We start from the raw sequence: 576716 nt of genomic DNA, 5'->3' as shown, positions 1-576716 counted from the left end.
TGAGCCCTGAGTCACAGGTGCCAGTCGGGGGTGTAGAGGAGCCAGTTCTGTCCCTGCGGCCAGCCTCCATGCCTGGCCGTCTCTGGGGCCCAGCTCCAGTGCTCCAGGGGAAAGACCTCAGGCCCTGACTTAGTTTCACCTCGTAATTTAGACGGTCCCAGACCAGGCCCCAGCTCCTGGCCTGGGTGGTGAGTTCGCCCACAATAGCGACTACGCCAGACTGGGACCCCTGTAGCCAGCTCTCCTCCCCAAGGGCCAATTTCCTGGCAGTTGGGGTGGGACGCCTTCCTTCCCCTCCTCCTACCCCTCCAGCCTTTGTTCCTCACCACCCTGTACCCTGGGCCTGAATCCTCCTTTGTGTCTCTCCGGGGAAATAAGCAGAAGGTTTTACCCACTCAACAGGCAGCTCGGTTATGGAGATGTTTGATCTATCCAATGCCCTGTGCCCCACAGGGATTCCTGTAGTCTGACTGAAGTCCCTCCCGCTGCAGCTGAAAGCATTTTCTTGTCAGAGTGGGAAGCACTTTGCTAATTTTTCGGTGCTTTTCAACAGCAGCCAGTCCAGGGTGTCCAGAGGCCTCCCCCATGCAGGGCCCCTGCTTGTCTCTGGTGCTTGGGGCTTCTGGAGATGGCAGCCCCTGGAGGGACTGTGAAGTGGATTTTCCAGACTCCCCACCCCTCCCCCCCTGCTCCATTTGCTTATTCAATCCCAGCCATTATCCCGGTCCCAGCCTCGGCTCCGCTCCTCGAAATGCGATCCAGCTCCATTGATCGAGGGCGGGGGGCCAGCGAAGCCTGGCTGGTGCAGCGAGGAGGCTCCCTCCCCGAGGTGTCCACCCAGCCCAGTGCTCCAGCCACCGCAGGGGGTGGGGACAAGGGACCCGCCCTTCCCACCTATGCTGGAGGAGCTTCCTGGCCTCGTCACCAGCCCCCAGGGAAAACCCCCGGACCAAGAACCCAGTTCCTGCAGGTGTTTCCCAAACAGGCCCGCGCACCCCACAGTCTGTGAACCTTGCCCAGTTCTGTGAACCTTCAGCACCAAGCTGATTTCTCTCCGCGGAAGAGTCTCTCCCCACACGCGTACCTGCTGGCGCTCCCCAGGGGCTGCAGCTGTTCCCCCCCCCCCCCCCCACCCTGCGGGAGCCTGAGGATGGCCTCTGCCTGCATCTTGGATCTTCTACTCCATCTTCCCAGGGGCCTCTCTCTACCCCAGAAGGAGCAGTGGCCGCTGTCTCCTGGCAGCTGCTTTTCCAGCTTGGGCTTCTGGTTTGGAAAGGGGTCCTCTTGTGATTGGGTCTTACTGCCCAGGGGACTTGAGACAAACGGATCCTTCCAAGCTTTAAAGGGCTGGGACTGCTTGCTGGCTGAAGACTTGGGGTGACCTTAGGTGGCTTCAAACACCCCTTAGGAAAGGGCCTCAATGCACCTAGGGAATGTGGGGCACAGAAGTGTGCTCTCCTTGGGGTAAGTTTCCTGAGGCCTGGGGAGGCGGCGCTTTGGGGGATAAGATTGAGGCCAACCCCCCGGGGGTGTAGGCGTGGGCAGGTAGGGCATGAGTGTATATGATGGGTTTCATGGTCAGGAGGATGCTTCGTGGATGGGATGTTCCACAGGTTTTGGCTTAGCTCATTTCTGCCACTGACTGGCCAAGGTGAGTGATGTCAGTGGGCCCACAGGCTGCTGGGCCTAGAGGAATGGCATTAGCCCAGGGGTCAGCCCACCATCCCCAGGGAAGAGACCACAGCAAGCGGTTTGCCTCTCCGGGGCTTGATACCCAAGAGTATCAGGTACAGAAACTGCCTTCCTCCCTGTGGGGTGGGCCAGGTGGTGAGAATGACTTGGGGGTCGTGTCTCCCTGGATCGAATGAGACAGTGACTTGGAGTGCAGTGCTCGGTAGGCAGCAGACCATGGCCCACTTGAGCTCTCTCTCCCCTGGAGTCCTGGCAGAGGACCACGTGGAGTGGAGGTGCCCTCTAGGGTTCCCCTGAGAGTGGGCGGGGACAGGCCCGGTCCTGAGCTGGGTCCCAGTAGCTGATAGCTGCTGCCCCTGTGTTCCCTCCCTCCCTGCCTGCACAGTCCCGGTGCAGGGGTGCTGCCCGGGGGCAGCTGAGGAGCCAACCGGAAGGACCGAAGGACGTGACCTTGTTCTCTCGCGTCGGTGTGGGGGGGTGTCTCCCTCCACTGTTCTGGACCACGGACCATGCTAACTCTCCCGTCTCTTCTTCAGCATAGGCAGCGGCCTCTGCAGCCTCCTCAGCTCCCCGGCCCGCCCGCCGCTGTCGCAGCTCACCTCCCACCGTTTTTGGCAATGGTAGAACTCACACTGGTGAGGTAATGGGATCCGGTGGTTCTAGACTTGCCAACTATGGTGCGAGGGCTCAGCGGGCAACTCTGCAGCCAGCCTCCGATGGAGGGACCACGCGGCGCTGGACCTGCTGACCTCCAGGGGGGGGAGGGAGGGACTCCGGGCCCCGGATGGGGGGTGCCCCCGGTGCTGGGCAGTGGCAGAGGGCGGATGCAGCTGGAAGTGACACTCGGTGTTTCCCTGCATCTCCCTGAGGTCACAGGTCTCTGAGTCAGCTGGGAAGCTGCCCTCCGGCCTTTGGGGGTTTTACCAAGAGGGCTTGAGGTCCCGCCCAAAGTGAGGGTGTTGGGGGTGGGAGGAAGGAGGGAACATTTGGGGTTAGGTACCCTCACCCAGCTCTTCCATTCAGGGTGGGCTCTGAGACCTCGAGGGAGGGTCTCCTTCCCTTCCACACATCACTGAGAGCGGGATGAGGGCAGGCCGTCCGTCCTTGGGCATCTGTGTCATGTTGTCGAAGCAGTGACGGATGGGACAGAGATCCGGAGGTGTGATCAGGGGTCTGGTTAGGCCATTTCTATATATTCAGGGCTGGCTCCCTGGGGAGTGGGTGGCCTGTGGGCTGGACCTCAGTGTCGGGCTGGTGTCTCAGAGCCTGGGGTGCAGCGGGGGCTCCAAGACAGGCCAGAGGGTCAGGGACCCAGCGTGGCTTGGGATGGGTGTGAGTGCGGTGGACAGACCTGCTGGATCCCAGGACTAGGGCCCCATGGGGGGGCGGGGGGGGAAGAATGTGATCTGACCGGAGGTGAACAGTAGAAATAGAAATGCAAAGGCCTTTTTCCTGTTCCCCAGCCCTGCATTTCCTGGGAGACCCCCATCCCCTGCAAGTCTAGCCTTGTCCCCCTCACTTGCCTTCAGGGGGGAGAGTGGTACCAGCCATGGGCTGGTGGGTGGGCGGGGCCAGGCAGACCTCCCTTGGCTCACTCTGGACTCGGGACTCCACACAGCTGCAACGTTTTTTGGGAAGAGTTGGGCTGAACAAGGAAGATGGGGGTGTGAGGGAGGGGAAGCAGGCTGGTGGGGGCGCATGGCCATCTGAACCCATGGCTCTTGGAAAGAAAGAGACAAAGGAAGAAACACTGTGTCCTCTCACAGGCTGCAAATGAGTTTAAAAACCTGATACGTTATGTGCCAGACATGAGGACGAGAGTTTGTCCTTGTTGCCAAGCATTTATTAAGCACCCAGCATACCAGGCGGTGCATTAGCACTGGGGCTGTGGCCAGAATGGGCAGTGGGAGGAAGGGTGCGAGGGGCACCTGAAAGGCCCCGGATGGGGGGGGGGTTGCTGGAGGAGCGAGACCTGGTACTAGGGGCGGAAGAGGAAGAAAGTCTGAGAAAGTGCAGGTTTTGTATGGGGAAGCAGGCCCAGGGGGCAGTGGGAGCCTTGGAAGGCAGAGGGGGATGTGATCAGGTGAAATGAATGGAGGGATGGAGGCCAGGGGTGGGGGGTGGGCACGGGAAGGCCGGTGTCCACCAGCAGGCAGATCATGGGTAACTAACCGTCTGTGCAATCACAGCGCTCGGTGTGGCTGCTGAATGGTAAACAGTCAGGTAAGCAACATCATTAGAATAAATTTATAGCCAAAGCCAGCGGAGGTGAGCAGAGCCGGTGGCCAGGGTGGGCCGATGTCCTCCGTGACTCCCCTGCCTCGGGCTGGCTACTTTGGGTCTTGGACGTGCAGGCAGGAGTGAGATTATTCCTGGGCCTTCGTGGGGAGGGGAATTAAAAGAAGAAATTGGGGGGCTTTGGACAGGTTTAGTCGTGGTTAAAGCTACTGATCTTTCAGCACTTGCTGTGTGCAGTATTTTCATGATTTCAATTAATCCTCACAAGTGCGGGCCAGCCGGGGTTAGGACATGAAGCACCTTGACCTTGGTGAGAAGCAGGGAATTTGAGCCCTGGCCATCTGCCTCCAGAGCTGTGAATCGCTGCTCTGAACCAGGGGGCAGGGAGCTGGCTGGGACACTGGCCTCCGTGGGGGTCCTGGTAGCCACCTCAGGGGTTCTTGCCCCAGTCTGGGGGGGCCATGGTTGCTGAGGGAGGTGGAGGCAGAACCAGGGCCGGCGGGAAGGCCCGGACACCACCACTGCTGGCTCCCTGCCGGGCTCCGCGTTCTCTCCTGACTGTCCCCTGCACTAACCTGACCGTGACAAACCCTCCCTGCTCCACCACCACCAGGATAAAGCCAAGCCCCTTACCTGGTTTTTGGGACCCTGACTACTAGGCAGTCTGCCCCCTTCTCACCTCCCCCCCCCCCCCCCCCCAGCTTCTCCTCATGCTCTGCTAGGAGATTCCATCAATGTCCATGTCTAGCCACCTTCCCTTTGCCTCAGTGCCCAGGGCACAGCCTTCCCTGGGCCCGGCCCTGGCTGTCTCACTTGAAAGCATGTTGGTGGGTCTGTTTCCCCATCAGCTCAAAGCTGTTCGAGGGCCAGGCTCTCTCACTCATAGTTGTGCACTTGGGACCACATGGTAGGTGCCTGGCATGGGACTGGGAGGTCCTGGAATCCTGTTGGGATTGATTTCTGTGATCTTGGACACCTCTACCATTCCTGGTCACCTCCAGAGTCCCAGTTCCCCAGGAATGTAAAAGACCCTCAACAACACTCCCCCCCCCCCCCCCCAAGCCGTCCCACGCCAAGGTCAAAGGGAAGTGTTGCCCCAGGGTCAGGGCCTGGCAGATGGCTCTGGCCTGAGGACTGAGGTGGCAGGGACCCCACCTCTTTTAGGTCTGGCAGCTTTCTGAGCACAGTGTCCATTGAAACCATGTGTGACAGGCTTCCCGGGAAGACCAGCCTTAATGCAGAGAGAAGTCAGGTGCCATGAGTTGACTGATAATCCTGTTCAGTGTTAATGGTGAAGGCCTGGGCTTGCTAGAGGCCCATGGGCCGATGTAGAGCTCAAGCGGGGCAGTGTGGACAGAAGGCAGGTGCAAGCAGTCAGATGGTGCGAGGTGCTGGGCCTGGAATCAGGAATGGCCCCCGGGGCAGGGGGAGCCTGTGAGCTTTCAAGGCAGCACCCGCACTGAGCCTTAGAGAAGGTCTGGGGAGAGACGCAGGCAGCAGCAGCTCCTGGCGAAGGAACAAGCCAGAGCAGGAGTAGGGGAGATGGAGAAGCCTGGGAACCGCCCCCCAGTCTGTGTTCCGGCTGAAGGGTGGCCGTGCCAAGGTAGGATCCTGTTCTCTCTGGGCCCATTTGCTGCCAGGATACAGCATGTGGCTGACACAACCAGCTCTGTACAGAACAGTGGTCTTGATGAGGTTTTGGGGTGATGGTGGTCGGGTTCTTGGGGTCTGGAGCCCATGGCCAAGAAAGAATTCCCGAAGACTTCTTGGGTGCAAAATGGTGATTTTGTTACACCATGGGACAGGACCTGCGGGCAGGAAGAGCTGCGCGGGGGCTGTGAAGAGTGACTGCTTATGTACTTTGGAACTGGGAAAGGTAAAGACAAAAAGGAGGCCTCCAGAGGGACTTTGATATGCTAGAGGACTCCTAAGATACCTGAGGCCTTGCTTTTGTCAAGCCAAGGTGGATGGCAGGGGCTTCCTGGAGGAATGTTACATACTCTGTATTTGCCTCAAGTACTAGTCAATGGGCTGCAGGTTATAAGGAAATTTAATTTTACCTGCCACTTCCGTCTTGTCTTGCCTTTCCCTCACATCACTACAGAGGGGTGATGTTGGGGCTCCAGGAAACTGAGTCTACAGGTGACCGGAGATTCGGCTATTGATAAATTGCCTTTTTCTTGTAATTCGCTAAGACATTTGCAAACTGATGGAGGCTCGCGTCCAGGATGACTGTGATCTCTATCAGTTAACCATTTGTTTTCTTTCCTTTCCTTTGTTCTTGGGCAGCCAGGAGTGCCTGAGGAATATCACACAATACCCCACCTGTGGGGGCGGGGGTGGGGGGGTGCTGGCTCGGGCTTTGCCCTTAGCTTGCCTGATGGTCCCTCAGCAGTCTCAATGGAGTGGAGGGGGGTGAGTTTTGCCCCTCTGGGGAACATCTGGCAATATCTGGAGACACCTGATTGTCATAACTGGAGGTGAGGGTTGCTACTGGTCTCCAGTAGGTGAGGGTCAGGGATGCTGTTGAAGAGCCTGCAATGCATAGGACGCCACAGAGTAATAGGCTCCAAATATCAATAGAGCAGAGGCCAAGAACCCCCAGGGTAGAATAAGTTGGAAGCAAGTTGACATCTCAAGAGGTGAAAATCCTGTGCTTAGGTGAGGAAGAAACCTCAGTTGTACTAGGGTAAGAATGGAGGAGACCGGACTACTGAAATGAAGGCAGAAAGATCTGGTGACTTTGGTTGACCACACATTCACCTGAGATGGCATTGAGGGAGGGACAGCAGCGGGTCACGGGAGGTGAGTAGGCTGTGTCTGTACCTTGGTCAGGGTCTGGTACCCTCCTCAGAGGGTCTGCATCGGCGAGCTGGGACCAGTGACATTTCGGGTACCCACATGCTCTTCTGAGGATTACATAATTGCCTGTGGCTCAGTCAGCTAAGCATCCTGACTTCAGCTTGTCATGATTTGGGGGTTTGTGAGTTCAAGCCCCATGTCAGGCTCTGCTGACAGCTCAGAGCCTGGAACCTGCTTCAGATTCTGTGTTCTTCTCTCTCTCTCTGTCCCTCCCCCGCTCACCTCTGTCTCTTTCCCTCTCAAAAAAAAAAAAAAATTAAAAAATTAAAAAATAAAAGAGGTATTTTAAGAGTGCCTGGCTGGCTCAGTTGGAAGAACATACAACTCTTGATCTCGGCGTTGTGTGTTCAAGTCCCATATCGGCTGTAGAGATTACTAGAAAAAAAAAATAATAAAAAAAAGTTTTAAAATTCAGCTTTTTTTGGTTTTCACTGGGAGGATCATTCAGGAAATCTGGTCCACTTTATATTTGGAAACAGCTGACCAATCTCCAGGAAAAATCGGAACTGGAGATTTTGGCTGTGAAAAGGTTTGGGTGGGAATGTGAAGGCTGTTTTCAATTATTTGGAAGAAAGGGGACCTTCATAATTCTCTGTGACTGCAGAGGCAGTGAGTAGGTTTTACAGAGAGGCAGACTGCCTCCCAGAACTTCCTTACTGGTCCGTCGGGCTGTGACTTAGGATGGGCAAGCTCCCCATCCCTGGAGATGTTCCAGCAAAGGCGTTGGGGTGCTAGGGTGGGTGGCCGCCTCAGATGGGGGCTGGACCAGATGCTTTGTCGCTGTGTGAGACGTCACTTTACGCTGAAGCTGCTTCCTTGCCCAAGTGCAGGTGGTTTATGTCTCCCTCAGCTCCTGGGCTGTGACCTAGGCATTATTCAGCTCACGTGCGCACACGTTTTGAAATGCACGTAAAGGCTGTTGCGAACAAACTGCAAATTAATTGAAGAACTTTGGCTTCATAGGGGATGTGTCTTTTCTCAACCAGCAGATACTGGGAAGCCAAAAACTGTAGTGGCAGGGCTGGTGGGCAGTGCGGTTTTGTCGGTGGATCTGTCCCATGCAAGGTTCTCAAAGCTCTGCCATTAAGTGTTGGCTGAAGCCTGACTTGAACCTTTCAGGCCTCCCCGCTGCACTGGCTCCACTGGGGTTTCTCAGGGTGAGATGTCAGGTAGAAGAAGAGGCAGCAGGTCTAGGGGATAGTGATGGAGGCGGCAATGAAGGCTCCCTTTTCCCGACCATGGCCCTTGCCTAGCCCATCAGTAGGTACTTCTGGAGGGTCTCCTGTATGCGTCCTTCACCCCCAGCAGCACTGGAGGTCCCCAGCTTCTGGGAGCCAGTCTTCTGCCTCCTTAGCAATCCTGGGAAGGTGGCATGGGGGCCTGACGGGACCAGGCACCTTTAGGACCAGGAGAGCAAGGACAACTTCCTGTGGAGGTTATGGGGGAGGGGAGATGCAGACAGAGGTGCCCCTCATGGGAAAGAGATCCAGCCCTTCACTGCCACTGGTGAACCCACCAGTTTTTTTTTTTAATCAAGAAACAGACTTTTAAAAACAGTTTATTTATTTGGTTTTTAAAGTTTATTTATTAAAAAAAATTTTTTTTTTAACGTTTTTATTTTTGAGACAGAGACAGAGCATGAACGGGGGAGGGGCAGAGAGAGAGGGAGACACAGAATGGGAAACAGGCTCCAGGCTCTGAGCCATCAGCCCAGAGCCCGACGCGGGGCTTGAACTCATGGACTGCGAGATCGTGACCTGAGCCGAAGTTGGACGCTCAACCGACTGAGCCACCCAGGCGCCCCTAAAGTTTATTTTTAAAGAGAGACAGAGGAGAGACAGAGCACAAGTGGGGAGGGGCAGAGAGAAAGAGGGAGACAGAATCCAAAGCCGGCTCCAGGCTCTGAGCTGTCAGCAAAGAGCCTGATGCAGGGCTCGAACTCATGAGCCGCAAGATCATGATCTGAGCCGAAGTCAGATGCTTAACCCACTAAGCCATCTGGTTTATTCTGAAAGAGAGAGATACAATGGGGGAGGGGCAGAGAGAGAATCCCAAGCAGGCTCTGTGCTGTCAGCATAGAGCCTGATGCGGGTTCGATCTCACAAACCATGAAATCATGACCTGAGCCGAGATCAAGAGTTGGACACTCAATGGAGCCACTCAAGTGCCCCGAACCCACGTTTCAAGTGTCTTCTCTCTTTACAAAGGCAAAGGCATCTTGCCTTGGCGAGTTTGAACACAGTGTGGTTTTATTTTCCACACTCACTACCTTGACCATGTTCTGTTGACTCTCTCTTCTAGTTCCTTAATTACATATTGAGTGAATCCCGTAACTGTATAAACATGATTCATCATGAAATCCAGACTCCCTTGAAGCTTCAGCCTCAGACTCGAGTTCCACTCCACCTTCTTCCAAGCTCCGGGACCCACAGTGATTGGCAGTATGGTCTGCTTTGTAGTCAGCTACCTACCCTCTGTCCTCTTGCTCCAGATCCTCCAAGATTGGGGAGGTGGGGGTGGATGGTGATGGGCAGGCAGGGAAGATGGAAAGGGAAGGCAGATATCATAATAGCAAAGCACTTTCCTCAAGGCCAATGACTTAATGCTCCTCCCATTCCCTGCAGGTCTCCAAGGACTGGGAAGGGGCCATTTCAGATGGCTCATTGATTGATAACAGCTCCCCACACTTACCTCTTGCCTACCCTTTCCTTGGATAGTTAATGATCTCTGAATAGACAACTGCCACGTTAGTTTAGATCCTCCCAAAATACCTTCAAAATTGAGGTGTTTTGAAGCAATGCTCAAGGCTTTAAAAGCCTAAGGAAGTAATCAAAGCTATAGTTTGGGGTGGAAAAATGTAGCAGATGTTGAATGTAAAATAACTTGCGAGCTCCCTCAAACTTTAAAAAAAGGATTTAGTGCTTTGTTTCTGTTGAGTAACTGATGATTTGTTCCTTTCTTCTGGTAACAGGACTTCTTTGTCAAGAGCAGAGCTAAAGGGAGACTTCATCAAATCACCAATGTTGGCTCCACCTTGGCAAATGCGTGGCCTCCTTTTATTTGGTCTTGATTTCTCATTCCCATTTCCTTATTTCATCGCATGTATCTTTTATATATAACCGTCAAGTTCTTTTTTGGGGTAAGTGTTAAAAATAACCTTTTGGGGGGTGATGATGAAAGTGTTCTAAAATTAGATTATGTGATGGTCCCACAACTTTGTAAACACACTAAAGATTGTTGAGCTGTTCAGCGCCCTCCCTCCCCCACCCCCTCCAGCCCAGGAAGGCTCCACGCCTAAGGCGGGATTGAACTCAGGACCTTGAGATCAAGACCTGAGCTGAGAGATCAGAGATCAAGACCTGAGCTGAGAGATCAAGAGTCTGATGCCCAACCTTCTGAGCCACCCAGGCACCCCAAGATGTTCACTTTAAAACGGATTACCTGACTGGCATGTAAATCATCTCAATAAAGTTATTTTTAACCACTGTGAGATTATTGGGATGGTGGGATTGTGCAGATGGGGCACAGTTACCCCAGTGACCTCCTAATTTACTGACTCCAGACATTCAAAGACCTAAGAGGGTTCTTTGGTAGAGGCAACGTGAGACAGTAGGGAAGCTATTAGGATCCCAGCTTCATTGTCCCCGGGTTGTCACAGGTTGCGTGGAAATTATGGCAATCAACACTAGGTGGACCAGCATTCCACCAGCTTCTCTATCTGTGAAGTAGACCGCCCTCAATCTCACCGGCCATTGCTGATTGGCCCAGAGGCAGACATGTGACCTCAGTTGTCCGTGGTCTCCTGATACCAAGGCTCAGAGTTGGGCCAGGAGTTTGGATGAACTTTGACCTGGAAGACACAGATCCTTGGCTACAGTCACAGCTCATCTTTACTCTGGCACCTCTGAGTTCTGCTGTTCACACCAGAAAGGTTTTGGTGCCCAGCGGGCGCCAGGCTCTTTCTGGCGTCATCTCATTCAGTCTGGGCAGGTGGGCTGGGCTCTGCCAGAGGTGTTGGGACCAGCGAGCACAGGAGGAAACTGAGGCCAGGACTCACAGCCTGGACCATCTCAGCTCCGTGCAGCTTATCTATACTCGACTGAGCTAATTCACTAGAAGCAAGGGACATCACTTGGACCACTCCACCTTGTTGGTGATAGGGTCCCCTGAATTGTTCATTACCCACTGTTCGCACAGATGAGAAGGCTGAGGGCTAGGGTAAAGAATCCTATTATGTGATGTCTTTCTTTTGTGAATTAAAACCATATTTTTTGCCTCTCCCGCCAAAGTATCCCTTTATGGCTCTTTTCTGCAACAATTTTGGTAAATTCTGGCAAATTTCAGACTCAGATTAATTTATTTGGCTTAAATATTGTTCTCTATGAAAATAGTTCTGGCAAGGGGAATGCGTAGGCATAGATTATTTTCAGGTTTTATTTTTACCTTAAATTTTTTTTAATAATCTCTACACCTAATGTGGGGCTTGAACTCACAACCCCAAGGTCAAGAGTTGTATGCCGTATTGACTGAGCCAGCCAGGCACCCCTAAATTCTAAGGTTTTAAGAATTTAGATGGCAAGGCCAGGGCAGGAGGAGCTCAGAGTTCAGTGTGGGTAGGATCCCGGCCAAGAGTCCGAAGTCTGGGTGCAATGCTACACTCGTGTGGTCCTGAGTCTCTCTATGCCTCTAGGCTTTATCTTCATAGCCTAAATGAGGGGTGGTGGCTAGTGTCCTTTCCAGCTTTAAAATTCTCTTCCATGCGAGGCCACTGAGGAGCCAAAGACCGTATGGGGCTTCGGCCCAACTGACCACTTTACAATCCAACTACTTTGCCAAGGTTTAGCTTGGCCTCCTTGCTCAGAGCTCCTTGGGTTTTAACATCAACTGATCTCTCTCTAGCGTTTGGGCCCTGGGACGTTTCACGAAGACAATGTAACTTCTCACGCCCAAGAAGGTGTTCGGGCACCAGTGTCTTCACTACCCTTCATCCCTGGCAGGATCTCACAGGGCCAGATTCTTCTTGGGAATAGCGTCAACATTATTTTCACATCAAATTATTTAACAACGTTAACACTGGGTTTTCGCAGAAAGTATTTGTAATGAGAATGTGTGGGAATGGATGTTTTAGGTTCCTTGAATTCTCTGATTAAGGAGCCACTGGAAACTAAGGTCACTCGTCTGATGAGACGTCGAGAGTCTGCTGTGTTCAAGTTCCTGTGTGTGTTCGCCTGTGTTGAGTGCACGTGGTGAAAAGGTCCAGGGGCTGGGAGGCTGCTCCTCCAGTGTGACAAGCCCTGGACAGCCACCACGGCACAGTCAGAAAGCAGGGACCTCTGAGGCTGCACGTGGGTGAAGTTCAGGACTCACCTGCAGGTTTCTTTAAAAATGAGAATCCAGATGTGCAGCTGGTTTTCCGACACCTGCCCTCTGAATGGTTGGTACCCAGAGCGGACCTTCTAGAGACAGATTCCGGTTCACTAGTTCTGCAATTACCTTGTGAAGTTGCCATCTCAGTTCCTGCACCTATAAAATGAAATCTCACCTCCGTACAGGGTTGCGGAGAGGATTCGAAGTAAAGGTGGACAGCATTTTGCAGTGTCCTGCTCAGAGCAGCCTTTTAGTCACTGCTAGTTAGAACACTAGTTTCTTAAAGGGTAGATAAACTCAGAAGAAAATCTGAGTTCAGGCCCAATTAATTTAAGTTGCACCAACGATTGTTATTACAAGTGCCTTAGGGGTGCCTGGCTGGCTTAGTTGGTAGAGTGTGCGACTCTTGATCTCATCGTCATCAGTTCAACCCCACATTGGGCGTGGAGCCTACTTTAAAAAAAAAATCATACTTTAATTACAAATGCCTTAAATTTGGGACGATAGTTTCTAGCCTTTTCTCCCAAATATTAAATAAGCGACTTTCGACTTAACCTCTGTACCTGCTTGCTCATCTGTAAAGTGGGGATAATAACAGTACTTTGTAAAGATTAAGGTAATCTATAGGTAAATCTCTAAAACAGAAGAAGGCACATTGTAAGGGCTGTGCGTTAACCGTTATTATTGCTACCATATAAATACTCTTAACTGCAGACAAGCCATAGTTCTCCTAAACAAGAGCTAGGAGAGCCTCTGGACAGGGCTGGTGACATGGGCTTGGGACACAGCCTTGTCCTTGCCTCCCAAGATGGCCCTGGGTAAGTCCTAGGTTCTCAGGGGGACCCTGGTTTCCCCCTCTGCAGATGGGTAATTTCCCTGTTCTGTAGAAATACACTCCCAAGACACCAGTAGTTGGTAAATATTTGCTAATACCCCAGCAGTTTTCAGAAGGGAGAAACTCAAATTCAGAATGAGTTGGGGACTTACTCAGGGGCCCAGCAGCACTGGCAGTGGGATAGCAGGTGGGGAGAAGCTACTCTGCCTAGCTATTTCAGAGTCTTGTCCTTAAGTCCTACCTGCCCCTCTGTGCTCCCTCCACCATCCCCAGTGGATCTTCTTCTTGCCAACCAGGAGCAAACAGCAGAGGCTAGGTGGGAGTGCACTGAGGGGTGTCCTTGACTCTGGCATCTGAGGGTGAGCTGTGCTGAGGCCACAGGCTGGCTTGGGCTGATGACCTGACCCACAGCCCATCGAGGCAGGGATGAGAGAGGAAATGTGGGCTCTCTTTCCAATAATTAAGCTTCAGTTTTGGTGTGGACACCCCAAGGCCGGGTACCACCCCGGTGCCACACCCACATAATGGGGGCATTATGGAGGAGGGACGGGGACTGGCTGCAGGCAGGGAGGAAGGTGAGTGCAGGAGTAGGCCCTTTTCCACATGCGAAGCAGCTGAAGATGAGCCTGGCTTGGGTCTGAGTGAGGTCCAGGGTGCACTGGCAGCCTGAGCTTAGAGTGAGAGCCCCTTCTCTTCCCTGCCCTTCTGGTTCTCAGCTCACTCATCTGAGTTCAGAAAACTCCAGTGGTCACCAGCATCGCCAGTATCTTCTCAGATGTAGGATGTACAGCCAAGAACTCCTAGCCCAGTCTTAGTTTCTGTGAGCACCGGAGCTTTGCTACCTGGATGATAGGCTACTTCAGGCAGAGGACCCTCAAGGAGATAAGAAGAGACAAGGGAACTTGTTCTGCTACGACACTCCATCCAGATGCCACCTTATCACCCTGGGCTGCAGCAATCCGTTCACACAAGATGTCTCCTCTCATCGTGTTTCCCATGGGCACCTGCCAAGGCTGTATTCACCCGGCACATGGCAGGGTTTCACCAAGTTAAACAAAACTGACACATGGGCCAGATCTGGTCTACGGGTGTTTGTTTGTTTGTTTTTTCCCCTGCAGAATATGTGAAGGATTTTTGATTTGTTGAAATCAGGAGATTCGTACACCAATCTGGATTCCCCATCGTCTCTGGAAAATTATGAAGATGGGGCCTCTCGGGCCCATATTCCTTCCACTTGGTGGCAATCTCTGGGCACTCCGGAGAGGCTGCTCCCTTTAGACAGATGCTCTCCACTCTGCGGCACCTCCCCTCCCCAGCAGCTCCCACTTCACTTAGCGATTTTACCTACCTGGTCCCTGCAGCCGCCGCTGGTGGTAACTCAGGCAGCAATGAAAGCAAAGGTCTCCATCAGCTCCAAAGACAGTTTTCAACATATGCTTGTGGAAAAGGCAGCACCCGGGTCTTGCCAGGCAAACAGAACGCACTGTGCAGTAAGGCACCTCCAGAGAGATGCCGGCCCCATTAGGAGGTACTCTAGATAACCCGCTGTTCCTGGGTGGTCAATGGCAATGACGTTTGGTCGATTTGGCTGCCGTCAATCCTCTCTGTTCACCCTCTAGTGCAAGCAGCCAACAGTGTGTCATTTGTTCAGGAAGAGGGAGAGGTGGCGCTGGTTTTACTGAGCCGCTGTCAGTCATCAAGGAAAACATCTTGTCTTCTCCATTCATCCATTTAAATCATTATCACGAAACTGACCTAAACATCCAGCAACCGGGAAGGGGGTGATGGCAACAGCGAGGAGGGCATCATTCTAGGCTGAGGCACAGAGTGGCCACAAACACAGAGGTTCAAAACCAATGGCCTAAAGCTGGGGCTGTGGGAGGAGGCACGGCTGGAAAGATGGCGGTCGCCACGTGAGCCGTGACAGAACCCAAGGAGCGAGGACTTAAGGGAACAATTAATGGCTTGAGGCCTCTGCTTCAAGAAGGATAATCCACTGCAATACTGAACAACACTCACGTGGAGGGAACCCTGATGGACAGGCACCATCATGCATCCTGATTTTCAATGTGGAATGCAATTAACCCTTAAAGAACTCCAGAGTAGAGTTTTCAAACTATCTTTAGGGTTTTTCAAACTAGATCCCAAACCCCCTCCCTGCCCTGCACCCCCAGGACAGCAGTTTATAAAACGAACTCAGTGAAGCTGCTCTGGAGGTGGGCGCCGGCCAGGAGGCCCTGGCCCTGTCCTAGCACTCTCCTTGCCGGCCTCCACAACGCCACCGAGCACCAGTCAAGGACCACCGAGCTTGAGTTACAAGCACCTTTTACAAAGCAGAACAGGCCACCCCAAAAGAGTTCTAAGAGGCCAAGTGCTCCTATAGAGATGAACATTCCACTTCCTGTTGCCACATTTTAAACTATTTATTGAATGAGGCAGTAATAGACAGAATGGGAAACAACACAGAATCCATGCTCTGCTACTTGGGTTTTGCTTTTCTTCTTCTTGGCAATTTCTCAAACTATTAGGAGGTTATTTCACCACAATGGAACACGGACTTTAAAGCCCCTGAACAGCTTCACAATGACGATAAAAAATAATAATTAAAAAAATAACAAGTTGTAGAACTAGGACTGTTTATATGTAAATTTCCCTTCCCTCCCCCTATTACGTACAGAAAAAAACATACAAAGAACATTAGATAATTTTATATAAAACAAGCAAATACAAGAATCTGAAACTTTTCTCAAAGGCTGAGCAAGACGTGAAGAATCTTTTAATGTCGCATTAAAAAAAAAACACATTTAAATACACGATCACACATGGGGGGCCCGGGAGGAGGGAGGAAGAGTTGTCCCTGTACTCAAGGAGCAGAGATTTGGCCTGTCGAGAAGTCAGGTGAATTTAGCCACTGGAGACTCAGGGCTTGCAGCTGAGAAATCACAGAATTTAACAGTTACAGAGAACACCCAGACCAGTCGGCACCTGTGAGGAGGAAGCTGTGGGGCCTGACCCACCAGGAAGGAGGAGCCTGGGAAAACTGCAGGGTCCCTTCTGGATCAGGGCCTGAGCCGGGGTGCAGGAAACATCCTAGGTCCCTTTCTCTTCTGAGGTCCCGCAGTAAGAAGAGCCAGGTGGCCCTGTCAGTTCCAGTCTCCTCTGTGAAGCTACAGAAACGTACTGGAAGGGAAAAAATTGCTCCCATTGGTGTGCCCTGGTCTTTGAAGATTTTTCTCTCCCTCCTTCCTTTCCCCTTCCAACCCCTCCCCTCCCCCTCCCACTCTCTCCCCTCCAAGCACACACCCCCAGGCACACCTGACGCGCACGCGCTCCAAAAAACCCTTAATACTTCTGTTACCTTCAGTTCATATACATGACCAATTCAGGAGACTGACCTTAAAACCAGAGCAATATTTTAATAGTCATGAGATCAAGACGACTTCCTGGGAAGGGGAGGAGATGGGAGGCTGAGGAAAACCCTCTCGTCCCGGCCTGGAGCTTTAAGGACATTCACCTGCCTGTGGCAAGGTCAGCACCTGGGCCAGCCCGAGGAGCATCTCAGCTGCCAGACCACGAGGCCCTTGGACCTTGCAAACACAATTTCTGGACCCCACCCCATTCTGGAACCTCCTTCTTCAGGTGAGTCCAGCAGGGAGAGTTCTGGGTGGCCACTGGGAGGCAGCTTTGGTGAAGGGCATGGTCACCTCCGCCTGAGTTTGTCAGTAGCTCAACGCATGACCCTGGTATGAACAAAAACCGGGTGACTGTGTCTGGCCACGTACCCTACACCCACTAAACTGGGTGAATTATATTTTTCCACAGCTCACCTTGATTTCATATAGATAATTCCATGCGGGTTTCATATATATATATATATATATATATATATATATATATCTACATACATACATATATATATACTTTATATATATGTAAATGTGTATATCCATATGTACACATATACATATATTCACACTCACACATACACACACATAAGTATACACACATGTTTCTGCAGAAAGAGGTCCTGCCACAATTTGGCTTTTTCGGGACAGTGAAACCGACAACACAGTATCTTATTCCACCAATCCCAGAAAATCAAGAGTGGTGCTTTAAAAAATGCAATTCCAAAACCCACTGCCTTGCTTCCTTTTTAAAAAAAAGGTTAACAAAACTTTTCTTCCGAAGTCGAGAGACTTAATTCCATTTGATTGCACCTCTGCAAACGTGTAAAAAATTTTGAAGTAGACTAGAAAACGACGCCATGGCATGGCCGCATGTCACTGTTCCAGCGTCACCACCTCCACAGCCTGGCCGTCCATGGTAACTGTGCTGTCCGATATCCTGGTGGTCACAGGGGCCATGGCCACCTGCACCGGCCCATTGCCCTGGGCGAGGCTGGTTACCACAGTCTGGTACATGCTCACAGGGATCTGGACCAGTCCTGGGGAGACAAAGGGGAGACTGTTGGTGGGGATCGGGCTCAGCTTCCCAGATGCCGGCTGGACAGGGCAGCCAACCCCAGCCCTTCAGGGCACCGCTGTCCAGCCTCTTGTAGTCGCACACCGACTGCACAGGCATAAATACATCCCTCTTCTTACCCATTTTAATTCTTTAAAATAGACTATCAGGAAAGGGAAGTTTGAAAAAAATTGTGGAAACATGCCCCAGGGCAGGGTCTCCCCAATCTGCCAGGAGATGACCCTGCCTGCCTCCACTGTTAGGAAGCCAGGCCGGTCAGGTGTGAACCCTCCTCCCCAGCCCATCCCTGCTGACTGCCTCCTTCCTCTAGGAGAGGCTGCCATTAATTTCCTTTGATGTTCTGTTACTGACTTCTTAAATCGTCTGTCTGCCTATGCTCGAGTTTCTCTCAGCTTAAAAACATGTCTCCCTCAATCCTATCCTGTTTTCTGGCCACCGCCCCCTCCCTTCAGTGTTCACTTATTTGAAAAAAAATGCTTAGGGCATGGTTTTCTTGATTTTAGAGCCACAGACCACTACAATTTTAAAATACAATTTTGGGGCAATTTGAAAAGACCCAACTGTCTCCTAATATCACTGTCATTTCACAGTAGAAAGGAAGGTTTAACTACAAAGAAAGGAAGAAGCACGTGATCTCAGAAAAACGGCAGTCCTTCCTAAGAAAAGTTGATCTTTTTTTTTTTTTAATGTTTATTTACTATTGAGAGACAGAAAGACACAGAGTGTGAGCAGGGGAAGGGTAGAGACAGGAGGAGACACAGAATCCGAAACAGGCTCCAGGCTCTGAGCTGTCAGCACAGAGCCCGATGCGGGGCTCAAACCCATGGACCGCGAGATCATGACCCGAGCCAAAGTCAGACGCTTAACCGACTGAGCCACCCAGGTGCCCCGAAACGTTGATCGTTTTATAGGACATATCTTTTTTAAAAAAAGGATCTCCAGTTAAATGAGGCAGAATTAATGTACATATCAAGCTCCTCTTCCTCTTAAAACTAAATAATTAAGGGGAGGGGACAGGATATAAATGAAGGATGTCAACACGTTTTCTGAAGATGAAAAGCACACGTAAAGTGGTTCTGACTTATCAGAGACGCGGAAGCAAGTCCCGTGTTCACGGAGGGCGCGGGACATGTAGCTCTCACTACTGTACCGAGAGACGAGGCTGAAAACGGGAATTGGCTAAAAGTGTGTATTCAGCTTGACTGGATCAGTAGCTCCCGCCAATTGCAACACCCAGACACCCAGACCTTTGTTGACAGGACATCTGAAGTTCCACCACTGTGTTGAGAAAGGGACCTGGAGAGGCCCGGGAAAAGACCACAGTGCTATCTGTCATGATATCTGTCGGTGGGGCAGTGCGGGGGGGAAGACACTGAAAACACTCACCCCCATCCCCGGGCCTATAGACCACCTAGCTCTGCCCTGCTCTCCCCGAGGCGCTAGCTCATCGGGAACAAGGCTGCAGACAACGCCCAATGCTGGGGGCAGAGGAAAACAAAAGCCCCCAAACTCTAGTATCTTCAGAGAGAGAAGAGATTTGTAGCATAAAGATGGGATGCTTTTCTTAAAAAGGTGTATGAAAAAAAATTTAGGATGAAAAATCTAACAGATGAAATACATTCTAAAGAAAGCAGAAGATAAAGAAATCAAGGACGTTTTTCACAAAGTAGAAAAGGTTAAAAGATGGGAAGGAGGAGAGAAAAATAGGAGGCCAAAGGAGTCCAACCTCTGATGAAACAGGATGCCAGAGGGTAAAAAAACCAGAAGGTGGGAAATTATCAGATACATTGTAAATAAATTTCTAGAACTGAAAACCATGCATTTCAGACAGAAAGGGCCCACGAGATGCCCAGCAGAAAAGATGACAAAAGATCGAGACTCTAAGGAACATCTTTGCAAAATTTCAGAACATGAGGGATAAAGCAAGGACCCTGAAGAATTCCAGAACGGAAAAAAAAAGTCCTACACAAGGAGCCAGGGGTCAGAATATTATGGGACTTGTCAAAAGCAAACCTGGAAGCTAGATGAAGCAAACGCCTTCAAGTGTCTGGGAGAAAATGCCTTCCGGGAGAACTGGGTTCCCCGCCCATGAAATGACACCCCTTTCGACAGGGTGTGTGGGCAGGAGAAAGACATCTTCAGACGTGTGTGTGGGGGGGGGGGTCTGGAAGCTGGTCACCCCTCCATGGTTTCTCGGGAGGTTCTGAAGGAGGTGCTGCACAGCAGTGAGAGAGAAAAACAGAGAATCCGCTGAGAAGAGTTCTGGGGAAGGATGAGGGACCCAGGACCAGAGCTGTGCGGCATGCCTGGGAGGACAGACAGGCAGGACTGGCACCACCACATGGGGCCGAGGACTCAGAGGGGTCTCCCAGAAGGGGGTAGAACTGATGATTACTGCCTAAAAATCAGAAGGAATAAAGCAAGTAGTAACCGTAATAATATACTTGTCTTAGCAGTGAACAATTTCGATGTAGTTACGGTAATATAAACATACAAACTGGGTTACCAGGAAATTGCAATCATGTCTCAACTCAAGGACTAATGAGATGACTATTATTTAGAGCAGTAAAGACACCAGAAAGAGCATGAAAGGTCGCCTCCAGGGGATAGTCTGTCTGTCTTTCTTTCTTTCTTTCTTTCTTTCTTTCTTTCTTAAGGCCTTTTAGTCCTTTTATTGACATTTAAAACCGTATCACTTTTTTGAAAGTAAAAATTTTTTAAAGGGGTGTTTTATCAGAATATTTTCTAATGCCAAATAAAAAAACCACCCCAAAATAAAATGTTATTTTAACAATGTTCTGTGTTCTAGAGGAAAATCTTGCCAGTTTAGACATCCGTATTCGATGATGCAACATGAAATGGGCTTGATGTTTTGCCTGGGGACAGCCATTTTAGGAAATCTGGGCTCAGGCTGCTGTGCGTTAACAGGAATGGAGCTCACACAGAAGAGGCCAGCCTACACTTGCACGCTAGGCTGAAAGGAGAGCAGGCTGAGGGCCAGGCACTGACCCCAGAACGCTGTGGGGCTCAATTTCCCTCATCTAGACTTCGCATACAGCTCTTAAATGTGTCTAACCAGCCATCTGCAACAATGTGGATGGACCCAGAATGTATTGTGCTAAGAGAAAAAAGTCAATCAGGGAAAGACAGATACCGTATGATTTCACCCACATGTGGAATTTAAGAAACACACCAGATGAATAAATGGGAAGGGGGGGAAAGAGAAGAGGGGTTAACAAACCGCAAGAGACTTTTACTGACAGAGTACAAACTATGGGTTGATGGAGGGAGGTGGGCAGGGGGATGGGCTAGATGGGTGATGGGTACTAAGGAGGGCACTTGTTGTGATGGGCACTGGGTGTTACATTTAATGATGAATCACTAAACTCTACTGCTGAAACCAATATTGTCCTGTAGACTAGCTAAATAAACATTAAAAAAACACAAAAAACTGTCTCTACCCAGTCCTCTTTCAGTTCCCCCTCCCTGCCACCTGAGACAGCTTCCCATCCCACATCAATCCTCTATCTCACACTCTTCAAACTCCACGTTCAAAAGGTTCCCAGAGCCTATTTAAAAAATGCTCCTGTTGGACATGGCATTCAAGACATCTCATGCTCTGCCCTGGCCTAGCTCTGCGGGCTCACGTTCTCAAAGACAGGTACTCCGTGCTCGGGCGCTACCCCGGCTACTCTCATCTCCTGACCCAGCGGCACGCTCCTTCCTCTAAGTCTTTGCTCAAGTTGTTCACCACTGGGAACTCCCTCACTCCCCACGCCTTCCCCTTTAGAAAGCAGCTCAGTGGTCCCTCCTCTCGGAAGCTGGCCCCATCCCAGCCCCAGTCGATACTTGAGAGTGGCCTCCTCTGGACTCTCAGTGTGAGGTACCAGATGCCTCCTTCTGGCAATAGGCCAAGGGAGTCTATTACTGGCCTCAGCAATGTGCAGCTGGGCCCTCTGCCCTGGCTTCTAGACTCCAGGCCTGGCCTGAGTATGTGTGAAGACCATACGGCCCCTGCCATCGCTCCAGTGTATTCACGATCGTCATCGCCTTTGTCCTCTCTTCCGGTCACAACGGGCAAAACTAATGAAGTGACCCCAAATGCGCACTGGCCAAGCCAGGACACCTGTGTCATCCTGCAAAGAAGCCACATGCTGGCAAACAGCAACTGAAACTAGAAGCAAAGATCAGTCTTATTTCTCTACTCTTGCTTCTGAGCTTGAGTCCGTTCCAAAAGCTGCAAACTTGGGGAACAAGTCGCATACTTTATAAACGCGGGGGTCACTTTGAGCAAGGAGACCTCCTCACCGCGAACAATCATGCTGGGATCAGAAGGCGGGCGGTGGGGATTTCAAGAATTGTCACAGTTAAATCTCTGACTTATGATGTGTTTTTGTTTCCTAGGACGTGGATCCATGTCCAACACTGTCGTTAAAAGTTTTGGCATTGTGGGAGATTGGCTCCAGAATAAAACGGAAAAAGGTGCGAACGCAAAAATATGTATTCGCTGCCACTGTTATAGCTAGAACAATCTTTTGAACGTAAATGGATCTTGTTGCCTTCTTTCACAATTCTTCACTGGCCCAAGGGACATGAGGTCCAAATCTCTTTGCAGGATTTAAACCCTTCACGTCAGCTCCTGTTGTTCCGTTCAGGCCGAGTGACCGCGTATCCAGCCCTCCTCTCCCCACGCCGTACACTCCCATCAGGTGAACCACTTGACTGGGCCTCCACCACCTGCACACAAGCATGCCTTGTGCCTGCAATGATGGCCCTGGACTTGTTCCTTGAATGGGCTCCTCTTCTTCCTTCCATGGCAGCCGGTCTCTCCTCCCTGGCCTTAGCCTCTCTCCTGAGGTCCTGAGCACTCTGTACAGGCCTCCGTGGAGGCAGCGCTCGTATTCACAGGCACTGTGTGCATGTCTTCAAGAAGACGGTCAACTCTGTAAGGGACTCAGAGTCCTCAGCAATCAGCAGGGGCTCAATGAATGTCTTCTGCACTCACAGAGAAACTTGCCTTCGAAGCTCGCACAGGTGTCCCTCCTGGAGACAGGGTGACTGGAGCGGCCCCGTCCTAGGGTGATTAGGCGGTTTTGGAGCCAGGAGCTCCCAGTCAACAGAACAGTAATGTAAACACGACTGCATTCAGGACTCATCCAAAGAGGGGCTCATTTATAAAGATTTCGTCTTCTGTATCTCACCTCACAATCGGGAGGAATAAATCTGGCCTCTGCAACTGGGTGATGGAATGCCCCACTCCACAAGGCTGTCTCGAGAGTGAATGACTGGGAACAGCAACCACATACCCGAAAAGCTTTTCAGAGCTTTTCAGAATTTCACATGCAGGGTCATTCCATAACCCCAAATGCCTCGAAATCCCAATTCCATTATTTTCTACATGCGGTTCCACCTTAAATCAGTGCATTACCATCCTACTGTGGGGATTTTAGAATTTCAGAATCTCTCTCTCTCACACACACACAGCCATTTTGGCATGGGATTAGATTAAACCGTCTCAGCAGCTCTGACCCTTTCTGTCCACGGAAGGGGAAGGGGGAGGGGACTGGCGGCTTGCAGGCCAGCATGAGCTAAGTCGGCCTCCTGCCCTTGGAGGAGAGATGATTAAATGCTGAGGCACAGTAATCAGGCTGGGATTGTCCCTGCATCTGCTCAGCCTGGCCCTGATTAGCCCTAATCTAGAAGGTGTATGTTAATCTCAGTTTATATTCTGGGTCATTTCGTTTGATTAAGCAACAGGAAGCCCTTCACATTCTGCTTTCAGAGTTTGAAGTTCTCCGTCTTGTTTGTCTGAGAGACCCTGTACAATCCTAGCAGTAAGCCTCTGGGCATCTGTTTGGCACTTTTCAAAGCCCTCTTACATCCAGTGTGGATCATCTGATCTCTGCTAAGACCCTAGAGACGCGGGCAGGGCAGGTGTGCCTCCCTCTTGCAAGAGGACAGGCAAGTTCCTTTGGCAGAAACACAAACTTATCCTAAGGGCACATACTGAAGATTTAGGGCCCCAGTCTCGAGTACCCCAGTATTTCAAAGCCATAAGAAACCTTAGCATTCATGTGGATCAGTAAACCCCTTTCTTTTTCTTGAAACTCAAAAGGAAGCAGATACAAAGTTTATTAAAAAAAAAAAAAAAAGAGAGAGAGAGAAAGAAAAGAAGAGAAAAGGAAACACAGAGCAGAGTGATTTTCTCCCAAGATGACGGAGTTTGGCAAAGCCAGGTGTCCAGGCTATCGATCTGGGAGTCATTCTGTGGGCTCAGCCACCCTTACCATCGAATAGCAGGCCAGCAGGGCCCAGGGAGGCAGGGGACTTCCCTTTTTGGGCTCACTGCTGCCTCTCCCCTCAGGCTTCCGGGCTAGGTTTACAGAACTGGCCAAACTGGGAAGAGGCCAAAGGGGCCTCAGGAGCCACAGTCCCGGCATAAGGATTTCCTTGTCAAACAGCAGTCAGACGAGGAGCTCTGGCTCCAGGACCACATTTCCCTGCAAAAGACAATGAGACCTAACCCTGCTCACCTCCCTCCTGCCTGGGTGTCCCGTACTTGAGCCCACGTGGTCAGACACGCCCCCCCCCCCCCCAGTCTTGCCCAACTGCACCCCTCCGGTTGCCTAGGCCAAAACTGCAGCCGCCTTTGACTTCACACACCATCAGCAAATCCTGTCAACTCGCCCTACAAACGTAAACCCGGAATTCCGCCACTTCTCTCTGCTGCCTCCCTGGACAAAGTCCTATCCTCTCTTGCCAGGACGACGTTTTATCTTCCTTCGTCATCGCCCTGCTCCAGCCGTTGTTCCACTGTAGCCAGAGGGACCTGCTAAAACTTTCACATGACACGATGGGTATCAGGACAGGCTCTGAAGGTTCAGATCCCTGGGCGAGGCCGCCTCTGACACAACTCACACACTTCCCACCCAACACCCTTCAGAGTCAGGTGACCTTCTGGGGGGAGGACATGCAGGGAGACTGACCAACAAGGCGGCCATGCTGCCACTCAGAGTGCTCCAAGGAGACCCCTGCACGGGGTCCATTCTTCAAGGGGCTTGCTCCTCTCATCAGGGCCATCATCTCTCAGAAGGTGATCATCTGGCTCTTAAGTTTCCCCTTTTCAGGAGAATCTCTATTTTAACAGAGACTTAATTTCGAAAAATAGGTAACACACGGAAGGCATAGTAAAAAAAGGTGCAAAAAGGGCATGGGGTTGAAAAGAGTCAATCTCCCTCCCAGAGGTAACTACTTGCGGCCAGTTTCTGGGCTCGTCCGTAGTCTACCCAAGACTGGGAGGTGTGTATACGTGTGTCTGGGTATTTTCCCCATTCGAACACTGCATACGTTCATACTCTTCTGCACCTTGTTTTGGAGATCTTTACTCACAACACAAAGAGAACGGCTGCAGAGTATTCCATTTGTATGAAGGTGCTTAATTTTTGTTTCACGTCAGACGGGTAGCGTGCCAACGTTGCAACAAGGTTTGAGGGAGGCACATGCCACACGACAGTGCGAACACCCGATCATCATGTTCACGTACTACAAAAGGATCTGGAGGCGCTTGATTTTGATTCACCAGTGCTCTAATGACGCACGTCTTGGCTTTCCAATCTTTTGCTATTGTACTTAATGTATTGCAATTTCTCACATATGCAAGGATAAATATCAAAGACTACGACTGCTTAAGAGGGTATTTATACTTCAAAATTTCATAGGTGCAGGGGCGCACGGGTGGCTGTCAGTTAAGCGGTCGACTTCGGCTCAGGTCATGATCTCGCGGCTCCTGAGTTCGGGCCCCGTGTCAAGCTCTGTGCTGGCAGCCCAGAGCCTGGAGCCTGCTTTGGATTCTGTCTCCCTCTCTCTCTGCCCCTTTCCCGTTTGCACTCTGTCTCTCTCTCTCTCTCTCAAATATAAATAAACATTACCAAAAAAAATTTCTTTTTATTTCATAGGTGTAGTAATGGGGGACTCTCAACTGTTCCGCTCAGCCCAATTCCTTTCAAGACTCAAAATAATCTGCCTCTAGTAGTGGGATTTAAGATTAAGGCATGATGGGTGACAGGGGAATACACTTTTGGACAGACATTTGTCTTTGAGCCTCTCAAATCATATTACATGGGTAGCAGCTAATGCTATCTAGTCATAAGTCTGGCCTGGTCTTGTCATCTATGTGATCATTTGCTCACGTTTAGGGGCTTGGCCCTATTTTCTGCAAAACAAGAGGCCTTGAGGTTTGTAGTGGTCCGTCTCTGATGGGGGAATGAGGGGAGGCTTTGTGGTAGACCATGGGCGCCAACGAGAGTAACTTTAAAGGTTAGGGTCATAGCCTTGCGCACTCTGAATTTATCATTCATGAGCTGACCTACTCTATTCCTGACCTCTCCTGAAGTAATGAGTTCCATCACTTACCTACTGTATAATGGAACACACACACATGTGCACGTGTGTATGTGTATGTATGCAATTTATTTACTTAAGGGAATTCATGTACTTTTCTCAACACTAACTCTTTTGGTATTCTGTGATTTGAGGAATACATCTACGTATCACAGCTAAATCTTCTTGAAATATTGTTTGGCAACGGCCATCCCAACTCCCCCCACTCCCCCAAAACACGCATGCACGCGCACGCACGCACAAAGGACTTTGATGGCTGTCTATTATGGGAAAAATAACAGCCAAAGAGCTACTAGTTTGAAGGATTACATTAGCCTTTCCCACAAATTACTCTCCATTCTCTCTTCATTACAACCATACCTGTCCCCTTAGTGTACCCTAACGTCACATGTATTTGCTCAGACAGATCCCTCTACCTAGAATGGTCCCCTGCCAGTGTAAGTCCAATTCTTCCACCAATTTCCAAACATTTCATGGAGATACCACAGAGAGAATGGCCCGTCAGGTTCCTTCCTTCCTGCGATTTTATTCCCTTCACCATTTGGCACCGGCTCTGTGCCAACCTGTTTCCAAGTAGTTGTTCTCTGTATAATCTGCTGTCTTTAAAATACTAGGCAGCTTCAACAGAGTAGATGCTTACTAATTAAATATGACTCCAGATCTCGTTCCTCGTGATTTTCAGGAACTTGGTTACATTCCTATCAGCCTTGGCCTCCGCAGACTGAAGGCCTTGAAGCCTTTCACTCTGTTCCCAAGTGCAGCAGGATTTTCACAACAAGACCCTTAAGGCAGCGTAGCCAAATGCTGTATCGGTAGTTCCCGTGCATTCTGTGTGAGGGTCAAATAAGCTATTTTATTTCCTTTAAAGGCATGCCAATCAGAAGGACTACATGTGACTCCTGGGTCTGCCATCGAATGGCTTGTGAACCTTGCTTGCTTCAAACGTAAAACGGCAGTTACTAATCTCACAGGGCTGTCGAGGACTAGATGTGCTGACTTCGGTGAAGTCGGGCACGGTGCCTGGCACACAGTAGGTGTACAATGAATGCCAGCTACTTTTTGACGATGACTTCGAATGAGGGGTCTGATGAAGTCTGGTGGCGTCACAGACGTTAGACTAAAGCTCTCAGCAAACAGAAAGGAAAGCAGAGACAGCACAGATCTCCTTTCGGCAGTGATGTGCTCCTGCCAGGAAGCACATCATTTGCCAAAGGCCTTCAAAGATGTAAAGATTAGAGATAAGAGCCATGAAATCAGGGCAGATGGACTGGCGGGCAGCTTCCTTCCCGAAATGCGGCGATGGTCAGAACTGGCACTGGAACGGCACCCTGGCATCTATGACATGGCTGGCGACTCAGCACATCGGTGAAGAAATAATCCAGGCTAAACCACTGATCAATAGCAAGAATGTTAAATACACGGTGAGGGACAGTACGATATGACGTCATCACTCTGATAAATGTGTAAAGCCCTCCGGATAATAACAGCATGGGCTCAAGCCTAGCAGAGCACAGGGTTACGGGCCTGGCCACGGTCACCGGGAACCAGACTGCCCTTCCCCCACCCCGCCCCAGCCCGACAAGATAGAGCAGGACAGACGGCCTGGGGAAGAATGGGCCTTTCATTTGCCCTCACAATCTGGGAAACCTCTGGGAATTGTTGTTTGCTGTAACTGAATCTTTCAGCCCAAAGGCCTTCCAAGTTGGTCATGGAAATATCTTTAGTTGGGAGACAAATATTGATGGTTGTCAGGGAGAAATTGAGAACTAAACAAATAAATTTATCAAACCAACACATGTGGTGGAAGAGAAAGGATTCTTAAAACCCAAAGGAAAAATTTACAATATAATGCTTTCTGTAGTTTATGGATGTGAAAGCTAGCTACAGGTACCAGGAAAATGCTGGCTTGAATGGGGATCCAGAAGACTGTGACTGGAAAAGCTAAGAATAGGTAAGAAATGAAATCATAAATTATACTACCTAAGTAATACTCTGCAGTTTGTATTTTTTTTATTTTTTATAATTTTTTTTTTAATGTTTTTATTTATTTTTGAGACAGAGAGAGACAGAGCATGAGTGGGGAAGGGACAGAGAGAGAGGGAGACACAGAATCCAAAGCAGGCTCCGGGCTCTGAGTGGTCAGCCCAGAGCCCGACGCGGGGCTCGAACTCACAGACTGTGAGATCGTGACCTGAGCTGAAGTCGGACGCTTAACTGACTGAGCCATCCAGGCGCCCCTCTGCAGTTTTTAAAGAGCCATCGAGGGTTATCTCCAGGTGTCTCTAGGGGTGACAGGCAGGAGGGAAGTCCTTTAAAGTCTTATTTGCAGGCTTGAGAAAGAATTTACACCAGGGACCGAAGTCTAAGACAAGCCACTATTATACGAAGAAAAAAAAGGGGTCGTGTGTACTGGTGCAGCGATGGGAGAACGGGAAGGAAAGCAGGGAGAGAAGCTCGTCCAGCAGGCAGGCAGATACAGAAGCTGGGAATGACAAACAAGGACCAGAAAGAAAGAGGACAGTCTCAGGGCAAGAAAAGGAAGGTCATGAAAAGAATGCCAATAGCAAATGAAAAGGAGATCCAGGTAACCTTCCAGACACTGAGACAAGGAGGAAACAGAAAAAGTATTTCTCTCCCAATCATTCTGCTTCTGTTATATTAGCTGCTTCTGGGACATTTAATCTTCCTCTTCCGTGTTTTCTAAGTCCGTGGCTTTTGGGTGCATTTGAGGGATTTATGGATTAAAATATGTATTACACTTGGCGTGCTGAGTATTCTCGTGGAGCCAACAGCAGCCTCGCAGTGCCTTGGGGTAACCAGGCACTTTTCGGCATACAAGCTTTCCTCCCCTCTTGCTAGACAACGTGAACCCTCTCTTGGAAAAACCACTTTCTGCGAGAACCTTCACAGCAGACTCTGTCCTTTGCCTAATTTTTCAGACCACCGAGAAATTTCTCTTGCCCTCATCCCATAAGCCAAATGTTAAAAATAAATTCATTTTTACTTTGCTAGTGAGAGGTACAATTCTACACCTTCTGTTCGAAACTACTGGTGTCCAGGAATATTCATGAAGTCAGGGTGTTGTGCTTCAGAACCACTGTGGTGTATTATCCTGCAGGCTGAGCCCCCAGTGTGGGGCTGAACAAGATGACTTCAAGGCCTGCTGGTCTGACCAACAGGGCTTTAAACTGACAATGGCAGGAGAGAAAAGTATCCAGCTGTAGTTTGTGGGACACGTATGTGCTTATTAGGAGGACATCTGATCTAACCTTCCAGAGAAGGGAAAGAGATGCTCAGTAATATCCAGAAAAATCACTGGGAAGAAGGAGGACACTCAAGGTCCCCAAAGTCTATATACCAATGGAAGGGTCTGAGCAATACAGAAAGTGTTGAGATATGTATGTGTGTATATATATATATATATATATATATATATATATATATATATATATTTAAAGATTTTAGGTAATATCTACACCCACCGTGGGGCTCAAACTTACAACCCCGAGATCAAGAGTCAAATGCTCCACTGACTGACCCAGCCAGGTGCCCCATGATACCAAGATGATGGAAACCTCAGGGGAAAGTTGGCTTTGCCAACAGTCAGGTGTGGAAATGAATACAAGAGCCAATCAGGAGTTACCTAGAGTTGGGAACGGAGATTTATTTATTTTTCTGTTATTACTTTCAGTGTTTTCATTATGGAGAATTTCAAACAGGTACAAGAGGAGAGAGACTAGCACAAGGAACTCTCCCCCCACCACATTCCAAATGTGCCCACTATCCAGCCCTCGCCTATGCTAACTGAACACAGAAAGATTGAGGCAAAAAAGCTTCCAAAGATGTTCTACTATTTTTCAATCCCTCACTAAGCACAACCTGTAGAGTACCATTTAGAAAACAAACACTAGAACATTCTAAGAGCATACAAAGAGCAGAATTAAGTTGTCTTTAGGCAGTAAGACACCTGAAGACAGTACACTGGAAAGTAGAAATCAATAGTTACGGGGTTTGATAGTCAAAGGAAGAAATCTATCTCAATAAACTTCATTTTGTTCAACTATTTATCCTGCCTTTCCTATCTGGACTGTATTTAGCATAATCAGATTGCTAATGGGGACAAGTTCTTTACAGAAGAATTCCAGCTTCTGCCAGAAGGCGGAAGGAATGACACTAGAGGAATCCCCAGGTTGCTTTCTCTGCACAAAACTATCAGCGGCTAAGACCATTTGGTGGCCGGAGAACGGAGCGGTCCGCCATCCGTGCCGGGTGCCGTGCCTCTGGTACCTTACACGGAGGCTGCTGCCGTCTTTGCCCAAACATGAGCCCCCTGCGATGCTCGGTCAGCCTCTGCTTGCGATGGGCGGTGGGCCAGACAGAACTTTTAAAAAGCACTTGAGCAAGATGCACCTCCGGGATGCGGCGGGGAGGAGCGGCCACAGGACACGGTCTCCCCTGTATGCCCCGGTGCCCGGGGTACAAAGCCATCTCTGACAACCTCCCATGGAGGGCTCTACAAATCCTTTGGTAAACATGCCAGCACACGGAGTGCTAACGGTGTGCGTGTTTGTAAAAGCAGATCTTACAGTCGGCTCTTAGTTGAGCCGAAGGGAGGGTCAGCCGTCTCTCCCATAACCTGGAATTTATGATGCGCTTTTCTTGCAGCAGACTTACTTAGACTTACTTTCCTAATTATGTCTTCCTTAAGCTAATATGAAAACTAATTTGTGTTCCTTAAGTACCCAGCAGCTGGGTGGGGGGTGGAGGAGACGGTCCAGGCTTATGCTTGCTTGTTGAGAGAAACTGTCCAAGGATTTAAAATGTGTCACGAGTAATCTGCATGACAGATGATCTGTATGTGGCAACTGAGAGTTGACTATACTTACATTTATAAAACAAACGGGCTACTTCTGTCTCACAGGGCTGCTATGAGGATAAGGAACATTATATTTACATGATTTAAGGTCTCGAGAAAAAGGAGAATATCTAGATTCGAGGTAGTTTTGTTATTTCACATAGGTTTCCTCTCAGGAGTCAAAGCAACCATGCAGGGACTTCTAAGAGGCAGACAAACGAAGGAAGCAAGGTTAAAGACCCTGCTCTTGGTCCCCAGAGTTGCTGAAAACGGAAGCTGCCACTAGCTCAATGGTCCACCCCAGTGTGTTGTCCCCGCTTCACGTTGTAGACAAAATGAACAATTCACATACACACTCTTGGCCCTTGAGCACTCACGTGTGCCCTTGTTAGTCAGAAGCTCTGTTTAATGAGAAAACTCTCCAGGCAAACAGCAGGGCCGTGAAAGGTTTAGGAAGGGGAGACCAGGGAGTAGGTCAGCTGAAAGTGGACCTTCCTAAAATGAAAGTCCTTTCTGATAGGTATAATTCATTACTATTATTTTGGGGGTGTGTGAGGGTGGAGAAAGGACGGGAGATTCTTGCAGGAAAACAATTTTTTAAGGTGAAAAGATAGAGTAACATGGCTGGAAGGAGCCGTTCCAAAAACATCCAGGCAAATTCTCTTTTCCCCCTCCAAACGAGGCTGAAACAGGAACCTCCCAAGGCTTGCTAAAGCAGTCAAGACATTTCAAAACGTTCAGACTAATCTCTAAAACAGCGCTGTCCACCAGAACTCACTGTAAAGATGGCCATGTTCTGTTTGTGCACTGGCCAACATGGTGGCTAGAGAGCACGTGAAACGTAGCTGGTAGGACTGAGGAATCCATCTTTACTTCGACTCTAATTAAAGTTTCAGTAGCCAGAGTGCAGCTCTAAAACCTTTCCAGAGCTTCCAGTGAGCCAACACCACGTTACAAACACGCTTCGATCGTACACACACCATAGAACATGATAAGAGTTGCCTTTGTTAAATGGAAACTCAATCTGAAACTGGATGCTCTGCGTTCACCTAAAATATATTTTCCTGGCATTTCTCTCATTTAGACTGTAGGGTTTTCTCCTTTGCTGCTCTACCCCGTCAACTTCTTTTAACACCTCCCACCCCCCCAGGGGCCCTAGGTGAGAAACTTTATCAGCATTTGGGAACAATATAATATAGCTCTACATGACAGTACTACAGGCAGTACGGAAAGCTTGGGCTGGCTAAAATCAGAATTGCTGGACGCCTCTTTCATGCGCCAATCTGATAGCAGGGTTTTTGTAGTCTCACTCAGAGCAGTGTCTCAGTTTCCATATTTAGACCCCTTCAATGATTTTCAGATCCAATTGCTAGCTTTACAACGGAAAAGATGTGTTTACCAATTTCACTTCGAAAACCCCTTTTTGGCTCTGAAAATCTCTAAATTGGGGCCTTTCTAATAATGAAGATTTGGTGTAATTATAATGTCACAGGCAATTGTGCTGACAGAGCAAAACCAATATGTCTCCTTGCTAGGCCTTTGCTCTCAGCCTGACCAACAGGAGGAGAAAAGAGGCTTTGTCAGGAGCAGATGTGCAGTGGGAGGCCCCGGGAAAGCAGATCTGCTGAATGGAGCAGGTGCCACTTAGACATTCACTTTACTGACTCCAACCACAACCTCCCCTTCATTTGATATCCTGCTCTTGGCAGGAGGATGGGGAGAGAGCATCATTCAAAAAGAAGCATGTTTATCCTGTTCAGATTACGGCTCTGCCAGGCTGCTGCTGCTGCTGCTGCTGCTGCTGGGTTCTGCACATTTGCTCTTTATTAAGCAAATGGTAGAGCTGGGAAGTGAATCCCTGTATTTATACAGGTAACCTGAGAGCCAGAGGGCCCCAAACCATACTGGCTGCGATGTACAAGCTATCGGAGTTAATAACAGTGCGCTGACATTCCTCCAAAATCCTAATGGAAGCATAAGTAAAAAAGGAAAGTCCAACTTAAAGACTTCATTCTATAGGAATTCTTCCTGTCACAATATTCTGGCTCTTGTGCGAACAGTGATCAATCCCCTTTTAACACGCTTAATTAAAACCTACTTTTTCATCCACATATTAAATAGAAATGACTCCAATTAAAGTTGTCCAATATGGCTCTGGATTTGGTATGCCAAAAAAAAAAAAAAAAAAAAAAGATTTCCCTTTACAGAATATTACCTGCAATGACAGGCACCAAGATTCTGCTGGAATCATCTAAGACCAGAATCTGCCTTTCGAATACAAAGACTCAGAAAGATGTGGGGACCTAAAGGGAAGGAGAATGAGATAAGGAAACATGTAACTTGGCCCTCATAACACTGGGGACGGGGAGGTGACTGACTGGTCAGTCCACCTGCCAGGTGGCAGGCCCCTTTCTGGGAATCTCTGCCCTGAGGCTCTGGTCCGAGTCCTCTGGTCAGAATACCCCGGCTCAATAAGTTCCCCAAGTGGAGAATACCTGACACAGTCAGACTGAGGGACAGATGAAGGTGTGCCAACCCGGTTGGATAATATGTGCTAATTCCCTCTGGGCCTCGAGGGGCCGACTCTGGAGGCATTCAGCTTTTAATATGGAAAGCGTCTAAGAGCTACATGGGAAGGACGTGGCTCTGGCTCAGATGAATATTAAGAATAGAGAACAACAAGTAGAGGCCTGTCGTTTCATTGTACGCGCGCTTTCTTTCTGCCGTCTTCCAGTAGCAGAGCCTAGGTGAGCAGTTCCTGGTGTAAGAATGATGAATTCCCGAGGCCACCCTAGTTTATAATGGTATAGGGGAGACGGTACATCCCCTCTAGACTTGCGGACTCCGCAAGGAGAAAGATGAATCTAAACATCACACTGGCACTTTCACGAGACAGTCCTGCTCCTTCTGAAGGTATCCGTAGGTTAGCATTTTTGTAGGGGACAAAGGCACCAAGACCCCTGACAACCAGCCCCTCCAGCTGTGGGGGCTGTTTCTGATGAGAGACAGGAAAGACCTGGTAATTCTGGAGAAGTGAACCTCAGTTTTGTTTCCCGAGCACCCCTGAGGGACACAATATGCTTTCATTAGCAACAGGGGCTTTCGAAAGCTGGGATTCTGTGGGAGCACTACCTGCTCCCCCCAAATGGAGGCTCACTGGACCAGACCCTAAGAATGTGTCCTGGAAGAGCTAAGAGTGAACGTTCTCAAGATTAATCTCCTTCCCATTCGGTGTGAGTGCTTAATAATAATAACAACAACAACAACAACAACAACAGCAGCAGCAGCAGCAGCAGCAGCAGCAGCAGCAACAATAGTAGCAGTGATAGTACTTAAGTTATTGCATGCTTACAATGCTCCAGGCACTAAAAAGAGTGGGACTAAATATTCCTGGGTTGCCTGGGTGGCTCAGTAGGTTCAGCCTCCGACTTCAGCTCAGGTCATGATCTCACAGTCCACGAGTTCGAGCCCCGCGTCGGCTCTATGCTGGCAGCTCAGAGCCCGGAGCCTGCTTCGGATTCTGTGTCTCCCTCTCTTTCTGCCCCGCCCTTGCTTGCACTCTGCCTCTTTCTCTCTCTCAAAAATAAATACACACTAAAAAAGAAAATTCTCTGCTGCCCCTAAAATTAGTGTGATTGACATATCCCCCTGGATGGGGAAGCATGGGGAGTCAGAAAACTTGCCATTTCCTTGTGACAGCTATTCTGGAAGGCATTTTGGATTTTAGGAGGTAACCGTGAAGGGAGGCAGGAAGGAGGACAAACTTCAATGCTAGAAAAGGGCTCGGAAGGAACACATCTGGGGCAGAAAACTGTAAACCCCTCTGGGTATTCTAGAAATGAGAGCCCCAGTATACACCTCTACGTTTCTATTTCAGAAGCAGCCATGTTTTCATTGTGAAATCTGTAATTCATCCAATAGTAATGGCTTCTTTCAGCCTTATGACCCACCAGGCTCTGGATATTTGATCCTTTCTGGGGTCACTATAAATCATTAATGCACCTCGCCTCGAGATGCCTGTAGCCAAGAAGAGAAATCTGCCTCTGGAAGGCATCTGGGTGGAAGTGTGTAAGTGGCCCGAGTTGTGCATAAAGAGACTAGGAAGCGGGTCTAGGTGTCTGCACTTCCTCTTGTCTCAGGTTTTCCTGCGAGGCTCTGTCCTTAGAAAAATAGGCCAGTTCTTCTTGCAACCCTCCTGCCCAGCTGTTCACCCGTTGTGGATTACTTCAGTCACATGGTCATGTTTTTTTTTGCGGTTTTGTTTTCTTTTTTAAGCAAAGCCATGCTGTCTACGAGCTGAGAAGGTCACTGGGAGGCAAGGCTCTGGAAGTACTGGTGCTGCCCTTCCCGCGCAGAGGGGCACAGCTTGCCAGAAGGGCAGTCTTTTTTGCTAGAGCCTTTAGATCAGCGCCATCCAATACACTTGACTGCAAAGACGGAAATGTTCGGTATCGGTGCAGTTCATTAGAGTAGCTACCACCTACCTGTGGCTATTTATTTATTTATTTATTTATTTATTTATTTATTTAAAATTTTTTTTTCAACGTTTTTATTTATTTTTGGGACAGAGAGAGACAGAGCATGAACGGGGGAGGGGCAGAGAGAGAGGGAGACACAGAATCGGAAACAGGCTCCAGGCTCTGAGCTGTCAGCCCAGAGCCCGACGCGGGGCTCGAACTCACGGACCGCGAGATCGTGACCTGAGCTGAAGTCAGACGCTCAACCGACTGGGCCACCCAGGCGCCCCCCCCCCCTTTTTTTTTTTTTTTAATTTTTTTTTCAACGTTTTTATTTATTTTGGGGACAGAGAGAGACAGAGCATGAACGGGGGAGGGGCAGAGAGAGAGGGAGACACAGAATCGGAAACAGGCTCCAGGCTCTGAGCCATCAGCCCAGAGCCTGACGTACCTGTGGCTATTTAAATTTAAACGTGACCGGGCGCCTGGGTGGCACAATTGGTGGAACATCTGATTCTTGCTTTTGGCCCAGGTCATGATCCCAGGGTCCCGGGATAGAGCCCAGCATCGGGCTCTGTGCTGAGCGTGGAGCCTGCTTGAGATTTTCTCCCTCTTTCCCTCTGCCGCTCTCCCCCACTCACGCCCTCTCTCAAATAAACAAATAAATAAATATTTTTAAAAATGTGAATAGAGTAAAAAATCCAGTATCTCAGGCCACACATGGCTGTTGAGCACATGCAATGTGGCTAATGTGACCCAATAACTGAATTTTATTTTACTTAAATAAAAAAAAAAAAAATTTTTTTTTTAATGTTTGTTTATTTTTGAGACAGAGAGAACAAAGCATGAACGGGGGAGGGTCAGAGAGAGGGAGACACAGAATCTGAAACAGGCTCCAGGCTCTGAGCTGTCAGCACAGAGCCCGACGCGGGGCTCGAACTCACAGACTGAGAGATCATGACCTGAGCCGAAGTCGGACGCTTAACCGACTGAGCCACCCAGGCGTCCCCCCACAAATTTTTTTTTAATGTTTATTTGTTTTTGAGAGAGAGAGAGAGAGAGAGGGAGAGAGGGAGAGAGAGAGAGAGAGAGAGAGAGAGAGAGAGAGAGAGCATGAGCAGGGGAAGCGCAGAGAGAGAGGGAGACACAGAATCTGAAGCAGGCTCCAGGCTCTGAGCTGTCAGCACAGAGCCCGATGGGAGGCTCAAACTCACAAGCCAGGAGATCATGACCTGAGCCGAAGTCGGTCACTCAAGGCGCCCCTACATCTTGGGTTTTGATGCCATTTATTTTATCTGCCTCTGCTAAAATTTATCATGACACAAACTTTAAAAAAAAAAAGTCAATTTATTTAGAGAGAGAGAGAGTTGCATGTCCCTGTGCCTGCAAGAGAGCAGGGGAGGGGCAGAGAGAGAGGCAGAGAGAGAATCCCAAGCAGGCTCCACGCTGTGAGTGCAAAGCCCAACGCAGCGCTCGATCTCATGAACCCTGAGATCATGACCTCAGGGGAGACCAAGAGTCAGATGCTTAACCGACTGAGCCACCCAGACACCCCATGACACTGACTTCTAAAGGGAGTAAAATATACCATACCCACTCCTTAAAACAATCCTGCAAAAGAGTGACCCATACAAAGGAAGAGATGAATCAGATGAATGATAAAGACAATGATTTTCACCTGTTTTAGATCTCCTTGACTTCTTTGGTTGCCTGGGTTGACAAGAGGGAGTGAAGAGGAAGGAAGGGGACCCACAGTGGCAGTAGAGGGTACTGCAGGACTGGGTTTGGTTTCCAGTCTCACAGTTTAGTTGCTCAGTGACAGGTAAGGCCCAGCTTTAGCTGCGTCTGCAAAATAGGGCTCAGAAGCTCTGTTCTACCCACCTTCCTGGGTGAAGGTAGAATAATGCAGACGGTGCTTGTTTAGTCACTGGAAAGGGGGTTATGGTGACAGCAACAGTCGTAGTAGTAAAAACAGAAAAGGAAAGGGGCTCCTGAGTGGTTCAGCGAGTTAAGTGTCTGACTCTTGATTTAGGCTCAGGTCATGATCTCACGATTGGTGACTGAGCCTCACATTGGGCTCTGGGCTGACAGAGCAGAGCCTGCTTGGGATTCTCTCTCTCTCTCTCTCTCTCTCTCTCTCTCTCCCTCTCCCTCTCCTTCTCCTTCTCCCTCTCTGCCCCTCCCCTGCTTGCTCTCTCAAAAGAAATAAAAAATAAACTTAAACAGAAAAGGAGAGAAAGAATAAAGAAAAGAAAATGATGAAGGGCCTAAACAATGATGGTCAATGTTTATAGTCAAAAGTCAAAAGCAGAGCAAAACTGAAAGTTATTTTCCTGGTATGACATCTACCAACATGTTTTCCAGGATGAAAACCATTCATTTTAAGACAAAAGCTGACTGAAAGAGGGAAACACTGTCTGCAAAGAAAGCATGGTGCCCAGAGGACACTGTGCAGCACCCGCTTCCCAGTCGGCCCAGAGCAAGCGGCTCACATACTCACTCCTCACCCTGTTCTTTCTGAGCCACGGCTCAGAGCTCTCGTCATCTGACTCAGGTTTGGGAGTGTGCTCTACCTTCCCCTCCATTAAAAAAGACCTACGGTTCTGAAGGGATAGGGGCTGTAGGACAGATGAATTTTCATTTGCTTTTTCTGACAGAATAGGTAACACCTCAGCTTGGTCTGAGATCTTCCCTTCAGGTGTTCCTGTCAGTGGAGAAGAGAGCCATTTACTCCCCAGGAGGGCCGCCCCCAAACCCACAGCTGCTGTAGGCACTGCTCTGGGGGACTTTCAGGAGGGGAGGCTCACAGCTCATATAAAACTGTTTGTTCAGGGGCACCCGGGTGGCTCAGTCGGTTAAGCGTCCGACTCTTGGTTTTAGCTCAGGTCATGATCTCACGGTATGTGAGGTCGAGCCCCGGATTGGGCTCTGTGCTGACAGCCCAGAGCCTGCTTGGGATTCTCTCTCTCTCCCTCTCTCTCTCTGCCCTTCCCCTGCTCGCACTCACACCTTCTCTCTTTCAAAAAATAAGTAAGTAAACTTAAAAAAAAAATTTAAAACTATTTGCTCAGGGGCTCCCTGCTTTGAGTCCTGGGGGCGATGAGCTTATCATCTGTGGATTAAAGGTACAAATAATATAGTAGCAAAGAATGCAACAGCTCTTTTCAAAGCTGACTATCATGCTTTACGGTGACTGAAAATGTACCTTTACAATAAAACTTTATTTCATTTATTACACTAGAATAGCATATCAGCACCTTTTTGGAGGAGCAACATTGACATATTTCCTAAATTAATTTAATACTGATATCCACTGACTCTTCTGGGAACAAGTCCATATACTGATGTGTCCAGATAATGAGCGCACAGAAAAAGGGAGAATGAGAGATGCATTTTATAGTTCATCAAGACGAGGACTGGCGTCTTAGCTCTTTTAAACAAGAGCTGGAACAGAGGGACATCTACTCAGTAAAAATGGGTGACAGTGGTGGTAGAGAATAAGGAAGAAGTGAAAAAAGTCCCCCTTGATGATGGAGATTGAAATACAATGCAGTCGTGAGATGTGAAGGGAGATTATGCCCTGAGAATGACGAAGGCCACAGCAACTACAGCTGGAAGAGAACGGCAGCCCTGCCTGAGAACAGTGATATGACCAAATCCAGGAGCTGTTAAACAATGTCGCCTTCAGTCAAAGTTCCTTCAATTTCCTTTACTCAAGCCTATACAGAAAGAGCTTCTGGTCTCCAGTTTCTTTGCAGCGTTTACCTCTGGAACATAAATCCTTCAATGGCATCAGGTAAGCATTTGGATCTGTCCTAAAGACAGGAGGGCACAAGAATACCCTGTATTCTGAAGTATAACTGAACGTATTCTGGGGAACGAAGGGGAGATGAAATTATGTGGACAGCTAGTAAGAGTTTTATGCTCACAGTGTACCTCTGTGCCAAGCACTATGCTAAGCACTCTATAGGAATCATTCTGTTTAATGCTCACATCAACCTCATAAGCATGGAACTGTCATTAGCCTAAGTTTATAGTGAAGGCTTAGGTTAATTTGCTTGCCCAAGATCACAGAGCTTGCTAGTGCAGCTTTTAGAATAAGCTAGGCCTGCAGACTCTCCCATCTCCCTTGCCCCTCTTACTCACAGCACTAGACCAAATATCCACAAAGTTCTATGGCCCCAGCCACCACTTTCTATGACAGAGGCTCTTAATCCTTGGGCGGGGGGCCGAGGAAGGGGGGATCCTCTAATTCATTTGCACATCTGACCAAAGTTATGGGTCCCGGAAAACTACAGAAAACGTGTATAGAGACACGGATGGAACTACAGTGTATTACGCTAAGAGAAATAAGTCAGTCCGAGAAAGACAGATTTCATATGATTTCACTCATATGTGGAATTTGAGAAATAACAGATGAACGAACATAGGGGAAGGGAAGGAAAAACAGGATAAAGACAGAGAGGGAGGCAAACCATAAGAGACTCTTAAATACAGAGGACAAACTGGGGGTTGCTGGAGGGCAGGTGGGTGGGGGGATGGGGTAAATGGGTGATGGGCATTGAGGAGGGCACTTCTTGGGATGAGCACTGGGTGTCATACGTAAGAGATGAATCGCTGGGTTCTACTCCTGAAACCAAGACTGTGCTGTCTGTTAACTACCTTGAATTTAAATTAAAAAATAATAAGTAAAATATAGATAAAAGAAAAACAAAACTCGTATAGAATTTCTCAGGGTCCAAGACCCCAGGTTGAGCATGCCCTAATGTCCTTATAATGCACATAAGGGTTGGTTTCCACAGAGAATTAAAGCACACACGTTGCCTCCTGCAGATGCAGCCGCACTTACCTCTTTATAATCAATACACAACACAACTTTGCGGCATCCTGTCTCACTTGGGAGGCCTTGCGGAATAGGAATGTGGGTTCCAATTTCTCATGCAAGGACCCCACCCAGGAATCCTGCTCTCTTATCTGAACTTCATGTTTCTGTCCTCATATATCTACTCTTTTATCCCTCTCGCTAAAAAGATCAATTTTTTTTAAAAAAAAAAGGTATTCCAATGAGCGTAGTTGAGATCAAACGAAACTAGGGAAACACATTTTTACAGGTTTTTAACAGGGTCAAAGAAAAGTAGCAAGGTGGAAAGGTGAAGACGACATACTCAGTGTGAAGGAGAAGACCGAATTTTGTTTCCAAAGGAATTCAAAACCTGATTTGGCGGCTGATGCGGGTAGTAAAACGTGCACTTGTCTTACAGTGTAGCAAGACTGAGTGGGGCCTTGTAGTTGTAGGACATTCATGTTGACGAGTCTTAAGGGGGATCCCTGGCTGCAGGACTGTTGCCAGGGCCGGGTCAGAACAAAGAGGGACACGTGGCACCGCGAAGAAATGAGAAGGGCTGCTCTTTCTGTAAGTATAATGTTAACGCCTTGTAATCAGCTTTAATTTTGAAACAGACCTAGCCTTCTAGTCCACTTCTCTCCGTTGAGGGCGTGAGGCAAGTAGGCAGCCGCAAGTCTCAGCCAGGACAGCACAGGCCACAGTGGATGGTCTCTGGGTGTCGGGCAAGGGAGAAAGATGCATTTTCCAAACTGTCTGGTGGAACCCAATCAAGGGCTGGAGGCAGAGCCAAAGGGAAGGCCCGGTGAGGAGCAGGGAAAGCAAACCGGCCACCAGCTAGCTCAGGGCAGAGATGCACATTCCCCCGAGCACTTTCTACCCCCTTGGTCTCTATCTCCCTAGAGGCAGGTGGGAATGTTGCAAGAGTGCTGGCATAAGTCGAATGGCTGCAGGAGGGCTTGGACAGAAGCTTCTAAGGGGTGAGGAAACAACTCTAAAGCTGGGTTTACCTCTTTGGGAACAGCATGTGCTTCTCCCGCAAACAATGTCCCCTGGTTCTAAGTAGCAACCCCTCCTCCCCCCAGCTGAATGAAAATAAGAAAACATGTTCACTAATTGCAAGGTGATCTGCTCACTGGAAATACTAAAATTTGATAGCTGACCACTGAATGGTTCTATAATTTCTGCAACTGGAGAAACGCAGACCTATGGGCTCCCCCGGACTTAGCAAAGCGAGCTCTCACACATGTGGAGGGGAGGACTGCTGGACAGCGGAGCACTTGGCATCAGAAACCACCAGAGCATCCCTATCGCCGGGAACAGGCTGGGGCAGGCGGGCACTGTGGCCAAACCAGACAAAGGCAAGTAGCTTCTACCAGGGATGGGGAGAGAGGCCCGACATTCCCTAAATTATTTGTTCAACACCGGGAGACAGTCATCACGCTGTATTTGTGGAGTCCAGGCAGAAGCTGGCTCACATCACAGGGAGGCAGCATAACTGAGTGGTGTGGAGACAAACTGCCTGAATTCAAACTCCACTTCTGCCACTCTCTCTGTGAACGTGGCCAAGTCACTGAAACTTTCTGTGTCTCAGTTTCCCCATATGTTAAATGGAGACAATAGTGTTTACCTCAGAATAGGGTTATTCTGAGTTTTAAGTAAGTTCATGCATGTGAAACACTTAGCAGAAGACTTGCACATAGCAAGCATTATATAAATGTTTATTAAATAAAGTTAATAAGACAATGGAATTGAGATACAGAATACAAGGTCGATAGTGGGAATGCAGATTCCTAGCTTGGAGTACTCTGTAAGTGGGGTGTGCCCCACCCTCATCTTAGTACAAAAAATGAAATTGAAGAGAAGTTGGGGTAAAGGAGAGAAATTAAAATTTCAAAGTGCAAGAACTGAGCCTCTATACAACTCTGCATACACAGAATGGACAGCCACAATTTCTTAATCTAGAAAGACGCACCTGGTTTGGTCTTAAGAAAATAAGCACGACTACAGGGACAGTGTTTCCTCCAGCAACAATTAGTGTCTCATTCAATTCATTGGGGCAGTATTAAGAGCACTTGCTTCCCACTTCTGGTCCATCTCTGTGATAATGAATACTCCCCACTTCCCCTGCCCTAGGGAAAGATGGGGCAGAAGGAGAGGAGAACACTTAGTTAAATTAAAAGAAAGCTTTAACACTGTATGTTAACTACACTGGAGTTAAAATTGAGGGGGGGGGGAAGGCTTAATTCTTCTAGATGAACTTTAAAATTACTGTAAAGGTCACTCCCCTCACAAACCTTTTTGGAATTCTGATTGAATTTTTTTCAAATTTGGAGACAGGACTTTCGCTGACAGCTAATAATAACAGCACGATAACAAAATACTGCAGTAGAAAGAACAAAATAAATAGATGGATGGAAATAGAAGATTCCCCATACAGTCAATTTAAGAATTCTGCATATGGGGGCGCCTGGGTGGCTCAGTCAGTTAAGCATCCGACTCTTGATTTCGGCTCAGGTCATGATGTCACAGTTCGTGGGATCGAGCCCCATGTTGGGTTCTGCGCTGAGCATGGAGCCTGCTTGGGATTCTCTCTCTCTCTCTCTCTCTCTCTCTCTCTCTCTCTCTCTGTCCCTCCCCTGACTTGCTCTCTCAAAATAAATAAATAAACATTAAAAAAAAAAAAGAATTCTGCATATGGACACCAATAGCATTTTTCACAGAACTAGGGCAAATAATCCTACAATTTGTATGGAACCACAAAAGACCCCGGATAGCTAAAAAAAAATCTTAAAAGAGAAAAACAAAGCTGGAGGTATCACAATTCCAGATTTCAAGTTATACCACAAAGCTATAATAATCAAAATGGTATGGTACTGGCATAAAAATAGACACACAGATCAATGAAATAGGATAGAAAGCCCAGAAACAAACCCACAATTATATGGTCAGTTAATCTTCGACTAAAGAGATAAGAATATAAAGACAGTCTCTTCAACAAATGGTGTTGGGAAAACTGGAGACAGCTACATGCAAAAAAATGAAACTGGACCGCTTTCTTTCACCATACACAAAAATAAATTCAAAATGGATTAAACACCTTCATGTGAGACCTTAACGATAAAAATTATAGAAATAAGGACAGGCAGGAATATCTCTGACATTGGTCGTAGCAGTATTTTTCTTTTTTTTTTAATAAAAAAAAATTTTTATGGCACAAAAACAGACACTCAGATCAATGGAACAGAATAGAAAACCCAGAAATGGACCCACAAACGTATGGCCAACTAATCTTTGACAAAGCAGGAAAGAATATAGAATGGAATAAAGACAGTCTCTTCAGCAAATGGTGCTGGGAAAACTGGACAGCGACATGCAGAAAAATGAACCTGGGCCACTTTCTTCTACCATACACAAAAATAAACTCAAAATGGATGAAAGACTTAAATGTAAGACAGGAAGCCATCAAAATCCTTGAGGAGAAAGCAGGCAAAAACCTCTTTGACCTTGGCCGCAGCAACTTTTTACTCAACGCATCTCCGGAGGCAAGGGAAACAAAAGCAAAAATGAACTATTGCGGCCTCATCAAAATAAAAAGCTTCTGAACGGTGAAGGAAAACAATCAGCAAAATTAAAAGGCAGCTGACGGTATGGGAGAAGATATTTGCAAATGACATATCAGATCAAGGGTTAGTATCCAAAATCTATAAAGAACTTACCAAACTCAACACCCCCAAAATAAATAATCCAGTGAAGGAATGGGCAAAAGACATGAATAAAACAATTTTTTTAATGTTTATTTTTAAGAGAGGGACAGAGTGTCAGTGGGAGAGGGACAGAGAGAGGGGAAGACACAGAATCCGAAGCAGGCTCCGGGCTTGAACTGTCAGCATAGAGTCTGACATGGGGCTCAAACCCACAAACTGTGAGGCCATGACCCGAACCAAAGTCAGATGCTCACCCAACTGAGCTACCCAGGTGCCCCATCTGTGGCGGTATTTTTCTAGATATGTCTCCTGAGGCAAGGGGAATAAAAGCAAAATAAACTACTGGCACTACATCATGATACAAAGCTTCTGCGCAGCAAATGAAACAAAACTAAAAGACAACCTGCTAAACAGGAAGATATAAAAGTATGTAAAATATGCTTAACATCACTCATCATCCGGGAAATGCAAATCAAAACTCTAACGAGGTACTACTTCACACCTGTCAGAATGGCTAAAATTAAAAGCATAAGAAACAGTAAGTGTTGACAAGGATGTGGAGAAAAGGGAACCCTCTTGCTGCTGGTGGGAATGCAAACTGGTGCAGCCACGGTGGAAAATAGTACGGAGGTTCCTCAAAAAGTTAAAAATAGAAATACTCTATGATCCAGTAATTGCATTACTGGGTATTTATCCAAAGAATACAAAAGCACTGATTCGAAAGGATATTTGCACGCCCATGTCTGGTTATTATTTATAATAATATATGGAAGCAGCCTAAGTATCCATCAATACATGAATGGATACAGAAGATGTGGTATATACACAACGGAATAATGTTCAGCCATAAAAAAGAATGAAATCTTGGGCCATCTGGGTGGCTCAATCTGGTAAGTGTCCGATTCTTGGTTTGGCTCAGATTGTCCTATCACGGTTCAGCTTGTGAGATGGAGCCCCAGGTCAGGCTCTGTGCTGACAGTGCAGAGCTTGCTTGGGATTCTCTCTCTTTCACTGCTCCTCCCCCACGTGTGCGCATGCTCTCTCTCTCTCAAACTAAATAAATAAAACATTAAACAAAGAATGGAATCTTGCCATTTGCAACAACATGGATGGGTCTAGAGAGTGTAATACTAAGTGAAATAAGTCAGAAAGACAAATACCTTATGATTTCACTTATATGTGGGATTTAATAAACAAAAGAAATAAATAAAGGGGGAATAAATAAAGGGGAGACAAACGAAGAGGCCGCCCCCCCGCTTTTTTTTAAAGATTCTCTTAGCTGTAGAGAACAAACTGGTGGTTACCAGAGGGGAGGTGGGTCAGAGGATGGGTGAAGCAGGTAAGGGGATTACGAGTACACTTATCATGATGAGCACTGAGTAATGTACAGAACCATCGAATCTCTATATTGTCCACCTGAAACTAATATAACGCTGTATGTTAACTACACTGGAATTAAAATAAACTAAAAAAAACATTCTGCATGATAAAAATGGCATTTCAAATCAGTTTAGAAAGGATGGATTTCAACCTTTTATGGAATAAATGGTGCTGGAATAGATTATATAGGGGAAAAAAAAATCAATTCAGATCCCTACCTAATGCCATATTCAAAATAAATTCCAGATATTTCACAGTATTTAAAATAAAAAAATGAGACCATAGAAGAACTTCCATATAGATATTTATCTGATTTGGGGCCTATGCAAATGTAAAGGCAAAAGAGAAATAATTAAGGAAATAAAAATGAAAGTAACAGAAATAAAATAAAAATAAACTGAAAAAAAAAACACCTATTTGCAATGTATACAATTAAAGGGGTTATAACCTTTAACATAGGATACTTTCTCAGCAGCTCTGGTGAGAGTCTTAATGGGACAATAGTTGAAACAGATGATCCCCATTACCTTTATTGATTAACTATGAACTATCTGCTTAGTTCCCCCGCCCCCATCTAGCTTTGAGGAATAGAAGACGGCTGCATGAATATGCAATAAGATCTCAGACGTAACAGCACCTCAGAAGAGGTGCCCAGGTGCCAATATAATTCCTATTTTTAATTATTTTTGCTGAAATAGGAAGGCAGAAAAAAGATGTGGGAGATCTGGTTCCCTGAAGATTGCTATCCATGGGTGGACGGTCAGGTGAGAGGTGGTTATCACTCAAAGAGCTCCTCAATCCCTGTGTGGGGCTGCCTTTAGAGACTGTACAACCTTTTATATTAAGATGTGGGGGGCTGGGGGAGGGCCAAGGAACCACTGTGAGAAAAAGAAAGGAAAAGAAAAGAGGTAAAGGAAGGCGCTCACGGAGAGGCCTTTTCCAGTCTTAGGCAATTCTATCTGCACTTCAATGAAAAGAAAGCCGCCTGTGAAAAGCTTTACTTTGAACTAAACCATGAGATTCCATGAGACCAAAAACTCATTTAGTGCTATAGAAAAAGGAGGAGCATAAAATAAAGTAATACTAGTGCTTGAGTAGTCAGTCCCCTTAGTGTTGGGGCAGGGTAGAGTCCAGAAAACAGGAGATGTCTACAGGGTGCAAGGTCTCTGTCCAATCTGCCTTGGTGACCCAGAAATTAAACTTCTGCCATGCATGCATGGGTTATCTCTAATTTGCACACCACCGTCCTACAGGACACTGCTTCATATCCTTGTGCTGCCTGGCCATCTCTCACCAGTTACTGTACTCTATCAAGCTCCACACCCAATGGTTCTCCATCTCAGAAGACACAAAAACTCCTCTGCTTCAGGCACAAACAATATCCAGATTGCTCTTAGAAGGGCTGTCTGCTATGGTTTTATTTTAAAACATACTGTGGAATCTGGGATGTATTTCTTTTTCCCTGCTAGTGGTGTTTCCAGATAGCACACTGTTCTGCTACCATCTGGTTCTTCCTGATAATAAACTCTTCCTGATAATCAACTTGGTCTATCGGCTGACCCCATAAGGTTGCCATCACAGAAGTGACAAACTCTGGCAAGACAACACGGTCTGAAAGAACGATGAAAAGAGAATCCCTAAAAGACTACCCAGAAACCAAATTGGCTAGTTACATGGGAAAAATTTGGTTCTAGTCCCACAGCAAATCCTACAGCACTCTGGGTGAAATGTCAGAAGACAGAAGGAGCGTCAGAATTATTTGAATCATACCCAATATTAGAGTCATTTTCTGGATTCCCAAGGAAGAGATGAAACGATCGGCCTTTGCCTAAAATTGCTGGAGTAAGGCGCAACTCAATGGCCTGATTTGACACAGAAAAGCTGTGCCGAGAAAGTGCTAATTCCAACCCTCAAGTCTTAGTTCAGCACATGTCAGTGGTCACAAACTGGGGATGGTATTCTTTGGGAACCACTGGCTTTTAGGATGTAGACCAGAACTTTCTCTTATCGCAAACACACAGCCAAAGACATGAAATCAACCCAACGGACTCACACAACCCTAAGGCTACGGAAAAGAGGCAGCTTCTAGGAATCAATAGTGGGTGTGGCTCAGCTTTCCTCCCACACGGCCGGCCGAATGGATTTATTTGGCCCGAGACCCACAGGATCCAAATACTTACATATAAATTCATCTGAAAAGGTGAGGCTGAGAAGGAGCCAGAACGATAAAGCTGTCTGTTCTCCTTGCCCAGACAGGTCAAGACCATTAGAAAGGATAACAGTCTCCTATCAAATGCAGGCAGAGAAGGATCTGTAGTAGTTCCATTGTAAGTAACAGCAATTTGCACTTCAGAAGAATGTCACATAGCCAGATATCCTATCTGTTCAAGGTAGATTAGGACTCAGATGAGGAACAGTGTAAGGTAAGGAAGTAGGGGTAGGACTCTAGCTAAAGAGGGAGGTTTTCCTTACTTCTTCCTGTGGTCCATTTCATCCTGAATATACACGGCTGGAAGATGCCCTTTATCCTGCAGTGTTCTGGTTAAGATCAAGCCTATCCCTGTTACGGTTAGTTCATGGAAGCCCTAGCCCTACAGAAAAAGCAGACTATAATTGTAGTTTTTTATTTTTTTGTTTGTTTGTTTTTTTTTTTTTTTTTTAGGAAAATGATTCTCAGAAGCCACAGTGGCTCTTTACATTTCTTGTGTTAATTCTTCTTTGGGTGACATACACAAACACATTCCTCTTCCCACTTCCAAAGGAGGACACAACTTGGGGTCTTTCTTCAAAGACTTTTCCAACTAACTCTTTTCACTGATGAGGGACCTATCCTTTAAAAAGTTCCAGGCACTTTTCTTTCAGCTACTAATGTCAGTAAGGAATTTTCTGCCTAAATAAAAGTATGTTATTATTTATTCTGTCCTCTTTTTAGGACAAAAGAAATTTCCAAAAACCATGGAGTACTTAGTTTGTTCTACTTAACCTAGTAGAGTAGTAGTAGTACCAGCAGTGTATGTATGTATGTATATGCATATGTACATATGTATATATACATATACGTGTGTGTGCGTATATATATACGCACACACACACACACACACAGATACATACATACACGTTTCATTTTAAAAATTCAATAAATAATCAGCCAAATGGGGCTGGTCCTCCGTTTTGACCCAGAGTTCTGAGGCACTTCCCAGGGCAGCCCAAGTCTTGGTAACTGACTTCTGGAGCCTGCCGAAGTGGACCCAAAGAGCTGGGCTGGAGCTGTAAATTTTTGCCACCATATTTCTATGAACTTTATCCCTTTTGTTTATTCAGGAAGTCACCAATATCCAGGTAGTCAAAGAGCTGGGAAAGAAGGGAAGGGTGGGCGTGTGTAACTGGCTAAATCCAGAGGTCCTTGGTGAGGACACATTTAACAGGATGCAGACTCAGAGCACCAACCAGAAAAGTGCCCTCGTCACAGCTTGCTGGCTGATCTGTGTGAGATGGTGGTGCCTTTCTCAAGATGGAACGTTCTACCCTACCACAACGCACCCGCCCATGGGAGGACCTCTGCTATAGCAGAGGACATTGATCTACCCCATGGGAGAGTAAAGGACAAAATGTGGCCCGTGGCAAATTTTAAAGTACCTCTTGGTAAGTCCTGTCACAGCAAAACAGTTTTCAAATGAGCATTTCAGTTAGATATGCGTTATCATGGATTTTTTTTTCCCCTCAGAAAACCCCAAGTCTCCTCCTAGTGAAAGGAATCAGAGGCTCCTAGAATTTTCCTAGGCATCAATTGCCTATCAATAAAGAAAAACTCAAATCAAAGCTCAACCTCTTTCTGAAGGGTCTGCTGTCAGTCATGTCATGAAGGTTTAAGTGGAAACGGGGAAGACATTCAATAAAATATTTATGCTCTCTTACCATTAGCATCTTGGACTCCAGTAAGTGCTCCGACAGCTGCTGCGGTTTCCCCAGACAAGACGATCTGTCCCCCTCCTTGCAAGGTAGCCTCGGCCAGTGTGGCGACAGCATGGGCGGCGGCTTCGCTGTGGGCACAGGAACAGGAGAGGGGGACGTGTAAGCTGGATAAAGGTACAGCACTGCAGCAAGACAAACCATCCTTCCAACCCTTCCTTGGATCTCTCTACTGACTCCATGGGTATGAGCCTATCAGCGAATACTGGAGTCCACTGCTGCTGGGGAGAGCCAGGGGAATTTTTAAATGGTAACAGTAAGTAGCTAGAGAAACCCCAAGTCTTACAGATTTAAAGAGCTAATGTGAGATTTTCTTTAAATCTAGGAAACGGGTGTTTGAGGACAGAAGGCACTCACTGTCAGTGGAAGGTATGATCCACATTGACAGTGCGAAAGCCTTTCTGGTTGGTAATTACAAGGTTTTCTTCTTCTCTTTTCTCTTTATGGCAACACTAGGCAGATTACCTAAAACTGCCCTTTTGGGGACACTCACTTTCGAATGTCCCCTCTCTGTAAAGAGAGCTTTCATACTATTCTTCCTTTCTGATCTTGTCTCCAATAAACTTTTGCCTGCTGCTCAAAAAAACCCAAACAGACAAAACAAAAACTACCCTTTTTAGCCGAGGACGACAGTACGAGGAGTCAACAACGTGGACCGGCTATTCAATGAATATCAAATAGTAACAATGTGGTTTATATGCGCGACTTCAAGTACAAAGTAATGGCTAACACCCTAACATCCTGCAAAGTCTAGGTTTTCTCTTTGCCTCACTATACATGTGGGCAGTGCTAAATTAAGGCTTGAAATTTTAAATGATCACCATAAGCCCAAACTCCCAGCCTCTAGAAACACAAAGAAACAATAAAATCTCCCTTCCTTGCAAACACTTTGCAGAATAGAAAGGTATTAACCATCTGTTTATAGTGAGCACTATTCTGGCAGTTTGTATCCTATTCTCCTTTCTTCTTGTGATATGCTGGTCCCAAATGCACAAATACCCATTTTTATTGATTCTATGATACCCACAAACTAAAAATGCACCATTATTTTATGTGCCAGCAAGCAAGGAAAAAAAAAAAAAGCCTGACAATTGTAGTACTGTGGTTTACCATTCAAATTTCAGAGATGTTAAAATGTGAAAGAAGCAGAAATTCAGCACCTCTCCTGGGAAAGTGTCAGCTCCCACTCTGCACGATTCCTGAAGGAGTATCAAACGTGGGCTCAGAGGGGAGGAGGTGGTGTCATTTAGTTTAGCAGCAGCGGGGGCAAAGGCCTGGATTTGACACCAAATAAGCCAGATGAATAAGCTTTGCTCTGAGTTGCAGACTTTGCCTAACTCTGGCAGGCACACTTCGTGGTCACAAGCTGTAGGCGGGGTTGGGTGAGGGACTGTGGACTGGTTAGGGGAGACGTGTCCTGACTATGGGCAAAGCAACACGTACCACACTCAGTAGTGTCACTTTCATTTAAGAAAGCCAGCAGATACAAGTAAAGCAACTGACACTCTCATTTCCCTGGGGGAATAGAAGGATTCTGGGAAGCAGTCAAAGAAACCCAATGGGTAGAAAAGTCTCATTAAATAGAATATTCCCACTCTCTTCCTAACTTGGACTTAATTTTTATGTCTGTGTTCAAGCTATCTTTTTCTGATAATAAAATACATGCGGAAGGCTTGTAAAAATTTCATTAAGTATAAAAGAAACTTTAAAAATATCACAGACATAAGTTATTTCCTTCTAATCTTAAATACAGCTTTAAACAGCTAATAATGAGGATTACACTTACTGCTACAGTTTTATAGCCTGCTTTTTTCACCTAACATTGTTTCCCCATGGCAACTTTTAATTTCCAGGCTTCCTTTGACTTAGTTCAAGGTTATAGTTATATATTTCAAATTTATTTGCTTCCTTCATAAATATTATATATACTTATACTAGTTGTGAATAATATTTATATTATATATTTATTACATATTTTTATATATTTATGAATAATATAAATATATATATATATATTTTTTTAAAGTAATCTCTACACCCGCTGTGGGGCTCGAACTCACAACCCCAAGATCAAGAGTCCCATGCTCCCCTGAGTCAGCCAGGCGCCCCCATTCATAAACATTTGGGGACTAACTGAGCCTGAGCAAAAAGCTCACCAGTCATGGAGTGCACGTGCAGTCCGTAAAAATTAAGATCACCCTCCACTCAGAGGCACACTTCTTGGTGATGTGATGTCCAAAGCCAGTCATTCCACGGTATCTATAACATGAATTTAGAACTAAAGGGGACCTTTGATCTGGAATTCCTACCAAGGCTATTCTTTACACTTTACACGGTAGACTTTAATTTCAAAGTCCTTCAAGAGTTTTTATTAGACATAGTAAAATGAGTGATGATTTAGTGTCTACATCCTTAATCTTTAATATTTTTCTAAGAAACTTATGTCAAATAACACTACCAGCCAAGTTTACAGTACCCAGGTGTCATTGATTAATGACAAAAATATTTCATACTCTGGCCTGAGACTTCCTAGAAAGCTGAAGAGTCTGTTCTTTCCGAAAAGCTGCAGCAGTGTGGTATTTGCAAGAAGGAAGCTGTATATGAAAACTGCTTATATGGAAATACTATCTTTGTTTACACGTTACCTCGGTGACTGTTCATTCCCCAGTTTTTATCACAATGTGTATAATTTTATTTCTGTGACCATCAAAGGTGACGTCCTGCCAGTCTTGGAACTCCTGGACACGTGTTTGAGGTCATTTTTTCTTTTTCTTTCTTTTCTTCTTTAAATTTTTTACATTTATTTATTTTTTGAGAGACACAGAGAGACAGAGCACAAGTTGGGGAGGGGCAGAGAGAGGAGACACAGAATCTGAAGCAGGCTCTGAGCTGTCAGCACAGAGCCTGATGCGGGGCTCGAACTCACAAACCGTAAGATCGTGACCTGAGCCGAAGTCGGATGCTTAACCGACTGAGCCACCCAGGTGCCCCGAGGTCATTTTCTTTAACATCTTTCTAAAATATGTTTGGTAGAAGAAAGGCTGTGAACGAGCAGAACCCTAGTGCAACCTGGGAGCAGCAGTCCAAGGGGGATGACAGGCCCGTAGGCCAGCGAGGTCAGTTATTTCATCGGCTGCCAGAGGCCAGAGGCAAAGCAGCGAGGGAGGGATCTTTTCCATGGGGGCATAAAGACAACTGTGACTCCTGTGGTCAGCAGGCCTTCATTTCCAAATCTACTTTAAAACCGCTGACACGAGATTTCATGGAGAGAGGGCAAACTTACTGCTAGAAAAAGATGACCTTTACTTCTAAGATGAAGAGGGATGAAAAGGGCTTTAAGCTACCGCTTCACACGTTTTTGACAAATATGTCTAATTTTAAGTCAATAGTACTTTCATTTAAAAAAAAAAAAACAGTGAATTTTTCCTCAAAAATATGATTCACTTTTTTTTTTGAACCCAGTGTCTTCACAGCAAAAGAAAAGCAACTCTAAGTTCCGGAACAAGAGGACTCAATGCGAGCCTTTGCTTTCCCATAGCGCCGAGTCACAGGAGACGGTAAAAATTGTCTTCGTGTCGACAGCACAGCGTCAATTTCTACTAGAGCAAATGTAGACTCAGTCTATGAATATTTATCATGTATCTGTATATGCAAGGGCTGTACTGACTTAAATTTACTTGTTTAAGAGGGAATATAATCCAGGACAGCTTAACCAACACACTGAAACATCAAATTAATCTTTTTATCGCAACAAATCACATGATGATTTCACTTCCTTTCCCCTCTGGTTGTTTGGCCGAATACTTTTTTTTTTTTTTTTTCCCAGCTGTAATGCTCTGCACTTCATTTGTTCACTTTGATTCTCTCCCCATCTCCTTTCTAAAGATGATTTATATGTATTTTGAAAATAATTAAAAAATTAACCAGTTTCCACATTTTTAAATGACTGTTTCTCCATACCTCTTTGGATTATTTACAATGCCAGGGTGGGCTGTTTGAGCCCGGGGCCCTTGTTCCGACTTGTTACACAAAACTCTTTTAAACAGCGTGGCTGAAAAACAGGTCTGTCCTGCATCTGTCCTTATCCCCATCTCCCCTCCAACAGGTGAAGGAGCTCCTCTGCCTTCTTATTCCGCACCTGCCATGCTGTGCGGCTTCCCTCTCTCCCCTCACTCTGCGCCCACATCTGCCGCTTACGGCGCAGCGGAGGGCAGGTGATCAGTAAAGAACCATCCTTGTTCCAGCATGGAACAGCTAGAAGGAACCAGCGCTAAGAAATCACTTTGTTACCATGGGAACAAAGGCTGGATTTCTCAGTGTAGTTCTAAGATAATTTCCAGCAACAAATTCTGTGGTGAGGCTGGGAGTATCACCTCATCCCACAAAGCAGCAAACACCAAGGGTGTGTGTCTTAAGTCCAAACTTCCTGCCACTGGCCAGTGGGTTACCTCTCTTGGAATCAGAAGGCCCCTAGCAGCCTGCTACAGTCTAGTCTTCGTTGCCAGGCTTGGTTTCTTCACCCCCAGCAGAGGCTGCAAAACACCATCCCCCAACAACTCACTGGGTTCTGAACTGATTGCAAACAGATTTCAACATCTTTACTCCTCCTACGTGCCACAGTGAACCATGTTCTCCTTCCTTTGGAGTAAACACTATAGCCACCGCAGCTGCATCTGAGTTTGTTAACAAGCCCTCAGGGGAAACCATTACTCTCTTTGCCTTTAGAAATAAGCCCTGCTCCTTACACTAAAGGGAGCCAGAATGGGCCTCATATTTTCCACTATGTGTAGGGTTCCCAGGACACTCACACTTCACTGGAATATCCAAGGTGCTGGCTCAATGAAATCAAGTTTTGCTGGTCTTTAATGTTAGGCTCCATGCCACAGTAAGGGGTTACCAGGCCAGAGGGAGGTTCCTACCCTGGCCATGGCTTCTTTAGGAAGTTTATTTGTGGTCCTTTCTCAAAGGAGTGGGGTTGGGCCAAAGTGTAAGGGGTCAAATAAGACTTTCACGTTATTGAAAAGCCACATGGTTCAATGGGCTAAGAAAAAGAGTTTCAATCCCAGGTCACTTAGAGTACCCCTGGGTGAGTGCGTGTGTGTGTGCGTGTGTGTGCGTGCACACGCGCGCGCTCGTGCACTCCATACCTAATCAACCACCAAGTCTGGCCGCACTCCCTTCAAACTCACTTTACCGCCACTCTTACTACTTTAGTTTCCAAGTCTTTAACAAACCACACCTGGCCCGCCTCCTCCTAACTGACCTTCTATTGCTAATCTCTTCTCATTATAAGCAATTCTGAATACACAAAATTGAAAATACAACTTAAATGATAACCCTCGGGTGCCTGGCTGGCTTAGTTGGTAGAGCATGTGACTCTTGGTCTTGGGGTTGTGAGTTTGTGCCCCACGCTGGGTGTAGCGATTACTTCAAAATAAAACCTTAAAAAAAATGAAAAATACATGGTAACTAATTCCTGAAGTGCTAACTAGGGGCTGTGTACTTCGATGAGAGTTTTATTTACATCATCTCCGTGAAACTTTTTAAATTCCCTATGATAAGAATTAGCCTTATAATGATGAGGAAACCAAGGCCTAGGGGTTAAATTTCTCAAGATCAAATGGCTAGTAAGTGGCAGAGCTAGAATTCGAACCTGAATCTATGTGACCTCAGAACCTTCTTCTCAGCCACACGGAAGTGTGGCTTCTACACAGCCACACGGATGTCATTTGCGCGTCAGCTTATCGAGGCTTTCTAGTTATTTATCACAACCAATCTAAACTTTGGCTGGCTCTTCTATTTTGGAGGAGGTGATCCCCTTCCTCTGAATTTCTGCAGTGCTCGTGGTGTGTACTACATGATTCAACAGTGCATTAAATTCGGAGGAACAGTGTTCACTAACTGTTTTACTTAAGTCAATTTCCCCAGTGTTAATAACATGACTTCTTTGAGGGCAGGCATGGTATCTTAGAGCGCTGTTTATTTACAACCTTACCTAGCAGAGTGCAGGCATGTCCTAAGAGTTCAGTGACTGTCTGAGACTAACAACAGCTGCTGCACATAATGGTGGCAGCAGACCTACCGTATGCCAGGCACTGATCTACGGATCTCGCACGCATTGGCTTTCTCAGTTCTCACAACGCCCCTACCCAACAGGGGTAGCTGCTGTTTTTATCCCCATTTTACAGAAGAGGAAAGCCTGGGCACTGAGTTCAAGTAAATTATCCAAGGTCAAACAGCTAAATGGGTGATGGAGTTGTAGCTTAAACCCAGATTGTCTGGCTTCAAGGCCCACACTCTTAAATATTGGTTAAAATGCCCGGGTCCGCGGGAAAATAAAATTATGTCCGCAATGAAGAAGAAAAAGAATGATGTGGGGATGATCTTTTCTGTCAACAGAACCAACAGAAGGAAACCAAGCAGGGAACAATATAATTTAGTTTTGGAAACCTCCAATCACCAGTAAGCCAAAACTGATTTCAGAAAGTCACTGATAAGGAAAACATTTCCTGGAAAGTCAGTAAAATCAGCTCTCAACATGGATTAAATGGATTAATGTCCCTAACAAAAAGTAGTTTCAGGGTGACTGGGTGGCTCAGTCAGTTAAGCATCCGACTTCGGCTCAGGTCCTGATCTCACGGTTCGTGGGTTTGAGCCCTGCGTCGGGCTCCGTGCTGAAAGCTCAGAGCCTGGAGCCTGCTTCGGATTCTGTGTCTCCTTCTCTCTCTCTGTCCCTCCCCTGCTCACTGTTTCTGTCTCTCAAAAATAAATAAGTGTAGGGGCGCCTGGGTGGCTCAGTCGGTTAAGCGTCCGACTTCAGCTCAGGTCATGATCTCGTGGTTCGTGAGTTCGAGCCCCACATCGGGCTCTGTGCTGACACCTCAGAGCCTGGAGCCTGCCTGCGTCTCCCTCTCTCTCTGCCCCTCCTCTTCTTTCACTCTGTCTCTCTCTCTCTCTCTCTCTCTCTCAAAAATAAATAAATAAATAAATAAATAAATAAATAAGTAAATAAGTAAATAAATGTAAAAAAAAAAAGGTGGTTTCTTTTGTAGGAGTGAAAGAATGACTAAAAGCAATTTGTTTTGTAGGGTAAATAGAAAATCAATCCTGAAGCTTCTTGCTTTATTATATCCTTTGGTCCCATTAAAAACACAAAGTCGTCAAACCTTGCGTTTTTTGGTTGGTTAAAGGGCACAGAATAGGAGAAAGGAAAAGGGATCACGGTCTCTTGACCAGCAGACGCGAGCTGGAAGTCAGAAGGCAGGACTGGCTGTGGGGGTGGGTGACGGAGCGCAGGAACGGGCTGGGAAAGGCTGGTGATAAGTCAAATGACGATACTCCGTGGGCTGAGAGGATTAAGCTGCGACTGCCAACTGTGACAAACTGAAGTGCAACATTTCTCTTTACAACCTACAGGCAGGGGCAGATCCACTGTCCTCATCTAGTCCCCCACCCCTGCCTCCACCTGTTGAGTGCCATGGTGACTGTAGCTCCCTGTTGCATCTCCTGAGAAGCTGCCACTGCGGCCTCTGCCAGTGACGCCACGGCCTGGGTGGCCTCTGATGCTTGCGTCGTCTGGATGGTCATCTCACCTCCTTGTAACGTGGCCCAATTTTGTTCCACCTGAGGCAGAGAGGACACGATAGTAAAGAATCAAAGTCACAAAAGGCTTATGATACATTGCTATGTGCTCAGCCAAATACAGACACATTTTTAAATTAGCATGACCTACAATGTACAGAACAGGGTTTTTAGTATGCTATCTTTTGTGTATGAAAAGGGGGGTATTAGAATATATATTTGAATTTACTTATATTTGCATAAAGAAATTTGGGAAGGACACAAAAGAAACCATTGAAATTCTTTTCCTTGGTGTGTGTGGGGGGAAGGGAGTTGTGGGAATAGGTTGGATAGGAGACAGAAAGCAAGATTTTCCAATGTGTACTTTTAAAAATATCTGAGACATATCAATGTATTACCTATTCTTTTGAGTTCTTTTGAATAGGTAACACATTGACATGGCTCAGATTGAAAATTTTGACTAAACCAAAACATTTAAAAATTAGCATTTTTGAATAGACAATAAATATAATTTTGAAAACATTCAAATGGTACCAAAGGGCACATAATGCCAGTACTCCAGACCTTGAGTACAGAGGTGACTACTGTTCCCTATTTCTTGTGTAGCTTTGCAGGGATAGTCTCTTTATATGCAAGCTTATTTACACACACACACTCACTATTTCCCCCTTTCTAAAAAATATAAATGGCAGCATATTCTTTGTTATCTTTTTGTACCTTGCTATACATCTCTGAAATGATTCCATTTTGGAATGTATAAAACTGCTTCATTCATTCGTGATTCATAACAATGGCTGCAAAGCATTGTATTGTAGAGGTACACCATGATTTATTTAACCAGCCATCTTTTAAAGGGCATTTAGGTAGTTTTTAGTCTTTTGCTATCACAAGCAATACTGGGATGGATATCTTTACATCCTATGTTGTATATTTTTGGGGAGTCTATTTATAGAATGAATTCTTAGAAGTGGGATTGTATATCAGTTACGCTGTATTTTAATTTTTGATGGAAACCGCCAAATTCAGGAAACAATTTTTTTTTTTTTTTAATGTAGCAAAAACTGCTTGCCTTTTAGTCGGCGGGGAGGGGGGTAGAATTATGAAGAAACAAAATGAAACAAACAAAAAACTCTGGTGACAGGACAGATCAGATTTCAGGTGTGCAAGATTTAGCACAGGGGTTCTCAGCATCGGCACGATTAACATTTGAAGCCAGACAAGTCTTTGCTGTGGGGGGCTGTCCTGTGCCATGCAGGACGTTTAGCAGCATCCCTGGCTTCTACCTACTACCAGATGCTAACAGCACCCTCCTCGGTCATGAGAATCCAAAACATCTCCAGATATTATCAAATGTCCTGGGTGTGTGGCGGGCGGTGCCCTAACTGAGAACCACATTTAGAGGTTTCTCAGTCCTAGATACTCGTGTCTAGCTACTTCAGTCGGTTTTGCTCGGTAAGTGTTAGCTGATGAATTATTCCCCCTCAAAAACAAAAAGCGGCAGGGACAGCGTGAAAGCAATTTCTATTCGAAAATATGGAAGGTGGCAAATCAATCAGCTCGGGTACAATGTTTCTATGGACTCGGGTCTCAGGACATTAGCTCTGCTTACTGGAGCTCTTGCTGTTCCTGATTCGTACTGCTTGGGCCCGGTGAGTGGAGACCTCGTGCCTCCTGCATGTTTACTGTGTCCCAAGCTTAGGAGAGGTAGAGATTTAAAATGCCTCCTGCTTCGGTTCTATGGCCACACTTAGATTATGATGGTGCTTCTCAGAATGCCTGTCAAAAGCCTCCCAGAAAATGGGACACTCCTTTGAACTACCCTAGTTTTCGCCCTGAGTTCGCACAGGCAGTGGCTTGTGGCAGCAAAACTTCAGGGCCCGTCACTAAGAGGCAGAGACATCCCACTTCCTTCCCTTAGAGCTGCAAATTCGCCCACTTGGGAACTCACAAAACTCTTGCTTCCCGGGAGTTAGTATCTCTTTGATTTCATTACTCCAGTGAGTGTCAGTGTAAATAATGCCACTTTCAACGGCAAGCTACACCACGAATCCGCAGATGGTCTATGATTGCGCTCAAAACGTCAGCCGAAGCCGGCCAGCCCTGTCACCTTTTGCCATTAAACAGTCTTCCTCTTTCCAGATCTGCCCGTCTAGATTTTTGCCCATCCCACTGCAGAGCTTGGCCTAGTGCAGCTCTCCCAAGACTCAGACTCCAATGGTAGCAATTTAATGTATACACATTTAGTTACAACTGTATTTGCAGTAAAAATGGTATTAGAAAGTTGCCATATACAGTATACTTTAAGGAAGTTAAATTATATGGCATGAAAGATTAATGGATGGTGGCAAAGGGTAGAGAGGAAGTAGGAAGAAGAAGCAGACGAAGAGATTTCTATTCAGAATAATGGCAGGTGATAAATAAATCACTTGGGTGTTAACATTTCTTTGGAATTTCCTATTCTTCAGCCTCAGTGCTTTAGTTGTATTTGCTTGAGCTCTTGTTGCTCTCCCTTTCCATCTGTTGGGAGCCACTGTGTGGTTATCTATGCCGGATGTCACCATGTCCCAGAGAAAGGGCCCCAAGCCCTAGGAGGGAAAGATATTCAGAGGATGTACAGTTAGCATCAATGCTTTTCTGAGAGACCCACTCCAACGAGGCCCTCCAAACTGTGGTTACTCTTATCCCTCTAGCTACAGTGAACCCCGAGGCCCTTCCACGCTTTCCCAGCGCAGTGCGCTGCATGCACTCCTTTTGATAGGAACACAACTCCTAGCTTTGCTTCCCGTTCACCCTTCTAGTCTGAACTCAGGTGAGCCCGAAGGAGCCCAGACAACTCCACTCCCCTATGGGCCAAGGCTCAGGACCTCTCCTCTGTGTTCCACAGCACCCCCGGCTTGCTTCTACTAAATTCTTACCTCATTGCCATTGTGCTTTGGTATGTTTTTCTCTACCACCTACCTGTGTGCTCCTGAAGAGCAAGAGCAGCCTTTAATTTCCTGTACCTACAGAATCTATAGTACCTGGCATAGGGCTCAGAAAGTATACTGAATGGCAGGATGGAGAACGTATTCCTTTATTCATGTTTTCCTACTTGTTCTTTAGGCCTACCTGGATCTCAGTTAAACTGACATTCGTTTAAAAAAACCATCTAAAGTAAGTCGTGCTACTGTTATTGTTACGTGTTGATGGTTCAGTTTTAAATTCATGTCTCCGGGGTGTCTGGGTGGCTCAGTCGGTTAATCGTCCGACTCTTTGATTTCAGCTCAGGTCATGATCTCATGGTTCGTGAGTTGGAGCCCCACATTGGGGCTGTCTGGCATTATTCTCTCTCTCTCATCTCTCTCTGCCCCTACCCCACTTTGCACTCTCTCTCTCAAAATAAATACACTTCAAAAGAAAAAAAAACAACACAACACCACTTTAAAATTCATGTCTCCAATGTCTTTGTACTTTGGTTTCTTCTTCTTCTAACAGAACCACATATACCATGATAATCAGATACCATTCTATTTCAAAATTTGACTTTCCTGCCACTTAAATGCAATTAACATCACCACTACCAACTGGTGGTCTTATCACACAGCAGAGTAAATTCTCAAACTCATGTGCATTTGCAAATATGCCATCAAAACTGAAATTGTGTAAATACTTTGAAATCAACATAGTTTATTTCACAATATTTTGAAATTCTTTCCTTGTTCATTTCTAAATGTCTATGCAACTTGTTCTGTGTCCTTAATTAGTTTAAAGCTGCCTAAGGTGAGAGATTTTTTTTGTTTCTTTGAAACTACAGTCAACCCTGGAACAACACAGGTTTGAACTCTCTGGGTCTGCTTATAAGTGGATTTGTTTTTCAATAAACACAGTAGTACAGTACTGTAAGCGTGTTTTCCTTATAATTTTCTTAATAACATTTTCTTTAGCTTGTTTTATTGTAAGAATACAGGATACAACACATATAACATACAAAATACGTGCTAATCGATTGTTTATGTTATCAGTAAGGCGTCTGCTTGATCGTAGGCTATCAAATTTTGAAGGAGTCAAAGTTGTACGTGAATTTGACTGCACAGGGGGATCAGCGCCCTTATCTCTCATGCTGTTCAAGGGTCAGCTGTACTTAGAGTTATTGGGTATTCTGAGCACACAGAGTACTCAAAAAGAGTACTCAAAAAGATTTGGGAGACCATGTATTACCACAAGAGACAGGCCCCCAGTGTCCTTCTAATAAATGTAACTAAAGGTAACTAACTGGATTTCGAAGGCAGTGTGGTCTAATGGTAAGAGCTCCCTCTCACAGGCAAGGTTAGGATAACAAAATGACCTCACAACTTCTAAAAGTGTAGGTATCGTTTATTTTTGTAGAGTACTTTCTATTCCTTGGGAGAAAAGATGCTAAATAAAAGGCAGTAGGATGTTTTTACTGAGTCATCTGATGTAATGTTTCATTAACTTGATGTGGTCTTATCTGCCGTTAAGTAGTGAGGTATTTTGAGTAATTTCAGTTCTTACGGCTCACAACCGAGAGGCTAACAACCACGTCAACATCTAGGACAAATGAGAAGCCAAACAAATCACACTATAAAATGGAAAAGATTTTGTCACTTTCTGAGATAACCTGTCCTTCTTCTCTTTGTTGTGTGGGAGGAGTTCCTTTTTTTTTTTTTTTTTTTTTTTAATCTGACTGAATTTGGGTGTGTACCAGCAGGCTCTTTCTGTCCTCCACCCACTTCTACAACAGATGACTTATAAATAATGTTAGTGTGCTGAAAAAGCCCTAGGTAAGTAACTGAGATTTTTTTTCTTTATTCTTCATATTTTTCCGTGAACTTCTGAATGTGTTAATTACCACCATATATGTGAAGTTATTTAGTAAAATGGGCTCCAAAGAATTAGTCCCTAGAGAAGTGTTTTAAGAAACACAGAGTCACTTTCTTTAAATAGTATCACGAAACATCCAGTAGGGAGGAGATATGGTTGATAACTTTGAGTAAGTCAAAGAGTTAACAAATTCAGTAAACGCACCCACCGCTGTCTTTTCTCTCTCTTTCACACTTCAAGGAGAGCCCTCCAGTTTTAGTGTTTGGGGACTGACGAGTCTTTCCCTCAGCTATTCCATACTCTCACATGATGTCTATATGCTTCTAAAAGTAAATATCCTGTTGACTGTTACCTTTCTATACTGCAAAACCAAACGCTGGCTCCTGCCCCCAAACCTCAGACTCCCTAGCTGGAAACAATCTCTCCTGAAGGCATAGACCACTGTGCAGCATGTCCTACAGCATGGACCATGGTTCATTTCTGCAGACATTTCTCTCCCCCTCCAGACAGGAGCTTCTTGAGGAGCAGGGTTCCTGTGTAAATCAACTCCACGCATCTAACACATCATTGCGTTATGGCAGGGGCTCACTTCATGCTGGCTGACCGGGTAGCCCGGTTGTTTCTCTTCATCCCCCTAGCCATGAGACTTTTATCAGTTCTCTCCCTTTCCTGAGTTGCACAAGTGAAAATGACTCTGTGGTGTTCTGAGTGGAAATGCGCCACGGTTTTGAACAAGGGTGCCTTCAGCTTTATTTCTAACACTGCTCTTTGACATTTGTTCGCTGTTTTTCCCCACTTCACGGGTATACCACCCTGGTACCTTCAGGGGAAAAGCCTGCAGTGCCTTAACGAACCCTTTCCTGACCTTCACTGATGGCTCAGAGCTCAGAGCCTAGACAGCAGTTTCTAAACGTGTTACACAGCTCCGACACTTATTCTGTGACTTTGGGCAAGTCACCTAACCTCTACATGTTTCCGTTTTCTCATCTATGAAGGGAAGATGATAACAGAACCTATTCTTAATAGAGGGTTGAGCACTTAGTTTATCAAGTGCTCAGTTAAAGGTAGCTACCTTTAGGTTAACATCCCATGGTTACCTTGATTTTGGCAGAGGAGTATTTTCTCATAAAGCCTTTTCAAAGGCATATTTAAAATGTAATAACTGATGACTACTGATTTACAAACATATTTATCCCCTCAAAGAACTCTTTGGTCAGCTCTAGTTTTAACGATCTAATTGTTAAAAAATTAAGCCCAACGATTAAATTCTTTGGGATTCACAGCATAAAAGTATGACACAGATGATCTCCTTTTGCTATGTATTATACAAAAATGCTATACTGCAAACGTAAAGTTGTAAGTTTCTGACTGGTCTAAATCATAAAGATCTAGGACTTTTAGTTATTATAATTCATATACACAGCATGAGCTACTCTGCAAAACTGCCATGGTCTGATGTTTCAAAAGGTTTATGCTACAGATGTGTAAGCTGCCTGGTGGCGTTATCTTCTGGACCCTAACTACTCCCTCACCTACACATTTAAGTATTTAAGCAGCTGCAGAACAAATCCTCTTTCTTACCTCTCCATCAGCCACAGCAGAATAATTCACTTGGGCAACAGTGACTGTGGTTGGCAATTCTGAAGCATCAGCCAATGTGGCTACTGTTGCCCCTGTACCAACCTAAAGAAAAATATGGAAAGCGAGATGTGTCAGTGGATGGATTCTTCTACCTTTCCTTTACTCAGGAGTCAAGATTCATTTAATCCACAATTCAGCACAGGTACTGGTTAATATGCTTTGTAACGTGAAATGAGTTTCTAAAGTCGTCTCAGACACTTACAGGAGTTCCAGAATTTTATTCCAACCAAATAAATCAATATTAGAAGCTATCATGTTTCACCATCGGTGCCCAGTATCAGTCAACCAACTTTCTACTCTTATCCCAATCTGAATTTTAGACATTCCCTATCTACTAACAAATTGCGTTTTACCTCAGAAGAGGTAATTTAGAAGGAATAGCTCCTAGCCCCTGACAGAATGAAAGCATAAAAAAGATGCCATTTTTATAGTGCTTTGTTCGGGAAATGTCCAGAAAAGCTATCTTATAGCTCTGTAGCTAACAAATTGGGAACAATTTAAAATATTTTTTAAAAATAAATTTCAGATAGATCTTGAGGAGCTTTAAAAAGTTACATAAGGGTTTACATGAAGCAAACTTTCTCCAGTCTGAGGTGAGGTGCCCACCGGTCCACCTCAGAAACCACAGCTTCGTAACCATAGTTTTACTCACCTGGATAAGTGAGACAGTGCCGTCAGGGTTACTAAAGGTCTGGACTACGGTCTGTGATGGTACAAGATGGGCTATACTGTGTGTGGTTGTGGCCTGTGTTTGTGTTTGCTGATCTTCAAAAGCATACAAAAGGTCCTCCCGCCCATGCTGTTTATAACAGTTTTTAACTATGGTCCGTAGTGCCTGGGTCCATGAAACCTGTCACCAAAAGACCAGAAAAGCACATTTAAAAAGTCACAAAGAATGTTGGTCATTCAGTCCCACTACGGAATAAGCAGCTGCTTATTTAACAAACCAAATCCAACCTATACAGAGTGAGCTCCCTTAGGCCGATTGTGGCACAAAGAAACTCGGCACTAAACGCCACAGATCTCCCACCGGTTTCCTTCCTGAGCAAAGTCTGGTTTAGGTTTTGGGTTTTATACCCCATCCTAACCTGAGGCCAACTCTCAAACTTCTCACAAAAGAAGCTCACTCTTTTGCCAAGAATTTTATGTTAAGATTCCCAATAAACTTCCAAGCTAAGAAACAGATATGCAGAAAAGGCAAGGGATGACAATTAGTTGAGTCCACCTTTTTAAAAAGTGTCGTCATCAGCCGCCTCCACCAACTTCACATCTAATTCTATTATTTACATTTTTCAACGGTGGTTCTTGCTAACCAGGAATAAGGACACTTCTAAGTCTTTGAAGTAATTAATGCTTTTTCCTGAAGTTTCTTCCGTTTTTTCCAATCATCTCATAATATAAAAACGGCTCCAAAAGGCAACTAGGCAGAAGGAAGTGTAAATTCAGGGACCCATCCCACGTCTACAGTGATGATGTGATGAATGGGAAAGGCTGCAAATCAGAGAATATCCGACTTCTTTTGGGAGATAGGTTCGACTATCACACACATGCTTTTAGGCTTTTTAGCATAGTTGATTCAGAATGGAAAAACAACAGGCTACTCAGGTCTGAGAAACCCTCACCCTCTGCTTTTGCTCTTCTGTGCGGACGTCGCTCCGGACGTTTGCCCACGGGATATCTTCAGGCCACCAGATGGGCTTGCAGCTTTCTTTGCCCCAGCCTGGTTTTCCCCGACCCGTGGAGTACTTGAGCATCTCTGGAATAAATGCCCGAAGCTGGGCCTAGAAGACAAGAGTGTGGTCATCAGCAGTCATGAAAGACATCTGGGAGGTCTTTGTCTCTTCCACCAAATTCTAAGATAATAAAACAGAGAGCTTTCCTGGAGGGTCCCAGAGAATTCCAAGATGTGAATGATGAGAACCCATTGTTTTCCACAGGTTACCACAGCTCCATGGGTGACTGAGAATTACACACGTGTGTGTGTGTGTGTGTGTGTGTGTGTGTGTGTGTGTGTTGATAAAGTATACATTAAGCTGTATTTCACAGCCCCTACTTGTCCTTAGAAGATGAATACCTGCCCTCAAGTTTGATTTCTCCCTAAGACACTACTGATGATATTTTCCTCATTTCCCTTTTACAGTTTTCCATGCATTCAAGGTGTCTAACAAAGTCAACATGTTTTCGGTATTGTTCTGGAGTTAGGAACCTGGCAATTAGATAAGGGAAATAAGAGGTGAGGAGCAGGTAGGATCATCATTATTTGTAGGTGATAATGACTGTGCGTCTGGAAAACCCCAGAGAAGCAAATGAAAAACTACAACAAACAGCAAGAGAATTCAGGAAGCTGGTTGTTTACAAACAGGAAAATAAATAGGCTCTACTTAAAAAGGGAAAATGACCCTAAAGCTTTTCCCGAAAATTTCCAGTATGCTAGGCCAATGTCTGTGAGTCTGACATACAAATAGAGTCAAGCATATGTCATCTTAAACACATTATGGGCTTCATGCAGATTTATTTTACACACTGAATCCAGACCAAGCAGGTGTTAAACCAGAGACAACGGCCATTCTTTATCTCCTGGCACAGTAACCATATTGAGTGTATATGTTGGAGGAAAGGGGAGCCTACTTTGTGAACATTCTTAATCGTCTGCAATGATTTTTGGCAAGAGAAGCAACTAATCAAATTATAACATCCCTCCCCAGACCTACTGCTTTCCTTTTAACCCCTGCAACACTTCAGAGATAAGCAGCATCCTTCAACTAAGGACACACTCACACTGCCTCTATACCTAAAGACCAAAAGGATAAGACAATTTCGGCAATGAGTCAGACCCAAGGACATGGGCTTGCAGGTGTAAAAGAGGTGGGGGGGGGGGGGGACAGAAATGGAAATACTTAAGTATTAATGAGAGAATGAGTGCAACACCACTTTTATACTGAAGAGCTTATTTAAATATCAGGTGCTCTTATTTGAATAATATTTTACCAGAAGATGATACCAATTCTTATATAATTATCATATCATATAATAATAGGGAATCATGCTTCCCTAATAAACAGAGCTCTGGTTGACGATATTTACACGGTCAATCCTTGTGCCCAGCCTGCCACTTCACCTCCCCGAGTCCGCCTCTCCCAGACAGTCTCCTGCCTACAGGATATGATATAATACACTCCATATATATTTGGCTCTGCGACATCAAGCAGCAGGCTAATAGAAATGTATCCGTTTGCAAACCCAGGCTATCAGCTGGCTCATGAGGTCATCTCTTCAGTTATTTTAAGAAAGTGCATCTCAAAGTCATTTTTCCCTTTATCTTAGTTTCCTGGGAGTGTGTCTTTTTCCAGCCTCAGACACATAGAGAAGGAAAAGGCTTAATCCTCACACACAATATTTACATTTCCTCATATTAAAAAAATGGCTTTCGTCCGTCTCTTTTCTTCTAATCCCATGAACAAACATTCTCCAAAAGGAGAGTTCTTTATATCTGTACCTAGCAGAGGCTGGAGATAATGAAATAAGGCTAAATACCTTTAAATTAACACAAGACGACAGTGTTCAGAAAGAACTCGCTGTCAGAGTCTGCTCAAATCCCGCCTGGAACCCCATGCATTCTCTAATTCTGACTTCCAGCTTCTGACGCCCCACCCATTCGCACCACAGTCTCCCACACTCCCCAGTCCTGGGTCACCCTGGCACATGGCTGTCTTACATTTTGGCTCTCTCATATCAGGCTTTCCCCTGGGTTTCAAGGACTCATAGGTTATGGGAAGTGTGGGCAGAGCACCAGCCTACTCACTTCAAAGCCTCCTCTGCCCTCTCTCCAACCACCTATCTTCTTGAAGTCTTACTCTTGGCCAGGAGAACCCCACCTTCTTTCCCTAGACAGCCAAGCTCAAAATCTTGGTCAGCTTTACCTCTTTCCTTCAAACCCATCTAGCTACTCCGTGCAGGTTCAGTTCTTTCTTCTTTGAAGTGCCTGGGCTCTCCATCACTTCTTCTCTAGTCCCACCTTTGTCCCCACTTCCCAGCCCAAGGCTAGTGCATCCTTCCAGATGACCTTCTTGTGTAACTCCACATTCTCCCCTCTCTTCCCATCCCATGTATCCTTAACAGACAGGTTTCCCTAAATGCTGCGCAGCTCCAAGGCTCAAAAACTTTCAAATGGCTTCTCACTACTAGCAACTCAACTGGACTCCTCTGTCCAGCTTTGCCACCTGCCACAGCCTGGCCTCCCACCACACTCAGTTTCCGATAATTGCCAACAAGCAGCCTTGGTCCTCATTAGGTGAGTCTCCGCACTGTCTTATAAACTGAACTCATTTCTGCTTTTATGCCTTCGGATTTGTTCCCCCCATGGGAGCACCTTCTCAAGCTCAAGCTTCAAGCCGACACTTGTTCCCTACTGCCCAGCAAATCCCACATTCTTTGTGAAATAGATCTTGACTACTTCTTTAGTCAGTTTGTTCTCAATCACTCAATAACACAAGCTCTAGACTCAGAGAGTTGGCTCGGAACACTAGCTTGCTCTCTGAATCTTAATTCCCTCAACTGCAAAGCAGTAATGATAATGGCAAGCATATAGGGTCAACTCAAAGGATCACATAGTGGGTATAGATACATAGCTGCATTGAATGAATAGCAGTTTTACTATTATTACTTCAGTCATCAGCCCTCTTTTTTTTTTAAGTTTATTTATTTAATATGAGAGAGAGATAGAGCCTTGGGAGAGAAAGGATCCCAACAGGCTCATCGTCAGCACAGAGCACGATGTGGGCGCTGAACCCACAAACAGTGAGATCACTACCTGAGCCAAAACCAAGAGTCAGACATCCAACCGACTGAACCACCCAGGCACCCGCCTCTTCAAATTCAATGAAAAAACCAATGTTCTGAAATGGTTTTCTAATACTAAACACAGTGATGTATGGAAAGACATTTATCCTTAGTTCTTCAAGGTGGGTATGGTGAAAAAATACAGAAGAGGCAGAAGAATGAGTTTGTAAGTATCTGTGTAAACATGGTTGAAGAAGAGAAATAAAGAATGCTAGAATCAAAAAGCGACCATCTAGACCAATTCCATGCCTTCGGGAAGGGAGTGATTACTCACATGCCCCAATACATAGATAGTGCAGGTGATTCGTTCTGCGGGATCTTCAAGCGTTTAAAAAATTTTTCTTTTCCTTTTTTAATGTTTATTTATTTTTGAAAGAGAGACAGAGCATGAACGGGGGAGGGCCAGAGAGAGAGAGAGAGAGAAACAGAATCTGAAACAGTATCCAGGCTCTGAGCTGTCAGCACAGAGCCTGACGTGGGGCTCGAACTCACAAACCATGAGATCATGATCTGAGTTGAAGTCAGACGTTTAACTGACGGAGTCACCCAGGCGCCCCTGAGCATTTTTTTTTTTTTTTAAGTACAAGCAGATTACTAATGGAAATCATTAGAAAATGGGACTCAATGTAACCATAATTAGAAGAAAGAGAGAACAAGACCTAGGAAGACTGTCAAAGATGTTCTATGTGTCAGAAACCTGGATAGGAAATGTTTCAAAGCCCTGGGAAGAAGAGAGTAGGAGAAACAAGCAACACGGTGGAGGGGGCAGGGGAGTGGGGGGGGGGAGGGGATGGTTATGCCCACAGGCCAAGACTTCCATTAAAAGTTAAAAAATGGGGGGCGCCTGGGTGGCTCAGTCGGTTGAGCGGCCGACTTCGGCTCAGGTCATGATCTCGCTGTCTGTGAGTTTGAGCCCCGCGTTGGGCTCTGTGCTGACAGCTCAGAGCCTGGAGCCTGTTTCGGATTCTGTGTCTCCCTCTCTCTGACCCTCCCCCGTTCATGCTCTGTCTCTCTCTGTCTCAAAAATAAATAAACGTTAAAAAAAATTTTTTTTTTTAAAAAGTTAAAAAATGGGACCAGAGTGCAATTTAACTGCTGGTGTACAAATTCTGATTCAGAGGCAGATTTTAGATTTTTATTAATTACCAACTGTATAAATTTGCCCACGTATCAAAACAAGAGGTAAAAAGCACTTTGTACAGTAAAAGTTCACTTGTCAAGTCTGTACATTTGGGGGATGAAGACTGTTCTTTGCTTTTAAATGCACAGAAATAATGTGACTTCACTGAAAAAGGCAATTTTCCATCAGACTTTTTTTTAAAGTTTATTTATTTATTTTGACAGAGAGAGCACACACACTTGGGGCAGGGGCAGAGAGGGAGGGGGGAGAGAGAGAATGCCTAGCGGGCTCTGCCCTGTCAGCACAGAGCCCAATGCAGGGCTAGAACTCATGAACCATGAGACCATGACTTGCGCTGAAATCAAGTCTGACTCCTAACTGAGACACCCAGGCGCCCCCATCAGGCTGTTTTTATAATGTCCCAAATAAACAGTGCTCAGGCTAAAGGGACTATCAATAAGAGAAAATGAACTGTTCAGTACAGAAAGAGTTAAATGATTTCTTTCCAGAATTCAGCACTGTGTTCTCATTACCAGTTGGATTAATTACTGGTCCTGGAGAGTTTTGGAAACCCAAGCTACTCAATGTGCTTGTTAAGGAAGGTTTGTCTTTAATCCCCAGGGGAGACAATCAATAGGATCAGCAAAGGTAAAGCCTACCCTCCCAGGCTGTCCTTTAATTGGACAAGCTTTCCCAGCCTCCCATTCTGATTCAGGGTTCTAAATGGATTTAAAGTGCCTCGCTTGGCCAGTGAACTCACCCCAAACCAGCAAAGAGTGGACAGTACCACTCCTTCCAGGGCACATTCAGCAAAGAAAAAACATACCAAGTTCCTGCCAGTGGCAGTCAAAAGTAAAGATTATGTGGAAACCACAGAGGGTTTTTAAAAAGATTCTCTAAAATTCTAAAAAGTTTAATCTATCCAAAATGAAATAAGAATCCTTACTATGTTAGAAATTTTCCCCTTATAAATCTGCCGTCCAGCAACACATTACCCTGACACATTCCCAAATGCCTGCCTACTCTTTGCTCAGCTTGTACCCGAGTCTAGGATTTTTGAGGCTCCTGGTGTTTACTTTGATTCAGTTACCAAGAAAAGACCTCGCAAATTAAAATGTTTGCCAACTCCCCCTCGACGGAAAAGAGTATACATAATAAATTTCGAGAAATTTTGAGAAATGCGGCTTCATTATTTTAATTTAAAATCATGACCCTCCAGGTTGACAGACTCAATTATATTCAAATGGATATTTAAAGGGCATTAGAGGGGCGCCTGGGTGGCTCAGTCGGCTAAGCGTCCGACTTCGGCTCAAGTCATGATCTCACGGTCCGTGAGTTTGAGCCCCGCATCGGGCTCTGTGCTGACAGCTCAGAGCCTGGAGCCTGTTTCAGATTCTGTGTCTTCCTCTCTCTCTGACCTCCCCCATTCATGCTCTGTCTCTCTCTGTCTCAAAAGTAAATAAACGTTAAAAAAAAAAAATTGAAAAAAAAAGAAAACATCTTTCCTTAAAAAGAAAATAAATAAATAAATAATAAAGGGCATTAGAAAGCAAAAGCAAAGATTTTTTTGCTCACTATCTGGAATTATTTGTACCACTGACCTCTGTTCACAGAGACAGTGGAAGTGGCTTTCCTTGTTAGAAACGCCAGTCCTATATCCCTATTCCCTAGTAGCACCAGCAGAAACAGCAGCTTCTTTTAATCTCATTTCTCCATAAAACACAGTCCCATAGAAACAGGGGAAGAACAAGTTGGAAGGAAGAAGAAGTTCAGAGAATACAAGTCAATGAACACACTCATTTCAAGACTCTTCTCTCAGGCCAACCCTTCTGCTCCGTCTCCACACCCCATCAACCTACCAAATTGTCTCCCTCACATTCATCAAAATGCTCTTAAAATTCTACCTTCTCTTTGAAGGAGTCTCAGATTGGTCCGTTTCTGCTACCTCATCCCAGCTGTACTCTTTTGTACAAAAAAACTGAAATAACACAGTCCTTTTTTCCATCCACCTTCCCCAATCCAGTCACCTGTCAGAAGCAGAACATCCTTCCTTATAGGCCCATCTATACATTTACATGAATATATGATGGAAGAGCACAGTTTTATGTGATGAAATAAAACACAAACAGTACCATATTGTACATAGTTTACTACAACTCACTTTTCCCCCTCAACATGCTGTCACAGAGATCTTCTCACGGCAGTGCAACTAGAATAACCTCACTTTTAAAAAGTAGTTGCGTAGCGTCCACGATACAGACTTTGCCCTTTTATTTAACCATTCTCCTGCTGATGAACATTTAGGTTATTTACGGGCCTTGTAAAATGTTTCTTTGTGCACATGTGTATTTCTCTAGTAGCAAAGTGAACTTGCTGCTTAGAAGGTACATGCATTTAACATTTTAATAGACGCTGCCAAACTGTCCTCCAAAAAGTTGGCCAATCCCGCTCTCATCAACAGTACACAACAATACCCATTTTTTCACACCATCCTTCACCTTTATTACTGAGCTTTCTTATTTTGACTCATCGAATGTGGGGGAAATGGTAATCATTTTAATTTTCATTACTAGTGAGGTTGAGAATCTTTTCATACGTTCACTGATTATCTTCTCTTTTGTGAACTGTTTAGGATGCCTTGCTTATTTTTCAAATCATCTCTTTCTTATTAATCTGAAGGATATATTAATCTGTTCTGGATATTAATACTTTGCCATATAATTTGCAAATATTTTTCGCTAGTCAAGTTGTATCCTGCACATGGAATTTATATGCCTACTCCCTTTTATTAGTATTCCTAATTATACCGCTATTCTTTTACTCTACTCAAAATATGCTATGTTCTACTCAAGAATTCGATGTATCTATCTATCTATATATATACAGATAGATAGATATAGATAGATAGATAGATAGATATGTATTTTTTTGGTAATGTTTATTTATCTTTTGAGATAGAGTCAGAGTGAGAACAGGGGAGGAACAGAGAGAGAGGGAGACACAGAATCTGAAGCAGGCTCCAGGCTGAACTGTCAGCACAGAGCCCAACACGGGGCTCGAACCCATGAACCACGAGATCATGACCTGAGCCAAAGTCAAACGCTTAACCAACTGAGCTACCCAGGTGCCCCAAGAATTCAATATTTTTGTTACCAATAATTTTGTCATTCTCTTAATTTCATCCTGCCTACCTAACATTTACCAAATGTGTAGTGGCATCGTATACATAAACATTTTTTGATAATTTAGTAGGAAAAGCCTACTCTGCATATAGGTTTTGACATTACAGGAAGGAGAAGCAGTTTGCAAATTATCTACAACAGTGGTTCTCAACGTTGGCTGCACAGTGGAATCGCCTTTAAACACTATGCATGCCTGGATCTCACCCCCAAAGATTCTGATTTAATTGGTCTGGAGTATGGCCTAGGTACTAGGACTATAAATTCTCTGGATGATTCTACTATGTGGTGAAGTTTAAAGACCACTTTACTAAAATAATCCTTTTTGTCATAAAATATACGTAACAAAATTTATCACTTAAATATGTACAATTCAGGGGCATTAAGTACATTCAGAATGCTGTATTATTTGTGGAACTTATTCATCATCCCAAACAGAAACTCTGCATGCATTAAGCACTAACTCCCCAGCCTCTTGATTCTACTTTCTGTCTCTATGAATTTGTCCATTCTAGGTAAGTCATATAAGTGGAATCAACATAGTATTTGTCTCTTGTGTCTGGCTTATTTCACATCGCATAATGTTTCCATTCTTTGGGCAGGAGAGACCAAACCTATGCTTTTTCAAAACAATACTCAAAAAACCTAAACGAATGAATATTTTCTAGGTAAAGCATGTCAAACCCTGTGAATAACTTCTTCCTAATGAAGCAGTCACTAGGCTGAATGTTTCTGAAGGCTTTTCCTGAAAACTGGTGAAGAATTACTATCCCATTGCATCATCACTCCAAGGGAATATTAAAGCAACACAGACTGCCCCAGTGAGAGTAAGAGGAGGACAGTAAGTTCAAGCGAGGAAAGGGAAGGGACAAGGGAAAAAGCAGTGGGGTTTTTAAAAGCGTAATTATTATACAATATTTATATTAGTTTCAGGTGTACAACATATTGGTTTGACAATTCTATACATTACGCAATGCTCACCAAAATTACTGTAGTCACCATCTGTTACCATATGATGTTACTGCAACATTATTGACTATATTCCCTATGCCGTTTCATCTCCATGACTTATTTTATAGTTAGAAGTTTGTACCTCCTGATGCCTTGTATCTATTTGCCCAACCCCCTACTCACCTCCCCTCTGGCAACCACCAGTTTGTTCTCCGTATTTAAGAGTCTGTTTGTTTGGTTTTTTTAGATTCCACATATAAGTGAAATCATAGGGTATTTTTCTTTCTCAGTCTGACTTATTTCACTTAGCGTAATACCCTGTAGGTGCCTCCATGTTGTTGCAAAAGGCAAGATCTCATTCTTTATTATGGCTGAGTAATATTCCATTGTATATATACGTCCTCTTCCTTATCCATTCATCTATGGATGGACACTTGGGCTGCTTCTGGCTATTGTAAATCTGGCTATTGTAAATAATGCTGCAATTAACACAGAGATGCATATATCTCTTTGAATGAATGTTTTTGTTTTCTTTGGGTAAATACCCAGTGGTGGAATTACTGGATCACATGATATTTCTACTTTTTAATTTTTTGAGAAATTCCCATTGTTTGCCACACTGGCTGCAATGTACATTTCCACCAATAGTGCACAAGGTGTTCTGTTTTCTCCACATTCCCACCAACACTTCTTATTTCTTGTCTTTTTGTTGATACTAGCCATTCTGAGAGGTATGAGGGAACATCTCATTGTGGTTTTGATTTGCATTTCCCTGATGATGAGTGATGTTGAGCATCTTTTCATGTGTCTGTTGGCCACTTACATGTCTTCTTTGGAAAAATGTCTATTCAGGTCCTGCGACCATTTTTTTTTTTTTTAATTGGATTGTTTGGGTTTTTTGGTATTGAGTTGTGTAACTTCATTCTGTATTTTAGATATTAACCCCTTAACACACACATCATTTGCAAATATCTTCTCACATTCAATAGGCTGCCTTTTTGTTTTGTTGATGATTTCCTTTGCTGGGCAAAGCACTTTTATTCTGGCATAGTCCCGGTAATCTATTTTTTCTTTGTTTTCCTTGCTTAAAAAGACATATACATAAATATGTTGCTAAGGTGATGTCCAAGAGATTACTGCCTATGTGTTCTTCTAAGAGTTTTCTGGTTTCAGGTCTCACATTTAGGTCTTTAATCCATTTTGAGTTTATTTTTGTGTAAGGGTGAAAGAAAGTAGTCCAGTTTCATTCTTTTGCATGTAGCTGTCCCATTTTCCCAGCACCATTTTTCCCATTTTATATTTTCCCCATTTTATATTCTTGCCTCTGTGGTCATAGATTAATTGACCATCTAAAGGTGGATTTATCTCTGGGCTCTTTATTCTGTCTACTGATCTATGTACCTATTTTTGTGCCAGTACCATACTATTCTGATTACTACAGCTTTGTAGTATATCTTGAAATCCGGGATTGTGATACCTCTAGCTGTGTTCTTCTTTTTCAAGACTGCTTTGGCTATCTGGGGTCTTTTGTGGTGCTAAAGAAATTTTAGGATTATTTGTTCTAATTTTGTGAAAAAATGCTATTGGAATTTTGATAGGGATTACAGTGAATCTGTAGATTGCTTTGGGCAGTATGGATATTTTAACATTATTAATTCTTCTAATCCATGAGCATAAAATGTCTTTCCATTTGTTTGTGTCCTCTTCAGTTTCTTTCATCAGTGTTTTATACTTTTCAGAGTACACGTCTTTTACCTCCTTGGTTAAGTTTATTCCTAAGTATTTTATTCTTTTTGGTGCAATTGTAAATGGAACTGTTTTCTTCATTTCTCTTTCTGCTTTGTTATTAGTGCACAGAAATGCAATACATTTCTGTATATTAATTTTGTATCCTGCAACTTTACTGAATTCATCTATCAGTTCTAATAGTTTTTTGGTGGAGTATTTAGGGTTTCTATAGATAGTATCATGTCATCTGCAAATATTAACAGTTTTATACTTCTTCCTTACCAATTTGGATGCCTTTTATTTCTTTTTCTTGTCTGAGTGTTGTGGTTAAGACTTCCAGAATTATGCTGAATAAAAGTGGCGAGAGGGGACATCCGTGTCTTCTTCCTGATCTTAGAGAAAAAGCTCTCAGTTTTTCCCCACTCGGTATAATGTTAGCTGTGGGTTTTTTATACATGGGCTTTGTCATGTTGAGGTATGTTCCCTCTAAAACCACTTTGTTGAGAGTTCTTTATCATGAGTGGATGTTGTATTTTGTCAACTCCATTTTCTGCATCTCACGAGATGACCATATGGTTTTTAACCTTTCTCTTGTTAATGTGATGTATCACACTGATTGAATGTCAATATTGAACCACTCTTGCATCCCCAGAATAAATAACATTTGATCATGGGAATGATTTTTTTTTTTTTTTTTTTTGTATTGTTGAATTCAAATTGCTAGTATGTTGTTCAGGACTTTTGCACCTATGTCCATCAGAGCTACTGGCCTGTAGTTTTCTTTTTTGGAGTGTCTTTTTCTGGTTTTGGTATCATAGCAACACTGGTCTCATAGAATTAATTTGAAAATTTCACTTCCTTCTCTTTTTTTGCAATAGTTTGAGAAGAATAGGTATTAACTCTTAGGTATTAACTCTTCTTTATTTTTTTATTTAAAAAATTTTATTTATTTATTTTGAGAGAGAGACAGAGAGAAGAGAGAGAGAGAGAGAGAGAGAGAGAGAGAGAGAGAGAGAGAGAGACACTAGGACAGGGGCAGAGAGACAGTGAGAGAGAATCCCAAGCGGGCTCTGCATTGTCAGTACAGAGCCCGATGCGGGGCTCAAACTCACGAACCCTGAGATCATGACCTGAGCTGAAGTTGGACGCTTAACTGACTGAGCCATTGAGGCAACACTCTTCTTTAATTTTTTTTTTTTAATTTTGTTTTGAATGTTTATTCATTTTTGAGAGAGAGTGACAGACCGTGAGTGGGGGAGGGGCAGAGAGAGAGGAAGACACTGTATCTGAAGCAGGCTCCAGGCTCTGAGCTGTCAGCACAGAGCCCAATGCAGGGATTGAACTCACAAACTGAGATCATGACCTGAGTCAGTTGACGCTTAACCGATAAGCCACCCAGGCGCCCCAAGAAATCCTTTTAAAACAGTAAATGTTCAGTGTAGATGAGCTGAAATACTCAACCTGAGTGATGATTACAATATAGTTTTATATAAAGAGAGACAGAGAAAGCACTGGCAATATGGACTCTACCATTCATTCCATTTCTGTTACTAGCTTGCTTCATAAATTGCTTCCTCTCTTTATGCCTCAATTTTTCAATATAGTCACCTGTATTGTCCCACTTCGTTGCCGAGCCAAATAAAAATTCCAGATTCACTAACTTTCTGTAGGTGAAAAATGGGTGAGAAATGGTATGTTCAGGTTATTCAAAAGTTAATATAGTTTGTATATAGTTAGTATTAATAATTGGTAATAATATCTTTGTGTGATGCTTTAGTTTTCAAACTACCTTCCCTATAATATTTTTTCTTCCCCTGACTCCATAAAGTAGGAGGGGATAGATAACTCTCACTTTCCAGATGATCACGGGTAATATTTTGGTTCTACAGTAAACAGATTTCTCTCTCTCTAAAGTTTTATACACACACACACACACAGGCCAAGTTTTGTGTGCATGTTTAAACAAATGAAATTGATTAACTCAATTATACATTCCCTGAAAAAAAACCTAGCCTTCCCAAAGAAACACAAAATGAAGTGCTGAACAAAGTACTGAATAAAGCACTCGAATTAGAGTACATGAGAAATGTTATTTTACAAGCAGTTAAAACAATTGGAACCCTCTATCCCACAGCAATAGAGAGCAAGCCAGCATTTTTAGTGTCTAATATTTCATTGGATAATAAACTTCTAGTCTCGTTTGGGAGCTGTTCTTCTTGCATGTAAACACTAAACATCACTACTATAACTTATTCAAGCACATTGTTCCCAGATTTTCCTATTATAAACAATACCACAAACATACATCTTTGCTCACTTAGAGGGCATGACATACACGTGTTACGTCTTGATATGCACTACCAACCTGCTTTCTGGAAAGATCGTACCACTGCACATTTCTATTGACAGTGTGTTAAAATGCTCATATTCCCATTCCTTTTCCTTTGGAGGTTTGGCTTGAAATAACACCCTGCTTTTCTGCCATTAATAGTGAAAAATCTTAGGGTCAATTACAAAAATGGTAACTGGCTCACATTAAGAACAAGTATCTGAGAAAAAAAAATAATAATAAAAAAAAAGGTTCCAAGGAGAAATCCTGGGAACCAAATATTCAGAAACTCCCATTTAATTAGGAGCTGGAGTTTTCATTGCCCTGCTCACTTGTCACCATCTGTTTGTTTTGTTTTGTTATGTATTATTTTTTAGTCATGATCTGTGATGAAAAGGGAAAGAAAGGAATGTAGGATGATAAAGAAAATGCATGCCCCCAACAAAGTACCAGCTTCCCTTGGATCCATCATTACACAAAGCTCTCCTGAGTGTATATTTCACAAAACTGGAAAACAACACAGTTTCGAATGTTTTACCTCCAGCATGAAAATTAAACTGTCCGTTCTGACTTCTGAGGCCATCAGCCAAGTTTTGTAATTATCAGTGATATTATTGTTGATTGATATTAATCATTTAATATAATCGAAACCTCAGATTATTTCAATCGAACACATCAAATGTGACAAAGAAGAAAAAAATGCCCATCACAGGAGAGGACATAGTGCCTCACATACCTAACACAGTATTCTTTTTTTTTAAGTTTATTTATTTTGAGGGAGAGAACACATGCGTGCATGCAAGCGGGGCGGCAGGGGGTGGAGCAGAGAGGGAAGGAGAGAATCCCAAGCAGGCTCTATGCTGTCAGAGCAGAGCCCGACGTGGGGCTCCATCTTACAGACCATGACACCAGGACCTGGGCCGAAATCAAGCTTTGGACGCTTAACTGACTGAGATACCCAGGTGCCTCCTGACATAGTATTCTTAAGCAGAAGCTTAGTCAGTTTTACATATACTTTATATGTGAGACACAGAGTAGATCCTTTTCTTTTTAATGTTTATTTATTTATTTTGAGAGAGAGAGCAAGCAGGGGAGGGTCAGAGAGAGGGGGAGAGAGAAAATCCCCCCAAAGCTCTGCTCTGTCAGCAAAGAGCCTGACACAGGGCTTAATCTCACAGTCTGTGAGATCATGGCCTGAGCCAATGTCAAGAGTCAGATGCTTAACTGACTGAGCCACCCAGGTGCCCCCAGAGTAGACTCTTTATATCAATCAGGTAAAAAAAAATTCACCTTATGTTTTCTTTCATTACTCAGAATGGTCCTAAGGACAAAATAGCAGGTATGAAGTGACAGGAAGAAAGTTTAGATAATGCTTTCCTTTTTGAACCATTATCTAGATAGTCTCCAAATGTCTGCAGAAAGACCTATGAATCCAAAAAGCAAAAGATCACAATTTAGCTTTACAAAATGCTGTACTGCTTTAGACTAAGTTGCAGGTTCAGACTCAGCAAGAAAAGAAGTGCCACCTTCCAAGTAGCAGCATCAATGTCTGCAGCCAGCGGACACCCCGCTCGGAAGACTTGCAATCCGGGTACCTACCATATGGGATTCGTTTTACTCTGACCCTTAGGTCATTTACTGAACAGATACTATTATTTAGAATTTAGATGTTATCTAGGTGCTGCGAGCTGCAGTGGACAGCAGTAAAGGATAGAAAGTAAATCCCGGCTCTCAAATTCTAGCTGGAAAGACGGACTGCAGACAAATATAAATGCTGATGAATAAGATAGCTCCAGGGTAATCAGTGTTATAAAGACATAAAATATGGGATGCATTAGGAAGTGACTTGGTAGCAAAGAGAAAGCTCCATTAGATGGCATACTCAAGAAAGGCTTGTTTCAGGAGGTGATGTCTGAGCCAGACTTTGAATAAGGTAAGGTTAAGCAGGCAATGATGTGGGAAAACAGTGTTTCAGGCAGAGGAAACAGCAAAAGTGAAAGACTGGCCTGGAGCGTTTGAGAAAAAAAAGGCCAGTGTGGCCAGAGCACAGTGACTGAGAGGGAAAATGAAGAATGAAGTTGGAAGAGGCTGGATTCTCAGATTATACAGGGCCTCAGAGGCCACAGCAGAGTCTGAATTTGATTCTAGGAATAGTGGGAAGCCATTAAGGAGCTTAAGCAAGAGAGTGATGAGAGCCGATTTAAGTTTTTAAAAAAATCTCTGGTGGCTCTGTGAAGTACAGACGGCAGCCGAGCAAGAACAGCAACCAGGAGAGCGACAGAACTGATGAGCTGAAATAGTCTCCATGGGAGAGATAACTTCGGTTTGGGTGAGGGTGGTAATGGGAACTAAGAAGAACAGGCAGGTTTAGGGGACATCTCAGAGCCGAACTGACATGACTTGCTAATGAATCACGTTGCAAGCGAGGGCAAAACAGGGAAACGAAGGGTTGCTCCTATGCCAGCACTTGAGCAACCAGACAGATGGTGGTGCTGTTAACTGATGGGGTCGGGGTGGGGGGGGGGCGGGCAGTGATAGGGGGAACTGAGGGTTGGGCGATGAAAGGTCCTGTCTGGGCCACACTGGGCACTGGAGATCAAACAGGGGTATAAGCCGGGCTATAAACAGCATATAGAGGAGACGTAAAGCCCACAGGACAGGATGAGACCACTTGGAAAGAAACTAAAGATACGGACATGCCAATATCGATCAGGTGAGAACAGGAAGAAGAGTCAGCAGAAGAGCTGAGCGGGAGCACTGTGAGGTAGGAGGGTATTCAGGAGAGTATGGGGTCAGAAACAGAGAACATTTTAAGAAGGAAGGAATAATCAACTGTGTTAAATGTTGCTGGAAGACACCGAATAAGATAAGGAAAGGAAACTCACAACTGGATTTAGCAAGAGAGGAGTATATTAATAAAGAAATACGGTGGGAAAATGTCACAAAAGGGCATTTGATCTTGATCAAGCTATCACTTTCAAAGCTAAGATATGTAAAACAGACCATCTCAGCAAAATTCCTGAGGTATGCTGATTTATCAGGCTAAGTCCATTTTGACTTCCCTTGTCAAAGAAAGAGGAGAGAACAATGACTCGGGAGGGTGTCCTTCTGAGTTTTCCATACTTATTCCCCAGAGAGGGGAGCCTTGGTGACAGCATGGCGGTATTCAGATTTACATGGAAAGAGGAGCAGCTCAGCCCCAAAGAATAACAGTTTATCTGCCTGCTTGATGGTGATTCATCAAAGTCCTAACAGTCACCTGTCCAAACCAACTCCAAGCCAAGTTTCTTTAATCTAATGGCCCAAATGAAAGAAAAGAGCTGTCAACCAAGGAGGAGACCACATCCGTGCTCTCTGGGTGGGAGCATTCTTCCAACACTACGTTCTCTTCCCCAAGGTTGTCACCGCCTCACTGTCAGACTCCAGCCTGCGTCTCTCTCTGCTGGTGTCACCGAGCACAAAACTGAGAAATGAGATCTGAGGCCCGCCCACACCTGGGCCACTCGCCTTTCTGTCTCCTCCTCATGGCCCGCCCCTTACCTGGGTCATTTTGTCCACAGAGACTGGAATTCCGTCGATGGTGAGAGGGGGCAGCTCCGAGTTAACCTCCTGTGGTGCAGGGGCGTGTTCCGCCAGGGCAGACTCCAGGTCTTCCAGGATCATGCTCTTGTACTTACGCACCTGCAGGGAATTAAGGGCAGAAATAAACAAGATGCCCGACAGCCAGGGAGGGTTGGTGCCAAGCAACCGGAAGGTGGGTAGGGCCGCCCCCCTCAACCACAGCAGAGTCCTAAGCACAAACACTTCTACAACTAGCAGATAAAAATACCCGATGGCCCCAAAGACATCATACCGTACAGAGTTCAGTGAAAAGATGATGAAACTACAGGTAATAACAGCAGAAAGGAGCCAGTGGGAAGTTTTACAGAAACACTGCTTCTCAGTTAAAATCACGTTTTCTCCATCAACACTGGCACCATCACCTGTTGCAGATCTAATAGGAATGGAATTCTTTATTCTGTGTTGCCCAGGCCCTCTGATAAAAACCTAGCTGTGGCAGTTCATCACCAAAATCACTTCCAAGATCATCAAGGACTTGCATCTCTAAAACTCTAAGCAACCTCTCTGAAACTGCTGCTGCTACCTTCCTGCAAGGCCAGACTACCCAACAGGTGATTCAGTGCTTGAGAGGCTGGGCTGAAAGCATCTGAGATAAAAACAAGAAGCATATACTGTAGTTGTATGTCAAAGGTGCCACTGTCACTATAAGGCTCAGGGCCAAAACAGAGCCCTGCAGGTCATGCCTTCCTTGTTTCTGGTACTCCCTGGTGACAGAGGTCAACTTCAAATCCACGATGTCTCCGTAGCTCAGACATGTGGGTCTGAACCAGATGTCATTGTTCTGACTCCTTTCCTTCTACTACCAGTGAAAGGTCTCTCCAAAGACAGAGAACTTAACAGCAGCGCATTTGTACATACACACATTCTTCCATGATGAGCACAAATAGTAGGCAGACACAGGACCCCACCACCACCAATAACGGGTGCATTCACTTACAAGGACACCGGGCGGGGGGGATAAGGACACCTTCGTGGATAACACGAAAGCCAGGGAATTTTGGAAATGTGACAAGGTGAGGCAGGAAATTAACCTGTTTTCGGGGCTCACGCCATTATCTTAGGAAATAAGGGAAGAGAAAATGAGGTATCCCAGAAATTAGGATAATGTTTGAGTCCTGGGTGTTCTACTCCAGACTGGACTCTCAATCAGGACAAGTTTCCTTGTAAGTATCTCATTATGAGGGCTAAAAAAAGAAAGATTCTCATACTCCACCTCAAGCCTGTGGGAAACTGAAAATCATCGTTGGCTATGAAGTACAACTTTGGCAGTTATAGAACCTTCCAAATAGGTCAACAATGGAGGGGATGACAGAAAAATTGTATAAAGGCGTAGAATCGTTATCATCCTACAGATTCAGTTTTATCCTGGTTTCTAACAAAAAAAGAAAGTTTGAAAAATCATTGCCAACACGTATTTATTATAACAAAAGCAGCTGGTGTTGCCATGCCCACTTAAGGATTTATATGTTCTGCTTTCTAGGTTTCTGTATCTGATGTAGAGCATTTACACTACCAGCCCACAGAAAAACTCAATCTTATTAGCCTAAGTTCTGGTCTTTGAACTTTAATGTATTAGGTTAAATCATTATATTAGTATGCAGGCCCATAGTAAGGATATATATAAATATATTTATTTATAAAAATAAATTTCACTGTGTTGGAAATACCTGGCATTCAAAGACAGGAAATCATTAGAGTATTACTATTACATTATTAGCTAGTTTCAAACAATTTTGGTCATTTTTACGGGTCAGTAAAATTCTAGGAATTTATAACCACGCATTTTGCTAAACTTATCAGTGCCATATAACTCCTTAAAAATATCTTGAGTATCAAAAAAAACCACCAATTGTTGGTAGACAAAACTTCAGCTGTGACCACAGTATTTTTAAGGTTGCTCAGTAAAGTTTCCCAGAATTATCAAGCTAGTGCTTTAATTCTATCACCTTTGAAATGCGTATTTTTTCATATTTAAATGTCCTCTGAAATTGGGATACCTCTTTTTTAAAATTGTTGAGATAGACAGACAGAGTGTGAGCAGGCACGGGGCAGAAAGGGGGAGACAGAATCCGAAGCAGGCTCTAGGCTCTGAGCTGTCAACACAGAGCCTGACATGGGGCTTGAACCCACGAACCGCGAGATCATGACCTGAGCCCAAGTCGGACGCTTAATCAACTGAACCGCCCAGGTGTCCCTGAAATTGGGATACATCTTAAAACTGCTGTGGATGAGGCAACCTGGGGCACAGTTGTCACTTCCTGCACATATGAACATGGCTGTTATCCCTGGGAGCAATGCAATCCCTTGCCTTTTCAATCAACAAACCATTGAGGAACATTTGAGAAAGAATGTGAGTCTTGGTTATAGCTGGATAATCTCCCCAGTGATATTTCTGGTAAGATCAAGAAGCCCCAGCATCAAACTTGTTGCAGCTTGGAGACAACAGCAGATCACTTTCTTTTTCTTTTTCTTTTTCTTTTCAGAGCACTTTCTAAAGACATGCAGCACCACCCATATGCTCTTGATGGCACCGAGGACAATATCACATGAAATGTCACAGCCAATGATGTCTTTGAAACAAGAAGTCATTCAGAAGCACTGAGCTGTGAAAGTGAGGAAGTTTGAGGAGTATCAATTTATTTCACTTTCATTTTCCTTTTTATGTATTATATAAAAATGCAATGTGATTAAAATCTATGTCTAAATAAGCTTGAAAAAGTTCTTTCAATAAACATAAAATAAAAATTCTAAGTGATAAGCACTGTGCCAGAGTTTGTCAATGTTTTTTCTTTCTTCATGGTAAATAAATAATGGTGCATCTTATAACTGCTGATGTCATAGATATGATGAAATAGAGGTTTGTTTTTCCAACTTCTGTCCTCTACTTCAAAAACCACAGCTTAAGCCTTTATTACTTCATACCAATGTCACTGTCAACTCACTGGTTTTACAAAGTTAAAAACCACTTAAAAACAAAATCGGCTGGTCTGTCTACCAATCTCTCTTCCCCCAATTCATCCTATTGACCAATGACATTTAAAATATCTGAGCCCAGGGTGCCTGGCTGGCTCAGTTAGTAGAGCATGTGACTCTTGATCTCAGGGTTGTGAGTTCAAACTTATGTTGGGTATAGAGATTCCTTTAAAAAGAAAAAAAGTATTAAAAAAAAATCTCAGCCCCTTTGGGACTATATGAAAATAAGTAAGTTTCTGAAACACTGAATACGGTTTACTGATCACTTACCAGGTGCCAAGCACTGCATATATTATCTCAATTAATCTTCACACAATTCTATAAGGAAAATTGTAGTATACCCATTGTACAGCTAAGAAAAACAAGGCTTAATGAACTTAAGTAACTTCCCCAAATTATATAGCTAGTATAACAGTAATATAGGTATAAACCAAACTAATTTTTATCTAGCTCCAAAGCCTGTATGTTCAGCCACTTAGCTATCATTTCTTTTTTTCTCAAAACCATCTCTACAGCTCCCCACTTCTCACAGGATGAAGGCCAAACTCTCAGTCCAGCATTTCAACCTTTCTAATCATTCCCTACTTTCCCACTGGGGCCACCAGATAACAGTTGTGCCTGCCCAGTTCTGTAGACTATGGGGACGGCACCCTCTTAGTTGGCCAGCTTCCTCACTAACTTTTGCATCTAGCAAGTTCTTTTCTACCTCTGGGTCTTTAATTCCGCTTCCTATCCAAACATTATCCATCTTTCAAGGCCCAACCCCATTTCCACTTCTTTTAAGAAAAATCCCCAAGTGTTCTACCCATAATTCTCTTACTCCTTTTTAAATTCCTACAAACTCAAATGGTCACTTAGATTGTTATATATACTGTATACAACTAGTGTGTGACATGACTGAGCACAGGGACTGGGTCTTTTATTTAACATATATTATGAAACAGTTGACATCCTCAGACATGTGCAGAAGATATATTAACAAACATTCTCATAACTGCCAGAGATGGAAAGCGTTTAGGGTGTTTACAAGAGCCATCAGAGTTCTGGGCACAGAATGTGCTTGTTGAGGATTTAGGAACTGGCTGCCACAAACATAGTATCAACAGGCCTTTCGTCTGGTTGAAAAAACAGTCCCCGACAAAATACCATAGTTCTGTATACCTGAAGCTTTTCTGGAGAAAAGACAAGTCTTCAGGAAGGTCCCATGGAAGATTAAAAATAATTTTTTTTAATCTCGGAGCTCCTCTAAAATGAAAAATATATTGCCATCTCAGGTAAACAAAAAGATGCCCCAGTGCAGAGCTGCCCTCAGACACGTGATCCTGAAGCACACCTGGCGTGGAGCCAGGCCAGACTCTGGCCCATGAAGCTATGTTGGCTTCACCCTGTTCTCTCTCCAGCCCCAATGTTAGCCTCTTTCCTCCCCCGCCTCAGTCCAGATTCCTAATTTTCCCCTCGCCCCCGGATCCCTAGTTTTGGACCTTGAAACCTCAAAGGACTTGGATGGAATTCTTATCTCCTCCTACTTTGTACCTAACAGTGTTAGTTATTTGTTAAGTACGTAGATAAATGAAGATTTTTTTCCTTTTTTTTTTTTCCTTTACTATTTTTAAACATTTTAATTCCAGTAAACATATAGCGTTATACTAGTTTCAGGTGTACAATATAGTGATTCACCAATTCTACACATTACTCAGTGCTCATCATGGTAAGTGTACTCTTTTTTAAAAAAAATTTTTTTTTCAACGTTAATTTATTTTTGGGACAGAGAGAGACAGAGCATGAACGGGGGAGGGGCAGAGAGAGAGGGAGACACAGAATCGGAAACTGGCTCCAGACTCTGAGCCATCAGCCCAGAGCCTGACGCAGGGCTCGAACTCCCGGACCGCGAGATCGTAACCTGGCTGAAGTCGGACGCTTAACCGACTGCGCCACCCAGGAGCCCTGGTAAGTGTACTCTTAATCCCCTTACCTGCTTCGCCCATCCACTCCACCCCCCTCTGGTAATCATCCGTTTGTTCTCTAAAGTTAAGAGTCTGCTTTTTGGTTTCTCTCTTTTTTCTCTTTGTTCATTTGTTTTGCTTCTTAAATTCCACATATGAGTGAAACTATAAGGTATTTTTACTTTACTATTTTTTAAATATGCTTCCACATTTCCTAACTCAAAGCTATTTTTAAAAACCTATACAAAAAAGTGAATGACTTAGAACAAGAAATCATGACCAACTCCAGGGCTCACCGATCTACTGGGAAAGAGGAATTAAAGGCAGAAGAATGATTTCAAAGAAGCTGGTGACAACCCCAGAGCTACCTCTTGCCTCTGTGACTATGACTAATTTCTGTACCTGTAGAACTGGTAAGTCATATCCAGTGTGTCCCCATCTAACTGCTATGGATTTTTTTTTTTAATTTTTTTTAATGTTTATTTATTTTTGACGGAAAGAGAGACAGTGTGGGCGGGGGGGGGGGGGTGGGCAGAGAGAGAGAGAGGGAGGAGAGGGAGACACAGAATCTGAAGCAGGCTCCAGGCTCTGAGCTGTCAGCACAGAGCCTGACGCAGGGCTTGAACCCACAAACCATGAGACCATGGCCTGAGCCGAAGTCGGATGCTCAACTGACTGAGCCACCCAGGCACCCCACTGCTATGGATTATTAACTCTAAGCAAGAGCTACATCTCCAGAGACTCTTGAAGTTCTTCTAAAAACGGATAGAAATTCTCTCTCTGTTCCTCAACAAAATATTTCTAGGCCTATTCCTACTACACCTATAAAAGTATGGGATATGGCAGTAAGCCAAGAGAATGCCCTCAGGGCACAGCAACTTAAAAAATCTACCATTTGCCAATGCTTCTCATGCCAGCTCTCTCTAAACATATATGGGGGATGATAATCAACTTTAATTAATTTCTACTGCTCCCCAGTGAGGTAGGTATTATCTTACACATGAGGACACTGAGCAACATATAGGAAAAATCCATGTGCGGAACTATACAAAAAAAATCAAAGCTTAAAAACAGATTTCACAAATGTGGAGTTATAGTTATACATGCCCACTCTGGCTTAATACCAACCCATTGGCAAAACTGAATGAGCTTGTCTAAATGTTAATAATGCTATGTTTTACTATGGGAGAGCCACACCTTCACTTAAGAAGGATATTCAAAAAGGGTCAAAACACTCAATGGAGCTGCTCTGGAGGTCTTTTAACTTGTTTTTTGTTTTAAAAAGCTGAGGCTGAAGAAGACAAAGGTTTTAAACTGCAGAGAACATTAGATCTGAAAGTCTAGATCCCAAGCGACGTAGAGAAGCCTTGAGCTTCTGGATAAGGAAATCTCGTTCTACATCATGGTCGAAGGCTCTTTCTGAGAGTTTAGCTGGTTTTATTTCACTATCCCACATTACAAGTATAGACATGGCATATGTGACTTCTGAACCCGGCAGCTCCCCCATCCAGCCAGCCATCAAACAAATATTTATTATTCATCTCCTGTATGTGAGGCACTGTGCTAAGGAAGGGCTGTGGGCAAAATGGAAAGCAAAATCAGTCACAGGGTCCCATTATTGTGTATATTCCTGTTTAGTGGAGAGGACAAACAAAAAATAAATGTACAATTACAAGCCAGGACAAGTACTATAAAGAAGGACACAAGCTAACTTCGTAGTTCTTTACTTCCCAAGGTCTCAATTGAGATCCAATGTAGGATTAGAGCCTGGAAACCAAATCTGCATTGCTGAGTGCTGCCGAATGTTTAAGACGCTTTTTTTCATGCAACAAATATTACCGAGCAACTACTCGTGGCAGGGGGAATGTGCGGCACTGGGAGCACAATGGAGAACAAAGTAGATCCAGCCCCTCCTGTCTTGGGGTTCACAATCTAGCTGGGGACAGACAGTGATCAAATAATCACACAAATAAGAGTGCATCTGTAGTAAGTAGGCGGAGGTGCGGTGAGAGCCTTGGCTAGAATGAGGGGCTGTGACTTATGCAGGTGAGAGAAGGCTTCGCAGAAGAAGTGTCGACTGAACTGAATTCTTAAGTACAAGTCAGAGTTATAAGGTGAGGAAGGTCAGAAAGAGAGCAAACTGGAGTTAAGAGCATACACAAAAGCTCTGTGGAGGGATGACACAGTTTGTGCAAAGGAGTGAGCGGGCACTCTTATGGCTGGAGTGGAGAGAAGGTGGGGAGGGGGGGAAGATATGGCTAGAGGTGGAGGAGAGTCACGCAAAGGCCTCCTGCAGAAAGGGAACTGGATGGACACCAGAGTTGGTAGCCAGGCTTATGGCAATGGAAAGAGAGAAAATTGGGCAAATTTGAGAGCTATTTAGGAAATGGAGAACAAAATAATGGGTATGGGGAAGAGAGGAGAGAGGGAGGTGCCAGAAATGGCTCTATGTTTCTGCCTTGCATAACTGGATGAGGGACAGACACTGAAATAGACATAAGAATTTTTTTTTGGTGGAGAAGAAGATTTAAGTTTATAGTTTGACTCAAGTTGAAGTGCTATTAAGATATCTAGGAGGAGATTTTTCTCTTTCCTGTTCTATTTCAGTGACAATCTTTTGGGAAGTATTTTTGATAATGTCTGTTTTCTGTTATTTGTATCTTTAATGTATATAGAAATAACTTTTCTTTCTTTTTTAAAAACTGCATACAAACATATGGGCAGGCATATAGATGGAATTTCACTTTTTTTTTTAAGATTTTATTTTTTAAAAAAATTTTTAAAAATGTTTTTATTTATTTTTGAGACAAAGAGAGACAGAGCATGAGCAGGGGAGGGGCAGAGACAGAGGGAGACACAGAATCCAAAGCAGGCTCCAGGCTCTGAGCTGTCAGCACAGAGCCTGACGCGGGGCTCGAACTCACAGACCGTGAGATCATGACCTGAGCTGAAGTCGGACGCTTAACCGACTGAGCCATCCAGGCGCCCCTTTAAGATTTTATTTTTAAGTAATCTCTACATGCAGCGTGGGACTTGAACCCACAACCCTGAGAGGAAGAGTCACATGCTCTACCTACTAAGCCAGCCAGGTGCCCCCAAAATTTCACTTCCATGTCCTACTATCTTTCACCCCATCACTCACTCACCCTCAAGGTGCCCTGATGGCCTCCCCTCTTGTTTCTGCGGGTGTGACCAAGAAGAGGGAAAGGAGGAGTGACTTCTGGTGTTCATTACCACCACCAGAAAAATGCGCTTTAAACTGTCTCCTTTCCTCCCCAGAAAGAAGCAGGTAGTAGCTACAGTGGGTATTTGCTTTATAACAACCATCCTGACCTTTCTTTCACAGGACTGTGGAGAACTGAAAGGTAGCTCTGTTCCCTTTTAGAAGAAGAGGCAAGGACTAAGGAAATGAGATTAAACTTGAAACCCCATATTTAATGCCCTAGACAAACCTATGGAAGATGTAATACTCCATCACCTTGAACCCAAATCCCAACAGTGGCTCTATTACACAGAAGTTGGGGAATCTTAGGCAAATCACTTAGCCTCTCTGGTCTAGTATTCTCTTGCAAAATGAAAATAATAATATCCCTACACCTCCAGGCTATTGCCAGAATTACTGAGACTATGTATACTTCAAAGTTTTTTTAATAGTTTTTATAAAAAATGATACAAATGTTAGTAACTTTACTAACCATATATTTGCTATACTATACAAATGCAGAGGTTCCATAAACATGTATAAAATGCAGATTTAATTTTAAAGTAGGACCAGACTCTTTGTATGGTTCCATAACCTGCTTTGTTCATTTAATACAATATCACCATTTGAAAATGTTAAGAAAAAGATCTATGTCATGATATTTAATGACAGGATAGCAGTGCTATCTCTGGATGGGCCATCAATTTAATCCCTTATCTTTAAACATTTAGGTTATTCTAAATTTTAAAAAAATACTATAAAGAGTACAGTGACTAATGTACATACATCTTTGCCCACTTAACCAATTATTTCCTCAAGATAAAATTTCAGAAGGAAGCTGGTTAAAAAGTGTACATTTGGGCACTTTTTATACAAGTTGCCAATCTGCCCTGTAGAAAATTACACAGTTTAAACTGTCTGAGATACCAACATTGCAAGATGTACATCTTTTTCACGTTTGCCATTCCCAGGCCATGTAAAATGGCTTTCTGTTTTAATTCCCATTCTTTGAAAATTTGGGGTTTGTTAGACATTTGTGGGGCGCCTGGGTGGCGCAGTCAGTTAAGCGTCCGACTTCAGCCAGGTCACGATCTCGCGGTCCGGGAGTTCGAGCCCCGCGTCGGGCTCTGTGCTGACTGCTCAGAGCCTGGAGCCTGTTTCCAATTCTGTGTCTCCCTCTCTCTCTGCCCCTCCCCCATTCATGCTCTGTCTCTCTCTGTCCCAAAAATAAATAAACATTGAAAAAAAAAATTTTTTTTAAAAAGACATTTGTATTTCCTCCTTCTGTTTATGTCTTTTTCTCTTTTGTCTTTGGGTGTCTGAAAATAGAATTTTAAATGAAAAATTTAAATATCCAGGAAGATGTAAAGAACAGTAAATAAGTGCTTCTACCCTCACCACCCAGATTCAATAATTGTCAATATTTTGGCATAATTACTTTATCTTCCATCTGTACATATACATACACATGCAATGTTTCTGGGGCTAACCACTTAAAGTATATTTTAAACACTTCTAAATACTTTAGCATGCATCCTGGAAATATCAGGGCATTTTCATATATAACTATAATACAATGATCACATCCTACAGAAATAACAGAATTCCTTAATATCACCTAATAGCTAATCCATATTCAAACCTATCTTTGGGTCTTTGTTATTCATCTGTTCATATTTTTGTTGACTTTTGAGAGCTCTTTATATATTAAGAATATTAATCATTAGTTCACTACTTACTGTATGATCTTGAACAAATTACTTAAGCTCTCAAACCCTCAAATTGCTACATCTGTAAAGCACAAATAACAACAGATATATATATATATATATATATATATAAAATAGGGTTATTGTGATGATTAAGTAAAAATCATAAATATAAAGTACTCAGCAGAAAACAGGCATGTTAAAAATACTCAATAAATTATAATTGCTGTTATTAATCTGAAAACATTTTTTCCAGTTTGTTGTGAGCCATTTAATTTTATTTACAGTGCTTTGCTATACACCCTAATTGTAGGCAAGGAGGTAATATGGGCAGAACGCTGAAAAATATTTACAAAACATTTTAACATCAACTATTAAAGGCCTTGTAAAGTTTCCAATCCCCCCCTTTTATTTTTATTTTTTAACACTTATTTATTTCTTTGAGACAGAGAGAGACAGAGCATGAATGGGGGAGGGTCAGAGAGAGAGGGAGACACAGAATCCGAAGCAGGCTCCGAGCTGTCAGCACAGAGCCCGACGCGGGGCTCGAACTCACAGACCGTGAGATCGTGACCTGAGCCAAAGTTGGACGCTCAACTGACTGAGCTACCCAGGCGCCCCTCCAATCCCCTTTTAACAAGCTCATAAAATAACAGACAATCTTGAATCTGAAATCCATATTCCAAAACTGAACAGCCCTACTGAATTTTAATTTTCCTAGAGTTCTCAGCAGCTTCCAGCTAGAAAAGCAAAAAGGAAGATTAAGGATGGCTTCAGGCAGGACAAAATGCAAGTATCAGTTTTAAAATTATTAAATGAGATTATACATACAAAGTGCTTATAACATACCTACAGTATAGTTACACCTACAGTATATATGCCACAGTAAGCACTCAATAAATGTTAGACATTATTATAAAATCTAAATCATTTCCTTAACTTTTATTAACAAGAGATTATGTGTAATACATTGCATACTGATTATGGTAAACAATGGCTCTGATTATTTAATATCACTTTCTATACCAGTGTATAGTAAGATTAAGGAATATCCTGCACCTTGCAAGTCAACAGAGGTCACCCAAAATAATCGGAGCATAGTGTTTCCTTTGAGGGATAGAGTTTAATTAGTTTTTCAATTTTGTACATATTATTGTTCTACTGAGGTTTAGGTATATTTTAGTGATTTTACTTTTTACTAACTTACCCACTTAGTTGAGATTTTTAATTTAGAAGAACAGAATTAATGCACAGAATTTCCTTACAATTTTCAATCTATTCGTATCTGCAGTTAAAATTCTTATCTAATTTCTAAGTCTATATATTTGCTTTCTTCTCCCTTTTCCTCAACTAGCATGCTAGAAATTTTTCTATTCCATTGGGTTTTTCATAGTATCATTTCTGGAATGTAACAATTCTACTTTTTCTGCTCACAGACTCGTTCATTTCTTCCACATGTTTATTCTGTTTTTTCTTAGACTCATGTTAATATTCCCTTTCCAGCTTCTCGAATTCAATAGTTTCTTTTCCATCTTTCTTGCGTATATAAAAAAATTAAGGCAGTGAATATTCCTTTGAGTACCAGTTCGAATCATATTTTTTAAGTTTCGCTTTACATTTTTTAAAGTTTATTTATTTTTGAGAGAGAGACTCCCAAGCAGGCTCCACACTGTTAGCACAGACAACTCGGGGCCCAATTCCACAAAATGTGGGATCATGACCTGAGCTGAAATCAAGAGGTGGACGCTTAACCCAATGAGCCACCCAGGTGCCACACCCTCCCTAACCATTTTTTAAAAGTTTAAGAAGTATGCATGCATGTATGTATCAGCATTTTAAAATTTCCATGTAGCTAAAAAATTTTTCCTGTCCATCTTTTGATTTTAAGTTCAAAATTTCCTGTAATTTGGTCAAAAATATGGCCTATATAATTCCACTACTGGGTATTTACCCAAAGAAAATGAAAACACTAATTTGAAAAAATATACATGTCCTTTAATGTTTATTGCAGCATTATTTACAATAGCCAAGATATAGAAGCAACCCAAGTGTCCATCCATAATAGATGGATAAAAAAGAGGTGGTGTACATACATAATGCAATATTTCTCAGCCATTAAAAAAGAATGAAATCTTACCATTTGCAACATGGATGTATGTAAAAGGTAAAATGCTAAGTGAAGTAAGTCAGAGAGAAAGACAAATACCACATGATTTCATTCACATGTGGAATTTAAGAAACAAAACAAACGAAAAACACCAACAAACAAAAAAACAGACTCTTAAATACAGAGAACAAACTGTTGGCTGCCAGGGGTGAGGGATGAATAAAATAGATATAAGGTATTCAAGAGTACACTTAGCTTGAGCACTGAGCAATTTACAGAATCACTGAACCACTGAATTGTGTACCCAAAACTAATATAATACTGTATGTTAATTATATTTCAGTTTTAAAAAAAGAGAAATTTGTAGTTCTGGATGAAAAACAAAATTAAAGTAGTTCCTTGAATAAAAAAACATATGGCTTGTATAGTTTCTGCATTTTGTAATTTATTAAGATTTTTGTTGGGGCCTAATATATGGTCAATTCTTATAATTCATTCATGTTATTTTTCAAATATGGCATATTATCTCCTTGTGTAGTAATAATACTAGCATACATATCTTCTTTTTTTAAATGTTTTTTGAATGTTTATTTATTTATTTATTTTTTTTATTTTTTTTTTAAATTTTTTTTTTTTTTAAATTTTTTTTTTTCAACGTTTATTTATTTTTGGGACAGAGAGAGACAGAGCATGAACGGGGGAGGGGCAGAGAGAGAGGGAGACACAGAATCAGAAACAGGCTCCAGGCTCTGAGCCATCAGCCCAGAGCCTGACGCGGGGCTCGAACTCACAGACCGCGAGATCGTGACCTGGCTGAAGTCGGACGCTTAACCGACTGCGCCACCCAGGCGCCCCATGTTTATTTATTTTTGAGAGAGAGAAAGAGAGAGAGAGAGAGAGACAGAGCATGAGTGGGGGAGGGGCAGAGAGAGAGGGAGACACAGAATCCAAAGCAGGCTCCAGGCTCTGAGCTGTCAGCACAGAGCCCAACACGGGGCTGAAACTCACGAGCCGTGAGATCATGACCTGAGCCGAAGTTGGACGCTCAACCGACTGAGCCACCCAGGCTCCCCTAGCATACGTATCTTCTATATTAACCTTGTTTATTCTTTTATTCAGATTTCTATATTCTTACTTACAGTTTTCTTCCTTAATCTGACCAAGATTATTAAGGCCTCCTTAATCTGACCAACATTGAGGCCTCCTGGCACTGTCATTTTTAAAAATTTTTCTTATATTTGTAATTTTTTGATCTACACACTTTGCTTTAATGGTAGTTGAGGCATAAAAAGTTCAGTGTAAATTTATACTGTTTATCAATACCAAATTACCTCTGGTTCTCAGTTAATATTGTCTCAAGAATTTGGCTTTGTCTGATATTAATGTTGTAATCCATGATTTATTTTTGTAGGCATTTATCTGACATGCCTTTGCCTATTATTGTACTTTTAACATTTTTAACAGCTTTATTGAGACTATAATTCATACACCTTACCTACTAGTTTCATATGACTGACACAGGTATCGCTAACTTAGTGGCTGAAAACAACAGAAATTCATTTTCTTAGTTTTTCACTGGGCTAAAGTCAAGGTTATTGGCAAGGCTGGTCCTTTTGGAGGATCTAGGGGGAGTCCATTTCCTTGTCTTGTCTAGCTACTCCTAGCCTGTATTCTTTGGCCCCTGACCCCTTCTCTTGCATCCAACCTTTTACTCCTAACAACACATCTTCTATTTCCTTATCCATCTCCCTTTGTCTCCCTCTTATAAAGACAGTGTGGTTAGGCTTAGGGCCTACCTGGATAATCTAGGGCAATCTCCCCATCTCAAAATTGTTAACCTAATCAATCACATCACAAAGTCCTTTTTGCCACACAAGGTAACACACCAAAGTTCCAGGGATTCAGACCTGGATATCCTTGGGGGTCATTATTCAGCCTATCAGACCATACAATTCACCATTTAAAGTGTACAATTCAACCTTTTAAAGTATATATGTAGGGTTGTGCAAGCATCATCATAATCTAATTTTAGAACACTTTGATTCCCTTTAAAATAAACTCCATACTCATTGGCTGTCACTTTCCATTCCTCCCTCCCACCTCTCCAACCTGGCAACGACTAATTTACTTTCCGTCTCTACAGATTTGCCTGTTCTGGACACTGCATATACATGGAATCATACAACCTGTGGTCTTTTGTGACTGGGATCTTTTACTTGGTGCAATGTTTCCAAGGTTCATCCATGCTGTAGTTTTTATCAGTATTTCATTCCCTCTTACTGCTGAATAATAGTCCATATATGGATAATAACACATTTTATTTATCCGTTCATTAGCTGATGAACATTTGGGTTGTTCCCACTTTGTGGCTATTATGAATAATGCTGTTAAAAATATCATGTGTAAGTTTTATGTATAAGTCTTGCTGCTATGGACACTGTGTGTATAAGATTTGTTTTCAGTTCTCTTGGGTAAACCTAGGAGCAGAATTGCCAGGTCATGTGGTAACTCTACTTTTAATATTTTAAGAAACTGCCAAACTGCTTTCTGAAACATCTGTATCATTTTATGTTCCCAGTAGCAATGTACGGAGGGTTCTGATTTCTGCACATTCTCAACAACACTTACTGGTGTCCATCTTTTTGATTATAATAATCCTGTCTAATTCTGGTTTTGGTTTTCATTTCCCTAATGACTATTCATCATTAGTGCTCATATACTTGCTGGCCACTTCTCTATCTCTATATATATATATATTTGGAGAAATAGGTATTCGGATTTGTTGCCATTTTTTTTTTTTTAATTTTTTTTTTTTTCAACGTTTATTTATTTTTGGGACAGAGAGAGACAGAGCATGAACGGGGGAGGGGCAGAGAGAGAGGGAGACACAGAATCGGAAACAGGCTCCAGGCTCTGAGCCATCAGCCCAGAGCCCGACGCGGGGCTCGAACTCCCGGACCGCGAGATCGTGACCTGGCTGAAGTCGGACGCCCAACCGACTGCGCCACCCAGGCGCCCCGGATTTGTTGCCATTTTTAAAAAACTTTTAGTGTAGTTGAAAACAATTTACATGAGTTTCAGCTATTACAACATAGTGATTTGACAACTCTATGCATTATGCTATGCTCATAAGTGTAGCTATTGTCACCATACAACGCTATTATAATACCACTGAGTATATAGCCTATACTGTACCTTTCATCCCCAGGACGTATTCATTCCATAATTGGAAACTTGTACCTCCCGCTCCCCTCTACCCATCTGCCCCCCTTTACCTGCCTGCCCATCCCCACCACTCCCCTCTGGCAATCACCAATTTGTTCTCTATTTATGAGTCTGTTTCTGGTTGGTTTGGTTTGTTTTTTAGATTCCACATATAACCGAAATCATATGATACTTGTCTTTCTCTGTCTGACTCATTTCACTTAGCGTAATACCCTCTAGAGTACATATTTGTTGTCACAAATGGCAAGATTTCATTCTTTTTTATGGCTGAGTAATATTCCTTTTCAACGTTTTTTTTTTTTTTTTTTTTTTTTTTTTTTTTTTTTTTTGTTATTTATTTTTGGGACAGAGAGAGACAGAGCATGAACGGGGGAGGGGCAGAGAGAGAGGGAGACACAGAATCGGAAACAGGCTCCAGGCTCCGAGCCATCAGCCCAGAGCCCGACGCGGGGCTCGAACTCACGGACCGCGAGATCGTGACCTGGCTGAAGTCGGACGCTTAACTGACTGCGCCACCCAGGCGCCCCTGGCTCAGTAATATTCCATTGTAGACATATACTACCTCTTCTTTATCCATTCATCAATGGATGGACACTTAGGTTGCCCCCACATCTTGGCAACTGTAAATAATGCTGCAGTAAACATAGGGGTACATATATCTTTTTGAATTAGTGTTTTTATGTTCTTCTGTAAATACCCAGTCGTAGAATTACTGGATTGTATGGTATTTCTTTTTCTCTTTTTTTAAGTTTATTTATTTTGACAGACAGAGAGAGCGAGCGGTTTGGGGGCAGAGAGAGAGAGATAGAGAAAGAATCCCAGCAGGCTCCATACTGCCGGCACAGAGCCCAATGGTGGGGCTCAGACCCACAAACAGCAAGTTCATGACCTGAGCTGAAACCAAGAGTCCGACAGTTAACAGAGTGAGCCACCCAGGTGCCCCTGGTTATTTCTTCTCAAAAAAAAAAAAAAAAAGAAAAGAAAAAATTTAAGTTTTATTTATTTTTGAGAGACAGAGAGAGAAAGAGAGAGAGAGAATCAGTGGGGGACAGGCAGAGAGAGAGAGAGGGAGAGAATCCCAAGCCTGCTCCACACTGCCAGGGCAGAGCTCGAACCCATGAACCACGAGATCATGAACTGAGTCAAAGTTGGACACTCAACTGACTGAGCCACCCAGGTGCCCCTCTATTTTTAATTTTTTAAGAAACCTCCATACTGCTTTCCACAGTGGCTGTACCAAAGTATATTTCTACCAACAGTGCACAAGTGGTGTTTCCTCTACATCCCCACCAACACTTGTTACTTCTTGTTTTGGTACTGGCCATTCTGACAGGTGTGATGTGATATCTCACTGCGGTTTTGATTTGCATTTCCCTGATGATGAATGAGGTTGAGCATCTTCTAATATATCTGTTGGCTACCTGTAGGTATTCTTTGGAAAAATGTCTACTCAGGTCCTCTGCCCCTTTTTTAATTGGATTGTTGGTTTTTTGGTGTTGAGCTATGTAACTTCTTAATGTATTTTGGATATTAACTCCTTAACAGATATATCATTTACAAGTATCCTCTCACATCGGGGCACCTGGGTGGCTCAGTCAGTTGGACATCTGACTTTGGCTCAGGTCATGATCTTGTCATTTGTGAGTCTGAACCTTGCACTGGGCTCTGTGCTGGCAGCTCGGAGCCTGGAGCCTGCTTAGGATTCTGTGTTTCCCTCTCTCTCTGCCCCTCCTCTACTCATGCTCTGTCTCTCTCTCTCAAAAATAAAATAAACGTTTAGAGCAATGTCTTAAAAAACAAACAAACGGGGCACCTGGGTGGCGCAGTCGGTTAAGCGTCCGACTTCAGCCAGCTCACGATCTCGCGGTCTGCGAGTTCGAGCCCCGCGTCAGGCTCTGGGCTGATGGCTCAGAGCCTGGAGCCTGTTTCCGATTCTGTGTCTCCCTCTCTCTCTGCCCCTCCCCCGTTCATGCTCTGTCTCTCTCTGTCCCAAAAATAAGTAAACGTTGAAAAAACAAACAAACAAGTATCCTCTCACATTCAGCAGATGGCCTTTTCATTATGTTGATGGCTTCCTTTGTTGTACAAAAAGCTTATTTTGGTGTAGTCCTAATAATTTATTTTTGCTCATTTGCCTTGCCTGAGGAGACACATCCATAAATATCTTGATGAGGCCAACGTACAAGAAATTACTGCCCATGTTTTCTTCTAAGAGTTTTATAGTTTTAGGTCTCACATTAGGTTTTTAATCCATTTTGAGTTTATTTTTGTGAATGATGTAAGAAATGGTCTAGTTTCATTCTTCTGCATGTAGCTGTCTAGTGTTCCCAGCACCATTTTTTGAAGAGACTTTCTTTCCTTCATTGTATATTCTTGCCTCCATGGTCATAGATTAATTGACCACATAACAGTGGATTCATTTCTGGGCTTTCTATTCCATTCCACTGATCTATGTGTCTGTTTTTTGTGCCAGTACCATACTGTTTTGATTATTAAAGCTTTGTAATATAGTGTGAAATCTGGGATTGTGATACCTCCAGCTGTGTTCTTCTTTCTCAAGACTGTGTTGGCTATTCGAGGTCTTTTGTGGATCCATACAAATTTCAGGATTATTTGTTCTGCTTCTATGAAAAATCCTATTGGTATTTTGATTGGGATTGCACTGAATCTGTAGATTACTTTGGGTAGTATGGACATTTTAACAATATTAATTCTTCCAATCCATGAGCAAAAAAATATCTTTCTTTTTGTTTGTGTTGTCATCAATTTTCTTCATCATTGTTGTATATTTTTCAGAGTACTGGTCTTCCACCTCCTTGGTTAAGTTTGTTCCTAAGTATTTTATTCTTTTTCGGCGCAATTGTAAATAGAATTATTTTCTTCATTTCTGTTTCTGCTACTTTGTTATTAGTGTATGAAGTGCATCAAATTTCTGTATATGAATTTTGTATCCTGCAACAATTCATTTATGCATTCTAACAGATTTTTGGTGGAGTCTATAGGGTATTCTAAATATAGTATAATGTCATCTGCAAATAGTGACAGATTGTTTGCCATTTTAAAATTGGGCTGTCTTTTTATTGTTGAATTCTGAAAGTTCTTTATATATTCTGCATTCAAGTTATTTGTCACATACATAATTTGCAAATATTTTCTCCCATTCTGTGGATTGTCTTTTCACTTTCTTAATGGTATCATTTACAGCCACTCTGGACATTTGTGGTCAATGTAAGTAGGTCACATAAATTAAATACAGTTGGGTTTTGGTTTAGATTATTGTTGTTCCATCTGAAAGAAAATCTTTGTCTTTCTCAAAGGAGTTAATCTGTTTATATTTACGATTTATAACAGAATTAATTGATCTCACTCAAATTACTTTGTTCTATATACTGTGTTTTTTTAATTCCTTTTACATGGACTTTTTTTTTTTTTTTCTCTTTAGTGTTCTGAAGACATATGTTGCTTCTATTTCTACTAGTATTTATTCTTTAGCTTGTATTTATCAAATGTCAGTCAGTGAAAAAATAGCTACGGCTTTTTATCTCAGTTAAGTTTATCATACAATAGTTTGCTTCTGTTTCATAGAGTCTATACCTTTTTGTACCCTATGGAGGACTCCAACAATTTCCCAAAAACTTCTTTTTGATTTTTTTTTTTTAAAAGATTTTAAGTAATCTCTACACCCAACATGGGGTTCGACTTACAATCCTGAGGTCAAGAGTCATGCACGCTCAACTTACTGAGCCAGCCAGGCACCCCTCTTTTCAGTGAGTAATTTTCAGAGGTATTTTTCTGAGTCTTCTAGATGAGTCTTTTTCATAGGTCACATTACTATTAGTAGCAGTAAAATTATTTTAAATTTTTAACACCGAAGAAAAGAAGACATGCCCAGATTTCATGTTTGTGAACATCATGACACTAATGAGTGCTTCTCAGGTGCCATTTTGAGGCAGAAGCCTTCCACCATACTCTTCTAAGGAAAGGTCCTAATATGCATCCCATTCTAGGGCCTCAGGAATTTTTGGCAAAACACAAAAATGTTGAAAAGGAACTAAGACATTTGTATGTGAAAGAAAAACCAATAAACAAAATTTCACTAATCAGTCATAAATTCCTAAAATATCTATATTTTATATGGGAGAAATCTAACAAATGTCTCTTTAGCTAATAAATGTTATCCTAATAAAAACAAAATATAATTTAAATCTGGACAGACCATTATTCTAAGTTATTTTGGCCAGAGAAAAAGCAGTTCACATAGCATAAGTATGCAAGGGTAAAATACTATCTTTATCAACTTAGCTATGGACAGTTAGGCAATCAAAATATTCAACTCTATTTCTAAACTGAAGCAGAGTGCTAAATCGATTTCTTTGAAGAAATGCAAGAGATTTGAATAGGCAACTCCAATACGGACAACCAGGAAAATGCTTCCTGAGGTTTGTCTCAGGAAATTTGTATTGTGGAATTATTTCCCACTTTGTTTCTGACATAAATCAGTAACTTTCTTACAAAACCTGCATGGGTTTCTTACCAAACATAATACCACTTTCCCCCCTTGCGTCTGATCGATAGCAACGTATCTATCAGATAGGATATCTAATAGGGTAGAATATGTGGTTATAATAAGTAGAAACAGAAATAAAGGCTCCTGGCTGATTCAGCTGGTGGAATATTTGACTCTTAACCTTGAGGTTGTGAGTTCAAGGCCTGTGTTGGGTATAGAGCTTACTTTAAAAGAAAAATATTTTTAAAAAAAGAAAGAAAGAAAGAAAGAAACAGAAATAATCCTTTTTACTTTGATCTACATAAAGTAGTTTGAAAATGGGTCCCACTCCCACCCCTGGATGAGGGGAGGATAGGAGTAATAGCTATTGTACTAGACAGAGGATCAAAAGAATGAACAACAACCCACAGAAAGCAAAGAGTATCTGAGAACGCAGCTGAGTCTTCTTACCACATTCTCCAAAGGTGCTGCACCAAACACTTTAAAGACAGGGTTGGGTTTGGAGGGTGAGATACAGAGGACAATAGCTTGCTGTCCCACTCGAGTAGTATATTCATCCAATGTGGCTCGAAGTTTCCTGAATCAGAGAATGAAAAAAGAATAAAAACAGTTAAAGGAAATTATGGTGACACAGAAATTATGGTGACACAGAAACAAAACTTACTTTGACAATGTATTCTGATTAGATACAGGTGTTTTGTTTTGTTTTGTTTATGTGAAATGTGAAAAGGGGAGCGTGAGGTTGGATAGCTCATTCATTTAAAATATGTGCATACCTCTAGTCCTAAAGGCCAATGACTAGCCCACTGATATACGGGTCGGCCACAAGTTTGCTTCAGGATACAGACATGACACAATGTTGAACATGGAGAGTATAATTCTTCCGGAACCAACAAAGGGGTTTTCTCTTACTGCTACTTATAATAATAAAGATTACTGCTGAGAGGTATTCTTGTAGACTTTATCATATCATCTCCACACTTAATGAAACTCACAAACTGCGAGACGTAAGCCAAAGTCAGTCACTTAACCAACTGAGCCACCCAGGCGCCCCGCTCTATTAGTTTTAAGACGCTATAATTTCTGTCCTGGATTACTACAATAACCTCCTAATTACTCACCCTGCTTCCTTTCTTATACACCCAAATTCTATTCTCAACATGGCAGCCCAAGGGATCCTTTTAAAATATACATTAGGGGGCATCTGGGTGACTCAGTTAAGTGTCCTACTCTTGATTTTGGCTCAGGTCATGATCTCACAGTTTATGAGATCGACCGCCCTGTCAGGCTCTGTGCTGACAGCTCGGAGCCTGCTTGGGATTCTCTCTCTCTTCCTGCACCCCTCTGCCACTCCCCCTCCCCATACTCTCTTTCCCCCTCTCCTTCTGCCCTTCCCCCACTAGCACACACACACACTCTCTCTCTCTCTCAAAATAAATAAATATTAAAAAAATATATATATATAAATCAGACCATATCACTGCTTTGGTCAAAAGCCTTCACTGACTTCTTGGGGCACCTGGGTGGCTCAGTCAGTTAGGCATCTGACTTAATTTTGCCTCAGGCCATGATCTCAGTTTGTGAGTTCGAGCCCCACACTGGGCTCCGTATTGACGGTATGGAGCTTGCTTAGAATTCTCTCTCTTTCCCTCTCTTTCTCTGCCTCTTCCCCCCCTCCCCAAAATAAAGAAATAAACTTAAAAAAAAAAAAAAAGCTTTCATTGACTGCTCATCTCACTCAGAACAAGCGTCAAAGCCCTTATACTGGACCAAAGACCCCATGACATGGCTCTCTACTACTTTTTTTTTTTTTTTTAAGAGACATACAGTGAGGGTGAGTGGGGGAGGCAGGGGGAAAGAAAATCTTAAGCAGACTCCAAACCCAGCACGGGAGCCAATACAGAGCTCGATCTCACGACCCTGAGATCATGACCTGAGCTGAAATCAAGAGTCAGACACTCAACCAACTGAGCCACCCAGGCGCCCTTTATCATATATACCACTACTCTGACTCAATCTCCTCTCATTCCCTCCCCGACTGTTCCCCAAACATGACAACCATGTTCCATCCTACTTCAGAAACTTTGTTCTTGCTATTCCCTGTCTGAAAAGCTCTTTCCCTAGACGTCAACAATGCCCTTGCACTTACTTCAGATCTCTGTTCAAAGTTTGCCCGTCAAAGAAGACTTCCCAGACTACCCCTGTAAAATAAACTACTCTATATCCCCAAGCCCCAACCTTTCTATTTTCCTTACTCCACTTTATTTTTTCCCAAAGTACCTACCTTCATTTGACATTTTTCTTTTTTCCCCCAACTAGAATAAGAGCTCTTTAAGGGAATTTGTTGTGTTCACTGTTCTATTCCTAGAACCGTGTCTAGGAAGGCCTAGAACAATGTCTGGCACAGAGCCGGCATAAAAATTTTCTCTGAATGAACTGAAGTGATATTATACATCTGTTCATCATTTCTAGTTTCATTTACTTAATTCCATAGGAGTACTCTGAAGTCTAACTCTGCCATCAAGGGATCTAACTCGGTATCCTCAACGCACCACATAACATATGTTCTAACTGTCATCCGCACCGTGAAGCGTTTGAGGAACAGCAACGATATGGATAAGGGAGCCCTCACCGAAGCAAACGTGTTTGCTGTCTCTTCCGGATAGATGGATTAGACTCAAACACATGAGGCCGTTTCCGTTTCTTTCCTGTTGCCACAGCAGCAGCAGCAGCCATTCCCACGGGACCTGGAATAACAACGTATGCGCGACATCAGGCAAAGCCTGTGAACTGTACAAGACAGAAAACAGAGGTACAAACAAGGCAGCACTTATCTCCTAATATCTTCTCAAAACAGAATGTTCCTGATATGATCAACATACTTCATTATTGTGCAACATGAGTCATATTTTCATTTACCGATAAAACTTACAATGAATCTAAAAAAGTGATGGACTTAAACACCTCCCGACCGTACACTAGCTAAATTTTACATCATGCTTTGGTTGCCAGCATGCCCATACTGTTGAGGCAATATTCTCAGAGGTGCCAGATGAAGCTGCAGCATTGAGAGGAAGAGCTTGCCAAAAGAAAACAAAATCACAGATTTCAAATCTCACTTCCATCCCTGTGCCCCTCTTTCCATTACCCCAAGTTAAAGAAGTCAGAGACAATCATTCATACTTGGATCTCAAACAGTAACAACACCTGTAAGAGGAGTATCTGCAAGAATATTATCTTAATCAGATATTCTTTCCTTACATATCTGAGAAATGTGCCTAAAATGGAGTTGTTGATCACAAAAAACCTGACGCCGGCAGGAAAGAGATGAAAACTGTGCCACTCTTAAGGAAAACATGTTAATAAAAGTTGGTCTGGCTTGCCCTGAGATTAAAATGAAGCGTAGGCCCTAAGGAATTATTGGAGTCTCTGATCCATGGGACCTCAATATATCAAGGACATTCCATTTTTTTTTTCTTTTTTTAAGCAGATGATCCACTTTTATCTTTTTTTGTAAACCCTATAAAAAGCTAAAATGAAAATTATATTTACTCACATTTATACTGGCATATGTGTTATATATGTTCTAAGTGGCTCAATTAAAATAAGCCTCCCTGGGGGTGCCTGGGTGGCTGTTAGTTAAGCATCTGACTTCAGCTCAGGTCATGATCTCACGGTTCATGAGCCTGAGCACCACGTCAGGCTCTGTGCGACAGCTCAGAGCCTGGAGCCTGCTTCAGATTCTGTGTCTCCCTCTCTCTCTGCCCCTCCCCTCCTCACATTCTGTCTGTCTGTCCTTCTCTCAAAAATAAACATTAAAAAATATTTAAATAAGCCTCCCTGAAAATCTAGACAAATCTCTCTACATGTTATTTAGTAGTATAATCAGTCTGACTTAAATAAATTCTTCTAAAGAGCCCCAGAGCAAGTCAAAAAATAAATTCATCCTTTTTACCTTCTTTTCCAACATAAACAGCTGATAGATGAAAAAATCTTACTGATGCATTTATCCAGCATTTTATTTTTTTTTTAATTGTGATAAGAACACTGAACAGGAGACCTACCATATTAACTTTTTAAAAATTTTATCTTCATTTATTCCTTCTCTGATGCTCTTCCTTTTTTTAATTTTATTTTTTTAATCTACTATATTAAAATTTTAGGTGTGTAAGACAGGCACTATTTTGTATGCCAGATTTCTAGAATTTATTCATCCTGCATAATTGAAACTTTACACCTGTTGAAGAACAACTCTTCATTTCCACACCCCCGTCCCTGGCAACTACCATTGTACCCCTGTTCCTGTGAGTTTGACTAATACCTCATATAAGTGAAATCATGCAGGATCTGTTCTTCTGTAACAGGCTTATTTCACTTAGCATAATGCCCTCAAGGTTCACCCAGGTTGTTGCCATATGGCAGGATTTCCTTCCTTTTAATGGTTGGATAATATTCCATTCTATATAGGAGCTCCTGGGTGGTTCAGTCAGTTAAGCGTAAGTCTTGATTTTGGCTCAGGTTATGATCTTACAGTTCATGAGACCGAGCCCCCTGTTGGCTGTGCTCTGACAGCACAGAACCTGCTTGGGATATTCTCTCTCTCTCCCTCTCCCTTCTTCCCTCCCTCCCTCCCTCACCTGTTTGCACACTCTCTCTCTCTTTCAAAATTAAAAAAAAAAAAAAAAAAAACATTTAAAAAGATATTCCCTTCCAGATATACACATTTTCTTTAGCCATTCATCCATCAGTGAACATCTGAATTGCTTCCACAACTTAGTTATTGTGAATAATGAACATGGGAATGCAAATAACTCTACGAGGTCTTAATTTCAATTCTTCCAAATAGATATCCAGAGGTGGAATTGCTGGATCATAGGGTAGTTCTATTTTTAATTTTTTGCAGAAACTTCATACTGTTTTCCACAGAGGCTGTACCATTTTACATTCCCACCAACAGCATACAAGGTTCCAATTTCTCCATATCCTTGCTAATATTTATCTTCTGTTTTTTGTTGTTGTTTTTTTAAATGCTTATTCATGACAGAGAGCACAAGAGGGAGAGGGGCAGAGAGAGAGAGAGAGAGAGAGAGAGAGAGAGAGAGAGAGAGAGACAGAATCTGTGTTGATAGCACAGAGCCCAATGGGGGACTTAATCTCATGAACCATGAGATCATGTCCTGAGCCAAAATCAAGAGTCAAATGCTTAACTGACTGAGCCACCCAGGCCACCCCACCCCCCCCGCCTTTTTTTATAACAGCCATCCTTACAGGTGTTAGGTAACATCTCATGTGGTTTCAATTTGCATCTCCTTGATAATTAGTAATGTTGAGCATCTTTTCATGGGCCTGTTGACCATTTGTACATCTTCTTTAGAGAGATGTCTACTTCAGTCCTTTGTCCATTTAAAAAAAATTTTTTTTAACTTTTTATTATTGAGAGACAGAGAGACACAGAGCGTGAGCAGGGAGGGGTAGAGAGAGGGGGAGACACAGAATCTGAAGTAGGCTCCAGGCTCAGAGCTGTCAGCCCAGAGCCCAACACGGGGCTCAAACTCACAAACTGTAAGATCCATGACCTGAGCTGAAGTTGGTTGTTTAACCAACTGAGCCACCCAGGTGCCCCTGTCCATTTTTTAATCAGGTTATTTGTTTTTATTCTATTGAGTTGTAGGAGTCCAACATTTTATTACTAAAACTTTCAAATATAGAGCAAAGTTGAAAGATTTTTATGGCAAATATTCATATATCTACCACTTACACTCTACTATTAATATTTTACTATCTGCATCTATCCATCTTTTTTTTTTTTAAGTTTTTTAAAGACTGTTTTATTTTTAAGTAATCTCTACACCCGACATGGGGCTTGAACTCACAAGCCTCCAGATCAAGAGTTGCATGCTCTACTGACTGAGCATGAGACAGCCAGGTGCCCCCATCCATCTCTCTACCCATATCATTTTTTAAATTCTGATGCATGTATGGTTCTCCTAAGTATTCAGTAGGAAAATCATGGGCTAGAGTTCTATATTTGTTTATAATTTTTTCTTTTGAGGTAAAATTTACCTATACTGCAATGTAAAAATCTTAAGTGTAACTTCAATCAATTTTGAAAAATGTACACACCGATGATAACTAATCTATCAAGATATATAATACCACTGCTACACAAAGTTCTCTTATGTCCCCTCCCAGTCAGTTCCCTATCCAATCTCCCAAAAAGTACCTACAATTCTGATTTTTATCATCCTATATTAATTCTGCCTATTCTAGAACTTCAAATAAATAGAAATCATACAGAATATACTTTTTTGTGTAAGGTTTCTTTCACTTAGAATAATGTCTTTGAGGTTCATCCACACTGTTATATGTATTAGTAGTTTGTTCCTTTTTATTGATGAGTAATATTCCATAGTATGAATAAGTCATAGTTAACCCATTACCCTACTGATAGACACTCAGGGAATTTCAAGTTTTAGGCTATTAAGAATAAAGATGCTTAATTAATTTATGAATTCAATATAATTCAAATAAAAGTCCCAGTATGGGTTTTTGTGGACATTGATAAATTGATCTTAAAATTTAAATGGAAATGCAAAAGGCCAAGAACGGCCAGAATAACTGTGAAGAATTTTAAGAATTTTAAAAGGTGCACGCCTATCAAATATCAGTAGTTACTATAAAGTAGTTACTATAAAGCAATAGTCATTAAGACAGTGTAGAACTGCCTGAAGGCTAGACAAATAAACCAATGCAACTTAATGAAGAGTTCACACACATCTTGTGTCAGAAGACCAAAGTGGGAAAAGGATGAATTATTAAAAATATGGTACTGGGGTGCACCTGCGTGGCTCAGTCGGTTAAGCATCTGATTTCAGCTCAGGTCATGATCTCGTGGTTCATGGGTTCGAGCCCCGCACCGGGCTCTGTGCTGACAGCTCAGAGCCTGGCACCTGCTGCGGATTCTGTGTCTCCCTCTCTCTGCTCTTCCCCTGCTAACACACTGTCCCTCTCCCCAAAATAAATAAACATTTTAAAAGATTAAAAAAAAAAAAGGGTACTGGGACAGGGGTGCCTGGATGGCTCAGTCAGTTCAATGTCTCTTGATTTTGGCTCAGGTCATGATCTCATGGTTCGTGGTTTCAAGCCCTGCATCAGGCTCTGTGCTGACAGTTCTGAGCTTGGATAGTGCTTCACATTCTGTGTCTACCCGTCTCTCTGCCCCTCCCCGTCTTGTGTGCGTGCACGTGCGTGCTCTCTCTCACCCCCCCTCAAAAATAAATAAACATCAGAAAAAAAATTTTAAAAACCCAACACAGTAAAAATCTTCATAACTTCTATAATACACTGTTGTAGAGCATTTATAAACGCAGGGTTAAGAATTCCTTAAATAAGACTCCAAAAGGATAAACTGATAAATTTCACAATAATATAAATTAAAACCTTTATGGACAAAAAGAAATAATAAAAACTTAGGGAAAGGAGTGGTCAACAAATTGGGAGAAGATAATAAATGCAATGTATATTATCAAGAACAGTATTAAATTTATATCAATAACTCTTACAAATCAATAAGAAAAAAAACGATAACCCAAATGGACAAAGGCATAAATAGGAAATGTGCACAAGAAGAAAAGTGAATAGTCAAAAAAGATCTGAAATGGTGCTCTATCTTGTCTTTCTGCACTGTCTGGAGCCTCTTGCTCAGACACAAGTAAATTCAACCAACAGCGAGATATTATTTCATATTCATCCAACTGGCAAAACCAAAAAACGATTGGCAATACCAAATCTGGTATGGATTGGAAGCAAAAGGCACTCGAACATATTGCTTGTGGGAATGTAAGTTCATACAACGATCTGGAAAGACATTTGGAACATTTAGTAAAGTTGAAAATGTGCCCATCTTTGCCCTCTAATTCTCCTCTTGGGTATACCCTTCAGCATTGTTTTCAAACTGCAGGTTTCTGTTCTTTGGTGGTTCATGAGTAATTTGGGGTTTTGTTTTGTTTTGTTGTATTTTGTGTTTTTTAAAATAAAATGAAATGAAGTGAAAGATTCTAGAACATATCAGAGAGCATGTCACTTGCAGAGGGGTGTTACTCCATGAGAAACTTACTCAATTATATGTGCATTCATTTCTCCTAGATCACAATGTAAAATGTATCACTGTGGGAACTGTCGAGAGTTTGAAAACCAATGCCAAAAGAAACTCTCACAATTTGTACAAGAAGACACAAAATAATTTTCATTTGCAGCTATTGTAATAGCAAAAACTTATACAACCTAAATGTTATAATGATATATGATGTATTTAGATGATGAATGGAATACCAAATAACAGTTAAAATAAAACTGCCACATTATCAATATGAATGAAATCTCAAAAAAAAAAAAACTGAATAAACAATGTTACACAGAGAGAGGATTAGAAATGATATCATTTATATAAAATTTAACACATGTCAAACCAGGTTCAGTATTATTTATTGATACATAGGTGTACAGCAGAAGTATAAAAGAAATGCATGAGAATGAGAAAGATCAACTTTAGAATAGCGGTTACCTCAGCGGCGGGAGAGAAAAGAACAGGATTAGAAAAGCAGCAACCTGCTTCCCTTCCCTCTCCATTCACCTTACTTCATTATTTCCTCCAGACTCCTCCGTGCTCTTTATTTTAGTTTATTATTTGTACCCTTCTCTCCACCACTGGTCTGCAAGCTACTGTAAGAGCAAGCTCCTGCCTGTCTTGTTTGTGGTGGCTATACATAGTGACAGAGAGTATATAGTAATTCCTCAATAATTGCTGAATGGTTAAATGGTGTATCATTCCTACTAGCTAGGCCTCAGTTTCCACATCTGCCACGTGAAAGTGTTAGATTAGACTCCTTTCCTAATTTTAACACTATGACAATTCAGCACATACAGTAATGTAGCAAAACTCTGTCTCAAAAGCATCTTCCTTCCTAGGAAAGAAGTTGACCTGGATTCATTATGTTAGGATGCCCTCTTCTGGGAAGTATAAAAATTTCAAAAATATATTCTGCAAACATTTCATGTGTTCCTGCCACTAAGTTTTATTTTAAAATCACAATTCCAGAAATACACAGTGGATAATAACTGATAGTAATGAGATCGTTTTTCATTACACTTATCTTCTTCTCTTTAAACATAGCAAATACTGAAAAGATGAAATATGTTGGCTATTCCCGATAACTGATTTACTGTTCAGCTTTCCCTAAATATCTTATAAGATCAATGTTCCTTATACAGTATCAAACCCATCCAGGCATGGCTTACATGGAGTCTTCCACATAGTGTTTAACATACAATGTAAATAGCAAAGAGAATGGTACAAAATATAGCCCAGCTTTAAGTCATTTAGTGGCCCAGAACATCTCAAAACCTTAAATTGGATTAAGATAATACAGGATTTCTAGTGTCCTCAGGCATCTGGCAGAAGCAAAGAAAAATCCTCTCTAGAGGACAATAATATTAGTCTAGACCCCAAATTACTTCTAAAAGTAAATTTCCAAACACACCATCCGGCATTCATTTAAATATAACCAATACATAAAGAGAAAAACTAATGTAAACAAGAAATAGCACTAACAACATATAACAGAAAAAGACTCACGGGCACTTCAGAGAGTAGAATTACCAAATATACTATAAAATCATGATGCTTACTTCACTTACAGAGAATAAAAAAACCTTTTTTTCTACTACAACTAGAAACTTTAATAGTACAAATTCGGGGAGAAAAAAACATACTAGAAATTCTAAAACAAGAAAAAAAACTATATTACTAAAATTAGCTTTCTCAGTGATCTCAGTGGACAGCTTTAAAAGCACCTTAGACACAGTTGAAGAGAAAAATTAATAAACTGGAAAAGAGTTTGAAGAAACTCAGTCCACAGACTGAAGCATAAAGAGACAAAATGATAGTAATACAGAATAGAAGGTAAGAGACATAAAGGACTCGATGAGAAAAACTAACATATTTAATTGGAGTCATAGAAGGAAGAGACGGAATGGAGCAAAGGCAAAACTTGAAGCAAAATCTATAGTGACTAAGATTTTCTGGAACTGATGAAAGACATCAATACACAGATTCAAGATGTTCAAAGAATCCTAAACAATTAAATGAGAAGTCCAGAGCCAGATATAGCACAAAAACTGAACACAGGAAAACCAAACCAAACCAAACCAAACCAAACCAAACCAAAAGACAGAGAAGATCTTAAGAACAGTGGGAAGTGGGGTCTGTGTGGGAGATAACCTTCAAAGGAGCAGCTGTTAGAATAAAGGAGTTGAATTCCAAAAAGCAAGGATGGAAGCCAGGACAGTGGAAACAGTTTCTTAAATATGAGGCGGGGGGGTGGGGGGGTGGGGGTGGGGGTAAGTACCAACCTAGAATTCTATACCCAGTAAGAACATCCTTCGAGACTGAAGGTTAAATAAGAACATTCTCAGACAAATAAAAACTGAGAGACTTCCACGATGAAGGAAATACTAAATGGTATCTTTAAGTAGAAGAAAAATTCTCAGAAGGCAAGTTGGATATAAAGGAAAAAGTGAACATTGGGGCGCCTGGGTAGCTCAGTTGGTTAAACTTCCAACTTCGGCTCAGGTCATGATCTCACGGTTCATGAGTTCGAGCCCCATGTCGGGCTCTGTGCTGACAGCTCATCAGAGCCAGAAGCCTGCTCCAGATTCTGTGTTTCCCTCTCTCTCTGCCCCTCCCCCACTCACAGTCTATCTCTGTCTCTCTCTCAAATAAATAAAACCTTAAAAAATTTTTAAAAAACGAACACTAACAATGGATAAAACAAAAAATAATGTCTTGCATGGCTTAAAATACACAAAGAATCAATACACAGAACAACAAGAGCATATAGATCAGGATCAGGGGAATAAAATCCGAGTGTTCCAAGAAATTTGCATTATCCCTAAGAGGACAAAAGTACCAGTTACAGAAGACTTCGAAATAAGTTAAAGATATATTATCATTTCTAGGGGTACCACTCATCGTAAAAATATGTATAACTTCCAAACTAACAAGAAAAAAAATTAAAAATTTTCCAGTCCCTCCAAAACATGAAGGAAATGTAAACAAAGAATAAGTGGGATGAAGAGAAAGCATACAATAAACATGATAAATTTAAATCGAAATATACCAGTGACTACATTCAATGTAAATTGACTAAATGCTTTAGTTAAAAAGTCAAAAGATTGTTGGAATGGATGAAAAAACAAAAACAGTCATATCGTTTATATGATTCTAAAGCTTCAGTCTCAGTATAATACAAGCACAAGTTGTAAATGCAAGGTTTAAAAAAAAAATCATAAAGGTATGATATGGAGATGTAGGTGAGAGTGCCTGCATCCTAGGCCCTTTCAGATATGCACAATACCAGAGGTAAGCGAAAAATAAAGAGCATCTGATCCAAACAACATTACCTGCAGCAGCCAGATGAGCGGTGACCTCATCAGCCGCTGTAGAGTTGAGTATGTCTGAATCATCATAAGAGGTGTCCTCAGGAGAAGAAGGAGAGTCTTCATCAGCACTCAGCATACTGTGCTCAGTGTAGGTGGCCACATGGACCTGCTGTACTTGTTGGGCAACTGCATGGGCTTCTATGGTAGCCATGTGTTCAGTTTGGGTCACTCCGTGTTCCTCCATGAAGATTTACTGTCAGAAGAAAAGGCAAAGAACAGAATTCAGTGTGTAATATAACACAATGCTTATACTAAGCAATATTTTCCTCAAGAGCAGAGGAAGGCTACAATTTCACTACATACCTCACCACACCAAGTCATAGGAAATGGAAAGCACCATTCAAATATGACCTAAAAATGGTAGAATGTTTCCCTGATGTAAAACCATTCTGATAGAAATTCACTGTGCTAATTTTATGCCTCAGGTCACAAAACCGTAAATACTCTTGATATCACATATAATAATAAAAAGATACTTTAAAGAACAATAAAAAGACACTTTAAAGATCTTGATGACTCGCATTTGAAATTGTAGACATAAAAACACTTAGCAAGTGGGGCATGTGGGTGGCTCATTTGGTGAAGCATCCAACTGTTGATTTTAGCTCAGGTCATCATCTCATGGTTTGGTCTGTGGGATCAAGCCCCGTGTCGGGCTTGTGCTGATAACATGGCACCTGCTTGGGATTCTCTCTCCCTCTTTCTCTGCCTCTCCCCCATTTGCGTGTGCGCACATGTGCACTCTCTCTCGCTCTCTCTCTCAAAATAAATAAACTTAAAAAAAACCCAGGAAGTAAATGAATACTTAACATTTTCTTTGTATTTCAGACAAATGGAAGTTAAGCTTTATTTTTCCCAAAAATAAATCACTTAAAATGGTCTTTCTGCTTATAAAACTGTGCTTCTTATAAACCTTGATATGATAAAGTAACTTTTTAAGTTTATTTATTTTGAGAGAGAGAGGGAGAGACAGAGCAGGGGAGGGGCAGAGAGGGAGAGAGAGAGAATCTCAAGCAGGCTCTGCACTATCAGCACAGGGCCTGACATGAAGCTTTATCTCACGAACTGTGAGATGATGACCTGAGCTAAAATCAAGAGTCCAACACTCAACCGACTCAGCCACCCAGGTTCCCCATGATGCAGTAATTTATAAAGTAGTAACATAAAGGTTTGTACTTCTATGGGCAATTTTAATCTGTCCCCTCTTCCCCCTCAACCTACAGAAGTGTGTTATCCTTAAAAAATTTTTTGAAGCAAACATACATATGTTCATATACAAAAGTCAATTGCTTTCCTATATACCAATAAACAAATAGAATTTGAATTTAAAACACGTTGCCATTTACATTAGCAGGTGAACAAAAAACCAAAAAAACCAATAAACAAAAACCAGAATACTTAGGTATATATCTAACAAAATATGGGCACGATCTATTTGAGGAAAACTACAAAACTCTGATGAAGGAAATCAAAGAAGAACTAAATAATAGAAACAGATTCCATGTTCATGGATAGGAAGATTCAATATTGTCAAGATGTCCTAAATCGACCCATGGATTCAATGCAATCCCAACTGGAATCCCAGCAAGTTATTTTATGAATATCAAAACTGACTCTAAAGTTTATGTGGAAAGGTAAAAGACCCAGAATAGCAAACATGACACTGAAGAAGAACAAAGCTGGAAGATTGATACTACTCTGTTTCAAGACTTATTAAAGCTACAGTAATCAAAGCAATATGGAATTAGTGAAAGAACAAACAAATCAATGGAACAGAATAGAGAGACCAGAAATACAGCCCCATAAATACAGTCAACTGATCTTTGACAAACAAGCAAAGGCAATACAACGGAGCCAAGAGTCTCCTCAACAAATGGTGCTAGAACAACTGGGCATCACATGTCAAAAGTGACTCTCGACAGACTTTACACCCTTCCAAAAATTAACTCAAAATGGATCATAGACCTAAATTAACATGGAAGACTATAAGACTCCTAGAAAATAACATAGGAGAGAAGTTAAGTGACCTTTGCTATGGTGATGACTTTTTACAGACAACATCAAATGCTTGATCCACGAAAGAAATAATTGAGAAGCTGGACATCATTAAAAATTTCTGCTCTATGAAAAGTACTTTCTATGAAGATAATGAGAACACGAGTCACAGACTAGGAGAAGATATCTGTAAAAGTCATTGGATAAAGGACGATTTTCCAAAATATACAAAGAACTCTTAAAACTAAACCATAAGAAAATGAACCACCTGATTAAAAAATGGCGAAAGACCTGAACAGACACCTCACCAAAAAGCTATACAGATGGCGGATAAGCATGTGAAAAGATGTCCGATCATGTCATTAGGGAATTGTAAATTAAAACAGTGAGATAATAATATACATCTACTGGAATGGCTAAAATCCAAAACACCAATACTACCAAATGCTGGTTAGGATGTGAAGCAACAGCAATTCTTATTTATTAATGGTGGGAATGCAAAATGGTATAGACACTGTGGGAGATCGTTTGGAAGTTTACAACAAAACTAAATATATTCTTAACACACAATCCAGTAATTGTGGTCTTTGGTATTTACCAAAGAAGTTAAAAACTTATGTCCACAAAAAAAAAAAAAAAAAAAAAAAAAACTGTTAAGAGATGTTTACAGCATATTCATAATTGTTATACCTGGGAAGTAACTGAAATATCCTTCAGTAGGTGGATATCCATTCAACAGAATGAACAAATCAACTGTGGAACATCCAGATAATGGAATATTATTCAGCATTACAAAGACATGAGCTATTAAGGTATGAAAAGACATGGAGGAACCTTAAATGCATAGCTAAGTGAAAGAAGTCAATGTTAAAAGGCTACATATTGTATGACTACAACTATATGAAAGGTCTGGAAAAGGCAGAACTATGGAGACAGTAAAAGAATCGGTGGTTGCCAGGGATGAGGGGGAAGAAAGAATCAAAAGGTGGAGCACAAATTCTGTAGGGCGGTAAAACTACTGCGTATGATACTATACATGGTAGAAAATATGTCATTATGCATTTATCAAACCCATAGAACGAAAACACAAACAGTAAGCCATAATGTGAATTATGGGATGATAATGGTGTGGCAGTGTAGGCTGACCTATTAGAACAAATGCACCACTCTGGTATGGAGGATGTTGGTACTGGGGGAGGCTGTGCCGGTGTGGGGGTGAGGGGGGTCCATGGGGAAACTATGCTCTCCCCTCTATGTGTCAATTTTTTTTTTTAATTTTTTTTTTAGCGTTTATTTATTTTTGAGACAGAGAGAAAGACAGAGCATGAACGGGGGAGGGTCAGAGAGAGAGGGAGACACAGAATCGGAAGCAGGCTCCAGGCTCTGGGCCATCAGCCCAGAGCCCGACGCGGGGCTCGAACTCACGGACCGCGAGATCGTGACCTGAGCTGAAGTCAGACGCTTAACCGACTGAGCCACCCAGGCGCCCCATCTGTCAATTATACCTCAATAAAGGTTAAAAAAGAAAAGAAGTTCTGACACCTGCTACCACATAGATGAACCTGAAGACACGCTAAGGGAAATACGCCAGTCCAAAAGGACAAATCCTGTATGATGGATTCCACTTATATGAGGTCTCTGAAGCAGTCAAATTCATAGACAGAGAGCAGAAGGGTGGTTGCAAGGGGTTGAGAGAGGAGGGAAAACAGAGGGACTGCCTCACAGGACAGAGTTTCAGTTTTGCAAGATGAAAAGAGTTCTGGAGGTTACACAGCAATATAAACGTACTTGACACTACTGAACTGTATACTACGAAATGGTTAAGGTGGTGGGTACATTTTATGTTATGCAGATTTTTCCACAATTAAAAAAAAAAATCATCCCTGACATCAGTGTAACTACTGTGTGAAGGATAAATGAACGACATCATAGAGCAGAACAATAAAACTAGCCCTTATGATCTTAAAAAAAAACTTTGCATATTGTTTGATTAAAAAAAAAAAAAAAGAATACAGGGGCACCTCAGTGGCTCAGTTGGTGAAGTGTCCAACTCTTGGTTTCAGTTCAGGTCATGATCTCATGGTTTGTGGGATCAAGCCCTGCGTCGGGCTCTGCACTGACAACACGGAACCTGCTTGGGATTCTCTCTCCCCCTCTCTCTGCCCCCCCACCCTGCTCATACTGTCTCTCTCTCTCAAAATAAACTTTAAAAAAATATTTAAAAAGAGTACAATACTCTGAAACAAGTCAGTCAAAGACAAATGCTATGATTTCACTCATATGTGGAATTTAAGAAACAAAACAAGCGAACAAAGAAAAAAAAAGAGACAAACCAAGAAACAGACTCTCAACTATAGAGAACAAACAGATGGTTACCAGAAGGCAGGGGGATGGGGGGAATACATGAAGGGAATTAAGAGTCACTGAGTAATGTATGGAATTGTTAAATCACTATATTGTACACCTGAAACTAATATAACACTGCATGTTAACTATACTGGAATTAAAATTTAAAAATAATTTTAATTAAAAAAAATTCTTAAAGGTAAAATTTCTCAGTCAAGAGTATATATATTTTAAATTTTGATGCTTACTGACAAGCTGAGTGTTTAATCTCTACTTGTATAACCCACCCAGCCACCCACCCCCAATCTGGAATTCAACCAGCATGCAACAGAATAAATACAGCACTGCATATCTAGAGTTTACCAGTAAAAAAAAGAAAGGCAGCCAGACAGCTATAACCCTTATGGCTGTAAGTAAGAAGAACATACTTATCTATTCAAGCAAAATTCTTCTATCATTTTTATTCTCCCCTACTGTAAAACTCTCCTTTTCCTTCTTTGAAAACTTCTGATTCTGAGATCCTTGGTTTCTCTGAGTGATTACTTTGTTTCTTTCTTTTCCCTAAAGGCCTACCCCTACCCTTACCCCTCCAGAGAGCTTTCTTAAGCCCCATCTTGTTATGTCTTCGTTCTTCAGGTCAACTGGTTCCATGTAGATGATGACCAGATCCTCGCCTTTCAGAGAGGCTCTTGATTTCTGTTTAATATTCTTGTGTTGTGTCCAAAAAAAATTTTTTTTGCTCTTTTTGTTACCTTCTGTCACTCTCACACCACTATACATATAACAACTCAAACTTCTAACTCTGAGTCCTAACTTTGGGACTATTCAATTATCTCAAGGAGTATTCTCTATTTCAAAACAAAATTCACTTTAATTACAAAATAAAACAACCACATGATGTCTCAAATCTACAAAGGTCAGGAATCACTGATTATCATTTGACCCCCCTCTTTCCACATGTTCTTTCTGCTTGAGGTCATCTCCCCAGCCCTGTATCTCTGTGTGGCATAATGCTTTCATGACTGTTTCTTCAAATGGAGCTCTGGAAGACACCTGGTAAAATAGCATGTATTTAATAAGAGAAAAAAAAATTTTTTTTAAAAGGTAAAATGTTAACATTTGGGAAATGTGGGTAATGAGAGATCTTTACACTATTTTTGCAACTTTTCGAAAAATCTAAAATTATGTTGAAATAATTTTTTTCTTTTCTTCCTCTTCTCCTCCTCCTCCTCCCCCTCCTCCTCCTCCTACTTTTCCTTCTTCTTCTTCTTTTCTTCTTCTTTAAAGAAAGCTATCTAGTAAGGTTTCTTCCATATCCTAAGTTTGGTGCGTTTCAGAATATTCAAGGGACTATATCCTATCTCCCAGGTTTGCACATATCCAAAATGCAATTTGGACACACTATTTAAGTTGCACAATTAAACACAATATACGAGAGGAAAACACCATGAAAATACTGTTTTTCCATCCATTTCACTGTTCTAGAGTGAGAGACAAACTACGTAGGCCATTTTTAATTCTGGGTTCTTCAAAATTGTTTTTAAATGATTTGGGATTAGATGGCAATCTAACTGCCTTTCAAAGGGATTTGTCCACCATGCACGTGGTGTAATGGATTTCCATTTTTTCCTGCAGAATGCGGTCCACGGCATAAATCAATACGGCAGTCTATTTCACAGGCCTGTCACTTGTGCCCAGTGCCTCATCACTTTCCACCTCTCTCCCCATCCCACCCTGCAGCCTCTCTAACCATTTCTTTCAGCACTCTGTAAAAAGCAAAGGCAAAGGTATTTCAGACTTCTCTGGACCAGAGAGGGATACTTGTAAATGATGCTTTCGATGTTTTCATAAAATAACACATAAAATAGGGTGTTTAAAGCCAGATATGACTGGCACACACACACACACACACACACACACACACACACACACACTGCTGGAGGTCATCATTTCTAGTAAACCATTTTAGCTTTCATCCATGCGGAGTCAGATTCTGCAGACAGCAAAACTGATAGGAAATGCTAATAAATGAAAACAGATAGTAAGAATGTTTAAAAACAGCACAGACTATTATCAGATTGTCCAGGACACTTGGGATAAGTTACTTAACCCGTAAGCCTCAATTTCAACATTTGTTTTTAAGTGAAAAGAAAACGATAGTACCTGTCCTCAAAGCATATGAGGTTAAACGATATCATCCAGATAAAGTGAAAAACACAATGCTCAGGCACATAAATGCTCGATATTAATTATGATGATGACATCAGAATTCCTCATACCCTTTATGGTCATACCCTTCTTGACTCAATACCTGACTAGTCTTGCAAGGACTGGGCTTCAATTTCTTTATCTTTACATGAGACATCCAGCTCTGAGAATATGGTTTTCTTGTGTGCAAGATTTTGAGTCGGGCATCTAAAAAGCCCTTCCTTATTATACTAACTCTGGCAACTGAGATACTGTCCTCCTAGACATAAGGAAACAGTAGAGAACCCACAACTCCAGCCTAATTGCATGAGAGTGCACAAAATGGAGAGCTAGTAGATGAACCTACAGTGACTCCTCCAAACAGATGGGAGAAGCAAGGTGAAAGCAACTTGTCACTCTAGATACCGCATCCAAATGAAGGTACATGTGGGGGCCAGTGATGTTCAGCAGATTAGTCAACACTCCATTCAAGAAAGTCATTCCCCAAAACAATAACATTGCATTTAATAAGTTTACTAAAACCTTTCTTTCTTAGCTGGATCATCATGGGGTTGGGAAGGGGTGGTCTGGTACAGAGGAGTTCCTGCTCTTGCCATTCTGGGCCAGGAAGGGCGAGACTGAAAGGTAATGAAAAAGGCCCAGAAAAACGGATTTGCCCGTCTCCAAGCACCCTGGTAGCTGAAGTCAATAACGCCTAGGAAGCTACCGGAATTTGGATGACACATCCAACAGAGTTCAATTTAATCTAATCCACACACAATGGGTAAGATTAAGTGTAGAATATTTAAAAAAAAATCAAAGTATAAAGAGCAGGCCAGGAAATCCAATCGAGGTATAACTTAACGTAAAGGAGACCACTCGGCTAATCAATGGCATTATCATATCAAAAGAAAAACTGCCAAGAACTGCCGAAGGGAAAATCTCAGAGCCAGGCTGCATCCACAGTCCAAACCAGGCAGAGTAAAACCAAGAGGTTCAACCTATATTCTCGGACATGTCCAGAATCTAAACTCCATAACTAGGATAGAAATTTCGCTCGACAGAAGAGCCTTTCTCAAGAAAACCTAAAGTTAACAGTAGAATTTGATTCTTGGGGGAATGTAAAGTAACGGATCAAAATCTCAACACAGCAGGAAAAAAAAAAAACTGCATAAGAAAGTCAAGGTGAAAAGAGCAGCACGGGTAAAATGTAGCTTAATTCTGAGTAATAAGTGGAGCTTAAGACAAGAAGAATCCATTTGATCTTCCTAGGAATATTCTCTTTCAAATAGCCCACTGGTGATACCGGACTTGAAAAAAATATCCTCCCACACCACTGTGCTCTCCAAAGAGGGAGAAAAAATGAAGCCACAGTCATGTAGGCAGTTGACTGTTTTCCATTTTCAGACTCCAACTATAGGTAAAAATGCAGAAAATTAAATATAGTACAAAATAGAATGTAAGGGTTATGAACCATGACCATGTAAAAGCACAGATAAAACTGAGAGAAATGAGGAAGAAGGGGTGGGGAGTGGAGGAATGGCTAGGAGCACTGACATCCCATCTTCATGCAGTGAGGGAGTCAGGAGATGCTATTAAGAGCTAATGGAAGGGGCACCTCAGTGGCTCAGTTCGACTCTTGATTTCAACTCAGGTCATGATCCCAGGGTCGTGGGATCAAGCCCCCCATCGGGATCTGTGCTGAGTGTGGAGTCTGCTTAAGATTCTCTCTTTCTTTCTCTCCCTCTCTCCCTCTCTCTCTCTCTCTGTGCCTCCCCCCTATTCACACTCTCTATCAAAAAAAAAAAAAAAGGGGGGGGCGCCTGGGTGGCTCAGTCGGTTGAGCATCCGACTTCAGCTCAGGTCATGATCTCACAGTTCATGGGTTCGAGCCCCACATCAGGCTCTGTGCTGACTGCTTGCTCAGAGCCTGGAGCCTGCTTCAGATTCTGTCTCCTTCTCTCTCTGTCCCTCCCTCGCTCACGCTTTGTCTCACTCTAGCTCTCAAAAAAAAAAAAAATAAAGGTAAAAAAAAAATTTTTTTTTTTAATAAAAAAAAAAGAGCGAATGGAAGAACTCAGTATGACGATATAACCAACAAAACTAGAGGGGAGCACAGGGAACAGTGAGGTAATCCTTATACAGAAGGAAATAAAAAATGCCCACATCTGATAAACCAAGAAATGGTACTGACATATTACTTACAGTTACAGAGTGCTTATTGTTTGACAATATCATAAGCAAAATTTAACTATTTTATATGTTTTATAGAGATATAAAAATGGTCAATCATCTCTGAAAAGTAGGACTTTTCAGGGGGTAGGGAAGAGTGTGGCAAAGGCCACTGATTTTTATTATAAATCCTTCTACTTGATTTTTTATCATGAGTGTATACTTTGGCTTCTACCAAAATAAACTTTTAAAACAAATAACTAGAAGACAGCCTTCCAAACTGAGCCTTTTGAAATTTAAGTGACATACTATAGCAAATTGTCACTAGAAAAATCAAATTCTTATCTTATGCTAAGAATCAAGAGAACAGCACAGATCAAGCTTAGAAATCATCTTGCCTTGCGTAAGAGTAACTTCTTAATTTGGAGCATCTGAAAGTAACAACATTTTGTATGACTGCAATCACATAGTATTTTTCATTCTGATATGTTGACAAAATTTGTAGATATTCGTTAATATTAATAACAGCCCAAGAATCCAGTTAATAATAGTGCTGTTATATAATATGTGAGAAAAGAAGCTCACTACACGACATCATGATGACTTGCGGATGAGTATTCGCAGTATTGTCAAAATAATACTGTAAGCTCATTGAAGGCAGCACTTGGGTCCATCAAGTCTCTATGAATAGCAGCTGTCATCATTTGCTCTTTAATAAATGTTTGGGTATATAATTGGTTGCATATTTTAATTACTAAAGCAAAACCCAGGCATTACAGTTTCTGTAGTTTCCCCATAAGGCTGTGATGGCTATTCATCTCTAGTCTTTCAGTCCCAAGCCCTTCTGTTGTGCTGAAGTGCTGTTTACCCAGCTTTGGGCTGGGTCAGCAGCCAACCTTTACCAGACTTGCCTGCCAGTCCTGTTAGGTTTTACCAAGGGGAAGCAAAAGTGTGGACTAGGAGGAGGGAGGGAGAGGGGATTTCCTTGTAGTTCTCATTCCTATCCATGTTGTTCCAGCAAAGAGGGCAGCTCTATCTCCCGGCTCCAGCTGCCCCTTGTCCCCCGGTGGGTGAGCACCAGCTGCCTGGCATCCCACTCAGAGATCCGGCTACCAGCTGTGTGGGGGCCCCTCTGAACTCCAAGAGTCTTCTCTTCTGTTCCTCCAGCCCTAGGGGTGGTGGCTGCAAGCCGTAGTTCTTAGTATCTGGATTACCTTGATGTCCACTTTTTGCCCCTTCAGTCTTCCAGCACCTGGGTAGCCCATTCCCAGAATTAAATGCCCTGAAATACCTCCTATGGTTTACTAGGCCTGGATTGATACAAAGGGAAGAAAATATGTACCCTCATCAGGAATAACTCAGAGGGTGCTGGTAAGCAGCAAAACTTTATACTGACTTGTATAAGTCAATACAACAAAATGCACTGATATTTTATATTGTCAATGAAGTAGATTCTAAGGACATTTTCTGGTACGATTTCCACTAGGGTTTGTTTCCACACACTGATGGAAGGTGAACTCAAATCCTGAGTCTGATGAATCATTAAAACAAGGCTAAGTTAGAGAGTATAATATGAGTCATGAAGAGAGAAATGTAACACTTAGAAGTTAAGAGGGTAACAGACAGAAAGGGAGGTGGGAGATATAAATATAACCCTGTATGTGTTTGAGTGTATCTTACTTACTCTTTTTTTTTTTAATTTTTAATAAGCTCTACACCCAACATGGGGCTCAAACTCAGGACCCCGAGATCAAGAGTTGCATGTCTGAGCCAGCCGGATGCACCTATAAAAAGTCTAACATTCCAGACACCTCAAAATCAACATCACAGAAATACAATAAATGTATTTTTATGGAAATATTAGTGACAAACTATTATTCACAAAAATATTTGCCATATTATTCAATTAACAGACTAGTTTAGGTGTCTGGACCAATCAAAGAAAATGTGGCAGCGATGGCAGTTTTGACCTTCATCTATCGCTCTAAGCTCTTGGCAGACGGCACAGATCCTGCACATCTATTGAAAATCAACAGTGGGTACTATCTATAATTTCCAGTGTGGCTTGCAGCAATTTAGAGTTGTTATTTTTTCTTAGAATAGAACCGGACACAAAGTGTACAAGGGTGTGCAAAGTCTCCTCTCCATTCCCCCTCATACCTGCTTAAAGGCTTAACCCCACTTCTATAGCGAGGTGGTTAAGAGTACAGAGTGTGAAGCTCAAGTATTATTGGATTCATGTCTTTGCCCTGCCATTCACTAGCACCTTAGACAAGTTCCACTTGACTTCTATGTCTTGGTTTCATCAGCTTTCTCAAATGGGGAGACTAACGGAACCTACTTAATAGAATTACTGAGGACCAAATAAGTTAATAGGCACAAGGGCTTAAAACGGGACATGGTATGTAACAAGTCCTATGTGTTACCTATTATTATCATCATTATTAATTCCACATAGAAATATAAGCAAAGTATAGAAATGCCAAAAGGAAAGTTACATGATTTATTGTTATATTGGGGGAAAAAATGCTTATAGATCACAAACCAAAAGGTTTTGGCCAGGGGCACCTGGCTGGCTGTCAGCCGAACATGTGACTCTTGATCTCGGGGATGAGGGTTGGAGTCCCACACTGGGTGTAGAGATTACTTAAAAATAAAATCTTAGGAAAAAAAAAAAAGTTTGGGGCTTATAAGGACCTCTACCCAGAAGTAGTTCTTGACCTTTTTTGGATTATGAACCCTTCTGAGGATATGTGAAAGCTACAGACATCCTCCCTATGAAAATGCATATATACACAGAATTTTCCAAAATATTTCAACATTCTTGGACTCAAATCACAGATTATTTCATGATAATGCATTTACACCAAAGCTGAAACACTAGAGGGTGCCACAACCAAAGAAAAATGTAAAGAAAGCACAGAGAATTTCAGATTGCTTAAAATTCTTCAACTGAAACAAACATCCTTCCACAGAAAAGAAGAATGGGGTGAATCTACTTCACCCAATGCTTTAAAATACATGAACTCTTCTACAGGATCTAGATGAGCACCATCCAACAGAAATTTCTGCGACGGAAATGTTCTGAATTTGCACTGTCCAAAACAGAAGCCGCTAACCACGTGTGGCTATTGACCACGTGAAAATGTGACAACTATGACTAAGGCATTAAAATTAAAATTGTATTTAGTTTTAATTGATTTTTAACTTCAAAACCACATGTGGCTGTGGCTACCACACTGAAGAGTGCAGCTCTACATTCTATTTTTAAGTTTTGAAATGACTTGCTTCTAATCACAGGCATTATACAGCATTGTTAAAGAACTTTAAGGGGGCATCCACGAACATCCAGATAGAGGACTCACAAAAAGTCAGAGGACCAAAGGAACACAGCTCTCGGCTGCCTTCACTCCAGATTCTTTCTTTATACTGCAATTTAATCTGCTAAAAATAAAGCTAATGCTGACCCACCTGTCAGAGAACAGTAGTCTATCCACACTGTAAAACATCTCACAGCTCACAACCCTGTGTCAATCACGGTGCCCTGAATGAAAAAGGTACCTAACTGAACGCTGATGGCAATGATAAGAAGGATTAGAAAATGCATTTGCAACTATTCGGATGCTTATTAACAGCCACGAATATCAATAAAAAGCAGGTGAGTTGCTGAAGCTATCCCTGGATTAGAAACACGGTGGATAGGGAGTTGAGTATGCCCAGGCATTTGCTAACGGTCAGAAAGCAGCTGGCCCTTTTTTGCAGAAAAATCATTTGTCCACAGCTGCTCCCCAAATCACCAAAAATCAAATTAGCAGTTGTCATGTGAGAGCAAGATCAGAGGCTGCCTCAATTTCCATTAAGGAGAAACAACTTAAATTGCCAGAAGTCCCATCCCTCCATCTCAGACAAGCACAAAGGACACTTTTATTTCAGATCCTGCTTTCTGTGAAATATAGCATTGTTGCCTGGCTTTGCCTCTGTGCTGGGCCTCAGTCCTGCTGGATCTGCCTTTACACAGCCGACATTCAGTTAAAGCGGTCTCTTAGATTCTGGCGGACCGCTCAACGCATCATTTTTCTCTTGAGGTAACTACGCTAACGCTGGTCTCTGGAGAAAATCATGAAGGAAGAAATGTCAGCACTACAGATGTAGGGACCTGCAAGTCGGTCATTCTCTCACTCGTTTTACAAATATTCACTGAACTCTTATCACGTGCTCCTAGATTATTTTAGCAACGGCAGTCCAAGAAAAACTATGGCTGGCAGCTCTTAACGTTTTATTTTTAGTTAAAAAAATGTACTGTTATAGAAGCAACTGTTTGGGCAATTGAGAAACACAGGTGAGAGAAACAAAAAAGAAACAGGAATCACTACAACCTGAGGTGGCCACGTTACCAAGTTACCAATTTGGCCTATGCTTCTAGCATCCCTCTTCCCCCTGCAGCGGCGAAGCTTCTTATATGGTTGCTTTTGTTTTCTCCCGTTTAAAAACAAAAGTGTGGCTACAGTGCATATCCTATTTTACTTAAGATTTTATTTTTAAGTAATCTCTACACTCAAACGTGGGGTTTGAACTCACGACCCTGAGATTAAGGGTGGCACACTCCACCGACAGAGCCAGCCAGGCATCCCAAGTGCACATACCGTTTCATAAATATTTTAAAATTTAATACGTAATAAAATTGTTCATGCTATTAACACTTTCGGACCATTTTTTAACGTTTACAGAGCATTCCCCTGTAAAACTGTACACTGGTTATTTTACTAATCCCCTAGAGTCAATGATTTAGGTTGTTTCCAAGTTTTCACTATTATAAACAGCACTGTGATGACAATTCTGATATTCAATAAATATCTGTTCGATAAATAAGTAGACAAGTGATTTGCTGAGCTAAGTCTTCACATATACCTGATTATGTCCTTAGTTTCTAAAGGACATGAAACTTTGTTTCATCACACAGTTATAATTCTGGACTTGGTATCATAGCAGGCATGGAAAGGTAATGCAGTAAAAACAGCAACCGAGACATAAAAGTAAGCACGTACCTGGCAGTGGATGGAGGACAGAATGAAAATACTAACCTTGACAATGAAAAATGGAGGTATGGCTCCCAGAAGGTAGAATGTAGGAAAAGGGAAGTGAGCGGAGGGGTACTCACACCATTTTACAAAATGACAAGTTGAGACCATATTGAAAGTTGACGGATCAAAAAATAAAAATTTATCTCTTAAAAGTTTAAAGATAACTAATCAGAGTCTAAAAAGAATATAAATATCAACTAATGGGAGATGGAGAGAGAAAGAGGCAGTAAAATTGAGTTAATTCTTATTTTTCATATCAAAAAATCCACAAGATATTGTCTAAAGTTGATGACTAAGGAACAGAAGTTTATACATATTAATGAGCCTTATGAAAGTGACTCCAGGAGAAGCTATAAATAGAAATAGTGGGGGCACCTGGGTGCCTCAGCCGGTTGGGCGTCCCACTTGGGCTCAGGTCATGATCTCATGGTTCATGAGTTCAAGCCCCACATCGGGCTGTCAGTACAGAGCCCACTTCAGATCCTCTGTCCCCTTTTCTCTCTGCCCATCCCTCGCTCGTGCGCTCTCTCAAAAATAAATAAATATTTAAAAAAAATTTTTTTAAATAGAAATAGTGAAATGTTTTTTTAAATATTCATTTTTGAGAGAGAGAGAGAGACAGCATGCACGAGTAGGGTACGGTGGGGGGGGGGGTGGAAACAGATGATATGAAGTGGGCTCTGTGCTGACAGAAGACAGCCTGATGCAGGGCTCAAACTCACGAATGGTGAGATCATGACCTGAGCTGAAGTCAGTCACTTAACTGACTGAGCCACCCAGGTGCCCCAGTGAAATAGTTTTTAAACATGGTCTTTAGATGGTAAGGCTGGGGATGGGAAGAAAAGAGGTGAGGCAGGAGACATGTTTTTGTCATCATAAGCTTCTCCCTCCTATTCGATTTTTTAACATCGAAAAGCTTATGATGACAAAAACATGTCTCCTGCCTGATCTCTTTTCTTCCCATCCAGATGAAGGTTGGTTAAAGAAGCTGTAACCACTGGGGTGCCTGGGTGGCTCAGTTGGCTGAGTGTCCGACTCTGGATTTTGGCTCTGGTCATGATCTAATGGTTTGTGGGTTCAAGTCTCATATCGGGCTCCATGCTGGCAGTGCAGAAGCTGCTTGGGATTCTCTCTCTCCCCACCCCTCTCTCTGACTCTCCCCCCTTTTTGCCCCCCACACGCTCATGCTCTCTCAAAATAAACAAATAAACTTTAAAAAAATCTGTAACTATTCACTTTGACTCCCATTGACTATATCCTTCTATCCTTTTTTATTTATTTATTTTTTTTGAGAGAGCGTGCGAGTGGGAGAGGGGCAGAGAGAAAGGGAGAGAAAGAGAATCTTAAGCAGGCTCCAAGATCGGCCCAATGCGGGGCTCGATCCCACAACCCTGAGCCCAAATCAAGAGTCAGACGCTTAACTGACAGCCACCCGGGAACCCTCATATCCCTCTACCTTGATAGCTAGTGACACTCAACTGCCCACAGAGCTTTCCTTTAACCAGAGGCAAACTTAAAAACACTTAAGACCTTGAAGACCATCTAGTCTGATTTTTGTCATTTTACAGATTTAGTTGAGACCCAGAAAAGTTAAATGAATTACTCAAAGTCACATCTCTAGTTGGTGACAAAACCAAAATTCAAACCCACATCTCTTGCCTTCCAATCAAGTGCTCCTTTCATTCCATCAGAGACCTACCCTTTGTCCTGGAGTACAATCTATTATTGGCTTGGGCTCCTTAACTGCTAATCCCACACTACTATGTCTATATCTTCAAGCCAAAATGTGGCTTCTACTCAGGGTGCAGTGAATTTGTATCATAATAAATTGGTATTGTAAATATGCATGTTGGGAGCGCTTGGGTGGCTCAGTCAGTTAAGCATCGGACTTCAGCTCAGGTCATGATCTCTTGGTTCATGAGTTCGAGCCCCACACCAGGCTCTCCGCTGTCAGCACAGAGCCCCCTTCGGATGCTCTGTCCCGTTCTCTCTGCCCTTCTCCCACTCGTTCTCTCTCTCTCTCTCTCTCTCTCTCTCTCTCTCTGAAAAATATATACACTTTAAAAAATTACAAATATGCATGCATATACTTTTTCAAAACTGCACCTGCAGTCACCCACTACAATGCCTCCTGATGCCCACACCAGCCCTGCCTGAAAGGATACAGCTACTTTGAGGACTGGCCCCTAAAGCCAAGAGGCCTGACAGCACACTTCCCAGCCGCAGGAGTAAATGCACGGTTTCCAAAGCTCCGTCTTTTGAAGCAATGTCTGCTGTGAGCACCAGGGTGGACAACTGATTTCATGTTTTTCTTCACCCAGATTAAATGATTTAGCTAACTACCCACTCTCACTTTTGGCAGATGGAAAGAGAACAAAACTGATTACAAATTTTGAGGAAAATGGAGAATTGTGCACATTATTTTTATGTTTGTGATGATTATATTATTTTATAAAAATTGTTTTAAAATCAAATTTTAAATGGTATGAAAGTCTCTATTATTTATATAGATTATGGAAACATGGAAATAAAAAACATGTAAAAATGGAGACCAGACCAATCATTGGAAAGCAAGTATATGCAGAGCAGTCAAGAGCTAATAACCAAAACCCCAGTATCTAGTGTATTTTCCATAAATTGTACACAATTTTCAGATGGTGTATGCATTGTCTTACTAATTTAAAATAAGTAATACTGGATGGTTAAAGAATGGTTTGGGTGAACTGAGGCTAGGAGACAGTCAAGCCAGTCAGGTAAACTAATTCAACGGTCTGTGAGGAAGCACTCACAGGCACCTGAGCTAAGACAATGGGGAGGCAAAGCATGTCTTAACTATTTAGGTGGTGAAAATGGAAAGGACTTAGTCAACAACTGGATGTGAAGAGTGAGAGCAAAGTAAGTCCAGTGTGATGCCCACGTTTCTGGCAGGTTTAGTGAGTGGCTCATTAACCAAGGCAAGGAGAACAGATCTGCAGAGGAAGACAGTTCATGACAATATTCACATGAGCTCTCCGAACAGACACCCACAGCTGGAGCTGTGATCCAGGTCTAAGTTCGGGATTCATCAACAAGGAGATGGCAAAGAAAGCAGACAGCATGAATAAAACTGACCAGGAAATGCATGTAATAGTTGTAAATATGTAAAGCTGGACAAAAAAAGAAGCAAGGAAACTTGGGGAATAATCAAAAGGTATATACAGGAGGAAAAAACAGTAACATACAAAGAAGAATGAGAGGGTTAGAAGAAAAAATGAGAATCAGAAGACAGTAGTGTCAGGGTAGCCAAATGAAGGGAGAAGTCAACAATACAGTGAAAGAAGAATTGAGATAACGACTTGCCAAGATTCAATACATTTCATTCATTCAACACATACATGATTATTACCTACTATGTTAAGCACTGATGCAGACAGAGGAGACAGCAATGACCAAAACAAATCCCTGCCTTCTTGGATTTTGCATCCTACCAGAGGGAGATAAACAATCAATAAAAACTATGCGCGCGTGCACACACACACACACACACATAAGTAAGTTAACAACAAAACTATATATATATATATATATATATATATATATACACACACACACACAACATATATAAATATATATATAACATATAAACAACAAAAACTATATGTTTATGTATATATACATAAATAAGTTAATATATATAAATTATATATATAATATGTATACAACAAAAACTATATATATATACATACATACGTATAGATATACATAAATAAGTTAAAGTAACCACCGGAGAGATTCGAGAATGTGCTCTATAAATTACTATGGAAGTATTCTTTCTTCATTCTCTTTTCTTTCTTTCCCTAAAAGCTGCCCTAGTGTAAACAGAAAGACACCAGAACCTGGAGTCAGAAATGCTTGGTTTTGATTTCTAGTCACATAACCTTGGGGGAAAAAAAATCGTAAAATTTCCACAAGCTTCTGTTTTATCATCTGCAAAACTGAGAATGATAATGCCCACCTCATAGGGCAGTAATAGCTAACATTTATTGAGTCCTTATAACTATATGCTGGATGCTTTCCTAAGACTTTTACATATATAATCTCATGTAATCCTCAACTCTATGAGGTATTGTTCATTATTATCCTCAATGACGTAAGATAAAATGAGGCACAAGAAGGTCAAGTTAATTGTTCTAGAGCAAACAGGGAGTAGCAGAAACAAAATTTAAATCTGGACAATATGCACACAGCTTTACAGTTTACAAAACGTGCTCACATCTCATTTTGTTTAAGTATTAGAAAAAATGAAATTGCTTTCTGTAGATCCAAAACAGTCAAATCAATTTCATATGGTTCAACCTTAACTATTATGCTATAGACACCTTAAAAATTGAAATATGAATTTTTTTTAACTGTAAAGCACTATGGAAGGTATTATTTTAGGCAACAACAAATAGAAAGAACCACACTAAGAATTATTAATACAGGGTGCCTGGGTGGCTCAGTCAGTTAAGTGTCTGACTCTTGGTTTCAGCTCAGGTCATGATCTCACAGTTACTGAGTTCGAGCCCTGTGCCGGGCTCTGTGCTGACAGTGCAGAGCTTGCTTGGGATTCTCTCTCTCTCCCTCTCGATCTCTCTCAAAAATAAATAAATAAACTTTAAAAAAGAAAAAAGAACTATTAATACAACTGTGACACTGAAAGTAGTATGAAAGGGATCAGACTATATATACAGAAATCCACTCAAACTGCACATCAATAATCAAGAGTCAATAAAAAGTCCATTATATATATGTCCATTATAAATAACCCACGTTTCTATTTGCAGTCTTGGTATTTTGAGCATTAATATTCTGAAAGGTATGGAGAGAATCTCAAGCAGACATTATTTTCCCCCATGGCACTGATCACCATCTGATGTAATATTTTCTCAGCCCATTAGAAAGTAAGCTCACGAGGGCAAAGAGTTTTCTGTTTTACTCAGTGCTGTTCAGAAACTATTCAAAGCTCACAGTAATCACTCAAATTCATTTGCTGAAAAAATTGAGAAATTAGAATTTCCTAAATTACTTGGACAAGAATACATGAAATACATTTTAAGACACAGATAAATAGTACTGAGATTTTGTGATGTAAACAATAACAAATAAAACCATCTTTCCGAATGGCATACGGTAGTAAGTAACAGTTTCTACCCTTAAACATTTCAAAAAGTGTCAGACATCCAAATTTTGAATACTACCCATTCAGAAATAAAAATCCCCACATTTACTTTGTGAGTAATCCATCCATTAAAATAAACTGTATCTTGAATTACTTACAAAATTAAATTTAGGATTGCATATAATCAAAGTTACAAACAGTAGTAAGAAGGAAAAAATCATCTTAGAATCCTAGATTAGAAAAGGAAGTTAGAGAAAAGTAAAAAAGCACATATGTTTCAGGACTGAAATAAATGAAATTTAGAAAGTGGTTGAATATAAAATTTAAACGACTTCACTTAAAACTAGGAATAACATTTCCATTTTAGAATTTGTTTAACCTGTCCAAGATATCCCTAAGCTGATGGGAGGAGGGGGAATGCTACCCTAAGTTTCTAAAGGAACAAAAGCTCTGTAAATAACACTTATACTATATTCTCTATTCAAAAAAAAAACAAAACAATTTTTTCCATGACTATCAAATGTTGCATCCATTTAGAGTAAGTCTTTGAAGAATTATAGAGCACTGTACGAAGAATAATCATCCTGTAAGAATAAAGTTTTTTTCACTACATTTCCCAATGTGATCTTTGATAAAATTCTAAAAAACAGAAGGGGAAAAGGGACCATCAAATGTAATTTACCATATACATTTATGAGCAGCCACTTGGCCTTGGCCACAATAGACATCCTGCAGCTGGCTGTCAAACCACTAAAAGCTGCTTGTCACCCACCTTCCTAATCTCTTAGAACTAAGCTCACTAAGGTCAAAACAAGTCAACTGCCTTTCTCACCAGCAGTAATATACTGGAATAAAAGTGTCAAGCACAATTCTGACTGCCAAGACTTTGTTCTTAAGAACAGACTTGCAACTATTAAAGGCGACATTAAATTAGAGCTATTGCCTAAAAGAAAAGGACTATCTACATCTGTAGCTTAATTGGGATAATATTTCTGAGGTCTTGATCGGTAACCAGGCCAGAGGAAAGAGAACCAACTGGGGGGGAAAAAAAAAAAAGCAACAAATATCACAACCCCAAAAAAGAGTGAATAAAGAGTAGACTACTTAAAAAAAATTACTATGCCAGTAGCAATATGTAAGTACAACTAGGGTTATACTTTAGAACTGATTCCATGTGTTATACAACAAGGAACATTCACTCCAACCTAGTATAGGAGGAATACTACCGAAGTATTAATAAAGTGTGAGGCAGACGAATTTGTCCTGACATAGAAAATGTCCACAATATAGGTATGAAATTAAAAAAAAAATAGATGATCAAAATCCACTAGACTGAGTGTGGTCTCACTAAAAAAAAAAAAGTATAGATATGGTTATGAGCAAACAAATTAATCTAGAAAGATATACTGAAACTATTAAGAATGTTTCTGTGCAGAATGGAATTATGAAGACTATTTCTTTTATATAATTTTTCCCTTTAAAATAATAATAAGTATGTAATTACTTTTATAATGGGGGTGGGGTGGAGATTTCTAGGTCTAGGAAAGAAAAGACGAACACGGTAATAAGTCTCTCTCTCCCCCTTTACCAAAGGAAAAATCTGAGGATGGCCTCCACGCTCATGAAGTCACAAAGACACAATCTAGACTGTCAAAGCTGCATGAGGTTCTGTGGGAATTCTTTAAGCAGAATCCTACGTGGAACCTGAAAACATAGGATAACAGTAGAACTTCTCCTATTGAAGGAGCTGGGAAACACAGACAGCTATACACACTCATCCTCCTCCTCATCTCCTGCAAGGCCTTCTGAGGCTCCTTAGGACTCCACAGAGCACAAGTGGAAACTCCCTGATTAATGCAAGTCTTCCATTGTGCAGTTGGGAAGCTGACCCCAAGGATTAGTTTCCTGTTAAGGCCTCTGCCTTACAGACTGGCCCCAGGGTCATTTTATCTGCTAGTCATGACAGACATAGTCCCTGAGCCGTTATCTTTTTAAATACATACAGAATAGTTTACAGAAAGTGGAAAAGATAGACCCATTGGCTCCAAAATACCAAAAGAACACCGCAAAATAAAAATTAATGTATAAATGTCCAAAAAGGAAAAAGAAACATAAAGGTTCTTGCTATTCAACATGATTCAAGACACAACTTAGTGGCTTTGCAACTGTGTTTTTCTACCGTCTGAGGGTCATGTATAGCCATACATATCCATCAAAGTAATGGAAACTGGAATCTGCCACTGAGATAAAGAAGTGGAAACAAGGCAGCAACAGGACAGTTTGAGACTAAAATGTCAGAAAAGGTACGTTGGTCAAGTAGGAAGGTCAAGTAGCAAGTCTAGTGGTGCAAGAGATAGTGAAGTCCACCCTTGAAGGGTAAAATCAAATTCCATAGACTCTCAACAGCCTAAAAATAATAAACAAGGGGCTCCTGGGTGGCTCATTTGGTTAAGCATCCGACTTCGGCTCAGGTCATGATCTCACAGTCGGTGGGTTCGAGCCCCACGTGGGGCACTGTGCTGAGCTCAGAGCCTGGAGCCTGCTTCAGATTCTGTCTCCATCTCTCTGCCTCTCTCCTGCTCGTGTGCTCTCTCTCTCTCAAATATAAAATAAAAAACAAAAAAAAAAAATAGATACCTTAAAAAGAAATAATAATAAACAAAATCTCATAGGAGGCATTTTAAGAGGGATAAACATACCATTCTGAACTTTGGTCTAAAAAAAATCATTGCAGGAAAACATAGGATGATAAAGACTTGTATCATTATCATACACAAAAAAAGTTCTGGGGTGCTGGGGCACCTTGGTGGTTGTGGTTAAGTGTCCAACTCAATCTTGGCTCAGGCATGATTTCACAGTTTGTGAGATTGAGCCCTGTGTTGGGCTCTGCACAGACAGCATGGAGCCTGCCTGGGGCTCTCTCTCTCTCTCAAAACAAACAAACAAACAAACAAACAAACAAACAAACAAACTTAAAAAAAGATTCAAGGGTTTGGTTCACACTAAACTTAGTATGGAAATGAGCATAGGGCAAGTAACACATATAAATGTGGATAATCAAAGGTGGTTTCTGCATCAGCCTGACCACAAGTTAATTAACATACAGTATAGTATTGGTTTCAGGAGTAGAATTTAGTGGTTCATCACTTACATGTAACACCCAGTGTTCATCCCAACAAGTGGGCACTCTACTTTTTAAAGATGCGGAAAAATCCAATATTTTAAGAAACAGTTGAAAAAAAAATAGAGATGTCTAAGTCTAGAGAAGAAAGGGCTTTAGGAAAATGACTTCCCAAATATTAAAGGGCTGTCATAAGGAAGAGGAATTATAAATGGGGTATATGGCCCCAATAAGAAAAAACAGGCCAGAAGTTAGGGTAGGAAGGGCAGAATTCTGGTTAACAGATCGTTTATCTAACAGGGGTGTGAAGACAGTGAGTTGTCAGAAAACAGAAGTTCTCCCGTCACTAGACACCTGCATGCAAAGCACACATGACCACTTGGGGGCGCTGGAGAAGTGGGCTTGGGCACATCAAACTAGTATGCAGAAACTAAGGGAGCAAAAAACAGATTCTGCACCATGGGGTCCACCGTGGACTGTATCAGGGAGGCTGTCCCAGGCGAAATGGATACATACCCCAAATAAACTGTGATTCAGTCCTTGCTCTTCACTTATTGGGAGAATATAATTTTTTGATCTATAATTCTACTGCATTTGGGGGTGTGTACAAATGTACACACAAACAGAATCATGCACATAGTATAAAACTAGCTTTAACCAAAGGGTTAGTCTTCTCTGAGAACTGTAACAGAAGCTGAAAGGCTTTCCTAGAGAAATGTAGGAAAACACCAAAACTCTTCTGCTATCATAGTCTTAAAACATTTTATAGTTTCCTTAGTAACAAATTGCAAAGGAGAGCAGGTTTTATTAACGCACTGCTTCATCTTTGAAGATTATGTAAAGTGAAACTGATAATGTAACAACACCTTTACTGAATGCTGTAATCTCAGTCACCCATGATATAGCCAAGGGAGCCTGGGAAAGGATTTTAGTTTTGACTTACTTTGCCTTTAAATTTGGGTGCTAGTCTAACAAGTGTAGTTCTGATTTCCCGGGCTAATGCAGAGGTGGTAAAGCAAGGCAAAGAGGGTAAGAACAAAAAACAAAAAGCAGACAAGAACAAAGTACCACGAGCTGGTGTGATGGAGGGACAGACGGCCCTGCAGACCTCACCTGCGTATGAGGGCATTATCCTATCACAGAACAAGTATTCTTCTACATATCTGAGTAATGTGTTTTTCACAAAACATGAACAACCTAAAATACATATGGCAGTAACTCTGGAAGACAGTTTGACAGTTTATTACAAAACTAAACCATACTCTTACTATATGATCTAACAATTACACTTGTTGGTATTTAGCTAAATAAGTCGAAATCTTATGCATACACAAACACTGGCACATTAATGTTTACAGTAGCTTTATTCATAACTGCCAAACCAGGATATCCTTCAACAGGTGAATTAGTAAACAAATTGTGGTCCACCCAGAAAATGGGATGTTATTCAGCAGTAAAAAGAGATGAGCTATCAAGCCATGGAACAACATGGAGGAACCTGAAGGGCACAATGCTAAGTGAAAGAAGCCAATCTGAAAATGCTACATCCTGTAATAATTCCAACGATATGACATTCTGTAAAAGGCAAAACTAGGGAAACAGTAAAAAGATTAGGGTTGGGAAAAAGGGAAGGAAGGACCACAGGGGATTTGGGGGCACTGAAACCATTCTGTATGATACCATAATGGATGACACATCATAATACACTTGTCAAACCCTCAGGCTGTACAATGTAGTGAATCCTAATGTAAACTATGGCCTTTCGTTAATATTGGTTCATCAACGGTAAGAAATTTACCACACTAAAGCAAGATATTAATAGAAGGGTGGGGTGGCGAGGGAGTATACAGGAACTTACTATACCTTCCGCTCCATTTTTCTGCTAAAACTGCTCTAAAAAATGAAGTACATTAGTTTTTTAACTATATGCCAAAAATCAATGTTCCCATAAGAAATCAGGGTAAAGGTGGGGGACAGGAACTTTCAGGCACAGCCAGGAGTTCCTCTAATCCTAAATCACCATAGCCTAGAGTTACATATGCTGAATAGTAACATATATGTGATATTTATTTTCATAGTTTATACATAATATATATTTATTCTTAAAATATGGTTTATATGTAAAATGTATACATAGCTTATAGTTTATACTAGTTATACAGTGCTAAATACATTTGAGTGTATGGAGTGTATGGTGGTAAGAAAGACTGAAGAAACCGGGGGTGGGACAGCGTCATCTCATGAAGAGATGATGTTGCTTGTTACAGCTTTCCCAACACTGCTAATAAAGTTCAACTAAAAAGTGCACAAGAGTTCAAACAGAGGCACTGAGGCCGAAAGAAGTTCCAATACAGTTCAGTAATCAGTGCATTCCACAGTGAAATTGAGTTGCCAAGAAAAGATAAAATTATAAAGAGTACATAGTATTCTGGTTTAAACTGTACAGAAATACACATTGTAGGCGCTTTTTCTTTAAGACTTATTTTTGGGACACCTGGCTGGCTCAGTCAGTACAGCATGCAACTCTAAATCTTAGGGTGCTGAGTTCAAGTGTTGGGTGTGGAGCCTACCTAAAAAAGGTTTTTTGTTTTTTTTACTTAGTGTTTACTCTTGATATTGTATGGGTTTAGACAAATGACATATCCATCACTATATGATACAGAGTATTTTCACTACACTAAGTCTTCTGTGTTCTGCCTATTCATTCCCCCTATCTCCACCACTGATCTTTTTCTTTTCTCCATAGTTTTGCCTTTTCTAAAATCTCATATAGTTAGAATCATACAGCATGTAACCTTTCCAGATTGGCTTCTTCCACTTGGTAATATGCATTTAAGGTTCTTCCACGTCTTTTCATGGCTTGATGGTCATTTCTTTTGAGTGCTGAATAATATTCCATTGTATGGATGTACCAGTTATCAATTCTTTCTTTCACAGATCTTGCCTTTGGTGTTGTCCCTAAAAAGTCACCACCATACCCTTGATCATCTAGATTTTCTTTTTTTAATTTTTTAAAATGCTTACTCATTTTTGAGAGAGACAGAGAGAGAGAGAGAGAGAGAGAGAGAGCGAGCGCATGAGTGAGGGAGGGGGAGACAACGAGGGAGACACAAATCCGAAGCAGGCTCCAGGCTCTGAGCTGTCAGCACAGAACCCCACGTGGGGCTTGAAACCCACAAACCGCGAGATCATGACCTGAGCTGAAGGCAGACACTTAACTGACTGACCCACCCAGGCACCCTGATCATCTAGATTTTCTATGTCATCTTCCAGGATTTTTGTAGTTTTATATTTTAAAACATTTAGGACCATGATCCACTTTGAGTTAATTTTAGGGAAGGGTGTAACGTCTGTGTTTAGATTCCTTTTTTTTTTTTTTTTTTAAGATTCATTTTTTGGCATGTGGATATCCAATTGTTCTAGCACCATTTGTTGAAGAGGTTCTCTTTGCTCCATTGTAATGCCTTTGCTCCTCTGTCAAAGATCAGTTGACTATATATATGGGGATCTATTTCTGGGCTGTCTATTCCAGCCCATTGATTTGTCTGTCTATTCCTCAATACCACACTGCCTTGATTACTATAGCTTTACAGTCAGTCAGGTAGTATCAGTCTTCCAACTTTGTTCTTCTGCTTCAATATTGTGTTACTTTTTGGGGGTCTTTCGCCTCTCCATATAAACTTTAGAATCAGTTTGTCAGTATCCATAAAATAACTTGCTAGGACTTTGACTGGGATTGCACTGAATCTATAGATCAAAAGGTGTTTTTATTAAAGCATGGGGACAGGACCTGTGGGATCAAGTTATGACATCCTGACAATATTGAGTCTTCCTATCCATGAACACGGAATCTATCTCTATTTATTTAGTTCTTCTTTGATTTCTTTCATCAGTTTTATAATTTTCCTCATATAGATTTTGTCCTTATTTTGTTATATGTATAACCAAGTATTTCATCTTTTTCATTTTTTAAAATAAAAAATGATTAAAATCAAAACAGTACTTATGTTTAAAGATAAGCATCACTTATCCAGTAAATTTGTTCAGTATAAAAATCTCTCATGTAAGTTTAAGAATACGTTTAAAGATAAGCATCACTTATCCAGTAAATTTGCTCAGTATAAAAATCTCTCATGTAAGTTTAAAATATGCTCACAGAGACAGAGTGAGCAGGGGAGGGGCAGAGAGAGAGAGAGAATCGCAAGCAGGCTCTGCACTATCAGTGGAGAGCCTGAGGTGGGGCTAGAACCCATGAACCGTGAGATCATGACCTGAGCAGAAATGAAGAGTCAGACGCTTAACAACTGAGCCACCCAGGTGCTCCCAGATGCCTTTATACAGTGTTTCTATACTAAAAAATATGCCACAATATTTGGTATAAACAGTAAATTTACCAGGTATATGTCTAATATATAATGCTCATTCATTTTCTATTTCCAGCAAAGAAGCAACTAAAATGGAGTTACAGCCTTTATGTGGCTGTTTTGCAATTCTGTGTAATCAATAAAACTGTATTACTTATATATTTTTTAATATATATATAACAAAAAATATATATTAAAAAATATATTAAATATATATTAAAAATATATTTTTATATTATATTTATATTTAATATATTATATTTTATATATTATATTTAATGTATACATTAAATATATATAATATATATTATATTTATATATTATATTTAATATATATTAATATATATTTAATATATAATACATATATTAAATATATATTAATATATATTAATATATAATATATTATATTTTATATATTATATTTAATATATATTAATATATATAATATATTATATATAGTATATATATAAATATATATATTTATATATTATATTTAATATATATTAATATATATTTAATATATTTAATATATATTTAATATATATAATATATAATATATATGATATATATAATATATTATATATATTTAATATATTATATTTAATATATATTTAATATATAATATATATTATATTATATTATATTTAATATATTTATATAATATATTAAAAATATATTTAAAAATATATTAAAAATATATATATTAAAGTATATGTAACAAAAAATACATAAACTTAATTAGGAAGGGGAAAAACAAAACAAAACACACCCAAATATTAACTGTGGCATCTCTGGATGGCAGGGCTACAAATATTTTCATTTTTGTACTTTATTTTCAAAATTCTCTACAAAGATCACATATTACTTTCACAACTCCATTAAATCAAATATTTACAGCATGTTAAATGAGCACACTGTAACTACATCGATCAATAAAGATTAATTCCTTGTGTAAAATTTGAAAACATATAAATATTATGTCTTTTCCATGGATACAACACATAAAGGTTTTTAAAATGCGGGAGAATGATAAACACCAAATTCAGAATAATGGTCGAAGCTGGGAAGGACGGGGTCTAGGATGAAGGAGTGAGTGTCCAGGAGGCTTCAATAATACCTATGATACTTTATTTCTTAAGCTGGGTAGTAGGTACATTGTATTCATTATATTGTTCTATATCCTTCTTTATGTCTGAAGTATTTCAAAATTCTTTTAAAGCAGCAGCTACAGAAGTCACACCAAAGCAGTATTTAACCCCGATCTCTTCAAACTACTTAAATGGAATATGATACTAGAGGATAAAAGAGAGAAATGTATCTTTTATAAGTGAGAACATTCTTGGGCAATTTTAAAGCAGAGGTTCTGAAAGTGGGTTTTCATGTGTATTTGTACAAGCAAATAAAAACTTGAAATCTATACTCCATAAAGTATCTGCAGCAAACATTCTTTTTTTTTTTTTTAATTTTTTTTTCAACATTTATTTATTTTTGGGACAGAGAGAGACAAAGCGTGAACGGGGGAGGGGCAGAGAGAGAGGGAGACACAGAATCGGAAACAGGCTCCAGGCTCTGAGCCATCAGCCCAGAGCCTGACGCGGGGCTCGAACTCACGGACCGCGAGATCGTGACCTGGCTGAAGTCGAACGCTTAACCGACTGCGCCACCCAGGCGCCCCATGCAGCAAACATTCTAATCTGTACCTTGCACATAGCTCAAAATTAAATCTGTCCCATGTAATATATAAATTATTTGGGGTATGGCCTCATTTTATATTTCCACTTGCAACCCCATTTTAAAGCAGACTTCTTCCTTTAGTCGGTTTAAAAACGGTAGACTTTAAAGATGTAAAAATAAGATTAATTTCTGAACTCGTATTTTCCATCTTGGTGGATTTAAAATGAATTCTTTTTTTTTTTAAATCTTTTTAATATTTAATTTTTGAGAGCGAGAGAGCGAGAGCGAGAGCGAGACAGAGAGAGAGAGAGAGAGAGAGAGAGCGAGAGCGAGCGTTAGCAGGGAAGGGGCAGAGAGAGAGGGAGACAGAATCCGAAGCAGGATCCAGGCTCTGAGCTGTCAGCACAGAGCCCCGTGCGGGCCCAAACTCACGAGCTGTGAGATCATGACCTGAGCCCAGGTCGGCCGCCCAACCGACTGAGCCACTCAGGTGCCCCTAAAATGGATTCTAACCAGGACATGACATCTACCACAAAAAGCGCCACAGAAGTAGCTCACATAGTAACACAACCCCTGTATTAGCTACATCCTCTCACATTTGTTACATAGCTATGATAATGACAAAAGTTTAGGTAATGGCCTATCCTACCCAAGTTTTTCATAGTCTCCACTATAATTTGAATCAAGAACTTTCAAGGACAGAAGGTAAATTCACAAGATCTTTAAAGAAACTCCTTAAAGTAAATCCAGTAACTTTTAACATGAAACCAAAAAGTGTACTATTATGATTGTTAGAAATGCCTTCGCATGGGGCGCCTGGGTGGCGCAGTCGGTTGAGCGTCTGACTTCAGCCAGGTCACGATCTCGCGGTCCGTGAGTTCGAGCCCCGCGTCAGGCTCTGGGCTGATGGCTCAGAGCCTGGAGCCTGTTTCCGATTCTGTGTCTCCCTCTCTCTCTGCCCCTCCCCCGTTCATGCTCTGTCTCTCTCTGTCCCCAAAAAAATAAATAAACGTTGGAAAAAAAAAAAAAAAGAAATGCCTTCACTTATCTCTTACAATCTCTACTTGAGATAAAAGTCAAAGGTTTTAAAAAGTAAGGATGGGGGGTGGGTAGGGAAAGACCTGCAAGGTTTAAGAAGAATGAGTACTGTTCTTCCCCATTTCCACCTTCAATGTCACCGCCCATTCTTACAACCTAACCCTAAACCAAAAATAGACTGTTACAAACAAATCACCAGATAACAAAAGGAGTACTATTTATTTAGCAAACTGAAATTATCAAAGTAGCAAGATGGATTGAGGCTTCCTTCTACACTAAAAGAAAAGGATATATCGTGCTGTTTTTAGAACCCAATTCTCTGCCCCAAACAAAAGGAGAAAACAATAGTCCATAATCACAATAGAGTATTCATCAGGCAGGCTCCCTTAAAGGGGGAAAATGACTCAATTAAAACTATCTACCTGGATCTGCAGTTTATACGAACACAAGACTTTTATTTACTATTCTTCATAAAAAGTGACTTGTTTTTAACATTCACCTTCTGTAACCGTTTTTGAAAAGATTTTACTAGATCAAGCAGTGACCCATTGAAATTTAAATGACATGTTTGCTTTTCAGATCAAATCCATGGACTTGAGGATCCTTTCTTAGACCACTACAAATTTAAGGACCCCAAAACTAGAGGACTCCTTAACAGAAGCCTAACAAGGCTGGAATTGTTGGCTCCGTAGGTACCTGGATGCGTGTGTCCGTTCCCTGTGCTTCTCTGAAACCAGGTTAATCCTGATTTTAATATCACCTCATATTTAGTTCTTTATTTCATAATTTGTATTTACTAAATATATTATCATCAATACTTCATTTGACCATCTTATCCTCAACAACTGTGGAAAAGCTGCTTATTCAAGACTACCTACATTATTTTACTCACCAAGTTTTGTCCTGTTTAAATGTCATATCACATTCACTAAACAAATATTCTTTAAGCACCTGCTCTGTGTAAAATCCTGGAGCAGAAACTGAAGGACATTTGAATAATTAGTTTAACCCTCAAATAGCTTATAGCAGTAGTTCTCAAAGTGAACCGTGGAACCCTAGGACCCCTGTGACTTTTTCAAGGGATCCATGAGATCAAAACTATTTGTGTAGTAACTGTGATACTGTGATTTACAAGAAGTATATATTTGGCCATCCAAATGGGGGATGACCATTATAGTTAACATACAGTGTTATATTAGTTTCAGGTGTACAATATAGTGATTCAACAATTCTATACTGAGTGCTCATCACAGCATCACAGTAAGTGATCCCTGTCACCTGTTCCATTCCCCCCCCCCCCAATCATCAGTTTGTTCTCTACAATTAAGAGTCTGTTTCTTGGTTTGTCTCTCTCTCTTTTTTTTTTCCTTTGTTCATTTGTTTTGTTTCTTAAAGTTCACATGAGTGCAATCATTTGGTATTTGTCTTTCTCTGGTTGACTTATTTCACTTAGCATTATATTCTCTAGCTCTCCTCATGTTGTTGCAAATGGTAAGATTTCATTCTCTTTTACGGCTGGATAATATTCCATTGTGTGTATATACCACATCTTCTTTATCCATTTATCTGTGGATGGACACTTGGGCTATTTCCATATCTTGGCTATTGCACATAATGCTGCAATAAACATAGGAATGCATGTATTTCTCTGAATTAATGTTTCTGGGGGGTGCCTGGGTGGCTCAGATGGCTAAACGTGCGACTCTTTTTTGTTTTAAAATTTTTTTAATGTTTATTTATTTTTGAGAGAGACAGAGACAGAATGTGAGTGGGTTAGGGGCAGAGGGAGAGGGAGACAGACACAGAATCTGAAGCAGGCTCCAGGCTCTGAGCTGTCAGCACAGAGCCCGATGCAGGGCTGGAACTCCTGGACTGTGAGATCATGACCTGAGCTGAAGTCGGACTGTGAGATCATGACCTGAGCTGAAGTCGGATACCCAAGCGACTGAGCCACCCAGGCGCCCCTCGTGTGACTCTTGGTTTTGGTTCAGGTCATGATCTCAGTCACGAGATCAAGCCCTAGGTAGGGCAGCGCTGTGTTGAGGGTGGAGTCTGCTTAAGGTTCTCTCCCCTCCTTCTTGTGCCCCTCCCCTATGCTCTCCCTCAGGGGAAAAACAACCCCAATTTCAATTAATGTCTGTTTTTTAATGTTTATTTATTTTTGAGAAGGAGAGCACAAGCAGGGCAGGGACAGAGAGAGGGAGACACAGAACCTGAAGCAGGCTTCAGGCTCCGAGCTAGCTGGCAGTTCAGAGCCAGACTGAGCCACCCAGGAGCCCCATAAATTAGTGTTTTTGTATTTTGGGGGTAAATGCCCAGTATTGTATTTTGATCTCTGTCCACAGTTCCTGCCTCACAGCTCCTAAAACCCTTATAATTTCTGGTGATAAGGTTGACCAACCAAACTATCTCTCTTTTGTTATGTTATTTAAGATGACTTTGGGAGTCTACAAAAGGGCAGGGAAGAACTTTTGGCCCCACCCCCACCTCCAGGAAGGGGGAGAGGGGCTGAAGGTTTAATCAGCCAATAGCCAGAGACTTAGTCAATCATGACTACATAACAAAGCCTCCAGAAAAACCCAAAGGACTGGGTCCAGAGAGTTTCTAGGTTGGTGAACATATAGAAATGCTGGGAGAGTCGCACGCCTGTAAAGGGCACGGAAATCCCGTGCCCTCTCCGCCCTCTTCCCATCCCTTGCCCGATGTTTCTCTTTACCTGGCTGTTGATTGATTTCCTTTGCTATATCCTTTAATAAACTGGTAAAAATAAATGTTTCCCTCAGTTCTGCGAGCCTCTCTAGCAAATTAGTAAAACCTCGTGGGAATGTCTGATTTACCGCCAGCCAGTTAGAAGTATAGGTACAAGCTGGACTTGTGATTAGCATTCTGAGTGGGAGGGAGTCATTGCAACCTCCATCTGCAGCTAGTTGGTCAGAGGCCTGGGACTTGTGATTGGTGCCTGAAGTAGGCGGCCAGGGGGCAGTCTTATGGGATTGAGCCCTTAACCTGATGCTATCTCTGGATCAATAGTGTCAGAATTGACTTGAATTCTTGGATACCCTGCTGGTGCCCAAGAATTGCTTGGTTGTATGTATAGGAAACCACCTCTCCGAGAGAGAGAGAGACACACACGCACACACACACATTAGAACTCGTCTCAGGGTGCCTGGGTGGTTCAGTCGGTTGAGCAGTTAAGCTTCTGACTTCAGCTCAGGTCATGATCTTGCAGTTTGTGAGTTTGAGCCCACATAGGGCTCTCTGCTGTCAGCGTGGAGCCCACTTCAGATCTTCTGTTACCCCGCCCCCCCCCCCCAAATAAATAAAAACATTAAAAAAAACACAATTGGTCTCAGAACAATTTAACAGCCAAGACATGTGCCTTTTTCACTGTGCTTATATTTGCACTAACGGTGTAAACGCAATGGTAGGGTAAAACTAATGCCACCTTAGCACCATATATACCGTGTCGTTATGTGCACATAGTAAAACAGTCAATTTTATTGAAGAACGTGTTGATGAAAGAGTAAAAATTATTAATTTTATTAAATCTTCACCCTTGAGTTCTTGTCTTTTTACTCTTCTGTATAACCAAATGGAAAGTATTCACAAAGCAATTCTGTGTTCAGAAGTGCGCTGTTTCAAACGCAGACGTATCATGCTTTGAGCTGCAAACTCAATTAGCTATTTTTTCCCAAAAAACACCATTTTTATTTCACTTCAAAGAGCTTCACTTTACTTCACTTTACTATACTTCAAAGAGCAGCTAATAAACAAACTACATGGTTATTCAGACCTGGATAAAGGACAAATATTTTTTCAAGAATAACAAGTGAGCCTGTCACTTCAAGGAAAATAACTGACAGTATTTGTTGCCAATGATAAAATTGGGGGATTTCAAATGATAATTAGGATTTTGGAAAACTTGTATCTGCCACAGTGAGCCTGATAGCTTTCTCTTACTTTTAAAAAGCCTTTTTGGATAAGATCCGTGGTAGTGTTAATGAACATGATTTTTGTGTCAATAGCTGGAAGATATGCCTAACTCAGTAAACTGATATTTTCCAAATTGACCAATGTATGATGTTATAAAATCACGCATGGGTTAAAAGATTCTTTCAAAGTGTATGAGAAGCCAATAGACTGGAGCCAAACAAAGTACAATCATGGTTTCTGAATCTCCACGGCAACTCACCTTTAAGAAATTAATATTGCTGAGTTTTGGTGTAGTATCAAAGAAGAGTATCCACAATTATCCTAAAAGGCTCTTAAAACGCTTTTCCCTTTTCCAACTACATATTTGGTATGAGATGGGATGTTTTCCATATATTTCAACCAAAGCAACATACTCAGCAGACTGAATGCAAAAATAGATAGAATCCAGCTGTCTTCTGTCAAGCCAAACATTAAAAAGATTTCCACAAACTGTAAAACAATACTCATCATTAAATTTTTGTTTTGGAAAATACAGTTTTTTCTATAACATGTAGTGTGCACTATTATTTTCAAATTAATTAATAAACATTTAAAAATTGCTGTTTAAATTTCTTATACAGTAAATATCAAAAGTTATAACCCACATAAACCTCAGTAATTTTTAAGGACATAAAAGGGTCCTGAGACCAAAGATTAAGAACCAGTATAATAAGAGAAAAAATAGAAAACACAAATCATAACCCAAGGTCGAAAGTGTGACCACCGTCACGGACCATCTGTTCTTGAGCATCCCGGCTCTTCCTAACTAGGCCTGTGCTACCTACCAGACTCGTGAAGTAATTTATTTGGCCCTGCTGTCAATAACAATCAAAATAATCAAAATGAGTAAGTCTTTAAGCAAGCATAAAAAGGGCTTAAGCAATACCAAGATAACATGTTAAACCAATCTGAAGTGATAGTTTTTTCTTTACTAGTTTTCTAAATAAATGGCCCGAATTAAATTGGTTTTATTTCTCTGGTATAAAAACTTAGCCTATAAAGAGAAGTCTTTCACAAAGGACTATATAATATACAACTCCACTGGAAATGCATCCCACACAATCAAATTAGTAATGGAAAGCCATGGAATTTGGTTCCCTGCCTCTCAACAATAGGGGGAAAAAAACCCTAGAAATCCTACACTGGTGCTGGGGATCAGGACACAAAAGATGTCATTCCAAAAAGGGGGTGGAAGGGAAGCACTTTCCAAAGGACCATACGCACACAAGCAATCATTTGTGTTTTTAAAAAGGGAGATACAAACATACTTTTTGCTTAGCCTACCTTAAAGGATACACAAGAAACTGGCAGTGGTGGTGATTTCTGGAGAGGGAGACTGGAAGAGAAACTCATTTTTTCACTGTATTCCTTTTATATTATTTGATCTTTTAGCCATGTGCATATAAAACTTATGCAAAATAAATATTTTTAATTTTTTAATGTTTATTCATTTTTGAGAGAGGGAGAGGAGGGAGAACTCAAGTGGGGAAGGGGCAGGAAGACAGAGGGAGACACAGAATCTGAAGCAAGCTCCAGCTCTGGCTGTCAGCAAAGAGCTTGATGTGGGGCTCCAACCCATGGACCACAAGATCATGACCTGAGCCGAGGTCAGACGCCCCAGGTGCCCCCAAAATAAATATTTTTAGAACATCACTTCTACATCATCCATTCCTCTAGTCTTTTATCTCAAATGCAAATTCCCAACACTACTAGTAGGTATGGAAATCATTAAATGCATATTTATTACATAAGCAGTGGACACACATTTCATATACCTGACAGAAGAATCAAAAGCAGCCTGATTACAGAAGGAGCACCTAACACTGCTATCCACGTGCCCAACATTGATATAGTTGCTACTTCAATGGTAACTTTTTTCTTTTTTATATTCACTACAGCATTTGCTTTAAGAAATAGTCTCGGAATACCACCAGAGTAGGTGAGTTTAAAGACTCCTTTAAACCACGCAGCAACATAAAATTCAGAACAGAGCTACTACTATGCACTAGGCACCATGACTTGAGAAGGTAACACTCGTAACACACAACATAATGCGTAACAATGTACACCTGGGTCTAAAACCTAACTACACGCTTTGGATTTAGTAGTTACACCAATAAAAAAAGATGGAGGTTTTAACCAATTTCCCGGTTTAACAAGCCAATCTTATGATGTGGCTACAATACACATATTCAAATGTGGGCTTATTAATCATAGTGGCTACACAGTGCCCAGAATACAAATACCCACTGTAGTTTGTACTTATCAGGCCAATCTCACAACTCGTGCTGGGTTCTAGGCCACACATAACATCTAGAGACCCTAACAAAGCACAGTAGGGTCAGAATAGTTTGATATGTGGAAGGCAACATTTAATGAGTTAGGTATCATGTGGAAAGTACTTCACATGAATTTTTTTTAATGTTTCTTTTTGAAAGACAGAGTGCAAGTGGGGGAGGGGCAGAGAGAGAGAGAGAGAGAGAGAGAGAAAGAAAGACAGAAAGACAGAATCCGAAGGCTCCAGGCTCTGAGCTGTCAGCACAGAGACTGACACAGGGGCTCAAACTCATGAAATACAAAATCATGACCTGAGCTGAAGTTGGATGTTTAACCAATTGTGCTATGCAGGTGCTCCCTTCACATGAATTTTTCTTAGATCTTCACATTACCAATGATACAGGCATTACTAACCCTGTCTTAAGATTACACAGATTCAGACTCAGAAAGGGCAAGTAACATGCTCAAATTTGCACACAACTTAGCATTAACAGGATTTAAACCCAGAGCCCCTGTAACAGATTGAATGGTGGCTCCCCAAAAGGTAAGTCCGCATCCTAATTCCTGGAACCTGCGAGTGTTACCTTATTCGGAAAAAAAGGGTCTTTCAGATATAACTAAACTAAGCATCTTGAGATGAGGAGATCACCCTGGATTACCCAGGTTGGTCCAAAATCTAACGACAAGTGCCCTTATAGGAGTGAGGCCAACAGAGATTACACAGAGAGTAGCTCACAGAGGCATATAGCCACAAGTCAAGGAAAGCTAGCAGTCACCAAAAGCATGAAGTGGTAAAGAAAAGATTCCTCCCTAGAGCCTCCAGAGGGATTGTGGCCCTACAAACACCTGATTCCTGACTTCTGGGCTCCAGAACTATGAGAGAATTTCTGTTATTTTAAGGCACTTACTTTATGGTAATTTGTTATGGTAGCCCTAGGAAACAGCCCCCTCAACTCTTTCCAGCATACCCCATTACCTTTCCAAGAAGGCTGAAGGTCCCAGGGACATTTAAACCAAGAGACAATTCAAAAGGGGCACCTGCTCAGTAGGTTAAGCATCTGACTCTTGATTTGGGCTCAGGTCATGATCTCACGGTTTTGTGGGATCCAGCCCCATGGATGGCATCAGGCTCCGCACTGACAGTGCAGAGCCTGCTTGGGATTCTCCCGCTCTCTCTGCCCTTCCCCCCACTTGCATGTTCTCTCTCTCTCAAAAATAAACTTTTTTTTTTTTTTTTTAAAAAGGCAACTGAGAGGACTTTATAAAGAAAACATAAAATATTGATTTGGGAAGTCCTAGAGAACAAAAGGTAGGACCAGCAGGTAAAACTTACAGGGAGAAATTTCAGTTGAAATTGTTTTCTCATTTATGTCTTAAAGATTAAAAATTAAACAGCCTTTGTTAAGTAGTAAATTTCCTATCATTGGATGTGTTCAAGGAGAGACTGATGATCATGTAACTTTGGGGAAGAGGGGTGGCTTAGATGACTTAGAATCTGGTTCCACCCGGCGTTCCCAGAAATTATAAAGTATTAGATGGCACCACAAAGTGTGGTAATAAGGTAAAATATTAAATGAATTTTGCAATGTTTCCACAGTCATTCAAATAAATACTGACTGCTTGTTACATTGTCAGGCACTGTGGTTGATAATGGACACTATGTTTGTATCTATGATCATGAAGCTTTACAAGCCGGTGGGAAAGACAGACATGTATCGAGTAATATACAAACAAATGCAAAATGACATGTATAACACACATGGTAAAGTGCAAAAATGAGGGAGATCTGAATAAAGTTCCTGAGGAAATTATGCTCGAGGACGGACCTCAAAGTCATAAAATGTATATGATTTTACTAAAAAGAGATGAAAGGGAAAAGCTTTCCAGGCAGAAGGAACACCAGCAGGAAAGACCTTATAGTTAGGGGAGCATGACTGATACAAAATGAGTCCAAAAGTTACTAGGTACCACATAAAAGAGCTTTGTCTTCATCCTAAATTCAATGGGGGAAATGACCAGAACTGTGTATTTAGAAAAGATCGATTCATTCTGGCTGCACTGAGGAGAATGCACTAGGGCTTAGCCAGAGTGGATGCGGGTAGACCAGTTGGAGGTTATTCCAACAGTCCAAGAAAGAAACCATAGCAACTCAGACATAAGTGGGAAAGGTGAAATTGAGTTTAGAGAGTTAAATAAACTTTCTAAAGGATTTGGTGGCACTGAAAGATGAAAGTTTCTAATAAACCAGATGAAATGGTGGTACCATTCACTGAGGTGAGCCAGAGCTGAACAGGACCAAGTTTGATAAGAGAATTTCATTTTGAGAAGTGCTTCTGAAGCATCCAAGAAATGCCAACTGGGCCATTGGATACAGGGTTCTGAAACTTCACTGTAGGCCGAATCTGAGTGTGCATATTTACATGGAACAACTGCACAGACTTTTATCATTAAGGGAAACCAATTATTGTTCCAAAGTAATCAATTCTCTTTAAAAAAAATTTTTTTTAACATTTATTTATTTTTGAGAGAGCACGAGCGGGGGAGGGGCAGAGAGAGAAGGAGACACAGAATCTGAAGCAGGCTCCAAGGCTCTGAATTGTCAGTACTGAGCCCAACACAGGACTCGAACCCACAAACTGTGAGATCATGACCCGAGCTGAAGTCAAACACTCAACTGACTGAGCCATCCAGGCGCCCCGGTAATCATTATTCTTAAAAAAAGATAATTTCAAAATCATGCTAACCTAAAAGACAAGAATCACTACTGTACTCAGAGCCCTAAATTACTACTAAACAAAGATTACCTATTTAAAGGGCACTGGATATTTGGATATATACCACTCACTGGCTACAAAATGGATTTCTTCCGAATAAAGACAATTCATCTTGGTGGACTCTCAACTTAGAATTAGCTACTGTTCTCAAGTATTTTGGACACAAAAACTGAAAACAAGTTTAAGAGGCAATAAGTTTGTACATACTATTCTCAGATTTTCTACCTCTTGCTGTCTGGAAGACATTGATTTAAGCATCTTTTTTTCAAAAAAATTTGTTTTGATGTTTATTTTTTGAGAGAGTGTGAGGAGGGGAGAGGTAGAGCGAGAGGGAGACACAGAATCCCAAGTAGGCTCCAGGCTCTGAGCTGTCAGCACAGAGCCCAACATGGGGCTTGAACCCTCGAACCAGGAGATGATGACCTGAGCCAAAGTCGGACGCTTCAACCAGCTGAGCCACCCAGACGGCCCTGACTTAAGCATCTTAACTGTCAGGTATAGTTTTTCTCCTAAAAAAGATTCTAACCTTCAAAGTAAAAGGGAAGAGAATGAACAAATCAAACTTTTTTCTTCTGACACACACTTCCACAGGCTTTATACCATACTTGCTTGAAAAAGGACTAAATTGCTTTGGACATTAGTTGCCATAACTAAGGAACTATTTACCCTAGGTTTGTTTTCCATTTTGTATAAAATAAAAAAGCAAACCAACTACCAGAGGGATTAAAGACAGACCTAAGTGAGAAGGCAGGAAAATTGGGTTATATTACCAACTGCAAAGAGAATCCACTGTATAAAATCTTTAAGGAAGTTAACTTTGAGAAAAATCAAGTTATTTTACATAAAATTAGTATTATATATACCACGTACTTTACTGAGGGGAAGCACAAATGAGATTACATAGCATTTTATATTTGTACACATAAATTTAATTTTACATGTACAAAATCTTTTGAAAACCCCATAGATAATGCTTAAAAACCCAAGTATTAATACTTCTGTATTATGCTACTGATGCTACTAATATCTAATTTGTTCTCAATAGGAACAGAAAAACTCAGAAGGTCCCAGGGTAAAATAAAAGAACCAATAATATATTGAGATGAACTTGTTCACTTCAGAAACTACCTTGCAAATAGACATCTTAGCTCAGGAAGTACGAGAGCAGAGTGGAGAAAAAAAGGAATTATTATGTGAATGAAATTGAGGTTAACCCAGGATTTAGCTTTCATTCTTCACTAAGTAAGCTTTCACAGGCAAGCCCTCTCGCCCTTACTCCAAGTTATCCTTACCTCAGCAAAACCACACAGAGCACGAAACAAACAGCAAGCATTTTCTGAACAAATTTGAATTTGGAGAGGAACTTTTAAATATCTTTAATATTTCATTAAAACAAACGGACTTACAACTGCTGCACTAAGAATATTTCAGGGCAAAGATAAACAGATGAATTAAATACCCTCAGACATTTTTGGTTCAAAACAATATGCAGGGTATAATTCCATTTATCGTATACAGTATGTGCATGCACATACATATACCCCTAAAGGAACATCTAAAACTAAAATATTATTCATTATCTTTGTATAATTATATTTTACATTTTCTTCTTTTTGCTTTCTTACAATGAACACATATACATACCTTTTTACTTTAAGAAAATACCAGATTTATTAACATGTCATAGCACAGACTCAGAATTAATTTTAGAAGGAATTTTTATTCAGAAGAAATTTTAGATATCATTTCTATCCTCTTCATTTTTCAAGTGAGACAACAGGCCCAGTGAGGATAAATAACTTGCCTGCCCCAAATCTGACAGTGAGTCCTTAGGGCCGTAATTATATCATCCATGCTTGTGTGTGTGTCGCGGGGGGCGGGGGGGTGAGGTTATAAAAGTTAACGCATTTTCACTAAAGATAGTTTGAAAGTTACAAGAAAAAAGATGAAAATCACCGATATGCTTATAAATCAAAGATAACCATTTAATTTGAAGGGTTTTTTGGGTTGTTTTGTTAAATTGCTCCCTACAAAAATTATTTATTTTCAATATAGAAAAACTTTTAAAATATAGAACCAAAAATTAAGGAAGAAAAGACAAAAATTTTAACATTCCGTTATATAACTGGTGATGTCAGAATCATTACTTTCTTTTTTTAAAAAAAAAATTTTTTTTTTCAACGTTTATTTATTTTTGGGACAGAGAGAGACAGAGCATGAACGGGCGAGGGGCAGAGAGAGAGGGAGACACAGAATCGGAAACAGGCTCCAGGCTCTGAGCCATCAGCCCAGAGCCCTACGCGACGCGGGGCTCAAACTCAGGGACCGCGAGATCGTGACCTGGCTGAAGTCGGATGCTTAACCGACTGCGCCACCCAGGCGCCCCAAGAATCATTACTTTCTTAGACTTAGTACCTGAAGCCAGTTTTGGATCAAAAAAAAGACTACTTCTGTGATGGCATTTTTATTTAGCAAGCCTTGGTTGGTTCTTTAATTGGTGGGTTATTTTTATGTAGGGGCTAAGAATTTTATTTCATAATTGTTTAATAAAAGACAAAGGACTAGGGCACCTGGTGGCTCAGTCAGTTCAGCGTCTGACTTCGGCTAGGGTCATGATCTCACAATTCATGAGTTCATGAGTTCGAGTCCCACCTGGGGCTCCCTGCTGTCAGCCTGTCAGCACAAAGCCTACTTCTACTTCGGGTCCTCTGTCCCCCTCTTTCTGCCCCTCCCCCGCTTGCACTCTCTCAAAAGTAAATAAACATTTTTTAAAAGTATGTTTCTAAACAACAACAACAAAAAGACAAAGGACCAAAACGCAGCGAACAAAGGATAAGATAAAACACTCCTTGGGGCGCCTGGGTGGCTCAGTCGGTTGAGCATCCGACTTCAGCTCAGGTCACGATCTCGCCATCCGTGAGTTCGAACCCCGCGTCGGGCTCTGGGCTGACGGCTCAGAGCCTGGAGCCTGCTTCTGATTCTGTGTCTCCCTCTCTCTCTCTCTCTCTGCCCCTTCCCCACTCATGCTCTGTCTCTCTCTGTCTCAAAATAAATAAACGTTAAAAAAAAAAAATACTCCAATTCTATTTAGGGATCTTATCTGTAGGTTTAGTGACTGTAAAGATAATCCACATACACAAGCTAATTACAAGTTACAAGCACACATTTTCTATGCTTAAGATTACCCAAAATATTTATTCATTGCTTTCTTGCATTTACCAATACTTCTATGGGGTATTCTATAAAAAATTGCTGGCATTGGGTCGCTGGGTGGCTCAGTCAGTTAAGGGTCGCTCTTTGGCTTAGGTCCTGATCTCATGGTTCAGGAGTTCGAGCCCAGCATCTGACTCTCTGCTGTCAGCATGGAGCCTGCCTTAGATCCTCTGTCTCCCTCTCTCTGCCCCTATCCCAGGTGTGTGCACACAACTCTCTCTCTCAAAAATAAACAAATCTTTTAAAATAAACGAGCACTTTAGAAAAACATTGCTGGCATTAATTATAGAAAACACGTGAGTTATGAACAAATATAAAAATAAGCTAATCAAACTCATAAGCTACTGAACCACCATCAACTCAATTTGCAAGACATCAAAAAAAGCTATTTCACCTTTACCTTGTCCTTTTAAAATTCCTACCTTCTATACACTTTTACTTTTTTAATGTTTTTATTTATATATTTGAGAGACAGAGAGACAGAGTGCAAGCGGGGGAGGGGCAGGGAGAGAGGGAGACAGAATCTGAAGCAAGCTCCAGGCTCTGAAATGTCAGCACAGCGCCCAACGTCGGGCTCAAATCCACAAGCCCCGAGATCATGGCCTGAGCCGAAATTGGACGCTGAACCGAGCCACCCAGGCGCCCCACCTTCTATATTGTTTATAAAGCACATAAATGTATTAGTACAAGAGCACAGGAACATCATTTATAAATAAATGCGATTCAGAATGTGTGCTCAAAATTCTACTTGTAAGGATGACAATCAAAAGTTGGAGATCACTGGGCCATGTGGGTGGCTGCCAGCTAAGCCTCTGACTCTTGATTTCAATTCAGGTCATGATCTCATGGTTCATGGAATCAAGCCCCAGGTCAGGCTCTGCACTATTAGATGGGATTCTCTCCCCATCTCTCTGCTACTCACTCATGTACACGTGCACATGCACGCACTCTCTCAAAATAAGTTGGAGATCACCCCGAACCTAGGGCCTAGCTAACAAAACTGTCTCCTAATATCAAAGATCCAAAAATTATAGAGGAAGAAAGTAAAAATGACCAGTTATCTAAAATTTTAGAATGAAATAATTTTGGAATAAATAAGATCTAATATGGAACATTATTAAAAATTTGCCTAAATTTCTGGGGCGCTGGGTGACTCAGTTGGTCAAGCATCCAACTTTGGCTCAGGTCATGATTGGTTTGTGAGATCGAGCCCACATGGGGCTCACTGCTGTCAGTGCAGAATTTGCTTCAGATCCTCTGTCCCCTTTTCTCTGCCCTTCCATAACTGTCATACTTCTGAAAGACCCTATAGGGGTCCAATGGTATTTTCATTTCATGGTCAGAAAAATTAAGGAGAGAATTTCAAGTACAAGCAACTCCCAACTTAAAAAAATTTTAGTGCAATCTATGAACTAGTTAGATTTCTTTCAAAACTTATTTTCTCTTTAGAATAGTAATTTGAGGGGAGCCTGGGTAGCTCAGTCGGTTGAGTGTCTGACTTCAGCTCAGGTCTTGATCTCACAGTTCGTGAGTTCAATGCCTGCATCAGGCTCTGTGCTGACAGCTCAGAGCCTGGAGCCTGCTTTGGATTGTCTCCCTCTCTCTCTGCCCCTCCCCCGCTCACACTCTGTCTCTCAAAAATGAATAAACATTAAAAAAATAAAAATTAAATAATAAAATAAAAATAAAATAGTAACTTGATCCCCCACAAAGCCCATTGTATATAGTGCATGAATAGTCATATACTAGTGTGAATCCTGGAGTATAAAACAACAACAACAACAAAACCCCAGAAAACAAAACAAAACCCCAAGGAATCCAGAAGACTTGGCAAGATTCTGAAACTGGTGAAGCTTTGCTTTGACATTCCTCCCACCTTCCTTCTGGTGCTCGTAGTCCCATCTCCTAGAGGTGCCTCAGATCTTCCCAAAGTTCCTCACTTGAGATACTCACTCAAAATTTCTTCCCCTTGGTCTGTCCCAGTCAATCTGGTTAACTGATTTCATACAACTAACACAATAAATATCTGACTGAATTACCAATACTGAAAAGGCCTCTGACTTTTCTGTGTGTCAAGAATGCTTTGAGAATCTCAGAAAAGTTATGGACCCTCTCCCCAGAAAAATCACACACACATACAAAATTTTTCATACAGTTTCAAGAGATCAGGGTTACATGGCCAAAATATACCCATGAGTCCCAGAACTATAAAACCCAGGTTAAAGTACCTCTGCACTTAACATGTAAATATTATAAAACCTCAAAACTCTTCAAAAGGAATTTGTATTTTAAGAGACTATAAACTCAAACATACTATACTATACACTCAAATCTATAAAACTCCATTATTTTTTTTAATGTTTATTTATGACAGAGACAGAGCATGAGGGGGGGAGGGGCAGAGAGAGAGGGAGACACAGAATCTGAAGCAGGCTCCAGGCTCCAAGCAGTCAGTCAGCACAGAGCCCACATGGGGCTCGAACTCACGAACCACGAGATCATGACCGGAGCCAAAGTTGATGCTTAACCAACTGAGCCACCCAGGCACCCCAAATCTATAAACTCTAATTGTTACAATTTAAGTTTCCTCCCAAAGCTTTTATACTGTAATTCCCGTAAGAGAAGGGGAAGAATAGGACCTATTTCTAAGCATGGGTCATCTATTAAATCAGGTTTTATAACCTTACCCCCTGTATTCAATAATGCTCCAGAAATCTATTGTGTTTAAACTATCATGATTCCTGGCACAACAATACACACACACACACACACACACACACACACACACACACCCCTTTTATCTCTGAAAATTCCTTTTATCTCTGAATTGCCAAATCCAGTTTTCACCCTAATGAGCTCTCTGTAGTATTTCAGGTTGCTAAATTCCCCGTTAAAATTCCCTTACCCTCTAGACTCAGCTTCTTCAACCCCATACTATTTATCTTACCTCTTTAGCCATTCTTTTTCAACTTCCTTCATAAGCCCCTCTTCTTCCACCTGACCTACAAATGTAGCTGCTTGGCAAGGTCGCCCTTAGTCTTTTCTTCAGTCCTGATTTTATACTCTTTGGCAATTTCTAGATGACATTATGCTAATGAATACAAATCTCATAATTGATCCCCACTTCCCTTTCTGCGCCAGCCCAAATTTGTCAATAGTGACCTATATGACATATCTCGATTCCCACATTTAGAACCATACCCTATTACCTTCTTCCTCAAATTCTGTTGTTCCAATACATTCCCTATCTTAATTAAAGGCATCATCATTCATTAACGAACTCTAATCTTTGAACTCCCCCATGCTGTTCCCAATCAGGTCACAGCCTCATCAGCTTCATTTCCCACTACTCCCTAAGTACAGAAAAGTCTACTGGCTATTTCTCAGACTATCAATGCCCTTCTCCTAGCCTCTTCTCCATCAGGCGAAACAGCGACTCACCTTTCCAAGCCCTACTTAAAGATCTCCTACATGAAGTCTTCCCTAACCTCACTTACTCTATTCGTATCACTCACCCTCTCCCTCTATAAATCCCACACCAATTTTTCTTTATTTTACTTCTCAACATGCTATATGAATGGATAGTTGAGCCCTTATCTTTCTCCCCTAGTAGAAAAGGCCTGTGGTTTATATGTTACCGTAGCACTTAACACGTGCCTGGAATAAAGTAGGTCTTTAATCAATGTCTGGTGAATGAATGGCAAAACTCCAAAGTGAGGACATAGTTAAGGTTATTTCTCAATGGAGGGTATGCCCCCTTTTGAACATAAAACAATAATTAAGTCCCCTAGTCCCTCACTCTCCATTTCTAGTCTACTGCTTAGTTTTAAGCAAGGTTTCATGGGGACATTTCCTCACTTCCTCTTGTTCTTTGTAGGGTTAGCTGCCAGCCTAACCACATTAGCATTCAGGAGCAGCAACAAAACAGACTCTCCAAGTTCTAAAAAGCAAAGACTTTACAATTACCAATAGTAAAATACAAGCTCCTTTTTAAAAATAGTCTTAACGTTTATGCATACAAATCTCATTCTTCAAGATTCTGAAAAAGGTTTGGCATAGTTTATCCAACAGGCACCATTTAAGAGTTCTTAAGAAAATGTCCACTTGTCCAACTATCTCAACCAAAATTTACACATTTATAACCATAGAAATCAGCATGCATGAATTAACCTAAATAATATGCTTGTATACTAAATCCACTATAAACAGTAGTCTAAGTCACCAGATGACCCATACATAATTAGCTCTTTTAGCTTCTTTTAAAAATACATGTCCAAAATTCCAGTGATCATCCCAATCTATAAGACTAGATTCTTTTATCAGTATCACCCTTTCTCCCTCTTCTCCCCACCAACTTTCCCAAAACACACACACACACACACACACACACACACCTCTCCCTTAACAGACCTGGTTTCCTCAAGAAATGATCTGATAGCTTAGGAGCAGTTTGATAAGGCAGGCTACACGGTCTGGGATTCTGGAGAAGATTCCATATGATACAATTATCTTCTAAGAGACTGCTGTTGGTGACAGAATACAGATTTGCCTCAAGAGATCACAAATGTGGTAGACCTGCCATAACTGTCCCCTACTTTTTTTGTTTTTGTCTTTTAAAAATATACTAGAATCTCACTCTCAACTTGTATTTCTGTCTTTTCTTCAGTTCATATAAATGTTCACATTTTAGGCATACAGACCTGGTGAAAAGACAAAAAAAAAAAAAAAAAGACATGATGAAATGTGTTTGAAGCTTCAGTAACTAAACTGCACTGAGCAGGGTCAAAAACTCATTAGCCTAATTCTGAACTGCACTTCAGAAAAAAAAAAAAAAAATGTATGCTCCAAAGCATATATAATCCACTTATTTTTCTTGAGCGGTCAAAAATTCTTTTCATTTTCCAAGTTTTGTCCATATTATATCGAAATAACTTCAGACAAAGCATTCTTGTTGCTCCAGGATTAAAAGTTTCCAATAGCTCAATGTGGTTGTAATCTTCTGGAAACACCTGAAATTGATTTGTTTCACCTCCTTTTACTCTTTCTCTTCCAGCCTGTTCACCTTAGGAGAATATTGATGGACAAAAGTTCTAACTGAAAAGTCCAGAAAGTGGGTAATCTATCCCCTAGCTAATAAGAAAGGAACCATGATACATAATACACAAAAATTGACATGTATCCAGAGCCTCAAAAACAAACAAACAAACAACCCACCCAATGACTGGACTTGGTCTAAATAAGCTTAACAAGTAGGTTTCTTTTTCATTGCTGTTCTACTGAGCATTTATGGAAAACTATATTTGGGTAAGCTCAGGCTGGCTTTAACTCTCAAGAAAAACACGAAAGAACGGAGAGAAAAATCTTCTAATTTTTTTTTTTTTTTTTAGAAAATAAAAGATCGGTATTTATTTTAAGGCTGCTTTTCCAAATACAATATACACTATATACATATATACATACATAGATATACACACACACACACACACACACACATACACACATACACACATATAATTATATAATTAATGAGCATCACACAGTCACAAACATCTAAATTCAAATATCACATTTCCTGGACTAATTACAACCCAAGAGGGTGCACTCAAATTCTTGAGGTTAGAGTAGACACTTCTGAGACTCAACAACCCAGAGTTCCCACTTTAAACTTCCAGTTTTTCACAGTGGCACTGAGTAGATGAACAAGCTCACTGCCACACAAAGCTGGGCTTGCCTAAAGAGGTCTGACAGGAGCTGAACACACGCAATAACTTCCTGTTCTCCAGAGGACTGGAGGGTGTGCTCCTATAGGCTGACAATTCACAGACCTTTCAAAACCCAAAAGTCAATATGTCTTTTCAAATACTTTTGAAAAAAATTTTAATTCCAAAAATTACTGTTCATTATTATTATTCCCCAGTTATTCACTGAATATCATTATACAAGGAAAGAGGTATAAAAAAGTTAATCCCAGACCCCAAGGAGCTTAAATTTCCCTTAAAACAGTTACCCATTTGTGATTACTTCACATAAAATACTTCTCTCGAAGACCAACCCAGGGGTCTGGTTGAATTCACAGTACACAGGCAATGCAAATTCAGGTATTTAAATCATAGGGAGTTTGTCTTCAGCTCCCTAACAAAATTAGAGATGGATGTATACTTGCAATTCAATAAAAACAAGAAACCTATAATTTGGGGAATATACATGAATGGGAAGGGAAACCTGAAATCCTTTCTGTATCTGGACAAGGTCTCTCATTATTTCCTGTTCTTATAGTTACTTCCTAAATCCAGAAGCTAAATTTCCTTAAAACCTGATAAGAAATCTATTTCCATGAAAACGCTTGGCTTAAGATTTTTTTTTTTTCTAAATAAGAAATATGACAGCTACTAAGCAAAAAGTCATTTTTTGTCATATATGTTGCGTTGGGCGGGGGGGGGGGGAGGAAGGGGAAAGGCACATAGGATGAAATCAAAGGATTTCAAATAAGGATGTGCCAAAAAATAGTAAGCAGTATTTATTAATCTCATTATATTTTTTGTCTTTGTCATGAACCCAATCAAAAGTCACATCTAACTCCTGTCAGGAAAAAAAAAAAAAGTCCCTTGACACAAACAATTTTGCACACAATTTAGGACCCAATATACTGCACTACATGTGATAATTGTATGTTTCCTCTCCTGCTCATAAAACAAGGCAATTACACTCATGTCCAGATAGAACACTCATATTTTCACTGCCTTATGAGAAAACACGTCAAACTAATTTCAAACACAATTCTAGGGATTCGGGATACTACTACTGAATTTTAAAAACAAATCAAACAAAAAATCCCCAGCATCTCCAAGGCCCATCCTCCCCTCTTTCCTTGAGTGAAAAACAACCCAATAACTTACTGTTAAAAGCCAGAGTAAAAGGATTTTTTTTTTTTTTTTTTAAAGGCCTGGACCAAGATGAAATAGGAAAAGGAAAAGGATCACTGTGGGCACAGATGATGCCCTGGGGAAAAAGGTGAGATGCACATACCCATTCTCCTGTGAGCACTGTCCAAGCTGACAGGTTCACTCACACTGCCTTCGCTTTAGACGTTTGCCGATACATTGTCTCTACACACTTAAGAAAATGTGAATTTTGCTCTGACCACAGAAAGAATTAAGCACAACTGACACCAGCTCTAAAGTAAGGAATTAATATATTCTAATCTAACGCTTAAGAAGGGATGGAGTTCAGGCAACAGCTCCTCCAACTGGCTGGAGCAGATTATCATTTGAAGCCCTAAAAATACTAAGATTTTTAAACAACTCCAAGTTCGGATGGGTACAGTCAGATGCACTATAAAACTTTGGGACCAGCGGCAACGACACAACAGGTGAGAGAGGCGGTGGACATCACTGCACAGAGAGGTGGACAACATGCAGGGGCAAACCCTTGAGTTCCCCGAAAGGCTGGGGACATGAGATAATACCCATGCACAAGGCCAAGACCCCGTCTTTACAGTGGCAACAGTTCTGTTCCTTCCGAGGGTCGCGCCACTCCCCCTCTCCTCACCCAGGGGACCACCACCCCAGGCACAGGAAGAACCGAGGCCCCTCCGCGGGCAGCATCTCAGCTGGGGAAGAAAACACAATGTCGCTCCTTATTTCTGCGTACAAAAGGACTTTGCGCCCTCCTCCTCCAACTGCCGCCGCTGCTGCCCGGGCCGCCTCCTAACTTGCAAGAAGGTGGGCAACGCGCCATATTCCAGCGTCCCCCGGTCTACCTGGGTAACAAGCCCACGCCACCCCGGCGGGAGGGAAGCTTCGGAAGCCGCCCAAGAGCCAGCCTCCTCTCCCGCAGGAGACAGCAGCTCCCGCGCCCCGGCCCAGCCCGCCGCGCCGCCCGCAGACCAGCCCCGGGAAGGGCCGAGGGGGCGAGCGGGGAGCCGCGGCTCCGGTCCCGCGCAGCCCGCCCACCTCCCGCTCCCAGCGCGCTCTCCCGGGCCTCCCGCTCCCGAGCCCGCGGGAAGGCCGGGCCCGGGCCCCGGGTTCCACGGTGGAGAGGAGGCCGCGGCCCCTAGAGCCTCAGGCGGCGGGGGAGGCCGGAACCCTGGGGCTCTCGGGAGGGCAGCGCCTCCCTCCCGAGCCCGCCAGGACGCCTGGGGCCTAGTGCGGCCTGCGCATCCTCGGGGTGGCGGTTTGACTGGGCCGGGCCGGGGCCCCCCGCCCGAGGCGGGCCGAATCCGGCGGGGGCCCAGGCCCGGAGCCGGGGGCGGCAGGGTGCAGGCTGCGGGGCGGGCCGGCCGGCCGGCGGGCGGGCGGCGTGTTGCGGCTGCGCCGGGGCTGAAATAGCTGGAGATTGCGCGGTAGGGCACTCACCTCAGAGCGGCTGCGCTACCGTGGGCCTGCGCCGTGGAGACTGCGACCGCGCCGGCTCCTCGCAGCCTCCTGCCACCAGCGGCAATGGCGAGCGCTGCCGCCTCTGCCGCCGCCGCCGCCGCCGAGGAGGGGGAGGGGAGGGAGATGAGGCACGCACGCGACGCACGGGCTCGGCTTCCCCGCCCGGCGGCCGCCATGATGGGGAGGTCGGAGCTGCCTCTGCGGGGCTGGCCCGGAGGGGGTTCTGAGCTAGGGTCCCTGCCGTTATCTTCGGCCTCCTCGAGTACGCATTTAGCTTCAAAGGATTGGATGGGGCCGGAACCACGGAGGCAACTGGATTAGTTGGGACTCTCGGGAGAGTGGCGCAAGCAGCCCAAGATGGTTGCTAATCTGGAAATAGTAACATTTCTCGCCCCCCGGCCCCGAGAATTAGCACCTCCTGAATGAGCCTCGGCAATCGGTAACTAGCTTCCTCTGTTTCCTCAGCCTTGCCAGTCGTGTCTCCATCCTCTTATGGAATGACCTTTGTTTTCCGATTTCAAACCCTGCCCAAGTATTTAAAAGCAGAAAATTGTGTACAAAGCAATATATTAATTTATCCGCTCATTCATTCGTTTGGCGAACATTTCTAGAGGACCCTTTATGTGACAGTTTTGCCCTGGGCACACTGGAGATGTAGACGAAGTCCTTGCTCTCAAGGGTTTTGTACGTTGAGTGCAAGCAAGAGGGACCCCCCCCCCCTCCCCGAAGCAGGTGAGAAGTAAAGAGGAGTGGGTAGCAGAAAAACAATGTAAGAGACATAGGAGAGGTAGTTTGTGTTCTTGGTTTTTAAAAGTGTGATGAGGAAACTACATGCTTCAGAACCGCTAACAATGATTACTTAAATCCTGGGCCCCAAGTGGTGTCGCCACAATCTTGGCTTGTTAGCCCAGGAACCTGCATTTTTAAAAACGCTCCTACTCACACGTCCTGATGATTCTCATGGACAGCATAATGTAAGAAGCATTGCATTAAGATGCATGGTTAGTTCAGGCTACTCTGTCATCTCTAATCAAGACACTGCAAAAGACTTCATGATCTCCCTGCCACAGGAATTGCCCTCCCTAATCCATTCTCCACCCTACAGTTTGAATGGTCTTTCAAAAAAGTAAATCATGTCATTTCCCTGCTTAACAGGTTTAATGAGATCCCAGCGCACGTAAGTTGAAGCCTAAAATTCTTTGAGCTGGCTTCAGAGCCCTCCATGACCTCACTCTTGCTGCCATCTTTGACCTCCCTCAGACTGCAGCCAAATTGGGAAGCTCTCAAGTCATACAAGGCAGAAAGTTCTCCCGCCTCATAATTTTTGCAAGGGCTGCTCTCTCTGCACAGAACTTGCTTCTCACTCTTTACTCCTTCGAGTCACCCGCTCAAACTTGAATAATTCCCGCCACTTCTTAAGGTCTCAACATTAATGCCATTTTTTTCTGCAAGAAGCGTTCTCCCATCCCCCCAGTTGAGTGCTTTGACTCTTCCATCATCATACCCAGAAAATTCTGTGCTCACTTGTGCTTATTGAGCACCCACAATGTGTCAGGCCCTGTTTTTAGTCCTTTACACACATTATCTCCTTTCTCATTTAATTCCCAAGGAGGGTCCACAAGGCAGATATTACTGTTATTATTATCTCATTTTGCAGATAGAGAAACAAGGGCACGTAGAAATTACTTGCCCAAATCCAGACAGTAAGAGGTGGAGCCAGGTCTGAACGCCATCAGCTTAACCTCAGAGTTATGCTCTTGACCATTACTGGGATTTTCGTGTTGCGGGTTGATACCCACTGATGAAGCACACAATTAACTTAGTGGGTAATGACCAAGATATCATAAAAGAAATAGAATTTATCAGAGAACACCAAACTTAGTAAGGCTCCAGTTTTGTGAAACTTTTATTTCAGATATATAAGTGTATGTACATAGGTGCGTGTATCTGTACTGAATCATGATATAAAACACATTTCGTACCAGGTTACAGCTACAAAAAGTTGGAAAGCACTGCATTACTTTCTCCACAGCACTTCTCAGACCATGAATTCTCTGTAATCCAGAAGCTGCCGGAAGGCAGGGATTTCATCTTGTTCATGATTATATACCGTGCAATGCCCAGCTCATAGTAGACCTTCAGTAAACATATAATGAGAGACCTATATGTCCACCCTCCTCAGAAATGCAAATTATTTTCTTAAGACAAATGAGCCTGTGTACCCCAGTTGCTCTGTCCAAAAGGCTTTTTATTCTGGATAACCAAAGATTCTAGAATCAGTCTTAGGAAAAAAGCAGAAAAATCTACCCTAAGAGATTAAAAGAATGGATTCCAGCGAAGTCACAATGATCAGCTTCAGCACAAGGAAGTCAAAAACTACAGATAGGATAATGTGGGAAGACAATTCTATAAGGTAAGATGTAGGTAGTAGCTGCATTAAGGAAGAGGGGATGACTTGGGGCGCCTGGCTGGCTTAGTCAGTAGAGTATTTGCCTCTTGGTCTTGGGGTTGTGATTTTAAGCCCCATATAGAGGTTACTTGAAAGAAAAGAAAAAAGAAAAGGAAGAAAGAAAGAAAGAAAAGAAGAAAGAAAAAGAGAAGGAAGGAAGAGAAAGAAAGAAAAAGAAAAAAGGAAGGAAGGAAGGAAGGAAGGAAGGAAGGAAGGAAGGAAGAGGGGCACCTGGGTGGCTCAGTCAGTTGAGCATCCAGTCCTTGATTTTGCCTCAGGTCATAATCCCAGCCAGTGTCGTGGGATCAAACTCCACATTGGGCTTCCATCTGAGCGTGGAACCTGCTTAAGATTTTCTCTCCCTTTGCCCTTCCCCCTGCTCATGTGCGCTCTTTCTCTCTCTCTCTCTCAGATTAAAAATAAAATGAAAGAAGGGAGGAAGGAAGGCTTAAAATGACTTAACTTTAGGGTCCAGAGCAAGGATAAAAAGAAGCCCAGACCCTTGAGAACTTATAGGGAGTTCCGCAGCCTGGATAATGAAGGAGATTCCTAGGTTGGCTTTGCTTTCAATAAGCTGCTGGTCATTTGACTGACTGATCACCCAGAAAAAATTAGAGTGTGTGCTGAGAACCAAATGAGTGGCCCTACTCAGGTAATCAGAATTGAAGTTATGTGGGGCATTTCACAGAGAGATGTACCTTGATTTGGCCTTGAAGGGTGGGCAAGATTCTTTTTTTTTTTTTTTTTCAACGTTTATTTATTTTTGGAACAGAGAGAGACAGAGCATGAACAGGGGAGGGGCAGAGAGAGAGGGAGACACAGAATCGGAAACAGGCTCCAGGCTCTGAGCCATCAGCCCAGAGCCTGACGCGGGGCTCGAACTCACGGACCGCGAGATCGTGACCTGGCTGAAGTCGGACGCTTAACCGACTGCGCCACCCAGGCGCCCCAGAAGGGTGGGCAAGATTCTTATGGGCATAGAGCAGAAAGGTGAAGATACTTTAACTGGGTGGATTGTTGGGGGAGACTGAGCAATCGGCGGGGGTGGGAGTGTGTTTAGTAAGTAAAGCAGCGAGGCAGGTCTCGGAGCAGCCAGCATTCAGGCCTGTGTGAGGTGTTTTGCTCACTAGCGGGACAGACCCTCTAAGCAACAATTGACAGGAGCTGATTTGCAGGAGGCTTTTAACTATAGAACAGAGTCTTCTAGTGTCACCTGTGTCCCTTGGGGTGGGGTGGGGTGGGGATGGGGGGATGGCAACGGAGATAAAGATGAAGGAAAGTGGCTGAAGCAACTGTTTTCACAAGGGACTCCTCAGAACTCAGCGATAAGCTGTAGAGTCCCAAGAGGAGCAGCCTCTTCATTTCTACTCTGGAATGTATGCAGCCCCAGCCCCATGAGGTTTAACGGGAACCTGGAACTATGTGAACGATTCACGGGAATGTTGCCTCTTTGGGACCATCAGGGGCTATCCCAGGCATGGTCTGTATTTGTGGAGGGCGCAGGCCCCACCAGGCACACTCCCGTGCTTTCAGAAGCCATAGACCTCAACTGGGGAGGCATGTCACATCATGACATGGGTTCTGGAGTCAGATTCCGGGTGCAAAGCCTGGTCATACCACTTTCTACCTGTGAGACTGGCAAATCACTCAACATCTTAAGCCTTTATTTCTCTGCCCAAGACATGGAGGTTAAGAGATATTAATAAAGGTTCAGAACAGCCCCTGGACTCAGGAAGCACATTGTAAGCGCTGGGTATTATTAGCTCTTCCCAATTACCATTAATCATGTAAATTGCTTTGTACAAAATATGGGTTTTATAGATGGTGGCTGTTGTGATGGTGATGATGATGAATAAATGTTTATGAGCATGTGTAACTATCCCTGGGGACTCCCCCTAAAAGCTAGGGAGAGCATTCAAGGGATGCAAAGACAAGGGAATTGCGTATGGGAGCAGTGTGTTACAAGGTTAGCAATGTCAAGGTGAGTTTTTTAATAGCTAAGGGTCGCTTGGGGGAGAGCAGATGGAAATGACTGTTTACTATTACTTTACTTCAATTAGTATTTCTGTATTAAGATAACAACTTTAAAATCTATTCTTTTTTAAGCCTTTAAGTTTAATTCACTAATCTCATCTATTTCAAAACCCAGGACGTTTTAAGAGTCATTTTCAAAGGGCCCTCCTCTCCCTGAATGCAAGGTCTGCTGATGATCCCCTATCATTTGTATTTCCTGCTTCAAACTTTCCCAAGTGTGTCTGTCCTGCATGTGAGACTTTGAACTGTGATTAGGAGCTTGTGTCATATACACAAAAGTTCAGTAGGTTAAAACCTGGCCTCATTATCTTCCCTCAAAGCTGCTCGTCCTTCTGTGGTCCCTGTCTTAATTGACAGTGTCTTTTGGATAGAACATCTTCAAGTCCTTTTTATATGACTTCTCAGGTCAATTCAACACATATTTATCGGGCACTTCTATATACCAAATGCCATGGTGCTGGGGATACAGTAGGAAACATGGGCTTTGTCCTTCTTGAGAAGAGGCTGGTTAATGCTCCTTCAACTCAGCTAGAATACACTAAACTCCTTTAAACAGCTGCTTTACTCATAATGTTGTTAAATAACTGCTAAACATTTTAAACCACATTTATATATGTAATATATTTACTTTGCCTTTTAAACACTGTATTTAAATGCCTGATCTAACAAACAGAATGTCCTCATATAAATAATAATAACAACAACAGTAACTTCCTTATTGAGCATTCACTAAAAGTCAGGTACTATTCAAGCTCCTCTTTGAACTCATTAATTCCCTCCCAACAGTGTTGTGAAATAGGAGCTATTATTATATTCGTTTTACAGATAAGAAAACTCAAGCACAAGAAGTTTAAGTTACTTGCTCCTAGTCAGATATCTAGCAAATAGCTATTAATCTAATAACTTTTTATACATCTAATATATTAAACTTTAAATATAGTAAATGTCACACTTTTTTTTAAGTAGGTTCCATGTCATAAATAAATAAATAAATAAATAAATAAATAATTTAAATAAATTTATTTTACTTATAAAATAAATAAATATTTATTTATTTATAAATTTGAGTCAGCCAGCCCCCCCAAACTCTTTTTTTTCCTCTTCAAACTTTTTTTTAATATTTATTTATTTATTTTGGTTTTATTTACATACAAGTTAGTTAGCAATAATGCAATAATTGCAAATATATTGCAAATATATTGCAATAGTGCAATAATGATTTCAGGAATAGAATCCAGTGATTCATCCCCTACGTATACCACCCAGTGCTCATCCCAGCAAGTGTCTTCCTTAATGCCCATTGCCCATTTAGCCCATCCTTCCTCCCACAACCCCTCCAGCAACCCTCAGTTTGTTCCCTGTATTTGAGAGTCTCTTCTGTTTTGTCCCCCTCCCTATTTTTATATTATTTGTTTCTCTTCCCTTATGTTCATCTGTTTTGTTTCTTAAATTCCACATATGAGTGAAGTCATATGATATTTGTCTTTCTCTGATTAATTTCGCTTAGCATAATACCCTCTAGTTCCATCCATGTAGTTGCAAGTGGCAAGATTTCATTCTTTTGATTGCCAAGTAACACTCTATTGTATATATATATACCACATCTTCTTTATCCATACATCTGTTGATGGACATTTGGGCTCTTTCCATGCTTTGGCTATTGTTGATTGCACTGCTATAAACATTGGGGTGCACGTGCCCCTTTGAAACAGCGCACCTGTATCCTTTGGATAAATACCTAGTGATGCAGTTGCTGGGTCATAGGGTAGTTCTATTTCTAATTTTTTGAGGAACCTCCACCAAACTCTCTTTCAATACTACTTGCAAACTAGTAAAAATCTCTAATACAAGTCTAAAATCAATTACTGAATTATATATTACACATTGGAATCACAAGGCTAATTTATCAGATTCTCTAATATAAAAAATTATCTCCATCTTACAAACATTGAACATACCAAATTACACAAAATATTAGAGTTAATACAAAAATATGAATACTCTGGATTTATTTCATCATCTTCATATTTAATTCTGAACCTTTTTAGGATTAAATGTCATTTACCATTCCAAGCAAATTGAGGTTACTGCTTCAAGCCGATTGAACTTGCCCTTGCAGGAGAATGAGCATTCCTGTCTCTGTAGGCTGAGATTGCTTTTGAGCCAAGATGTATCAGAGAGATCCTTCTGCCATCACTGTGAACACACCAAGTCTCTTCAATATAGTCTATGTCAACAGGGTTCTCCTACACCCTACCCTACCCTACAGATTAGATTCCCTATGATGCCTAAGCTAGTTCTTTCAAGACCTATTGATTAGGTTATGAGGTTTTTAGGTTAGGTTATTAGGTAGATAAAAATTCTGGTAACCACGAGTTTCCCTCTCTTGATTAGATCCAATTGATCTATTTATTCGGTGATTACCTTTGGCATCCTTTTCTTACTCTTGGTCTGCCACAATCCTAAGGTCATTCTAATGACAAAAAAAAAAAGTAGGTTGAGCCAGGCTGTAGACGGTCCTAATGGCCTTCTTAGGATTTGGGTCTTAATTCAGGGCAACAGTTGGTTTTTGACAGTTTTGAGCTACACTACAAGATCAGAAGAGTGTAGATTCATCAAGAATCCAAATATGAATTGAGCCACTGATCCCTAGAGGGCACTCAAGGCTCCCCACTTCTTCACCCTCTTTAGGGTGGAGTCAGGATGGTGAGCAAGAAATTTCACCCCACCCCAAACTCATACCCACATCCACAGAGAGAGAAAAACTTGTTGAAACTGGAGAATATGGCTTAAGATACATTTTCTAGGGGTAGAGCCTTTAAAAGGTAGGAGGTTCCACACAAGTAGGTATAATCTCCCTTCCATCATCAATATATCCTGCATGGCAACAGGGGTGTCCTTGCCCTACTTGGAGGCACCCAAGCCAGCATCCTCTCTTTTCACTTTCTATGAAGTTGCCAGGCCCTGGGGCTGCAGCCCCACCTATGACAGCTTGGACAGCCCCAGCCTTTGGGCAAAAAAGCTTCAGATGTGTCTTTCTGTCCAATTTCCCTGGTGAGAGTAGCTTTTTGTGCCACTAGGAAGTAAACTAAGACTCCTGTGTCGGCATTGAGTGGGGGAATAGACAGAGATGATCAGAATCCAGCCTGAGTTTTCTGATTTCTGCATTGTGGTTTGAGGCCAAATACCCGGCTAATCATGAAGTTCTCTTTTGTCATTGTTGTGTCATTGTTCCCTTTCCTTATATTTCCCCCAGGACCTCTTGGGAAGGGGAGATGGCTGGCGAAGACAGGGTTCAGCATTTCTAGATCTCTAACCAAATTATCTCCTCTATACCCTGTTAATAACAGTCCTTGAAAGATATTCTGAACTGCCTAACAGACCAGAATTAGGCTGGAAATGTTTAAAAGAAATGAAAAGAAAAACCAATGGGGGAAATAAAGGAAAATTCACCACTGCTTGGTAACTAATGAGATACTGAGGAACTAGGGGGGCAAAGGTCAGAGGTAATTCCAAGATTTTAAGAACCAAGTGATGGAAAGATGGTGGTATCATTGACAGTCATCTAAAGGGACAGCCAATTTAGATGGAAAGAGGATGTGTTTGGTTTCAGACAGATTGAGTGACGGGTAGCAACAGGGAAGCCATATGTTTTGGGAAGATTACTCTGGGCACAGGCAGCAGCATGGAGTGGAGGTGGGGAAGGCTGAGGAAGAGCAGTCAGGCATAATGCAAACTGGTGGTTCCAGTAGCATAGAAAGGAGGGAAAGATTTGAGAGACATTGGGAAGAAAGCCTGATCAGGGCTCGGAGACTGATTAGATATTGAAGGTAATAGAACAAGTGAGTTACCCAGTGACTCCCTAATACTTACCTAATAGCTTTAGACAGTTACTCCTTTTTAGTATCATCCACTCATTTATTTATTCAACAAATACCTTATAACAGTCACCTTTGGGTATGACTTGGCTAACTGAAGAGATTTCCCTTCTGTGGAAACTTCCCCCATTCACCGAAATGACCCCCAGAAGTCACAACTATACTTAAAGACCCTCACCCACCATTGCTGAATGACCCAGGCATGCATTGACCCAAGCTATGCCACGTATATTCTCTGTTCTGGCAATTTAGCATGTTTAGCTAAGAGACACGGACAAATCATGCTGGAGTTGACTCACATGAATGGTGCCATTAGAGAAAAGATTCATGAACACCACTCAGGTCCCCAAGGCTCCAATATCTCTCTAGTATCTTCTGGTCACAGATGATAAGTCTAGAAGTAGGTACCTGACTCAAGTTGGGCTGATCAGATCCTCTCCTTGAGATTTCAAAATTGTAATTGAGATTTCTCTCTCTCCTCTCTCTCCCTCCCTCTTCTTCCTTTGCAACTTTTTAAACTTTGGGAGCTGTAAGCAAAGGCCATTTTCCACCAAATGAACTAACTGGGAAGCAGAGACGGTCCACCAGTAGTGAGAGAAGCAGACACAAGAGAGGATTTCCTAGGGTCCCCACAGTGCTCTAGCCCCTAGTTATCTTCCTGATATTCACAGGATCCTGGCCCATGAGTTTCATAAGTTCCTGAATATTCTATTAAATTGCCTTTTTTGCTTAAAGGACTTTGAGTAGAGTTTCTGATGGGTAAACACTTCCAACCTAAAGAGTTCTGATGAATGTACATCTGATGTGTATGAGGCTCTGGGCAAGGCATCAGGGATCCACTAGGGATCAGGCTTGGTTCTGTGCTCAAGTTGCTTAGAGTAGGGGGGAGAAGATAAATTCTGTTATCAATAACTACAATACAGGAAGAAGAGAAAAATCCATCAAAAATGTACAAAGCAATCTCTTTGGGGACTTAGAGGAGGCCCAGTACTGCTAACCGTAGGGCTAGACTAGAAAGAGGCAAGCAGGGAGTCACTGACTCTCAGGGTCATGTGAGTGCAGGGTCGGCACTTGCATGACCCTGAGAGTGATTACCGCCTTACATTTTGCACCTTAGGCACCTTTCTTGGCTCATCACACTCCTGGCCCTGGCTAACAGTGAGTGTCAGAAGGACTTCATAGAAAAGTTAGTACCTGAGCTGAACCTAGGGAAGAAAGGAGTTGGACTTGGGGCAGGGTCATATAACTCAAGGTAAAGTAACATTATAAAAAAATACTCCCGTGAGAACACAAAAGGGTTGCTCTAGAATCCTCAGACTCTCAAGTATGACTTAAGTATACACAGCATGGAGGAGGAGGAGAGAGAAAAAAGGAGGGATTCGGCAAGCAATGAGAAAATAGCGAGGACTGTTAAGCTAGGAAATGACATAATGAGAGCCCTACTTAAGAAGATTAATTGAACAGAATAGCATGAACTAAAAAGGAAGGGCTAAGGTCAGGACGAACAGAGGCTATTGTGTTAATCCAGGCAGAAGGGTGAAAGTCTAAACAAATTGGCACTGAGAATGGAGAGACTGTAGGAAAAACAATATACAATTAATATAACTTGGCAATTGATTTGATGCTGGAGACAAGGGAAGAGAGGAATTCGAAACACTGCTAAACTCTATGTGGCTGTAACAAAGGATGAAAAGCATTTGATGATGTCCAAAATACATACATGAAAAATGCAAGCAGAGCTGTGTATACGGTATGCTATTGTATTTTTTTTTAATTTTGCTGGTTTTTTGTTGTTGCTTAAGTATAACTGACATATCATTATATTAGTTTCAGGTATATAACGTAATGAATGATTCGATATTTGTATACATTATGAAATGGTCACCTCAATAAGTCTAGTTACCATCTGTTACCATCCAAAAGTTAAAAAAATTATTTTTCAGGGCGTCTGAGTGGCAGTCAGTTGAGTGTCCAACTCTTGATTTCGGCTCAGGTCATGATCTCGGATTGAGCTCCATGTCGGGCTCTGTGCTGACAGCACGGAGCCTGCTTGAGATTCATTCTCTCTCTCTCTCTCTCTCTCTCCTCTCTCTCTCTCTCTCTCCCTACCCTGCTTTCTCTCTCTCAAAATAAATAAACATTAAAAAAAAGTTTTTTTCTAGTGATGAGAACTTTTAAGATTTACTTTCTTGGCAACTTTCAAATATGGACTGCAATGTTATTGACTATAGTCACCATGCTGTACATTACATCCCCGTGACTTATTTGTTTTATAACTGGGAGATTGTACCTCTTGACCCCCTTCACCCATTTCACTCACCTCCCAACCCCTTCCCCTCATCATTTGTATTTTGAAAAGGGAAAAAATGTAAGTAAAGATATTTTTTACATATGCAAAATATAGGCATATATCTCTAAAGGAATACACACAAAACTTTGGCATTAGTGGTCTGTTGAGAAAGGAAATGGATGATTGGGGTTCAGCAGTGGGAGAGTCTTTTCAATGTTCATCAATGAACCTTTTGAATTTTGAACCATTTGGATATATTACTTGGCGAAAACAATCCCTAAAATTGCTGAACAGAAACAAACCCCAAGCCCAAAGATAAGGCTGAAGTATGGAACTGGTGACAGCAGCTCCATTAACAAAAATAAAGACAAGAAGAGATGTTCATTGAGAAAAAAATGGTATGTTTCAATTATGACATACTGAGACCGAGATGCCAGTTGTACAAACATCCAGTTGGAGGCATCGGGCTAGCAGTGGAGGAGGGGAGAACTAACCAACACAAGGTCATGAAAGACCTTTGCCAGAATAGTCACTGGAATGGGGCAAACAGAAACCAGAATTCACGGGGTGGCTGGCTGGCTCAGTCAGTAGAGTATGTGACTCTTGATCTCAGAGTTATAAATTCAAGCCCCGTGTTGGGTGTGAGAGATTATTTAAAAATAAAATCTTAAAAAATAAAAATAAAAAAGAAACCAGAATTCAAAGCGTAGCAGACTAAAGGGGAAATGGGAAAGGAGAGGTAACTGGAGTATGCTGTTCCTTGAAGAATGATGGATATAAAGGAGTATCGGTGAGGTTGTGGTAGTTGGAGAGAGCTAAAATCAAGGTAGAATGAGGGAGAGTTGAACATATTTTTAGGTTTCTGGAAAGGATCCAGCAGAAAAAGGAAGTTTGAAAGTACAGGAAGAGGGAGGAATTGATGCAGCAAGGGCTCTAAGGAGGAGAGAAAGCACAAGTGTGGGATGAGGCTGAAGGGAGGTGGGGCACCTCCACATTTAAGAGAAGCCAGAAGGAAAGAAGGAAGGACAGGTGAGGATATAGATGTGATGTGAATGTTTGTAAGGGGTTCATGAGGGAGTGAGGATTCAAGCTGGTTAGTCCTTGTTTTCTCTGTGAGGCAGGGACTAAGTCATCTCTTGAAAATGGGACCCAACAGGGGCGCCTGGGTGGCGCAGTCGGTTAAGCGTCCGACTTCAGCCAGGTCACGATCTCGCGGTCCGTGATTTCGAGTCCCGCGTCGGGCTCTGGGCTGATGGCTCAGAGCCTGGAGCCTGTTTCCGATTCTGTGTCTCCCTCTCTCTCTGCCTCTCCCCCGTTCATGCTCTGTCTCTGTCCCAAAAATAAAATAAACGTTGAAAAAAAAATTTTTTTTAAAGAAAATGGGACCCAACAGTCAATAGTCCAAAGGTGTGGAACAGGCCTTGCTTGGGGAGAAAGCACCACACCAGGACAGACAAGAGGGCTGACCACTAGTGCTAACAGCCCAACTGAAATGAGGACCCACTCATGTGGTGGCACCGATCAACGTGGTTTACAAAGCACTTCCTGTGACTTTCCATAGCAGCCCATAGACACTCAGGTGGCCAATACATACTTTTGTTTGCTTCTTTTGGGCTTTCTCTTTTCTTGAGAGTCAACTTAGGTTTGTTTTTAACTGTGGTAAAATACATCATATTGGTTTGGTCAGGCTGCTATAACAAAACACCACAGACTTGGTAGCTAACACAACAGAACTTTATTTTCTCACAATTCTGTAGGTTAGAAGTGTGAGCTCAAGATGTCAGCAGGTTTGGTTTCTTCTGATGTCTCTCCTCCTCGGCTTGCAGAAGGCCACCTTCTTGATGTGTGTTCATATGGTCATCTCTCTAAGCATGCAACTGCCTGTCATATGTCTCTCTATGTGTCCAAATTTTCTCTTCTTATAAAGATACTGGTCATATTGGATGAGGGCCATTTAACTTAATTACCTCTTAAAAGGCCTTATGTCCAAATACAGTCACAATTTGAGGTACTGGGAGTTAGGACTTCAACAAATGAATTTTGGGGAGATGCAATTCAACTCGTAACATGTATATAATATAAAATGTATTATCTTAACCATTTTTAAATGTAGTTGTTTTGTTTACATATACATTATAGCTCATGAATCTTACTTGCTTTCTATAGTAAGAAGATATCTCAGGGCCAAATAACATCTTTCAGGCTCATTTTTGCTACATAATAACAATCAGCCATTCCTATAAAAATCTCAGGTTCCTATTAGAAAGTATTTAGGGACCACAATCTAGACACTAGGAGTGATCATTGCTACCGGGTTGTCATCTTCAATGGATAATGCTCTGAAATAAGTATTTTTTAAAAGAACAAAAAAGAGGGGGGTACCTGGGTGGTGCCATCAGTTAAGTATCGGCTTTGATTTAAGCTCAGGTCATGATCTCATGGTTCGTGAGACCAAGCCCCACATCAGGCTCTGCCCTGACCACGTGGAGCCTGCTTGGAATCCTCTCTCTCCCTCTCTCTTTATCCCTCCCTCCCTCTCTTCCTCTCTCAAAATAAATAAACCTGAAAAAAAAAAAAAAACCCAGAAAGAACAAAAAGGGTTTACACTGATACTTTCTCTTCAAATTTAACCTTACAATTGTTTACTTAACCTTATCAGCTTTGTACTTATAGCACTTTTCTCTTACACTGAAAAAAACTAGTTCCTAACAACAGTAAAACAATTACCTATTTGCTTTACCATAAAAGCAGAAATCCTAGGGAGTTAGGTCCCCAAGAATAACCCTCCATCAACGAATGGGTGGGAACTGGAGGATAACTACCCCGGCTTCCTCATTGCTTGTTTGGTATCACGTGAGGCGTGTTATACACTGTTTCCCAGAGTTCTGCAGTGGGGTCCAGCTTCGATGCCATGCCATTCATGTAAAAGAGTTTCAGAGTGATACTACCAACATTGCTCTTTATGGTGAGACTACTGAACAAAGGTTAAGATTTCTTTGCAGCTTTATATGTCTTTAAAAAAATATTCCTCCAAGGATGTGTAATCAAAATAGTATGATCTAAAGTGACTTGCAATAATTTTTTGTCTCTTTGTTGTGACACCAACTTGATATACATTTAGGCTCATTTATTCCTGCTGTGCTCAAAACTGGGTACTGGCCACCTGAGAGTCTGTGCATACTGCTGCGGAAAATAATGGGATTTTATTTGGTTTTATTTTTGAATACATAAAACATGTAAATGATTGCAAAGCTGAAAATATAGAACAAAATATATTCAGTCTTATTTGCAGCCTAGTGCCTTTCTCTCATCCTGGCCTGGATAATCATTTTATTAGTTTTTATTTCTCCTTCTGATAGTTCTTCTTGCAAAATAAGCACATATAAACATACACACAAGCCTTTGTTTCAATACACATTTACATTTCTTGAACAGAGTGTAACATTTTAGAGTTAATGTTTAAGTAGTATATCATTTTTTATTCTCTTACTTTCAACCTGTCTCTTTATATTTAAAGTGTATTTCTTGTAGACAGCAAATACTTGGAATTTGCTTTTTGGTCCAGTCTGATGATCTCTGCCTTTTAATTGAGGTATTTACACCATTTCCATTTAATGTAATTACCAATATGGTTGTTTTAAAATTTATCATCTTGTAAACTGTATATTATTTATTCCATCTGTTTCCTGCTCCATTTTGTTGTTTTTGTTGTTTTATTTTAGAGAGAGAGAGTGCAAACAGGGGAAAGGGGCAGAGGGAGAGCAAGTGAGAGAGAGAGAGAGGGAGAGAGGGAGAGCGAGAGAAAGAGAATCCTAAGCAGGCACCACGCTCAGCCAAGCCTGACTCAGTGCTCAATCTCACAATCCTGAGATCATGACCTGAGCTGAAGTCAAGAGTGGGATGCTTAACAAACTGAGCCACTCAGCCACCCCTTTCCTACTCTATTTTTGTATTTTCCCATCTTCTTTTGGATTGAGGATTTATTTTTCTTTTATGAGTCTACTTTAGCTCCACTATGCATTTATTAGTTTGACCTCTTTTTTTTTTTAGTGGTTGTTCTAGATTTTACAAATATGCACCTTTAATTTAACATAGTCTACCTTTATTTGATATTATATCACTTCATGTTTAATATAAGGAGTCAACTACAATAAAAACCCATTTCTGGTTGCCTGTCCTTTCTGCTATTTTTGTCATAGGTTTCTCATCTATATATGTTATAAACATCACAGTAAATTATCCTATTTTCTTTAACAGTGAACTATATTCATAATGAATTTTAAAATGAGAGGGAAGCATATGAAAAGATGCTCAAAATCATTTGTTATTAGGGAAATGCAAATTAAAGCAGTAATGAAATACCACTAGATACCTATTAGAATAGCTAAAATCCAAAAAAAAAAAAAAAAAAAAAGAACAATATCAGTTGCTGGTGAAGCTGTGGTAGGAAAACCTAAACTGTGGTTGACAAAGTGCTGGAAGCTAAGTGTGGACAAATTTGGGAGTAAAACTCTAGGGGACCCAGTATTAGGGGACTCCCATATTTTTGTGCATTTTACCTCTGCCAGGTTCCCAAATAAGGAGGGGGCACCTGGGTGGCTCACTTGATTAAGCATCCAACTTTGGCTTAGGTCATGATCTCACAATTTGTGAGTTCGAGCCCCACATTGGGCTCTGTGCTGATAGCTCAGAACCTGGAGTCTACTTTGGATTCTGTGTTTCCCTCTCTCCCTGATCCTCGCCCACTCATTCTCTCTCTCTCTCTCTCTCTCTCTCTCTCTCTCAAATAAACATTAAAAAAGAAAGAAAATAAGGAGAAAAATACCCTCATGTTTGGGGGGGGGGGGGTTGTTGGGAGGTGGAGTGCCATTTTGAAATATGCCCAGAATATTCTCTTCTCCTCAAGAAAAATTATTTCACCAGAGCCTAACTGACCCAGGGGAAGGGAAATACCAAACTCTAGCCCCCTTCTAGCCTTTCTGTCTCCCCTAAAAGGAGGCTGAAGAGATTGAGTAGCACGTGTAAAGGTCACAGCCCAGGAGTCCAGGCTCACTAAAAGACCAAGATCTAGTCATAGGACTTTCTGATGTTCCCCTCCTCACAACAACCCAAGCATCAGAACCAGACCCAGATCTGACAGGGATACTAGAATTATCAGACCGGGATTTAAAATAACTATGATTAATCTGCTAAGGACTCTCATGGCAAAAGTAGACAACATGTAAAAACAAGTAGTGTAAGCAGAGAGATGGAAATTCTAAGAAACAATCAAAAAGAACTGCTAGAAATCAAAAACACTGTAACAAAAATGAATGGCTTTGATAGCGTGGTAGATAGTAGACTGGACACAGCTGCGGAAGGAATCAATGAGCTTGAAGATAAGTCAATAGAAATGTCCAAAACTTAAATGCAAAGGGAAAAAATACTGGGGGGAAAAAAAACAAGAACAGAATACCCAAGAACTGTTGGGACCGTTCCAAAGAGTGTAATGTACACATAAATGAAATACCAGAAGAAGAAGAAAGAGAGAAAGGAAGAGAAGAAATAGCCGAAGCAACAGTGGCGGAGAAGTCCTCAACATTAATAACAATGTATCCATCTTGGCTCTTTTGGCCCTGTTCCAATTAAGGACAGACCAGAAATCCTAGGGAGTTAGCTCCCCAAGAAAAGCCCTCCATCAACGAATGGGTGGGAGCTGGAAGATAATTACCCCAACTTCCTCGCTCCTTGGTTGGGACCATGTGAGGCATATTCTACACTGTTTCCCAGAGTTCTCCAGTGGGGTCCAGCCTCCATGCCCACAACAGGACCCTGCTCTATCATATACCTTCTGTTGCCTTCCTTCCCTTCCTTGTCTCACTTGCCCATTTCCAGCAGGGCTTCTTGGGATCACTTCCCAGATGGAAGGCTTGCACTCAAATCCTTGGCCACAAGATTGCTTTCAGGGGTAGAACCTAGTACATATAGGTATGTTCATTATGATGTATTACTTCCATAATAGAGGAAGATTTGAAAAAAGAATCACCCCATCTATAAAGTGTTTTCAAGCATGAACCTAAAGACAACATTTTAGCCAGTGTATTATCTAAATAGCCAGTCATTTGATGTATTTGGAGGGCAGGGAATGGAGGAGTTACATGAGGGAGAGTTCTTTAAGTTGGATATTTGATATTATGGTGACCAGGCCGACTGTAATGCAGAAACAGGATAGGAAAACTTGTAATCCAGTTGTGGCCCCATTATCCATTGACCATGTGCTATGTTTTTTTGTTTTTTGTGTTTTTATGTGCCATGTTTTTTGGACCTAAAGAACAGAGAAAACAAAACATTGTCCCTTTATGCAAATAGATCAAGAGTATAAACTGCTTTGAGGTCTCTGGAATTCAAGATATATTGTTATGCTATTGTTTGAACAGCTAGGTGAAGTTTACTTTGTATTTTTACTTGACATATATTCACATTGCTAAATATTTTAAAGATGACCTTAAATACTGGGTAAATATTAGATTTTAATATATTTTTAAATTATAGAGAAAGCAACTAAAACTCTGAATGGGAAAAAATTATCTCACTAAATTTAAGACCATCTAAATGTTTGTGAAGGAAAATAGAAGAACACATATTAAAATTATAAACTAATTTGTATTTCAATTGATAAGATAGGCTAGGGGTTTTGTTTCTGTTTTTCAAAATTTTGTTTGTATGATTACATTATTTTCATAACGAATACAATATTTGAGAAGAAAGTTTGCTCCTGCAAACAATACAAGATTTAATTAAAGAAGAGTTACTTTAATATTCATCTGTCTGCTTATTTAATTTGAAATTTCCACAATAGGAACAGAAGACTCAGGACACACTTTGCAAAATGTTGTCAGCCACTGGGTTATTAAGCAGGATCTCCTCATAGATTTTTTTAAAGTTTATTTAGAGACAGAGAGAGAATGGGCGAGGGGTAGAAGAAGAGGAAGAAAAAATCCCACTGAGTGCAGAGCCCAACACAGGGCTTGAACCCATGAACTGTGAGATCATGACCTAAGTCAAAAACAAGAGTCAGATGCTTAACCAACTGAGCTATCAGGTGTCCCTCCTCATAGATTTTTTTAAATATTTAATTATCTTGAAGTTTATATATTTAATTTGAGAGAGAGACAGAGACAACATGAGCAGGGTAGGGGCAGAGAGAGAGAGAGAGAGAGAATCCCAAGCAGGCTCCACACCACCAGCGAGGGGCCTGATGTGGGGCTCAAACCCACAGAACTGTGAGGTCATGACCTGAGCCAAAACTAAGAGTCGTACTCTTAACTGACTGAGCCACCCAGGCGCCCCACATAGATTTTTTTAAAGTATATTTTTAATAAACTTTTATTTTATTTTTAAAAATTTTTATTTAGAGAGAGAGAGACAGAGTGCAAGCAGGGGAGGGGCAGAGAGAGAGGGACACATAGAATCCGAAGCAGGCTCCAGGCTCTGAGCTGTCAGCACAGAGCCCAATGCGGGGCTCAAACTCATGAAGCACAAGATCATGACCGGAGATAAAGTTGGATGCTTAACCAACTAAGCCACCCAGGCGCCCCTTAACAAACTTCTAAATGATGTATAATATAAAAGGGCAAAAGCTAGACATGCGGAGGTCAGTGAAATTTCAGTCAACTCACCTGTGTAACAGCCATCCTGTTGGAGAACTAGAACATCCCCAGCACCCCAGAATCCCCCATCGTGCCCCCTCCCAGTCATTACTACTCAGTCATCAGCCTGAGTGGGTGGCAACCATCAGCCTGACTTCTAACATCGTAGATTAGTTGGCTGTTTCTGAAGTTTATGTAAATGGAATTTACAGAATGAGTTCTTTTCTGTCCTGTTTCTTCAGCATATTTTGTGAGATTACCATGTCCTGTGTATAAGTGTAGCTCCTTCTCACCGTTTACGACTATGCCACAATTTATTTATTGTACTGTTCTGGGTATTTGAGATGTTTCTGGTTTGGCATTATTATTAATGTTTGTACATTCTTGTGCACGTCTCTGGATGCACATGTACATAGGCAGTTCTATTAAAGAAATACCCAGGAGTGGAAGTTCTGGATCATTGGGTATGTGTTATGTTCAATGTTAGTAAATATTCTCAGTTTTCTAAGAAGGTTATACCAATTTCCACCCCACCAGCAGTGTGTGAAAGTCGTAGTCAATCCACATTCTTTGTCAGTACTTGGTATTTTCTGACTGTTGTCTTGCTGGTGGGTAGGTGTGGTATCTCGTGGTGATTTCAATTTGCATTTCCTTGTTGACGAAAGAGGTTAAGCACCGTCTTCCATCTTACTGACCATTTGTGTGACTTGCGAAATGTCTGTTGAAGTGTTTTGCTCAGTCTTCTATTGAGCTGTACCTTTTTCTTATTGATTGGTAGGAGTTGTTTATATAACCTGGATGCGAGTCCTGTGTGGGTTATATATCGCACAAAAATCTTCTCTTACTCTGTGATTATCACTTCACTCTCTTCATGGTGAACTTTCATAAACGCAATAAATTTTTTTCTTAATGGTTAGTGCTTTGTGTATCCTGTTTAAGAGATCTTTGCCTACCCTAAGATATTGAAGATAGTTTCCTATATTGTCTTCTTGAAACTGTATTATTTAAATTTTCACATTTAGATCTACTATGTACATGGAATATATGTTTGTATTATGATGTGAAGTAAAGGTCAAGCTGCTTTTTTTTTTTTTAAACATAAGGATATTCACTGGACTCAGCATCATTTATTGATGACTGTCCTTTCTGCACCATTCTGCTTTGCCAATACATAAAACAAGTGATTGTATATATGTGAGTCCATTTCTGGATTTGGGCTCTATTCTGTGCCAGTAGACTTCACAGATTTTTTAACTCATGAAAGACTTTCAGAAGGAGAAAGGGAAAGTTTAGGGACATTCATTTTAAATGTATATAAATTGTAAAATTTATTACTATCATTTTATTTGTTTTAATTTCAAAGTTATTGGTTTTTCTCTTTAAAGACAAATATTCAAAAGTATCAGCCACTTTTTTTTTTTTTTTAGTTATATAGATTATTATAGATAAAGGGATGCTGAGGTCAAATCCAGCAAACTTCAAAATGATTCTTCACGGGGTGCTTTGTGCCAAATGTTTAAGGCACTAAGATTTGCATATAATCTTTTCTTTTCTTTTCTTTCTTTTCTTTTCTTTTCCTTTTTGAGAGAGAGCATGAGCAGGAGCAGGGGAGGGGCGGGGCGGGGGGGTGGGGTGGGGCGGGGAGAGAATCCCAAGCAGGGATCCCGCACTGTCAGCGGAAAGCCCGGGGCTGCATCTCACTAACTTCCAAACTGTGAGATCATGACCTGAGCCAAAATCAAGAGTCCGACACTTAACCAGGCACTCCTTGAGTATAATCTTTTAAAATTATTCCAACCAAGGTTAAAAATGTTTTAATAGAAATGTATTTGTCTAGAAAGCATTTTATATACAAATAATTTTTAGATTCCAATAACAATAGCATACATTTCATAGTTTAAGTGTACTGGGATATGAAATGTGGAATTTAACTTTGGTATCTTTGTAGGGAAGTGTCAGCCGCTTTGTTTTGTTCCGTTTTGTTTGTTTCATACTAGTTTATTTAGGGGTTCCATTTTCACTCTTCAATAGATTTTATGTATTTCTCATATGCTTCTTCACTCATTAATGCATCCAGTTCTGAAGCATTACTGAGTGTTCTCTTGATCAGCCAACCATTTTCATAACAAGATTTGTTGATAAGTCCTGGATTTTCTACAAGAGCTTCATTAATTTCAGTTACTTCTCCTGATAGAGAATAGAATTCACAAGCAGCCTTCACACTTTCCAAAGCACCAAACTCATCTTGTTTGGTCAATTTTGTCCGAAGTTCAGGCAGACTGCAGTAAACAACATCTCCCAAAGCTTCCTGTGCAAGATTGCTGATTCGCACTGTTCCTATACCATTTTCTCTTGTCACCCGTTCATGTTTGTGAATTTACACACGGACAGCAGAGTGGAGCCCAGCAGAGCGTCCTAGACGGCGCCCTGCTCAGCCTCCAGCCTCCACACCGCTTGTAGCGCCATTATTATTATTATTTTTAATGTTTATTTATTTTTGAGAGAGAAGGTGCAAGGGGGCAGGGTCAGAGAGAGATGGGGACAAAGCGTCCAAAACGGACTCTGTGCTGACAGCAGCAAGCCTGATGCGGGGCTCAAGCTCACAAGCCGCAAGATCATGACCTGAGCCGAAGTCAGAGGCTTAACTGACTGAGCCACCCAGGCGCCCCCAATCTCTTAATTGTAAATTTTTGTTCAAGTTTTTGAGTATATAATACATATTTGTGGCTCAAACATTAAAATGTATATAAAATTATACAGAGTAAAGTCTCTTTATATTTCTGTTGGCCCATTTAATTTCCATCTACCCTAAGAAGTAACTACTGCTATTAGTTTCTTATTTTTCTTTCAGATATTTTTAATGCATATATGTTACCAGGAAAATATATTTCTCACTTTTTTGTGCAATGATAGTATGCTCTATACACTCTTCTGCACCTTGCTTTTTTAGACTCAACAACAGATCTTAAATATTTTCCTATAACAATGTAAAAGAGAGATTCCCCATTCTTCAATATGGCTTCATAGTGTTTTAGTTTATACATATAAAATAGAATATATATACATATATAATATATTTATGTATATATATATATTTATGTATATATTATGTAATATAGACATATATACATGTATAATATATAATATAATAAATATATGTATACATGTATATGTATATTTATACATATGATCATTTAATTACCCTGGTGAGGGACATTTTGTTTGTTTTTAGTCTTTCGCTACTGTAAATAATATGACAAAAAATAATCTTGTGTGAATGCTATTTGACCTGTGAGGGACTGTAATTGTGCGATAAATTTCCAGAAGTCCCAAGTGTGAAGTCAAAGGGTCTCCTTGACCGACACTGACAAATTCCCTTAGAGGCCGAGGCTGTTCTGGTTTACACCCCCCACCACCAATGGACGAAAGTGCCTCTTTCCCAAGAACTTTGCTGGCATTATCATAACCTCGTCATTCCCAGACAGGGCACACAGTCCTCCATCCCAGACCGTGCCGATTCATTCAGAGAAGAGATCACAAGCTGGGTCAAAGGAAAGCATCCGTGGGCTTTTCGCTGAAGATAGCTGAAAGGAAGTCCTCTTTTCTCCGAGATTGTGAGGTGTAAGACTCAAATGAGCCTGGAGCTGCCCGGGGTAGCCTTCTGTGCCACCAAGGGTAGGAGCTGCCTGGGAACCAGCCAATCCAGGGAAAAGCAGAGCCAAGAGAGGGAGAATGATGTGAAGGAGCGCCCGAATCCAGGAGGCTGTGTGTGTCAACAGTAGCTTCAGGGGCGCCTGGGGGGCTCAGTCGGCTAAGCGTCCGACCGCGGCTCAGGTCATGATCTCACGGTTCGTGAGTTCGGCCCCACTTTGGGCTCCTCGCTTACAGTGCGGAGCCTGCTTGGGAGTCTCTCTCTGCCCCTCCCCCACCCACTCCCTCTCTCAAAAGAATAAACAAATAAACTTAAAAAAAAAAAAAGAATAACTTCATCGTTTGTTCCTTCTTTTTCTTTTTCTTGTTCCTCCTCCTCTTTTTTCCTCTTCTTCCACTTATTCTAATTTTAGGGTTTTTTCCTACAACTTGCAGTCTAAAGAGACCCAACTAACGCAACTCCCCACGTTCAAGTTCTCAAAATAATTTAACATTTTAGTTCACCGAATAAGATGCTCTGTGTTTCACCTTCAACGTCATTCAACTCTCATTCACTTGTGGTTTTCTGTTACATAATTCTCGTTTAATTAACGAGTCGTCCAACATTGAACGCCACACCTGCAAGGCCCACTGTAGGGACTGTGAGAGGTACGGTCCCTTTCCTTCAGGTGCTAAAGCCTGGGGGGGACCCCGGCATTCACATTCATCAGGGAAACATGATTGGCACCACGGGGAAGATCACTCAATGCCTAACCTAGCGGACAGGAAGCCAGAGTGGAAAAGCCTCACTCTTCCCTGGGGTAGTTAGGAAAGAACTCGTGTAGAAGAGACACGACTTTTGGGTTTTAGGGTTTTATTGTAGTGGATGGTACACTGACATGGTCCCACATTCAGAAGGCACATCATGTAATGTATGCTTGACAGCTTAACAACGCTGACGTGCCCACGTCAGTGGCACCGAGTCCACTCACATGTCGTGTTACCGTCACCACCGTCCAGACCCAGAACTCTTTTCATGTCGCGCGACTGAGACCGTCCCCTTTAAACACGGACTCCTCCTCCCCACTGCCCCCAGGCCCTGGCGAGCACCGTTCCACTTTCTTTTTCTATGAATGTGACTGCCCTAAGTACCTCACAGACGTGGAATCACACAGTATTTGTCCTTTTGTGACTGGCTTCTTTTACTAAGCGTAACATCCTTAGGTTCGTCTAAGTCGTAGCATATGTCAGAACATTCTCTCTTTTTAGGCTGCACGATGTTCCATTGTGCGCGTATACCACACCTTGTTTTTTTTTTTTTTTTTTAAATTTTTTTTTTTTAACGTTTTATTTATTTTTGAGACAGAGAGACAGAGCATGAACGGGGGAGGGGCAGAGAGAGAGGGAGACACAGAATGGAAGCAGGCTCCAGGCTCTGAGCCATCAGCCCAGAGCCCGACGCGGGGCTCGAACTCACGGACCGCGAGATCGTGACCTGGCTGAAGTCGGACGCTTAACCGACTGAGCCACCCAGGCGCCCCAACCACCACACCTTGTTTATGCGTTCAGGTTTTTCAGAGTTCTTAACTCTCCTGATGTCCCACTCCTTCATGATTTGTGCCCCCAAGCACCTTTCTAGAAGGTCAAGGCCTTACATGACTCTTCTTTATTGGGCAGAAGGACCTACTGGCGTGACTGTCTTTTCCCAGAGACAAGGAGCTGACCTCCAACACCTCCAGAGGCGAGAGGCCTCGTCTCTTAGCTTGGTTTCTTCAAAGAAACACTTCCTTTCAAAGCCCTTCAGGCTGTCAGTCCTCTCAGCCCAGATGTCGTCTGGGAACTGAGCTCCCAGTGCTGACCCGGAGCCCATTAGCATCCTGCCGAGCGGCTTCTGGCAAAGGCCTCCGAGTGGATTTTCTTCGGAGCCTTGGCAGGGAGCTTCCAGAAGTGCTGCCTGTTTTCACCCTGCCCCACTCATTGGGTGCCGAGGCATGTCGTTCTCTGGGGGAGAGAGGCCCTCTCGACTACATCCTTTCAGACGCTTTATCTCTCATTCACCTGGTACCTTTTGTGCCACCTGGGGCCTTTGCTCAGTCTTTCACAGGAAAAGATGGGGGGCCACTCAGTCTCCTTCAGTCTTTTTCCATTGCTTTTTCACCTTCTTAAAAAAACAAACAGGGGCATCTGGGTGGCCCAGTCAGTTAAGAGTGTGACTTCGGCTGAGGTCATGGTCTCACAGTTCGTGAGTTTGAGCCCTGCCTCGGGCTCACTGCTGTCAGAGCAGAGCTGGCTTCTGATTCTCTGTCTCTCTGTCTCTCTGTCTCTCTCCCCCCCCTCCCCACCAGTTCTCTGTCTCTCAAAATAAATAAACTTCAAAAACAGCGCAAAACAATCGTGCTGTCCGAGAACACCCTTGTTCTTAGGAGATACACTTACGTGGTTCACGTGGCTAGCGCACCGGGACGCCGATGAGCTGCAGGCAAGCCCGTTCCTGGATATTTAGGGGTAAAGGAGAGCAGTGCCTCCATTTTACAAGTGATTCAGAAAAAAATGCGTCTACACAAATAGGCAAAGGAAAGGGGTGACAGGGGCGCCTAAGTGGCTCAGTCACTTAAGCATCTGACTCTTAATTTCAGCTCAGGTCATGATCTGGTGGTTCGTGAGTTGAAGCTCCACACCACTGTCAGCACACGGCCCGCTTGGGATTCTCTCTCTCCCTCTCTGCCCCTCCCTGGCTCTCGCTTAAGAAAGAAAGAAAGAAAGAGGGGCGCCTGGGTGGCGCAGTTGGTTAAGCGTCCGACTTCAGCCAGGTCACGATCTCGCGGTCCGTGAGTTCGAGCCCCGCGTCAGGCTCTGGGCTGATGGCTCGGAGCCTGGAGCCTGCTTCCGATTCTGTGTCTCCCTCTCTCTCTGCCCCTCCCGCGTTCATGCTCTGTCTCTCTCTGTCCCAAAAATAAATAAATGTTGAAAAAAAAAAATTAAAAAAAAAAAAAAGAAAGAAAGAGAAAGAAAGAAAGAGAAAGAAAGAAAGAAAAAGGATGATAAAACAAATAGGGTAAGATGTAAAAATTGGTGAGTCTGGTGCCGTGGGTTGAATGTTGTGTCCTCCGAAATTCACGGGTTGAAGCCCTAATCACCAGTGTGATGACAGTTGGAGGCATGGCCTTTGGCAGGTGATGAGGGCCTCAGAATAACAGTAGGTGGAGCCCTTGTGAATGGGATTAGTGCCTTTAAAAAAGAGACACCAGGGAGCTCCCCCCCCCTCCACCATGTGAGCACATGGAGCGAACACAGTCATCTGTGAATGTGGAAGTGGGCTCCTGCCAGGCACGGAATCTGCTGTCACCTTGATTTCAGGTTTCCCAGCCTCCAGAACTGGAAGAAATAAATTCCTGCTTTTATAAACCACTCGGTCTACGGTATTCTGTTATGGCAGCCCAGACAGACTAGGACAGAGGGGAATTCTCAACACAGCAGATTATCGGATATGTTTATATGAAAAATTGGATTGAAAGGCTGTTGGAGGGTATGTGCCAGAGAAAACAAAGTAAATGAAAAGCCAAGGTAGATATTAACATGGGAGGTGGGGTGGGGACGAATTGGACAAACAGTGCAATTAAAGCCCAGTAAATCAATAGGCTCAGCATTCATTCACTGCAGGTGTTTACTGATAACCTTCTACACGCCAGGCATGTTCTTAAGCCCCCGGGGGACACAGTGGTTAACAAAGTCCCTTCCGTCAATAAATATATAATCAATATTTACATCAGTAAGTATATAATGTAATGTCAAAGGGTGTGTGTGTGGGGGGGGGGGATAAGTCTGTGAAGAAAAGTACAGCTGGGAAAATGGATGAAGAGGGGGAATGATTTCAGATAGGACAGTCTGGAAAGACTTCCCTGATCAGGTGATATTTGAGCAGATCCATGAAGGAAATAAGGAAGGATTTCAGGCAAACATCAGGGAGGAGAGTGTTCTGACAGCGGGAAGAACAGGTGTAAAGGCCCTGAGGTCAGAGTACAGCCTGGTCGCATGTTGGAGGAACCAGGGGAGGCCCACTGGAGAGGCACACAGCAGGGGGAAGGGGGAGCGCAGATCTTTAGGGTTTTACAGGACACGGCAAAGACCGGAACGATTCACCATCGTAACGAAGTGCACACTGAATGCTGATCTAACTAAAACTTGCGCTAAGAGGATGGAGGCAATGCAAAATGTTAAATCCTCATCGACCGTATCAGAAAGTCAACAGGTCACAGTGGTAACGAGAAATTTGAGAATAAGCGTATTATTTGGAAATGTGGAGATAAATACCAGAAGAAACAGCTAAAAGAGTGGACCACGGTTGCCTCTGGAAAGGAACCCGGTTGAATGGCAAGAGCGTGGTGACCGAGGCCACTGTTGATTGTTACGAGCATTTTGGTGTAGTTTTTCGGGCCGTATGCCATATTGCACTGACAAAACCACAAAAACGGAACAGGAAGCAAAACCCACCAGAAAACCAAGGAGTGACCTCCCATGTCCTAGTTTCATAGGCAACGGCAGGGATGACCTTCCGTTCTGCTGAAGGTCACTGTGATCGCGCCTCCCCCCCCCCCCCCCCCCCCCCCCCCCCCCCCCCCCCGCCGCCCCGCCTGGTTCGGCTGTTTGGAAAGACCCGGGGAAGGCTGCTCCCGCGTCCCCAGGGCGGCCAGCAGGCGTGTGCGGCAGATGTCTCGGGAAGCGCCCTCTGAGCCCTCCCAGCTGCTTGGACTCTTCCTCACGAGACAAGGCTTGTGCACAGAACCACCTCCGCTCAGTGATAAGCGGCAGCCACTGCGGCAGGCTGGGGCCTATGATAAGGGATGGACAAGGTTTGAGCTGAAAACCACACCGAACACGGCATTCTTACTCTACGCCCCAACGCCGTGGGCCACGTTCAGTGGGAGAAGTTACGGGAAAGAACCTCCATTCGCTGAGTGTTCACTGCGCTTTAGTTTATGTGCTGAGGCTGTATATACGTGATTTCACCTAATCCTCACAAACAGCCCTGTGTGTTTAATGCCGCGAAGCCACACATTTAAAAATGGTTAAGATTGTAAATGCTATGTTACGTGCATTCTACCATAATTTTTGTCACTTAAAAAAAATTTTTTTTAACGTTTACTTATTTATTTTTGAGAAAGAGAGCAAGCACACAAGTGGAGGAGGGACAGGGGGTGGGGGGGAGACACAGAATCTGAAGCAGTTTCCAGGCTCCAAGCTGTCAGCTCAGAAGCCGGCTCTGCACCGACAGCAGTGAGCCCGATGTGGAGCTCGAACCCACGAACTGTGAGATCATGGGCCTGAACCAAAGTCAGATGCTTAACCAACTAAGCCACCCAAGTGCCCCTTTTTAAATTTATTTTTGAGAGAGAGAGAGAGAGAGAGAGCAAGCAGGGGAGGGGACAGAGGGGGGGGGGAGGATCTGAAGTGGGCTTTGTACTGACGGCAGAGACAGCCCGATGCGATGCGGGGCTTGAACTCACAAACTGTCAGATCATGACCTGAGCGGAAGTCTGACGTTCAACCAACTGAGCCACCCAGGCGCCCTCTACCATAATTTAAAAAGAACAGCCACAACTTTGTGTAGAAGGTATTGTTTTTGTTTTCCAGAAGAAGAAACGGAGGCTCAAGAAATTAAAAAACTTGTCCAGCTAGTAGGTGTGTGAGCCGTGTGCATCGGGCTTTGATGGTTTTCTGCCCTGTCGGGAGGGCTCAGTGAGACTAAATGAAACGGAAGGAATGGGCTCTAGGGGGGAATCGAAATCTTCCTTTAGGGCCTCGCGGCTGTGCCCGCTACCAGCTTGGTGCCCCTCCCTGGCACAGGGAGCAAACGCGGGAGTGAGGTGCACTGATGAACATTCCCCAGCTCAGCAGCTCTGGGAGAGGGGCTCCTGCCGGCTGCTCGTCCGTCACCCAGGAAGGCCACGTCGGGGACAGGCTGCGTATGTCTGCAGCAGGTGAACACAGAGCTCTGAGACTTCTTAGATACTCCCCGGGAGGTTCCTTTCACTCGATTTCAGGTTCTGAATTAGCTGAATTTTTAGATGATGCAAATCTGATTCTTTCCCTGCAGGAGTCGGAGGAAATGACAAGTGCTTGGCAGAGGGCAAAGAGAGCATCAGCATATCGTTAAGATGTGGTTGGGAGAGCAGGGGTGCGGTGGGGCGAGGGGAGGGAGGCTTAAGAGGGCAGGTGAAGGGATGAAGGATAATTACAATAATAACACCATCCAACACTTCTGCAAAGCATGCTGTGCGGCAGGCACTGTTCTAAGCACTTTATGTGTATTAATTCATTTAATTCTCAAAACCGTGCTAGGAGCTTAGTATCAGTTATCAGTTAGCTAAAGAGTACACAGTTTATAAAGCACTGAATGATCCTATATGCCAATTTCTACCTAACAAAAGTATTATTTATAATACACAAAACCTAGAAACTACCTAAATGTTCAACAACAGGGAATATGATAGCCATGGGATTTATGGAGACATAAGGCCATCACATTACCTCCCTTAATCTTTACAACAACCCTATAAGAGAGGTGGGGACCCATTTTACAGGGATGGAGACTGAGGCTCAGAAGCCTAATAAGGTTAGATTTGAGAGTCGATTTGAAACCCAGCCCGATCTAACTTCAGGACCCAAGCTCTTACCTACCATGTTATCCCGCCTCGAAGACTGGAAGATAAAAGGTACTGCGCAAAACCGCCATTCAGCAGGACGACAGTCACATAAAACCTGAGGCTGTGGGCAAATGCCAGTCATGACTACAGTATCTGAACTGGTTCACTGAACCAGTGAAGTCGTTCTAAGTAAGATCCCCACGGGAAGCCCGGGACAGGGCATCCTTTCCCCCACCTTCACTGGTAACAGCCCCGTTTAGCAGTCACCATGCCCTGTGCCGCTTTGAGCTCCTGGGCCTTTGCGTCCTGGGTTCCAAAGCGAGAGAGGTCGCAGAAAATGGTGCTTTTCTTTCTCGGGTTCCCCTGGGACCTGCTGACCCACCTGGACGAACCGTCCGCTGAAGCCACACCTGCTTGGAGCAGAAGAACCCGGCCGGGGTGTCTCTGAGGCCGGCGTTTCCGCCGCGTCCCACGGCCTCCGGGAGCCGGGACTCCCCGCACACGGCCTCCTCTGTGCCGCGGACGCCTGTGTCCTTACGTGCACTGTCAAAAGTCCAGGGGTCTCGGGCGAAACTCGGCTCCTTCGGCCGCCATGAAGCAGCCCACGCCCCCAGAGCTGGTTAGCACTGCTGAGTTTGCAGCCGACCTCAGAGGGGAGGCGAGGGGGCCACACAGTGTCGTCACCTGTCGGAAGTCCTTTGCCCTTTCTCACCGGGGCTGGCTTCCTGCCACCGTTCTGGCTCCGCTCCATGTCTTTCGTGGGTCCCCTTGACCCTCCTCTCCTCACTGGTCTCCTGTCTACAGGAGCCAAGGCCGGAATTCCTTCCTCTGCTTCGTGCACAACAGCTCGCCCTCCCCGCCCCTCCCCTCCCTGCCAGTTCCACTCACAGGTCACACCGACCCCGGAGACTCGCCAAAGGTTTTCTCCTCAAAAGACCCTTCCTTCCTTCCTTCCTTCCTTCCTTCCTCCCTTCCTTCCTTCCTTCCTTCCTCTCTTTCCTTTCTTCTTTCTTTCCTTTCTTCTTTCTTTCCTGTTTTCTTTCTTCCTTTTTTAATATTCTTACTTATTTACTTGCTTGTTTGTTTGCTTTGAGAGAGAAAGGGCACACATGAGCAGGGGAGGAGCACAGAGAGAGGCAGAGACAATCTTAAGCCAGCTCCACGCTCAGCATGGACCTGGTGGGGCTGGATCCCATGGCAGTGAGATCCTGACCTGAACAAAAATCAAGAGTCAGATGCTTAACCAACTGAGCCACCCAGGCGCCCAACACCTCCTTTCTTTTTCTTTCTTTCTTTAAAAATTTTTTAAACGTTTATTTATTTTTGAGAGAGAGAGAGCATGAACAGGGGAGGGGCGGAGAGAGACACACACAGAATCTGAAGCAGGCTTTAGGCTCTGAGCCATCAGCACAGAGCCCAAAGCAGGGCTCGAACCCAGAGACCCCAAGATTATAACCTGAGCCGAAGGGGGACACTCAACCGACTGAGCCACCCAGGAGCCTTCTGACACCTCCTTTCTTAAGAGGAATTCTAGTAACAACTGTTTAGGGGGGGGACAAACGTTACTTTAAAAAACTTTTACATTTCCATTCATCCGACCTTACCCAGAAAACAGAGGTTTAATGGGACATTCTCTTAGAACGATGCCTGTAAAGAAGGAGAGAAGCAGGACTGAATAGAGGGAGATGTTAAGGTTCCGTGGAGTTGCAATGAGTCTTCACCTAATCCCACAGCAAGTTCTGGAGGTGCAACGGCCCTTGGAGTTACACCATTGAGGCCAAAGGGGCCAGGCCTCTGGCCTCTGCTTTCCACACACACATTGACCGGTCGTGCACTGTATGGGAGACCGCACAGGCTCAGGACTGGTCGAGACAGGGACAGAGCAGGCCAACGCCCAGCGGCTGAGGGTGTGAGTGCCTCCCTCCTCAAGGCGGGACGTGGATGGTGCACCGCAGCAGCCACTGCAGTAATAATAATTTTATAGAAGGGTGAAACAATCTCAGTGCCTATCTATTGGGGATTTGATAAATAAACAAGGGAACATCTACACCAAAGAATACTATATAGTTGTTAAAACTTATTTGTTGGGGCAGCCACGTGGCTCAGTTGGTTGAGCGTCTCACTCCGGCTCCGGTCATGATCTTGCAGTTCACGAGATTGAGCCCCGCATCGGGCTCTGTGCCGAAAGCTCGGAGCCTGGAGCCTGCTTTGGATTCTGTGTCTCCCTCTCTCTCTGCCCCTCCCCCACTTGCACTCTGTCTCTCTCTCTCTCAAAAATAAACATTACGGAAAAAATTTTTAAATAAAAAAAACTTTGTTTGCTAACGTAGAGTGATAGGATATATTATTATTGTTATTATTATTTGGAGAGAAAGAGTGTGAGGGGGGGAGAGTGGCAGAGGGAGAGAGAGAGAGAGAGAGAGAAAATGAATTTTAAGTAGGCTCATGCTCAATGAGGAGCCCAATTCAGGGCTTGATCTCACGACCCCAGATCATGACCGGAGCCGAAATCAAGAGTCTGACACTCAACTGACTGAGCTACCCAGACGCCCGTCAGGATATATTCTTAAGTGAAAAAAGTGAGTTGCAAAACAGTACTATCTCATGACTCCATTTTTATATTTAATAAACAAATAGTCTAAAAGTATCGAGTCCAAACTTTTAATACTGACTACCTCTGGAGAGGTGATTAGACAAAAAAAAAAAAAAAAATTAACAATAAACATTACTTTCACTACGACAATCTTGAGAGTAAAACGTTTTAGGAAAAGATTTTCTTTTTAAGTCATCTCCGCACCCAACGTGGGGCCTGAACTCGCAACCGCGAGACCGAGAGTCCCATGCGCCACCCACTGAGCCAGCCGGGCGCCCCAGGGTGAAACTTTTCTGGAAAAAAAAAAGGTCGGAGCCAGTTGAAACCAGGTAGCTGTCGATGAAACTGTCAGTCAAGGCAGTGACTGTTCTTGCCGACCTGAATTCCTCTCCCATCCGTTCTCTGGAAGAAATGGCATTTCTCTCCACTTCCTGCCTTAAATTGTGTGGCAGCCCGTGCAGCTGTTGAGCAGCTGTCGCATCCCCTTCCCACACCGAGGTGGCTGCGAGCACCTCTGGAGGAGGCCGTTGGCTCCGTGTGGGCTCGGGAGGAACAGGAAGAGCTGGGGTTGCCCAAATTCCACAAAGCCCCGCAGCACACCCCCGGGCTGCAGCTGTGGCCCGCATCCCTCGCTCAGGGTGGGAATCCTGGGCCGCTCCCTCCTCCCCTGTCCTCCTCCTTACCATTACCGTTGTCATCACAATAACCGTTACCGCTAAGTCAGAGTTTAACCCCTGGCCTCGTGACGTACCGGGCGCTTTAGATTCACGATCTCCTTTCCTCCTCGCAACAGTCTTCTGCGGTTATATACGATTATCTCGGTTTACGGACAAGAAACTGAAGCCTTTGCCCAACCTCGTGAATATACTCAAGACCGCTGAACTGTCCACCTTAAATGGGTGACTTTTATGTCGCCTCAGTAAAACTGGTTTTAAAAAAGAGAAAAACTAGGCACCCGGGTGGCTCAGTCGCTCAGTTGGTTAGGCGTCCGACTCTTGGTTTTGGCTCAGGTTGTGATCTCACGGTTGGTCAGTTCGAGCCCCACGCTGGGCTCTGCGCTGACAGTTCAGCACCTGCTTGGGATTCTCTGTCTCCTTCTCGGTCTGCCCCCTCCCTCTTGCTCTCAAAAAAAAAAAAAAATCAACATTAAATAAAAACAATAAAAAAGAGAAAAGTAAAGTCCACGCAGGTTAGATAACTTGCCCAAGAGCACAGAGGCGTAAAGTGGCAGGACGTTGTTAGCAAGAAGGAAGCAGGCAACGGATGCCGTGCAGGGTCTCTTACACCAGACCCTCCCGACTGTCTCAGTCCACCAATGTCTCGGTCCGTGGAGGTGACGGGTCGGGAGTGGGCAAGCCATCTGGGCATTCACTTCTAGCTGTGAGCAGCAGCATCTGGGCTCCTCAGAGAGTGGCTCTAACAGGATGGGGTGGGGAGGGGCTGGTATGAGAGAGAGAAAAATGAGTGACATCTGTCACTGGATGCCCCGTGCCGCAAATGCTCGAGCTGTGCGCGAGGTGGAGCAAGGGCCGGAGGAACTGCCGGGTTTCTGTCTAATGTCCCGGGAGCCCGGCGTTCAGCTAAGGCAGTGGAGAATGGATTGGCGGGGGGGAGAGGTGGTGCGGGGAGAAGGCGGCCGATGGAGGGGCCGCATCAGGCTGGGTCCCAGCTCACTGTCCTCCCCCATGCAGGCACCTCCCCATGTGCCTACAAAGTGGTATCCAAGCTAGGGGGCATGGGTGTTGCTCTCACGACACGTGCATGTTCCACTAACGAGACCATCAGCATTCTCTTGAAACAGTTGGTGTGAAAAAAGTTTGATGGGTTTGAAATCCTTTGCCTTATCACAAGAAATTTCCATAAGAGCTGTTAAACTCTATAAAGATAATTTCAACTGCTGTAAAAATTTGAAGGGTGATAAAAACACTTAAAATTTTTTTATCTCCTACTTGGGCAAAATTTCTCATTGGTGGTGATTACCAAGGACTTGAATAGATCATTATCTTAAAATCTCCATTGGCAATTATTTATTGCGAGGCATATAAAAAAGTTTTAAAAGGGGTGCCTGGCTGGCTCAGTCGGTGGAGCATATGACTCTTGATCTCAGAGTTGTGAGTTCTAGCCCCACGCTGGGTATAGATATCACTTAAAAATACAATAAAATCTGGGGGCGCCTGGGTGGCTCAGGCGGTTAACTGTCCAACTTTAGCTCAGGTCACGATCTCGCGGTTCATGGGTTTGAGCTCCATGTCGAGCTCTGTGCCGACAGCTCACAGCCTGGAGCCTGCTTCGGATTCTGTTTCCCTCTCTCTCTGCCCCAGCCGCCCCCTGACCTCTCCCTCTCAAATAAACATTTAAAAAAATAATAAAATCTTAAAAAAGAGGTTTAAAAGAATTATGCCTGTGCTGTATTTATTACCCTCACTACAGAGCAGTGCTGTGCAGTCGGGCGGCCACTGGCCACATGTGGCCACCGAGCCCTTGAACTGTGTGGCTGGTCCGAATGCAGGTGTGCTGCATTTCACTTACAAGTGAAAATACACACCAGACCTAGTAAGAAAACAGGAATGTAAAATAGCTCACTATCAATGTAATTATTTCATAAAATATCTCGTTATTTAATTTTTATAATATTGTGAATATATGAAGTTAAATATATTATAAAAATTTTTTTAAGTATGTTCAAGCTCAAGTTTCTCATTAAAAACTTGAAAATATTTTATTTGGAAAATTTTATACAAATTCACTCTTTAACATGTTCTCTAATGACTTTATATTTTACTTTTATACTTCTTTAATATAAAGAAAACATAATTACTTTTTCCATCAAGCCCCACACAGATGTCCCCAAATCCCCTCCAGTTTACTTGAGTGTGCCATAAATGTTTCCTGTGAGTGCGATGACGTGAAATCATTTCAAAGAAGGTAGGACTGAGCATCTATATTGTTCAGAAAGATACTTTTGAGTATCTTTAAGGTTTGAGGGGCGCCTGGGTAGTTCAGTTGGTTAGGCATCCAGCTCTTGATTTTGGCTCAGGTCTTGGTTTCACAGTTTGTGAGTCTGAGCTGGCAATGCAGAGCCTGCTCGGGATGCTCTCTCTCTCTCCCTCTCTCTCTGCCCCTCCGTGCTCTCTCTCTCTCTCTCAAATAAACAAACGTTAAAAAAAAAAAATTTTTTTTTTTTAACGTTTATTTATTTATTTATTTATTTATTTTTTTTTTTTTAACGTTTATTTATTTTTGTGACAGAGAGAGACAGAGCATGAACGGGGGAGGGGCAGAGAGAGAGGGAGACACAGAATCGGAAACAGGCTCCAGGCTCCGAGCTGTCAGCACAGAGCCCGATGCGGGGCTCGAACTCATGGACCGCGAGATCGTGACCTGGCTGAAGTCGGACGCTTAACCGACTGCGCCACCCAGGCGCCCCATAACGTTTATTTATTTTTGAGACAGAGAGAGACAGAGCATGAACAGGGGAGGGGCAGAGAGAGAGGAGACACAGAATCTGAAACAGGCTCCAGGCTCTGAGCTGTCAGCACAGAGCCCGACGCGGGGCTCGAACCCACGGACCGTGAGATCATGACCTGAGCCGAAGTCGGACGCTTAACCGACCGAGCCACCCAGGCGCCCCTAAAAAAATTTTTTTTTAAAAAGTTTGTAAAAGGCATTTTTGTGCATCTCTGCATGCCAAATGCCGTGCTGGGTTCTGGGGATACACAGCTCCGCACCCTACATACGGTAGGGCGTACAATATATACGGCGACAATTATGTGAGGGAAATCTTTGTGGTCCCACTAAGAAAAGAAACACCCGGCAAGGAGCTCCCACAACCTGCTCTGTTGGCTGCAGAATTCATGGACATCTTAGTGAGGCCCAGACCAGGCACTGAGCAGTGGGCCCGGAGACCTCAGTCTGAACAGACGGACAAGGGAAGGTGGGGGGCCCGTTGCATTTTTGAGCTTTACATTTAAGCAGAGCCCCTAGCAGGGCTCCTTACTGCATGTTTCCGCTCCGTGAGGCTCTCTCTATGTCCTCCCGTAAACTCCAGAAGCCCTGCCTCAGCTGTGGAGCATCTGTGTTCGGGTTTCTCATAATCCGTATGCCTGAGGCGAGGCATGTCCTGAAGTCAGAGGCCAGGCTACCCTGGTGCTTGTAAACTCGGTTATTTTTTACATGTGTGACTTTGGCAAACCATTTAGTTCTCGTTATGGGCGAGTATAATGCCAAGGCTGACTTTCTGTTTCCAACTTCACCCCAGCCCTACCCCCACCCCCGGGGTGGAATCCTGCATTCTCCATAATCGGCCTCTGCAATGCAGGAAGCCACCCCTGTCCTTCACTTGCATAATTTGAGATGCTAGCATTTTCTGGGCTCTTACGAAGTGGAGCCCAGGACACTGTCCATCTGGAAAATCACCAGAGAGCACTGAAGGTGACGGATATCAACATTAGATCCAGACTACGGAATCACTTCCTGGAAATGCGAAGAAACAATACGGCATCTGTTCAGATGAATATTACTTTCTCAAATTCTGTATGGCCTTGGGCCTGCTCTGTGATGTAACTTTGTCATAACTTTCTCCATCTTTGCCCCCAAATACCCATGTAATTGTGCCTACAGCAACTGATATACAAATGAAGGTACTGGCGGAGCCCCTGGGTGGCTCAAACGGTTAAGTGTCTGACTCTTGATTTTGGCTCAGGTCATGATCTCACGGTACGGAGGTTAGAGCTACCTGCTGGGCATGGAGGTTGCTTGGGATTCTGTCTCTCCCTCTCCCTCTGCCCCTCCCCTGCTTGCCTGCGCACGCACTCTTTCTCAAGAACAAACTTAAAAAAAAAAAAAACCCAAAAAACAAATGAAGGTATCGGCTTACACATTTATCATAAAGACTATGTAAATGTATGGATGTAGTGGAATGGGTGTACTTAGCTATAAGAAGTGTTATCCATGTTTAAGAAGGAAGGAATAGGGGCGCCTGGGTGGCTCAGTCGGTTGAGCGGCCGACTTCAGCTCAGGTCATGATCTCGCGGCCCGTGAGTTCGAGCCCCGCGTCAGGCTCTGTGCTGACAGCTCAGAGCCTGGAGCCTGTTTCGGATTCTGTGTCTCCCTCTCTCTGACCCTCCCTCCTTCATGCTCTGTCTTTCTCTGTCTCAAAAATAAATAAACGTTAAAAAAAATTTTTTTAAGAAGGAAGGAATAGACAGGGGAATGGCAAAGTAAATTCTAGCACTTCTATACGTGAACTATTTGGGCAGCTTTCTTAAAATGCAGCAGTTCCCTGGGCACCAATGCTGTGACATGAAAAAGCTGGTTTGGGACCATTAGTTAAAAAGCTGTTTTGTGTGTGTACAAAAAGGTCTGCAAAGGGGTGCCTGGGTGGCGCAGTCGGTGAAGCGTCCGACTTCAGCCAGGTCACGATCTCGCGGTCCGTGAGTTCGAGCCCCGCGTCGGGCTCTGGGCTGATGGCTCAGAGCCTGGAGCCTGTTTCCGATTCTGTGTCTCCCTCTCTCTCTGCCCCTCCCCCGTTCGTGCTCTGTCTCTCTCTGTCCCAAAAATAAATAAACGTTGAAAAAAAAAAATTAAAAAAAAAAAAAAAAAGGTCTGCAAGGATGAAAACTAAACTGTTAAAAGTGGTTTACCTCTGAGGCATGGGCGGGGGGAGAAAGGAGCAGGGAGGGGCAAGTTTTACCTTTTCCTTGATATATTTCTGAATTGTTTTAATCCTTTACGGTGGGCGGGTATCACTTCTGTAATTAAAACAACTACTATGGAAAAAATGTTAATGTTTTCAACCAAGTTTTAATGACACGGGAAAATATTGTAACAAGTGAAAAAAATTGGAGCATGAAATTATGTATACAAGTATGATCTCAGCTGCGGAAAAATGCATTTAAACTCTAGAAAGGAAATATATCAAAATGTTAATAGGGACTGCCTCTGGGTGGCAGGATTATAGGTGGATTTTTTTTTTCTGCTTTATTTTTCTATACGTTCTAAATGTGCCTTATGATTTTTATAATTAGAAAAAAAATTAAGCAGGTCTGCCAAAGGTGCACGGTGGGTTGTAAAACACGAACAGCTGCTGCCCACACTGGGTGGCATGGTCCAAGATTCCTGACCACCGAAGGAAAATGTCTTAATTGCCAGGGGACAGATGAGGAGCCAAGATGGGTTTTCTTCATTTTGATTTTCTGATTCAACTGCAGGAGGAAGGGGCACCTGGGTGGCTCAGCAGGTAAAGCATCTGACTCTTGATTTCAGCTCAGGTCATGATCTCGAGGTTCGTGAGTTTGAGCCCTGCATCGGGCTCGGTGTTGACAGTGCAGAGCCTACTTGGGATTCCCTCTCCCCCTCCCTCTCTGCCCCACCCCTGCCTGCATGTGTGCACACACACACACACACACACACTCACATTCTCTCTCTCTCTCTCTTTCTCAGAAATATAAAAGCAAACATTTGAAAAAAAAAAAAAAAGAAATTGCAAGAGGAAAATGGAGAGGGAAATACCAAAGGAAGGGAGAGTCTCCTGGCAGAGAAGGTGAGACTTCTAAAGGTGAGGGCACTGGGCCCCCCATGGGAAGGTTTCTCAGCCTGAAGGTCAGTGATGGACTTTGCAGGAACTGGGGATCGCTGTGGCTTTAATGGCATGTGCATGCCACAGTGACTGGGTGCAGAAGGTTGCTGTGGCCCAGCAGCACCACAGGGGATGGTTGGGGGGGGGGGGCGGGAAGTGGGCATCACACCGGAAGGACTTGTGTGGTTCCTGGACTGGCTGGGATGCTGCCATGACACAGTGCAGAGGTTGGGGTCACAGTGTTGGTGGCTGCAGGGAAAGCAACTGTGTCACTTGACCCATATGACCCACTTCTTGAAGTATCTGAGACTTCCTGGGGTACTTCATGGACCAATCATAATGGCAAGGTCTAGGACTCTGGAGGACAGTATCTTGAAAGAGTATCTCTTTTAAAAGTAATTCTTTTGGTAGAGACCTCCTGTCTTTTGTGCCAGTCCCAGGCCAGTCAGTCATCCCTTTCTTGCTCTTCTCTTGCTCTGCTTCTGTGATACAGAAGGGCTGCTTCCTGAAGGCTATGTTTCCACGCCTCCCTTGCCTGCTGAATTCTGGCTCAGTGTGGCCAATGGGAGACACCGTTGAGAGGTTGGAAGACAGGAGGCTGGGAGAAGTTGAAGAATTTCTCCTCCTCCTGCCTCAGGTGACATCTCTGGCAGCAAATGAGCTTCCTCCCTCACATCAGCTTCCCCGGGGTAATCTTGGGTTCCAGTAACCCCACCTCCTCTCTTTGTCCCCTTGAGGGTCGGGGCAGTCGTGCTCCCTGTTGCTGCTGACCTCCACTTGTTTGGCTTCCCATCTAACTCTTCTATCACATACGTAATCAATCCCTTGCATTCAATCCTCTCTACTCGAAGTACTGTAAGTGGTTTCTGTGTTCCTGGCTAAGTCCTGAACTGATGCCTTCTTGGTCTAGGGCAGTCCCAGTAAAGAGAACCTCAAGATGGCAATATTGAAGAAGACTTATTCTGTGAGACTGGCTTACCCCCTCCCTTACTATGTCCCCCAGGAGTGCAGGCGCTTCTCAGCCGTTAGCTTGTATGTATATAACCTGGAGGTCTCATTCAAGTGCAGATTTGAATTCAGTAGTTGTGAGGCAGGGCCGGAGAATCTGTATTTCTAACACGCTCCCACGTGGTGCCAATACTGTGCTGCAGACTTGACTGAGTAGCCAGGCACACGGGCGTCTAGAACCGTGTTAAGGAGGGAAACGGCGCCCTGTGATAGCTCCGAGGCAGTGGTCCTCCGCAGCACTACCACTAGGGGGCATGACACTTGGTGGAACTCTGTTAGAAGTAATATAATTCCACATTTGAATATACTGTCCTGACATACTCATTGAGTGCGAGGTGGAAGCCAGCTACCTGACAGCAGGTTGACTACATTCATGTAGCTGCAAGCGTCGGACTCCTTTCTTATGACATCTAGATTTGTTGTGCCTGAGTATTTACTTAGTGAAATAAGTTTTCTTTTTTCTTTTTTTTTCAACGTTTATTTATTTTTGGGACAGAGAGAGACAGAGCATGAACGGGGGAGGGGCAGAGAGAGAGGGAGACACAGAATTGGAAACAGGCTCCAGGCTCTGAGCCATCAGCCCAAAGCCTGACGCGGGGCTCGAACTCCCGGACCGCGAGATCGTGACCTGGCTGAAGTCGGACGCTTCACCGACTGTGCCACCCAGGCACCCAAGTTTTATTTTTTCTAAGTTACTTACATCCCCTTTACTACCGAGGACATAGTTAGATTTTTACCTCTGAATTTCATTTTCAGGGTAGTCAAGGGGACATTACAAAATGTTTGTTTTACAAAGAGGCCTTGGGGTGGAAGAAGGTTGTGAACCGCTGGGTTAGAGGGTCTAGAAGAGGGTGGGCACCACCCAGAAATCCTGGACCAGAAGCGGAAGTAGGCACTGATAAAAGACTCTGGGTTGTTTCCCTTGCGGGGGAGGGGGGGGGAGACCCCCCTGTGCGGGGGGAACCGCGCACACTCTTGATTATACAAACGGTAGCGTCATCATGTCGGTGACAGCATTTTCATTTTCAAAGTGTAAGAAGAAGGAGAATTGTCTTTGTTGCTGCCAAGCAGCCGGAGACGTGGGCTGTGGCGGGCATCTGTCATTCCTCTCGGCCGCCCAGCTCCCGGATGGGGGCCATTCCTCGTCGTGTGTGTCCTCAACAGCAGGTAGAGCCTGCCTCCTACGACAGAAGCTAACCGCCCAGACACTCCCTCTGGGGCTCCCCTGCAACTGGATGTGGACTCCTGTCCTAGGCACACAGGCACAGATGCACCTGTCCCGGACTCTGAAGGAAGCCACAGTCACTCTTCCCTGAGTCGGGAGGAAAGCCATTACTGGGGAGGTGATATTTAAGCTACATTTGGAGGGATAAGTAGAATTCCAACAGGTTGGGAGGTTGGAGGGATGAGCAGGGTAGGCAGATCAGAGGGTTGGGCGAGTGGGCAGGCATTCCAGCTATGGCAAAGGTGTACGTGTGAAGATATTTCAAAATAGATAACACAGATAAAATGCCATTAATTGTACTCATGGAGCTTGGCACTGGAAAGAGGTCAGAAGAACGAGGTTCAAATATGGATCCCGCAGGGGTTCCCCGGGCGGCTCAGTCGGCGAAGTGCCCAACTTTGGTTCAGATCATGATCTCGTGGTTCCTGAGTTGGAGCCCCAGGTTGAGCCCCGTGTTGGGCTCTGTGCCGTCAGCGTGGAGCCTGCTTGGGATCCTCTCTTTCCCTCTCTCTGTCCTTCCCCCACTCACACTTTCTCTCTTTCAAAATAAATAAATAAACTCAAAAAAAAAAATATGGATCCTGCCTTGTACGACCTTGGGCAAGTCCTCAACCCTCTGGGCTCAGCTCCCTTATCCGGAGAAAAGGTAATACCCACGACTACCACCGATCTGCCATTCTCACACAGTTCTTTTTTTTTTTTTTCTTTTTATGTTTTATTTATTTCTGAGACAGAGAGGGACAGAGCATGAACAGGGGAGGGGCAGAGAGAGAGGGAGACACAGAATCCGAAACAGGCTCCAGGCTCTGAGCTGTCAGCACAGAGCCTGACGCGGGGCTTGAACTCACAGACCGCGAGATCATGACCCGAGCCGAAGTCGGACGCTCAACCGACTGAGCCACCCAGGCGCCCCTCTCACACAGTTCTTGTGTGAGCATGAACGTGAATGTAAACTGCTGTAAATGGGAAAGTCTAAACGAAAATTAATAATTATGAATAATGTGTGCATAATGAGAGTACAAGCCCAGGCTAAGAGAGGTTAGAGAAAACTCAAGGCTGAGGAGGAATCTGGGAGAGACCACTCTTCCTGAAGTGTGAGTTGGGTTGGGGATGAACAGACAGCAAGTTGCCAGGAAGCTTTCACACCTGGAGAGCTGGCAGGTGTCAGAAGGAGGGCAGATACTCAGAAAAGGAAGGACACTTGCTTTTCTCCTCTTCTGGCGCAAGGCTCGTCCCGTGTGTCCCAGAGGCTCTGGTCTGACGCGGCCAACTGCTGTGTGGGCGTTTCCAGTCTTTCGGCCACTCTTGGCTACAAATGCCTCGTGTTATTTGCTTTCTCTGGCTGGCCAATGTCTTCGATCATGTTCTGGTTCTTAATTTTCACCCCAGAAAGTAACTCTAATTTCATTTTGGGGGAGCTCTGTCGACTCCCCCGTGCTGTCTCAGGTGGAGAGCGTGAGGTATGGGAGTCAACAGCCAGTCAGCCTGGTGCAGGAAGGCACAGAGGCCATTGTGCCCAGAGGCTACTTGTCAGCCCTGTCCTTGTAAACTGCACAGGAGGGCTCCTCAGAGCCCTCAAGGTCAAGCCTCTACCCTCCTACTCAGATAGCACCTTCCTGTTTGCATTCCAAACCATCACTAAATCTTGATAAGGCAGGAGGCCTTTGGGAATTCACAAATTAAGGAGTCAAGGGTGTGATTATTTGGGAGCAACTCCAAAGTCCATGATCTCCGGCCCTTTGGAATGGGATCACCACTCACCTTGTAGGGGTGTTGTCAGGGGTTTCCTAGAAGGTTCTACAAAGCCCAGCAGGAGGTGAAACTGCACCCTGAGAGCAGATAACCTGCAGCCTGCCACCCCTTCAGCACAGCGAATGCTGCTTTTAAAACCAGAGATTCCAGAAAGTCTACAAAAGCACCCCCTCTATGACAAGGATCCATTCCCCACTCTGTAACTCTGCGAGGTCCCTCTCATTTCCACCCCCACCCCGTTCCGGTGCCCATCTCTGCAGCACCTCCTCCCGTTTCCTCCTGTCCAGGAGCACAGGCCGCTTCCGCAGATCCCACGACACACCCCTGGCTGAATCCTGCTCAGACCTCCGGAGGGAGCCCTCTGCCTGCCTCTCAAGGCCTCACCACCAGTAGCCCTTTTTCCACCCAACGGCTCCCCCCCCCCCCGCCCCCCCCCCCGGCGGCCCCCTCCTCTTCCAGCCAAATTCATCTGTGCCATGACTCCACCGTTGAAAAGGCTGAAAAGGTGCCCACGTCACGTGCTCTGTCCAGTGTTGCCAGTATCCGGTGCGTCATGTCGTCACTCTTACTGACCTTCCAAACTACACCTGGTCAGCTAAGGAAGACAAGGCCAGCAAGCACTGAGACTGAGCTGATGGTTCAGGTGGCATAAATGAAGTGTGCAGGGGGGAGGAGGCGGCAGGACAGGGGCTGCTGCCCCAGGGGCCCTGGGCTGGAAGGTGGCCCCTGACCCCCTAGGGCTGGGAGAGCTAGGGAGGAGCCCTGCAGCTTTGAGAACCCAGAGCCTTGGTAGATTCCAGCAGGGGTTGCAGTGAGGGAAATGGAGGAAATGAGGTCAAGGCCCAGTCCTTGATCCCGTCCTGGGCCTGGCCTTGGGCTTTAGGGGAGGGGCGGAAGAGGCAGGAACTGGAGAAGAGGGGCCCTATCCTGGAAGAGGAGGGCAGGGAGAGTGCCAGGTAGGAGGCTAAGCCCAGAAGAGGACGTCTTCTTGCAAATGAACCCAGGATTCTTGTTTTTATTCAGGCCAACAGATCAGACGACTGCCACAGGAAAAATACTTTATGTTACTCTTTCTTGACTCATTCTGGGTCAAGCGGCGCTGGTGGTCACAGTTCAGTCACTGACATGCAGCTCTTTGTCCTCACCCCGAAGCTACACACTATTGGGTTGACCGGCCACGAGATGGGTGTCCAGATCAAGGCTCGCGTGGCCTTGCTGGAGGGTGTCCCTCCAGAAGATCAAGTCGTGCTTCCGGCAGGCATGCTGCTAGAGGATGAGGCTGCCCTAGGTCAGTGTGGAGAGGAGGCTCTGAGCACCCCGGAAGTAGCTGGCCACACGCGTGGAGGTTGCCTGGAGGCCATGGTTCCCTGGCCCGTGATGGGAAAGAAAGAAACGGAGCCCCAACGCGGCCGAACAGGGGATAAGGAAGACAGGCCGAGCCAAGCGGCGGATGCAGTAAACCGGCACTTTGTCAGTGTTGTGCCCAACTTTGGCAAGACGGGTCCCAAAGCCAGCTCTTAAATCCATCATAATCCTGCCTTTCCCCTGCAAAGCCGCTTAGTCCAGGAAAACAAAAAACAGAAAACAAGAAACAAAACTCTTGTTGCTCACAGTTCCCAAGAGGAGGGGCACACCGCTGCTCGAGCCTCACTGGGAGCCACCAGCGTCAGGAATGAGGAGACAGCATGGGCCGGAGGCTTTATTGTGGCTTTTGCTGGAAGGATCGGACAAGGCAGGGTGTGTAGGCAAGCAAGGCAGGATGGGCTGGTTGGGGTAATTTCGGGGGGCTCTGGCTCCAGGGGCATCCCTAGTTGTCTGGTATCTGGCCCTGGGGCGATTTAGGGTAGGACAGTGTCCTGACTGTAGGAACCTGATAAAAGGAGGCAAATGTGGGGGAGAGGGGCGGATTGGTTGGTTTGCGTATCAAACGGAGGCTCACAGGCGAGTTGTCTGCTATTTCTAGAAAGTAACCATGGGAGGGGCTGTCCCTCTCCGGGCCTGCAAGGCCCCAGAGATGCCAAAACATCACAAAATACAGAAAATTAGAAAGCAGAACGTCAGAATGTGCCAGAGCATCAGTGAGCCTTTGAGATGGTGTATGTAACCTTGCTATGAACCCCACCCAGTGAGCTTGGGCACAAAAGAGCGATGTGAAAGCAGGCGGCTCCCAGGTGCCGGCAACAGCCCCCCTGGATGGTCCGCTGGCCGAATAGACCCTTCCACTCTCACTCACATGGGGTGGGCTCAAGCTCTGGCTTTGGAGTCAGATCTAGTTGAGTACCGCCGTGTGACCAGGGGTAAGTTACTTCACCCTTCTGAGCCCAAGAGGATCGCTGGGAGAATTAAAGAAATGTGAGGACAGAAGCTTCTCTACTAGATCAGGCTCCTCGCTCTGAGCTGCACGACTCCTGCCTCAGAGACCTCTCTGTAATTGGCTAAAAAAAAAAATGCTCATTTCCTGGTTCCGCCCAGACCTTCCTGTGAGCAGGGCCTGGGCCACACTCAGTAAACTGAGGAAAGAGAGCAAGACCAAGAGAAGTGGGGGGTGTTAGGGAGACGGTTCAGGTAACAGGGAGACACTGGGACAGTGCTGAATCGCTCCAGGGAGGTGGAAGCCAAGGCCGTTAACGCCATTAACGGGGGATGCTGGCCAGGCTGGGTGGGCTGTCACCACTAACGGCTGGCAGCAGGCAACCAGGGCCCTGGGACACAAATACCAGCCCCAGAATGTGAGGAGCTCTTTCTGGTGCCACACACAGGGCTGGCACCCCTCGGCCGGGTCCGCAGACCTGCCGTAGCCCCGGGAGTGAAGTGGGAGGTGTGCAACTTCCCACAACACCATCTTCAGTCAGCTCTCTGAGGCCCAGAAGGAGAAATGAATTCACATCCTCAGAGGAAAGCAGAAGTGCCCTATCCTTTCAAATTCCTAGTAGTACCTGTACACTCCAAGCTGTGGAGAACGGACTCTTTGCTTATTTATTTTCAAATGGCCTTTTTTTTTTTTTTTTTTAAAGCAAGTCCATTTTTTCCTGGTCATCTCTGATCTGCAAATTCCGTGAAGGCTAAAAATCAAGAGTGCTTCTCTTGGAACATTCCTCAACCCTGCCTACTCCCAACACCACCACATCTTTGTATGACTTCTGATGGAGCAACGTTTTGCTGAGGTGATTTTTTCTCCCCCCGAGGTGATGTCACCGAACTCTGCAGGCTACACCCGGCTATCCCCATCTTCCGGCCGGCGCTGTGGCTGTGAGTCCAGACCTCGGATTCTAGAGCATCCCTGTTTTCTGAAATGCCTGACTCCTCTTACCCAGGCTTTCTTGAAGCAAGTGAGGTGAAATTAAGCCCTCCCACACTCCTTTAAAAATGTATACTCTAAGTTCCAGTTGTCGTAGTAACATCTTCACGCTGCCCTGCTGCCTCTTCTATATTTTGGTGCTGATGGACCATCAGTTACCATGAGAACGGGAGTGCCTCTGAACAGTGAATCTTGTGGAGCTTAGCTTTGTGTCTTGTGAAAAACAAAGCCCACGTCCACACGGACAGCCTTGACGGAGCCCCGACAGTTTAACCACAGAATGGGACCTGGGGACCACTAAGAGTTTCACTTGGCCTTCTGAATTTTATCTTGAAAAAAAGATGTATTTTTTGAAAAGATTCGGTTACTCTCTTGTCGCTCTGAAGTGGGTAGATTAGTTTTAAAAGCACATGACTAAAAAAAATAAAATAAAATAAAAAATAAAAGCACATGACTTCCTTCAGACTTGAAGACAGGTCCGTTCACTCCCGCCATGAAGCTGTAATCATTTCCTGAGCCATGCTTCGCTCCACTTCCCCAGCCGGACCCACTAGTGACGGGGCAATGCCAACTGACCAGGGGTTCCCTGCTGTTTCGGAGCCACGGTCGATACATTTATTCCCTTTCAAAGCTGAATGTTTGAAAAATGTAAGCTCTCTGAGTTCAAGGACATAAGACATGCTTCTTCAGAACTCTCTGCATAGCCCCCCCCCTTTTTTTTTAATTTTAATGTTTATTTTTGAGAGAGAGAGAGAGAGACAGAGCACAAGTGGGGGAGGGGTAGAGAGAGAGGGGGACACAGAATCTGAAGCAGGCTCCAGGCTCCGAGCTGTCAGCACAGAGCCCGATGCTGGGCTTGAACCCACGAATGCGAGATGATGACCTGAGCTGAAGTCGGATGCTTCACTGACTGAGCCACCCAGGCGCCCCTGCACAGTCCTTTTTGTTAATTGATTTGACTTTAAGCTTTCCATTCTGATGTACAGAATGAAGTGCTGGCTGAGAATTTAAAATAGTTAATTTCAGAAGATTTGTGTGTGGGAACAAACTTGAAGGTAGGAAGAAACCAGTCCCGCGGTCTGAATAGCAGACTGCATCAAAAACACATCCCTTAATAAGTCCTATTGCCATAACTACGTAACATGTATTGTGTGTTTCCCAGGTTCTGGGCACTGGGCTGAACATGTGACGTGTAGTATCTCATTTCTATCTTCGCAATACCCTGGGAAATAAGTTCTGTTTTTAAGCTTTCGTTTTACAAATGAGGAAACTTGACCCAGAGTCACACACCTAACTGCCCGGTGGAGCTGGGATTTGATTACAGACATCTTGCTCCACATCCCATGCACTTGACCTCCAAGCCAAGTAAACCTACAGTTTACGATGACATCCTAAATCCAGGGCCAACTGGATGGGTTTTGTACATCTGTGCAAACGTGAGCAGCAGATGACAGCATGAAGACCGTGCTTTAACTGGTCATTCCCTGAATTCTGCCCTGCATTACTGCTCCACCATGCCTTCTCCAGCAGAAGCAAACCAGGCTCAAGTGCAAGTGTGAGAATCAAATCATTACAGTGGCCCTGCAAGTCAATTCCTGGTCCTCTGGAAAACAATGTGCCCCATTTTTGACCCAGTAATCCCACTCATGGGAATTTACTGCAAGGAAATTATTCAAAACAAAAGGCATTGTTTTGAATTATCTATATACAAAAAGGCATTCATCCAGCATTATATATAACAGCAAAAAATGGAAGCAATATAAACATCCTACTATAATGGATCTTCAGGTAAATTACAGTACGTCAACTGAATAGAATACCACACAGCTATTAACAGACAGCTATGAAGACGATGAAACCACATATTAAAAAGATTATAATTCTGCAAACATCCAGTTCAACATCTAAAAATTGCCCTTCGCTAAGACTATGACAGTGCTTAAAAAAAAAGTTTATGAGATGGCCAACAGATACACGAAAAGATGCTCAACATCACTAATCACCGGGGAAATGCAAGTCAAAAATATAATGAGATATCACCTCACACCAGTTAGAATGGCTAAAATAAGAATGACAAGCAAGAACAAGTGTTGGTGATGATGTGGAGAAAAAGGAACCCTCATGCACTGTTGGTGGGAATGTAAATTGGTACAACCACTGTGGAAAACAGTATGGAAGTTCATCAAAAAATTAAAAATAGGAATCTCATATGATTTGGGGGGGACCCGGGTGGCTCAGTCGGTTGAGCCTCTGACTATTGATTTTAATTCAGGTCATGATCCCAGGGTCATGGGATTGAGCTCTGCTGAGCATGGATCCTGCTGAAGATCCTCTCTTTCCTTCTGTCCCTCTTCCCACATTGTGTGCATGCTTGAAAGAAAGAAAAAAAGAAAGAGAAAGAAAGAAAGAAAGAAAGAAAGAAAGAAAGAAAGAAGAAAAGAAAAAGAGAAAGAAAGAAATCCTATAAGATCTATAATTTCACTGTGGCTTTTTACCCAAAGAAAATGAAAATACTGATTTGAAAAGATACATGTACCCCTATGTTTACTGCAGCATTATTTACAATAGCCAAAGTATGGAAGCAATCTAGGTGTCAATCAATAGATGAATGGATAAGGAAACACACACACACACACACACACACACACACACACACACACTAGAATATTATACAGGCATAAAAAAGGATGAAATTGTGACATCTGAGACAACATGGATGGACCTAGAAGGTATTATGTTGTTAGGTGAAATAAGTCAGATTGAGAAAGACAAATACCATGATTCCACTCATAAGTGGAATAAAAAAAACTAAATGAATAAACAAATGAAAAGCAGAATTGGTCCTATAAATTCAGAGGACAAACTGATGGTTGCTAGATGTAAGGGGTGAGAGGGTTGAGCAAAATGGGTGAAGAGGAAAGGGAGATACAAGCTTCCAGTAATGGAACGAATAAGTCATGGGGAAAAAAGGCACAGTACAAGGAATACAGTCAATGGTGCTGTAATAGTGACGTAATGAGACAGATGGTAGCTACCCTCGTGGTGAACACGGTATAATGTATAAACCTGTCAAGTCAGTAAGTTGTATACCTGAAACTAATGCAGCACTGTGTATCAACTAAAATTTTAAAAAATTATAATATTAAGTAAAAAAACAAATAAAATGTATTTGTGTTATTACAAGAGTAAATATATAATGATAAATTGACTGTCTTTGCAAAGAACCTGGAAAGACTGGAAAAAATATCCAAAATGAACAAGGGTCAAGTCTGATTCATCTTGATGTTGCCAACACCCAGATAGTGCCTAACACATATGAGGTATTCAGTCAATATTTTTGGATAAATTCTAAAATATGAAAAATAAAGTCACCTGGTATATTAGTATGGAAGAATCCAGATTTTTCCTTAATAATTAATTTAATGCTATTATAATAATGTTAATAACAATTTTTTAAAGGTGGGGTCCTAAATGTGTCTTCTGGATCTAGAGGTTGATCAGTGTATTAGTCTGCTTGGGCTGTTGTAACAAAATGAATGGCTTAAACAACAGCAATTTATTTCTCCTCGTTCCGAAGGCTGGGAAGCCCATGGTCAAGGTGCCAGCAAGACAGGTTTCATTCTGAAGCCAAAAGGCTTGGTTTTGTCTCCTTCTTGCCATGTGCTCACGTGATGTCATCTTTGTGCATGGGCAGGGACAAAGTGAGCTCTCTGATATCCCTTCTTATAAGGACACCAATCCCCTCTGACAAGGACCTTACTTTCATGACCTCATCTAACCTTAATTACCTCCCAAAGGCCCCATCTGCAAATCTCATCACACTGGGAGTTAGGGCTTCAACATATGAATTCAGATGGGGAGGGGGATGACATCAAAATTCTGTCCATAACAAGCAGTTCTTGCCCATAAGCCTCCTGTACGTGATAACAGTTGAAGACCATTCTGGGCTGGGCTGACCCCAGCAGTGGTGTTGGGGCTGGATAAGGCATTTTGATGTTCCTTGACCACCCTGGAGCCCACAAAGGGATGGGGTCAATATATAGGCTCTAGGAAGACAGTGGGAGACCCCAGTAGTGCCAATGAATGGAGGGATCTGGATAAGGAGCAAAGATCTGGGGCAATGGGTAGGACAGACGGACCTTGGTAAGCTCTGACTGGGCATGGTGGTAAGTCAGACTGGTCATGGAGGGAAAGAGCAGTCAATAGGCCGCTTCATTTTGGCCAGAGATTGAAACTAGAAAAGGATTTTAAATTGACCCATCAATCACAGCAAAGCTGGGTAAAGGGATTCTTCATGCCAACACTGCTCCCATAGTAACTCCTTCCTCGTACATCCTGTGCAGCCCTCCTTTCACTGTCTCTCAAGGCTTCTATCCTTGGTAGGTTCTCACAGGGTGACTTCCACAGTGGGGATAGAGCTCAGCAGTCTTATAGAACAGAAGCCCATGGGCTGCACACAGCTGGGAGCAGACTTCCAAAGAAGTCCAGGCTGAAGGACATCTGGAGACGGAGAATGAGCCAAATGGCACTGGGTGATTCAACTCCCATTGCCAAAGGGTAGACCCAGATGGGTGGACATTGTTGTTTTACAGCTCTCCCAGTGACCTATCTGTGTAAAATAGGACTACGGTCAGTATGATGGTGACTGGGTCCCCAGAAGCCAGAGTCTGAGGGTCACCCAGTGGCCAGGGGCCTGAAACTGATGAGCCGGCAGGCCTGAGTCTGCCCAGCCTCCAGATTCCTGCATGCTGTCCTTGTGCTGACCCTGCCATGAGCCTGACCTTTCATTCACAGCTTCTCTGTCTCATTTATCATTAAGCATTTTACATCCTCAAACAGGAGAGAAAACACAAAGTTGATATAACTGGGGAAGGCCGTTCACAGAGTAGCAGATCCAAGGTGCAAATTAGGAGGTAGGAAGTGCAGACTCTGAACCAGGGAATGTCAAGCAAGGCCAGGGATGAAGTGTTTTCTGTGGGAAGTAGGTGAAGGCAGGTGGAGGGTCAAGGGATGGGTGGTTCAGTGGGTGGTGGCAAGTGATGTGGTTTGGGGGCCTTGAGTTGAGTTGTGCAGGAGGCCAGAAAGAGCATCCGGGTTTCTCTGAGTCACAGGGAAAAGATGAACAATAAGGCTGCGTGCAGAGGGAGGGAGCCAGGTAAGGGAAGAGTCCTGGGGGATGGGGATCACATCTGCTTCCCACCCCCCCACCACTGCTCCATTGCAGACAGAAAGTTTCTTGTGGGAAGTCTGTGCTGCATAAGCTGTCTCTTCCTTCCCACTTCTACAGGAGATCTAGAACAAAGAGCCTTGGTTGGGTTTGTGTTTTGTTTTTTTTAAACTTAAATTTTAGTTAATTAATATACAGAGCAATATTGGTTTCATGAGTAGAATTCAGGGATCCATCACTTACAAACAGTGCTCATCATGACAAGTGTCCTCCCCTTAGTACCCATCACCCATCTAGCCCATCTCCCACCCACCTCCCTCTGTCAACCCATGGTTTGTTCTCTATCACCAAGAGTCTCTTGCGGTTTGTTTCCCCCTTCCATATGTTCATCTGTTTTGTTTCTTAAATTCTACATATGAGTGAAATCATTTGGCTTTCTCTGGTTGACTTATTTTGCTTAGCATTATACAGTCTAGCTCCATCCAAATCATTGAAAATGGCAAGATTTCATTCTTTTTGATAACTGAATAATATTCCATTGTGTGTGTATGTTATATATATATGGCCACATCTTCTTTATCCATTCATCAGTCAATGGACATTTGGGCTCTCTATAGTTTGCCTACTGTTGATAATGCTGGTATAAACATTGGGGTGTATGTACCCCTTCAAATATGTATTTTTGTGTCCTTTGGGTAAATACCTAATAGTGCAAGCGCTGGATTCTGGATTGTTCTATTTTTAGTTTCTTGAGGAACCTCCATACTGGTCTCCAGAGTGGCTGCACCAGTTTGCATTCCCCCCAACAGTGCAAGAGGGTTCCCCTTTCTCTACATCCTTGCCAACACCTGTTGTTTCTTGTGTTGTTAATTTTAGCCATTCTGGCAGGTGTGAGGTGGTATCTCATCATGGTTTTGATTTGTATTTCCCTGATGATAAGCGATGTTGAGCATCGTCTTTTTATATGTCTGTTAGCCATCTGGATGTCTTCTTTGAAAAAGTGTCTATTCATGTCTTCTGCCCATTTCTTAACTGGGTTGTTTTCTGGGTGTTGAGTTGATAAGTTCTTTACAGATTTTGGATGGTAAACTTATCAGATTTGTCATTTGCGAATACCTTCTCCCATTCTGTAGTTGCCTTTAGCTTTGATTGTTTCCTTCACTGTGCAGAAGCTTTTTATCTTGATGAAGTCCCAACAGTTCATGTTTGCTTTCGTTTCCCTTGCCTTCGCAGATGTGTCTAGTAAGAAGTTGCTTCAGCCAAGGTCAAAGAGGTTGCTGCCTGTGTTCTCCTCTAGGATTTTGATGGTTTCCTGTCTAACATTTAGGTCTTTCATACATTTTGAATTTATTTTTGTGTATGGTGTGAGAAAGCAGTCCAGTTTTCCCAATACCATTTGTCTAAGAGACAAGCTTTTCTCCATGGATATTCTTTCCTGCTTTGTCAAAGATTAGTTGACTATATAGTTGTGGTATGTTTTCTAATTGTGGTAAAATATATGCAACAAAAAATTTATCACTTTAACCATTTCTAAGTATCTGGTTTAGTGGCATTAGGTGCATTCACAATGTACAATCTTCATCACTGTTCAAGAGAACATTTAAGAGAACTCATATAAGTGAACCATACGGTATTTGTCCTTTTGTATCTGGCTTAGTTCACTTAGTATAAGGTTTTCAGGATTCATCCATGTCGTAGCATGTATTAGAATTTCCTTCTTTTTTCAGGCTGAATAATATTCCATCGTCTGTATAGACCACATTTTGTTTATCCATTCACCTGCTGATGGACACCTGGGTTATTTCCACCTTTTGGCTGTTGTGAATAATGCTGCTATGAACACTGGTGTAGAAGTATTTGTTTGGCTCCCTGCTTTCAATTCTTTTGGGCATATACCATTAGTGGGATTGCTGGGTCATACGGTAACTCTATGAGGAGCTTTCTGAGGAACCACCAAACTATTTTCCACAAAGGCCACACCAAGCCTTGAACTATTTAAATGAAGAATGAATCTATTCCAAAAGTCTCAGGTCAGTGTGGACCGGAAAGATGGTCTAAAGTCCAGAGTTCGGGAGGCCAGAGCCTTGCTGGGATGTGAAATATGGATGCCCCATCCTAGCTACAGAAGAAATGACACACTGGAGGCATCCAGAATAGGGTGACCAAGATGAGTTATGTTAAGTAAAAAGTGGTAGAAGGGACTGGAGTGTTCGGCCTGGAGCAGAACAGGTGTCCTCTCCACAAAGAACTGTCTCTAGGAGTGTGTAAGGCTGTCAGGTAGCAGAGCGGATGGACCTTTCTGCAGCCATAGAGGTTGAAGGGGAGAGCCAGGTGAAATCCACCAGGGGACCACCTCTGGCTGAATGCTGCTTCGAGAGCAGCAGTGCCAGCCCCCCAACGCCCCTCTCCCAGGGCAGTGGCAGCAGGCTGTAGTCAGGGTTCCGGTGATGGGTCATTGCTAAGGCTCCATGACTTGGCGAGGCCACTGAAGAAGATAGCACAGAGCAGGAACTCAGGCTTCATGGTATTCTTTCATTGTTGATCTGTCTTGAACAAATGGGAAGGTTGAACTCAGGGGATTTCTTTTCTTTTTCTTTCTTTTTTTTTTTTTTTTTGCCATTGACAAAATCTTAGGTTTTTCTTTTTACATAGGAAATCAGGAAGCATGCAGTCTCAATACAAATAATGTAATTGCTGGATTATGAGTTTCATTTTGATAAATTTAAACATCGATCAAAATAAAATATTTAAGAACAGTCATCTTATTTGAATAGTCTCTCAAGAAGTTGGAGAAGAAAATGTGATCGGAGATAAGAAGAGTTTTGAAGCTTAAAACTCTGTTTTGCTCAGGTATCCTAACACCTGTGGACCCCTCTACGGGTGGCGCAATAAACAGGACACAAGAGCACAGATGCAGCATCTCGAGGATGCATTCCTTCTTGAATCGGACTCTCTGTACCACTTGTTTCTCAGCCTTAATTATTGTGTTTCCTTTTTGTTTTCTGGGTCTTTTTTATTACAAAGGTAATGTGTGCTTCAGATGGTCATTAGTGCTGCTCAGCAGATATTCCTGGTCCCCCCGGGGGGGTGGGGACAGAGGGTGGGGTGGGGGCATGTGTGGCATCGCATTTCCCCACTCCCTTAAAGTTAGGTGTGGCCATGTGACTTGTTTTGGCCAATAAAATGAGAGAAGTGATCTGTCACTTCCAGGTGGGAACTTTAAGAATCCATGTGCAGTTTATACTGCTTTCTTTCCTTCTCTCTGCCTGGCAACCTGCAGTACTCCAAGTGGTGGCTGCTCTGTAAGCCTGGGTCCCTGAGTGAGGATGCCCAGGGGCAGGACCCCAGCCCATGCTCAGTGGACATGGATCCTGAAGGAGAAATAAGCCTTTGGGTCAGCGCTCCATGAACTGAAGCTTTAATAAGAAATAAACCTTTGTTGGGGCACCTGGCTGGCTCAGTTGGAAGAGCCTGTGACTCTTGATCTCAAGGTCATGAGTTTGAGCCCCACATTGGGTGTAAGAGATTACTTAAATAAATAAATAAATAAATAAATAAATAAATCTCTAGGGGTGCCTGGGTGGCTCAGCTCAGGTCATGATCTCACAGTTTGTGAGTTTGAGCCCCACATCAGGCTGTGCACTGACAGTGCAGAGCCTGCTTGGGATTCTCAATCTTTCTCTCTGTTCCTTACCGTTTGTGGTCTCTTTCTCAAAATAAATAAATAAACTTTAAAAAATTAAAAAAAATAATAAACCTTTGTTGGGATGCCTGGCTGGCTCAGTCAGAAGAGTGTGTGACTCTTGATCTCAGGGTTGTGAGTTTGAGCCCCATGTTGGGTGTAAGAGATTGCTTAAGTAAATAAATCTTAAAAAAATTTCAAAATGGAAACAAACCTTTGTTGTCTTAAGCCACAGAGATTTTGGGGTTGCTACTATAGCATAAATAGCTTGTTAGAAAAATCCTTCGACAAATATTTATATGCCAGGGTGCTGACAATGTGACAGGGCACAAGAAAGTCATCAACAAGGCGACAAGCCCTGCTCTCACAGAGCTACATTCCAGCAGGGAAGATAACCATTAAACAATTAGTCACTTAATTGCAAAAGTATGGAAGATACAGAGCACTGGAGAGTGCATACAGCATATGACCTGCTTTGGCCCAGGGTCAGGGAGACTCCTCTTGGAAGATAGGAAGCTGGGGTCCTAAAGGATGGCCGGGAGCTAGCCAGGGGACAGGGAGAATAGTGTCCCACACAGGGGGAACAATAGGAGCAAAATCTCTGAGGCAGAAGGGAGCTGGAGTGGCTGGAATGCCAAGAACAGGGCGCAGAAGTGCAGGCAGGCGGGAGGCAGGCAGCACCCTGGCCACCCAGCGCTGGTGGACCTCGGTGGGAAGTTTGCTCTCAGCCCAAGAGCAGTGGGTCACCATGGGAATATTTGAGGCAGAAGAGTAACATGATCATATCGTATTTTTAGAGAACAACAGCCAACACGGGATTTGTATGTGGTACAGAACGTCAAGTGAGGAGAAAATCAATCCGGAATTGGCTTTGACCAGCCAGACAAAACATGATGCAGCCCCCAAAGCCACCAGCAGGTGGCTCTGCCTGCACGTCTGCCCAGCCACCAGGAGTACCTGGCCACCAGTGTGACCCAGCTTCAATCAGGGGCATCTCTGGGCTCTCACAGGAACTCAGGGACACACGCTGCGTCTTCCTACCACCAGGGGGATATAAGGACGCATGGCTCCAGCCTGCGGGGCAGGGGACAGACCCGGATTCTGACAGGAGGAGGACTGGGTTTATGCACCAGCTGAAGCCCCCTTGTTCCTCCCTTCCACTTTCATGCTCATCCCCTATTATACAGAGGAGACTGACACAGGAGAACCCTTCATCCAACAGATCACGGTCCCTCTTCCCATTCTCTCACCGTCCCTGACATCTTTGCAGCATGTAGTCCCACAGACCACCCCTTTTCTTCCAGGTTTCCTCACCTTTCTTCTTCTTCTCCTCCTCCTCCTCCTCCTCGTCCTCCTCCTCCTCCTCGTCCTCGTCCTCGTCCTCCTCGTCCTCCTCGTCCTCCTCGTCCTCCTCCTCCTCTATCTGTGCCAGTCCCAGTGTGCCTGGGTGGCTCAGTGGGTTGAGTGTCCAAATTTGGCTCCGGTCATAATCTCATAGTTTGTGAGTTCAAGCCACGCATTGGGCTTACTACTGTGAGCGCACAGCCTGCTTTGATCCTCTGTTCCCTTCTCTCTCTGCCCCTCCCCAGCCTGTGTGCTCTCTCTCAAAAATAAATAAAACATTTAAAAAAATGTAATTCTATCTGTGACAGTCTCTCTTCTTCCTTCTGCCTCTATGAAAGGAGACTATCCCCAAGGCTCCTAACTCTGCACTACTTTCTTATTTCCACAACTGACCAGCCCTTGATTTCAGCCATGAGCTTCCACTGAATACATCTAAACCTACACTCCTGGCCAACATTTCTCTTCTGAGCCCTAGTTCCAAATTCCCCAGTGCCTGCAGGACCTCTCCCTGGATTTTCCAAGGCCACCTCATGTCTCCCAGGGAGAAGGTCTGATTCACCGAGCTCATGGCTTACAGGCCGGTGCCCAAACCTGGTGCAATCGCCGAGGGTGAGGAGGGTGGGGGAGTGGAAAGGAGAGAAGTGGGCACAGCCAAGGTGGGGCGGCATGGGGAGAACCTGGTGGGCAGGGAGGAGAGAAGCACAAAAAATGGAAAAGCACAGTCAGAGCCAGGAGAGACGGCATCAAAGAAGCCAAGAGAGGGAGTCTCAAGAAGAGGGGAATGGATGCAAGCACGGCGTTGGCTTCAGCAATTGCCATATTCTATCGGTTCTAAGACATTTTTTTTTCACATTTGGGCATAAATGTGTCCAATGTGTCATAAAACTGATGGTATTTCATTGTTAATTGGTGACGGGCTTCCCCCTTCCTTAGTGGTACATAAAATGATGGTATGGTTTGCAATCCATGGAATTTGAGCATTGATGGAACAGCGGCACTTATCAAGCAATTTTACAGGAGTAATGGAGGCAGAAGTCTCAGTGTAGCAGGTTGAAAAGAGAGGACATCCCCAAAAAACAACTGGGTCTGGACTTTTCAAAAATGTCAACGTCATAAAAGACGAAAAAAAAAAAGTGGGGAACTTTTTCAGATTAACAGAGACTATAGAGACACAACAACTACATTACCATGACAGAGATATTGCTGACCAAAAATCCATAAAGAATATTAGTGGGATGGTTAGAAAAAAAATGAATATAGGCTATAAAAGAATGTTGTACTGATGTAAGTTTCTTGACCATGATAATCTCATTGTGGTTATATACTGGAACATCCTTGTCCAAGGAGCTGAAGTACTTAGGAGGAAGAGTAATGATGTATGCAACTAACTTTGAAATGTTTCAGTGGACTTCAAGCTGTATTACAAAGCTGTAATCATCAAGACAGTATGGCACTGGCACAAAAACAGACACTCAGATCAATGGAACAGAATAGAGAACCCAGAACCCAGAAATGGACCCACAAACGTATGGCCAATTCATCTTTGACAAAGCAGGAAAGAATATCCAACGGAATAAAGATAGTTTTTCAGCAAGTGGTGCTGGGAAAACTGGACAGCGAGAAAAATGAACCTGGACCACTTTCTCACACCATACACAAAAATAAACTCAAAATGGATGAAAGACCTAAACGTAAGACAGGAAGCCATCAAAATCCTGGAGGAGAAAGCAGGCAAAAACCTCTTTGATCTCGGCCGCAGCAACTTCTTACTCAACACGTCTCCGGAGGCAAGGGAAACAAAAGCGAAAATGAACTATTGGGACCTCATCAAAATAAAAAGCTTCTGCACAGCAAAGGAAACAATCAGCAAAACTAAAAGGCAACGGACAGAATGGGAGAAGATATTTGCAAATGACATATCAGATAAAGGATTAGTATCCAAAATCTATAAAGAACTTATCAAACTCAATACCCAAAAAACAAATAATCCAGTGAAGAAATGGGCAAAAGACATGAATAGACACTTCTCCAAAGAAGACATCTGGATGGCCAACCGGCACATGAAAAAATGCTCAACATCACTCATCATCAGGGAAATATAAATCAGAACCACAATAAGATACCACCTCACACCTGTCAGAATGGCTAACATGCACAACTCAGGCAACGACAGATATTGGTGAGGATGCAGAGAAAGAGGATCTCTTTTGCACTGCTGGTGGGAATGCAAACTGGTACAGCTACTCTAGAAAACACTATGGAGGCTCCTCAAAAAATTAAAAATAGTTCTACCCTACGACCTAGCAGTTGCACTACTAGGTATTTATCCAAGGGATACAGGGATGCTGTTTCAAAGGGGCACCCCTATGTTTATAGCAGCACTATCAACAATAGCCAAAGTATAGAAAGAGCCCAAATGTCCATCGATGGATGAATGGATAAAGAAGATGTGGTATATATATAATGGAGTATTACTCGGCAATCAAAAAGAATGAAATCTTGCCATTTGCAACTACGTGGATAGAACTGCAGGGTATTACGCTAAGTGAAATTAGTCAGTCAGAGAAAGACAAATATCATATAACTTCATTCATATGGGGACTTTAAGATACAAAACAGATGAACATAAGGGAAGGGAAACAAAAATAATATAAAAACAGGGAAGGGGACAAAACATAAGAGACTCCTAAATATGGAGAACAAACAAAGGGTTACTGGAGGGGTTGTGGGAGGGGGGATGGGCTAAATGGGTAAGGGGCACTAAGGAATCTACTCCTTAAATCATTGCTGCACTACATGCTAACTAACTTGGATGTAAATTAAAAAAATTAAAAAGTAAAAAAATAAAATAAATAAAATAGAAATGTTTCAGAAAAAAAGTGTGCATATATATATATTTATGTGTATGGAATATACATTTTAACATGTTGCCACATTTGCATAAATACACATATATGCATACATAATACATATACTTGTATAATATACATATTATAGAGATCCACAAATTAATATTTTGCCACATTTGCTCACTATGATTATATGTATATAGAAAAAATATACATACATATATGGGTGTTTACATGTATATACATATATTTGTATTATACATGTATATAACATATACACATTTACATATGGGTACATGTATATACACAGTACGTGTGCATGTGCAAATATGACAAAACGTTAGTTCCTGAATCTCAATGGTTCTCAACTGGGAGCTATTTTGTTTTGTTTTGTTTTTAATTTTTTTTAACATTTTTATTTATTTTTGAGACAGAGAGAGACAGAGCATGAACGGGGGAGGCTCAGAGAGAGAGGGAGACACAGAATCTGAAACAGGCTCCAGGCTCTGAGCAGTCAGCACACAGCCCGACGCGGGGCTCGAACCCACGGACAGTGAGATCATGACCTGAGCCGAAGTTGGACGCTTAACCAACTGAGCCACCCAGGTGCTCCAACTGGGAGCTATTTTGTGTCCCAAAGGATATTTGGTGATGTCTGAGATATTTCTGGTTGCCTAAGTTGAGGGGATGCTACCAGCATCCAGTGGGAGAGGTCAGGAATGAACATCCCACAATGCAGTGGACAGGTTCCCACAGTAACGAGTTATCCAGCCCCAAATGTTAATGGTGCCAAGACTGAGAATCCTGGTCTAGGTAAAGGGTCCGTGTGTTCATTGTACTTTCTTTCAACCTTTCTATAGGCTTGGGATTTTAAAAAATACAAAAATGGTGTTAAAAAAAAAAAGGTGAGAGGAAGAATGTGTGACAGAAAGGTGAGGAAGTGAAGAAAAAAGCAGAAGCAAATTCTTTCCAGGATCTTGTCTAAGAAGGGATGAATTACGGCCAGAAGGAAAGAAAGCACTCCTGTCAACCATACTAATACCCACCCCCCCATCCCATTAAGAGTCATCTTGGGTGTCCATGTTTAGTAATACCTGACCAATAATACCAGTCCTATCCCTCAGGCACAGCTGGTTGGACCAGCGGGAGGCCCCTGACCCCCCAACAGCTCATCCACTGGCTGCTACGACAGCGCCCGGTCTATTGTAAGACCAGGTGGGTCCATCAGAGTCTGTCCTGTAAGACCCAGAGAATGAAGCACGTAGGAAGCCGACGCTCGAAGGAAGCACAGTAAGAGGCCACAAGCTACAATGGGACCCACAGGGGTCCCAACAAGCTGAAGTTGGGGAAAAGCAGAAACCTACAGGAAGCAGAACTCAGGAGGCAGAGATGGGTGGAGTGCAGAGGGAGGACACGGCATCAGCAGCCGGCCTGACCAGGTGGGCACATCGTCAAAGGTGAACCAGAGACTAACTGCCCTCCTCATGATGGAACCTGTGCATCAGCCTCCTTCACTAGGTGTCAACCGTGACCGATCCAATCAGATTAGCGCTTCCTCTAGTCCAACGCTTACTAGGCTTTCTGCTCATCATTTATCTCAAAAGAAAGCGTTTCCACTTCCAGATGATCTCCTTAGCCTTTCAATGTCTGCTGCCTGGCATGTCTTTGTAGTCCCTTAAATGATGTCATCTATGCTGGGGACAAGATCAGAAAAAAGCTCTGCAAGTGCCACCTCCCTAGCCTTCCAATAAACATACACTGCTCAGATACGAGCTCCTGAACCAAGCAAGGCACACAAGGGCATTAGACATCCTACAAGCTTAAAGACTCAACTAGCCTTTTAGCACCTGGTTAGGCAGCCTTAACTAGAGCAGTACTTCTCCAAGGCTGTGGTCCGGCAGCAGCACTACGGGGGGGGGGGGGGGGGGGGCATTAGAGGGAATGCAAATTCCCGAACCCACCCTCCCGCGGAGCAAGGCCCAGGGGTCTGGACTCCGACATGTCCTGCAGGTGACCATGATGCACACGCTCAAGTTTGAGAAGGACTGAAATGGGGTTAGTGTGATCACAAACATAAACCACTTGGATCCATCCCAGCAGTGTCTAGGAGAGTGGGAAGGTGTTCCCTTTCCGAAGCCTGTCAACAGAGGACTGAGAGGCCCCCCTTCAGGGGAACAGCAGCACCAACCTTCGCCCGAGCAAGCAAGGGCCCCTCTGACAACTAGCCAAGGTCTCACGCAGAGTCGGCACATACGGGGCAGCTAGACCAGTGCCATTTCCAATAAACACACCCAACTTCTCTAGTGCAAGGTTTCACGTGATTTGCCTTTTTCTCTGATTATTTATGAAATCCTGAGTCCTAGGTTGCAGCCTTCCTTAGCAAACTTTATGAGTCTTTGAGATCCTCACAAGGCAACCTGTGAAACCATTATAAGCAATTCAGATGAACTAGATCATCCCTGGACAGGTGCTGCCTTAGAGGAATCGGCTTCGGGCTCACAGCTGTGACTGGAGACCACAGTGCAGGTGTCAGCGTGGGGGGAAGTGACACGACCTGCCAGGAAGACAGAGCAGAAGCAGGGAAGGAATGCTAAGTGATTTGGGGATGGTGTTTATACTTAAAAATGCCTTTCCTTCCAAGTTGCAGATTTGGGGCTTTGGGGCCTTTTGGACTGAAGAGAAAGAACCGTAGTTTTATCTCTTAAGTGTCTCAGCACAGCCTGAGGAGGTTGTGGAATATCAGCAAAATGCCCATGGCAAGTTTCTAGCACCAATTCCATAATTAGGGTCAGCCAAGTTTAAAAGAAAGCCTGCAGAAAGTGGAAAGAAGATGTAAGTGTGGAGGAAAACCTGGTGAAGAGTCCAGTGAAACAGAAAGAAGGGAGAGATTTGCTCAGTCTCCCCACCCTGGAACACGCTCCTTTGAGTCATTTGTTTACATGTCCTAGCAAAGTCAGAGCAGGGGGGTGACAATCTTCCTCTCCACCGGTGTCCCTGGCTAATTAAAATCAGCCAAGAGTCAGACGGCTGAGAAGAAAATTATAGAAACGAAGTATTTATTATTTTTCCTGAAAAAGATGGGGAAAGAGTGCCCACCAGAGGGATGTTCAGAAGCAAATCCTCTGCTTTTTGCCACGCCTTTTCTAAATTTTTTTCCCCCACGTTTTTATTTATTTTTGGGACAGAGAGAGACAGAGCATGAACGGGGGAGGGGCCGAGAGAGAGAGGGAGACACAGAATCGGAAACAGGCTCCAGGCTCCGAGCCATCAGCCCAGAGCCTGACGCGGGGCTCGAACTCCCGGACCGCGAGATCGTGACCTGGCTGAAGTCGGACGCTTCACCGACTGCGCCACCCAGGCGCCCCTGCCACGCCTTTTCTAAATAACAAACCCTGTTTGGCAAACGAAAACAATTAATGCGAGCCAGAACTGCCTTTTGAGAACAGGTTTAATTCTCACCCAGAATTATAATTTGAAAAATCCTATCAATTCCACCACGCAATTCCTGAGTAGGAACTACTCGGACTTTTTTCCCCCTGAATTTCTTCTGAAAAACCAAATTGGCTTACTGTAGCTGCATTTAGCTGGGAAGTCAAATGCACTTCTTTATCATTAACTACCATAGAAAAGCACACTTAGCTTGCGTCTCAAGTTGTCTTCGGTAAAGTCTATTTTGCTTGCAGTAGTTGTATTTTCCCGATTTCTCTTCCCCAAGTTCTGCTCTCTGTGGAACGCCATTAAGTCTTGTTTTTCCCCTTTGATTTGGGAGCACCGGGCCAACGGAAGCCTCGCAGGTGCAGGCAGTCGGCAACGTTGTGGGCGATGTAGTAGAGGTTCAGCATGGCAGCTGGGCTGAGAATGTCCACTTCCGGTTTCTTCTGTTTCTTCCCGCGAGATTTGTCCTGGCCTTTTCCTTGTTTCCCTTTACCTGGCTTTCAAAGACAAGTATATTCACAGGGCATAAATTAGTTTTTATAACCTTGACATAATTTTCAACATTTCTTATTGAACTGAAATAGGGGGCGGGGACTCATGAAAGGAAAAACCTGTAACAGTAATAAAGACTTTTGCTGGGAGTGGGAGGAGGTCACATGCAATGGAATTCAACAAGTGAAGCACCCGGATTAAAAAGAGACCCAACCCAATGTAACAAACAGGTGGCCCTTGTCTGCATCGATTTGAACAAATTATAAAAAGACATTTTTAGGCAATCAGGGAAATTTGGTAATCTCAAGGAATTATTAATTCTGTTAGGTGTGATAATGGCTTCTATTGGGTCATGGAAGAAAATGTTTACACATTTCAGTGATGCACACTAAAATCTGTGGAAATGAAATGAAAGAAGGCCTCAGATGTGCTTTAAAATACTGCAGCTCCCGGGGCGCCCAGGTGGCTCAGTGAGTTAAGCATCCAGTTCTTGGTTTCGGCTCTAGGCCATGATCTCATGGTTTCTGGGTTCGAGCCCTGCGTCAGGCTCTGTGCTGACAGTACAGAGCCTGCCTGGGATTCTGTCTCCCTCTCTCTCTGCCCTTCCCCTGCTTGCTCGCTCTCTCTCTCTCAAAAATAAATAAATAAACATTAAAAAACAACCTTTTTAAAATAAAAATACTGCAGCTCCCCCTTGCACCCCACCCCACAGAAGGCCAGATGAAGCCAATGTGGCAAAATCCTGACAATTTTTGAGTCCGAGAAATGGATATGTGGGGAACCACTTTACTACTCTATTTTTGTGTATGCATACAATCATTCGTGATAAAAATGTAATTAAAAGTATTAGCTAATCGGGACGCAAACACACATTTTGCTTGGCATTTCTTATGTTGTAGTCTCGACCTCATTAAGTAGTCGTGAGGGCGGAGACATGAATGTAAGGCGCTTAACGCAGCGTCTGACTTCAAGGAAACAATAAGTGATTGTTCCCATCACTTTATCACCACTAACCCCCTGAGCTGTATTTTGACGGAGAGGGACATTATTTATGTCTTCAAGGTGGAAAAGTGGAGGCTCAACAAGGCCACACTGCAAACCAGTGTCCAGCAGCCCAGCACCTGTGCTCTTGGCATGACTACACTGCCAGGCCCGTGCCTTTTGGGAAGAGGAATGGATCCCATCCTAATCTGGGGATAAACTGTCTGAAGTTTTGTGACAGCCACACAAAGCTGAGTTGACTCCTCATGTCCTATGGCCCACCCATACATAAAAGAACAGGAGGAAGTATATTATTTAGAAAGTGACTCTTCCAGGCAAGGGAAGGGAGAGGAGAGTGTAAGTTATCAGGAACATCCGCAAGGGCTAAATGTTTGTATAAAATAGACGTTATGTTGATAGCATCTCACTCTAAAAATGTCCCAGGCTAAACAAGGAGGAACACAGGCAATGTGTTAAAAAACACTAAAATACATTTTTGTTAAGTGAAACGGAATACACTCCTAGATAGAAAACCCAGGAACGAAGATGAGAAGTATCTTGCAACACAGTGGCCTGGCTTTCAGGTGGAAATCCAGATTAAAACAACAACAACAACAACAACAACATGAAAACCCATATGATAACAGTACCTCTTGGTAAAACATCCCCTGGGGGTGTAGGATGCACGTTGCCATAAGCTCCTAAAAATTCTGAGTCTTGGCTTTCTTGATGATTTTACACTTTTTTGCATGTCAACCATACGACTTACCTGGAATAACTGACCAAAAAAATGTGCTTTAATCTCTAAAGTGGTTTGATGACTAAAACTCGCACAAAGGTTTGATATGTTCATTCAAAGTTCTCATCTCTCTGTAGAAATTGGCTAACTGACTCTAAGATTCATATGGAAACGCAAAGGACTTTGAAAAAACAAAGCTGAAGGACTAATTCTACCTTGTTTCAAGAATTATTATAAAGCTACCATATCCAGACAGGATGGGATTAGTGTCAAGATAGACACATAGATCAATGGAAAATAATAAAGAGACCAAAAATAGGTCCACACGTATATGAACAACTAGTTTTCAACAAAAGTGCGAAAGCAATTCAATAGGACAAGGACAACTGATGAGAGACAGATGCAGAAAAATGTTCTTTAGCCCAGAAGGCTGACGTATAGCCTGCATAGTTCTGATAAGGATCAAATACACACTGGTTGCTCTATTCTTTTTTTTTTTTTTTTAATGGTTGCTACATTTTTAAAGGGTCTCATGACTGCCTGGGAATCTCACCAAGAGTTAATATCAAGCTGAATGATGCACACAAGAGAAATCTTGCGAAAGTAGTTTTACACGTAGAATTTGAAGAAAACGTTTACGATCTAATACGCTCTGCACATAGCCTCCCGTTGGAGCACTAAGCATATAACCACCAACTTCATTCAGGAAAAGCACAGCTCTTCCTGCCTAAGGGTCCTATCCCCATGCTACTTAAATAAACTTACTAAGTTGCACCTAAAATGTCTCAAGAATTCTTTCTTGACCGTCGTGTTCAATGATCCCACAACAATAATTTTTTCCCCAAGTGGGGCTGGAACAATGAATATCCATTTGCAAAAAAAAAAAAAAAAAAAAAGAACCTTAATCCAACGTTTTTACCATATACAAAAATTAACTCAAAATGGCTCATATACTTAAAACCAAAAAGCAAAATGCCCTAGAAGAAAATACAGGGGAAAACCTTTATGACCTTTGGTTAGGCAAAAATTTCCTGGATATGACACCAAAGCACGATCCATAGAAGAACAAATTGATAGAGTCACCATCAAAATTAAAAACTTGTGTTCTTCAAAAGATATTGTTAAGAAAATGAAAAGCTAAGCCACAGACTGGGAGAAAATATTTGCAAATCACATATCTGATCAAGCCCTTACATCAAGAATAAAGGACTCGTGAAACACAGTAAAAAAAAAAAACAGCCCCAAAACATGGCCAACAGATCTGAACAGACACTTCCCCAAAGAAGATATACAAATGGCTGATAAACACACGAAAAGGTACTCAACACTAAGTCACTAGGGAAATGCAATTAAAACCCCAATGAGATATCAGTACACACTCATCCAGCCACGGATGGATGGAATGGATCCAGGCATTCCACTGCGAAGTATTTACCAAAAGAAATCAAAGTGCATATCCATTCTAAGACTTGTACATGGAATGTACATAGTAACTTTATCTGTGATAGCTAAAAACTGAACACAGCTCAGAAGTCCATTAGTGAGTGAAAGGATAAACAAACTGGGTATAACCATACACTGGAATACCACCCAGAAATAAAAAGGATTAACTATTGACACATGCTACAACATGAGTGAATTTAAAAGGAATTGATTGGCTCAGTTGGTGGAGTGTTTGACTCTTGATCTCAGAGTTGTGGATTCAAGCCCCATGTTGGGTATAGGTATTACTTAAAAAATAAAATCTTGGTGGGTGCCTGCGTGGCTCAGTTGGTTAAGTGTCCGAATTCAGCTCAAGGTCATGATCTCATGGTTTGTGAGTTCAAGCCCCGCACCAGGCTCTGTGCTGACAGCTCAGAGGCTGGAACCTGCTTTGGATTCTGTGTCTCCCTCTCTCTCTGCCCCTCCCCTACTCATGCTCTCTCTCTCTCAAAAATAAATAAACATGAAAATTTTTTTTAAAAATTGGGGGCATCTGGGTGGCTCAATCAGTTGAGCATCCGACTCAATTTTGGCTCAGGTCATAATCTCATGGTCGTGGGATTGAGCTCACCATAGGGCTCTGCACTGTCAGTGCTTGGGATTCTCTCTCTCTCCCTCTCTCTCTGCCCCTCTCTGGCTTTCTCTCTCTCTCAAAATAAATAAATAAACTTTTTTTTTTTTTTTTAATGAGTAAAGGGCTGATTACAGAGGAGCACAAGGAGACTTTCGGGGGTGATCAACATGCTTGTCATCCTGATTGTGGTGATGGCTCAATGGGAGCGACAGATGCCAAACTGATCAAATTGTACATTAAAATATGTGCAATTCACTGTGCATCACTTATACCTCAGTAAATCTGTTAAGAAATTATTGTAAGCGAGTGAAAACTTTCAGTTTCTCAGCTGGTTGGGTTGGCTTAATACAACTCCGTGGCCCTTGGTTGTTCCCAGTTGCAGAACACATAACTCGTGACTTGAAACTCTCCAAACTGCTTAATGAAGACCACTTGGCTCCAGCCACACTGGCCCTCCTTCTAGTTCCCTAACCTGCCCCGCTCCTCCCTGATCCCCCTGATCCCGCCCTGTTATTTCTCTTCGTGTGGGGCTCTGCTCAGATATCACCTCTCTAGAAACACCTCTCAGATACTGTATCTATATTCTATCTATAACTAGGGTGACCATATAATTTCTTGCCCAAACCAAGATACTTCAACAAACATAAACTGGGACTGTCCAAGGCAAGCAGGGAGGGGATACAGGTGGTTCCCAGCCTCCCTCTCAGCACTGTCACTTTCTAGCTCCCTACCCCAAGCACACTCCACTATGTCATAGGGCTATTTTGTTTATTTATTGTCTCCTAACCAGAGGTTTGTCTATGAGGTCACCACTTGAATTCCCAGGGCCTAGACCAATGTCTGGGACGAACAGATACTTGCCGAGTGAATAAATTGCAACTCAGATGTAATACAGTCCTAGGATTTAGAAAGCAAACGTAGATAGCTGCTTTTCTGAATTTTAAGAGGGGCTCCTTCGTTCATTCGACAAATATTTAACAAATATCTACTGAACAGCAGGACCTGCAGTTCTGGGCTCCTGTCTTCATGAGGCTTACTCTCCAGTGAGGGAGAAATTACAAACACGTTCACTCCCTCTCCTGTGAAGAGGCCAGGTTATCTGGCATTCCGCTGACACAGGATGGGCAGGGTGTGACCCAATCTGGGACATGAAGGGTTCCTGAAGAGCCGCCTGTGGGCTGAGGGGCAGGGACTTCCCACACAGCCTGTGCAAAGACTTTGAGGTTGGAGGGCACATGCCAAACTGAAGGGACCTCACAAAAAACGTCAGTGTGGCTGGCCTATAAGCAACCATGATGGGGGGCGCCAAGTGAGAGGAATTTAGGCTGGAGAGGTAGGCAATGTGCAACTCTGGCCTGCAGGCCTTTGAAGCTACAGTGTTTAACCTTTATCTGAGGAGCAGTGGAAATCCATTAGCTTAAATGGCTTTATTGAACCGTTTTTGCTTCAGTTCCCTGGGCTCTGAAAGAAAATGACAATACCAACCATGCGAAGTAACCTGGGGAATGACACAATTTAAATTAAAAGACATCTATTTAGGGGCGCCTGGGTGGCTCAGTCGGTTGAGCATCCGATTTCGGCTCAGGTCATGATCTCATGGTTTGTGAGTTTGCGCCCCGCGTCGGGCTCTGTGCTGGTGGCTCAGAGCCTGGAGCCTGCTTTCTGTGTCTGACACTTTCCCGCTCATGCTTTGTCTCTCTCTGTCTCTCAAAAATAAATAAACATTAAAAAAAAATTTAAGGGGCGCCTGGGTGGCTCAGTCGGTTGGGCATCCGACTTCGGCTCAGGTCACGATCTCACGGTCCGTGAGTTCGAGCCCCGCGTCGGGCTCTGGGCTGATGGCTCAGAGACTGGAGCCTGCTTCCGATTCTGTGTCTCCCTCTCTCTCTGCCCCTCCCCCATTCGTGCTCTGTCTCTCTCAGTCTCAAAAATAAATAAACATTAAAAAAAATTTTTTTTTAATTTAAAAAGAAATTAATTTAAAAAAAAGACATCTATTTAGTGTTTTTATGTGCAATGAAGTAGAAGGAACACAGATTTACCAAACACCTTTCTATACTACAGTCAAATGGGGGTGAGGAGTGAGGCTTTCCAAGGTGAAATAGGTGAAGCTCTGTGAGGCATAGAGGGTCATAGATACTTAGGGGGCAATACAGCAGCAGGAGGGTCCATCTTGGAGAAAAGTAGATCTGTAGCTTGAGATGGGGCAGGAGGCTTCGAAAAGAATGTGAGTCTAGTGTGGAATGTGTTTTCTGTTTTGGTTAAAGCAGAGAATATGGCAAATAGAGCTCAAGAGGTTGAGGCCTTTTTACCCCGAACTCTGAGCAGTACTTAGTTGAGCAGACAGTAGAAATTCCTGAGGACGTGGGGTGGGGGTTACAAGGTCACAGCCATTCTGGGACCATCAACCTGGCATCCAAAAGAGATGGAGAGCCCTGGGACAGAGGTAGTGAACTGCTGCTGGAATCCAGGTAGGTGGTAAGGAGGGCAGGACTTGACCAATGGCAGAGAGGGTGGGAAGCAGGTCGAAATGACTGGATGAGGGCTGATGAATGGTAATGTTTAGGAGTTTGAGGCCAGGAGAATCAACATGCCATTGGAAAATGCAGAGAAGGTAGCGGTTAAAAAGGAGCTGGATTTTGAACACAGTTGGGAAATGCTCTCTGGTGGAGAGATCCAGTAGGAAGTGGGAAATAAGGTTTAACATTTCAGAGTGGTTTGGCTTAAGATGGAGCTCTGTGAGCCAACGACTTGGAGGGGAGATAGAAGTTTAAGGATGTTGCAAGCCTTCCCAGGCATAAAATGCAAGCATTTCCTCTGCTAAAGGTTTCCTCCAAAGTCTTTCCTCAAACTAGGGTTGGAAGAGAGACTCACTCCTTAGAGCCGGCAGTCTGGATCGCACCAGGGCTCATTCTCTACTTCTTAATCCGAAGAGAAGAATCCCGCAAGGGACCCCAGAACGCAGCGGCAGCAGGAGGTAAGGGCATGGGCCAGTCGCTGTTGCCACGTACTGGAACCCTGGGGTTTCACAGCACTGCACCAGCCTCTCTTTATTGCCCACACATATGATTACGAAAGTGGCTCAACAGAACCAAAGAACGAAACCTCACAAAAAGAGGGCTCAGGCTGATTCTGCTTGGCTGTCCCCTGTGACGCGCGCAGACCACCTGGGGAACCCGTCTTTCCCATCATCCTTATACCCCAAGTGTTCAGATCACTAGGTTGGACACCACCCACACCGACAGGAGACGAAGGCGCCAATCTCGTGGCGCGGGTAACAAATCTTGCTAAAGCGTGCCTCAATGAGGCAGAACGGTATTAAACTAACCTGGCGAGAGCCTCGGTATCTCTTATACTTAAATAAGACGTGTATTACCATGGTAATTCCTCAGTTGAGCAGGTGAGTGTGGCATGGGTTCCCAATCCTGAAATAGAGAGCCCGGTTCTCCGCATCACTTGGAGGCGGCACCCCCGCGCCCATCGCTGCCGCACACCGGGCTGCCTCTGCACTCCACAGCGAACCTCCGCGGGTCCGGGGCCTTGCCACGCTTCTCAGGAGCCCCAGACGCTCAGGGGAGCCCGGCGGGATCAGGGGGCAGCCAGCCACCCAGCTGCCGCCACGCGGAGCCTGGAGACCCACCGCACGGAGGCCGCTGACCGCGCGACTCACGGCGAGCACGCCCCGCGGGCTGGGAGCACCGGGCTCACGGGCGCCTGCTGGCCGCGCGCACGAACACCCGGCGCGGCGCGCCGCGTGGGGCGGGGCGCTCAATGTTTACCTGTTGCCAGGACACCGGGGCCTGGCGCCCGGTCGTGGGGCCTCACCCGGCAGTCCTAGCGAGCAGGCGGGAGTGCGCGCCAGCCTTCCGGGGAGCGCGCGGCTGGCTGGGTCACTTCGCCTCGAGCGACGGCGACGACGGCCCCTAGTGCCCGGAAGCCCTGCCTCGCGCTGGGGGGCCTGACCCGGCAGGGCAGGGGCGCGGGGCGCGTGTGGTTCTGGCCTTGGGGTGGGCCGATTCCTCTGTTTGAGCTTGGCCTTGGAGAAGTCCTCGAAGACTCCATGACCTGTTTTGGAAAATGAGATAAAGCCTTTGAGGGTTGAAGTGAGAATAACATGGGGGGAATGTTCATATAGAGCCTGGTACAGGTTCCAAGAGAGAAAAGGCCTGAGAAAAAGGTTCTTAGGCCCCGAATGGGAGTCAGGAAGGCTACAGTCGGTGCAGTTCCACTGCCAACCTTGTGAGTTCATCCCGATATACGTCTGTGTTCTCCACAGCGAGCAACCTTTCTTAGACTCATTTTTTGTAAGCTGCAGCAGAAGTGAGAGACACTAATGGAAAAATTGTCATGATTCGGTAGGAAGTATTATCCCCTTCATTCTATCAACCGGGGCGACTTGTTCTCATTGACGTCTGAGCCTAAGTTAATTGTTGCTCCCTACTTCCCCTACTCCTGGTAAGTCTCCCCACTTGCTTCTGACATGTGTGTCATGCTCCTTGCTCATCCAGACCTCAGTCATCTCATGTCTATCTGCCTCTTGCTGCACTCCAAGTGTTGGCAGATTTCAAAGTCCAGTCCTTAGTTCTCTGCTGTTCCTCAGTGTCTCCTCACCTGATGGCTCATCTGATAATGTCAGTGACTACCTGCCTTGGAATGACACAGCCACCGTCTGAAAGAATGGCCTCCATCTGAGCTCCAGTCTTCAGGCCACACTATTCCCTGGATTTAGGGCATCTCTCCCTCTGTCAGCCTCTCCATTTCCACTGTCAGTGGCAACACTACTCTCCCAGTCTCTCGCCCTTTGTCATCACTAACTCCTGTCTCCGGTGATGAGTCCAAGGGCCAAGCATCCTTTGTAAATTCTTTTATGGATCCCCCCTTTCACATTTTTATCATTCTAAACTAGACCTTAAAGGACCTTCATCATTTCGTATTGCAAATAATAGTTAGCAGTGAAGGAGCACTGATGTCCAGCACCTTGCTGAGCACTTTGCACACATTATGGCATCATTGCTTCACTACAACTAGTGTGATAGTTTGTTATGTTCTCCAATTTGCATGAAGTCAGAGAGAGTAACTAACTTATCCAAGTTCCCACAAGCAGAGTCAAAGCCAGCAATGTCCGTCCGTCCAGCTGGTACATTAAACACTAACATCATTCAGAAAGGCACCCTGGGCTTGAGGCCAAAAGATGTGGGTTCAAAACTTGGCCTCACTACTTATTAGTTATGCAATTTTGAGCAACTCTCCGAGCTTCACTTTCTTGCTTTGGGTTGCTGTGAAGGCGGTATGATGGAATGAATGTGAAAAAGCTTTGTGAATTCAAAGCATCTCCAGTAAGCCTTGCTTTAAAGGACATAAATTTATTCCCAGGTTAGGGAAAATGGAATGGGGAGAGGCTGGTAAAAAGGTACAAATTCAGTTGTAAGATGAATGAGGTCTAGTGTATAATATGGTGACTGCAGCCAATAATACTATATTGTATAATTGGAAATTGCTAAGAGTGTTCTCACACACACAAAAAGTGAGGTGATGAATGTGTTAACTCAGTTGTGGTAACCCTTTCACAATGTGTGTCAAATCATCACGTTGTACACTTTAAATATATTGCAGTTTTGTCAATGATACCCTAATAAGCTGAAAAATAAAAAAGCATGCCAGTGGACAGGCAGGACATGAAAGGAATGGTCTAGTGACAATCAGAATGACTTCAATGGCAGCACCATTTCCCATTGACCAAATGGGTGTTCAGCTTTTGCACCAGAGAAAGGCTTAGCACTGACCTGCAGGGAGGGGAGGAGGGCTGCTGAGGTGTGTGGCTGAAAGACTTTGTTATATAACACAGTGCAGGCTGCTCTTAGAATAAAAAAAGTCATTGACAACATATGTATTTTTCTTAAATACCAGCCCACTTAAGAATCATTTCATGATTAGGACTTAAGTTAGATGTGTTTCTTCTGTAAGAACTGAACAAATCTTCCTGTGTAAATTGGAAGATGAGTTAAATTAAGATCACCATTCAAATTTACATTACAATAGCAGTACTGAGGTACCTGGCTTGCTCAGGCGGAAGAACATGTGACTCTTGATCTTGGGGTCGTGAGTTCGAGACCCTTATTGGGTCTAGACATTAAAAAAAAAAACTTAAAAGAATAGCACTACCTCATTTTATCTGTTTATGAATATATATCCTTATGTCTTCTTTATAAATAGTAATACAAACTGTGCTGTTCTTTTAAAAAAAAATAACATTACCAGAATTGAAGCATGCATTCTTAGAACATCCAAACTTAGACTATTCTATCATTATCTTTCTTAGAAGTTACATTTAAAAATTCCCATTTCCTACTTTCTACTCTAGTCCCTCCCTCTCTTCCTCCTTTCTTTTTATCTCATTAAGTTCAACCGTATAGCACTGCATTCACTTCATCCTTTATAGCCATAATATTGAAGAGGAAGTTACAGGAAAAAAAAAAAAAATTCTTTGTAGGTAATTTCCTCTGGCCAGCCGCTAGGGTCCCAGCAGTGAGAGAACCTTGGGGTACAGTAAAGACCAGCTGGAGCGGATTCAGGAGACAAAATTATCCAGAGCAGGGGTCAGCAAACTCAGTAACTATTTTAGGCTTTACAGGCCTTCTGTCCTCTTTTGCAACTACTCTGCTGATGTAGAATGGAAGCATTTATAGACAACATGTAAACGAGGGAGTGTGGCTGTATTCCAATAAAACTATTATGGAAACTGAAACTTGAATTTCATAGAATTTTCATGTGTCATAAAATATTTTTCTCCTATGGATTTTTTCCCCCAACGATTTAAGAATGGAAAAACCATTCTTAGCTCATGGGCTGAATAAAATCTGTTAGTGGGCCAGATTTGGCCAATGGGCTATAGTTTGCTGATTCCTGATCTAGAGGATTAAAAGGCTATTAATTATTCTTGCTGAGGGATTCTTTGATAGGGAGGGGAATGAGGAGCCCGACACGGGCTCTATCTCACAACCCTGGGATCCTACCTGAGCCAAAATCAAGACAATCAACTGAGCCACCTAGGCACCCTTAGCACGCATTATTCTAAGCACTATATGCTCACTGACTTATTTAATCCTTACAATTCTAGAAGATAGGCAGTAGTATTATCCCTATTTTACAGATGGGGAATCTGAGGCAGAGAGAGATGAAATAACTTGTCGCTCTTCACTCAGTTACTGGATGCAGAGCCTGTATATAATATCTCACCAAGTCGGGTTCAGCACCCTCAGTCTGAGCCATTATGCCGTATGGCCTTTCTGGGTAAAATATCTCACATCCTACCGTGAAGACATATTTTCACAGGCGTCCACATGGAGGATCTTTGTCCTGCCAACTCCATTAAGCATTTGAACAAAAAGTTACAGAATGTTCAAACTAATGTTTCCTTTTGGAGGCAAGGGGACAGATGGTATTGTCATATTTAGTAAGGAAGTCACTGTCACCAAAGGTGTTTGAGCAGAGATGGGATGACTTTTGTACTCTTGTAGTTCCTCAGAAAGACTTTGGTTATTTCCTATAAAACATGTACAAGTAAAAATTTTAAATACTTGCTTTTTGAAATTTAAATCTGGCTAATTACTAAAGGAGCAAACAGCCTGAAAACCTCCCCATAGCCCACTCAGGCACAATCCCATTACATTTATAGGATCTGGGAGTCTGAATGGCCAGAGGAACTGCTGGTCAGAAATTATATTTCAAGTTGCTTTGAGCTATTGCTATGAGAACTGAGTAAATTTCCCTTAACCTCATCCTCCCCACCACACACAAATATGGATGCATGTGTGTGTGCACACCACATACATTTACCCTTTCTTCTTAGCTGAAACATACTTTAAAAAGCAGTGTTACGGAAGAATGATTTCACTATTAGATATATTGAAGTTACAGTTATTAAAGACAATATTAATAGGGAAATATAGGTCTCTGGAATAAATATGAGAGAAGCAAGTACAGAACAGAGTATGTTGTGCTCCCATGATCTAGAGGATTAAAACTGTTGTGAGGAAGAGACGGGGATTACCACGGGACTTTTCTGAAAGGATAAAAAAATAGAAAAATAATATACTGATTACTTCTGGGAAACGAGGTAGGGATCTGGGGTGGGATGTTATATTTTTCATTGTGTACTCTGAAAAATTACTTGACCCTTTTACATGTATCTTCTTAACAAAAACACCAATACATACCTAAACGTATTCTTCAATTTTACACCTGCTTCCTCATGTCCTATCCTCTACCTAAGCTTGCAACTTTCTATACTTCAATCTTCTTTGACTACATCAATAGCTGTAAGCATTTTTCAAATAATAATTTTCTTCAGGTCTTGCCTTACACCTCTAATAATGATAGAAAAGGAAGAGTAAATTAATCAATTTTGCTGCTACGTGTCTCATGAGTGTTAGTGGGTATAGGTGGTTGAATGGCGGCCTCCCAAAAGATATGTCTGTGTCCTTATCCTTGAAACCTCTGTGAATACTACCTTATAGTAAAAGAGTGAATATTACCTTATATGGCAAAGATGTAATGAAGGATCTTGAGAAAGGAAGCTTATCTTGGATTATCCTGATGGGCCTTAAATTTAGTCAGAGGTATCCTTGGAGGAGAGAGGCAGAGGAACTTTTGAGAAGGAAGAAGCAATGTGACCATGGAGACAGAAACTGGAGTGACATGCCACAGGCCAGGGAATGCCTGGAGCTGTCAGAAACTAGAAGAGGCAAGGAAACAATAAGAGCCTTTGGAGGGAGGGAGTCCGGCTGACCCCCTGATTTCAGACTTCTGGCACACGGAACTGTCAGAGAATCAATTTCGTGTTTCACGCCCTGGTAACTTGTTACAGCAGCCCTAGGAAACTAATACACGGGAGAAGAAAAGTACAATTAATAGCTAGTGTTAGTATGGATTCCACAGATGTATTCACGTTTCTTCTGGCTCATGTAATACCATAAGTTGATTGTATTGAGGTAGTTAATTCTGTTGTAGACATTTCAGTTATTACTACTGAAACCATGACGTAGTGAGACTCCTGTTTGTGAAAATATTGAGACTAGGTAAACGTGAAATGCATAGGGGATACCAATCAAAATTCTTGCATTGGCTGGACAGTGTCCTAGATGATCTCTGATCCCTTTCTACTTAAGAATACATTTCCAGGGGCACTTGGGTGGCTCAATCGGTTAAGCATCTGACTTCAGCTCAGGTTATCTCATGGTGCGTGAGTTCGAGCCCCGCAACGGGCTCTGTGCTGACAGTTCAGAGCATGGAGCCTGCTTCGAATTCTGTGTTTCCCTCTCTCTCTGCCCCTCCTCTGCTCTCACTGTCTCTATCTCAAAAATAAATAAACATTAAAAAAAAAAGAATACATTTCCATAGAAAATTTTCCAAATATTGAGGCTTAACATTTTAAGGATGACATTAGAATAGTCAAACATTTAGAAAATGCATTCACTTGGAAAAGGTGTCTGGAGGTATAAGGTACTCAGGACTTACCTTCTATCAACATTCCGCACCAGGACTTCTGAAGGAATACAAGCCTACTGAAAACTCATTAGTTGGAAAAAACAAGTAAAATAAGGTTACCCATATGTTTTCCCAAAATCACCAATTAGGACTTCCCCATGCCAACATTTCCAAAAGTGTTTGCATAGTGCCACCATATAAATAGCTCATCGTTGAGTGGTGAGATTAGGGAGTTAATTTTCTTCACTATTACTATATATATATATTTTTTTTTTGGTTGACAGAAAATGGGAAAACAAGAGGCCCAAAGGCAGACAAAAAAATTTCCTTTATGTACAGATAATAAAATCATGCTGTAGACATTTTTACTCTAAAATGTATTTTTGAGGTCTCTCATGTTAAAAAGCATCATATAAAATATGCATTATAAAATATGTATTAGTATTAAATACATGTAAGAAGAGTAGTAGCTGCTCTAAAACCTACTGGAATTTTCACAAAAGTTGTTTATAAATTCCATAATATTTTGCAAAACATGTTTATTACACAAAACATTTTATCATACCATTACAGAAAAGTTTGGCTTGGAATTATAGGTAGAGATGTTAATTGGCCATGCCCAGTGTTTCTGGAACAGTGACAGGACTTTCTTTGCCTCTGCAAATCACCCTAAACACACTTAGCACCTAGCTTCTCAGAGTGCCAAAGTGCTGCAAAATTCATACTTGACCTGGCCTGAATGTTAAGGTGGTTACTTATCTCATCAATAATAGCATTGAGGGGCACCTGGGTGGGCCAGCTGTTAAGCGTTCAACTCTTGGTACAGCTCAGGTCATGATCTCATGGTTCATGGGTTCAAGCCATGCACTGCGTTCCACACTGACAGTGTAGAGCCAGGCTCTCTCTGCCCCTCCCCGACTTGTGCATGCGCTCTCTCTCTCTCAAAATAAATTTAAAAAAATTAATAGTATTGATGAGATCAAGGTCATGAGTCTGACTGTTGTATGAACCAGTGTCATTTTTGTTCCAGAACCATAGCTGCATTTTTAGTCTCAGCTAGTTTTATCGTAAATGTGGGTCATCTTAAGGCCTCGAGGAAAGAATTTAAACTCACCACAACTACATGTGGGAGAAACAGAAACCATCAAAACACTCATTTAGAGAACTGTCTTTATATAACAAAGATTATTGGTAGGTGGAAGAACGGGGGGAACTACGGACACAAAACGTCAAGAAAGTCACAACTGAAAATATCAGCATAAAGCACTGAAATGGGTGGTTTCAAATGCTCACTGGTACGCTGTTGAAATTCTCAAGAATCTCTAAGAAAGCCCTACCACCGATCTCAAGAGCTCACTGAGAAGCTGCTGTGACTATCTACCCATATGTCTGGTTGCAACTGCCTTCTTGTAGGTAGAATATACTTCTCTGGCCCAATGTTAGGCTTGTCCATGTGAATTGTTTTTTGCCAGTGGAATGTGAGCAACTTGACTTATGCCACATCCAAGCACAAGCTTTAGGCACCCTCCAGGTCCTTGCATAGTATGGTTTGGTGCTTCCTCCTGTCCTTTAGCATGAGAATAGTACTCCCAGGTAGGAGCGATTCCATGCCAGCTTCCTGCCAGGATGAGAAGAGTCAAGCAGAGCTGCAGCTGATCCCTAGACCCAGGAACAAGAAATAAGGGTCTGTCATAAGTCACTGAGATTTTGCAGTTGTTTGTATTAGTCTACCCCCAGGGAACACTACACAAGATTTTATATGTTCATCCTCTTTATGTATTATTCCTTTCTTATATCCATTTAAGGTTCTTTTGTCTTGAAGAATTAAAGACCAATTTTTAACTCCAGTTCAATTTCTTTTTATTAAAGTGCTTTAGTAGATAAACAATGTTAACAACAATTAACACAACTTTACTGAAATACTCACAAATAAAAATCCTCTATAAATCACTCAAATAATGTTCTTCTAAGTAGTAACAGTAATCACCATTAGAGGCTAGTTAATCTGAATTTATTCCTAACCACACACAAGGGTTCTCAGATTAGTAGATTCAAATCAGTTTAACATATGGGGCTGGCTATCAATACCCTGAATGCTATCCCAGCAAGTCAGCGAAAAAAATGTTGTGATTGGAAACTAATCACTTTTCTTGGTGTCTCAGTTTCTCCATCTGCACTGAGAATTAATCTTCCCTTAGAGAAGATTTGTAAAAAAAAGTATGAAATGTTAAAGCTTAGCATACTTATATGCCTCAGAAAGCATTCATGTGCATATTTTTAAAAGGGCAACTTATTTGTTCTTGACACAAATTAAATACTATATGGCTTTAAGAGAAATAGATTGATGACTGCTCTTTCCTTGAAAATTGTCTTTTCAGTTGAACCACACTAAAATAGATTAATAAGGTTCATATATGATATGCTCAGTAAATTATTTTGATTGCAGTAAGGATAGCTGTCCTATTTAGGTAAACTTTACAAATTGTTTTAAGAAGTGTCATCCATTACTTAAACATTCTTCATGACCTTTCCATAAAAACAGAAAGCTGCTACCCTACAGCACAAAGAGGCGAAATCCAAGTTTTGGTTAGAATTCTGGTTTAGTTCCTTTGATATCATTGGTAACTGTATCATGACTTCCAAATGAGACTGTGGTTGACAGAGTAAATAATCATATTTTTACTAGACCGCCGGTGCAATTTAAGTGGCCTGGTGCTATCATAAAAAAGATTCAGTAGTGTCCATATCAGTAGGGAGGGCATTTAAAATAAAAAAGCGTGAAAATATAGGTAACATAACTGTGGGGACAGAAGAGAAATAAAATGATCCTGACTGAATCAGAAGCTTTTCTAAAAACCTTGTTTCTGTTGAGAAGTATGTGATTTTGCTGTAAAAGAAGTTTAAAGAGGTTGGTACATCAACCCCTATATTTTCAAAGAAATGTGCAATACTTTTAGATAGAAACAGTATTGCTAAATCTCCACATGACACTTTGGAACCACTAGCAGTAAAAAGGGAAAAAAATCATTAATCAACATAGGAGATGAAAAATGGTAAGCTGTGATGCTCTTGCTATTCTATTCAATTAAAAAATAAATCGATCACGAGCACAAATGGACATGCCAACTCAATAAATAAAACCTCCTGTAGTTACTTGTCATTTAAAAAGTGAATTGGATGAAAAGGATAATTTTCTACAGTGTACTCCATCATTTGAAGACTGAAGTAGTTTCAGAAAAACATGATACATCCTTAGAGGAGGCCTATTTCATATTGGCTGTGGCAGAGCACTCCATGCACTATACAGGAATACACAAAAAGATAATTTCCAGATTCAACATAGATCTCTTTGGGAATAGAGAAAAAACACTTTACACAATATACCTTACTATAACATGCAGTACTTAGGTAATAGTAAATCATCGTCCTCCACAAAGAAGGTGCAGGTGCTCTAAAATCATCTTTGAGATAATAATTTTAGAAAGAGGTGTCAAAATTTTAAATTTAAAATACAGACTTAATTTCAAAGTTGGTTTTGCCAAACCTCTCATAAGTCCTTGGAATCCAGCGTGAGCAAGAAGGAAATGTTCTCCCTATTTCATGACTTGCACCTCCCATTACCTATGATGAATATCATGAGTTAAATACCGTAATAAACGTATTCTCATTCTTGGGGCCAGCAAAGGCTAGGCTGGTTCTAGGCAACACTAAAGCAGGGAGCGGTCCCACAAAAGAGCCTGTCCAGGACTGATCCAGCAGATTTTCAAGGCTACCTGGGCACCCAACTCACCCCAGGGCAGGTTGACCAATTTGTTGTGACTCAGGATCCTACCCATGCACTATCTCCAGGCCCAAAGCCCCTAGAATGGCCCTGCACTACACTGGATGTCCTTGGGCTAGGCCAGCTCTCCCCTAGACAAACACTCCCAGGGCTGGAAACAAAGGCCAAATGGGCAGGGTAGGCAGAGCACCATTTATTGGAGCCAACCCCCATCTATCATATGCTTTTTAAGAGCTCAGTCAGTGATTCTGGAGCAGCTCCTCCCAACAGATGGGCTGTGAAAACACCTCTCTCTCCAGCCAGAGCTCATATGAATAGTGGAAATCCTCAGGCAGATCCAACCTCTGCCCCAGCACACTCTGCAAGCAGTTATCCACAGGTGAAAATTCAGAGTCCTGGGGTTTGTCATACCGGCGGCTGTTAAAAGCCTCAATGTTGGCCCTCAAAGTGCATTCTTCTGCTTGGAAGTCCCATGGCCTGGCATCGATGTCTGTGTTGGGAAGAGAGGAAGAAAAACATGTATACAACTCAGGACACTGCTTCTCTTATCACAGAGCATGGTCTATGGAATAAGAACAATGAAACTGCTCAGAATTTCCTTTTTATGGGGGGCAGGCATTGTACAAAGTAAGTATATAACGTCCTGCCACTTTGGTTTAAAAAATACTCTTGGGGGGCGCCTGGGTGGTTCAGTCGGTTAAGCGTCCAACTTCGGCTCAGGTCATGATCTCACAGTTTGTGGGTTCGAGCCCTGCGCTGGCAGCTCAGAGCCTGGAGCCTGGTTAGGATTCTGTGTCTCCCTCTCTCTCTGCTCCTCCTCCACTCATGCTCTGTCTCTTTCTCTCAAAAATAAAATAAACATTTAAAAAAATAAAATAAAATAAAAGATACTCTTGTACATGCAGAGACTATCTTTGGAAGGAGAGTCTAGAAACTGGTAACAGTGATTACCACGGAGAAGGAAATAAGGCCCCTGAGGGAGGTGAACTTTTTTTTTTTTTTTAACTGTACTTCCTTTTCATTATTTTACTTTCTTATCAGTTATATGTATTATATTTTCCAAAATAGCAATTCAGTTCCTTTTACGGAGCTTTCCTAGGGGGATGAGAGTTTCCCATTTGAACGGAATCATCAGCTCTCAAGGAATGGAAAGAGGCAGGAAAGGGGTACAACAAGGAGAATCAGAATGGACCAATTACTGAAGACTTTACTGATTCCTTGCGACCTCTGCCAGCATATGATAAATGTATGTGCCAGCTTCTGTTAAAATTATGAGGTGAAAGCTTCCATGAAGATAAAAATAGAAAACAGATAATCTGCTATCTCTATTTATCCCACTCAGACACTTATTTCAGGGCTAGAGATACATCTTTTTCAGATCTCTTATGTCCCACATTCAATGGCTTATCTTTTTTCTTTTTTTTAAGATTTTATTTTTTAAGTAATCTCTAAACCCAATGTAGGGCTTGAACTTACACAACCTCAAGATCAAGAGTTGTACACTCTACTGACTGAGCCAGCCAGGCATCCCTTAATGGCTTATCTTTAAAGGAAGTACAGATTGGGTTTGGGCTCGTGATGGCAGCAACAACAGACATGTCATTTGCAGGATAAAACATTTTCGTGTTTTAAAAATCTACAAAAATTTAAATAGTTGTGTTTTATGTCTCATAGAAGTTGTATCCTGGCTTGTTATCCACTAATCATATATTTCCCTTAGTTCTCTGGGTTCTTTACTGCAGCATTCTCTAAAATTCAGACAGGTTACAAATCTCAGCAAATATAAGTCATAGTCATCTTACCAAAAACTCTTAAATACAATTAGGCAAATAATGGTCAAATCCCACTACAGCGAATGTCAAAAGAATGAAAAAGCTCTCCAAAATAAATTCTTCCAAACTCTAGTCAATCTATCATATCTTGATAGTAAACCAGATGTTATACTGTCTCCTAACATGAGAGAATATGCAGTTCCCAATGTTACCTAGAATATATTATGGCTTAAAAGCTTTAAACTGAATCCATTGAAACTTCAGACCTAACTTTCAGTTTACAGATGATACCAGAGACAGATAGATAAGGTAAATGATGACACAAAGAAGCAAGAAATAAATCCAGAAGGTGGATATTCTGCAGGACAACTGGCCTAGTTCTTCAATTAGTCAGCATTATGGGAAAAAAAAACCCCGAAAACAAAACACGGCTAAATTTAACAAATAAAAAGATAGAACAACCAGATGGAATTTGTGGCCCTGGGTTGAATTATAACTTGGAAAAAATAACTTTAAATAATATTTTGGGGCAAAGGAAGAATTCTGAAATTGGACTTATTGGATAAAATGAAAATATACTGATATGGAAAGATGTAGATAATGTTAACTGAAAAAAGATGATAAAACAGCATGTATAAATTGCTTTCACTTGAGTAAAATGTGTGTGTGTGTGTGTGTGTGTGTGTGTGTGTGTGTGTGTGTGTGTAAAAAAAAAAAAAAAAAGACCTGGAAGAATATCTAATAAGATGTTAACAGTGTCAATCTTTGGGTGGTACAAATAGGGCATAAATATTGTGATACAGTAAAGTTTTCTGACTTGTACTTTCAAACTGCTTTTTGTTATGTATGTATGTATGTATGTATACATGTATGTATGTATGTAATTTATTGTCAAATTGGTTTCCATACAACACCCAGTGCTCATCCCAACAGGTGCCCTCAATGCCCATCACCCACTTTCCCCTCTCCCCCACTCCCCATCAACCCTCAGTTTGATCTCAGTATTTAACAGTCTCTTATGTTTTGCCTCCTTCCCTCTCTGTAACTTTTCTAACCCCCTTCCCCTACCCCCTGGTCTTCTGTTGAGTTTCTCAGGATCCACATCAGTGAAAACATATGGTATCTGTCTTTCTCTGCCTGACTTATTTCACTTAGCATAACACTCTCCAGTTCCATCCACGTTGCTACAAAAGGCCATATTTCATTCTTTCTCATTGCCAAGTAGTATTCCATTGTATATATAAACCACATCGTCTTTATCCATTCGTCAGTTGATGGACATTTAGGCTCTTTCCATAATTTGGCTATTGTTGAAAGTACTGCTATAAACATTGGGGTACAAGTGCCCCTATGCATCAGCACTCCTGTATCCCTTGGGCAAATTCCTAGCAGTGCTATTACTGGGTCATAGAGTAGCTCTATTTTTAATTTTTTGAGGAACCTCCACACTGTTTTCCAGAGCGGCTGCACCAGTTTGTATTCCCACCAACAGTGCAAGAGGGTTCCCATTTCTCCACATCCTCTCCAGCATCTATAGTCTCCTGATTTGTTCATCTAGCCACTCTGACCGGTGTGAGGTGGTATCTCAGTGTGGTCAAACTGCTTTTTAAAAAAAGTTTATTTACTTAAGTACTCTCTACATCCAACACGGGGCTCACACCTACAACTCTGAAATCAAGAGTTGCATGCTCTCCCGACTAAGCCAGCCAGGTGTCACTCTAACTGCTTTTTAATAATAAAAGGTTATTTTAATTTTAGAAATCTTGTGGAGAAACCTGTCATTTAAAGGAATGTTTTAAAAAGGGGTAATTATCTCTTAATTTACTTGTTTCATAAAATGGAATTTTTTAAAGTAAACTCTACCCCCAACATGGGGCTTGAACTCATAACCCCAAGATCACTAGTTGCATGCTCCACTGACTGACCCAGCCAGACACCCCTATAATATGGATTTTTATAGTTAATCTGGGACCAGGGTACATGCTATTTGGGGCAGTACCTTAAAGTTTGTTATATCAGCCCCTGACTATAATCACATATTTTCTCATCCAAAATATGTAACAATTCATACCAAAAGAGTACAGATACACATTTGTTTAGTTTTGTTTAAACTCTGGGCAACTCCTGGAGGTCAAAAGCTCTAAGAATACTCACCATTCCCATAAGCCCAGTCATCATTCATGCGGTGGCGTACTTTCTGGTAGATGGCCGACATGGTTTTCATGTTGCTTTTTCTCCACTGGCGCCCCAAGTACTTGGTCTGTATTTTTAGCAGCTTCAGAACATAAAGTTGCAGCATGGCCTGTTTGACCTTGAGGGCCCGCTTTAAGATTGGAGCTGATTTGAATACCACCAGCATCTACCAATTTAAAGAAGGGTGGGAGTGAAGAGAGGCAGATAAGGATCTAAAGTTTCTTGGAACTCCAACTCACAGACAATCCTTTTTTTTTTTAATGTTTATTTTTGGGATGGAGAGAGAGAGACAGAGCATGAGTGGGGAAAGAGCAGAGAGGGAGACACAGAATCTGAAGCAGGCTCCAGGCTCTGAGCTGTCAGCACAGACCTTGATGTGGGGCTCAAACCCATGAACTGCGAGATCATGCCCTGAGCCAAAGTCGGACATTTAACCATCTGAGCCACCCAGGCGCCCCAACTCACAAATTAAGCCAAGCCTGCTGGCCTCAATACTCCAGGGAGCTTTTGGGAATCTATGGTCCAGGTTCTCTTTACATTTAGTCTTTAAGAATATAGAGGAATCACTCCATTTATATGTCACAATTCAAAGTTTCTAATATTCAAAGTACATGATATAAAGAGCAAAATAATTCTGTCAGCCACACATCCCATTTCTACTGTTACAATTTCTCAAGAATCTTCTGGATACATAATTCTTTGTACACATATATTATTTTTATTAACAAAAACAACAGCTAGCTACATAACCTGTCATATTGTTCCATACCTTGCTTTTTATTTAACAATACATCTTGAAAATTATTACACATCAGTATAGAATTGCCTCGTTCTTTTTTCCTGCCTCATTCTTTTTAATGGTTATATAATATTTTATTATAAGGATGTACCAACACTATTTAACCAGTTGGTCCTGTGTTAATAAGCTTTAGGTCATTTCCAATCTTTCATAATTCATGCTGCAATGAATAATCTTAAGACTTGCATCATTTGGGATGTGTGATTATAATCCAAATAACAATGTTAACTTTCCAACCGGAGCTGCTCTGGGGGAGGGTCCATATTCAGCTCCTTATAAAGAAATAGACTGGTGAATAATTATCTCATATAGAATAAGTGCCCAGAATTAGGAGGTGTTCACCTTATGTGGCATTTAGTGCCTATCTATAGAGTTCACAAAGCAGGAAGTCCATAAATATTTACAATGTAAAAAATTCAGTCAGATAGGCACCTCCATGATCTGAAGCCCCACTCACCATGGTTCTGGAATGCTTCCATTTGGTCAGTTTATTGAGCAGCCTCAGAAGGTTGATGCAGGAAAAGAGGTTCCTCCAGCAGAACTGGTTGTTGTCTCCAGCTTCCTGTAATAAGGCAGACCCCCCATTGTGTCAACACCTACAAGGCTTTCATTCCCACAGAAACCTGGAAGTCACAGCTGGTCAGTTTAGGTGAGGCTTTCCTTATGAAACGCTACCTCCTCATCATTCTGCTCTTCACACACTAAGGCCTCAAAGCATGAAATACCCTTCATCTGAAAACACACGGCTGCCAATCCTGGAAGACTGTACCTAGAGCAAGAATTGGTTAGAAAGAGGATACATGAACATAGGAACTTCACTCAAGCCAGCCTTCTTGTGTAACTTTCTGTTTTAGAATCAGAAAAGAGATGATAGAATTTTACCTCCATATACTTTGCACTTATATAAGCTGTATTTGTAACTGCTAGGACTTATTCTGGTAGATTTCTTTCTCTCTTTCTCTTTTTTTCAGTAGGCTCTCTGCCCAACACGGGGTTAGAACTCATGATGCCAATATCAAGAGTCACATGCTCTATTAACTGAACCAGCCAGGTGCCCCTATTCTGGTAGATTTCAAACTATTTTTGGATGGATCTGATATTCATTATGATTGAATTTCTTTAATCACCCCGCCCTCCTTTATCAAACCCCATTGCAGTAAATAGCTTGATTCTCCAGCACGGAAGCAAAAATGGCAGATGGTTAATTCTAACCAGGTGTTTCTCTTAACATGTTTATTGATAGCTTGTGAGCACCCAACCAGAGATAACAGATGGATGTCAGATTAGAAACAGGTATCTACTCACAGAAACATCTTTCAGGGACAAAAATAAGAGTGCTTCTCAATTTGGGGACTGTAAATATACTGGTGTCAGAAGTTATATAAATCAACGAGTATGCATGGTGGCCAACCTAACATCTTGGAAATTATTCATGTCTACAAATTGATAGGAGAAAGTAGGGGTAGGAGATGATGTGTAGAAGTGAGCTGTCGTCTGAAGAATGGAAAATTATCCTCTGCTGCTTTCCCAAATTAATCTGAAGCAAGCAAGATAGGCATACATCCAATGTGGAACAAACCTCCAGGAATTTTGAGAGTATTAGAATCTAATACTAGATTCTAATAAATAAGACCAAGGGTCAAAAAGTTTCATAGAAACTTTTTAGGAATATTATTTAAAAATAATGTTCTCTTTTCTGTAGTAAATGTTCAATATTGTGTTTCGAACTAGTCCCTGGAGAACCATCTGTTTCCTTCTAAGAGAAACTTCTATGGGAGTTTCCATTCTAGTGCGTCAGCTAGTCAGCTTGCCCAAAACAGATAGGTTCTACAGATGTTCCATCTTGTGTGGCTAACAGAGGAATGGACTCTTAAATGTTTACTTATTTATTTTTTTAAAGAAGCAAGGGAAACAGAGAACATATGGGAGAGACTAAGTATATCTCCACTGTAAGCTTCCTTTATCTTGATTTCTAATATGCTAGCATAAAAAGCCTTGCATTCCTTAGCACCTCAAAATATAATATGGGGGGTGCTTGACTGGCTCAGTTGGTAGAGCATGTGACTCTTAATCTTGGGGTCTGAGTTCAAGTCGCACATTGGACATAGAGCTCATGTTAAAACAAAATAAAACAAAAGTATGGGAGTAGGGGAGTGGCCTTGTAGAAGCAGCATTGGAATAGACACACTAGGACACCTGGATTATGGCTTTGGCTTTGGCTGTATGACGGTAGATAAATCATTTCCCTGCTTCTTGTAAGAGGCTGAACTAGATCATCTTTAAGATTCTTTCACCTCTGGGGCGCCTGGGTGACTCAGTCGGTTAAGCATCCGACTTCGGCTCAGGTCATGATCACAGAGTCCGTGGTTCAAGCCCCGCATCAGGCTCTGTGCTGACAGCTCAGAGCCTGAAGCCTGCTTCAGCTTTTGTGTCTCCCTCTCTCTCTGCCCCTCCCCTGCTCATGCTCTGTCTCTCAAGTAAATGAAAACATTAAAAAAAAAAACACACACACACAAGATTCTTTCACCTCTGATCATTCAATAACCCTGTGATTTACTCTGACTTTCTCCACTTGGCTCAAAAGTGAAGTTTTAAATGAAAGTAAGCTGATTGTGGCTGCCTTTTCCTCAAAGTTCACCCTCAAGAGTCCCAGGAAAGACATCTCAGTTCCCTCCTGAAGATAGTCTCATCTGCCCAGGGCCTTGCTCTTTTCTTTCTGATAATACTTCCCCACTGACTAAAACCAGCCTCACTTCCTGCATCACCAGATGCTGCCTGAAGTGGGCACTGAAATAACACATGCTAAGTCAAAGGCTCTCTCAGGACAGCCGCTCCCAGGCTTGGTGTCTGTTTGCAGCAGCAGGCTCTACATGAAGCCCTGCTCAAGCCTTCTGCCTTGTTCCAACCTAACAGACAATAATTTTCCAGCAGACCTTTAGTTCCATGGGGTGTCTTTTCAGATTTGCCAGACGTGAGGGATTTTTTATTTATTTATGTTCACTCAAGGCAAATCACCTTCTTTCTCTTTTTGGGGGGAGGGCAGGACTCAGCATATTGATTAAGATGTATACTTTTGTGGGGAGATATATATTGTGAACAGCAGCACTTGGTCATATTCTCTTGTTTCTGATACTTCACACTATCCAAAGCAAGACCTTAACTCACCTTCTACCAGCGGAAGTTAAAAAAGAAAACATTTGCCCATGTTTCGGTAGCATAAGCATATGCTTACAAAAATAATTCCACTTAGAATTGTACCCAAAATAATAAAATGCCTAGGAATAAACCTAACCAAAGAAGTGAAAGACCTGTACTCTGAGAACTATAAAACACTGATGAAAGAAACTAAAGAGGACCAAAGAAATGGAAAGGCATTCCATGCTCATGGATTGAAAGAAAAAAAGTATTATTAAAATGGCCATACTACCCAAAGCAATCTACAGATGCAATGCAATCCCCAACAAAATACCAACAGCATTTTTCACAGAACTAGAACAAACAATCCTAAAATTTGTATGGAACCGCAGAAGACCCTGAATAGCAAAGCAATCTTGAAAGAGAAAAAACTGGAGGTATCACAATTCCAGACTTCAAGTTATATTACAAAGTGGTAGTCATCAAAACAGTATGGTACTGGCACAAAAACACACAGATCAATAGAACAGAATAGAAAATCCAGAAATAAATCCACAATTAAATGGTCAATTAATTTTTTTTTTTGGTCAATTAATTTTTGACAAAGGAGGAAAGAATATACATTGAGAAAAAGACAGTTTCTTCAACAAATGGTGCTGGGAAAACTGGACAGCTACAGGCAAAAAAATAAAACTGGACCACTTTCTTTTACCATACAGAAAAATAGGCTCAAAATGGATAAAAGACCTACATGTGAGACCTGAAACCATAAGAATCTTAGAAGAGAGGACAGGCAGTAATTTCTCTGACCTTGGCGGTAGCACTATTTTTCAAGATCTGTCTTCTGAGGCAAGAGCAACAGAAGCAAAAATAAACTATTGGGACTACATTAAAATAAAAAGCTTCTGCACAGCGAAGAAAACAATCAACAAAACTAAAAGGCAACCTATGGAATGGGAGAAGATATTTGCAAATGACATGTCTGATAAAGGGCTAGTACCCCAAATATATAAAGAACTGATACAACTCAACCCCCAAAAGACAAATAATACAATTAAAAAATGGGCTAAAGACATGAACAGACATTTCTCCAAAGAAGACATATAGCTGGCAACAGACACATGAAAAGATGCTCAATATCACTTATCATCAGGGAAATGTAAATCAAAACTAAAATGAGAGATCACCTCATACTTGTCAGAATGGCCAAAACAAAAAACATAAGAAACAACAAATGTTGGCAAGGATGTGTAGAAAAAGGAACTCTCTTACATTGTTGGTAAGAATGCAAACTGGTTCCTCAAAAAGTTAGAAACAGAACTACCCTACCCTATGATCCAGTAATCATACTACGTGGTATTTACCCCCAAAATACAAAAACACAAATTCAAAGGGATACATGCACCCCTATGTTTACTGAAGCATTACTTACAATAGCCAAGATACAGAAGCAGCACAAGTGTCCATCCATAGATAAACGGATAAAGAAGATGGGATATATATATATATATATATATATATATATATATACACACACACACATACACACAATGGATTATTTTTCAGCCATAAAAAAGAATAAAATCTTGCCATTTGAAACAACATGGATGGAGTTAGACAGTATAATGCTAAGTGAAATAAATTAGAGAAAGACAAATACCATATGATTTCACTCATAAGTGGAATTTAAGAAACAAAATGAATGAGCAAAGGAAAAAAGAGAAAGACAAACTAAGAGACTCTTAAGTATAGAGAACAAACTGAAAGTTACCAGAGGGGAGGTGGTGGGGGAAATGGGTGAAATAGATGATGGAGATTAAGAGTACACTTATCATGATTAACACTGAGTAATGCGTAGAATTACTAAATCACTATATTGTACACCTGAAATTAATGTAATACTGTATATTAATTACACTGGAATTAAAACCAAAAACAACTAAAACATTTTACTTACATACACCTGAGGTCTAAAAATTCAGTTCAGGGATCACATCCTACCCTTTCATAGCATCTCTAAGGCACTACAAAGATTCTGTTCTCAAGATCCATCTTAGCCCAGCTGACTGAGCCAAGCCAAATAAAAACAGAGGCTTACGCCAGTTATGTGGATAATTAACTCAAAAGACTGCTGAAAGAACAGAGTGTTTCTTCCTTTTGTACTGAGGAAAGCAAATTGGTTGGAATCTGAGCACTAAAAGAGACTCAGCTTTTAGACTTGGCTAAGTCTAGTCCAATTCTGTCATTCACAGAAGCAAAACCTGAGGCTCAGGGAAAGAAAGGGCTTGCTTAAGTTCACGTAAGTGCCCCAACCAGAGCTTGAACCTCTATCTCCAGTAACTGATTGAATTATAACACTATTTACGGTTCATCTTTATTTACTGTTCTTTATTTACTGTTCATCTTCTGGTCGCCCTTCTGGAATCCCAGACACAGAAGATGATTCCTGAGAGAAAATTTGATTTGATCCCCTGCTTTCTCAGCTTCTTCAAAACCTAATGGTAAAGAAACTTTCTAAAGTCCTATTATAATCGTCATTTCAAACAAGCCTAATAGTTTCCAGAAACAACAACAACAGCAACAACAACAATAACGACAATAATAGGTTTCCAGTTGTAAAGGGGAACATCTGACTGAGTTCGGTCAGTCTACGATCAGACTGAACCTTTGAAGTGCTGCTAGGGGCACCTGGCTGGCTCAGGCCAAAGAGCATGCAACTCTTGATCTCAGGGTTGTGAGTTCGAGCCCCATGTTGGGGGTAGAGATTACTTAAATAAATAAATAAATAAATAAATAAATAAATAAATAAAAACTTAACAAAACAAAACAAAACAAAACAAAGAAGTACTGCTAAGTGTTAGATCTAATACATCACAAACCTTCTCAGCTTATTAAAGTCCCTAGTGATGATTCTTATTTTCAGATTGATAACCAGCTTTTCAGTGAAAATCAGAGTTTCTAATATTAACTTGGTTGTTATGTCATGACTCCATGGGAGTTTCATAGTCCAGGAAAAGTTTATGTTCACCTAATGGCCCAATCTCTTCCTTTTACAGATGGAACTTCTACAACCTACTTGCTCAAGGTAACTTAGAGCTGTAGTTCTGTCTGCCTTTTCTATATTACAAACTAGTCTATTTCTTTGCTTTGGGCTTCGGGTGTTCCACGCCATGTCAGTCTTGCATTTATTTGAACCAATTTGAAAAAAAAAAAAACATTTGCTAGGTTTTAACACTTAATTATTGTAAATTCACAATAATAACCATTTCTCGGGAAATGATTTTTTCATTCATTCCGTTATTGTGGTTCACACAACTGAAAATGAATTCATATTTCTAGCTTAGAACTTCTTCCCTCCCCCTCCCCCCAAAAAAAGGAATTTCTTTTCCCAATCACTATAGAAGAATTCCCTTATCATATGGATTTCTGACAGTTAAGGCACTGCTGGATTAAGGACCTAGATATCATAAAAGAGAGCTGTAATTCTTAAGTGGTATGAGTAAAAAAAGGAGGAAGGAGAAGAGAAAATGTCAAAATCATTTGGGGAGCTTTAGCAAAACAAACTATTATTTGCACCCTGGAGAGGGATCTGCACATTTGAATTTGAAAACTCATTCCATAGATTCTAATCTCATACCCATAACAGAAATGCTGTTTTAACAAGAAAAATGATAACATGGTAAAAAAAAAAAACATTTATCCATGGTTCTTCCTCTATCCTCTATATAAATATACCTCATAGAAAATTGGATATTCACCTTATGATGTGTTTGCATTATATCTAGAACAGAGAAACAATAATGCTAAAGGCAATTGTGGTTTTAAATAGTGATGGTCACAAATCATTGGTTAAATAATGTCTGAAATGAATGTTAGAGACCTTAATACTTGAACATGATTATATTCCAGTAAGAAAATAAAAACTAAAACCACAACAACAAAAATCTTCTGGGATATCTAAAAATATCTGGATTAGGAAGTTATAAAAACAAAATTTAATAAGGATAGATGAAAGGATCAGGTACATAAATTTAAGTGATATGAACATAATTTTATAGATCTTTCTGAATGTATGTCAAACCCAAATTTGAGGAATTTGCAATGAACTACCTTTTAAAAATTAACAATAATTTTATTTACATATATCTAAAAGGAAATGCCAAATGTTTCTCTGCAAGTGGCTAAGTCACGTAAATTCTGACCCACTATTTTGGCTCTACCCGGACAATACTTCATCACTCCACCCATTTCCTCATCAGTAAAGGATGCGATTCGGCAAGATATTGAGAAACCTCTAGCTCTGATACTCAGAGATTCCACATATACTACTTCTTCTCATTCCTCCATCCTTAATCTATAGGCCTACCTGAACATCTACATTGTTCAAAATATGCCCTTCTTTGTATGTGATGCTGGTGTTATTAAATCACTTTCTGTAGAAAAACAACAAGCATTTTGAACTGAGTTGGCTTGGCAGCAGTGACAATGGATTTACACAGAACTTGCCACATTTTTGGGGCCCAAATATCTGTCGAATAGGAGAGGAAAGGAGGAAGGGGTGTAATCTGTATGATTTCTCTTTAGGGCCAACAGACCACAAAGAAAGCTGACCTACAAACTTACCATCGTTTCAACATACTCTAAAGCAGTGATGTTTCTAAACTTTTTATTGCACATATCTCTCAGTAAATAATTTTTGTGTGCAATCCTAAATATACATGTTTGCTTAGAAGTTAGAAATACATTATTGTAATAACATTATGTATGTTCTAATATATACATAAATATGGAAAAAGATGTTAATACATAAAAGATCAGGGGCGCCTGGGTGGCGCAGTCGGTTAAGCGTCCGACTTCAGCCAGGTCACGATCTCGCGGTCTGGGAGTTCGAGCCCCGCGTCGGGCTCTGGGCTGATGGCTCGGAGCCTGGAGCCTGCTTCCGATTCTGTGTCTCCCTCTCTCTCTGCCCCTCCCCTGTTCATGCTCTGTCTCTCTCTGTCCCAAAAATAAATAAACGTTGAAAAAAAAAATTAAAAAAAAAAAAAGATCAAAATATTCCATCCCCCAAAGCATCATCTTGCTCACTCTACTTTTTATACCACTGCCCCAAATAACCATTCAAATGATGAGTATTCTACAATACTTGCTGAAGCCATATCACTGACTTTTCTAGCAACCTATCTTCCACACAATCATGCATTCATTACCCTTCTATGTTTGGAATTTAATTTTTTCCTACGTTAATGGATTGAATTTGAATATAGACATTTGGAGATCCAAAAATTGTAAGCCTTCCTATACCAGGTACGTAGGGAAGCTTCTCAGTACATGGGTAAGGATGTCTTATTGTAGAGCTAAACATGTTGACAAAATGGGAAGACTTTAGAAAGTGCCTTTAACTTTGACCTTATTTCATGTCCATTAAATGTGCAACTGGAGTTCTAGATGAAGTTGAACTCAGTTCGAATTCAGAAAACTGAGAAAATATGAACCAAGACTACCTCAGCTGAGTAATTCTATTTCTAGGAATCTATCTTAGATAATCAGAGACAAAGTCAAAGATTCATGTGTGAGGATGTTCATTTTGGAGTTACACAGAAAACCCCAACAGTAGTAGAAAACAATCAATTAAGAAAATTAAGAAAAGGAGTATTATGTGTAGCTATTAAAAATTATGTTCTTGGGGCGCCTGGGTGGCGCAGTCGGTTAAGCGTCCGACTTCAGCCAGGTCACGATCTCGCGGTCCGTGAGTTCGAGCCCCGCGTCAGGCTCTGGGCTGATGGCTCAGAGCCTGGAGCCTGTTTCCGATTCTGTGTCTCCCTCTCTCTCTGCCCCTCGCCCGTTCATGCTCTGTCTCTCTCTGTCCCAAAAATAAATAAACGTTAAAAAAAAAAAAAAATTATGTTCTTGGGCGCCTGGGCGGCTCAGTTGGTTGAGTGTCTGACTCTAGGTTTTGGCTCAGTCTCATGGTTTGTGGGTTTGAGCCCTACATCGGGCTCCATGCTTGCAGTGTGAAGTCTGCTTAGGATTCTCTCTCTTTCTCTGCCCCTCCCCAGCTTGCTCTTTCTCTCAAAGTAAAAAAATAAACTTAAAAAAAAATTATGTTCTCAAATATGTTTAAAGTCACATTGTGATTTAAATTTTATCATGTAAATTGAAACATAACCCAAAGTCCTTATTCTTTTAAATAATGTGTGTGTATATATATGAATGAATATGTACATATATGGTGATTGCAGCAAAACATTAACAGTAGTTACATGTAGGCAGTGTAATTAAGGTATTTTTGTTTTCTTCCCATTATTTTTCTGTATTTAGCCAATTTTCTACAATGGTATATACTGCAATATTATTTAAATGCAATTGCAATATTATTTAAAGAAAATCCTACACATTTATAAAAACCCAGTTCATTTTCTGTTTACAATTACTTTATTGAGCCTGGAAAAGAGATAAATCTTACTCATATGAACATTAGTCTTTTCTGAGTACAGAAGCCATCAGTTTAGATAAACAAACCATTATGTCGAGGACCTACGTGGAGTAAACTTGCTAGTTACTTAAGCCCATGATTGGGCTCAGGGGGAGTACTAGTACCATGAATTCAAGCGAGAAAAATCTGTGGTTACCAAATGAAACCACCAGGTGCCACTGTTGCTTCACAGAAAGGAGAGGACTACCTAGCATGAACTGTTTTATTTAGAATAGATGCGTGCTTTCACCTGCTCATGGATAACAATAAAATCTTCTCAGAGGCATGACAATTATTTCAATAATTTTATGCTCATATCCTCAAAGATCCATCAAAAGATATTTGAAGGTATAATTTCCATCAATTTTCTATATGTGGGATTGAGAAAAAAGAACATATTGCACTAAGAAATAGATTTCAGCCATTAAAAGCTGACTTTATGTTTTGAAATGCCCTACTAACAGTAGCACTTTAATGGTGTATACCACTGTTTTCTGTGAGAAAGTGCTTTCCTCATTCCAACTCTGAATGGTAGGGATGTAAGTCTCCACCCTGGCTCTGCTACTTTCAACTGTAAGCTTTTGGCAGTTAAATTCTCCATCTATAAAACAGTAATATCAAGCTTATACAGTTATTTTAAAGTTTATTTCTTTATTTTGAGAGAGACAGCACGCGGAACGCACACGTGAGCGGAGAAGAGGAAGAGAGAGGAGAGAATCCCAAGTAGGCTCCGCACTGTCAGTGGAGAGCCTGACACAGGGCTTGAACTCACGAACTGTGAGATCATGACCTGAGCTGAAATCAAGAGTCGGATGCTCAACTGACTGAGCCATCTAGGCACCCCTTACAGTATTTTATAGACTGAATAACACCATGTGCATAAACAGGGTTGTTAGACAACTTATTACCTCTCTCTATAGGCGTAAGAAGCTCCGAGCTTCCTTGGCTGCTGAGACCACATCTAAGTAAGACAGGAAATCTCTGCCCTGATGCTAAAAAGGGTGCTAGATTTAATATCTTAGGACACGGGTCATTTTCTAATTCAGGATCTGTCATCTAGGAGGAGTGGACTATGATAAGTCACTTCATCCGCTGGGCCTTCTGGTTTTTCATCTTTGAAACAGGGGGTTGGGCTAAATGGCTCTCAGTTCCCCTCCAGCAAAGAATCCTATGGTTGTATAAAACCTGTACCACAGAAGGTATCATTCTATTTGTGTATAATATACTTTTCGGATACCATGTTTTGCAGGTATTAAAGTTGGGGGACACGTGGGTGCTATCATCCAGTCATTCAGCATTTGAGCTCCTTCCATGTACCATAGCACTACACTCTGGGGATATAAAAATGAAGATGATGCTCTGCATTCCTTCCTTGAAGGAAACTCTTCCTTCAAGGAGTTTTCAGTTAAACGGAGAAACAAATATAGATAACCAAGTAAATGCAACAGGGTGAGGGTGTGAACTCAGTATATCTTAGGGGGTATATCTACATGGCAGACAATTGATCTTCAATATGCTGTTGATTAGTCCATTTCATGAAATTCAAAATAATGCTGAAGAACTTTCTGATTTGCTTAAAGTTGTTTCCAGGATGAAGAAATTTCTGGGTCAATCTTCTGTGGCTATTACCAGCTTTTGGCTTAGAGGGACCTAAGCAAGTTACACTTCTACTTTTTACAATCTATATGAAAATGAAAAGTGAATAGCCTGTGACATAGCAGAAAGGAGACAGATCATTGTTTGGAATAGACCAGTAGAGATTGTCCTGTCATTTAGCACAGATGTTCACATTCAATTTCAGTCCCATTATCTTTCTAAATTCCCTCTCCTCCTTAGTGTTTGTCACTGACCCTTTTCTCTTCTCTGCAAATTATGATGCGCAGCTTTTCCCAATTTTGCTCAACTGGGTCAGCAGCTCTAAGCCCCCACTGCCTCTGTGCTCTTGCCAATATGCCTTTATTGATCTGAGACTCTCAAACCAGGGGCATGAGGAGGCTGGAGAAGAAATGGAAGAGTAAATCCCAGCCTGGCAATTTCAAAAGCTACCAAATTCCCCTCTGCTTACCAGACTCTCTGTAGTAAGCTCCGGCAAATCCTGGATGGTACAGCAAGGGTAATCCAGGACTGAGATGCTGCAGGACACAGAGAAAGGGACAGGCTTTAGGGAAATAGCGATGGCAAAACATGGCAGTATCTGAAATGGCAGGAGTTATTTCTCTCCAGCAGGCCCCATCTATTTCCCAAAGCGCTAGTGACCTCAGCTGAAACTGAGGGTTGTGGTGCCAGGAAACTCCAGCTCCAGTCTCCTCTCCTCAGTCATGAGAGGAACAAACAGAGTTCCTTCAGGCTGGCCCCCCATCTGGCAGATGCAAAAGAGACCAGCAAGAGAGCCTGTAGGATAGCCACCTTTCTCCTCCCTTCTTTAAAATGCATGAACAATTGTGTGCATTTGTGTTTTTGCATTTAAGTGTATGCTTGTGTGTATTTGTGAACTGCGTTCCCAGAGATGCTGCCCAACCTTCAAACTTGCTGCCCAATTACTAACAATCTGTGGATGTGAGGATGAAATGAAGCTCTCTCCTGTGTCCTTTACCAAATGTTTCTGGAAGCCAGAGGCTCTGGGAAATGATCACAGAAGCCACTCCTGAAGGAAGCTTGAGACAGAGGCAGCTTCCTACAGCAGGGCCGATCTAGTAGTTCAAGAATGGTAATGGCATCTGTCCCCAAAACCCACAGTGGGGGACTGCAAGGGAGCTGGAGGCTCTGCAGTGAGCCCAGAGAAGCAGGCATGAGTAGGCAGGGGAAATGAGGCACTGCGTGACGACAGAGACAGAATTACTCAAAATTACAGTTCTTGCTTTCCTTTTCTCCTTTCTTTGTTGGTACAATGCAGAATTTAGCTCATCTCTAATGCTTCCTCTGGTTCTGACATTCCATAAGGTTTATAACCAATCCATCTGAACTAGTGCAGTTGGAAATGGATAAAGGATGTTGTCAAAGCAGGGGCTATAAAGAGGAGTATGGGGTTTCTTGGACCTGACCCTACATTTCAAAAGTCAAAACTCTATCCAAGCAGGGGTGCCTGGGTGGCTCAGTGGGTTAAGTGTCCGACTTCGGCTCAGGTCATGATCTCACGGCTCGTGAGTTCGAGCCCCACATTGGGCTCTGTGCTGACAGCTCAGAGCCTGGAGCCTCCTTAGGATTCTGTGTCTCCCTCTCTCTCTGCCCCTTTCCTGCTGTGTCTCTTTCTCTCAAAATAAATAGATGTTGAAAAAACAAACAAACAAAAAAAACAAAACAAACCAAAACTCTATCCAAACAAAAAGCAACAATTTGTTTACCTAGAAATATTTACCTTTGTCCAAGAAACTCAACGATAACCTAGGGGAACCAAGATAGAAGAAGAGAGGGCAGTGGAACAACCTATAACGTTGCTCATCATCTTAATTCACTCTACTGGATTCTCCCAGGGTTGCCAGGTCTGTACTGCTCCATTAGGATAAACTTTCTTGGCTGGCGTATCCACTTATCTACCCACCTCCCACAGACAAAGCCCCATGGCTATGTAGGTGCTGGCAACCAGGAAATGGGGGTGGGAAATCAAAGATGGATGTGTTGCAGTCTCAGTGAACGGAATTCTAGCCTAAGGGGGCCAAAAATAAAGTTACAGGTTTCTGGAATATCTATCTGGATTGTAAAAGCCATGATAAAACTATGCAATAAGGATGTAGGAGTGCTCCAAGTTTTCAGGGATCATGCAACAGTAAAGCTTACAGGTGATGCAAAAGAGGACCATCTTATCCAAGCCAATCTTAGTAAATGATGTAGGCTGGCACTACCACTCTTCCAATTCCAAATGGAACCCAATAGACACCTATCAGATTGTCTGCCTCTCCCGTCTACGCCCATGGTGCAGGGTAGGTATTTAGTTCCTGAACCCCAGCCATACTTGATTGATCCAAGCAAGGATGGATCCGGGTGATCCAACCCCGGAAATGTGGAACAGGACTCTTGTATGTTTCTCTTAATTAATGCTTATATAAAATCTCTATGATATAGTGAGAGGATGTATTATTTCCATCATAAGATGAAAATACTGTGGCTCAAAAAAAAAAATGTCCTTACTTAGATTACATAGCTAGCAAATGGCAGGTCTCATGACTCTGGGTTCCATGTGTATGTTTTATTTTAAACTACGTATAAGTAGGCTGCCTCTCTATGGTGGATTTTCAGGCAGTACTGACAAGACTGGTGAGGCACCATCTCCTGGTGCTCTCCAGTCAACCCAAGTAATCACATCAGCCTTCTTACTTCTACTTTAGGAGCTCTGCCTCTGGTAAAAGCATTTCTGGTAAACTTTAATTAGCATGCTTCCAGTTCTTGGGGAAGTAGCAAACTAAAGAACAAGGATTTACTCTGTAACCCCCAAGTCCCCATTTGGCTGGAGGAGTGGAAAGCAATTTGTATTCATAGCGATTGTGACCAGAAAACAATTTTGTGTTTTGATCCTGCCTCTACTGCTTACTTAAGTGGTCTCACTAGCATGTTAATCTTGAGCAAGTCAATGAAGCTCTCTGAATTTGTTTCCTACTTGGTGAAATGGGAATAAAATGTGTAATACCTCTTAGCGCCGAGGAGATTAAATAAAATACCCTATATTTGTCTTATTACAAACTGATCTAAGTAAGGATCTATTATTTACCTTCAGTTACAAATTCGGTATAAGACTACAATTTACAAAGAAGCACAATTGATCCAACTTATGATTTATACTAAAATCAGGGATGGCCAAATAAGAAGTCTGTTTCACAAAAAAATATCTTCTGGATCCTTCTGCCATAGGGCTAAAATTTCAGTGTTACAGTTTTATTTATTTGAATCATGACATTTTTCAGTTTTCAAAACTGTTAAAATACAAATACCTCTGTGAAGAGGCCAAACCACACACCCCATCATCAACTTACACTTTAAGGAAATTAAATTTAAGAGTGACAGCTCTAACATTGAAGGGACTAGGGACACAAGGAGAACTGAAAGGCTCAGAGATGTATATTTCTCAATCCATTCCAAAAAAGACCTTTGAAATAAATCTGTCCAGAGTCCATACCTGTTTTTGGCAGTGATGTAGGACAAGATATTTTGATTGAAGAACTTCAGGATCAAAGGAATGCAGTTGGCAAATACCAAATGTTGTGATACATATTCAAACTGAATTAAAAGATCCAAACAGAAAGGTTGCTTATTTGGGGGAGAACAGAAAGTGTGTATGAAAAAGATAGGCAAGTACAACTCTAATATCCATTCCTAAGAATATCCAGTGTCCACTTATGTTATCAGCCATCCTGAGAAATGGGAGAAGCATCATCAGCCAGCTCATCCTACATGGAGGCCAATCTTCAGTGTGTGTACGTTGTTGCAAGAAGCTGACCAAATGCAAAAAACACAACCAAGCCAGAAAGAAAATCCCACTCCAGGTAAATAGAAGGAATCGCTGTGAAATTTGTTCTTAAGGTCAACAAGAAAGGAAGGCTCCCTGAGGGAGTTGTCTTCCATACCAAACCTCTGGCTCATAGTGTTTCCACAGTGATTGATATAGCAGAAACAGGTGTAGCTGACTCCCAGCAACTGCTGGCATCACTCAGTCAGGATGGATATGGCACACAGTAAGTAACCAAGTGAACCACTGGAATGTGGGCTCCAGCACGAGTCTATGTGGTTCACTATATTATCCCTGTACTTACAATATCAGTATATTAACGAATGGATCAATAAAAGCCCTGCACTGAGAATAAGTCCAAGATCTCTTTGATGGCTAAACACCCGAACATAGGGGTTCCATTTTGTTCGCTTGAATTTGGATGGGGTTTGTGTCTGGGAAAACCTAGTGGGCCGTGTCATGGAGTTGCATCACCTAGGTTTTGCCTGTGATACACTGAGGAGCATCAGATACAGTGTGCTCCAGATCCAGAACCCAGACTACTGGGACAGTACAGAAACTGTGTTGAAAAAGCAGAAAATTGTGGTGTTTTAAATCCCTTAGCTTTTCCTGGTCACCAAGACGTAGCCATGGAAACAAACCAAGCTGCCCTCTGCCCCTGGGCGTGTGGTTAGAGGTGGGGAGTCAGCTTGGGCTGCCCATTTCTTTCTTCTGCTCAAATATTTTCTCCCTGGCAGCTGACCCAGGGTATTTTCCAAAGCTCCAGATGGAGCAGCCAATACATACCCACAATGAAGTTATGGAAAATGTTTTTCAGTTAGAGATGTATCTGTAGACTTGTTGGGATTCACTGACACTGACACACACTGGCAAGGCCCATCAAGCCACCCACCTGTCTGGCTGTTGATCCACATACTGCCCACCAAGAGAAGCAGACAGAAAAACATATCCACGGTTCTCTGTTCTTTCTACTAGGAACACCATCTCCCACCCACCCCTTCTCCTCCCAGCCCTGCTGTTGCTCAGCAAACATTGGCAGAAGAAGTGTGAGCACCCAGGACACCCGTAACACACCCAAAGATGTCTCTGGATGTACTAATGTGGAGAAATACCCTGATTATATAGTCAAACCTCAAGGACACAGAGCCTGCAGGAGCCTCTGTGTACTCCGAGAACCTGGTGTTCTAGCAACAAGCTTGGTTCTGACTTCTTAGGAGGACAATGGAGCAGAGACACTGAGCAGTCATGAGAAGTCTCCCTCTCTTCCCCATGTTCTCATCACAGAGACCATCCATTCTCTGCTCCCAGGTTCCCCCATATCTTGGCAAAGCCCACAGAATCAAGTCCAAACTCCTTAGCATGGCAAACAATGCCTTCATGGGGAAAAGGCTTCTTAACCTTTCTTAGGAAAGGTTTCTTAGGAAATCTCGGTTTCTTTATCTATAAAACAGTGATAAAATAAGACCTACCTCATAGGGTTAAGAGAATTAAATGAGAACCCATAGGAACTTAATAGAGTGCCGGGCACATTAGAAGTACTCAATAACCGTGTGCTGTCAACTGTGTGATTTGCTCCCTGCCATCGTCTCTAGCTTCATGTATCACCAGCCCTCCCCATCTCCCCCCACCCCAGGCAGAACTCCAGCAACATTTAATCAGTTTCCAAAGGTACTTTGCTCTCGCTCTCTCTCCTCTGGACTTTCACAAATTAACATTTCTGCTTGAAAGGCTTCCCATCTTCCTTCCCTGACAACTCCCATATCTTGGCTAACATCTGTTTCTTTAGGACTCAGGTTAGAAGTCACCTCTTCCCCATCTCAGGTTGGATTACCAGCTAATACTTACCTGTATCCTGCACTTACCATTCCATAATTAGCTATTTATATATCCATACCTTGTACAAGACTTCAAAGCCCTTAGGAGCCAAAACTGTGCATTATTCAGAATTCTATCTCAAACATTAGAAAAGTGCTTCACATATAGAAAGGTATGCTCAACATACTTTTTCCTTTTCTTTTTTTTTTTTTTAATGGAATGCTTGAATCCTGTCTTCTACTGTTTCAAAGCTGGCTGGGCACATTCCCAAGAAGCGAAGAATTCTTACCTACAACCCTTGGATAATATTCAAAGGACACAGATGTCTGCACCTCACATCCCACTTCAACCCCCCCCCCCCCCCCGCCCCTCGCCCCAGCCCCATGCAAGCCTATGCAACAGGTATAGAGATTCCCTGAGGAAGATATAGAAAAGGCTGAAAGATGTTCAACTGGACTACAAAGGCCCCTGCATCCTCTCTTTGGGAAGCAGGGCCTGGGGGACACCTGAGACCTGTGGAGGAGCACTGCTAGCTGCTCACCTGGTAGATATGGTTCAGTTTGAAGTGCTTGAGGAGTAGCAGGAGCAGAGCAGAGATACTCTTTACGATGATCTCCTTGTGCCTGTTCACATCGATTCCCAACTTCATGCTCTGAAGAACAGTGATGCTATAATGAGGAGAGGAGGAGTCAGTGCAGAGAGTAGCCGTAGAGAGAGGCCTACAAGGACCCAGGTATTTGGGTCAGAGACAACATATACAAGAGAACCAGAACTTGGCAGATCTGAACTTCTATGCTAGGAAACCTCCAGAGCTACCCCTTACCAGCCTGTCTGGAGAAAAGCTCCTCTGCTCTCTTTGTTTTTCTCTTTCCTTTGGCAAGTTCAGCCCTTGGCAAAGTTCAGCCCTTGTCTACCCGTATACCTGCGCAGTGTCTGGCACTGATGTTGCCCTGCAGACCCTCAATTCTGAGCTAAAAAGAACCTAGTAGAGAGCACCAGTGGAAAGTGGTTACTGGTAAGGGAGGGGAGACATCTTTGGAGACAATCCCTATAAGGGTTATCAAGGTGGGGTGGGGACTAGAGAGACACTGTAGACGAAACAGCTAGCATTCAGCAGCCAACCCAGTTGAAGCACTCACGGCATCTCCTCAGGCAGGACATCAGCCAGGATATTGATAGAGTCTGTCTTAGCCTTGGAGGTGGGGGCTGCAGCCAGTAGAATCTTAAGCAGAGCAATCTAGGAAGTAGAAAATGAGGAGATCCATCTCTGTACATTCCATTCAACAGACTATTTTTCCATACCTCAACAGCCCTGTGAGAAGTAAGGCTTCCTCTATGTCCATTCCTCAATAACCAAATCTTCTCAGCCTCCAGAAGGGCAAACAGGTGCCTAATCCTGAGAGGCCTGCCTATGAGGCTATGGACCCAGAAGGGAGCTTATAGGCTATTCTGCTTCAAGATTGTTCTTTCTAAAGAAGAGGATGGAAGGAAGAGAGTGAGGGGGCAATGTCTAGAAATAAGGTGAGAGGTATAAGCATGATCTCACCTCCTCTATCCCTTTCCTCCCTCTAACCCTGACCATCAACATCCTCACCACTCAGCCTGAGGCTATCCAGGACATGACAGACCATGGCAGACTTCAAAGGGTCGAGGATATTTACTTAGAAGGAGGGCCCCCAATGCATCCTGCATGGATCCCACCTTATTCTCCACTCCTCCCAAAGAAGAACTTGGGAGTAAAGCCAAGTCCTCCTTCCTCTTGGAGAAGCCCTGAGGAAAGCTCAGAATTCTCATGTGTTAGACAATGCCTTGCCTCAGGGTTGAATGCTCAGGAAATAAGCTCAAATGATGGATGGCTCAGCTTGAAATGGCTCTCAACTGTCTGTTCCTTGCAGCAGAGAAGGGCAGCTCAGCCCAGCAATCTCCTTACCATGTACTGGGGGAGGCTGTAGAGCATGCCTTGGTAGAGGATTTCACATGGTGTCTCTGGTACCACCTCTTCCCCCTATGGCAGGAAAACACACAGTTTGCCCAGGCCGTTTTCCAGTTGCCAAAGGCTATGTTTTCTTGGTTGTGAAGGGTGGCATGAAAAGAGCACTGAGCTGGGAGTCAGATCTAGGTTCTTATTCCAGCTGTGTTAATGACTCATTGTATCACTTTGGGTAAGCTACTTTTCCTTTTTGGGTCTTAGTTTCCTCTTCTTTAGGATCACTGGGCTGGTCTGATGTCCTCTGAGGGCTCTTCCAGCCCTGATAATCTGATTCTGGTTTTCCCATTATCTGGAATCAATCCAGAATTCTTCTTTCCACCTCACATGTTAGATCAGGAATCAGACCACCTACCTAGGAATTGGCTCAGACCACTGCTTTGCTGGCCACACAGGAACTTAAGTCAGGGTGCATGTATGCCTGGGACACTAGAACAGATACTCCACACAGAAGCACTTCCTATGGTGTCAGTCTGAGGCCATCCAAGAGCTCTCGAATGCTCTTAAGTGAGAGGTAGGTAACTCAGTAGAGAAAGTTGATAAGGGAGTTGGGTAACCCATGGCCCAGAGAGGCAGGAAGGAGTATTAGCAGGGAAGCTTTTGGGTAGAAGCGATTTTCTTTCCTTCTCCAACAGCCCCTACTACATCCCTTCCTCCTTAATGACAAGGCCCCTTATGCACAACTCTCTTTGTCCTTTGATGACCCTATCTAAGCCTTTTATAAGAGTGGGAGGAGAGGGGCCTCCAGTGCTCAAGGGGTTACTCAGGCCATTGTCCTCTTTGGCCAATGCAGTCCTTCCTCTCACAAGGTATCTCTATTCCAGGGCAAGGTTCACTGCCTTGAGGCACCCGAGGCACTGCCTGAGGTCTACCCTGAGGCAGGGAGGGATAACCTGGCCCTTGCCATCCCAAATAACTCAGCTGCTGCTTAAATGGGCATTCAATAAACTCAGGCAATCCTCTAAGGTTGCCTTCCTGCTCTCCAAAAGATCTATGTCATACCTTCCCTTTTCCCTTGTCCTCAAACCAATCCCCTCACCCCACAACCCCTCAATAGTTGCTAACCTGGCCTCATACTTCATGGAGAAAACAGAAGCAATCAGGCAGGCACACCCTCGTCTTCTCAACACCAAATCTACCAGGTTCTCTACCTTCCTTCTTGACATGAAGGATGAACCGCCTCTGCTCTATTAAAGGCCAACCCTCCACTTGTGCTGGGGATCTCTCCCCCTTTTGCTCTGTCAAATACATTAGTTCTGCAATCGTCTCCTTTCTGCAAGATCATCTCTTTTAGGACATAGACATACTCTAGAATCTCCTAGCTATAAAACACCTTCCCTTGACCCCACATCCTCCTTCAGCTACCATCCCATTTCTATCCTCTTTATAATAAAACTATGTTGTCTGTGTTGACTGTCTACCTCCTTTCTTTACATTCCTTTTTTAACATACTCCAACCAGGCTACTAGCCCCACCTTTTCACTTGAGGTTGCTCTTAACAAGGTCACCAGTTATCTTCATGGTGTCCTATCCAATGGGCACCTATAGTCTTATCCATTTATCGGCAGCATTTGACACAGCTGATCACTCCCTTCTAGAAAAAAATTTTCTTAGTTTTTATAGTATCACAATCTCCTACATTCTCTCCCACCTCACTGAGTGTTTCTCTTACTGTTCTTTTCTGGCTCCTTTCCTGACTCATCCTACCCTCAACATACTGGTGTGCCCAGGGCTTTGTCCTGGGTTCCTTCCTCTATTTCCATTCCCTCCTTGGGTTATCTCAGCCAATTCTATGGTTTTAACACTGTCCAGTAAGTCAACAGCTCCCAAATTTATCTCTCTAAGCCAGTCCTCTCTCTTAGAACTCTAGATTTATACATTCAATTTGCATGACTGCTCATGTGCATGGCTGCCTAATGGATATCTAAAACTGAGTATGACCAAAATAGAACTCTTGATGAAACAGAACTCCCCATGTTGGCAAATGATTCTTATTCTTGATTCCTCCGTGCCTTTCTAATCACATCCAACTGACCAGCAAGTCTTGTCGCTACACCTCCAAAATAAAACCCAAATTTGTTCCACTTTTCCCTATTTCGTAATTGCTACCCCACTCCATATCACCATCATTTCTCACCTTGACTATTTTAAGAGCTCTCTAACTGATCACCCTGCTTCCACTCTTTTCTGGTAAAGTCTATACACAGGAGCCAATTGTTTTGAAAAGATAAATTAGATCATGCCACTCCCCTGCTTAAAATCTCCAAGGACTTACTTTTGTACCGTGAAACAACTTCACACTCCCTATCTTTGCTTAGGAGTCCTGTGTAAAGTAGCCCCAGGCCACTCCCTGACTTTGTCACACACAACCTCACCCCTCACCCCTGTGCTCTTGCCACAGGCCTTCGTTCGCTACCCCTAATACTCCGAGCTTGCTCTCACTTTGTTAAGCCTGTATCCTCTGCTTAGAATTCTCTTTCCCCTGATGTTCCTACGGCCAACTCCTTCTTGTACCTCACATTTTAGCTTAGCTGTCGCCTTCTCAGAGGTCCACCTATCCTGACTGCCTAATTGAAAGTAGTCTACTGCATGATAGATGCCTCTACCATGTCATCCTACTTAAATTTTCGTCATTATCTTCCATTCTCTGATAGTCTTCTTGTTTCCTTAATTACTTATTTTCTTTTTTCTCTAACTTGAATGTATCATGAAAGTAGGGACCTAAAACACAAAAAATAAAAAGTAGGGACCTTGCCTTGCATGGTACACACAGTAAGAGGCCAACAGCATGCACACATGTTCTGTGACAGCACTGCAGACAGATTTCCTCTTGCCCTCCTCCTCCTGTGTAGGACCCCCTTGACTCACCAAAGACATGGGGCACTTCTCCAGGTCCTCCTCATTCTTGATCTGAACATCTGCAATGGAGATGTACTTGTGCTGGGGAAGAAAAGACATCAATTAAGAGGCTGAGGCCACTAGAAAAATAAGATAGATAGATAGATAAATAAATAAATAAATAAATAAACAAACAAACAAACAAAGGGTGGGGGACACCTGGCTGGCTCAGTCTGAACAGCGTGCAACTCTAGATCTTGGGGTTGTCGAGATGCTGGGTGTAGAGATTACTTAAAAAAAAAGAAGAAAGATACTGAGGGCCTTGATCACATATGTACCAGCCTCTTGCTTAACTTCCTCAATGATAAGGAAATGTCCTGTATATGGGTTGTTACCCCAAATAGAACACGAACTCTTTGAAGGCAGGAGTCTTATTCACCTTTGTACCCTTAATAATTGAGCCAAGTGCTTCATATACAGTGTTTCTGTTTATTCTGTTTCCGTATTTGTTGAAGAGCAGCAAATCCCTAAGTATTTACCTTCAACCAAGGGCAAGGGGAAGTAAAGAATAGGCCCATGCCCCTGGACCACAGCCTGGTGAGTTTTGCTGCATGTGAGTATATGCATGTATATGTGTATGGAGTGATGATGATGGGGTAAGGGAGAATTTAAGGTCTGGGCAAGAGATGACTATTCTTTTTTTTTTTTTTTTTTTTTTTTTTAATTTTTTTTTTTTTTTCAACATTTATTTATTTTTGGGACAGAGAGAGACAGAGCATGAACGGGGGAGGGGCAGAGAGAGAGGGAGACACAGAATCGGAAACAGGCTCCAGGCTCTGAGCCATCAGCCCAGAGCCCGACGCGGGGCTCAAACTCACGGGCCGCGAGATCGTGACCTGGCTGAAGTCGGACGCTTAACCGACTGCGCCACCCAGGCGCCCCAAGAGATGACTATTCTTACTCTTTGTGCTCGCATACACTTTGGATGCAGAGCAGACCGCTACTAATCCTGGGCCTTTGGAAGTTAGTGGCCCTATAGGGACAAAGAAGTGAGAGGAAAGGAAGCAAGGGGCGGGAGGAGGAAAAAGCCATGAGAGGAAGGAAGGATAACTTTCCCCCTATCTGAATGTAGGAAAATGCTTAAGTAGGGAGAGGCCTAATTTTTTCCTCTTTGGCCAAAATGCCTGCAGGGGAAATATAGAATAATTGGTTCAGAATGTGTCTGGAAGAAGAGGCAATACTCAGGACTCGGGTAATCCAACTTGTTTTGATGGCTCCCTATCCCTGGAGAGTGAGAGCCCACTCTGGTCACCTGCTTTAAAGTCTTCACACTCTCATGGATGGGCCTGGGTAATCCAACCAAGGTGTCTGTGTCCCTGTGAAATGAGAGAGATACCAGATGATAAACATCAAAAGTATACAGAACTACTGATATTCCCTAGAGTTACATGGATCATGCCACTTTCAACATGCTGTATCCTGGATCTTTCTCTATAAGCTTCCAGTACCCCCATTATTGCTATAAGACACAAAAAGAACAATGCCACACAGAAGTGCTTGTGAAAATTTGGATTTTTATATAGTTTTTTGGGGATTTACTTTGTCAGGGAGCAGTAGGTTCCCTAAAAGGGAATGTAGCCCAACTACAGTGAAACACTAGTAATAATACTTTCTCAGTTTTATAGGGGCCAGCCAGTGTGAGGAATTCATGAGGGAGGAGAAATGGGGAAAGACTGGGTCTGTTCTGACCATGTTGCTTGTTCAGAGAATTCTGGCCCATTAAAAGAGGAAGGTTTCCTAGGGATCATCTAATCCAACACTCTCATGAGGACACTGAAGCCCAAGAAGCAATGACTTGTTAAGTCCTACACCTGGCTAAGAACATAAGAGTTCTTCTAAAAAACTAGAAGGAAAAAAATTCCATGGCACAAGCCCAAAGTAGTCACTAGGAGATGCCCATGACCCAGTAGCTCTAGGTTACACTATGACTACAGGGCAACATCTCTCATTCCAGCCACCCATTCCTCTGGCCCCCCAAAACCACTCTATAGCCAGTTCTGACCATCTAGTCACTTACTGCCCCAGAGTGAATCCGATGAATTTGTTCCTGCTCATCTCCAAGAAGTGCTCAATGTCCTTCTGTCTGAGAGGACAGTGGAGAGGCAAACCCCAGAAAAGGAAAAAAAAACACAACAAACCTTGAGAGACAGACCCTTTCTGGGTTACTAACCCGTCAATAGGATGACTAGAGCAGTGGGGGAAGTTCACCGCTAACAGAGAAAACTTCAAACCTGGGAGTTCTGACTTCTAGCCAGGCTTGAGACTTGAATGCTAGACTACTGCACTCTGGGCCTTCAGTGATTCTAATCCCCAAACTCAGGGTCCTGGAGGTATCAAACCTACCTGACCTTTGGGGCCCAAGGTAGGCCCTTGGGAAAGGCCACCCGCTCAGCAGAAAGGGGTGCCTGTGAAGGTGGAGGTGGCACCAGGGGGTCTTGCTCTAGCAGGTCTAACTCTCCATCTAAGGTTCGTTCTCCATCACCAGCAGACTCCTCTTCCTCCTCTGTGGCTGGTTCCTCAGTCTTAAAGAGATCTCTTTCATTGTAGATGTCCAGGCTATCTTGCTTAGTGAGGAGTTGCTGGGCGGGGGTTGGGAGGGTAGAGAGAAGGTATACAGAGACCTCACTCTGAGCATCCTTGTCTGAAGTCACCCTCTACCCACAGGCTGCTAGACTTCAGGATATGTGGAGTAACAACCCAGCTCTTCTGAGAATATCCCCTTCCCTACCTCAACCCTAGTATCCCCACCAGGCCCTATTCCAGGATAAGTACCTCTCAGGCAACCAAGCTGGGGAACAAAGCATAGATAATCCCAAAGTCAGTTACTTAGCTTTCAGAAAGCATGGATGCTTTTTTTCTCCACCCCCCAGCACTTTCCTTCCTAATTATGCTCTGCTTAGGTGAACATTCAATTAGTTTGCCTTCTGTGAGTATACACCAGCTGGCTGACTGAGGAAGAGGAGGACAGAGGCTTGCTGCTAGGCAGAGGGAAGCAAGTTTGGAATTTTAAATCTTGTTGCAGAAAGAAACAAAGGTTGGACAGAAATAGGCCAAAAAGTTAACAGTGACTGCCTTTGGTTTGTTAAGCTTGTGGGTGATTTTCTTTTTTCCTCCCTTCTTCACATTTTTATATTTGTTCCAAATTTTGTACAATGAGTAAGCATTACTTTATAAAACAAAAAAAATAAAGCCTAAAAAAAAATCACATTATAGATTATGTAGACTAGACTACTGAACATGATTGTCTGGTCCTGTCACCTATTATTGGTGAGCTCAGGTATTTCAGGGAGGTGAGTTCATGGGTACATGGTCAAGTGTCAGTGCAACTTGTCATTCTGACCTTTCCAGGGATGCAGATTATAGCTAGAACACTAATCAATCACCTCCTAAATATAAGCGTCTAGTTCCAGGGCCAGACAAGAGCATGGCTGGCTCAGAGTAAACCTTCTTGCTGCCAAGAAAATGATAAAGTGCCTCACTCCGGGCACATGGATTTGCTGGGAGCTCTGTTCAGGTGATCTGGGTCCCTACTCCAGGATTATACCCTAATTGTTGTCCAGGATGCTAGGGAACTCCAGGCACACTAGGTCTAGGCCAATGACTCTATACCAAGACATGGATCTATGATGCGATACCATAATGTCACATCATGATAGCCCAGGAACCTGCTGCAGCTGGGAGACAGAGGCTAAAGTACAGACTCCAAGGTTAGTCTCCAAGGTTAGACTCAACGTTAGTTTCAGGTTAGTCACAGGGCCAACCAGAGGCAGGGTCATTAACTGCCCTTTCCTTCCACATCCAGAGTAGCTCAAAATCTTAATTTCTAGACAACTAGTATCACAGCACCACTGTCTGCTTTAGTTCATACCCTTCGAGAACCACGACGGCCTCGTAGCTTAGAGGGTGGTGGTGCCAGTTGAGACTCCCCCAGGTCGAGGGTATAAGAGGGCGGGGAGGCGGCACGCATGCTCTTCACCACCTGGATGCTATCTTCAGCCAGTGGAGGCAGCCCCAGTTCTGCCCGCTTCTGTACTTTGAGAACCTGTAGATGCTCAAATCCACCGAGGGTAAACTAAGGTATAAACAGGAAAGGGCCAGAGGAAAGGAACAGAGGGAAGTCAGCAGGAGAAAAGTCAGGGAAGAACCACAATCTCCAGTCCCCTTAGACTCCCTTCTGAATTAGGAAGTAATAAAACAGTAAGGGGCAAATGGAGTTACCATCCCCAGTCTTAGGAGCTCAGGGGTCAGGATGAAGCATTATTTATTTACTGACACTGACTCAGGGCTGGAAACATCACCAGAAATTAGGAAAAGGACTCCTAGGGCCTTCCACTGAAAAAAAAGGGGGGGTGGGGAGCAGGGAACTATGTTCCCTTTTTTAAAGGAGCACATCCAGATGCTATAAAGCCCCAGAGTCACTCAATTTTTTCTGCAGTCAAAAGGTAGTTCCCCCCTATGGAGCTTGCCCTGGAGGGTATGTTGTTCAACCAGTCCTGTGGAGTGGGTGCCAGAGATGAAGGATCAGATTTAATAATTAGCAACAAAGCTGTACCATACATTTATAAGGACTTCATTTTTTAAAAAACAAATCCTGTTTATCTGGATGGAGGGCAGGCACTAAGTCCCACATTTTATAGCTAGAAAAATAGAGGCACAGACAGTTGCCCGAGGTTCCTCAGTATCAGCAGAGGCTAGATCTCCCAACTCTCAACATGTTCTTTGCATGAAATGTCAGCTCTATCATGGGAAGGTACAATGACACCCCAATTCATAGAGTGACATCTCCTGTCAATCCAACAGAAATAGGTAACCTGCTCTGACACAGAGCATCTGATTCCCCTCCATTGGCTAACAGCTGCCTTATTCTGCCTAGCTCCAGTCTCCTGGGATCGGACTAGAAGAAACTGAGGTAGTGGCAGAGGGCATTGCTGGTTTGATGAGATGGGAGTGGGGGCAGGGGAATCAGTCACTCACCATGACTACCTTCCAGAGCAAAAGCAGGACCTTCTTTATGGGGAAGTGGGGAGCCAGGCCGCTGCAGAACTTGGTAACCATGGAGAAAAGCAGAAGGGCAAAAGGCTCCTCATTATGCATGGAGAAGCCTGGGGGAGAGGAGGAAGAAGAGTGAGGAAGTGAGGATGGGGTAGCTGTAACCCTGCCCCTGTGATCCTGAGTCTGGAAGCACAGAGGAAGGCTCTTAGCTCCCCCAAAGAATTCGAGTATTTGCTCCTTAGAAGGAGGCTTACAGAGTTCCCAGAGGGAAGGGGCAAGGAGGAAGGCCATGGAGGTAAAATGGCTTAGCTCCCAAGCTTGGGGATAGATACCAAACTAGAAGTAATAGTAATATAAAGATGTTGCTTTCTGGTCAAAGAATTCAATGCGTTTCATGGATCACAACTCACTTTTCCACATCAGTGGAATTTTTATTTTATTTTATTTATTTTATTTTATTTTATTTTATTTTATTTTATTTTATTTTATTATTTTATTTTATTCTATTTTATTCTATTTTATTTTATTTATTTATTGAGAAAGAGAGCAAGTGACCAGGGGAGGGGCAGAGAGAGAGAGGGAGACAGAGGATTCAAAGCGGGCTCCTTGCTGAGAGTGGAGAGCTCGATATGGGGTTTGAACTCACAAACCATGAGATCATGACCTGAGCTAAAGTCAGATGCTTAACCAACTGAGCCACCCAGGTGTCCTTTAGTGAATATACTTTAAAAATCCTGCAGACCTTCGTATCTTATCCCTGTCTGATGACATTACCAACTAACATTTTTAAGTTGATTCAACTTATTTTTTCATGTGAGATTGATGATGAAATGGGAGATGGATGACTATCCCCATTGATAACCAAGGAAACCAAGGCACAGAAATGACACGTAATTGGTCCTAATTCACAGACACAAGGGCAGTCAAGCCAGGTCTTCATGCCTGCCACACAGTATCTCTGCCCTAAAAGAATGGATGCTAGGGACGCCTGGGTGGCTCAGTTGGTTAAGCATCCAACTCTTGGTCTCAGTTCAAGTCTTGATCTCAGGGTTGTGACTTCAAGCTCTGCGTTAGGCTCTGCTCCCTGTGAGGAGGCTACTTTAAAAAAAAAAAAAAATAGGAGCAACAAATGGCTCAGTTGGTTAAGTGCCTGACTCTTGGTTTCAGCTCAGATCATGATCTTGGAGTTCATGAGATCAAGCCCCACATTGGGCTCTGTGCTAACAGCGTGGATTCTCTCTCCCCCACTCTCTCTGCCCTTCCCCTGTGTGTACTCTCTCTTTCTCTCTCTCAAAATAAACATTTTTTAAAAAGTAAGAATAAAAGAATGGATGCCAATTCTGAAAAAGGAAGGAAGGAAGAATGGGAGGCAGGGAGGGAGGGAGGGAGGAAGTGAGGAAGGAAGGAAGGCAGGCAGGCTGGCAGGAAGGGGAGCTTTCTGTTTCTACTATGCAGATGCCCCTCCACTACCAGCACCTCATCCCCTTCCTTCCTCAAATGCCACTTCTTACTCAATTCAGTGCGGAAGGTCTCTCGTGCTGTCCTCCACCGGCAGGAGTCTGTCTCTCGCTCCAGGCGGATATTTTCCACCAATAGGTACATAACACTCAGCAGCACCCTGGGGTTATAGAAGGGTTACGAAAGGTTCCCAAAGCAGCTCCTAACCTGTAGTCAGAGACCTCAGGGAGGATTCGTGTGGGAGCTCAACCCAGTGGAATTAGCAACTATTAGTAATCTGGGTGTATCTGGGGAACTTGGGCAAAGGGTAACCCATTGCTGACCACCCCCTGTTCCAATCCCAGGGCCAGCTCCACTCACCTGAGCTCCGTGCTATCAGCAATGGAGATGGCTGGTTTCCGAAGAGCACTGCTACAGGCCTGGCTGTTGCTGCCGTGGGGAGGAGAGAGAGAAGCGGAACTCAGATATCCTCTTTACATCCTGCGTCCCCACTTATCATATACCCAGACCTGAGTACCTGCTATTCCCTGGCTATGTAGCTAAAAGAAACTGGTCTAAGGTAAATGAGCCCACAGAATTCCTCTGCCATCTCAGTAAATGCTTGTGTGTGGTAAAGATGGGCAAGGGCAAGGTCTGTGACAATCCCTCCTATAATCCACATTGTGCCTAGTACTGTGCTGGACACAAAGCAGATGCTAAGCAACCCTTTAAATTTGCCCTATTTAAACTCCTGGGTGATGGGCTTGAGATAAAATGAGGGATCACTATAGTGGCAGCAGCAACCAAGGCCACCTTTAGAGCTATGACCCACAGGGAAAGAACTGGGCACAGCAACAGAAATTGGTCCTGTTCCTCTTGGGTCATGTTCTCAGGTAGAACAGTCTCCTTCATGGATTCCACTTAGGCTGAGTTGAGAAGGTGTTTAGATACAAAGGGAACCCACCCAGGATAGGGCCCTGAAGCCCAGGATCGAAGCTGTAAGTAGGGCAGAAGCTGTTGATGAGCCCAATCTCAGGGAGGAAGACAGAATATCAGAGAGCATGGCTGGAGAGGGGAACTATCAGTAAGCTTTGGACTGAAGTATGAATAGATCCTGCTCCCACAGAGGTCTCTATAGGGAGGGAATCAGCACAGGACATGAGGCACCCTTCAAGGAAGGGGGTTGTCTAGGCCAGCCCTCCCCTAGGCTTCTCACTCGATTTCCATGTGGAGTAGCTCCAGGAAGGCCGAGAAGGTCCCCATCTGATAGAGCAGGAAGCAGTTGTACCTGGACCAGTGTAGCACATCGACCTCTGAATCACATTCCCCAAAAGTGCCTAAAGGACCAGACAGTGCCATGGAATTGTACGTGAGAGTGGTATCCCAGTTCTTTCCACTCTTCCCCATGATCTTAAGACTATCTTTCAACACCTAGCCCAACAATTAAGCTGACAAAGGTAGGGCAAGGCCCTCCAGAACTTCCAGAGCCAGAACCTCCAGAACTTTGAATGAGCCAGTTTCAAAAGAGGAGAAGCAGTCTCCAGAGTCAGGTCCAATGTGCTTATCACTGGTCTGTCTTAAGTTTGAGCTCCCTGAGAAGCAGATCCAGAGAGAACGATTAAAATGCAAGTAGTTTATTTGCGAGATGATCCTAGTTGAGAAGTGGGGAAATGAGATAGGGAAGAGAAGGCAGCCAAAAGCTGAAACCCAGGTTGGGGGAAGCTCTGGGAAACAGTATCTATTTTACACACCTCAGAATCCTCCTACCCAAGAAGAGTGAGGTAGTTGGGCTATTTACCCACTAACTCCTGTCAGTCAGTGATCAGTGCTACATGAATTCCCTAGCACTTTCTGGTTACCCCATATAGGCTGCAGACAAAGCTTTCAGGTAAAAAGTTGAAGGTACTGGCAGTTGGAAGTTGGCCAGAGCACCAGAACCAAGAGAGATGGTTAGGCATCACCTTTTTTGCTACAGTCTTCCCTTCACCATTCTCTTCCCTCTCCATTTATTATTTTCTTTTATAGTTTTTTAAGTTCCCAGCTAGTTGGTTCTGCCAACAGTCCTCTTATTATGATCTCAGGGCTTATTTTTACTATTCCAGCTAGGCTATCTCATTTCTCTTTCCAACACCTGGCTAATAGGTCTCTTCTGAGAAGATTTCCTCAATCAATCCCACCGAGTTCTGATCATCTCCCAATTACCCACTGTATCCACTCCTGCTGCTATGCTGGCTTGAACCTTCTAAATGCAAATAAGAAATAATGCAGAGGGTCCACCATCTGTGACTCTGAGGTACTCCACTGCCTCCCCTCAGTGGAAGCCTGCGCCATAGCTGATGAAAGAAGCCTCCATGCTCGGCTGGTGGTGCATCATCAACTCTAGCCACACTGATTCGTTTGCTAAATCTCCACATGTGATCACAGCCCACACGAAGAAATAAACAACCCTATAAGAAATCTTGGCATGCCCGGTAAGATAAAGGCCAATTCCAAGGGATCCGGAATAGTACCCACCACCATCTCCTTAACCTCCTCCTAAGCACCAGATTACTTCTAGCACTTGATAAGATCTGTCTTTGAGAGGCAGGGAACGTGCTTTTTCAGCCTGGCTTGTCTCATCCTAGTCCTGATAACAACATTTCTCTCCCTGGTTTTCAGCCATTTCAAGCTGGCAAAGGTGGTCACTTGCCTTGGGCCAGGTAGAGAACAGCCCGGGCCACCTTCAGTCGCCGTTCCCTACTGACCACCTCCAGTCGGTCTAGGAGTCCCATCACATAGGCCTTCTGAGCATCTTCCTCCAATTCCAGCCACTCCTTGCCCTGCACTGGGGACAGAAAACCATACAGATCCAGTGTCAGCTTCTGCTTCCCCTTCCTGGAAAGGCTCCTGATAGCATATCCATCTCTGATCCCAGCCCCCAACAAATTCTTCTCTCCAAAAGCTTTCCTTATTTAGCTGAGAAGATTCCACTAAGAGATTGGCAAAGTAAAGGACCCAAAAAGTTCTGGCTGAACCCACTCTGCAGCCTTATCTTCCTTCATATTCCCTCTATTCTCCACACACAGTCTATTCCATCCTATCTCTGCCTTTTCAAGGAATTCTCTCTCTCTCCCTACCTATCCAATTCCTATTCATCATTATAGGTTCAATACTAAATTACCTCTTTTCCACTAATGCTCCAGCCAGCTCTGTCCCCCAAGAAACTTTTTACTTCTCTTATGATACTTACCATTTTTCCTCTTGGCCTCAGTTTTGTGATGTACACACCTCCACTCTGCCACTGGACTATAATCTCTTTGAAGATACTGCAAATTCACCTTCACCCCTGCCCCCTGCATCTCCGGCACAAAAAAGTACTCACCACACATCTGTTGAATTGCAAATTGAATTCACTGACCAAGTAAGGAAATTGAGGTCTGAGAGGATTGCAGAGTGGGCACATGAAATATTATTAGATGTTATTAGGAGTGAGGCAGAGTTGGAGGCAGGGGTTGAATGTCAAGGTCAAGGACTACACTAGGCACAGGGTTTTACCAGGTAGCAGGGTACCTGCCCAGTCCCCATGCCTCGGCTCTCTGGGCCCTTTACATCAGTGAAAGGGACCCAGCTCAGGCTTCTCTTGCTTCCATCCATGGCCTCCCCAATTGAGATATAGGAAACTCTGTGTCCCGTATGAAAGGAGGAATAGAGAAATTATATGGTTATGGAGAGGATGAAGAAGGGTCATACTTTGTTTTGGGCTTTTCTAGATCAGGCTGGGATATCACGGAGGGAAAACCAGGTTTCTATTAATAAGAATCTGGGATCACCTTGAGTCTTGAAATCTTCTTCAAAGCACCTCCTGTTAGTGGTAAATTCCAGGTTTTCAGTGTAGCTATATAATTCTGTGGCAGAAAAGATAGGACAGAGTCACAAACATTCGGCAGACCCTTATAAAAGGGGCCTGAGGTGGAGAGGGTGGCATGAAAGAGCTAAAGCTTCCAACACATTCCTGCGTCCAATTCAATCCAGAGCCAACTTCCTCCCTTTCGGAGCAGTTAAAAATAGCCACTTGTGTCCCTGGGTGATTAAACCATCAAACCTGTCCTCCTCCTGCCAGCTGGCTGCTATAGCAAAGAAGGCAGTCTTCAACACTTGGTGAGGGCCAGGAGGGTTGGAGCAGAGAGGGCTAAATGTCATCACTCCTGCTTCTTAGGGCTGCAGCCCCTTCTGCTTGTCAACCCAGACTGAAGCTATCCTGTCTCTACGGAAGAGAAGGGCAACACAGTGCCTGAAATTTAGAGGCAAGCGCCTTGCGCTATTCAAGGAGCCAGAGCAAAGGCTGGAGAGTATGTGTTAGATGGCACTTTGGGGTTAAAGCCAGTTCATTCTCTCCCTACTGAGATTCCTCAAAGGGTACAGAAGTTTAGGTTCCTGCCCCAAGGCCACGCAGGTAGAGACAGCATCAAACCACTTAGAAGTAGCTACTGTCGCCAAAGGGCTGCTTATGCCCAAGGAAATCTAACTTTATTAACAATAGCCTCTGAATACAAAATGCAGAGAGCTTGAGAAATAAAAATGCCGTCTCCTACACACACACTCCGGGACATTATACCAGTACCTTCATCTTACAGAGGATGAAGAATTGAGGCTGAGAAGTCAATAGGTGACAGAACAGATTTCCTCAAAATTCTGTGGCCTGAGATCCTTGCTGGAAATTTAACTAGGTCACAGATAATTCACAAAGAGAAATTCACATATGTTCTCGGTCTAATGGTTGAGAAACACCTTATCTGGGAAGCAGGGCTTTTGAGTCCTGAGTTCCAGAATCCTGGACTGACCAGAAGCAAATTCCAGCCCTGACTCTGATATTCTTCAGTGCTCAGTGGGTAGTGGGCATAGATGTTTTTAAAGAGCGCAACATAAACCCAGTCAGAAAAGGGAGCAAGGCTGTCAGGTACTAAACTTTTTGTTTGTTTTTAAATTTTAGATCGTGAACGTTCATATACAGATATAGAATACATACAAGATACCTTTGTGTCTTCTACCCAGATTAAACAAATGTTTATACCTGTCATATTTGCTTCCGGCATCTAAAGCCCCCCTCTCCTCCCATTCTATCTTATTCCCCTCTCTAGAGATAACCATTTTAATGAAATTGGTATGTATGCTTCACATGCCTATTTTTCTACTTTTACTACACACATATATACCTGTAAACAACATGATATGTTCTGTTTTGAAAGTTTTTATCCAAACAGGGTATTATATGTATTATTTTTTTTAAATCACTATTTAGTATATTTTCCAATAGTTTTTTACATGACAGTATGATGAACACATCTGTTTACTTAACTGACACTGTTCTCAATCAAGTGTGCAACTGGACTTCCCAGAAACATCTTTTAGGTTTGTGTGTTTAAGCTGTTTTCTGGATGCATGCGTAAGTTATTTTGTCACTGTTTCTTTCCCCACTCAACAATGTGCTTTTAATTTATTGATATTGATGGGGCGCCTGGGTGGCTCTGTCGGTTGAGCGTCTGACTTCGGCTCAGGTCATGATCTCACAGCTTGTGAGTTCGAGCCCCACGTTGGGCGCTGTTTTGACAGCTCAGAGCCTGGAGTCTGCTTCAGTATGTGTCTTCTCTCTCTCTGCCCCTCCCTTGCTCATGCTCTGTCTTTCTCTCTCTCAAGAATAAATAAAACATTAAAATTTTTTTTAATTTATTGATATCGAAACATATTGACACAGATCAACTATTTTAACATCTATGCAGTAACCTACTATATTGATATACTACAGTTCATCCATTCCCCTAAGTTGTTTTAAATGTTTTCACAATGGCTACAATAAACATCTTCATACGTGTTTTCTTGTGCCCAAGTGTTCTTTAAAAGGTACATCTAGAATCACTGGGTCATAAGATGTGTGCACTTTCAACTTTGCTAGATATGACCAAAGTGCTTTCCAATTTTATGCTCTACTCTCTCATGCCAGTCAGCGTATAAAAGTACTCATTTCTCTGCACCCTCACCAACTTCAGGCTTTTAAGTTTTGCAATCTGATGAATGCGAAATATCTCATTATTTTAATTTGCTTTTCCTCATTTACTAATGTAGTTGAACATCGTCTCATATATTTATTGACCATATGGTTTTCTATTCTCTGAATTCCTATTCATATTCTTTGACTACTTGTCTTTTCCTCTCTTCTCTCTCTCGACACACACATACACATGCATACATATATGAAATATATTTATATATATTATTAGGAATGCTCATCCTTTGTCAGTTATTAAACTCAGTATTTCTGTCACTCATCACAAAATTCATTCCCTGTGCTTATTCACAAGAACTTCTTTAAAATTGCTTGTCTCTTTTCTCTGAAAAAGCATGTCTCAAAGTGTCACTTCCATGTGACAGAATATTTAATTTTCACACCATCTCCACCCAAAGCTCGTTTATTAATAACTGGTATTAATAGCACGTGTAACGTGGAGGCTCTTAATGTGAGGGGATCACACTTAGCCTAAGCTAAAAATTCAGAGAGACAGAAAGGGAGAGGGTGGCAGAAAGAAGGGGGCACGCATGCAAAGATATGAGAAACAAGAGGAGTGGGGAAAAGACGGAAAGAAAAAGGATTTGAGAGTGCACCAAAAGAGAATAAAGAAGGCTAAGCAGAAAAGAGTGATAGAATGAAAGTGGAGAATACTGTAGCCAAAGGAGAAATCACAGGAAGAAATGTAAAAGCAAAGATATTTACTGCTGGAGGTTGGGGACAGACGGGAATGTGGAAAACAGATAAGCTGCCAGGAGAGATCACAGACCCAGGCCCTCTCCTCGTGGCCATCCTTCCCCTCTCCACAGCCCATCTCTACCTCGTACCTGACAACTCTGCTGCGTGCCCATCTGCATCTCCATACTCAAATTCCAGAGTGGGGCAGTCCACAGAGCCCTGTAATGGAGAAGTCTTTGCAGTAACTTGGGAAGAGAGATGAAAAAGGAAATTATACTCTCATTTAACCTTCTTCCTCTCCTGAAGTCCAACATTAGATCAGGGAGGCAGCGAGGAGAGTCCCTTCTGGGCCTCTAATCCAAGAAGTACCCTCCTCCAAGCCAAAATACTAGGCTCGGTGCAGGGCGGGGCTGAAGATTCCTACATAGAATCAGAAACTCTGAGTAAAGGGCTAGGATCGTGAACAGATATGAAAGCTATGAAATCTGTGCCTGTATCTGACCTACATAAACACAGAGCAGAAGAGCATCTAGCTGATCTCTAGAAAAATGAGATGGACAAAAACAAAAGAGGTGAGCTGGATTCTAATTTTAGCCCACTGTCATTAGCCCACTGTATGATTTTGGCAGATCTCGTTCTTTGGATCATAGTTCCTCATTTATAAAAGGAGGTCCCTCAGCTGTATGTTCCACAACTTCAGGATTTTCAAATAAGGTAGTATTTCTACTCCACGTTATATTAAAGCTAGATTTCATATGCTGCTGTAGGTATAATGTTATAATCCTATATAAAAAATATTTTAATGTAATCCCATACCCTAACCTCTCTAAGCACTTTGTGGACTATTTCCTACCAGTATACATTAATATATATAACTTCAAATTTTTTGAATCTCAAAAAAAATATTATTTTGAATCTCATCCATCACATATGCCAATCTTAAACAAGTTACTTAATCTCCCTGTGCCTCAGTGTGGTATAAAAAATGTATTTGGTTTTTGCCCTCGGTTCCAGGCACAGAGCTCCTAAATCCTCCTAAAACCTCCTGATAGGAGTGTCTATAATTTAAAAGCCCCTGTCAACAATACTAAGAGTTTATGCTAGTGAGGTGATTGCTGGTGAGCCTTTCAGAGTTTCAAAGGAAGGTCTGGCCCCACCTCCAGAGAGGGGAGGAGGCTGAAGATTAAGTTCAACTACCAACCAATGGTTTAATCAACCAACCGAGCCAGCCCCTATGCCAATGGTTTAAACAACCATGCCTAGGTAATGAAACCCCATGTAAAAGCCCTGAAACAATGGGGTTTGGGCACACCAAAGTGCTAGGAGGGTGATACCCAGAGGGTGTGGAAGCTCTGCACCATCCTACCCCCACATCTTGTCTTTGCCTCTCCTCATTCTTGAATTGCATCCTTTATATTAAAATTGTAATCATAAGCAGAGCACTTTTTTTTTTTTTTTAATTCTGTGAGTCATTGTTGCAAATTATGGAATCAGGAGATGGCAGCGGGTGGGTTGGGTGGGGGTGGTCATGGAACCTCTGAGTTTGCAGTTGGCCAGGTATAGTGCCTGTGGCCCGGGGGCCCCAGGTGTGGCTGGTATCTGAAGTAGGGACAGTCTTACGGAACCGAGCCTTTAACTTGTGAGGTTTGTGCTAACTACAGATAGTATCAGAACTGAACTGGTGTCAGGGAATTATTGGAAAATGACATGCTCAGTTTTCTCATCTGTAAAATGAGGATAATTCATAGGGTCATTATAAGCACTAGATGAATGAATAGAGGAAAAAGCACTTAGCACACTATCTAGCACTTGGTAGCACTATGTAGGTGGTTATACTACTTAGGATTTTATTTACTGTACTTACAATATTAATATTATATTATTAGGCATTTATATATTACATATATAAATAATATATAATATATAATAATACAATATTATGTTAATATTATATTAAAAGGCATTTTCTCATATTATGACTATCATTTTAAACAGCTAAGTGTACAGCAAAGTGAGCAGATAACTAACCAGTTTACTTAACCAGTTCTCTATTTTTTTTTTTTTTAATGTTCATTTATTTTTGAGACAGAGACAGACAGAGCAAGAACAGGGGAGGGTCAGAGAGAGGGAGACACAGAATCCGAAGCAGGCTCCAGGCTCTGAGCTGTTACCACAGAGCCCGACATGGGGCTCGAACTCACAGACCATGAGATCATGACCTGAGCCGAAGTTGGAGGCTCAACCAACTGAGCCACCCAGGCGCCCCAACCAGTTCTCTATTGTTGATCATATAAGTTGTTTTTAATTTTCCTTTACTATAAACATAAAGTTGTAATACACCTATAAATTTTTTCATATTTAGGATCTTTCCTAAGGATAGATTCGTTTTTCGTTTTCCAAAACCACTTTATCAATTTACACTGCCAACAATGCAAATCATGTTTAAATCCATTATTGCAAATATTTCCAAATACTTCTGGGTTACAGAAACCAGTCAGAAAAAAAAAAAGGTGGAGGGTGGGAATGACATTAGGTAGTTGAGGTTTTATTCTGATTAACAGAGACTTAAAAACCTTTTTAAAATATATATTTCAAAAAAGAACAGTTTAATATCCCAAAATGAGGACACAATTTTAGAATAAAAGAGTTATTAAAAGTAATGCTTTTCGAAGTTTTTTGCTTGTAAATCAAAGAATAAATAAATTTTACATGTTCCAACACACGCACAAAACCAGAACAAAAGTTTTTAAAAATAATACCATTACTATGTGATTTAGATTTTATTATTCTATTTCTTTTAAAAAATGTTGGTCTCAACTCACAGTTTGAAAAATACTGTTTTGTTTTGTTTTTTTAATTTTTTTTTCAACGTTTTTATTTTTGGGAGAAAAATACTGTTTTTGTTTTTTTTTTTTTAATTTTTTTTTTTCAACGTTTTTATTTTTGGGACAGAGAGAGACAGAGCATGAACAGGGGAGGGGCAGAGAGAGAGGGAGACACAGAATCGGAAACAGGCTCCAGGCTCTGAGCCATCAGCCCAGAGCCTGACACGGGGCTGGAACTCACGGACCGCGAGATGGTGACCTGGCTGAAGTCGGACGCTTAACCGACTGCGCCACCCAGGCGCCCCTGAAAAATACTGTTTTAAATTGCATACATCCTGCAGTGGGGCCCAGGGCCAGCATCCCAATGACAAGATGTTGCATGTCCCCTGCTATGATGTGATAAGAAGGGCAGTCACCACTCTGGTCTTCCACCTGAAAGCCCAAAACCTTGCCTTATGTCAGACAGACTCTGGATGAGGTTCACTGAGAAATTCTCACAGCCCAGAGGAGGTTCAGAAGAACTGCTATGGATGAGGCGGGGGCTGGCCAGGCCAGACCAGGCCTGAGAAGAACTCCCAAGGAACAGAGCCTTGCATGAGTCAATGGACCAGTGCTGCTTCCATGGTTTGGCTAAGGCACTGTGGAAACCTGAAAGGCTGGCATCAGGGGAAACTGAGCGAGGGGTACAGGAACCCTCTATACCACCTCTGCAACTTTTCTATAAACCTAAAATCCCTCCAAAGTAAAAAGTTTAGTCTAAATAAATACATAAATCACATATATCCTTATTTTATTTATTTACTAAGCTCTTCACCCAACATGTGGCTTAAACTCATGACTCTGAGATCAAGATTTGCATGTTCTACCAACAGAGCTTGCCAGATGCCCCAAATTGAACACACTCTTTAAATTTATTGCATTGAACTACATTTTATGAAAAACTTACTTCAATGCCCTGAATTTTCCTCCTCTTGCCACAAACCAGTAAAATTTTGTCAAGGAATTTGGGAACCAATTAAACCAGGGAATCTGGGGGCGCCTGGGTGGCGCAGTCGGTTAAGCGTCCGACTTCAGCCAGGTCACGATCTCGCGGTCCATGAGTTCGAGCCCCGCATCGGGCTCTGGGCTGATGGCTCAGAGCCTGGAGTCTGTTTCCGATTCTGTGTCTCCCTCTCTCTCTGCCCCTCCCCCGTTCATGCTCTGTCTCTGTCACAAAAATAAATAAACGTTGAAAAAAAAAATTAAAAAAAAAAAAAACAAAAAAACCCCCAGGGAATCTGGCTGAAAGAGGCCTGAGGTGACTCATTTGGTTAAGAGCTTTCTTTTTCTTTTAAATTTTTAAAAATGTTTATTTATTTACTTATTTATTTTGAGAGAGAGCTTGGGCACAGGTGGGGAGGGACAGAGAGAGAGGGAGAGGGGCAGAGAGAGGGACAGAATCCCAAGCAGGCTCCTTTCTGTCAGTGTAGAGGCTGGGCTCAATCTCTCAAACCATGAGATCATGACATGAGTGGATATCAAGAGTCAGACGCTTAACTGACTGAGCCACCCAGGCACCCCAAGAATCTTCTTATTAAGCAAACAATTATTCTCTAGCTTCCTATTTTCGTTGGGACCGTTGGGAGAGGGTAGGTCAACCAGTGTCCCCTACAGGCACAGTGATGGATGAGGAGGCTCTCTTGAATTGTGCCAACAGTAATTCTCTTCCAGTAATCCTTTAGAAGCCCAAGGTGGTGGTTGGGGGGGGGGGGGGTGGATAAACCATCTCCCCCGAGGACTGTCTCTCACAGGAAAGCAAAAGGAGGGAAGGAAGGAAAGGCAGATAGTCGTCTGAGTCTGGGAATGTACTGACAGGTAAAAAGCAGCTTTCCTGCTGCAGTGGAAGGTGGAGGAAAGCTAATCTTTCCAGCCAGCCTTTTGGCAGGCAATGAGCCCAGATGGAGAGGATCACTGCAGTTGTCCGTTTCCGTGCATAAAAAGTACAGCTGCAGACAACCAGGAGGTAAAACTGTGGGGCAGGTGGAAAGCTCTGAGTCTCTGGATACTGGACTCAGTGGCAAAAGGAAAGTACTATCAGAGTCCTTTCCCTGATGGGAGACTTGATAGGCAGGGAAAAGCCCTCCTACGTCAGGAGTTTTAATTCTCCCAAAGAACATATCATTCTGAAACTGATTATTTTATTTACTTGCATATTGTCTCTCCACCCTGGCTAGAATGTTTGCGCCACAGAAAAAGACCTTGTCTTGTTCACTATTGTATCCCTAGCACCTAAACAGTGCTGGGCATGTAGAGAGGACTCAATAATTTTTGAAATAATGAATGGCCCACCCTCTTCTCCCCCCCCCAAAAAAAAAAACAAAAAAAACATTTAAGCAAAAACAATGTCGCCTTGGGGGAAGGAGGTACAGGGTGTTCTAAAAGGCCAGATTCATAGTGAGGCAGGCAGGGAGATGATGTGGACAGAACCCTCATCTAGCCAGACAGCAGAGCTGAGCTCTGTCTCTGAAAGGGGGTGTGATTTTGGACTAGTCTTTTCATCTCCACTTCTCTCTTTTAAAAAATGGGAGGGATTCCTACTTTTCTGTATCAAAACAAAAAACCTACATGAAATCCCTCTGGAAACTGCGAGGTACTATTCAAATGGTGAACCGACTGGGACAAGAAAGACCTGGCATCTAGTACCAGGTCTGGCCCTATGAGCTGCTATGTACTGACCAATTACATGGCCTGTGCCTGCACTGAATTAAACATCTGACATTCAATTATCTCATTTGACTTTATCTCAACCTTCTGAGGTAGGTAGCATTAACCTCATTTACAGAAGAAGGAACTGGAGCTCAGAGAGGCTTGGCAATTTGCCAAAAGTCACACAGAGAGTAAGTGGTAGGGCTAGGATTCAAAACCTGGTCTGGATGACCCCAAAGCTCGGTGCTCCTGGCCACTATGCCAGATGCGTGATCTCGGGCAAGTGACTTCTGTCTCTTACTTCTGGAAGAGAAAGGGCTAAAGCAGGTGATCTCTACAGTCCCTTTCACACCTGACGTTTTGGGGTCTATCCTCCTGATCCCCACTCAGATCCAATTCTACTCTTGGCTGGTTAATGGACACTGGCTGCATGAGGCAGTCGGAGACTAATAATTCACTCCTTTCATCCTCCCAGTTAGGATTCCTTTTCAGAAGACGAGGAGGTAACCCAAACATTCATATTCCTATCTGTGGGTTTGTATCCTGAGCAGTTCCATCCACTCCCTCCGGTACAGCCCCGGCCTGAAGCCTGTCGTTGACCCTTACGGGTAGGGGTCCTGATGTCCGTGGAAGGCTCTCCCTAAACAGCCTGCCAACACAGGGGGAAGGGGCCGCGCAGAAGTCACTCGGCACATCTGGATCTGCTCGCTGGCCCAGGGGTGGGAGCGCGGCTGCCCCCCACGCCGGCCCGTCTCCACTGCGGCGGAGCTCTGGCCCCTCACCCCTTCAGGCCAGTCGCTGAACCTCTCCGCGCCCGTTTCTTCCCGTAAATCTAAAACACGAATCCCCGCTTCAAGGGGCTGCAGAGACTAAGTGCGATAAATATTTGAAAAGTATCAGGTATGGTCTCGATCGCGCTACATCTTCGCGTCCCCGGAGGAGAGGCCAGAAGGCTAAGAAGCCCCCGACCAGGAGACAGGCAGAGAGGGGTCAGGGGCTGCAGAGCCCAGGCTGCGGCAGACCCCGCAGACGCCCGCTCCGAGGGGCGGCCCCGAACGCGCCGGGGGCTCGGGAAGGGCAGGGGGACCGGGCCGAATCACCTCAGCCACGGCTTCCCGCCCGCGGGCGTCTCCCGGCCCCAACTGAAGCTCTCCCGGCTTCTCACCTCCGACTCCCGCCGCTGGCTTCTGAACGCTTCCCGGCCCTTGGGTGCCGTCTGCTTCCCTTTGCCGCCGCCGTTGCCGTTGCCATTGGTGGACGCGCTTCCGGCCCCGGGCGCCGCGGGGTCCTCCATGCCACCCTACACAGCGGCTACCTCAGCCCCTCCGCGATCTCTGCCCGGGGCGACCCCGCCGCCGCGCGCTGGGATCCAGGCTCCGCCCTCTCCACAGCTATTGGCTGCGGCCGCGCTCCGCAGCCCCGCCCCGCATCGCGATTGGCTGTTCGGCCGTTCCGAGCGGGACTAGGAGGAGGTGGGGGGGGGGCTCATTTACGGGACGTCCCCCCTCCTGTTTTTTTTAAGTCCTGCCGCGTTGCTGGTAGCATTAGGCTCGGAGGTAGGCTCTCGGCATTACTTCCCGAATTCTGGGCCTAGAGGTTTGGCGGGTTATCTTTTTGCTTCTCGCTCAGCACTCACCCGCTCCCAAATAGCGACCTTTTCGGGGAGCTCTAGTCTCCGCCTCCTGCTCCACTGCAGTCTCGGTTTCCCCATTACCACAGAAGTCCTATCCTAGCTCCCGCATGACGCCCCTAGTCCCGATTCAATCGCAGGGGAGGCATGGCACCGCCGGGTGGTCAGGCACACCGAAGGCAACGAGAGATTCGCCCTCTTAGATTTCTCGAGAACTTATCCCGCCTGGAGTGAGGGCTCGACTGGGAGATGGTGGGTTGAGGGGGTGGGATGGGGCATTTTCACTTCAGTGAAATCGCTGGTGCCCTTCAGGGCTGCTTCTGGTCATCTGCCTTTCTCTTGTGAAGTAGGGCACCTTCCTCAAGTGTGAGCTAGGGAGAAACGTTGAATGGAGAGCAAACCCCCGTATGCTCCCTAGCACTTTCCTTCCTTCCTCTAAGATCCCTCCTGAGGGCTTGATACAAAGGAAGCTCTCTGGTCAGCCAATTTATCTAAAACGCTGCTGTTGACAGTAAATAGTCCCCAAAAAGCAGCCTGAAGGGAATGGGTGGGATCAAAAGGATGGGATTGAGGGAATTGTTGAACTGCCACTTTGTTCTAGGCCTTGCACTTGAAACTTTCCAGATACCTTATGCTACTTCTCTCTGACAGGTTGTTTCCACTAATCCTGTATTACTGTTGAGAAAACCAGGACTCCGAGATTACTCCTCGCAGTTCCCAAGGTGTTCCATCGTGTCTAAGTGTATTTGCTGTTCTTTCTGGAAAAAACTTTCTGCTCTTCTTCTTGGCTAGCTTCTATTGTTCCATAAAGATTCTATTTCATTATTACCTCCTCTTCCAGAAAGCCATCCTTATGACCGTTCTCAACCCGCTCCGGCTGGGTGGGTGTCATGCCAAGTCTGCTTGGATTCAAAACTCTTCTATTTTCTTTCTTTTTAAAAATGTTTTGTGTCTTTATTTTACTTTGAGAGAGAGACAGAGGGCGAGTGGGGGGAGGAGCAGAGAGAGAGGGAGACACAGAATCTGAAACAGGCTCCAGGCTCTGAGCTGTCAGCACACAGCCGGACGTTGGGGTTCGAACTCACAAACTGTGAAGTCATGACCTGAGCCGAAGTCGAATGCTTAGCCAACTGAGCCACCCAGGTGCCCCTCTTATATTTTCTACTATATCCCCAAAGTAAGAGGCTCAAAGGAATGACTGCTCCCCCTTCCTGTATCTTATGGACAGCTCTGTCCCTTTCTTAACCGTATGTCTCCCTCAGAATTTACTCTGCTAGTCGGTAGGTGATGGATGAAGGCAGAGTTGAGAGCGAGAACTCCTTGGAGCTTTCTCAGCTACTTTCTCTTCTGTCCCCAATATCTCCTTACCGCACTCATGTACTGTACTTCCCTTTCCTCTCCCATTCCCACCAACGTGGATAGAAGTTTCTTGAGAGTAGGGCCAAGTTTTGTTCATTTTGTATACCTCATATATGTACGTTTAACACAAGATTTCTGTAATAGGGACTGAAAGACTTGTGGTGGGGAGCTGTTCCATGCATTGTAGGATGTTTAGCAGAATCCCTGGCCTCTCCATAGTAGATGCCTGTAGTACCCTCCCCCAAGTTGTGACAACCCAAAATGTCTCCAGATATGGCAAAAATGTTTCCTGAGGGGCAATATCTTCTGCAGTTGAGACCTACTGGCTTAACAGAATTGAAATGACCCGAATTTCCAAGAAAGTTCATGGCTCGAGGCCTCACCTATTTGATTTTGGAATTTTCTTTTTGGGTATAATTTGTTAAACTCTAAAAGAGTCACACTCTGCTTTAAAATTCACAACCCACGCCTAGCTCATCACTGCTGCAGTGTGGTAAACCCGCCACTGCACAACCCATTAGGGTTTCTTAATAAAAGAATTAATTATTCTATCTTCCTACTCCCAATTCCTGTCCTCCTAAGCAGTCAGAGTTCTAGGATTGATAGGCCCAGAGCTTCATCGTCTCTTTTGTGAGCTTAGTCAATCATCAGGATCCCCAAACAGTCAGTGGAGGCCAGTTTTGAGGCTTTCTTCCTTTTCCAGTGTATACCTTGGACGAAAGAACAAAGCCTCAAGCTGGCTTCAATGGGGAGGACTGAGGATATCTCTCAAGTCCTCTCTGGCCTCTATGCAAAGCTAATTGCTAAGCCTAGAGCTCCATCTGGCTTCACTTTCAGAGAAGGGGTTTGAAAAACGGGTGTTATGGAGATTGCAAAGGATCAACACAAGAGACCTCAATCCATTATCTTCTCTACACCCTGTGGAATGGGAGACAGTGAAGATCGGACATCTGTCTGCTCATTATAGTCCCACTTTCAGAACTGGTCATAAGGAAGAAGGTATCTGGAAACAACTCCTGGAAGAAGTCGACAAGAAACCATGGATGAACTGAAAACTTTGAAATTATAGGCCATGGACTTGGTACACACTGAACTTCTTTTAGCTTATTTGTCAGCAAAGATGTGCTAGCCGTCAATACCATTGACCACGGAGGCATCCATACATACACCTGAGGGCTAATCAGTCAGGGGCTAGTCTACAAGTTTTTCTATCTTGCAGAGATGGCTCCCGTGCTGAATTATTTTTAAATGAACACTACCACTTTTCCTTGTTCCCAAACTCAGGCATTTGGGGGCTCCTGGCAGAGGTATAAATAGGTATAATTACAAGGACTGAACATATTCCTTTCCCCATGTAAGCATGGAGGTCAGATACTTGACTAAACAGACAGCACCTGTTATAGAACTTAAAAATAAGATGTAGAGGGGTGCCTGGGTGGCTCAGTCAGTTAAGCATCCAGCTTCGGCTCAGGTCACAATCCCAGGGTTCGTGGGTTCGAGCCCTGTGTCTGGCTCTGTGCTAACAGCTCAGAGCCTGGAGCCTGCTTTGGATTCTGTGTCCCTCTCTCTCTGGCCCTCCCCCTGCTCACGCTCTGTCTCTCTCTCAAAAATAAACAAACACTTAAAAAAACATAAGGTGCAGAAAGTCTTACAGTATCTAATTTTTTAGGGCATTGGGCAGCCGGAATGATGCGGTAGAAAAAAGACAGAATATCTTCCTCTCCCATCAATGCTGCACATGTAGGTGTAATGAGGCAACAGGGGATTTAGGACCCTTAGACTGAGATAAGAAACTGATGTTTGTGTAGCACAGTGTGTGCCAGATTTTTAAGCAGCATTTTAAAAATTAAATCAGATCTTTAAGTCCTTACCCCAGGAGACAAAGCATTACCCATTTCAAAGGCAAGAAAACCAAGGCTCTGAGTCATTTTGTAATATTGGTCAAATTATACAACTTGTAAATGGAAGAGCTAGTCAAGTGAGCCTGACTTAAGAGGTCCAGTCTCTTTCCACAGGACCACAGGCTAGAGAAATTGCACAGCAGTGCATAGTCAGGGCTTACCCCGTGAGTCTGAAACTAAGACCCAGGCACCCATGCTCCCATCTTTCACAGAAGAGGAGCCAAGCCCTGCTGTAGGGGGGTGAAACCTGCCAGTGGCTCATAGGTTTCATTGCTGGCCCCTGCATTCTCCTTCGCAACTGGAGTGGCACCAGCTTTGAGCCATTACCAACTACCCAGACTGTTCTGGCCCTTAGTTTAGGTAAACACAAGTCAAAGTAGCAGAAGATTCTAAGAGGGAAGAAAACATCTTGCATACAGGAAGAACTAGTTTAATTTGTCAACTAGGAGAGGTGGCTATTAGAAAACTGGCTCAAAAATGGCCACTCTACTGGTAGTTGAGGAAGAAGAGGAAGTTGGATTCGCCCTTTAGTTTCCGATTTAGTCAGGCAAAAGCTGATCTGGAAACAAATCTCTGTCCGAGTAATTTATTTCTTCCCTTTGGTTGGATGTAGTCAAGTTCTGGATGTCAGGACCCTTTAATCCCAAACCATGGATGCTGGCATCTTGTGTTGTCCAGCTAAGGGCAGAACACAGAGGGCTTGGGGGACCTCGAACCACACTCTAGTTTCTCTGTACTTTTCAACTCCCGGGGGTGATGGTTCTGAGAAAGCAGGTTCTTTACACACATAGCAGGGGGTGGGTTGGGGGAAAGATATTAGTGGAATGGCCTACCATGGAATAAGGGACCCAAGGCTAAGGCCATTCAAATATGCTATTGGTAACCACTTCAACTTTTCACATCTTTGCCCTGCAGTAGGCTCTCCAGCCTGTTGCCAAGAAACGTCACTCATCTCTTGAATTCCTAGTTCACAGAAGCAAGCAATACTCTCAAGATAAGAATCCATTTTAAGAATATTTTATTTATCTTTTGAGATTACATAGTCATTATTGCTGATCTAATACAATCACTTAGACATAAAGATTTCCAAGATCCTCTCAGAAACGGTGATCCTTAGAGGTTTTATTTCCTTTCAGTAAGATGACAATGAGAACTAGATGATTATATATATAATATATATATATTATATATATATAGTTTAGTTTATTCTCTACATATAATTTGCTGGTGTTGCCTATTTTCTTTCCATAATTTCCTTTATTAAAAAAGCTTAATGCAACAATGCATTTTGATTTCTTTTTTTTTAAAACCATGACAAAGTTAATTTTGAGAAAACCACAGGAGCAGCAATTTCAGATCTGTTCAGAGAAAAGCCAAGCAGCAAAAAAGCTTTGCAGGAGTATGTGGCCATGGGGAGCCGTGCTCATATGGGAGGGTAGGTTGAGGAGGTAGGAGGGCAGACAGAAGGTAGACCAGATACCTTTTTTCTTTTTTTAACGAGGAAAACAAAAAACAAAAAACAAAAACCCTGAATTTCCATTAAGAAGGCAGATGAGACCTTGAAAACTAGCAGAAATTCATTGCAGAAAAAATGCTAAGTATCTCCACCAGCCAGGGCCATATACAAACAGATAATTCGTCTTCTTTCCTATGCTTCCAGATACCTAAATGCATCTAAGGTGAGAGCTTGAGGGAAGAAGACACATTTTGTTCTCTGATTCCAAGGGTAGAGGGAATAATGACCAAATTCCAACACTAAGGTAGAACCCAAATACTCAGGAGGCCTGGGCCTCCTTCTTCTTAATGGTTGATGACATGGGGTCCCTAGAGAGAAAGGAAAGGGGGTCATCTGAAACTCAGAGGCAAATATCTCACCATGGGCAGCAACACTGGCAATCAAACTTAGAGGCCCAAAGGTGGCTCCTTTTTTATTTGGAATGGGTCTCTTCACTATAACAAGGCAGGGTGTGCTCTGTCAGGATCAGTACCTAAGTAATACTGCTCCCTAGAGAACTCGGCTTTACTGAGAAACAGCAAGTTATGGTTTTTGGCTTATGAACATAACAGGCTAGAGTCCAGATATCTACCTAATGGAATCTGCCCTTGGTAAAAGTTACAAAGACCTGTATCCAGTTAACTAATACAAAAGAGATGCAATTAATACAAAACTCAGAACTGGGTAGGCAAAAGGAAGAACTGAGAGGTCTAGTAGAATTTTCAGCATTTACAATCTTCCTCATGAAAGAATATAGCCATATATGTGGCACTTTTCCGGTATGTGCTAAGACATAAAGCCTCTGAGGAGCCAGACTCTCTAGGCTGAGACTGCATACTATTTAATGAAGCAAACAGCCATTTATCCAAAGGCCACCTCTCTACCTCCAAAAGGAAGGTCACTTCCAGACTAGCTCTGAAAGTATACATGAACGCCAGGGGAAGTTGAACAAAGTGGAGGTAGGTGAGGAGAATCAGGGTGGGAAGGTTATAGTGATCCTGGGTGGTCTGGTGGTGTTTCCTTGAGTTACCTTGGTCTTGAGACTATGAGGCAGACCAGGGTAGGAAAAAAAAAGGGGGGGAAAACAAACCAACGAACATGAGAGTGTTAAAGAAAGTTGTCGGGGTGGGGGGGGAAAGGGACTCATTTCATTCAAGATTTCTAGGGCCACTCCAGACTTTAACTCTTAGAACAAGTCTGGTCCCAGTGAAACCCTTAAGACCAACATGTCAGTCTCCAAAAGGTATCCAACTCTTACGTGGGACATAAAATTTCAGGCTGCTTGCATTACTAGTTTTTTGTAATGTTGGAGTTACTCAAGAAACTACCTCTGAATTATAGAGTCTTAAGATGGAAGAGGCAAGAACATAAAAATATATCCCAGCAGAGAAGAAAAACCACAGACTAAATCGTAGAGACATCAGATCCCAGTTTCATCAATGGCAATGGCCAAAGAAATGAAATGTCTGATGAAGTTGAAACTAGTCAAACTAGCTTTAATCATTTGGACACAGTTTACAGTGTCACCTCTGTATAGCTTACCCAGTTTAGCTGCAGAGCCCTTCCCAGGAGACAAATAAATACATTCTGCTTCTTCAGAGTGACAAGCTGCGGGCGTGAGTGACCTGTCCCACTTCCAGAACCCTACACCCCCCAGATCCATTGGAAAGTTCATCTTTCCTTGCTCAGTTTCAAAAGCAGTTTTAGGCAGTAAGAGGAAATTTCAGGAAGCAGAGTTTCTCTCCTTTTCTGAGACAGTGCCAGTCTAGAGGGAACTTCCTGGGAAACTGTCCAGTTAAATGACAAGTAAAACTATGGGCCCCACTGGGGCTAGCCCCCACTTCCTGAGCAGGGGTTAGCTGGGTTAGAAAGATGGCAAGACAAATATCTGACAAACACCAGAGCTGCAGAGGAAATAATGGAGGCACATCCCTCTTGGACCCAGAAAGTGTTAAAATAGACATGACTATTCAAGGAAGAAAGGAGTCCTGGGTAAGGAAGAAGACTCCAAGTTAGCACAGGCATAGCTAAGTTTTTGGTGTAGCTTGCCAAAGCCATAACATATACTCCTTCCTTCCCAGTCATTCTATAAAGAAGGCAGTGATAGTGATGGTCAAGGCTGGGAACTTAGGCCATGTTGACTCGGTAGCTTCCAAAAGGCCTAACCTAGGGAAGGGCCAAAGCTGAGAAAGGCAGCTGCAGGAAATTTATTCTAAAAAACCCAGGGAACAAGGAGTCTGGAATCCCTGGACTAACTCCTGAACCTGGACAAGAGACATGTGACCATTGCTGAGAATTCCAAGTCAACGGGGAATGATGCAAAAAATGCACTGGGAAGGATTACCCCATTTCTTTCCTTCCTCAGCCTGTCCCTTGTGGCTCTCACAGCCTCCCGGGCAGTAACCACACTTTGGGCCAAGGCAACAGGCACAGGATTCTAGGTTTTAATAAATAAATAACCTAACATATAGGGTGAGCACGGCGAGCAGCTGATTGGAGAAGCAGCTTGCTGGGTTCTTTCCTGTATAGGAGTGGAGAAAAGACTTGGAGTTCTATTCCTTAAAACTTCTTCTGGCTTGAATTACAGGAACTTAATACCTAGAGGGAGAAAGAAAGATGAGACTATGATGTTATCAGCTTATGAGGATTCTGGGACATGAAGAGCCCACCTAAAGGTACAGCAGGTAGACAGGGACTTTTCTGGAGTGGATGGTGAGGGTAAATACTTGTGGTGCTTTTTCACATCAGTGAAAATGCCCAGTATTTCTCTATAAAGAGGTAAAAATAATATTAAGATGAAATGGAGAAAGGCAAATTCAGAAAAGGGAACACTATTTAATGTCTGGAGAAAGCCTCAAAGAGTCCTTTGGGGGTGGTACTGAGGGGGGAGTGGGTTTATTTTTCTGAGTTCATGTAAATGTAGTAAAAGTTGTAAAGACCAATTGCAGTGCAGAAAGCTCTTTACTACCCGGGTTTCCCTGTTTTCTGGGGGGGCCCAAGGCACCTGTAGTAATTAGGCTTGAAAGGCCCATTCTTGTTGAGTCCCAGATACTTGGCCTGTTCATCTGTCAGCTCCGTCAGGTGGGCATCAAAGGTGGGCAGGTGTAGGCTCGCCACATACTCATCTGGAACAGACCACAGAAGCCCTGGTATAAACATTCATGCCTCTTGTCTGGCTGTGCTCGCCAGGCTAGGCCTTAAAACGTTGGGAGACACCTTCTAATTCTCAGAGCTGAAAGAAAAATGCTCAACTTTGGCTCACCGGCCCAGAATTCTAAGGAGTGGTTGCTTGAGCTTCAAGCCCAGTGTTTTTCAAAACCGTAACACTTCTTTCTTACCAGCTGTTTCATCCTTGAATCTTTCCTTCTCCCCAGAAAGGTAAGGGAGACATGAAAGAAGCAATAGTTCTTAGGGTCTAAAAGAAAGGATGGGATAGCAAGGGAATAAAAGATGGGAAACTCTGTACTTTGGGCGACTCAGAAAAACTAACACCCAAGGAAACTGGAAAGGAATGTCTAAGAATGATACTACACTGTTTGCTTTGCTTTTAGTATCCTTAGTTATGGGCTCTGTCTATATTCTATTGCCTGAATACATATTATTCAGAATTTTATGTCATTTTTCTAACTATTTGTTTGGTCTTCCTAACTTCATTATATATTCAGCCAAAATATAGACTGTTCTATTTCTTTTATATCCTTCCAAAGGATATATTAAAGGGAAAATATGTCAACTTCTAACAGTTGCTATGCATCAAGTGCTAAAGCAAAACAAAACCAGAAGATGATTTATTCCCTGATCTTTGCCTCAAGAGTTTGTAAACACACTGTATCAGTTCAGGTGCTTGAGGCGGGTTCTTTAAATTTTCAAGAGTTTAATGTTTCCCTTATATGAAACACCCACATGACTAGTCTTAACAGAAGCTATTCAGTCTTTCCTTTGGCCCTGACAATGAGGCCAGAGTTAGAAGATGTAGTATGAAAAGTCTTCTCAGTCTGAGGAAAGTCTGGAAGGGGCTATGCAGCAGCCTAGAATTGGAATAAGTCAGATGTCACAAGGTGGAAGATGAGTCCTCTTTCTTAGGGGAAGATTTTTTTCTCCTTTGAGATTCTTGCATATAAGATACTTTAAGAGAAAAAGAATCCTTAAAATTCACAGGTAGGCAAACCAAATCATAGCAAAATGTAATGACTTCACTAGGACAACTCATGTGGAAAATGTGATAAATCAATCAGTAATGAAACCTAGGAATCCTAGCTCCTACTTTAGAAGGCACAGATATCTTCCCCACCCCCTTTCCATAAGAAATTTAGTACCCCAAACTTCATTTAGCCTCTCACTCTGAACTACTTGGGAACGGACAGGGATGGAAGAGCGCATGCTTACCCATTTTCTTGGGCAACAGGTAGACATCCTGCTTATAGCGACCCTCAGGAGCATTGTAAAGCTCTATCAAGGCAAGAGCCTAGAAAAGCAGAGAGATGGATGCCGATGTGCCATATCAAGTGAAACCCTGATGGTCTGATGACCCGTTCCAGCCCACTGCTTTCCGCTCTGATGGCCCTACCTGAGTAGTGGCGGTGATTGAGAGCACAAATGTAGGCACTGTGGAGCAGCTTAGGTTCAGCAGACGGCCCTGGAGAGAAGGGTTAAGACAGATGAGTTAGGACAAAGTCTCTAGCCTTTGAGGAGCGAAGGACGCACACAACTGCAATTTTCCAAATACTTCCAACTAACATGGCTGGACAAAAAGTAGGTGTTCGATAAATAGAAATGAATTGGTCGACATTTAAGTGGAATTAAAAACTTCTGGAAAATTTGATGAAGGTAATGGATAAAAGATCTCTGGGATTATGTAAAAAGGAATAGAGACGGCCACGTGATACTGAGGCTTATGCCAAGGAAGGATATGCTTCTCTTGAATTTCATACTTTCTGCAACAGAATATCCTCCTTCAGAGGCACTGGCATTCTTTTGAAAGACTGTTGTAAGCAAGGATGTAGTCAAGTCCAGGGGCAACCTCTCCAGGTTGTGAGGGGAGGTATCTTTGGACTTAGTAAGCTGTGATGATTTCTGTGCTTCTTCTGCAGTTTGGTTCTCCTGAATGCAAGGGTATTCTTGTATTTCTAGTGGATGATTCAGAGAATACAAGGGCTGGAGGCTACTGGAGATTGCTATCCTTTCCTATTTTGTTCCCTAGGAAGCTTGACCACCTTTTTTTTTTTGCTGAAACATAGTAGCCAAAAACCATGGTGCTTGCTTTTGTCACCAAAATCACTAGATGGGACCTCCCAGGGCAACTAGAAATAAGTCACCAGACAGCTGGCTGATATAAAAGCAATTAATGAATATTTAACAACCTGCTCATCCCTTGCCTGTACAAGCTCCTTTCTCGTGAAGGAGTAATCCAGTCCCTTTACAGATGCCCTAAAGTATGTGAGAAGGTGAGATAAGGTGGAAAAAGGTAAAGAGAACAGTAAGGGTACTCCAGCATAAATTTAAGGGTCCTTCCGTGAGGATGGTGTATCTTTTACATCTTCATATTAAAAGTTTCCTTAATTTAAAAAATTTTTTTCAACGTTTATTTATTTTTGGGAGAGAGACAGAGCATGAACGGGGAAGGGGCAGAGAGAAAGGGAGACACAGAATCGGAAACAGGCTCCAGGCTCTAAGCCATCAGCCCAGAGCCCGACGCGGGGCTCGAACTCACGGACCGCGAGATCGTGACCTGGCTGAAGTCGGACGCTTAACCGACTGCGCCACCCAGGCGCCCCTAAAAGTTTCCTTAATTTTAAAAAAAGGAAGGAAAACTGACAGAAAATCAAACCTCAAGAAACGTATTATTATCGTTCTTGTTATTTTGTTATCTTTCTCTGAAGAAGAGAAACTGTCAAGGTAAGAACAGCGGGCATCGATATTGCCGTCAGGAATCTAAGACTAGGAAAGAGGAGCTTTCAAGAAAGGAAAAGTAGCCAAACATTGACACGGAAGGCTAAGTGGGATGAAAGTGAAGAGTAAGTCTGAGCCAGAAGAAGTCAGGACAGGGAAATATTAATCATACGACCAATAGAGAGCTGGGTGCCTACTACACATCTGGTTCAACTCAGAGGAATGTCACTCAAAAACATGATCTATCAGCAAAGACTCTCCTAGAGCTTGCCTACAACAGTCTTAGGTACAGTCAGGAATATCTGCTTTGTGCTTACTGATTAAGCCATCCCACAAATGACATTATCTCTTTGTAGGTATCGCTCAAAGTGGCATTGGCTCTATCTGCTAATTCTTCCACAGTAAGAGTCATTATCTGACTCTACCTGTAGATTGACACAGAGAGACAGGATAATTGCGGAAAAGTAAGGAACCAAAATAGTTTCTTAATTGCTGAGTGAAAAGACCTTTCACAATCAGATGTAAAATCCACTGGGTAAAGTAGTTAAGCTTGTGCTCAAAAGGAGCTGAAAATGAGAGAACATGTGGAGGAGGGGACCTGGATATTGCAGTCTTTCCTGTCAGGGGTGAATTTCTCTTACCAGTCTTAGGTCTTACCTCTGCCAGCAATACTATCCTCTTGCCATCAGGCCATATTACATGGTCAACTTGGGATCTCACTCGCTCCCAGGTCAGTTCTGGTGTCCGCAGACTCGCCTGGAACACACACACAGCAAGTACATCATCGGCCACGACTTGTCCCACTTTATGGAAAGATGTTGAAGGGAGCCATTTCAAATAGCAAGTTGAAAGGAGCAACCAACATGCCAGATGGAGAATACCTTTCCCAGGTTGGTTAGGACTGTTCCATTTCAAGGTATTTAATCTTAGGCCCAGCCAGGGAGGGATCACTCAGGATGTCATTCCACAACATATACTGTATGCCCACTCTCTGCTGAGCACAGTAAAAGGTGCTATGGGAAATACAAAAGAAACCAAAGACATGGTTTCTGCCTTCAAAAAGCTCATACTTTAGGTGGGGACACAAAACGATGCATACGTGAGGAGGAAAAAGCCTCTAAAATTACTTATAAAGCAACATGCAAACAAGTGCAAATTGATACAAAGCAAACTGAATACACAAATGCTGAAGAGAAACAGAAAAAAGGAGGGTCGGAGCTAAGTGAGATTTGTTAGAGAAGGCTGGTTGTCCTAAATATAGCATGCTGGGGCCCGAAGTTCTGCCTTCACATCCTCATATCCCAGGTTCCACCTTCTCAATGATGGTGGTTCACCTTAAAGTTACAGAAGCTTTGTGACCTAAGTGCAAATGTGAGGTAGCCTTTAGAGAAATGCTTAATGGTAGAGTAAAGCTCCCAACAGCTCACCCTCCTTCCATTTCTGTATATTGTGTATTCGGAGAATAAGAGAAGAAATGTTAAGTTTATTAACAGCAGCAATCAAATAAATAACAGCCACAGGGTTTAGACTTAAGACAACAACTTCCTTCTTCCAATAGGCCATTCCTAAAATAGAAAGGGAGTCCATATTCTAAAACCACCCTTTGGCTCAGCTGGTAAAATTAAGAAGATCTGCCAAACAGTAGTTTTCAGACAAACAGAGAAACACTTCAGTTATACAATACTCATTTGCTGGGTACATTCTACATTCTAGGCGATGTAGTAAATGACACTATTATAGACAAGACTGTGTGCTCCTCTGCTAGATTGTGAGCTATTTATGGACAGGGACTATATCATCTTTTAATTACCAATCTAGTGGGAAAGACAAACATAATTCTGTTTCAGTATATTCAGGACTGTATTAATGAATAAATGTACCATTTATTAGGTACATGGGAAACAAAATGTCTTGAAATACCAAGTTTCATAATTTGGTTCAACAGGAAGAGCAATTTGGTAGTAGCTAACAAAATTTTATATGTACCTAATCTCTGACCAATCAGTTTCACCTTTAGGGCTCTATAGTAACACTTGCTCAAGTTCATAAATATAAGTGCCAAGAATGTTCAATCCAGTATTATCTGTATTAGCAAAAAATTAAATTTAACAAAGGAATAGCTAAGTAAATCTGGATAATTTAATACAATGGAATATTATGCACATATTATATAAAAAAGTAGATCTATATGTGTTAACATGAAAACCACTCATTATTGTTAAGTGACAACACAGAGTTGCAGAACAATATACTATAACCCCAATTTTGTAAATGTTTTACTTCTTAAACATATTTATGTTGCTTGAGTTTTTAAAACAAGCAACTATTGGGGCACCTGGGTGGCTCAGTCAGTTAAGTGACTCAAGTCCAACTCTTGATTTTGGCTGAGGTCATGATCTTAGAGGCGTGAGATCAAGCCCTGCATCTGGCTCCATGCTGAGTGTGGAGTCTGCTTAAGATTTTCTGTCTCTGTCTCTGTCTCTGTCTCTCTCTGTCCCTCTCCCCCACTTATGCTCTTGCTCTCTCTCTCTCTCTAAAATTAAAAAAAAGGAAGTATTACTTTACAGTTAGAATTAATTTTTTAAATAAATAAACACTGTAAATAGAGTTAAAAAGAATTTAAGCAAACAGACCACTTTGGGAAGTTAAGGATATACAAAGTAAATCCATTAGCCTTTAGAAATAACAACATAGAGGGCAAGAGACAAAAGATACTCCTTGGTAACACGGGCATTTTTTTGTTGAGATGTTGGAACTTTGAAGTATTTTAGGTTCTTAGTGTCTCACAGTCATAATTTTCCAGAGGACAAGCAATCTTGGATGGGCAGTAAAGAGGTGACACCATGATAAAAGGAGTCTCCTGTCTTAGGATATGGTGGAATCAAGGAAGAGACACTTCTTATGAACATCATAAAATGATCAATGCTTTGTTGAGGCAGTGTGCTGGAGCACTGGAATGGCTATGGTGCAAGAAAAAGACCTGAGGGTCAGTTTAAAACAGGGTTCAAAGAGACACTAAGTTAAATGATCTCTAACACTGCCCGGGCAGCTCCAACAACCTAGTAAGTTTATCTGACAGTGACAGTCCTTGAAAGAAGGATTTCCTATGGCCAGCATAGTTTTATATGAATTTCTCTTAAAGGCATCAAATTGTCTTTTCTGTTGATTTACAGTCATTTAGCAACCTACCAGGAAAAAGGTTCCTTACAGAGACTATGTTCCCAAACAAGGTGTATATCTCACTGTGAATGACCATGCTTGCACAAACTGGTATTATGTGATTTTGGATAGTACACATCAATTTTTTTTAGGGACACAACTGTGGTTCTAGTGCTGCAAAAATAGCAAGTCTCAGGTTCTAATTCTTTTGCTGGTGGAAACTTTTAAAGCATGTGTACATAATGGTTTAGCCACTTGAAGTGTGAAGGTTACAGTCATAAAGGCCATCTATGTGATGTATATGGGTAAGGAGGTCTGTTTTCAAGAGAAAAGGAAACACATAAAAGAAAGACATGGCCAAAAGGCAGCTAGGAGCGCAATCCAGTCACAGGTTCCCTAAGTTTTCACAGCATTAATATACAGGAAAAAAAATGCAGTTTTCTAAATGTCTAACTCTTTTGATGAGCTATTCCTTCCAAGAAACACAGCAGTCAACATCTCTAGGTTAGGTAAAACCATAAATTCCTACAAACAAAACAAAACAAAACAAAACAAAACAAAACAAAACAAAACACTTACATTTTTGATTGCTAAAAATATCTGGGTAAAATTTACTGAATCATTCTCCTTTGCAGTTTCACTGAGATTACTTATAGAGATTCTCCTCTTTTTTCCACTCTCTGCACCCAAGCCATTTAGCAAGTCCCACTGGTCCTACGTTCACAATATATTACCTTCATTGCTTACCCATGTCATCTGAGCTCCCGCTTTCTCTCATAACTGGAAATACTGAAAGAGCCTCTATTGTCCCTACCACTACTCAAGCTCCAGAAGTGTTTTCTTTAATTTTTTTTTTTTACATTTATTTATTTTTGAGAGACAGAGAGAGACAGAGCGTGGGCAGGGGAGGGGCAGACAGAGAGGGAGACACAGAATCAGAAGCAGGCTCCAGGCTCCGAGCTGTCAGCACAGAGCCCGACGCAGGGCTCGAACCCACGAACCGTGAGATCATGACCTGAGCTGAAGTTGGATGCTTAACCGACTGAGCCATCCAGGCGCCCCAGAAGTGTTTTCTTTATACCACAGTCAGAGTATTCTGTTAAAACAAGTCATATTTTTTTCAGTTACCTGGTTAAAACTTTCCAATTGGAATGCTTCCACCCCCACCTGTTTTTTTAAGTAATCTTTATGTCTAACATGGGGCTTGAACTCACAACCCCAAGATCAAGATTCACACGCTCTACTGACGGAGCCAGCTAGGTGCCGCTGGAATGGCTTCCAATGGCTTCCACTATACCCAGAATAAAATCTGAGGTCCTTATTGTGGCCTACAAAGGCCTACATAACCCACTGCCCTCCTTCAGCTGCCTCTTATTCTCATCCTTTGCCTATCCTGTTCCTGCCATGATGGCCTTTTTCCTGTTCCCCAAACATAAAGCACGTTTCTAACTCAGCATCTTTTTACTCACCATTCTCTCTGAATAGAATGTTCAGATACCTTGTTCCTTCCATTCATTCAGGTTTTTGTTCAAATGTTATCTCCTCAAAGAGACCTTCCTTGATCACCTTAACTAAAATAGCATCCTCAATGTCCTCACTTTGCTGTTTTTCTTCCATACGAGGCACTAACTGACAAAACTATCTGTTGATTGTCTGTATCCCACACTAGAATATAAGTACCACGAGAGCAGGAATATTGTTCACTGTTTCTTCAGCCAGTAAATACTCAACACAGAGCAATTATTCAATTCATATTATTCAATACAAATTAAATTGTGAATGAACATTTTGATTTCAATTAGATGAGTTTGCCATTTCCTTAAATTTCATTTTATATGCCCAGGACACTACCATCAAAGGTTGAGTAATTTAACTTTTCCAAAGTCGTTCTGAGCCTGTCCCTTTCTGGACCATTTAGTTTAGTCATATACCTTCTGCTAAGAAGAGCACAAAGAGAATTGAGGCATGGCCCTTGGCTAGTGTCAGTGCCAGGATATTAGAGGCTACCTAGCAATACATACAAAACTAGGTCCAGTATCAACACAGCAGCCAGGGTGAGCCTTTTTTAAAAGTCAGATTATTACAAATCCTATAATGGCACCCTATTTCTCTCAGAATATAATCAGGAGTTCTTACAATGGCCTGTGAGGCTCTGTAAGATCCGGCCCCTTCTTTCTGACCTCATCTACTTTTCCCTGCCCCATGCTCATTTATCTCAATCACATTGGCCTCATTGTTGATCCTCAAACAGACTAGGCATATTCCTGCCTCAGGGCGTTTGCTCTGGCTGTTCTTAAAATGTTCTTCACCTAAAAGTCCACCTTGCTAATTCCTTCAAGTCTGCTCAAACATCACCTTTTTAATGAGGGTTATACCTTGATCCCACTCTTTAAAATTACAACCTGGCACTCCTGATTCCTCTTACTATACTCCACTTTTTCTTTTTTCCATGTGCTTTTGTCTTCTAACATACTACATGAACTATGTTTATTGTCTTTTTTATCCTTTAAAATGTAATAAGCTCTCTGAGGGCAAGAATCTTTGCCTGTTTTGTTCACTGACTCCAAGCATCTAGAATAGCACCTGGCATATAGCAATCACACAATAAATATTTATGACTGAAGGTAGAGTTTCTTGGCATTTATCCTGCAAGATTACTTATGTCTGGATTGCCTTTAGAAGAGGGATTACCAACACAATTTGAAGTTAACCTAGAAATCATGAGGAGGTAATACTACATACAATGTACAGGAAAACAAAACAAGATAAAACAAAAACTGGACTAGAATAAAAAAAACCTGAATTTTGGGCTCCAATTTAATTTTTGAATCAATGTATATGACAACAATGGACTTAAGTTCTTAGTTTCCCAAATGAAAATCAGGGATTAGAATAATGCCTTGTGGGATTGTCAAGAGGATGAAATAAGATTAAGTAAAAATGTAAAAATTATATGATTGCATTTGGAATTGTTTTTATTTAAGCACTTGAGTGTTTAGGAGAGAAAATTCCTTCCCCCTTCCCTTACTCAGAAGATTTCTTTTTAGAGTTCAGAGCATGACTACTTCCCTTAAGCCTTTTCCCATCTGGGGGCTCTATAAGCAGGTTAATCCAGAAAAGGACAATCATGTGCTAGACAGTTTTAGAAATATTAATATCTTTGACTATTTAGTAAAAGGGAGTATGGCATATAAGTGAAACTTAACAAAAGAAAAAAACCCATTCAATATTTAAATTTCAATATTGAAAAAAGAAATGACTCTTTTGGGGCACCTGGGTGGCTCAGTCGGTTAAGCGTCCGACTTCAGCTCAGGTCATAATCTCACGGTTTGTGGGTTTGAGCCCCGCATCGGGCTCCGTACTGACAGCTCGGGTCAGTGTCTTCCCTCTCTCTGCCCCTCTCCTGCTCATGCTCTGTCTCTCTCTGTCTCTCAATAATAAATAAACGTTAAAAAAAAAAAAGAAAAAAAGAAATGACTCTTTACGAGCAAAATATTATGATGATAAAACAGAGTAATGGAGCCATGCCACTCAGAAACCTTAAGGGCAGAAATAGGCTTCAGCATTTCCAGCTATTTTTAATAACAGAAGAATAGAGCACAAGTTAAAAAGAGAAATCATTTAAAATAGATATTATCCAACAGGCTCTCAATATATCAACTGATCCTTACCTGGCAATGCTGGAGCTCAATCAGAGCAGCCCTCAGGGGAGATGAAAGCATGCTTTGCTTGAGCCATTTACCCAGAGAGAAATACAGTTGTGCCAGAAAAATGCCATAAAAATTTAAAACCAGAGTGAAAGTCACACTGAGAGATACTTTGGTAAGTCTGAAAAGAAATAAATAACACTTCTATTAACTATTACTTGGGCAACTTAGTAGGACCAAGTGTTATGTTGGATTGGATAATTTGAGGGTGAATATAATCAAATAAGAGAACCAAAATGGCTTACAGTGTAAGAAGGTATCAAGCTGGGGTGGAAGAAAATAATCATTTGAAATGATTGAGATGAAGAAGCTTTATAGTATCCACAAGCATAGGTCACAGGGCTAGTAAGTGAACAGACTGTGGACAGCTCTGCTAGGACAGTCATGTTTAGGATGGCTGGTGACTCTTCCCTTTCTTCTTCCTGTTTATGTTTCTTGGGAAGGAGAGGGAAAAAAAAGGCCTCAATAATGAGTTACTTAATCTTACCACATCAATCTCTGTGTTGGAATGTCCCATGTTACAAACGATGCAGCTATTCTTCATACGGTCCAAGTGCTCTCTGGTTACCACATTCTTGTTACCTTAAAAACAGAAGAGAGATCCACATGAAAAGAAATAAAGTTGGACCCCTACCTCACACCATATGTGAAATTTCACCTGACCAAACACAACAGCTAAAACTATAAAACTCTTAGCAGGGAGCGCCTGGGTGGCTCAGTTGATTAAGCGTCTGACTCTTGATTTCATCTCAGGTCATGATCTCAGTTTGTGAGATTGAGCCCCACATCAGGCTCTGCACCAATAGCACGGAGCTTGCCTGGGATTCTCTATCTTCCTCCCTACCTCCCCCTGCTGATACATGCGCGTGAGCTCTCTCCTCTCTCTCTCAAAATAAATACATAAACATTAAAAAAAACTCTTAGCAGAACATAAGAATACATCTTTGTGAACTTGGGTTAGGCAATGGTTTTCCTAGCTATAACCCCTAAAGCAGAGGCAACCAAAGAAAAAATAAACTTGTGCTGCAAACAACCCCACCAAGAAAATGAAAAGACAACCCATATATTGGGATATTTATTTACAAACAAATAAATGGAACAAAATATTTACAAATCATATAACTGATAAGAGATTTGTATCCAAAATTTATAAAGAACCCTTACAACTCCTTACTTAAAAGACAAATAACCCAATTTAAAAATGAGCAAAGGGAGGTGCCTGGGTGGCTCAGTCAGTTAAGTGTCCAACTGCTGATTTCTGCTCAGGTCATGATCGCACAGTGTGTGAGTTCAAGCCCTGCACTGGGCTCTGTGCTGACAGTGTGGAGCTTGCTTGGGATTTCTCTCTCCTCTCTCTGCCCCTCTCTGGCATGCTTTCTCTCTCTCTCAAAAAAAATTAAATAAATAAATAAATAAACATAATTAAAAAAATATTTTTAAATGAGCAAAGGACCGGAGTAGACATTTCTCAAAAGCAGAAGTACAAAAGAAGATGTGCTAATGCATACATGAAAAGATGTTCAACATTGGGGCACCTGGGTGGCTCAGTCGGTTAAGTGTCCAACTTTGGCTCAGATCGTGATTTCACAGTTTGTGAGTTTGAGCCCCACATTGGGCTCTGTGCTGACAGCTCAGAGCCTGGAGCCTGCTTCTACGTCTCCCTCTCTCTCTGCCCCTCCCTTGCTCATGCTCTGTCTCTCTCTCAAAAATAAATAAAACATTAAAAAAAAATGTTCAAGGGGCGCCTGGGTGGCGCAGTCGGTTAAGCGTCCAACTTCAGCCAGGTCACGATCTCGCGGCCCGTGAGTTCGAGCCCCGCGTCGGGCTCTGGGCTGATGGCTCAGAGCCTGGAGCCTGTTTCCGATTCTGTGTCTCCCTCTCTCTCTGCCCCTCCCCCGTTCATGCTCTGTCTCTCTCTGTCCCAAAAATAAATAAACGTTGAAAAAAAAAATTAAAAAAAAAATGTTCAACATTATTAGTCACTAGGGAAATGCAAATCAAAACCACAATGAGGGGCTCCTAGCTGGTTCAGTCAGTGGAGCATGTGACTCTTGATCTTGGCGTTGTGAGTTGGGGCACCATATTGGGAGTAGAGATTACTTGGAAATAAAAATCTTTAAAAACCAAAACCACAGCGAAACACCATTTCACACCCACTAGGATAGCTATAATAAAAGCAATAGACAATAATAGCATTGGCAAGGATGTTGAGAAATCGTAACCCCCACACATTCTTGCTGGATTGTAAAATGGTGCTGTCTATTTGGAAAAGCTTGCAATTCCTCAAAATATTAAAAGTAGAGTTATCATACATTCCAGCAATCCCAAGGTATATGTAGGCAGGTATATATATTCATAAGGACAGAAAACATGTTAACAGAAAAACACTATGCACAATGTTCATAATAGCAACATTATTCAAAATAGCTAAAAAGCGAAAACATCCCAAGTGTCCATCAACCAATAAATAAAGTGTGGTATATCCTTAAAATGAAATATAATTCAGCAAGAAAAAGGAAGGAAATATCAACACATATTACCATATGGATGAAACTTTAGAACACTATGCTAAGTGAAAAAAGTCAGTTACAAAAGACCACATACTGTAGGATTCTATGGATATGAAATGTCTAGAATAGTCAAATCTATAGAAACAGGGAAAATAGTGGTTGCGTAGGGCCAGGCAGAGGTAGAGGAAAGAATGAGGACTGACTGCTAATGGTGTGCAGTTTCTTTGTAGGGTGATGAAAAGTTTCTGGAATCAGATATTGTACAATTTCACTAAAACCCACTGAACTGTATACTTTAAAACTGTAAGTTGTACGGTATATAAATTATATCTCAATAAAAAAATTAGATTGTTGTGATTGTTGTATGACCCTGGGAATTTGCTAGAGAATACTGAATTATACACTTTAAATGGATGAAATGTATGATATGTGAATCACATCTCAATAAAGCTATTAAAAAAAGACATGAGGGGATTGATATGAAGCAAGAACAGTTTCTTATGGTCCCTCTTCTCTGCCCCCATCTCACCCTGAGGGTACAAATATATTTTCATTCTTAAATATTCTGATTTTCCTCCTCTAAAATATAATTACAAATAAAAAACCAGTATTCTAGCGGTTTATGGTCCTATGATAAAGAGAAAGTAAGTATCCCAGTCCAAGGAAACTAGCCATTTCTGCATATTCCTCTCTAAAACTCCAATCTACCTCTTTGGGAATTAATACAACTGTCTTTCCTACTTTCTCTACCTGAATTTTGTTTTAGGCCTGCTTTAATTATAGAGACTAGAGAGAAATACACATTAGTTTTGAAGGTAAAATAAAAAATCAAATGTACAAATTTAAGATCCGGCTGCCCAAATAAAACTTATCTCTAGTCATCCCCTTGGTAGTTGAGGACAGATGGAGATATAGAACAGTTAAAAGGGATGGAGAGAAACTTTCTTCCAGGGATGACCTAGATGACCTATACTTTTGGTCAGAGCTTTAAAGAGGTTGGAAGAATGTGAAAGATTGACTCTACAGACAGACACCTGTATCTGGCTTTTATTTCTTTAATTATTATTTTTTTAAATGTTTATTTGTTTATTTTGAGAGAGAGCAAGCGAGCAGGGGAGGTGCAGAGAGAGAGGGAGAGAAAGAATCCCAAGCAGGCTCCTTGCTGTCAGTGCAGAGCCCAACAAGAGGCTTGATCTCACGATGTGAGATCAAGACCTGAGCTGAAATCAAGAGTTGGACACTTAACTGACTGAGCCACCTAGATGCCCCTGTATCTGGCTTTTGTCTTTTTTATTTATTAATTTTTTAAAAGGTTTTATTTATTTTTGAGAGAGAGAGAGACATATTACAAGTGGGGGAGGGGCAGAGAGAGGTAGACACAGAATCGGAAGCAGGCTCCAGGCTCTGAGCTGTCAGCACAGAGCCCGACATGGGGCTTGAACTGCAAGATCATGACCTGAGCTGAAGTTGGACACTTAACCCCCTCTCCCTGTATCTGGCTTTTAGAGTTTAGTTTTATTCAGAACAGTTTCCAGTCATTTTTCACCTGTTCCATGAAAGCATTCCCAAATGCCAAAATGTATATTGTGTATGTCAAAATCATACCTGTACAGGTAATAACAATATCCACTTGTCGGATGACCTCGTTTAATTTCACCAGCCGAAATCCATCCATACTGTAAAAATAAAACATGATCAATTAACCTAAAAATAGCAGTTGGGGAGCCTTTTGCCACAGAACTTCAAAAGCTGTTACTAAGTTCCTTTGGTACCCACACTGTCACTTCTTGATACAGTCAGATTATTCTTAGCAGTGAAAAATTCAAACCATCTCCTTTTTTCATACAGGACAAAATAAAGTTTCCTTTGTATCACTGCAACTTAATTCTTCCTGAAAATAAGGAGCCAGGGGTTACCGTGACTTTCTCCATCTGAATGTCTAGAAAGTACAATTTAGCCACTGAATCTTTGAAACTACTCTCCCCAAGATCATCAACGATCTCCTGGATGCACACTCCCCACCCCCAAATCCTTAGACTCTTATATTACTTAATTTTCTTTGCTACATTAAACATTACTTACCTATTTTTAAACTATACTCCTTGGAGTCCATGAAACTGTTCTTTCCTGGTTTTCCTTCTACTTTTCTGAATAGCCCTTTTCAATCTTAATCTTTAAATGTTGATACTCTGTAGAGTTATTTTCTCTAGTCTTTCAGTATTTGTCTATACCCTTCCCTTGGCTGCAAATGATTCCTCTTGGTGGCTGATCTGCACAAATATACCTTTAGGTTAGATCTTCCTGAAGCTTCAGAGCCATGGATCAAATGACCTACTAGATAGCTTCTCCTGGATGTCCCATACGAATCTCAAATTTATTGGGTTTGAAAAAACTCATTATCTTTTCTGTACTCTCAAAATCTACTGTCTCTTTTTTTATTTTCTATCTTGATCTACAGCATTACTGTTCAGCCAACTGTATGAGCCAAATAAACTAGAATGTCATAGCCTACTGCTTCTCCCGAATTGTTGTTTTCCCTTAATTCCTTATAATCTCTTGAATTGGTCCCTTCCTCTCCATATATGCTGATCTTGCTTATGTTGAGGTCTTATTACTTCTCACCTGGATTCCTATAGTAGCTCCTGGCCTGACCTCATCATCTCTAGGTTTATGTCCTCATTTATTTTGCAGAGTAATTTTCCTAAATGCAATTTAGATCATGTCACTTCCTTGCTTAAAATACTTCAGTGAGATTGCCTGTTCTCAGGATAACACCTAAAACTTATGCAGATATATGAGTATATTCACATATGATTCCTACCTCAGATATTACCACTCCTGCAATTTCCATCTCTTAAATATGCCCTGTTCTCTCCTTCCTCAGTGACTATGCTCCTTGTGACATGTTCCTTGTGTCTGGAATTTACTTCCAGACTAAGAAATCACTTACTCAACTTTCAAGACTCAGCTCTATTAACATCTCTTTCTACCCTGCCTCTTTGTTATTTAGTTCGATATTTCTCTCTTGGCTCCTACAGAAGCACATGCTGTTTACCCCCATCATAGCACTTATTCCATTCACAGTGGTTATTTGCGTGCCTCTAAAAGCAGGGAACTTGCCTCATTCATATATTCATCTTATTCATCCTAAGCACAGAGCACAGTACCTATTATACAGTAAGTGATCAGTTCATGTCTATAAGATAATTTGAATCAGTGTCTCAATCAATATGAAAACATGTTAATGAACCCTGGCTCAGAGAAGGCCGACAACTCTGTCGGGGAAATTTGTGGTTCATGGCTAGGATGTGTGAGGAGTAGAAAGAGAGGGGAAAATGGGTATAACAAAATCTTTATGCCATGCCTTATTCTATCCTGGGTGCCTTCCTCTGGAGGATTAGTGGTAAAGATTGGGTGGGTTATGGAGGCTACAGACAATGGAGCTCTGCAGTAGTTTTCAGGGACAGTAGTATTTTCGTCCTGATGAGGATAGCAAGAGGCCATTTTAATAATATCTACTATTTAGCAAGCATTTATTATGTGACAGCAGCTCAACACTCTATGGAATTATATATTTATTATATAATGTATAATCATATGTAATAATTATATAATTGTTTTACTGGACTTTCGCAACTCTTTGAGGTAGGTATCATTAGCCACATTTTATGGATGAGACAAGAACAATTTTTTAACCTCAAATTTTGCAATAATTTCAAACTTAAGAATTACAAGAATAGTACAAACTCTTATACTCCCTTCACTCAGAGACAGCAGATTTTATTTGGATTTGTCTGATGTTTCCTCCTGATGAGATTCAGGTTATACATTTAGGGGAAGGATATCACAGAAGTGTTCTTTTCAGAACATAGTAAGTGTTCAACTTATTTCTTTTTTGATCATCCTTTTTTTCAAAGGAAGAAGAGTTGGGGTGCCTGTCTGGCTCAGTTGGTGGAGCATGCAACTCTTGCTCTGGGGTCATGAGTTCAAGTCCCATGCTGGGCGTAGAGTTTACTTAAAAAAAAGAAAAAAGGAGACGGAGGCGCCTGGGTGGCTCAGTAGATTAAGCGTCCAACATCAGTCAGGTCATGATCTCGTGGTTCATGGCTTCAAGCCCCACGTCGGGCTCTGTGCTGACAATCCAGGGCATGGAGCTCAGATTCTGGGTCTCCCTCTCTCTCTGCCCCTCCCCACCATTCTTGTTCTCTCTCTCTCTCTCTCTCTCAAAAATAAAATAAACATTTTAAAAAAGGGAGAAGAATTATACATGGGTAAAGGAAGGAACTACTTGTTCTCTGGCTCAAGGCATCCCCTTATTATTTCCACAGGAATTCTAAATTTTAGCTTCTCTTATAGTCTCTGCTGTCTCAGAGCAGAGCTCCTTGATCTTTGAAAGAGAGGAGCTCACATTTAACTGCAGCATCTCTCAGGATCTGGGCCCCTCTAAGATAAAATGTGGCATTAACCAGGCCATTCTTTGGTGACAGTTACAAGATCCCACATTAGATGGTGACACAGAGAAAAAAGCAAGTTTCCTTTTGCATGCTTACCAGGCTTGAAGAGCACAGATGGGGTCAATCTCAGTTACATATACAATAGAGCCCATGGCTTTTAGAGCAGCACAGCACCCCTTCCCCACCTGAAGAGGGGAGAAAGGACACACAATAAGGAAAGTCAGTGAGAAAACAACATCTTGAAGCTCCTGGTAAACTGTACCTCATTTTCCACCCCCAGAAGGAATTTTACTGAATAGATTCATGTTTGGGGAAAAAATAAGAAAAAACAAACAAATGAATGCAGTTCATAAACAAACTCCTAGCCCCTGTTTAGCACATGCATGTACATAAGAACACCCACACTCACGATTTATAATCAAAACACAAGCTAAAAGAACATCACAAACAGTGCGCTGGAATAAATCAGAAAATCAACTTAAGAAAAATGGCAAAAATGCAAAGGGAAAAAGAACGATTGTACTTTGACCAGAGGGCCTCTAAAGTTACATTTTTCCCATCTAGAGTGGTGAGTGCACATTTCTCACATCCATTAAATGAAAAAGTCTAGTATATTTCACCAAAATAACATTTTATACATCCAATAAGCAAAAGGTTAAGCTTTACCTCTCCATAGCCACAGACAACCACCTGCTTTCCACCAAACATCATGTCTGTTGTCCTTTTAAGTCTGGGGGAAGAAAAACCATTAAATCAGAAGAATCTCTCATTTCTCCTTTGAGATTAGATAGGGCCCCTCTGTTTTCATGTTTGTTTGTTCCATTTTGAAAGAAAGCCTGGTTTCTGTACTATCTAATGATTAAGAAGAAAGGTGGATAAAACAGGTACTCTCTTACTCCATGCTATCTGATCCCTCTATATGTGAGGTGTTTTTTTTTCTTTTTTCCTCTTGTTTTGGGAGTGGTGCAGCAAGGAGGAAACTATAGATTACAAAGTAACTTTTAAACAAAAAGCAATATACATTTATTATATAATTTTTGGAAATAAAAGATAGAAGAAAATAAAAATAACATTTTTTATTTAGGAGACAAAGTTCTAGCTTAATGGAAACATTATTCTAGCTTATTGAACATAAGAGATAACACTGATAAAAGAGTGCTACATTTAGTAGTATCAGAATGGCCATGGGGCACCTGGGTGGCTCAGTCAGTTGAGCATCCAACTCTTGATTTCGGCTCAGGTCAAGATCCCAGGTTGTGAGATTAAGCCCTTCGTCAGGTTCCACATTGAGCATGGAGCCTGCTTCAGATTCTCTCTCTGCCCCTCCCCCGCCCATTCATTCTCTCTCTCTCTCTCTCTCTCTCTCTCTCCCCCTCCCTCTCAAAATAAATAAATAAACTTAAAAAAAAAAAAAAAAGAATGGCCAATAGGTCCCTCATTAATTCAACACAGAAGGTAATCAACAACTAGATGGCGAAGAGCTTTGAACACACCAATACCAACTACATGAGATAGTTTTCTGGGGCTGCTTCTTTCTCAAACATGTTCTACTTCTTTGTCTCTGATTCTCTATGAAGCTAGAATAGTGTCCATATTGGTTTTAGAGCCTCTTGGAAGAACTTGTAGGAGCAGTTTCTGGTTTCTCTTCAGATTCAGCTGGTCTCCTTTCTCTAGGAATCCCTCACTAGGCAGAAGAAAGTTTTCAACTAAAACCAGACTATTCTGAGATAGTTTCTACAAATATTTGTGACTCTTTCTATTCACTTATCTGTTTTCCTTTCCGGTAGACAACAGTCCATAAATGCCCTAAAGGCAGAGTAGGAATTCTGTCTTTTTAATGATTTGACAACTCCACTCCGTAGGAACTAGTACAACTCCACGAGCCACAGTAAAACTCAATAAATATAAAATATTATTCAGCCATAAAGAAGAATGCAATCTTACCATTTTCAACAATACCAATGGAGCTAAAGAGTATAGTGCTAAGTGAAATAAGTCAGTCAGGAAAAGACAAATACCATATGATTTCACTTATATGTAGAATTTAAGAAACAAAACAAATGAGCAAAGGAAAAGAGAGAAGCCAAAACCAGACTCTACTTTGTTTTTTTAAAGAAACAGACTCAACTATAGAGAAGAAGCTGATGGCTACCAGAGGAGAGGTGGGTGGGAAGATAGGTGAAATAGGTGATGGGGATTAAGGACTGCACTTATTGCTGAATCACTATATTATACACCTGAAACTAATATAACAGTGTATGTTCATATTAGCTAGTTAATTAAATTTAAAAAACATCAATTAGGTACAGAGGCAATTCTTGTTTAGTGAAGAGAGTAAGTCTGGCTGGGCTACTACCATAGTCAAAAGTCATGGTTTAGAAGAATGGTCCTGGAATGGCTATCACAGCAAAGAAAACCAACAGATCATATTTATGAGCTTCCTTTGCTTTACTCTCAAGCTTTTCTGCCTCTCTTCCCAAAGGAATATCAGGTGCAAAGCTATTCATACAAGCTATTAACACTTCTACGTAGCCAGAACAAGGGACAGTCTATAAACTGATAGATGGATTGATAATTTACTTAAATGTCCAGTCTATGTGATAATACTATTGACTCTATAGAAGTAATAATTACCAAGAAATTGAATTTGCATTGAATATCTCTCCCACCTCTCCCCAAAAAGATCTGAAAGCAAAAAGCTTCCCCTAAGATCAACTGAATCCTAAAACTTAATGTACAGTGTTCTAGAAAGGGCAAGGGAACTAACATTGAACACCAGGTTCATACCTTATCTCCTTTAATCCTCATAATAACTCTATGATGTAGATCTTACTGTCACCATTTTACAGATGAGGGACTAGGCACAGAGAGGTTAAATAACTAGTCCAAGACCTAAATGATAGAGCCAATAATCAAACCAAGCCAGTCCTTCTGGTTCTAATGCCGGTGGTGTTGCCAACTGCCTAGGGTCCTGGACTGGTTAGTAATGTGGCCCATAGGGCCTTTCTTAGCTTTTCCATTAACCTAAACATGATGGAAACCATTTGGCTTGGCAATATTCTAAACCAACTTAATAGTTTTACATAGGGAATTACTGAGTCTTCTGAACAAGGATGAAGGCGTATCTGGACACAAGTGTAGAAACAGAAACTAGGTATTGGAAGAACACAGTACAGTATCTGGAATATATCTAAGTAAATTTTGTCAGATTTGCAGTCCTTATAGATTTGAAAAACTTGAAATGCTTCTGGGATGGACTCTTTGCTCAACACAATTTTTCAGATGGCCAGAGAATTATATGCTAGTTGGGGTTTACATTTTTTTTAAGTTTGTTTATTTTTGAGAGAGAGAAAGACAGACCATGAGCAGGGAAGGGGCAGAGAGAGAGGGAGACACAGAATCCGAAGCAGGCTCCAGGCTCTGAGCTGTCAGCACAGAGCCTCAGGCAGGACTTAACTCACGAGCCACGAGATCATGACCTGAGCTAAAGTCAGACACTTAACTGCCTCAGCCACCCAGGTGCCCCATGCTAGTTGGAATTTAAAAACTGGTAATGTGACCTAAAATAGGAACACTAGGAACCTTTTCCCAAATCATCAAAGATATCCAGCTGTTTAGGACTTTAGTTACTGTCTTGCAGGACTGATAGGGTCACAAACTTTGCACCAATAAATAGAGGCCAGTTTGACTTTTTAAGTACAATAGATGTGCTTGTAATGGGGATAGCAATGGTAGATCTGGGTTATAAAATATCAAGTATTATATGGTGATAGATCCAGAGGTGCTACATGAATCATTTCCAGAAATAACCAAAACCAAAACACTGAGAACCTCAATTCAACAACTCAAGTTCATTCCAAAGATAATAAAACATTACCCATCTAGAATGGATTCACGGCAACAGTAGAGGTTGTCAAATTTCTGTTTGGTGACAGAGTCATTGACATTCATGGCTGGAACACACAGCTTCCCGGCCTTAGATAGCTGGTACAGCCTGAGGATGAGGGACATCAAGAAGAACACAAAACCGTGAGATAATGCAATCTACTGCCAGTCTCGTAACAAATTACAGAAATGTGTTGATTGGGTAGGCATCAGAGCATGAGACACTAGTTTCATTCCATTAGGTGCACATAGAGAAATAAAGACTACCTTTCTAGAGTCTGTACACAGCTTAGAAATAAAGATCTTAGTCACAAGGCATGTGAGGAAAATCTTTGACCCACCTCTAAATTTCAAGTATTAAAATGTAAATTTTTAAATTGCTTATTGGGGCACCTGGGTGGCTCAGTTGATTAAGCGTCTGACTCTTGATTTTGGCTCAGGTCATGGCTCAGGTCATGATCTTCCGGTTCGTGAGATGGAGCCCGGCTTTGGGTTCTGCACTGAGCCTGCTTGGGATTCCCTCTCTCTGCCCCTCCCCTGCTCACGCTTGTACGCGTGCTGTCTCTCAAAATAAGAAAATAAACATTAAAAAAATATATTGCTTACTTTTACTTCCCCCTTTAAGTTATATAAAGAGTAACTTTAAGTACTGTTTAATCCCACTACTCTAATGCAACAATTTTAACTTTCAAATAGTCTCGATTTTATCGTCTCAATACAAATATCTACAGGGGCGCCTGGGTGGCGCAGTCGGTTAAGCGTCCGACTTCAGCCAGGTCACGATCTCGAGGTCCGTGAGTTCGAGCCCCACATCGGGCTCTGGGCTGATGGCTCAGAGCCTGGAGCCTGTTTCCGATTCTGTGTCTCCCTCTCTCTCTGCCCCTCCCCCGTTCATGCTCTGTCTCTCTCTGTCCCAAAAATAAATAAACGTTGAAAAAAAAAAAAAGAAAAAAAAAACAAACAAATATCTACAAATATGTATACCTATATATAAGTTTCACTTTAAGTTGTAGCAACTAAAAATTAGAAACAGGTGTTTATTCAAAATTCATCCCTTTCTAAGAGTCTGAAGGTCTGGTATGTTAAAAAAGATCACAATATATTGAAGCAGAGACCGTCGCTTAATCAGAATTCACTTCCCTAAAACTTTCATTTCATACTTTCAGTTCTTGTTGAGTGAATAACAGTAAATGGAAACGGTTTCAATGTTACTCAGAAAATTACTGCTCATTTGAGAAACAGAACCCTAAATCCTTGTTCTCCAAGTCAAAATGTAAGCTCTATGAGGACCCAGGTTTTTGTCTATTTTGCCCACTGCTAGATCCCTAGCACAGTTCCTAGAGAAGTTCCTGGCTCGTTGTACAAGTTAAATCACCATCTATGGAAAAAACGAATTCATCTAAAAAGGACAAGCAGTCATTCCATTACAATGACTAGAAAACATGAGGACCACACTTGTTGCCTTACCTGTCCCCCACTCCCAATTTTAGGTTTGTTATTTGCATTGTTAATTAAAAAAAACAAGTGTTCCAGACTCAGATCTCATCACCTCATAGCAGGTTCCAATTTTTAACATAATGTACTCTACAGGTGTGTGATTATCAGAGTATATACCTAGGCTGCATAAAACCAGGTATGCCCATGTCAAATCTTACCTGTGGACTCCAGTGACACTCTCCTCCACTATGCCCTTGATTTTTTTGAACATATTAGGATACTTCTTATAAATCCAGTGAGTAAGATCCCCTCCATCATCCAATATCTGCAATAATAAGCATCAACAATATCATTTATTTTGCTGAAGGCTCAGGGTTTCCGGTGTTGCTCTGGGTCTTTTATCCCAATTTCTGCCAATTTACAGATATTTCAAATTTCCCATAGGGTTATGCAAAGTAACTTAAAACCAATATAATGACCAGTCATTACCCTGAAGTAAAAGGCAGCGAAGGGTAAAAGGTCACTGTAATTCTCACAGCCAAATGACCTTCCCACACAATACATCTACTGTATCAAAATACACAGCAACGCAAGGAGGATTTTCTTATGAACTAAGAGCTGAAGTGGTTATCTAGACAACTAGTTCTTTTTTTTTTTTTTAATTTTTTTTTTAACGTTTGTTTATTTTTGAGACAGGGAGAGACAGCATGAACAGGGGAGGGTCAGAGAGAGACGGAGACACAGAATCTGAAACAGGCTCCAGGTTCTGAGCTGTCAGCACAGAGCCTGATGTGGGGCTCCAACTCACGGACCGCGAGATCATGACCTGAGCCGAAGTCGGATGCTTAACCGACTGAGCCACCCATGCGCCCCGACAACTAGTTCTTAAATGCACTGTAGATATTTAGAAAGCCTGACCTTGATATCGGCATATTTCTACCAGTTACATTCAGGACTTCAATTACAGTCAGTCAAAGCTTAGTTTAAATAAAGCCAGATAATTAGTCTCCCTCCCAGAACAATGGCTTATAAAACTGTATTCGTTAATCCTTCACTTCTCCCAAAGCATAGGCACTATCCTACCCAAGATATCAGGCAGCACGGAAGGGTTTTGCCTAGCGAAACCTCACACTCTTTATAAACCAAATTAAAAATAACTTGGGAACTGTGCAGCATGTAGGTGTGCAAGCATGCCTCTGAACAGCTCATCACCATTTCAGGTTGGGATTAAAGATAAACACAATGCCGTGCCCACTGGAGCTTTAATCGGCAGAGGAAAGTTTTTGAATTATAAATAAGCTAAAGAAAGACCAGCTTAGAAGCTCTTAGGCCCTAGGCTGTGGCACTTCATTCAGCCCTTCACCGAGCTGTCAGAAAGGCTTAGCAGGACTTTCCAAATCGTTATCCCTGTGAAGTCCTCACAGAACTGCGTTGCCCCCTACTGGCATGCACCCATTGTGGAGTCTCATCAAATATCAACTCTACCACAAGTGCCCCCAGTGCCACCCTGGACTCCTGGGTACACAAATTCCCCCACCTCATGTCGAGCACCTAAGCTCTTTTTGTGCTTCTAGGCTTGCTCCCCATCTTGTTTCTCTGGCTTAACTAAAGTTTGTTTGAGAGCAGGGATCCAAGGCAAGACTCTCATTAAAATACATTCGCTTCCTTCTAAAAGTTAATGCTCCATTTTCTCCCAGTAGAAACCCTCAGAACAGGGTTTCCGACCCCTACCCACATAAAAGACCAGAGGCATAAAAGCCTGAGCAACTGGAAACTCTGTGTCTTAAGTCCCACTATTCTGGTCCACTTTTCTTTTAACAGAGGGATCTAATACAGGCAGGTGGTTGCTATCCCTCAGATTTATTTAATGAAGGTAGCCCCTAGTTCTCACCATGGTATTCTACTGCAGAAAATTCTTGCCACCAGGGAATCTTCCTGAGGTTGGAAAGCAAGTAAAAGTACTAGATCTCGATAGGATCCCTAGAGGAATGGGCTCTATTTGCTGGAGTGACAATGGTTTTTATCCTTGCTTAGTTTCTTCATCAGTTTTTCCAGCAGTTTGTCCTGGCCCTATAGTGTGTAAATGCTCTCTGGTTGCAATCCTGTGTCCTCCCTAAATTCTCCACTCTAAAATTAATGCTTTATTCCCCCATAGAAACCCTCTGGCGTATCTCCTTTCGGTCTGTCAATCAAACTCCTTCCAGTCCCAGTTAACTCTGTGGGAATGAGCTGACTCATCTCACAGCTGATTCCTCCCTCCCTTTAAGCAGGCTATTAACCCAGCTTCCTCACACCAGCACACAGTGCAATGTAACTGGATCCAGAATCCAGAAAGAGGATGCTTCTCTCCTTGTGCACCAAGTGAGGCCCGCTCTGCAATTAGCAAGCAATAGTTGGAGTAGAGCATCAAGGCTTCTTTTTCCAGTTGAGTCCCTAATTTCTCCTCTCTTTCATACACAGAAATGCTTATGAAGTAGGAGTGCCTCATATTTTGTGCAGCTTTTTGCTTCTCAGTGAAATCTAATGTGCTATAAGCCTTCAAGAACCTGATTTTTTCAAAAATGAAACACAAATAACATGAAGCGAAATAACCCCAAGCTTCTCTTTGCCTAGTCGTCTTTCTTCAAGTACAGAATAAAGAGAAGAAATTTGAACTTGGGATCTCTTCAGGTTTACTATAAATTCAGCATGTGACTCTAGAGAAACGCTAAGCACCACAGGAGGTGTGTGTGTGTGTGTGTGTGTGTGTATGTGTGTGCACATTTGGATTACTGTTGTTGGATGGGAGGTAAGCAGTAGAAGGGGATGGTAACTCATTAACCTTGCTTTTGAAACAGCCACGTGTGAACCCTGAGCAGTATTTTAATGTTGCTGATGAATATAAATGCTTCTAAGATCAGCACCAACAGTTATAGCATTTTGAGGCTGAGTTCAATATTCTCGGGGTACCCTAAACATAAGCCCACAGTTGTGCTGGAAGCACAGGTACATCAGATAGAAAAGGAAGCATTTTCCTTCCTTCCTGTTGAGACACCCTCTCCCCTGCCAGGGCCCCCTACTCTGTCCCCACCAGATCCCTCAGGAATTGTGCTAGCAGAAATCTAACTCACCATGTTTGGCTGCCAACCCTCCACATTCACACATCTATCAATGCACCACCAAAAGTCATCTTCTGATTCTCCTTTCCAGGCAAAGACAGGAAATCCTGAGAAAGGGGAACACAGAGAAACTATTAAAGCCTGAAAAAAGGGCTGCCTCTAAATTTTGACAACAAGATGCTGGTTTTCCCCATTTCCAAACTCTCTCATTCTGCTCTACTCCTTGGCTTGACTTTCTTCACTGATTAACATGGTCTTCAGCCCCTTCATCCACTCCTTTGTCTCTGGTGGTCATTTTGCTTTTAATATACAAAAGAGGACAAACAAGAGGGACAAGAGTATGATGGATGCTAAAAATATGACTTAAGGGAAAAAAGAAGAGGCAAGAAGTACTTCTTGATCCAGTCAAACTGGAAGTCTCACCATTTCCCAACCACACTTCGATCTTTCCTGCATCTAAACTTTAGTCATCCCATCTTCTTCATCAGGAAAACCCTTACACTCTTCTCCGTCTGTTAAAATGTTGTCATAGCCCAGTTAAGTGTCATGTTTCTTTTTTTTTTTTTTTAATTTTTTTTTTCAACGTTTATTTATTTTTGGGACAGAGAGAGACAGAGCATGAACGGGGGAGGGGCAGAGAGAGAAGGAGACACAGAATCGGAAACAGGCTCCAGGCTCTGAGCCATCAGCCCAGAGCCCGACGCGGGGCTCGAACTCACGGACCGCGAGATCGTGACCTGGCTGAAGTCGGACGCCTAACTGACTGCGCCACCCAGGCGCCCCAAAGTGTCATGTTTCTAACAAAGCCTGATTAACTCAGCTCCAAGGGATCGCTCATGGAATCTGAACTTTTACAAGCCACTTGCTTGTGCACTGAATGTAGATTTCTGCTCTGTTGTGGCATTTACCATATATACCCTTGTATTATCATTACTTGTATATGTGTCTTTTCTTCTCAACCACAGTATAAGATTCTTAGGGCAAAGACATAGTCTCATTTGTCCTTATATCTCTTAGAGTAGGTCATTAAGTATTTGTTGACGAGAAAAAAAAGAATGCTTATGTACAAATCATTGGGCTATATATTTAACATCTCTGCACATCTATATACATATTTTGTACCTTAGTAAAAATTGTATAAATGAATGAATATAAATGAAAGAACAAATGAAATACTAAAGTGCTAGCAGGAGAGACATGCATGCATTACAGAACTTTCCCAGCATTTCTCAAGAGCTCTGAAGCCACAAGCATTTGGTACTCTGATCTGTGCTATGCTGTCACAGAGCGAAGGCAAGAAACTGGCAAAGTCCAAATTTCTCCATTTCTTTCGTCCTTCCTGTGTCAGGAGCCACTGTGATCAAATATTAATCTGCCAGGTCAAGTCCTTTTTACTGCTTCTGAAGCAGGAACACCAAACATTAAATCAGGGCAAACTGCTGAAAAAACCAGCAGGACCACAAAACTATGCCTGAAGCACTTTCTTTTCTAATCCATATTGCTTCAGACAACGAGTACTGTTCACTAGTGTTCTAATATGAGCAAGTCAAGGCAAAGAATTAACTGATAAGGGAATATTAGACATAAGAAGATATTTGCCAACTGTAAAACAACAGAGTTACCTTCATCATATTTAACAAGAGAAGCCCAGGAGAGCAAACTCATCAAGAATAGGCATCCATTTCCCCCAAGACAGCAACTTTAATGTTGAACTTCCTTAAAGGTTTATATTGAACCCGTGGAACTTTTCAGAGACTTACTTTAGCCAAAGACACAGAATACAAGCAAAACCAATCTTACCACTTTCTGCTAGAGCAGCAGCCACTTCATTGAGAGTGGAATAGATGTTGCAGGCTGCCCATCGGCACTGTGCCCCCAGCGCACCCAGGGTTTCCATAAGCACCTGTATTAAAGAGAAAGCAGGGGATGAGCAAGGCTGGCCAAACCACTGGTCAGGGAAATTAAGTTTATATATCTGACATTGAGAAAATATATCAGGAATAGCTAAGGCCAGTGATTTTCAAACTGTGCCCTACAGAAATCCTTCCGTGTTTTGAGTAGAGGGCAATGGTTGGGGTAGGCATGGGGGAAGGCTCCAGCTGAGCTCAATGCTCTTCTGCCTATTTAATATATTGGGCCTCCTTATAAGACTTAATTAAACCAAGGATTTTAGAGCCAAAACATTTTTGGAAAACCACAAATTTTACAGTTCTGCTTCTCTGTAAGGAAGCTGCAAGAAAAGCTCCAATCCTAACAACAGCCAAGTAATCTATAAAACCTTAACTTTTCTTGAGCCCATCAAGAGCTGAGGTTATAAAGCAACCAAGTGCACTGAACTCCAAAGTGACAAATCCCTTTAAGGAGACAGGGAACACACTGTTTCACCTCTGACAGAGCATGGGAGGAAGATGTGGGTGCCACACAGGAGGAGAAAAAAAAAAGCTAGAATTCAATGAATAGTAAAGGCTGAGTGTGGGAAAGTATGTCAGTTTGGAATTTCTAATAACCCTAGGCACAAGGAGATTTCACACTCACACGCAAGCTCTTTTCCAGGGGCTTCCACCCAGCGCTCACAAGAAAGACTGGGGGGCAAGGACCTGATCAGCTGTGCTCAAAAACAGGCACTTTGCCACGCTCTTCTCTCATAGGAAGCAAAAGTCTTAAGCTAAAGGAAGAGGAGCAGAAATTACGCCTGCAATCAGGGACCAGACAAAGATCCACTGCTTCTGGGGAAGAGTGGAAGCAAAAACTCCCTGCTCCTTGGAGAGAAGTAAGCCTTCTTGGGCCCAGGACCTTGCACTGACACAAAGTACAGGCATACCTCAGAGAAACTGCAGGTTCCAGACTACCACAATAAAGTGAATATCACAATAAAGCAAGTCAAATGAATGTTTTGGTTTCCCAGTGCATATAAAAGTTATGTTTACACTATACTGTAACCTATTGAGTGTGCGATAGCACACTGTACATACCTTAATTTAAAAAATACTTTGGGGCGCCTCAGTCAGTTGGGCGTCCAACTTCGGCTCAGGTTATGATCTCACAGTTTGTGGGTTCGAGCCCCGCATTGGGCTCTGTGCTGACAGCTCAGAGCCTACAGCCTGTTTCAGATTCTGTCTCCCTCTCTCTCTGCCCCTCCCCAGCTTGCACTCTGTCTCTCTCTGTCTCTCAACAACAAATAAATGTTAAAAAAAAAAAAAAGTTTTTTTAATGCCATTATCTGTGAAGTGCAATAAAACAAGGTATGACTGGTAAAGATATGCTACTTCTCCAGGAAAGGCAGGAAAATATCTCTTGCACAAGACCTATCACAGACACAAGGCAAAATTTGGCTGCTATGGAAAGAAGAGGCAGGAACAATGAAAAAGCCCCACCTCACAGAGACCTAAGACTGAGGCTGGACCAGGAGATGCGAGAACCCTACCTGCCCTCACCATGAGCTAAGCTCTAGGAAACAAAGAGCAGCAGCCTAGTGCAGCAGGTAGGGCATGTATCTGAAGAGGGAGATGACACCCCCTTTCCCCCACCCCTGTGGCAAGCATGTGTAGAAGCAACTGAAAGCTGAGACTGAAGCCAAAACACTGAGAAGAACCTTCCGTTAACCTCAAATCACAATGTAACAGCTGCCCACTACTGGAGCAATTTGAGGCCTATGGTGCAGAACAATAATTGAAATCCAACCAAGTTCATGACAATAATGGAAACTACCAAATTACCATTCAAGATAAAATTTCAAGACACACTGGCAGGGGTCAATTAAATGGGCATTAAGGAGGGCACTTTTTGGGATGAGCACTGGGTGTCATATGGAAGAGATGAATCACTGGGTTCTACTTCTGAAGCCAAGACTACACTGTATGTTAACTAACCTGAAAATAAATTTAAAAAAAAATTTCAAGACACACAAAAAAGTGGAATCCTCCCCATTGTCAAGAAATACAATATTCAAGAGAACAAGCCTCTAAGATGAACTGTTTAAATTAGTTATAATAAATAAAACTTTAAATTAGCTGTAATTAACATGTTTATATTAAGTGGTCTAGTGAAAAGATGGATGACATCCATGAACAGATAGGAAATTTCAGCAGAGAGATGGAAACAATAAAAATATGTCAAATAGAAATGTCAGAAAACATGTTAATAGGTATTAGAGATTATGGATTCTTTCATCAGGCTCATCGTCAGACTAGGCATATCTGAGGATAGAATCAGTGAACTTGAAGAGAGATCAGTAAAAATCACCAAATTGAAATACAGAAAGAAAAAAGAGTAGGGAATAAAAATCAGAGCGTCCAAGAACAGAGCATCCAAGATCTATGGGCCATTATCAAATGTCTAACATACATGTAACTGGAATAGTATGAGGAGAAGGAGAGAACAGGGCAAAAGAAATATATGAAGAGTTAGTGGGCAATTATTTTCCAAAATACGAAATGAAAGAAGATCCAGGAAAAATGATATTCCAATGGCAAAAAATACAATAGCGTCCAGATCCTTTAAAAGGAACCAGGCCCCTTGGAGAAATGGCTGATTCCGGGGTTAGGGCAGAGAATGTACAAGATGAGCTTAGATAATCTTATACTAGAAGCAAGTAAGTGCTCAAAGAATGAGAAGGATATGCCAAAAGACAAAAAGCCACAGAAGCCAGACTGAAGGGACTCCACCAGGACGTTTGGAACAATTTAAGCATCATAATAAATAGTGATAGTAATGGATCATAATGCACTAAATAAAATAGGAAATAATGATTCATACAAATAAAAATAAGTATATAAATGAATAAACTGAAAGCCTGATGAAGAATGGGATATCTACATAGTTTCATACTACTACCTCACAAAATACTTTTTAATTACAAAGAGGGAAAAATAACTTTTACAGTGGAAAAGTCTAGCAGACACTACCTCAAGCAAAGGATCAAAATGAACATCATCTTGGCAAATGATAAATCAATTCTAAATCAATGTGCCACCTGATAAGATTCAATGAAAAAAATGGAACATCATTTCCTACCATAAATGCATATCCCGAATTTAATAATGAGAAAGTATCAAGAAAACTAGAATTGAGCACAATCTATAGAATAATTCATCTACAATTTTCAAAAGGGTCAAGGTCATGAAAGTCAAAGAAAGACTGATGAAGTGTTCCAGACTAAAGGAGACTAAAAGGGGATGACGTTTAACGAGATGTGTAACTAGGGACTGGATCTTTGGGTTATAAAATATAATACTGGGACAACTAGTAAAATTCATACAAGGTCTGAGGATTAGATGGTAATATAAATCAATGTTAATTTCCTAATTTTGAATAGTTGTACTGGTCATATGAGAGAATGTCCTTGTACGTAGAAAATATACATTAAAGTATTTGTGGGTCAAGGAGCATCAGGTTGGCAACTTACTCTCAAATGGCTAAGAAAAAAAGTGACCTGTACTCTACTCTACAACTTTATAAATCTGTGTTTATTTCAAATTAAAAACTGTTTTTAAAAATTCTTTTAAAAATTTATTCTGCCAATTTGATCCTGATTTACTTTTAACTTCAATATATAAGATAGACATAGGATTCTTTTAAAGAAAGTAGTATACCACCTACTGCTTTGATTATTAGCTATTTTCACAAGAATAAAGCTTTGGTTAAAAAAACTTGTTTTTGGCGCCTGGGTGGCTCAATTGGTTAAGCATCAGACTCTTGGTTTTGGCTCAGATCATGATCTCACGGTTTCTGAGTTTGAGCCCTGCATTAAGCTCTGTGCCAACGGCGTGGAGCTTGCTTGGGAGTCCATCTCCCTCTCTTTCACTGCCCCTTCCCTGCTTGCTCTCTACGTTTCTCTCTCTCAAAAATAAATAAACTTTGGGGAAAAAAATCTTTTAAAAAACCTGTTTTAAAATTTCCTGACAGTAGGTAACTCTGAGTACTGGTACTTTTCATGTTGTAAAACTTGTATTTTCTCATATTTCAATGCTAAGTAAAAATTCTAATTATGGTCTAATTAAAAAAAAAACAAACTTGGGGCGCCTGGGTGGCTCAGTAGGTTAAGCGTCCGACTTTGGCTGAGGTCAAGATCTCACAGTCAGTGAGTTCCAGCCCCGTGTTGGGCTCTGTGTTGACAGCCCAGAGCCTGGAGCCTGCTTTGGATTCTGTGTGTCCCTCTCTCTCCGCTCCTCCCCAACTTGTGCATGTACGTGTGCTTTCTCTCTCTCTCAAAAATAAATGAACATTAAAAAAAATTTTTTTTAATAAATAAATTAAAAAAAAAATCATGCTGGGTGCCTGGGTGGCTCGGTCTGTTGAGTGTCTGACTTCAGCTCAGGTCATGATCTCACAGTCAAGTTTGAGTTCAAGCCCCATGTGTCTGGCTCTTTGTGTCAGGGAGCAGCCTGCTTCAGATCCTCTGTCCCCCTCTCTCTCTGCACCTCGCCTGCTTATGCACTCTCTCTCTCACTCTCTCTTTCTCTCTCTCAAAAATAAATAAATATTAAAAAAAAGAATTCTAAGTAAAGAGTGCTAGCTGTTAGGGCTCAAACAGGAGTGAAGGCAGGTAGGAGTGGAAGGAAGACAGAGCTTAGAAGCTGGCTTAACCTGACTTTCAATCATGACTGTTTAGAGAGAGTAGCAAAGGAATCTGGTTATTAGAAGGAACTAGGGAAACATGCCTAAAAAATATAAATAGATCCAAGTCTATTGGAAACATGGATAGGAAACCATTAACTAACTATGATAGTTATTTCTGGAACATGGGATCATAGGAGACTGTCTTTTTACGTTACAGAGTATGGTAATGTTTGAGCATTATAAAATGAACATTAACTCCTTTTGCAATCAGAAAAAGAAAACGGAGATTAAAAACAAAACAAGGTAAAAATTCCTTTGTTATTATTAATTATTTTTATTTTTATTTATTTGTTTTGAGGGAGAGAATGTGCGAGCAGGGGAGGGGCAGAGAGAGAGGGAGACAGAGAATCCCAAGCAGGCTCCACACTGTCAGTGGAGAGCCCAACTCAGGCTTCGAACTCACAAACATGAGATCATGACCTGAGCCGAAATCAAGAGTCACATGCTTAACTGATGGAGCCACTCAGGCACCCCTGTGTGATTATTTGTTTAAAGGAAAAAGAAAAAAATGTGGGGAGGAAACTGTGAAATAATATTAAAACTGGTAAACTAATTTTGATTACTCCATTCAAGAGAAAGTAGAAGGGAGCCTTGAAAGGTGGTAATGTTTGGTGACCCAGGGGGTAAAAAAGAAACTAGATACAATTTAGCAACATGAGACAGTACAGAAGCACTTACTATTTTAAGCCACCACACTGAAGTCTCATGTCACTGACTAGGGAAGCCCAAAAAAGATTCCAAGAGTGTTTCTGCCTTGATTTATTAGTCTGTAGCTCCAAAAAGAGACAGCTTTTCAATTTATTATATTAATTTGGGGTAATCAAGGTATTTTTTTCCTTAGAGAACATGTAATATGGAAAAGCCTCATGGTAAAGATCATAAGAGTAGCTGCCTGGGTCTTAAGGACTCTCTTCTGTTCTTAGTCAGGAATGTGGCCATATAAATAAGTGTTATGCTTCAGGAGACACTCTGTTGAAAGTCGATCTAACCATACAGATGACCTGAGTCTTATAAATCATATAAATGATTTCAGACCATTTCTCAATACACCAATTTCCTGTAGTGTTTTCATTATGGTTGGCAGTTCAATCTCTTACGTCTTTGATGATGGCTCTGAGTCAGTGATTCTCAACAGAGGAGCTCTGGAAAACTGCGGGGGCATTTTTGATTGTCACAATAGTCGGGAGGGGAATGCTACTGGCATTGAGTGATCAGGACCAGAGGTTTTGACATGTTGAAAGTGCAGGACAGTCTCTTACGACAAAAACCATGCCACATTTAGTGCAGTTTTCAAATGTTCCAATGAAAGTTCATAAGGGTGAGAAACCTATTTATAATGATCTAAGTTTAGAACCTTATTCCACCTTACACATTAACAAAAAATACTCTTGTAGTTTTAATACAAAATAGTAATAGCTTTCCCAGGAATGTAACACTCGTGTAAATTAAGAGCAAACACACACTTGTTATTGTTGCTGTTCAGAGATTTATAAAAAGTTTATTGTTTATTATAATATGATTCAGAAAGTCATATAATTTGGCAATGTCACTCTGATGCCTTAGAATCAGTAACACATTTCTATCTACATTTGTGGCATTCTCGTTCAAATAATGCTATGAGGAAGTACAAATATCTGAGTATTCCACTATACTTGTGCCCAAGCATTTACATACGGAAATACACATTATTTCTTTATAAATTACTTTTCCTCTATTCCTCCTTCATATTTCAGTTAAGATTTTATATTAATTTTTAAAAAATTACATGTACTGAGGTATGTTATATTTGAATTTCATTTTAAGATAATACAGAGGCATTGCAAAAATATGTTTTATAAAGAGGAGACACTGAATCTGATAGGGCTAAGAATCACTAGTCTAAATCAATCATGGTAACCCCAGTCCCCTTGCCAGGACTGGTGGGCCATGGGTATGTGACCCTGTTCTGTTCAATGACACATGATGGAATATCCTGGAAGACTTCTGGGAAAGATTTACTTGCTTTTGGGGGAGAAGAAGAAATGGTCCTTCCTACTCTTCATGTCAGTCTGTGATGGCTTAAAGAGCTGTAATCAACTTGCTATGAGCCTGAGAATGAAGTAAGCAAGTGAAAAGGGAGCTCCAAGAAAATTACAGCTAGATGAAACTGGAGCCTTGAGATCCTAAATTTGAAGTCCACCTTACCTCTGAACTCTTAGCTATGTAATATAATCAGTTCCTTTAGGTATGAGTCAGGTTGAATCAGGTTCTTTTACTTGCAGCTGAAAGCAATCTAAGAGAACTGCCTTATGGAAATGACATTGGAAGGCAAGACAAGGGGAAGCAGTGTAGCACAGAGAAAGCATAAACTTGGGAGTCAGACGAATTGAAGTTCAAACCTGGATTCTATGATTTTACTTGCTGTATAACCTCAGACAAATTACTTAAACACCCTGAGCCTTACTTTCCTCATTTGTAAAGTAGAAACAAGAATACCTGCTTTACATGGCCATCACAAGGATTAATGACTTAATACTTGTTAAGCTCTTAACCTACTGCTTGGCATTTTGCAAGCACTCAATAGCTGGTGGCTATTATTAACTATTATTATGTGGAGAAAGAAAAAGGACTCACAGCAGTCTGAGCAGTGATGTGTGTGCAACCCACAATTTTGGCTCCAGCCAAAGGTTTTTCTCCTTGAGCTCTCTTCCTCAAAGCCATCAGTGCAGGCATTTCTGAAAAGGCACAATACATACACAGCACTATTAGAGAGGAGGGAATGAGAGAGAAAGAATAAACAGAAGAACTTATTCTCTTAAAGTAAGATTCTTCCCCCGGTCAGGTTGTTAGGTTGGGTTCCTTAAGGAATCAAGACATTGAATCTAATTTTTCTTTTATAAGAGACTTTCAAAGGCAAATGCTCCAGAGTTCTGACTCCCCATCTCCCAGTCTTACTCATCCATTCCTTATAGACCTACCAGAGTACACTCCTTCCCCACAGTGTTCCCTAAGTTCAGATTTCTTTTAAGTATTCTTTAAAACCATTCCTTTTTTTTTTTTTTTTTAAGATTTATTTATTTACTGTGAGAGCGGGGGCAATTGGGGGAGGGTAAGAGAGAAAAAATCCCAAGCAGGCTCTGCACTGTCGGTGCGGAGCCTGACTCAGGGGCTCGAACTCACGAACTGTGAGATTATGACCTGAGTGGAAATCAAGAGTCAGACGCTTAACCAACTAAGCCACCCAGGCACCCCTCTTTAAAACCACTCTTAAATTTCACAGGCAACTAGACCCCAGGACATAAAAAGGGATTAACATGGACAAAAAGACACGGGCAGCATGAAAAAGAACAGGTGCTTGCTTTCTTTACCTTGTTCAGCGATTTCAATTTCTCTTCGTCCAAACTCTGCCTGTTTGATGTTCTTGACACAGAAGTCACTGCTTCCCTTAGAGTTCTTTTGCTGCTTGTCCCTGGGAGATGTCTCATCATCAGAGCTATCTGTATATGAAGCCGCTGAAATGACAGATAAAAAGCCCTCAGGGAAACAAATGGCTTCCTCTGAAATTCTACACCGTGGGGTGAACTGAGGCTTCTCTAGTCATCCAGCACCATACAGATGTACACCTAAATGGTAGGCACCTAAATGGCACCATGGAGCTAGGTCCACCACCTCCTATGGAAAGTGCTATCCACAGGTCAGAAAGAGGAAGCTGAGAGAGGTTGCCAAAGACGTTCCCCTTGGATAGCATTAACTACCCAGGGCTAATGATCTTCAGAACATGAGAGGTCCTTGAATATGCAAAACGAGAGAGGTTACACCATGGTAGCAATAGGTTGAAGTTCTTAATGCAAGATCATGGTCATTAACCTATGGGTTTCTGGGATCCTAGCTGCCCTTTTTGTCTGCTGCTTAGATGCCTGATGTAATTTGTGTTTTAGTACAGTAATTGAACAGATAAGACCTAGAAAACAAGGAACCCATGGGAAAGTAATTAAGAACCACACAAAAAGTGTTTGTCTGACATAACAGAGCTTTCTTTTCAGAACTCGCTCTGATGAGGCTGAACTATGCCTGCAGACCCAATTAGATATTGACAATGAAGTATTCAGTGTGCTCTCCCTTCTTGCTGGCCTCAGTGGATCCAGCAGTAGGCATTTCAGGTTCCCAAAGAAGTGGATAAATCCTCTTTTGGTATACTAAAATGCTCTGATGATTAATCCATTTAGCAGTATACGCTAGAGGGTGGAAAGTCTAAGGCTTTTGACTGTGGCTAACAGGCAGCTGCTGCTGCTACTCACATGTTTAGCTGAGGTCTTTTCAGTTTTTAAACAAATCTGTAGTTGCTAATCATTTGCTAGATGATTTAATTTCATTCCATGACTTATGTTTAAGTTTCTGAGGATAGTTTCTTCCTAAGTAGCCCTCAAGGTTTCTTGTGGTTGTTGTGGTGGTGTTTGTTTGTTTGTTTGTTTGTTTTAAACGTTTATTTGTTTTTGAGAGAGAGAGAGAGAGAGAGAGAGAGAGAGAGAGAGAGATGGAGGGGCAGAAAGTGTGGGAGACACAGAATCCGAAGCAGGCTCCAGGCTCTGAGCTGTCAGCACAGAGCTGACACAAAGTATGAGATCATGACCTCAGCCGAAGCCACAGGCTTAACCAACTGAGCCACCCAGGTGCCCCTTGTGTTTTTTTGAGGGGGAGGGGAGGTTGGGGGATATAAAGCTCTATCTATAAAGCATTACATATCTCTCCATGGGATAAGAAGTATGTCCCTCACTTGTAAGGGGAGAAAGCTGCAAATGCTCAGAGCTCCTAAGGTCTATGGTGCTCTGATGTACTTACATCCAGAGAATTATGGCATTTCTGGGATTTCTTAGCAAAGGATCTATACCTGGGAAGGCTGTAAAAGGCAAGTCTGACCTTGCCCAGCTAATCGGGCATGGCACGACAAGATGTTTGGGCAGCAGGGGCCTGAGTGTCTCTCTTGGAACTGGAAAACTGCCCTAGAGCAAAGTCCTAACACGAGGCAACAAGAATGAACATGGGCGCCAAGGGAGGTGAGGGAATTAGTAAATCCCCAAAGAGACTTTGTTCTGGAAAGGAACTAATCAGTACAAAACGTCTGTGGTTCTCCCTCCTCGGGTGAGCAAGAGTTCAAAGTACCTTTGGCAACAGAGCCCAGAAACAGCTTCCTGGGCAGTCATCTGTTTCACTAATCGATACTCAGAAATAGCTTATGTGTTAGAGGCTTAGGGGAGCCATGCTTCTACCACCTGAGAGAGGAAAGGCAGTGGCCATCCCTAATCTCGATCATAATTTATAGTATAATCACTTTTGAAGAAAGTGTTGACATTCAGAATATCCTGAAATTTCAAATCCTTTGCCAAAGGCATGACGATTTCTATGTTCCTCAATGGCCATTTAAATATAGTGGTTACGTGTTCTGGGGTCAGACAGACTTTGAAGCCTCAGTCTCTGTTTCTGGGTATATAAAATAAAGGCGTCCCAGAACCTGATTAACAGAATTAATAGAATTAGTTAATAGATTAATAGAATTCATTCATGAATCCAATCATGCACACATTCAGTTGTTCATTCAACAGATTTTTATCATGTTATCTACTATGTCCCAGGCACAGTCTAATTCCTGGGTATATAGAACAAATATGGCTGTCTTCATCTTCATGGAGTTTTCAGTCTAATGGGTGAGTCAGACATGAAATGACTCATTTCAGAATTAATTAGAGTTTTTCTTTTCCTATGGTTGTAATATGTATTATGAAGCAGATTGTTAATTGGAAGACATGACTTGTCAGAGTCAAGTTGTTGAGAAGATTAAATGAGATAATGTAAGTAAAGTGCTAATGCAATGCTTGGTATAAATTAAATACTGAATAAATGATACCCGATATTAGTGTTGGCTTTTGCATATATTTTTAAGTGAATACCAGAAATAACATCTTTAAAGGTTCTTACTCAGCTTCAGGATTTTTAAGTTTTATTTATTCATTTTTGAGAGAGACAGAGAGTGAGCGGGCGAGGGGCAGAGAGAGAGAGAATCCCAAGCAGGCTCTGCACTGTCAGCACAGAGCCCGATGTGGGGCTCAAACTCACAAACCATGAGATCATGACCTGAGCCGAAACCAAGAGTTGGATGCTTAACCGACTAAGCCACCCAGGCGCCCCATCAGCTTCAGGATTTTGAATGGGAAAGGGATGACATACATACAATATTATTTATTGTTCCTTTTCTTTCTACCTCTGTCATCTACTAATCCAACCAAGCAGCAGGTGGCTGGCTGGCAATGATGAAAAAGGTTGAGACAGAGTCCTCACTCTACCCAGAATAGCATTCCTCTCCTTTGCCTCTCTAGCTTCTAAGGATGAGTCAGGGTAAAAAACAAAATAAAACAAAACAAACAACAACAAAAATAAGCACCAAAATTTCCCCTTAGGAGAAGCGCTCCAATTTTTGGCTTGAGTTTGCCTTCTATCTCAAGAAGAAATTATTATGCCACCTCCCTATTCTAAAAAAAAAAAAATCCTCAAATACCGTATTTTATTTTCTTCACAGTAGTCAACTGGTTATAGTTAGCTCAATCATGTTTTTCTTTCAGCCACAATGGATTTGTTTTCAAAGAGTCCTTTATACAGACCTGTTATCAGGTGAGAACCAAAAATATCAGTTGTCTAGATGGTACTAATATGTGAATGCAAAATGGCTGACAGACCCAGATCAAGAGAGTATTACTTCTGCAAACACAGTGGAAAGATTATTCTGAACTAGCATGACATTTGTTTTTTGAATCCATACTTATTTCTGTCACTATATTTAAAGTAGCACATTCACTTTAATATTTGAGACAGTATTAAAGGTTTCTTCCCAGGAAAATTTAGAGAAAGCCAACACACATGTATATACATGCTTGCATAATTTGTAAAGTGTTTGTAATTGTCACACTCTGAAGACCAGAGCTATAATTCAATTAAAAATGAACAACTGATCATCAAGGCAATAATCAACTGAAGCACAGCCTAAGACCTTAGCTCTAGCTTTACCTCTAGTTGGTTGTGACCAATTCTCAATTTATCCAACTGTAAAACAGGGAGCATAACAGATGTTCTCTCTCCCATACTCCCTCTTTCCCCTAACTGCCACCAGAAAAACCTCATGAATAAATGAGAGTCACAAAAGGGTTCAATTTCTACATAAAAAAGTTATAATAAAGTATAACATAACTTTACCACAGGGTGTTCTCTTGTTTCATGATAACCCAGAATCAAAACATAACTTGGTGAATCACTAATCCATAATCTATCCCATAGAACATGCATACACATATGTTCTATGGCTCAAGCCTGATTAAGCCTTACCTCCTAGCAGCTGTGACATTGTAGGTTATTGCTAGAAGAAGCAGTCAGACTCCCGGATGAATTAGTCCTATTAGACTATTTTAAGTCAGACAATGCCTCTTAGGCCCAATCTATTCATTTGGTAATGGAAATAACAGTAGGGACCTGTGTGTCAATGTGCAGCAGATTTCACTGATGAATAACACTCTAGAAATATGTGAAAAGCTATGTTAGCAACCAAAATACAAACAAATAAACAAAACTTTGTTACTTGGAAAAATCTTAAAATGCTTTATAAGTGTTATAAGAACCAATTATGAACTAAGGGACTTCAGCTTTCCTTTCTTATCTTTAACCAATTAACTCCCTGTAAAGACAGCTTTTTCAGAAATAGATCACTGAGAATGGTTTGATTTTGAAGAAAAGCCTCATCTACTCATCTGTTTTTCTGAGGTTTTGTGCTTAGGGAAAGAGCTTCTAGAAGTCTGTTTCTTATAAACACTTTCAGGAATAACGCAGGAATTTCAGGAATTGAAGTAGCCTTTTTCAACCTGGGTTCCACCAGAATTAAGCCCTAATGCCTTGAAGCATCCATCAAATATATCAATTTACTTCTATCCATCTAGAAGTGTACTAGTTGTGAACCATCCTTTGGATAACTGAGAAAACAGTCTCTCCAGTCCTCTTCTGTGTTCTGTGATTCTGATGAGGAACCTTGGTTGAGAAAGGCTGGTAGAGGCTTCTAAATGAAAGCATGGCAAAACTTGGCACTAGGATCTTTAGGTAGGGAGAGTAGGCCATAGACTACCCAAGCCTCCAGGTAACTTCAGCAAAACAAGCACTTTGGATAGGAAGGTACATTTTTTCTGAAATGTCATAAGTCTTCTGGCTGTTCACATACAGAGTGTGGGTATATCAGACCCATATGGTATATCATAGGGTATATCAGAGACCTCAACAAGAATATAAAGTATATGTCTGGGGACACCTTTCATCAGTATTTGTTTATCAAACACCTCTTAGGTTAAACATTTCTAAATACTAGGAATAGAGCAGTAGAAGACAAAAATCTCTACTCTTATGGATCTCATATTCAAGGAAGGAGAGAAAGACAATAATAAATTAGTAAAATACATAGTAAATATATTAAGTGCTGTGGAGAAAAATTAAGGAAGAAACTTTGATAGGAAATGTTGGGTGGGGTGTTTGTACAATTTTAAGAATAGCCATAATAGGCCTCAATGAGAAGGTGACGTTTAGTTAAGAACTGAAGGAGGTAGGATACCCAGCTAGGATATCTTAGAGCACCCTAGGCAAAGGAAATAGCAAGTGCAAAGAACTTAAAGCAGGGAAGTGCCTGGCATATTTCGAAATAACACAATAGTAGTAAGGAGCCACTAATATGGCTGGGGTGAAATGTATAGCTGGAAGAGGAGGGAGGTTTGGGAATCTAGCGATGTGACTAGAAATGTAATGGGAGGGTAGAGGGCTGTGTAGGCCATTGTAAGATCTTTAGCCTTTACTCAGAGTGAGACTGGGAAGCCATTGGAGGGTTTAGAGCAGAGAATTGATATGATCTGACTTACTTATTTCAAGAGAATGAATCTGGCTCTAGTGCTGTGAATAAACTATATTCATAAGCGAGGCAAGATCAGAACTCAGGAGCTCAGTTTTCAAGACATGGGAGGTTTGAGATGCCTATAAAACATCAAGTGAAAGGACTGGGCAGGCAGTTGGATACATGGATCTAGTGTATAGGGGAGAGATTTGAAGTAGAGATAAAATCTGAGAATCAAATGTCAATACATAATATTTAAACCTATGAGACTGCATGAGCTCATGTGGGAGAGTATAAACAGAGAAGTGATCCAGAGACTGATCCTTGGGGCTCTCCAATGTTAATTTCTGTAGTCACTTCAATGATAATGTATGCTGAAAATGGTTCCAAGTTTTTATTGACATGCATTTGCATATCATCCTGTATTTGGAAAGCTGTGAGTCAATTTCATTATTCTTGGTTTTCGTTGATAGATTAGGAGCTTTTTCTGTAGCACCTCATATAATTTCTCATTGCCTCTGTTATGAACATCACAAACTACAAGAGTTTTCCAGGATCACACAAACAAATCACATAGGGATCAAAGCCTAGAAAATTGGTCTCTCCTAACTGCCAGTCCAGGGCTTGCCAATTGTTCATGTAAAAAAACCAAAACCAAAACCAAAACGAGGTAACCGTGTGTCTGAAACAGCTGTAAAAGAAACAAGCATCATCTTAGGTTTCATTTTTAAAGCACCGAGTTTATGGAAATAACACTTCCTATAGATTGTTTCAGATCATACCTGGAATATTAAAGTCATAGGCATATTTTTAAAAGGATACTTCATCTGGAATATATCCAGATGAGGATAGCCACGACAATGGGATGCCCTGAAAATGGTGATTTTTATTTCTATGTAAAATCATTAAATTCCAAGGATTATATAAGAGCTTATCAGAGCTAAATGACTAGATAAAGCAAGAATCACCCTATCATCTAAAATGCTCCCAAAGAAGCCAGATGGCCATTTGTCAGGGATACCATCAAGGTAATTCTAGCATCCAGTGGGAAGCTGAATAATTGATCTTAAGTTCTTTTCTTTTCTTTTTTTTTAATTTTTTAAAAATTTTTATCTATTTTTGAGAGAGAGAGAGCACTCAAGAGTAGGGGAGGGGTTCAGTAGGAAGGCAGGCATTGGTTTTCTCTGCAGGAACACAATTGGAAATGTGGATCTAGTGTATAGGGAGAAGACTGAGCTGGTGTTAAAGTTTAGTACAGTTATTGTTTAGTATCCATCTTTAAACAATATGCACAAACTCACAGTCTAAAATTTTAACTACCATTTTATAATTCACATTTCACAATTATTTTGGTTTCCAGAGTTATATTTAAAAAAATTTTTTAAATGTTTTTAAATTTATTTTTGACAGAGAGACAGAGAGTGAACAGGGGAGGGGCAGAGAGAGACGGAAACACAATCCGAAGCAGGCTCCAGGCTCTGAGCTGTTAGCACAGAGCCCGATGTGGAGCTCGAACTCATGAACTGTGAGATCATGACCTGAGCCAAAGTTGGCTGCCCAACCAACTGAGCCACCTAGGCGCCCTGGTTTCCAGAGTTATATTAACTGGTTCATGAATTTTCAACACTGGCTATTTCAGCAGAATAAGATAGGTACACAATTCGGTATCTTTACACAAAAATCCATAGGGATTTACATCATTCCACTACAGGGGGCAGAAGGGAATAAAAAGAGAAATGTAACAAGTGTAAATAACAATCTACCCAACCTAAAAGTTTCCCAAACAAGCTTTCTTCAACTTTACATAACAAATACTACTTTCCTATTTGTGTGAAGAACAAATAAAATTTCAGGTCATGATGAAAAATTTTTAAAGAATATTACTATTTATAATGTTTATAATGTGAAGGGATAACTAGGGCAAACATTCAGCTTCCTACTATATTCCAACAGAAGAGCAAAATAAAATAGCTCCTTATTAGATCAGATACACACTAGGCATTGTTGCACAAATGGCCGATGCCTTCGAGGGGTCCTACGTGGTAATAACTCATCTGGCATTAAATGATATTACAGCTCCACAGCCCGTATATTTGAATTAATGCCACTGCAAAGGAAGGAAGGAGTGACAAGCAATATAATGGCATAGCTTAGAAGAGAAGGCAAAGGGCTCACTGGAACTAGGGCTCACTTGAATGTTTTCATTGTTTCTTAGGGCAATTAAGGTTTCTCTCTTAATTTGCAAGTACTGGATGGAGGGATGGGGAACTCCTCTTATTTTCAAAGAACGGAAAAAAACATGTCTTTATACATGCTGTTCAATGAAGGTCATCAATGAGTTACCTATGCCCACCCTCTGAATAGATCAGAATTCAGTTTTGTTATTCACCCTCTTCTGCCATTGTTGGAAGAAGAGACCTCCATTAGGCTCCACCCTGAATCCTCAAGAGGAATCCCAAGATTCCATCCATAACTTTGGTCTGAATGTTGACTGAGAGTCAAAGTGTTTATTCCAAAGCACAGGTTTGGATGGACAGGAGGGCCCATTGATCATACTTAATTAGCCTCCACGGGTGGGTCCATAGCAGCTCAGTACTCACCTGAGCTGTAGCTGTCAGTAGATGACTGAGAAATGGAACGAGACAGAGAGCGACGTCCAATTTTGGTGGGACGTTTGTTGAATTCTTGTTTCTGGTCAGCAAATTGGATCTGCTAAGAAAAAGAACTCTAGTTATATAAAAGAAAACAACCTTCATTTTGAGATAGCAGTTCAAGGCTCGCATTGCAGGATCTTACCTTCCTTTGCAGTTGATCTGATTGTACCAACCCATTTTTGGAATGTTAAGATTTTTTGGACTGAATGATTTTTCATTCTTTACCTACTATGCTTCTATCAAATTTAAATCTTTGATCAACTCTCTGGCCATATACCTTTAAAATAAAATTGTGACCAAAAAAAAAAAAAAAAAAAAAAAAGAGAGAGAATGGAATGTTCTGGTTAAAATAAATTTTTAGAAAGTTGAGTCATATTCCTTTCTATAGTTTCACTGAAAATTAAAGCTGGAAAGAATCTTTGAGACTATCTATCCTAATATTCATGTATCTAGATGAGAAAACTGCGAAGTACAGAAAGGCAAAGTGACTTCAGATTTTAAGAGTCTCAGGAAATGGGATGGTATAATACAAAAAAAAAAAAAAAAAAAAAAAAAAAAAAGGGCTCTCCACTAAGAACTTCTGAAGCTGCATTCAAATCCTGATTATACCAGTCATTAGCTATGTGATGTTGGTCAAGGTGTTTTGTGATACTCATTTTCTCATAAGTACAGCAAAGACAAAAGTACTTACCTCACAAGGTTTAGAGAGGGTTAAATGAAACAATGCACATAAGCTGTTAAACACAGCAGTAGATTCAATAAATCCACCCCCTGACTTCTACCTCTGTAGTTCACTGTTCTTATAACTCTTACAGGTAGGCACTCTAGCTTTTTAAAAGCTTTCTAGAAATGTATTAATTAGCTTTTCAATTCTAATAAGTATAGTAAACATTAATTTATTATTTTTAATGTTTGGTATCATAGAATACCTACAAGCCACAGGATTGATCATCTATTCATTATAACATAACAGATGTAGAAGACGGGTAGATGACTGGACTGAATGTATATAGACAGCAATACTCTGGAGGTTGCATTTTGGACCAATACTGATGATTTTCTTACAATTTTATCCCTTTCTCCTACTGTTGGAGGTTCCAGCTGACACTTTATAACACTTTACAAATGAAAGTTCATATTATTTATTCAATAAATAACTTTTCTTCTTTATCCTTAGTTGAATGTATAACTACATGGATTATTCTGGATCCAAGGTGGCATAGAGGCAGGAAGGATCAACAATCTCACAACTACCTTTCATCATAAAAAGATGGTTCCCTGGGGCACCTGGATGGCTCCATCAGTAGAGAGTCCAACTCTTGGTTTCGGCTCAGTTTACGATCTCACGGTTTGTGAGTTTGAGCTCCATGTCAGGTCTGTGCTGGCTGGAGCATGCTTGGGATTTTCTCTGTCTCCCTCTCTCTCTGCGCCTCCCCCGTTCTCTCCCTCTCCCTCAAGATAAATAAATAAACTTAAAAAAAAAAAAGATGGTTCCTTGATGGGCAGGACACAGACACAGCATACCAGAATGAAAGCAGTGACTGACAGCTAGTATTTCCTGCAGTTAGAGGCAACTATTGGGTTATTTGAATAGTGAGACAAGGACACTAATGCCAAACTGAATTAGCTTAGCATGCCTATTTTAGGGAAATTCATACCATTTTCATAGCTATACCAACAAATGAAGCTTGTGTTAGTACCTTAGAGTTTGCAAATTGTTTTTAGTAATAGGAAAATTCATTGGATCAGAAGCTCTTTGCAAGGTGAAAAATGGCAAAATTCATCATTTTGCTAAAGTAGCAATTTATTGCAAAAAGATAAAGTGCTCTTTCTATGCACTCCCATGGGATATACGTGAACTTCCATGTACTCCTCCTAGTCCAGCACTTACCACACTGAATAGAAGTATCGATCTGTATCCTGGAGGATATAGATTTGTAGGCACAAATACCTGACACACGGTAGGCAATCACATGCTAAAACAATGAACCTGAAGTAGCCTATTCTAACTTCACTGTCTGTACTTGGTTGGATATTAAGTAAATGTAAGCCTAAGCCAAATCTAAAGGTAAAAGAATTTTTAGCACAAAAAAAAGCTGGGCAGGGGAAGGTGGGTGAAAAGATGGGGAGGGGGATAGCAAGCAGTCAGGCTGAAAACTCTGGCTTTCATTGCACCACCCTTGTTCAAGACTATGATGTCATTTTTCTTTTTCTTTCCTTTTTTTTTTTTTTCTCCCAGAGGCCCATCTAGGAAAAGGAGCAGTAATTGACTTTCCAGAGGCCAGGATGAGTCACTAACTTCAGCAGTGCCTCCTTTTAAGAAAGTAACAGATGAACCCTGTCTCAGATATGTTAACAACCCCCTCCCACCCACACACCACTAGAGGGGGCCAGCCACTCTGCTTCTCTAGATGTGTAGGATCACGGGGGGGGGGGGGGGGGGGGGGGGGGGTGGATGCACACCACGTTACCCCAATAACACTAAACCACGTAGCTATCTGGCTGCTCATCTTCTCAATCCAGTTTCCCTAAGCAGAGCTGTCTTCTCTATCGTCTTCTCCATTTACAGTAATTCTTCCCGCCAGGTCTTTTGGCACCAAAGAAGACTAGGCTACGCTGGCGTTCTCTGCTCAGAAAGGGTCCTCAGTCTTGTTTGCATTAGACACTGACCTCAATTTTAAGACAGAAGAATATTAGAAAGGGACTAACCACTTATACAGAATGAGATGTATTCTTTTCCCAAGAAATATATCTTTTTCTGACAACCAGAACACATGGCTTAAGTAGGTCATCCCCGGTGCCCAATTCTCGATTCTCCATAAATGCCATTACATTCTTCACTCAACAGTTCGCCTTGTGATACAGTAATCTACCCACCCCGGGTAGAGGACTCTGGTACCTTCTGAACCCCTAACTCTTCTACCTTGTCCAAAATCAGAGTCCTTTAAGGTAACCCTCCTTTTCAATTTCAGAGAGAACTGCCTAATTCCAATAAGCAAGGGAGGGAAAGAGTGTTGGGAGGGGAGCAGCTCACCTTATGCCAGAAGCAGGGATGAAAGCAGCAAAGGAAGGAAAAAGCAGCTGGCCTTTTACAATGATGGCTATGGCAGCAGCAAGCCTGCTAAATAGGAGCTTAGCCTCACCTGGGCTTTAATCCCAGAGTTGCCATTGACAATGTATTTCTTCTTGTTGCTCAGCATAGTGACATTACCAGCCCTACTGCCACCTCTCCGGTCCAGGGACCCTTGTGGGTAGGCCTTTAAACTTTCCTCATCAGCAATTCTGTTGGCTCTGGTTCCAACTAGCTTTTTTTTTTGGGGGGGGGTACCCTTCCCTGGAATCCCTGAGGCAGCTCCAACAACCCCTCCAGCAGTAGAGCCCAATTTAATAAGGCATTTCTGTTAGTGGCTCATCAACCATTCCTAATTCTCGGAGCTGTTTTGCTTTTATTTTATTTTTCTCCTAAACACCTAATTACACGGATCCTCTGACCTCTAAACCTTAACAAGTCCCCTGACAAGGCCCAACTTGCATGCGCATAACAATAGCTTATTTATATAACCAGTGTACTTTTTTGCCTACTATAATTAACTTGCTAATTAGGTTCCTTTTTAACCTTACCTCCTCCTTTTCCATGTCAGATGATTTTGGTTAACCTAGTCTCATTAGAAAAAAATTAACTACAGAGCCACTAAAACAATGAGGGAATTTATTAAGAAGGTAAGGGAAGAAATGGGGCCAAATGCTGAGGCAGCCTCTACTCTACACCCGGTATCCTTGGGTTTGTCAGACTGAGGACACTGCTTTCAGCTATGACACCAAGGAAATCAACTTTCTCAGACCGTTGCTTTACTCTTAATTGTGCATCTTTTATACAGGTTTTGACATACGGTTTCTAGTCCCAACTCAAGATTGTTGCTGATTAGGTGGTGCTTTTTTCAGTTTTTCAAAAAACTGTGTGTTTCATGGGAAGTGTGACTACAAAGGAGAATTTCCTATTTCCTCAGAGTTCCCAGAATCACAGTGACCTTGTTACATACCAAATAACGAGTCAAATGAAAGGGGCAAGAATCACACTATTTATTTGTTGATTTCTGAAAGGGACCCACTAAATAGGAAAGCCACATTCAACTATATGTTACAGAGATGGGTGGGAATGTGATCTGAATTCTTCCTTAAAAAAAGAGACTGCTTATTGAGCACAAGAAAGAACGTAAAATGGTAGATTCTTTTTTTAGGATAATCTTTATTTTGAGAGAAAAGGTCTCTGGAAGAATGGAATAAAGAGAGAAGGGCATATATTTATTAAGTTCCTACAAAATAAACATAGCCCTGCGTATTTGTTACTTCTATCAAGCAGCATAAGAATCTTACAAAGTCAACATCATTATTCCCATTTGACAAATTAGGGAAGTGCAGCCCTGAGAGAACAAATGATCTGCTGGAGTTCTCACAGCAAGTCAGTGATGGGACTGGAACGGGAGCCTGTGTTTATGACAGAGCCAAAGTTCTTTCTACTATACCACACCTTGTGATATTAATCAGAAGATCAAAAATTCCCCTGGTCCTAATCCTAGGTGTACTAGCTCCACCCCATTCCTCTTGATTTATCTTTAAATTTATTTTATTTCAAATTACGCTTTAAATTTACTTTCTTATTAGATTGGGTCTCAGAAATTATATCCCACATGATCTTGGGAGCTCTGATCAAACCACAGTTCTGAAATGGCTAATCATAGCCATTGAATATGAAATCTAACAGCTATTTAATTGACAACTTTGCCCAGTGTTACTACCAAAAGTTGAAAGAGAAATTAACTGAACTCAAATATGATGTTCACCATCACCCATGACAATCCTGATCTCTCACTCATAATTTCACCAGATAATACAGACTAGTCTTTTTCTGCTTACATGATGAATCCCTAAACTTCTGCTCTTCCTAGTACACTCTCAGCTGGTTCTGGATTTTCCTCACTCAGGTGAAAGGGAACTTGTTGGTCCATTACTTAACTGACTAGACCTGAGCCAGAGGTAGCTGCAGATCTATACTAAATCCAACTAGAAGACATTTTAGGACACTATTACTGACAGGAAAAGCCTTACCACTTAACAAGTTTATCTAACAAAGTAGTTCTCAAACGTTAGGTGCATCACAATTACCCACAGGGCTTATTAAAAGGCATTGCTAAGCCCCATCCCCAGAGTTTCTGATTTAGTAAATCTGGGTGGGGCCAAAGATTCTGCATTTCCAGCAAGTTTCCAGGTGATTTAATGCTGCTGCTCTGGGACTACACTTCAAGAACCATTGCCCTAACACTTTCTCCAAGCATGAATAAGGCAGCCCTAATGTTCTTGACTTTCTCCTTAGCCAACCATTTTATTCTGTGACTAAACCATGGAGGCATATTCATAGGCATAAAAGAAAAGGTTACTTGAAAGGTCACAGAATAGTATGAGGTGATCCTTTCTTTATACCCAACACAGGATATAAAGAGAACTGGGTCTAATTCTGATTTTCACAATTTAAGGCTATTAAGAATAGATGGTTAATACATTAGGAAAAATAGGACTCATGGGGAGGACAGAAGATCTATTTACCCTAAAGAGGATCAGGCCAAGGGAAAACAATTCCTCTTCAAATACATAAGGCAGTATTACAAAGGATGATCATCAGTGGTTCTATCTCCATTTCTTACCATTTCGGCACTTAACACTGGCGGTAATAATCCTCATTTGTAAAATGGGAACAATAATGTCTACTTTGCCTGCATCAAATGTGCACTGAGGGAAAAAAAAGTACATAAGAGGGTTTTGGAGACCACATAATGATACATAGGTACAAAATATTAGCATCTCTATTCTTTTAGGTCAAAAGCTCTTCACCTAGAGTCCATGGATGTCTAGACCACCACCCCCAACACACAATGCAAAATTTTGTGTATGTGTATATTTTCCTGGGGAGAGGGACATAGTTTTCATCGGTTTCTCAAATGGATCTCTGCCTTTAAGTGTCAATCCTGACCCACAGTTATAGTCAAGCTACCTCTACCACCAGGTGCCTTGGAGGTTTTCGTTCCACTTCCAAGTACACATGGTTCAAGCATTCTTAGACACATCTCTCTCTTCCAAGCCAAATGAGCTGCCTGAACAGATTCTTCACCTATAACAGAGAATATTTCTAGCCCAAAGAAAATCGGGTAACCAGCTGGCTGGGTACTCAAGAAAGTCAATCAGATTTCCCATGGAAAAGTACCAAGTACTACAGACAGTTTAGATGGGAGGAGGAAACATTAAAATGTAAAAACTTAACAAAAAGGTTACTGCTGGGGCGCCTGGGTGGCGCAGTTGGTTAAGCGTCCGACTTCAGCCAGGTCACGATCTTGTGGTCCGTGAGTTCGAGCCCCGCTTCGGGCTCTGGGCTGATGGCTCAGAGCCTGGAGCCTGTTTCCAATTCTGTGTCTCCCTCTCTCTCTGCCCCTCCCCTGTTCATGCTCTGTCTCTCTCTGTCCCAAAAATAAATAAATGTTGAAAAAAAAAAAATAAAACAAAAAGGTTACTGCTGATCTCCATACACATAAAAGGAGGTATTTCACCTACCAGCTGAGACCATAAAGATTTCTCAAGGGAAGTAAAAACATTAACAAGAGTCTTTAAAAGGATACGTTCCCCAACCTTCTAGCAGTAAAATTCCTGAACAAGGCTAAAAAATCTTTCACATGGAAGCAGCTGAGGAGCAAAGGCTCCAGAAGTTTTCCAGGGACTGATACAATGTTAACTTGAAGGTCTACCTCATCAATTATCAAGATGGGGGTTCTTCGAACTTCATCCTGGCTTATTTCCCTGCTGGGAGTGAGAGATGTGAGTACTGTCAGCGGCTGTGGTCGGAGTCCTGTTCTCTGAGGAGTATGCGAGTCCCTTATTGCTGGTGATCATTAATAAAGGAGGACACGTTATGATGCGCCTCCTCTGCTAAATTTTCCTCCTGAAAGAAGGTTTGAGAGCCTTGTAATGTTTCCTTTGGAGTCAAGGACGGTCTCAGTGGAAATTTCACTACATTAATATACAAACTGGAACATGAGTCAGACATTTGGTTAAAGCCTTCTTAAATTGAAATTTGGACCCAACATGGGAGATGGCTCCAGGGTTTGCTCTTGGGAATTAAAAAGCACTCTAATATTTCATAGGCAAGGTCTATAGGCAATATACACTAGAGGATGCTCAGTGGCTCACCTTGCTGGCTAAGTGGCTATCAGTGGCAGCCTAATGAAGTACTACTTCCAGACTAGGTCAGGAATTAATGACTTATGTGGTATCTGAAAGAAAGCCTCAAGAGGTTAATCTTTGGCAAGGAAAAGATAGATGAAAAACTGACAAGCCCCTCCTTACTCTTTCTTGCTGTTGTTAAAACACTTTTGCTGATCAAAGGTATTTTCCTGGTTTTTGAGAGAGAAGGGCCAAGAAATGAGAAATGCTGTATTGAAAACAAAGCAGAGTTGTGCTTTATTAAAGAATGTCTTCTAAACGTTGGACAGTCCTAGATCAAATCCCTTAAAGCAATAGTCACTAACTCTTTTAGAACAGTTTTCTTGTTCCCATAAATAAAAAGAAGTAAAGGTTTGGTAGGAGCTCCTTTGGAGAGGATGTACTGAGCAGATAAAAGAGTGAGGACTATTACGAGAATGAGTTATACACTAACCCTCAATATAGTAACTCTGTAAAACATTTACTGATTCTGAGTTGATGCACTAATGTTTATCGAACTCTTCTGTAATATTCCTTTATAGAAGTACCAAAGTTTAATATCTTAATGTGGCCCTTCCCCAAAGAAAACCAAAATTCTTGCTCTACTTTCTTATTATTGGCGAGTGGCTGGAGATTCAAATACAAACTTAAAATCCAACTAGAATTATTATGTGAATCCTTTCCATCAGTGTTAAAACACTACATTATTTGATGTAAGCCTGTGAATGGGTAGGATTTCTTTCCGTTAAACATTTTAACACCGAGCACAAGGTTCTGAAACAATATTAAGAACAACAACAGCAAGGCGCGCCTGGGTGGCTTAGTCGGTTAAGTGTCCAACTCTTGATTTCAGCTCAGGTTCAATCTCATGGTTCGTGGGATAGAGCCCTGTGTTGGACTCTACACTGACAGTGCTGAGCCTGCTTGATATTCTCTCTCTCCCTCTCTCTCTGCCTCCCACCCTCAAAATAAATAAACTTAAAAAAAAAAAAAAAGAACCGCAACAGCAATAACCCCAACACAAAAAATAAACAATAGTTGTGACAATGAGAGTTGAAATGCAGGCTCTCCAGGGTCTTTGTCAGGTTTACTATATACTCAGTCTCATTACTGATGGTTATTTCTTTAAGTCCATAATTCCATAAACACTGAAAAGAACTTAGGGTATGTTATATATATTCTAACTAGTTTTCCATAGGGAAATGATATAGATAGATAGATAGATAGATACAGATATAGATATAGATATAGATATAGATATAGATATAAACAAACATACTGCTGATATAGACTGTAACAAATCAGACTAAACCTAGAAGAGACCAGTTAGGAACATGAGGATGGTTGCTGCTTTTAAATCAAAAGTTGAAATTGGACCTAAAATACTAGGTGTTATGTACTAGTTCTTATCAAAAAATAAGTCCTTATATTTAAATTACATTAAAATTATCCATCAGGCAAATATGGCATTTTGAGGAACAGTACCAAGAGAGCTATAGTGACTGCCCTTCAGAAATATACATAGAAAGAGTGTTTGGGTTGGGGCGCCTGGGTGGCGCAGCCGGTTAAGCGTCCGACTTCAGCCAGGTCACAATCTCGAGGTCCGTGAGTTCAAGCCCCGCATCAGGCTCTGGGCTGATGGCTCAGAGCCTGGAGCCTGTTTCCGATTCTGTGTCTCCCTCTCTCTCTGCCCCTCCCCCGTTCATGCTCTGTCTCTCTGTCCCAAAAATAAATAAACGTTGAAAAAAAAAAAAAAAAAAAGAAAGAGTGTTTGGGGAAATGTTTTGACTGGAGGGAAAAAATGGGCAGTTAGGGAAGAAATATCTTACATCTTTTCAGAGACTTGAGAGACCACCATTTCTACAAGTTCTGTTTTTCCCCCCTCACTATTCTTTTTCTCTACCCCCTTGAGAAATAAACTAAGCATTAGCTTGCACACAGAGCGCAAAGCACTCACAGGGCAACACAATCCATGCAGTATACCAGGAGCAGTAGGCCAGCACAGACAACCAGGCAGTAGCTGACTCTGGCCAGGCAGCTCCCAGACCCTTCCCAGTTTCACTTGCAATTAAGAAACAGGGGGGACCCAAGACACAGGAGCTAATCAGAAATTAGGGTAATAATTGCCCTCCCACCCACACATCTTGGTAGGGACTTGTCACAGGTGATCCTTGTCACCGGTCAGAAATGGTTGCCTCATTACCAAGAAACAGAAGGAAAAGCAAAGCGACCAAAGAACTCACCATCCACTCAGGCACGTGAAAAGCTGAGGTGCCCTCATTACCGTCCCACTTCTCCATAGTGCAGGCTTGGGTAATCTATGTCCTGAAGCAAAAGGGAAAGCTGGTTTGGAAATGCCAGGGTTTTTTGAGTGCCCCAAAGCAGAACCAAGCCTAGTGATTCAGAAATTCACAATATCCAGCAGAAGCTGCATCCTCTTTCAAAGAGGCTTTCTATTCAAATTAAGATCATTAGTCAACTGCCTGACAAGTCCCTTACTGGCCCCCTTCAAACCTTCTGCTTTTGATTCAAAATCAGAGCTGATGCAAAATTCTGCACCCAGGCACTCAACTTCCCACAGGACACTCACTGTTTAATGCTACCCAAACACTCAACCCCCGCCTCCCCAGTGGACACTTTCCACGGCAAGAGTCAGGCTTCCTCTCTTTCCCTGTGTGTAAGGCACTTGTTAATTTTCTCCCGCCCCTGAGGACACGTCACTGGAGGTGCTGATACCAAGATCAATAAGGATCGAGGTCAAGAAGGCACTCCCATTTCTCAAGAGTTGCTTGATTTGGATCTGTAAACAGGCGTTTCCTTGAAATCAAGAGTTCCTTATGGCTTTCAAGTTTAAACAGCTATGCAGAACCTCCCCATCTGCTCACACCAGGGGTCTGGCACCAGACTCAGGCATATCTCAAGTTAAATTCTTATTGCAAGGGAGATTTGATTCGGATGGTGCCAGGGAAGATCTCTTACAAAATCAGAAACTAGAATCTCTGAAGAAAGTTCTGGGACCACAACTCCCTCTGCTGGCTCCCTATGCTATGTACATGAAGGTCCAAGGGCCTTCAGCTGCAGAAACAACACAGGCGCCAGTTGTAAATGAGCTGCTTACCTGAGGCTAGTCAGGAGCTACACGGTGTAGGTTTAGAGGGAGCCAAAGCTTCCAATCAAGACTAGTGCTGCCTCCAAGTTCCTATCTAAAGTGGGTTTTTCCTCACCCATCTGGTTTTGGGAAGAGACAGGATGCCACCTTAAGGGACCTCAGAAGCTGCTCCCTCTTTAGGTTCCTCTACCAGCTCCCTCTTCTCTGCATACTTCAGAAGTTTGGAAATAAGATAAAATGAGAATAAAGGTGGCCTAACTTATTTTACCTGCTTTGCTCACTCCTAGGGTAGGTTACCCAGTAAGAGTACCATAGATTTCAGGCACAAAGTAAGCCCAATGAGATATGCCTGCTTTGGTCCCCTTTAGGGACCAGGGACTCTATCAGTGTTAATTCCCATCATACAGGATCATTTTTCTAGAGCTGATGGTTTTCATATTAAAATTAGTATTATTGGTTCATTGGCCCTTAGGACCTTCACCGGTTAAGAGAATGATCTTTTGGATGTGGAATAGAGAAGATGGTAATGTCTAGGGGAAGAGGTATTGTAAGATGCCAGCGAAGGCAGAACTCACATACTGACCTGGATGTGTACGCTAGAGAGAAAGGCAAGTGAAAACAGAAGGGGACTGTTGGACCAGGTGAACGCAGAGGTGTCAAAGGATTAGCGATCACAGGGCAGGTAGAGATCAGATGCAACAAGAAGCGAGAACAGCAGAGGGGGAAGTAAAGGAAGCTGCGGCCACAGAGGGAATATGGAGTGAAGCAATGAGTGATGCCACGACATAGAAGGTTGATGACATGCAGGAGCGACAGGCCCTCTGAGGTCAGGGTGTTGATTCTGATAAAGCCTTAGTTGTCAGCAACCTCCAGTCATTGTCGTCTGGTCTTCCTTTCAATCCAAACTTTTTAACAGAATGAGAAGTTACATTTGCTGCCTAAATTTCCGAGGGTATCTTTCATCTGTATTTTATTTTTTTATAAAATTTTTTAAGTTTATTAATTTGAGAGAGAGAGAGAGAGAGAGAGAGAGATCGAGCAGGGGAGGGGCAGAGAGACAGAGAAGGAAAGAGAGAATCCCAAGCAGGCTCCGCACTGTCAGTGCAGAGCCCAAGGTGGGGCCCAAACCCACAAACCATGAGATCGTGACCTGAGCTGAAGTCGAGTCAGACACTTAACCGATTGAGCCACTCTCATCTGTATTTCAGATGCAACATATCCCAAATCAAAATGATTGCTCCATTGTTCCTCCTTCCCTCAACCCTCCAAACGAGTTTCTTCTCACTTTTCCACCTCTATTACTTCAGTCAACCAAATAGAAACCTCAGTCATCTTTGATTTCTCCCCTTTTCCCTAGTCCCCAGAACAATCCATTGCCAATTCTTCCAAGCTTGTCATCTGTCCATCCCTATCCATTTTCATTGCCTCCTAAAAACCCTCCATAAATCCTTTCCAGGATGGTTTTCCACTCCATATCCCTGTACATACGCCATCCCTACAAAAGCTGTGTTGCCCACTGTTCCCTGGATGTGAAGACCAGCACTACGAGGACTGGTTTGGGAATTAAACAGAGCTGATGAGAATACTGACTTTACCCCTTAGTTAGTCTCCCTCTCCCTCTAGTTTCCCAATCTGTAGAGCACAAATAATAATAATACCTCACACGATTGATGCAAGGATTTAAAAAGTGTGCATACACTAAGTATGCACAATACTTAATATACATAATAAACAGTAGCTCTTACTTATGTCATTATTATGAGGTCCTTTCCCACCTCATGCCTTTGCTCATGCCATTTTCTCAAATTGAAATGCATTCATTCTGCCTTCACTTCTATCACCTTCACATATGCAAATTCTTCAAGTTCTGCTCAAATGATAGATCTGCCATGGAATCTAACCTAGAAAAAGCAATCTCCCTTTCCTCTAGTGTTGGGTCACATCACTGTTTGGTCACATCACTATTTTCAGCCTTCCTCACATTAAAGTTACTGTGTACGTGTGTTGTCCCTCATTAGAGTCCACGTTTTTCAAGGGCTTAGCCAGCTTCAATTTGCCCACAGTGTCTGGCATACATTAAGGGCTTAAGAAATGGTCAAATTTTATATACTGTATGTATACCTTACAGCACTCTGAGGGCAACCTGCATAAGCAATGTGTTCAATATATTTTTAGAATATTACTTTATATTCACAGGGGCTTAGTTATACCACTGCCCACAGCTCTGACTTATTTGTGGTGAGTCCTTAATAGGGTTTTAATCCTTAATTATAATATTATCTCTGTAGGAATATATAATCCACTTTCCATTGCTTGATCTGCATCAACCATAATCCTTATGATCTGCATCATAATGAAGCTTTTAGGAACAAATCAAGGCCAAAAGAGTAGAGCCCAACACTTAAAATATTTCAGTGATCAGGGGCACCTGGGTGGCTCAGTCGGTTAAGCCCTTGGCTCAGGTCATGATCTCACCGTTTGTGAGTTCGAGCCCCGCATCAGGCTCTGTGCTGACAACTCAGAGCCTGGAACCTGCTTCGGATTCTGTGTCTCCCTCTCTCTCTCTCCCTTTCCCCCACTCGTACTGTCTCTCTTTCAAAAATAAACATTAAAAAATAAAACAAAATATTTCAGTGATCAGCAAATTACTAGATTATTGGTGGTCCTGTACATGTTTTCTACATAATCAGTTATTAAGCAAATAGAAGATGACTGCCCTCATGGTAGTGTTAAAACATGGAAGAAAATGTCTTTTAAGGAAGACAGGGGTTGGGGGGCACCTAGGTGGCTTAGTCAGTTGGGTGCCCGACCTCGGCTCAGGTCATGATCTTGCAGTTCGTGGGTTCAAGCTCCACATGGGGCTCTCTGCTGACAGCTAGGAGTCTGGAGCCTGCTTCAGATCCTGTGTCTCCCTCTCTCTCTGCCACTCCCTCACTCACACTCTCTCTCAAAAATAAATAAACATTAAAAAAATTATTTTAAAAAAGAGGGTGGGAATAAAAGAATAAGCACAAGTAAAATATATTGCTTTTGCAGGCTAAACTAAATGTTACTTTAGTTGTAACTTTTTTTTTTTTAAAGATTTATTTAAGTACTCTCTACACCCAACGTGGGGCTCAAACTCACGACTCTGAGATCAAGAATCATGTGTTCCACCAAATGAGCCAGCCAGGAGCCCAGCTGTGACTTTGTGTTTGTTTGTTTGTTTAGTGTCGGTTTTACCTAAAGTAGACTTCCTTTGTAAATTGTAGCCTTACTACACCTTTCTGCAATGACTGTGAAACAAAAATAAAACAGTAGCTATTACTACCTTTGGGAACTGAAGATCTATTAACTGAGTAGGACTGTATAAGGCATGAGGTATAGGTGTAAATACTAGTTACAAAGTTGTTTACAATCGAGTTGCATTTTACCATTCTGTGCCTTAAGAGATACACCTATAGCAAGGGCTGGAGTAAGACCGCTGCACATGATTATCTATAATAAGCACTCTTAACATTTAGGTGAGAAGTTTGCAACTTCAAAAAAACAAAACAAAACAAAACAAAGTTAGACAAACTACATTTGTGCCTATGGCCTTCAAGCTTTACGAAAATGGACCAGGTGTATGAATAGCTCACAAGAATCTCATCTGCACTCCAAGAACAACTTGAAGTTTATGTGCCAGTTGTGCTCCTGCCAGGGGTGATTTGATAGCAGTACTGTTAATGGAGGTAAAGCCAGACGACTTGCCAGAGTGAGTATATGCCTGGCTACAGAAGGAAAAACAAGTTAATATTTCCAGGGGGTCAAAGTCAAACGGAACCACGCGGTGGTGAAGAAGTCACTACAACAGCAGAACAGTTTTAAACAAGAGGTGATAAACCTGGAACCTAGAAAGTCATAAGGCACGGGGCAAAGAATACAAGAACGTGACCCTGTCCTCTATTCCTGGCTGTGTCTAATAGTTTTATTGTGCGTTGGCAAGTTACCTAATTACTCTCTTCTTCGGTTTCCTCATTATAAAATGAGGGAGGTGGGTAATAGTGGACTGTGGAAAGTTAGAACTGGTTCCTTCCAGTACTGACATTCAGTATTTCTAAGCTGTTTCTGAGGCTATAAGAAAAAGCAATAACTGGGGCGCCTGGGTGGCTCAGTCGGTTAAGCGGCCGACTTTGGCTCAGGTCACGATCTCGTGGTCCGTGAGCTCGAGCCCCGCGTCGGGCTCTGTGCTGACAGTTCAGAGCCTGGAGCCTGTTTCAGATTCTGTGTCTCCCTCTCTCTGACCCTCCCCTGTTCATACTCTGTCTCTCTCTGTCTCAAAAATAAATAAACGTTAAAAAAAATTAAAAAAAAGAAGAAAAGAAAAAGCAATAACTATTCCTTAGTCCCCTAAGTTACAGCTTATTGTAGAAGCTAAGATTCTTAACCTCCTGAGTTCAAAATTCCATCTGGTCAGTCATGAGGCTGGCTGGAATTGCTAGCCTCAGATCTCCCTTATCCCTTCAGACTTGAAATGCTAATGCTACCACAGCAGATGGGATTGCTAAATCCTCCCCCTACCCACGACCTAAATGGTAGGCACCCTACCTCTCAGTACGTTGAGACTCATATCCCACGGGTATTTTAGACTCCACATGGAGGCATCATCATTACTGGTAAAACTACAGGCTTTGGAGCTAGACAGGCTTGGCTTTAAAGCCTAGCTCCATCACTTACTATCTGTGTGTGTCTTTACCTAAGCAATATAACTTTTTAAGCCCTTGCTTCCGCATCTGTAAAACAGGATAATAATGCCTTTCCTCGCATTAGTGTTATCAAAATTAAGTAATACATAGAAATTCATAAAAAGTGCCAGGAAGCTATTTTGCCCAAAACTAGACATAGCAGAGTGGTACCAGACTGTCTGTTTTAAATCTTGATTCACACTGGGGCACCTGGGTGGCTCAGTTGGTTAAGCCTCTGACTTCAGCTCACGTCCTGATCTCTCAGTTTGTGAGTTTGAGCCCCGCGTTGGGCTCTGTGCTGACAGCTCAGAGCCTGGAGCCTGCTTCGGATTCTGTGTCTCCATCTCTCTCTGCCCCTCTCCTGCTCGTGCTCTGTCTCTCTCTCTCTGTCTCTCAAAAATAAACAAACGTTTAAAAAATGTTAAATCTTGATTCCCATTTACTGTGCAACCTTAAACAAATTACTTATCCTCCCTGTGTCTCAGTTTTCTCATCTGTAAAATGAGGACATTAAAAGTATCTACTTTATGGCACTGCTGAGAGGATCAAATCACACCCACATACACACACACACACACACACACACACACACACACACACACACGCACCGCTTAGAACAGTGCCTCAAACTTGTCAGTGATATTTAAAATTTACTGGGGCGCCTGGGTGGCGCAGTCGGTTAAGCGTCCGACTTCAGCCAGGTCATGATCTCGCGGTCCGTGAGTTCGAGCCCCGCGTCGGGCTCTGGGCTGATGGCTCAGAGCCTGGAGCCTGTTTCCGATTCTGTGTCTCCCTCTCTCTCTGCCCCTCCCCCGTTCATGCTCTGTCTCTCTCTGTCCCAAAAATAAATAAACGTTGAAAAAAAAATTAAAATTTACTATTATTACTAATATATATATCCCCCAATACACCCAAATCCATCTTCTACTATACATGATGAATTCATTCAATTAAACCACAAATAGTTACTGGGTGCCTATTATGTGTCAGCCAGCATAAAAAGACAGCCCCTGCTCTCAATGGTGCTTACTGTCAGGAGAGAGAAACAGGCAATTAAATAAATAATCACAACAAAAATATGAAAAATGACAAGGTAAGTACAGGACTACGCAAGTATATGGCAAGGGTGCCAATCATGTATATTGGGAGTCAGAAGTTCCATTTAAGCTGAAAGGTAAAGGATGATTAGGGGGTACCTGGAGTGTATTTGGCAAGAAGGAATATTGAGAAGAGTATTCCAACAGAAAGAAGAAAGTACTCCATAATATCTCTTACAATCTGCCCTTTCTTCTTCATACCAGCTGTGTAAAGCCTGACCATCATCACATCTATCTAAATCAGTGCTTCATAAACTTGAATATGCCTGGAGATCTTGTTGAAATGCTGACTTAGGTCCCAAGATTGTACTTTTTAAAAAAATTTTTTTAAGTTTATTCATTTTTTGAGAGAGAGAGAGACAGAGCGTGAGCAGGGGAGAGGCAGACAGAGAGAGGGAGACACAGAATCCAAAGCAAGTTCCAGGCTCTGAGCTATCAGCACAGAGCCCAATGCAGGGCTCGAACTCATGAATCTCGAAATCAGGACCTGAGCCAAAGTTGGATGCTTAACCGAGTGAGCCACCCAGGTGCCCCCCAAGATTGTACTTTTTAAACAGCTCTCCAATGATGCCACTGCTGGGACTACACTTTGACAAGGGCCTAGATAATTCCATCCCAATACAGCCTACCTCAATTTGTTAAATTGACTCATTTATATGTGATTATCAACAGCTCAATCATGTTAAAATCTGATCACATCACTTATTTGTTCATAATGCCTCAGTAGCTCCCCATTGTCTTTATAAAATCCAAACTCCTTAGCTTGACACACAAGACCCTGCACAACAATTTAAACTTGTGCATACCTCCCAAGCCTCAGCTCTCTGAATTCCCCCACATCCCCACTGTGAACACACACACACACACGCACACACACGTGCGCGCGCGCGCGCGCACACACACACACACACACACACACACACGTCTTTCAAATTTTAGCTTAGCTGTAACTTCTTTCAGTACACATTTCCAGCTCTTGGTCTAGGTCAAGAATCAATTCTGTGAGTTACTGAGTAATCCCCTAGACAGACTGATCATTTGTCTATTTCCACATTAGAACTGCAAGCAATCTGAGGGCAGAGACTACGTGTCTTATTCCTGTATTCCAAGTACCCAGCGCATAGTAAACAACCAATGAATACGTGCTGAATGAAACAATGACTTGAAGAATAGCTAGGTCAGAGTAAAGCTCCAACTGAATAAAATACAGGATAAGCACCTGAAAGGTAAAAAGAAAGAAAAGGGAATTAGGTATGACCAAGAACTGACAAAACTATAAATAGAAATATCACTATAACAAAACTCTGTACCTCCCTGTCACTGACTAATCCAATCACTGCTTCTCAGATAAACAATTAAGCAATACAGAGACTACAGTACAGGAAAGCAGCACCATGCCACCTTTTCCACTCCCTGTTAAATCCTCTAGATTCTGGGAGTGGAATGTGGAATGTAAATCCTCAATTTCCCTGACACAGCGAATAGAGCTCCAGGCAGGTCAAAGTTCAGTTTGCTGCACAGTTAGCACCTCTAGCTAAAACTGTCCTCAAAGGGAGGTCAAGCTAAAACCTGAACGCAACCAGAATAAAAGTGAGAAGGAATTTATCACAGACTGGAGGGGGATGGGGCACAGGGGGATGGGAAGGGTATAGGGTAAAATACTGAAACATAATGCCATTAAATAAATGTAGAATGCAGACTTCTAACTACATTCTTTTAATTTTTAAATACAATTTTTATGGAAGCATAACTAACCTACAAAAAAATACACAAATCAAAAAGTTACAGTTCAATAAAATTTCAAAAGCCAACACACCTATGTAGCCACTACCTAGATAAGAAAATAGAACATTACCAGCACCCAACAGCCTTGCCTCATGTTCCCTCTCAGTCGTTAGCCTCCTCCCTACCCCGATTCCTATCAACACCAATCAGTTTTGCCTATTTTTGTACCGGATACAAAGATCATCAAATATCATCATTTTCTGCTCAAAAGGTTTCTAAGAGTTACCCAAGTTAGTCGCATTTAGCAGTAGTTCATTTATTTTTATTACCAGAAAGTATCCCATCACATGAATACTCATAATTTATTGAATCCATTCTCCTGTTGAAGGTTGTTTTCAGTTTGAGGGCCATAAAAAATGATGTTGCTATGAACATTCTTGCAGATGTTGTATGGTGCCCATATGAAGATATTTCTGGTTGGGTATTTATCTAGGAGTGTAATCGCTGGGTAAGAGGGTATGCATATGTTCAGCTAGGTAGATGACATCAAACAAGTTGCCAAAATTTGTATACTAATTTCCATTCTTACCAGCAGGCGAATAGTGTTCCAGTTGCTTCATATCCTTGCCAGTATTGTTGGTCTTTTTACATTTTAGGCATTCTATGTAATGGTGGCACACTGTGATTTCAATCTGCATCTCACAGCCACCACTATCATCACCACTGAGCACAGTTTTGTTTTGTTTTTTTTATGGCCTTTATTATGTTGAGGTACAATTCCTCTATATCCACTTTGTTGAGAGTTTTCATCATGAATGGATGTTTAATTTTGTCACATGCTTTTTCTGCCTCTATTGAGATGATCGTAAGATTTTTATCCTTCATTTTGTTAATACGGTGTATGTACTATAGTGACTGAGTTGTGGATGTTGAACCATCCTTACATCTCTAGGATACTTCCCACTTGATCACGATGTATGTTGTTACTATAGTACGGAATTTGATTGGCTAATATTTCGTTGAGGATTTCTGAATCTGTGTCCGTTATGAATATTGGCCTGTAACATTGTTTTTGTATGTGTGGTAAAATATATATAACATTTGTCATTTTACCCATTTTAAAGTGTACAATTCAATGGCATTAAACACATTCACATTGTTATGCAACCATAACCACCATTCATCCCCAGAACTTTTTCACTACCCCATATCCATTAAATAATAACTCCCCATTTCCTCCTTCCCCCAGCCCCTAGAAACCAATATTCTATTTTCTGTATCTTTGAGTTTGATTATCATAGGTGTCTCATATAAGTAGAATCACAGAATATTTGTCCTTTTGTATACTTCACTTAGTATAATGTTTTTAAGGTCCATCCATATTATAGCATGTGTAAGACTTTCACTCCTTTTTAGGGCCAAATAATAATATTCCATTGTATGTATATACCACATTTTGTTTATCCATTTCCCATCCATTGATGGACTTTTGGGTTGTCTCCACATTTTGGCTATTATAAATAGTGCTGCTATGAACACAGGTGTGCAAATACTTGTTCAAACCCCTACTTTCAGTTCTTTGGGGGTATAGTGTTGGATCATATTATAATAATTTCTGTTTGGGGCACCTGAGTGGCTCAGTTGGTTAACCCTCTGACTTCAGTTCAGGTCATGATCTTGTGGTTCATGACTTCAAGCTTTGCATCAGGCTCTCTGCTGTCAGCATAGAGCCTGCTTTGGATCCTCTGTCCCCCTCTCTCTACCCCTTCTCTGCTCTCTCTCTCTCTCTCTCTCTCTCTCTCTCTCTCTCTCTCTCTCAGAAACAATAAAGAAAAGTGCCTGGGTGACCCAGTCAGTTAAGCATCCAACTCTTGATCTCTTCTCAGGTCATGATCTCACGGTTGTGGGATCAAGCCCTGCGTCAGGCTCTCTGCTGACAGTATGGAGCCTGCTTGGGATTCTCTCTCTCTGTCCCTCTGCCTCTTGCACTACCTCTCTCTCTCAAAACAAATGAATAAACATTTAAAAAATAATAATAAATAAACATTAAAAATACATATATTTATATTTCTGTTTATTATTTTGAGGAACCAAAAACCACATTGCACTTTCTATACAAGCATTCCCATCAGCAAAGCACAGGGTTCGAACGTGGAGAAACTGGAAATTTTGTGTACTGTCAAACACATTTTTATCTACTTATTGGCCATTTGGATATTTTTTTTATGTGGAGTGGCTTTTCAAATCTTTTTTCTATTTTTCCATTGGGTTGTCAGTCTTTCCCTTACTGATTTGTATGAGTTATTTATATATTCTGGTTTTAGGTCTTTTGCAAACATTTCCCACTCTGTGGCTTGCTTTTCCTCTCTTACTGTTGTCTTTTTTTAAACTTTTCATTTTGAAATGATTTTAGACTTAGAACAATCAGCAAGAACAGTACAGAGAATTCCCATATACACTTCGCCCAAGTTCCTCTAATGTAACATCTTGTAAAACCAGGGCAATTATAAAAAGTAAGAAATTAACACTGGTATGATACTATTAACTAAACCACAGACTTTATTTGGATTTCACAAGTTCGTCCATGAATGTCCTTTTTCAGTTGCAGGATCCAATCCAGGATCACACACTGCATTTAGTTGTCATGTTCCCTTAGTCTCTTCCAATCTATGGTAGTTCCTCAGTTATTCCTGGTCTTTCATGACCCTGAAGGTGGTAGTTGACTGAATCCTGGAATAAAGCTATGCATTGACCAGATTTAAAAACACCATGAAACAAAACCCCTGTATATTATCTTTTCACCTATTTTGATTTCATTTTTTTTAGCTCCCCGCTCAGTTTCATTGAGATATAATTGATATAATATTGTATGATTATAAAGCGTACAACACAATGATTTGACATATGTATAGGTTACAAAATGAGTGTCAGAGTAAGTTTAGTTAACATCTATCACCTCAGGTAGTTACCAATATTTTTTCTTGTAATGTTATCTATTCATCTCTTTTGATTAATTTTTAGTAGAATGGAGATACCAATTTTATACATTAGTAAAGATAGTAATGTTAAAGATCAGCTAACTTGATTTCCTTATTTTAGAGATAAAGAAGCAAAGATCTAGAAAAATTACCTACCCAAAGTCTTATTTTACTTGGCAGATAGTTTTCTTGTTTGTGACTTTTAATAGTTTTTCTAGTGCTTCAAATACCTTAACTGTTCAGAGACCATCTCTTCTTTTTTTTAATTTTTTTTTTCAATGTTTATTTATTTTTGGGACAGAGAGAGACAGAGCAGGAACGGGGGAGGGGCAGAGAGAGAGGGAGACACAGAATCGGAAACAGGCTCCAGGCTCTGAGCCATCAGCCCAGAGCCCGACGCGGGGCTCGAACTCACAGACCGCAAGATCGTGACCTGGCTGAAGTCGGACGCCCAACCGACTGCGCCACCCAGGCACCCCAAAGAGACCATCTCTTCTTAATCAAAATGAACTAAGTATCTCTATTTCCATTAAGAGATCAACAGAGCCTAAACTTTCAGTTACAAATAAATAAGTCACGGGATGAAAAGTACAACATAGGGAATATAGTCAATAATATTGTAATAACTTTGTATGGTGTCAGATGGTAACTACCACCACCACTTATCTTGGTAAACATTGCATAACGTATAAAATTGTCCAGCCATTATGTTGTACACTTGAACTTAACATTGTATGTCAACTATACTTCAATTTAAAAAGAAAGAGAGAGGGGTATCTGGGTGTCTCAGTTGGTTAGGCATATGACCATCTCAGGTCATGATCTCATGGTTTGTGAGTTCGAGCCCCACATCGGGCTCTCTGCTGTCAGCGCAGATCCTGCTCGGGATCCTCTGTCTCCCTCTCTCTCTCTCTGCCCCTCCCCCCACCTCTCAAAAAATAAATAAACATTAAAAAAATTGTTTTTTAAAAAGAGAGAGAGAAATCATCAGAGCCTAACCAGCTCCTGAATTTCTGGTCTGTTTTCTAATTTTTCAGGAACGAGAATGTATTGCTCTTATAAAAAGAGAAAAAGAAAAAGAAAAAAAAATGTATCATAGACAGAACAATGCCTCCCCATTCCCTGCCAAGATGTCCATGTTCTAATTTCCAGAGCCTGTGAATATACAGCAAAGGTAAGGCTGCAGATGGAATTAAGGGTGCTAGTTAGCTGACCTTGAGATGGGGAGATTATCTCAAATAATCCAAGTGGACCCAATATAATCAAAAGAGTCCTTACAAGTAGAAGAGGGAGGCAACCAGAGACAGATTTGAAGATGTACACTGCTGGTTGTGAGGATGGGGGAAGGGGCCACAAGCCAAGGAATGCTGGCTGCTTCTAGAAGCTGGAAAAGGTAAGGAGATAGATTCTTCTCTCGAGCCTTCAGAAGGAATACAGCCCTACTGATACCTTCTGAAAAATTATTAAAGTATGATTGACATACACTATCAGTTTCAGGTGTAGATCATAGTGATTCAATATTTTTATACATTACTAAATGATCCCATAATAAGTCTAGTTACCATCTATCACCATGTGAAGTTATTACAACGTTATTGACTATATTGCCTACATACTATACATTATATCCCCATGACTTACTTATTTTACAACTGTTTATTGTAAGAAGTTTGTACCTCTTAATCTGCTTCCCCTATTTCACCTGCCCAAACCCTTTCCCCTTCTGGTAACCAACAGTTTATTTCTTGTATCTAAGAGTCTGTTTCTGTTTCATTTTGTTTTGTTTGTTTTGTTTTTTAGATTCCACAAATCATATGGTATTTGTCTTACTCTGTCTATTTCACTTAGTATAACACCCTAGTCCATCCATTTTGTCACAATGGCAGGATTTCATTCATTTTTATAGCTGAGTAAGATGCCTAACATATCGATTTTAGTCCACTGAGACCCATTTTGGACTTCTGACCTCTCAAACTGCAAGTTAATACAATGGTATTGTTTAAAGCCATAGAAAATTAAACAAGAAGCCTCTGAGATTTCAAGGAGCAGGGGAGATTAGATGTTTGGTCTTAAATATCTCAATCATTTCCAGATAACTACTCATGCATACTCCGGTTTGGTTGGCAATATTTTCATAAATTTTTAAATTCTGCACTTTACAGTGACAAATATTTTCAAAGTGCTTGGGAATAAGACTGCATTTTTACCAAATTCTTACTTTGTATGATTAGAACACTGTCAATGAGAGTGGTGGGAGATGGAACTGGAAATGTAGTCAGGGACTGATCATGCAGGGTTTGCAGGACACAGAAAGGTTTTAATTTTATTGTAATAATAATAGGAAGTGGGGTGCCTGCCTGGCTCAGTCAGTGGAGCATTCAGCTCTTGATCTCAGGGCTGTGAGTTTGAGCCCCATGTTGGGTGTAGAGATTGCCTAAAAATAAAATCTTTTTTTTTTTTTCAACGTTTATTTATTTTTGGGACAGAGAGAGACAGAGCATGAACGGGGGAGGGGCAGAGAGAGAGGGAGACACAGAATCGGAAACAGGCTCCAGGCTCTGAGCCATCAATCAGCCCAGAGCCTGACGCGGGGCTCGAACTCACGGACCGCGAGATCATGACCTGGCTGAAGTCGGACGCTTAACCGACTGCGCCACCCAGGCGCCCCTAAAAATAAAATCTTTAAAAATAGGAAGCTGGTAAGGATTTTTGTTCTCAAAAGATCACCATGGCTGCTATAAGGATAAGAAACTGAATAAACATGGTGGAAAGATTAATTAGAAGGTCATTAAAATATGGAAATGCAAGCTGGTACAGCCACTCTGGAAAACAGTATGGAGGTTCCTCAAAAAACTAAAAATAGAACTACCCTACGACCCAGCACGTGCACTACTAGGCATTTATCCACGGGATACTGGTGTGCCGTTTCGAAGGGACACATGCACCTCCATGTTTATAGCAGCACTATCAACAATAGCCAAAGTATGGAAACAGCCCAAACATCCATCGATGGATGAATGGATAAAGAAAATGTGGTATGTATGTGTATATGTGTGTGTGTGTGTATACACACACACACACACACACACACACACACACACACACACAATGGAGTATTACTCGGCAATCAAAAAGAATGAAATCTTGTCATTTGCAACTACATGGATAGAACTGGAGGGTATTATGCTAAGTGAAATGACTCAGTCAGAGAAAGACAAAAATCATATGACTTCACTCATATGAGGGGTTTAAGAGACAAAACAGATGAACATAAGGGAAGGGAAACAAAAATAATATAAAAACAGGGAGGGGGACAAAACAGAGGAGACTCATAAATATGGAGAACAAACTGAGGGTTACTGGAGGGGTTGTGGGAGGGAGGGATGGGCTAAATGGGTAAGGGGCACTAAGGAATCTACTCCTGAAATCATTGTTTCACTATATGCTAACTAATTTGGATGTAAATTTTAAAAAATAAAATTAAAAAAAGGTCATTAAAATATATGAGAGATGATGGTGGCTTAGATTAGATGAATGGTAGTGAATGGATTTGAGACATATGTTGGTGGTTGATTCAACAGGACTTGAGAACAGACTGAATGTAAAGTTTGAGGAAGATATCAAGAATGACCATCAGGTTTCTGGCTCAACCGACTGGTTAAATAGGGATGCTATTGATTAAAGTGGAGAAGAATGAGGGGAAATACTTATGAGAAGAATATCAAGACTTAATCTTGGTCAAGTTAAGTTTGAGATGTCTATGAGACAGACAAGTGGGATTGAAATAGCAATTGAGGGCGCCTGGGTGGCACAGTCGGTTGAGCGTCTGACTTCAGCCAGGTCACGATCTCGCGGTCCATGAGTTCGAGCCCCGCGTCGGGCTCTGGACTGATGGCTCAGAGCCTGGAGCCTGTTTCCGATTCTGTGTCTCCCTCTCTCTCTGCCCCTCCCCCGTTCATGCTCTGTCTCTCTCTGTCCCAAAAATAAATAAAAAACGTTGAAAAAAAAAAAAAAAAAAGAAATAGCAATTGAATAGAGTCTGGAGCTCAGAGGAAAGTCTGGGTTGGAAGCATAAAATTGAGTTACTGATTTCTTCCATTTCTGTAATTTAAATTCCATGTACACACAAATATATAAAATGATGGGAATGCTAAAATTGCCTAGTGAGGGGGAAAAGGCAAACAAACAAACAGGAGCCACATCTGAGCCCTGATCCACCAGGGTAGAATAAGAAAAGCCAGCAGCTGAAATTTGAAAAGAAGTCACTAGAAAAGTAAGAGGAAAAATCCAAAGAGAAATGGTGTCACTGAAATTAAGAAAAGGGATTATTTCAAAAAGGAAAGAGTGATCAGCTATTTCAAATACTGCTGGGAACTTTGGTAAGATGACACTGAGAACAGTTTTTAGGATTAGGCAGCATGGAGGTTTCTGGTGATTTGGGGGAGTGATGGGGGGGAGGGGGTGAAAGCAGGATTAGGGAAAATTGAAGAATGACCAGGAAGTTAAGTAGGAGAGGCAGTTTGAACAGACAAGTATTTTGAAAAACTGAGCTGTGAAACAGAGCAGAGAGATGTGGAAATAACTAAAGGATTATAAGTCAAAGGAAGTGATTGATTTTGTGTGTGTATGAGTGTGTGTTGTGTGTTTGTGTGTGCACGCACATGCCTGTGCGCTTTTGTTTAACAAGATGGTTACTAGAGCTTGAGTGAACTCTGAAAGAAATGATCCAACAGAGGGGGAGGATGAAAATGAGTGTGTGTGTGTGTGTGTGTGTGTGTGTGTTCAGAAGTGTAAAAAAGGAAAGAGAGACAAATAAGGTTGCCAGATAAAATTCAGGATACCAGTTATATTTGAATTTCAAATAAACAATAAATAATTTTTCAACAAAAATGTGTCCTAAGTATTGCACAGCACATGCTTATACTAAAAATTATTTGCTGTTATCAGAATTTAAAATTTAACTGTGTGTTTTGTGTTGTTGTTGTTGTCAAATCTGACAACCTTATGGGTAAATTGAGAAAAAAAAGTCTCTGAGAAGAGAAGAAGACAGAATGGGACCCAGGGCACAAGTGGAGAAACTGTTCTTAGTTAGGATAAGGAATACTTCTTTCTTTGTTACAGAAAGAGGGAATTCACATCTAAGGCCCCCCTAACAATGAATTATGACATAATAACATCAATTAAGGGGGTGGGGGAGAAGAGCTATAGGAGAATTGTGAAGCATTAAGAGATAACTGGTTTATAGTAATTTAAAAATAGACAACTAGCAGCCACAGAAAGTTTCTAAGTAGGGCAGTAATATCTCAGCAGAATCATATGATAAAAATATGCTTAGAGAAGATGCATTCAAGAGAGAATGTGGCTGAAAGAATTGAGGACAACTTTAAGGTCAACCCTGAAGACGGTTAAAGTCTGGATTTCTAGACTACAATTACATGAAAATGAAAGGACAAATTTAAGAAAGTATATAAAAGAACTAGCTGGATCTAGACAATCTGGACACAGAGTTGAAGGGAGGAAAGTTCATATTCTACACACACACACACACACACACACACACACACACACACACGCACAGGCAGTCATTGCCAACATAGCACATGCAAATTCCATACATTCAACAACTTACATCATTACTGCTTTATGTCTGTGAAAATAACCACTATGATTATTTTTCCTACCTGGCATTTTGCTGCCAAAAAGTTCTAACTGCTTTACAAATTATTTTGCCTTTTTACCTTTCCTCATGAAAGTCAAATAAGGAATATTCTAATGAGTTCCAAAGCAAATCAATCAAACATGACCATGATTAGGAAGCAGATCTTTTTAGATCCAAGGACAGAGTATTATAATATTTAAGAGATTCCTAATAAGAAGCAAAAATTGTCCTAAAATTGTCATTAAAGAAAACCTATTGGGGTGCCTGGGTGGCGTCCGACTTCGGCTCAGGTCATGATCTTGTGGCTCAAGATGGGTTCAAGCCCTCGCATCAGGCCCTGTGCTGACAGCTCAGAGCCTGGAGCCTGCTTCAGATTGTCTCCGTCTCTCTGCCTCTCCCCCACTTGTGCTCTGTCTCTCTTTCTGTCTCAAATATAAATATTAAAAAAAAGAGAGAGAGAGAACCTACTAAGTGGGTTGCCTCCCAACCCCACTGCCATCCTCCATATAACAAATAACCCGCTTTCTAGCAGCCAATTTTTGAAGTTGTACTGATGAATGAGTTAATGTCTATAAGGTACTTTAAAGTTTGGAGAAAAGAATATATAAAATATAGTAGATTCTCACTATTTGCAGTACTTCTGTTTTATAAAGTCACTGCAAACACTGAGGCAGCCAATGTTGAAGCATTGCTTTTATGGGAAATACAGGATTAGGCTCCTGTGAGCCTATGGTCATGACATTTTCATCAAATGATTAATAGGTAACCCTGTTTTGAGTGTGTTTTTGTTTAAAGAAAGCTTATAGAGGCACCTGCGTTGCTCAGTCGGTTACGTGTTCTACTTCAGCTCAGGTCATGATCTCACGGTTCATGAGTTCGAGCCCCGTGTTGGGCTCTGTGCTGGTGGTGTGGAGCCTGGTTAGAATTCTCTCTCCCTCTCCCTCTCTCTCTCTGCCCTTGCCTCACTTTCTCTCTCTCTCTCTAACAAATAAACTAATTGATTAATAAAAAAAAGAAACCTTATATATTCTTGATTCGTTAACACTGAACTCACAGCCAACAGCACTCCAACTCATGATTGCATGAAACTAACCGAACATTTTTTTTTCTCTACAAAGCACATCACAGCCTTTTTTGTGCTTAAGAACACTAGATAGCACTTCACCAGTACATTTGGTGGACATTTTAAACAGTGAAATTACCAAGAAAGAGCACGAAATTGAAAAACCACAGCACTAAGCAGACCATGAAAAGGACCCTTGGATCTGAGCATGAGAGCTTAAACAAGAAGGCAGGGCACTGCCTTGTGTGACTTCAGCTGGGAACATACATGTCAGGTGACTCAAAGTTTTTTCCACTCTACACATGTCCATGAATAACCACTGAAAGGACCAACAGTATTGACTCTGGGGTTACAAATAAATTTTAGCAAGGGGGCAAATTTGCAAATACAGTATCTGAGAATAATGGGGATCAACTGTGCTGTTGCATTCACTTGCTCCAAATGATTCCAAGGCAAATTTGCTCTGATTTTACAAGTTATGAGTCAATTCTTGCCTCCAAATGCTTGCCTGTAAATACTCATGAGGTCCACAAATCACCTTGATTTTGCTTCTAACCGTAATCCTCTACAAGATAGATACTCTAGTCAAAATCTTCTGTCAAACGTGGCAGTGACCGAGAAAGTAGAAGAGAATTCAATCTTCTTAAAGCAATGCGGACCTTGTAGTGTTAACAAGAGCCTATACCTGGTTGCAAGAGAAGGTTTTACGCAATGAAGACTCACAAGGGACCATATTCAGACATGCAAGACTCTTGCTACCACACATTTATGCCCATGCCTGGGCTGTTCTGCTGCTAAAAACCACTCAGGCACACAGGTCAATAAAACCTGGTAATTCTGCCATGTTCCACTATTCAGCCCTTTCTTCACATCTCCATACCAGCTGTCAAATGTTCTCTACTCTTCTCAAATGTCCAATTATAACATCTATCCCTCACTCTCGGTACATTATTTTTATTCCTATTTCACAGGGAAAACTAAAACCACTAGATGGGGAACACTTTTTTCAACTTCTTGACAACCTCACCCACATCTGTCTTTTCTTACCTCCCTCCTGTCTCACTGGAAAAGAATTCTCTCTTCCCATCTGTTATGGACTAAATTGTATCCCCCCAAATTCATATGTTGAAGCCCTAACTCCCACTGTGATTCGATGGAAATAAAGCCTTTAGGGAAGTAATTAGAGTTAAATGAGGTCACTAAAGATGGAGTGTGAATCTCATGGAATCACTGTCCTTATAAGAAGAGGAAAAGACACCAGAGAACACTCTCTCTCTGCAGCACACAAAGGAAAGGCAATGTGAGGACACAGGGAAAAGGCAGCTGTCTATAAACCAGAAAGAGAGGCTTTACCACAAACCAACCCTGACAGCCCCTTGATCTGGGATTTGTAGGCCCCAGAACCATGAGAAAATATATTTGTGTTGTTCAAGCCACCGAGTCTGTGGTATTTTGTTGTGGCAACCTGAACAGACTGATATACCATCTAAATTTAATCTTTCGAACCAGTGCTCTGGATCAAGTTCTCTCTCACCTCCTCAGGGCCTGTTCCCTATCAATCATCCCCTTTCATTCCTATTTCTTTGATCTTTCACCCTCTATGACTTCTTCTCATCAGCACAAAATATGTTTAGGTTTCTCCTATCCCAAAAAATAAATAAATCATCTCACTTTCTACCTTTCAGCTACTACTCTCTTACTTACCTCCAGAGCCAAACTCCTTGGCTTTCTAAGCTTACCATAGACCCAATTTACTTTCAGTTCACTCCTCAATGTGCTAAAGTCTGGCTCCTGACAACCCACTAAGACTATTTGTGCTGAGGTCACGACGTCCTTGTTGCTAAATCTAATGGAGATTTCTCGGCTTATTTTATCTCTGGATGCTGTTAATACCTTTTCCTTGAAAGACTCTCTCCCCTTGGCTTTTGTGACATTATACTATTATACCCATCTTTTCTTTGATCTCCTAGATATCTTCCTTTTCAGTTTCCTCTGTAACTTTTTTATTCTTTCATGTTGGGCCCCCTAAATGTAGGAGTTCTTGAAGATACTAATCTCTGTTTCCTCTTCATTCAAAACATTCTCTTACCCATAACCATGGCTTCATTTACAAATAATGTGCAGGCAACTTCCAAAAAAATCTAACATCTCTCTGATCTTCAGTTCAAAATGGACAATGACCTACCCGATGGCTTTACTCTATGATGTTCCCATAGGCACAACATATCTACACTTACTCACTGACTTTTCCTAATAAGGGAGATGGACAAAAAATAAGTAAACAACTAGATGAAATAGTTACATTTATGGTAAATACTATCAAGGAAATGACCAAGAGGCTAAAGTATAAAAGGAAGAAACTACCTTTGATAGGATAATCAAGGAAAGTATTTTTGAGATGATAACACTTGAGCTAGCACCAGAAGAATGAGAGAAAGTTTACTATACGAAAGGAAAGAAATAGTAATTGCAAAGACTCCAATGTAAGAAAGACCTTGGCATGTTTAAGGGAATGTAAAGACAATTTGTAGCTCATTACTTCTATTATGCTCCTACTGTATATCTTCAGTTATACTTGCTATGAATCTTGGTAACTTCATTATCATCCAATAAACTAGTTTTTTTTTAAATCCCAAAGATTTCCTTGTGCTTATGTACCAACACAAATAATAAGAAAATATTACTGACTTATTTCAAAATAATATTCAAAAAACTTTTTTCAACTTTTCTAAATTTGAAAATTTTATTTAAAACCATTACTATTTTATAATTTAATAATACTGTAAAATAAATGAAAATTTATTTATATTTTATATTTAAGGATGAATTGTTTGCTTTCAAAAAGGAAATTAGAAGACTCATATTTTCAACCCATCACCTATACTATGCCATCTATAGTATAATATATAGTAATAATGTATCTTATTTTGTCTTATGAAACAGAATTTTTTTTTTACCGTGCCCTCTAGAGGATCTTGAGAAATTTAAACTTTGTAAAAAAAACTTTTAATTCCAGTATAGTTAACATACAGTATTATGTTAGTTTCAGGTGTACAATATAGTGATTCAACAATTCTATACATTATTCCGTGCTATTCATGGTAAATATACACAACAGAATATTTTTGAAGTATTATGGCGCCAGTTACACCATCATTTTGAAACTAGTTATTTATAATTTAAAGAAAAAGGAATTGAATATTTTCAACAGACACAAGATGAATGCTTTAAAATGTTGCACATGAATACTGACCCAATATAAACATGAAATGACCCCCAAACACTACTTAGATGACAGTTATCCTGAGCTTTTCCAGAAAAACCACAAATGAGAAAGTGAACAGAACAGAAAGATAAACCTTTAGGACTAGAGGTAGAGTCTACTTAGGAATTATAAGTGTTGTTGAAATAATTAGTAGACAGTAAAGGGGCCTATTCTAAAAATAGTAAGAATCTCCTTTAATTCCAATTCAGAAAGGTAATTGAGAAGAAGAAGAAAAAGAAAAAATTCCTTGTAACCCTTCTATGTGAATTCCAAACCTACAGAGAAACAAGGCCACTGCAATGTGAAAGCCCAGAGATCCAATGGTTGAGATCTGATTCTGAGATCTTCTACTCTTTTTTTTTTTTCCTATACTGTCTAGAAAACAATAGAAGGAATGGGCATTCAGAAAAAGATCATCACGGGGCGCCTGGGTGGCTCGGTCGGTTAAGCGTCCGACTTCGGCTCAGGTCATGATCTCACAGTCTGTGGGTTCGAGCCCCGCATCAGGCTCTGTGCTGACAGCTCAGAGCCTGGAGCCTGCTTCCGATTCTGTGTCTCCCTCTCTCTCTCTCTCTGCCCCTCCCCTGCTCATGCTCTGTCTCTCTCTGTCACAAAAATAAATAAAAACATTATAAAAAAATAATTAAAAAAAAAGAAAAATATTATCACTATGGGATCTATGCAAAGTAATCTTGGAAGAAAACTGGCTCTTAATTCTGAAAATCAACAATTCTATTCAATTCCTTATCTATTTGCTCCACACCTCAATGCAGAATCCAAGGAACTTAGTCTCTTTATAGGATACACTTTGACACACTCCTCCGATGAGGTCTTTCAATTGAAGAAACTGAATCCTACCTCTCTAAGTGCAACAGAGACCCCTTAAAGCAGTCACCAAAATTATCAAGTATATTTTGATTGTGGGAGATAGCAGAAGAGATGAACTCTCAAACGAAGAGTGATTTGAAAGTCATCATTGTGCCACTACTAAGCACATGGCAAAAAGACAGCATGACAATTACCAGGTACAACCTAGCTTTGGAAGCACTAGATTCTCTCCAGCAAAAGTTTTTATTGTCAATAATATTAGGAAATCTCTGAATTGACTAGAATTTAAAGATCACCGCGAGATCGTGACCTGGCTGAAGTCGGACGCTTAACCGACTGCGCCACCCAGGCGCCCCTAAAGATCATCTATTATGGCAACTAACAAATCCCTAGTGCTTACAATGAAGCTTGTTTCAAACTTATTACTTACTGAGAGAGTATAACAAAGAAGTGAACAGCGCATAATCCTAAGATGAATGTCAGGGATGGTAGTACTGTGTGTATCAAATTAAAATATGGACAGATAAAGAATAATGTCTAGCTAGATTAAAAACAGTCAACCCAAGGGCTCACTCTTGTGGAGAAAGAAAGGAAAAGCAGAAGAGCTAAAGCTGGACACCAATAAATATGGAATCTATGTACAAACTAAATTTAGCAATTACCATTTTAAGGTAACCTGAAGGAAATGACCAAGAACACAATCAAGACAATCAAGATTGTAAGTGGGTGGAGTTGAGGTATAAAAAGTGTTACAGTGCAAGGAGTTTACTTTCCAACGTCTCAGCTCTTCAAGGCCTTCCCTGATTATCCTATCTGGCCCTGCCCCATCACTCTAAACCATTATCTTATTTTCTTTTCTTCAATTACTTATTACTATCTGAAATTACTTCTTTATTTTATTTGTTTTCACCTTCTAGAATTTAAGTTTCAAGAAGGCAGGGACCTCATCTGTATTGTTCACCTACCATAATATCTGATACATACAGATATTCAATATATATGTGTTGAAAGTATACAACTTCTGCCATGGAAGGCTTAGTAGTTCAGTAGCAAGAGACATTACAATAACAACCAAAGAGCTGCAGGAACACTGCTCAACGCCTGCAGAATTTGGGAAGACTTCACTGGGAAAGAAGATTTGGGTCTTGAAGAAATAATAAATTATACCTAATTCCTTAAGCCTCCAAAACTGCCATGGTGCTTGCTTCATATCTCCATGCCTTTAAGAACAACATTAAGAAAAAAAGGACTACATTTATTGAATGCTTTCTACACTCCAAATACTATGCAGTTTTGGCATGTATTAACTCATTTAACCCTTACAATAACTTATGAGGTGGGTGCTTTTATTACCACTTGGCAACTGAAAAAACTGAAGTATGAATAGGCTAAATAACTGACGAGATCACAACTAGTAAGAGGCAGAACAAAGACGCGAATCTAGACACCTTTATACTCTTATCTGAAATGCTTGTATCCTCCCATGCTTGTTGAATAAACTCTTACTAACCCTGGACTACCTTGTAGGTCAAGAATCCCATCCCCTATAAAGCCTTTTGAAGCAATACACAAAAGTAAATACAACTGACTACATATAAATGTGGGATAAATGATTCTGAGTAATTGGGTTGTGTAACAGTGTCATAATCAAAAGTACAACGGAATTAAAGTGTGCAGGCTAAAGTCAAACTAGGAGGGAATAATTCTAATTTATGAAAATCAGCCAGTAACAGATAATGATCAATAATGTCCCAGGCAATTCGTATTAGCACAGAACTACAACTCTCAGGGTTATATCTACTTTTCTCCCTTACTCATAATATAAAGCAGAGAATAGTTCTTAAGAAGGAAGAGGCTCTACAGAGATGTCATCTCTGTCTCACAGAGCCGTAAGAGCATCTTCACGGCATTTCAGCTTGGGATCAGGCTTGCATGTGTTTTCACATATGTGAGCACAAAACCTCCAATTTCACCCCTTATTTCAGATTTCAGTCTCCACCTAAGGGTTATTCCTAGCATAAGGGATTTTCTTGGTTTATGACAATACTTCTAATTTTTAAAGTCCATACATAAGAAACCTACATAGAATCATAACATTTTCAGGATGAAGGGTACCTGTGAGTTTATCCAAATCAATCATTTCATTTTATAGCTAAGATAGGGATCCACAGAATTTAAATTACTTACCTAAAACACGACATAATTAGAAAAGAGAGACATAAAAGACAAAGTCATGAGTAAAAAATACCAGCCATAGCCTCTTCCTAGTTACAAAGAGGAAACTATTTGACAGAGCCTTCTAGTAGAAAGAGACATGAAGTAACAAAATGGCTTAAACCAATGTGTCTTAACTTTTTTGGGCCACGAGACCCTCCTTAGAAAATCGGATGGAGGGGCTCCTGGGCGGCTCAAGTCCAACTTCAGTTCAGGACATGATCTCTCAGTTTGTAAATTCAAGCCCCACATTGGGCTCTCTGCTGTCAGCACAGCCAGCTTTGGATCCTCTGTCCCCTTCTGTCTCTGCCCCTTTCCCTGTTCCCACGCGGTCTCTCTCTCTCTCTCTCTCTCAAAAAATAAACTTAAAAAAATCTGATGAAAGTCTCAGACCCTCTATCTACAATTTAGAGAGTCTGGTACCTGTATATATTTACACAAAATTTGGTATACAATTTCAAAGGTTCATAGATCCATTTAAATTGACACTCCAAATTGGCCTAAGTGAAGAAAATTAACCCTGGGAATCTTCAAAACAGTATCTGTGGAATTGGAGGGAAAAGAATAAGAACAAAAGCTATTATTTATTATATATTTACTATACGGTGGCATTACTGCAATAAATTACATACATGAATCATTCAATCCTCAGAACAATCTTATAAGATAGGTTTTAAGATCTGGATTGTTCGTTTGTTCTTAACTAGGTAGCAAAGGTTCATGGCACAAAGTCCAAGGGATATAAAAAGCATATTGTGAAAAGGAAGTCTCTCTACCCTTTCCTTCAGCACCTGCTTATCCTTGGAGAAATTCTCTTATTTGGGCATTCTGCCAGAAATATCTTTGCATAAAAGCATACACGCACACATGCACGCACGCACATATATGTATGGGGGGGTATTCTTTGTTTTTCTATATAAACAACATATTATACATACAGCTCTACACCTTTTCCTTCTCTCAACATTATCTTGAAGATTGTTCCATATCAGTATGTATAGAGCTACCTCATTCTTTTTTAACTTCTGCATATTATTCCATTTTATGGATATAACAATATTTATTTAAATCATTCCCCTACCAATGAATATTTAGATTATTCCCTATCTTTTACTATTTGTATATCACCACAATAATGTTGTACTGATCATTCTTCTATATATGACATTTCAAACATGTGTGAGAACATCTATGGATGTCCAGAAGTATAAGTTATTATGCTTTTTTGGGGAAAAAATGACTTTTGTCATATCCACCCCCCCCCATGTGCATACAACAAAAAATGAAGTGAGAGTATCCACCAGTGAGAAGCTAACCAATTACTTCACCTTAGTTTAACATTTTTTTTATGTTTATTTATTTTTGAGAGAGAGAGAGAACGGAAGGTAGAGAGAGAGGGAGACACAGAATCCGAAACAGGCTCCAGGCTCTGAGCTGTCAGCACAGAGCCCAACGTAGGGCTCGAACTTATGAACCGCGAGATCATGACCTGAGCCGAAGTCAGGCACTTAACCGATTGAGCCACCCAGGCTCCCCATTTCACCTTAGTTTTATAGCCTCTTTTGTGTACATGGTTCTAACCCAATATCCCTTCCCCATCTTTTCAGAAATTGTTTTGGAAAAACAGAGGATGGAGGCCCTGGTATTCAAAATAGATTAATGTACAAGGTATACCTTGTTTTACTCTTTGATTTATTGCCCTTGCCACACGTTGCATTTTTCAGACTGAAGGTTTGTGGCAACCTCGTGGCTGCTTGTGGAACTTTGTGGCAACCAAGTCTATCAGTGTCATTTTCCCAGTAGCATTTGCTCACTTGTGTCTCTGGGTCATTTTGGTAATTCTTGCAATATTTCGAATCTTTTCATTATTATTATATTTGTTAATGGTGATCTGTGATCAGTGATCTTTGATGCTATCACTGTAATTGTTTTGGGGTGCCAAGAACTACACCCATATGAGGTGGTGAAGTTAATTGATAGATGTATGTGTTCAGACTGTTCCACTGACTGGCTATTCTTCTGTCTCTCTCCCTCTCCTTGGGCTTCCCTATTTCCCAAGATACAACAATATTGAAACTAAGCCAGTGGACAACCCTACAATGGCCTCTAAGTGTTCAAGTGAAAGGAAGAGTGGCATGTCTGTCCCTTTAACTGAAAAGCTAGAAGTGAGGAAGGCATGTCCAAAGCTGAGATAGGGGAAAGCTAGTCCTCCTGTGCTGGTCAGCCAACTTGTCCCTGCAAAGGAAAAGTTCTTAAAGGAAAGTAAAAGTGCTACCCCAGTGAGCACACAAATGATAGAAAGCGAAAGAGCCTTGTTGTTGATTCGGAGAAAGTGTTAGTGGTCTGGAGAGAATATCAAAGCAGCCACAATATTCCCTTAAGCCAAAGCCCAATCCAGAGCAAGGCCCTAACTCTCTTCAATTCTATGAAGGCTGAGAGACTTAAGGAAGCTGCGGACGAAAAGTCGGAAGCTAGCAGAGGTTGGTTCATGAGGTTTAAGGAAAGAAGCTGTCTTGATAACATCCAAGTGCTGACATAGAAGCTACGAGTCATCCAGAAGCTCTAGCTAAAATAATTAATGAAGGTGGCTGCACTAAACAGATTTTCAATGTAGACGAAACAAGCTTATATTGGAAAAAGATCCCATTGAGGACTTTCATAGCTAGAGAGAAGTCAATGCCTGGGCTTCAAAGCTTCAAAGGACAGGCTGACTCTCCTGTTAGGGAGAGATGCAGCTGGTGACTTTAAGCCGAAGCCAATGCTTATTTACCATTCTGAAAATCCTTAGGCCTTTAATGATGATACAACATCTACTCTGCTTGAGCTCTATAAATGAAACAAGAAAGCCTGGATGACAGCACATCTGTTTATAACATGGCTTACTGAACATTTTAAACCCACTGCTGAGATCTACCGCTTAGAAAAAAAGATTCATTTGAAAATATTATTGCTCACTGACAATGTATCTGGTCACCCAAGAGCTCTGAATGAGATGTACAATACGATTAAAGTTATTCTCGTGTCTGGGGCGCCTGGGTGGCTCAGTTGTGTAAGTGTCTGACTTTAGCTCGGGTCATGATCTCACGGTCCGTGATTTCGAGCCCCACGTCAGGCTCAGAGCCTGGAGCCTGCTTCAGATTCTGTGTCTCCCTCTCTCTCTGCCTCTCCCCCACTCGTGCTTTGTCTCTCTCTGTGTCAAAAATAAATAAAAACATTTAAAAAAAATTTTTTTAAGTTATTCTCATGTCTGCTAACACAATGTCCATTCTGCAGCCCATGGATCAAAGGGTAATTTTGACTTTCAATTATTATTACTCAAGAAATACATTTCAGGGGCACCTGGGTGGCTCAGTCGGTTGAGCGTCGGACTTCGGCTCAGGTCATGATCTCGCAGTTTGTGAGTTCGAGCCCCGCATCGGACTCTGTGCTAGCAAACAGCTCAGAGCCTGGAGCCTGCTTCGGATTCTATGTCTCCCTCTCTATCTCTCCCCCTCTTCTGCTCATGCTCTGTGTCTCTCTGTCTCTCAAATATAAATAAATGTTTTAAAAAAAATTTTTTTAAAGGAAAAGAAATACATATCATAAGGCTAAAGCTGCCACAGATAGTGATTTCTCTGACGGATCTGGGCAAAGAAAAGTGAAAATCTTCTGGAAAGGATTCACCATTCCAGATGCCATGAAAAGCATTCAGATTCATGAATGCTTCAGATTCATGAATACCAACATGAACAGGAGTTTGGAAGAAGTTGATTCCAACCCTCATGAATGACCTTGAGGGGTTCAAGACTTCATCAGAGAAAGCAATTGCAGATGTGGTGGAAACAGCAAGAGAACTAGAAGTGGGGCCTGAAGATGTGACTGCATTGCTGTAGTCTCTCATGATAAAAGTGGTTCCTTGAGATGGAATCTCCTCCTGATGGAGACGCTGTGAAGATTCTTGAATTGACAACAAAGGATTTAGGATATTACGGAAGCTTAGTCGATAAAGCAGCAGCAGGGTTTGAAAGGATTGACTCCAATTCTGAAAGAAGTTCTACTGCGGATGCAATGCTATAAAACAGCATCACATGCTACAGAAATCATTCGTGAAAGGGAGTCAGTCAATGCAGCAACTTCACTCTTGTGTTACTTTAAGAAATTCCCACAGCCACCCCAACCTTCAGCAACTGTCACGCTGTTCAGTCAGCAGCCATTACACTCCCCCGACCCTCAAAAAGATTATGACTAGCTCAGATGATGGTTAGCATTTTTTATTTATTTTTTAATTAAAAAAATTTTTTTAACGTTTATTTATTTTTGAGACAGAGAGAGACAAAGCATGAACGGGGGAGGGTCAGGGAGAGGGAGACACAGAATCGGAAACAGGCTCCAGGCTCTGAGCTGTCAGCACAGAGTCCGACGTGGGGCTCGAACTCACCAACCGCGAGATCTTGACCTGAGCCGAAGTCGGCCGCTTAACCAACTGAGCCACCCAGCCGCCCCTGGTTAGCATTTTTTAAAGCAGTAAGTTATTTTAAAATTAAGGTATGTACATTTTTTAGACATAGTGCTATTGGACACTTAATAAACTACAGTGTAGTGTAAGCATAACTTTTACAAGCACCAGGAAACCTAAAAATTCATTTGAATTCATACTGCGGTGGTCTGGAACCAAATCTGCAATATCTCTGAAATACGCCTTTGGTTGGTATCTACTTGAAGAGCTTTCAAGGTATAAAATAAATGGTACGTGGGTGTAAAAGCAAACAAGGTAGGAATACAACTAAAAGGAGATTCAAATATTTTTTAGCTTAGTGAAATAAATTTCTTTTAATTATTGGGTCTGGGTGTTTTCCCTTATCATTTCTCTTCCTGGTAATACAAAAATCCAGACACGTACATTATACATTCGTTAGGATATAACTATATTTTTCCAAAGACTGTAATTGTTCACTATTACTATAAAAAAAAACCTTGATGGAGGTGAGGAAGGTGAGGAAGGGAAGCAAAACCTTCCCACTAAGCAGCAGCAAACAACTGAAAATAAAGGCCTATGAATTTTAAGAATATTAACTGAGTGATTTCGAGTTTGGATGAGTAATCCTGAGTTACTTAACCTGCCTCCATGCAGTTTGTTATTACAGCCTTTTTTTAAAAATAGACTTTATTTTTTAGAGCAGTTTTAAATACACAGCAAAATTGAGTAGAGCGTTGTCATATATCCCCTAGCCCAATACACATAGCTTCCCTCACTATGAACATCCTGCAGCAGAATGGTACATTTCTTAAAATGGATGGATCTACATTGACACGTCATTATCATCCAACATCCCTAGTGTGCATTACGGTTCATTCTTGGGCTTTATGTATTCTATGGATTTGACAAATGTAGAACTTAATTACATGTATCCACCACCATTATACTAGCATACAGAGTAGTTTCACTGCCCTAAAAAATCCTCTGTGCTCTGCCTATTCATCTCCTCCACTCCCCCACCCGTGGCAACAACTGATCTTTTTACGGTCTCCATACTTTTGCCTTTTACAGATTGTTACATAGTTGGAACTACACAGTATGTAGCATTTTCAGATTGGCTCCTTTCACTTAGTGATATGTATTTGAGGTTTTTCCACGTCTTTTCATGGCTTGATAGCTCATTTCTTCTAAATGATGAGTAATATTCCATTGACTAGATATACCATAGTTTATTCGTTCATTTACTGAAGGACCTCTTGGTTGCTTTCAAGTTTTGGCAATTATAGGTAAAGCTACTATAAACATCCATGTGCAGAAGTTTATGCTAAACTTGGTAAATATCAAGCAGTGCAATTGCTATTTGCGTGGAAAAAGTACACCTAGTTTTGTAATAAACTGTGAAACTTTCAAAATGGCTGTACCATTTTGCATTCCCACCAGCAATAAATGAGAGTTCCCGTTTCTCCACATTGTCACCAGTATTTGGTGTTGTCAGTGTTCCGGATTTTAGCCATTGTAGTAGGCATGTAGGGGTATGTGGTTGTATCAATTTGCATTTCCATGATGACATATAATGTGGGATATCTTGTATATGTTTATTTTCCATTTTCCATTTGCATATCTTCTCTGGTGAGGTGTCTGTTAAGGCCTTTGCCTATTTCTCAATCAAAATTGTTCATTTTATTGTTGAGTCTTAAGAGTTACTTATTTTTTTAATTTATTTTTAATTTTTTTAATGTTTATTTACTTTTGAGAGAAAGAGACAGAGAGTGAGTGGGTAAGGGGCAGAGAGAGAGGGAAACACAGAACTGGAAGCAGGCCTCAGGCTCTGAGCTGTCAGCACAAAGCCCGACTTGGGCTCGAACTCACAAACCCTGAAATCATGACCCAAGCCTAAGTCGGATGCTTAATCTGAGCCACATGGGCGCCCTAGAGTTCTCTGTTTATTTTGAATAATAGTCCTTTATCAGATATGTCTTTTGCAAGTATTTTCTCCCAGTCTGACTTGTCTTCTCATTCTCTTGATGAACTATTTTTAACAGATGAGAAACTGAGGTTCAGAAATTCACCTGCTCAAGGCATAGTAGGAAGTGGCAAAACCAGGACTTAAAACCTTACGATTCTGCATTGTATTTACTAGGATTTATTTGGAAAAGAAGACAGAATACTAAAGGGAGAAAACAAAACAAAACACCACCAGCCACCACAACCATTCTGATTCTGCACAAAGGAAACTAAACAGCCTCCCCTTCTCTTATCCCACAAATTCCCTGTGATAATCTCTTACATCACCATGTTTCAATTTTCATTTCTGTGCTGATAATGACTCTATCTCTATTTATAGCCTACATCTCTCAGATCTGTATATCCAAATGCTATTGGTACATCCCATGAGTTCCTCAAACACAGCCTTCCAAAACTGAACTCATCATATTACCCTCTAACCTGCTCCTGAATTCTCTCTCTCAACAAATGGGCCTCCATTTCAGAAACCTCAAAGTTACCCCAAGACCACACTTCTTCCTATCCTACCATTTCACTTGCAAAAGTAGCTCCAACTCAAAAAATTCTGTGTTCTCTGTCCACTCAGTGACTGCATCACTTTCTCACGGTTCATCAACCCCTTCCTAATTCCATTTCCCTCTTTTTTTAGCCTAGATTTCTTGGTCCACCTTGAAAACGACTCCCAAATAATTTCACTCCATCTCTCCCTTCATCACTTTGCCAGGCAAAACCTCAATCCTGATGGCCCCTACCATCTATCTACTCCAGCTAAATTTTGCAAAAGAAAGAACCACATGACCACGCTAACTGGTTTCACTTTATTTTTATTTAATTTTTTTTTAATGTTTATTTGTTTTTGAGAAAGAGAGACAGAATGTGAGCGGGGGAGGTGCAGAAAGAGAGGGAGACACAGAATCCAAAGCAGACTCCAGGCTCTGAGCTGTCAGCACAGAGCCTGACTCTGGGCTTCAACTCACTCGCTGTGAGATCATGACCTGAGCCAAAGTCAGATGCTTAATCAACTAAGCCACGCAGGTGCCCCATAACTGGTTTCACTTTAAATGCACGTTCCCAAACCTCAGATGAGCATCACTGGTGCCTCAGTCATCTTAAGTTTTAGTGGTAGATATTCCCTCCTCTGTCTCTCCCAGAAGAATTCTTTCACGTCTGTGCCCTCAAACTTCTTCTACCGCAACCCCCTCCCCACCCCTTAAGTGATAGCCTGACCTTATAGAAAGAAAGAGAAAGAGAGAGAGAGAGAGAGAGAGAGAGAGAGAATAAATTTAAGAGAACAGGAAAACATCTGATACAAACTCTCACCTTCCAACAACCAGGCCAACTTCATTTGCCCGAGCTTTTCCTTCTTCTGCCTCATCACTAAACTAAGTCTCACCTTGTGCTCTAGAGTCCATTCTTTCTCAAGTTCTTAAGGACCCGACTCTACATGATCTGGCCCTTATTTACCTCTCCAACCTCATCACTCACCATTTACCCTCTTTGTCACAATAGTCCACTAAAAACCAATCTTCTTTTCCAGTTCAGGGTCTTTGCACATGCTGCCTATACCTTTTCTTTTTTCTTTTCTTTTCTTTTCTTTCTTTCTCTTCCTTCCTTCCTTCCTCCTTTCTCTTCCTTCCTTCCTTCTTCCTTCCTTCCTTCTTCCTTCCTTCCTTCTTCCTTCCTTCCTTCCTTCCTTCCTTCCTTCCTTCCTTCCTTCCTTTGCAGTTTTTGGTTAATTCAGCTCTTTGTCTATTTCCCTGCATAGTTTACTCCCCCCCACTACCACAACGTCCCTCAGCAACCACTGATCTGCCTACCCTATATATAAAATTGCCCTTTATAGAATCTCGTATAATGGAATCATAAAATATAGTCTTTCATGTCTAGCTTCTTTCACATAGGCATAACATTTTTGAGATTCATCCATATTGTTCCATGTGTAGTTCATTCTTTTTTTTTTATTGCTAAGGAGTATTACTTTACATGGATGTACCATTATTTATCCATTTCCCTGTTGATGCATACTTGGTGTTTTTCCAGTTTGGGGCCATTATGAGTTAAACTGTCATGAATATCAGTGTATAAGTCTTTGTGTGAACACAGGATTTCATTTTCTTGGATAAAGACATGGAGTAGAACTGGAACTGCTGGGCCATTTGGTAAGTTTATATTAAATTTACAAGAAAGTGGAAAACTGTTACCCATTGGTGATGTATGAGCATTCGAACTGATCCATATCCACATCAATACACTAGGTATTGTCAGTCTTCCACATTTTAGCCATTCTAGTGGGTGTGCAGTATCTCACTGTGGTTTTAATATGCAATTCCCTAATGATTCATGATGTTGAGTAATTTATGTGCTTATTAGCATTCATATAGCATCTACTGAGACATGTCTATTCAAATCACTTCTCCATTTTAAAAACAGGATTGTGTACCTTATGGAGTTGTAAGGGTTCTTTATCTATTCTAGGTACCAATCTTTTATCTGATAGATGTACTGTGAATGCTTTTCTCCCATTCTGTGGCTTGCCTTTTTATTTACTTAACTATGTCTTTTGAAAATAAGTTAATTTTGGAGAACTCTATCAAGATTTTTTTCTTTTAGGATTTTTGTTTTATGTATACCAATAAACTTTTGCCTATTCCAACGTCGTGAAGATTTTCTCCTTTGTTTTCTCCTATTGTCCATGATTCGAGTTAACTGTTATACATGGAATTAGATAAAGGTAAAAGTTTCACTTTCCCCCAAAATAAGTACCTAATTGTTCCAGCACCACTTGTTAATAAAAGAATATCCTTTCCCCACTGAATTACTTTGGCTCCTTTGTCAAGACTCAATTCGTTGTATACGTGTAGGTCTATTTCTGGACTTTCTATTTTGTTCCAGTGACACACATATGCCTACCCTTTTCCTTTTAGGGTATCTTCTATGGAGTGAGCAGAGGATGATAATTGGGGCCCAAAAAATTTCAAATTTTTTCTTATTTCTCTAAACTCTTTTTCTCCTTTTCCCCTTTAAGCATTTAGCACAAAATAGTCTTCAAAGTCAAAAGTGCTAGCACAAAAGGTACTCTAATTTTCCATATATGCCAACAACAGTGATCTCAAGAGGAAGATTTTACTCATACAACAATGCAGGACAAATAAGAAAAACATGAAAAGTTTTATTTCTAAATTCATAATCAACAGTGCACTAAAAACAAACAATATCCTAGTGCCCTCTAGTGGGGAGAAACTGTAGGGATATGTCAAACGAAACAGATGGGTTAATAAGACACCATTCAGAGGAATACTGAATACCAATAAATGTCTTTAATATTTTCATTTTATCTCCTCACTCTTTATTTAAAAAAATTTTTTTAACATTTATTCATTTTTTGAAAGGCAGAGAGAGACAGAGCGCAAATGGGGGAGGGGCAGTGAGAGAGGGAGACACAGAAACAGAAGCAGGCTCCAGGTTCTGAGCTATCAGCACAGAGCCCCACGCGGGGCTCGAACTCGAACTCACAGACCGCGAGATCATGACCTGAGCCGAAGTTGGCCACTTAACCAACTGAGCCACCCAGGTGCCCCTCTCCTCACTCTTTAAAACAAAAAAAACTTTTTTTTTTTAAAAAAAAAACTTTTTTTTCAACGTTTATTTATTTTTGGGACAGAGAGAGACAGAGCATGAATGGGGGAGGGGCAGAGAGAGAGGGAGACACAGAATCGGAAACAGGCTCCAGGCTCTGAGCCATCAGCCCAGAGCCTGACGCGGGGCTCGAACTCCCGGACCGCGAGATCGTGACCTGGCTGAAGTTGGATGCTTAACCGACTGTGCCACCCAGGCGCCCCAACAAAAAAACTTTTTAATAAAAAGGAAAATGTTTTGCTATTTTGCACTGTTTGGGCCCAATGCAAATGCAGTGACATAGAAAATTAGTTGGAAAAACAAAACAGGTTGGGGTGCCTTGGGTGGCTCAGTCAGTTGAGTGCCCGACTTCGGCTCAGGTCATGATCTCACAGCTCATGTGTCTGAGCCCTGCTTAGGTCTCTGTGCTGACAGCTCTGAGCCTGGAGCCTGCTTCAGATTCTGTGTCTCCCTCTCTCTCTGCCCCTCTCCCACTCGCACTCTGTCTGTCTCTCCCTCTCTCTCAAAAATAAATAAACATTAAAAAAAAAAAAGAAAAACAAAACAGATGTTTGGAATTCGTATTCCCCTAATATATTTCCCTAGTCAAAGGAAATGAGGACCACAGGTCAGAGGAAAAGAGACAGGATTTTACATAATGAACTGAAAAAGGATGTAAATGAAACAGTTTGAACACTGTCAAGATATATATGTTAATATCTATTCTATATAATGCAATACATAACAATGTATAATATTTAGACACACACAACAAATTTTTCTGGAATGGAGCACAAGAGGCTGTCAACAACAATGATTACCTATGGGGACCAGGGGTGAGTAGGGAGAAAGGGACATTTATACATCTACGTACTTTAAATATCCATAATACATGCTCTTTTAAAATGTAGGTCGATTCTTTTGAAAGAGTGAAATGGAATTTTATATGCTTACACATGAACCCCCAAATAGGTGGCCAGTGAACAGTACTTTGTTCAGAACAGTCTGTTCCAACAGTTGATTATAATTAACTCTTATTATGTCCCACAGGGTATACAGTGACATTAACCTCTAGCATTCTCAAACACTGCACAAGGAGAGAAACAATAAATGAATAGTACTTTTCAAAATCAATTTTGCTCAACAACTTAATCCTTTATATATTTTCATATCCCCACAGAACCTCCAGGATCTGAAGGAGGAAATTCAAAATGCCTGCTCTCTCACAACTCATTCTTCAGTAGGCTCTCATGCTACTGTTATAAAGTCATTTTTCTAAATGGTATATCATAATTTTCCAGTAAATCTTGAAGAATTTCCTGCCAAGTTTCAAAGTGTTTTGCTAATTCTACATGTACCTCCATCTTTGAAGAATCCCAGCCTCATTTAGCCAATGAGCCTTCTACTTAGAAGAAATTATTCAAATAAAAATTTCTTGGTATATTCATTTACCTTTTCCTTCTTTCCTCCTAGTTTAAAGGAAGAGGTCTCTCTCCTCATCTTTTCTTTCAAACTACCTCCCAGTCTTTATTTTGTATTTTTTAATGTATTAATAAAAAAATTTTTTTTAATCTATTGTCAGTCTAGTCATAGGTTCAAAACTTGAGTCATCATTACTCTTCCTCTCCTTCCAAAAATGTCTTTTGTTTCTTCTTGATCTTACCTTTAACACAACAGGGAGAAGTCTTTTGAAAAGACTCCCAGGTTTCCACCACTCTGCTACCTGCTGATAGGGCAAATGACAGTATTACCAAGGACCAGGAAAACCCGTCAGGCACTCACTGTACTTCTGCAAGTTCCTCAGTCTATCTGAACTTCTACCTTTATATACTTGGAGATAATCCATTCTTCTGAATTTCTGCTGTTATTATTGCCTATACCACTCAACTGGGGACCTGGCTTGTAGCCCAGGCTTCCTTACGTTGACATTCTTCTCTTTAAGCACTTGCTTAATCTTCCCAATTGCTGGTAAATTCTCAAGATTATAGACAGATTTTATATATCTATTTCCACTTTCTTATCCAAAATAAATTTTGTATGATAATCATGTGTGTCATTCCCACCCTAGAAATTCATAGAATTCTAGAAAAGCACTTTGAGGACAAGTCACCTTTACTACTATCGACAACTTACTAGTCCTCCATTTCCATCCCCATTCTAACTTGAAGATGTGACTTGTATTTCCAACAGAACAAAGTACTAAATACACTGAACTATCCTCCCACTGCAAACAACTAAATAGGTAGTATAAACACCTACTTAAATTTATTACTTAGTTGGCCAAAAGATATGACCTGCCAGGGCCAAAAAAAGGAGAGACCCAAATGAAAACTGTCCATCTGAGCCATTCCCATAATCCTGACCACAAAACTGTGAGCAAAGTAAAATGATTATTTTAAACCTCTCAATTCTGGCAATAATTTGTCATGCAACAATACTAACTGTAATAGTTATTACATAGTTGTGGACAAGCCCTCCACTTTATACTATTTCAAGTCAATATGAAATCTTAAAGATTCACTTCCTTTTTTTCTTCTTGCCTTAGAATTTCAGATTTTTTTTTTTTATTCCAAACCACTCATCTCACAGGTGTAGAAACTTAGGCCCAGATAAGTGAAATCACAGAACAAATCACAGAGCAAATTAATAAAAGAAAATAGATGAAAACCTAGGTTTCTCCTTTTTTATAGATTTTTCTTCTTCTTTTTTTTAATGTTTATTCATTTGAGAGAGAGAGCACTAGCGTGCAGGGGGAGGGAGGGCCAGAGGATCCCAAGTCAGCTCTGTGCTCGAACTCATGAAAAGTGAAAACCCATGCTTCTTGATTCTCAATGTAATGCTTTTCTCCCTGAACCAAAACTTCTCTATATCTTCTCCTTTTTTTTTTTTAAAGATTTTATTCTTAAGTAATCTCTACATCCAATATGGGGATTAAATTCACAACCCTGAGATCAAGAGTCACGTGCTCTACTGACGGAGCCAACCAGGTGCCCCTTCTCCTTCCTTTCTTTAGTTCCATTCTTTATCCTTGTAGCAGAAGGGCAGCCAAAATAATATAAGTCAATTACCTTTTTATTCCTCCCTTCAAATCGCCCACACTTATTTACAATTTAAGGATTTAAAGAGCATTTCCCAGTCTTGCTCTTCTCTCCACCTGCTGAGCCTCTAGCAATGTAAGGTGCCATCCTCCCGAGGCAGTTGATAAGTGTATATGAATTATCACCAGTAGAATGCAAATGTGCCATGGTAACAGGGGGACAATGACAGTAGAAGGGCATTATCTGAGTAATAAGACTTACAAAGCTTCCAGCAAGGAAGACAGCAGGAATCTCCTCCTTACCTGGAGTAAAAACTGCAATCTTTGATGACTAAAAATGCAATGGAGGTGGAGGTGGGGGTCAGCTGCAAGTCTAACAACTTCCTAACAAAGGTCTAACTAGTAGTTAAGGGGGCCATTGGTGTATTAGATGGGGTCAGGAAGAAACCAAGACAAGACAACAAATAAACCAAAGGGCACCAGGGAAACTAATAAAGATGCTAATAAAGAAAGAAAAAACAGAGGGAGGTCGCATGAGGGTAGCAGAACTATGACATTATGCAGTCATCTTCCCATATCCTAGGTTAGAACTACAGCTGGAGTCATAGTTTTTCATTTGTATTCAACTGGTTTCTGTGTATTGACTTTTGTAGCCTGGCCTCAAAGTAAGATTGCTAATAAAAAGGTCTTAAAGTTACTAAAATTCCAGTTTAAAACAATTTGAAACCTCTCAAATGTCCATCAACTGGGTTTTGATTACATCAACACTGATAACAAATGCTAGAATATTATACATCTGTAAAAAGAGAACGCTTTTTTACATATACAGGAGGTTCATATTATGTGACCTTTTTGCGTAAGAAGGAGGGGGAAAATACATGTATTCCTTATATTTGCATAAAGAAACAATAAGAAATGAAGACCAGGCCATGAAAAAAATGTTTTGGGTTATTTATGAGTAAGTTCAATATCAACTTCACTACCCAGTAATAACTTAAGGTTGTTACAATGGTCCTCCCCCTCCTCCTCTTCTTCCTCTTCTTCTTCATCTTCTTCCTCCTCCCCCTCCTCTTCTTTCTTCTTCTTTTTTTTTTAAGTAGGTTTCATGCCCAGCGTGGAGCCCAATACAGGGCTTGAATTCACCACCCTGAGATCAAGACCTGAGCTGAGAGGGGCACCTGGGTGGCTCAGTTGGTTGAGCACCAGACTTTTCATTTTGGTTCAGGTCATGACTCCAGGGTCATAGAATCAAGTCCTGCGTGGAGCCCCACATCAGACTCCACATCAGGCATGAAGACTGCTTAGGACTCTCTCCCCCTCTGCTCCTCTCCTCCACGCTCTCTAATTAAAAATAATATACATAATTGTAAAAAAAAAAAAAAGACCTGAGCTGAGATCAAGAGTTGGATGCTTAAATGACTGAGCCATCCGGGCACCCTACAATGGTACTTGTTATTTAACTTTTGCTCTTTCCTAACTTAAGGATGAACTGGACTTTTGGGATGAGACTGTTTAATTTAGCACTGGATGGCAGAACAGGGTCTGAGCATTGATTATATGATTTTGATTGATTTCCAAAGTCTCCCCTCAGATCAGCGGTGACTTTTTCTCCATGTCTGGACTAAGTGAGTAACTGCCACCCTCCCTCTTTCTCTTTCCACAATAACGTATCACCCTGTGCTTAACCTCCACTAACCCTTTATCAGTATTTACAACTTAAATAAACACCTCACTATCTGATTCCAAGTACTTAACCAGTTTCTGTGCCATGTGTTTTAGGCTTTAGCTGTTACTGTCCTTCCAGTGATTTTTTTTTTCAAGTTTTTACTTAAATTCCAATCAGTTAACATACAGTATAATATCAGTTTCAGATACAGAATTTAGTGATTTATCACTTACATACAACACCCAGTGCTCATCACAAGTGCCCTCCTTAATACCCATCCAATTATAATTCTAAAGGCTTATAAGTTTCTAACCAGCTAGCTATCGTAGTCTTTGCATAATGTTTCAGATGCAGTTAATCAGACACCCTGGAACTACTTTTTTATGCCAATCCCCAAAATGTAATCCTTTACAACCAAAAATCATAAATCCTACACCATACCCCACAAACTTTCATTTCCTAGGTTTTCCAGTCCTGAAAGGCAGTTTAGAATCTATGAATTTCACTTGCAAACAAATGGAGAAAAAGTTATTAGTTATATCTCTTAGCTGCTGGGAAAAATGACTAAGAACCAACACAAACAGCTGTAGGTAACATACTCTAATCTCATACTTAAAGAGACAGTGAGATTTAAGACCAGGAATATAAACACAATACTTAACTCTTCCCTCAATTTCTACCCTTTCTTCTAGTCCTCCCCAATTACATTCGCCATCCCTTCTCTTCCTCTAGGAGAGAGAGACTGCAGGCAGCAGCTGGTTTACCCACAGCTAGCTTTATTTGGTTTACATGGCAACAGAAGGGCACAAAAAGTCAGGTACAAAAGAGAGCTGTTTGTTTATGATTGGTTCAAATTCTTTTCTCCCCGGTAAAAAGGCCCTTAAACTAATAAAAAAGAATTGAGAGAAAGGAGAGGTGAAGGAAAATTTTCTAGTGAAAAGCTAAAAAAGATGGGCCCGGGGAATTGCAAACTGTAAATTTCTAAGGTACTGTGCTTCTGGTTTCTGAATTGTGTTACTAGTGGCCATGGCCCCAAACTGAATAATGCTTACAATGTTATTATTTAAAGATCTTTCATCTGTTCAAATCTTTGGCTCTCAGAATAACACTGCTGTTTCAACCTTCCAGTTTTTATAAACTAGTGCCAAGAGGAAATTACAGACAACATCAAGGGTGGATACACCCAAACTCAGAAACATATCACTCTTCAGTAACAAAAGGAAAGAGGCAATGATTTTTTTTAATCCACCCCACCCTCTATGAAATTAATATCTTTTTTAAAACTTTAATTGTAAAAACCATTCATATTCACTGTGGAAAACAAAAAAGGAGACAAAAATCAACCATAATCTCAACACTCAACCTATTATCACTGTTGACACTTCAGCATGTATCCTCCCAGTAAATTTTTATATGCAAAAAAGGCAGATCATGTTATAACCTCTTTTTCATATAACATTTTACATATTTCATGTCCATAAAATCAAAACACTATAACTGAGAGCATGGATTTTGAAGTCAGACAGACATAACTGTGTCCCACCCAGCTCTCCCACTTACTGTTTTATTTGTTATTTTATTTTTTATTTTAGAGAGAGAGCAAGTGGGGGAGAGGGGCAAAGGGAGACAGAGAGACAATCTAAAGCAGACTCTATGTTCAGCACAGAGCCCCACATGGGGCCCAATCTTATGACCCTGGGACGGTGACCAAAGCTGAAATCAAGAGCTGGGCACCTAACTGACAAAGCCACCCAAGGTCCACCCTACTGTGTGTTTTAGACAAGTTATTTAACCTCTCTTAATGTCTGAGTTTCCTTATGTATAAAAGGAAAATAGAAAGTGCCTGCCTCACAGGCTTATTCTAAGGATTAAATAATGATGATAGAACAAATCTAGTACTTTGTAAACACTCTACAACATAACATACATTGCATAAATTCTGTACTTCTACAACGTTTTATTAAGTGGCTACTATTCCACTGGAAAAAAATGTATCCTAGTTTATTAAAAATCCCCTACTGTCAAAATAAAGTTGCTTCTAAATTTATACTATTATAAATAGCATGCAACAAACACTAAATCTTAATCTGTACATGTTTGTGATTGTTTTTTTTTTTTTTTAATTCATTTTTGAGACAGATAGAGAGCAAGAGCAAGGGAGAGGCAGAGAGAGAGGGAAGCACAGACTCTGAAGTGGGCTCCAGGCTCTGAGCTGTCAGCACTGAGCTAGCTGTATGTGGGGCTTGAACTCACAAACCGTGAGATCATGACCTGAACTGAAGTCGGATGCTTAACCGACAGAGCCACCCAGGTGGCCTGTGATTGTTTTTCTTTAAACAATATTCCTTGAGTAGAATTCTAAGTCAAAAGGAATAACATGATCTCCCTCTATTGCCAAACTGCCCTCCAAACAAGTTATACCAATGTATACTCCTCTCTGCATATATAAATGTTCATTCACACCAAAATTTAAAAATATTTTTAAAATATCATGCATAGCTTTTTATAATCAATGTTTCAAAATTATAAAATATAGGATTCTAATAGAAAATTCCGTAATTTTAATACTGTTAGAAGTGAAAATTTCCCTTGCTTCAGGTTTTTCCCTATTTGGAGGTTAATTTTTATGTAGTTAAATGTATCATTCTTAATAATTCTTTTTTTTTTTTTTTTTAAGTGAATTGTGTTTTGAGAGACAGAGACAGAGCACAAGCAGAGGAGGGGCAGAAAGAGAGGGAGGCATGCAGAGAGAGAATCCCAAGCAGGCTCCATGCACTATCATCGCAGAGCCCCACACAGGGCTCAAACCCACAAACCACAAGACCATGACCTGGGCTGAAATTGAGAGATGGATACTTAACACTTAACTGAGCCACCCAGGCACCCCTGAATTCTGGGTTTTATGCCATTTTTAGAAAATAATCACTGATGGCTTCTTTCAGCACTTTTATAGTCTTATGAACATGGATGTCTTTCACTTCACTTGTGTTTTCTTCAATTTCTTTCAACAAGTCTTAAACACTGTTGGTGGGAATGCAAATTGGTCCAGCTACTATGGAAAACAAGATGGAGGGTCCTCATAAAGTTAAAAATAGGGGGCACCCAAGTGGCTCAGTCAGTTAAGCATCTGACTCTTGATTTCAGCTCAGGTCATGATCTCATGGTGAGTTTGAGCCCCAAGTTGGGCGTTGGGTTCCATGCTGGGTGTGGAGCCTGCTTAAGATTCTCATTCTCTCTCTCTCTCTCTCTCTCTCTCTCTCTCTCTCTCTTCCCTTCCTCCTTCATTTCCTCCCTCTGCCCCTTCTGCACTCACGAGGAGAGAGATCTCTCAAAAAAAAAAAATTAAAAATAAAACTACCATGTGCTTCAGCAATTCCACTTCTAGGTATATATCCAAAAGGAAATGAAAACAGGATATCAAAGAGACGTATGCACTCCCATGTTTACTGCAGCATTATTCACAATATTCAAGATGTAGAAACAACCTCAGTGCCCATCAATGGATGAATGGAAAATGAAGATAATGAAGATAATGAAGATATGGTATACACACACACACACACACACACACACACACACACACAGTGGAACATTATTCAGCCATAAGAAAGAAAAAAATACTGCCATTTACAACAAAATGGATTAACCTTGAGACATTATGCTAAGTGAGATAAGTCAGAGAAAGACAAATGGTGTATGATATCACTTTTATGTGGAATCTAAAATAAGGCAAACTCTTAAAAACAGAATAAATGGTGATTACTAGAGGCTGGAGGTAGGATGGTGGGGGAATATGAGAAAGGTTGTTTAAAGGTACAAGCTTGCGGCCAGTAGATAACTAAGACCTGGAGCTCTAACATATAGTACAGTAATTATAGACAACAAGATTGCATCACAAACATCATACTTGCTAGGAGAGTAGATGTGAATTATTCCCACCACAAAAAAGAAATAATAATTATGTGACAGTATAGAGGTCCTAGCTAAGCTACAATGGCAATACTAGAATACGAAAATGTATTAAATCAACACATTGTACACCTTAAACTTACTAACTGCATACATCATATATATTTCAATAGAAAACCAAACACATAAAAAAAAGAAAACCAAACACATATAATAAAGATGTTTATAATAAAAAAAGTTTATAGTCTATTTAAATAAACAAATAAAAAGGTGCCATGGAATTATAATATATACAGAAATAATAACACAAAGGATAGGAGAGGAGAAGTAGAAATAAGCTGTTATAAGACTAACACACTATATGTGAAGTACCATATGACATGAACACGGTCTCTGATAAATTAAAGGTGTACACTATAAACCCTAAAACAACCTCTAAAAAACGAAGAGTTATAGCTAATAAGCCAATTGGGAGATAAAACTGAATGATTAAAATATACTTAACTCATACATAAGAAACAGGAAACGGGGAACAAAGGACAGATGAGAAAAACAGAAAGCAAACTGCAACATGGCAGACTTACACCTATCCATGTAAATAATCACATCAAATGTTGATGGCCTAAACACCCCAATTAAAAGGCAGAGATTGTCAGACTGGATAAAATCAAGACCCACCTATGTGCTGCCTATAAGGAATATGCTTGTATAAACACAAAGATACAAAAGAAAAAGGATGGAAAAAATATACAATGCTATTACTAATCAAAAGAAAGCTGAAATGATTTTCATACACATCCTCAGGTGATTTCAGATCTGATGATGTGATGATAAGACACTCAATATTCATCAGCCTCCATCTTACTTATGATACTTAGTTCATTTCTGAAGATGAAAGGCCTAAGTCATTAAAAATTATGTGCCCCATTTAAGGAGGTTTGCTGCATATTTTACTCAGGGAAAAATGCTGAACTCATGTCCCCTATGTAAATTATGTCATTTTTTATGACTTACCAAAATTTAAACCTAGTATATAACTAGATGCCTCTTAGCCTCACACCCTAGTAGTGCCTAATTCCTGAAAACAGCAAACCTAAAAATAAAGTCAACCCTGCACAATGCCCCCAACCCCATCCTCAGGCAATTATTCTTGGGGAAAAAAAATCCCAGAGTTGTAAATTCCTTTTGTGAGCCTATGTATTTTAACCTACTTTCATTAAATACAGAAACTAGAATACCCCTCCCTCAGTAAATTTAACCAAAGCATTGTTTCAAAATACTCTCCATTTTGCTGCTTAAAAAAAAAGGTGTGCTTATTTTTTTAATTAAAATGATTTCTTTAAAAGAAAAGTTGAAATGACTATATTTATACCAAGTAAAGTACATTTCAGAGCAAAGAATATGACCCGAAATAAAGGGTATCATTTCTTAAATAAAGGTATCAATTCAAGAGGACATAATCCTAAGTGGTTCTGTGTCTGATAACTAAGCTGTAAAATACATGAAACAAACACTGATAGAACAGCCAAGAAAAACAGACAAATCTACAATTCTAGCCAGAGATTTCAAAACCCCTCTTATTAACTGAAAGAGCAAACAGAAGATCAGAAAGGATTACAGAAGACTTGAATAACACTATCAACCACCTTCAGCTAACTAATATTTATCAAACACTCAAATCCAACAAAAGCAAAAAATATATTCTTTTCTTTTTTTAATGTTTATTTATTTTTGAGAGAGAGAGCACAGTGAGGGAGGGGCAGAGACAGAGGGAGACACAGAATCCCAAGTAGGCTCCAGGCTCTGAGCTGTCAGCACAGAGCCCAATGTGGGGCTTAAACTCATGGACTGCAACATCATGACCTGAGCCAAAGTCGGACGCTTAACCGACTAAGCCACCCAGGCGCCCCCCAAAATATATTCAAGTGCACACAGAACATTTAACAAGATAAGACATATTCTGGGCCATAAAACAAATCTAAATAAATTTACAAGAATTCAAGTCCTACAAAGTACATTCTCTGACACAGTGAAATTAAACTAGAAAATATTAACAGAAAGTGTCTGGATAATCCCCCCAAACATTTAAAAATTAAATACAACACTTCTAAATAACCCATTAGTAAAAGAAAAAAACAAAAAGTCATAACACATTTTAAACAGACTGAAAACACAACATCAAAATTTGTGGGATGCAGGTAAAGCAGCACTTAGAAATGTGGAACACTAAACACTCTATACCAAAAAAAGGTCTCAAGTCAAAAACCTCAGCTTCTTCCTTAAGAAACTAGAAAAAGAAGACCTAGTAAAACCCAAAGTAAACAGAAGAGAGGAATAGTAAAGATCAGACTAGAACTCAATAAAATAGAAACTAGAAAAGTAGTTTCAGTGAAACCAAAAGCTGGTGGTACTTTGAGAAGACGAATGGAACAGATAATCCTTTAGTCAGACTGATAAGGAATAAAAAACATGGATCCAAATTAACAATAACAGGAATGAGAGAGGTGACATCGTTTCAATCCTTCAGATCTTAAAAGGAAAACAAGAAAATATTAACGATTTTTTCAAATAAATTCAACAAATTCCTTGAAAGACACAAAGTTTACTCAAGAAAAAACAAATAAATCTGAATTAGAGAAATTGAATTTGTGGTTAAAAACCTTCCCATGCGAAAGAAACCATGTCCAGATGGCTTATCTGGTAAATTCCACCAAATATTTAAGAAGAAATAATACAAATTCTACACAAACTCTACAAAAACACAGTAAGAGAAGAAAACTACGCATAAATATTTCTCACACAGATCCAAAATTTCTTAACACAATTTTAGAAATTGGTTCCAACAATGAAAAGAGTAATGAATCACAACCAAGTGGGGTTTATCCCATAATGGAAGTTTGACGTAGCATTTAAAAATCAATCGACGTAATTTACCATATTAATAAACTGAAAAAAAATATCACATTATCATCTCAATGGGTGCAGAAAAAGCATTTACATCCAAGTCTTTACATGCACGTATGGCTTTGCTTTTCTTGAGTGGATTTCTAGGAGTGTAATTCTTCCCCATAAATGATTACCCTTACAGGGAACTTTTGCCTGGGACTCCACCTCTGCCTGGCTGAGATTTTCTCAATTGTACTATGGTTTGAGACTCTTCCTACCCCCATCTTTCCTTCCCTGTCTTCCTTCACAGGTTAACACACCTGCATCACATTCTGAAAGCTCTCCCTGCCTACTCCTGTCTCCCTTCCCTTTATAGTTCACAAGTGCCTTCCCCGCCAATAAAGCGTACACTCTAAGCTTGCCTTGACATCTGCCTCTTGGAGGATCCACACTCACATAGGGAGCATAAGATAATTTAGTTAACTGTGGAAAAATTCAGCTACCTGTTTAAATGGGGCTTGACTCCACATTTTTCCTACCTAGCAGTATGTTTAAGCTGTCTAATGGAGGACTTCTCTAGACAAGCAGTTGGAAGCCAGGGAGCCAGACATGAGGGAAGAGATACAAATTGTGTTTCATCTCAGTATACTGTGGGCTCTTTTAGCTACTTCACTTGAACACTCAATTACTTTGCCTCAGGAAACAGAGCAGTCTGTGAGTGAATCACGGTATTTTTCCTTGTTCTGTCTTGAACTGAGAGATCTGGCCAACACTGAAGGCAAGAGCACCATTCTCTGGCATTTAAAATGTCCCGAAGGACAAACATGTTATCAAGCCTGTCTTCTTCATCCCTATCGCCAAGGTAAATCTCCACCCAAGGACAGATGCTATGCCATCTTGTGATAGGCAGCATTCATTTAAATAAGATTTCATCTGTATTTTTTTTTTGAAGTTTACATTTGGCTTACTTTTACTAAAATTCTGTTCCAAAGGGACAGTCTTAAGAAATCTGCCAAATGTTTTCATTATTGAAACAAAATGAGAATGTACAAAGCCTATAATGACCAGTGGTTTTAGATCAGAACCTCAAGAATCATGTTGCCTTGCTGCCATGTATAGTGTTCCGTATACTGTGAGTGGCTAATAAATACTAAACCTACATGTTATCATGTTATCTTCCATAAGCTGCCTTCTAGGGCAAAAACTCTATTCGTAAGACCAAAAGATTCCTCAGAAATTTTGCAAAGGAGAGCTTCTTAAATCTTATATTTTGTCCTTACAGCTTTCTACTGTAAAAGTTCTGAGGGATAAAGGTACATCTTTACCCCAAAACTACCTCAGGACGTTCTTCTTAGAGAGGTAAAAATTTGCCTGCCCTTAGTTTCACCTTCTTACACAGTTCCCTAGTCCAGGCTAAATAATTCCTTTCTTGCTCTAAAGTGAACACCCTTCAGATATCTGGGAGTGTCTCTCTCTCCTGGATCTTGTAGTTGCCTCTTATGCTTAAAATCTTTAACTGATCTTCCTAAATTTATCTATTTATTCTTTTCAGCACTCAGAGCTCACCACCCTCTGTTCCCATCGTGCTGACACTGTGCTAAATGTAATACTCCCGGTGGGCTCTTGCCAACTCCCTATGCCGTGGCACAATTCTTCTTTGTTCACTGCCTAGAATAGCACTGGCTTTCCTTTGACTGCCAGATCATATTTCAAGCCCAAACCAAGTTTTTTATCTGCCATTACTGTCAAGTCTCTCTTGCCCTTGAGTTGCATTTTTTCCCCCCGTCAGATCTCTTATATCTCTTTAGCCTCAGAAACAAGAGTAGAATTGTGCCCTAATGCTAATTTCCCAGACAAATGAATATTGTTCCTATTTTGGCCCAATATTAATACTAGAAACTGCTTATTGATAACTTCCATAACTAAGTTTTTTTTTCCCTCTGTTGGATTCCTAAGATCTTTCCTTGTTAAAATTTCACTCAAACCTACATCCTCCTTCTAGTAACTTTTAGTTAAAACAAAATAGGTTGTATACTCTCCATAGTTCCTTTATTTAAGTTTGTTTATTTTGAGAGGGAGAGAAAGAGAGAGAGAGAAAAGAAGCAGGGGAGGGGCAGAGAGGGGGAGGGAGGGAGGGTGGGAGAGAGAGACAGAGAGAATATCCCAATCAGGCTTTGCTCTGTAGGTGAGGAGCCCAATGTGGGGCTCGAACTCATGAACCATGAGATCATGACCTGAACCAAAATCAAGAGTCAGACGCTTAACCAACCGAGCCACCCAGGTGCCCCTCCACAGCTCCTTTAATTCAATAATCTTTGACTAGCACCTACTATATGAAGGTGTTGTGATAAACATTAACATATTGCTTTTGCCTTCCAGCAGCTCACAGCACCACAATCTTGTTTCAAATTTTTTTTATACATTTTTTTTTTTATTTTTGAGAAACAGAGTGAGACAAAGTGTGAGTGGTGGAGGGGCAGAGAGAGAAGGAGACACAGAATGGGAAGCAGACTCCAGGCTCTGAGCGAGCAGTCAGCACAGAGCCTGACGCAGGGCTCGAACCCACAAACTGTGAGATCATGACCTGAGCTGAAGACGGACGCTCAACTGACTGAGCCACCCAGGCGTCCCGATCTTGTTTCAAAGAAGAAAAAAAAAACATGTAGATATATTTATAATACAGTGTAATAATGCAACAATGAAAAAAATCATACAACCCACAAAGGTCAGGAAAGGTGATAATTCTAAAAATGCATAAGAATCTACCAGATCCAGAAGGAGGAGGAGGACATTCCAGTCAGAGAGAAATTCCAGAACAAGGGCAAAGAATGTTGAACAGCGTGGAATGCTTGGGAAACGCGTGGCATGATGTTGCTGGAGCATAAAGGGCAGGCAAGGGAGAAATGGCAGGATATGAAAATAGGGAATTAGAAAAGAACCAAAGTACTACACCCTGAAGTACCCTGAATCCTAAGCTAAGGACTTTGGACCCAATCATGAAAGCAATGAGCAACAGCCAAAGAAATATAAAAAAGAAAGATAGAGGGGCGCCTGGGTGGCTCAGCCAGTCAACCATCTGACTTCAGCTCAGGTCATGATCTCACCGTTTCCGAGTTCGAGCCCCATGTCGGGGCTGACATCTTGGAGCCTGGAACCTGTTGTGCTGACATCTTGGAGCCTGGAACCTGTTGTGCTGACATCTTGGAGCCTGGAACCTGTTTTGTATTCTGCTTCTCTCTCTCTCTCTCTCTCTCTCTCTGCCCTTCCCCCACTTGTGCACATGCACGCACGCACTCTTCTCAAGAATAAACATTTAAGACATTTTAAAAAAAGAGATACATGACTATTATGTTAGAAAAATCATTCAACATAACTGTAGAAAAGAAAATGGAAGAAGGGGATGGCAGAAGCAAGAAAATCAGTCCAGTGTCAGTTGCAACAGGCTAAGTGAGATGTAAGGGGCCTAAATTTACATCTTAAATTACATTTAAAAACTTTCAGAAGGAAAAAAATCAAGATGGCTATTTTCAGTCTGTCACTTACTAAGCACCTACTATGTAGGAAGATATATATTTTGTGCTTTCCATATTGTATCTCATTTAATAGTCACCATAACCCTTTCAGGAAGATATTAGTATCTCTTTTTTTTTAATGTTTTATTTCTTTTTGAGAGACAGACAGACAGACAGACAGAGCGCAGTAGGGGAGGGGCAGAGAGAGAGAGGGAGACACAGAATCTGAAGCAGGCTCCAGGCTTTGAGCTGTCAGCACAGAACCCAATGCAGGGCTCGAACCCATGAACAGTGAGATCGTGACCTGAGCCAAAGTGGGACACTTACCCGACTGAGCCACCCAGGCACCCCTAGATACTAGTATCTTAATGTAACATAATAAGGAACCTGAGGTTCAGAGAAAACAAAGCTCAAAAAGCAACAAATAAACTACCAAAAAAAGTCAAATTTAGTAAAATGTCTTCAGCACTGTCACAATGGCTTCTAGAACACTACTGCAGAGTATGCTCTTAATTTAGTCACAGGCAGCCTCATTTTCTCTACTTCAAGTCATTTATTCAGCAAATACAAACTAGTACCTAGAATGTGGAAGCACTGTACATAATAACCACAGTCATTATGAGGGGTGTCTGGCTGGTTCTGTCAGAAGAGCAAGCCACTCTTGATCTCAGGGTCATGAGTTCAAGCCTCATGTTGGGTATAGAGATTACTAAAAAAATAAATAAATAAACTTAGGGGCATCTGGGTGGCTCAGTCAGTTAGGCGTCCGACTTCGGCTCAGATTATGATCTCGCTGCTCGTGGGTTTGAGCCCCGCCTCGGGCTCTGTGCTGACAGCTCGGAGTCTGGAGCCTGCTTCAGATTCTGGGTCTCCCCCTCTCTCTGCCCCTCCCATGCCCGTGCTCTGTCTCTCTCTGTCTCTCAATAATGAATAAATGTTTAAAAAAAATTTTTTAATTAAAAAAAACTTAAAAAATAATAATAAACTACAGTTAATGAGTTTACAATCAAATGGAAAAGAGGCACAATATAATCCCACAAATAAAGAATCATAAAAGAAAAAGTACAGGGTATTATGAGACAGTGCAATGAAAGAGCTTAATTTGGGCTTGAGGGAAGTGGATACAATGGAAGGTCTCTTGAGAAACTGGCATTTGAGACTTGAAGGTAGGATGAGTAAGAAGAATGACCTACAGGTAAAGCTGTTCTTATCTACTTCTCTCTGTGCTGTCACCTGGTAGTTACCTCCAGGCATCTCATTGGCTGGAAACTCTCAAAACTAGCTTGTGACTCCGGGTCTTCAAAGTTCTTAAGCATACATATCTAATCAAATGCTTGACCTGAATTCCTTTTTACCTTCTCCAGTGGCCATACCCTGGTAACCTTGTCAGGACCTATAACTGCTACACTTTTGGAACCTACATTTTAAATATTAGATTGCATCAAATCTAAGATGCCATCAATTGAAAGACTCACCATAACTTCACATACCAATAAGAAAAAGTGTTACCAATTAAACTGACATCTCAACTTCAGAGATGTCAAAATGGAAAAAATACTTCCAACCACTCCTAAAATCAATGAACTATATGGTATCTTAACTCTGATGACAACTGCTAATCTATTTAGCAGTCTCTGGCTGTATTTTTTTTCCATTATATTTACCTCATCTTACCTTACATTATCTTTGACTTCAACTATACTTCTGGAAACTTGACCTCTCTATACTATCCTAATCTGTTAAGTCCTGCCTGTTAGTAAAAAAATGAGGTTGGAGTTTAGACACATGAATTTAGAGAGGCAGCAATTCTATAACTTCAAAGCACTCAGTCACATAGGCAGACAGAGAGAAGGCAGACTGACTATAGGAATAATCTAGGAATTTGGGAACTAGTAGAGGGTAAGAGCCAAGGGGGTTGGAAGTATTTACAGATGATTAACTAAAATGGCCAACTATTATTTTTAAGAAGAGGAGGAATTATTTTTTTAAGTTTATTTATTTATTTTAGAGAGAGAGAGAGAGAGAGAAGGAGAGAGAGAGAGAGAGAACGCGAGCGAGCGCAGGGGAGGGGCAGAGACAGAGAGGGAGACACAGAATCTGAAGCAGGCTTCAGGCTCTGCGCTGAAAGCAGAGAGCCCGACACAGGGCTTGAACCCACAAACTGTGAGATCATGACCTGAGCTGAAGACAGACGCTTAACTGACTGAGCAACCCAGGTGCCCCAATAATCAACTATTTTTAATGAACAGTATTTGTAACTCAGTGCTTTAAAATTCTTAGCTCCCAAAATGTAACAGACTGAGAACCATTACATGACCATTGAGCATCGCTGAAACTGTCTGTAATAATCCACACCAGCCTGCCCACATTGTGCAACCCATATACCACATGCCCCTCATTACAGTAAATTATTCTTTATTATAGTAATGGTTTATCTTTTAGAATAACTCCAATAATCTGAATGATTCTGGTTTTTAAACTCACATAATCTTCTCCTGCATATGCAATGATGCTAAAGCATACTTTAAATCATTTAAATTATCTAAACCATAGAAATACAACAAAACCAGGTCAGATCCATACATGTGGATAAAGAATCGTGTCCTATATAAACAAAGTTGTGTATTTCTATACTATGTGGTTGGTGATAACAGGTCTAACACCCTCCTGACAAGTCATAAGAGCATAAAAGTCCCCCTAAAGATTGGGAAATTCTCTTCTATACTATCACCTTGATGAGATATGAGAACTTATTAGTGGATTTTTAAAAAATGTTTCTGAATATAAAGCATGGGTCAGCAAACTACAGCCCCGTAGACCAAGTTTGGCACACTGCCTATTTTTATAGAGCTCACGAACTAAGAATGGTTTCTACATTTTTAAATGGTTAAAAAAATTAATAATGTATCATGGCACATGGAAATTACATAAAATTCAAATTTCAGTTTCCATAAAGTTTTCTTTCTGGAACAAACAAACAAAACCAAACACTCACTGATTTGTTTATATATTGTCTATGGCTACTTTTTTGTACAACAGCAAAGCTGAGTAGTTACAACAAGACTGTGTGGCCTGCAAAGCTTTACATACTTACTCTTTGACACTTTACAAAAAAAAATTTGCTGACCCTTGACCCCCCCAAGAGTGTTATTTTATTGTGTAATTCAGTGATGACATTGATAATTATTTCCAAATGGGCAAAGAGCTTGAACCAACAGCAACTTTGAAAACGATGACCTTAGTCAATCAGAATTAACAAAGCTTAAACAGTTTTAACAAGTAAATCAGTCTTAATTACACTGGCAGAATGGCAGATATCAAACACACTGTGGCAAATGTGCCACTTACAAGAGTTCATCTCTAATTTGGTTCTTGTAAGTCTTCAACCCTGCTTCTCTTCAATTATCCCCCAAGGACCTTGCATAAGAACTCTCCAAAATTCGGCAGGAGTTTTAGGAAAAGCTACCTAAAGGTACAGTATTTAGTCATGGCAACCCTACCTAGGTATCCATAGCTGTCATATTTCCATGTTCCAGGAAAACAAAACAAAAGACAAATGTCTTCATGAAATGCCAAGTGAATTGTGGCCAGTAGGTGGAGACAGTTTCTAGCCAAAACTAGAGGAGCAACATTTGATTGAGTTGCAGTGAAAATTTAAACTATCTTCAGATCTTTACCTTGAAATGTTTACTTGACTTAGATAGGACAAAGTGATTTTTCCTCCTAGTTCAGTAGTAATAACCAGGCTACCTCCTACTTGCTAAATCAGGTTTCACTAAGGGATCAGAAATAGGAACACTCGTTGTTGGATATTCCATTTCCTATAGAATATGAACCTACTTTATCGACTAGAATAAATCAAGGTTTCTCTTCTCTGGCCAACAGAACAGGAATATTTTCTGATCATCTACTCTCAGTGAGGTTAGCATCTTTCTTCTCAAGTCAAACCTCAGGCCTTCTTCTCTACTACTCTCCTGCTACTTGATTATATAAATTGGGAATAAGTGACTATTAAGCAGGTAATGGTTTTGATGACAGCTCCAAATCGCCTTATCAAACACTATTTACCTAAACTCACAAAAAAAGTATCCTTCTCAATGATTTTTTGAAAAAAAGTTTCTTTTATGTACTGCAAAATACAGAAACAGAAGGGCCGTTCTAATTTCTGGGCCACTAGTCCAGAGCTACAAGGCGATTTCTAGCAGTATGCCAGACAAAGAAGGCTATTTCTATTAGGCTTCAGGCAAAGGCATTCTAAGATTTCTGTCTCAATTCCGACACTTCTGCTACCCAAAGCACGCAGTGCCCAGTATTCACTAGCTTTCCAAAGCTCCCCACAAGACTTTCTCTTTGGGGTTGCTCTGTCCTACATACACTTTTTCAGCATCTCCAATTTCAGTAGCATATACAACTCTGCCCATTTTTTTAAAAATTGTATTTACTTATTTATTTTGAGAGAGAGAGAGAAGTGACCAAGTGGGGGAGAGGCAGAAAAGGGAGAATCCCAGGCAGGCTCCACACCATCAGCGCAGAGCCCGATTCAGAGCTTGAACTCACAAACCATGAGGTCACGGCCTGAGACGAGATCAAGAGTTGGATGCTTGGGGTGCCCGGGTGGCTCAGTCGGGTCGAGTCTCCGGCCTCAGCTCAGGTTATGATCTAACGGTTCGTGAGTTTGAGCCCCGTGTCGGGCTCTGTACTGACAGCTCAGAGCCTGGAGCCTGCTTTGGATTCTTCTCTGACCCTCCCCATCTCGTGTTCTTTCTCTGTCTCTCTCAAAAATAAATAAACATTTTAAAAATTAAAAAAAAAAAAAGTTAGATGCTTAACCCACTGCACCACCCAGGTGCCCCCTCTGCCAAGTTTTAAGATGAAAATTACTTTCAAAGTAAAGCATACCAAGTGCAAAGGACTCACAGGCAACCCCTGCCACCATCACTACCCAGAGGATATACTCAGTACAAAGAATTTCTAGTTAGAATAAATGAATAGTGATATCTTCCAGAAGCTCCCTCTCTTTGAAGCAGACACCTCTCTATAATCCTTTCCTGTCATGTCCCCAGCTACCTTATAGTCACGCATTGTACAAGGTTACAATACATTTACAGTCTTAACAAATTGGCTACCTACTTCAGCAAGGCTGACATATCTTACAATAAATCTTAGAAAGAAAAACATAAACTAAAGCCTCTAAAACCTTTAACTCACCAGGAAAGAGTAAAGACTAACTTAGCAAATTTAATTTAATATGAAATTACACATTCATCTTTACAAGGCTATTTTCAGAAACCCTTTTTTTTTTTTAATGTTTATTTTTGAGAGAGAGACAGTGTGAGTGGGGGAGGAGCAGAGAGAGAGGGAGACACAGAATCTGAAGCAGGCTCCAGGCTCTGAGCTGTCAGCACAGAGCCCAATGCGGGCCTCGAACCCACGAACCGTGAGATCATGACCTGAGCTGGAGTCGGACGCTTACCAACTGAGCCACCCAAGCACCCCAATTCAGAAACACTTTTTAAATTTATTTTTTAAAGTAGGCTCCATACCCAACATGGGGCTCGAACTCATAACCCCAAGATCATGAGTCACATGCTCTACCAACTAACTGAGCCAGCCAGGTGCCCCAGAGATGATTTCTTTTAAGTATTGTTCTAAACCATCTAGTATAGAAGATGCTGAAATTTTTATTTTACCTTTCAGATTGTGTAAAATATAGGTATAAGCACCCTAACCTTTCCATTTGAATAAACCCCAGTCATTTACTCTCTATCAATTGCACAGATCACCCTAGAAAGCCAAAGTACTTAAATCCAATGAAAGCCAACATGGCACCAAAGATAATTTTATCTTTCTTCCTGAAATGTTTCTGACTTTTTGAGAAAGTACTTACTTGCAAGGAAAGTCTGTGGTTGATGGTATATTAAGAGGTACAATGGTTCTTCACTGGCTCCCTTTATGCAGCCTCTCCTCTTCCTAATATTTCCTTGATTTTCTACTTTCAACCAGGTATCTGTTCTGAGAAATACTAAATGATTCCCCCAAAGTGAGACTCTTGTAACCACATTTCCAAATCTCCAGTCACATTCTTTAAGTAACACATACTGGAAGAGGTAAGATTGAGGCAGCACAGCCAAGAAGCTGGCTTAAGGTCTTAAATCAGCTATATATTTATCCAGCATCAATTTAACAATTAAAGGTAACAGTGTGAATGTAGATAGCCTTTTTTAGAAAAACTAACCGGTCTACTTTTGTCCTTACTTTGGCCTAATTACTTCAACCAGTGGCTTTAACTCCGAATATATACGTACAAACCCCCAGCAAGGCCTTGTTGGGAGAAAGGAATGAGCAAGATACTCCCAGTTAAAGACAACTTGGGTTCTACCAGGGCATGCAATAACCCTCCAGGGATGCCTATACTTACTGAAACTCATTCCTCTGGCTATTCACTGCCTTCATCTTAAAGACATAATCCGTGTAATTCTATAGTTCTTTTTACTAAACATTCATATATTTACTATATGCCCATTGCGCTGAATGTTGTGTTTTTATTTCTCTATATAATGGGAAAAGTCGATGAGGCTGCTTACTAACAAAGATCTGGAGAAATATCAAATAACACGTGGATGAGGACTCAATTCTATACTCCATACAACTGGTCCCCCTACCGCCTCTTTTTCTGTTTCCAGAATCTAAGTTTCTCTTCAAGATGCTATTGAATTGCTGAGAACTATTCCCTGAGCTTAATTAAACTAGTTGTTTTCTGTTCTCAACCAAGGATATAGACTGACTCATACATAACATTTTTAAAGCTGCTGCTCTGCAATGTACATCCCTCATAAAACCTTAATCACAATAAATTTAGTTAAATCCTTTAAAACCGGATTGCTCTAGCTTCACAGAACAAGTCTGGCTGCTCAGCTTCAATTCCCTGGAGAGAAGAGAGAAGCTCTACTCTATTATGAAACCAGCTTGCCTAATCAAATTCCCTTTCAGAGAAAGAGGTCAAGGAGAATAACTGCTGTGCCATTTTTCAATTCTTCCTTCCAAGAAATGACTGACTGACAGATGCTATTTCTTTGAGTTCCAATGGCCAAGATCAACGAATTGTTCCTTAGTTAAAAGAATGATACCAATCGACCAAGCTACAGGACTCTATTAATCATAATATAGAATACTTTACATTTGTCAAGTTTTATGATCATTGAGGCTTTACACACACACACACACACACACACACACACACACACACACACACACCCGTCTCCCTTTCTCTCTCTCAACACCTCATTGGGAAGGTGGAACAGATACTACCCTTGTTTTACACACAGGGAAACTGCAATAAAGGCAATTTATCACTTGCCCAAGGATACGTAATAGGTGGTAGATCTAAAACTGTAATTTATGTTGTTATCTTGGGGCACCTGGTGGCTCAGTTGGTTAAGTCCAACTTTTCTTTTAAAGTTCATTTATTTATTTTGAGAGACGGGGGAGGCAGGGAAGGAGGGAGTGTGGGCAGAGAAGGGGCAAAGACAGAGGAAGAGAGAGAATCAGGGCTTGACCTCATGAACCATGAGATCATGACCTGAGCCGAAATCAAGAGTTGGATACTTAACCCACTGAGCCACCCAGACGTCCCTAAGTCCGACTCTTGATCTCAGCTCAGGTCTTGATCTCAGAGACATGAGTTCAAGCCTCACACTGGGCTCTGCACTGCATGAAGCCTACTTTAAAAGAATAAAATAATTTATATTGTTATCGTAACAGTCTTGTGATTTCCTATACATTATATATCTTTATAATCTTCCTAGTATGTCTACTAATCCCATTATCTGCCCCAACTTACGGAAATATTTACTAAGAGAACACAGCATGTATTGACGATACAGTGGTGCAGTAGACACAGATTCACGTGATGTAGTAGAAAGAGATATTTGGAGACTGAGATGGGTTCAAATGACAGTTCTTCTCCTTAAGGCATATGACTTAGGGTAAATTGACAACTACCTCAATTTCTTTATCTATAAAATTGGTGTACCATCTACCTCACAGAATTCTAAGAATTAAATGAGTTAACAGGTGTCAAGCACCTGATACATAAAAGATACTCAAATGTTAATTCCTTTCCCTAGAATAGTCCTAAACAGATTGCCAGCCTCTTTGAGAGGGTTTAACTCATCTCATTTCAGTGACTCCTAAAAACGAAGGGATAAGGATTAGGGAAATTGGAGTGTTAACACTTACCTGGCACTTCTCTCAGACATGTGGGATTTTTTTGGCTGGCAGTCTAATGAGCAGATTTTAGAAATGCAGTCAAACCAATTAAGAAAAAAATAGAAAATGGCAAATGTGTCTAAATAAATAACATTTATCATGGGCACACAAAGTAATTAATTGTTCTAACAATTAAACATATATTGAAATGCCAGCTAGAATATACCACTCAGTCTCTCAATAAAGAAGAGGTGAAATAATGTTACTTTTCCCACAGATAATAATTTATGTTGTTAACAGTCTTGTGATTCCCTACACATTATATATCTTTGTAATGGATAGATCCATACAAAAAGAAATAATATGAACATTAATCCAAACAATCCTTCTCCACTCTACTACCAAACAAGCCAAATGGGATAAAGCACTTTTCATTACCAATAAATGAATAATAACGTGACTATGAAGTTCCTAAAAGTGAATTAACAGTCCCTAAAACAAATTTCTTAGATTAGAACAAATCATACCCGAGTCTTATTCCCAATACCACATATAAATTCACACTAAGCCACCTCCTTCCTGGGATTATACTACATTTCAATAGTTAAGACACAACTGCTATAAATATTTGAATGACTTCAACACGTTAAGCCCTAACCTATAAGAACTTAATTTGTTGTTGCTGTTTTTGTTTTTCTGTTTGAAAAAAGTTTTGTGTGTTAGATTCCCTCAGATAAATTTTATTATGTGGTTATAACCAATTCATGGCTTCTACTAGAATATATTCAAAGCCATATCCACACAGTGATATTCTTCGAAGGGACACACATACATATTCACATATAACTTTCGTGTGTTGCAAGAATATTTTTTTACTTCTCAGTCTTGGCAAATCAGCACAATATTACTTATAATAAAGGTAGTATTCTGTTATTTCTTGGTATCCTTTTTTAAAAATTCCTTTTCTTCAACCATTAAAGCTGAGCTTCCCAAAACTAAAGTTTCCAAGATAGGAAAAAATAAAAAAAGAAGGCTACTAGATGTTATTGCTATATCGACTTGAAGAAAAGTGGCTAAGCAATATGCTTTAAGAGGAATGTTTCTCAATCTAGAAGCCAAGTTGTAACACTGTGCCCCAAATACACTTATTTCTAAAAATACTTAAGTACCTTTTTATGACGAAATTAAATTAGATGCAAAGTCTTCCCTACTGATGTCACTGTCATTCTCGTATTATATCAGTCTTACTGAGTGGGAGAGAAGGAAGTGACATATAGCAGTCAGCAAGAAATTTTGCACAACCAGTAAACTCTATTATATATGCTACAGCCTCAGCTGTGACAATTACAGGTTATTATAGTGCTTATGAGTTATTTTCTCTTTATCTTGCATAACTTCATGATAACGAAGGAAGCAAGGAGAGAGAAGAAACTAGAACAAGTGCCTCTTTGGGGCTCATGCATGAGAATGGTATGAACATGTTTGTACCGACACAAAGCAAGTTATAATCGCCTAATCACAGGGAAAGTGACGGCAAACACATTATGTTAATAAGCACTGTTCCTATTTAAAATGTTTAAGATTTGCAAATTCTGTGAATTCTAATTTTTTCACAGACGATAATAATAACTTATTCTTTAACAGTTCGTACTTACTTGCCTTAATATTACCTATAAAACAGTGACCTGGGGAAAAAAATAGGATTCATTTCTTCTGGGAATAAAGTTTCAAAAGAAGAAAAAAACGGCTTAGCCATAATTACTTATTGTTATAAAATGGCAGATTTTGTGAGGAATTTTATTACATGACCATAAAATCCTTTTATGAACACCATCCCATACCGCAAAAGAGTCTGTGGTAAAGTCACTAAAGGCAATTTAACAGCAAAGCCTCTGGAGAAAGAAGGCATAATTCGAATCCCGGCTCTAACATTCACTAGTTGTGTGACCTTGGGCAAGTTACTTAATGTCTGTGCCTCAATTACTTCACCTATAAAACGGGGAGGATGATAATAATCCTACCTACTTAATAAGGTTGTGGTAAGAATAAATGATATCTATAACATACTGTGGGTAACTAAAGTTAGTTCTACTTCACTTTCCTATAATTTTGTGGGGGAAGATGTAAAATAAATGGATAAACTCTTGGAGAACATGTTTGTGATGATGTGAATATTCTTTGCCATTTATACTAAGGGAAAAAAGAATGGGGAAGAGAGAGGATGCTTTTAAATGTTACTTCTAGCAAAAAAAGTAAAAACAAAGATTCTTATTTATCCCTTGAACAAAAATATAATGAAAAAATTCACCGGAAACAATGGATTAAAAAACTCTAGATCTGCAAACAAATAGCAATTAAATAACATTCACTTTAAGAAAAAATTTTAATGTTTATTTTTTGAGAGAGAAAGCAAGCGAGTGAGTGAGCATGAGTGGGGAAGGAGCAGACAGAGAGGGAGACACAGAATCTGAAGCAGGCTCCAGGCTCTTAGCTGTCAGCATAGAGCCTAATGTGGGACTCGAACCCACCAACCGTGGGATCGTGACCTGAGCCGAAGTCAGACGCTTAACCAACTGAGCCAGGCAGGAACCCCTAACATTCACTTTTTAAGAACACTTTTATCTAGGGCGCCTGGCTGGCTCAGTCGCTTAAGCATCTGACTTGATTTCAGCTCAGGTCACGATCTGGCGGTTTGTGGATTTGGATTCGAGCCCCGTGTCGGGCTCCACACTAACAGTGAGGAGCCTGCTTGGGATTCTCTCTCTCTCTGCCCCTCTCCCTCTCACACATGCACACTCTCTCTCTAAATAAATGAATAAACATTAAAAGAAAAAAGAGCTAAAATAAAAATGAAAATAAAAAACACCTTTTTCTTTCACATTCACCCAAAATATTTTTCATTGTTACATCACCTTTTTTCGGATCAAGCAGGGAAGCCATACTTGGACGTCGTTCCTCTGTCATGCCTCTAAAATAAACTCATTATTTTTAAGTGCTGCTCACAACATTCATTTGACAAGTATTTATTGAAAGCCATGCACTAGGTATCAGGGACACAAAGATGACTAAGACATGTCCTCATCTTCAACCTTTGTCTTTTAGAAGAAACAAATATGTAAAATCATTACATTATTCCAGAAGAGGAATAATGTGTAATAATAATGTGTAATAATAACAGCAGTGGATTGAAACATATTAAAAAATATTGTGGATGCCTGGCTGGCTCAGTCATGAATTCGAGCCACAATCATGTGTGGAGTAGTTTACTTAAAGTTAAAAAAAATAATAATTTAAAATCTAGGAGTTCATAATGATACCAAAAACAAAACAAAGCAAAAAAGACCCCAATCAGGCACCATTGGATAATGCTAGTGAACCAAGTCATTATTTTGAAAATTGATATATAAAAGAATCAAGCATTCATCCTGATGTCCTATAAAAACTACAGGGCAATCAAATAGATGAGGGGAAGTTTCTCTTTATAGAAGTATTACATGTCATAAATAAATAATGATAGGTTGGAATCTCATCATTTTGGAGCTCTTAATGATTTAGTAGATCTAAATAAAAATCGTCAATAGCTACTAACATCACAAAAAGAGAGACATTATGCACCCCCTGATGAAAGCACTCACCACTCTGAAGAAGCCTGAGCAAACCTCTAAATCTAAGTACCAATTTACAGGAAATGCAGAGGACAAAGGAACATGTTAAAAGACATCAGAGAGATACAACAGCAAAATTCCGACTCAAGGAAATTTTACATGACAAATCACCCAGTTTCTACAACAAAAAAATTAGAGAAGAAAAAGAGAAAGAGATGGAAGTGTCTTAAGAGACAAATCAACCAACTGCACTGCACAAAATTTGTTTGCATCCCAATTTAAACACACTGAAAAATATATATATATGTATGAATGACACAATCAGGGAAATGCAAACCACGGGTTTTTGATGCTATTAAAGAATTACTGTTAAGTTTTTTAGCGTGATAATGGAACTGTGGTTATTCATTTAAAGTCCTTATCTTTTAGAGATATAAACAAGAAAAGAATATAGGTAAAATTATAAAAGTCTAGAAGTTGTATTCAGTAATCCAGGGAAGGAGGTGAAATATTTGGCCATGAATTAACAATTGTTGAAGGTGGGTTCAAGTTTGACATTTTCTATTATAAAAACATTAAAAAGAAACAGTATAGTTCAAAATGATGAGAAAGAGAGACAGTGCAGATAAAGCACTCAGCCCGTACATCATAAGTACTAGTTTTAATTATTCAAGAGCTTAAGGATTGGATTAGATGACCTCTCAGATATTTTTCAAAACTGAAAGTCTAAAATTCTATGACTAGATTACATATATTTAAAGGTCACTTTTAATCTCTAAAATTCTTTGGTTCTGCCCCAAGGATCTGGCTCAATTTTCTTCTCCCACTGGTTAACAAAAGCCTGCAAAAACACTAAACAACTACTTTTAAAAAGCACATGAACTGGGATTGACTCCCAGTTCAGTGTTTGGAGGTTTCTACTGTAACACCCACTTCAATTCTGGCGTCTGAATGTTATACTGTTTAATTAACTAGGTTAAACATTCAGTACTGATTAAACACATGGAAAATTTTGCCTTACCCAATGGGGAAAACTCTTGTGTTTCTTTTTCCCCAACACATAAACAGTTTGAGAACAGTGTTCCAAAAACTCCTGAATGTAATACGGCACTTTCAGGAGGTGCTTGAGATCACAAGTATTTTTGTGATCATACTAAGATGATATTTGTCTTTTTTACTCTCGTTAGCTCCTAAGTGCACAGTGGAGTTTTCCACAGGATACATGATGTGTGGCAATGCACCAGACTGAATGCAAAAGCAGATAAGAAATTCAAGCTGTTTTTAATAAAGCCAGATATGAGAGATTGGCAAAAACACAAAACAATGCCATTCTTCCCACTCAATGTTCTGTTTTGAAAAATATAGTTATTTTTCATAGAATTATTTCTGTTGACATGTACTGAGCTTATTAAGTTTATGTATTTATTTTTGAAAGAGAAAGGGTGTGGGGGAGGGGCAGAAAGAGAGAAAGAGAGAGAGAGAGAGAGAGAGAGAGAGAGAGAGAGAGAGAGAATCCCAAGAGGGCTCCACTCTGTCAGCATGAGCCTAATGCAGGGCTTGAACCCATAAACCGTGAGACCATGACCTGAGCCAAAGTCAGACACTTAACTGATTGAGCCACCCAGGCGCCCCTAAGCTTATTATTTTCAAATAAAATATTTTATAAATCTCTCACTTTCAAAGAAATAGCAACATATAATGTATTTATTATTGTTACTGAAAATAAATTTCTCAGTTTTAATTCCTAATACAGTAAATATTGATAGCTATAACCCACACACACAAAAACTCTTTGAGATCCTCAAATTGTAAGCATGTTAAAGGAGTCCTGAGACTGAAAAGTTTGAGAACTACTGCTTTAGAACACACACAACTCCATCTAATTATGTCTGTCACTACATTACCTCATATTACCACTACATTTTATGTTATAGAGACACAATTCTTTCATTTTTCAGACCAACAAAGGGTATCTGCTCTAAAACTAGTCTGATACACCTAAAAATTATTGGGGTAAGGGGGTCTCCTCATTTAAAGAGAAAGAGTATGACTGCTCACAATTATAAAAAGATATGAAGAATTTTAGTCACATGAATTCTAGAAGGTCAGGGAGAACATTTCTCTTGGCGGGAAGTTGGCACTAAGCCTAAGGACCCAAGTTCTTTTTCGTGTAATCATTTTTCCTTTTTGTTAAGACTTGCCAAGGCTGGACGTTAGGGTCCTCAATTCCAATTCCCTGACACCACGGGAGAAGACTGGCAAAATAAACCTTCCTGGTCAAGGTAGGAAAGCTGGTCATCTCAGAATACACAGAGCTCCACATTTTCTCACCTTATGGATTCTCCATTAGAAATTTCCACACACTGATCTCTGCCTAGTTCCCTAACAAAAACTTAGAAGTTAAAGTCAGTTCAACAAATGTGGGTACTCTTGAAAGACTGACTCAAGGAGGCCACAGATAGGAGAGAGATAAAAGAACACAGTGGATGCTAGCTGTAGATACATACATACAATACGTACATCAGGGAGGCTATATACAAAAGTACATCAGGGAGGCCAAAGATGGGAGAGAAAAAGAAGACTGTAGCTCTAAATGTAGCAGTTGATGCTAGCTATAAATACACCCTTACAAAAACATACATACAAATGCAAACACCTAGAGTTGACTATCCCATCCTCACGAACTCCTTAGCAGCATTGGACCCTTCTGTATTATGTCGTCTTTTTTTTTTTTTTAACTCATTTATTTATTTTTGAGAAAGAGAGAGGGCACTAGCAGGGGAGGAGCAGAGACAGAGGGAGAGAGAGAGAGAGAGAGAGAGAGAGAGAGAGAGAGAAAGAGAGAGAGAGAGAGAGAATCCCAAGCAGGCTCTGCACTGTCAACACAGAGACCAATGCAGGGATTGAACCCACAAACCATGAGATCATGACCTGAGCTGAAATCAAGAGTCGGACACTCAACCAACTGAGCCACCCAGGCACCTCTGTATCATGTCTTCTAATCTTTTATACTCCAAGGCATTTGAACTAGATTTCACTTTTATAAAAATACTCTAGAAAAAAATCTGGCATTTGTCTACCTTCCTAGAGCTATAAATTGATACAATAAAAACAGCACTATTCCATTTGGCAAAAAATAAAGCTCCAGAAACTAATCATTTGAAAATTTTTTATTTCTTGCTATACTTTCCTGCTTTGAAAAAAAATTCTCTTAAAAAAATTTCATTCCCACCTCTTTTCAGTTAATCAACAATTACATACTGAACACAGAGAAAAGAGAAAGCAAGAGTGAAAATAACAAGCCAGAATCTTCCAAGAGAATTCCTCATCCTCACCCCTAGAAAGGTGAGAATACATTGCCTCAAGATGGCCCCCAAACAGCCACTCCAAGATTCTTCTGTCTCTCCTATTCCTCACTCTTGTTAGATGACCCTACTTCTCCTCTGAGAAGACTGACAAACTCTCAGCTTAACTTCAGAATCACTCTCTATTCAAAATCAAGCCCAACCCCATATCTTCTTTCCTTCATTACTTCCACGAAGCAAAATTCATGTCCTTATCACTTCCCTTAAACTATTCAGCTAGAGCACAGTCTTCCTACCTCAGGAAATCTTGGAAATTGATTATTTATAATAAAATAGTATTCAAATCAATTCATTAACTAGAAGACAGTGCTTTCCTTTTCTTTCTTAAAATGACTCCATTGTAGAAGGGTTTAAAGATATTAAAATGATTTTAATATTTGGATCTTCATTTTGTTTTTTAAAGCCTCAGATGTGAAATGTTTCTTTATTCTATTGCTACGAGGGTTCTTCCCTGAGGTCACAGGATCAAATCAGAACAGATTAGTAGACTGGTTTTAAAGTAAAAAATGACCACCTGATGGTATTTGGAAGCTAATATGAAACAAGATAGCGATACTGAGTTCAGGCCTCAGGGCCTGTAGTACAAGAAGTATTGCTCTCTTCATACAATAATAGAACATAACAAATCTCTTTGTTTTAAAGATAATCACTAGGGGCGCCTGGCTGGCTTAGTCGGAAGAGTATGCAACTTTTGATCTCTGGGTCATCAGTTTGAGCCCCATGTCAGGTGTAGAGATTACTAAAAAAATAAATAAACTTAAAAAAAATAAATCTTAAAAAGAGATAATCACTGAATTCTACTGGAATCAAAACAAACTACCTAAAAAAAATACCTGAAATATAAAATTTTAGTCTCTCAAAACGTTTGAGGAAAAAAAGGTAAAGTTTAACTTAAGTCTGGAAAATACTAATCACTACTTTATCTTTGACAAACATACCTGTTTGGTTTATGTATTTAGCACAATACATTTTAACTACATAAAAAGTACAGAAAATAGGGGATTTCCATTTCCAGCCAGTAAGGAGTAACAGGTATAATATACACCTACCTGCCTGAATCAAACAAACAAAAATGGACAAAATATATGAAACAATAGTTTTGAAGACACTGCTCAGGCAGTGAATGAAGGGCAGTGATCCATGAGAGACAGTAAACAAGTGAAATGGTTCTATGAATACCTCGACTTACTACCCTGAGACCATTTCCAGGCGCAGCTCAGGGAGAAAGAACCCAGGTAGAGCCCAGCAGACTATCTTAGTTGAGGAGATAAAACTGAGAGTTGGGGAGCCCAAGGCAGATACAGTTTGCAGGAAAGAGTGCTAGAGAAGAGAAGGCTGCACAGAGAGAGAGCACTCTGGAAATATGTGGTCGGTACCCCTTAAGGATTCAGCAGAGTACTGACCGGTGAATGCATGTAAGAAACCATTCAAAGGATTAGAGGGAACACTGTCACACTCAAATAGAACAGGAATAATTCCTATTCCCGAATGGCATTCAGGAATACCAACCAGAATGGAAAAGCCCCCAATTTATGGAGCACTGGGTAGAGTATTCAGAAGGGTCTTGGGAAATAACTACCCTAGAAGGAAAACCGCTCTGGCCCAACCTAACAAATCCTAAATGGGAGACCAGAGAGGGTCAAACTATAATGATAACTTGGCTGTGATAGAGAACAAAGAAAAAGATCCAGTACCCAACAAGGTAAAATTCACAATGTTTAGAATCCAAATTTAACAGACATGCAAAGAAACAGGAAAATAATGACCCATAAAGGAGAATCAGCTGAAACCAACACAAAATTGACACAAATGTTACAATTAGCAGACATGGGCATTAAAACAGGTATTATATTTGTATTCCATTTTCAAGAAATTAAGTGGAAACATGGGAAATATTAAAAAAAAAAAAAAGACCTATATTGGGGCACCTGGGTGGCTCAGTCGGTTAAGCGTATGACTTCGGCTCAGGTCATGATCTCACAGTCTGTAGTTCGAGCCCCATATCGGGCTCTGTGTTGACAGGTCGGAGCCTGGAGACTGTTTCCGATTCTGTGTCTCCCTCTCTCTCTGCCCCTCCCCTGCTCATGCTCTGTCTCTCTCTGTCTCAAAATTTAAAAAAATATATTAAAAAAAAAGACCTATATCAAACTTCTAGAGATTAAATGTACACTGTCTTAGATGAAAAATACACTGGATAGGATTAAGAGCAACTAGATAAAACCAAGTAAGAGATAAGTGAACCGGAAGATACAACAAAACAAACCATCCAAAATGAACCAGAGAAGGGGTGCCTAGGTGGCTCAGTCCATTAAGCATCTGACTCTTGGTTTCAGTTCAGATCACGATCTTACAGTTCATGAGTTTGAGCTCTGCATCAGGCTCCTTGCTGACAGTGCAGAGCCTGCTTGGGATTCTCTCTCTCCTTCTCTCTCTGCCCCTCACTCCCCACTCTCTCTCTCTCTCTTTCAAAATAAATGAATAAAAACTTAAAAAAAAATGAACCACAGAGGAAAAAAGAAGAAGAAAAAAGATCATCAGTGAATTGCGGGAATACTTTAAGCTGCCTAATATATTTGTTACTTCGACTTTCTTAAAGGAGAGGGAACAGAGACAGAAAAATATTTTTAAAAACAAGTGGGAAAATCTTTTTTTCCAAATTTGATAAAAAAAACTAACAACAATAATCCCATAGGCTTAAGATGTTCAATGCAACCCCAAAAAGAACACAAGAAAAACTACATCAATAATATAATAATCAAATTGTTCAAACCGCTGATAAAAAAAAAAAAAAAAAGCACTGATATTAAAAGCAGCCAGAAAAAAAAGACACATTATGTATAGAGGAACAAAGGTAAGGATGACAGCAGATTTCTCATCAGAGAACGTCAACAGTGAAGCAACAGCGTTAAGGGGATGCAAAACAGAAAATTGTCAACCTAGAATTCTATACTCAGGAAAAAATATCTTTCAAAAACAAAGACATTTTCAGATATGCTGGACAATTCATTACCAGTAGGCCTGTATGAGAAGGAATGCTGAAATAATTATCCTTTTGAGAAGAATAATACCAGATGAAAAATCTGAATTTGTACAAAAGAATGAAGAACACCAGAAAGAATAACTACGAGTATTTATATAAATTTTTGTCCTTATGTAAATCTCTAAGATAGTTTACTGTTGATACAAAAATGGTGTGGGGTTCATAATAACAGGAGAAAATGTATCACAAAAATATCACAAAGTCTGAGGGGAGAGAGAGAAATATTTCTTCTATGGTCTAAAACTATTGTAAACTTTTTTCAGTCTATTATGAACATTTTACACTACAGGTGTAATGGTATCACATCATTAAAAGGCAAACTATGATAAGCTGAAGATGTGTACTACAAATCCTAAAGCAACCACTGAAACAAAGCAAACCAACAAAGAAATTAAGAGTGAATGATAAAAAAAATTACACCAAAATAAGACAGAAGGAGAGGAAAAATAAAACTAGAACAGATGGGACAAATAGAAAACAGCAAGACGGTAGATTTAAACCTAACCATATCGATAATCACCTTAAATATAAATGGTCAATTGAAAGAGAGATTATCATTTGCATTAATAAAGCAAAATTCAACTACATGCTGTATAGTCCTGTACACTTATTAGAATGGCTAAAAATAAAGATGGCCCGTACCAAATGTTGACAAGGATGTGGAGGAACTCCCATACTTTTGGTGGGAATGTAAAATGGCAAAACCATTTTGGAAAACAATTTGGCAGTTTCTTTAAAGTTAAACATACTTATATGATCTAAATATTACACTCCTACATATATAACAAAAAAATGAAAGCATATGTCTATAAGTACTTGTACACAAATGTTCATAGCAGCTAAGAGCCCCAAACTGGAAATAACCCAAATGTCTGCCAGCAGGTAAAAAAACAAAGTGTGGTCTAACCATTACAGTGTAATACTCCTAAGAAGTAAAAGGAATGAAACTTTGACCACTCAACAGCATGAATGAATCTCAAAATAATGATGCTAAGTGGAAGAACTGTAACAACCCCCTCCCCAAAAGAGTACACACTACATGATTTATATAAAATTATTTTTTAAATGCCAACTCATCTATTGTAACATAAAGCAGTTAGTAACTGCCTGGGGATAAGGTTAAGTGGGAAGGGGCAGAAGACTTCAGAGGGGATAGATACATTCTTTAACTGTGATGACAGTTTCACAGTTGTGTACCTACGTCAAAACTTTTCAAATTGCATACCTTAAATACATTTTTACTTACTAAATTCAATATATGTAACGATTATAGGTCTATTCAGGTCTTCATTTCTTCTTGAGTTAGTTTTGGTAAGTTACTTTTATTTCTGATTTGTATTACTATTTCTTCTTTGACCTATGAGTTACTTAGAAGTATGCTTCTAAATTTCCAAATACATAGTTATTTTGATCATCTTTTGGCTTAATTTCGATCTTTGTTAGGATGAATAGTCTGTTTAACTATCCATTCATTGGTTTTGGTGAGACTTGCTTTATGAATTCAGTATTTTTTCAATTTTTTTAAAAACTGCTTAAAAACAAAGTATATTCTCATCTATTATGTGCAGGATTCTGTACAGGCCTATCAAATCAAGCTTGGTGGTCATTTGTTCCAATCTTCTCGAATTTTTTATCTGTTTGACCTCCAAACACCGAGAAAAATACGTTAAAATATTGTTTGTAGATTTTATCAATTTTCCCTATAATTGTATATATACTCTTTCCATCTATATTCTATCTATTTATTTTGAGGCCATTGTATTGGATGCATATTGATTTGGAACTATTATGGCTTCCTGGCTAATTATTTCTTTTATAATTTTTTTGTGACTTTTAAAATTCTAATAATGATTTTTGCCTTCAAGTTAATTTTGCCTACTGATGCCCTACTATATTAGCTTTCTTTTAGAATATGTTTTTCCATACTTTACTTTCAATCTGATTCCTTATGTTTTCTTAGGTATGCCTCTTAACAAACTGCATAGAGCTGAATTATTTTATATTCAACCTAAAGACGCTGCAGTCATCTATTACTACATAAAAAACTACCCCAAAGCTTAGTGGTAATCAACAATCATTTTATTATTCTCACGATTCCGTGGGCCACAAAGTCTAACAGGGCACAACAGAGACAGCAGGTCTCTGATCCACAATGTCTGGGACCTCAGGTGGGATGACTTGAACAGATGAAGATGGCTAGGATGCCTCAACAGGAGCTATTTGTGAGACCCCAGTTCTTCTCCAGGTGTTGTTTGCTAGGACTGGACTGTCCAACATGCTTCCTTCACTCACTCACATGGCTGACAGTTGATGCTATTTGTTGGTAGCTCACTGGGGCTATCAACCAGTGCCTACATGTGTCCTCTCCATCTGGCTTGGGCTTCTTAAAGTATGGCGGCTGGGTTCTGAGAGTGAGTATTCCAAAAGGCATAGGCAGAAACTGCAAAGTTTCTTATAACATAGCCTCAGAAGGCCCAAAAAGTGACATTCAATTGGTCAAGTATGTCATTAAGGCCAGTCTAGATTCAAAGAGAGAAGAACAATAGACTCCATCTCTGAACGGCAAGGAAGAAACTGACAATGGCCACTTTGGAGAAAAGCTACCACGTTCCACCCTCTGGTCCCAGCAGGTCCCTCCCACATGCAAACACACTCACCCTCTTCTAAGACCTTCAAAAGTCTCATCTCATAATGGCATCAGCTTGATGTCCAGAATCTTGATTATCTAATTCAGGTCCAGGTGTGATTGAGGCTCCTCAGATGCAGTTCCTCAGGTACAGCTACTGGAGTATAGTTCCTCTTGATCTGAATAAAGAAACAAATTATCTGCTCCCACACACCCAACATACAAACGTACAACAGTGAGACTGACTCAGGATAACCACAATTAACACTCTCATTCAAACTATGAGGAAGAAGGGGAAGGAACAAGAAACACATAGCAGTTACTGGTCCATAGCAATTCTGAAAGTTAATCAGACACATGTCACCAGTTCCTTGATAACAGCCCAAACCTACTCCCTGTGAATGATTCTCCAAAACTCTTGGCTCCACCTCTGAGTCATCTTTCCTTTTACGTAAGAGATGGTTAATGTTTGCAATAGAGTAGCCTTCTCAGCCTGCTTCCCGCTTGTAGATGATTAGAAATCCAAAGGTTTATTTTCAGTTTTTACTGTCTCTGTTCCTTAATCCAAGCTGAAGCTGCTTCTATTAATACTATTTAAAAACCTTGTAGATTTTCTATGACTCTTACAGGAGTTCACTCCAGGAGACAGAGCCACACCAACCTTCTTTCTCGATCTTAAGTTCTGTGTTCTGAGGCTACTGTAAGAAAACATCCTTAAGATCCTATTATGTAAAAGAGAAGAGTCTAAGAGGTATTCCTTTAAGGTCTTTGGGCATCTTTTTATCTAGCTAAAACATTCTATGAAACACTGACATATCTTTCTGAAGTCTTAACAAAGGAATTTATATTTGAACGCTTGAGATCTTTACTATGAGGCCATGTTTTATTGGCAGCATCTTGAATTTTATTTGTTCTGAAGCCATTTCTTTAAGTCATTGGTCATTTAGAACAACTGGAGATGAGAAAAAAGTTTTATTTTATAACACAATAGATCCTGGGCTAGAAACATTTCTCCCTGCAAGTTCTGATTAAAAACTGAATATAGCTCATTTTTTACCTCATTCATCTCTATACTTAAACCTTATCATAGGCAGTTAGAAGAAGCTAGGTAATACTTGCCAACATTCTGCCTAGAAATCTCTTTGGATAAATCCAATTCATTGGATACATTTTCTATCTTCCACATTACCAGATATGACAGTGCTAACAAACCTTGTACCATTTATATAACAAAGGTTCCCTGTTACCCAGCCTCCAATAATACTTTTCTCGCTGTGTTTCAAGCCTTGACTAACAGTCTCCTCAAGGTGCCTCCAGCTTCTACTCACCACCAAGTCCCAGAGCCAATCTAAATTTTAGGTTATAGCTGCACCTCACTTCCAGGTACCAAATTCTGTTTCAATTATCTACTGCTATAAACAAAATACTCCAAAACTTAACATCATAAAACTACAATCATCTTATTATGCTCATGATTGTGAGAGTCAAGAATTCAGACAGGGTATAGCAGGGATGGTCTGTGTATGCTTCGTGACATCTGGGGCTTCACATAGGGTGGCTCTAATGGCTGAAGATGGCTAGACCGGGTCCATATGCCTGGTGCCTGGGTTTTTCTCCATATGATGTCAGCTGAGACTGGAAGGTCCAAGATGACTTCTTCACTCATTCATATGGCTGGCAGTTGACGCTGGCTGCTGATTGGGAGCTCAGCTGGGCCTCTCCATCTGGCTTGAGCTTTTCACAGCATGGCAGCTGGGTTCCCAAACTGTGTTCCATGGGAGAGCGTTCCAAAAAACAATGTTCAAAGAAGCCAGATGGAAGCTGCAAAAACTTCTCATGACCTAGCCTTGAAAGTCCCAAAATGTCACTTCTAGTACCTTCTAGTGGTCAAACAAGTCACTAAAGCCAGCTCAGATTCAAGGTGTGTAGACAAATAAACTCAACCTTTGGGTGGGAGGATAGCATATGTGTAAAGGAAATGAACTAACAGCCATCCTGGAAACATGCTACAACAGACAATCTGTCTTTTAAGTGGTAAGTGTAACTCATTCACTTTAATATGATTACTGATGGATTTGAATTTATTTCTGCCATCTTTTACTGTGCTTTCTATTTATCCTTTCTTTTCTATGATATTTATTACATTTTCCTTTCCTGCTCTCTATTATATTGAGCAAATCATAAATTCAATGAATTATCACAAAGTGAAATAACCATGTAGTTACCACCCAGGTCAAGAAATGCAATGCTACCAGCACCCTAGAAACCTCCCTCATCCTCCCTCCCAATCACTGTCCCCTCCCTCACTATCACAACTTTTAACACCATATGTTAGGGTTTTTAGCTTTATATAAATTAAACCATATAGTATATATTCTTTTGTGTCTGGCCTTCTTTATTCAGCATTGTCTTTATTCAGCCATGATCTTGTGCATGGCAACAATTTATTCATTTCCATTGCTTTAGAGTATTCCATTGTATGAACATGCCACAATTTATCCATTCTATCATTGATGTTGTTCACTGAGTTTTAAATTTTGATGACTGTATTTTTCACTTATTTTTTTTAACGTTTATTTATTTTTGAGAAAGAGAGAGAGTGCAAGCAGGGAGGGGCAGAGAGAGAGGGAGACACAAAATCCAAAGCAGACTCCAGGTTCTGAGATGTAAGCACAGAGCCCACCATGGGGCTCAAACTTAATAAACTGCAAGATCATGACTTGAGCCAAAGTCAGATGCTTAACCGACTGATCCACCCAGGTGCTTCTTGATGACTGTAGATGACTGTATTTTTTTAAAGTTCTATTAAAAAAAATCTTTAGGGTACTTTTAGCTGTAGGAATCCTGTGTGGCCTATACTGAAGATACCCCTATAGAGAAGTTTTGCATTTGCTAGGGCCTGATGCCATGTGACTGTCACTGACTGATTCAGGGCTACCTTTTATGTTAATTTCTCAGCTTTGGGTTGCTGAAACTGCAGAGAAAGAGGGACATTCTAAACCAAAATACTGGAGAACAAGCCCATGGCAACCAATTCTCAGAAAAATTTTTTTTACCTAGGACTCATACAGTGTGGACAAACTTCTTGACATCATATTGCTAGACAGATGTTTTTCTAGATCACCATCTTTTCAGTAGTGTGACCTTCTGAGGAATGTAGCTTCATGGAGGGAGACAGGAAAGTCTCCTGTTCCTGTATGGTTGTTGAAACTGAAGCCTCTTAATTATTCAAGGCCATAGTTTTAACTTATGTATTTACCACTTTGTTTTTTAATTCCCTCTTCATTATTTCCCCTTGAGGATTTTCCTTTTTTTTTTTTAACAAGTTCAATTATGGAATTTAAAATAATGTGCCTGGGTGGCTCAGTCAGTTAAGCGTCCAGCTCTTGATCTCAACTCAGGCATGATGTTGCAGTTGATGGGATCAAGCCCTGCATAGGGCTCTACGCTGACAGCACGAAGTGTGCTTGGGATTCTCTCTCTTTCCCTCTCTCTCTGCCCCTCGCCCACTTGCATGCATGCTCTCTCTTTCTCAAAATAAATAAACTTAAAAGTATAAATAAATAAAATAGTGTTTGTTATATTTTATGTGGCATTCGTAGGAATCCCAAGTATACTTTTCAGCTTTTGTCAAATGTAAAGTATATGATAGGAAAAACAATCCAAAAAGCCATAGGCAGCAAAACTCAAAAAGAGGGGGGAAAAAAAAGGAAGAAAAATGAGGTAAGATCTAAAGGAACTGAGAAATGAAGTATTAAGATAAACCTAACAGTTTCAAGGTGCTTGGCTTGCTCAGTCGGTAGAGCATGTGACTCTTGATCTCAGGGTTGTGAGTCTGAGCCCTATATTGGGTGTAGAGATGACTTCAAAATAAAAAAAACACAATAAAATAAAAGATAAAACTAACAGTTTCCTAATGGGTTTCATATTCTTTTCAGTAAACTTCTGACCTCTCTCCTACAAGGTACTATGTAACTACATAAATCTGCAGGAATAAAAAACTTTACAGCAGTAGTGTAAGTATAAACACTATTCAGCTAGAAAGTAAGAAGTTAGGGGAGAAAATGGAAATAAAAAACAGTAAATGAATTTCAGACACTGGAACAGTATCAACAAAGCATACCTTTTAATGTCCATAAAAAAAAAAACAAACATGAAATAAATACTACAAATCACTTGATATATATTATGTACAAAGTATTGTATTAAACAATGGGGCACAAATATGAAGTAGAATCAAACAAATTTATCAGGCAAGATAGAACTATAAATACTATAAACTTTCAGGTGACCTTTAAAAATATGAAGCTCAAAAATAATAAATTTAGGAAGGGAAAGACTTTAAAAGTCAAGAGGTCTGTAAGTATTGTTTGATCCCATTTATATGAAATATCCAGAACAGGCAAATCTACAGAGATAGAAAATAGATTCGTGGTTGCCTGGAGGTGGTGAGGGCAGAGTGGAGTAGGAGGAGGAATAGGGGAGTGATTACTACAGGTTTCTTTTTGGGATGCTGAATATGTTCTAAAATAAGATTAGATTATAGTGATGGTCACACAACGTTATAAACATAAAAGAAACACTGAATTGTAGGGGTGCATGGGTGGCTCATTCAGTTAAGCATCCAACTTCAGCTCAGGTCATGATCTCACAGTTCGTGAGTTTGAGCCCCGCATCAGGGTCTGTGCTGACAGCTCTGAGCCTGCTTTGGATTCTCTGTCTCCCCATCTCTCTGAGCCCAAACACTGAACTGTATACCTTAAATGAATGAACGTCACAGTATGAAAATATATCTTAATAAAGCTATTTTAAAAAGTCAAGAGATCTATTTCTTTTCAAAAGCTAGAACATTCTACCAAAAGAGAAATTCAGCCCACCACACAAGCTTCAAGATCTTTTTTGTTTCAACAAAGGAAAAGATTCAGCTCAGCATTGATGCTGTCTCCAAAAGCATAAACCCTACTAAAGCTCCCTAATGCCTCCCTCAAAGTTATAGCTTTTTAATACTCAAATTTTTCTACTTCCTTATATCACAATACTCTGTCAAACTGATCTTCTTTAGGGTCTACAATAAAAATGAGTTTAGTATATATGATAAAAACAAGATCCTGAAGATAGTACAGGGATTTAAAAATCATCCCATAAATTCTAAAACTCAGACTTAGAAATTACTAGTTTAAATTAGAACCAAGAGTACAATAGTAAACGTAGATCAAAATAGCAAGTCTAAAAAATCTTCAAAAGAAATTATTTCTCACTTTCATCTGTCTCTCTAGATATTTCCCCTCACCATTTTTTTCTTAAAACAGATAATTTGACGTTTTCAGTGCTTTTACTCTTGTGTTATAAGAACTACGACATAAACTAGAAGTAGTACTACCATTTATCCAATCATACAAGACTAGAAACTCATCCTCCTCTCTTATCACACAGTGCGTCCACCCCAACACACAATTGTCACCAGATTCCATCAATTCTACCCCCATCTTAATATCTCTCTTATTAGATTTCTTCTATTTCCTGTCTTAGGACAGGCCTTTATCTTGTCCTACTTGGATAATTACAACAGCCTGACTGTTTTCTTTGCCTTCTATACTATCCTCACCTCCACCTCATATCCACACTAATCCACACAAATTTCCAAATCTAATAAGGATAATGTAAACTCTATAAACTAGAGAGCACATGCATGCACGCGTGCGCACACACACACACACACACACACACACACACTCACTCTTTAATTAAATTGATATTTTCTGTTCATGTTATTTTATAACCCATTTTGTTTTCACTTAAAATATAATGATCACTTCCCCTTCTCATTAAGTATGCCTGGGCAACATAATTTCTGATGGCTGTATATTATTACATAATATGGATGCATCATATTTTATTATGTCTTTATAACATAAATAATATACTCATGTTGTATTAATGAACAAAAAAGTTTCTCTTCAATGTTTTCTCTTGCTTATCTTTCCTTTAAAACCTATTTATATCTAAAATTAAAACTACATTATCTTTGTTAATATAAAATCATCTTTGTTTCATCTTTTATTGTATTTATTACATTCTAATTTGAATAAGTTACTATATGACTTATTACTCTATGCTATTAAAACTTTCTGAGTATAGGGGCGCCTGGGTGGCTCAGTCGGTTGAGTGTCCGACTTGAACTCAGGTCACCATCTCGCGGTCTGTGAGTTCGAGCCCTGCGTTGGGCTCTGGGCTGATGGCTCAGAGCCTAGAGCCTGCTTCCGATTCTGTGTCTCCCTCCCTCTCTGCCCCTCCCCTGTTCATGCTCTGTCTCTCTCTGTCTCAAAAATAAATAAACGTTAAAAAAATTTTTTTTAGGGGCGCCTGGGTGGCGCAGTCGGTTAAGCGTCCGACTTCAGCCAGGTCATGATCTCGCGGTCCGTGAGTTCGAGCCCCGCATCAGGCTCTGGGCTGATGGCTCAGAGCCTGGAGCCTGTTTCCGATTCTGTGTCTCCCTCTCTCTCTGCCCCTCCCCCGTTCCTGCTCTGTCTCTCTCTGTCTCAAAAATAAATAAATGTTGAAAAAAAAATTTTTTTTTTAATTTTTTTTTAATAAAAAAATAAAAAAATAAACTTTCTGAGTATATATTCTATTTTATTCAAGCTTTGGATGCCTCCTCCACCACCACTCCTAACTCAGCATCTAGCTCAGTATCATTATTAAATTAGATACTTGATACGAGCAATTTATCCGGATAAGGTTACCCTAATAAAAACATTATGTCCATTATGCTACCTAAACTTCTGTGAGATGACACTATGGTTCAGGGCTCTTCCCAGGTATGATTCTTCAGCATTTCCTTTGATTTTGTGAGTTACTCCTATTATCCTTATCATATCCCCCTTCTCTCACCCTCCCTTTCTTTTTTGCTTAAGTCAACTTGCAACCAAAGAAAACTGAACTGATAAAGGCTGGAACACTTTATAATTGTTCAACAGACATTTGTTGAGCAAAATAGTGAATGAATGTACTAAAAGTCAGTTAAATGTACACTGAGAAGGAAGAAATGGATACAGACAAGCAACGGGAATATATTGAAACAGAAAGATACTGACTACACCTATAGTAAGTCTCTGCACCAAAACAATTATCTTCATTTTAAACAATGTTTCCCTATTGTCCTCATCCTTACGGTTGTTCTGGCCAAAGGCTCTGAAGTCATCCTTAATTCCTCTCTTTCTTTCAAACACAAGTCGAATTCATTAGCATATCCGGTTTAATCTACTTTCTAAATATATGCAGAATCTAACCCACTCCTCTCATCTTCACTGCTATTTTCAGATCCAAACTATCATCATCTCTCATCTGGTCATTGGAGTAACCTCCTAAATGGTCTCCTTACTGACCCCTTTCAGTCTATTCTCAACTTTGCAGCCACAATGATCTAGTTAAAACTTAGGTCAGATCATGCCACACTCTGCTTGAAACTTTCTAATGGTTTCCTATCTCATTCAGACCAAAAGCCAAAGCCTAAAATCCTTAATATGACCTATCGAGACCATGTAAGATATGTCTCCCTGTTACCAGCCTCATCTATACAACTCTCTCTTACTCTACTCCAGCTGCACTGGCCTCTTTGCTATTCCTTAAAATCGCTAGTATAACCCCCCTCAGAACCTCTGCACTTGCTAAACACTCTGCCAGTACACTATTTCTTCACTCTCTTATAAAAAGCAACTCTGTTAAGGTCATGCCATTCAATTATGTCATTTCCTCCTCTCCTAGCTGTCATCTATTAAATTCATCTCTCAGATTCTAGTCATCCTAAATTCCATCATTAACCTGGGCTTAGCAGATGAAAGGTAGGTGGAAATTGTTGGATGGGAAATTGTTGGGAAGGCCTTTTTTTTGCCTTTGCCCTTCCTCCTTGATGGTTATAATACAGAAATAATGCCTTGAGCTCCAGAAGTCACCTTGGACCATGAAAGTACTGAAGCAACAGAATGATGAAGCAAAATGACAGGAGTCATTGGGGACAGAGTCCCTAATCTTTGCGGAGTTACCTTACCAACCTTGTAATGCTTATCTCTGTATTTCTTTGTAAATACAATACATACATCCTTAGGGTTACAGGTAAGCAGAATTAATAAATCACCCAAATAACTTATTCAGAATGTAATAAATACCATAAATGCTATAAAAGATATGAAACGATGATGATTTTACATGAAGAAAGACAGTGTATTTTATGAGAAAATAAACTCATGTGCATATAAACCATTATTTTTGGTGGTTACTGCCAAATGCAGCTGAATCTAATTCCAAGTATAGTTTTTCCAGTGCACATTGCACACAGATCTGTTAGAAGGAAGCAGTTAGAAAGTGGATATTGATGGGGCGCCTGGGTGGCTCAAGTCAGTTAAGTGTCTGACTTCCACTCAGGTCATGTTCTTGCAGTTTGTGAGTTCAAGCTCCGCATTGGGCTCTGTGCTGACATTTCAGAGCCTGGAGCCTACTTCAGATTATGTGTCTCCCTCTCTCTCTGCCGCTCTCCCACTCACACTCTCTCTCTCAAGAAATGAATAAATATTAAAAACAAAAACAAAAACAAAAACTGGATATTGAGTAGACAACCAGAAGTTCTGCAACATCAGGTGATTTCAACAATGCATGTAGGTGGCCCATGAAGATCTGGCCTTTAAGTTCCTTCAGCTTATCTCTAATGATGTTCTCCTTCATTCTACCTCAGCTAATCACTACCAAAATTACACTCCAGATCTTATCATCACCAGAAATTGTTCCATGTCCAGAAGACCTTATTTGGGTAATTTGCTCTCTGGCCTCTCCTTTTAGCTTGTTTGTTCAATTACTCCTACTATTCTCTCACACTGACTTCAGGTCACTGATCCTTTTCCTTTCAACCTCTTGGCCATTTCCTTTATTCCCATTCCTTCTTTTTTTTTTAATTTTTAAAAAATGTTTATTCATTTTTGAAAGACAGAGATGGAGTGTGAGCAGGGGAGGGGCAGAGAAAGAGAGAGAAACACAGAATCTGAAGCAGGCTCCAGGCTCTGAGCTGTCAGCACAGAGCCCGACACGTGGCTCAAACTCACGAACCGTGAGATCATGACCTGAGCCGAAGTTGGACACTTGACTGGTTGAGCCACCCAGGCGCCCCTATTCCCTTTCCTTCTTATCCATGATTTCTTACCCTTACATCTCAGGAATCACCATTGTAATAACTCTTTACATCCTCTGAGCCCCATAAGAGCATGTGTAGTTTGTCTACTAGCCACTCCCACTTAGATGTTCCACAGATATCTCAAACGCAACATGTTTAAAATTAAGGTAGCTTCTCCCACTACTATTTTACCTCCTATGTTGGTGAATGACACCACCATCCACCCAAATATCCTATCCATCCAAATGCCCTAAATGACCATAACGCTCTTCTCTTTCACTTCTTCCTACAATAACCAGAACCTAGTTCTACCTCTGGGGTGACTCTAAAAAAATTCATCTTCATCTTTCCAATCCCACTATTAGGGCCCTAGTTTATACTTCCATATCTGAAACAGATTATTAACCATTCTTTCTGCGTAAGGTACTAACTGTTCTTCCTGCTTCTACTCTAATGCATTCTCCCCATTCTCCATACTGCATCTGAAGTAATCTAAAATACAAGTCTGATCATGGCACTCTCCTATTAGTTCACAAATACTTAGAAAACTTTCAGGAACCACAGCAGCCCCAGCAAATGCAGAGACTAAAGCTGTGAGGACATTTTCTAGTCTCCTATTTCTTTGCACACTACTATCATCATTCCCTCAGGTTACTTTAAGTCACTAGGAACATGGCTACCAGCAGCTCCGACTAATCTCAGAAAGTAAAGAAACAGAATTTGATGCATGTAAGTAGATATTATTATTCAAAATATTCATTTCCCCTCCCTCCTGGAGGATTAGACGTTCTGCCCAGTTGATGTCAGGTTCCCGCACAGCTGATGTCAGGCTTGGCCATATGATCTGTTGTAGACCAAGAAATATGAGGAAATTACACATCTTACATCTGAATAGCAGCTTTCAGAGTAACGTCTCATTTCCCTGTATCACAAGGTTAATATCTTAGACAAGAGGTGCATCTCTTGCCTGGGTCCTAAAAATGGGCTGCAAGATAAAAATGCAGCATTAGCAAAAAATAAACCTTTATTATTATAAGCCACTAAAATTAGGGGATTGTTGGTGCGCCTGAGACTCAGTTAAGCGTCTGACTTTGGCTGAGGTCATGATCTTGTGGCTTGTGGGTTGGAGCCCCGCGTCAAGCTCTGTGCTGACAGCTCAGAGCCTGGAGCCTACTTGGGATTCTGTGTGTCCCCCTCTCTCTGTCTTTCCCTCATTTGCGCTCTATGTCTCTCAAAAATAAACATTAAAAAAATTTTTTTAATAAATAAATAAAATAAAATTGGGGGATTGTTTGTTGGCACAATATAACGTAGCCTAAACTGACTTATATAGCATAAAAAAGGACTCTGACGACGCTAGTTTTGATCACATCCCTTGCTTAAAACCCTTCAGTGACACCCATATGCCTACTGATGTCCAAATTCTATCACAGTATAAAGGCTCTTTCTGATATGATCCTGCTTGTCTCTCCAGCCTCATTTCCTGGGACTCCCCTTTATATTCCATATTGCAACCATACTATAGGATTATTTTAAGATTGCTCCATCATGTTGGCCCTTACCCTCCATCTACTTATACATGCTGTTCTTCATTAAAAAAAAAAAAAAAAAAAAAAGTTTTTCCTTCAGTAACATCCCAATCCACCCAAAATGTCCATACTTCCTTTAAGAATCCACTTAAACTGGGGCACCTGGGTGGCTCAGTCGGTCGAGCATGCGACTCTTGATTTCAGTTCAGGTCATGATCCCAGTGTCATGCATGGTATTAGGCCCTGAGTTGGGCTCCACACTGGGCATGGAGTCTGCTTAAGATTTCTCTCTCTCTCTCTCTCTCTCTTTCTCTGCCCCTCTCCTCTGCTCACACTTGAGCTCTCTATCTCTAAAAAAAAAAAAAAAAAAAAAAAAAAAAGAATACACTTAAACAGAGCTTCCTCTGTGGAGGTTCATATAAACCTGCCACCTTAAATACAACTGATTGCTCCGTCACAGGATTTTAAACATCCTCTATTAGCAATTATCTTGCTATTTTTATAAATATGTATCTCTTCAACTATATTGTGAATTCCTTAAGAGATAAGACCATGTCTTACTCACCTTTGAGTCCAAGAATCTAATGCAGTACTTGGCACATAACAGAGGATCAATATAAGCTTATACAGTGCTAATATAGAGTCTTTTTTTCAGCAAAGTTGGATACAAAAAGATGATACAGACCTTTTAACATACATTATGTTAAAAGATGCTACAGAAAATCAAACCTATTCCACTCTTATTTTGCTTCTATATTTCTTTTTCAAGAATAATCTTCCAGATTGGAAAGAGCAGAACACACATGTTTAAGAGGAAACTGAAGTCTGAGACAGAAGAAAAAATAATAAAAGAGCATCCAGTAACTTTTTAGTACATTCAAATCTCTAGAACCAGATAAATTATAGCCTAAAACATTGAGATCTCCATGATAGCTCATGGAAAATAGAAAAGAAGCTAGAAGACTAGAAACAAAATTCTATTTCAATTTCCTCAATTTCAAAGGAAAAAAGAGAGAGACTAAATTCTCAGAACTACAGATTAAGAGTTTACCAAAGAGTCCCAGCAAAATTCTATGCCAGATTTTTGCAGGGTAGGGAAGGGGTATAGATAGCACCAGAAACCAGAATTGGCTCAATAAGAAAAAAAATCAGGCTGACCTAATTTTATTTTTGGCAAAATTACTAGAAAGATAAGATAAATAACATAGAGTAGGTCAAATACATCTTGTTGAAATCAAGATAAGATTTCTCATGCTAGTCAGGTAATGGTTTTAAAATTGGTTAAACAACCATCCTCACATTATTAATCAATGGCTTAATATCAATCTGGATGGAAGGCTCTAATGTTAGCAAGGCTCTTTATTTGGCCTTGCTGTGGTAGATGTTTATCAACACGCTGAAGATTTAAGAGGTATTTATATATTTTGCTAGTAATATAAAGCTAGGAAGATTAGATAATGCCATGAAAGACACAATCAACAAAATAAAAAATATCTGAAGAGATAAAAACAATGGACTGAAAATACAAAACGAAATTTATGAAGGATATATGTAAATATAGTTATTTAAAAAAAAAGTATAATGCTGGTAAGAAATTAATTTTAACATTAGTTGATCATTACTTGAGAATTTAGTTGTGTTAAATAACAAAAATTCAAGATCAATAAAGATCAAATTGGCTTTATTTAACAATTCATGAATTAAGCAGTATCCCATCTAGCAAATAGAAAGAAGCCCCAAAGAGCTACAGAAAAGGAAAGGTTTTCAGAGGCAGAGAGGGAATGGGAAAAGAAAGTCATTAGTGAAAAAATTGTTTCTGGCAAGGTCACCTTCCTTTGGAGAAAATCAGGGTCTATGAAGCAGGATAACCCTACTGGTGCTGGCTAGGAAATTCCAGACTGACCAGTTAAGATTACATTCCTAGGGAAGGTCAAAACTGCAATTAGGTTAAATATTAATTAAATCTTGGTTTGGTGAGGTGGGCCTAGTACAAGTGACTCCATTTTGGACCTGTTGTTACTTTTTAACAATTGAGTGTTAAGTTCAAGATGAGCCTTCATTATGAGGTTTCAGCTTAAAAAGCCTACACAAACTCAATTAATAAAATAACAGTACAGTGACCTGTACAAAGAAGAAAACTGCAACAGGTCAAGCAACATCCTAGAATCATGATTCGGTATATGACCTCTTACAGGTGACACTAACCATATATAATAAATCTAGAAAAGGATAACCAGGAAGGTGGTAACAAGGCTGGCAAACTAAATCATATGAAGAATGACCAAGAGAATCAGGAATGATTTCCACAGAGAAGCTCTGATGCAGGAAAAGGAACATTTAGAGCTGTTTCCAAGTATCTGAATGACTATCAAAGGGTAGGAATTATGCTTTTACATATTTTAAACTTATTCTCCATGCACACAGTTTCAAGCTTTTCATATAATAAATGCTCAGATATTTGAACTTCAAGATCAACTTACCTGTTGATGGATGGCTAAGCCAACAAAGACAGTTGTTATAAAAGGTTATCTGAGGTGATCTGAATGACAACTCAACAAAAAGGTAAGGTTGGAGGAAGAAGACTTAAAAATCAAAATAACAACATTTTTTTCTTTCTTTAAAAAAAATTTTTAATGTTTATTTTTGAGAGAGAGAGAGAGAGACAGTGTGAGCAGGGGAGGAGCAGAGAGGGAGACACAGAATCCTGAGCAGGCTCCAGGCTTTGAGCTGTCACCACAAAGCCCAACGCAGGGCTCAAACCCACGAACCATGAGATCATGACCTGAGCCGAAGTTGGACACTCCACTGACTGAGCCACCCAGGAGCCCCGAACTAATAATATGTTTTAAAAGCCTTAACTGAAAGAAGCTACGGAGGATATGTGAGACATATTACCCTAAATTTTAGAATTTACCTTACATCAGATGATATCCTTGATCATACCACTAGTTCTATTTTATTCCGTTTGTAAATATTTCCCCATAATGGAAAGAGTCCTTGTTTTCACTCTTTACAAAGTGAAAACCGAGGCTGATGGAAGCTATTTGCTCAGCACCAACAGCATAACAATGGTTAACCTTCAATAAGAAACCCAAGCTTTTCACTCACAAGTTTTGTTAAAACCACTGGACTCATCAGGGAGGCGGTAAACAAGTATAGTACTTAATTTAGCAACTCAACCCCAGTTTGGTCATAACTTTGGTTTCACTTTTGTTACTCCCCTCATCATCCAATCTCTAAATCCACAAAGAGTAAGCCTGCATTAAAACTCCAAACATATAAGAATTTTTTTTCTTAAAGCCTAAAGGCTAAAACAAAAAAATTAAGATTTGAAACCGAGGATTTGTCTCTTTTATACTGCTTAAGTTGTAGCCTTGGCATTACCAGTTCTATCATAAGCTAAATCTTGGCCACAGGGTCTGTTAGGTATACGCCACACTGTTTCTCCGGAAACTTAAGTGGCTTCCTTTGTGCATCAGAGATTTGGGGCAGAGCTGCTGCAATGCTAGTGGCAGAAGGCAATGAGAAAAAGGCAATGTTAGCAAAGGAAAAAGAGGTCTTCACGTGTATGAAGAGCATAAGCACATCATTTTGAGATTCATTTTGCTTTATATACTTATTAAAACATGGTATCAGCTTCTCAGAAAACTCAAAAAGGCTAGAATGGCATAGAACTTGATCTGACGGTGTCTGAGGAGCAGCTACACCAGGATTTTAAAATAGCAAAATGCTAGTCAGCTCTACTTGAAAAGCTAAAAGGAATGCCCTAACAAGTGCCCACGCTCTCAACTTCCTTCCCAAGAAGGCTCATTTACATTATAATGGTTGCCAAGGTTACTTTAATTCCATCACAGCTCCTTTCTCCAGTTGCTAATCTGGAGCACCTGACTGGGTGGTACACATTAACAACCAAAACCTCAATTAAGGCTAACCCCAAACTCAGGCTACTCAAAAGTTCATGACCTACAAAAAGAAGAGTAGTTCTAGCAACAAAAATTGCAAAAAGGTAGGGGGTGTTGTTTCTTATATGATATTCTACCCAAGATCTTACTGCTACCTCAGGGAACTCTCTAGGAGTCAGTACTTTTATCTGTCCTAAGCAGAGATTCTTAGGAAAAGCAAGATAAATAACGTAAGTTTTATATAGGGTAATGGATCAAACTAGTCAGTTCTTTATTCCAAGTATTTTTTCCCTTCCCTTAATTAAAAAAAAAAAAAAAGCCATTATCTAAGTAAGAGGATACTGAAAAATATCTCATATGACTCATCACTAAGTATCAGTATCATCTTCTAAGAATGACAACATATAGTGCTGGTAATATACGTAGTATCTAAATGAGATATAAACAATGAGGCTAGTATATTCTGTATTTAAGTAACAACCAAACAGAACATATAGTAACAGAAAAAGTGAAGAGGAAATAAAGGCTAAAAAAAGAGGAAGATTTCAGAAACGCGAATCCCAAACATTCACTTTAAGTATAGCTAGATTAACAACAAAAATGTTCCAACGATAATTTATTATCAGAAAATATTATCCTGGGGCCCCTGGGTGGCTCAGTTGGTTAAGCGTCTAACTTTGGCTCTGGTCACGCACGATCTCACAGCTCGAGTTCAAGTCCCGCATCAGGCTCTGTGCTGACAGCTCAGAGCCTGTAGCCTGCCTCGGATTCTGTGTCTCCCTGTCTCTCTGCCTCTCCCCAGCCTGCACTCTGTCTCTCTCTCTCTCTCCCCCCCTCTCAAAAATAAATAAACATTTAAAAAGAAAAGAGAAAAGAAAAGAAAAGAACAGAACAGAAAAGAAAAAGAAAAAGAGAGAGAGAGAAAGAGAGAGAGAGAGAGAGAGAGAAAGAAAGAAAGAAAGAAAGAAAGAAAAAGAATTATTCCCAAAGGTAATAACAATGGGAGACACAGGGTAGTGGTCTGTAGATATCCTCCTAGTCAACTAGTAGATGCTTCGAACATCACTTCACTAGAGAAATTAAGTTTTACACTTACATATTTTTATTTTATTTATTCTCCTTTATCCCACTCCCATTAGCCCTCAATTTAGACAGTCACTGTAATATATTTACGTGTTCACATGTTTTCTTACAAACTATGCAGTGTTTTACTTAATGCATTTTTTAATTTATATAAATGCTATTGTGTTACATACCCCAGTCTGTTTCTTTGTTTTATTCAGCATCATGTTTTTAAGAGACATCACATTGCCTGTGCACATGTAGTCCACTGCTTCAAATTGCTAGATAATTCTTAGTGGTAGAAATCTATCCTAATTTACCCATCATTGGGGAAAGAGAAGGACAACAAGTACATTTTCCATAAACATATAACACTGTAATGAACAACCAGTTATATACTGTGAGAATTTCTTTCAGATATACACCTAGGGAAAGAGCTTCTGGATCATGGAGTACACATAATGTATAATCTGATTACTTCCTTCCAAAATGGCTAGACCAATCTATACTTCCACTAACACAAAACTAGCATAACTAGCAGCTACAATGGACCAGGCACTGGACTAGGCACTCTAGATTTTTTTCTCCTATACCACCTCATCCTCCTCAGCTGATTCTTTGCCCCTTTGCTTTTCAGATCAGTTGTTGCCACATCAGAAATATGAAGGCAAAGGGGCACGTGGGTGGCTCAGCTGGTCGAATGTCTTGACTATTTCAGCTCAGGTTATGATCCCAAGGTTGTAGGGTCAAGCCCCGTTTTGGGCTCTGTGGAGTGTGCTTAAGATTCAGTCTGTGTCTGTCTGTCTATCTGTCTGTCTGTCTCTGTCTCTCCCCCTCTGCCCCTCTCCCCTGCTCATACTCTCCTCTCTCCCTCTTCTCCCTCTTCCCCTCTCTCATGCTCACACTCTCTAAAAAAAAATAATTAAAAAAAAAAAAAAAAGAACCATGAAGGCAAGGACTCTCTCCCTTGTCTCCCCCCCCCCCCCCCCATCATCAATCAAGTTCCCTATTCTACTCCAACGCCAGGAGCTGCCAAGGTCTCCACTAACCATGAAGCTTATGAAAACAAAATCAAACACCAAGCGCTATTTTTAAGAGGTCTGATTCTTTAAAAGTCATTAATTGAGGTCAGTCTGTTACAGAGAACACTAAGAAATTCCTTTCATATACATTTCAGAGCCATTCCTATTTTTCCTATTTTTCTCCTTTTAGGGGGTCTTGGAGGAATAGCTCCATCTCTTTGGAACCCTTTTCTTCATACATAAAGTAAGAGGAGCTGGATTACAATCAGTGTTCTCAATCTATACTCTGGAACCTGAGGGGTTCCTCTGAGGTGGCTCAAGAGGATCACCTCAAGGGGAGCCTGGGTGGCTCAGTCATTTAAGCCTCCGACTTCGGCTCAGGTCACGATCTCACAGCTTGTCGGTTTGAGCCCCGCATCGGGCTCTGTGCTGACAGCTCAGAGCCTGGAGCCTGCTTGGGATTCCGTGTCTTCCTTGCTCTCTGCCCCTCCCCTGCTCGCACTGTCTCTCTCTCTCAAAAATAAACATTAAAAGAAAAAAAAAAAAAAGAGGATCATCTCAAGATAAGGGGGGGGGGGGTTACCTATGCCTCTTCTATTAGAATAGCACAATAAAAACACCTTTTTAAAGTTTATTTATTTTGAGAGATAGAAAGAACAAGCTGGAAAGGAGCTGAGAGAGAGGGAGAGGATCCGAAGAAGGCTCTGTGCTGAGAGCAGACAGCCTGATCCAAGTCTCGAACTCACAAACTACAAGATCATGACCTGAGCCAAAGACCTGTGATTAACCAACTGAAGCCACCCAAGTACCCCTAAAATGTTTTAAATCTATAAATTTTGTTTTCTACTAAGACTCAGTTCAGAGAATCAGTTCTATTTAAGAAAAAGTTTATTCACACTACTAGTTTAGAGTGTGAACTAGTATAACGTCTATTGCATTTGGCAATATTTATAAAATAAGAAATATATACCTACCTTTTAAACCAGAAATTTCACTTGTAAGAATTTATTCTACAGATATTCACATATGTATTCAACACATATATACAAAGATATTCATTATGGCACTGTTTCTAAGGGCAAAATATTGAAAACAACTATAAATAGCAAATTGGCTACATAAATTATGGTACATTCATACAATGGAATATAATATAGACTTTAAAAACAACAAAGCAGCTCCAAGGTATATTAAGTGGAGAAAAAAGCAAGATACAGAGTGCTGTATGTAGTATACTACCTTTTCTGTACTTTTAAAGGATATATACAGTTGTACATAGCTTTCATATGACAAGGTGGATGTATCTACATAGGATGGTGTATTAATTTTAGTATTGGCATCGCCTCCTCCTGTAGAATAAACTTCCTTCTAACTGGATCTCACTTTTTTTTTTTAATGTATCAACTTCCCTTGAGTTCATCAAGCCAGGTCTAGCAAATAAATTGCCTTATCCTCAAGGACTGTTAGAAAAAATAATATATTCATATAAACAACAGATGACAGTATCTATGCAGCTCAAAATGTATTATTTTTTACTTACTTTTGAACTGCACTTTTCAACAGATAGCCACTAGCCACATGTAGCTGATGGATACTTGAAATGTGGCTAGTCCAAAATCAAATGTGCTGCCAAAACATAATAAATTTTGAAGACTAAATCTAAAAAAGGGCAAAATATCTCAGTTTATATATTGATTACATATTGAAATTATAACATTTTGGATTTGTTGGGTTACATACAATATGTTGTTAAAATTAATTTTACTTCTTTTTACTTTTAAAAGTGTGACTACTATGGGGCATGCCTGGCTGGCTCAGTTGATAGAGCATGTGACTCTAGATCTCAGGGTCATGAGTTTGAGCCCCACATTGGGCATGGAGCCTACTTAAAAATCAATTAACTAATTAATTAAAATGTGACTACTAGAAAATTTAATTCTACACTGTCTGATTAATTCTGAGACCCTGCTCATACTCACAAAAAACTACTTTAAATTTTCACCATTTTACTCACCTTTTTTAAAAGTTTTTGTGGGTTTTTTAATCCTTTTTTAATGTTTATTTATTTTTGAAAGAGAGAGAGGCAGAGAGAGAGTGGGAGACAGAAGATACAAAGTGGGGTCCACACTGACAGCAGAAAGCCCAATGTGGAGCTCGAATTAATGAACTGTGAGATAATGACCTGAGCTGAAGTCAGTTAGCTAACTAAGCCACCCAAGTGCCTCTACGATTTTACTCAAACTTCTGAACTCTTTCTCTCTTCCTCTCCTTAGCCTATGACCTAGCTCAGAGAAAACAGAAGAGTAGCTATAACGTTGCCTTCAAATCTCTGTACAAAATTAGATCTTTGAAATAAGGCTCTTAGAGAACATTGTTTTGGCCAGGTTAAATAAAAAGTGACCTAGGACTTAATGAAGATTGATCGTTTTACAGTAGTAAACAGTACTGTAACAGTAAACAAAGAGACCAGGATAAGAAAATTAAAACACCTGGGCTCTAGTTTCAACAAAATTGATATTTCTTTGAAAAATATTAGCAATGTACCAATCAAGTACAAAATAATTAAATGTAAAGTATCTGGTTTTTGTTTGTGTGTATGGGGGGGGGGGGTAAAGTTTATTTATTTATTTATTTATTTATTTATTTATTTATTTATTTATTTTGGGGGGGAAGAAAGGAAGAAAGAAAGAAAGAAAGAGTGAATAGGGAAGGGGCAGAGAGAAAGGGGGGAGAGAGAATCCCAAGCAGGCTCTGCACAGTCAGCACAGAGCCTAATACAGGGCTTAATCCCTCAAACTGGAAGATCATGACCTGAGCCGAAATCAAGAGTCAGATGCTTAACCATCAACTGAGCCACCCGGGTGCCCCTAAAGTATCTAGTATTTTTAATCATAGTTTAAGGAAAAAAAAAAAAAAAAAAGTAATAGCATCCCTGAAATTAACATGTTATGTTAAGAAGTCACTTAGTATATTTTAAACTCTATTCCAGTACCAAATAAAATGATGGATTTAACTGGATTAAAAAATATAAAGAGCTATACGAAGGTAAAATTATATTATTATAGGATAATATAATAATAATTATATATAATATTAATAATTAATAATAATTATAGGATAATAACGTAATTTACCAACATTTTCTTCTTCCTATGAATGGTGCTTTGTGTCCAAGTATATCTCATTTGACCCCCTACAATCGTTCTAAGAATAGCTACCATTATGACTAGGACCTTCATAATAATTTCCAAAGCTATTTCTTGACTCCCTCCTTCAATTTCCACTGGGACACCAGCTTTATCTGTAAGACACCTTCATTTAGATGTTATATTAACATTTCAAACATAAGGTGAAAAATGAAACTTGACTTCGTATTCTGTAATACTTTTTAACAAAGTGCTCATATTATGATTCAGTCAAATAAGCATTTGTTTGAAGTATTATAGAACAAGAACTCAAGTTCAGTTTTTTACCTTGTGTTTGATTTGACTAAATCATAACACTTTACTAAAAAAGATACAACTATAAGTTTGTTTCTTGTTTTTCTAATTCTGACTTTTTACTTGAAAATTCATGAAACATAAAGACCTAAATAAGTATATTTTGAAACACTTGCATTCTAATTTCTACTAAAGAAAATTTCTGTACTATAATCTTATAATTCAGGAAGTATTTATATTTACAGATACAGAGACCAAAATGCTCTCTTGGCAAAATGCAGCATTTGGATTTTGCATTTACAGTTGCCTGCTCTGGAGCTTTGGACAAACACTAAGTAGAGTGCTTAATGACATTTAACAAACATTAATTGAATTTCATTTTATTTGGCCTTTCCATTAGTAAACTATAATTGCTTACCACAGTGCTATTGTAAGAACTAACTCAAATTTATAAGTGCTCTAAAGAGAGTATTCTTTGATACTGCTCTACATCTTGGCAAGGTCCCAACCTTCCTAGGGTGCCCTTCCTTTTTTCCCCAAGATAGGGACAGAGGCTTCAAGAGTCTAACTGTGAACCCCAAAATACTCATTGTCTTCACTCCCTTTAAGCCAACAGCCCTCTTGCTGAGCATCTCAATCTTTGAGTACAAATACGTATCTACCATGATCTCTGCTACATATTTAAGGAAACAATTCTGGAGAAAAAAAAAGTAAATAAAACTATAAAATCTACAAAGTAGGTTTTCAGCCTAAGGAGTCTTAGCTGGTTTAACCTGATGCTCCTGTATAAAACCAGTGTTGCTTTAGAATTGCCAAGTATCATCACGTCAGTGTATACTACCCACTGTTGTTGCTATTGTCTAGCCAGAGAGTCTGAAAACTCTTGGGCTCTTTCCAAAGGCTTAATCACTAGTGTCATCTGACAGAGAATCTAACTAAGAATATTACATACAAGAGCTGAAAATACTTAAGCTTTCGTGTGTGTGACTGCATCAGGAGTTACATTCATTCAAGGGACAGAGGTACTTGAGCTGGTAAGGGGAGAGAAGTATGTTACAAATCAATGGTTCACAATGGGGTTCAGCTCTATTATCACAAACATTTATTAAGCACCTATCATGTGCTAGCATTAAATTGTGAAAATCCACCAAAAGCAAGCCAAATACCTAATGAACAAAAAGTGGGTCCACTAACCAACAGAAGAATTTTAAAGACATTACCCTGATGGAAGTGGTAAAAAAATGAATCAATTTCTGGAATACCCAAAAGACCCTTCATAAAGACCATAAAACTGATAAATAACTATGATAATTCAGAAGGTGGAAAAGAAAAAGAATCTAGAATTAGCTATGTACATTAATGGGTATACTCAAACTGGAAATAATTACTTTCGGATATCATCATTATCAATCTATGTGATTTACCATCATTATTGATGAGGTTTAGAACACACTGACCCAAAATATGGCACCTTGACATAATGAATATTAAGGCCTTGCTAAATTTCCCCAGCTTATTACCCTTAGCTCAGACCCTTTTGTCTTAGAACATTTTGCCACAACTTTCCACTCTTCATCAAAATTAACACAAAAACATTCACATTGAACCACTTCTTTGGTTTTTCATTTCTTTATGAAGGCTCTCATTTCATGTAAAACTTGTATTAAATAAATAACCCTGTGTACTTTGCTCTTATTAATCTGTCTTTTGTCAGTCCAATTTACAGGGTCCCAGCCAGAAAGCCAAGGAGGATAGTAGAGAAAGGACTTTTTTCTGTTTTAGTTTATTTTAGTTTTAGTGACAGTGAAGGAACAGCTGGGACACCCCACAAGCCCTGTAGACTATAGCTAAAAATACTCCAGCAACTGACAAAGGCCAGCAAAAGGTAAGAATTCTTACCAAAGTCAGTCTCCTGGATTTGGGGGTTTTGTCGGTTCAGGAGAAGATGGTGAACTTCTCCTTGTACCTTCTTTTCCAAATTCAGATTAGCAGGAGAAAAACATTTGTAAGAATTAGCTCTTTGGATTGTAACTGTCATGAATTTGCTTTCGGATACCCATTAGTTAGTTATCCTTAGCCTTCCAGAAAAAGTCATTGTTTTCCTGTATCTTTGTCTTTCGTGTCCTTTGTCATAAGGAGGTTCTTAACAAAAAATGCTTAGGCTATCTTTGGCAGTAACTCTGGCTCTTAAAGGGGTCTGCATCTTTTGCATCCTCTTTGGGGATGCCTTTTGCGTCCATAGTTAAGCCATAAAAAGGCTTGCTGGTTTGGAGTCACACTGAAATAGGTATACCTTTGAAGATTTGGACTTTTATCTACAAGAATTTCTAGGGGCACCTGGCTATCTCAGTTGATAGAGTATGCGACTCTTGATATCAGGGTCATGAGCTAAAGCATGCATGAATGCATGCATGAATGAATACATGAATGAATGAATGAATATATAAATATATAAATAAATAAATATATATATATATATATATATATATATATATATATATATATATACACACACACAAAATCCTTTAAAGCAGTTCTACTAAAGTTGGCCTAAAGACAAGTAAGTGCTTATACAAATTAAGTATCCCTAAAACTCTCAGAAATATACAGAAATTAATCCAAATGTTCTTTTTAAGTTCACATGATATACACTAATCTTTGGTTTAAAAAAAAAAGGCTTGTTTAAAATTTTGGTTCCACATGGGGCACATGGGTGGCTCAGTCGGTTAAGTGTTCAACTTCAGCTCAGGTCATGATCTCGCGGTTCGTGAGTTCAAGCCCGAGTCGGCCTTTGTGCTGACAGCTCAGAGCCTGAAGCCTGTTTCAGATTCTGTGTCTCCCTTTCTCTCTGTCCCCGCCGCCCTTCACGCTCTCTCTCTCTCTCTCCTTCAAAAATAAATAAACATTTAAAAAAAAAACTTTTTTAAATAAATAAATAAATAAAAGTTTGGTTCCATGTTCATGGACTTTAAGTCTCAATAGCACTTAAATGGGAATTCTCCCAAAATGACTTATAGATTTGACATAATCCTTACCAAAATCTTGGCAAGGTTTTTTTGTAGAAATTGACAAGCTTATCCTAAAATTTGTATGGAAATGTATTTATTTATTTATTTATTTATTTATTTATTTATTTATTTGGGGGGGGGGGGTACAAGTGAGCAAGGGGCAAAGAGAGAGAGAGAATCCCAGGAGGGGCAGAGAGAAAGAGAAAGAGAAAAAGAAAGAGGAAGAAAAAGAGGAAGAGAAAGAGAAAGAGAAAGAGAGAAAGAGAGAGAGAGAAGCAGGGCTCGTGTTTACCCAAAGAGGGGCTTGAGCTCACCTGATGTGGGACTCAAACTCATGAACTGTGAGATCATACCTGAGCTGAAGGCTCAGCCACCCAGGCGCCCTGTATGGAAATTTAAAAAGGCCTAAGATAGTCAAAATTATTTTGAAAAAGAATAATAAAATAGGAGCATTTATATTATCCAATTCCAATGCTTACTCTAAAGCTACAATAATCAAGAGAGTATAGTACGGGCATCAAGATAAACGAGCAGACCACTGGAACACAACATCCAGAAATACACCCACATATCTACAGACAAATGATAGGCAACAATAGTATCAAGCCAATTCAATAGGCAGAGAATAGTCTTTTCAAAAAAACAAAGTGCTGGGACAACAGGATATCTATATAAAGGAAAAAATATTAGGTCCATATCTTACCCCAGACACAAAAGTCAACTCACAATAGATCACAGACCAAATATAAAATCTGAAACTATAAAACTGCTAGAAGAAAACATAGGAGAACATTTTGGTGAATCTGAACTAAAGATTTCTCAGACATGGGGCACCAGGGCAGCTTAGTTGGTTGAGAAGCCCTGACTCTTGATTTCAGCTCATGATCCCAGGGTCATGGGAGGGAGACCTGTGTCAGGCTCTGCACTGAGCATGGAGCCTGCTTAATATTCCTCTCTCTCTCTCTCTTTCTCTCTCTCTCTCCCTCCCTCCTTCTGTCCCACTCCCCTGTTCACGTTCTCTCTCTAAAATAAAATTTTAAAAAAATTAAAAAAAATTTCTTAGACATAACACCAAAAGTACAACCTATTTAAAAAGTAATATATTGGACTTTATCAAAATTAAAACCATTAGCTTTTCAAAATGCATCATTAGGAAAATGAAAAGACAGGCTAGGAAAAAATATTTGCAAATCATGTATCTGAAAAAGGGCTTGTATTCAGGCTATGGAAAGAATTCTCACAATTCAGTTAAGAAGAAAACAACCCAATTTAAAGAAGGACAAATGACATTTGCAACTACGTGGATGGAACTGGAGGGTATTATGCTAAGTGAAATTAGTCAGAGAAAGACAAAAATCATATGACTTCACTCATATGAGGACTTTAAGAGACAAAACAGATGAACATAAGGGAAGGGAAACAAAAATAATATAAAAACAGGGAGGGGGACAAAACAGAAGAGACTCATAAATGTGGAGAACAAACTGAGGGTTACTGGAGGGGTTATGGGAGGGGGATGGGCTAAACGGGTAAGGGGCACTAAGGAATCTACTCCTGAAATCATTGTTGCACTATATGCTAACCAATTTGGATATAAATTTAAAAAAAAAAAAAAAAGATCAAAAACAAACAAACAACAAAAAAAGATGGACAAATGATCTGAACAGACATTTCACCAAAGCAGATATACAGGGGTACCTAGGTGGCTCAGTCAGTTGGGCATCCAACTCTTGATTTTGGCTCAGGTCATGATCTCATGGTTTGTGAGTTGGAGCCCTGTGGTGGGCTCTGCGTTGATAGTGTGGAACCTGCTTGGGATTCTCTCTGTCTTCCACTCTCTTTGCCCTTCCCCCACTTGTGTTTTCTTTCTCTCTCTCTCTCTCTCTCTCCCCCCCCCCCAAAAAAATAAATAAACTTAAAAAAAATTTTTAAAAAGAAGAAAATATACAAATTGCTAATAAACACAAATGGAGAAACACAAATACTATATTATATAGTGCTATAATAACATAGCACTACATAACCACTAAAATGGTTACAATAAAAAAAAACAATGCCAAGTGTTACAAGGATGTAGAGAAAATGAAATACTCATAAACTGCTAGTAGCATTGTAATATTGTATGATCACTTTGGAAAAGTTTGCCATTTTCTTAAAGAGTTAAACATAAACTTAACACATGACCCATTGATTTCACTTCTAGATATCTGTCCAAGAGAAACTAACACATACATCCATACAAAGACTTATCCATGTTCACAGCAGCATTCTTCAAAATAGCCAAAAGCTGAAAATAATCCAGAATCATCCATCAACTAGTAAAGTGACAAATAAAACATTGTATATCTATACAATGGAATGCCATTTGGCAATAAAAAAGGAAAAACTATTGATACATGAATAAATTATTCAAAAATTATTACCCTAAGTGAAACAGCCAGACACAAAAGACACATATTGTATGATTCATTTATAGGAAACTTCCAGAAAAGGCAAATACATAAAGAAAGCAAATCAGTGACTACCTGGAGAAGTTGGGAGCAGTGATTGACTGCAAATGGGCAAAAGGGACTTCTAGGGGAAACAGAACTATTCCTAAATTGGACCATGGTGTGATTTTAAAACTCTACCCGCTTCATACCCATTAGGATGGTTATTCTAATAAAGAAATAAACAAGTGTTGAGAATGTAGAAAAATTAGAATGCTTGTATGATGTCAGTAAAAATATAAAATGATGAGGGAGCCTGGCTGGCTCAGTCAGAAGAGCATGCAACTCTTGATCTTAGGGTTGTGAGTTCGAGCCCCATGTTGGGTATAGAGATTACTTAATATATAACTGCTCTGGAAAACAGTATGGCAGTTCCTCAAAAAATTAGAAATAGACTTATCATATGATCCAGCAATTTCATTCTGGGCATATACCCAAAGAATTGAAAGCAGCAACTCAGGGCACCTGGGTGGCTCAGTCGGTTGAGTATCCTACTTCAGCTCAGGTTGGTGAGTTCGAGCCGCGCATCAGGCTCTGTGCTGACAGCTCCGAGACTAGAGCATGTTTCAGATTCTGTGTCTCCCTCTCTATCTGCCCCTTCCCCATACATGTTCTGTCTCTGTCTCAAAGATGAATAAACATTTAAAAAAATTGGAAAAAAAAAAAGCAGCAACTCAAACACGTAGTTGTATACTCGTGTTTATAACAGCATTATGCACAACAGACAAAAGGAGAAGCAACCCAAGTGTTCATCAATGAATGCACGGAAAAACAAAATGTTGTACATACATACACTGAAATATTACTCAATTTTAAAAAATAATTAAACTCTGACACATGCTACAACATGCATGGACTTTGAAGATAACAGGCTAAGTGAAATTAGCCAGACACAAAAGGACAAAACTATCCAATTCCACTTGTACAAGGTACCTGGGGTAGTCAAATTCATAAAGACAAAGTAGAATAGTGGTTGCTGGGGGCTGGGGAGATAGGAGAATGAGGAGTTTAATGGGTATGATGAAGTTTCAATTCGGGAAGATTAAAAAAATGCTAGGAATGAGTGGTGGTGATAGTTCTACAGCAATGGGAATATACTTAATAACTGCTGAACTATAGACCTTAAAATGGTAAATTTCATGTTTTATATACAGTAAAACCTCAGACTGCAAGTAACTTATTCTGTGTTATGCAAGACGAGCAAACACTACTAATAAACTTTAACTTGATGAATGAGTGATATCTTGCAATAGAAGCAGTACGTGACACCAAACATCAGATGATCACAACTGAGCCAATGGTTCTTGAAATTAGCTTTGATACACAAGTGCTTTGGATTACAAGCATGTTTCCGGAACAAATTCTGCTTGCAAACCAAGGTTTTACTGTTTTTTACCATAGTGGGGAAAAAAAAAAAAAACTCTACAAATGTATTAACAGCCATTCAATTGTAATTTACAATGGGTAAACTTTATCTTATGTAAATTTTACCTCAATAAAGGTGTTAAAAAGTTTTAAATACATTAGGAGGAACATATCCAAAGAAAGAGTTATTATAAATTTCTAGCAATTAAAAAAAAGTGTGATATTGGTAAAGAAATCAACGAAGAGACTAATGGAACATAATACACAACCCAGAGACAGAATGGACACAGAGGATGTGTGACAGTGAAAGTGGCATTTCATATCAGGATAGGGAAAAGTTTCTAAAACAAGAATCAAAAAGGACAAACTACATGGAGGAAAAAAATGATCGATTTTACATTACATATTTTAACTTAAAATTTTTTTTTCAATATTAACTTATTTGAGAGAGAGAGAGAGAGAGAGAGCATGCACACAAGCGGGAGAGGTGCAGAGAAAGAGGGACACAGAGGATCTGAAGTGGCTCTGTGCGGACAGCAGAGAGGCTGATGCAGAGCCCGAACCCACCAACTGCAAGATCATGACCTGAGCCAAAGTCAGATGCTTAACTGACTGATCCACCCAGCACCCCTTAACTTTTTTTATATATGTATTTTTAGGTTTATTTATTTATTTTGAGAAAGAGAAAAACAGAGAGAAAGCACACACAGTAGCATGAGAATGAGTGGGGTAAGGGGAAAAGAGAGAGAGACAGAGACAGAGACAAAGAGAGAATATCCCAAGCAGGCTCCAAGCCCTGTCAGTGCAGAGCCCAATGCAGCGCAGGGCTTGAAACCACAAACTGTGAAATCATGACCTGAACTGAAATCAAGAGTCAGAAGCGTAACTTACTGAGCCACCCAGGAGCCCCTACATATTTTAATAACTTCTGTATAAAAGTCATATTAAGTAAAAAAGACAAGCCACAGACCTGAGGTTATTTGCAACACAAATATCTGATACAGGATTAGAACAAATATATATGAAGAACTTTTCTAAATCAGTAAGAAAACCAATCAGACCCCAAAAGAAAAATAGGAAAAGAGGGGCACCTGGGTGGCTCAATCGGCTGCGTTTCTGAGTCTTGATTTCAGCTCAGGTCATGATCCCAGGGTCTCATGGAGCAGAGCCTGCTCAGGATTCTCTATCTCCTTCTCTCTCTGCCTCTCCCCCACTCACGCTCTCTCGCTCTCTCAAAAATAAATAAACAAGAACATTTAAAAAAAATAAGTAGAAAAATGAGAAAGGATATGCATGAATATAGACATTTCACAAATAAGGAAATCCAAATGGACTACAGACATATTAAAAGATGCTCAGTCCCACTAATATCCAAGGAAATGTTAATTAAATGAGGTATCATTTCACAACTCTACCAGACTGCCACAAGTTTAATATCTGACAATACCACATATTATTAAGGATTCAGGAAACAACTATTAATAGAACCACTTTTTTTTTTTAAATTTTTATTTTTTGAGAAAAAGAGAGCATGAACAAGGGAGGGGGAAAGAGAGAGGGAGACAATGAATTCAAAGCAGGCTCCAGGCTCTGAGCTGTCAGCACAGAGCCCAATGTGGGGCTTAAACTCATGGATTGCAAGGTCATGACCTAAGCTGAAGTCAGACACTTAACCACTTAACCGACTGAGCTATCCAGGTGCCCCAATGTTTATTTATTCTTGAGCAAGAGATAGAGCATGAGCGAAGGAGGGGCAGAGAGAGAGGAAGACACAGAATCCAAAGCAGGTTCCAGGCTCTGAGCTGTCAGCACAGAGTCCGATATGGGGCTCAAACCCACAAACAGTGAGATTATGACCTGAGCCCAAGTTGGACGCTTAACCGACTGAGTCATCCAGGCGCCCCCAAAAAAACACTTTAGAAAGCAACTTGGGAGAGTCTGGTAAAGTTGGTATACCTTAGGCAATTCTGCTTATGGGATATATACCCTAGAGAAACTATTATACATGGTAAGAAAACATGATTTAAGGATGCTCACCCCAGTTCAAAAAAAAAAAAAAAAAGAGAGAGAGAGAGAGAGAGAGAGAGAGAAAACATTAATAGGGAATGGGTAAGCTGCGATACAGTCACACAATGAAGCACTACATATGACTCAACTAGAAAATCCACATGTAGGGGCGCCTGGGTGGTGCAGTCGGTTAAGCGTCCGACTTCAGCCAGGTCACAATCTCGCATTCCATGAGTTCGAGCCCCGCATCAGGCTCTGGGCTGATGGCTCAGAGCCTGGAGCCTGTTTCCGATTCTGTGTCTCCCTCTCTCTCTCTGCTCCTCCCCCATTCATGCTCTGTCTCTCTCTGTCCCAAAAATAAAATAAACGTTGAAAAAAAAAAAATTAAAAAAAAAAAAAAAAAAAGAAAATCCACATGTATTGGATTGGTTAAAACTCAAAATAAAGATGAGTGGAAAAAGTAGGTTGCAGAATAGTATCTACTCTATAGTATCATGTTATGTTAAGTTTATAAACACACAAAACAGTGCTATATATTATTGACATACAATTGATATTGATAATATACAGCAAAGCTGTTAAAACATGAAGGGTAATAGTAAATAGCGAAGTTTAGACAGCATTTACCACTGTGATGGAGGAAGAGAAAAGAAAGGGAATAGAGGAGGGGTACAAAAGGCTCTACAATTTTATCTACAATGTTTTAGGTCTTTAAAAGTATTTACAGAAAATTTTGCAAAATTCTAACATTTGTTAAATTGGGCAGTGTTCAATCTTCTCGGTACTCTTCCATATGCTTGAAAAAAAATTTAACAGGCTTTTGGTCAAATGAAAACATGTACATGTACCAGACAGCAAGAGAAAAATATTTATCTTTTTGGAACCTACATTTGTAAAACTATTCTAGCAATGTCTCTCTGGTGCCTAACTCCCTTATTGTGATAGAAACTTTCAAGTATTTAGGCAGAAACATGCTGTACGTGTCAGAGTCTCCTTTTCCCTAACAAGATTCTTCTCACAGAATGCTGCCCAACGAACTAAAAAATCTGGCTATGTTGATACCAGTCATCTCTTTTATCAACCAACACAATCAACGTGCCATCCTCTGCCAATATCAGCATAGTTTAAAAATCTTTTAACTTACAACTAAATTATCCCCCTGAGTCATCTTAAGTTTCATCACAGGTCTTATGCAAATCCATACTATGAATGAGCCAAGAGATAAGAAGACCAAAATTACACCTCTTTCTAGTTTTAACATAATTTTCCCTCTCTGCCCTACATTCTTCAGACCCACACACCCACAGAGGACTCAGTATGAGTCCTCCACGTAGGTGCAGTATTTCTGGATCTTCCAATCCTGGGCAGATTTCACGCATTGAGAAGCGTGTCCGTTAGTACCAAGAGGAACTGAACATGGAATTCTGCTTAACCAGCAACCTAGGATGCAAACTCCTAAGAGATAATAAGAGAATGACTTTTCCATCCAAGCATGATAAGTACATCAAACTGAAAATGATGCCCAGGAACAAGCAGTTCCAGAAACAGGAATTCAAATAAAAATGGCTTTGCAACATTCACGGTTGTGCAGACCCAACGGCAGCCTGTCTGTTTTTTGCTACATTTCTGCCTCAGTTAAAAGTACCTTAAAGAGTATACTTGTCCTTTCTCCTCAAAATATGGAAAAAACTACTCAAGTCTCATGAAAATCTTGAGTTCTTAGCATTACTTATTGAGTGTCAATGTGCATGTGTGTATCTCTGTTGGGGGGTGGGTCCGGGGTGTACGTGGTTCTGTGAGGGGTATCTCTGTGGGTAACTGTTGGGGACTCTCTATGGAGATACACGGAGTCTCTCTGTGGGTGTGGGTATGGGTCTGTGTGTACGAAGGGTCTGGGTAGAGGGGTGTGAGGGGTTCTGTTTCATGTAAGGGATCTCTGGATGTGTTTGTTTTTGTGTATCTGTGCTCATCTGTGTTTCTAGGACTCTGTGTCTATCAAGTATTTTATTACAAGTCTTGTAACAAGCTTTATTATACATATCTACCCTTCCAAAAAACCGGAAAATGATTTTCCTCCCTCTCTACTCTGAGGTTTCAGAAAAGAAGCATGAAATAAGACCAACTGCCAAGCCAGTATTACACAACAAATAAAAAACTAAGGTTCTGGTGGGTACACACTAACACAGAACCAGAGTTGCCTGAGATTGTGTATTCCTAACAAGCTCCCAGGAGATGTCAATGCTTCTGGTCATGGACCAGTTTGAGTAGCAAGGACCTAAAGGATTCCAAACTTAATAAACTGCCTCTAACTACACTTCCTAGGTAGATTTTCCAGAGTATCCTCTGCCGGCATGTATATCACATCAGCGTGAGCATTCTACATCTAAGAAATTACCATTTTGTTTTACATACACGTCTCTTGTGAGTTTGTTTTGAATGAGCCTAAGAAGTGAATGACCTCTAAGTGTACTAAAAATGTGAATTTCAGAACTTGTAAAGCTAGAACATGGAAATTTCAAAAAGGTTCTGCTACACTGTGAAACCTGTTGGGTAGGCAGCCAAGTACTTTTCCCAAGGTGATACACCCCATTTCAATACTGAACTCTTCAAACTGCAATGATTCCTGCTTCCAGTATTGCTCATATCACATCAGACTGTATTTATTTATTTTCATATCTAGATTCCCTACCCTCTCCTTGAGAGCAAGAATGATATTTTGCTGATTTAATAGTCCTACCACTTAGCAGTGTTTAGCTCACAGCACATAAAAGGCTTTTTTGCACAAAAGTAGTTCACAATACATTAGGGGAGATTATTAGAGAAGTATTCAGAAGTAGTAAAGGTGCTTCCCTGTTTCTATAATATAGTCCAGCAAAGGTCCTAAAAAGGAATTAGCATTAGACCAATCATCTTTTTTCTTCCTTATAGAAACAATAGGTATGAATATAATAAAAATTCCTATTCTATTTCTGTCTCCCAAAGCAGAGTCACCCAAGACTAGACTCAGTCAAGCTTTATTCAACAATTTTATTGAAGAAGACACTTTATTTACCTGGTAGGAAGAGAAGTCTTTAACCTAGAGCAGGTAATGTCTACCTTTGGAAGATAGAAACAAAAAAAATGAAATGTGAATGCACACAATTATGCAATGAGGGCAAAATTTCTTCTTCCTATAGTCTCCTTCTCCCTATTATGTATTCAGTTCCTGGCAATGACTTAAAAAAAATAAGGTGTCATATTGGAAAAGGACCACACATTTTTCCAACTTAGTATAACTGCAGAAGGGGAGTTCCTCTGTAGACCACTGCTGCATAGGATGTGTATCTGAGGTATCATCGAGGCTCCAAATTCTATGAAAACATAAATCTATATCCACTAAACAAGAACAAACATAATTATGCTTCTAAATATGTAAAATTTGCTACAATAGCAAGTGCTTCTATGAATTACTCATTACAAGCACTTAGTACAAGGATGGCAAATTTTTAGTGCCATTCTTGAGTTAAACAGTCTTCAATCAGAAGTTACTTCTATGTGTCTAGGTGAAAGTAAAGAAATGAGAACAGTGAAGAAGGACAAGTTAAAGAGAAAAACATAGAAAACAAACCCAAAAAAGTAAAATATTAAATTTTATTTGGGGACAAATAGATCTATCTTACATCACAAAGTAGTCCCTATCTCGAGGTGCCTGGGTGGCTCAGTTAGTTGAACATCCAACTTCAGCTCAGGTCATGATCTCACAGTTCGCGGGATCAAGCCTCACAGTGGGCTCTGTATTGAAAGTGCAGAGCCTGCTTTGGATTACCTCTCTCTCTCTCTCAAAATAAAACAAACAAACAAACAAACAAACAAAAAAACCAAATAATCCCTATCTTACATTACAAACAAAATGAATTCCAGATGGACTGAGGGCCAAAATGTAATAAACACAGCCATAAAAACAGTTGAAGAAAATATAAAACAATTTGTTTATAAGCCTGGGGTAGAAAATGCCACTCTAAGACACAAAATGTTTAAGCCATAGAGGAAAACAATGCCCAATGTGACTATGTAAAAACTTTTTTTCTAGAGAGCAAGAGATTGAGCATGCACGAGTGAGTGGGGGTGAGGAGCAGAAGGGCGGGGGGAGAAAGAGAAAGAGAGAGAGAGAGAGAGAGAGAGACAGAGAGAGAGAGAATCTTAAGCAGACTTCAAGCTTAGCATGGAGCCCGACGTGGGGCTTGGAGCTCAATCCCACAACCCTGGGATCATGATCCGAGCAGAAATCAAGAGTTGGACTCCCAACCAACTGAGCCACCTAAATGTTCCTTTCTTTCTTTTAAATTTTAGAAAAACTTCTAAAATCATAAAGTCACAAGTCAATAAGAAATAAAACAGAAAAAAAAATACTTGCAACATATACATAATTAATATCCAAAACATAAAGAATTCCTACAAGCCAACATGAAGATGGCAGAGATCTTCACTGCTGTATCCCTAGCACTTGGCACATAGTAGTCACTCATAAATACTGTTAAGCAGAAAAAATGCTAATAAAAACAGTAAGTGATTTTCCTCATGAAAGATGTAAATCCAGCGGTTGGTAAAGATGTGGTGAAAAGGTTACCTTGTTTATCGTTAATTGATGTGTAAAATGGTACTACATTTTTGAAGGCAGCATTAAGTTTAAAATGTAGGGGCACCTGGGTGGCTCAGTTGGTTGAGTGTCTGACTTCGGGTCAGGTCATTATCTCACAGCTCATGAGTTCAAGCCCCACGTCAGGTTCTGTGCTGACAGCTCAAGGCCTGGAGCCTGCCTCGGATTCTGTGTCCTCCTCTCTCTCTGTCTCTCCTCTGCTTGTGCTCTCTCTCTCTCAAAAATAAATAAACATTAAAAAAAATTTTTGTTAAAATGTAGATGTCTTTCAGGGTGCCCAGGTGGCTCAGTCGGTTAAGTGCTCGACTTTCTGCCAGGTCATGATCTCGTAGTTCACAAGTTCAAGCCCTGTGTCAGGCTCTATGCTGACAGCTCAGAGCCTGGAGCCTGCTTCACATTCTTTGTGTCCCTCTTTCTGCCCCTCACCTGCTCGTGCTCTGCTTCTCTCTCAAAAATAAATTGAAAAAAAAAATTTTTTTTAATTTAAATAAATAAATAAATAAATAAATCGTAGATATCTTTCAACATCAGAATTCTACTTTTAGGTATCTACCTTAGAGAAACATTTACACATGCACACACACAAAAATGCATACAGGTAATTACAACAGCACTGTCTATAAAGAAAAAATATTAGGTTAAATGTGCATCAACAGAAGAATGATTTAATAAAGAACAATGGTATGGACTTTGGAAGTCAATTCAGGGTTAAAAAGACTTGAGATAGATCTGTGTATATTGATATGGAAAGAACTCCAAGTGAAAAAAAAACAACCTGCAAACATATAGTATGCTTTATTTATGTACAAGTTATTATAAAACTACAAATTTCTCTATGCACAACTCTGAATGTAAGGTCAGAAAAAAAAAGTCAAGAAAGAAATTGATAGCAGGAGTCACTTCTGAGGAGGGCAATGAGACTTGCTGAGGGCCAAGGAAGGACTTCTGCTTCATTAGACTGAATTATTTTGTAAGAAAATACTTAGGCATTACTTGTGCAATTAAACACAATTTTTTTAAAAGAAAGAAAAAACAATGTAAACAACGTAAACATCTTAACTAACGTAAGAAAACAAGAATATATTTTGGGAATTAGACAGAAAGATAAAAATACCCACTTTGTTCATGTTAGTTTTGAAGTGCAACCACAAGTAGGCATTTGGACACACACAAAATTGGCATTCAGGAGAGGGATCTTGGCTAAAGAAATAATTTGGGGAGTTGTTGGGATGTAGATGATACTTAAAGGCATAGGAATGATGTGGATGATTTAGGAAGAAAACACAATGGAAAGAACAGAGGGCTCAGGATAAAGGAGAAAGCCAACAAAGGGGACAGAGAAGGAGCACCCAGAGAAGTGAGGGGAAAACAGTAAAGGGCAGTGTTGTGGAAGCCAAGAGAGGAAAGTGTTTGGGTAAGAAGTTTGGGTAAGACCTACCAAGAGGTCTTGATGAGGACTGAAAAATCAGACCACCATGTTTCCCAATCTGATGGATATTAGCAACTTTAGCAAGAAGATCTTATTCTGGTCAGAGCATTAAGGTAGGAGTGGGTTAAAGAGTTTGTGGAAAGAAAAACTGTATATAGTATGTGACGAAAACCCCTTTAAGCAGCTTAGCTGTGAAAGGAAATAGAAAGGATAGAAGCAGAAAGGAGATATGGGGGGTAGAGGACAGGGTTTTCAAAATGGGAGAGATTAGCACAAATTGGAAGACTGTAGGAAAGGCTTTAGTAGAAAGAGAAAATAATCAGAGGAAAAAGTTCTTTAAGAAGACAGGAGAATGTGGGAAGACACCTGAAAGAGACAGGTCTCTGGCAGAATGAAGGATGCTTCCTCTATCCAACAGGAGGTAAGGAGAAAAAGATGAGCCCCAAATGCAGGTGGGTTTGTCAATTTGAGAAGTATAAAGATGAAGGCATTTCCTTTGGGGGGGGGGGGGGGGCTTCTGTTTTTATACTAAAGTATAAGGCATATCACTGATTTAAAAAGAACACATGAAAGACGGGATATAGAGATGGCCTGAAACAGTCATTTGCAGTGAGTAGGAAAGCGAACTTACTAGAGAAATGTGTAATATTGTTAGGCAATGCTGATTATGCACACGAGGTTGACAATTATGAATTCACAGTGACATCAATCTGCTTGGTTTTCTGATTTCCTCTAACAACTCTCAGCTCCATGGTTCAGCTCTCAGAGTGGAAAAGCTGCTTTGGGACTACACAGCTAAAAAGAGCACCCCAAATCACACACAGAATGGGCTTGACAAAGATGTGATGGCTAATGTCAAGCAGGAGATGCTGCAGCTTGAGCTATACCATTACAGTTCTGGATACCAGGTGCCACACGAACAGGGCCCCCATTGTTGCCCCTGTAGCTTGATCTTGCCGCTAGAGGCTGATACTACATGGGGATTTACTGACAATGGAGGGGGAAGTTGTAGAGGACATGGTGGAAAGATTTGGGGGAACTGGATTAGCTGAGAGGATGAAGAGAGTGGTAGGGAATGAGTATTAGAAAATAATGGGTAACTGGATGTCAGTGATTGAGGTAAACAGGGATGTGAGGCATGATGGTTTAGGCCTTCTCTCTGAGAACAGATTCTGAGATCCCAAAGGTTGCAGAGTGGTCTTAACAGCAGCAGCAATAACTTAAGCAGATTTCACATGGGAGAACAGTCAGAGAAGGAGGGGGCTGGCAGTGTGGCAAAGCCTCCCACTGTTGCTATGGGCATCTCACTAACCCCAAAGGCATCACAGATTGGCAAAGCCTTGAGCAAGTTAATTATTCTCTTTGAGCCTGTATTTTCTCATCTGTAAAATAAAGAGAATAATATTCATCTGATAAAGTTGTGATGAGGATTAAATGAGATGAGATAGCTGCCGGGCAGAGAGTAAAGTATTCAGTAAATGGTAGCCACAAGTGAAGAGTCAGAACTGAAGCCAAGGGAAGAGCTTCTAAAAAAAGGTAGTCAACAGCATCAACTCTGTTAGAGTGATCAAAAGGGTTCACATGGAGCACTGCGGGAGATTAAGTTTATAGGGAAGATGAAGCCAGTTTTAGCCTCAGGTTACTTAACTCTCAATGACAGCTCTGCAGTATTCAGAAAGGCTTTAAGGAAAAGTCTGATTTATACTCAGAGAAACTCAACCAGCTCTAGAACCTCTGTCTCCATCCTTAATATAGGTTCGGAGCCAAAAAAAAAAAAAACCCAAAAAACCCTGGGCTCCAAACCAATACATTTCTATTGATAGACCCTTAAAGAAAAGGATAGGAAATGACCAGCTATTAACGCCGTCCAAGTGTCCAACGTCCAAGAAGGAAAACGGCTAATTGAACTGTTGCAGAATATAGCTGGAAAAGAGGAGACTGCAGATCATACACATCATGTCTTAAATTATTTAGTTTAATCAAAATAGTTTTAGACTCAGAACCGTTACCAAAAAAAATTTCAATCCACCACTTTCTCCTCAGCTCTGCTCTCTCACTCTCAGGCCATAGGTCGTTCACAGTATAAAAAGCTACTACAAATTCCCGAGAAACCTGATCAAGCTTACTTAACCTCTTAGTGGGTAAATGGAATTTCAGCTCCTCTAATTGTACATACCACCTGAACACAAGAGCAGGGTGATGGATCGAGGCAACTGTTAAGACTGTTCTCCCATCCACCTCAGTTGTACATCTCTCAATTTTTTTAACAAAGGTACCACGAGAGAAACTGCATATTCTTTATAAACTCAACTCAACAAAGAGTCTAAATAAAGTTTCCAGTAAGTCTTTTCTCCCCCCTTTCATTGTGGGGTAGAGAAACATTTTCTGTAATAAAGAAACTCTCTTTTTCATGAACTATATCCATTTCTTCAATTAGCTGGACAAGACATCAAATACACAACTGCTACTTCAGCTCTGAGGAACCTCCCAGATTCCTAATGTTCAGTCTTTCCCAGGAGTAAGGAGAATAGAATTCATAAATCATACTAATATAAAATAAGGGCTGCATTCTCAGAAAACTCATAAGTGTTCAAATAAATATATGGTATATACACCATGAAACAACCTCAATAAATAAAAAGAAATTGCCTGTTGGTGAAATAACAAAAACATCCACAAAAAAATATACAAATTAACTAAAATTTAAAAGATTCAATCTGATGGGGCGCCTGGGTGGCTCAGGTGGTTAAGTGGCTAACTCTTGGTTTCGGCTCAGGTCATGATCTCGCAGTTTGTGAGTTCGAGTCCCATGTCAGGCTCCGCACTGTCAGTCCTGCTTGGGATTCTCTCTCTCTCCCTCTCCCTCTCTGCCCCTCCCCTGCTCATGCACTCTCTAAAACAAAACAAAACAAAACAAAACAAAACAAAACAAAACAAAACAAAACAAAATAAAATATTCAATCTGAGCTTTGAACAGCGAAATGAAACTTCAACTGAAAAGCAAGAGTCTGGGCTTTGGCATCAGAGTAGAGTTCTATTAGCTCCATCACATTACTAAATGTGGAACCTTGAGACAAATTCCTTAATCTCTTCAGCTCTGTTTCCTCAATAAAACAAGGAGAGCTCATAGAAGAATTAACTAAAACAATGTATGCAAGGCTCTCTGATACAGTACCTGGTACACAGCTGGAATACATAACAGTATGCTTCTCCCTCTAATTTTCAAAACGCCTAATTAGAGACTGATTCACAGAGAAAGTGAGAGTTAAAGAACAGGGAGAAAACTATTAGTGGGACAAAAAGGAAGAGCATATTCTTCAGGTACTCCAGATTTACTTATAACTTTATTACTTTTTTTTAATGTTTATTTATTTTTGAGACAGAGAGAAACAGAGCATGAACGGGGGAGGGTCAGAGAGAGAGGGAGACACAGAATCTGAAACAGGCTCCAGGCTCTGAGCTGTCAGCACAGAGCCCGAGGCGAGGCTCGAACTCACGGACCGTGACATCATGACCTGAGCCGAAGTCAGATGCTTAACCGACTGAGCCACCCAGGCGCCCCTATAACTTTAAAAATAAGGATAAATTTCTCAGATTACTAATGTGAAAATGCATCATTGATCTTGAAACACCTTTTTATATATGTAAGATGCGCTTCTTCCTTATAATTTTACAATTTTTTGAGGTTCTACATTTGTACACTTATTTTTCTCTCCTATTCCCAGAACCCTGACTCAGACCCTCCTTAACTTTGGTTTTGAATGGCCTAAACCTTAGGGCAGACAGGCATACCTTAGAGGTCACTAAGTATTCTGAAACACTTCTGGGAGAAGGCCAGAATCCAGCATCTAAGAATTTAGAAAGAATCAGTATGGTATAATAAAAAGGACATAGGCTTTGGAAACAAGCAAAGGTTTAAAACAGATTTAAGTCCTAGCTCTGCAGCTTGCTGGATGTATAATCTTGGGCAAGGCACTTTACCTCTCGGAACCCCATTTCCTTATCTGTAAAATGGAGATAATGCCACCTATATCTCAATGTGCTATTGTCAGGATTAGAAAAATGCCTATAAGGGTGCCTGGGTGGCTCAGTCGGTTAAGGGACAGACCTTTTTTTTTTTTTTTTTTTTTTAACGTTTACTCACTTTTTGAGAGACAAAGACAGAGTGTGAGCAGGGCAGAAGCAGAGAGAGAGAGAAACACAGAATCTAGAGCAGGCTCCAGGCTCTGAGCTGTCAGCACAAAGCCCATGAGGGGCTTGAACTCACACACCATGAGATCATGACCTGAGCCGAGGTCGAGGTCGGACACTTAACCAACGGAGCCACCCAGGCACCCCTAAGCGACAGACTCTTGATTTCAGCTCAGGTCTCGATCCCAGGGATCAAGCCCCATGTTAGGCTCTGCACTGCTTAGGATACTTCTCTCTCTCTCTCTCTCCCTCTGCCCCTTTCCCCTGCTTGCACTCACAAGCTCTTTCTCTAAAATAAAGAAAAAAAGAAAAATGCTTCTAACATTTCCTGGAATATAAAAGGTCAATTGATGGTAAACCATATTAGGATCATTCTGCCAATTGTTTTAATGAACATTTTGCAAGCCTGTACTTTCCTAACTGGCAAAAAGAGTCATACTGCTCCCACAATACCATGCCTGCATCCAAAAGGTTCCGTTTTAGTGATCTATAATTAACCAAATCAAGAGCTTAAAGAATTCAGGGCAAGAAAGAACTAACATGGCTCAACTCATTCTCTGCTGACAGCAACAAATCCAGTGCAAAGTGGATACGTTTGCCAAAAAGGAAAAAGAAAAAAAAAAAAAAAAGACTGCTTGAACATGGTCATTACCAATACTGATGTAAGCACAAACGAGTTACAGTTCTGAGGCTTGCAGCCTTACTGTCAGAAAGTTTCAACTTTCCTGAAATAAATCCTCTCCTGCCTTGTTTCCCCTGCCGTGAGAAATGTGCTATGACATTCTTATTACCCCATTTTCAAGAACACAGGGAAGAAACCCTCTCAACTACTACTACTGCATTCCCTTGAAACTTATCTTCCGATTCCACAAATCACTTCTTACAGAGATTTTTGGTTTGTCGGGTTCACCGAACGTGAACTTATGAAGAAAGACGTTAATACAAATATACAATAGCCACAATAACAAGATCTGGTCCCCACAGCACCGCAAGTTACATGATGAAGGTAGGAGTCAAAGATAAGATGTGACTAAGTAATCTGCATACCATATGCTCATTCTTATTAACTACTGTACTTGGGAATTCTGGCTCTTACAAAAAGTTTATTTCCCTCATGTGGCTGAGCAGAGTAACGGATCAGAGAAAACTGATGACAGATACATGAACAGAGTAAGGGAAACCATCAACTAAAATGTGACTTAAGATAAATAAGCTTGTATGTGACAGTTACAAAATAAAAGCCACGGTCACCAATTACATAGCCAAAAGTAGCTATTTCAAGATCTAATACCCCCAATCGCTCCCTACAATAAAAGCAGAAAGGTGTCAAGGTAAGAATGATTAAATAAACAATCTAAGAATCAAGAAAGAGGCAACAAATCAAAATGTCACACTGCAGTCTCTTAACGAGGTGACTTTCAATCTGGGGAAAAACGGGCAGTCTCGCGCACTTAATTTAGCCAATTCAATATCAAGAAAGTTAAAAATTCTGTCCCCCAAAAGGAGCTCAGTAATGCCTTTGGTTGTGTCATACAGCTGTATCCTTGCCCAGAGTTTCATCTGCTCAACTTCCAGCAAAAGTTGTTTTTTGTTTGCAATTAACGTTGTAAGGCAAGCTCAGCCCTGTCTTCCATAGCCTTGAGGCTGCTGAGTAAATCTAGAATCATGGAACCTACATTTTGATGCTAGAAAAAAACAGGAAGAAGGTGGTTCAACAACAAGGAAAATGGTCAAGAAGCACATCTAGATTTAAGAAAAATAGACTGACATGCTGACCTGTGATTTTTTAACTTCTTTATATAAAGTCTATTGAACTGAGTGTACCTTTCAGACGAGGTCATGGTGGCATGCACTTAATCCACAGTTGGAGGAGGAATAAAATAAAATCGTCCTTAATAATAATAGCCATCATCTCTTAAGCCCTTGGTACTTGTGCCAAGTTCTATGCTAAAGCCCTTTACAAATATTTCTAATCTTCAATCATATTAGTATTTACATTTTATAACAGAGGAAACTAAGAGATTCGGAAAATTTAGAAATTACCCAAAAGCTAGTTAGTGAGGATACTAGTATTGAAACCCAGGTTTGCCTGTCTGTAAATCCTATGCCCTAAAAGTAATTTGTTACACAATCTTTACAGTCAAGAGATCTATTCAAATTATTAGAATTCAAATTACAGAATTTTACACAAAAAGATCCCTAATCACAGGAAAAAAATTTGGCCAAAGTGAGAAAGCAACTCAACCAGTCAGAAATATTTCCGATTTCCAGACTCATGCTAGGTACTACCAGCCCTGGGACCTGTGCTGCCTTTTACAATTCCTCCCAGAGGAGTTTCACTCTGCAAATGACCTGGACACTGTCCTAAAGCATAATTAAACAAATTCCTTCAGTCTTACATCTGACATCATCTATCACCTATATCTAGGGAATTAGAATGAAAGGGTTATCTGCTTCATACCTTAATCATGAGACTATTACAACAAAAGTTAGGCTGGATCCAGGGTTCCAATTCAGCTGAGTTTTACACAGTAATACGAATGCAGACTTCACATCACTTTACAGCTCTTCTTCTGATGAAGCAATTAAATATCATTCACAACAATTAAAAAAAAAAACCCATAAATCACTGTGTTCATATTATGCCTTGGAAATCAGACCATAAATCCCTTTTTATGTGATCCATATCTCTGTCTTTTCCGACACTCGCCCGTTTTCCTGTGCTGATTTAGCTTTATGAGAGGTGAGGCACACCATGGATAGCCATTGTAAGGGTAATACTGGAATATCACACATCTAAGCTCACTTGGTGTTCTGAGACTACTGGCTCTTCAAAACTATGTCTGAAAGAAGCTGACAGCTGAGACAGCCAGCCTCACCATGATCGCCTTTGCCCAAAGTAGAAGCGTCTCTTCCTAACACTTCCAGATCGTAAGGAACCAACAAAACAGTCATCCTCTTCATGCACAGTCTAATAATTCTGGTGGCCAACTACTAAGCAGAGGGGAGGAACCTCTGAAGAGAAAAGAGTGAAGAGACTCTCTCCATTACCTTTCTACATTCAGAGAAGATGCAAGGATACTGCAGTATCTGGAATGAAGGGCACAGCATCAGTACTGCTCTAAAGAAGCGGTTGGCCACAGAAAGGCAGAAAGTCATCATCTGTGCCGAAACCAGACAACTGAGGATTTCAGGGCAGGTTAACTACTACTTACTCGTCCTCCAAACAGAAAGGATGTTTCCACCCTACTGCTGGGTGAACTCTCACAAGCGGTAAGATTTTTCTACACCATCGGGGTCTTTTCCCTGAATGGTCTGGAAAATAACACATGGGAGCATGCTGGGTGCTCAGGCGAAGGATAGTATTAGGTGCCTCTCCTCCCCTGCCTATTCTAAGTAGTAGCGGAGAGCGCTACCTCCATGTTATTCATAGCGAAGTACTCCCGTGCCACCTGGAGTCTTCGCTCCCCATAACTGGGGGCAGGTGGGGGCATCTCTCAGCGAGTGGGTTTCAGGGGAAAAGGGCTCTCCGGGCTTGTATGATCGGAAGAGAGGGCGTGGAGGGTTGGTGCTGCCATGCCGCGACCATCTGCGGTTCCCCCTCCCTCCCTCTCTCCGCGAGAGGCAGCCCGGCCCCAGTACCTTCTTGACTGTGCGCGGCGCCTCGGTGACGGTGCCGTCGGGGCTAACCAGGGCCTCGCCGCCGTCTCGGTGCCGCTGGTGCTGGTGATGAGGGTCGCTCCGCTTCATGGCCGACGCCTGAGGCACTTTCCCGGCGGCTGGGCTGAGAGCGGCGGCGGGCCCCGAGCCCGGGCCAGGGGCCGGGGGCCGCTCCGCGGCGGGGGCTGGAGCCTCGGGGTCCCCGCCGCCTGCCGGGGGGCCCATGGCGCTCACAGCCGACGTGCTCAGTCCCAGTTGCGGCTCCGCCTCGGAGGGGCTCAGGTCTTTCAGCTCCACCTCAGGCACCTTCGCGGTAGCCGCTGCTGACACGACCTGCACCGACATCACCGCCTCCACTGCAACCGCCGGCTCTGACTCCAGCTCCGGCTCCAGCTCGGCCCCGCCTCCCGCCTCCCTTCCCCTTCCCTCCCCCATTCCCCCACTCCTCCCCTCCATCGCCTCCGCTCCCACCCCCTTCCTCCGCCCGCCTGCCCGCCCGCCCGCCGGCCAGCCAGCCCCAGCCTGTCCCGCCCCACCCCGCCCGGCCCCGCCCCGCCCCGGCCTGGCCCTGCACGCCTCGCGCGCGAGGCGCCACGGAACCTGTAGTGCGCTTGCTCCCGGCAGCACGCGGCGAGACGACCGTGGGACCTCAGCCCCCAACCTACACTGCGCGCCCCCAGGGGCGGGGTCCGCAATGCCTCCTGGGAGTCGTAGTCCCCGTCGCCCTGCCGCTGGCTAGTGGGATACTGCGAGAAAGACAGAGCTCTAGCACCGGGAACTAACTGGAAGGAAAGGACTGAGAGTAGGTGTGACACGACTAAGGGGATGGGGAAGAAAGTCTCCTGAGGAGTTGCGGCTTCCGGGAAGGGAAAGCCAAGAACCCTAGGGTTGGGAAGGTGGGGGAGGAATGACTCCCTACCCTGACAGCGTAAATTTCCTCCGTCTGTACACGTCTGCGATCACGTGACCAGGCATTTAAAGGAAAAGCGGCGGCGTCACGTGAAGAGAGCGCTGGCCTCCAGCTTTAAAGTAGCTTGGTTTTTATATTTCTGTGAAATCTGGACCCTGAAACCTTTCTGGACTTAAACGGGAATGTTTATAGAAGTAATAAAAATAGGACCTTACCTGATGTGGCAATTTCTGGCACATTTTGAGTTTGGAAGTTTAAAATCAGTCTAAAAAAGTAGTTAGGTATCACTAGATCGAAATTTAAAAACTAAGAAAAGAAAAAAAAGAAATTTCCAAACTAAGGAATGACAGGTAGCTTTAAGCGAGGCCAAATCTTCTGACCTATTGATTCTACTAGGGAAATAATACGAAATTCGAATAAATACATAAGCGGAGAGGAATATTAAATAAATGTGAGCAGTGACTTCCTTAACTGGTGGGCTTTGAGATGATTTTTTTTAACTTTCTTTGTACTTTTATGGGTTCTTTTCCGAGGTTTTAGATTGTTTATTGATGCCAAGGTAAGTTTGCCAGATCAAACTTTTATGTTAAAAGGTGTAACTACAAAGACGTATACTGGTTTCATTTTTAGTGACAAAAAGATACTGAAACTGCTTTAATGTCCAGCGATAGGGGAATGGTTACAGCCTTTAAAATAAAGTTTGCGGGGCGCCTGAGTGGCTCAGTTGGTTAGGCAACCCACTTCGGCTCAGGTCATGATCTCACAGTTTGTGGGTTCGAGCCCCACATGGGGCTCTGTGCTGACAGCTCAGAGCCTGGAGCCTGCTTCGGATTCTGTGTCTCCCCTTCTCTCTACCCCTCCGCTGCTCATGCTCTGTGTCTCTCTGTCTCTCAATAATAAATACACGTTAAAAAATTTAAAAAAATAATAAAATAAAAAAATACAATAAAATCAAGTTTGCAGGGTGCCTGGGTGGCTCAGTCGGTTAAGTGTTCTACTTCGGCTCAGGTCATGATCTCACGTTTCATGGATTCCAGCCCCACATTGGGCTCTGTGCTGACAGTTCAGAGCCTGGAGCCTGCTTCCGACTCTGTGTCTTCTCTCTCTCTCTCTCTCCTGCCCCTCTCCTGCTTGCACTCTGTCTCTCTACCTCTCTCAAAAATAAATAGTAAACATTAAAGAAATGTTTTAAAATAAATAAATAAAAATACAATCAAGTTTGCAAAGAACTTTTTTTAATGAGGGAGTGAAATAAATGCGTATGATAAAATAACATGCTAAAGTAATGTGGAGACAGAATTTCACATTCCATAAGATTACTTCATATATAAAATATATATGAAATAAATGCTTACGATAAAGTAATATGCTAAAACAATATGCAGGAGACAGAATTCCACATTCCATAAGATTTTACTATGTAAATAATATTAGGAAAAAATACATTAAAATGCAGTTGAGTGACAGATTATGGGTTAGGTTATTTCTTCTCTATTCTCAGAGAAACTGAGGCAAAGGGGATCTTCTAGTTTTATGGTTGTTCAGAGAGCAGGCCATAGCCCTGATAATCCCAGAATACCTCTGGACATCTATAGGGTGACTACATTTTCCCTGGCAAAGAGGTAGAAATCATCAGCCTTGACCCCCTACTTCCCTGTGCTACTGCTCTCTTGGGAAATCTGTTCATTTGTGGAGTTGTTCTACCCCGAGTGGAGTCTTTTGTGTCCTGGTCTTCACATTTATGCCTAACACTGTGTGTTGGAAGGCATCTGAGGATTGCTATTTCTACAAAGCCCACAAGTCCGCCAGACCCAAGGGCTTCTTAAGGTTTCTCTTCACACTGTGGCTTTCAGAATTTCCTTCCTGTTCTAAAGAACCAGCCTAGAGCTTCATCCTCCAGCTGTCGGAGCAGAGATTAACAGCTCTATAAGTGATTTCATTCTTCCCCCTAATACACAAGGGACCTGTGGTACAGCCACCTGGCATGTGTCGGAGTGCATGGACAGCAGCTGCCTACCTGGACTGCCACTAGAATTGATTACTGAAGGGAGGAATTAATTCTTCAGTGAGATGTGGTTACAAAACTTAAGGAGTCAGAGCACTGGAAGGAAAGTGATATGCATCCTTTATTTATCCAGGCACCATCCACCAGTTAGAGCCAAACATCAGGGCACATTCGTCAACCATTCTCAACTCCGTCCTCTGCACTTGCTGCTTCTGCCATCTTTGTTACTGAGGGACACCAGGCACCGTAGAAGAGGGAAATACCATCCTGGAGACAGGATGATTATGCACAAGTTTATGAAATTATTTTTTTCAAAGTTCAAAAGATACAAGAGTATTTACTGAAAAGAAAGTCATCCTCAGTTCCTCTCTCTGGATGAACCACTTAAGTTTCATCTGCATCCTTCTGGACATATTCTATGTATTTATGTATATATTCTCCTTCTTACAAATAGTGGCCGTGAGTCTTGCTTCTTTCACTCAGTGATGAAGATAGCAAACCCAGAGAACTACGTATAATTGGAAGGTTCTTTTAATCCTCACATCGCAAAAAATAATGAGATTAATAGTTGAAGTTAAAATGATTTACTCAGAGGGGCGACTGGGTGGCTCAGTCAATTGAGCATCCAACTTTGGCTCAGGTCACGATCTCCTGGTTCGTGAGTTCAAGCCCTGCGTCCAGCTCTGTGCTGACATTGCGGAGGCTGCTTGGGATTCTCTCCCTCTCTCTCTCTCTCTCTCTCTCACTACCCCTCCCCTACTCTTTCTCTGTCTCAAAAAAAAAAAAAAAAAAAAAAAAAAGATTCACTCAAGAGTCACTTCAGATTTAGCAGCAGATTCAGGGCCAGAAGTCAAAGTTCTTTATATTGTGAGATTACCTGTCCAGTAAGAAGTATGGAATTGGGCAGTCACTGAGTACATATAGTCCATGACTTCTTACTGGATATGGGGGGCCTTGTGTTTCTATATACCAATCTCCTTCCTCTGGGTTAGGGTCTTATTAAAACTTCACCCAGGGGCACGTGGATGGCTCAGTTGGTTAAATATCTGACTTTTGATTTCGGCTCAGGCATGATCTCATGGTTCGTGGGATCGAGCCCCACAATGGGCTCTGTGCTAATGGAACGGAGCCTGCTTAGGATTCTCTCTCTTCCTCTCTCTCTCTCTCTCTCTGCCCCTTACCTGCTCTCTCTCTCTCTCTCTCTCTCTGAATAACTAAATAAACATTAAAGAAAAGCTTCATCCAAATGTCCATACAATGCTCCATCTATGTATTCTTCTGTTTGCAAGCTGCATGCTATCTACAGATATCAGGTGGCCTTTATACTCCATTCCCCACTTAAGTTTCACCTTTACTGACTTTCCTATTAATCCATTCAGGAAAGGTTTGTGATTCAGGGGCAAACTCATCCCAACTACAAGCAAGTGCTGCAGGCCCCTCACCGCCAACTGAGCTATTGTCTATCCCTCATGACTGGAGAGGCTACAGCCAGCAGTTTATGAAATATTTAGATTTCAGTTCTTCCCTACTTGGCTCTTTCAGCTGCCAGACCTTGGCAAGCAGGAATGTATGTTCCATGGGGGAAATTGGAAGAACTTCTGAGGTATCTGACAAACCCAAGAGAGAAAACCGGAAGATACTAACATTGAGAATTCTCTGGAGGAAATAGGCCGGCCAGATCCCCCTTGGTGAAGACCATACCCATGTTCACAGAGTTTCTAGAAAAACATTTAGTATCACACTCTTAAGTATGAGCAGACAGACAGTCATCAGATACATGAAGAAAACCTTCAATGCAAAAGACAGAAACCAACATAAGCAAGGAGAAAAAATAAATAACAAAGAGGAAACAGAAGCAATGCATCAAGGAGAAATCAAGACCAAAAAAAAAAAAAAATCATTAATATCCTCAGAGACTTCAGATATTGTATTTGTGAAAGAACATGCTATTTTAAGAAGTGAACATTCGGAAAGCAAACATAAGACTTTTAAAATGAAAGCGCGTAGCAGAAATTTTTAAAAACTCAGGAAATAAAAAGAGAAAGAAATTAAAAATAGGAAAGATGCATTTTCTCTCTGCTCAGATTGCTGAAGAATGGCATCTTGTTTTATGGTTTTTAAATTTGTGTCTGTCTAATGCATGTTTTAACATGACAGATGGAATGCATTGTGTAGCTACAGTTTTCTGGAAAAGTTGGTCTTTTAGGAATTGTTTTTCCAATCTTCAATAAGTTTTTTCTTTAAATTAAAAAGAAGAAGGAGGAGGAGGAGGAGGAGGGGAAGAAGAAGGGGCACCTGGCTGGCTCAGTCTGAAAAGCGTGTGATTCTTGATCTCCGGGTCATGAACTTGAGTCCCACGCGAGTGCAGAGTTTACTCAAAAACAAACAAACAACCAAAATCATTTCGAGGGCCAGTTGGAGAAGTCCAACATCTGAATAATATGAGTGCCAAAAAGAGGCAACAAAGACAATGGTATGTTTGGGGGTGAAGGGTGGGGAATGTGATTCAATGAAATAATTTTTTAAATTTCCCAAAACCAAAACATAAGAATTTCCACAATGAAAGGGGTCATTAGGTACACAGCCCAATAGATGAAAATAGACTCACGTAAATATACATCATTGTAAAATTTCAAAATTCTGGGGGGTGCCTGGGTGGCTCAGTCGGTTAAGCGTCCGACTTCGGCTCAGGTCATGATCTCACGGTCCGTGGGTTCAAGCCCCGCGTCGGGCTCTATGCTGACAGCTCAGAGCCGGGAGCCTGTTTCCGATTCTGTGTCTCCCTCTCTCTCTGCCCCTCCCCTGTTCATGCTCTGTCTCTCTCTGTCTCAAAAATAAATAAACGTTAAAAAAAAAAAAAGAAAAAAAATTTCCAAATTCTGGGGACAAAGAGACAATCCTTCAAATGTCTGGAGTGGGTCGAAGAATAACAATTTTACAAAAGCTCAAGAGTCAGAAAGATACTGAACTTCTTAAAATGAGTTTGAGAAGCTAGAAGACAATTCCATTAAATACCACAGACCCCCTGTTTGCCTTCCCCAGAGAATGAACTGAACAGTCAGCCAGTGTGGGAGAAAGGCAGTCATCTGACTATTCAGAGTTCGGGAGGGGACTAGGAACCCACCCTCCTGCTTTCATTTCTATCTCCTGAGGTACCTACTTACTGCCTCCAATGCAGAGCCTTCTGGGGGTGCTGCAGTGGAAGCTTTCTTAGCTTCTTAGCTTAGTAAGAATATTTCTTATTTCTTACTGCTGCCTAAGACTTTGCTTTTTCAAATCTGCTAAGTTACCCATCATCCTTTGCTTTCCAGCTTTCAAAACTGTGACTATTACCTCCTCCCTTCTACTTTTTTCCCCCCTGCCTATAGGCAAAGATTGAAAAACAGCTCAATCCTGATCCTCTATGCTGAAAAGTCAAATGGTAACACCTCAAATGAACATTCAAGAGGTGGTATTACTGAGGCGTCTGGGTGGCTCAGTGGGTTAAGCGACTGACTTCAGCTCAAGTCATGATCTCACGGTTTGTGAGTTCCAGCCCCGTATGGATTCTTTGTTGTCAGCAGGGAGCCCACTTCGCATCCTCTCCCTCCCTCCCTCTCTGCCCCTCCCCTGTGCAGTCTCTCTTTCTCTCAAAAATAAACATTAAAAAAAGAGAGAGAGAGGGGCGCCTGGGTGGCGCAGTCGGTTAAGCGTCCGACATCAGCCAGGTCACGATCTCGCGGTCCGCGAGTTCGAGCCCCGCGTCGGGCTCTGGGCTGATGGCTCAGAGCCTGGAGCCTGTTTCCGATTCTGTGTCTCCCTCTCTCTCTGCCCCTCCCCCGTTCATGCTCTGTCTCTCTCTGTCCCAAAAATAAATAAACGTTGAAAAAAAAATTAAAAAAAAAAAAAAAGAGAGAGATAGTATTATCATGTTGTTCAGACATATGGAAGTAACATAAGAAGCATCTAGAATAAATTGGTTAAATAAACCACACCTGAGTGGTTCGGTCGGTTAAGTGCCCAACTCTTGATTTTCGCTCAGGTCATGATCTCACAATTTGTGAGATCCAGCCCCGCATGGGGCTCTCTTGTGCTGACAGTGTGGAACCTGCTTGGGATATTCTCTCTCTCTCCTCTCTCCTCTCTCCTCCCTCTTCTCTCTCTGCCCCTGCACCCCCATCAAAATGAATAAACATTTTAATAAATTAAAATAAAATAAGATAGGTTGGCTCCCAAGAACAGGAAGTGATGGGGTATCCGGTAGGAGTCAGGTCCCAAGACAGCTGTTTTAATCAACAAGACCTGTAGAACGATTTGACTTTTCCAATTATATCTTCTGAGTAGTGGGAATATGGGTGTTTATCAGGTTGTTCTTTGTGCTTTTCTGTATCTTTTCAATTTTGTAGGTTAAAAAAAAAACAAAAATGAAATTCCAGCAGGCAGAGGGAAGGGTTGGGTCAGTGGCCAGACTGCTTCAAAGAAGCCGGGACCAAAAGAGGCAGGCCTCCCAACCTAGGAAGATGGACGACTGAGCTGAGATGGTAAGGGACCCAATGGAACCCGTGAGGGAGGAAACTGCTTGCTGCAGCAGCACTGAATGCCTGGAGACTTCTGTTCTCAGGGCAGCAGCCAGATCACAGGGGGTCCCCCAAACCAAGCTCCTTTTGGACCCTGAGGTATTTCTTCCAGGGATGTAGTTCAGGGGGCTTTGGTAGAAAAGCGACCACTATGACTCAGTCATGAGAGCTGGTGCTCCTATAAAAATACTGCAGGGGGGCGCCTGGGTGGCGCAGTCGGTTGAGCGTCCGACTTCAGCCAGGTCACGATCTCGCGGTCCGGGAGTTCGAGCCCCGCGTCAGGCTCTGGGCTGATGGCTCGGAGCCTGGAGCCTGTTTCTGATTCTGTGTCTCCCTCTCTCTCTGCCCCTCCCCCGTTCATGCTCTGTCTCTCTCTGTCCCAAAAATAAATAAAAACGTTGAAAAAAAAATTAAAAAAAAAAAAAAATACTGCAGGATTTCTTGGTTGTGGGAGTGTCCGGGTCCTGGAACTCTATCTGCCACCCTCGGAAGCATTCACAAAAAGTGAACTCACAGTGCCCTCTCGTGGTTACAGAGTCTGTCAGCCTCCATGGCCAGAGGTAGAAAGGTAATGTTTCTGAGCTTTTAAAGCCCACAGTCAACTCCCCCTACATCCCATTCCGCATCCTTTTATAAGTATTTTATTGTAAGTATTCCCACTAAAGAAAGAAGGAATGGAGGGAACGTCCATGGAGATGAAAAGAAAGCTGTCGACATTTTCCTTTACTTCAGAAAAGAGCCTTAGACAACACTGATACATTTTACTCTTTTAAATGCTCTTGTTGATAAAGGTCAAAAAATAGCTCTATCACTGCTGAGGGAAGCAATGATGGCAAGAGTGAGTGAGGTAAGCAACCACGAAGGGGTACAGAGGGAACACAGCGCGGGAAACCTGGATGGGAGGAAAAATCCAAAGTCAGAGCTGAGACTGGAGAGTCTGGACTTGGTAGTCGGGAAGACCTTGGGCCCAGGGCGGAGGGTCTGTCGCTTACTACCTAGGAGGTTGTGCGCAAGTCATTTTGCTTTGCTGAGCTTATTTCTTCAAAAAACCAGCTCCTCTGATCCTTCTGAATTAACCAAGAGACTGCCAAACGCAGTGGCCAAGAGCCCACTCTGTAGCCAGATCCCCTGACAGTATCCCAGCATTACCGCTTACTGTGTGGCCTTGGGTGAACTATGAAACCTTTCTGTGCCTCACAGATCTGTGGTGAGATTCAGTGAATGAATGCATGTAAAGTGCTTGGAAAAGAGCCCGGCAAGCATTCAGTAAGAGTCAACTATTCTTATAATCATTCACATATAAAGTACCTGACTTCAGTGATCAGATCGGTATATTAGTTCGCTTCCCCTGGAATCTGGCTCTGGGCAAAATGCTTGTGTCCCCATCACGTGAACAAATCTGGTCAGTACCCCAGAGTCAGTACCTTCCGAGTCTGTGGGTATCACCGCCTTTCCTCCACAGATCCTTTCCACCTGATCCTGAGTCCTTGCAACCTACTTTGCAGTCTTCTACTGACATCTTTTTGGAGGAAGTGGGGCTCACAGGAGGAAGTATGAATTCCTTTGCCCACAGGAGGAAGCTGGCCCTACTGACATCCCTTTTAGGAGACGCCCCCCAAGGGCGCCTGGGTGGCTCAATCGGTTAAGCGTCCAACTCTGGACTTCTGCTCAGGTCAGCATCTCATGGTTCGTGAGATGGAGCCCGGCATTGGGCTCCAGGCCAACAGCACAGAGCCTGTTTGGGATTCTCTCTCCCTCTCTCTCTGCCCCTCCCCCTTCTCAAAATAAATAAACATATATATATATATATAAAAGAAGAAGAAGGAAGAGGCCCCCAGAGGTGGGTCCCCGGATTGCCACAAGGATCCATGCTCATTTACACTAGCGGGGGCTACTTGCCCCCAGTCGTCACTCCAGGGGCAGCTGCGTGTTCTTGTTCAATCATCTTATGGTCAGTGCATAGTGAGGCAGCTATGGCCACAGAAGAGTTTTTGTCCATATGCAGCTGACTAGCTGGGAAGGACAGCCAGCATATTAAGCTGATAACAACTTGACATCTGTCAGTCATGACCTCAACAGTGCCAAGCCACTGGCCTTTCGGAATAGTCCGAGGAGGAAGTGGAAAACAAATGTGGTCAGGACCAGGTAAACGGGTCAAGACCAGGGCCCGTGGATTTATTTTACTTTACCTTATTTTTATTAAGTAATCTCTATGCCCAAGGTGGGGCTCAAACTCACTACCCTGAGGTCAAGAGTCACATAATCTACTGACTCAGCTAGCCCGGCACCCCCTCCCCCCCCCCCCCAAACAAGACCAGGTCAGGATCCATGGAAAAGAACCACACCAAGAGTTTATACAAAAACCTTTTATTTACTGTTTATATTTCTTCTCCCCATCCCTATCCCCGATCTGGAACCCAGCCAGCTCCTAAGGCTTCCTGCTGTCTGGCTCTTGAAATTGGGGCCTTGGAGACATAGTTAGGGGTTATGAGAGGTGGGAATCTCCTCACCCAGCAGTTGTGGAAGTTGAAGGAAGCGTTCCTGCCTGGCTGAAGCTCCAGCAGCCTCCCAGGTTAGCCCCTCAAGTCAGAGGATCCACCCCCCACTGGATGGACGGGAGGAAGAGATAACACGCTTCTACACCACGCCAGGCTCTATAGCTGAACCAGTCTCTCCCCTGGAGATGCAGCCAGCATCAAAAGGGTGGGGGATGGGGGAGGGATGGAGCATGCAGCAGTTCTGGGTCCTAATCAACGAACAGGGAAACAGGAAGAGGTTGGCCTGGTTGCACTGAAATGGGAAAGGGAAAGGAAGGTACAGGAGCACACAGGACGGGCTACTGGCCTGGGGTCGGGCCAACCGGGCGCCTGTGAAGAGAGGTTATAGCCCCTACGGGAATAGGCACTTCCAGCTCCACAACCACCTGGAAGAGGGAGAAGGGAGCCCCGTCCCCACCTAGACAAAGGACTAATGACACAATAAACACATTTGGTCTGAGAGTGCCAGAAAAGGGCATCCACTGGCACAGAGAAGGGCAGCCAGCCCTCATCTGCCAGGTATGGGCCTGGCTGCCTCATTGGCTACCACAGGCCACTCTGGGTACTGTCACCCCTGCCTCCACCATCACTGCCCCCCCAGCCCCCCCAGCCCCCAAGCTCTGCAGATCTCATGACCCTGCTGCACATGGATACTGCCAGCCAGACTCCAGCTGGTGGGGCAGAAACAAGGACCCTGAGCTCCAGGGTCCTTCCCTGGATGAGGCCTGCCCGTGGAGATGTCAGGGCCCTTTCCCACAGTCCTGCTGCCCTGAGACAGACACATAGAGCCCTCCTGGGAGGGCACTGCACCCTCAGGTGCTCTGGAAGACAAGATCCTGGGGAAGCACTCTCAGGGAGGATGAAGAACCTCAGAATGGTATTTGCTGCTCTTTCCTATCCCAGGTCCCGCTCTCCGGGCTCAGAAGTCTGAATCTGCATCCATGAGCTCTGCCTCCATCAGGTTGGTGCGGGAGTGAATGGGCCCCAGCCCCTGCCGGCAGCCCTGAGCCCAGGCCGCCGTGGGAACTGGGGCACTGGGCAGAAATGGATCCTGCAGGTGACTGGGTTCTGGGCAGAAAGGGTTGGAGACCAGGGTCCAGGCTCTCTGTCGGCAGGATTCCCCAGCTCCCCAGGCACCTGCGGCCACCAGGCACTTCTGCCGGGGCAGCTGAGGCAGTCGAGGAACAGCACTGGCCGCAGGGGCAGGGGCAGGGGCAGGGTGGTGAAGCTCAGGAGGTGGCACCAGCGGGCACACCTCCTTCTTCCTCTTCCTCCGCTTCTTCTTCCGGCCCAGGCGCTTCTCCAGCTCTGGGGAGATCTCTGCCTCAACCAGCCACAGGTTGGCTTTTTCCTCTGGGGGCACTGATGGCAGGAGAGAGAACGTGAGCCTGGGACGCTGGTCTGTCCACATCACCTGTTCTCTCCTTGGACCCCTACTTTTGAGGTCTGGGACCCACAGCTCTAGATCTCTAGTGCCTCAGCCCCATACTCTACATCCTCCAGGGTCTCCCTTCTGGCAGCTGCTCGTGCTCCAGTCCCAAGAACCCCCAGACTCCATGCCCCCACCCCCCACTTCCTACAGAAGCTTGACTCCTCGTACCTGGAGTTGCCACAGGGGTGACAGACACATCCTGGGGCAGTATGGCTCCTCTCCGAGCCACCATCTTGGTGACATGCTGGGCCCAGGCAGAGGACACATCGGCAGAGGGCTCATTGAGGTCAAAGGCCAAACCCGCTGTGGGGGTAGAAGGAAGGGCTAAGGAATCATGACTGCCCCACTCCTTGGGTGACTGTAGCTCCCTCCCAGTCCACGGAGTCCAGAAAGCCCACCCAGGGAATCATAGTGATCTACCCAGTCCCAGTGATCTACCATCACTGGAGGCCAGAAACCCAGTTCCTAGAACTCAGACTTACTCTAGCCCAGGGAGAACCACTGGAGAAGACAGAAGAAGTGAGAGGGAGATAACTCCTTTTGAAACCAAAGCACCAGCAAGCAGACCCAGGGGCAGAAACAGAGGGCAGAGTAGCGAGGGACGGAAGGGGGATGAGAGAGGGTGGAGTGTGTGAGGTAAGGAGGGGCTGCTTTCTTCCTTCCTGCCAGTCCATGTGTCCGTAGCAGCTTAGTGGGGAAGGGGTCCCAGGCGTTGCAGGGATCGGGTGGCTCCAGTGGAGGAAAGGGACCGAGGCTCACCCACAGGCCCGTCGTGGGAGACAGTGTGCATGCTGAAGGAGAGTTCCTGGCCTGGGTTCTGCAGCAGCTCACGCCGCTTGGAGAAGGCCTTGGCGATCATCTTGCTCTTCTTGATGCGTTTGGGCTCATCATCACTCTGCCCAGTCAACCTGAGAGCAGAAGAGATGGGGGAGGGGAAGTGGAGGAGCAGCCACTTCCCATCAAATCCTGTTGAAGACCGGCGAAGCCTTTCCCTCCAGGGAAGGAGCCTCCAGAGGGCCCCAAGTCCCTCGAGGACTCTGAGGAGAGACCTCTGCAAAGAAGTGGGCCTAGGATGCAGGGCTCCTGGATGCCCAGTACTCAAATCGCTCAAATCATTCCCTTCTTAGAAGAAAGATGCTGGCGGCAGGCTCAGCACTTGAAGGGTCCTCCTGAGGACAGGAGGTGTCACCAGGGGGCAGTGGTGAGCCACACAGAAGGCAGCTTTAGGCAGCTCAATGCAGACCCTTAGAAAACTGGTCTGCCGGTGACTGTTGAGAGACCACGGAGCAGGCGACCCTTATTGGTGGGGACGCCAAGAGTGAGGGAGTAAGGCGGCGAGGTCAGAACCGGCTGGCTGCTGGCCCCACCTGCACCAGGTGCGCCTCCAGATGAGCAGCGTGGCCTTGGTCCAGACCCAGGTGCTCATGGCAATGCCGGTTCCAAACATGGCAAACAAGTTGATCTTCTCCACCAGGAGGCTGGGGCGATTCTTGATTTCACAGTCAGGAATGGGCTTCTTGGTGGGCAGCCCGATGGTCACGTTGGCCTGGCACCTGTGGTGGGGGGGTTAGTAGACAGGTGAGGCTCTCTGGGTACCCAATCAATCCAAAGACTTTAGAAAGAGCTAAGCCCCACGGCAACGATTCACAGCCCTGGGTGCTCACTAGAGTCACTTGGGACATTAGAGTTACTTTTTATAACTACTAATGCCTGGGTCGCACCCCAGACAATTAAATCACATCTCTGGGGGAGGACCAGGTATTAGTGTGGTTTAAAGCTTGCTTCCCAGACTGGAAGCTGGAGCCGTTAAGGAAGAGCCTGAGGCAGTCAGGATGTGGATTGGTGTCCATTTTAATGAGCATTGTAACTGCTATTCCTGATATCAGCTAGTGCAGCCCTTCTTTCAGTGGATGAGATGCTTCACTCTCAGATTCATCCTCACGGTGACACAAAAAAGCACAGGCAAGGCTAGCAAGTATTAATAGGTTGTTACACGTATCGTGGAGAGGTAACTACTCCGTGCAGGGCTCTATAATAAACTCTGTAAAAGAGTACGTGAGAATTAGAGTGACTTCTGTGGCCAACACAGAGTCGTCAGAGAAGCCCAAACATGAGAGGGCTGAACAGTTAAACACACCAGCCAGACAGTGGCTCGTGCAGAGAGGAGAGCAGAGTTGAGCCAGGACAGGAGACGTGCTTTGCCGTGTTTGCAAATTACAGAGCAATTGACATCTTGGGTGCCCAGAGCAGGATGGACAGTTTCACCTGCCCGTCAGAGGCAGGTGCCTAGCAGACCCTTGCTGGACAGCAAGGAGGGCTAGGGCTGTCTGAAGTCCTGTGGCTGCCGCCCCCAAGCCCCCAGCACTGCACTCACAGCACATAGTCCCGGAAGCTGCGCTCCCACTCAGCCTGGTTGAAGAAGTCGTAGAAGTGACAGCTGAAGGTGATGAGCACAAAGCCAAAGGCCAGGAAGCCAAAAATGCCTGTGGAGGGCCAGGGTGGGACAGAGCATTACCAATCCCCGGTGTGGGAGGCGCAGTGGGGACAAGGCGTCTGCCCCATTCAGGCCTGAAGGATGGCTGAGTCTGGGGTAAATTCATGCTAGGCTCAGTTTGCTGTATTCTCCAGAATAAGACTTGAAGGGCACTTGAGCCAACTGTGGGAGGGCCCCAGTGGGCACGAGGAAGCAGTCTTGGCATGAGCCTGAATTCTTTCATCCAAGAAGGTCCCCTTCTTTTGAGGTGCTACCACCATGACCCCTCACCCCATCCCATCTCCCATGCACACACATGCCCCACAGCCTTGTCTTGTTCCCATGGCTGCTAACTTGCACCACTCACAATGCATCCTCCAAGATCCCATCCTGCAGGTCCCACAGCCACGTAAGTGTGCAGTGTCGGACTGACCAGTACCTCGGGCCAAAGGCCCTGGGGCCCACTCACCGAGGCGCAGCATGGTCTCGTTGATCTTGCTGGCAGCCTTCTCACTCAGCAACCCGGGATGGTTGCTCTTGATGGAAAACAGAGTCATGACTCCTGAACAGAAGAGAGATCTCAGACATTAGTGGGGTGAGGCCACTCTCCCGGGAGGGATGGCGGTGGCAGGCAGTCCCAGGTCTGATTACTCCTCTGCTGATGTAAAGCTTGGGGAAACTGGAGACACTTGAGAAATGGGGCACAGCTGGTGGCAGATGTGCTATGTACTTGGAAAGACTGGGGCAGAGCCCAGACAAACAGTCGAGAAGAGAGAGAAGGTGCCTTCGTCCTGGCCCCGGCTCCCCGTAAGTAAGGCAGCCAGGTCAAAGCTGTGCTGATGGAAAAGGCAAGAAAAGAGATGGAACAACAGAGCTATGCGATAGAAATATGTCAGCCACACCCATAAGCTCACATTTTCTAGCAGCCTCGTTAAAAAAATAAAAAAGATGCAAACGAAGCTGATTTCCATACCTTCCGCGAGCAATACATCATTGTGTTTTAGTAGCATTTCAATATGTAATCCACACAACAAACTATTAATGAGACAGTTTACCTTTTGGTGTGTGCGGAGTCTTTGCAATGCAGTGTGGATTTTGTACTTACGACGCATCGCAATCTGGACCAGTTTCAACACGGGTGGCCAGTGGCTACCGTACAGGAGAGCACGGGCCCGAAACCTAAATCAAAGGCCCAGACACTGGCAGAAAGAGGTGGGCTGAACAGAAGGCTGACAGCACAGGGAGAGGAAACTGAAGTTTACAAAGAAAATGCAACACAAATGAGCTAAGAAGAGACGGAGGCGGCAGATCCAGACGGGGAAATTAGGGAACAGAGAATCTGTGCATGTTGTGAAAACTGTGTGTGACTATGTTCTGGGGGTAGGAGGTGGATGAGGAGCCAGAAGATGGAGAGCATGTCTAAATTCAGGGTGCACACACACGACCAAAGGCCCTGAGTTGGTCCACGTGGACAGGGCAGGTTATTCACCATACAAGTGCACCGGGCCAAGGGCTGAGCGGGGGCTGGAACCCAGCTCAGGCTCTACTCAACAAGCTGTGAGCCCCGGCTCAAGGCTCTGGAGAAAGGGGCTGCCTTGCTCGGGCCAGCACAAAGGTTGCTGCAAAGGTAGCAGAACCGGCAGCTCCTAGCTCCTACTTACACAGAGCGGGTGCTCAGCGCTTTTTGCTGCCCGACTGGTGCCCGCTTGGTGCCTACTCACCTCGGATGAGGAAGTAGCCTCCCACAATGAGCACCAGGCCGATCGGGGCCAGCACGAAGCCTGCACGGTATCGGTAGTTCTTGTAACCCACAAAACAGATGCCGCTCACAGAGTCCCCATCCACCTGCGGCACAAAGGGGGGTGGGGGTGGGAGGGACAGAGTGGGTCACGGGCCCCCCTACCCAAGCCCACTCCACTCAGGTCCCCAGCCTCCTACCGGTCACCATACCTGGGCGACGGCAAGGATTGCCACAGTGAGGACAAACGGGAGTGACCACGTGAGCAGGTGGAAGTAGGAGGTCTTGCCGGAGAGAGGCTGATAGGTGGTGCCCAGGGCTTTGAAGGAGGTGTGCCAGGCATAGGTGAGGACCACAAACCAGACGACACCAGCCATAAGGGCGTAGTACACGATGACAAAGATGATGACGCAGGACAGGGTCTCATTGGAGCTGTGCAGACATGTGGAGGGGCACTTGGGGAGGGCATTCCATATTCCCTTTATCAGCTCTCTCCACCCTGTCCCCAGAGCCTTGGCCTCTAACGTCTGGAGGTTCCCTAGGAGTCAGAGCTTGGAGGTGGGAGTCAGGTCACATTCGAAGAGGTTATGGAAGATGCCCCTCTGAGCAGATGCAAACAATCACATCCCCAACGCTGGATACCGTGGGCTCAACAAGGCAGAGCTGAACCCTACACTGAAATCTTCAGTTTCAAGCCCACCCTGTCCCTTTTCATTTCAGCCTTCTGCCCCTCACCCTGGCTTCTGGGTCCTCAAAACACCTACGTGGGCTCCCCGAGCCTCATGGTTCCATCTGCACGGCAGACGATCTCCCGGCGGGCACCGTCCATGAACTGGGCCAACCAGCCGATGCTCCCCACAAAGAAACACGCATTGACATAGAAGAGAATAACAGCAGGGTAGCGATTCGAATTCCGCCAGTCAGCCACAAATGTGGCCTAGAAGAGAGAAGTGGGATCCGCTCTCTGAGGTTAGGGTGATTCTGCTGCCACAGACGCCTTTGTCTGAGCCCCCGAACCCTCTTATCCAGACCCTTCCCCCAGGGACACCCCCCAAGGCATCCTCTCCCACCTCCCTCTGCCCTCACAACGCAGACAACTGTCGATCCACTTCCCACTTTATAGGCTGTGTGTTCTGGACCCCCGTTCCCCTAACCCCTCCACCCTCAGGCCTGCCCTCAGCTGACCAAGGTGAAGAGCGTGCAGAGGCCTGTGACTGCGCCGAAGGCCGCGATGTAGCTGTGCATGTCCTGGTGCTCGGCCTCAGTGAACAGCGGGTTCTGGCACTGGATCCCACATCCCTCCACGTCCTCATACCAGCTCTTGGGGTTGTCGGTCCGAACCAAGGGAGCCTCACACTGGCCCGAACTGTTGAACTTGATGTTCTGCACCTCATTCTGGCACGAGGGAAGGGGAAAAGGCAGTGCAAAAGGGAGCAGGAGGCCCAGGGGCACCCTTTGGCTTAATACGAGGCATAAGGGCAGCTTGGTAGAGTGCCTACGAGCACAGGCTGGAGATAGCTTTCCAGCTTTTGAAACCCCGCCCTGCCACTCAATGACAAACTATATCAAAAGGCTGGGACAAATTATTGGACCTCTCGGTTTCCCCACGTGTAAGACAGCAGTACCTACTTCATGGTGTGGTTTAAGGGGTAAGTGAACCAATGGCGGTAAGAGGCTCCTATGGTATTTGGCAGATAGTAAATAATAATAATTAGTTTTATTACCAACATTACTGCCATTAGTATTATTGTTACTTATGAGCCCTCCTTTACCACCAGAACGAGATCACATCTGTCTTGGGGTCTATAGCTGTTTTACATGTGCGCGCCCGGACTCCCTAAATACACAATAAACTTCTTGGAGAGTGAGTTCCTGTCGTCATCGACCCCCGAAACTCCCCAACACCTAGCGGAGTAGGTGCTCAAAAAATATTTGTTGAACACAAGTTATCGTCTACAAATCAACAGACAATCCCTGATAGACTGGCCCCGCCAGTGAGCTTCAGTTTGGGTTTGTGGCTCATTGACCCCACGGCTGCAGATTTGGGGTCTCCCGGGAGAGAAGGCTGTGGGGCTCCCCTGCCCCTGCTTCCTGTTGGGCCCTGCCCTAGGCTTGCGGCTTGCCCGTCACAGCACTCACCGGGCAGCCCTCGGGGAAGTGGTCAGGGGTACAGCGCAGGAAGTCAGGCCAGCCACGCTCCCTCTCCACAATGGCACAGGGGCCTCGGGTAGCCTGGCACAGGGTGCGGCTGGGCAGCTCCACCCGGTCATTCTCGCATTTGGGCATGTACACAGCACACAGCAGGGGCTGGATCACTGCCCAGCAGCGGGGGGCGTTCCGGAGGCCTGGAGAGAGGCAACAGTGTGGATACATTGTGGTGACACCCCTCCTCACTCTGACCCACAGCTGTTTCCCGGGCCTAGGGCAGGTCTCTTCGCCATAATGCGGGAGCTGTCAGGCACAGTGTTTGTCAACAGAGCATTTGGGCAGGAGGATCTTTTGTGCTGCAGGACTGTCCGATGTATTGCAAGACATTTAGCAGCCCTGGACTCCGCCCACTAAATCCCAGAACCCATTAAGTCATCACGACGATTAAAAAACACTCCCCTTGCCCCTACTCCAGGGTTGGTGACTGCAAGAGGGCCTGAAGGGGAGTTTCTGGGATGCTGGTCATGTTCTATTTCTTGATCCGGTAGTGGTTCAATGTGTGTATTCACCATGTGAAGAATCGAGCTCATGACTCACGCACTGATCTGTGTGTATGTTATAATTCAATTCAAGTTTTTAAAAAAACAGCCCCCATTTCCAAAAGCCCTGCTAGGGAGCGTTAGTGCCTCTGGCTGAGGACCCCAGCTCGACTTGCCTTGTACCTTTTCAGGGGCATCCTTAAAACCTTCTACAGGCCTCTTCCAGGGGAAAGGGAGGTTGTGGGGCCCACCCCTTCCAGGGCCCATGCACTAGAACGAGATGTTGCCCCTTGCCCAGACCCCAGGATCCCTGTTCCTCTTACCAAGCTGAGGTGAAATACAGAACAGGTAGGAGCTTAAGAAGAGGTAGTCAGGGGAGCCCAGGTACTCCAAAGCCAGAGGAGGAAACAGGAAATCAGATGGAGAGAAACAGAGGAGGCTCTGTCCAGTGCAGAGGGAGGAAACATGTTGTCAGCAAGACAGAAACAGCACCCCTGCCCCAACCCAGGCACCTACCCTGCTATCCCAGGGGCGGGGCTCACTCAGCATTCCGCCCCCATTGCCCCTCCCGAATCATCCCTGCTTCAGGAATACCGGTGTCCCACACAAGAAGTTGTGTTAGGAGAAGCGTCTAAGGACGTGAGAGACAAACTGGCGACTGCCACACTGCCAGGCTGGGGACGGTAGGGGCAGATAGCTGCTCTTTTTAGGAGGGAGGCAATACAGCAGAGGGATGAGGGGCATGGACACTACAATTAGCCTGCCTGGGTCCGAGCCTTGGCTCTCCCATTGCCTGGCTGTGTGATCTCCGGCAAATTACTCTATCTCCATCTCTAGCTTCAGTTTCCTCATCTGCAAAATGGGGATTTACCTCCTGGGAATGTTGTGAAGAGTTTGATAACGCACTTGATGTGTTTAGCATGGTACCCGTCAGATAGTAAGCACTCGGGAAATATCAGCTGTCATTACTTATCTGAGACCTCTGACCGCTCACAGCTCTCACAACCACAAAGCCTATTCCAGGGGCAAGTTCCGGTCAAGAAGCAGTGTCCTGGGGTGCCTGGGTGGTTCAGTCGGTGGAGCGACCGACTTCGGCTCAGGTCATGATCTCACCGTTTGTGAGTTCGAGCCCCGCGTCGGGCTCCGTGCTGACAGCTCAGAGCCTGGAGCCTGCTTCGGATTCCGTGTCTCCCTCTCTCTCCGCCCCTCCCCCACTCATGTTCTGTCTCTCTCTGTCTCAGGAATAAATAAACATTAAAAATAAAATAAAAATAAAAAAAATAAAAAGAAGAAGAAGTAGTGTCCTCAGGCAACTTTCCTGAGCCTCCACTCAAATCAGAATCACCTAGGGAACCTTTATCATTCTAGAGGGAGAAACCCACTCTCAGAAATTCTGACTGAGTGGGCAGGGGCGGAGAATGCACCAGTGGTTGCCAGGGGCTGGGTAGGAGGAGAATTTGCTTACAAAGGGGCAGTAAGAGGGAATTTTGGGGTCTGATGGGCTTTTCACTATCTTGAATGTAGTGGCTGACTACATAACTCTATATATTTGTCTAAATTCATAGCGAGGTACAACAAAGAAAAAGTTAAATTTACTGGATGTTTACTGAACACTATACTTAAAAAGGGGGGAGCTCACTAGAGTAACATGTATTCTAGAGGAGCAGCAAGCAGCTGATTAACAAAAATATTATGCTATTTTTCTGGGTTGTGTGATATTTGCAGTGATCAACTTTTTCAAATGTGGAATTTCACTGTGTTTCTTTTTCTCGTTTTAAGTATTATATTGTAACTTAAAAATGAGGAAAAGAAAGACTATTAAATAAATCTTAAAAGACAATTGAAGAATCATCTAGGGAAAAAATGATTTGGATCCTTACCCCATTTCTTACATAAAAATAAGTTCCAGATAAATTCAAATGACTGCATGAGTTTTAAAAATTAGAGTACCAGAAGAAAAGATGGGATGTGGTTTTTAAATCTTAAGTAGAGAAGGCCTTTCGAAGTATGACATAAAACTCGGAAGCTACGAAATAAAAGATTTTAAAAAGACTTCAGAAAAAAATAGGGTAAAAACAAAAACCATGAGAAACGCAATATACTGAGAAAATATATTTCCAATACATATCACAGGTAAAGAGTTAATCTCCTTACATTAAAAAAATGTTTTTAAAAAAATGGGGCGCCTGGGTGGTTCAGTCGGTTAAGCGGCCGACTTCGGCTCAGGTCATGATCTCGTGGTCCGTGAGTTCGAGCCCCGCGTCGGGCTCTGTGCTGACAGCTCAGAGCCTGGAGCCTGTTTCGGATTCTGTGTCTCCCTCTCTCTGACCCTCCCCCGTTCATGCTCTGTCTCTCTCTGTCTCAAAAATAAACGTTAAAAAATGGGCGCCTGGGTGGTTCAGCCGGTTAAGCGTCCAACTTTCGCTCAGGTCATGATCTTGTGGTCCGTGAGTTCGAGCCGCACGTCGGGCTTTGTGCTGACAGCTCAGAGCCTGGAACTGCTTTGGATTCTGTGTCTCCCTCTCTCTCTGCCCCTTCCCTGTTCATGGTCTGTCTTTCTCTCTCTCAAAAATAAATAAACATTAAAAAAAAATTTAAAAAGAAAGAGCTCATCTCCTTATATGCCTTAGCTCCTCCACATCAGTAAGAAATTCATGATCCTATAGAAAAATGGGCAGAAGACAGATCTAATCCAAATGGCTTTTAAACACATCAAGAAACATCCAATCTCACTGTTAATAAACTGAAATGTGGGGGCGCCTGGGTGGCTCAGTCAGTTAAGCGGCCGACTTTGACTCAGGTCATGATCTCACGGCTCGTGAGTTCGAGTGCCGAGTCAGGTTCTGTGCTGACAGCTCGGAGCCTGGAGCCTGTTTCGGATTCTGTGTCTCCCTCTCTCTCTGCCCCTAACCCACTCGCATTCTGTCTCTGTCTCTCTCAAAAATGAAAACATTAAAAAATAAATAAATAAACTGAATGTGAAATAAAACTACAATGAGACATAATTTTTTAAACTTTTAGATGGATACAGATCAACACGTTTGAAAATGGTCTATTGACAAGAATGTCAGCGAAACCGGCACTTTCGTACATTTCGAGTAAAACAGAAATTAGTAAACGCTTGGGGAGACTATTTGGCATTATCTATCAACATTTTATACTAGTGATCCCACTCCACATGTTTACAAAGCCAATACACAAGACTATTCATTGCAGCGTTGTTTGTAACAGCAGAAGAGTAGAAATTGCATGAATCCGTAGCCATCAACAGGAGACCGGCTGCATAAAATATCATAAATCAATATAATAGGACACTACACCAGGTTGAACTATTTGCACTGAAATGGAACTATCTCCAACGCATCCGGTTCAATGGATTCAGTTGGGTGGGAACAGCCTGAAGAGGAGGCCACTGATGGTTGTCGGAGGAAAAAAAACCAAGGACACATCTACATTTGTACACATGTTGGATGTCTCCGAAAGAACACACAAAAACCAGTGCTGATGGTTGCCTCTAGGCAGGGGAAACGGGGAGCCGGAAGCAGAAGGGAAAGGATTTAACTTTTGTTACTTTTGAATTTTACACTATGTGCACATACTGCCTATTTTTAGAAGTAATTAAGCTTAGAAAAATAAATATGCAAGTTACTGAGATGGGGGGAAGCTCCGTAGAGAAGGGAACAAAATTGTAGACCAGAAGAAGAGGGACATCAACTTTATCTGTATTATTTTATTCCTTTTGTTTTATTAAAATACGAAACGGAGGGGGGAAAAAGACACAGGTGTTATGTTAGTCTTTGCATTTTTCTATATTCATAGACTTCTTCAATATTTGCTACAATTTAAGCTCTGAAAAGGACTTATTTTTTATTTTTCTATTTTTTTAATGTTTACTTGTTCTTGAAAGAGAGAGAGAGAAAGACAGACCATGAGCAGAGGAGGGGAAGAGAGGGAGACACAGAATCCAAAGCAGGCTGCAGGCTCTGAGCTGTCAGCACAGAACCCGACGCGGGGCTCGAACTCACATACCGCGAGTTCATGACCTGAGCCGAAGTCCTATGCTTAACCAACTGAGCCACTAAAATGACTCTTTATGTGCTTCTGGTGATCAGTCAAGTTGAAAACCATTGTTCTGAGATTGGTTTAACATTAGGAAATTCAATCAATGCAATTTACCACATTAGCAGATTAAAGAAGAATAAAATCATATGATCATATCAATAGATATAGAAGTAGTTAATAGAATCCAACATGCAACCATGATAAAAAGAACAATAGGCAAATTAAGAATAAAAGAACAGTTTCCTTTTTTTTTTAATTTTTTTAACATTTATTCATTTTTGAGACAGAGAGAGACAGAGCATGAACGGGGGAGGGTCAGAGAGAGGGAGACACAGAATCTGAAACAGGCTCCAGGCTCCGAGCTGTCAGCACAGAGCCCGACGCGGGGCTCGAACTCACGGACCGCGAGATCATGACCTGAGCCGAAGTTGGCGGTCCAACCGACTGAGCCACCCAGGCGCCCCAAAAGAACAGTTTCTTAATCTGATAAAACGTAACTACAAGAAACCTACACCAAACAGCATATGTAATGGTGAAGGGTTGAAAAACTTTAGAATACAGAAAAAGTCAAAGATGAGGGTTGCTGCTACAATTACCACTTCTATTTAACAATGTACTGGATGTCTTAAGTAGTGCATAAGGCGATAAAGGTACATAAATAAAGGCTTCGAAAAGATACATGGCTTGAAAAGGGAGACATCAAACTCATTATTCACAAATGAGATGACTGTGTATATAATAAATAATCAATTTACCTGGTTTACTGGATTCACAATCAATTGCATTTCTATACACCAGCAACAAACAGAAAATGAAATGTTACAGGGACTATTCATAATAGTATTTTAAAAATCAAGTACCTAGGACTAAATCTGACAAATGACATTTAAACTCTGCACAAAACTGTAAAACAATTGAGAAAATGAAAGAATATCTAAATAGATGGAAATATATAGTGAAATGATAGGAAGACTCAATACCATAAAGCTGTCGTTTTTTTTTCTTCAAATTAGTCTGTATCCTCAGTGTAATCTCGATCAAAACCACCAACACCTATTTTTATATTAAAATACAAAAGGTCAAGGAGAGCTCAGACTCTATGAGATACTGCTGTATTATAAATACTATACTATACTATACTATACTATAAGTATTAATAAGAACAGGGGAGGTTCTTGGCTTGGAACTCACAAACGATTCTTTTTTTTTTTTTTTTTGACGTTTTATTTATTTTTTTTTTATTTAAAAAAAAATTTTTTTTTTCAATGTTTATTTATTTTTGGGACAGAGAGAGACAGAGCATGAACGGGGGAGGGGCAGAGAGAGAGGGAGACACAGAATCGGAAACAGGCTCCAGGCTCTGAGCCATCAGCTCAGAGCCCGACGCGGGGCTCGAACTCCCGGACCGCGAGATCGTGACCTGGCTGAAGTCGGACGCTTAACCGACTGCGCCACCCAGGCGCCCCACGTTTTATTTATTTTTGAGACAGGGAGAGACAGAGCATGAACAGGAGAGGGTCAGAGAGAGAGGGAGACACAGAATCTGAAACAGGCTCAAGGCTCTGAGCTGTCAGCCCAGAGCCTGACGCGGGGCTCGAACTCACGGACCGTGAGATCGTGACCTGAGCCGAAGTCGGCCGCTCAACCGACTGAGCCACCCAGGCGCCCCCACAAACTATTCTTTTTGTTTTTTTTAAGTTTATTTATTTATTTTGAGAGTGACAGAGATGGCATGAGTGGGGGAAGGGGCAGAGAGAGAGAGGGAGGGAGAGAGAGAATCCCAAGCAGTCTCCACACCGCCAGCGTGGAGCCTGACGTGGGGTTCGAATCCACAAAGTCGTGAGATCATGACCTGAGCTGAAACCAAGAGTTGGATGCTTAACCGACTCAGCCACCCAGGTGCCCCTGGAACTCACAAACATTCTTGTAGAGAATTTAGGGGCCCATGAACCTGCACCGGAAAAAAAATTACATCTAACAGAAATTTAGCCTTTCCTTCAATTATGAATGTAAGCCACATACGACAGTGACGTTATCAATACTTGTGTTTTTGTCACAGATATTTTGTTACAGATAATCTCAAAACACTGTTACTGTTCATCACAGCCTTGACATTATGGTGGTTATCAAACACATACTATATCTTACTTAGTGTATTAATAAAGAAGCACATATATATTAGATCACAAATTTGTTTTATTTTTTTTTATTTTTTTTAACGTTTATTTATTTTTGAGACAGAGAGAGACAGAGCATGAACGGGGGAGGGTCAGAGAGAGGGAGACACAGAATCTGAAACAGGCTCCAGGCTCCGAGCTGTCAGCACAGAGCCCGACGCGGGGCTCGAACTCACGGACCGTGAGATCATGACCTTTGCCAAAGTCGGCCGCCCAACCGACTGAGCCACCCAGGTGCCCCACAAATTTGTTTTAATATATTTGATAACTATAGTTCAATATAGTTCATTTCCTTTGAAATCTTATATGCTCCTTTTCAATCCTATGTGTTTTACCTTATAAACTTAAAAATATTATACTGAGAAGGGGTCCATAGGTTTTACCAGACTGCCAAAGAGGTTTATAGCACAAAGAAGATGAAGAACCATGCTATAATTACGATAGTGCATACTGGCAAAGGATAGACAAAATAGAGCTATGGAACAGAATAAAGATCCCAGAAACTAGGGGCGCCTGGGTAGCTCAATCGGTTAAGGATCCAACTTTGGCTCAGGTCTTGATCTCGCAGTTTGTGAGTTCGAGCCCCGCATCGGGCTCTGTGCTGACAGCTCGGAGCCTGGAGCCTGCTTCGGATTCTGTGTCTCCCTCTCTCTCTGCCCCTCCCCTGCTTGCACTCTGTCTCTCTCTCTCTCTCAAAAACTAAATAAACATAAAAAAATATTAAAAAAAGAAAAGATCCCAGAAACTAAAGATATCTGGACACTTGATTTATGGCAGAACGGTGGAGAAAGGATATTCCTTTAAAAAAAAAAATGATGCTGAGGCAGTATGTATGAAACTAGTGAATTATATGTCTATAAATTGAAAGTAAAATCTAAAAAGTGCTGTTTCGTTTTCGAGTAGGCTCCGCACCCAGCATGGAGCCCAATGCCGGGCTCGAACTCAAGCGACACTGAGATCAAGACCTGAGCTGGTGTCAAAAGTCAGATGCTATTCTAAGCCACCCAGGCACCCTTAAAACGTTTGGAGAAGATAACATAAGAGAGTAAGTTCATGACTTTGTGGTATAAAAGGACTGTTTTGTTTTGTTTTGTTTTAAGATTTTTTTTTTCAACGTTTATTTATTTTTGGGACAGAGAGAGACAGAGCATGAACGGGGGAGGGGCAGAGAGAGAGGGAGACACAGAATCGGAAACAGGCTCCAGGCTCTGAGCCATCAGCCCAGAGCCTGACGCGGGGCTCGAACTCACGGACCACGAGATCGTGACCTGGCTGAAGTCGGACGCTTAACCGACTGTACCACCCAGGCGCCCCAAAAGGACTTTTTAAAATAAGGCCCAACAGGGACTCCTGGGTGCCTCCGTTGGTTGGGCATCTGACTTCAGCTTGGGTCATGATCTCACAGCTCGTGAGTTCAAGCCCCGCATCGTGCTCTCTGCTGTCAGTGCAGAGTCCACTTCAGATCCTCTGCCCCCCTCTCTCTGCACCTCCCCTGCTCACATTCATTCTCTCTCTCTCAAAAATAAATAAACAGTAAAAAACAATAAAAGATAAAAGAAGACACAATAAGAACTAATCATAAAAAGTCTTATAAATGACTACCTTAAAGCACAGAACTTCTTTTAGCAGAAGGCACAAAGAAAATAAAGAGGCAAGCCAAAGAAAAGAAAACAGTTTCGATGCATAAAATCAATAAAGGACTCAACTCTAGCATAAATAAAGAAGTCCTACAAATCTTCTGAAAATGAGCGCCCCAAGGAAAACGGGGGCGCACGGGGGAGCTCAGTTGGTTAAACGTCTCCCTTCAGCTCAGGTCATGATCTCACGGTTCACGGGTTCGAGCCCCACATTGGGCTCCGTGCTGTCCACGCGGAACCCGCTTTGGACCCTCTGTCCCCCTTTCTTTCTGCCCCTCCCCCACCCACACTCTCTCTTTCAAAAATAAATAAATAAAAATCTATTAAAAAAAAAATGGGGCAGAGATTTGAACAGACATTTTATAAAAGGAAGAATCCAAGTGGGCAGTAAACATTTGACATGGTGCTTAACCTCACTAGTAATCAGGGAAATGCAAATTAAAACCACAAATACATACCACAATATAGCCACCAGACTGGCAAGAATTTTACATGCTGACAATACCAAGCATCAGGAATCATGTGGGCACTGGTGACTCTTCTACACGATTAGTGGGGACCACAGTGGTGGAACCACTTTGGAAAACTGTTCCGTATTACCTAGTAAAGTTGAAGGTATGCAATTATCTAGTTATTCCATTCCTCTGAGTATGTACCTAGGGAAACTTGAGGCGGGTGAACCAGGATATACTTAGAAGAATACTCACCGCCATGTTGTTCACAGTGGCCAAAAACCGGAGACAATTTAAATGTTTAACAATAATAAGATGGATTAATAAGTTGTGATGTATTCTACAATGGAACACTATTCGGCAAAGAAAAAAAAATGAGCTGCACTAACGTGGATGAATCTTACAAAACAAGGTATAGCAAAAGAAGCAAGACAAAAGACACAGAAGAATACACATATCACGGTTTGTCTGAAGTTCAAAAACACTCAAAACTAAAATATACTGTTTAAGGATTCCAAAACTAGGTGACAAAACTATAGAGGGAAAAGGAAATGATAATCCAAAACATTAGGGTAGTGGTTACTTCTAGAAGAAGAGAGAGGGAGACGTGATTGAAAAAGACAAAGGGGAGCTTTTGGGGGGGCCCCACCATGATCTGGTTCTTGACTCAGGTGTCACTTTATAATTATTTGATATTAAGTGCCCCTGTGTTTTATGCACCTTCTGCATACATGCAGCATTTCACAGTTGAAAAGTTAAAAATCTCGTGGCCCTTGGCTGGCTCAGTCGGTGAAGTGTACAACTCTTGATCTCAAGGTTATGGGTTCAAGTCCCACCTTGGTTGTAGAGATTACTTAAAAATACAATCTTTATTGAGGCACCTGGGCGGCTCAGTCAGTTGAGCGTCTGACTCTTGACTTCAGCTTGGGTCATGATCTCGAGCATCGTTAAGTTCCAGCCCCACATCGGGCTCTGCACTGACAGCAGATTCTCTGTCTCCTCTCTCTCTGTCCCTCTCTCTCTCTCTCTCTCTCTCTCTCTCTCTCTCTCTCACAAATAAACTTTAAACAAAAAAAGAGAATCTTTATAAATAAATAAATAAATAAATAAATAAATAAATAAATATTAAAAATCTAAAGGAAAATTAAAACTCGAGCCAGTAGGTGCTTTCCTGTATTTTCATCCTTTCCAAATGTATATATCTTAACTGATTCTGATCACCAGCCAGGTTTGGGAAAAGCTCTAAGGAAATTCTTTCCGGTCTGCCCCTGCAAACAACCCACCGTCACCAACAACATCCCTCCTCTCATCGCTCAACCAGATTGTCTTGAGAGGAAAAGAGAGATTCCTCCCAGAATTCTCTGGCTCTTTTCTCCTGGCTGCCCCCGGCTGAATGACAAGGCCACACACCCCTGTGCACACACAGAGCACAGCGGTGGTCAAGGAGGCTACGTGCTGGCTGTCAGGGGCCTATTTCCCTCCGCAGCCACAGGTCTCTGCTTTCTTGCCCCATTTACCAAACCAGATTTGGCCCAAGGTGGACTGTGGCCTGGATATTATATTTGTCTGGTCAGCTTGGAATGCCTGAGAAGAGACATTTCAAGCTGTAATGGGGAAAGATGCTGAGTGCCTGAACGAGCCCAAGTCCAAAGGGTTGAAAGATACAGGAGGGACCTGAGCTCTTTACAGATCCAGAAAGTAGTCCAGCCTGGGCTATAAACTTCCTCACTCAATGGCATACTTCCAAAAGGCTCAGCAGTCTGGGCCGAGGAATAACACAGTGGCCGCTCTCTTCAGCAACTCCTATTCCAGATCTGCTGGTAATCTCCACATACACGTCCACTGAGCACCTCTAATTCACATGGCCGAACTGAACCCAGACTTTCTTCCTAAGCCTACTCCTCCTCCAGCATTCCCAGCTTAGTGGAAGAGAACGATATCACCTTCCCCGCGAGCCTGAAAAACCTACATCCTCCTGCTCACTCTTGCCTTCCATCTAACTCATCAGCAATCCCATGGGTTCTAGCTCTAAAATTCTGGGATCTGTCCACTTCCTCCAGCCTGCTGCCCCATCCTCTCTCACCTGGATCTCCACCTCCATCATGGCCACCACCATCTCTTACCCGGAATACCATCCCCTAAACAAGCAACCAGGCTCCATGCCTCCCCTCCTCCCGTGGCTTCTTCACACAATACTCAAAGAGATCTTTCTAAAATGCAACGGTGATTACATCTCTCCCTTGCTCAAAAGCTTTTAGTGGCTCCTTATTATCTTCTGGATAACATCCAAACTTCTTAATATGGGGTATGAATCCTTTTATTTTCTAACTGCCTAGGTCTTATCTCTTATAATTCTATCCCTCACCTACTTTGATCCAGCTCTACTAAAATCGTATACTCCTAAAGTAGTAAGCCCTCTCACCTCACCTTTGCATGCCGTCTCCTCTTCCTATTCCTTCCTATCCTAACTTTCCTTGGCCCGGAGAATTCCTACTTGTTTCTCAGATCATAGGTTAAATGTCCATTCCTCTGGGGGGTCTTCCCTTGCTCCCCAAAGCCCTCTGTGTTCCTTCAGCACCCTACCCTGTCACAATGCCTCTCCCAGGAAATGCTAAAGCTGTTTGTGTGTCTTCCCCTTGACGGCAGGAATCACGTCTGTATTCCTCGTCTTTACGTGCCCCAGAACCTGATCCAGGCTGACACGCAGCAAGCACCCAATGCCTAATTTAATGAATGAGTGGATGGCTGTGTACTCAGAACTCCGAGGCTTAAAAAAAAAAAAAAGCGAAGAACAAGTCTCTACCTTCAAGAGTTCACAGATGAAGACAACCTAGATCATTTTCATCCTTTACCCACAAAAATACCTCCAAGAGCCAGGTGACACTGACCACCTGGACACAGTCAAATCAAGACCACTAACTCGGGACAGGGAAAGTCACTCACCAGAGGCTCCCGGCTAAAGGCCTGTCTGTGATTCTTACACTTGGCTCCGATCTATTCCACCCGCCACCGACCCCACCGCCCAGAACATCTAGCAGAAAGACCCAAAGCAGAAAGAACAACTAGAATACACTTGGGAACGTAACTGAGCTGAGGGATGATGGCAGCAGAGAAAAAATTCTGAATGAACTAAAAACCTGAGCCCCAGGCTGGCACCTCTACAGGACCCTACTCCACCGGAGGCACAGCTAGTAAGGATCGAAACCACACAGCCAGCAGATGGTTCTAACTCCTAAACGTCCCTGCTAAAACACTTCTGCCTTGCTCAGCGGCTGCTATCAGGAATACGGACTGGAAAGAGGTCCAGACCCTTCCTCCTTGATTTGATGGTAACTACAGAAGGGCAGCATCACACATGCTTTTAACTTAGGAGAATTCAACCATGGGCCCCTGCAAAATAACTAAGTAGAGAGAGGAGGGGCGGGGGGATATCCTCTCAGTGTGAGCAACTTAGAACTGGGTGAGATTCTCGTGCTGAGATTTGTATTTGCCACACGACTGGCTCCTAAACACAAACCTTCTCAAAGAAATCTGTTTGCACCTTTCTTTGGTGTTCCTTTTTTTAATTCTTTCAGTCTTCTGCTCTTTTGCATTTATGTAACTTTAAGGACTAAAATTATAGCTTCTACGTATGCCCCTTCTTATATACTATACTATATGTTACACATTTATACAAACATATTACCATAAAAAGAATATATATGCAAAAATTACCTACACCTTATGTTATGGTAGTTTATGAACTTTTCAAAGCTGCTGTTGATTACCCATGGTTTCTGCCTACACGCTGCCTTTAGAACCTGATACTCACTAAGGATGTAGGTCCACCAAGGGTACCATCTTCCACGTTCCTCTGGCATCTGCCAGAATGATACCAGGCCAGGAATGATAGGGCTTTGTCCAACATTCAGCAAAGACTCAGAACTCTAGTGGCCAAGTTGACAATGACAGGCAGCCTATATCTCGGCTCCCCGCTTCAGGATCATCACCAGCCCCCAGGGTGGAACCGAGATGTAGGGCACCCAAGGCCTGCCAGGAGAAGGAGCTTGCCAAGTTGGCTCCTGACTTTTGATTTGCTTTTTCAAGGACAGCTCTGAGATCACACTGACTAGAAGCAAGGGCTGACAAAACCAGTTCCCTTCCCCAACTCCCCTTCAGGGCCCTAACCCAGAAGAGTGACAAGTGGGGAGATCATCCACTGCACACTGCTAAGGAAGGATTTATTTGGGTTTTTTAGGCCTGGCCATAATCCTAACCTAAGGTTGAGGGCTTTGGGACTTCAGGCCACTATGGAAGTATCCACAGGCTCTCAATATCCCGGGCTTAAGTGTCCTTCTGCAGCCCTGACCAGCCTGAGGATCCAAATTTCCAAAGAATACACAAATAATCCTTAGAAGAGTCTCATTGCTTCGCGACCTCAGAAAAGGATCAGAGTCCCCATTTTTCAGACGAGGAAAGGGTGAAATCTGTAATAGCAGGACAAGATCACCGTTTTCTGGACTTCCTGTCTCCCCAAACAAGATTTCTGGAAATTTCTGGTTAACTTTTAATTACTCAACACCAGGGGGGTTCTTATCCATCACAAATTTCACTCAACTCTTTCCCCCCCCCATTCCGGTCCCTCAATGCCTAAACCTTCTAGCCCATCTTTCCTCTTCAACTCCACTTCCCGGTTTCTCTTCCAAGATCTAAACACCTCCTTGAATCCTCAGGGGCTCCGCTCTCAGAGCAGCGCTTACGAGGAGCAGCTCCACTTCTTAAGAAACATCCTTTCCCGAGGCTCAGAGCCCCTGCCTCATGGGCCCCTCATTCCCCCGCATCCTTTGCGCACCCACCCTGCTCAGGCCTTTTGTGACCGGCTCCCTCAACCGTCTCGCCTCATCACCGAGGGTCCCAACCTGCTTACGGCCGGCACCCACAGTTTCAGACTGTGCTCCTCCACCTCTCCCGGGTGCAGCCCTTGCCCTCGCCAACGTTCAGGCCTGAGCCTATTCTTGCCCAGAGTCCCGCATCCCACCACCGCAACCCCGGCTCCGGCTTCCGCGCGCTTACCCGACCAGAGCACGAGCTTGCCGTGCGCTTCTTCCTGGGAGTCCGAGTCCCCGGCCAGCAGAGTGGAGGTGGCCCCGTAGGGCAGCGCCGAGCCCAGGCACACGTTGTAGCGTAGCGGCTCGCAGGGGGCTGCCCGGCCGCAGTGGCTCAGCAGCGGCGGAGGGCCGGTCACGGCCGCGCTCCTTCTCGCGCTCCCGCCCGCGCTCCGCGGCCCAGGCCCAGTCGCGTTCCCGCTCAAGGCCGCCCCCCGGCCAGGGCCCCCCAGCAGCAGCAGCAGCAGCAGCCCCAGGAGCAGGATCCCTGGCCCCAGTGCGAGGCGGGCAGCGGCCATGGCCAAACCCGCCAACTCAGCAGAAGCCCCGGCGCCCCCGCCCGCTCCCCGGAGCCCCCCGGCCACACACGCAACCCTTGGGGCCGCGGATGTGGCTCAGGCGACCTGTGCGCCCGGCGAATCCGGTGCCGGGCCCCCTCGCACGCTCCGCGAGCCGCGGGCCCTCGGCGCCCAACTTCGCAAACTTTGGAACCCGGGGCCCATGTTGGGCGGCGGAGGCCCCGGCCGGGATGCACAACTCCCTACTCTTTCTCCGGGCAATCCAAGTTGTCTTCAGCCCCGGGAGCCCCCTGGGCCCCCAATCTCCAGCCCCATTCCCTCTTAAAACTATCTTCCAGCCCCGCGATGGAGGCCAGGCGCGGGCAGGCGGTGGGGGATAGCTCCCCGGCTTCGCCTCTGCGCCAGCCCCGCGGCCCAGCCGCCACCTTCGCCCGAGCGCGCCGCAGACCCCCGACTTCTCCCCACCGACTCCCCGGCTCCTTTGTTGCTCTAGCTCGCTCGGCTCTCTGGAATGCACGGGCCTCGCGGAGCCAAGCCCGGCCCCACCTCCGCCACGGCTTGGGGAGGGACTGGCAGAGGGAGGGAAGAGGAGGGGAGGGGATGCGAGAGAGGAGGAGCGCTAGCTTCAGTGTCCCGGGCGCCCGGAGGGGCCGGGACCTGGAGGCTCTGGGGACCCTGTTCGCCGCCCTGGCGCAAGAGATGCGAGGAAATCGTGGCTGGGAGCCGCAACCAGACTCAGCGGGCACCTGATCGGCCTGAGGATCTTTCGACTTGGCCGTCTGCAGGGAATAGATAGACTCTTCTGGTTTACAGTGGGAGACACGGACGGGGTGGGGGTGGGGTGGGGTGGGGTGGTGTCTGAAGTCAGCGGAAGACTCTTCTACATCCTTGCCCAGTCCCCCAACCCCGCCAGTTTTTTCTGGTTTCGGTTAGATCTTTCAACTTGTCCCGGGGCCCCATGGATGAGAACCAGGGTTTGGGGGACTCGCTTACTCAATCCTTCCAACTCGGGACCTGTGGGAGAGAGGAACTCAGAGTCACTCAGGGCAGCTGCCCCGCTGCTGTTACCTGTGAGAGCAGGTGTCTGGAAACCAGACGTGCCAACATCAGCCTTTATTGCTACAAATGTGTGAAGTGTGAACTGTGGTTTCCAACGATTGACCCTTTGGTTATGGTCGAAGGAAGCCATCCCATTTTGATGGCCCTTGTTGCTCATATGCTGGCTGAGGAAGTTTCTGCTGCTCCCTTTCCCTGTTCTGCTCGCTTTGCCTTTCCTCACTCCTTTACTTGTGGTGCTTTGAGTCACCGTGCGACAATTGACACCTATAGCCAGGGGTCCAGCCAGGAGAGTGGACTTACACTGAGCAACTTTCCCACGTTGCAACACACTAGGATGGTTTCTCCTTCCTCACCCCTACCCTAACCCCTTCAGCATAGCTGATGTAGACTAGTTTTGTTAGGTTTGGCCGTTTGAGAGCAAATTAGCTAGTGCACTTCAGCAACAGCCTCTATTTGTAGGCAAGCCCCAGAGACAGAGATACCGAAAGAGGATTGAATTCAATTTAGCAAATTTTTCTGAAATCCTAGATGTACATAGATATAAGCATGGTATCCTTGCAGAACTTGAGAACTTGCATTTCACTGTGGAGAGAGTCTTGCCCTCAGGAGATAGTAATATATCACGATAAAGTAGCAAAGCCTTCTCCACCAGGGCAGGGACCTTATTCTATTTTCTGTAGTCACAAGGCATCCAGACAGGCATATTAATCACTTAACAAGTAAACTGCCAAAGTGAGGTGTACAATGAGCATGCAAAAGGAATTTATAGCAGGGAGAGGTTGGTGTGGGTAGAAGTGGAGGAAGTGGGATTTGAAGCCAGCCCTGAAGCATGAAAAGGAGGAGTTAGGAAAGTAGAGAGGAGCAGAGCTGGCGTTACGCATGGAGGAAGCTGTAACTATACCCCAGAGCACGACTGGCCTGGCAATCAGGACGTAGTAGAGGATAAGGAGGGGAAATGATTGGTAAGAAGACTCAAATGCCACATGGAGGCATTAAGGTTTAATTCTATTGGCAACAAGGAAACAGTGCAGATTTTTGATCGGAGGAGTGATATGCTTAAGAACATTAATCAGGCAATGTGAGGATTGTATGAAGGGCAAGATGCTGGAGGCAAGCGACCATTCTAAGGGAAGTCGCTAGTGATTTATGGAAGAAGTGGGAATAGACTGTGTCATTAGAGCATAAGATTCCCGCTGGAAAATCACTTAAACGTTGTTACCTCCTTGATTAATTCTTCTGTGATATAAATGAAATGCTGCTATAACCTGTCCAAAGTCTGAGCCACAGAGAAATTCACATGATACCATGTTGACATTTTGCTTTGTGAACTTTCTCCACTTATTTTTTAACTGGCTGTTACTGCGGCCGTTTTGAAGCTCTGTGCGATATTCCACGTATTAGAAGGAGCCTATGGACATGCTCGGGCAACTCCTTACCTCTCTATCTAAAAATGTTAGTAATTCATTAAGTGCGAAGACGCTACCATTCCTCGTCTGGTGTTTCTTGGCAGGTGTGAGGAAGAATACATCACTGCAATATAGTTACTTTTACACTGGAGATAGAAGAAGGTAAATGGAGAAGATCCTAAGGTGTTCTCTTCTGGCCAGAATGTTCTCCCCTTCGGGAGGAGAGAGAAGATATTCTGATTCCTCAACTCTGTGTGTGTGTGTGTGTGTGTGTGTGTGCACATGTGTGTATGTATGCATAACAGAAGTACACATAGAAGTATACTTCTGTTTACCAGGCTTCCGCATTCCTTTCTGGATATCTTGCTGGCCTAGGCAAAGGGCAGCAGGAAAGCAGACTGAGACAATTCTCACAGCACTGCGCACAGCTACTGGGCCAGGTTCCCAACAGTGGCAGCTGCAACAATAGTCATGGCTCCACATTTAAAGTGCCGGTGCTGTCGTGCAGAAACAGCAGAAAGTGGAGTCAGATAGCGGGTTTGGGAGAGGAAGAAAAGTGCTCAGTGGGGACTGGGGAAGAGACCCTAGTGGTTCCTGAATGGCATCCAGGGTCTTGGACAAACTCATCCATCCCCTCTTGTAGGCATACCAAGACCTGCCATCTCCGTTAGAGGCTCTTCAGGGTTACTTGACACACTTCTGGTCTCCAACCTGGTGGCAGGGCTGCAGAGTGTATCTCTCCTGAGCCTGAGTCTCCCCCACCCTCAGTTCCTCAAGAGTAGGAACCCCATCTACATGCCGTGACACAGTCCTTCTGTCAGGGCCATGAGAAACTGCCCTGTGTTGAAAATGCATTACGGTATTTGATTTGCTACAAGTAGCTTCTTGATTTCTGAGTTATGCTCACCAAATATTTTGGCATTTTAAAGTTACACGTTCAACGTTGACTCTTTGTCATTTGCCTCTGTGCCCTCCACTACAAAGAATGAACCTGAAGCTGTCTATGGAATATCGATGGTATCTTTGAGAACTTGGTTGCCTTCTTATGGTTCAGTTGTCACACCGGCCAGAATTTGGGGCCTAATTTTGCAGCGCTCTATTTTCTTCTCCTTCTAGTGTTTCTTATTTTGTAACTAGGGGTCAAGTCAGAGAGAAAGGACAATCTGGGAAAGGGGCTAGGTAAGCTACCTCCTCAGAGAGGCAGCACAACAGATATGGAGTTAGAGACCTGAGTTGGACCTGACTAGCCAAGGACGTTTGAACAACTTATTCTAAGCCCCTATTTCCTCCTTCACAAAAAATGATATATTATCAATTGTGTTTCTATACATAAGCAGTAAACAGCCTGAAAAGGAAGTTAAGATGGCAATTCCATTTATAGAGCAGCTAAAAGAATTGAATACATAGGAATAAATCTAACCAAGGAGGTAAGAGACTTGTACACTGAAAACGACACAACATTGCTTGAAGAAATTAAAGACCTAGATAAATGGAAAGACATTCAGTGTTCGTGGATAGGAAGACTTAATGTTAAGATGCCAATAGTACCCAAAGCAACCTACAGATTCAGTGCAATCCCTATCAAAATTCTAACAGTCTTTTTCACAGAAATAGAAAAGCCAATCTTCAAACACATACAGGATTTCAAGGGCCTCTGAATAGGCCCTTCAAACACATACAGGATTTCAAGGGCCTCAAAACAATCTTGAAAAGGATTAATAAAATTGGAAGACTTACACTTCCCAACTTTGAAACTTACTACAAAGCTGCAGTAATTAAAACAGTATGGTAGTGGCATAAAGACAGCCAATAGAATAGAATAGAGAGCCTAAAAACAAACCCTCACATATATGACCAATTGATTTTCTACAAGGATGCCAAAACTATTCGAAGGGGAAAGGAGAGTTTTATCAATAAACAGTAATGAGAAAACTGGATATTTATATGCAAAAAAAAATGAAGTTGTATACTTACCATACACAATGTATAAAAATGAACTCAGGGGCGCCTGGGTGGCGCAGTCGGTTAAGCGTCCGACTTCAGCCAGGTCACGATCTCGCGGTCCGGGAGTTCGAGCCCCGCGTCAGGCTCTGGGCTGATGGCTCAGAGCCTGGAGCCTGTTTCCGATTCTGTGTCTCCCTCTCTCTCTGCCCCTCCCCTGTTCATGCTCTGTCTCTCTCTGTCCCAAAAATAAATAAACGTTGAAAAAAAAATTTTTTTTAATAAAATAAAATAAAAATGAACTCAAAATAGATCAAAGCCTAAATTTAAGAGCCAAAACTATAAAATTCTCAGGAAAAAGGTATTGGAGAAAATCTGCATGACATTGGATTTGGTGCCAGTTTCGTGGGTATGACCAACAGCACAGCCAATAAAAGAAAACATAGATAAATTGGACTTCATCAAAATGAAGAACTTTTGTGCATTAAGGGATACTATCAGGAAAGCAAAATCCAACCCATAGGATGGGAGAAAATATTTGCAAATAATGTATCTAATAAGGAATTAATATCCAGGATATATAAAGCACTCCCAAATCTCAACAACAACAACAAAGCAACCCAAGTTTAAAAGGGCAAAGGCTTGAATAGACATTTCTCCAAAGAAGATCTATAGATGGCCAAAAAGCACATGGAAAGATGCTCAACATCATGAGTAATTAGAGAAATGCAAAACCACAATGAGATATCACCTCACAGCTACTATACCAGGATGGCTATTAGAACACACATACACACACAGAAGATAACAAGTGTTGGCAGGAACAGGGAGAAGTGGGAACCCTTGCGCGTTGTTGGTGGGAACGGAAAATGGTTTGGCTGCTGTGGAAAAGTTTCATGGTTTCTCAAAGGCTAAACATAGAATTGCCATATGACCCAGCAATTCCACTTCTAGGTATATGTCCAAAAGAACCGACAGCAGAAGTCAGACACATACTTGTACATGAATATTCACAGCAGCACTATTCACAACAGCCAAAAGGTAGAAACAACCCAAGTGTCCGGTAACAGATGAATGGATAAACAAAATGTGATATATACACACAACGGAATATTATTCTGCTATAAAAATGAATAAAATTTTGAGATGTGGTATAACATGGATGAAACCTGAAAACATTATGCTGCGTGAAATAAGCCAGACACAAAAGGACAAAGAGTGAATAACTCCGCTTATAAGAACCCCCCCAACCCCCGGCCAGAATAGGCAAATTCATAGAGACAGAAAATAGAATATGGTTTACTAGGGACTGGAGAGGCAGGAAAGGGAAGTTATTGTTTAATGGGTACAGAATTTTTGTTGGGGCTGATGCAAAAGTTTAGGATGTAGATAGTGGTGATGGTAACACAACACTGTAAATATATTTAATGCCACCGAAAATGAAAACTATATGTCCTTATTTTAGAGCAATTAAAAAAAGGAAAAGAAGGGCGCCTGGGTGGTTCGGTCGGTTGGGCCTCCGACTCTTGATTTCAGCTCAGGTCACGATCCCAGGGTCATGGGATTGAGCCCCAGGTTGAGGCCATGTCCAGCATGGAGCCTGCTTGGGATTCTCTCTCTCCTTCTCCCTCCGCCCCTCTCCCCCACTCATGCTCTCTCTCTCTCTCTCTCTCTCTAAAATAAAAAAAGAAAAAAAAAAACAAAGAAAGGAAAAAGAAAAGAGAAAAAAAGCATATTACTACTTAGCTATAAGGGAATTAATAACGATTAATATGAAGTAACATGGCAAATCTGGGTCCTTACATGCTTAATAGCTATTGGTTTCATTTCCCTTCTTTCATCGCCAACATCCTTCCTATGGGACCTTGTCAGTAGTTTCTAAAAGTCCAACTAGTAGCCAACATTTCAAAACTGTGGCTGGTTTGGGACTGTACACCGTGATATCAGGTTTTAGGTCTTTTCTGGAAAATGATAGTTTTTGTTTTTATGCTAACGAACAAAGTTTTCCTCTTCTCAGTACATGGTACCACCATTTGCCCAGCTGCACTGGCCAAGAGCTTGAGAGTCATTCTCAAGTCTTTCTCTGACATCTCACCCCCAGTCCTCTCAGCTACACCTTAAAAATATGTCTAGACTCCAGCTATTCCTCATCACCTCCACAGCTGCCGACCTGGCCTGAGCTATCAGCCAATGTCACCTGGGCCACTCCAAGAGCTTCCTAATACAGCTTCCTACTTCCCCTTACCTTCCTACAGCCTATTTTCCAGTCAAGTGCCAGGACTGTCCTTCTAAAATATAAATCAGGCCGTATCAGCTCTGTGCTCAAAACTCTCTGATGGCGTCTCATCACATTTAGAGTAAAATTTCACAGTCTCATCACGACTTCACCAAGGTCCTGTCCACATGGTGACAACCTGGATCTCATTTGCTGCTACTCTCTTTCTAGCTCACCCCATCTCAAACACACACCAAGCAAACACCTGCCTTGGGATCTTTGCACTCATGTTCACTCCATGTTCCTGCTTCACTCAGGTCTCTCTTCAAATATTCCCCTGAAGAAGGCATTCATATAAGTTGCTCCAAAGAAAATAAAAGACTTAAGTATAAATCTAACAAAAGTAGGTACATGATCTGTATGATGAAAATTATAAAATGCGGATGAAAGAAATAAAAGCCTAAATTCTTGGAGAGACACATTGTTTTAGGGAATGGAAGTTTCAACGTAGTAAAGATGTCAATTTCCCCTACACTGATGCCCTAAACCTCTAGGTTTAACATAATTAAAAAAAAATTTTTTTTAATGTTTATTTTTGAGAGAGAGAGAGAGAGAGAGCACAAGTCGGGGAGGGGCAGAGAGAGAGGGAGACACAGAATCTGAAGCAGGCTCCAGGCTCTGAGCTGTTAGCACAGAACCTGACATGGGGCTCGAAGAACCATGAGCTCATAACCTGAGCCAAAATCGGATGCTCAACTGACTGAGCCACCCAGGCGTCCCTAGGTTTAACATAATTTTAATCAAAATCTCAGTGAGTTTCTTTATTAGACATAGACAAACTTATTCTAAAATCTACGTGGAAAGTGAAAGACTCTAGATTAGCCAAAATAATTTTTGGAAAACAAAGAATGAAGTGGGAGAAATCATTTCTTGATGGTTTACTATAGGACTACAGTAATCACAACAGGTGATATTGGTGGAAAGATAGACACATACACCAATGGAACAGACAGAGATCTCAGAAACAAGCCTACAAATATGCTCAATTAATTTTTGTTAAAGTAGCAAAGAAATTCAATAGAGGATTTTTGATAAATGGTACCCAAGCAATTAGACATCCATAAGAAAGAATATGAAAGTCAATGTACACTTCACACATTATACAAAAATTAATTCAAAAGGAGTCACTGACTAAAATATAAGCATAAAACTATAAAACTTCTAGGAAATAACATAGAAGCACATTTTCAGGATGCATGACTGGGTAGAGTTCTTGGACTTAACACCAAAAGAGTGACCAATAACTAATAAGAGAAGAGATTGATAAGTTGGACCTCATCAGAATTTAAAACTTTGTGCTGCAGAAGACACTGTTAAGAAAATGAAAAGACAAATCACAGACCAGGAGAAAATAACCACAAATCACGTATCTGACAAAGGTCAAATGTCTAGAATATATTTTTAAAAATTCTCCATACTCAGCATTAAAAAACCAAATAATCCATTTAGAAAATGGGCAAGACGTGCACAGTCACTTCACCCAAGAGAATATAATGGTGGCAAATAAGTACATGAAAAGATACTCAACATCATTAGTCGCTAGAGAAATGCAAATTAAGTCACCATGAGTGATCACAACATACTTATCAAAATGGCTAAAATGAAAAACAGTGATTAGCACCAAATGTTGGTAAGGCTGTGCAGAAACTGGATCACTCAAACATTGCAGGGGAACGTAAAACGATACAGCTTCCGCCAGTTTCTGGAAAGACCATACATACACTTACCATACAATGGCACCATACACTCCTAGGCATTTAGCCGAGAGAAACAAAGACTTATTTTCACACAGAAACTTGTACACAAATGTTCATAGCAGTTTTATTTGTAATAGCCCCAAACTGGAAACTAATCAAACATCTTTTAATGGGTGAATGGTTAAACAAACGGTGGTACATCCATACCGTGGAATACTACTCAGCAATGAAAAGGAAAGAACTATTGATACAGGTCACTCGGATGTATCTCAAGGGAGTTATACTGGGTGAAGAAAAAAAAAACAGTTTCAAAAGGATACCTAGTGGATGATTCCATTTATGTAGCATTCATGAAACAACATAATTATAGAGATGGAGACCAGATTAGTGGTTGCGAGGGGTGAGTGATGGTGGGGAGGGATCAGTGTGGCTACAGAGAGGTAACACTGATATGTCTTGTGATGATGGCACAATTATTTCTTTGTAATAGTTTTATTGAGCATAATTCATATATGTAGGTCAGTACCTTGATCGTAGTGATGATGACACAAGACTACACATATGTTAAAATTACCTAGAATTATGCACACATACTCAAATAAGCACATGTATAACAGGTGAAATCTGAATAAGCTCTATGGATTGTACTAATGTCACTTTCTTGGTTTTGATACTAGACTATTGCAATAATAGTCTAGTATCAGAAATATTGCAGAAAATGGTAACATTGGGGGAGATTAGGGAAAAGCACGTGAGACTTCTCTGTGCCTTTCTTTGCAACCTCCTGTGGTTCTCTAATTATTTCAAAATAAAATGTACTTTTTCAATTTAAGGCATTTTAAAACTGCCTCACCCAAAAGAGCACTCTTCTGTCCCTCTCTACCGTTATGTCCTGCTTTATATTTCTTCATAGCCTATATCTCTTCCCGACATTATAGTATATGTAAGATATAAGATAGAACATTTTGTATAAATCTCCTTCAGTAGAACTAGGAAGGCAGGACCTTGTGTTCTCCACTGTAACTCTGTCCTAGAATGGTACTTGGCACATTTGTCTTTGTTGACTGCGTGAGTTTACCTGCCTTCCTGTAGATGTACATTTCATTTATTGTGTCTATAAATAAATTGGCCTTTACAGCCTCCTGCCAGAATCACCTTTATCAAAGTATCCACCCAAACTCTCTGTTCAGAGAAATTTCAATTTCCTTTTTTTTAAGCAATAATATTTTAATACATGCAATTCTCTAATGGGGAATAAGCAATTTGACTCCACTCTGTTTATTCCTTCCTGGCTCCAATCAGGCCTTTTGGGAATATGTCCTCCTTTAGTGTGTTTCTGGGATAGTTAAACCTTCAGCTATGAGAAGGCAGCTAAATAAAGGTCCTTGAATCTGACAGAGTTGACCCCGTGTTCCTCAAAAAGAGCTTTAGGAGGGCAAAGCTTCAGAATGAGTTGTTCAAATAAAATGAAAATTTTTTACAAGAGAAAGAAACAGTACAAAGAAATTCCATTAAACTCTCAGCCTTCTATCTTTTTTTTTTTTTAAGGTTTATTTATTTGGAGAGACAGAGGGAGCCCATGTGCAGGAGGAAGGGGCAGAGAGAGAGGAGAGAGAATCCCAAGCAGGCTCCCCACTGATTGTGAGTGCAGAGCCTGACCCCACAAATCTCGAGATCATGACCTGAGCTGAAACCAAGAGCGGGATGCTCAACCCACTGAACCACCCAAGCGCCTGTTAGCCAGCTATCTTATTACAAATGGTCACGATACCTTTTGGTATGCATCTGTGGAAGGCAAAATAATGGGACCTAAAAATGTTAACATTCTAATCCCTAAACTTGTGAATATGACGCCTCGCCTGGCAAAAGGGACTTTGCAGATGGATGTGATTAAGGTTAAGGACTTTGAAGTGGGGAGATTAGCTTGAGTTATGCAGGTGGGTCCAATGCAATCACTTGAGTCCTTAAAAGGAAGAAAATTTTTCCAACTGTAGAGAACCAGAGAAATAGTGTTGCTGACTTTAAAGGTGGAAGAAGGGGCTACAAGAAGCTGGAAAAGTCAAGGAAAGAGATTCTCCCCTGGAACCTCCAGAAAGGAATGCAGTCCTGCCAACACTTTGGTGTTGGCCCAGTGAGACCCATGTATGTCAGATTTCTGATTTACAGAGCTGGATGATAATAAGTTTGTGTTGTTTTACACACTAAGATTGTGGTACATTGTTCTAGCAGCGAGGAAAACCAATAGGGTATCTTCATCTGATTATAGCTTTTCTATTAGCTTTGCTTGTAAGCAATAGAAACCAAGTTGAGCTTCCTTAGGGCGAACCAACCAGGCTTCTCGGGAAGCCTACAGTGTCTCAGGGAACCCAAAGCAGGACAGCCGCGGAGCTGCAGAAAGGTTATAGGATCATAGTGAAAGCGGACACCGGGAGCATCCTTCCTCTGCCCCTTTTTTCTCTGCTTCCCCACTCCCCGTCTGTTTCATTCTGCTCTTTCTATAAATACTTTCTCTGCTACTTAGTCCATAAAGTATAAGAAGCCTGAGCCTCAGTTTCCCTTTGCTTCTCTTTCTGCACCAGACCAGTCAGCCCAGGCTGAGACTAGAATCTCATTCTCAGTTTTGAAGGGAAGGAACTCTGACACAGTTTGGGCTAGGTGCCTGTTATTGGATGAATACAGTTTCTCATTGCTCCTCTCTAAATGTATATATATTGAACCCCATCCCTCTCAGTACCTCAGAATGTGACTTTATTTGGGAATAAGGTCATTGCAGATGTAATTAGTTAAGATGAGGTCATACTGGAATAGGATGGGCCCTTATTCCAATATGATTGGTGTCTTTATAAGAGGGAATTGGGACACAGACAGATTGCCACGTGAAGAGAGAAGAGGTCGCAGTTAAACTGCCGTAAACCAAGGAATGCCAACTAAGGGTAAGGCTCTGGAGGCTTAACCAGAAGCTGGAAGAGTCAAGAAAGGATCCTCCCCTAGAGGCACCAGGAGCATGGCCCTACCGACACCTTGATTTTGAACTTCTGGCCTCCAGAACTGTGAGACGATAAGTATCTGTAGTTTTAAGCCACCCAGTTTGTGGTACTTTGTTACAGTAGACCTAGGAAGATAATACAGTGCCCAAGACTGATCCAGTTAGCTCTGTCTAGGAGACCATGTCTTGTAGTACAAATATGGCTCCTTAAGACTCACCCCTAGGGGTTCCTGGGGGGCTCTGTCGGGTAAATGTCAGACTTTGGCTCAGGTCATGATCTCGCAGTTGGTGGGTTCAAGCCCCACGTCAGGCTCTGTGTTCAGGGTCTGGAGCCTGCTTCAGATTCTGTATGTCTCTCTCTCTCTGCCCCTCACCTGCTCGCGCTGTCTCTCAAAATAAATAAATGTTTAAAAAAAAAAAAATTCACCCCTATGGCTTGAGGGGTAGGGAGTCTGTTTCCAAAGAAGGAAGAATTATCGTGAGTTGGGCAGGTACATTGAAAAGCTGTCCACTATAGATCCCTACAGCTAGGATCAATATGATATTCCAATTTTAATTTTTTTGTTTTTCTTGAAAATAATTATTTTACCCCCTAGAATGCAATCCAGTGTATATGACAGGTGAATCTCAGTTGCTTCTTATACTGTAATCCATTTGTGCTAACATTATTAGTGATTACCCCTTCCTTTCATCACTGTGTTTATTAGTCAGTGAGTACTGATGGTTGAAAATGTTTCTGGAGTCTCTATGCTATTGCATTCACCTGATTGATTTACTAAATTCCTGGCATGGTAGTGAGAAGACTCTAGAGGCTAACTTCCAATCTAAATTCTAGAGCATCGCTATTCCTCACTTTATTCCCTCCTCTAAGTATTTTATCCACGGCAGTCTGCAATATCTAATTACTCTTATATTTTGTGGGGAGAGGGTGCAGTTTACAAAATGTTCCTGACCTCTTTAGAGTAATGGCCCAAGGGAAGTCTTCTGGTAGAAGAAGCTTTCTGTGTCCCCTTTTTGAAACTGGTCCCTGACCCTATTAACATATCTGTTCTTTAGGATGAGGGCATGTCAGAAAATAGCATATTAAAGGACCTCCATATTAAACTGTGTCATAAATATGTGTCTGTCATACCGTAAGCACTCAATAAGTGTTAGGTAATTTCTCGAATGAAGGCCAGACAACACCCACCTCAAGCTTTTGCCAGTAACCAACAATAGCTCATTCCTACCTTTCCCCCACCTTAAATCATACATGAGAGTGGGAAGGGGGTATAGTAGGCTGAACAATGGTCACCCCAAAATATCCATGTCCTAATTCCTGGAACCTGTGTGTTTATTATCTTACAGGGTAAAGGGGACCTTCCAGATGTGGTTAAATTAAGACTCTTAAAATTGGAAGATTCTTCTAGATAACGTGGGTGGGCTCAATATAATCACAAGAGTCCTATACGAGGGACATAGGAGAGACAGAGAAAGAGTAGATGTGACCACAGAAGTAGAGATTGATGTATTCTGAAGATGGAAACAGGGGCCAAGCAAACAAGTAGTCTCTAGAAGTTGGAAAATGGATCCTCTAGAGCCCTCAGATGGAACTCAGCTCTGATCACACCTTGATTTTAGCCCGGTGAGACCCATTTCAGAGTTCTGACTTTCAGAACTGTAAGATAACAAATTTGTGTCGTTTTAAATTTGTAGCAATTTGTTACAGCAGCAACAGGAAACAAATTCAGAGGGAATCAGAATTTCATTGAACATTCTGCAAAATTTGCACTCTTGGACTCAAGTCCTTGCTTAAATTTCAGGGTTTGAGGCCCACAAAACCTAGCAGTACCTTTCTTGCCAGGTCGACCCCAGCCAGATTTTCACTATCCTTCAGGCGGTTCCCTCCACATCTGCCCATCTGGCTTGAATTTTGCTGCCGTAAGAATTTTCTTCCATTCACCCACCTTTGAGGCCTAGATTTGATAGCTATTCTAAGATACTGGTGTTAACCCCACCGCTTGTTTGAGACTAAAGTTATTAGAAACAGAAATTCAGGGAGCAAATTAAATTAAAACATGAACTAACAATGAGAACACTTTTTAAAAACTGGGGCATTTTCTCTCCCAGCATCGGGCCAAAGAGAAAGAAAGCTAGAGGAGAGACTGAGAACCAGAGACACTGAGAAATGAATCTAGCTAAGAACACCGAGCCGCACTATAAGCTTCTAAACTTTTGCTAACGGCCCTTTAAGACCTAGGACTTGGGGGCACCTGGATGGCTCAGTCCGTTAAGCATCAGACTTCCGTTCAGGTCATGATCTGGCAGTCCGTGAGTTTCATCTTTGGGCTCTGTGCTGACAGCTCAGAGTCTAGAGCTTGCTTCAGATTCTGTCTCCATCTCTCTCTGCCCCTCCCTCGCTCCTACTCGGTCTCTCCTCTCTCTCAAAAATAAATAAACATATAAAAAAATTAAAAAAAAAAAAAAAAGTCCTGGGACTTGGGCAGAAAGCAGAGACCTAAGTAAAAGTGTAGCTTGTAGTTTAAGAAGTCTGGGTTGGAATCCTGGGTCTGCGGACCACCGTTCTGTTCTCTTATTCCAAGAGTTCCCCAAACGAGCCCCTGGCCAGGTGAGTTCCTCAAAGCCAGTGAACCAGGAAAGTGCGTCACCCCAACTCCTAACCCAAAAGGTCCCCGTCACCAAAAGAAATATAAAATGCTTTATAAAATCTACCTTCGACACAGAGAAAGCGCGCTTTTTAACTCTTCTCTCAGAATAAAAGGCCCTTACTTTTAATTTTTTATTTGTGATGATTTTTTCTTTCCGTTGTGTTACTAGCTGGAGCTAAACATTGGCTGGGGCCCCAGGCGGCTGCTGGAAAGACGCCCTCCCAGGCGCAGAAGGCTCGTTTAGAAGAAACTGGGGGCGGGGAGAGAACTCGAGACTGTCTCTCCAGCGCTGTAGGGACTCTTTCGAGTCTTTCCCCGGCCGCCGCTGTGCCAAAGCTCCTAGTCTGAGACCCCCGACAGCAGAGGGCGGCGAGGACCTTTTGGGGAACACTAACCGGATAGCTGGGCCACGCAACCCCCAACAGCTCCCTAGTTACCCGGCTCCCACCTCCTCCAGGGCAGGGGGCGGAGGCGCCTGCTTCGGCCGCCGCGGGGGCGGGGACCACCCACAGCGCCGCGCGGCCCCGCCCCAGCCCCGCCCCCGGCGCGCCCGCCTGGCCTCCCAGCTTGCTGCCCTCGCACGCTCCTCCCCGCGCGAGGAAGCCAGCAGCTCGCTCCGCTCGAAATTTCGAATTTTTTTTTTGAGTCCTCCCTAAAAACTAAGGTGGGCCGCAGTACGGACTCCTTCAGGTAAAGATGGAGTAGGCGGCTGGAGAGCCCAGACTGGGGATGAAGAGATGCCCTTCCTCCTCGTTCCCCTCCCCGCTGTAACAGAGAATACTAGATTCTGATTTCCAGCTGTACTCTTACCTACCCCCATCCTAAAAGTTTTGGGCAGCAAATTTGAATTCACTTTAGTTTGGGAAAAAATTAACGTCAGGTTTTGAGATAAAATTACCCTGTTCCCAGATCAGTATTGGGAATCTTTCGACCTAATTAAGACTAGAGAGGGCGGGGTTGTGGGAGGGGACTAGCGCATCTGGTTGCGGGAGAGATGGAGCGAAGGATGGGGCCCACAAGGTGCTGTGTTTAGGGGAGTCTCCAGTCCCCACCTGGAAGGAGGGCCCACCCACTGGGCCCTTCTACCCCCCCCCCCCCCGCCCCCTTCTAGTTGCCAGAATGGAAAATTCATGGAGTCAAGTTTAGCCCAGGTCAACAAACTTTTATTGCCACTTCTGGCTCCCCCTGCCCCAGCAAGGTCCCTGCTTTTCACACTGTAGAAATACTGAGCTATGGTGTAGGGGAATGGCGGGGCGGGGGGAAGGGTGGGGGGTGGGGAGGGATTACCTAGCCTCCCTCAGCACTGCCAAAGTTAAAGAAACCCCACTTGCTGGAGAGGGAGGGCCAGATGAGAGGAATTCAAGGGCACAAATGGCTCAGTCCCACCTCTGCTGGCTGCAGAATATAAAGACCATGGTTCCAAACCTTTTAAAAAGGGTGGAGTGGGGGAGACGGATGAATTTGGCTGCTGTTGTACCCCTTGCCCCTGCTGCCATGTTTCCATGGAAATGAGGGAGGGGCAGGATGTAGCTCACTCTCACTACCTGGGAGGATGGCAGGGCGGCATTTGGTAAACATATCGCCTTCCACTCCTACCCAACACATAGGACTGTCCCCAGCCGACCCCAAGCTCACTGCCTGTTCCATTCCCTTCTGGAGCTGGTATCATGCTAACTGGACTCCAGGTAGGGCTGCTAGTGCCCACTCTCCAGCCAGGTCTTGCTGTCAACAGATGGAATCAGAAAACATCCAGCAGGCTCAGTAGCAGCCCTAGTAGAGCTGTAGGTTGTAGTGCCTCCGTGTAAAGCAGCACCTAGTACCCCCAAGACTCTGTGCAACTGCTGTTTCCCAAACATCTCTGCCCAGACAAAACTAAAAAAAAAAAAAACATAAACCCAAATGTGTAAGATTAAAAAGAATACAAAATAACTCTAACAATGGTGAGGGCTAGGATGGGGAAAGGAGGAGGGTCATCCTTCCTAGACTTGAGCCACCTATGCACCCTGCCTTCTGCCCAGCTGGAGTTGGCTTCTCCCCACTGGACTGCTGCTGGGGGACTGGAGTCCAAGTCTCCTTTTGGTGATGAGAGCTATGCCCACTGCTGTTGGTCGATGAGGCTCGCCTGTTGCCAATGTGAGGAGGTGCAGGATGGGTTCTCAGTACCATGGGTCGGCCCGGTGCTGCTGATTGTAGAGCTGTAGCTTGATCTGATCTTTGATCTGATTCACAAGGATCTGAGACAGCAGGATTCCTACCAGCTGGGAGAGGCGAGATGGATTGGGCCCTCAGCAACGAGTGATGTCTTTGTTTTCCCTGACTCAGTCTTCCCAGTGTGGTCAGCACCAACCGATCCCCTGCTCCTTAGCAATAGCTGTGCCTGACACCCTAGCTGATCCCCAGGGGCCCTCCCCAAAACAAAGGAGTCTTTGCAGAATTATACGACCCACAAGGCTTACAGGGTAAGTTACCTGGGGGATGGCCAGGCCCAGTGCTACACCACCAAGAAGGAAGAGGTTGCTGTGTATCCAGTTGACCAATTTGTCAATACAGCCATTGGTATAGATGACTTTACTAGCTTCCAAGTAGTCAAGGGCCTGCATACCTTGGCCACACATGGTGTTGATCACTGCCTGGGGAAAGAGTTAAAAAGCTAAATGGGACTCCTATTTTCAAACTTTCTCTTTTGGGCCCTAGCTGATGGGCTTCCCACCCTTCTTAAACTCCTAAAACGTTAGGGAATACATGTGGAGGATCCTAGCTTGCAAGTTGCTAAACGCAAGCTTCCTTTCCTCTGGGAGGTCTGAGTTCAGTTCTCCTTGTTTTAGAGACCTGCACCTTCTGAATCCCCATGTGGACTGTGGGAATGAAAAGTTAACAGAGCCATTAGATTGGGGTGAAGAAAAACATCTGACAGCTGTCCTACAAAACTGACCGGTTAAGCTACTGAATGGGGATTCCCAATAGCGGCTACCCTAATTGGAAAGTAACTGAGATTGCTGCCCAGGAGGAGATGAGGTGGGATGTAGGCTCACCTGGTTGGGGGTAGGCAAGCAACAGGAGTAAGGCACAGAGCAGCGCTCACGGCTGGGGTTGTCTTCTGAACAGTTGAAGTACATGTTCTGCGACCAGTCCTTATAGGAATTCCCTCCACAGCAACTGAACTGTAACAAAGCCCACCACAGAGGTTAAGAATCACCCGCCCCTCACATTGAGATGACCAGGGGAATTCTCACAGCAGCCAAAAGTCTGTGGCCAGCTTCCAGTTGTAAGTTCAGGTTGTGTTTAAACACAACTTTAAACCTTGAGTTCACATTTCTCAGTGGCCTTCACCTTTATATATCTTGTTATAACAACCAAAGTTATATATTTTTGTTTTTATACATTCAATTATGAGCTCCTTGAAGGCAGGTTCTGGTTTTGCGGTCCTGCATAATATAGAGGCTGGCAAAAGGAGGTGTTCAAAAACACTGGCTGAAATACTTAAAGGATTGGTGTTGAAAATATCTGTCTTAATACAGAGGAAACAGAAGAGAATCTTCAATATTGTGGGCCCCTAATTACTCCATAAAAGTAAAGAGGATCCAAGTCAAGTTGCACCAAGGGAAGAGGAACTCAGTACTGGTCTCAAAAGCACTTTTATTTAAAATTCAACTTTAGGGGTGCCCGGGTGGCTCAGTCGGTTAAGCATCCGACTTCAGCTCAGGTCATGATCTTGTAGTTCGTGGGTTTGAGCCCCACATCGGGCTCTGTGCTGACAGCTCAGAGCCTGGAGCCTCCTTTGGATTCTGTGTCTCCCTCTCTCCCTGTTCCTCCCCCACTCATGTTCTCTCTCTCTCAAGAATAAGTAAACATTAAACATTTTTTTAATAAAGTAAAATTCAACTTCTGATTCATAGCAGCATCACTTCCTTTTTTTTTTTTAATTTTTTTTTAAATATTTATTTATTTTCGAGACAGAGAGAGACAGAGCATGAACAGGGGAGGGTCAGAGAGAGAGGGAGACACAGAATCCGAAACAGGCTCCGGACTCTGAGCTGTCAGCACAGAGCCTGACGCGGGGCTCGAACCCACGGACCGTGAGATCATGACCTGGGCTGAAGTCGGACGCTCAACCGACTGAGCCACCCAGGCGCCCCTAGCAGCATCACTTCCATTTAGAAGGGACCCAAGTGTGCATTGCAAGATGAATGAATTAACAAAATGTGGTCTGTACATACAATGGAATATTATTCAGCCTTAAAAAAGAAGGAAATTTTGGCATATCCTACAACATGGATGAATCTTGAAGAACTGCTAAGTGACTAAACCAGTCACGGAAGGACAAATACTATATGATTCCACTTATATGAGGTCTCTAGAGTAGCCAAATCATAGAAAGTAGATAGTTGTTGTTAGGAGTTGGGGGAAGGGAGAGTGGGGAGTTAGTGTTTAATGGGGAGGGTTTCTCTGGGACAGACGAAAAAGTTCTGGAGATGGATGGTGGTGATGGCTGTAAACAATGTGAATGTACTTAGTGCCACAGTTTCATATACTTAAAAAGGTTAAAATGGTAAATTTTTATGTTGTGTATATTTTATCATGATTTAAAATTTTTAACTTTTAAATAGGTAATATGTAAAAATCTGCCCATTTCCTTATTCCCCTAAAAGTAACCACTTAGAATTGTTTCCACATATCCTTCCAGATTCCTTTCGTAAATAGGAATACATATTTTTTCCTCCCTCTTTTTTATACAAATGGCAGATTACTATATATACTACTGTTCTGTTCTCTTAAAAGTACTTTTAAAGTACTCTACTGTGCATGTTTTTTTGCCAAACCTCCTTCCAGAATCCATTACCTGACAGGTAATGAAGAAGCCCACAGACCTGAAGGGTGAGGTGCCTCTTGGGATGGCGTTAATTTTTGCCTACAGCCTCTCAGACCACAGCTGACCTCCCCCCACTCTTAGCCCATACCTTCTTCTGGCCAAAATCAATGAGGTTCTGTAGGTCCAAGTCATCTCGGTAGTGCACAATGGCATTATTGATGATCTCGCTCACTTTCCCTCGTGCCTGCCAGAGACATGAGTAGGGGATCAGAACACAGGACTAACCCCTAACCTGCTCCTCCCTTCAGGAATAACCATAGACGGTAGCCATCCTTCTTCATTGAAGTCAACCTTGAAATCGGAGCCAAGTCCTAGGTTGATGGCCAGTTCCAAAAAGCCTATCCATCCCTGGGCCCTCAGGTACCAGTAGGCAAGAGAAATGCAGGACCTGCTGTTTCCACTTCTCAAGGCCACATTTCAAGATAATCCAAGATTTATCTATCTGGGAACACTATTAACCACAAAATACTTGTTGATGCAAAGCAGAGAATCCAATATATAGATTTTAGTAGAAAAGGGCTTACAAAGCTGAGACACTGACCTCTAGTGGACATAAGGAAACTGCATCTCTTTAGACTCCAAACAGATCTGTATCATTTTAGGATTTTACTAAGCCAGAAGGACTAGGACATTCTTCAGAATGAACTCAGTGACTCCCCATTTCATAGTTTACACCATTCCTTCTTCCGTCTTGCTCCACTATTTTTCTCAAAGTTTCTATAGTTCAGTACGACTCCTGGCAGTCATTTGCCCTTTGAGAAATGAATTCTGGTTCTTAATTAAAAGGACGATCACTAAACAGACCACTTCCAGATATGGTGAACACTGCTCAAAATCTTGTTTAGTTTCCCCCTTCTTTCCTTCTGTGTATCCCAGTAAGCAACTTTCAGAAGAAATGAAAGTTTCTTCGTATGGTCTACAGTCCACTTGATAATTATATTTTACCCAATAATTTGCCATTAAAGTTTGTAGATTGCTTTAACTTTGTGTTCATAGAGTTTATTTTCCTGTTGGCCTCTTTAACTGTCAGAGGGAAAACACCTTACAATCTGGAAATCCTCTCTAAATATGGTGACTTTAAAGGCCATTTGTTCATCCCTAAGGAGAATCTTTCCAAGGCTGATGCTTCTCAGGGGAAGGAGTGCTGGTTAATTAATCAGGCTAAGCATGGGCAGGAACCTTCTCTTCCTCCCTCCGGTTCACACCTAAGAAGCCCCTGGGGCCCCAGTGCTACCTTGTCTGAGAAGACGAAGCCCAGGATCCCTGCAGCCAGCTGTAGCAGGAACACGATGGTGAGGCAGAGTGAGAACTGTAGGGAGTGGGCAGGGAAAGAGGACAGTCAATTACCATGCTTGGGTGTAGCCCCTCCCAGGGCCATGGGGAGTACTGGGTACTGGGGGCTACAGGCACTTCTCCCAGAGGCCCCGCACATAAGGCCGCCGCTGCCTCTCACATGCTGTCTTGAGGGTGGCCACCGTGTGCTGACTCATCTGGGCTGAGCTCTACAGCGGGGAGGGGACAGCACAGGCCTTGGAGGGTAGGTGGGACAGATGAAACTGAAATGGTAGCAGGAAGGGCATCAGGAGGCTGGGAGGCATATGGAGGGGGCCAGGGTCTTTCTGGTGGGGTCCCTGACCACTCACCGTCTGTAGGAGGCAGATGTTCTCACGGAGGGATCCAATGCAGCCACAGAAGGTGAGTAGGAACATGAGAACGCCCACCACGATCAGCAGGATGGCAGGGTCCACTGCCAGGCAGGCCAAGGCTGCTTCTGGGGGAGAGGCTGTCTCAGTCTGAGCCTGGTGCTGTCTGAGAGTGATACCCAGGGACGAGGTGGGGGACGCCCTCCAAAACTGTTCCCCTCTGGTGGGGGAATCTCTAGTATGGTTGGATGAAGGTATGGGGAGGCAGTACTCTCCTCTGATGGGGAGAATAAAAAGGGCCGAGAAAGGTTTGTGGCATTTAATTTGAGGAACTAACAAATAACAAAGTAAGAGCTTTTGTTCCCAGGCTTAAGAGAGGACGAACCACTTGCGCTCCAGAAATGAATTAGAATGGCATTAGGCTCCCAGTTTTGCAGATTCCGTTTCCTGGAGACTTTGTGCAGTAGAACTGGAATGGAGGTTGAGTTACTCCAGGACAGAGTGAGGGAGGGGGTAAGGCCTCTGATTACTCTCTGCTCCCAGAGGCCTACCTACTTTCCTAGACACTTCTTAAGCCTAAAATGTAAGCATATCCTGGAAGATTCGTGGGAGTTCAGGGAAATCCAGGTGAACTGGCCTGGGTGGCCTAATGCCCTGCGGTAGGGTGCTCAAATCAGGCTAGAGGGCGGCTGAGGAAAGCATGTTAGAGGGCCACAGAGGCAGAGAAGGAAGGGGCTTGGCAAGCAAGAGTCATAGGGAGATAGAGGGGGACCTATAGCTCACCTGCATGCTTCATCAGCCGAGCGTAGACTCCCACAGCCACCATCACCATGGAAATCACCTGTGGACACAGGAATGAGGCAGACTCTGAGATTTTGGAAACCAGGGGGCCCTGAGTGCTGTAAGTAACCTTAAGAGAAGCAGGAAGATGACTTTCCCAGGACCCAGAGATGACCATCTCTGTCCTCCCAAGAGATACAGTTGATGGCATCTGTTTTGCCTTCAAGAAAAGCTTTTACCAAGATGATCTCAATTGATCCTCACAACACAGTTAGCTTGTGAGGCGGCTGTTCTCATTTTACAGATGAGGAAATCAAGGCAATACAAGGTTACGGACCGTAGCTAAGAATTGGGCTTTGGAACCAGTCAGACCTGGGCCTATGCTAGACAAATCTCTGACCCTCAGTTTCTGTATCTGAAGACGAGAATTTAAACAACTACATCTCAAAAAATAAAAACCACTGTGAAATTAGGTAAGATAATGTATGGAAAGCATTGAACACAGTGCCTGACAATAAATATTATCTGTCATTACTAACAGTTAACTTTTCCAGGGTGACACAGAAACTCTGAAATTTTGAGTTTGAATCCAACTACCTCAAAGGGCAGGTTTTAAAGCTGAAGCAGGCCTGAGTCGACGAACACTCCCGAGTGTCTAAATCTCTTGGAGGTCGAAATGGTGTCCAATGCAAGAATGCAAGCACATAGCAATGGAAAGAATGCATCCCTGAACACAGGTGTGTAAAATGCAAACTGGCTTGGCAAGGGAGCCTTTATCTTTATAAACCTGGATTCCAGTGTGGAGCACAATGAGAGTTCAAATGCTTCAAACTTCCTGGCTTCTCCCTGAGAGATCAAACCCATCAGAGACTACCAACAATCCCCAAAGGGGCCTTTTCTGCCCTCCACCCCCACCGCAGGCCTCCAGGAGTGCTGGGCAGCCCAATGTGCACATCTCTCGGCCACTCTTTCTTTGTGCCCAGTCCCCAGGCTGGTGCTAAGCAGCAGCTGGCTGTCACCATGGCAATTGCTGGGGCCACGCTCTGGCTAGAGGGAGTTCTCAGCAGCAGGGACTTGACCAACTCAGTGGGGAAGGAGATGGCTGGCTAGACTCCACTGTCCTACAAGACAGAGACCAGCTGGAAAAAGCCATCTTGGGGCTTCGGTGGGAGAAGGGAATAGGGCCCCTATAGAGCTAATAGGGTCAAAGTAGTTACTCAGGTTACTCAGCAGAAAGATATTTTTCCTCAGTGGCCTCTGCTTTCTGGTGCGTTTAGCAGTAAATGGAAACCTTTATCTAAAACCGGATCTTTCAGGACTCTTCCCTGGCTATCTACACAGCCTTGCCCCCAATCATTTGACACTGCTTCTGACTCAGGACTAGGTGTGTTATCTACTGGCCCTCATGCTCTTTGTCCGGGAGAGAGGGAGCTGCTTGCAGAGCTGTGAGTGGGGCTGGAGGTGCCAGCTGGCTTGCTGTCCCCCAGGACAACCAGGCTGAGGGAGCAAGGGGGAGTGGGTGGGAGGCAGGGCAACCACACAACAGAGATCTCAGTCATCCCCCAGCCTGTAGGCACAGCCCTTTGCCAGAGTGATTGAGCAGCCCGGCCTGCCCTTTAAAACTCCCCATAGCCACTTAACAGTTCTGAATATCCCTTTGCTGAATCACTTAAAGATATGAACCTGCTCTTTATTTCTGTTGTTCCCAGACTCCTCACTGTTTTACACACGTTACACTTTTGCTAGGATGTATAACTTGCCACAAAGATGGCCTCCGATTAAATCCTAACGCGGCTAAAACAACAAAGTAAAGAGATGCCACGTATCACGGTAACTTAATTCCCTGTGTGGGCCTGTAATGACAGCAGTTGTTCTGTCTCTATCTGTGGTGGGTAGCACAGAATAGTGTTCCCCCAAAAGATGTCCTGTCCTAATTCCTAGAATCTGTAAATATGTCTGGAAATGGAGAGTAATTATCCTATTGGGCCTTAGAAGAGGGAGGCAGAAAGGTCAGAGTCCGAGAAGGAGACAGGTATGACAATGGAGGCAGAGATTGGAAGGGTGTGGTGCCATGAGCCAAAGAAGATGGGCGGCCTTTAAAAGCTGAAGAAGGCAGGAAATAGATTCTCCTCTAGAGCCGCCAGAAGGGACCATCCCTGGTGATACCTTCATTTTACCCAGTGAGACCCATTTTGGAATTCTGACCTCTAGCATGTAAGAAAATTGTGTTGTATTATAAGCTATGAAGTTTGTGGTAATTAGTTATAGCTGCATTAGGAAACTAACACACCATCCAAATTCAAGTCATCAGCTGCTATGTACAAGGTACTCTGAGGACTGCAAAAATGAGTGAGATGTAGTCTTGCCCTTAAGGAGACTGCACGCTATGTGGGAGAGGAGCAAGAGCATCTACAGCCTATGCTTCCCCAACTTGAGTGTCGTTAGAATGGGAGGAAGAGCAGGGAGGGAAGAACTGAAAACTGCTGATGCCTTAGCTGCACCCAAACCACATATTGTAATCCAGGCAACAGTATTTCTTTCTTTCTTTTTTTTTTTTAGTGTTTATTTATTTACTTTTGAGTGGGGGTGGGGGAGGAGAGCGCACGAGCAGGGGAGGGACAGAGAGAGGGAGAGAGAGAATCCCGAGCAGGCTTCTCGCTGTCAGTGCATAGCCCGATGCAGGGCTCGATCCTATAAACCGTGAGATCATGACCTGTGCCAACATCGGGAGCCAGACGCTTAACTGGCTGAGTCACCCAGGTGCCCTGAGGCAACAGTAGTTCTGAATGTGTTCCAGGTGATTCCAATGTGCAGCCAAGTTTGAGAACCACAAGCCTAAAGCACACTCAGCCAGGGATCTAGAGCAGCAGGTACGGGTTACATTAAAATCAAGATGAAGACTTTAATACGATCGTTAATATTTAATATGATCACTAATGATACTGCTTTCCTGGGGCTCACTAGCTAACTAAGAATTGGCATTTCTATCACTGATCTCCCTCTTCATCCCCGAGTCACAGCTTGCTTGCCCTTTCACACTCCTATTCCTGCCCACATCTCCCACCCTGAATTCCTCAAAGCTACTGCCCTCCCAAAGTTAATGCTGCTGCCGTTAATAGCATAGCATTTCAGAGCTGAATAGAACCTTAGAAATGAGCTCAGCCACTCACCTTTTTATAGATGAGGCCCGAAGAGCAAAGTGATGCTTGGCCAAGTGCACATGGGTGCAGAGGAAACATCTGGACTAAACCCAGTTTCCAATCTCAGTCTGGTACTCTTTCCACTCTATCAGGCTTTGCCACAAAATCCTTAGAACACCCCACAATACCACCAATGACCTCCTTTCACAATGAGGATAGAGATAAAGATACTTCTTAGAATGGCTTTTCATATTCTGGCTAGAATGAAGCCTCACTGGAAATTTTTAAGAGCTAGACACAGTTTTTAAAATAGCTGAGTCTAGCAAAAGGCATGTTCCTGAGGAGTTGTCAATCAAATTATATAAAATAACTTGCGTGCACCAATACCTTTATCCTTATATAAGGTGAGTAATCACCTTATAATGAAAATAACCAACCCCTGGGCTCCTTGGGAAAATGGCTGAATCTCCTACTGGAGCAGGACATATAGAAGATAAGCCTGGAGTATCTCGCAGTGCCAGAAAGTAAGGAAATGCTAAGACACAAACAAAAAGACCCTCCCTCACACTGAGGTGGGTATGCCAAAGCGACATCAAAATAAGGAAGAATGAAACTATTACCCCAAACATAAAATAAGTATCTATGAATCCATACTGATAGAAAGGACTTAAATTTAAAAAAAAATAAAAAAGGACTGAAATAAATAAACGAGGGAGAAAAGAAAATCTCCCATGCAGAAGAATTGCAAATGATTTGTGTCGACAGTGTACTCTCAAGGAGGTAGAGCACAACTCCCCACTCCTAAGTGTGGATGCTCATAGTGACTTCCTTCCAAAGAGCACAGTACGGAAGGGGGGGGGGGGAAGAAGGTGGAGACATCTGACAGACACTACCTCGGCCAGGGGAGTAAGATCAACATCAACAGAGGTAAATCACAGGTATACGATGTGATATGATGAAAATGACACCCTGGGGCGCCTGGGTGGCTCAGTCGGAGAAGCGTCTTACTCTTGATTTCGGCTCAGGTCACGATCCCAGGGTCGTGAGATGGAGCCCTTCGTTGGGCTCTGCGCTGAGCATGGAGCCTGCTTAAGATTCTCTCTCTCTCCCTCTGCCCCTCCCTCCCCCTTTCTAAAATTAAAAAAAAATTTTTTTTTGTTTAAATTTTTTTTTTTGATGTTTATTTATGTTTGAGAGAGAAAGAGAGACAGAGTGCAAGCAGGGGAGGGGCAGAGAGAGAGGGAGACACTGAATCCGAAGCAGGCTCCAGGCTCTGAGCTGTCAGCACAGAGTTTGCTGTGGGGCCTGAACCCACAAACCGTGGGTCAGATCATGACTTGAGCTGAAGTCGGACGCTAAACTGACTGAGCCGCCCAGGCGCCCCAACCCACATTTTTTTTTTTAATATCAGACTTTCTTAAATTAGGATTCATATGCATGCAATATCACAAACTTTAATCAAGGGGATTTCTTAAAAAACACAACAAAACCGAAACCAAATAATCAGGGGGATTTTCTCCTCACACCAAAGTGTAAGGCAATGTTAAAACTGTTCAGGTGTCGGGGGCGCCTGGGTGGCGCAGTCGGTTAAGCGTCCGACTTCAGCCAGGTCACGATCTCGCGGTCCATGAGTTCGAGCCCCGCATCAGGCTCTGGGCTGATGGCTCAGAGCCTGGAGCCTGTTTCCGATTCTGTGTCTCCTCTCTCTCTGCCCCTCCCCCGTTCATGCTCTGTCTCTCTCTGTCCCGAAAATAAATAAACGTTGAAAAAAAAAATTAAAAAAAAAAAAAAAACAACTGTTCAGGTGTCAGAGCCCCAGGAAGCTACAATGCTCTGTTGGCATACCCTATACAATTTGGACATATTAAATTCTTCTCGTCAACTTTAATATGCTATCGCTGCTCTCTAATTTACAGCTCATACTTCCCTTTCCCCAAATCTCCCAATAATAATGTCCTTTATAACCTTTTTTTTCTTTTTTCCTGATCCAGGATCCCATCAAGGATCACGCATTTAAGATCAAGTCTCCTTTGGCCTCCTTTGCAGCTTGGCTTCTTTTTTCTTTGTTTTTGGTCTTTCAAGATACTGACTTCAAAAAAAAAAAAATGTGGTAAAATACGTACACCACAAAATTAACCGTGTTACAGTCCAGTGGTCTTGAGTACATTCACATTGTCGTGCAACCATCACGGCTATCATGGTCCAGGACTTTTTCATCAGCCCGGATAGAAATCTCTTACCCATTAAACACGTACCGCCAGAAAGTAAGGAAATGCTAAATAACAAACAAAAAAACCTCCCTCACACTGATGTGGGTATGCAAAGGGACATCAACCCCTTCACTCCTCCAGCCCCTGGCAACCACAAATCTGCTTTCTATCTCTAAGGTTTTGCCTATTCTGCACATTTCCCGTAAATGGAATCATACAGTATGTGGCTCTTTGTGTTTGGTCTCGTTCACCGAGCATAACGTTTTCAAGGTTCATCCCTGCTTTGGCGAGTACTTCATTATTTTTATGGCCTAATAACATTCCATTATATGGATATAACAAAATGTGTTTATCCATTCGTCCATTGATGGACATTTGAATTGTTCCCACCTTTTGGCTACCGTAAATAGTGTTGCTGTGAATGCTGGTGGACAACTTTTTGTTTGAATACCTATTTTCAATTCTCTTGGATATATATCCAGGGATGGAATTGCTGGGTCACACGGTAATTCTATGTTTAATGTTTTGAGGAGTTACCAGACTCTTCCATAGTGGCTTCAACATTTCACATTCCCCCCCGACAATGTGCAAGGGTTCCAGTTTCTCCACATCCTTGCCAACACTTGTTCTGACATTTTTTTTTTTTTTTTGGACACTGGCATTTTTTTTTTTTTCTATGCCCAACGTGGGGCTTGAACTCACGACCCCAAGATCAAGAGTCACATGCTCTACTGACAGAGCCAGCCAGGTGTCCCAATACTGGCATTTTTTTAGAAGTCTAGGCCAGTTGTTTTGCAGAACACCCCTCAATTTGGATTTATCTGATTGTTTCCTCACAATTAGATTCAGATGACACATTTTAAAAAATGGTTATTAATTTTTGAGAGAAAGAGAGAGACTGGGGGTGGGGCAGAGAGAGACAGACAGACAGACAGACAGAGGATCCAAAGTAGGCTCCGCACTGACAGCAAAGAGCCCAATGCAGGGCTTGAACTCAAGAACCAAGAGACCATAACCCGAGCCGAAGTCAGATGCTTAAACTGAGCCACCCGGGCACCCCTCAGATGACACATTTTTGACAGAAATACCACACAGATAGTTTTGTGTCCTTCTCAGTGTGTCATGTGAGGAAGCACAACATAAATTTCTATCCTAGAAATAAGGAAAAATGTACTAAGTGATGACAAGGCTGTTAGGCATATGTCTCTACATCTCACAAAACAATAATACAGGCACTACTCTAGTTTCCTAGTTTTCCATAATATTTGGTGCTACTTGTCCTCTTCCCTTTGCCTTCTGCTAGCGCTTCCTGGCAGATAAACAGCCACAGATGCTAATGTTCATGGGAGAAAATAGAAAATGGAGAAAATTCTCTGCCTTGTTTGACTTCTTTTCTTGCAAATTGCAAAAAGACATCCATGAATTGACGTTCTTAAGAAAAACCCTTATTCTAGCCCCAGGATACTACTTCAGAACCATCAGTGATAAGAGAAGAAAAGTTACAGGGCCCCAAGATGAAACTCTAAACTAGAGTTCTTCTGGATCTAGTGCCCAAATGCCAACAATTACAGGCATGGACTTCCACTGGATTGTACCTTAAGACCAAGGCGGTGGGACGAGCCCTTATAAGTGGACCTAGGAAAGGTCCTTGGAGACAACAGTGGGGTCTCTGTTCCCATGACAGATATAAAACAGCTCTATAAGATACAAAATACAAAGACATCATTAATTAACACTTCTCTCTGGCTAACAGTAGAAATGTGGGCAAAGGTGGTGGGAATGCAAGCTGGTGCAGCCACTCTGGAAAACAGTATGGAGGTTCCTCAAAAAACTAAAAATAGAACTACCCTATGACCCAGCAATTACACTACTAGGTATTTATCCAAGGGATACAGGTATGCTGTTTTGAAGGGGCACACGCACCCCCACGTTAATAGCAGCACTATCAACAATAGCCAAAGTATAGAAAGAGCCCAAATGTCCATCGACAGATGAGTGGATACAGAAGACGTGGTGTATATATATACGATGGAGTATTACTCGGCAATCAAAAAGAATGAAATCTTGCCATTTGCAACTACGTGGATGGAACTGGAGGGGATTATGCTAAGTGAGATTAGTCAGAGAAAGACAAAAATCCTATGACTTCACTCATATGAGGACCTTAAGAGACAAAACAGATGAGCATAAGGGAAGGGAAGCAAAAATAACATAAAAAGGAGAGGGACAAAACATAAGAGACTCTTAAATATGGAGAACAAACAGAGGGTTGCTGGCAGGGTTGTGGGAGGGGGGATGGGCTAAATGGGTAAGGGGCACTAAGGAATCTACTCCTGAAATCACTGTTGCACCATATGCTAACTTGGATGTAAATTAAAACATAAATAAATTATTAAAAAGAAAGAAAGAAAGAAAGAAAGAAAGAAAGAAAGAAAGAAAGAAAGAAAGAAAGAAAATGTGAGCAGAGGGGGTGTGAGGCAGAAGGAAGTCAGGCCCAAGGTTAGCTAGCCTTCACCTAACTCAATCCTTATCTATCTGCCTTTTGCCAGAAGGAGCACTCATCCCAGCTCTCCAAGGCCATCCCTAACAGGTGACCTCCAGGAGCTATTTCTAGCAACAGTAATAGCTGTCTTTTGTCAAGCGCTAAGGGTCAGGCACTGGGCTAAATAAACACTTTATACACGCTATTTCATTGAATTCTGACCACAGTCCCAAGAGGGTGTTAGCATCTCTATTTTACAGAACTGATGTTGGGAGAATTCAAGAAACTCTCCCTGACTCACTCAACAAGTGAGCCGCTGACGTGGGACAGGAACCTGTCTTTCTGTCTCCTGAGCCTTGTGACCTCAGCCACCTGGCTGCCTTCCTCTCTCCACCTCAGAGGCTCACAGCAACACCAGGGCATGTGCATTCACCTGGGGGCATCACGAGAGGTGGGAAGAAGCTGCCTGCAATTCTCTTGGGGGAGCAGCTGGTAATCTCCAAACTGGGCAGGGCTCAAGGGGAAGTAAGATAGCACTGGGAGGTGATGATACCAGCAGGGCCCAGAGGGAAGTCCCTGGAACAGCACCCTGAAAGGAGAAGACGGCATCACCACACAGGGCCCACCAGCCCCCGAGACAAAGCCCTGGGCCTTCTTTGTCTCCACATTGTAAAGTCCAGTCTGTGCAAAGTGGGTGCATCTGTCTCAAAGTCCTCTCTTCTTCCTTGGAATCTCTTCTCCTCTTCTGTTGAAGGGGGGTGGGGGAGGACACACATTCTTTGCATGGGAATCAAAAACCCTTCCCCTATCCAGAGGGACACTGGGAGAGAGGGGTCTGCACCTTCAGTTTCAAAGTCCTCTCTGTCCTTATTTTTGGATAAGCCTGCTAGACCTAAAGCAGGGCCCCCTCTCTCACTGCCCAGGGTCTGCACACACTTCTGGGGCCATCCCAGCACCATTTGTTCCTGGGTTTCTGAGGTGTAGACTATCTCTGTGAGACTGGCTCTTGGCTTTCTCCCTCTGGATTGGACGGAATTGTCCTCCTGGAGTGGGGGAGTCCACAGAGCTCTTTCCTTTCCAATGTCTGGGGCCAACCCTTTAATTTTTTTTACGTTTATTTATTTATTTTGAGACAGAGAATGAGAGGGCAAGTGGGGAAGGGGCAGAGGGGGAGACAGAGAGAGAGAGAGAGAGAGAGAGAGAGAGACTCCTAAGCAGGCTCCATGCTCAGCATGGAGCCCGACTTGAGTTGGGGCTTGATCCCATGACTGTGAGATCATGCCCTGAGCCGATATCAAGAGAGTTGGACGCTCAACCTACTGAGCCATCCGGGCGGCTCTGGAGCCAACCCCTTAGCTTCTCCTTAGGCTGTGGCTGGTTTTGGTTTCCCAAGGTTATAAACAAGGGAGAGAAGTCCACAAGGACTCACAGTAATGTAAACACTTGAACTATCGCCCTGGAGTTCCCAGCCTGACACAGAATCTGCTATCAAGACTCTAAGAGGTGCTACATGTTTTCTTTTATTCTTTTAAAGGCTGCTTGAAGTTTATGATTTCCTACGTGGTACAAGGCAAACAGAGCTGTTGAGATAAGAAGGCATGTGTGTGACTTGACAGCATAGGATATCCTTCTTGTCTTCCTTTTTAGTGTTTTTTTTGTTTTTTTTGTTTTTTTTTTTTTGTAATGTGACTATTTCATTTATTAAGCCTGCCTAGTCTACAGGGGAAGGAGGAGAGTTGGGGGAGGGGGATGGGCTCCACTTCCTAAGGTATTCAGGTGTGAGTATGTGGGTGTGTGAGTGTGTGTGTGTGTGTGTGTGTGTGTGTGTGTGTGTTGGGGGTCATGTTGGGTGATAAAAAGGTCTCTGCCATTCAGGAGGGATTTTTCCAGGTTTGATGCCTCGTCATTTCCTCAAGGCTTCTGAGCCAGGTTACAACAGATGGTGCTGCAGGTGACACGGGACATTCTGAGTGCACTGAGGACTCCAAGACAGTGGTCCTGGAGGGGGGCGTGAATTTCTTAAAGAAGACACCTCACCTGGGGCGCCCGGGGGGCTCAGTCGGTTAGGTGTCCAACTTTGGCTCAGGTCATGATCTCATGGTTCATGAGCTCGAGCCCCATGTCAGGCTCTGTGCTGACGGCTCAGAGCCAGGAGCTTGCTTCGGATCCTGTGTCTCCTTCTCTCTCTGCCCCTCCTCCACTTGCGCTCTGACTCTCTCTGTCTCTCAAAAATAAATAAATGTCAAAAAAAAATTTTTTTTAAGAAGATACCTCACCAGAGGCCTGGATCAGTCTGGGAATGACCTGGATGGGGGTCCACCTGTGCTGCAGTGGAAGTGGAAAAATCTGGGTGCCGTAGATAGTAATTACGTATGGCCCCGAGGGACATGCTGGGGGCGGATGGCTGACCTGCCTTGAAGGAGGGTGCTAGGCCACGGGACCCAGTGCAGAAGAGAACGAACACAGCTGGATCCCCTCTTCCCAACCAAGAATGCTCAAGGACTTTAGGTTGTGCTGCATCTCGGAAGACTAGTGTTCATAAGAGAGGAAGGAAGGGCATCTTGCCTTCACCCTATAGGGGCTGCTCCCCCAGCTGCCATTCAATAAACATTCAGCAAGTACCCACTCTGCCAAACTCTGCTGGGCACTGAGAAGCAAGAAGCGAATAAGGCAGTCTACCCTCAGGGGCCCGAAGTCTAGAAGAGGAGACATAAATAAACACCTAATTGCAGCACACGTAAGGGATGTGGCAATCAAGGTATATATAAGGTGTATGTATATAAGCCCTGAGGCACAGCCACCAAGGAAGCATGGGCTGAGACACAGGGACTGGAAGTCTCAGTTCTGCCTGACTCAAAAGCCACCCCAACTGCTGCCCTGGGTGGGACAAGGACCAGCAAGGAAGGAGGTGACTGCTATGGGCAGCACTGATAATGTTCCTGCCAATGTATGCCCAAGGCTGATAAAGCATGTACTATGGCACTGGTCTTCTCTCTGCACAGAGCTGTCCAACACAGGGAGCGGAGGAAAGTCAGCTACTTCTTAACTGAAAGATTGTAATACAACTTTTGGAATCGTGGGGCAACTACTCCAGGTCATGGGATCCCAACAGTCAGTAACCCAGCAGCACGATTCTGGGGAGAAAACCAGAACTCCTAGGTAAAAGGGGAAATGAGATCTGAAACACGAACAGGAGGAATTGGTCCTGCTCCCAAAGAAGCCAGCAGCTTTCTGAGTCAGACTAAATGACCCAAGTGTCAGGGTTCCAGAGCAGCAGCAGAGATAGCCAGTGCTGCCGCCACCACTGAGTGTGAGCCCAGACGACACTGGCTACCTTCCCATTGTGTTCCAGCACAGACACAAACAGCACCCATACGCGGCTCCCCCAGCAGTTGGCCAGAACGTGCACTCTGCCTGGACAAGGGAAGGGCCCACCCACAGTCCCATCCATGGGTGTCTCCTGGGCAGAAGAGGGGAATTTGATTAGGATGGTGAAAGCCAACAAAAAAGAAAGCACTGTAACCAGTCCCTGAGGAGGGTGGGAAGAAAGATGACCCCTGAGCTGGGGAAGCAGCCCTTCATCTCCAACCGCACTTGTGTGGAATGTAGCTCTGAGGCTCTGGGCCTGGGGGGGAAAGTGACACTCAGTAACACCCAAAAAGTACTGTCCTCTGAGAAGGTCAATGTCCCAGGGACACCAGGACACAGAGAGATGCATCCTTAGATCAAGCCCCAGGTCCTGAGGAAAGAAAACAGTCCCTAAAGTGATGTATTCATCTTTAAATAGTTCACAGAGGCAGAAAAATTTTCTCCTTTAGAGGAGAAAGATTAAGGACAGAGAGACAGATATATTGGCTTAGGGTCACACAGTAAGTTGATGCCAGAAAGAAACTGGGCCTCTTGTCCTTCGTTGTGCTATTTCTAGAGCCTCTGACTTTTTGTGAGTCTAAAGTAGGGCCAAGAAGGGGCTCTTCTCTAATTTGGGGTGGTGCCAACTTGGTTAGCAAGGTCCTCTGACCTTGAATGAATCATTTTTACCAAGGCAAATGGGTCCATGGAGCCAAACTCTCTCCCTGGCTGCAACCTCTCAAAGTCATTTGTCTGGTAAAAGGAGGGGTGGAGCAGGGTGGGGAAGTCCAAGAAAATGACCATGAATGCAAGTGTAACAGATGCACCCAGCTGTTGTCGCTGGGGAACCCAGATAAGGGTGAGGTGCCACCGGCTCCAAAAAAGAAGCAGAGTCTTGGCTGATAAAGAAAGTCAGAAGGTGGATCTGAGGTCCCTGGGATGCTAGTGCTGGCCCTGAGGATGGCATGTCACTGAGCTGGCACATTCTGTGAGCAGGTAGGAGGGTTCACTGGGACTTGCCCTTAAGTAGGGAGTTTCCCTTAGAACATCCCCCAGCCTGGGCAGAGTAGTGGTGATTTTTTTTTTTTCTTCTGTTCTTCCCTAACCTCCAGCTGAGGCAGAACCTAGACCATGGGAAGTTGGGCTAACTGCTAATACTGCTGACTACAGTAGCAGCCATCTGGGCCAAGGACTTCCCCTAGAGGCACAGTAGTTCAATAGAAAAACCACAAGATCAAACTTACTAACCAGCTGTTGGACCTTGTTGGATAAAAATAATTAATATCTCTGTGCTTTAGTTTTCTCATATATAAAATGTGGGTGCTGGACAAGATGTCTTCCAGATTTTTCTTTTCTTTTTTTTTTTTTTTTTTTTTTTCCCAGTGCTAAAACTGAGAATTTGTTAGGGACTCAAACTTCATTTTGAGTGAAATGGTACAATGGCTGAGCTCTTATCACCACCCTCTGGGATTTCTCTCATTTGTCCCAACAGGCTAGCACTTATGCACTTTGTGTCTGTTCTTCAAACCACGGCCCCTGTGAACCTTTCTGGCAACTGGCTTAGATGCTGGGTCTGCTCCCTCTCCTAGGAAACATATTTTAAACTCATGCTTTCTCCCGCCTGCACGTCTGAACTTTAGGTCTCAGGTGGAAATGGGCAGGGATAATGGGCACCTAGAGCAGCAGCTCTGGCTTGGCTGGAGCTGGAACAGATACGGGGGTTGGGGGAGGGACCTCTCTATGTTCCCAAACCCAGAGGAGCTCAGGGACTCCATAGATGTGAAACAGGATTGAGCTAGCATTTCATGAGCTGGTCCAGCTAGATTCTTAGCTCCAGCAGAGTACTTCTGCTATCTCTGATTATACTGGGTTCAATTTGAGGGAGGAGGGAACTAGGGCCTACAGAGGTGAACATATTGCCCAGGTTAAATCAACAATCAGCTGCAGGCTGGAGATGGGAATCTCCGTAGCCCCCGTCCAAGAGTTTTTTCACTTTTCCACCCTCATCAGAAGATTCTGAAAGGACTGCTGGCCTTCCAGCCCAACACAGGGTCGGTCCAATGTAGAGAAGATGAAGACCGTCAGGCTCCAGGGGATGGAGTTTGATCCTGAGAAAGGTGGGGCAAAGTTTGGGACAGTGATGGTAAAGACATCCACATCTGGAGGCCATTCCTGCCCCTTCTCAGCCTTTGTGGGGAGGGGGGCACCAGAGGCCTCCAAAAAGAAAAGGTGAAGAAGCCCTGTAAGCCATCCTCTCTGAGGTTAGGGGGAGGAACGGTCCGGGTTCCCCTGGCTTTCTCTTTTTTCTTTGCTGCTGGGCCTCCCAGTCCCCAGGCCTGGAAGTCCCCAATCATGAATGTACCAGTGGGTCTGCTTTGGGCCAACAGGAAAACCCGCGTCTCGCTCGCAAACCCATTTTCTGGCCTGCCACAGATGCCCAGAGGATACCCCTAAGTCTTTACTGAATCTCTGGCATTACCCTCCCTCCCCCCACCTCCCCACCCAACGCCCCCTCGCCCCCTCGCCCCCTCCAGACGCGGCGCCACCGTGGTGTCCCTCCCCAGGATGAATTACCCCAAAGTGTCATCAGCCCAGAAAACTAAGCAGGCATCCCGGGACGCCCCCTCCTCAGAACGTGGGCGACCCACTCCACGCTCGAGGGGTGCCCTGCAGCCCAGGTGCCCCCCCAAGACCCCCAAGACTCACCCAGAAGAGCATGTTGAAGAAGAAGAGCAGGTATTTCACCAGCGGGCTGACGAAGGTGAACTCCTCCCCATAGGCGGCCGGCGCCCCGGGTCTCCGGGCCATGGTCCCGCCGCCGTCCCCCCGGGGGCCTATCTCCCCGCGGCGGCCGGCCCACCTGCGCGCCCTGCGCCCGGGGGCATGAGCCGCGCCTCCGCGGGAGCCCGAGAGGCGGGGGAGCTGCGCCGCGGTGGGAAGTGCCCGAGCCGTGCGTCTGGTAGGAGCGCGGGCAGGGGAACTGCGCCGCCACCGGAGCCGCCGGGAGTCGCAGGAGCCGCGGCGCGCAGCGTGAGCGGCGGAGACTCCGCGGCGGCGGGTGGACCAGCCTGGTCCGCCCGGCTCCCAGGAAACCGGGCCCGCCCCTGGTTGCTCATTGGCGCGGCTGCCGAAGCCTGACTTCTCATTGGTCGGTGGCTGATGTCACTAAGTGTCCAGCCATCCCTCTCCTCCGAAAGGCGGGGGAGACACCTGTTCTGTGAGGGACAACTTGTTAAAGGGTCAGTGGTTCTGCCTCCTCCCCCGAGAAGGGAAGCATCCAGGCAGCAGCTGCTCAAGGGAAAAGGGATGGGAAGGAATGCCTACTGCATCACACACCCACGTCCCCTACCCGGTTGCCGTACACATATGGAAAGACATCTACGTTAAAATCAACAAGTACGTACACCGCGTGTTGAGCAATGCGCCGAAAGCTGGGGGAATGCAAGAGAGTAGAGATAATTCCCGGGGGATGACAATAAAATCGGGGAGACAAAACTAACCTACATGTAACAATTAGAAAATATTTAAGAGTAGCGGCAACCCTGTTTAGTAACTACATATTTTAAATGCTTACTTCAGAAGCTCTGTGACCCACTGGCTGAAATTTGGAAACATCACCAACAATTCTGCCATCCTAATTCGTTACTGTTTCAATCCTCCTCCCTATTTCCTTAGAATCTTTTTTAACATGTTGATCTGACCACAAACAGGTTGAGAACAGTGCAGGTGGTGGATACTGTGCTGACTACCATAAGTAATGCAAACACGAATATAGATTGAATGTTCGTATCCGCCCCCCCCCCCCCATTCATGTGTTGAAATCCTAACCCTCCCTCTCAAGGTGATGGTATTAGGAGATGGGGCCTTTGGGAGGTGCTTAGGTCATGAGAATGGAGCCCTCATGAAAGGGATTAATGTCCTCATAAAAGAGACCCCAGAGAGCCCCTTCACCCCTTCCACCGTGTGAGGACACAGGAAACAGACAGCCACCTAAGAACCAGGAAGTGGCTTTCACCAGACATTAAATCTGCCTGAGTCTTGATCTTAGACCTCCAGAACTGTGAGAAATAAGTTTCTGTTGTTTATAAACCCCCCCAGCTATGGTATTTGCGTTTCAGCAGCCTAAATAAACTAAGAAAGGGATTCCACCCTCATCAGTTGTGTGACCTGGGCAAGCTAGTTAATGCCCCTGGGACTCAGTTTCTTCGATGTTAAATGGGGGGGGAGTCCTGTCCTATAATGTTGATGTAAGGATTAAATGAGACAGTGCCTGCAAATCACTTGGCACAGAATGGCAAATTGGACAGTTCACTAAAGGCAGTATTTTGTTTGAGCAGAATTTAGAATCCGGTAGGGAAATATGATAACTGCACAAATAACTATAACACATTTATTTAGTGGAGGGTGAGCGAAGATATCATGACAAGCGAAATTAAGGGAGGAAGAGACTTAGAATAGCAGAGATGAATGGGAAAGTTAATCCAGGTGGACAAAAGGATGAACCACATCCCAGAGGCGCAAAAGCACACTGTGTTTAGAGAAAAATAAGCAGACTGGTTTGGCTAGAGCATAGTATGCCTAGTATAGTGGAGGAAGAAAATGCTGACTGATGCCAATACATGTTGAGTTAAAGTCGTGGAAGGGTTTGAATGCTAGATTGGAGAGTTAGTGCTTCATTGGTTTGGAAATAAAATCTGTGGTTTTTTAAAGATTTTATTTTTAAGTAATCTCTACAAACATGGGGCTCAGACTTATAACCCCAAGATCGAGAGTCACATGTTCTACCGACTGAGCCAACCAGGAACCCCTGGAAATAAAAGTTTTGAAGAAGGGAATGATGTAAGATCTGCTTTTTGTTTCTTTGTTTGCTTTTGTTTTTGTTTTTAATGTAGAGTGGCAAAGAGGCTACAGTGTGGAAGGTTTGTTAAGAGACTACTATTAATAGTCTAGGTAATCAGAACTTAGGATCTGATTTCAAGGCGATGGTCAGAGTTGATAGAAAAGGGTTGTAGTGAAGCCATTGGGAAGACAGAATCTCTATGGTGGGGGGTAAGGTTGACAGGAGCTCTAGGGATGGAGTTCAGAGAAGTGAACAGGGGCGCCTGGGTGGCTCAGTCGGTTGAGCGTCCGACTTCGGCTCAGGTCATGATCTCACAGTTAGTGGGCTCGAGCCCCGCATCAGGTTCTGTGCTGACAGCTCAGAGCCTGGAGCCTGCTTCAGATTCTGTGTCTTTCTCTCTCTGCCTGTCCCCTGCTCACACTCTGTCAATCTCTCTCTCAAAAAATAAATAAACATTAAAGAAAAATTTATAAAAAAAAAAAAGTGAACAGAGGCCAGATTACTGAGACATGGGCCATTAACAGATGACCACTTGGAGAGTCATTTTAGTATAAGGCGGGGGGGGGGGGTTCAGAAGCCATTTTACAAGAAGTTAGAACTGAATGGGTAAGCAAGGACGGGTACCTTTCTTCAGACGTTACAGGGGTGAGAACTGAGAAGAAAGACAAGCTGCTGGAAGTTTCTAGTAGATGACGGTTCAGAGATCAGTTTTAGTACAGACAGGTAGATGAAGGCAGATCCCAAAGGGTCAAGGAGGAAATGGGGGAAGGGGGGTAAAGTGGATAAAGACTGTAGACACCTCAATCTAGAAATTTAAAAATTATAGGAGCTTTGAGGAACCTTAGAATGAAGGGCCGGTTCTCTTTCAGCATTCAAGAGACCTGACGTGTATAGTCAAAACAAGCCAGTAAAAAGAGACCGAAGTGGTAAAGGATGGGGCGGTTTTGGAGTTAATGTGTAGAGATGGGATCAGCAATCAATGGGATGACCACCGTGTCCAAGGACGGACAGGATGGAAGTGAGGGTAGTGCCTGTACAGTAGGAAGCCATGCAGCTGTAGAGCAAAGAATAAAGAAATTCTACATGTACTCAGTTGGAACAATCTCCAAGATAAATTATTAAGTGAAAAAGGCAAAGCGAGGAATGACGGGGATAGTATGTTACATTCTGCCAATAAACAAACAAACAAATAAATAAATAAGAAATGACGTTTGTATTTGCTTGCATCTACCTAAATAAACTCTGGAAAGATATAAAAGATACTAAGAAAAGAGGTTACATCCTGGAGTAGGTGAGAACTAAGGTGCAAAGAAAGACTTTTCACTGTGTGTCATTTTTTTTCCCTCTGGCTTTTGAAGCATGGAGTATATTAACTATTCAAAGTATTAAATTTAGGGGCGCCTGGGTGGCTCAGTCAGTTGAGCATCCAACTTTGGGTCGGGTCATGATCTCACAGCTCGTGGGTTTGAGTCCCGCGTCAGGCTCTGTGCTGACAGCTCAGAGCCTGGAGCCTGCTTCCGATTCTGTGTCTCCCTCTCTCTCTGACCCTCCCCTGTTCATGCTCTGTCTCTCTCTGTCTCAAAAATAAACATTAAAAAAAAAATTTAAAAAAAAAGTATATCCTTAGTATGGCACGCTATGCAGACATTTAAAATAATGTTAAGGCACCTGGGTGGCTCAGTTGATTAAGTGTCTGACTCTTGATTTTGGCTCAGGTCATGATCCCAGGGTTGTGGGATAGAGCCCACGTCAGTCTCTGCACTGAGTGTGGAACCTGCTTAAGATTCTCTCTCTCTCTTTCCCTCTGCCCATCTCCCCTGCTTGCACTTGTTCTCTCTCTCTCTAAAATAAAAAAAATAAAAAATAAAAAATTGCATAAAATAATATAGAAAATGTAGATACTGACTTGGGAAAATATCCATGATACAGGAAGCACAGAAAAGCAGATTGTAGAATAAAGTACATAAAGTATCTGATAACCAGGAAATGGCTTTGACTTATTTCAGGTCCTTGGAAGGCATTTTAATCACTTGGAATATATAATGTGTCCACTTAAATTGAAATCACAAAGATTATGTAATAGTATGTAACATTTTAACAATGTAAATGAGAAATTCTAAACAGCCTATTCCCAATGGGAAATATGTGTAAATATCAACAGATACAAATCAAAGAAAGCATAAAAGTAAAATTATTTGCATTGATGTGGCAGGATGTATAACAATGTCTAACCTTGAAATTGTTTATTATTTAGGTGATTATGAACAGAACTAAAATATTTGAACAATATTTCCGTAAGGCAAAAAAAAAAAAAAAAAAACCAGTCACGTGGCTGGAGCTAACGTTGGCAAGAGGGTGTGTGAAGGAAGAAAGAGTGACAAGGAGAGAAGGTGCAGATCCTGTGGTTTGGGAAGGAGGAGTCTGGAGTAGATAGAGCAGGGCAGGAGACTGGAGGGAAGGCAGGCAGTTCAGCAGTGGTGAAAGCCCTGCTGGGGTGGCTGATGACTTTGTGGCTGTCCCAGTTAGCCGGGCCGGTGATTTCCTTAAAAAATACATGCTTGCCTGGAAAGCCCACCGTGAAAACTGCAAATGCTGGGAACTGCAAACAGGCAAGTAACTGATTCTGTGATGGTTTGAAATGTACCATTGAAAAGCATATCTGTGGGATCTAGGATTGTACAAGAATTCACTGCTGGTATGTGAGTCTAGGAAAATTGGAAGTTTTGTCTGCAAACCTCTGTTTAGTGCTTTAAATTTTTTTCTTCTATTTTAGTTTTTTATTGATATGTACCATACCTACAAAATGCATTGTTCTCTTATTTATGTGCCCTCCTTTCTACCTTTTGTACATGTTCTTTTAAAATCTGAGATCAATACGAAACTTTATGCCCAGAGTAATCTCAGTTTTCTAAAATAAAAAGAAGTATATAGGGGCACCTGGGTGACTCAGTGAGTTGAGCGTCCAACTGCAGCTCAGGTCATGATCTCTTGGTTCGTGGATTTGAGCCCCACGTCCGACTCACTGCTGTCCAGAGCAGCAAAGAGCCTGCTTCGGATCTTCTGTCCCCCCACCCCACTCCACCCCACCCCTGCCTCTCTGCCCCTCCCCTGCTTGTGCTCTCTCTCTCAAAAATAAATAGCCGTTTAAGGGGCGCCTGGGTGGCGCAGTCGGTTAAGCGTCCGACTTCAGCCAGGTCACGATCTCGCGGTCCGGGAGTTCGAGCCCCGCGTCAGGCTCTGGGCTGATGGCTCAGAGCCTGGAGCCTGTTTCCGATTCTGTGTCTCCCTCTCTCTCTGCCCCTCCCCCGTTCATGCTCTGTCTCTCTCTGTCCCCAAAATAAAATAAACGTTGAAAAAAAAATTTTTTTAAAAAAAAGAAATGTTTTCAAATACGTAGAAAAATGTTTTCAAATACACAGATTGTTCTTTGCAAAGAATAATCACAAAACATCTATATTCCTAATACCAAATTTTCACATTTTGCCATGTTTCCTTCTTAAGCTACCGCCATCATAACATTCCATCCTAATTAATTCAGTTTTCATATCTAAAAATAATGATTTCTTAAACATAACTACAATAACATTATAATTCCTAAGAAATTTAACAATTCCCTAACATCCTTTTGTGCCCAGTTCATCATACTCAAATTTCCCTAATTTACTCCCAAATACCTCCTAGAGCTGGTTTGTTCAAATTGGGATTTAATCAAGAACCAGCCATCGCTGGCCGATTTGGTGTTACGTGGGGCTCTTTCTAAGAAACCTTAATTGGAACTTCATAAGCAATCACAACGTTTCGTGAAGAAGGTGGCATTGGCAATCTGGGACCTTAATGATGTGTCAGAATTGGGGCACTGGGGTGGCTCAGTGGGTTGAACATCTGACTTCGACTCAGGTCATAGTCTCACCAGTTGGTGAGTTCCAGCCTCACATCTGGCTTGCTGTTGTCAGCACAGAGCCTGCTGTGCTGTCCCCCTCTGTCCCCCTCTCTCTCTGCCCCTCCCTCGCTCAGGCTCTCTCTTTCAAAATAAATAAACATTTTAAAAAAGAAAGCATATGTCAGAATTGACATGGGGAGAGAAGTGAGGAGGTCATTTCAGGAACTGAGATCAAAGTGAGAAGATGAAAGAGAGAAAGGTAGCAGGTGTGTTTGGGGAGTAGCAAGTAACCCAGTTTATTTGGATCAAAGGAAAAGGAATAATGGGGGATAGAATTAGTAAAATAAATTTGGAGACAGATCATGGAGGGCCTTGAAGTGTTTCTGGTCCACCATGCAGACGGCTTGCGAACTCTAGTGAACCCCACGTGTGAATAACCCTGTGAGACAGTGGCTATGTTTTGATCACCTATATATCCCTGGCACCTAGCAGAGCATACTTATAAGATGCTCAGAATGTATTCATTGTTGAAAACACAGTGCTATTGAAGAATTTTAAATTGAAGACTAACATGCTAAAATCTCCTTGGGGGAAGATTTAGGAAATTGGTTGGTAATGATGGGGAGTAGAATAAGAATTTAGAGAAGAGAAGTAGCTAAGTGGATTGAGGCAATTGAAGAAAACTTTGTAGAGGAGGTGGGGCTGGGTGAACTAGATGGGGAAGCAGTAAGCAAAGATGAGAAGTCAGGAATGAGTTGAGGATAGCATAATGACCATTGAGGAGAACGTGTTTTGGGATGCTCTGAGAAATGAGATTCCAAAAGAGAGGGTCAGGAATGCTTTGGGAGTCTAATGTTGGTCAACATCTCTGTTATCACTTAATAAATGACTTCTGATCATACTTGAATTCAAGATTTGGGGTTTTCTTATTTAAAGATTAAAAAAAATTTTTTTTAGAGAGGGGCACATGGGTGGCTCAGTCGGTTGAGCGTCCGCCTTTGGCTGTGGTCGTGATCTCACAGCTCATGGGTTTGAGCCCTGCGTCAGGCTCTGTGCTGACAGCTCAGAGCCTGGAGCCCACTTCGGATTCTGTGTGTGTGTGTGTGTGTGTGTGTGTGTGTCTCTCTCTCTCTCTCTCTCTGCCCCTCCCCCGCTCGTGCTCTCTTTCTCTGTCAAAAATAAATAAGCATTAAAAATTTTTAATAAAAATAAAAATAAAAAATAAAAAAATTTTTTTAGAGAGGGGCGCCTGGGTGGCTCAGTTGGTTGAGCATGCGGCTTCAGCTCAGGTCATGATCTCACCGTTTGTGAGTTCGAGCCCCGTGTCAGGCTCTGTGCTGACAGCTCAGGGCCTGGATCCTGCTTCAGATTCTGTGTCTCCCTCTATCTCTGCTCCTCTTCTGCTTGTGCTCTGTCTCTCTGTCTCTCTCTCAAAAATAAATAAACATTTAACAAATTTTTTTTTTTTTTTTTTTTTTTAGAGAGAGAGCACGCATGAGTGGGGGAGAGGGGCAGAAGGAAAGAGAGAGAATCTTAAGCAGGCTCCATGCCCAGTGCAGAGCCCGACATGGGGCTCGATCCCACAAACATGGGATAATGACCTGAGCTGTGGAGGTTCAGCCAACTGAGCCACCCAGGCACCCCCTGAGATTTGGGTTTTTTTTTAATTGTGTCTCCCTATGTTTTTCACGTAAGAAGAACTTTGAGTACAATATGATAGACAAAATTGGATGATATTATTCTGAGCCTAAAAAGAATTAATAACTCAATAAAGCCTAAATGAAGGGAATATTAAATAAGAACTATATTGGATTATGTTCATTTTAAATTTGTTAGACAATTGAAATGTGATACTGAGCACAACTGCATATATGACATGGAAGCAAATTTAGCTAATAAAGAAAGCAGAACATTTGCTCAAAACCACAAAGGAAATTGTGTATTCTTCTTCTTTTTTAACTTAATTTTTAATTTTTTTAAATTTACATCCAAATTAGCACATAGTGCAACAATGATTTCAGGAGTAGATTCCTTAGTGCCCCTTACCCATTTAGCCCATCCCCCCTCCCACAATCCCTCCCGTAACCCTCAGTTTGTTCTCCATATTTATGAGTCTCTTCTGTTTTGTACCCCTCCCTGGATTTACGTTATTTTTGTTTCCCTTCCTTTATGCTCATCTGTTTTGTCTCTTAAAGTCCTCATATGAGTGAAGTCATAGGATTTTTGTCTTTCTCTGAGTGACTCATTTCACTTAGCATAATACCCTCTAGTTCCATCCACGTAGTTGCAAATGGCAAGATTTCATTCTTTTTGATTGCCGAGTAATACTCCATTGTGTATATATACATATATATATACATATATACGTATATATGTACATACATACATACATATATATGTACATATATACATACATATGTATGTATGTATATGTATACATATATATACGTATATATATGTATATATATACCACATCTTCTTTATCCATTCATCCATCGATGGACATTTGGGCTGTTTCCATACTTTGGCTATTGTTGATAGTGCTGCTATAAACATGGGGGTGCATGTGTCCCTTCGAAACAGCACACCTGTATCCCGTGGATAAATGCCTTATAGTGCAATTGCTGGGTCATGGGGTAGTTCTATTTTTAGTTTTTGAGGAACCTCCATACTGTTTTCCAGAGTGGCTGCACCAGCTTGCATTCCCAATTTGTGTATTCTTCTTGAAGCTTGACAGTTTATTCCCTTTCCAGAAGGAGGATGGACCCTCCTTGATTATATTCAAATTATCAAGGTGTGAGGATTGATGTAGAACTAGAAAAAACAAACAAACAAATAACAACAACACTAAACTATATTTACCTGGATGCCCAGAAAATGACTCAAACCTGTTTGGGTTATTTGGGGGGTGGTTCTCTGCACTTTCTGAAGACAGGGATCACCAGGGAAGTTTGTTAAAAAGGCAGAGTCTCAGGATCTAGCCCCATCAATCCTGATTCATAGTTGGGAGGGCAGGTTAGGCAACCAAACACATGGGAAATTTATCTTCTTAAACAAGCAGCCTATGTAATTATGAGGCAGATTGTCTACGGACCATACTTTGAGACACTTTTCGAAAGGTCCCAGTATCTTTTCTTAGGTGAGAACATAACTTGTACAATTAAAAAATGAGTTGTAGTTTAAAATAAATTTTTTAAATTATTTTATTTTTGAGAGAGACAGAGCGTGAGCGGGGGAGGGACAGAGAGAGAGAGGGAGACACAGAATCCGAAGCAGGCTCCAGGCTCCGAGCTGTCAGCACAGAGCCTGACGTGGGGCTCAAACTCACGAACGGTACGATCATCACCTGAGCTGAAGTCAGACGCTTAACCGACTGAGCCACCCAGGCACTCCTTAAAAATAATTTTAGTATATGTGCTGCTGAAGCGAGCACACCTTAAAATAATTAAAAACAAAAAAATTTTGTTAGATCTGTTCGTTAGATCTGCAAGTAACTGAAAACACAACTAACAGTGGTTTAAACAAGTCAGTTTGGGTTGGTTGGTTGGTTGGTCGGGTTTGGTTTTTATCTCGGGCAACAGGAAGTCAGCGGTAGACTGTCCAGGGCTGGTGCTTTGTGCTCAGTGATTCGATAATGCCCCCCAAGGAACCAGTCTCCTTCTATTATTCTGGTACCTTCCTGTTAGGGTACAACTTTAACTTTCATGGTCACATGGCCACTGCATATCCAAGTATCGTGTCCACGCTCCAGGCAGGGCAAGCGAGAAGAAAAGGTGCAAGCCAGACACATTTGTCCCTTTCACAAAGTGGTCACAGATGCTCTACCAGCAATGTCTGCTAATATCTCATTGGCCAGAACTAGGTTACTTTGCCACCTTAGCTGCAAAAGTTCTGGGAAAGTAATACGTATAAATGTGCTACTTCCTTGAGAGGAAAAAAGTGTCTGTGATCATGTGGGGAGAACCAAATATTCATTCCTATTTTTTTTAAGTTAATTTATTTATTTTGAGAGAGACAGAGACAGCATGGGGCGGGGTGGGGAGAGGGACAGAAATAGAGGAAGAGAGAAAGAACTCCTAACAGGCTCCGCACTATAAACACTGTCAGTACAGAGTCTGATGCGGGGCTTGAACTCATGAAACCCTGAGATCATGACCTGAGCTGAAACTGAGAGTCAGATGCTCAACAGACTGAGCCACGTAGGGGACCCACCAAACCTTCATTCCTGCATAGTCTGGTCCTTTAACAGTCCTGCCTGTATGGTAGTTTTTTACTGACTTTAATCACATAGTAATATGTGATTCTATGTGTCTCAGAGATACCTCAGGAGACCACCTGCATTCCAGACATACTTTCCCTTACCTCCATTGTGTAATAACTTCTCAATTTCCCCTTATTAATCAGGATCAATCACCCCAACCAGTACCGTAATCCTTTCCCTTGTCTACTGAGTCAATGACTGTGGCCACTTTGTTCATGAGCTCGTTGGGCAAGAACAGCGATGGCTGGAGAAAGAGGCCAACATATCCACGGGACAGGTCTTCTTGCCCAACTGATTATTAACATCCTCCTCTACTGAGGTTGCTCTTTGTAAGCCTCCACATGGAATAGAAATATCTTTTCACATTCTGGGACCATTCATATACTTCTAACCACATACTGTTTCCCCAGATCTTCCCTAGATCAATTTTCCAATCACGTTATTTCTGTGTCCCTGACTGTCCAGCAATATCATTAGTCACTATCATGAGTCAGTTTGTATAAGTACCTGTAGCCATCCCTCTTTTCAGGCACAATGAACCACAAGGTACCCTGCTTGAGTTCTGCCCACAGGGGGTAGTTTCCTTTCCACTAGCCTAAGGGCCACCTTGCAGTGGGGCTGTAGAGCTATAGCCACCCACTTTTGAGTAGAGCCAGCCTATCACACAAGACCATTTGTAAACTAACCCTAAATTCTTTATTCCATAGTCAACTGGTCATAAGGAACTCTCCATGAAGCCATAGATGCAGGTGGAGGAGGAAGAGGGGGCAATGTACAAGAATACGGGCATGAGTGTCTGTGCTACTTATTCATGTAAATTTCTTGTATCTTCAGGACCTGCTTGATCTCAGCCTCCCAATCTTGTATACACCACTTCCATTTGCTAATGGACTACTGCCATGCACGCCCAACTCTATGGCTTGGTGGATGGACAGCTCAGGACAGATCAGGTGGATCATGGGCAAGCAAGCATTCAGAATGTACTAAGGCCCAGAAGCAAAGCAGAGCTGTTTCTCAAAAGGAGAGTGGTTATCTGCAGAGGATAGCACAGCTTTGCCTCAAAGTCCTAAGGATCTGTGCTTTGATTCACTTACGAGGGTCTGCCAAAGGCTTCATACAGCTGTTGTATCTGCCATAGACTCTTCAAACATCATTGAATTCACTAGGTCTTATGAAAAGCAGCAAAGAAGCTTGCATGGCAGGCTGGACCCATTGCAGATCCTTCTTTTGTCCTGAGCTGCACTCAAAAATGGCAGCTTTTCAGGTCATTCAATAAATAAAAGCAGCATTCTCTAATGAGGCATATGTTGCCTCCAAAATCTAAAGAGGTCCACAAGGTACTGTGTTTCCTTCTTAAAGATAGGAAGGATCAGGGTGGAACAATCTGTTCATTTAAAAAAATTTTTTTTAATGTTTATTTATTTTTTATTTTTTTTTTTGAGAGAGAGAGTGAGTGACACAAGTGGAGGAGGGGCAGAGAGAGAGGGGAACAGAGGATCTGAAGTGGGCTCTGTGCTGAGAGCAGTGAGCCTGATGAGGGGCTCAAACTCATAAACCATGACCATGACCTGAACTGTAGTTGGGCACTTAACTGACTGAACCACCCAGGTGCCCCCATCTGCTCATTTTTTTTTTTTTTGAAAGAGTTATCTCAAGTGCTTCTAGAAATTTTGCTGAGGTGGAGCCTCCGGAATTTTTGTGGGATTTATTTCCATCCCTCATGAGTATTACCAATGTGTCTCCAAAGTTCCTACTTTCTCTTTATTGGGTCAAGTCAAAGTGATGTCATCAGTGTAATGGACCAGCATGATGTTCTGTGGAATGGAAAGGTGGTCGAGGTCCTTGTAGATTAGATCATGACATAGCACTGGATAACTGATAGAGCCCTGAGGTAGGAGAGTGAAGGTGTATATTCGTCCTGCTGGCTGGCAGCATACTGTTCTGATTGCCTTTCCCAATATAAAAGAAAATATTCCCAGTATAAAAGAAAAAAACATTCACCAGGTCAATAGCTGTCTACCAGGTGCTAGGAATAGGTTGATTTGTGCCAGCAAAGAAACCATAGCTGGAATAGCAGCTACCATGAAAGTCACCACATGATTGAACTACTTTCATTCTCCAAGATGCACTTGTCTTCATGGGCCAAATAAGCAGGTTGATTTGGGATGTTATCAGGAATCGTGACCGCTACGCTGTTCAAGTCTTTGATGGTGGCACTAATCTCACCAATATTGTGTTGCTTTTAGTTTACTTTATTGATAGATACAGGCAGCTCTAAAAGCTTCCACTTGGTCTTTCCTACCATAATAGCCCTCACTCCATGTATTAAGAAGCCAGTGTGGGGATTCTGCCAGTTGCTGAGCAGAATACATTATAGAATGTATAATGTGCCAGTTATACATTATAGAATTAAGAAATCACCCAGAAGGTGGCTATGGGAACCCACTGGGTCCACTGTGAGATAAACCCGATGCAGAGTTCCACTGATCACCTGACAGATATGGTGGACCACAGTGGCATTTTGGGTGTTCAGAAATCAGTATCAGTTCAGAGCCAGCGTCTAATTCTCCCTAAAATGTTTATTTCTCCTTTCCTAATGTTTCCAGGGAAATGGTTTCAGTTCCTATCAGAGAAGGCTGGGAAGAAGATTTACAGTGAGCATGTTTACGTGCAGTGGATTCCTTCCTCAAGACCCAATTCCCCTTCATGCAAGGAGCTCTGGGTCTGTGAACTTGCTCCATTCTGGGAATTGGTTGGTTGATATAAAATAATGCAATCCACCCGTATGTGTGCCACCTTTTCACAGGTTATATTCTGTACCCCATCCTGTGGGGTATGCAGTAACTTAAATCTTACGGGTCTAGGAGCAATGAGAAGCAGTAGGAATGAGTCCTTAGGAGGTCCGGCACTCTCTCACAGGGGGAAAACCATTATGAGTTCATCAGGCAAGGGGAGTCTGTTGCCAATTCTTAATAGAATGACATGGAAGCAATAAATACAAGTATTGAAGTACAATTGAATTTTGCATTTAAAGTATGATCAGTTCTTTGAAGATGTGATTTCATTGCATAAAAACAGATGGGATTTGTCTCTTTTTTGAAAGAAAGGTTGGATATAAATCGGGTTGCATAGTCTACATTCATTCTGTTATGAAACCCACATATTTGTGACAGCAATTGCTAGGGTAGAAATCACCACTGGCAATTTCGACCACTATTAGTCTTGGGTGTTATGTTCCCTTGATTAAAGGAGAGCTGTGGCTCACCTTTTCAAGGTGATATATTTGTAATAGGATACCGCTTTCTGTGGTACTTTTTGTGGGCACTAACCATAAATGAAAACCTGTGATAATAGGTTTAAACTATTTAATCCATGAAAAGAATTTGGATCCTTGCATCCAGAATGAAGTTATGCTCATAGGAGTGTCAAACCCAGCATAGCAAACATGCTGTGGGCACCCATTATATTTCAGACATTGTGCTAAGTACTAGAGTACAAACAAGACCCAGCCTTGGGCATAAACTGAAAAGCACACAATCTAGCTGCAAGCTTAGCTAAATTGTTCAGATTCAGAACAGAAATTAGACTCTGCTTTGTCAATGTAGATAGAAAATAAATTTGAAAAGAATCAAGATAATTCTAGAAACAAGGTGCCAGCACCTCTTTAAAAAAAGAATACAAAAATAAAAATAAATTTAAAAATTAAAAAAAGAAAAACTAGGGGCGCCTGGGTGGCTCAGTCAGTTAAGCGTCCGACTTCAGCTCAGGTCACGATCTCACGGTCTGTGAGTTCAAGCCCCGCGTCGGGCTCTGGGCTGATGGCTCGGAGCCTGGAGCCTGCTTCCGGTTCTGTGTCTCCCTCTCTCTCTGCCCCTCCCCCATTCATGCTCTGTCTCTCTCTGTTTCAAAAATAAATAAACATTAAAAAAAAAATTAAAAAAAAAAACTACTTCACACTGCTACATAATCATGACACATTCATAAAAAATACAAACAATAAGAAGAAAGAAAGAAAGAAAGAAAGAAAGAAAGAAAGAAAGAAAGAAAAGAAAATCGTTTGTTAGCCTTCTGGCTTCCAGAGTTTTCTCTGGGCACACACATACATACATATACAAAACATATTTTTCACAAAAATAAGTCTGATGATTAATGTTTTACGGAGACCTAAAGAGCATCATGGAGAATATCTGGAATTTTCAAAAGTTTATTTATTTATTTTGAGAGAGAGGTCAAGTGAGGAGGGGCAGAGAGAGAGAGAGACAGAGAGAGGAAGAGAGACAGAGAGAAAGAGAATCTCTCAAGCTGGCTTCGCACTGTCAGCACAGAGCCTGAGGTGGTGCTCAAATTCACAAACCCATGAGATCCTGACCTGAGCAGAAATCAAGAGTTGGCCGCTTGGCTGACTGAGCCACCCAGGCGCCCCTGGAATTTTTTAAAGAACAAAAGAAAAAATTCTGTAATTGCCTTTTGAACTTTCCCTTAATAATTCTGCTCATTTTACTTACATAGCTGTTTTGAGGTTCTTAGTGAGTGTTAAAATTGTTCAAACTTGGTATGTTTATCAGAGTTTATTTTGCCTTGTGGTTCGAAAGAGAAGTTGAGTCTGAAAACCAAAGGAAAAGGAAGACTAAAGTGACATTAAGACAATCTTGAATTGATGTTAAGAGGTAGCAAAGGAAAAGCAGCTTTCATTCATAAAAACGTGGTTAAATTAAAAGGCGGGTGGTGTGGGGGGTGTTGGCCTGGGTGGCCCAGTCAGGTAACCGTCTGACTCTTGATTTCAGCTCAGTTCATGATCCCAGGGTCATGGGATCAAGCACCACGTAGGGCTCCTTGCTGAGCGTGGAGTCTGCTTAAGATTCTCTGCTCTCCCTCTGCCCCTCTTCCCTACTTGCACTCTCTCTCCCCAAAATTAAAAAAAAAAAAAAAAACTTTAAATAAAAAAATTAAAAGTAGTCAGGTGGCCTTGTTTGCCTGGCACTGAGGGGATTCCCAGAACACAGAACTTTACAGTGCTAAAACTGGGCCAGTCTGGGGCAAACCAGCATGACTGGTCATCCTAGACAGAGCCTGGGGTGCTACAGAATGCATACTATCCACATCTTGTTACAGCCTAAAATCTGAAAAGTTCTGGGTTCTGAAACTCACTTGTCCCCAAGGATTTCGAATGAAGGATATGCATGGACTATTTCTGGAAGGAGACAGGAGCAACCCCAGGAAGAAAACAGGTGGCTGGAGACCAGGTATAGAAGGGAAAGTTTTCACCATATATCCTTTTGCTTCCTTTGACTGTGAACCATGTGAATGTATTACCTATGCAAAAAACAAACATGGCAAGTTATTGGGGAAAAAAGTGGTCAGCACTGATTTAAAGTCTCTATGCATCTGCTACAATGAAGCCCTTCCTGGTTACTTATAAAATCAGTGTTTTCCAGTATTCCCTGCTCACTAACTCCTTTTGGCTACGTCTATAATATTATTTCTACACATATCACTTCACTGTCCAGGAACAGCAAGGAATAGTGTAGGCAGACAGCTCTTTGGAGACATGCTACTTTAAGAGTTTCCAAAGTGGAGGGGCGCCTGGGTGGCTCAGTCGGTTAAGCGTCCGACTTTGGCTCAGGTCATGATCTCATCGTTCATGAGTTCCAGCCCCGCATCAGGCTCTGTGCTGACAGCTCAGAGCCTGGAACCTGCTTTGGATTCTGTGTCTGCCTCTCTCTCTGCCCCTCCCCCGCTCGTGCTTTGCCTCTCTCTTAAAAATAAAATAAACATTAAAGAGTTTCCAAAGAGGAGATGTTGGACCTGACAATGGTTCAGGCTGAGGAGGGGACCCTCCCTGTAAAGACAATGGGACCTAGCCTGTCAGAGGAAAATAATATTTGTAATGGCATTTACTAAGTGCCACTCACTGTTCTAAGTCCAGTGAGTCTGAACAGTTAGGAAACATAGGATAAAATGATTTTTTGAATCTTTTTTTTTTCATATTTAGCTTTTCAAATAATACATTGGTTTCTTTAATCCCAAGATACATTTTCAGTGAAATACCTCTAAATCTGAAGCAATAGATACATTTGTTAATGAGGAAAAAAGTTTATTATACATATTATAAATATATATAACTATATGTATGTAGTTTTCCTTATACTCTTTAAAGATACTCATTAAAGATACTCTTTAGTGTATTTATTGTACTTTTTAAAAATTAAAGTTTATTTATTTATTTTGAGAGAGGAGTGCAGGGGTGGGGCAGAGAGAGAAGAAGAGAGAGAGAATCCCAAGCAGGCTCTGCACCATCACAGAGCCTGGCTTGGAGCTAGAACTCAGGAACTGTGAGATCATGACCTGAGCTAAAACCAAGAGTCGGACAGACACTTAACCGATTGAGCTACCCAGGTGCTGAGAGAGAGAGAGAGAGAGAGAGAGAGAGAGGGAGAGAATCTCAGGCAGGCTCTGTGCTCAGCGTAGAGCCTGACACAGAGCCCAATCCCATGATCCTGGGATCATAACCTGAGCTGAAATCAAGAATTGGACACTCAACCCATTTAAGGGTTCCTCAAGTTATCTCAAGGTTCTTGGGATCTGAGCCCTGTGTCAGGCTCCACACAGTCAGTGGGGAACCTGCTTGGCATTCTTTCTCCTGCTCTCTCTCTGCCCCTCCCCAACTCGTGCTCTCTGTTTCTCTCAAAATAAATAAATAAACATTTTTAAAAAGTCAGATTCTGAAGAAGGAAAAGGAAGCTGATGTTAAATGTGTAATATTTCTAGGTTGTACTGAAGTCTCCATCCAGCTCACTTATGATTACAGAATACACCACTAATGAAAATGGCAAAGAAATGATATCCTAATATTTGCATAACTCCCCTCCTCAGTCTCCATTTCTAATTATTGCCATTCTCTGCTAGAGCTTTAAGCAAACTCCACCAAGTGAGAAGGAAATGTACTGCCCAGAAAGAGTCCTGCAAAACAGAAAAACTTCAGAACAAGCCCAAACAGTGGTTTGCATACTCGCCTCTTTGAACAACAGGTGAATTTCCTTAGTCCTACCATGTTGAAAAATTTGAATTTGAATGCCTTTAGCTTTGCCTTACTCCTCTCAATTAGCCACCCTCTCCCCCACTCTTCGTGATATATTCAGTCAGCTTCAAATATTGTATTACCTCCCTGACCCTAGTAAGCATGAAATATTACAGTCTCGGTGTTATACCTAGACCCCATTATGAAGAGAGGACACAGGGAGAGAGAGAGATAGATTTTGTGCTGCTGGAGTGATACGTATAGCCAATAAGCAGCCAGTGATGAATGACTCAAAACCATTAGGAGCACATCATTAATGGGGTAAGACTAGTGAGAGGTAAGGATAACAGGACAGAAACATATTATAGGGGATTCTAAAAAGCCTAACAGGTTATAGGAATGGTAAAAAGACGATCCTGATGGACATGTAAGTTGGCAAAAGGCACCAGAAGATTTTGGCGTTCTGTTTTCAGTAGGGAGACTACCATCCAGCAAATGAATAGAGCAGCTTCAAGTTCTTTTGCACTCGGTGAAGAAGTCAAAAGCACTGAGATCTGTCAGAATCTAGTGAAAAATTCCAATTGTACTCAACTCCCACTGGCAATATCATCCTTCTAGATCACAGCGGGTGGAGATACAACACGTAGAACTCAGTGAGGCAGCAGGGAGGAGCGTCATGGGCAAAGGTGCAGAGGTGGGACTGTGTGTGCCTTTTCGAGGGAGGAAGAGCCAAAGAAGTAATGGGACCTTGAAAACTGGAACAGATTGTATTGAGGAGGAGCAAGAAATAAGTTTGTGGCTGATTGCAGAGGGTTTCAGAAGACCGGAAGAGGGGCGCCTGGGTGGCGCAGTCGGTTAAGCGTCCGACTTCAGCCAGGTCACGATCTCGCGGTCCGTGAGTTCGAGCCCCGCGTCAGGCTCTGGGCTGATGGCTCAGAGCCTGGAGCCTGTTTCCGATTCTGTGTCTCCCTCTCTCTCTGCCCCTCCCCCGTTCATGCTCTGTCTCTCTCTGTCCCAAAAATAAATAAACGTTGAAAAAAAAATTAAAAAAAATAATAATAAAAAAAAAAAAAGAAGACCGGAAGAGTTCGGGTTGCGTGAGTGGGAAACAAATAAGGCTTGGAATCTGGAGCCCTGGATTCCTTGGAGATGTTCTGCCCGCAGGACATCTGGAACAGCAGCTCTGGATGCAGGAGATGTAGATGGGGGGGGAGTATGAGCAGCACATCTAGAGGAAAATTGGCCTTTGTAGCCTAGGTCTGGTCAGGGAGGTAACGTATCGACCCAGTGGTGACCTCAGAAGAAGCATAATGATTCTGTGGAATTGGGACTCTTGCAAACAAGAGGGTTGGGAACATTTTCTACCAGGAGCAGCCTGACGCCCATATAGGGGTAGAGCACTGTCCTTTTTTTTTTTTTTTTTTTTTTTTTCCCTTGGTCATTTCAAGGGCTCCATTAAGCTTCCCCTCCCCTACTGCTCACCCTTACCAGTTTGCCTGAATCCTTTCTCTAGATGAATCCTAATCTAATCTCATTTTGTTTTTTATTTATTTTTATTTATTTATTTTTCTAAGTCTATTTACTTTGGAAAGTCAGAGACAGAGCATGAGTGGGGGAGGGGTGGAGAAAGGGAGACACAGAACCCGAAGGAGGCTCCAGGCTCTGAGCTGTCAGCACAGAGCCCAACGTGGGGCTGGAATCACAAACCATGAGATCATGACCTGAGCTGAAGTCGGTCGCTTAGCCGAGTCACCCAGGTACACCTCATCTCATTTTAGACTAAGGTGTTGAGCTGCTTATTAAAATGCAAATATTCTTGGGAGATACACCCAGCTCGATCACTACACCTCATGCTGCAGATATTATACATTTATGAAAACATTTATTTTGTATGCCCTCCTTTCAAGCTACCCAGAAATCGAAGAGGATAGAGCTCAGACAGAATCTTAGGAGTTTGAAGTTCAGTCCCTCTGATTTTGGGGGAGAAAATGTTTCAAACACTTAGATGAGTAGAACTGAATCCCCATCGGTGATTTTTCCAACCCCAGCATCCATTCCTCTTCCCCACCCTGCACCCCCACTGCTACCAGCATTCTAGATTTCCTTTGGGAAACCCCACCTTCCCTCTCAAGCTAAGTATACAAGGGAAAGGTTTATTCTTGAGCCAGAGGTGGAGCAGCTGTGTCTGTTCTAGCCAATAAGAAGGCGGGGATAGACATGTGCTCCAAGTTGGTCCAATCAGAATGAATTCTGGGGGCACCTGGGTGACTTAGTCCGATAAGCGTCGGACTTCAGCTCAGGTCATGATCTCACAGCTCCTGGGTTCAAGCCCCGCGGCGGGCTCTGTGCTGACAGCTCAGAACCTGGAGCCTGCTTGGGATTCTGTGTCTCCCTCTCTCTCTGCCCCTTCCCTGCTCATACTCTGCCTCTCGCTCTCTATCTCTCTCAAAAGTAAATAAATAAATTTAAACAAATTAATTTAAAAAAAATAATGAATTCTGGAATTTGGTGGGGGAGAGGAACGTTGGGGGAAAAGATTCCCTCTCTCTTTGGCTGGGACCCCTAGCATTGCAAGTGACCCGCTGCAACTGAGAACCACCACTCAGATTGATGAGGTGAAACTAATTCCTGATGACATTGCTTGAACCCCAAGATCCAATAGTGACTGAAATCGGCCCTGTCCTTAGACTTTTCAGTTATGGGAGTCAATAAATTCATTTGTTTTGCTTAATTCAGATTAAAATGGATTTTAATCACCTTGAAACCTTGCACCTTGTCAAAAAAGTATTGTTATAGACTGAATATTTGTGTCCCCCTCCAAACTCATATGGGGAAATGTAATGCCCAATGGGATGGTATTAGGAAGTGGGGCCTTTAGGAGGTGATTAGGTCATGAGGGTGGAATCTTACAAAAGAGACTCCAGAGAGGTACCCGGTGGTTCAGTCGGTTTAAGCGTCTGACTTCGACTCAGGTCATGATCTCATGGTTTGTGGGTTTGAGCCCCGCGTTGGGCTCTGTGCTGACAGCTCAGAGCCTGGAGCCTGCTTCAGATTCTGTGTCTCCCTCTCTCTCTTCCCCTCCCCTGCTCACGCTCTATCTTTCTGTCTCTCGAAAATAAATAAACGTTAAAAAAAAGAGAGAGAGAGATCCCAGAGAACTAGCTCCACTCTTTAGCCATATGATAACATCAAAAAACAGCCATCTAGGAACCAGGAAGCAAGGAAACAGATTTTCACCAGACATCAAATCTGCTGGGTGCCTTGATCTTGGACATCCCTTGTGAGAAATAAGTATCTGTTGTTTATAAGCTACCCAGTCTGTGGTATTTTGTTATAGCAGCCAAATGGATTCAGACAAGTACTGACTGGCATATCATTACATCTTGTTGTGTGCTGTGATCATTAACAAAGGTCACCTTTTCTTAGGAATTCATCCCTTATGCAAGATCACCATGATGTAGCCAGATCTATGATGCCTGTTTTTATACTTCGCTTTCTTTAGACTTCTTTACCTCTGGCAATTGCCTGATGACCTCCTTTCTGCAGCTCCAGCAGAGAGAAGCACAGTAGGGCTCTTTTTTTTCCTTAAATTTTTTTTAAACATTTATTTATTTTTGAAAGACAGAGTGAGACAGAGTGTGAGTGGAGGAGGGGCAGAGAGAGAAGGAGACACAGAATCCGAAGCAGGCTCTAGGCTCTGAGCAAGTGTTCAGCACAGAGCCTGATGCGGGGCTTAAACCCATGAACCGTGAGATCATGAGAGGTTGGACACTTAACCAACTGAACTACCCAGGCACCCCCAGTAGAGGTCTTTTAAAAGTGGATCCCAGGGGTGCCTGGGTGGCTCAGTCAGTTAAGCATTTGGCTTCAGCTCAGGTCATGATCTCACGGTTCGTGGATTTGAGCCCCACATCAGGCTCTGTGCTGACAGCTCTGTGCTGACTGCTTCAGATTCTTTGTCTCCTTCTCTCTGTTCCTCCCCGGTTTGTGCTCGCGTGCGCGCTCTCTCTCAAAAACAAACATTAAAAGACATTTAAAAAAATAATAAAAGTGGATCCCAAAGACTGGTTATGCTGACAGCTAACCGCAGCTAACTGCAGTCACCGGGGTTGGCTTAGGCAGTCCTTAAGCAAATGACCCACCCCCATCCTGTAGGCCACACTTCCTGCGGTGCTGGAAAGAACCCCCCCAGAACCCAGAAAGAACTTACCATCACCAACTTCTGACTGAGGTAGGAGGTAGGGAATAACCTCTAGAAGTTTGGCTCCTCAAGCTCAGGACAACCCAGAAATGAGTCAGCTTTCTGGAGAAAACTTCCCACAGTCTGTGATTCACCGTCTCTAGGAGGCTCCCACCCCACCCCCACGCCAGTAAGGCCTATGCATTTCTTTCAAGAGCATAATGATACCTTATATTTGAAAAGCAGTGAAGTGCTGTACCTCTTTCAAAGTACTTGTGCATTCATTATCTCATTAGGATACCAGAGTTGCTATTTTTCCCTTCGGGTTTGTATTTTTTTTTAAAAACTAAAATCCAGTGCAGAAAATGTTTTATATGGCTTTCTGTGAGCCCGGAGAGGAGAAAATCAGAAGGCAATCCAAGAGCAAAGCTTTCCTAGAGCCCCAGATATTATCTTTCTCTCTCATGCCAAAAATAATAAGGGGCAGAGGCTAGATTATAGAGGAAAGAACACTGAGTGGGAGCTGAAACCTGGGTTCTAGTTCCACATCTGCCACCAAGTAGCTGTGTGATTTGGACAAGCTCCTTGATCTCTTTGTGCTTCGGTTTCTTCTTTGTAAAATGGTGGCATTGAGGCTTCCAGGGGGGATTGGCCTTGATATTTTCTGTAGGCCTTTAAAGCTCTGAGGTTTTATGGTTTGGGGAATTATAAATTGCAAAGGGGAATTTATAAGCAAGTTGGCACGTTTTCATGAGCCTGGCTGCTATTTTAGGGTGTGCAGGGGAGATCCCCTGCCCAGGGGTGCCAGGAACCATAGCACAGTGGGATCTAAAGCTGAGCACGACTGGCTCCCCAGAGACTCCAAGGCCCTCTTCCAAAGTTGTAGCTAATCGGCAGTTGTTAATTGGGTAAGTGAAGGGTGAGTACCTGACATTCACAAAGTGCTGGCCGCTTGATAGATCGGGAAACCTTGTGGCCTATGGGATGAAGCACAAGTGTATATCAGATTCGTTCTTGGAATGGAAGTAGAACCTTGGCATTTCCCTGGAGATGTGGCCTGTGTAGGGCTTGGCAGCCAGGGTCACAGGTCCTACTTATCAATACAGAGACTAGCCCATTTTTCTTGCTGATTTCAACCTTCTCTGTCAACTCTTTCTTTCAGCAAGGACTTTCTGCCCAGTGGGGAGGCGAATGGATCCCCCAGCTCCATGAGCCCCTTCTGTGTGACTACACTCTAATATATCCTGGCTTCCATTTCCAACGACTACTTTGAGAAACTATGGGGCACCTGGGTGGCTCAGTCGGTTAATTGTCTGGCTTCGGCTCAGATTGAGATCTCACGGGTTGTGAGTTCGAGCCCCGCATCGGGCTCTGTGCTGACAGCTCAGACAGAGCCTGGAGCCTGCTTCGGATTCTGTGTCTCCCTCTCTCTCTGCCGCGCCCCTGCTCGTGCTCTCTCTCTCTCTCTCTGAAAAATAAATAAACATTAAAAAAAGAAAAAAATAATAAACTAGATGGCAGTGGTTTATCTTGTCTCACCAGTGCCTGGATTATGTATCTTTTTGCGAGCATGGACTATGATGCCTCAGACTGCCTCCTGTCTTTCTCCGCACAGCTTTGGCTCTGAGCCCTCCTTCAACCTGTGCCCTCCGCTATGGCCCCCCGCTTCCCAGTCAAAACAACGAACTACCACCACCATTAATAACAACAAAGCCCCTTCCTCATCCCATGACGTATCTTTTCTTAGGAAATTTTTCTTTGCTGCCCAACAAATGCATGTTAAAGTGCTGGTAGTCGCTAAGACTTATTACCCTCCCATCCCCCCGCCACTGCTCCAAATTTTTGCATTTTAATATTTGCATTTTAGCAGGAACGCTGGATCCAGTTTGGCAGATCCAATTCCATTAAAGGAACAAACTTGTTTCAGCATCAGACCTATGATGGAAGATATTTTTGTCCTTAAGGAAGGGCCTCTTTTTGGCCCATCACCTACAGGAGGCCGGGTGCTGTTGAGGTCAGAGCTCACCAGGGCAGCCTGGCCAATCAGGCCTTCCCCTGAACCAATAGCTATTCATAATCGGCTCTGCAATTTTAAGACCCAGAACAAAACCGGCCTCATTGCATTTGCCAACCTCCCTGCATTTCACAATATTATTTTGTTGATTCTGGGATCTCCTCTTTTTCTCCTTAAAATCCTGGCCCAGCCTCAGATGCCCCTGGCTCTGTATAGTGGTTGTACTGTCTGAGGCTGGGATGTGGAATCTTGGCACCGTCTGAGAATTCAGATTTGCCTGCCCTGTGCCCCTCGACACACCATTCCTGTGCCCCTTATGGAGTGTCCTGCAATCCAACCTCTAGCCCCAGGGCACCATGGCCTGAGTTTAAAACCGGACCAGAGAAAGGGACCAAAATTTATTAAGTAAAACCAAACTTGAATTAATACCAGAAGACCAACTGAGTTGCAGGAGCTTCCAGATCTCCATTAAAAAGGGGCAACTTTTGGGCCGCCTGGGTAGCTCAGTCGGTTAAGCATCCGACGTCAGCTCAGGTCATGATCTTGTGGTTGGTGAGTTTGAACCTTGTGTCGGGCTCTGTGCTGACAGCTCAGAGCCTGGAGACTGTTTGGGATTCTGTGTCTCCCTCTCTCTCTCTGACCCTCCCCCACTCACGCTCTGTCTCTGTCTCTGTCTCTCTCTCTCAAAAATAAACATAAAAAAAGAGGCGGGGAGGGGGGCAACTTTCTATTCCAGTAGTTTGCCGACTCTGATTTTTGGTCCCAGGCCAGTACTCTGCCAATCATCTCCTCCCACCCTATTCCCCACAGCAAGGTTGAGAATATTCGTGTGAATAGGAACCAGCCCAGTTCCCTAAACTTGGAAGTCAGTTTAAATCTTTGAGGGGAAGTGTTAGCTCTGGTTTTTGCCGGCCTGTGCTGGTGTTGATACGCAAGTATAGGAAAACCAGGAAGAAATCTGCACTGATGTATAAAACATGACGGCCGCGCTAAAGTAATAGTGTGAATAAACAAATAATGTAAGCAATGTTGAAGTCTCTCTGAAGTTTGGAATTCTGAAATAACATTGGAGGGGCGCCTGGGTGGCTCAGGTGGTTGAAGCGTCCGACTTGAGCTCAGGTCATGATCTCGCGGTCTGTGAGTTCGAGCCCCCGTCTGTCAGGCTCTGTGCTGACAGCTCAGAGCCTGGAGCCTGCTTCGGATTCTGTCTCCCTCTCTCTCTGCCCCTCCCCCGCTCATGCTCTGTCTCTCTCTCTCTCTCTCTCTCTCTGTCAAAAATAAATAAAATATTTTTAAAAAATTTTTGAAATAACATTGGAAAACCAGAACTACCCCATGCACTGTCCCTCCCCCATTCCACAGGCCGGGGGGGGGGGGGGGGGCGGCGGCGGGGGGGGGGGGGTTGTTTGCTGAGTCATGGAGCCAGAGAGAAGGGAAAGAACCAGGTCTCTCCCAGGCCCTCATTTACCCCGCCTGGCTCTGCCAGGTCTGCCCCTAAACTTGCTGGTTAGAAATGTGGTCCACTTAGTCACCTTCTGTTCAGTCACCTTGTCCTTTCAGCTCCCTGATGTTGATTTGGTGGACGACCCGGTAAAAGCCAAAAGCCGTGGCAAACCCATGGGAGGGGGGAAGCGCCTGAAACCTGTGTCAGGTCCCATCACACAGGTTGGGAGACTCGTGGAGACCACATAGAGGGAGACACTGCTGGAAAGGAGGAAGGAGAGAGAAGAAGGCTAGTGCCGAGCCTGAAGGAAATCTGCTAGCCAGTGAAGCACATTCCAAGGTCACCCCTGCAGCCGTGGCTGTGGCTGAGGAAATTCGTATCGCTGAGTGAATCCAGGAGGACCTTGTCCAGCGACAAAACTGGGAGCAGCCAAACCGACGTGGTTCCTGGCTCCACTTCTCTTATCATAAAGGAGTTTTATCATCATCTCTAGGCTTCTAAAACCTCACCACCCTCTCCCAGCTTCTTACCCCAGAACCAGAGTGGGGCTTATGTGGGCAACAGAGAACGTTCTTTCCTCAGTTCTTTGACCCACACACTTACCAGCAAGGTCACAACCACAGCACCGAAAGGGCAGAATGACTCTGGGTCAGCTCTGTTTTATGCAAAACAGAGATATGGAAATCCAGATTTTACCCAAAACGATTAATCTGGGAGGTGACTATGGATTGATTTATTTAATTTTTGCTTTCTTTTTTTTTTTTTTTTTCAAAGTTTATTTATTTTTGGGACAGAGAGAGGCAGAGCATGAACGGGGAAGGGGCAGAGAGAGAGGGAGACACAGAATCGGAAACAGGCTCCAGGCTCCGAGCCATCAGCCCAGAGCCTGATGCGGGGCTCGAACTCACAGACCGCGAGATCATGACCTGGCTGAAGTCGGACGCTCAACCGACTGCGCCACCCAGGCGCCCCAATTTTTGCTTTTTAAAAGCATCCCTGAAGGGTTTCTTCAGCTTTTCTCTGGCTTTTTTTTTTTTTTGAAGATTATCTTTGGTATAAAATTATATAATCACTTTAGCAAAAGTGGGGAAAAATTGAAAAAAAAAAAAGAGAAAACAATCATATATGACTATCTTCTTAATGCATCTGTCTCCTGCTAGCATTTGGAAGATTCTTTCCCATCTTTCTCCTATACACATTTTTTCCTTCTAAACATTAAAGTTTTATTCTGTTTTAAAATGTTTTGTATGTTTCTATTTCGTTTTTGAGAAAGAGAGACAAGGTGAGCGGGGGAGGGGCAGAGACAGAGACAGAGGGAGACACGGAATCCCAAACGGGCTCCAGGCTCTGAGCTGTCAGCACAGAGCCCGACACGGGGCTCGAACTCACAAACCGTGAGATCATGACCTGAGCTGGAGTTGGACGCTTAACCAGCTGAGCCACCCAGGCTCCCCTGTTGTGTTTTAAATTAAAAAAAAAAAGAAAAAAGAAAAAAAAAGAAAAAGAGAATCATTAGAGATTCTCAATCTAGTTCTTTCTAAGGTTGATCCATGACCTTGGCCATCCTATGGTTTAGTTGTTCAACCTTTGCCAGAGGTTGTTTATGACCAATAAAGTCCCTTTCTGCTAAAATTTATTTGAATTGGGTAGATGTTATATCTCAACAAATTAGCACATTCATCAGAAGCATTGTTCTTTCTCTGTACAATCTCGATGTTCATTATTTTTAAGGATGAACAGTAGCAACAAGCAGCAAGAAGAAAAAAAGTCGATAAATTGGAGATCAGCAAAATAAAAAAGTTTTGTGTTTCAAAAGATATTATCAAGAAAGTGAAAAGATATGGGGCGCCTGGGTGGCTCAGTTGGTTAAGCCGCCTGCAACCCAGGTCATGATATTACAGTTCATGAGTTCGGGCCTTGCAAAGGGTTCTCTGCTGTCAGCACAGAGCCCACTTCGGATTCTCTGTCCCCCTCTTTTTGCCCCTCTCCCACCCATTCTCTCTCTCTGTCTCTCAAAAATAAGTAAGTAAACATCCAAAAAAAAAAAAAAAACGTGAAAAGATAACCCAGTAATAGGAGAGAAATTTTTTGCAAATCATATCTGTGATAAGAGACTTGTGTCTAGAATATAGAAAGTACTTGTAGGTAACAAAAAGACAAACAACAATTTAAATATGGGGAAAGGATTTGAATAGACAGCTCTTCAAAAAAGACATAAAAATGGCCAATAGGCGCATGAAAAAATACACATTAATAGCCATCAAGAAACTACAAATCAAAACCATGAGATCCCACTTCACTTTCACTCAGGTGACTGTACCAAAAAGGCAAATCATAACAAGTGTTGGTGAAGATGTAGAGAAATTGGAACCTTCACACACTGCTGGTGGGAATGTAAAATGGTGCAGTTGCTTTGGAAAACCATTTGGCAATTCCTCCAAAGTCTGAACATAGAGTTACCCTCTGACCCAGCAATTCCACTCCTAGGTATATTCCCAATGATAAAGCTTTGGGGTGAGGGTGGGGTGGTTCAGAGCAGATGACCGACAAAGAATTCTTGAAGATGTCTTTGGTGCAAAAGGGTGATTTTATTAAAGCGTGGGGACAGGACCCATGGGCAGGAAGCTATGGGGACAGGACGGGTAACTCATTATTTGCCCTCAGGTTGGGAGGGGGTCAGGGATATAGTAAATCTCTAAGGAAATTTGGAAGTAGGGTTTCCAGGACCTTGAGGGGCTAGCTGTTGCTAGGGAAATGCCATTTGTTACCATTCAATAAAAACTCAGTCAGGAGACCCTTCAAATACATATCAGGTGGCCACAAGCTTGGAGCATGATTGTCAGCATACATCCTGGGGCAATTGAGATAAAGGAAATAGATTTACAGGATCCTCAAGGTTGGGACAATGTTAAACCAAGGTTCTCTTTTGACCCTAGCAAAGTGTCCTGTGGAGGCAGCTGAGCTCCTAAAGGAAGGTCAAGGACTTGTCAATGGGCTGTAAGCAGTAAGGAATTTAGTTTATTTGCCTTAGTTTCCCACATTACCACGGCAAGCACTTAAACCCCTTTCTTTTGTTCTTGGGTAGCTGGGAGTGTCCAGGGAATATCACCCAGATCTCACCAGGGGTGGGGGTGGGGTGCTAGCCTGTGCTTTGCCCCTCAGCCTGCCTCACGCTCCCTCATCACCAAGAGAAATGAAAATGTGCCCACACAAACACTTGCACATGCGTGTTCTTGGCAGCATCATTCATAATGGCCAAAAAGTAGAAACAACTCAAGGGTCCATCCACTGACGAACAGATGAGCACAATGTGGTATATCCATACAGTGAAATACTATTCAGAGATAAAAAATGAAGTACTGAAATGTGCTACAATTTGGATTCATTGAATACATTATGTTAAGTGAAAGAAGCCAATCACAAAGGATCACGTACTGTATGATTCCGGTTGTACGAAATGATTCTTGTATACAAATGATTCCATTTGTATGAAATGTCTGGACTAGGCAAATTCATGGAGACAAAAAGTACATTTGTAAGGGTTAAATTGCAGTGTAGGGCTAACCTGTAGCCTTAAGAAATAACAGCTTTGTTTTAACACTGTAGATTAAGAGATAACAGCCTTGTGCTATCAGTCAAGGGAACACAAGTTTAAGGAAAATCAACTGGTTTAGTGTTTGATTGGATTGGGGCAAGGGCAGGTCTGAACTGTTTCCACCCCCATCTGGGAACTATTTCTTTGTTCTGTCCCCAGGTGATGATAAGACGATGTGGTCGGCTATAAAAACTCTGTACTCTGGCTTTTCGAGACCACACTCTGGTCAAGAGTGTCGGTCCCGATCGGTTGGCCTTGCCTCTCATTGCAATAAACTTTGTTGTGACTGTCACTGGTGCCCGTAGCATTCTGTTTCAGCAGTCGTGTGGATGCAACACATTTGCCCAGGGTTGGGAGCGTGGGGGGAAATGGGGAATGACTGCTAACGAGGGTGATGGAAATGTTCTAAAATTGTGATGATGGCTGTGAAGCTCCGTGATTATACTAAAGACCACTGACCTGGGCTCGCTGGCTTTCTTTCTTTCTTTCTTTCTTTCTTTCTTTCTTTCAAGTAATCTCTATCCTCAATGTGGGGCTCGAACTCACGACTCCCAAGAGTTGCGTGCTCCACGGACTGAGTCAGCCAGGTGCCTCAACTTGGACACTTTGTTTATTTATTTATTTATTAAAAATTTTGTTTATGTTTATTTATTTTTGAAAGAATGAGAGACAGAGCATTAGCAGGGGAAGAGCAGATTGAGAGAGAGAGAGGGAGACACAGGATCCAAAGCAGGCTCCAGGCTCTGAGCTGTCAGCACAGAGCCTGACACGGGGCTTGAACTCACGAACCTCGAGATCATGACCCGAGCCAAAGTTCGATGCTTAATCGACTGAGCCACCCAGGTGCCCCTCAACTTGGACATTTTAAATGGGTGAATTGTATCATATGTTAATTATATAAAAAAAATAGCCTATTGAGTGGATGTGTTAATTATTTATATATAGATATAGTTTATTTATATAGTTATAAATATAGATTATTTATATAGTTGTCCAGTCCAAACTATTCCTCTCTTGTGAATACAGCTCTGTGTTACATATCATTTAACAACTATTTACTGAGCATCAGATGTGTTGGGAATTAAAAAAAAAAAAAAAAAAAGCAGCACAGCATCTCATGGCCCAGCCAAGGAGGCAGCACCCGTGGACAGAAGGTGAGTGAATGGGCAAAGGAGCACATAATAAAAGTTATTGGTTTCAGAGGCAGCCTGGCTGTCATGAGCTATGCACTTGAGGAAAGCTTCCATGAAGAGTTGGAAAATACTGAATCTTGAAGGATAAAAGGGGAACAACAAAAGTACAACACAGTTATCATCTGTTGAGTACTTAACCATGATGGGCACTGTTCTAAATACAGTACAGAGAGGGTGGAACTTCCAGAATGGCAGAGTCAGGAGTTAGGTGGACCCTCTCGCCAACATAGCAACAATTTAACTGATAAAAATTATAAAGAACACAACACAATAATTTAAAATCCCTGGAAATTGTTCTGAGGTCATAGAGCAAATGGAGACATAATATAAAAACGAATAAAAAACCAAAACCTAAATCGTAGGAAGGAATGCCTAAATCTTAGGCATTTGAGCCATGACCCATTATTCCCTTGGCCTTTCTCCCCCAGCTCCTTGTTATGGAAGCTCTACCCAAGAGCTCTATTCTCAACAAGAAGAGTCCTCCCAGCTCCCAGTCCGTGGCTACAGGCTCATCTTGGCAGAGGCAGACTGCTGAGGTTTCCGCTGCCCCTAGTCCTCTGCTGTAGAAACCTGATTATAGGGACGGCAGGCTGAGAATCCTGGGGTTCCATCACGCCACCCCTCTCTAAAGCCAGGCTGTAGAGTGAGGGTTCTGGGCTGGGAGGACGAAGTAGAGAAGATCAGTGGTTTCCACCCCCCACTCCCTCACAGAGCAGGGTGGCACTCTAGGAAGAGTGGGCCCCACCTCCAGCTCTGATGCAGGGGCACAGGCGTTCTGGCCATAAGGCAACCCATAAGGATAAAGAGCTTTAGAGCTCGGGGTGCCTGGGCAGCTTAATCGGCTAAAGGTCTGACTCTTGATTACGGCTCAGGTCATGGTCTCAGGCTGGTGGGATTGGAGCCCTATGTCAGGCTCTGCACTGATTGCAGGGAGCCTACTTGGGATTCTCTCTCTCCTTTTGTCTCTGCCCCTCCCCCGCTCACGTGTGTGTTCTCTCTCTCTCTATCTCTCTGTCTCTCTCCCTCCCTCTGTGGGGGGGGGGGGGGGCGGGGAAGAGCTTTAGAGCTTTGCTTGAGACCCTGACTTTACTGGAACAGAGTGTGAAGAAGAGGTTGATAGCTCCATGATAATACCAAAATGGCAGAGCAGTTAGAAATTTAATAGGGAACCAGGGAAAGAGAAAGCCAAGAAGAAAGCTCTTGAAAGCACACTCGACTCTAGGGATCAGGAAGGCTATGGCACAGTTGCCTGGCTGCACTCGCTCATGGGCAATCAGAGCAGGGCATGGGGTAGACTTGAAAATGCCCCTCAAGGCACGCACAGGCCTGTTAACACAGGACCCCTCATGGCACAAGGGGCTTAAACACAATCTCTGACCGAACAATGACTGAGCCGTAAGCTATTCTGACCAGGGGTGTGAGAAATAAGCCCACCGACCCAATCAAGGCAGACAGACAAGGAGACTCGGAGCACAGTGAAGTGAAGCTTTAATCAATGTTCTTGCAAAAGCGGGTGTCTGATGGACAAGCACAATCACGGTGGTTACAGAAGGCAATTTATCTCCTAGCGTGCAAGTCCCTTCCCTGATTCCTCACAGGCTGAACACTACAGAGGTTACTGCCTTACCTGGAAATCGCCTCCTATGCTCATGTAAGGCAAAAAGTACATTCCTTGAAGTGACGCAGAGACCTCAGTTCTTTGGTTCATGCTTATTACAAAGCCTGCAAAAAAAACCAAGCCCACAAAATGGAGAGGGGAAGCACCAGGAAGTGAAGTGTCTAAGCGTTTGGGACTCCAATGTTGGGGGGGGGGGGGCGGGGGGAGGGTTTTGTACATATTTCCAATAGATTGTAAACCTACTGTTAACTAGACAGCACAGCCTTTAGTTGGTATTTCTGAAAATGAATCATCTCGCTTACTTCTCACAGGGCAATTCCTAGGAAATCAGACTTCAAAGTAAAATCACTCATTCCCGGAAGTTGGGACGTGCCCAACATGTGGACATACCCAAGGCTGCAGCTTCTCAGGAGTAACCAGAGAGGGCACATCCAAGCCACTAGGTCCTGAACAAACATCGGGGGGAAAAAACCCTCCAAAATCCCCCCAAAACACACACACAAAAAAAACAAACCCCCAAAACAAAAAGCAAAACCTCCCTGAACTATGACTGCAGCCTCCAAGCCACACACACATCCAACAATAAGATGTAAAAATAAAACTGGCTAAAAAGCCTTAAGTACAACCTGTGACCAATAAATAGAGTATGCCAACCCAGGGTGACCTGTAGGTGGCCAGGCTAAAAGAGAAAAACAAGGGGTAAACATCTGAGAAGAGACAACAAAGGCTGCACATCACAAGGGAAACAGACTATAAAATTATTTCCGCTAAGTCATTAAACAGGCAAATGACAAAGCAAATAACAATAGCCCGATTCTGGGTGCGCAATCAGCATCTACAGTTTCTACCATATATTATCTAAATTGTCTACTTCTCAATAAAAAATTATGAGACATGGAACAAAAAACAGGGGAAAAAGCAGGTAATAGAAACTGCCTTGAGGGGCCCAGGTGATGCATTTAGCCAACAAAAACTCCAAAGTATTTATTATAAATGTGTTCAAAAAGCTAGCGAAAACCATGCTTAGATTTAAACGAAGATATGATAATGTCTCATGAAATAGAATACTAATAAAGAGGTAGAAATTATAAGAATCAGTGGAAATTCTGGAGTTGAAAAATAATCAAAATGAAAAATTCACAAGAGGGACTCAACGGTACAGTTGATCTGGCAGAAGCAAGAATCCGTGAACTTGAAGATAGATCAGTAAGGATTATGCAATTTTAAGAAGAAAGAGAAAAAAAAAGTGAATAAAAGTGAACAGAGCCTCAGAGAAACGTAGGATGTCATTAAATGCACTAACACACACACACACACACACACACACACACATATATATATATATATATATATATATATAATGGTAGGTAGTACCAGGAGAGGAGAAAGACAGAAAAAATAGCCAAGGAAATAATGATTGAAACTTTTCAAATTTGATGAAAAGCGCTAATCTACACATCCAAGGTGTGGCCTAGTTTCTTCTTGTTGCTTTTAATAATATACAAAAGGAAAGAGATAAATTAAAAAAGGAACCGATAAGCAAAAAGGAACCAGAGCTTGATGATTTGGTCCATCCATATCTCACAAGGCAAGAAGACATGCTCTGGAGAAAATACCAACAGTGCCTAGACAACCATCTGCTAAAGAGGGTAGTCATGTGAATTAGAGCCCATTCACCATTTCAGGCAAACACAAGGAATAGAAATGGGTTTTCCAAGAAGACTCCATGGTGAGCAATGGGGCCTCATGGCGTGGATCTTCTCAACATCACAGAAGAGCGACAAGGTTTTTGAAAATTTCATGCCAGCAGAAACACTGCCAGTCTGGACTGAAAGGGACAGAGATGAGAAGAGATGGGGGAAGAATGAATCTGCAGGCAGAGCAATGGAGGCAGAGGCCAGAGAGGCCGGGCTCACCCTGGGGAACATCACAGAGGATTCGGTTTTGAAACTTTATGGAGGGGCGCCTGGGTGGCGCAGTCGGTTAAGCGTCCGACTTCAGCCAGGTCACGATCTCGCGGTCCGGGAGTTCGAGCCCCGCGTCGGGCTCTGGGCTGATGGCTCAGAGCCTGGAGCCTGTTTCAGATTCTGTGTCTCCCTCTCTCTCTGCCCCTCCCCCGTTCATGCTCTGTCTCTCTCTGTCCCAAAAATAAAAATTAAAAAAGCGTTGAAAAAAAAAAAAAAAGAAACAATGGAATTTGCCCTTTTGGGTTGCAAACTTGCTTTAGATCAATAATCCCTCTTGTTCTTTCCATTTTTCTCCCTTTCAGAAAGAAAATGTCTGTTCTATGCCTATGGTACCATTGTAGTTTGGAAGCAGATAGCACATTTTCTAGGTTTGACGGGTTTGTGTACCGAGAAGAATTGTGCCCTGGAGTGGACCATATTCAGAGTCTCACCCATACTTGTTTAGATAATTTAGATGATGAGTGGGACTTTTTTGTTAAGTTTGCTTATTTATTTTGAGACAGAGAGAGGAAGCACATGCACGTGTGAGGGATGGGGGAGAGGCGGAGAGAGAAGGAGAGAGAGAATCCCAAGCAGGCTCTGCACTGTCAGAACAGAGCTCAATCCCACGAACCACGAGACTACAACCTGAGCTGAACAAGAGTCGAATGCTTAACTGACTGAGTCACCCAGGCACCCCCAAGTGGGACTTTTTGAGTTGATATTTAATTTTTCTTAATGTTTATTCATTTTTGAGAGAGACAGAGTGCAAGTGGGGGAGGGGCAGAGAGAGAGAGGGAGACACAGAATCTGAAGCAGGCTGTCAGCACAGAGCCTGACATGGGGCTGGAACTCACGAACCGTGAGATCAGGACCTGAGCCAAAGTCAGACACACAACCAACTGAGCCACCCAGGCGCCCCTTGCGTTGATATTAGGATGACATTTGGGACTTAGAATTGACACTGGATGGGTTAAGATTTTTGGAGATCTTGGGATAAAGTGAATGTATTTTGCACAGGTGATGGATGTGAATTTGGGGGACCAGAGGGTAGACTTTACTGGATTGAATAGTGTTCCCCCCGAAAATTCATGTCCACCCAGAACCTCGGAATGTGGTTTTATTTGGAAATAGGGCCTTTGAAGATGCAATTAGTTAGGATATCAAACTGGATTGGGATGGGTCCTAAATGCAATGACTAGTGTCCTTATAAGAAGAATAAAGGACCCATGAAGACCCAGATACAGAGGGAGAATGCAATGTGACTATGGGGGCAGAGACTGGAATCTCTATAAGCCAATGAACACCAAGGACTGCCAGCAGGCAGAAGAAGCTGGGAGAGAGGCATGGGACAGTTTTCCCCTCAAAACCCCTAGAAGGAATAAACCCTGCTGATATCTTCTTAAAAGAATTTTTTTTTACTTCAAAAAATGTTCATTTTAGAAAGAGTGTGTGGGGGCGCCTGGGTGGCGCAGTCGGTTAAGCGTCCGACTTCAGCCAGGTCACGATCTCGCGGTCCGTGAGTTCGAGCCCCGCGTCAGGCTCTGGGCTGATGGCTCGGAGCCTGGAGCCTGTTTCCGATTCTGTGTCTCCCTCTCTCTCTGCCCCTTCCCCGTTCATGCTCTGTCTCTCTCTATCCCAAAAATAAATAAACGTTGAAAAAAAAATTTAGAAAGAGTGTGTGAACTGGGGAGAGGGGCAGAGAGAGAGAGAGAGAGAGAGAGAGAGAGAATCTTAAGCAAGCTCCATGCTCAGCATGGGGCACCAAACAGGGCTCGATCCCTGGGATCATGACCTGAGCTGAAACCAAGAGTCAGATAACCAACTGAGCCACCCAGATGCCCCAACAGGACACATTTTTCAAAAGAAAATTAATATAGGGGCGCCTGGGTGGCTCAGTTGGTCGAGCAGCCGACTTTGGCTCAGATCATGATCTCACGGTTCATTAGTTTGAGCCCCACACCGGGATCTGCACTGACAGCCGAGTCTCACTCACACCCTGTTGTCTCAAAACAAATAAATAAACTTAAAAAAATTAACTCAAAATGGATCAAATATAAGGGCTGAAATTAGGAAACTTTTATAAGAAAACACATGGGTAATTTTCATAAGCTCGGGCAATCCAATGATTTCTTAAATATGACACCAGAAACACAAGCAACAAGAAAGAACAATAGATAAGATTATTAAAACTAGACTAATTTACTTATATTAAGAATAGAGGGGGGCGCCTGGGTGGCGCAGTCAGTTAAGCGTCTGACTTCAGCCAGGTCACGATCTCGCGGTCCATGAGTCCGAGCCCTTCGTCAGGCTCTGGGCTGATGGCTCGGAGCCTGGAGCCTGTTTCCGATTCTGTGTCTCCCTCTCTCTCTGCCCCTCCCCCATTCATGCTCTGTCTCTCTCTGTCCCCAAAATAAATAAACGTTGGAAAAAAAATTAAAAAAAAAAAAAAGAATAGAGGGGCGTTGGGGCGCCTGAGTGGCTCAGTCAGTTGAGCGTCTGACTTTGGCTCAGGTCACGATCTCACAGTTCGTGAGTTCGAGTCCCGCGTCGGGCTCTGTGCTGACAGCTCAGAGCCTGGAGCCTGCTTCAGATTCTGTGTCTCCCTCTCTCTCTGCCCCTAACCCACTCGCATTTTGTCTCTGTCTCTCTCAAAAATAGACATTAAAAAAAATTAAAAAAAAAAAAAGAATAGAGGGGCGTCTGGTTGGCTTTGTCAATTAAGCATCCGACTTTGGCTCAAGTCATGATCTCATAGTTCATGGGTTCGAGCCCTGTGTCAGGCTCTGTGCTGACAGCTCAGAGCCTGGAGCCTGCTTTGGATTCTATGTCTCCCTCTGTCTCTCTCCTCCTCCTCCTCCTGCGTGCACTCTCTCTCTCTCTCAGAAAATTAATAAACATTTAAAAAAGGATAGATAAAATTAAAACCTTTTGTGCTTTAAAGGACACCATCCAGAAAGTGAAAAGATAATCCACAGAATGAAAGACAATATTTGCAAATCACATACCTGATAGAGGACTTGTACATAAAATATTTAGAGAACTCCTACAACCCAACAATCAAAAGACTAACAACCCAATTTAAAAATCGGTAAAGGCTCAGGGGCCCTGGGTGGCTCAGCCAGTTAAGCTGACTCTTGGTTTTGGCTCAGGTCACAATCTGGCAATTCATGGGTTCAAGCCCCACGTTGGGCTCTGTGCTGATGGTTCTGAGCCTGCTTGGGATTCTCTCTCTCTGCTCTCCCCCCTCCTCAGACATAAATAAATAAACATATTTTTAAAAATAGGCAAAGGCTCTGAATAGACAGAAGATATGCAAATAACCAATAAGTACTTGTCATCAAAAGTCATCAGAGGGTTAATTTTATGATATTGAGTTATATTGCTTTTCTCTAAAAGGCAATGGCATAAAATAAGAAATATAAAAGTACATTGTTGGGCCCATAACATGAAAAAGTGTAATCTTTTTGACAATAATAGCACAAAGGAGGCAGGTGGGAGCAGATCTGTGCTGAAGAAAAGGAAATGATACCAGATGGTAATTCAAATCCATAGGAAGAAAAGGGTAAATTGGGAGGTTAATACAACAAACACTATAAATACATACTTGTTCTCTTTCTTCAGCGTCTTTAAAAAGTAATAATTATAACACTGTACGGTTGGGTTTATAACACACATAGAAGTAATATGTCTAACAATAAGAATGTGAAAAAGAGACAGAAAGGAATGCAACTCTTTAGGGGTAAAGTTTTTCTATTTCATGAGAATTATTTTAAACGTAGATCCTGAGTCTGGCTGAATCAGAATTTCAGAGGGATGGCCAGGGCTTTCTTGGTCTGCACAGTGCCTTTGTGTGAGTTCAAAGGGCTTTCTTGGTCCATCTAGTGCCTTTGTATGAGTTCAAAAGGCTTCCTTTCTGCCATCAGATGTAGCTTCATGCCAGGGCCAGGGGCTTAACAAGCAGAACATGAACTGGATTGACCACCCTCTTACCCTTGTGCATTGAACGATCTGCACAACTGTATGGGGGAGGTAGCCCCAGACATGACCCATGTCTATATTTTAAGACTGTTCCTCTAATAATTCTAACGTACAACCAGGGTTGAGAACTGACAGGTTAGGGAGGCATTTGAAAAGAATCTGAAATATCAGGTAACTGATAAAATAGCAGAGACCATTGTTAGTGTGGATTTGGAGGGAGGACTCTCAGGTTTTTAATCCCAAAGACTGAGAGAATGGTAAGAGAAATAGAGAAATAGGAAGGAAAACCTGGATTTGGAGGGAATGTGTTCAGGTGTAGTCACGTTGAATTTGAAGGCATGGCAGGACATAAAAGGAAGAATATCCAACTGACAATTAGAAGACAGATGTTTCTGGGGGCGCCTGGGTGGTTCAGTCGCTTAAGCATCAGACTTCAGCTCAGGTCATGATCTCACAGTCCATGAGTTCAAGCCCCGTGTCAGGCTCTGTGCTGACAGCTCAGAGCCTGGAGCCTGCTTCGGATTCTGTGTGTGTGTCTCTCTCTGCCTCTCCCCTGCTCATGCTCTGTCTCTCTCTGTCTCAAAAAGAAATAAAAACATTTAAAAAAAGACAGATGTTTCTGGAATTTTAAAACTATATTTAGGGATCATCATACAGCATAATGATAATGGAAATAAATACTGTTTAGAAAGGGCCTGCTCACTGCTCTCCCTTGTGCTGAACATTGTATATAAATACGAGCCCGGTAGACATAAGGGTAATGACATAGTCCCTGCCCCATGAGTTATTTATTCCTCACGTATTTGGCCAGTGGTGAGATGAGTCAGATGAAAGCATGTTTCAGGATGTGAGGTGACACTAGGGGCGGGGGGTAGAGGTGGTCGTGCACTTGACTATGAGACTTGGAAAGTAGCAGGGGGCCGAGGAGGGGCTCCCACTTGAGGTCTCAGGCACTACCTTGGCATCTTGAAACAGGTAAGTGCCAGCATCACTGCGACAAGCGGGTGATAAAAATGTCAGTGGCTTCATAAGTTCCGTGACCAGCTGTCATGGGGTCTCACATGACATCCCACATGACATCTCACCTCTCACCCCCAGTAGGGCACATCTGGTATTGACATTCACCAAGACCAGAAGTCTGAGTGAATTGGTATCTGGGCCCAGTGGACTGACCCTGTTCGTTACGGTGGCTCAATTCCTAGAAACTTTTGTGGCTGGAACCATGGATAAATTCCTACAGATACATAGTGAGGCATGAAGAAAAAGAGGAAGGTATTAATAGGATTGGAACTGCTAACAACAAGCCCCACCTACACCATCAATGATACTTACCTCTATGGTCATACACACACAGCTTATAGTCGTCCCCATGGGTTTCCACACTGTATACAGGCCCCAGACAAGTTCTGGGTACGGCCAGACTAGTGGAGAGGTGTAGACAGCCAGCTTACTTTTCTGTCACAACTTCAGGGCCACCGTTTCAGTAAAGCCACCTCCTTGAGCATCCAAGCTGGTCGATGGCATCATTATGTTCAGTACTTCCTGGGAGTTTGCACACAGGTCAAATCGAGAGCCAGGAAGCAGAATTCCATGAAAGAGAGCCTCACTAACCCCTTCCTTAGCCAAAGTGGCCATTGGCCAATGCCTGCCAGGGTCTGTTTCATTTTAAATGGTCCTAAGAGCAATCTAGCAGAGTGGATTCTGCACAGGATCTTTCTGGCTACATGAGGGGCACAAACCCTTTAAAGATTCCCAGGAGGGCAGGAACACAGAAATCATTTTATGGTATTCATTGTCCAAAAAACGTGGGACCTAAAGAGTCAAAAAATTATGCAGCCAACAGGAGGATGCCATGGAACTGCAGGGTCTTTGGCATAGTTGGGAGGGTCGGGGGGAGACACCGTGGATTTGGCCAGGACTGAGGGAGGATGGTAATGACACAGGCTCAGAACTGTTGGATCTGCTGGCTGTACAAGTTGGAACTCACCTCTGGAAGGAGAAACTTTCTTTGCAATGCCAAGTTAGCCAAGCAGAGCGAATACAGAGTGCCTGGAAGCTCTTCCTTCTCGCCTGACTGGGAATCTCAGAGTTTGGGAGTTAGTTACTGAGTAACTGGTAGAGGCAGTTGATGTGACCCTAAGGCCTTTCATAGAATCAGCAATTTAAAGAGCTGCAACCAGACAGTAAGTCCAAGGTCAAAAGCTGGGAGAAACCAAATCCTGGGCTAAATTGCAGAGCTGCAGGCAAAGAGCAACCAGTCCAAGGCATGTAATGTGGGAGGCAAGTGAATGGAGCAGAAGAGAAGTGAATTTGTGCAGGGTTTAAGTTTAGCCTCGGATTGTTTTGATGCAATGGGAACCAAGCCATCAAGGACCCAGTCACACCAGATGTGATGAGTTTTGTGCCTTTGGAGTGTCTATAGTCATGGACCCTCAGTGTAGACTATGAGTGGTCATTCTATAATTTCTCCTGTCTTCTACTTGCTACCCAGGCAGAATTACTAATTGTAGGGGTTGTTGCAAAACTTTCTGAGTGGCCCTCCTTCCTCTCCCCTGTTCCTGTGAGCAAACTCTATGGGTCTCTGGCTCAGCACTGAAACACATTTTCTGCACTCTACTGAAAGTATTTATTTATTTGTACATCCCTAGACTGTGGCTTATTGAAGATAGACCCGTTTCTTACTCATTTTTATTTGTGTTAGCAGTGCTCGACTCAGTATTTGGGTGCATAAAAAGTACCAAGTAAATACTTATTGAGCAAAGGACTCAACCAAAGATTGAAGGCACACATGTATTAATCTGGTCCTTCTCCCCTTCTCCAGTCTCATCTGCGTGGCATTGTGCCATTTGTCCTGAGCTTGAGCTCATACCTTGAACTTCTTTCTCTCTGAAGTTCTCAGCCAAGAACACACCCTCTGTATCCACATCTCTCTGTTTTCTCTACTGCTATCCCATTCGTCTGGAGTTCTCTTCTTCCCCTTCTTTGCTTTTGAACATGCGACTCCACCCTTGCCTCTCTACCCCTGGACTGGAACTCCTTGAAGGCAGGACTTATGTCTCCATCAGAGACTGACCTGGTGCCTTGCATTCCGCAGAGGCTAAATCAGGGTTTGCTCAGGGAAGGAATGAGTTACGTTGGCTTTGACTGAAGTGACCGTCCGGGCTCCGTCAGGCAGCTCCTCATTATGTCTTGGTTAACTGCCATTTATTTAAGAGGATTTGCTTAGGAGAGATGAGATGAGTAACTAAGCCATGTGAAAATTCAGTGTCAGAGAGGACTTTGAGCAAGAACAGTTTGAAAATTGTTGTATTGATCAAGAGTGGCCAGCTGCTTCCCGTATGCCTGTGGCCATTTAGTTAATAGCCTGAAGCCGACTTGGACTTGTGACAGGAGAACTCTTGGCTCCCCCTTATTCCATGAGAGCCAAACAGACAGGAGGAAGAGGGCAGTGTGGAGAGACATCTCCTCCACTCTCCTTTGCCCCCAATCCCAGCCCCAGACTCTGGAACAATGCCAGGTCGACATGAAATCATAAGGCTCGGCTTTGTCTGGGATCTACCATATCCCTATTTTCCCTTCGTTGTCTCCTTCTCCCCAGTTTATGGACTAAATGTTTCTGCTCTGTTTTCATCTCTCCAGGGTGGAGGAAAGGGAATTTGGTCAATCAGTAACTGGGTTTGGAAAATTCAAATGCTAGCAGAGGCCAAGGGAAACAAGCCAAGTCAGTGGGGCGGGGACAGTGACCATGGCCCAATTAAAGGGGCAGCTGCCTCCCTGCTCAGGGACTGTGGTCCCAAAGCTGCTCCTGACCTCGTGTTTTGCATAGTCACTCTTGTTATAAGCCATGGCATCATCAGGAAGAATGGTCTGAGACTGGAAAAAGGGCGAAAGAGATGATTGGGTGTCCTTTCAGGGGACTACAGAGTATGTAGTCTCTCAGACTTTGCAGGGATTATCTGATTCTATAGAAGTTTGCACCACTGGTAGATCTAGAGAGTATCCTGGATTATCTAGGTGGGACTAATATAATCACTAGGATCCATATAAATGAAAGAGGCAGGCAGGAGGAGAGAGTCAGAGAAGGAGATGTGACAATGAATCAAGAATCTGGGGTGTTGCAGAGTGAAAAACGTCTCAGTTGACCATTAATTAGTGCTGACTTTGAAGATGAAAAGAGGTGATCCTGTGCCAAGACATGGCGATGGCCTCTAGAAGGTGGAAAAAGCAAAGAAATTATGTTTGCCCTGAGCCTTCACAAGGCACACAGCTGTGAGGACACCTTGAGTTTAGCCAAGTGGCACCCATTTTAGACTTCTGACCTCCAAATGTAAAAGACTCCAGCTAACTGTGAGATAATTAATGTGTTATTTTAAGCTACTAAGTTTGTGCTAATTTGTTACAGCGGCAATGGGAAACTGATGCCAGGTTGTTTTACAACCTGTAGGGGTAGAAATTAAATTGGAGAAAATTGATAGCAATACGAATGCTTCTTGTCCATAGTAATGCAAATGGCTTCTGTTGTTAGAAGTGTAAAAATATATTGTCCAATGCATCAAATTCTCATTTGAACTGCTTGTAACATCTTCTTGGTTCCCTCATTAATTAATGAGTTGAATAAAGTCTTTGACCCATGTTAATTTTATATTTGTATAAGTTCATGTTATGAACTTAAAAACTATAGTATAGTTTATATTTGATCATGTTATGTTCGTGTTGTGCACCCCCGTGCCTTTGAATTCAGACTCTCTTAATACTTCTGAATCCACTAATTCAAATCCACATACTCACTAATTGGATTTCTATTTTTTCAGGCAATCAATTATCACCAAGTTCAAAAAGGCATGTGTGAGCAAGGCTTGCAGTTGGGACTCTGATGGGAAGGTGATACGTTTATTGAGATTTGGGCTATGATGTGGTAATTCATTCAGACTTGGGCCCATATCAAAGGGTGTATTTTTTCAATGGCTAAGGACTTAAGGAATATTTTCTACCAAGGCACTAGATTTGTATTTTGCTACTTGTATTCTGAGAGTTCATGCTAATATCTTCCACGTGCTCTCTTGCCGAACGTGTTTTTTTAACAGGGACTGGGGAGAGCCAAAAGCACTATGTGCGGGTGTAACTGGTCAACCTCCCAAAGGTCTGCCAACATGGAGCAGGGCGGGGTGGTGAGAGCTAGAGGCTCTGTCCACACAGCCTGCCTCAAGTGCAGGGAAACATAACAAGAGTGTTGCTGCTGCTCCGGGATACAGAAGCCAGCCTCATAACTGGAGACACTTAGAGATGCTAAGTGACTTGCTCAAGGTCTCGCAGAGCAAGTTGGGCTGAGTGCTGAACCCAGGTCTTTTCTAGTCCGCAGCCCAGCTTTTTGGTCGCCTTCCATATTTGAGGCAGGGACTTTGTTAAACAGAGCATGCAGAGCAGTGTTTTCGCAGGAGAACTCCCCCAAAGAGTTTTGGGTTGTCCTGATGATTGGGGGACACTATTGTCATGTAGAGGACATGAGCCAGGACTGCTAAGTTGTCCTGCAACAAGCATGACAATCTCCAAAATGAAAAATTGTCCTGCATCCTGTCCAATTTTTAAACGTATTCTCAGATATTCATGAAGGTGAAAAACTGTCCAGAATTATCTGGGGCTAAAACCTAACTCCTTTTTATATATAAACACAAAATACTTTTTACATGGTTTAAAAATACAGGGGGCGCCTGGGTGGCTCAGTCGGTTGAGTGTCCGACTTTAGTTCAGGTCATGATCTCACAGTTTGTGAGTTTGAGCCCGGGGTCGGGCTCTGTGCTGACAGCTCAGAGCTTGGAGCCTGCTTTGGATTCTGTGTCTCCCTCTCTCTCTCTGCCCCTCCCCTGCTCATGCTCTCTCTCTCTTTCTCTCTTTCTCTCAAAAATAAATAAAACATTAAAAAAATTTTTAAAAAATACAGTGAACTTCTCAGGAATAAACTACGGTATAAGTTAAGGATGACTGTACTTTGTTTCATTCAGAATTTAACCTCAAGTTGCTCACCAATTTGGAAAATCATGTCAGCAACAGCGATGTGTGGGCTTAGGGTTGTCAGTATAATGAATTGTATTTGTCTTACTTGTGACTGTTTGAATTTATAGTGAGTCTGCTTTTAGGGGTAAGCATCAATTATTTGATTATATGTTCTAGTATAGTTGTCCTGAGAATTTATTATTTTATTTGCAATTGTAGTAATTATTGGTTATAAATCACTGTTCTTTTATTTCTCCTTTATACTTAGGGGCGAGATATTGATTATGTTTTGAAATTATGTATAAATTTAATTTAAAAATTTTTTTAATGTTTATTTATTTTTGAGAGAGAGACAGAGACAGAGCATGAGCAGGGGAGGGGCAGAGAGAGGGAGACACAGAATCCAAAGCAGGCTCCAGGCTCTGAGCAAGTGGTCAGCACAGAGCCTGATGTGGGTCTCAAACCCAACAAACAGTGAGATCATGACCTGAGCTGAAGTCAGATGCTTAACTGACTGAGCCACCCAGGCATCCCAAAATTTAATTTCACAGTAGTAAAGGGGGGTGATACAAAATATTTGTTATAAAAGATAGGATGATTAAATAGGTTTGAGAAACCCTGCAGTGGAATGAACACTTAGCTAGGAAACAGCAAAATCTTGCTGGAGGATCTTGGTTCTGCCACTTATTTTGAGCATGTTTCAATTTCCCGGAGATGGCTTCCCCTTGTAAAACAAGCAAAACCTCTGCCTTCTACTTTTCAAAGTACTTGTTGTATTAACCAAATGACATCATGTATATACAAGTGTAAGGAATATTTCTCAGTGTAGCCCAGTAATAGAACAAGCTTATTTGGAATTAACTTGAACACTTAACAATGCTGTTATCGTTTGTGGTGGGGTAATGCAGGTTTCAGTTGTTTGCCTTAAAGCCTTAACGAGGCACAAGACAAAAGAAGATATCCACACCAAACCGCTGATAAGCTCATGAAAAGGTGCTCAACTTCATTAGTCATCAGGGAAATGTAAATGAAAACTACAAGGTAATAATACCATTACCCACCCACCAGGATGACTAAAATGAAAAACAATATCCCAGCGTTGTCAAGAATATGAAACAATGGAAACTCTCACACATCGCTGATGGGTGTGTAAATTAGTACAACACTCTGGAAATCTGGCAATATCAATTAAAGCAATGTTATGACCCAGAGATTCCACTCCCATTTATACAGCCAATCGAAGAAATGTGTATATATATTTCCTAAAAGCTACGTACAAGAATGTTCACAGAAGCATTCTTTTTTTTTTTAATTTTTTAATGTTTATTTATTTTTGAGAGAGAGAGAGAGAGAGAGAGCATGAGCCGGGGAGGGGCAGAGAGAGTAGGAGACACAGAATCGGAAGCAGGCTCCAGGCTCTGAGCTGTCAGCACAGAGCCCCACGCGGGGCTTGAACTCACGGACTGAGCCACCCAGGCGCCCCCAACAGAAGCATTCTTATAGTAGCCCCAAACTGGAAATACCCGACATGGCTGCCATCAATAAAAGGAATAAATTGTGGTATATTTCCACAGTGGTATACCACAGCAATGAGGATGAGTCGTGGGCAACCACACAGATTAATTTCACAATGCTCAGCGAAGGTCATATGCGTGAGTACTTACTGTTCGATTCTGTCTATATGAAATCCAAAAGCGGACAAAACTAATCTTTAGTGTTAAGAGTCAGAATGGGGGGGGGGGGCACCTGGGTGGCTCAGTCAGGTAAGCATCTGACTCCTGATTTCGGCTCAGGTCATGATTTCACTGTAGTGAGATCAAGCCCTAAATTGGACTCTGTTCTGACAGCTAGGAGCTTGCTTGGGATTCTCTTTCTCTCTGTCGCTCACCTGCTCTCTCTCTCTCTCAAAATAAATAAACTTTAAAAAAAAAGTCAGAATAGCAGTTACCTTAGAGGTGAGTTAGGATTGGATGGGGTTATGAGGAGGGCATTAGGGGACTGCTGGTAATGTTCTGTTTCTTGGTACGGATGCAGGTTACACATGCACTCAATTTGTCAAAACGAATTGAACTGTACGTTTAGGGCTTGAGCATGTTTCTATTCTTATTATAATTTGATTAATCTTTAAAAAGTTAAACAAAAAACATAATTGTTTATCGGGGCTTGTACTGCTTTAGTCCTATGAGTTGCTTTCTTTTTTCCTAGTGACCAAGCCCTGGCAAGTTTCAAGTTCTGTTTGTGACCACAAGGCAGAACAAAGTTAATGGGCTCCTACAGGTGTTAAGGTCATGAACATAGAGAGCTCAAAGATCCTGTAACCCAAGAATAAGGGTGTCCGCGCGTCTACCCTTATGCAAAATACAAGAAAGGCATTGACACGGGTTATTTTTCAGTTTTGCCTTCTCATTCTCTAAGGGGAAGAGAGGTGACGTGAAAAGGGAGTCAGAATGGATCACATGAGAGGGTATTTATTGGTGAAGAACCCCGTAACCTGCAAGGCATTACAAAAAAGATATTCATCGAGGGTAAAGCTAAGTGGAAGGACTGGTTTGGGGAGGCAGAAAGGAAAGGTGAAGGAGAAAGAGACAATGGAGAGTGTCTCTCTGGTGGTATCTTATTTTTCTCCTTCTCTTACCCAACCTTGGAATGGAAGGACTTGGGGTCCTTGTGGGCTGTTTCTGCCCCTGGCGCTTGTTCTCCTCGCCGGGCCGAATCCCGATTTCCGCCACAAGAGGGCGGTATGGCCACGCCGAGGGTGTCAACGGCTGGATTGAGTGGATTCGGCCTGAGCGCCCAATGGCCTAGCGTTTAATCTAGTTTTGAGAACCCGACCCCAGACTGTGCAAATCCTCCTTTGTCTTCTCCTACCCCAGGTGATCCATGGGGGGGGGGGGGGGGATCGGGGAGCAGGAGGGCAGGGAGGCGTTTTGCACATTGCAGTTTATCTCTGGTGTATTCAAATCTGGGGCGTGGGGTTGGAAAGTTTGGGAGTGGTTTGTTCGGGGGGCTAATGGAGAATAAAATGTGCATTGTCTTCTCAAGGTCTCTTTGGAGACCAAAGCCGGGAATCCAACTCTCTCTGGACCACAGTCGTGGGGGCTTTCAAAAAGGGTATATTGATACAGTGGGCTTTTTAAAACACTCCCTATCAACATTTTCCCTGTTGAGAGATGTTCCCCTCCACTTTTCCTCTCCCCTTGTTCCGTTCCTGAGACCTCACCAACTCAGCCTGAGCGACATATGCCAGAGCCAGAGGGGGCCTAGAAGACCAAATACTCCTGGGTTTCTTGGGTTGTGCACGTGGATCACCAGCATCCAAATCAGCTGGGTGCGTGTTTACAATGTAGATTCCGGGAGGGCGCCACCCCAGATTTACTGAGTTAGACCCATAACGTGGACCAGAAAACTTGCATTTTTAAACAGGCACACAGCACACTACTGCATCCCCCTTCACTACACACTGGTCGATGCACACTGAATTTTGGGTTCCGACTCACTTCAGCCTCCTCAATCTGCAGGGGGAGAAACAAAACTGAGACAGAAGAAGTCAGTGACTTGCCCAACGTGACCCTGCACCCTGATCTCACATCTGCAGTTTTTACTCCATATTCCTGAGAGCCCTAGAGTTTTGAAGACGTGTTTGGGGGTTCTGCAAATAAGTGATTGTAAGGGGATCCGCTTAAAGGAAAGGAAAAAAAAACCCGTTAGTGTTTACCACTTTTATGGTGTGAATCAGGATTTTAAAAAATACCGTGTCCACAACTTTCACTCATTATCCCCTTTTAATATTACTGAGAACACCACCAGTGTTAGCACTGGCTGGCTTAGATAAATTATTGAAAGCCACTTTTATCTGTTTTATACATTGGGATTCTGTCTTAAATTTCACTTGACAAAACAATTCTGGGGCACCTGGGTGGCTCAGTTCTTTAAGCACCCGACTTTGGCTCGGGTCATGATCTCACAGTTCGTGGGTTCGAGCCCTGCATGGGGCTCTGTGACAGCTCAGAGCCTGGAGCCTGCTTTGGATGCCGTGTCTCCCTCTCTCTGCCCCTTCCCTGCTTGCACTCTGTCTCTCTCTCTCTCTCTCTCTCTCTCTCTCAAATAAATAAACATTAAAAAAAAACAATTCTGCCACTCTCTATAAAATTTATAGGGCACCCGTTAAACTCCAAGAACACAGTATTAAGCACTGTGGAAATAAATGAAGATCCCCCAAATGAGAAGATACCACCGAAGCTGTTTATTCCAAGCTTGGCTATAGCCGGAGAGGTAGCCACTGTCGTTTGCATTTGGCAGAGATTCAAAGGCAGGGGAGTGGAAAAGCTTTACAGTGAAAATGGGGAAGACTTCAGGTGTGCTCCGATGGAAGGTTCTGGGCATTGGGAAAGCTGGAGGTGGGCTGACTAGAAATGGGGCATCCTACGTGACTGGTTTGGGGAGCATATTTTGCTTCCTCAGATTTCTCTGAGCTGGAAGCCCGGGCAAAAATTAGGGAAGTTGGCACTCACTGACTTGGTCAAGTCCTGACTGTTCTCAGCCGATTGGTGCAGAGGTTGTGATCTGGCTTCCTAGACTAGTTGCTGCAGAGGCTGTGGGTCAGAGTTCCGTTGTCATATATGGTCTGTCCATTGTCTGTATTTTCAGTCCCTCGGCATTATATGCATTGTTTCACTTAAGCCCCATCACAGCCCCATGAGATTGTTAATGCTGTTATCTCCGCTTTATGAATGAGAAGCAGAGTTGCAGAGAAGTTAGGTAACTTGCTCAAAGCCAAACAGCTATGAAGAGATAAAGCTGGGTCTTGAACCTAAGCACACTGACCTCAGACCCCTGCTTTCTTCAT

At 42.3% G+C, this 576716-nt stretch overlaps 7 protein-coding genes, 1 non-coding gene and 1 pseudogene across 23 annotated transcripts; 1 reads left to right on the top strand and 8 right to left on the bottom strand.

The window, feature by feature from the left end:
• Positions 1–15686: 15686 nt before the first annotated feature.
• Positions 15687–161892, bottom strand: NRF1 (nuclear respiratory factor 1). Of its 5 annotated transcripts, none has more exons than XM_047840000.1 (12): positions 161771–161892; positions 112024–112255; positions 103196–103310; positions 101014–101140; positions 80817–80957; positions 64753–64911; positions 63783–63980; positions 63071–63172; positions 59095–59253; positions 56553–56710; positions 49034–49158; positions 15687–17438 (listed from the first exon to the last, which is right to left on the bottom strand). In XM_047840000.1, exons 2-12 carry the CDS (start codon positions 112244–112246, stop codon positions 17275–17277), a joined length of 1671 nt encoding a protein of 556 aa, XP_047695956.1. In that variant the 5' UTR covers positions 112247–112255; positions 161771–161892; the 3' UTR covers positions 15687–17274. The 5 variants fall into 5 exon arrangements, with proteins under 5 accessions (XP_047695956.1, XP_047695965.1, XP_047695984.1 ...); XM_047840009.1 differs by having other exon boundaries at positions 59107–59253; XM_047840018.1 differs by lacking the exon at positions 15687–17438 and adding an exon at positions 41732–42163.
• Positions 24927–25030, bottom strand: LOC125161412 (small nucleolar RNA U13). The gene has a single exon (XR_007150615.1). It is a non-coding gene; the product is annotated as a small nucleolar RNA U13 (small nucleolar RNA).
• A 42732-nt stretch (positions 161893–204624) lies between the features above and the next one.
• LOC125151460 (ubiquitin-like protein FUBI) lies at positions 204625–205020 on the top strand (annotated as a pseudogene).
• Positions 205021–223269: 18249 nt separating this feature from the next.
• On the bottom strand, positions 223270–231294 carry SMKR1 (small lysine rich protein 1). Of its 3 annotated transcripts, none has more exons than XM_047850349.1 (2): positions 230919–231294; positions 223270–223767 (listed from the first exon to the last, which is right to left on the bottom strand). In XM_047850349.1, the coding sequence occupies exons 1-2, from the start codon at positions 230953–230955 to the stop codon at positions 223577–223579; spliced, it is 228 nt and encodes a 75-aa protein (XP_047706305.1). In that variant the 5' UTR covers positions 230956–231294; the 3' UTR covers positions 223270–223576. The 3 variants fall into 3 exon arrangements, with proteins under 3 accessions (XP_047706305.1, XP_047706306.1, XP_047706304.1); XM_047850350.1 differs by having other exon boundaries at positions 223270–223771; positions 230919–231289; XM_047850348.1 differs by having other exon boundaries at positions 223270–223771; positions 230871–230956.
• Positions 231295–237972: 6678 nt separating this feature from the next.
• STRIP2 (striatin interacting protein 2) lies at positions 237973–287333 on the bottom strand. Of its 5 annotated transcripts, none has more exons than XM_047850343.1 (22): positions 287140–287333; positions 280614–280683; positions 277556–277630; positions 276436–276570; positions 274963–275083; positions 274128–274196; positions 273821–273927; positions 272292–272419; positions 271186–271389; positions 269661–269896; positions 269335–269400; positions 268570–268633; positions 267288–267359; positions 264363–264437; positions 263572–263669; positions 262974–263100; positions 260288–260388; positions 257246–257312; positions 246031–246135; positions 244736–244940; positions 241221–241299; positions 237974–238687 (listed from the first exon to the last, which is right to left on the bottom strand). In XM_047850343.1, the coding sequence occupies exons 1-22, from the start codon at positions 287266–287268 to the stop codon at positions 238468–238470; spliced, it is 2553 nt and encodes an 850-aa protein (XP_047706299.1). In that variant the 5' UTR covers positions 287269–287333; the 3' UTR covers positions 237974–238467. The 5 variants fall into 5 exon arrangements, with proteins under 5 accessions (XP_047706301.1, XP_047706302.1, XP_047706299.1 ...); XM_047850347.1 differs by lacking the exon at positions 237974–238687 and adding an exon at positions 238814–240649; XM_047850345.1 differs by lacking the exon at positions 269335–269400 and having other exon boundaries at positions 237973–238687.
• Positions 287334–291865: 4532 nt separating this feature from the next.
• On the bottom strand, positions 291866–462121 carry AHCYL2 (adenosylhomocysteinase like 2). Of its 5 annotated transcripts, XM_047848927.1 has the most exons (18): positions 462041–462121; positions 461358–461708; positions 338604–338715; positions 330464–330607; positions 329730–329830; positions 322299–322401; positions 320511–320605; positions 317619–317725; positions 315956–316072; positions 312745–312808; positions 312175–312263; positions 309230–309300; positions 305602–305696; positions 298906–299004; positions 296927–296995; positions 296746–296824; positions 295364–295484; positions 291866–294957 (listed from the first exon to the last, which is right to left on the bottom strand). In XM_047848927.1, exons 2-18 carry the CDS (start codon positions 461598–461600, stop codon positions 294951–294953), a joined length of 1716 nt encoding a protein of 571 aa, XP_047704883.1. In that variant the 5' UTR covers positions 461601–461708; positions 462041–462121; the 3' UTR covers positions 291866–294950. The 5 variants fall into 5 exon arrangements, with proteins under 5 accessions (XP_047704883.1, XP_047704881.1, XP_047704882.1 ...); XM_047848925.1 differs by lacking the exon at positions 462041–462121 and having other exon boundaries at positions 461358–461770; XM_047848926.1 differs by lacking the exon at positions 462041–462121 and having other exon boundaries at positions 338604–338712; positions 461358–461770.
• Positions 462122–465528: 3407 nt separating this feature from the next.
• On the bottom strand, positions 465529–465699 carry LOC125153967 (small nuclear ribonucleoprotein F-like). Its single transcript, XM_047837526.1, has one exon. It carries the CDS (start codon positions 465697–465699, stop codon positions 465529–465531), a length of 171 nt encoding a protein of 56 aa, XP_047693482.1.
• A 5498-nt stretch (positions 465700–471197) lies between these two features.
• SMO (smoothened, frizzled class receptor) lies at positions 471198–493976 on the bottom strand. Its single transcript, XM_047849711.1, has 12 exons — positions 493094–493976; positions 479166–479371; positions 478212–478421; positions 477791–477963; positions 477239–477458; positions 477010–477133; positions 475758–475850; positions 475190–475298; positions 474183–474368; positions 473575–473723; positions 472984–473118; positions 471198–472745 (listed from the first exon to the last, which is right to left on the bottom strand). Exons 1-12 carry the CDS (start codon positions 493422–493424, stop codon positions 472303–472305), a joined length of 2379 nt encoding a protein of 792 aa, XP_047705667.1. The 5' UTR covers positions 493425–493976; the 3' UTR covers positions 471198–472302.
• A 14601-nt stretch (positions 493977–508577) lies between these two features.
• TSPAN33 (tetraspanin 33) lies at positions 508578–528949 on the bottom strand. Of its 2 annotated transcripts, none has more exons than XM_047851047.1 (8): positions 528616–528949; positions 514733–514790; positions 513950–514077; positions 513541–513615; positions 512395–512490; positions 510469–510597; positions 509905–510066; positions 508578–509694 (listed from the first exon to the last, which is right to left on the bottom strand). In XM_047851047.1, exons 1-8 carry the CDS (start codon positions 528715–528717, stop codon positions 509593–509595), a joined length of 852 nt encoding a protein of 283 aa, XP_047707003.1. In that variant the 5' UTR covers positions 528718–528949; the 3' UTR covers positions 508578–509592. The 2 variants fall into 2 exon arrangements, with proteins under 2 accessions (XP_047707003.1, XP_047707004.1); XM_047851048.1 differs by having other exon boundaries at positions 513950–514074.
• Positions 528950–576716: the final 47767 nt, after the last annotated feature.

The sequence above is a fragment of the Prionailurus viverrinus genome, chromosome A2, assembly GCF_022837055.1.
Source record: "Prionailurus viverrinus isolate Anna chromosome A2, UM_Priviv_1.0, whole genome shotgun sequence".
Lineage (NCBI taxonomy): Eukaryota > Metazoa > Chordata > Mammalia > Carnivora > Felidae > Prionailurus > Prionailurus viverrinus.
This window is presented reverse-complemented; position numbering and strand designations above follow the sequence as displayed.

Coding starts and splice junctions, on each gene's coding strand:
- STRIP2 (XM_047850343.1), bottom strand. CDS start 287,268: ATGGAGGACCCCGCGGCGCCCGGGGCCGGAAGCGCGTCCACCAATGGC. Junction 241,300..244,735: donor TGACTGGGCTTATGGGAATG/GTGAGTATTCTT, acceptor TTCCCAACACAG/ACATCGATGCCAGGCCATGG. Junction 238,688..241,220: donor GAGGCTTTTAACAGCCGCCG/GTATGACAAACC, acceptor TCCTGGGTCTAG/GGATCAGCTGCAGCTCTGCT.
- SMO (XM_047849711.1), bottom strand. CDS start 493,424: ATGGCCGCTGCCCGCCTCGCACTGGGGCCAGGGATCCTGCTCCTGGGG. Junction 478,422..479,165: donor ACTTCCCCGAGGGCTGCCCG/GTGAGTGCTGTG, acceptor CCCTCGTGCCAG/AATGAGGTGCAGAACATCAA. Junction 475,299..475,757: donor CGAGACCATGCTGCGCCTCG/GTGAGTGGGCCC, acceptor GGCCCTCCACAG/GCATTTTTGGCTTCCTGGCC.
- SMKR1 (XM_047850348.1), bottom strand. CDS start 230,921: ATGGTAATACACGTCTTATTTAAGTATAAGAGATACCGAGGCTCTCGC. Junction 223,772..230,870: donor GATACCGAGGCTCTCGCCAG/GTTAGTTTAATA, acceptor TGTCTTTGAAAG/CCAGGTAAAGGGAAACAAGG.
- NRF1 (XM_047840000.1), bottom strand. CDS start 112,246: ATGGAGGAACACGGAGTGACCCAAACTGAACACATGGCTACCATAGAA. Junction 59,254..63,070: donor CTGCTGTGGCTGATGGAGAG/GTAAGAAAGAGG, acceptor TTTCCCTCCTAG/GGCTTGGGGCCCTTTCTCTG. Junction 56,711..59,094: donor AAAGAAATGTTAACACCCAA/GTGATTTATTTA, acceptor TCTCTGCCTCAG/GTGGAACAAAATTGGGCCAC.
- TSPAN33 (XM_047851047.1), bottom strand. CDS start 528,717: ATGGCCCGGAGACCCGGGGCGCCGGCCGCCTATGGGGAGGAGTTCACC. Junction 514,791..528,615: donor TCTTCAACATGCTCTTCTGG/GTGAGTCTTGGG, acceptor CTGTGTCCACAG/GTGATTTCCATGGTGATGGT. Junction 513,616..513,949: donor ACATCTGCCTCCTACAGACG/GTGAGTGGTCAG, acceptor CACTCCCTACAG/TTCTCACTCTGCCTCACCAT.
- AHCYL2 (XM_047848925.1), bottom strand. CDS start 461,720: ATGTCGGTGCAGGTCGTGTCAGCAGCGGCTACCGCGAAGGTGCCTGAG. Junction 330,608..338,603: donor TACTGACAGCTACAGCTCAG/GTGAGTACTGAG, acceptor CTGTCATTTCAG/CGGCTTCATATACAGATAGC. Junction 296,996..298,905: donor GGATAGTATTGCTGGCAGAG/GTAAGACCTAAG, acceptor CCTTCTCTCCAG/GGCCGTCTGCTGAACCTAAG.
- LOC125153967 (XM_047837526.1), bottom strand. CDS start 465,699: ATGAGTTTGCCCCTGAATCACAAACCTTTCCTGAATGGATTAATAGGA.